The following is a 521,701-nucleotide window of genomic DNA, read 5'->3' as shown; positions in this document are numbered from 1 at the left end:
TTATTGTAATGGTGCAATGCTTGTGAATAAATGTTGATGTTTTATGTGGTTTTCAGCTATGAGGAATTTGGTAATGTTTTATCCTTGTCTAGCTTCAAAAGAAATATGATGAGGGAAAAAAGAAAGCTTTATTAATTCACAATCACTATTAAGACTCTGGAATATGGGAGGTTGTCCCAGAGACTCAATACATATTTGCCCTATTGCCATCCAGGGACAACGTGGATAAGGAATTTGGGATTTATTGCCAAGACCTCTAATCACTAATTTAGGCATTGTTGGAGGTGGGAAGTGAAGGGGGAAATACACAACACCCGTGCAGCAAGCCTTTGGAAGGTATATTAGAACATATTTGAGATTTCACTGAGTCAACATCTAGTCTAGCATTTGGCCAAATTATCTATAATGCAAGCAACATATATAATTTCGAATTTTTCTAGAAGTCACATTTTTAAAAGTAAAAAGAAATGTATGATTAAAAGTAATGTATGATTAAAACTTAAAACATATACAAAAGTAAAGCAAATATATAATAAACCTCTGTGTACCAGTTTCAAGAATTATCAACTACATAGCCACTAGTTTTACTTATATCTCCACTATATCATTAATAATTTTATATTGATTAAATATTAAATATTTTGGATACATGTTTTAAGTTTTTCATAATGAAAGTAAAATAAAAATGCCATATACTTTTCTATGTATTAAATACGCAAAAATAATCATTATAGTATCCATGTGAGCTGGACAGAATTAAATTAGCCCTCAGACATAATTGATACATATCAATTAAATATCAACATAATTGATACAACAATTCCAAGGAGCAACTTTGTAATACAATTGAAACCCGGTAAATTTATTTCAATAAATCTAGACAAAGGAAATAATCTGAGATCTGGACAACAATTTATATAAAAGGTTTCTCAACACAACATTAAATATAGCAGCAAAAATTTGTAATAATTCAAATATCCAATATATAAGTTAAATAAATTATGATTATATAAATATAATTCAATATTCTGAAGTCATTAAAATTGTGAAAAATATTTAATAACATGGAAAATGCCCAAGGTGTAATACTTCTGAAAAAGGAAGATATATAAACATATTCAAGTTGAAAAGGAAAAAGTAAAAATATCTTCAAATATATAAATATATGCTTAGAATAAATACTTACAAAAATATATTCCAAAAATCTCTTTTGCAATGGAATTAAAGGGGATTTTAATTGTGTTTTTTAAACACTAACACTTAATGAGCATTTAATGCTGGCCATGATTTATACTAAAAACTTTATATGAATTGCCTCATTTAATCCTTCCAACAAGCCCATGAGATAGACTAATATCTTAATTTTATAAAATAAGGATATTGGCACATAAACAGGTTAAATAATTTGGCAAAGAAAACACAAGTGTATATCAGAAATAAGACATAAAACCTAAGCCTGGAAAAAAATAAATATTGAGATATTACATTTTTGACACTAAGTCTTCAAAATCCCATATGTACTTTATGCTTAATAGCACATTTCAGTTCAGGGAAGCGGACTTGGCCCAATGAATAGGGCGTCCACCTACCACATGGGAGGTCCACAGTTCAAACCCCGGGCCTCCTTGACCCGTGTGCAGCTGGCCCATGTGCAGTGCTGATGCGCGCAAGGAGTGCCCTGCCACGCAGGGGTGTCTCCCACGTAGGGGAGCCCCACGCGCAAGGAGTGTACCCTGTAAGGAGAGCCACACTGTGCGAAAAAAGTGCAGCCTGCTCAAGAATGGCGCCGCACACACAGAGAGCTGACGCAGCAAGATGATGCAACAAAATGAGACACCAATTCTGGGTGCCACTGACACAAGTGGACACGGAACACACACAGCGAATGGACAGAGAGAGCAGACAACGAGGTGGGGGAGGGGAGAGAAATAAATTCTTAAACAATTGTTTTAATCTAAAAAAAAAAAAAAAAACCCAGCACATCTCAGTTCAGACTGGCCACATTTCAAGTGTTAATAGCCACACATGGCTAATGGCTATCATAGATGGACAGCACCGGAATCAGTGGATCTGGGCAGTGCCTCAGTATAACAGATGGGAACTTAGAAGGAGCTGACTCAAGGCAGCTCTAGAAAGGGAATAAGTTCCTCCAGGAGAGCCAAATGTTGAAAACTAAGTAACATGCTAATCTAGACAGTCATCCTGTGGCAATTTCAAAATTGGTGACAGTCTGATTAGAAGGGAAGCTGTGTTTACATTGCAAGCACAGTTTTCAGAAAAAGTGTGTCTTTACTAGGGGTGGATTCGGGAGAGGCTGTTACAGATTCTGAAAGGGGGATTAACCTTCCAAGTCACACCTGAGTCTGCCACTGTAGCCACTAGAGACGCAGCAGGAATCTTGGTGAGAGCTGCTTCCTAGTGCTCCCCAGCAGTAATGCTCAAGGTCTTAGAAGCTGTGGGGAGAAGCAGGCATGGGAATCTCTGAAAACCGGCATCCAGTGTGAAAGAATGGCCAGAGGACCTTGAAAGATCGTCTCCAGAACAGGGGCGGACTGAGGTGGTATAACAGAAGGAAACAGCCAGAAACTGGTCATTATTGAAACTGTGCTAAGCCTGACAATTGGGAAGTGTAATGACCACCGCATTGGAAGGAACCCCACGGGGTCACAGGGGGTCACCTGGGAGCGGGGCTACCTTAGGTAGAACCTTTGACATTTGGGGGAAAGGCAGAGACTGTGGGAGAGATATCTGTTTGTTTTTTCTGGTGCAAGGAGAATAGCAAAATGCCATCAGGAGGGCTAATAGGCTGCAGATGGAGAACTTCTGGCTGGGAGCTCAGTCCAGCTACAGGCTTTGAACTGGAACCAGCCCTCTGATTTTCAACAGTGTGGCCCATGGAAAGAAAGAAGGCAATAAAACCAGGAACTCATCAGAGATAATTCTGAGTTAACTCCCAATGGGTGAGATAGCAGAAATTATATTAGGTTGGGGAGAAATAGGGGTTTGGTGGTGAAAGGCTTTATATTCGATGCTAAGGAATCTGATCTTCATCCTGTCAACAATGGAGGAGCTATTCAAAAGTTACAAGCCAAGCGGTAATATTTGGTGTGCATTTTATAAAGTTCATTCTACATATTTAGGGGTAGCGAGGCTCCAATGATGCAGGTGAGAGAAGGTAGTGTCTGAAACCAGGGTTGAGGCACTGATATGGAGAGAAGTGAGGAGGTGGTTTGGGCCCTTGTTGCACAGAAGGGAGCGACAAGAAGGACAAAGAGGGGTCTAGGCGGACATCTGTTTCTACCTGGGGCAAATGGATAAGAACAGAAACCCAGCAGAACTTTGAATGTGGTGAATTTGAGAGACCTACTGGATGTGAAAAGGGAGACGTCCTGTAGGCAGTTGTGACGCTAAACATGGGTATGGATTTGGAAATTATCAGCGGATAGTTGTGAACCCATAAGGAGGCTTCAGTATATGTGTAGCCAACTAAGGAAGCCGATCTGATTTAGCACACCTCACTTCTAATAAATTAATCTTATTACACTTAACAGAACAATCTAAAAAGGGCGATTGGGGGGAGATTTTAAACAATATAAAAGCAGTGTTTTTCTAGCCGAAACTAAGCTTTTAGTTTTTCTCCCCTCTTTGATAGGGATTCCAGTATCTAGTAATTGCCAACAGTTTTCTCAGGTGCTCTGTTCCACTCCACGCTGACAGCACCAGCTCCACCCCCTCTTCCTGATGTCTGCCGATGACGTTGGTTCCCAAATCTCTCTGCTCACTCCCATCTGCAACCCTCCCTTGCTTCTCACTGCAAAGTCATCTGCTCACCACTCTTCACTTTAGCATCTGGGGTGGGAACAGACAGAAAACATCAGGAACTCTGGCCCCTGCACCTGTGGATGACTTCCTTACAAGAAACAAGCCGATTTCCTCCTCAAGGAAGTCGGGGTGGGTAGAGAAACTGAAACAGGCCCAGTGGCCCCGAGGAAAGAGAAACGCCGGGAGGAGGACTCTGAAACCCATGGGCAAGTCTTGGGGAAGACCTAGCAGAGACTGGAGTTGTGTTAGGGAAGTCAAGAAGCTTATGAAAGTGGCCCGGGGGCAGAAGGTTGTATTGTCTCAAGCAACTACTTGGCAAAAGCCCGTCACCACTGAGGAGGCCCGGCCCATCCCCTCCAGAGCAGGTAAGGTGGCAAGTCCTGGAGGAACACAAGGAAAGCTCCTCCTCTCTGCCCTTGCACCCTAAAGTACCCTAAAGCACTACATTTTGTTCCCTCTCAGGACTGGCCTCCCATGCAGGAGTGGTGAGAGTCAAGGGCAACTGGACATGCCCCACCTGTTTGCTAATGACTAAAATTATTTTAGCAGATAAAGCCTTTGGCTTCCATTCTCAAAATAAAAGACTGAAATTATAATACAAAGGAAAGAAGATTTCTGACCCTAAATGTATTCATAGTAAGGTATAAGAGACTAAGGCAAGGTCTGTTCCAGGTTGATAGAACTTAGGGAAAGAGACCCGTCCTTTAGACTGAAAACAAGCCCTGCAAGACCAATACCCAGATTTTTCTTGGGCTCTCTTTACCTGGAGCCAGTCTCAGCCCAAGACAAACTGGCTGAGTCTCCAGCGTGGGCAGTGGTGTTCCTACCAGCAACATTGGTCACGCTTGAACTATTTCATCTGTGTGAGATTTCACTTGGGGCTTATGTGTAGGAGAAGTATTTCACAAATCTCAACACCACAGAATACTTCCAAGTATTGAATTACTCAAAAGATGCTTACTATTCATGGGCATGAGCTCAGGGAACAAATATGCTTACACCAAAAGGGACAGACATAAATGTGAGGTTTTCTTTAATTATATTGGTTCCCTCGTTAAATATAACAGACACTACTTCTGAGTCTACAAAATCTTTTCCAGAGTGACAATAACTTTTTTCCTTTGACTCAACCTCTTTCTCCATCTTCTCAGCCTGCCCAGCCAGCAATGTGGGGATGTCATTCTGACGCCTGTTTGCCAGGGTATGGGGGCTCCCAAGTCTTTTTAAGGGGTGGAACACAGGTCTCACAACCCTTTAAAATGATCTACCATACCTACAGCAGTGATTAAGACAGCCACTAAGTGAATTGGTACTTTTAAATCCATAACAAGTATTTTTAGAAAGCCATTTTTTCCTCTTTTCTTAATTAGGATGTTGAAGAATGCCAAAACACAGAGGTCACTGAATGTCTTTAGAGGACCCCTTACATTCAGGTAGCATTTTTAATTCTCTTTAATGTATCTTTACCTTTATTGTCTCATTTTTTTAAATGCCTGTAAGGTAGGTAATGTACATGTCATTAGTATCATTTGGCAGATAAGGAAGGTGAAACAAGACATAGCAAAGGTCTGCCTTTGGTCACATAGTAATAATATAGAAGCAAAGTTGGGTCTAGAAATGAGGCCAGCACCTTTGAGAGGTCTCCTGATCCAAGTTTGCACAACTTCAGAAAATTGTGTCTAGGCCTAATGCACTAACCGTAGCCTCACCAGGCCTGCCCTGCAGTCGGCAGGCATCCCCTCTATTGGGGGTACTGGTCACATAGTCAGAATCCCTTCCACTCTTCCTAAAAGAATGGCTATGGAGTGTCCATCAATAAGCCAGGAGCTAATGGTCGGTAGGACCTAGCCAGATTTGCATTTTTCCATATAACTCAGTTTCTTAAGCAGGAACTTGTAGTGAACAAGATTCTCAAAATAACCTAAGCGCCAGCAATGGACAAAAATTCTAAATAATTAAACATTACAACTAATTGGCAATCTAATGTATCAAAGCATTTTTTGCTAAGAATACCATAATTCACTTACAGAGAGGACTTGGTAGAGTACGTAGGGTGGCTGAGTCTGGGTCTCAGTTTTGTTTCTCTCAGCTCCTTGTTCTCTGTCTGAATCACTTCTTTGCACTTGTCATCCTCTCTCTCCTGTGTGTGTATAAGGGTAGAAAGGGTGGGTGTGTATGTGTAAGGTCTCTGTGATATATCCAATGCCTGATTATTATACTACAAGAGCTTTGTTGTCCTGGCTACAAATCTTTGCAAGCTCACTTTCGTTTGCTCCTCCATTTTACTCTGAACATTTTTATCTCAGATCATTGTCTCTATTGGTTACGTCAGCCTCCCTTCCTCTCATTTCAAGAAAGGAGAAACTGTTTATCTTCCTCAAGTTTATGGTTGTAGGTAGGAAAAATCTGAGTCCCTGCAGAGCACTGAGAGGAAGACCCAAGAAAGAAAACAACCCTGCATCTTTGGCATTTCCTGGCTGCTCGAAGCATCTCTCTACAGCTGACATTGATAAAATGTCATCAAAGGCATTGGTCAAACCAGCTACAGGCACTTTAGAAATTGTAACCACTGTTAAGATATTGGTTCTTTTTCTGCATAAAATATGGCCTACATCCACATTTTGACATGTTATCATATTCCTAAGACCTCAATCCAACCTCCAAAGTAATTGAAAAGCAATTTAAAAATATAGTTCGGCACTCCTGAAAGGCACAAGAAATAACTGAAGGAATGAAAAGGCATCTCCTGTTCTTGCATAGGACTACTCAACATTATAAAGTTGTTGTTCTCCTTAAGTTTATTTAAAAATCTACCAACAAGATTTTTTATGGAATTAGAAAAATTGATATTAAAGCACATATGAAGAAACCAAAAAAAAAAAAATTATTTAGTACATGTGGAAAAACAGACATGCAAGAACAGCCAGGTAAACACTGAAAAAGAAAAACTAGAAGAGGTGACTAGCCTTCCCAGACATTAAAATGTACCAAATCTAACGTGTTTAGCTCTGCCCCAGTCAAGATGGCGGAATGAGATGCTTCAGGCACCTGACTCCCACAAAGAACCTTTGAACAACCAGCAAGAACTAGCAGAAATATCTTTCTCAAAGTCCAGGAAACAGTTAAAGGACTGCTGAAAAAAGCCAAGAGCCAAATCAAGAAAAATCCTACTTAAAACTGGTAGGATTTCATTGAGAAGGGACTGCTAAGGGGTAGCAGGTTTTTCTTTTTGCTGTAATATTGATTGCACTGATGAATGCACAACTCTGTGATTATGCCAAAAGCCACTGAATGTATGCTTCAGATGAATTGTATGGTTTGTGACTATGTTTCAATAAAATTGCTTTTTTTCTTATAAGAAGATTCATTAATGCCTTAGAAAATGAATTAAATTTACCAGGACTTTTTAACATATAAAATTCCTTTTTTAAAAAGTGGTAGGATCCCATTTCTTCTTCTGCCTGACCCCACCCCGCCCCCAGGCTGACCAGCCTTTCCACCACCCCTCACTGGATCAGCATGGAGTGGGCCTGTACTCCCAATGCAGATGCCCACTCCCATTTCTACAGAGAGCAGAGGGTTTTTCTGTGTGCAGCATATATATTTGGCCCAATCTGTCTGGTGGTGGCCTGAGTGACTCACCTTCTGAGAACTTGCTCTAGGCAGCTCACAGCCCTCCTACAGAACGCTGTGGGAGAGCTAGTGGCTGCCTGGGGCAAGGGATTGTGGACTGTATGACATACAGTGCAGTGCCCAAGGGTTTCCATGAGAAAACTGTTTCCCAAGGAAAACATTTATATCCTTATAGGTGAAGAAATTCCCAGGGCCATATGTGCAAGCCCAGGCAAGATGTCTGTTTGGCCTCAAGCAATTCTCTAAATTCTTTGTATAGATAAGCCCTGAAGTAGAGTATTCACACAGGTCAGTGTGCACAGACTGGGAAACCCCCCTTTGTTTTTTTTGTTAGCTCTAGGTATTCAAATAAAGCTGTACCATAACACTAGCTGGAGACAAGGAGCGAAGTCCACAGGGTCTAAATTCTAGTGATAACACTCTAAAATATCAAAATGTTCAGGTTTCAACAAAAGATTATAAAACATACAATGAAACAGGAAGCAATGGCCCAGGCAAAGGAGAAAATTAAAGCATTAGGAGCCATCACTGAGGAAAATCAGGCCTGGGACATGGCAAACAGAAAATTGGTTTTTTTTTTTAATGGTCCTCAATTTGCTCAAAGAAACTAAAGGAGGGAAATGGACTTGGCCCAGTGGTTAGGGCATCCGACTACCACATGGGAGGTCCGCGGTTCAAACCCCGGGCCTCCTTGACCCGTGTGCAGCTGGCCCATGCGCAGTGCTGATGCGCGCAAGGAGTGCCGTGCCACGCAGGGGTGTTCCCCGCGTAGGGGAGCCCCACGCACAAGGAGTACACCTGTAAGGAGAGCCACCCAGTGCGAAAGAAAGTGCAGCCTGCCCAGGAATGGCACCGCCCACACTTCCCGTGCCGCTGACGACAACAGAAGCGGACAAAGAAACAAGACGCAGCAAATAGACACAGAGAACGGACAACCGGGGGAGGGGGAGGGGAATTAAATAAATAAATAAATCTTAAAAAAAAAAAAAGAAAAAGAAACTAAAGGAAATCAGGAAATAGGAGAAAACGAAGAGAATATCAACATAGAGATGGAAATTAGGAAAAGGAACCAAATAACTATAGACCATAGTAACAGAAATTAAAAACCCCTCTAGAAAGGTCAACAGCAAATTGGAGCTGCCAAAAGAATGATTCCATGAACTTGAAAACAAGATATTTAAAATCATGCAGTCTGAGTTGGAGAAGGAAGAAAGAATGAAGAAAAGTTACACAGCCTGAGGAACCTGTGGGAAACTATCAAGCATACCAATATACACATTGTGGGGATCCCAGAAGGAGAAGAAAGAGAGAAAGGGGCAGAGAGACTAGTCAAAGATATAATGGCCAAAAACTTCCCAAAGTTAATGAAAGACATGAATACATACATCCAAGATGCTCAATGAACTCCAAACCTGATAAACTCAATAGACTCACAGTGCAGCATATTATACTCAGACTGTCAAATGCCAAAGATAAAGAGTGTTCTGAAAACTACAGGAAAGAAGCAACATGTCATATACAAGGGAGATTCAAAAGATTATGTGCCAATATCTCATCAGAAATCAGGAGGTAAGAAGGCAGTGGAATTACATATTTAAAATGCCAAAAGCAAACAACTGCCAACCAAGAATTCTATATCCAGCAAAACTGTCTTTCAAAAATGAGAAAAAGATTATGACATCCCCAGATAAACAAAAGCTGAGGGAGTTCATCACCATTAAACCTGCCCTACAGCATATGCTAATGAGAGTTCTGCAGGTTTAAAGGAAGGGACACTAGACAGTTGATTGAAGCTGCATGAAGAAATAAAGATTTCTGGTAAAGACGACACAAGTAAATATTAAATACCAGTACTATTGTCTCTTTGGCTTGTAACTCTACTTTTTTACTTCCTAGAGGATCTAAAAGGCAAATGCATAAAATGTAATGAGAAAACAGTGGTTTGGGGTAATGTATAAATGTGTAATTTTTTACAAGAACTACATAGAAGTAGGGGATGGAGAGTTATAGAAAAATAGTTTGTGTATACTATTGAAGTCAAATTGGTATCAAAGCAAATGAGACTGTTACAGATTTAAGATTTTAAATTTAAGATCCATGGTAACTACAAGGAAAATATTCAGAGAATACGTAAGCTCATAGAGACAGAAACTAGAGTACAAATTACCTTGGGCTGGGGATAGGAGGAACAGGAAGTTAAGTCAAAATGGGTATAGAGTTGCTGTTCAGGAAAATGGGAAAGTTTTAGTAATGGAAGGTAGTAACAGAACCACAACATAGTGGATGTGGTTTAATCCCACTAGGTGGTAGGATTGGGAGTGGTTGAGGGGGAAGTTAATGTTGTATATGTTCCCACAATTTACAAAAGAGCAATAAAGTGACAAGGACAATTAAAGGCAATCCTGGACGGGATGGAACAAAAGAGAAGGCTCTAAAGGACATTATTGAGACATAAGGAAAAAATAGAATATAGACTATAAGCTTTATATCAATGTTCAATTTCTTGAGCTTGATAACTGCATTTAAGGTAGATATATAAGAGAATATCCTTATTCTTAGGAAATGAACATGGCAGGATTAAGTATTCAAGGAGCATGATACATACAATCTGAAGTATTCAGAAAGTGGATTGATAAATAGATACACAAACAGATGCCTAGATAGGTTGATAGAATGATGAACAGATAGATAGAATGACACATCAAATGTGGCAAGGTTAAAATTGGTGGATTTGAGTACTTGGGGGACTAAGGATATGTTGGCGTTCTCTGTGTGGAGTTTGTGTTATTTTTGTAACTGCCTTGTATGTTTGAAAGCATTTCAAAATAAAATGTATAAAATATATAACTAAATACTCTGTAATTAAAAAGTGTGGTAGTGCCATAGAAGAAGACAAATAAACCAGTGAAATAGAATAGAAAGCCCAGAAATAGATCCATGTACATACGGAAATTTAGCAGATGATAAAGGTGGCATCTCATAATGCCGAGATGAACATTTTAATAAATGCTGCTGGCTTTTTCATAATAGCTAAAATATAGAAACACAAATGTCCATCAACTGAGGAAAAGATAAACAAAATGCAGTATACCCACAGAATGGAATAATATTCAGCAATAAAAAGAATGTAGTACTAATACATGCTTTGATTTGAATGAACCTTAAAAACATGCTAAGTGAAGGAAGCTTGATACATTAGGCCACATATCATATAATTACATTTTTGCACAGCATGTATGTCTAGCCCAATCTATTTATGTGAATTACCCAGAATAGGCAAATCCATAGAGACAGAAAGTAGATTCATGGTTACTTGAGTGTTGAATTGGAGAAATGTGGAGTTGGTACAGGTCTGCTTTTTGGAGTGGGGAAATTTTCTAAACTTAGATTGTGTTGAGGTTGTAGGAGTCTGTGAATACACTAAAACCATTGAATTGTATACTGTAAAGTGGTAAATTTTTTTTATTTATTAGAGAATTTGTGTGCTTACAGAACAATCATGCATAATGTGCAGAATTCCCATACATCACCCCTCTACCAACTTTACATTGTTGTGGAATATTTGTTAGAGATTATGAAAGAACATGATCAGGTTATTACCACTAACTATGGCCCATAGAGCACACTTGGTATATTTTTTCCCACAGACCCCTCTAAAGGGGTAAATTTTATGGTATGTGAATTATATCTCAGTAAAGATGTTGAAAAACAGTTGAAGGACAAATGACCAACAACCCAATAGAAAAATGGGGAAGATATTTTCAAATATATGAAAAATGTTTTAATTTACTCATAATTTTAAAAATGCAAAGCTAAACACAGATACCATTTCTCACCAATCAGACTGGCAAAAAAAAATTTTTTTTTTTACATTTTCCCCCCTGAGATGCTGAGATGACTCCCTCATCTGTCTCCCAATTACTTGAGCCACATTTGCTCCCCAGCAAAAAATTTTAAGTATGACAATACTTTCTCCAGGTTGCAGGGAAGCCCTCATACATTGCTGGTGGGAATGCAAACTGTTAGAGGAATTTGGCAATAGCTAACAAAACTACTTTGAAACTTAGCAATACCACTTCTAGGAATCTATCTTGCAGATGTACTTCAAACAATGTGAAAATATATAAGCACATAGTTATTCATTGCAGCATTGCTGGTAATTACAAACCTAAATGCTCACTCAGAGGAGACTGGTTGAATAAGTCATGGTATATCCATAAAGTGGAATATTAAGCAGTTCTATAAAAGAATAAGGAAGAGCTCTATAAAACTGATATGGGGTGATTTCCAGGATATTTTGTTACGTTAAAAAAAACAACATGCAAAATAACATCTATAGTATGCTATCCTACATGTAAGAAAGAGGGGATTTAAAAAAATATACATGTATTTGCTCCTTTGTACAAAAGAAATACAGGTAATATAAAACAGAAACTGAAAACATAGGTTACCTACAGGGGTGTGTGTGGAAAAGGACTGTAAGAGGGGAAAAATTGGAACTGGGTGGTAAAGATGAAGAGGGAACAACAATTCTATGAAGAAACGTTTTTGAGAAGCTCCGACTCAGAGCCATAGAACTGTTTCACGTACCTCCCAAGATAAATAAGCAAATCAAACAGAAAGTGGAGCAAACCCAAAATGGCCTACAAACAGTAAAAAATGAACCTGATGTATTTCAAGTCAATAACATAACTACACTGAAGGGGAGTGGGAAAGAAAAATAACCTAAACAACTTTGCAAAACAGTATTTTGATTGGTTACTATGAGGCTAAAGAAAAAAAAGAGCTGTGCACAAATATTATATTCTAGTTAGTAAACTTGTTGCTCACAGTGGTATATTAACAATTCTGAAGCTCCTTTAAATGTATACCAGGATTGAACAGATAAGTAAAAACATTGTAGATTTCTCACTGATGGAGATGAAAGTCATCAATAAGAAAAGCAGAAGGCTAGAAAGGACTCGGTGGTGTTGGAATAGATTTGGAGGAATCATGATGAACTCATGATTAATACAAAGATAGATGGATACAGAAACATAGATGTGTGTATTAGAGTATATATATCATGTATGTGCTATATATCCTAGCTTAGTGCCCTTAAAGGGGGACATAAAGGGCTTAGAGGTAAGGGTGCCAAGTAACAATGAGCATACCTAGTGTCCACATCTTGGTTTGAAAACACTGTTCTCCATGGTTACTTGGTGAAATGATTCAATCAAGGGTTAGGTCAGGGAAAATACAAGTTGAGTCATGTAATGCCAGAAAGTAACAAAATATTCAAAAAGTGACCACAGGAAAATAAAAGGACACAGGAGCAAACCTGAAGGAGCTCCCAGTGGCAAATGCTGAAATAATTTGAGCAAAAAAATAACTCTTAATAGCAATGAATTATAACCCATAAAATAAATATTGTGAGCCCATACTATAATAAATAATTTTATAAATAATTACATGGGAGAAGAGAAAGGGCAGCTATTCCTTATAGAAGAATTCCAATTAATAAATGTGGAAGGATTGAAGAGAAATTGACAATCATCATTAGACAAACACCATGGTAATGAAATCATTGAAGGCAAGACACCCTGATGTATGGTAAAATGAGTAAAAACTGAGGGGGAAAAAGTATTTGCATATTCTCAAAATATTTCCCCCAAAATATTAATTACAATGGGAAAAATAGTTACTTTACGATTTAACCAAGTGTTCTAGGTTCACATCACCTTGACATAGTGACAAGCTGTACTCCTGGATATAATGTACTGAGAAGAACACAATATCGCTGCTGGGATATTCTTGAAAAAAATCTATAAGCTCAGTCTAATGAGAAAACATCAGGGAACTAAAATTGAGAGACAGACTGTAAAATAATTGACTATTACTCTTCAAAAGTGTCAAAGTCAAGAAATATAAGGAAAGAGAGAGAAAAGGACACAGACTGGAGAGAGAAAGGAGTCATGACTACTCAGTGCTATATGGGATCCTGGATTGGATCCTGGAACAGAAAAAGGACATTTGCGGAAAACTGGTGAAATTCAAATGGGGTGTCTAGTTTAGTTATTAGTATTTATCAATGTTAATTTCCTGGTACTATGATTATGTAACATGGTAACATAAAAGGAAGCTGGGTATACGGGAAATCTTTGTACTATTTTTGCAACTTTTACATAACTCCAAAGTTATTTCAAAACATAAAGAAAATAAAGTAGTTCAAAAACTTCATTAATGAAACCATTGCATCCCCAGATCTACCCCCAAGATCTTAGTTATTTCCCTTCTCTGTACTATAGACAATTTGTTTTTGTCTTTATTCCTTGATTTATCAAATTTACACATTATTTCCTGCTGTAATAGATGATTTAGCTCACGTATTCTATCCTTTACCACCATAACCTCACAATATTGTTATATTCAAATGTTCACTTCCTCTGTTGACCGCTTTTATTTTTAATACTTCTATTCTTTATTTTATTATTTTTTAAAGATTTATTTTATTTCTCTCCTCTTCTCCCCTCCCCCCATTGTCTGCTCTCTGTGTCCACTCACTGTGTGTTCTTTTGTGTCTGCTTGCACCCTCAGCAGCACCGGGAAACTGCATCTCTTTTTCATTGCGTCATCTTCTGTGTCAGCTCTCCGTGTGTGGCAGCACTCCTGGGCGGGCTACGTTTCTTTTCACGCAGGGCGGCTCTCCTTGTAGGGCACACTCCATGCGCATGGGGCACCCGCACACGGGGCACCCCTGTGTGGCACAGCACTCCTTGAACGCAACAGCTCTGCACGTGGGCCAGCTCACCACACAAGCCAGGAGGCCCTGGGTATCGAACCCTGGACCCTATCAATTGAGCCACATCTGCTTCCCAGTTGACTGCTTTTATATCTTCAAATAAAAATGATACCTTTTTCTCTTCTTTCCTCTGCTATAGACAATATTTCTTGGCTCCCTAACAGTAGTACCCTTACCTTTTCCTCCAGCTCATCTCCTCTCCTTCTTTCTCCTAATCTGCTGCATTCAGCTCACAATGGGTTGACTCGAAGGAAAGGCAATGCAGAAATAAAGGTAGAGACACAAGAGGGTAGACAACGGTGGGACCAGGGGACTCACAGCTTCTGGAACTGAGAGCCTCAGCCCTAGTTTTCCCATCGCATTTATTGGGAAACTACCAAGCAGCTGTTTGCTATTAGAACTGCAGCATCATTTACAATAACGGGGAACAACTGCAACATCTAACAACTGCTACATTTAACAGGTGTAACATTTACAATAACAAACAGGTAAGCCAGTTTCCCACAACACTAATCCTTGTCATTTAACTTTTACCTATGTATTGTGAAGGTTGATGATGGTCACATTTGTTCTGAACCTATAGTTTTCCTTGGGCTGTCGATTGGTTGAATCTAACAGATAAAAATCAGTGAGCAAAAACTGTACAATTATAAGCAGATCAACATTGTTTACTACTGATTCAAATAGTGTATGCACTATAATTGAAGTTCCTCTTTTTGTGAAGTTTTCTATTTTTCCTGGAATTTCTCATTCACTTTCTTGTTTGTTTCTTCCAAGTAAGTGCCTTTGTCATATTCCCAGTTATTTCCAAACTCCCCATAACTTAAGTATTCTATTATGTCCTCATTTTCCTGGGAACCTCATTCCTGTGGTTGCTGCCTTTCTGCTTATGTTTGGACTGTTGGATCCAATGTTTCCTAGATCCTATTTCTAACTCTTTCTCGATTTGCTTCCTCATTTTTATAGAGCATATATTAAATTCCTAAGAAAGGGTTTTATAAAATGAATTGGGGCCTTACATGTCTGAAATAGCTTGGATTTACCCTTATGTTCAAATGATAGTTTTGCTGGGTATATAATTTGAATTTTTAATATTTTTCCCTCAGAATTTTGAGGTCTTTGTCCCTTTATTTTCTAGCATTTACCACTGATATGTCATTCTGATTCTTGTTATTTTATTCTCCACTGAAGTACTCAGAATCCTCTTCATTCTCAGTATTATGAAATATCCTGCTGTGTATAGCTATGGGTCTTTTAAAAAATTTATTGTACTAGGCACTCAGTGACATTTTGATTTCACTTCTTGACATTGTAACATCATTTCTTATATCCGTCTTTTCATAATTTTCTCCCTCATGTTCTTGATTCTTTTTTTTCCTGAAATTTTCAGGAGGCTGAGTTTGGAAACCCTTAATGGATCTTTATGTCTCTTCTTTTGTCTCTCCTATTTTTTAGTATCTTTGTCTTTTTATCATTTTACTTTATTTTCTGGGAGACTTCCTTGCCTTTCTATGGAATGACATTTTAGCATTTAATTTCCAAGACCACCTTCTTGTTTTACATTAATTCCTTTTTTAATAGCATCCCATTCTTGTATTATGGGCATGATACCTTCTCAAACCTTTCTGAGAATGTTATTTACAGGGTTTTATTTTTTATTTTTTAAAGATTTATTTATTTATTTATTTCTCTTCCTTTTACACCCCCCCCCCCCCGCCCCGGTTGTCTGTTTTGTGTCCATTTGCTGTGTCTTCTTCTTTGTCCACTTCTGTTGTTGTCAGCGGCACACGAATCTGTTTCTTTTTGTTGCGTCATCTTGTTGTGTCATCTCTCCATGTGTGTGGCGCCATTCCTGGGCAGGGTGCACTTTCTTTCACACTGGGCGGCTCTCCTTACAGGGCGCACTCCTTGCGTGTGGGGCTCTCCTTCGCAGGGGACACCCCTGCGTGGCAGGGCACTCCTTGCGCGCATCAGCACTGTGCTTGGCCAGCTGCACACGGGTCAAGGAGGCCCGGGGTTTGAACTGCAGACCTTCTATGTGGTAGATGGGTACCCTAACCACTGGGCCAAGTCCGCCGCCAAGGTTTTATTTTTTAAGTCTCTTCTGTTTCTGAGTTACCCTTGTTTCCCCCAGAGTCAGTTTTTATATTTGTTTGGCTCCGTTTCCTTCATTCACATTGCAGTTTTAACCAATCTGTCTGTTGATCTCTGGATTTCTGTTCATGTTTAAGAATAAGGGCCTTAAGAAGTTGCCTGGGAGCTTTTTGTGAATGGCAGAGGCCTGTCAATCAGCAGGTGACTGGACCCCCTGTACACTGGAGAGTCCCGAAATGCTGGACTCCAGAGAACTCAAGAACTGCTAAATTACATTAGGAAAGAACTTTCAATATTTAAATTTTCAAGTATTTTATTTTTCTAAGGTAGGTCCTGTGAATCAACTGGTGTGTGCACCTTCCTCCCTGCACAACTGCACAACTGAAGGCTCTGGCCTAGATGAAGTCCCGGTTCCCTTTCTGCACAGCACTGGGCGAGTGACTGCCTCCAGCAAGTCCCGGGTGTCCCCACTGCAGGTCCCACTAGGACCCCCACCCCCAATCTGAGCAATATCAGCTGGTAAAGGCCGTTTCTGGGAGGTGTTCTCTGTACAGGCCATAAGCCAATGGAGCTCGGGCAAGCTCTATAAATAGCAGTGGTGATTACAGAGTAACACTCTTTTTAAATGCGTTGGCTTTATAGCTTTCCATTCAAAACAGTTGGGCCCAGCATTTAGTCTCTCTGGGGGGCAGATGTAAAGGCCACCTTGTTTCACAGCTAAGGAGAGGTTACAAGGCAATTAAAATATTTTTGCCTCTTCTCTCTTTTGATAATTATTCCCAGGTGGTGGCAGCAGTTCCTGCCCTCCATTACCCACAGGGAAGCCAGGAACACTCAGTGGAAGCCACAAGCCCTGACGCTGGACTAGAATTAAGAGTTTCAGCCTTAACCCTTCCCTTGTTTTCAGAGATTTATAAGTAAAAGTCAGAAAGAGTTTTAAGAGCCATAGCCAAGCAATTGTCACTTATGTTAAAGGGCTTTTCTCCTATAGGAAGAGAGTAAATGCTTCTTGTGCCAGAGTAATTATATGCTCTAAACTCTAATTGTGTATTCTCCATTGTGATAAATGAAGTAATTATACAATAAATGTGTGTTCTAACACATGGAGATATTTGGGTAAAGACAAAGTTCCATATCTACTAACTTCGATTTGCAACTAATAATAAAGATAATAATCTTGGCCATAAAACTTATCATATGGAAAGAGTAGCTACCATAACCTTAAAATTAATCCTGGCATGTGTACACTCTCTTCCTAATGTTCAAAAATTCTCACTTATTCATCGGAACAACCTTAAAGGCAGGCAAGGCAGGTATTATCAGCACCCTATTATACAGATGAAGACACAGAGGTCCAGAGAGGTCCTAGGACTAGTTAGCAGCCCTGGCTGTCTGGGGCTCATTGACCAACGCCCTCCATGTAGACCCTCCTCCTGGGGCTTTGGTGGACAGAGGGCACACACTGCTGACCCTGCTCCACTTCCCAATTCTCTCTCTCAGCAGCTGAGTGATGCTGGTGTGTGAGTGGTGCTTGCTCCTGCCTTGGCCTGAGGAATGGATGACAAGTATGAGGAAAGAGATGACTTGGAATGTTTAGGACTCCCCAACTCAGCAGGGACAGATTCCAGAAAATCCTTCTCTCGTCCAAAATAACCTATAACAATTAGGAAATCTATTCCAGGAAGGAAAGTATTAAAGCACAAATTAAATACAGTTGTAGTAATAAATCATTGACAAAAAATGTTACCGCTGTTTTTAGAGTCCAGTGTAGGCACTCAGGACTCTTGATGATGATGCCAATAGGGCTTACATCAGAGACCCAAAAGGACCACAGAGATAATTGTGTCCTGCTCCCGCATTTCACAGCTGAGACCATTGGGACAGGGTGGGTTAGTGAATTTTCCCAATGATTGGAGATGCTATCAGCAATGTATATAGCACGGAGCTGGTACAAAGTAGGTACTTGTATCATTTAGGGAAGTATTCAGCTACAAGCAACAGAAAGTCCAACTATACAGGTTTGTTTTTCTCACACAAAATGTCCAGCAGTAAGCAGTGTTGGGCCTGGATGTTTCAGGGCCTCAATAAAAGAAATAAGTCCTGCTTCTCACCAGCCAGTCTATCCTGGCAGGTTGGGGTTCTGGGGACAAAATGTGCCAGGGAAGGGAGCTGTATGGAGAGGAGAAGGAAATCCTTGTTAAGGCCCTGTTGAGAAACCCAGGATATCTAACTTAAAGGTGAGGAGCTCAATGGGAACTTGACCACTGTAAATGCAGAAGACAAATGAGACCCAAAAGGTCAGAGTTTGGACCAGGGGGTGCAACTGTTGGATGACAAACTGATTTAATAATGTGAATAATTTTAATGATAAGCTCATAGAGAAAATAGGCCTTTTCTGAAAAGTAGTGAGTTTCCTGGAGGTATCTAAGCTAAATAAGGAATTGGAGAGGAATATTTGAGAGTGTGTGTGTGTGTGTGAGAGAGAGAGAGATGGAAAGAAAGTGGGTTAGAGAGCACTGAATTGGAAGATTAAATTAGATGGTCTCTAAATTTCCTTTTAGAATAATTCATTCAATAAGTATCTGTTAAATTTCTACTGTTCCAAATAGGGCCCATATTTTCCAAATAAGAATCTGGTCTGACATTTTTCAAGGAGAAAAAAAAAAGCACTAACGGGAGAACAGAATGTCTGATAAATGTTTTCTACCAGTGACCACTCTGGAACAACCTGGCTTCTCAGGATTCCATTCCGCCACTCCCTGGGGCTTCCCCCACTCCACAGAGCACAGCCTGTTTCCATTCAGGCTGTCAGGGCCAGTGGAACAGGGTGAAATGGGTAGATCAGTGGCGGCATTTTTTCCAGACATACAGGAGCCCAAGTTAAATACCTGGCCCATGTGAATAAGTTTCTGAAGCCGTCCAGTGCCCGGTGGCTTGGAGGAAGCAGATAGGTAGGGAGGAGCTCTGTCAGTTCGCTGTCATTTGAGCCTCTCTGACCCTCACTTTTCTTAACTAAAATGGGGGAAAATATCTTCTTCCTAAAGTTGCTGTGAGGACGTAATGTGCCTTGGACGTTTAAGGATTCAGTGGATCTTGGTTCATTTAGTCCCCAGTCTCAGCTCTGCCACTGATTTGTGACATCACTTTTCCAGGCCTTGGTTTCCTCCCTCGTAAAATGAGAGGACTGGGCTACAACAAGCCCAGTGGTTTCTTCCAGCTCCAAACGTCAGCGCCCGCGAGCAAAATGGCTGCCGCGACTTCCGAGCGTCTGTCCCAGCCTTCGCCTGGAGCCAGCTCTGCCAGGAGGTGGCACCACTGATTCATGTTTCCAGTAGGGATGTGCCTGACCATTTGTTACTCTCCCCTCGGCTTTGAAAAGGTGTCTGAAAAGACGCCTGCTTCGCAGCTGCCTTATCTAAACTGACTTTTAGAATCATAGTGCTAATGTTTCCCTAGTCTGACTGGATTTTCCCCTCTTTTGCTTTCTCCAGGCTTTTCAAAAGCATCTTCCCTTGGACGTTTCTGGGTGTTTAGGGAAGAGATACGGAAATTTGGCATGGCCAACTTTCCCCACTGTGGTCTTTCCCTTTGCTCAGAAGCAGAACTGCCGCTACCAAAGAGTGTGTGCTATTGCACTGCGCTGCCAATCAGCCATTTGCATGCTATTCAGAAGGCACAAATGGCCACTTAGGCTGGCAATTGCCTAATTGCCACAGAGGGAATCACGGATACAATTTTGCAGCTTTGGATCTCTGGCAGCAGGGGCAGGCTGGGCTCCAGAGGCCCAGAAAATGTGGTTTTCTCTTCTTCTTGGGTTACCGCGGGCAGGGTCAGTATTGTGAAGGATTAAGGCAAATACAGTCAAATTTTCATTTTACCCAAGTCCAATTCTGAGTAGGTAAAGTAACTTTTAAATGAAAATTCCCTAACCCTCTCCCAACATTTCACATTTCTCTGAAAACAGAGGAGGGAGGGAGGGAAGAAGGGAGAAAGAGAGGACTGGAATAAGGAAGGAGGAAAGGAACGAGAGAAAGAGATTACTTCTCTGAAATTGTTAAGGTTCAAATAGATTATTCTGCCTTTTCCCTCATAAGAAGTAAATAATTTTAAGATTTAGAAAGTAGGGAATCTAAATATATGTTTGATTGTTGCCTTTAGCTCTTCTCATCTCTTTTACACACATAAGTGTTAAGCATTTATTTTGTTGGCAGGCTGGAAACCTGAGGGGCTAAATCAAATTATCCTGTGGACTGATTTTGACCTTTGGAATGCCAAATTTTATTCTCTGGTACCAACCTCAGCAGAACATTTAAGGTGTGTCCATCTTGGAGAGGATCCTATGCAAGATTTTTGTTTTAATCCTCAAAAAAAAAAAAAAAAAGATAATTATTCCTTGTTTACAGTGAAAGAAGCCAGGCAGGCAGAAGGGTGTCTCCTTTCTGTTATCTTCTCTTAGAGCTAAACTGATTATTTTAGATTGCTGGAGAAACCACATTGCACACTGTCAAGTCTCATTGCTGGCAGGGTATATCCTGTTAAGTAAAATCATTTTTCTTCATTACTAACCAACCAAAGTGCTTTGAAATTTACATTAAAAGACCCTCATCTTTTCAGTCTTTTGAGACTCAGGATTGGAATGGGACCCAGGGGATTGTCAAAATGATGTCTCTGTATTGGTGGTGCAGGCATGTCTTCTCTTTGAGAAGGCAGGAGTTGCTACATCACAGAACATTCCCTTTGCTTTTGCCCCCACCCCCATCTGCAGAATGGGAGCAAGTGGCACGTGGATGAGAGCATTATCATGGTTTCATCTGTCCTTGCTTCTGGAAAGACTTCCCCATCACGGTTTTGGATTTCTCTTGAGTCTAATGAATGGGTCCTGCTCTAAAGTCAGCCAGGCATCTCATGACACCCTCAACAAATCAACTCTATTTCAAAATTCTGCAGTGGCTTTTAAAATGTTTCATCATTGCTATGTCCAGTCATTGCAAAAGGCAGTTCCCTTCTGTAGTTTAAAAGTCAGGCTTCTGGTGTGCAAATAAATGCCTTTTGGGACAGCACATGAAAAGTGGAGATTTTTTAATTTGAGAGAAGCAAATCCAATCTGACTTTATAACAAGCTGAAAGATGCTTTAGGTACTTTCCCTACACAGCCTGACAAGGAGTAGGAGACAAATCCTATAGGGTCTTGTGAGAAATTGTGCTTTATTAAAATGCATCCCCCCCAAAAAAATTAATAATAAATTTTTAAAAAGTAAAACAAACACACACACACAAATTAAAAAATTAAAAATTAAAAAAAAATGCATCCAAGGGGGAATGAAACCAACATTTATTGGGAAGAGTCTATGAGAAAGGTATTTAACATGGCATTAATTATCTTGTTTAATCCTCACTAAAGTGTATGAAGTAGATTTTTTTGTTTGTTTGTTTTAGGTCAACATTAAAGTAATTAAAAATATGGAACGCTTCATGAATTTGTGTGTCATCCTTGTGCAGGGGCCATGTTAATCTTCTCTGTATCGTTCCAATTTTAGTATATGTGCTGCAGAAGCGAGCACCTGAAGTAGGTTTTGTTATCCCATTTCTTAGATGAGGAAATAGGTTTGGAGAGAATAAGTAGCTTCCAGAGTCACACTACTTCCAGGTAACAGAAGGAGGATTGTCCATCCTGAACATCCAAAAGCGAGGCTCCTTCAATATCCCAGGTGAGTCAAGTTATAAATGCAAAATGCCATTTGCCAATCATCTCAACAGCACAAACTATGTGCCAGGCAGTGTTTTAAATCCTGGAGAGATTGACTACCTGCACCTGGAGAATGCACCTGGCTGGGAAAATGGGTGCCAGGGATTTGCCAAAGGAAGTATCACTTGCACTCTAGGATGAGCCAGCGTGGGTGGGACCTGAGGTGAGGAAGGAGCAGGCAGCCGTGGTGCCAGGCTTGGATCTTCACCAGCTCATTATTGCAGATAGAGACGGAGCAGGGAGAGATGTCACCCGGCCCCTGGCCCCAAACCCAACCCAAACTGCCCTTCTCAGAACTGTGAAACGTTCAGGTAAACATTGGTCACCACGGCTATGAAACACAGCAACATAGACCAGGTGGTGGCGGCTTTAGACTCAGTGGAAGGTCTTCTAGGCCACATTCCATCAAAGTAGCAGAGGTCTCAAGAACACGGTTTTACGTTGGACTTGGTTTCAGATGTAGTTTCTGCATGTTTGTGATGTGACCTGGTGCCTCAGTTTCCTCATCTCTAATAATAACTGCCTCACAGGGTTGTTGGAAGGATCAAATGAGATTATTTAAGATTACATAAGATTGTTTAAATTATTACTCACTTAAGTAAGTGTACTAAAGGTGTGTTTATCACAATACATGGCACATTTTAAACAATGTGTACTTATCTCCTCCTGGATTTTGCTTCCTTAGTTATCTGCCTTCCCCTAACATTCCTAAACCCTCCATCTCTACTGACTCCTTCCCCTCAGTTTAACACCATGCCCTAGTTGTGCTTATCTTATATTTTTTTTTAAAAAGAGAGAAGAAACCTTTCCCACATTCTACTTTGTGGAGCTACAGCCTAGTTCTCCTCATGTCACCTCCAGTCTTCCTGACAGAGGACTCAGGCAGCTAGTTCCAAAGCATAGGACCCATGTCTGCTTTTTTTTTTTTTTTTTTGAGGATTGATGATTGATTGATTCTCCCCCACCACCACCTCTGCCTCACTGTTTTGAGCTCACTGTCTGCTTTCTATGTCCATTTGTTGTGTATTCTTCTGTGTCTGCTTGTCTTCTCTTTAGGCAGCACCAGGAGCCAATCCTGGGACCTTCCGGAGTGGGAGAGAGGCACTCCATCTTTTGCACCACTTCAGCTCCCTGGGCTTCTGTGTCTCTCATTGTCTCGCCTCAGTGTCTCTTTTTGTTGCGTCATCTTGCTGTGCCAGCTCTCCATGCAAGCCAGCACTCCTGTGCAAGCTAGTACTTCTGCATGGGCCAGCACTCCGTGTGGGCCACCTTGCCTCCCAGGCCAGCTTGCCCTCACCAGGAGACCCCAGGAATTGAACCCTGGACCTCCTATATGGTAGAGGGGAGCCCAACTGCTTGAGCCACATCTGCTTCCCCATGTTTGCTTTTTTTTTTTTTTAATTTCTCTCCCCTTCCCCTCCACCCCAGTTGTCTGTTCTCTGTGTCTATTTGCTGCATCTTCTTTGTCCACTTCTGTTGTTGTCAGCGGCACAGGAATCTGTGTTTCTATTTGCTGCATCATTTTGTTGTGTCCTTTCTCCGTGTGGGCGGCACCATTCTTAGGCAAGCTGCACTTTCTTTGGTACTGGGTGGCTCTCCTTATGGGGTGCACTCCTTGCGCGTGGGGCTCCCCTATGCGGGGACACCCCTACATGGCACGGCACTCCTTGTGCGCATCAGCACCGCGCATGGGCCAGCTCCACATGGGTCAAGGAGGCCCGAGGTTTGAACCGCAGACCTCCCATGTGGTAGATGGACGCCCTAACCGCTGTGCCAAGTCCACCGCCACATGTTTGCTTTATATATTTCCTTATCACTAATGTCTAGCCCAGTGCCTAGCATATAATTGATGTAGTTGACACTCAGATACTAGCTAAGTAAATGAATGAATGTCTCCATGTCCTCATTACACATTCCCAACTTATATCTATGACGTCTAGCTTCTGTCCTCACTATTCTTCTAAACTTGTCTTTCCAAAATTCTCTGTCTCTGATTTGATCACTAAAGCCAGCAATGGTCTCTCCACCCTCCTTCTCCCTGAGCTTTATATAGTCAAAGCAATTCTTTAAAGTAGGATTGTACTTTGCAGTGTACAGTAAACAAAAAGTACTTTGTGGGACTCACAGAAGAACTGAGGCCAGGTTCTCCGGTTGCTTGGTTATCTACTTAGTTCCTGAGGTTCATAGCATCCTTTGAAGTCTTTCAAGGTCATCTCTCTTTGATGGGGGCAAGTGGTCTAAGACAGGGAACATCCTGGGAAGGCACCTTCCCTGATCTCAACAGCTGAAAACCATCTCCCCCTGCTTTGGCCTTCTGTAGCAAACGTGATCTGTGCTTCTCTAATGGAACTAATTCTTTCTCTTTTGAGTTATGGTTGTGTATAGCCATGCCTTTGTCACATACAGTGTGCCTTCTGAGGGCAGGCACCAGGCTTTTCTAGCTCCTATCCTAGCTCAGCCTCTAGTACAGGACCATACAAATGGACTGACGGAAAGAACCGACTTAAAGAAGAGAAGACCTTGGGTTGTTATGGAGATGCTGCCCAAGGAAAGGAGTTTTTCTAACAGGTCCTTTCACTCATGCTAGATTTAGTAAAACACTGCAATGTATCCAGCCCTGGCCTGGATACAGAGAATATCCCTGATTACAATCTAACTGGGACGTCCAGATACACATGCAAAAAAGAATAAATAGCAATTCTAAAATGAAAAAACAAAAAACACAACAACCAGGAGACATGTGAGGAAAGAATACACATATAATCAACTCATATTTATTAAGTTGCAACTGTATACCAGGGGCTAGGAGGAAAATCCCTGAGTTTTCAGTGACAAGGGGTGGCTTCTAGAAGTGTTTAGGAATTATGCTGAACTTTTTTGATTACTCCATTTCATTTGCTGCAGCACTGGGTAGGTATAGCGTAGCATTAATTCTAATTTACTGTAGGTATTGGACACTGCCCTCTTAAAAGCCCAGACAATTCCAGTGCTGATGGGTAAGCATTAAAGTTCCAGATCAGTGAGACTTGGGTTGGATTCTATCAACTGAACCCAGTGAAAGAGAAACAATAATGCCCACTTCACAGGCCTTGTACAAATATCCACTGAGCAGCTATTAATATCTACGTGCAAGCAACTTCCTGGATGCTGAGGTTCACAGCAGCTTTTAAAGTCTTTCCAGGTTGCCTCTCTTTGACAGTGGTGGACAAAACAGCCACATTCATTGCCCCCATGGACTGTGGAGAATAAGACTATGTGGAAACTGTTCCACATAGTCTCAGAGCACAGCAATCACTCCATAAACAGCCATCGTGGTAATTCCAAGCATCTGATGGGGCTGAAAGTTCTCACTAATGAGGCCCAAATCAATGTCTGCCTGCTGTAGGAAGCCTTCCTGGCCCTGACGCCACTGTGACTGCATCCTTTTCTACTATCACAGAACTTTTATCTCTACTCATAACCAGTGCCTAAACATATACTGTCTTTATGATTCTGATTGCCTGTTTGGGCCTGCAGCGAGCCTGGGAAAGAGTTTTTATGATGGGAGAGGAAGAGGGCTGATCTGGCCCAGCATTGCCTAGGAAAGCCAGAGCAGGAAGACAGCCAGATCCCAGCTGGTCTCATAGATGGAAGGTTGGGACTCCTTTTAAACACAGTCAAACTCCTGGGCTGACTTGGCCTGGCCCCGTCAGCTGCAGTAGCAGTCTGACCCCACACCAGGATTTATCTGACTGCCAACCAGTGGACATGCCATCTCTCAGATCTGGCAGCTGCCATCCTGGAGTGAGATGAGTTTAGTCTACTTTCTAGAATTTTTTAGGTGTCTAAATGTTATGGTGCTGCTTTTCCCACATAAAATATTTCCAAAATGTAATCTGAGCAAATGGTAACTGTGATTAAGTTAGAGCCTTTCCTAGCAGCCTGAGCCACAGCTGGGCTCAGGAGATGGGGATCTCTGCATGCCTGCCCCTTCCCAGCCTGCTCTGGGCTGATTTGAACACTCATTGCCCATGGTCTCTCTCCAAGCAGTTCAACTCCACAGACTCCATTCCCTCTGCCTCCTGCAAGAGTCATCAGAAAGACAAACCAGAGATGGTATACTCATTTGTATCTGATTTATTTTGGTTCTACTTCAGGCTTATCTGAGGCAAAGTTCTCACCTGCTGCAATAACTAGGTAATTTGACCTTTTGTCCCAAATTTTCATGTTAAGGGTCCTTTATTCTCTACATGATTTACCTGGCTCAAGTCTTGGTTTAATTTTTCACTATAGGTATCCTCAGTTGTAGCCAGATAGGGTGTCCTCGATTATATATAAAAGAAATACACATTGGTTAAAAGTTGACCTACACCTGGGATTTAGGAGACCCCAGAACGCTGATGCAAACCTGTTGAGAAGTACCTTGTGTCAAGAATGTCACCACATGTCATTAGATCTTGAACCTGTCATATCATCACCTTTCAAAACCTCAGTTTTCTCCTCTCTAATGAAGAGTTGGTGTCTTTTCTAGCTCTGCCTATGATTTTAATTCCTATTCATTTCTGCTCCAAAATACATTTTTTATCAGCTCCCCACTCCAGTCTTAACATCCTCCCCTTATGCCTTTCATGCTATCACTAGAATCTCTTCTCTGACCACCCAGACACCAACCATCCCCCCTCCACTGCCTGCTCCTCCACCCCCTATACACAACATCCAGACTCATCTATGAGAGCTGAAGCTCCATGAGGGCAGGAACCTCATCTATTTAGTTCCCTGCTGTACCCACAGTGTCCAAAGCAGAGTTTAGTACCTCCTGGATGCTCAACAATGGTTTGCTGAATCCTACAAAAATGCTTTTATCCAATATGATAAAGCAGCATGCTCCATGCCAGAAACCTTTCCTGGAATATATTAAAGACTCTGGGGAAACGGACTTTGGCCCAGTGGTTAGGGCGTCCGTCTACCATATGGGAGGTCCGCGGTTCAAACCCCGGGCCTCCTCGACCCGTGTGGAGCTGGCCATGTGCAGTGCTGATGCGCGCAAGGAGTGCCGTGCCACGCAAGGGTGTCCCCCGCGTGGGGAAGCCCCACGCGCAAGGAGTGCGCCCGTGAGGAAAGCCGCCCAGCGTGAAAAGAAAGAGCAACCTGCCCAGGAATGGCGCCGCCCACACTTCCTGTGCCGCTGACGACAACAGAAGAGGACAAAGAAACAAAAGCAGACAAAGAAACAAGACGCAACAAATAGACACCAAGAACAGACAACCAGGGGAGGGGGGGAAATTAAATAAATAAATAAATCTTTAAAAAAAAAAAAAGACTCTGAAAATTCAGGAAGTGAAAAAAACTCCTACCTAACTTTGTCGAACCCAAGGTTAAACCATAGGACCCTTTGTCCTGGAACACTGACTAACAACCTGAAGGACACTGTGTTCCTTTGGGGGGGATTAGTTTCAAATGCTATGGCAGGCAGGCAAAGCCCTTCGCCTTTGCCTCAGCTCCCATGAGCCTTTCTAGCCTCTTTGTTATAGTGGTTTAATCCTCACCATGTCTCTTTTCCACCCTCCGAAATATCTCATATCGTAACCTGAACAGACTGACATTCCTTAACTGTGCTTTGCTATTTCCCATGTCTGGACCTTGACTAATACTTTTCCTTCCACCTGGAATAATACACTTTCCCGACCCTCCACCTCCATCCTCTCCTACATTTATAATTCTCTCTCTCCCTAGTGAGCACCTACTTATGTCTGAAGACCTAAGTCTTAAGGTGTCCTTTTCTCCAGGAAACCTTCTCTGAGGGCCCAGGCCTACCTCCTCCTTCAGAGTGAGCCCCCGTCCTCTGTGATTACGCAGCTCTTTGGACATACCTGTATGCTCACTCTTGTCTACCTGGGTTGTAGTCATTTGCTTACACACTGCTATGGGCTGAATTTTATCCCCCCAAAAGATATGAAACCCTAACCTCCAGTATCTGTGAACATGAACTTATTTGGAAAAGGTCTTTGCAGATGTAATCAAGTTAAGGAGAGGTCATACTGAATTAGGGTGGGTCCTGAAACTGATTTGACTAATGCCCTTATCAGAAGAGAAGAGACAGGCTGGGAGAAGATGACCAAGTAATGGTAATGACGGAGGCAGAGATTGGAGTGATGTTGTCATAAGCTGAGGAATACCTGGGGCTCTCAGAAGCTGCAGGAAGCAGGAAGGATTATCCTCTAGAGACACCAGAGGAAACATGGCCCTGCTGACATTTGATATCAGGCTTCTAACCTCCAGAACTGTGAAAGAATAAATTTCTCTTATTTTAAGCCACCCAGGACTTTTCTGCCCTAAGTAACTAATACACATACCTATCACCTCTACCATTCTAAGAAATCACACAAGGCAGAAATTGTCTTATCATGGTTAAACCTGGGCTACAATTATGTTAAATTAATGAATGGACATTCCTTAGCTCAAAAACTTCCAGGGGAGTGGATATAGCTCAAGTACTTGAGCACATGCTTCCCATGTATGAGGTTCTGGGTTCGATCCCCAGTACCACCTAAAAATAAACAACAAACAAACAAATGGAAAAACCAACTTGGGGAAGCTGGAGTAGCTCAGTGGTTGGTCATTGGCTTCCAAGATATGAGGTCCTGGGTTCCATTCCTGGCCCTGGTACCTCAAAAAAATTTGTGGGTTCCTAGAATAAAGAATTTAGTTTCATTTTTAGGCAAAAACTTCCAAAGATATAAATATTAGTTTTACTTTATTTCTTTTCCCTTGTGTCTGATGGTTTCAGCACTAAGGGAGAGAAAATGATTGATCCATAGACAGGTTTTGATGCCAGAAAAAAATTGATCTTCAAAGATGATAAAATCCTTTATAATTTATACACTTCTGCATTAAGACCTATATTGTGTCCTAAGACAACAGAGCATTTAAATTTCTCCGACTGTTAAGGTCCTCCATCCTGTAGCCCACCTACCCATTCTAGCCTTCCTTCTCACTACTCTGCAAAGCACAATGTCTACTCCTGTCAGCATCCCAAGAATGGTCCATGATCACTCCTTCCTCCAGACTTTATTTCAATTTCCCTAAAGGAGAACATGTTTTTTCCCCCTATTTGTCAATCACACTGTTGTTTGTGAGGATCCAATAGAGTAATAATAAAAAGAACAATAATAAAAATACTTAGAATGCATATAAGCCCAGACCTTGTTAGGGAATCCCTTTGGTGAGGGGGCCTGTGGACAGGTCTCCCTTTGTGATGGGCTGCAAAATTTTCTGAGGATCCTGGAAGAAGCACTGTCTTAGTTTGCCATGGCTTCTGTAATGAATACCACTCATGGGTTGGCTTAAACAGTGGGTATTTATTGTCTCACTCTAGAAGTGACTAGAAGTCCAAAGTCAAGGTCTCCCCAGGCCCTGCTTTCTCCCAGAGTCTGCTGGTTGGCTGCAAGGCAAGTGTTCCTTGGCTTGCAACACTGCCTCCGTCACATGGCTTCTCCTCCTGGCTTCTCCTCCTGGCTTCTACTCCTGCTTAGTTGTCTGTGTCTCTGTCTAGATTTCCTCTCCATATAAGAACTTCAATCATATGGATTAGGCCCATTCTGATTCTTTTTGGCCACATGTAAGTAGATCTTTGAAGATCCTTTTCACAAATAGTCCATACCTTAACTAATAAAAAAACATCTTCCAACGTCCTGTTTACAAATGGGTTCGCACCTACAAGGTCAGGGTTTAGCATGTGAACATGTCTTTCATGGGGGACATGATTCAGTCCCCAGTAAGCACCTCTGCCGCCTTCTCCCACCCTCCAGTTTTCCCTAGAGCTGAAGCCAGAGTGCCCCAGGCAGCCACCTCTGATCCCAACAGAAGATCTCACAACCTGCTGAAATTCTTCAGAGGTTATTTTGCATCAGCAAGCTCCTTTCCAAAAGTTAGAAGGGCAAATTGAGCTATTTAACTTTTACACCTTAAGGTGAATTATCATAAACTTTATCTGTCTCTCAATATTAAATTCTGGGAGGAAAGAGATTCATTGATGGGGGCTCTTCAAGGTATTTGCCATTCTGACTTACGGCAGACTACTAAAAAGAGGTGGGAATCAGCCTTTCCAATCAAACGGACATATTCATTTTTACTTAAAATTTCCTTGATGATCTAGTAGTGCATCCTCTAGAACCCATCAATAGCCTCTACATGACCTTTATAGACCTGGGCCCTTGTCTGCTGCTCTGGAATGAATAGGCTGCTTTACCAGGGTGTGGTAAGGTGTGGACTCTGCAGAGAGACTCTCAAGGCTCTAATCCCACATCTGCCACTTTCTAGCCTTGTGTTCATAGACAATCCATGCAAACTAAGTTTCCTTATCTGTAAAATGGGGGTTATAAGAATTATGCTTTCTTCACAAGGTTGTGAGGTCTAGATGAGAAAATGTAAAAAGTGCTTCATACAGTACTCAGTACATCATGAGAAAGGTGTTAGCATTTGTAAGTTTGCCCTCTGCTAGAGCACCAAACACCTAGAGCACCCTCAAAAGATGTTCATGGATGAGGAGGAAGGAACTTTGGAACAATTGAGAAGGACACTTCAGAGGAGGTTCTGGGTGGAATCCATTTATGCATTTCTCCATTCATCCAGCATTCACCAAGAGGCTGTTTGCTGGGTGCCAACCAGGCCAGCAGACAGATGTCATCCCCAATCTCCTGGGCCCTAAGGTCTGGTGGGGGACATGTACATGCAAAAATCACAAATTCAGCTGTTTGGATGAAGGAGTCAAGAGATTGGAGAAGAAATTGAGAGGAGGGAGGGAGGGACTTCAAGCTGGTGCCTCTGAAAAGTCTCTAAGCATAGGTGAATTCAGGACCTGGAGGGGTGACAGGAGACAGGCCAAGTGAGGGGGTTGCTGGATGTCAAAGAGCTGTGGGAAGGACAGGAGACACAATGGGGGCTGGTGCAATACTGACCTGATCACTTTTCCAGCATTTGCCTGGGGCTGGGGTCCTCCACCCCACCCCCTTGCCTGAGATCAGCTGGAAAGCTGTTCCTTCCTTCGGTGGTCCAAGGAGAAGGGTCCTAAGCCCCAAAAGCCCACTCTCCTCTCCGCCCTGGTGAGCCAAGATGCTAAAACTCAGTCTTCTTTGGGGACATCCATTTGCCCATGCCATGCCGAGGGATCCAGCTCCCAAACCTGGAAGCAGAAGGCATCTCAGATAAACCTCCTTCTCTCTCCCCACTCCTCCTCCCTGTAGGACACTTTCCTGTGCCCAAGAGAGAAGGACGCCCTTCCTCTCTCTGATTCTGTCCCTCCTGCCTTTCACCTGCAGGCCGAGCTGGAGCTGGCGCCAGAAGGGAACCCAGAGAGCCTGAAGAGCTTTTTCTAGGATGAAAGCTCGGAGACCCCAGGGAAGGTATTTTTGACCATTAGGAGCCTCTGGCAGGGAGCCCTGTCTGTAACTCATCAAGCAGCCTTTTGTCACCTGCTGCTGGAGGATTATTGACCCAATTGGCTTTTCCGAGAAGGTTATCGGTTTAAAATCCTACCTGGCCTGAGGCTGTACTTTTCTGTGCTTTTTCCTACCACCAGGCATGAGATTTGCCTGTGTGAATCCATTAGGGGACCGTGTTCATTTCTTCAACTTATTTGGGGCCTTCACTTTGAAAGACTAAATCCGGGCTTGCAGATCTTGCCAGTAGGAAGCTGACATTGGCCTGACAACAAAGCTGATTGCTTTTGCCAGGAAAAGGAGGAAGAATCTGGAGAGCAGACCCGTGGCTTATCGTAACCAAACTGCTCCCTGCCCACTCACAACTCCCACAATTACTCAGTGATGAAAATACTCACAGGTCAGGTTTTCACTGAGCTATTATGACAATGTAGTTTGTGACAACTTGAGTTCTTTCCAGGTACAGAATTAAGATTTCCTTCTCCAATCCCACCCCCATAAACTACTGAATCACAGAGAGCAAATAAACAAAGAGAATGGCCCTGGTGCTTCAGAAATGCCCCCATCTTTTTTGGTGGAGGAGGAGGGGACAGCTCCAAAGAACTGGATGCATGGCCAGTTGCACGATAGCAAGAACAGGAGTTTCCAGAGAAATTTTCGGAAAGATCAGCATAGGTCCCCAGAAATAATTTCTAACAATTATTCTCAGGCGGCATTATAATATCTGAGAACCACTATGCGTTAATACCCCTCTCCTCTAGGTTTTTCTGTTTGCTTACCTATTTTTGAACTAATTTATCTTGGTTCAGAGAGCTGGGAGTTTTTCACTCCTCTTCTTGGGGATCCTGATATGACAATAATATGTCACTGTGGGAAGAGTCTGGGTGCAGTAACAGTCATATTTTGGGGTTGTTTTTAAAGCAGGGGGATGATCAGAAAGGTCCTTCGAGAGTGCTGGGTAAGTAGTGCTGGGAACAAGCTCTGCAGACAGAGAAATCTGTTTATCTTCACACTCTAGAGAGGCAATCAGTCTTCCCGTGACAGCGGAGAGTACTGTAGGGAGCACATTCCAGAAGCAGAGCTGTGTGGGCTTCTCAGCCAAGTGGCCTTCTCCTAATCAGCAGTGGGTCTCAATGAGATAAAATGGGGTGAGATCAGCAGGAAGCCTGTTCCATCTTTCCCCTAGGCCTTCAGAAGATACTTTGATCAAAGGAGAAGTGGTATTTCTGAAGAGCCGAGAAAACTTGAAAGAAAATCACAGAGGGCATGGATATTTGTTTATATTTGTCTGGGTTTCTGGGACAGTCTGGCCTGCAGCTATTCAGCAGCTCTGCCCTTCCTCCATTCCTACACACACACACACACACACACACACACACACACACTTGATTTCCCCTAGATGGATGGCTTTTCTAAAAGTTAAAACTTTCTTGCAATTCTGTGTACTTCCAAGCACCTAATCATTCACAGTTTTATAGGTTAAGAAGGAGCTGTGATGGTTCATTCATATTTTACCACTTTTAATACCTATAAAAGTAGAAACTCCCAGCAATGTCCTTATCTTTTGCTATGATGTCTCAGAAAGGAACACTTGTGGACACAAGACTGGATGGAGAGAAACCAAATGTGTGTGTGTGTTAGAGGGGGCATTTTTTTAGATCAAAGAGTTTCATTTGGTGTCCTTCCTTCCCTCCTCTTTCCCCCCTCCCCCTCCAGACCAGTTTGAAAAGGAGCTGAGGTCTCTTCCCACACTGACTGCCCAGCAGTGGAGGAAGGGGAGGGGGAGGAGTCGTTCTGGTGTGTGGTATAGGCAATCCAGCACTCTCAGTCTCTGATCTAAAGAAAATCCTGGTAAATGGAGACAGTGAAAGATCGCTATACAGTGTGGAGGTGCAAAAAGTAAAACCAAATGCTCCACTTTGATTTTAAGGACACGACAGTAACAGCGTTGCTTCCACTGCCTCACCCAAGACTGCAGCGACCAACAATGGCCGTGCATTGAGTGCTTTGTGCGTTTCAGGCGTGGCGCTAAGCCCCGTGCCTGGATCAGCTCATTTAGTCCCACTGACTACATGCTGTGACAGAGATGATCCCTGATTTGCAGATGAGGAAACCCAGGCTAAGGGAAGGTAACGGGCCAAGGCTTCACAGCTGGCAGGCGGCTAGAGCCAGTGTCCACACCCAGGGCCGGTCTCCACAAGCTGAGCTCAGTCACTCTGTAATAAATGTTGCCGAATGGTAATGTAGATATAAATCCAATACAGGCAGTTATCTGACAAGTGTTAGGCAATACACTGTCCACTACAGTGCAAACAAAATGAATAACGTATGTTAGTAAACATGGAAGTCTTTTTGAGAGAAGAAGGGGGACTGCAGCTTGGCTGACAGATGGAGACATTGTATTCATCACTGACTACTGCACATCTGGAAACAGAGGTTAGCCTTGAAATCAGATGTATTCCAGACATACACAGGTCCCCCCTCCTCCCCCTTGGAAAAACCTTTGCCGGGTCCTGCTGTGCCCTCCAGCTACGATCCTGTTCTCTCTTCCCTTTCCCTGCCAAATTTTCTGAATGAAAAATGGAGCCACTCACCATCCCATTTCCTCAACTCTCCCACCCCCCACACACACACACTTGGTTTCCTTCCCACTGCTCCCCTGAAACCTGTAAGAGGTCACCAGTGAACAGCTCATTTCCAAATCCAATGCCGTTTTCTCCATCCTCAGTCTCCTTCCCCTTCCCCAAGCTTCTGCGGCTGTTTCTCGCTGCCTTTCTCGCCCTTGGTTCTATGACGCTGCCCTGGGTGGATCCACTTGCTCCTTTAATTGTCTCCTCCACGACTCTTCAAAACAGGGCCTCGAGGCCCAGGCTTTACCCACTTCTCTTTTGTCTCTACACTGTGTCTTCGTTTCCTAGGGCTCCCACACGCAGTGTGGCTTAAACGACAGAAGTGTATTATCTCACTGTTTGGGCAGTGAGAAGTCTGAAATCAAGGTGGCAGCAGGGCCGCGCTGCTTCTTAAACCTTAGGGAACAGCGCTTCCTTGTCTCTTCTACCTCTGGTGGTTTGTCGGCAATCCCGTGGCACCCTCTGCCTCAGTCGTCACCTGGCGAGCTCTCCTTTTCTCCGCCCACACTTCCGTATGAGGATGTCAGTCATGCTGGATCAAGGGCCCACTCTGCTCCAGTAGGACCTCATCTCCACTGGCCTGATTCCATCTCTAAGGGCTCTACTTCCAAAAAGGTTGCGTTCTGAAGCAGTGGGGATTAGAACCTCTACATGTCTTTTGGGGAGGCATAATCCAATCCGTAATTCTGTGCTTTCTATTAGTGATGTTTCCTATTTCTCACTGCTTCACTATCATCTCTGTGAAGAAGACATCTAAGGGGATTCAGGGGAAAGAAGAGAAGGCTAGAACCCCAGCCATTCCTCTCCACACCAGATGAGAGGTCCCAGGCGAGTCAGTTTTCTGAGCTTCGCTTACCTCATCTGTAAATTAAGGATAGCAGTTGGTACTGCACAGGGTTGATATGAGTCTCTAGTATGAGAGTGGGTGTGAACATCCTATATAAACTGTAAAGGACTGTAAAAGTATTAGTGCTATTGCTGCTTTCATTATTTCCTACCTTCCACTTTAAAGCTAGCACTTGTCAGCTTTCCCCCAAAAAGTTAGAGCAAGACTCCCTAATCCCAATACTGCCGTTCCCATCCAAAGGTATAGAAATATTGTGAGTTATCATTAAACTATATCAGTTAGCTTCCAACCGAGCAGACCTGACACAAGAGTTTTATGGCCTCCAGCCCACTTGAGCCCTGATCACTTAACAAATTGTCCTTTTACACTTCTGGTTAAGCTCGAAACACACAATGACTGCTGCTTACCTTCTCTCTCTGGAACCTTCCATTTTCTCTTCACCAACTTCAGTTCACAGAGAAGATGAGAATAGCTCAGGTTTTGGAGTTAGAGAGACATAGGTTCAAATCCTAGCAATGACCCTCATTAGCTAGATGACCTTGAGCAATGCATTTAACCTCTCGGAGCCTAGGTTTGTTCATTTGTAAAATGGGAACAATAACCATCTTGAAGGAATTAAAGAGCAGATTAAGGTGTCAGGCAGGTAATATGTGATCAGCCCCACCCCTTTCCTTCTCAGCTCAGTACATCTGCCTTTTCAGCTAAGCCCTAGCTTCCCTGTAGTTTCAAAGGGAGAGAATTGTCCTTCCTCTGAACACATGATAACTCCACTGCCTAGGTCCTGGGCCTGATCCCTTCTTTCCTTCTTGAAATTCTGCTGGCCACTGGGTCTGCTTTCAGAAGCTGCGGCGGCTGTGGAGCCATGCCCCAAGCTTCCCAAGGGCATCCCCCACTTTTTCTTTCTTTCTTTTAAAAGATTTATTTATTTCTCTCTCCTTCCCCCCATTGTCTGCTCTCTGTGTCCATTCACTGTGTGTTGTTCTGTGTCCGCTTGCATTATCTGGCAGCACTGGGAAACTGTGTCTCTTTTTTGTTGTTATTGCGTCATCTGGCTGCATCAGCTCTCCATGTGTGTGGCAGCACTCCTGGGCAGGCTGCACTTTTTTCACACAGGGCGGCTCTCCTTATGGGCGCACTCCTTGCGCATGGGACACCCCTATGTGGGGGTGCCCCTGCATGGCACAGCACTCCTTGCATGCGGCAGCACTGCGCATGGGCCAGCTTACCACACAGGTCAGGAGGCCCTGAGGATTGAACCCTGGACCCTCCATATGGTAGGCGGATGCTCTATCAGTTCATGTCTGCTTCCCTGCTGTGCTTTCTTTTTTTTCTTTTTTTTTTGATGTGAAAGGACTATTTTATTGTGCTTCCTCTGTGGGTCAGGAAGGCAAAGAGGGAACAGTGGGGGTGATTTTTCTCTCCCCACATTGTCTGGGCCATCAGAGAGGAAGCTCCTACACTTTGGGAGATGTGACAGCTGGGGAATGCCATCATCTAGAGGTATTTTCACTCAGGACCTGATAATTATTGGCCAGGACACCAACCCTTGGCCTCTCCATGCGGCCTGAGCTTCTTCGCACGTGGCAGCTTTAGGGTAATTGAACTTTTTATATAGGGTTCAGGGGCTCTGAAGGTAAGTGTCCTAAGAACCAGGCAGAAGTTGCCTGGCCTTTTCTGACCTGGTCTTGGAGTTCCACATAGCATCACTTCTGTTGTCCTCTGTTGGTCATAGCAGGCACAAACCTGCCCACTTTCAGGAGAGGACCTGCTGTGCTTTCTTGACACCCCCCACCACATCTTACCATCCCCTGATTCAGCTTCAATCATACCCTCAAAAAGAAAAATCCTTTCAACCCTATTTCTTCTGTTAACAGCTGAATCTTTAAATGTATGATCCAAATCAGCAGTGGGTTTAAGATAAATGTCTTGGTTATGCATGCTTTTGCTTCCTCCAGCTTCCACTTTGCCAATCTACAAAGGACAACAGTCACATTTTTACATCAAAGCCTTGTTTTCATTTTCCAACTTTTTGGAATTTGACAGTAATATTAATATCTCTTTTCTTTCCCAATATTTGCCTCCTCTAGAGGCTGATGTATTCATTCTCTTGTTCTGTTCTCCTGCTGCCAAACTCTTCAAACAAGGATCTCTGATCCTGAGGTAGGCAGGTCTTGTGATTCTGCACAATTCACAAAGACTCCTCCTTCTCTGAGGCATGGCTGTAAGCCACAGGGTTGGGCCCAGAGGCCACATCCATACTTCGTTTTTGTTTTTTTTTAAGATTTATTATTTATTTCTCTCCCCTTCCCCCACCCCCCACCCCCACACCGGTTGTCTGTTCTCTGTGTCTATTTTGCTGCGTCTTCTTTTGTCCGCTTCTGTTATTGGCTTCTGTTGTTGTCAGCGGCACGGGAACCTATGTTTCTTTTTGTTGCGTCATCTTCTGTCAGCTCTCCATGTGTTATGGCACCATTCCTGGGCAGGCTGCACTTTCTTTCGCTCTGGGCAGCTCTCCTTACGGAGCACACTTCTTGCACATGGGGCTCCCCTACACGGGGGACACCCCTGCGTGGCAGGGCACTCCCTGTGCACATCAGCACTGCGCATGGGCCAGCTGCACACGGGTCAAGGAGGCCCGGGGTTTGAACCACAGACCTCCCATGTGGTAGATGGATGCCCTAAACACTGGACCAAGTCTGCTGCCCACATCCATCTTTGTGACCCTGTGACCTTGGCCTGGGTTTGATTGATCCAGGGGTGGATGATCCCCCTCTTGGGTCCTCTCCCTAGGACACGAGGAATGGGCAGGGTCGAGAGCTTGGGTGCTGTTGGTGCTAATACATCAGCAGAACTCCAGGGAGCAGATCAGCTCCCTCAGCACACTTTCCCAGAGCTGCCCTGGGTCCTTTCTCTTCCAGAATCTGAGTTGTTTGATTCTTTCTCCCTATTCCAAAATAGGCTTTCTACATTCCCTTTCTAGTTTAACCTAGTCAGTGTTGATTTAGGTTGCTCAACTCTCAGGACTTCAGCCTATTCATTTATATATTCTTTCCTGTGTTCAATAAATATCATGTGCCCACTAAATGCAAGGTCACGCACAGGCCTCTCTGTGAAGTATGAAAACATGGGATTCCTGCTTTCCCAGGGCTCATGACCTAAGGGAAGCAGATTTAACAAAAATAATTCTAATACAAGCTTGATTGTGATCTTTTGCTTTAACAGAGGCACCAGACAGTGTTGTGGGAAATTAATTTTGACTGGGGATATTTGGAAAGGCTTTACACAAGCCATGACATTTGAACTGGTCTAAGAAGGTTTCAACAGATGCACATGGGGGCCAAGTGCCTGCTCTGCAAAGAAAACAGCAGCACAAGCCCAAGCGTGGAAGGAGAGGGGAAGGAGAAGAGCAGCCAGGCATTTATTTGGCTTTCCTATATGTGGGAGGAAATGAGAACAACCAAAACAGGGAGGACAAAGAAGTCGGTAATGGCAAATGGTTAAAATAAATCTGCCAGTTTGCTGTAAGATGACCTGGAAAGAGGTGAGATGGCGGGAGGTTACTGCGGCAAACCAAAAAAGTACCAAAAACCCAGACTAGATAGAGGTGGTGGAAAGAGGGGTGAAAGGCACACATTCTCTGAGCAGTAGAATGGATAAGAATTATTAATTGGGTCAGTGGACACAAGGGGAGGGGGACAAAGGGAAACAAACAACGAGGTCAGTACGTCCACTGAGCCATGTCATCACCCTTACGACCTGCTGGGCCCACACTACCTGGGCCCATTACCTTCTCTGAAGGGCCCGTCTCCATCCTAACTTCCACTGCTTCTCTGAGCCACTGCGACCCACTGACCCAGGCTGTGCCCAGGAAGATGTGAGGCCTGAGCCATCGTCGGGATGGCCTCCTCAGCCAGTCCCACTGGGCTGTGTACCTCCACGGCATCATTCTACAGGGAGAGGCAGTGCAATTCAACACCAAGTCGTACAGCCATAAAAGAAAGAAGAAACTGCTTGAGACCTTTCCGAAGGGAACGAGTAGAAAGTATGTGGTAGAGAGAGGAGAAGAGGGCAGTCCAGCCACTTCCTCTGTGAGAAGGAACAGTATGGGCCAATTCTAAGAACGTATATGGGGGAAACGGACTTGGCCCAGTGGTTAGGGCGTCCGTCTACCACATGGGAGGTCCGCGGTTCAAACCCCGGGCCTCCTTGACCCGTGTGGAGCTGGCCCATGAGCAGTGCTGATGCGCGCAAGGAGTGCCCTTCCAAGCAGGGGTGTCCCCCGCGTAGGGGAGCCCCACGCACAAGGAGTGCGCCCGTAAGGAGAGCCGCCCAGCGCAAAAGACAGTGCAGCCTGCCCAGGAATGGCGCCGCCCACACTTCCCGTGCCCCGCTGATGACAACAGAAGCGGACAAAGAAACAAGACGCAGCAAATAGACACAGAGAACAGACAACCGGGGGAGGGGGGGAATTAAATAAATAAATAAATCTTTAGGGGGGAAAAAAAAAAAAGAACGTATATGAGCCATAGGCCCTTTCCTTCAATACCTACTTCCCCAACACATCTTTCTCCACCTTCCAAGCCCTGCCCTTGGCACTGTTCTGCCATTTGCAAAAATTGCATTTCAGGCACATTTTTATTTTTTTTTCCCATATTTTTAAAAAATGTATTTGTCTTCATTATTTATTCATTTGTTTTTGTTTTGTTTTTTATTATCTCATTTTTTTTGTCTTTATTTATTTTTAATGTTACATTCAAAAAATATGAGGTCCCCATATACCCCCCACCCCCCTCACCCCCATCTTTTACTATTGAGTCAGGCATTTTCCATACTTAAAGTGATCTTATAGATCACAGGATTCAAGCCCCTCACTTCAAGTATGAGGAAACTGGGACCTAGAGGAAATACAAAATCTGTCCAAGACATACAATTGTTCTTTAACTGTTATACCATAGGTAGTAACCCCAAGCAGATGGCTTGACCTCTCATACTTCATTGTCTTCATCTGTAAATGGAAATTTAAAATGTGCTTATTTCATAGGGTTATGGCTAGTATTAAATAAGACAATGAGTGGAAAGTGCCTGGGAAAAAATCTGGGACATACAAGTGTTTATTTTTATTCTCATTGTTGACTACTCAGATATCATTATTGTTCAGTGACTTATAACTTTGAATGTATATATCATTCCTTCATCCAATCAACAAATATTTGCTGATTTTTTGTCACATACTAAACACTATCCTAGGTGCTGTGGATAGACTCATCCCTGCCCCAGCTTTTTCACAGGTCAGTAGTTGTGAAGTATAATGTAGGCACACTGCTGCAGGCATTAGGGAAACTTCTAAGAGAAGACATTTCATCTTCTTCCTTAGGGATGAGTTTGCTGGCTGGAGAAGAGATGGCAGAGAGCCTCACTGGCAAGCTTTCAGTTTCAGGGAATAGCCTAGCAAAGGTACAGAGCTGACAAGAGGTGGGTCAAGGAAGGCAGAGGTGAGAAAAGAGGTTCCAAAGGGAGTCTGGAGCCCGATTGTGAAAGGTTTGTATAGCTAAATTGCAAGCGTCCTGGCTGTCCCCCAGGGGTAATTTGCACAGTGCTTAATTCAAAGATTTACTTGATCAATTTCTTTTTCCTCTCTGCACGCATGGAGAAAACACTCTCAGCTTTAGTTATCACCAATATGTTTTTATTCCTGTTTTTGTTTCCTTGACTGTTCAGGAAAATACCATGCAGTGGACTGGCTTCAACAATGGGAATTTAATGGGTCACCATTTTGAGGCTGGAAAAAGTCCAAATCCAGGTATCCTCAAGGCGATACATTCTTCTTGAAGACTGTGGCAATCTGGGGCTGGCTGCTGGCAATCCTTGGTCCTGGGGTCCTCTGTCACATAGCAATGCACATGGCAGCCTCTCCTGACCTCTTCCTTCTCTTCTGGATTCATTGACATTCAGCCTCTGGCTCTCCCCCTCTATCTTTCTCTGAATTTCATTCTGCTTATAAAGGACTCCAGTAATCTTGGGCCACACCTTAACTGAAGTAACCTCATGAAAAGGTTCTACTTAAAATGAGTTCACAGCCACCAAATGGATTACATTTAATAGCATGTTTTTGGTAGGTACATACAGCTCCAAACCATCACAATTGTGAAACATACATTTCCAGACTCTTTAGCCTACCATAATCCCCAAATAATGAGATGCCTGTATAGTTGAAATATTAAAGATCCCCCCACCCTAGTATTCACTGTTACCCCTCAATGCTTTGGGATACCAGAGCATTCAGTGCTTTATACATAGAGGAAACAGCTTTTGGCCTTCAAAAGTCCAGACCTGGGAAATGGATGTGGCTCGACCAGTTGGGCACCAACCTACCACATGGGAGGTCCAGGATTCATGTCCTGGTGCCTCTTCAAAGAAGAAGAGCTGATGCCACCCTCTGCCGCAATGACTAGATGCCACCCCCACTGCAAGCAGATGCCACAAGCCAGCAGACACCACAGTCCACGGGGAATGGATGTGGCTCAGGCCGTTGGTCAGCTCTCATATGGAAGGTCCTGGGCTTGCTTCCCAGTGCCTCCTGGAGAAGGTGAGCAAACAATGAGCAGACAGACAAGAGAACCACTGGGGAGGGGTGGTGGGAAAATAAAGAAAAATAAAGGCAAAAAAACGTCCAGGCCTGAAGGGGACCCCCAGGGTACAGAAAAAAAACTTGGGCAAGTTTTCACACTCTTGAGCCAGGATGAAGATTTTCTGATTTGGAAGGAGGAGGAAAATCCAGGCCTGGGGGAGGCAGTGATAAGAGATCATCAGCTCCCTGAGAAAGGAGGCCTGTGCCCTGCCTGCCCCTTCTCACTTAACCTGGGGTTGGAAGTGGGAAATCACTATAGAAATCTAGAGTCATATCTTTATCCTTTGACACTGTAGATGGCAGAAAGCCCAGTGTGAGTGTCTGAGCAGCGGGCAGACAACAGTGGGGTGGAAGAATGAGTCCCCTGAACCTGAGAGGCAGAGAAGCCTCAAGGAACAAGGGACTACTTGGGAGTGGGCTGTGTAGACTAAAGTCTGGGACTACATGGCCCTATATGAGCCGCAGGGCTGGTTAGGCGGACCCCTCCCTGACTACTATTAAATTTCTGCCACCCTGAAAGAATTTAATTGTACTTATAGAAAAATTAATTTACTTTATTACCCCCTACACCTACATAAAAAATGTCAGTGTGATAATTCTGCTTTTAAAATCACCATCAACAAATCTTTCTCGGGCACCCGCTATGTGCAAGGCACCCAAACCAGTCCATTGGGGGAGGCAGATACATGACTGTATGCATAATCCAACCACAAGCAGCATGTTCTGAGCACACAGAGGATGAGCTCATGCATTCTGACTGATGTGAGGGAAGAGGCTTTAGGAAGGGGTGGCCTTTGGCCAGGGCTTGGAAGGATGGATAGGAAGTTGATAGGGAAATGGAAGTTGTTTCTGGCTGTTGAAGAAGGCTACTGAGCTTAGAGTACAAGGTTGAGGAGAAGCAGTCCACTGGGGTTTAAGTTCTCCCAGATCCCAGCTTCACTCTTTATGCTCTGGTGCCTCAATTTTCCCAAATCCTTAGGGTCATGGTTTTCTGTTTGTTTTGCTTTAACTTTTTATTTTGAAATAATTTCATACTTACAAGACAGGTGAAAAAATAATTCAGACCCCATACAGAAAGCTTCAACGTACCCCCATCCAGATACCCAGATCCACCAGCTTTTAATGTTTTGCCACATTTGCCAAAACTTTGTTTCTTTCTCTGTTTCTGTCTGTCTATCTATCTGTCTATCTATCTATCTACCTACTTATTTTCCAAACATTTGAGAGTAGGTTGTGTATATCATGCTCCTTGAACTTACTTCCAATACTTTCAATTACATTTCCTAAGAATGAGGATATTCATTTATGTAACCATTTACGGTCATGTTTTTATTTTTTCATTTACAAAGACATTTAATAGCAGCATTGTTTTTAATTAAATATATATCTGAGTTAAGATAAAAGGCTGCTGAGTATTTACTTTTTTCATTTTCATTTAATAGCATAGGGCTGTGTTTTGATGCTTTCCTTCCCTCTCTTCTCATAGCCAGTCATTTTTCAAACCTTTCTTTTGGGGACTAAATTAGATTTTATATAATTAAACTATTGCAATGAACATAATAATAATAGCAACTACCATTTAGAGAGCTATCATAGTATTAAACTTCTAACCTAAATTAACTTTGTCCTTACATTAATCCAAATTATAAGAATTATCCCATATGGGATATTACCTTCCCTTTTCCAATCTCCACCCAAATCCTAATAGTGTCTAGATAACTATTAAGACTTCCAAAATGTTTTACATCACCTAAATTGTTTTTTGCCACATACGCATATTATTGTATATATGGTATTGTTACACTATTATATGACTTTATTTTTCAATATGTATTTTTCTTTCCCTCCATTAAATTGTGAACCTTGTACCTCTTGTGCATCTTATGCATCCCATTGCTCACATGACAGAATTTCACTCAGGTATATATTTGTTGATATGAATCAGATGATAATAAGTCTAAATTTCTCAGTAAGGTGCTCAGGGCCCTCCCTTCCAACTCTCTGTTCCTTCAGCATATACACTAGGTTTTTGTAGGGTCATGATCATTAACACAATAATTTCCTTTTCTTCCCCTAGTTATTTCCTTCTAAAACAGAGGCGGAAGGAACTAGATGAGCATCTGGCAGCCAGAACTGCCAGCATGCTTGCCCTGAGACCTCAATAGGCAAATACCACAGGGTGTATGTTTGGGAGGGGCATCTCTGGGCTCCCAAACATTTGTGGGGCACCCCAAAGCTATGGGCAACTGTGGTTTTAGGGAGCTGAGATCACTCACTGCTGCTGGAAGCCTGCTCAATATTCAAAAGTCAGTCCAGATTCCAGCAGATGCTCCTAAAAGGAAAAAAAAGGAAGTCCAGAGGTAGAGAGGAATCATGGTGAGGTATTGCTGATTTCCTTTCCAAGCTGATGGGAAGAGTATAATGAGGAGGAAATAATCTCTAAGTCAATTAAGGTATATGTGAGCAAATCACTGAATTTCTCTGTTTAAAATATTTTTCTCCAAACATGCTTTTAAATGTTCATAAGGGAGAAAAAGTAATTTTAATAAGATATTACTGTCCAAAGCACTGTTATAAAATGGTGATGCTTACATGAATAATACACAAATTAGATGCCAGAGAAATAAAATACAACCATATGCTAAGCATTTACCATATGTAAAGTCTTAGAAGTGTGTATTAAATTTCTTGAGTAGTTTGGAGCTGAAAGTAAAGGATTTTGACTTGGGGTAGGCACCCATGTCTTATTCCACCTTCTAGAACATAGTTTGCAAGAATAATAGTAATCATTCTTACATATGACACCAAATGCAGGAGCAACAAAAGAAAGAATAGCTAAGTTTGATTTCATCAAAATTAAAAAATTTTTGTTCATTAAAGGAAATTATCAAGAAAGTGAAACGACAACCTACAAAATAGGAGAAAGTAGTTTCAAACCATATATAAGATAAGGGTTTAATATCCAGAATATATAAAGACCTCCAACAACAACACCAAAAAGACAAACAATCCAATTTAAAAATGGCAAAGGACTTGAAAAGACATTTCTACAAAGACATGCAAATGGCCAATAAACACATGAAAAGATATTCAGCATCATTAGCCATTAGTGAAATGCAAATTGAAATCACAATGAGATAACACTTCACAGCCACAAGGATGACTATATTTAGAAAGGAGAAAATATGTGCTGGAGAGGAAGGGAAGAAATTGGAACTCTAGAGCATTGTCGGTAGGAATGTAAAATGGCGCGCCTTCTATGAAAGGGAATATGGCATTTCCTCAAAAAGTTAAATAAAGAAATACCTTAAGCGGATTTGGCCCAACGGATAGGGCATCCACCTACCACATGGGAGGTCTAAGGTTCAAACCCAGGGCCTCCTGACCCGTGTGGAGCTGGCCCACGCGCAGTGCTGATGCATGCAAGGAGTGCCCTGCCACACAGGAGTGTCATCCACATAGGGGAGCTCCATGCGCAGGGACTGCACCCTGTAAGGAGAGCTGCCCAGGGCAAAAAAAAGTGCAGCCTGCCCAGGAATGGCATCACACACACACGGAGAGTTGACGCAGCAAGATGACGCAACAAAACAAGACACAGATTCCGGGTGCTGCTGACTTGGAACACACACAGCAAATGGACACAGAGAGCAGACAACTGGGGAGAAGGGGAGAGAAATAAATAAAAAATTATAATAATAATAAAAAAAGAAATACTTTAAAGGGCTCTGAAGACACCCAGGTCCTACGATCATGGCAGATAGCCACGAAGTTTGGTACCCTGCCAGTGGGCCCTATTTTGGAGTTTGTGCACCCAAGTGTGACAGAGTTGGACTCAGATGTGACTTCTCTACACACACCTTTTCTGTCCCTTTTATCTGAACCTACAGTTGGTGCTGGAGTTGGTAGGTATATGTCCAAGAAACTTGAATCTCTGGACTGTCCATGTGACAGCCGGGCCCTGAGCCTCAGTGGAGTTGCAACACCTACTCTCCAGTTCATTGAACTCACCCAAGACAATCAACAAGGAGGTGAGGATAGACAACCACCACACTAAGGAACCAAGAGATCCACAACTGCAAGTAAGAGACTCCCATCCATCAGCCATGTAGGATAAACCCCTCTCAATCAGAGGTGGAGTGGGCATCACCATCTCATAATCCTCAGGATTAGAGAATAAAATATGGACTAGAATAGACTTATTGGTATTCTACTATAGACTTATTGTGATTCTAGCAATGAAGAAATTATATTATTGATGTGGAGACAGTGGGAATTGAAGGTGCTGAAGTCAGGGAGAAGGAAAAAGAGGTGTAATATGGGGGCATTTTCAGGACTTGGAATTGACATGAGTGACATTCCAATGACAGATACAGGCTGTAGCAGTTATGAATTCCGGAAATAGATATTGGATATGTTTGTAAACTGGTCTGAACCTGGGCGTGATTGAGTTATGATTAGAGCTTTGATTGGTCCATGTCAGTAGGGTATTGAGTTCCTGCCCCTTGGTGGGTAGAGACTCACAGATAAAAGGAATGGCAAAGGACAGAGTTGGAGGGTTTTTATTGTTGGAGTTTTGATATTGGAGTTTGATGCTGAAGCCTTAAGCTGGAGCCCCAAGAACTAAGCACACAGAGGAAAGAGAAGCAAGCCCTGGAAAGAGAGGAACCCTGAGCCCAGGAAGAAGCAAGCGCTGGGAAGAGAGGAACCCTGAACCCAAAGAGAAGCAAAACCCTGGAAGGGAGGAACCCAGGAAGCCTGAACTCTCGCAGACGTCAGCAGCCAACTTGCTCCAACACATGAAAACAGACTTTGGTGAGGGAAGTAACTTTTGCTTAATGGCCTGGTATCTGTAAGCTCCTACTCCAAATAAATACCCTTTATAAACACCAACCAATTTCTGATATTTTGCATCAGCACCCCTTTGGCTGACATAGGTCATTATATATCCTGCCATAACCTATAGAATTGAGTGTAAACTACAATGTAAACTATAATCCATGCTGTCTGGCATGCTCCAAAATGTGTTCATCAATTGCAATGAATGTACCACACTAATGAAATAAGTTATTAATGTGAGGAAAAGCGGGAGGTGTGGGGAATGGGGCACATGGGAATCCCCTATGTTTTTTATGTAACATTTTATGTATCTAAGTATTTTTTTTAAATAAATAAAAAAATATTAACAAAACAACAACATTAAAACCTGTTCACTGAGAAAGAAATAAAAAAAAAAGAAATACCTTAAAACCTAGAAATCCAAGTTCACATATAAACCCAATGAGTGAAAATAGGGCTGCAAACAGATGCTTGAACATCAAAATTTATAGCAGCACTATCCAAAATAGCCAAAAGCTGGAAACAACTCAAATGTCCATCAATAGATGAATGGATAAACAAAAATGTGTACACACATAATGGAATATTATTCAGTCATAAGAATGACGTTAAAAGACTTGCTGCAACATTGAAGAAACTTGAAAACATTTTTCTCAGTGAAATAAGCAAGACACATAAAGACAAAAATGTTATGATACAACTTATAAGAGATGACCATGGGAAACAGACTTGGCCCAGTGGTTAGTGCATCCATCTACCACATGGGAGGTCCACAGTTCAAACCCCGGGCCTCCTTGACCCGTGTGGAGCTGGCCCATGCGCAGTGCTGATGCGTGCAAGGAGTGCCGTGCCATGCAGGGGTGTCCCCTGCGTAGGGGAGCCCCACACGCAAGGAGTGCACCCCGTAAGGAGAGCTGCCCAGCATGAAAGAAAGTGCAGCCTGCCCAAGAATGGCACCACCCACACGAAGAGCTGACGCAACAATATGACGCAACAAAAAGAGAGACACAAATTCCTGTGCCACTGACAACAGAAGCAGACAAAGAAACAAGATGCAGTAAATAGATACAGAGAACAAACAACTGGCGTGGGGGGGAGGGAGAAATAAATAAATAAATCATTTAAAATAAATAAATAAATAAATAAAGAGATGACCAGAAATAGCAAATTTGCAGAGATACAAAGCAGGTTAGAAGTTACTGGGAGAGTATGGAATGGGGGAGGGGGAAGGGAGAGTGTTTGTTTGTAAAAATTAAAAAATAATAAATTAAAAATAAAACATTAATAATATAAAAAAGGAGAATAGATGCATTCAAGTTCCTTGCAGAAGGTCCTCAAGAAAAAAAAATGGTTTATTGCCATGATTTAAGGTAAAGAGTGGGAATACAGACATTATGGTGATAAATGCATGGGGAAAAATAAGGGACCAAGGCTGCTCAGAGAGAAGGTTTCATTTTGGGGAAACAGCAAATCTTTCATTATTTTATATTTTTCACACACACATACACACAAAACTCTTGTCTCTTTGTTTACAATGGATATTTTCGTTCTCTCCCATTATTTACTTCCCACCCCTAATTTTTCAGTGGAAGCAACTTTACTTCTTAGGAAATTGTTCCCACTATAATAAAAGCTGATTTGTACCCCAAAAGCTGAAAAAAAATGAAGCCTGGCTTCCCTTGAGGATGTAATTTCCCTAAAGCCCTCTCCAGTGATCCCTTATTTTCTCCTAGAGGAGACATGAAAGTATTTCTTTTCATTGAGCCTTCGAGACCACTGCTTCCTGCCCCCACTGCCTCCCCCTCCTGTACATACACAGCTGCCTTTCCTATTGTCCTCACCTACCAGCCTCCAAGACCCACACCCTCATTCATTGAAGAGTTGAGCACTCAGCTTGGCTCATGACATTTTCTCTCCACTCCTCATCATCATTCTTGAAGGTTTCCGTACCCATGTAGACAATCCATCCAACCATCTGGCCTCCCAGTTCCTATCTTTCAATCATCTTCCTCTCACCCCATCTCAGCTGCCCATTCCCAAAATCATATTCTAAACTTTGGCATTATTGATAGTTCTGCCTTCTTCAAAATTTCTATTTCAAGCAGTGGCCCATTCTCCAATTACTTCCTCTCATCTTTCCAGCTCATTCCCTCTAACATTCTAATTCTAACCAAAGTCTTTAATGCCAGAAGGGGGCAAAAAAGAAAAAGAAAACAGAATGTGGCCTGTCTTAAATTCTTTATTAACCAGGAACAAAAACAAAAAAGCATAGGACTTACAGCTACTCAAACTAACAAAATGAGAAGCAAGTATGTATCTTGTAACGTTCTCATTTTGTTGATAAGGTTTTTAAAAATAAATAAAATGAGTACTAAAAATGTTGAACTAATTGCTCAAGGTTATCAGATTTAAATATTCATAAACAAAGAAAAAGCTGAAAGGAAATAATATCAAGAACTGAAGGCCTTATTTGCATTAAACAATCCTCACAGATAGCAAAGGAATAAGGAGACTTCCCATCTCCAGACTTAATGACTTTGGCCACCTTGGCAAACTGGAGGAGGCTTGAACCACAGCATCTGGTTATCCATGTGCCCTTAGGCTGGGGAGGTCAGACAGAAAAACAGCCAGCGAATCAGTTTTCCCATCATGGTGACTTTAGAAAACAGCAAGGCATGGTGAGACCAGAAAGAAGAGAGGGAGGGACAGAAAGTTGAAGCCTTTCAAAAGCTCTCCACAAAAGGCAAAGAGTTCTTCTCAACCAATCCTGACCCATAATGACCTCACGACCTGGTTACCTAAGGTCAGCCTAACACTTTAGAAATGGTCCTGGCTGGCTCTGTAACCTCTGTCATTCACAACTAACAAACATATACTTAAAAGGATCACCTTTTGGCCAGAAACTGGCAGATTCTTTCCTTTCAATTCACATGTCACCCAAAAGTCTCTTTGGTTTCTATTACATTAAGAATTTAAGTTAATTTTGAAACCATTTTCACTAACACAATATTAACTAATACAAAATTCTCTAGAAAGTCTAGATTCAAACAGTACATTTCATGGGGATATGTAATATGGATACTTTTAGTGCAAACATAGCATCTTCCCCTGCAATCTTTTATGCTCCTATCTGAGAAGAGAAGTCAGGAGAGCTGGGAACTTAAAATGGAGGCCAAATAATAGTCTGGTTTACAGAAAGATGCTTTGAAAGAAAGAGTAGGGGACCTGAATAAGGCCAACTTAATCATCCTCAGTTATATATTGTCATCACAGTCAAATACTGAAGAATCAAGAGTGGGAAGTGTGCCAATAGACTTAAAAAGACTGCAGGACACTGATGTTCATAACAGTGTTATCTACGATTGCCAAAAGTTGGAAATAACCCAGGAGTTCATAAACTGATGAATGTATAAACAAAATTTTGGAGTATACACATGATGGAATATTATGCAGCGGTCAGAGGAAATGAAGTTGTGAAGCATATGACAATGTGAATAAACCTGGAGGACATTACATTAAGTGAAGTAAACCAGATACAAAAGGACGAATACTATATGATAGCCCTATTATGAACTAAACATATTATGTAAAATATAAATATATTATGTGAAATATGAAATGGGTAAAATTACATTACATATGACTGTTTTTCTTTGAAGCTGAATAAAAGTAGGTTAATACTACAAAATGTTAATATCAGGCCAAAAAAAAAAATTAAGTGAAGGAGACCAGACATAGAGTACTACATATTGTATGATTCCATTTATATAAAATGTAAATATAAATCAATTTATAAAGATGAAATTAGACTAATGCATATGTAGGGTTGGGGAAGGAATGCTAGGGGGTGTCAGTCTTTCTTTTTGGAGTAATGAAATCGTTCTAAAATTTTTAGGATGCTGAATGTACAACATTGTGATTATACTAAAAGCCATTGATCATACGGTATGTGACTGTATCTCAGTAAAACTGCTTAATAAACAAATAAATAATTGTGCAAGAATAGCCAGAGGGAAACGGATTCAACTGATAGAGTGTCTGCCTACCATATAGGAGGTCCAGGGTTCAATACCCAAGGCCTCCTGGCCCTGTGGTGAGCTGGCCCATGCTCAGTGCTGCCCCACGCAAGGAAAACCACCCCACGTGAAAAAAGCGCAGCTAGCCCAGGAGTGGTGCCGCACACAAAGAAAGTTGATACAGCAAGATGATGCAACAAAAAGAAACACAGATTCCCAGGGCTGCCTGACAAGAATGCAAGCGGACACAGAAGAACACACAGCAAGTGGACACAGATAGCAGACCAGTCTGGGGGGGTGGGCAGGGAAGGGGAGAAAAATAAATAAAAGAAATCTTAAAAAATAAAATAGCCAGAAATTACAGTTTTGTACAGCAGGGGAAACAGAGAGATTGAGAGGTGAGGAATTTTCTTGTTTGTTTGTCTGGTTTTTTGTTTATTATTATTATTATTGAAATAATAAAAATGCTCTAATAATGATTAAAGTGATAAATGCTCAACTATGTGATTATACCAAATACCACTGATTGTATACTTTGGATAAATTGTATACTTTATTAATATGTATCAATAAAATTGGTCTGTTTAAAAAAAGACTGTAGGTATTTAGCATACTTATCATGTTTCAATTTTATTCAACGCAGGAAAGCAGTCAAATAAATATTAAACATAGTCCCCAGCCCTCGTTTTGCTTACATTTTACCATGAAGCTCTCTTCTCTCTCAAGAGATTTACCAAATCAGGATTTCTCTCTGGCTAGACCTCAGATTCAATTAAGGTACCAGCCAGATTCAGCAAGGCTCCCTTAAGATAGTGGTATTTGCTTCCAAGTTCTGATCCTCAGACTTGTTTCCTTAACTAAATTCAATTCAACCACACTGTGCTTGCTGAATGTTAGGAATTCAGAACTAAATAAAGCATAACCCCTAACCTCAATGAGCTCAGAAGGAGGGAAAGGGAAATTGACCTGTAAACAGTTAAGTGAAATGAAGGGTAATGTGAGTCAGAAGAGGGCAGGGAAAGGGTTAGAAAAGATTTCATGTGTAGTAGCCTGCCCTCAAGATTGACCCCACGAGCTCCACAGTCCCCTCCAACATGGTATCAGAGTTAGTCTCTGTGATCTATAGAAGAGGCTGCAAGTGGGGCATTTTTCCCTTTGCTTTGCTCTCTTAGATCACTTGCTCTGGGGGAAGGCAATTGCTGTGCCTCAAGGACATGCAAGCAGCAGAAGAGAGACCCACATGGGGAGAACGGAGGCCTTCCACCAACCACCAGCATGAACTTGATGAGTCACCTTGGAAGTAGATTCACCAGCCCCAGTGAAGCCTTCAGGTAACTGTGGCCTGGCTAACATCTTGGCTACAATCCAATGAGAGATTCTGAGTTAAGCTGCTCCTGAATTTCTAACCCATGGTGTTAAGTGGCATAATGACCATCCCCCACTCAAAAAGAAAAGATGTCCATGTCCTGATCCCTGACACCTGTGAATATGTTACATTACATGGCAAAGAGAATCAAGGCAGTAGATGGAATTAAGGTTGTTAATCAGCTGACTTCAAAAGAGGGAGAGTGTTCTGGCTTTTCCAGGTGGTCCAATGTAATGTCAAGAGTTCTTAAGTGGAAGAGGGAAGCAGAAGAGAAGGGCAGAGTGATGCAATGTGAGAAGAAGTCAACTGACCATTGCTGGCTTGGAAGATGGAGGAAGAGGCCATGAGCCAAGAATTATGGACAGCTTTTGAAGCTAGAAAGGACGATGGGGATTAATGGACATAGCATAAGCATGAAATAGAATTTTATTGTACTAAACCACAGAATTTTACAGCAGCTATTGTTACTTTTCCTAAGTAGTACATAGACCTAACAAATCAACACGAAAAACAAAATTTGATTCATTTCATAAATTGTCAGCATCTTCCTTACACTAAGCACATTCTTATCTGGTCACAGGTGTTGCAAATATCTTTAAAAAAATTTTAGAGTCAAACTACTCAAATTCTTATCATCTAAAGTAACCATTATATACAACATAAATATCAGTAAAGAATGTTTATAACCCAAAATAAGAACAAGGCCTAGAGCAACTTTGTGCCTGGGAATTTCCTTCTGTCAGCCTTCATGTTACTCAAATGTGGCCAGTCTCGAAGCCAAACTCAGCATGTAAATGCAATGCCTTCCCCCCAGCGCGGGACATGACACCTGGGGATGAGCCTCCCTGGCAACGAGGGACCACTATCAACTACCAACTGATGATGCAACTGGAAAATGACCTTATACGGAAGGTTCAATGCGGATCAGCAGAATATCCATGTCTACATAAAATACCATGACTTTAAAATGCTGTTTGACCTAAAGTAAGGGGGAAATGGAAAGGAGAAATGAGTTTATATGGCTACGAGTTTCTAAAAAAGAGTCTGGAGGCTGGCAGAAGGTTTGCCCTCATGCACAACTGAGCAGAGTCAGAGAGACAGATAAAGTAGATACAACCCCCAGATATTGGTTCCTTTGAGGGCTAAAGAGACCCATGGGAGTTATGGTCATGGCTGATGGGGTTAACTACCAGGGCAGATGGCCCCTCTTTGGAAATGGTGTTTATGTGTGATGAATCTGGACTCAGATGGGATCTCCCTTCATAAGACTTTCATGCTAATGTGCTGGAGGTGCAGTTAATGTTGGGGTTTAAGATATATTTAGGGGATTTGAATCTCTGGACTGACAATGTGATAGCCAGATCCTGAGCCTCAACAGACTCCAGCACCTACAATCTGATTTATTGGACTTACCACACTCAGCTAAGATGGAGTTGAAGAAGGACAACCACCACACCATGGAGCCTAGAGTGATTACAACTGAAAATGGGAGGATTGCATCCAGCATCCAGGTGGAATCTGAGCCTCCTCTTGACAGAGAGGTGCAATGGACACAACCAATCCAATGTCCACATAGAAGAGGTGGCATTGGATTGGGAAAAGTGGACATAATGGACAAAGGGTAAGGGGAAAGGCAGGAAGAGATGAGAGGTGGAGGCATCTTCGGGACATGGAGCTGCCCTGGATGGTGCTTCAGAGGTAATCACCGGACATTGTAAATCCTCACAGGGCCCACTTGATGGAATAGAGGAGAGTGTGGGCCATGAGGTGAACCAATGTATATGAGGTGCAGAGGTGTCCAAAGATGTACTTACCAAATCCAATGGATGTGTCATGATGATGGGAACGAGTGTTGTTGGGGGGGGGAGAGGGGGGGGTGGGGGGGTGGGGTTGAATGGGACCTCACATATATATTTTTAATGTAATATTATTACAAAGTCAATAAAAAATAAAAAAATTAAAAAAAAAAAAAAGAATGTTTATAAGTAGGCTTTCTAGGAAATTTTGTAATTCTCTGTGGTAGAGGGGGTGGGTTTGAAGCATCTTGGTCATTATAGAAATAGAATTGAATACCTGTGCATTAAGTCTGATAGTTCATATGGAGGAAAGGGGCATCAGATATTTCCTGACCTTTGAAAGTCAGAAATCCTTATTATATTCACTGAAAACAAAATCCTAGCCTTTTTGTAATATTAAGTGATTAAATGAATATAGAGCTGTTTTATATATTGTATAAGCAAATATAGTGTGGCTCATGTTTGTTGAACATTTACTATATGCCAGGCACTCGCTGAGCTATTTATACTTATTATTTCATTATTTATTCCTTATGTAATTCCTGTATGATAACAAGCTACTATTATTATGCATTTATTTTAGGTGGTGAAATTAAGTGACCATCCCAAGATCATAAAATAAGTAAATGATGGAAATAAGATTTGAACTCAAGTATTTAGATTTGAAATTAGAGAATTCACTCTTTATAGCTACCATGACTGTAAAAATAAAAGTGGAAGGGAAGCATCTGTGGCTCAATTAGTTGGGCTCCCATCTACCATATGGGAGGCCCTGGGTTCACATCCCTGGGCCTCCTTGTGAAGGCAAGCTCACCCACATGCCATGAAGAGCTGCTGGGCTGGGTGCCGCAGAGTGCCACCTGACCCACAAGCGCCATGGAGAGCTGACACAGCAAGATGACGCAACAAAAAGGGACACAAGCAAAAAAAAAACAAAACAACAATACAGAAGAGCTCACAGCAAAGGGATACAGAGAGCAGGCAGCAAAGCAAGCAGCAAGGGAAGAGGGGGAATAAAAAAATAAAAGTGGAAGGTTGGAAAAACAGGCCCTCGATATATTGTTTCCAATCAAGTAAAGTTTAGTAGTTAGAATGAGCACTGTTTTTCTCCCAAGGTAGTCTAAGACTTGAATTTATGTTGAACTAAGGGGAAAAAATTAAGCAAAAATAATTTAATGAAAAAGACAGGAGTTTACTAGATTTTGAATTTTTGTGTTATTCTTGGGAGCATTCTTGTACCAACTGAGAAAGCCATTGAAGCTAGTCTCAAACCTAAAATCAAGACAAGAGACAGATTCCTGTTCCCAGGCTGGTTGGGAACCCAAAAGAGAGTGATTTGCTGGTAAAACCAGAGATGAAAGATACAATTTATCACCAGAAATCCTCCCCATCTTCAGGCAGCAAAAGCAGTGGACTCGATGCTTAGTCCTCTATCAGGCAAGTTGGGCCCTTACAAATCCCTGAAATCAGATCTGTTTGTCACCTCAGTATACAAAGTACTATAATTTCTTTTAATTTCTAGATCTTCTAAGATATCAACCAGGTTCCTTTCTTTAGTTCATTTTTTTATTTTTTATTTTTAAAGATACTTAGATAATTAAAAAATAAAATAAAATTTTAAAAAAGATACTTAGATTACATAAATGCTACATAAAAAATGTAGGGGATTCCCATATGCCCCACTCCCTACCTCTCCCACATTTTCCCACATTAACAATATCCTTCATTAGTGTGGTACATTTGTTACAATTGATGAACACATATTGGAGCATTGCCACTAAGTGTGTATTATAGTTTACATTGTAGTTTACACTTTGTCCCTCCCAATTCTGTAGGTTATGGCGAGATATATAGGGCCTGTATCCATCACTGCAGCATCATTCAGGACAATTCCAGTGTCCCAAAGATGTCACCATATTAAGCCTATTTTTTTTTTTTAAGATACTTAGGTTACAGAAATGTTACATAAAAAATATAGGGGATTCCCATATGCCCCACTCCCCACACCTCCCACATTTTCCCACATTAACAACATCCTTCATTAGTGTGGTACCTTCATTGCAATTGATGAACACATTTTGGAGTACTGCCACTAAGTATGGATTCAAGTTTACATTGTAGTTTACACTTTGTCCCTCCCAATTCTGTAGGTTATGGCGAGATATATAATAGCCTGTATCTGTCATTGCAATGTCATTCAGGACAATTCCCAAGTCCCAAAAATGCCCCCATATTAAACCTATTTTTCCCTCTCCCTGCTCTCAGAACCTCCAGTGGCCACTGCCTCCACATCAATGATAGAATTTCTTCCATTGCTAGAATCACACTAAGTCTATAGTAGAATATCAATAAGTCTACTTTAGTCCATAGTTCACTTCGCAATCCTGAGGATTCTGGAATGGTGATGTCCACTGCACCTCAAATTGAGAGAGGGCTGTGAACCATTAGGGCCAATAGATGGGACTCTCTTGCTTGCAGTTGTAGACTCTCTGAGTTCCTTGGTATGGTAGCCCATCATCACCTCCTTGTTAGCTGTCCTGGGTGAGTCCAATGAACTGGAGAGTGGCTGTTGCAACTCTATTGAGATTTGGGACCCAGCTGACACATGGACAGCCCAAAGAATTAAATGTCTTGGGCGTACATGTACCAACTCTAGTACTAAGTATAGATTCAAATAGAACAGAAGAGCCATGTGTAGGGAAACCACAACTGAGTCCACCTCTGTCACCCTGGGGAGCATAAATTCCAAAGTAGGGTCCACTGCCAAGGCACCAAACTCCTGAGCTATCTGCCCTGATTATAGTATCTGGATGTCTCCAGAACCCTCAGAGCCCTGCTATCTGGGGTGGTATCCACTTTGGCAGTCGGTGAGATCCTGCATAAGCATAATCTCTGGAATGACCTCCCAGCTGGCTTTGAAGTCTCTTAACTGTATAAACTCATTTGTCTTTACCTTGTCCCCCTTTTGATCAAGATCTTTTTCCAGTTGCATCACTAGTTGGTGCTTAGTAGTAGTCTCTTGGTGTCAGGGAGGCTCATCCCTGGGGGTCGTGTCCCATGCTGGAGGGAAGGTAATATATTTATATGCTGAGTTCCGCTTAGAAAGAGACCACATTTGAGCAACAAGGAAGCTCCCAGGAGGCAATTCTTATGCACCTTATAAAACTAGGCTAAGTTTCCATTTCAAGAGTAAAGGTTCATAAGCACAGTCATCAATATCAAGGGCCCATCAATGAACCATCCTCCTTCATTAGTCATTGCCCTGTACTCGGGATTCTTGGTATTCTATTAGAGAATATGGCAAAGCTCCCCAGGATGGGAACTCAACATTCCTTCAGTTATTGTGTGAATTTCCACCCACTGGGGCAATGCCCCATGAATATATGAATTCACTTATATGCCTTATATGTATACCCAAGTAAGCTTCTTCCCATGTATCCTCCCATCACTAACACCCCACACCAATGATCCTCCCATGCCTAAGTGTAACTCTTCTGTGAGCTAAAACTTCTTAAAAAATGAAGCCAATAGCCAAACACAACCAATAAGAAAATGAAATAATAATGACAGTTTTAGAAATAATAAATTACAATTTTTTTAATTAAAAAAATTTGGGATAATAGAAAATAATGAAAAATATTAAATTTTTTTTTGACATTTTGCCTTTCAACTCTATAAGATCTGTTGTCCTATATGTGTGAACAGTGACATTTTCTTCCCCCAGTGCCTTACTTTTTTCCCCCAGTGCCTTACTTTTTTCATTTTGTCTTTAAAGAAGTTTTAGGTTACAGAAAAGTTATGTACTAAATACAGGGGACTTCCATTTAACCAACGTACTTCCCGTTTCCTTCCTTCCCCTATTAATAACATTTTATATGTGGATGGTATGTTTGTTACAACTATGTACAAATAGTGAAAAATAGCTACTGGGAAGTGGATTTGGCTGAAATGATAGAGCGTCCACCTACCGTATGGGAGGCCCAGGGTTCAAACCCAGGGCCTCTCCTGACCCGTGTGATGAGTTGGACCACGTGCAGTGCTGATGTGCACAAGGAGTGCTGTACCACGCAGGGGTAACAAATGATGCAACAAAAAGAGACACAGATTTCTGTTGCCACTGACAAGAATGCAAGCGGACACAGAAGAACACACAAAACGAATTGACACAGAGAACAGACAACAGGGTGGGGGAGGGGGAGGGGAGAGGAATGATAAATAAATAAATTTTTTAAAAAAAGAAAATTAGCTACTAACCATGGTCAGTGGTTTAGATTATGGTTTACATTTTGAACCATACACTTTTATAAATTTTTATGAAATTTAACATGGCTTGTATCCATCACAGCAAGGTTATGTAGAAAATTTCCATCGCCCCCAAAATTTCCTCTGTTCCATTCTGTTCCTCTCTCTCCCACCCCTCGGGACCCATGGCTACCACTAGGATTCACTCCTTGAAGGACAAGATTCATAACTACTTGAATGGCACTCAGGACTTGACACACTGGTCTGTCCTCCCCTATTAGGCACTGCCCATGTTCTCGAGAGACTCTAACCCCCTCTATTTGAGAACATAGTGGGCCTTCCCAGGATGGAAGTCTACTACCTTGCCACTCATTATGTTCTCCACCCACTGATATAACACACTATGGCAAGATGAACACTTGCATACTCCCTAGAAGCCTGCTCCAGGTGTGCCAAAAGATCATTAGTTCTTTGTGGGGTTTTGGGATTTTTTTTTTTTAATCTTCTTTTTCTTTAAATTTTCCATTTCCCCCTCCAAATCATCTAGCTCACTTTTCACCTATATCACCAGACAGCCTATTAAAATTTCCCTGTTCTCTTAATTTAGCTAGTGCAAAGAAAATGATAATCACTGATACAAGAAAATTACTTATACTTACCATTTCTTTAAGAAATAGAAAAAAAGAAATTACCAAATGAGTTTTTATTCACTGCTTTTGTGATTTATCTTTTTTCTTAAGACTTATTTTATTTATTTATTTATCCCTATCCCCTCATTTGCACTTACTGTGTCTGTTATCTTCCTTCTTTCTTTAGGAGACACTGGGAACCAAACCTGGACCTCTGATGAAAGAGGGAGGTGCCTAATCATTTGAGCCACCTCTGTTCCCTGCTTCATTGTGTCTCTCACTATGTTTTTCTTCTTGTGTCTCTTGTGTCATCTTCTTGTGTCAGCTTGCCATGTCATGCCAGCTCGCTGTCTTCTTTAAGAGGCACTGGGAACCAAACCAGGGACCTCTTACGTGGTAGGCAGGAGCTCAGTCTCTTGAGCCACATCTGCTTCCCTGTGATTTATCTGTAAAGAAAATATTACCAAATAGCTGGTAAGATATGTATGAGATCAAGTTTTTGAAAACACTAAATAAACTATAAAACATTATATAAATGGAAGGCATTATATATTTTATTTTGTAGGGAAAAACACTGCTTTTGAAGTGTCTTTCATATTACAAAGATTTAAAATTGAAATAAATTGGGCAAACAACTACAAATATTAAAAATACAAACAATTTTCTCTAATTTTTTTTAAAGTCACAAGCAGTCCACCTTGCAAGGAACTATGGGAGATGCTGATAAAAGTCAGTAAAATTGTTACTTTCAAGAAACAACTCAGCAAGCTCCCATGGTTGTTGGAATGATGAATGAAAAATAACCCACATCAAGGTATATGATGGTGACATTTCAGAATACCTTGTATAAAGAGATAATCTTCAAGAATATCCACATTCAAAGGATTAAGAATCAAAGTGGTATATTGGACTCCTCAATTCAAACAATGCCAGAATACAGTGGTGCCTTGTAAATTTTGAGGGATAATGATTTTCAGTGAATTCTGTATCTTACCACACTACCAACTGAGCATGCCAGTGAACAAAAACATATTCAGATAGCTAAAGACTTGAAAAATACCTCCTATGTACCCTTTCTCAGAGAGCTACTAGATGATATACTTTTTCAAATAAAGGAATAAGCAAGCAAGAAGACGTGGCACCCAGGAAACTGCTTCAACTCTGGAGAGTTGGGAAGGGAAATCCCAGAATATAGGCTGTACAGCCCTATGGAGTGACCAGCCCAGCGTGGGGTAGAGATGTGGAGGCCTCTGGCCAGGAGGGGCGGGAGCACCAAAGTGCTCATTTTCACCATGACTTTTTTACTCTATTACATACATCACTTTAATAACATTCACATTGATATTTAAAATTATATCCTGCCTTGAATTGTCCTCTCTACCACCTACACATTCCTAACCTAGCCAAGAACATGTTAGAACTGCTGTTACAACACATATCACAAGGCATTATCAGCATTTTTTATGACTCCTCCACAGTTATATGAGCTTGGTGAGGGTCAGGCCATGCCATTTCATCATGGTTTACTCAGTATCCAGGAGAGTGCCTGAGTGGACAGCACGTGTTTGCCAAATTAAACCAAATACTGGAAAAAATGGTACTGCCTGAAAGAAATTTTTCAAAAAGAGCCTTTTATATTTATGTAACAGAATTTTCATCATAAAAAGAGGTCTATTTCAAACAACAATGCACATTTCAGGAATATTCTCTAGACACTAATAATAAACTATCAACAGATGAAATTATCATTTCTACAAAACACCTTAATTCACTCACTTAACACATATTAAATGGCCATTATGTGTCAGAAATTCTTCTGTTTATCATAAACCAAATGAAATCCTGATGGGGGAGAGACATAATAAATAAATCACAAGTAAATATGTGAAACAATGCCATACTGGGAAGGGAAATAAAGTAGGGCAAAGGGACAGAGAACGATAGTGGGAGAGCAATGGCATGCTGTCTTAGGGTGGCCAGAGAAGCCCTTACTCATCTGCTTTTGGCCCTATTAGAAAGTAGGGGCTCCTTAGAAAACACAGCGAGATTTCAGTCAGGATATTCCTGAGATCAAGATGTGAAAGCAGAGGAGGAAGTGAAGGCAGCTTTTCCTCCTTTCCTACATTTAGGGTGATAGAACAAAACAAGCTTTGAGATTCTCTGCAGTCTCAAAGGCTATGAAGGGGCTTCTGTGAAGTCTTTGAAGAAATTAACACTCCTTCACCAGTGGAGTTTCAGCATCAAACTGAAAGCAAGTACCCAGTATACTGTACCATGAAAGCTGACATTCAGTGAAGTTTCTGGCATAAATGGGCATGTGATGTCTTGGTCAGCATCAAGCCTAAGGGAAACATAAAGAAAAATTTTAATATTAAAATCTCTCTGCTACTTATGGAAGCATATGTAGTCAAGTAGGATTAATTTTTGTCAGCACCTGTGATAAATAAATTATACTCACCACTCTCTAAATATATAGTCATACATTTTAGTCTTGGAAGATGAAAAAATATCAAATTACTGAGGTTTGGTTCACATTTCTTATGTTACCACTAAATGTGCTACAAAAGAATATTATGTTATAAAATGAGTATTTATTGGTAGACTATTTTTAAAATAAATATAGGGCAACTACTATCCTGTTAAATCATCAGTTTTAATTATTTCAATTATTTTAATGAAAATTTTGAACTTACATAATATTAATTTTCTGAAAAACAGTAACCAAAGCAGTGAAATTGTACTCCATTTAGATGGTATATATGTCTCTACATTAATTACCTTTTCATCTCTACTCTTACAGCCAAGAGATCTGGGAAACACCAAGCAGCAATTCAAAAATCTTGGAAATTTTAGGCCAACTTTATAAGAGTGTGTATCTCTAATTAAAATTATTAAAATGATTCTTTCCAAACCTCCTTCTCATAGTATCCCTTGCCAATGGTAGCCATATAATCTATGAATTGAAGAAATGCATATTCATGTTTGTTAGCTTAGAAGCATGTATACTTAGTGTCAACAATATATAGGTTTATGAGTCCCTAGATAGAGTTAGTGAGTGACATGGATGCAGCCACCTGGCAAACAGTAAACAGCAATTACTAAATACCACTAGTGCATTTATATTATTCATGATAAGTAGCAGGAGGAAAAATAACAAAGTGATATGAAACAACAATTTAGACATTTTCTATTGATGTAAAATGCATAAAATGAGATTTTAAATAGTTACAATGTATAGAGGTCTTTGAGAAGTAAATCAGAAAAATTGTTGGTTCATAAAGCTTAATTAGCAAATTATGGGATAGAGTTGCCACTACCTCTCCCTTCATCCCTTCATCAACATTTCACGTGACAGGGAGTGGGTAGAGTGGTGTCTCTTGATGCTTGGGACTTGAAATACTGGCCAGGTGAGTTGGGGCTGGGGAGATATATTCCAAGGCTTCTGCGAACTATCTTTCCTTTCCCTCCTTCCACACGACCCCACCACGCACACATACCAGTCATAGACTACAGACTATCAGCACCACTCCACTCATCAAGGGACAAAGTGAAAAGCAGTTTATTCTTCCCCTCAAAAATCGGGGGACCCCAGTCCACTGTGTTGAAAGCACTTTGCTAGGTGCCATGTAAAGGTGTTGGGACACGGTGCACTATTTGAGGACAGTCATAAAAGATTTATGAAAGTACTAAATAAAAGCTTAGCATGGGTGTGTCTAGAAATGGAGTGCTGAAGTCCTTTTAGACCCCTGCAGTGCCTCTAATGAAGCATGAAGGTGTTGGGACCAATGTCTTGGTACACAGCATTCCCTCCCCCCCTACCCCTTTTTTTCTTTTTCTCGTCCACCAAGCAGCACATGAGTAGGAACCGCACCTCTTCAGTGGTCAGGAGACCTGCAGCAGGGTTAGAAGATGGGAACTTTCTAAATCCCATAACCACTTTGTTGTTGTTGTGAATTTATTCTACAACATGGTGTAAAGCAGGGATTCTTAACATTTTTTGTTCCACAGACCCCTTTGCCAGTAATTTTCAATTCAAGCTCATGGATGCCCTGAAATCTTTTCACGGACCCCCACAGATCTATGGGCCCCGGTTAAGAACCCTGGTCTAAACATTTACTTCATCTATGCTCATTGATGTCACCTTACAAATCTTCATTCTATTTCTCTTCAGCATCCTCAAAATTTCCACTTCCCTAATTTTTTTCTTTCCTTCTCTTTAAATTGTATAAACCAGAGCTGGAACTAGAGCTCTTTTGGGAAGATAAGCCCATTGCTGAAAAGGAGAGAGTTATTAACTTTCAGGTCCTAGAAATTATATTTGGGCATCCTAGATACACACCATGAAAACGTGGTGCTAGGATGCCCAAATATATATATATATACACAGTTTATTTCTTAAATGCATCACAGAATACCTCAAATAAAAACCCTGTTAATATTGAATCCTATCTACTCTAGACCTATGTGCACTATCAAAACCAAATATGAACCCAAATGATAAAACAAATACATATTAAGCAATAAAAGCATGGATCAGACCAGCCCAAACTTGAGTCCTGCATTATCCGCTTACTGGTTGTATGACCTTGGGTCCTCCTCTGTGGAATGGGTTAGCTATTGCTGCTGTTGCTGATATTATCATCAGTTTAGTTTCCAAACACTGGACTGTCCTCTGCCTGCATTCTGCCTTGCCTCTTAAAATGTGGAATCTAGAGGTGAATATAATATACTAGACCTAGTATGACCAAAGTGATATATAGTGAGACTAAACCTTCCTTGACCTGGACAATACATGTTTATGAACACAACCCAGCTGTGCATTAGTGAGAGTGACACTCGCATACATTGTTGGCTCAGTTGTGGTAGAAAAACGCAGGTCTTTTTCTCAAAAACTGCAAATGAGACAGATTTCCCCACATCCATCCCTGACTCTCATCCTTCAAAAGCAATGGAATTAACAAAAAATTCGGCCTTTATATTTATCTCAGTTAAATTACATGCTATTTGACAAACAAGGGAGATGTCTCTCACTTATCACACATCCCAACTGTAGCACATGTCTGTGGTTTACTGGTTCATGCCAAGCAGAGAAAAGGTAGAATTCTCAGGTGGACTGTGAAAAGAAAATAGAGCGTGGGCTGGTAAAGACTAGTGAGAAGTGCCATTCCAGAGCATAAGAAATATAGAAATAACCTTCTGCTAATGAAAATTATCCTTAAATTCTGCCAGTAATTCTACCTGTCCACCTCCAGCTATCACTGCTCTGTCTCTTCTACTTTTCACAGTACACTTATATAGAGATCAAAGAACAAGGACTGAGTTAGATAGACTTGGGGAAGAAGCATGGCATTAGCATGTATCCACTGTGTGATCCAGACTAAATTAACCTCTGAGCCTTTGGTCATCTGTAAAATAAGGATAGTAATACTTAGTTATCTGGTTGTGAGTACTGAGTGAAGCAAAATTGCTAAAGCACATGGCACTGGGCACAGAGTAGAGTACACCATAGGCAACCAGTCCAAAGGGTAAGCTTTGAGAAATCATGGCTTCCAGGACAAAATTCAAGCTCCATAGCATGGCACAAGGCCTCTTTTGACATGGCCCTGCCTCTTTCCTGATCTACCTGCAGTTTCCTGAATTTATCTTGATCTCTAGTACTTCAGTGTCTTATTCATACTGGGTTCTCTGGAAGGCCAGCCTCAACCCAGTCCAACTAGAAAATTTTCATTTACCTTCAAGATTCAGGACAGATAGCTCCACTGCAAAACAGATATTGGGAGACACCTTGCAAGAGAGCAACTCGACAGCACTCTCTGCAGACCATCTTTTCAAGATGTTTATATAGGAACCAACCTTGGAAGATAGAGCATATGTAGGCATGTCTGCTGCCAATCATGATAAATATGGGTTCTCTAAGCTTAGGGTTCCTCTCCTGTAACATGACCCACTATGTATGCAGGTGTCATCTGTCCCTCTTTGTATCATCTTGTGGTTCTTAGTTTGCCGAATCTGCTATAGCAACTACTACAGACTGTTTGGCTTAAACAATTGGAAATTTAGTGGCTAAATGCCCAAAATCAAGGTGTTGGCAGGATCATGTTTTCTCTGAAGTCTGTAGCGCCCTGATGGTGTCTGGTTGGCAAATCTGCCTCCATCACATAGCCAGTTCTCTTCCTGTCTCCCTTCCTCTGTCCAAATTTTCTCTGCTTATAAGGGCTCCAAGCACAGTGGATAAAGGCTCACCCTTATTCAATTTGGTCTCATCTTACATAAGAGGATCTTTGAAGACCCATTTACAGCCACAGGACCAGGGATTAGGATTTGAAAATGTCTTTGTGGGAGACATGATTCAATCCATACATGAGAGATTTGGGGCCTAGGGAATGGATGTAAAAATGTTAATTTAATACCCTGACTACCGCTATTGCCATGAGCAATAAACTGTTCTTCATTTCTGACCCAAAAGTCTCGTGTCTTCTACCAACATCCATGAAACTGGCAAGCTTAACTTGTTCTTTTGCAAATAACATAAAATCTGAGATCCTTCATACTTCTTGGTAGTAAGCTCCCTTTCTTCCTATCTCATCCCAACATAGCAGTGTAAATTGCTCTCCTTATGCCCTGATTTCATATTACCCCAACCTTTGCAGACTTTATCACGTTATTCATTATATATATAATTTTCTTATAACTATATCCTCAACATTTGTCAGTGCCTGGAACACAAAGGATGCTAGGTATTTTTTGCTACATGAGTGAATGTGCTCAGCCCTCAGCAGTTCCTCTAAGACTCTTCCCATTGCTGGCACATGGCCAATGGAATGTCTGGTACTCTTGGCTTCAGTTCTAAATGTTCTATGAACCCTTGATCACCTCTCCTTTCCTGCCTCTGAATGACCCCTTCAGTTCTGGTGCCTGATGAGTTACTTCTGGCACCAGTTTCTGGACTCTCTTCCTTACTCTTGGAAATTGTTACACTAGTAACAAATCCTCATTTGAAGAGTCCCTCAGGACCTCTCCTCTTAGTTCCTAGACAACTACCAGGAGTGGAAAATTATTCTAATTCTATCATGCAACAAAGTAAATAAATATCTTCTCTATTTTAATTCAAACTAAAGATAATAAATGTAGACTAGACAAGGATAACCCCAAATACAGGACTTTGCAGTACTTCCAGAGACCTTTCTCCCAATTGCTCTCCATCAGCATTTTGGTATAGTAATTCCTTATTTTTTCAGTCAACAAATACCTTTTGTGTTCCTCTTAATCACGAGGCAGTGTCCTTCTCATTGTGAGGAATACAAGATGAACCAGGCATGATTTCTGCCCTCAGGATGCTTACTGGCTAGTGATAAAATATGCACAAGTTATCTGCCACAAAAGTACTGCAAGATTCCACACAAAATAACATCTGTGCTGCTCACTAAAAATATAGTTAAGGTTTGGGAGAGTCTTAGTTACAGGTTCAGGGTGAAAGGTTCAAAATTTTTCTAGGCTTAGGGAAGCACTCCTGCAAGAGCTCAGGTTAGGGAAATTTAGTGCCATTGGGACAAGACCAGTTTATTCATTTTGGGCTGAGTTTTGAGTACATACAAGAGAAAAGGAATATACTGCTGTAATGGTAGATTATGGCCAGATCAGGAGGCCACTAGGATTAGGATTTGTCATGAACATTTTAGCATTTTACAGGCAATGAAGAGGCACTGAAAATTTTCTGATCAGAAGAAAAACTATGTCACAGGAAAATTAACCTGGCAGTAGATATAATAATGGATTGGAGTATGGAAGGATTGGAAAATTTTTGAGAAGGCTGTTGACAGTACATTCCAATGCAATGGTCCAGGTAAGAAGTACTGAGAGCTGGGGCATGGGTAGAAGCAAGAGAATATGAGTAGGGACAGATTAAAAAAATATTTTGGAGCCTTGGCAAAAGGGAGCCCTTCAGTGGGAATGAGAGACTGCTTCAATCAAATGTCATTTTGCAGACACTTCCCAACATCCAATTAACATATCTCTGTCTAGTCCATAAGAATATCATGAAATGTGTCAAATGTTGCATTCAACATGTGTATTCAAATTGAGATGTTTTCCTTTTTCATTTTCCTTGACCTACCCTGATGTTAGCAAATCCAGACTTCAGCCTTGTCATCATCACTGCTTTTATGCATTTACAAACCACTTTTTAAATAATCAATTTCAGAATGTCCCTATTGACAAAAATTAAGCTCATCAGTAAGTGATTTGTAAAATGTGAAGATTATGGCATATGAACCTCATGCAGGGTCTAACATGGCAGGAGCTCAATAAATATTTGTGAAATGAAAAATTTAACAACTCTTCAGACTTTTGCTGCCTTTTCCCAATCTCCATGATTCATAAACATCTACAAATGCTCCTATGATTCCACAGAACCAGTTAATGTTTAGAGATCAGAGGGCTTGAATATCATTTGATATGTCTCCATCATTTGATGGATGAAGTTATGTGATTTTTTCCACAGTTAAATAGCAGACTTGAATTTCTTTAAAGCAATCTAGTTCCATTTTTTTAAACCTAACTTCAGATTTCAACTTTTTTTCCAGTCCTTTTTTTTTTAAAGATACATGGATCACACAAAATCAACTCTCTTTTAATTATGTAGGCCCTACTCTCCAATCTGCAAATACTTGTTCTTGTTTTAGACTTTGAAAGCAAAATAAGGCTTAGGTATTTTACCTCAAAGAGATTTATTTCCCAAGGGGTTAACTATGAAGGTGAGACGTCCCAAGCATTTCTTACCTCCTTCAGGACTAGTGGACTAGCTTAGGAATTATTCAAGAGAATTAGCAGAGTCACCATCAGCTAATAACCAGCCAAATTAATCAGATGTGACTTTTAAATATTTGTACTTTTCAAAATCAAACTCACCCCAAAAAGACAAATATGTACTTACTAAATAAGTATCTTATGCAGTCTAGTACATGATATAGTACAAGCATTACACCTGAGAGAAAATTATCACACATGAGAAAGTGTCCAAGAAGAAATGTACCATGTTTATTTTAGTTTCCTGGCTCCTAAAACTAATACCATGCAATGGGTTGGTTGAACTACAGGAATTTATTGGCTCAGTTTCAGAGGTTAGAAGGCTTGCTTCTTCTTGGGGTCAGTAGCTTCTGTCTGGCAATCTTTGGGGTTCCACGGCTTTTCTTCTTGGGGTCACTATCTTTTTGCTGGCAGTCTTTGGGGTTCCATGGCTTTTCCATCACATGTCAACACATATTGTGTCTTCTCTTTTCTCTTCGGGGTTCCATTGACTTCTGGCCTCTGGCTGCTCCCCATGGCTTCTCCCTCTCAATGTCTGAATTTCATTCTGACATTGGACTCCAATAATCCAGATTAATGCCAACCTCATTCAGTTTGGCCACACATTAACTGAAGTAACATCTTCAAGAGATCCTATTTAAAATCTTCAAGAGATCCTATTTACAATGAGTTCACACCCACAGGACCAGGGATTGGGACCTGCATATGCTTTTTCTGGTGGATACGATATACATTTTCCTAAACAGATAAGTTTTAAGTAAAGGAAGAAAGAATCGTATAGTAGAAAGAACAACAAACTTGAAATCAGAAGACACATGGATTCTGGTTCCCAGATACCATTTACTAATGAGTGACCTTGGGTAAGTTTCAGTCTTTTTAATTTTAAAATGGAGATATTAATAATAATACTTCCAGCTACCTTGTTGAATTATTTTAAGAAACAAGTAAGATAGTATATATGAAAGCTCTTCATATACTGCAGATTTTATACAGTATGGTATAATTACATCAGAGTAAGCCTATTGCTGCTCAACAAGGGACAGTAAATATATATTCAAAAAGATTGATAGGCTCGTTAAACTAGTCTCATTACCTTATATTACCCTACTTTTAGATGTAATGCTAAATTCTTCTCCATCACTACTTAGGTCCAAATCCATTTAACAAGAATCTAAGGTTTCTATGATTAATTGATATGTTAAAGAAAAGGCAAAGTGGCAGTTAAAAAAATACTTCCCTTGCCTTTTAGCTTATCTCTCTTTTCCCCAGTCTTTATTCTTCTGATTTATTCAAGAAAGAGAGCATAAAAGCATCTTATTAGCAATTCTTATCCAGGAAATATGAGCACTTAAGGTCAATTGAAAGGGAACTGGGACATGGGGGAGGGGGGGCCAGAAGAAGAAGAGTATTATATAAAAAGGAGAAAAAATATCTAGCTTAATGGCAAAACAGTTAAGAATATCACTTTGTGTAAATGTGAATTTTCAGATATTTAAAATATCCTTGCAAATGTTTTGCTTCATTGCCTCTACATGTTTTCCCTTTCCGTGAACCTTCGAAGCTTAGAAATAGTTCAAATTCATCTAAATTACAAGATTTTGAAGGCAGTACAGGCAAGAGTGTTACCGTTTTAGACGCAGTTAAAGTTTAAATTGCAAAGTAGGCTGATTCTTATTATAATAATCTTCTGGGGAAGGTAGTGCTGTCCTTCTAGCAGATGTCTGAAATTGTTGAATTTCCCCCTCCTTCTTCTTCCTAAGGGGGATTTCTGGAAAATGCTGAAGGCACTTAGCATGTCGATGCCCTGGTGACAAAAGCTAGATTTCTGTCTGCATCTTTCATTAAGCTTAGCTTTTAGCCCATGCCCTCGTCATGTGCCATTGCTAATCCACACTTACATGCTCTCTGAGATCCGCATATGTTTAGCAATCTGATTACATCTTTTAAATGTATGTTTCACTCCTCTTGTCATCCTTAATTACTTTTCAGATATGTGAACATAGCCACACATGCGTCTTTCCTAGTCAGTTTAACTTCTAATCAGTAGCCTATCAAAAACTATCCCCAACTTCCCAGCAAGCTGAGAGAAGCGAGAAATCTCCGGCTCTTGCCTCTACTCTGAAGATAGGACGATTTGTGCGCACAGTTCTCACAAACTAAAGAACTTCACTAACTTAAGAGAAAATAAACGTCTCTTCTAAAGGAAATTGTTCATTTCAAGGTACTCTTCGAAGATGTTTTTAAGCCAGTGTTGCATCTGAAGGGGGCAGAGAGGCTAAGAACCGTCCCCAAATATGGAGGCTCATCTCCCGGAGATGCCTCCAGGCGAGCTGACAAATCCCTGACGTGAGAAGTAGATTTTCCTCCTCAGGGCCTCGGCGTGTGAGGGAAGGCGGGGGATGGGCAGGGGGCCGTCAGGGGAGTCGTCTCCGGCCTTTCCACGTCTCTCAACACCATCCCTCCCCCACCGCGCCCCCTCGTTCCCGAATCCTAAACAAGCCGGCGGGAGAGGGGCCCCGGGGGCAGCTTGGACCGGGAGGCTCGGCCTTTGTGGCTTTGCCCTCGACGGTGGCGCGAGGCAGAGGGGGCGGGGACACCGCGCGGAGACCCTCAGCCAGGGCCTGACCCCCAGGTGCATTGTCCGGCCGGGCCCGCCCCCTTCCGCCGGGCCGCGACCCCGTCTTCACTGGACGCCTCTCTGCGTCTCCCTCCGCCGGCCGCGCCGACCTCCCAGTCCCCAGACCAGGGGCCAGATGTAGAAAGTAGTCCCCAGGCCGGCAGTGGCGGCGCTGTCCAGTCCGCGGTCCCCGCTCCTCCAGCCACCGCCTCACTCCGCCCCCAGGCCGGACTCTCTGGCCCCCTCCCCCGCCTCCTGCGAGCCGGTGTCCGTGCGCCGGCCTCGCTGCGACCGCAGAGAGCAGCCGCTGGCCTCGCCGCCGCGTACGCCGGCGCCCGAGCGGGAAGCCCAACTGCACGCGTCCGGCCGCGGCGCGGGAAGCTCCGGGAGGTCGGAGGCGGGGGCCGGCAGACGGACAGTGGTTGCGGGGGAGCATGCCCACGCAGCCCCGCTGAATGGCGCCTTCTCTGCGACCCCTCGCCTGGCTGCGGCCGCCAGGGATGCTGCTCCGCGCGCTCCTACTCTTGCAGATCCTCTGCTCTGTTCCAGGTGGGCGCGCTTTCTTCTGCGTCGCTTTGGAGGTGTGGGGCGGTAGCGGGCAGGAGAGAGAGAGAGGAAAAGAAGAAACCGGGGCGTGTGTGTGTGTGGAGGGGGTCCATCACCACCGCTTCCTGAGTCCTTCCTGCGGCCTGTCCGGAGCCGCTTGCTGGAGGCACGAGTTACCGGCGGGCTCAGCCTGGGCGCGGGCAGGGCTGCGGAACTCCTCCAAGCGCAAGCGCACGCCCCTCTCCACTGCTTTCCCCAAACCGCGGGCTGCAGGGCTGTTGCGGCCGCTGTCCACTCTCTCCCCTTCGTCCTCGCTCCATTGTCCCGACTTCGTCCCCCTCGCCGCCTCCGCCGCCAGCCCGGGCTCCGCGCCGCGGGCCCGCCTGCCGAGGCAGCCGCGGCCGCACGTGGCTTTTATTTATATTGTTTCTTTAGTGGCAGCCTCGTCTAGCAGGGGGCGCCGCGGTTCCGCACGGCTTCTCCTGCTTGCAGTGGGGGTTCCCCAGCGTTTTTTGGGGGGACATGGTTGGGTGAACCAGCGCCCAGATCACCCACCACCCTTAGTACCCTCCAATTCCCCGGATCCTGATCGAGTGAGGAAAAGAAAAGAGAGTTGAAGAAAGTTGCGTGGTGGGTTTATGCCCCGGAGGGAAAAGCTGGACGGAAGGTGTCTAAATAGTGTATATTCTCCGCAGCCTGGTATTTTGGGGCAGAGCCTGAGGTGTGCAGGGATCTGAGGGTTGCTCTATACTCCAGATTATCCTTGCGCGAATTTGGATGAACCAGTTTGTCTCTTTCGCATCCGTATTGGTTTCCTCAAAGAGATAAATGGGTAAATGGGAAGCCGGGGGTTGGGGGTGGAGTAGGGGGGAAGGGGAGAGGTGTTCGGGAGAATGGCTGATGTTATTTATTTACTGGTTACAAACGCCCAACTTTTGTTTTTCTGGAGGAGTTAGTTTCTGTTAGCATGAGAAAAGGATCAAAGTCAGATGTTGCTCGGAAACACAATGGGCGCCTTCCGGAGTGTTCAGAGCAGGGCAGGGCTGTTAGGGTAGCTCGCGTTGCCCTGGGCATACATCAGGGGAATTCAGGGGCCTGGGCGTGGGAGCGTGACTAGCACGCAGTGTTTCTAAAGACCCGCCCTGATGAGAAACAGAGAAATCAACTCCGGAAATTTGTAATCGTGGATTCAGAACAATTAGGAAGAACATGAAATCTTCCCCCCCAAACCCAAAGTCTCTACTCAGCTCCTCTCAATATTGCAAGACTTTTGCCCGGCCTTTGCACTAAATGCAGGAGGTTACCGGGTATTAGTTGGTCAGCGGATGCTTTGTTTGCGAGGCCAGGGGCGATGTGTCTGCTTAGGATAAAGCCCTTCCTTTGCTCTGATAAAAATGTGTATTGGTTGATTAAGCAATATCCTATCCCTATTAGACAGTGAGGAGCAATTAGTCACGCATTTTTTCCAACAGTTGGTAGTTGAAAAAAAAAATTGAAATAAGTTTCCTAATCCGATCACCCACTGGGTACAAGCAGCAAGAGTTATCAACTTTTCAAAGTCTATTGTTTGTCCTTTAAATACCTAGCTCGCTCTGCAGAAATTAAGTAAATGGATCGCTTTCAATGAAAGGAGCCGGAGTCTTTCCCTTAAAAGGGCAGATTTAAAAATACAAACTTGTAATTTGTCACAAAAGATAAACGCGCTTTCCAAAGGAGTAGATGCCAAAGGAGGGTTCCAAAAACACTTCAAGAGACAAGGAAATAAACTTGCTTGTTCACAGAGTTCGAGTTTTGCTAATGATTTCTTGTAAAATTAGACTTTTACGACTTACTCTGTTCAAGATCTTTTTGACAAGCTTGTAAAAGTAGCAAAGAGCTTGTGCTCAGGAGTTTCCGATGATTTTAAAACCACCAAGGAACTTGAGAACAGAATTCATAAAAGAAATAGTAGTTTTTGAAACCTTCCCTATGCTTTTAGTGTTGATTTTGGTGAGGTTATTTCTCTGATTTTTTTTTAAACGTTTGTGGAAATTTAGACTGTTTACTAAGGTAACCCAATATAGATAAAGATAACTTTATCTTACTACATACTGAATACGTGTTTTACAATTGTTTGTTAAGAAATGATTTTATGCCTGAAATTCTGAACATGCCTTTCCCCTTTTTCCTTATAGGAGTATCGTGCTTTAGCGAACTGTTTTTTATAAAAGAACCACAGGATGTAACTGTCACAAGGAAGGACCCCGTCGTTTTAGATTGCCAGGCTCAGGGAGAAGTTCCTATTAAGGTCACATGGTTGAAAAATGGAGCAAAAGTATCTGAAAATAAACGGATCCAGGTTCTGTCTAATGGCTCTTTATACATCAGTGAGGTGGAAGGCAAGAGAGACCACGCTGATGAGGGATTTTACCAGTGCTTGGCAATGAACAAATATGGAGCCATTCTTAGTCAAAAAGCTCATCTTACCTTATCAAGTAAGTGTTTAAGTTCTTGATTGTTGACATTTTTCATTGCTGCATTTTGCTTGTTTCTTAATTTTTAGTGTAATAGCATATATAGTAAGCATTTTATTGGAGATGATAGTTGATGAGAATGTAGGCAGAGAAAATATGAAAAAAACAGCTTATAAAGTATTGAATAAGTGGTTGAGAACACACGTTGAGTTTAGAATGCCAAGTAAAAGCATAAATTTCAAGTATTTCATACTATGAGAAGATCTGGGTGTAGAAGTTTGATGAACGCAACAAAAATTCTTTTAAAAAATCTCATCATTTGGAAATTAGTCATTAAAGGAAAACAAGCACAAGCAAATCTTCTGCTTTGTAGATAATCCTCAATTGTTAAATCTTTCTTATAGTCCTGCTTTCCATTTCTCTGACTGCTTTTAGATCACCCATGTTGCTTTTTAGTTGTAAGAGAGGTCATTGGTTGGTAACTCTCAAGCCTTTGAAGTATCCCTAGTCTTTTCCTGCTGGGTGGGAAAGAGATTAAGGTTATTTCCATATTACAACTCATGGATTTAAACTAGATCTGTTCACTTTTCCCCAGTTGTCATACTTTGCTGTCTTGTGATTCCCTTTGTATTAATAACCCCATCAGATCAACTGTATGTCCAAGTAATCCATTGCATGGTGGTTGATTTGATAACTGTTAAATGTAAAGATGGACGTGGAACAGGTTATGGAACTCCTCACTCTTACTGAGGCTCTCCAACTCTTCAGGTGATTTTATTTACTAAACACACTCAAGATTATGATATACTATTTAAATCTTTTTAAAGAGCTTTATTAAATTTATAGGCATCCTAGCTATGTGCTTTAGTTAATCCACAGAAGATAGCTTTTGCACTATATACACAAACTGTTCATTTACAAGATAAACAATAGAAAGAAGGAATTCTTGAGATAAAGGCACAGTCTTTAAGAAATAGCTTTAAGATCTACAAAGTTGAAATTCAGGAAGCCTTTGGCAGGAATCTCCTAGGTGATGCTAACTATTTTAACACTCCAGGTCCACATTTTATCTATACTTATCTTAGTGACTTATTTCATTTGTACAATATTCATTACATAGGGAAAACACTTTGCAAATAATTTTATTTTATATTAAAATATATCAGAATATTAGGAAAGTTCCCAATTCTAGGGCTCTGCAAAAAGAATAGCATAAACCTAATACTACTTCTGGTAATTTTGTTTTTGCTGTAATTCTTGGCTACCGTTTTTTCTTTTTTTGATTGAATAATGGTTTTTCTGTACAGTACTGTTTTCAGGCTTGTGTGCCTTTTATGCTTATGTTCTGTTTAGTTAATTTTTGTCTAATGTAAAATTATTTTTTAGAGTTGTAATTTTTCCACTTTTTTTGGGTTTGGGGAATCTTGTGTTTTCACACTCAGGAACTGCAACTTGTATTACCTTGGTGTGGGAGGTTGGTAGGGAAAGGGGAGGGGAGGCCTTAAAATGATGAAGCATTTGTCATAGGCACACTTTACTTCCAGGACCTCCTCAGAAGTCTAAGAGAATTCTAGAGCTCCCCGAAATACTTTTGAAAATACACAGAGCTTAACTCTGAGCAGTATGTGATAAATAACAGAAAAAAAAGTTAGTTGTGGCTTTTTGAGTATCTTTAGATATTTTTTCTTTATAATATTAGCATTAATAATACATCTTTAATTAGAAGTGAATAAGTTTAAAGGCCACTGTGGTAAAGTAGTTTTCATGTTATAAGTATTAAAAACTTTTCAGTGGAACAATTACTATGTAGGATTTAGCTTTGCTTTTATTTATCAACTCTAGTCATTTAATTAAGGGCCACAGTCTTCATAGGCACACATTTTATTTAACTCTGATGAGATATTTTGCTAGGAAATTTTACTCAGTATTATGGATTTAAGGTAAGAAATGCATGGAGGATTTAGATTTTTCTTTAGAAATGTGAAATTTTTAGAGATTCTGAATCACAATGTTCTGATATCTAAAATGGCATGTGATGTAGGCTCAATTAATTTTATCCTATGTTCAGGCTAAAAATGTTATACCTATAAAAGGAAGAGAATAGGCATTAAGTGCACATTCTGGTTTTGTTGTGGGTTTTTTTTTTTCAAAAGCTACTTCTCTTATAGTAATTGATAGTAGTAGGGTGCCAGTATGTCCTTTTTTATGTTTTTGGTCGACGCTTTTTTCAGCAATCATATCTTCTGGTTCAGAAGTGCAATAGTAAGCACCTGGAAACCTAAAACTTTAATCTGTGCAAGTTTTGGATTTTTAACATGCAAGCAATCAAGTCTAGGATTCCAAATTTAGGAAAGAGAAGCTGAAAGTTGCACTCTAGGCAAGAATTCCATTATTCATGTGTAAATTAGGAATTCACAGGGTTAAAAGGTTAGAAGCTGGCCAGGATGAGGTTTACCCTTGTGATAAAGAGCAGATGACCCTCATTCATTGGCCAAAGCTTTCATGTAGCTCTTCTGCAAAGTTAGTTATTGCCATGAATTGTTCTTGAGGAATGCAGAAATTCAAATGTGAACAGGCCTTTCCTTAAGTGTCACTATGGAGCCTTATCTCTCAAGCACATCAGAGCAGGGCTACAGGGACAAGGTTCCTCCCCAAAGGCCTGGAGGCTTTGCTTTCCTGTTGTTCATCCAAGCACAAAGAATTCGTCTTAGTTTTGCGAAGGCATCCCATTTTTTAAAGGAAAGTATAGGGTTAAAGTGGTATTTAGCTTTTTTAAAAAGGTAGTCCTTTTTACTGATAGCTGTTTTATATTTTCATTTAATTAGAAAAGAGTGTCGCAGGCAGCCCTTTTTCTAGTTGTATGCAATGTTAAGAACAGAAGATTAAACCGTTTCCTATAAATTTCACTACTTTAAAGTTTTGGCAAATCAAACTTTCACTTTTATAGGTCCTAATTCTTCTTTATATAAATAATTTAAAAATTTTAGGAGTAAGAGATCATCTATGGACATCTTGGTATTTCTTGCATTCTTAATGTTGAAATAAGAAAGGAAAGCAGTGTGATAAAACGGTCTCATATTTCAACAAGTTTAAATTAAGATAAGAGACATTTGAGAGAAGTAAAGGAGAAGACGGGTTGTGTTCTGTGATGTGTAAAAGACTGCCTGTAAGCTAGTGATTGAACAGGAAGCTAGTTGTTTATTTCCTTTCCATAAAAGGTGGAAATTGAAGTTTTAGGATAGGAGGAAAGGGAACATAAAGCTGACTTATAGTTGGTAGAGTCTTCAGGGCTGGGTGAAATATAATTTCGTAGGTGAGAATTTGTAGCTGGGAATAGCAAAGGGATTATTGTAACTTTATGATGGATCTTTTTTCACAATTCTGAGATTAATTTTGGCATAAGTCAAGTTGTTTAGGAGTACATTTGTATACCTTTAAGTAGCAATCCTTTTGAAAGGATGTAGGTTGATTTCCATGAGTAAAGTATTTATCACTTTAGTTTAAATTGATGTGAAACTTGAGGGTTTTTTTGTGGAATTATTGAAAAACTGTTCTGTGGGTGTGATTTCTGTTTTAAAGAGTGATTCATAAATTATAGTCCAAAGTAGATCTTGCAGTGTGAAGTTAACAATGTAGTGAAAACATTTAAAGAGCCATGTTGTTTTATTTTTAAATGGGGGAGAGGGGTGTAGTAGATTAGAAAAAGAAAGGTAAGAACTGTGAGACCATTAGTCTAGATTTTGAATTTTACTAAAGATCCTGGACCCGAGATGGGCAAGATTTTGCTACACTGGCACTATTTCATTGAGATTTGTAGTCTTTGTAAAGGACAGAATCATTTACCTGTGCATTTGTTCACTTCAAATCAAATTGCTCTTACTTGTGTGTTAGACATTATCTGCCCACACTGTTGATATTTTCTGGGATCCAAGAAAAGTCACCTTTTAAAAAAAGGTAAAGAGTTGAAAAGTTCATATTTAACCTAAAATTAACCATCTTTAAATTGCCTAAGTGAAGTCAAGGTAGTAAAAGCATAAATAGGTCTACAGGATTATTTTTTAATGATACTTGGTTCTTAAAGACTGTCCACTTAAAAGGTTTATCAGGTGCTTGATAATGTCTTGGTAATGGAGCCAGTTTTTCCCACTTTGCAGTTGATTGGTGAGTATCATTTCTCATCTTCAAAAAACGAGAACACTATCTCATTGTTTTTTAAAGTTGTTGGACTTTTATTTTTTAACGAAGCAGAATCCACTGAAGGGTAGAATTAAAATTTCCTTGAAGATATGCATAAATGTTTTTATTTATTTTATTTCTGCTCAGCTTCTTACTGGAATTTTGAAAGCACACTTGGTATGGCCCCCTTTTGTCAACTATCTCTGATTATTCTAAAAAAAGGATCTCACTCAGCAGTTGTTTGCCTAAGGATTTGTTTTCATTGCTCCTTAGTTTAACAGCTGGGCCTATTGATTAAGTTTAGAGCAATTTAAAAGAATAGCAAAAAAGAAATCTTTTACACAGGGTTTTAGGTTAAAGGGAAATTTCAGTTAAGAAATGTGTATGAGGTTACTTTTTTTGGAAACCATGATATTGTTGACTGCAATTTTGAGATGACTTTTATCTCTCATAAGCAGGGTTGCTCAATTAGGATTGATTACTTTCAGCTTTTAAGCTGGTAATTATTATTTTATGAAAAATAATCAATGTTGAGTCAGGTATTTTGTTGAGGATCCTACTTGAATTTTAAAAACAACTATGATTATTGGGGTGTTTTAAAAGAAATCCTAAAAATCACACCCCAAGTTAAGTTTTCATTCTTAGGCAAAACCATTTTCATGCTTTTGAAAATTTAAAGTGTCCAGACTCTTTATTAAAGCTTTTTTTTTCTGCTCAGATTCTTTGACAGGCTTTCTGTAGATGGTCAAATCTTTGACAACTAAAAAGTATTATTTCTTCTCATAAAATCCTTTAATTTTTTATTCCTTTTCTTGTCTTATTCCCTTTTTTGGCCTCTAATATTTTTGCTGAACAGTAGCAGTAATAATGGTTCCTGATTATTAAAGGGAATTTGTATAGAGTTTCTCCATTAATTAGAGATAGCCTTTTATCTGTCAAGAAAGTTCTCAGTTTCTCAAGAGTTTCTTTTTATCTCTGAATTTATTAATCATGCTATTTTCTCCTTTATGTTAATATGAATAACTATATCGACATTAAATTTACATTGTGTTCCTTGGATAACCCTACAATATTATGATGTGTTAATTTAAAGCTGTTTAAAAACTCATTAAAATCTTAGTAAGTAAGAAGGGAAGAGGAAGATACCAGTTAAAATCGTTGAAGCAATGTGTGCAGTTCATCTGATCCTGATGAACTGATCCTGCAGTAAACAGTTGACAATAGTGATATACAAAAAAGGTAAAAAAATGTCCCAGATTACCTTCAGTAGCTGTAATACTGGAGCCAAGTGAACTGCTGTAGGAATTGCAGAGGATAAAGACGTCACCTTCACAAAGGTATCTGACACTAATCTGACAAAAAGTCTCCTGACTTAGATTCCTCCGCATTTTTTTTTCTTTTCTTAAACTTCTGGTTCTCAGAAATTGCCTTTGATGAACCTTTAAAAGCTAAATTCTTATAGACCAAGCAGAAGGCATCAATTGAAAATGTTTATTTTTTCAGTTTCTGGAGGTTTGCCCTTTCCTTGTGTTTATATATTTTTTCATAACCTTAGCATCTGTAGTGGCTAGATTAATCAAGTGAATGTTAGAGAATGCATTCATTGGTCAGGATTCTGGTTTCAAATATGGGTTCTTACTGAGTTTAGTCCTCAAGACCTTTGGAAAGAAAATTTTATTTTTTAAATTTACTTTATGAAACTATAGTGAATATCTGTTTATCTGGAATAGCCTGGCAGGTTTTTTTTCACTTTAGTGATGCTGTGTAATATAGACTACTTTCTCTAAATAAATCATATTCTTTTGGGATGATCCTTAAAATGGCCTTTTTCATTGTTTTGTATTCTTTTAGTACTACTCAGAATGTGACCCAATCAGTGGATTATCTTCCAATCTACCAATATTTATTTTAAAAAAAAAGTTTTCTAACTGGATTATGTTTCTCCACGCTTCTCAACCTCAGCACAATTGTTGTTTTGGGCCAGATATTTCCATGGTGTGGGGGCTGTCCTATGCATTGTAAGGATGTTTAGTAGCATCCTTGGCCTCTCTCCTCCAAATTCCAAAATACCCCCCCTCACGCACACAATTATGACAATCCGAAAATTTCTCCAGACATTGCCAAATGGCCTGTGGGTGGCAAAATCACCTTTGGTTGAGAACTCCTGCTGTTTCTGAAAGTATTAGAAAATTTCTTTCCAGGTGATACTGGGCCATTTGTTATTTTAACTGTTTCTGTCGTATGCCTAATAGTCTCCATTTTTCAGCGTTAGCAATGCTAAATATATATTGATCAGCAAATTCTTTACTGTTTTTCAGTATTGGGAAGGAAGCTTGGTAAAAAATACTTTTGGATAATTAACGTGGCATGCTATCTAAGTTGGAATGATGGAGCTTCTCCATCTTTTCACACTAACTACATTGAAAAACTGAAATTAAAAGCTTACCCTTCTGTTAGGACCATTGATTTGACTTCTGTATTTTAGCTTTTTACTCAAGGATGTCTAGTCAGAGAATAAATGCAAATTTCCTTTAAACTGTTTTACTCATTGCTTTTTTTCTTTTCTTGCTATGATGGACACCATAGTTGAAAAGATATGAGAAATCTCCATGTGTGGTATGTGTTAAAGAAAACCTTTTGTGGTGCTCTGCATGGAGAGAAGTAAAACTGTATGAGATTAATAGCCCACAGAATAGCATTTGCTGTGTGGTAGGTGGTTAGTTAGGTGAATGGTTAACAGAAATCTTTTCAGCTAATTCAGCAGTACCATGGATCCTTGTTTTGGGGAGAAGCAATTTAACTTCCTATAGATAATGATGTAAAGATGGTAGCATCTTGAGAGGGCATCAATGGGTGAATGAAGTAAAGTGAAAAGAATTAGGCACTGTAGTATATTAACCAGCAAGCAAGGTTCAGGCAAAATTTTGAGTGGTTATTATTAAAACATTTGTTTCAGATTACTTAGTAGTGTGGGCAGAGATTTCATAGTTGGCATCTTTCCTAAGATACCAGTTTTTGTACATGCTTTGGTTTTGGTTAGTAATTTATGCTAGTAAAAGTTATAACTAATGATACAGTTGGCACTTTTAAGGCTAACAGCCACTGAGGGCCGAAGGGGCAAGTTGAGATGGTTGAAGGAGGAAGCAGAGTCTTCTGCTGGTGGCTCTGATGCTGAATGAAAATTTGGCATCATGTATTATACTCTAAAACATACAGGTACTTGGAGTAGAACAAATCATTGGCTAGTTCAAATTAGAAAAGAATGTACCTTTTTTTGTATTTAAAGGACTATTCTAAGAAATAGTATTTGTCAAAATAGGTTTTAAATTTTGTCTTTTCCCATTTTAACCATTTTAAGTGTACAGTTCATTGGCATTAATTTCTTAAATAATTTTTATGGTTTTGTGCTATTCCACCTTCTATTACAACTTAAATGTTTTCATCACCCAAAACAGAAACTCTACCTGTTAAGCAATAACTCCCTTCCTCCCAGCCCTTGGTAACCTCTCATCTACTTTCTATCTTAATGAATTTGCTTATTCTAGATATCAAAATAGGTTTTTAATATTCTTGATATAATTTATTTATGAAAGTCAATCACAATATTTAGTAAGTATTTTTAATATTGCTATATTTTTTCTTGAGTTGCTGGGAGCTGTGGTGGAAAAGTATAAAGAATACCAAGTTCTTTCTCCTTTGTTGATGAGTTATATTGGACAAATCACTTAGATTCTTAGTTGTATTATCTGTAAAAATGAGTAGCTGAAGGAGAAAAGGGATGTTGAACAACAATTACCCTTATTTTTGTATTACTGGTATTTTATTTTCATTCTAAGTAAGTGGTCAATAAAATGATACTTTCTTTGTAAGATTAAGTCCAATCACATTGCAAAAGAACCATTTAAGTTATTAAGAAAAAAATCACAATATAGGGCTATTTAACTTGCTGATTTCAAAAATTCATATTCTTTTCATGAACCTTAGTTGAGATCTACTTTTGGAGAGGGGAAGGTCTAAAACCAATACTGATATTTGAACTAGTAGCACTTTTAAAAAAAATTTTGTCGTGGTAATGTATATATAACATAAGATTTGCCATTTTAATCATTTTTAAGTGTAAAATTCAGTGGCATTAATTAGATTCACAATGTTGTGCAACCATCATCACTATTTCCAAAACTTATTCATAACTCCAAACAAAACTATGTGCCCATTAAGCAATAACTACCCCATTCACACACCCCCAGCCGTCCTCCCTCTAATTGGTTTTCTGTCTTTATGAATTTGCCTATTCTAGATATGTCCTATAAGTAGAATCATACTATATTTTTTATTTTATGGCTGGCTTCTCTCACAGAGCATAATGTTTTCAAGGTTCATCTATGTTCTAGCATATATTAGAACTTCCGTCCTTTTATGACCGAGTAAGATTCCACTAGGCTAATGCCATTTTTAAGTCTAGAAACACAAGTAACATTGCCAGGGATTGGACAGTTTGGAATATTTCTGCTGTTTTGAAGGTTGACAACATATGGGAAATAGGACTATACAAATGTCTCTCTTTCTGTGAATAATTAAAAGTGTATTCTGATATTTATTGACTGGATTTTTATAAATACAGTTCTGATTTCATCTTAAGAGAGTGTTGCTAATGCATTAGGGTTCTAATAGAACTAGATTATAATGGCACCCACATTCCCTCTAATTCCTATTATGAATGATAAAGATTTAATCCCTCCTCCCCCCATCTTTCAGACAGAATTAGCTTGATTCCCTATGATGGGATTTAAAGTAACTCAGATTAAAATGTTAACCTCCAAGTGGAAACATAATAGGGAAAAAAAATGCTTTGATGTTGATATTAACGTTTAAGTATTTTATTTTTTTAAGGAAGATTTTCTTTAAAAATTTTACCAGTTAATTATCTTTACTATTTTCTCAATTACAAAGATTGGCTTTTTATGTTAATGTTCAAGAGAACCCACATCTATGCTCTGAATTATTAATGATTTTAACATAATTTTAATTGAAGAACCAACTTCAGTAAAGCAATAAGATTACCAAAAGTCGCCGAAAGGATTATTAAAAGATATCCCAGTGATGGAATATGATTTCTTCAAAGCCTGCAGGTTTCCTTTCTTAGATGATTTACCACATTTTTAGAAATCTCTGATAATTAATAAATGAAAGAAAGTATGCGGACAGAAGAAGCTTTGTAAAATTTGCATTTTTAAAAAAGATTTATTATTTATTTATTTCTCTCCCTTTACCCCCTCTCCCCCAGTTGTCTGCTCTCTGTGTCCGTTCACTGTGTGGTCTTCTGTGACCGCTTCTATCCTTATCAGCGGCACCGGGAATCTGTGTTTCTTTTTTTTGCTTCATCCTGTTGTGTCAGCTCTCCGTGTGTGCAGCGCCATTCTTGGGCAGGCTGCACTTTCTTTCACACTGGGCGGCTCTCCTTATGGGGCGCACTCCTTGCACGTGGGGCTCCCCTACGTGTGGGACACCCCTGCGTGGCATGGCACTCCTTGCGCGCATCAGCGCTGTGTATGGGCCAGCTCCACATGGGTCAAGGAGACCCGGGGTTTGAACTGCAGACTTCCCATGTGGTAGGCGGACACCCTATCCATTGGGCCAAGTTCGCTTCCGTAAAATTTGAATTTAATTTTCATTCATTTAAAGTCCTCCAGGCATTGACTTGCAAGCTCTGATATTTAGGGAAGAAATTTTACTGCTTAGCAAATGACAAAATGAAAAATTATAAGTGGACTCACAGTTGGTCAGTAGAGATGTGACCAGTTTCTTACCCTACTAATTGCCTTGTTAACAACTTTCAGAAGGGAATGGTATTTAAGAAAATAAAATAAAATGAGACAAAATGCATTCTTTGTTGTTTTACACTAATCTCCAAATATCTAAGGACTTAAGATATTTATACTGAACATTTTGAAGAGAGAGCCTTAAGAGTCCCTAAAACTTATCCTGTCATTAGAGTCTTTTCTGCCTAATTTGAGTTGTAATTTCATTCTGCCTTCCTCTTTGGTGAGTAAAGATCACAGCTTGTGTTAGAAATTTCTGTTTTGCCTGGAGAAGGAAAGTGCCTTGTCCAAGGACACAGCTACTAGGCAACAAAATAAATATATCTGAGACGGGAGCTCAGGTTTTCTGATTCTAGTCATGAATTTGCATGCTTTAATAAAAATTCTCTTCTCCCTTGTATCTTTCTATATTCAAATACATATTATTTGAATAATTCAAATTTAAACTGACACTGAAATTAAGGTAACTTCTTAATCTTTTAAAACATGACTTTATGTTCTGTACTTGTAAAAGGGTTTTCATAATAGATGTAGTAAATAGATATAGGTTATTTTTATAATTGCTTATGTGTTTCTATTTTTATCTGTTCTGTACTACTATGTCGGGCGGCGGTGAGGGGGAGAGACCCTAGGCAGGAGAGGGCTCTCGGGGGCTCTCGGGCGCGGAGGACGCGCGGCGCTGCAGGGAGACACCACGGAGACCAGGTCTGTGCGCAAGTCCGTTTATTTGAGGAAGTGCTACAGGTTTTATACTGATAGGGGTTGGCGTGTAGCTGACGGATTGGCTAGAGAGGGGGTGAGAGGGCGGGGATAGCAGGGGGGGCCGTTCCTGGCGGTCTGGTGGCTACACAGGCGTATCAGCTAAGTTGGCCAGAAAAATAGCCGCCTGTGGGGACAGGGCTACACTACTAGGTAGAATTTCTTTTCTTGTATATATCTTCAATGCTGGGAGATTGAGCTCCAGTCATTTTAGAGCCTCAGCATCTGTATATATATTTGCCCAAATGGCAGTTTAATCTAAAGTGGTGATTTTCAAAGTCATTGAAGAACCTCCAGTGGAATGAGGCTTTTGTGCATAGAAGATTGAGTTTAAATGAATGATTGTGCACATGTAATTATTTATTACCCGGAAAGGGACAAAGTGACAACCTATGTCCAGTGTGGAAGTTTGTGTTGTTGTTTTTTTTAAGTAACAGTTTCATTAAGGTATAATTCAGGGAAGCGGACTTGGCCCCAATGGATAAGGCATCTGCCTACCACATGGGAGGTCCACAGTTCAAACCACCTCCTTGACCCATGTGGAGCTGGCCCATGCGCAGTGCTGATGCGTGCAAGGAGTGCCCTGCCACGCAGGGGTGTCCCCCACGTAGGGGAGCCCCACGCACAAGGAGTGTGCCCCACGTGCAAGGAGTGTGCCCCATGCGCAAGGAGTGCGCCCCTTAAGGAGAGCCACCCAGTGCGAAAGAAAGTGCAGCCTGCCCAAGAATGGTGCCGCCCACATGGAGAGCTGACACAACAGGATGAAGCAACAAAAAGAAACACAGATTCCCAGTGTCGCTGATAAGGATGGAAACGGTCACAGAAGAACACACAGTGAATGGACACAGAGAGCAGATATAATTCATAGACCACAAAATTTACTCTTTTAAAGTGTCAATTCTATTGAATTTGTACACTGATCACCAATTTCTAATTCCAGAATATTTTTATTATCCCACAAAGAAACCCCATATCCATTAGCAGTTACTCCCTATTTTCCCTTACCTCTGGCCCCTGACAACCACTAATGTACTTTCTGTCTCTGTGGATTTTCCTAGTTTAGATTTTTCATATAAATGGATTCATGCAATATGTGGTCTTTTGCATTTGTCTTTTTAGCATAATGTTTCCAAGGTCCATCCATGTTGTAGCTTGCATTAGAACTTCAGTCCCTTTTATGCCTGAATAGTGTTCCATAGTATGGATCTAAAACTTTCTGTTTACCCGTTCATCAGTTCATGGACATTTGTGTTGTTTCCATCTTATGGCTATTATGAATAATGTTGCTATGAACATCCATTGAACAAGTTTTTGTGTGAACATGTGTTTTTAGTTCTCTTGGGTATACACACAGGAGTGGAATTTCTGGTGCATATGGTAACTTTATATTTAATGTTTTGAGAAGCTGCCAAACCATTGTCCACAAGAGATGCACTATTATCCATTCCTACCAGTAGTAAATAAAGGATCCACTTTTTCTACCTCCTCCTCAACACTTTTAATTTTCCATTTTTTAAAAAAATTATAGCCATCCTACTGGGAATGAAGTGATATTTCATTGTGGTTTTGATTTGCATTTCCCTAATGACTAATGATATTGAGCATCTTTTCATGTGCTTATTTTTCTTTGAGGAAATATTTATTCACATCATTGGCCCATTTGTAATTGGGTGATTTGTCTTTTTATTGTTGACTTGCAAGAGTTCTTTATATATTACCAGTACTAGACCCTTATGAGATATGTGATTTGCAATTATTTTCTCCCATCTTGTGGGTTGTCTTTCACCTCTTGGCTTTTCCCTTTGCACAAAAGTATTTAGTTTTGATGAAATCCAACTACTTTTTTGTTGTTGTTGCTTGTGTTTGGGTGCTTTCTTTAATCATTTAAAAGTTTAAATTATTTAAGACAAACGAAAATTTAGAGAATAAATGATACTCATGTAATTTCCAACCAGATCACACAAATGTTAACATGCTGTCGCTCTTTTGCTGTTGATATTGTTGTTTTATGGAACTACCATGTTTTAGATATAGCTAAACTACGTGCCCCCATCTCACTTCTTTCCCTGTATTCCAGAGATAATCAGTATTTTGCCTGAAGCTCATACATAATCTTTCCATACATATTTTTATGTTATTACAACACATGGATGTAATAGTACTGTAAGATTTTGGCCAGAAACAGATGGTACCTTCAAACAAGATGACTGGGGAGAGTTTAATAAGCTAACGAGGATTGGTGAAGCATAGGGAAACCATTACTGCCCTTAGGCCTGAGGGAGAGGCTGCTGGAACAGGAGCTGTGGCCTTCAGTAAGACAGCAAGCCGGTGCCAACTCACAGCCTGCAGAAAGGAAGATAGTGGGATAAATACTCCAGCTTTACTCTCTTAGTACCCTCTGATCTCCTGCTGGTCTTCTTTGCTCGTCAGTCTTAGCTGGAAACAACAGAACAAGGGAGGGCTTTTTTTGTGTTTTTCTTTAAAGATTTATTTATTTATTTATTCCCCCCCCCCATTCCCCACCTTCCCCAGTTGTCTGCTCTCTGTGTCCATTTGCTGTATGTTCTTCTGTGTCCACTTGTGTCAGCAGCACCTGGAATCTGTGTCTCGTTTTGTTGCGTCTTTTTGCTGCATCAGCTCTCTGTGTGTGTGGCGCCATTCCTGGGCAGGCTGCAATTTCTTTTGCACTGGGCGGCACTCCTTACGGGGCGCACTCTTTGTTTGTGGGGCTCCCCTACGCAGGGGACACCCCTGTGTAGCACGGCACTCCTTGTGCACATCAGCACTGAACATGGGCCAGCTCATCACACAGGTCAGGAGGCCCTGGGTTTGAACCTTGGGTCTCCCATGTGGTAGCCAGATGCCCTATCCGTTGGGCCAACTCCGCTTCCCCAAGGGAGTATTTTGATACAGTTTATAGAGGGCACAGAACAATGGAACAGGGAAGATAAGTGAATTTGTAGGGGAAATGATGGATTCTGAGAAATTCTCAGACATTGTCTCTCTGAATTATTTCTTCACTTCTGTTTTCTCTACTTTATTCTTCTGGAATTCCTATTAGACATTGGTTAGATTTTCTTATTACATCTTCCATGTCTCTTAATCTCCCAAATGTATATTTCATCACTCTCTCTTTCCATGCTATATTTTGTTAATTTCCTCATCTCTATCTTCAAGTTCTTTAATTCCATTCAGATATGTCTAATCTTCTCCTTTATTTATTCATAATTTTTTTTAAAAAGATTTATTTATTTATTTATTTTTCTCCCTTCCCCTCCTCCTGCCCTGCTGTTTTTGCTGTCTGTGTTACCTTTTCATTTTCTCTCCTCTAGGATTCACTGGGACTTGATCCTGGGGACCTCTGATGTGGAGAGAGATTTCCCTGTCAATTGTACCACCTCATTTCCTGGTTTTTGCTGTGCTTCACCTTCACTCTCCCCTTGTCTCTCTTTTGGTGTGTCATCATCTTGCTTCGTGACTCACTTGTGCGGGCACTGGCTCACCATGAGGGCACTTGTGCAGGCACTGGCTCACTGTGCAGGCATGCTTTCTCTTCTTTTTCACTAGGAGGCCCCAGGGATCGAACCTGGTAGGTGGAAGCTCTATCACTTGAGCCACATCTACTTCCCTCATAAATTTTAATTATTGTATTTTTCTTTCTTTAAAAACTTCCCATCTTTTCTTTCTTTTTTTCTTTTTGTAAATTACTTTGTTTTTCCCTTGAAGTTTTAATTTTTTTTTCTGTTTTAAAAATATTTCAAGCCTTATAATCACTTTAATTGTTCCTTTCTGTTAAATTCTTGGGTGCTAACCTCTCCATTTTCTGTGCCTGCTGTTTTTCTCTTGTGGCAGATTGTTTCCTTGTGTGATTTATAATTTTTATTGTTGTGAGCTTGACTTCAGTGAGGCTTGATATGTCCTGTTTTGTGGAAGTTTTTGCTTCTGTTGGATGCCCCAAGGTTTCACTGGTCTTAGACCAGTTTTTGAGTTAATTTCTAGGCTGAAGTATATTGTACAAATTTAGAATCCACAGACTTATGTGGTATTGGCCAGGAGTTTTGTTTGTTGCGGGAAATATTTTTTCCCATGCAGAATAAAATCTCCTTGTTTTATTCTTGCTAGTGGGCTGAGTTTTCCTAAGGACTTTTTTTTTTTTTTACCAAGTGCTTCCGAGGTCCTAGCTTCAGGTCTGTTTTATGGAAGAACAAAACCACTGTATCTTTCTAGTAGCCTATAGTTTCCTGTGCACCACCATAATATTAGCTTTTGATTTTGTCCTTAAAATTGTTAGTTGTAATGGTGTTGTTTTGAATATGTTCTGTCCAGCATTTCTGTCTGTTTTTAGTGGGAGACCATGTCTTCATTTATTCAGTCCACAATGTTACAGGACCTGAAATAAGGATGGCGTCTTTAAGAATCTCTTACTACCCTAGAAATTATATGATTATATGCATAATCTTTTAGGACTTAGTCCCCATTTTCCCAGCTTAGCTCCTGTGTACAATCCTGGATCTCTTCATTTTAGTTTTCAGCATTCCTCCCACTTCATTTTTGTCTTTTTACCTTGTCTCAGACCAGTCCCAGTCAATGGGAACATTCAGGGACGTTGGCTTGTACTTTCTTCAACCACTAGAGAACTCAAGAACACTCTTGGCACATTGTAGACACTAAAATACATACTGGTTGATTGAGAATTCTGTTTTCAGACTTACTTCTCAGCCAGCACTATCATTCATTTTTCCGAATATTTATTGAGGGCCTGCTTTGCTAGGTCCTGAGAATACCAAGATGAATAAAAAAGGTCAGTCCTGACCTCAATGAAAGGTTAGTGGGAGAAAATGATGCATAGCTAAATAGTTATTTAAACAGTGTGGTTGTACTACTGTAGGATATACACTTAGAGTAGAGTTGTATGTTGTGGGTGCCAACTTTTATTTTGAAAATTTTCACATCTACATAAAAGTGGAAGGAATAATATAATGAACACCTTTCACCTAGACTCCCTAGCTGTTAATTTTTAGCTACATTTACTTTATTCTTCTCTCTCTCAAAAAAAGTGTAAATTACAGACATCATGACACTTCATCCCTAAATACTTCCCCGTGCATCTCCAAGTCTGGAGGAGGGGCTTCTGGTGGAGGGGATACCTAAGCTAAATTTGAAAGGAAAACTAGATTTTAATTTGATGAGGAAGATGGGTAGTCCAGTAAGGTATAGTAATAAGAAACATGGCATGTGTGGAATAACAAGCTGTTTGGTATTTCTGGAGAGTAAATTTCAAGGAAATGGTGTCAGAAATGGATCTGGAGATATAGATAAGGTACTTTCAAGGAAAGATTCATACAACATACACCATATTAAGGAACCTGGTATTTAAACTGTGAGTGATAAAGATCTGCCGGGGATTGGTTTGGCCAGATCTGTGTTTTAGATCAATTCCACTGGAGGCTGCAGGTACAGCAGAAGTGAGAGGAACAAGGATGTAGAGAGAGTGGGGGCTATCCAGCAGTGGTCTGAGAGCTCATAAGGGCCTGCACTGGAACACTGGTGGGGGATGAAGAGAATATACATTTTAGATATAACTAGAATTACAAATTGACAATAGTTGTTGGATTTGGGGAATAAGGAGAAGGTGTGGAATGAGTTGCTACACCGTGTGTTGTGGGGACATTGGCTCAGGCACAACAGACACTTTCAGCAAATGACCACTTTATTACTTAAACACAACACAGGGAAGCGGACTTGGCCCAGTGGTTAGGGCATCCATCAACCACATGCGAGGTCTGCAGTTCAAACCCTGGGCCTCCTTGACCCGTGTGGAGCTGACCCATGCACAGTGCTGATGCGCGCAAGGAGTGCCCTGCCACGCAGGGATGTCCCCCATGTAGGGAAGCCCCAAACGCAAGGAGTGTGCCCCATAAGGAGAGCTGCCCAGCGCAAAAGAAAGTGCAGCCTGCCCAGGAATGGTGCCACACACATGGAGAGCTGACACAACAAGATGACACAACAACAAAAAAGAAACACAGATTCCCGTACTGCTGACAACAACAGAAGCAGACAAAGAAGAAGATGCAGCAAATAGACACAGAGAACAGACAGGGGCAGGGGAGAAGGGGAGAGAAATAAATAAATCTTTAAAAAACACACACACAACACAAAGGAGAGAGCTGGTGAGGCCACCTGCTTGGGCTGGGGTTGGTGGATGGCAGCTCTTCATGCCCCACTTCAAGTCAGAGAGGAGAGACCCTATGCTGTTTCAGTGTGCAGTGTTTATACACCTCAAGGGGAAGAGATCCTGCTGCTCAGAGTTCCCCTCCCTGCTAAGCATCCGGGTCTGCTTATTTCTAGCTTCGGGGTTTAAGGTACAGTCAGGCCTTTTCATTAATTCTCTCACCCCCCAGGCTATAGAATGGACTGAAACATTTGCATACAATAGGAAAGATGGCAGTGGGTAGGTTTGGGCTAGGGGATGGCCTCTGAGCCTGTGTCTGTGACTTCCTCAGCAGAGGGAGAAGTTAAGCATGACTTTGGGTGATATGGTGAATGGTGGTGCCATCAACTGAGATAGAGAATACAGGAGGAGTAGCTAATACAGGAAACAAAATAATAAATTTGGCTCAGAAAACATGAGTTTTAGGTGCTTGTGGGATAGCTGGGTAGAGCAAGTGGTCCAAGAAAGCAATTGGCGGGTAGAAGAGAAATGCTCCTGAGTTAAGCTTCGCAATCACATGTATGGATTGAAGTTGTTGGTGATTTCAAGCAGAAACCGTGTGCAGAGCAAGCAGGATGGTGAGCTGAACCTTAACTCCCAGGACAACCAGCAAAGACAGAAATTGTTAGGAAAGTAGTTGGAAAACCAAGAGAATACAGACAGGTAGAGATCACAGAAGCCAAGGGAGAAGAAATTTCAAAGAGAACATGAAACAATATCAGATGCAGCAGAGTCCCAATAAGACCTGAAAAACGCCCATTGTACCAGACAATAAGTCATTAGAGTCTTAGAGACAGCAGTTTCTGTAGAGTGACAACAGGCAGTTTTTAGGGATACTGAATTTTGCCTAAAACTTAACAGTGGGATAATTACTCTGTGTTTTAATATCATTGCCCATCATTATTCTTTCCAAGTTAGTAATGATACTACCATGGTCTGAATTGGCAAAATCATACCTTTTTAATTTTTCCTGAAACTTTTATAAATGTTATGATAATTATCAGAATATTTACTTAATCCATTTAGTGTAATGGTTAAATTGCTATTGTATGATATCTGAAATACTGTTACAAATATAAAATTCTGCCTAAGGGAACATGCTTTTTAGATATAACACATATTGAGTATATGAAGCCATTAATAAGCATTCATCATTGTTCATTGAAGTTTATCTGTGCCATTTATTAAACTGATGTTCCATCAAAATAATTCTTCTGGGAAGCAGATACGACTCAAGCGATTAGGGTTTTCTCTACCATATGGGAGGTCCAGGGTTTGATTCCCGGGCCTCCTGGTAAAGGCAAGCTGGCCCATGCAGTGAACTGACCTGCACAGAGTGCTGGCCCAAATGGAGTGCTGGCCCACGCAAGAGTGCTGGCCCGCATGGAGAGCTGGTGCAGCAAGATGATGCAACAAAAAGAGACACAGAGGAGAGACAATAAGAGATGCAGCAGACCAGGGAGCTGAGGTGGTGCAAGTGATTGAGCATCTCTCTCCTACTCTGGAAGAGAAGACAGAAAAGAACACACAGCAATCAGACACAGAGAGCAGAGATGGATCACAAACAATGAGGGGGTGTGGGGAATAAACGGACAAACAAACAGTACTTCTTAAGATTTACCCTATCTGGTTTTCAACTTGAGAAGTAAAACTTGATTAAAACAAAACAAATTCCTTTGTTCTTTATTTTATCTAAGAGAACAATTTTGCAGATACAGCTATGTGGTATGCCAAATGCAACCATTTTCCACTAATCTAAATATTTTAAATATTTTAGTAAAATCAATTAGGACAAGGAAAACAATCATGTCCCTTGCCCCACCCCTGTGTTTTTGGTGCTATGGTTTTTCTAAGCAATTCAATTTTTCAATTTTAATAGGCAACCCAACTAAGATAATTTTTAGAGAGCATGTATATTTATAAAGTCAGTTATATACATACGTGTATATGCAAAATTCTTTATTAAAAGAAATTTGAATCATAAGAGGCCTATCATTATAAACATGGTATATCTGTAATATTTTGAGAAGGTTGAATGAAAATATTGCATTGTACTTGCATGATATTTTTACAAGGTGTTTTTCTTTTAAGAAAAAAGGGGTCTGTGTTAACTTTAAAGTGTTGGACACTTTGTATATGATAGTGAAAATTATGAAGATTTTAAAAACATAAAACAGGGAAACAAAGCTTTCCTTTTAACAAAACAACAAAGGTGTCATTAAGTAATAGAACATTTAGCTCTCCAAACTTATTGCACCCTACTACATAATGGTTCACTAGATTAAAATGATGTTATTGGTTTCTGCTTCATTATTGACATACATTTATGAGTAGTTTCTTTGGTACCATAGCACAGTGTCAAAGGTCATAACTTTCTTTCTTTGGAAGAATAAAAGCTTTCAGATGGCAAATCCCAGAAACCTTCTCTGTTGCCTTTGCTTTTTCTTGCATAGAATTACTGGAGAGGCATGGTTGAAAAGAAATGTCTCATAAATCAGCAGGAGAGAACATTTTCTCTCTAAAGCTTCTTAAGATCATTGACTGCTAGTAGAATTCCACTACAGGATAATATTGTTCTTCACTGACATTTTGTCAGTCTTTAATAGGAAGTGATTTATTATAATATGCTTCCTTGTGTCAACTATTTTGTGAATTGTCATTTATATTTTCAGTTAAAGCATTTTATTTGAAGTAAATTAGACTATTTCACCAGGGTTAAACTACACATTCTTCTATTTTCTTTGGAAAGCCAGGTCTCTGTGATATCAGGATGGAACAATAAGGGAATAGAGATTAGGATGCTTCCATCGCTCTGCTCTATCATGTAACTAAAGCCCTTGCATCAATATCAATGGCTGAATTTTCCACTTTTCATCAGGATGTTTTGGTACCATGTAGCTAAAGCTATAGCTTTTACCACTTTTCACCAGGGTGTTACTACACATGAATCCCATTTGAGAATGAAGAATTCTTTTAGATTTGTAATAGCAGCTTTAGTTTTAGGGTTATCAAGCTTTGTGAATATTTAAGTTGAATCAACATATATATATGTATATTTCTGTAAAATTATTTTTTCTACATTTTGATGAACTCAACAGTTTTAATTTTAAGAATTCTTCATACCTTTAAAATGTATTCTTTAATGAACTTTCAGAGGATGTATCAATCAGCCAAAGGGGTGCTGATGCAAGGTGCCAGAAATCTGTTGGTTTTATAAAGGATATTTATTTATTTTTATATATATATATATTTTTTAAAGATTTATTTTATTTATTTATCCCCCTCCCCACCCTTGCAGCTTACTTGCTGTCTGCTCTTTGTGTCCATTCGCTGCATGTTCTTCTGTGTCTGCTTGTCTCCCTTTGTTGCATCATCTTGTTGCTCCAGTTCTCTGCGGTGTGGGCTGTCAGCTCTCCCTGGGCGCAGGCCAGCTTGCCTTCAAAAGGAGGCTCTGGGACACGAACTCAGGGCCTCCCATGTGGTAGACGGGAACCCAATCAGTTGAGCCACATCCACTTCCCTATAAAGAATATTTATGTGGGGTAAAAGCTTACAGTTACAAGGCCCTAAAGAGTACAACTCAAGTTGCTTCCTCACCCAAAGTCATTTGCCACGGTTGAAGCAAGATGGCAGGTGATGTCTCCGAGGGTTCAGCCTTCCTCTTTCCTCTTAAGGCTCTGTGGTCCCAGCTCCTTCCCATCTCAGCTGTAGTCTGGAGGGCTCATCTCTCTTTCCAGGGCTTTCTCAGTGTTGAGTGTCCTAATGATGTGGTCGAATCAAAGCCATAATCTTAACATAAATTTATCAGATGCATCTAAGCAGAATCGAATACAAAGGGTACCACACCCAGAGGAACAGACCAGCTTACAAACATAATCAATATCTCTTTTTAGAATTCATAAATAATATCAAACTGCCACAGAGGGAAGCTGAAAAACAGTTAATTTGAACAAGTTAGGGCTTTTCAATAATCACACACTTATTGAATAATTTACCTTTGCTTTGATGCAAGTTCACAAAGAAATGAGTTGTTCATCTAAATATTTTATCACAAGGCTTTCTCTTATGACTTCTCTCACTTGGAATTGGTATTAATTATTAGACTAAACCTTTTTTAAAGTTTCCTTCACTGCTTTTTTTTTTTTTTGGCTTAAAGATTAGATCTTAAAACTTACTATTTTTCCTACAACACTGAGGGCAATTTTTTTTTAAATACTGTAATTTCCAGAAGATCTTGGATGTTTTGATCCCAAATCAAATGACATTTACTTCTTCCTTTAAGGAAAAAGGGATTAGGAACTTCCTACTGCTTTTGCAAACACTAAAATCATCCTTTAGGGCTTGGAGTTGCCCTGAGGTCACTTTTACAAATGCTTCAAATACTCTAAGACCCCATGTCAACTTAAGACTCTGTGCTTTTGCTTTTAGGGATAAGAGTTAGTGGTTCTTGGTTATGAGAAATCCTAATAGTCTAATAGCTCTGTTTTTAGACTTAATGAATCAATCAGATTAAAAACATTGTTGGGATTATCTAAAGAAATTGTTCTTATCCTTGAAGGCAAGTGGGAAATATCCTGATTATCCTGAAAATTCACATTTACTTTCTTAGGGTTTTGCTTGTGGATATGGTAGAAATGAATTCATTATGGACATGGTGAAAACTAATTCAAGAAACAGATGTGAAAGTTTTGGCACTGAGATCTGTAGGATGAAACTTTGTTTCAGTGCATAACCTGTTGTTTTAGCCTCAGTTAAACAATAGTTATGCTACTTAAATGTTCCTGTTAAAATAATGTGAATATATCAAGACAACTGAATTTATTTTTGATGCCAAAGAACATGGAGGAAGTGGACTTGGCCCAGTGGTTAGGGCGTCCGTCTACCACACGGGAGGTCCGTGGGTCAAACCCTGGGCCTCCTTGACCCGTGTGCAGCAGGCCCACATGCAGTGCTGATGCATGCAAGGAGTGCCCTGCCATGCAGGGGTGTCCCTACGTAGGGGAGCCCCACGCGCGAGGAGTGCGCCCCATAAGGAGAGCTGCACAGCGTGAAAGAAAGTGCAACCTGCCCAGGAATGGCGCCACACACACGGAGAACTGACACAAGATGACGCAAAAACAACAACAAAAAAAGAAACATGGATTCCCATACCGCTGACAACAAAAGAGGCGGACAAAGAAGACGACGCAGCAAATAGACACAGTGAACAGACAGCGGGGGCGAGGGGGGGAGGGGGAGAGAAATAAATAAATCTTTAAAAGAGAAAAAAAAAACAAAGAATATGGAAAACTTTTTATTATTTGAATATGTAAGAAATAAAGTAATAGGTTTAATGGAAAATTACAATGATTATGTTTTGATATGCAATACTATATAGTCTTATCTGTGTACTGTAAATCTCTGCTTCTTAGAAGCTAAACTCTCTAAATGGGCTTTCATCAAAGTGGTCCTCTTGTAGGGTTGCCATTTGAATTCATTAAACACGGAGAATTTAGGAATTGTTCTCAAATTTTAACTTTAGCAATATAAAAAATTGCTTACATATTTTACCCACTCATTTTTGATGCATAAATAGCATGTTTTAGATAGAAAAAATGTGTATCATTTCTTAAAACTGTTTTGGGTATGTTTATTTTTTTTTAAGTGTAAGTGGTTAAGAGATTTGGATAGTTACAATATGAACCTAGATCATGGCAATTAAAAAAATTTTACTATTTCAAAGCTTAAAAAAATTCTGAAACAAACACAAAGGTGTTACTATTTTTAAAACTAGGTAGAATATATAAAGTGGGTTTTATATTAGTCTTCTGTATGTTTTAAATAGTTTGAATAATTTTTTTCAAACTTTAAAATATATTTCCCTATTTTGTAGAGATAAAATGTTCTATTAGTGATCTTCTGAAAGTAAATTATCTTATATTTATGTGAAAGTTTTTTTTGCTTGAGTTGTCAATTAATTTAAAAATTTTACTTAGCCCTTTACTATTTTGCTTACCTCCAAAATAGTCTTGAAGATGACTTGAATTTGCATGAAGTTTAGGATAAAAGAGAAGAACACCAACGATCTGAAATATCTTCCCTGGTATATGTTGCAAAATTAAAGCTGTATCATTGCTTGGCACCAAATTGTTTTAAGTTGATTCAGCATGGCCTTTGAGTTATCAATCAGATTGCCACATGGTTAATTCAGTTTGGAAGGTAGCATAATTATAATGACCAGATCATGCACCATTATTTTGGTTGTCTTAGTGATCAAATTAGATGAACAATTAGGGATTGAATCAGCTGCTTTTCAGTTAGATAGTATAATGCTTGAAGAAAGCAAATCCACCTGAGATTTGTGAGTTTGCTTGGAACACAGGCAAAGCTGCATTCTGCAGAATCTTTACTGGCATAGAAAATAAGCCTCTCTCTCTACAGCTAAGCTATTATTTGAGACAGAGGTCTTTGTCTTTAACCAGTGGTCATTAAACTCTGCCCAAGCATTTCATTTTACCATCTTGACCATAGTCTGAGTTAATAATGATTGATTCATTAACCTTCTAGAATTCACATTCTTTTTTTTTTTATTTTTTTTATTTTTATTTATTTATTTAATTTCCCCCCCTCCCCTGGTTGTCTGTTCTTGGTGTCTATTTGCTGCGTCTTGTTTCTTTGTCCGCTTCTGTTGTCGTCAGCGGCACGGGAAGTGTGGGCAGCGCCATTCCTGGGCAGGCTGCTCTTTCTTTTTTCACGCTGGGCGGCTTTCCTCACGGGCGCACTCCTTGCCCGTGGGGCTCCCCCACGCGGGGGACACCCTTGCGTGGCACGGCACTCCTTGCGCGCATCAGCGCTGCGCATGGCCAGCTCCACACGGGTCGAGGAGGCCCGGGGTTTGAACTGCGGACCTCCCATATGGTAGACGGACGCCCTAACCACTGGGCCAAAGTCCGTTTCCCTAGAATTCACATTCTTATGTCAGAGACTTACCAGTGAAGAAAAAGGTTCTATGTGAGCTTTTTCATTTTATATAAAAGGCTAGGATGCTGTTGTATGACTGAAGAGGTTACTTTAAGGCCTGAGAATTCCTTCATTGCTCATTTGACCCAGTTCAGGTTCTATACCCAGAATCACTCACCTTTTACTTAACTGTTTCAGATCACTGTGATCTCTCCCTTCTCTGAACCTGTCTCTGTGTAGCATTCCTATGGGAGTTAACATCTACTGCCCCTTGTTTAACAACTTACTTTTTACTTATCATTTACATCCTCATTCATTGAGCAAATGTCTTTTGAAGTCTCAGTAGATACCAGGTACTCCCCGAGATATTTGACTAGCACTAAGGTGACTAAGAGATAGTCCTAGCCTTCAAAAACTTAAAAATCTAACTAGTGCACACTTAGCATATGTTAAAATGTAATTATGAAAATTATTTTGATATGATCCAGTTTTCCCTGAGGGAAGCATTGGAGAAATTTTTGAAAGCGACTGTGTCTTGTTATTATTAAGGTAGCAAAAAGGGAAGAGGACATTCCAGACAGAGAAAACAATGTGATATTTTAAAAGTATACAGCAGTTTGAGACTTCTGTTCTTCAAGTATTTCTGTGAGAGACATAACAAGACCAGTTATGAGGTCTTTCCAATATCCAGATCACAGATAGATGCCTGAGTTGGGGCAGTAGCCACATGAATAGAAAAGAAAATGTATCTAGTAGTTGCCACTGTGTAACAAATGACCCCTGAACATGTTGGTTTAAAACTATAAGTATAAATTCTAGATGGAGACATTGAGCTATTTGGAGGTTTGGCCTTGCATTCCAAGAGAAAAGTTGAAGTCTGGAAATAAAGATTTAGTGATCATTAACATATTAGGTGCCAGCATTTTATGGGATTGCCTAAGGAAACAGTATAGTGCAAAAACAAAAGGGCTGAAGACACAATCAGTCCTACAGTGAAAGAATAGTTGGAAGAAAAGTCATCAAAGTTAGTTGAAAAAGTAGTGAATGAAAATAGTGACTTGGGACTCAGAAGAGGAGAAAGTCTTAAGGATAGGAAATTCCACTGTTGTAATATGCTGTAGAGAGGCCACATTGGCCAAGGATTGAAGAGAGGCCATTAGATCCTTCCCTCATTCATGGTGGAGTTGAGAAGTGAGTATGACATATAGTGATGGAGGAGTGAAGTAGGAAAAGGGCAAAAGCAGTCAGTGCCTTGAGACAGAGGCTGAAGAACAGGCTGTGTCAGATGGAGAAGACATGAGTATATTTGTAAACTAATGACACCTAGTGATGAGGATAAAATGAAAGACAGCAAGATTTCAGAGGAATGTGAAAAAATGGACAGAATCATTCTTTTTGTGAAATGTTTTATTTCTTACAAGATCTCTATGAGATAAGGCACAGTTGTTCCTCTTTTATAGCTTAATAAATTAAGATCTAGAGACAGTAACTTCCAAAGCAAAACATAATTCATAGTTGATGGAGCTAAAATTCACTGTTTCTGCCTAAGTGCCCAAGCATGAGTTGTTATTGTTGTTTTATAACATATCTGCTATAGGCCATTTTGAGAGAAAGAAGCAAGTCCTCTAAGGGCAGATAGAAGGTGACTTTTCCTTCTATCTCTCACTGTGTCTTAGATAAAATTTTGGCTTAGTAGATTTTTTATTGCTAATTTTGTTTAGATTAGATGATCTATATATTTAAATTTATCAGCAATTAAATAAATGCGTTAAAAGTGGCTTAACATTTGGCTTATAGAGAAGGCCTTAATAGAGGAGTAATTTAAGGACAAATTAAAAGTCTTTAAACAGTTCTATAGTAAATAACCTAGATGAAGAAAAAATCAAATAATCTTGGATCGTACACTAACCATAGCTTAAAATTTCAGAAAATAAAGCTTAAGACGGAATGCCAGATCCACATCCTTCAGGCATTTGGGTATAAGAGAAAGCCCCAAACTCAATGTGAGTAATTTAGTGGTTAAGAATTAGAGCCCACTTTTCCATAAGGGAAAATGCTACAAATAACAATTAGTTTGCAAATAGACCCATGTAGTGGCTAATAAAGTATATGTGTGTAATGAAAAGTATAAAGTAACATTGTTATAAGTGTAATTAAGTAGATTAATGTCAAATCTAATAAGAAATAGTGTTTAATTTATTTTGACATTTGAGAATGAAGAAACTAGTAGAGATATTTGTGAGTTTGAAAAAGGCTTTCTGAACTTTTAAAGGCTTTAGAGGATAATGACTGATTTTTATTTTTAATTATTAAATTACAAATGTAATTACCTACTTACCATAAAATTGAAATACTAGAGAAAAAATTAAGTGTTTAGTTCTCCTAGAGGTAATCATTGTTAATTATGCTTATTTTTCAGTACATTTATAAATATGTTTATATGCATACATGCAGGGTTTTTTTAAGTTTTAACAAACTTTTTTGAGGTATAATTTATGTACAATAAACTTCACACTTTTAAAGTATATAATTTGATTATTTTGACATATATATATATAATGATGAAACCATCATCACAGTAAAGGTAATGAATATACTCTTAATCCCCCCAAATTTCCTTGTGGTCTTTTGTAATCATCCCTCCTCTCCATCCTCGGCAACCCCTATCTGCTTCCTGTCACTGCTGATTAGTTTACATTTTCTAGTGTGTTATGTAAATAGAGTCATATAAATATGTACTGTTCTTGTCGTCTGAATTTTTTCATTCAGCATAAATATTTTGAGAGTCATTCATGTTTTGTATATCAATAGTTCATTCTTTTTTTTATTGCTGAATAGTATTCAACCATATGGATTTACGAAAGTTTGTCCATTCCTTTGTGAATGGACACTGGGTTGTTTCCAGTTTGGGGCTGTTACAAATAAAGCTCCTGTTAACATTCATGAGCAGATGTATGGAAACTATAATCTCATTTTTCTTTTGTAATACATAGCTGTGAAATGGCTGCAATGTATTGTGTATATATGTTTAACTTTTTAAGAAACTGCCAAATTTTCCCAAAGTGGTTATAATCCATTAAACAAAATTACACTCTATTGTTCTGTAACTTGTATTTTTAACTTAATATATAGACATTTTTTCCTTGTCACTGACCTCCTCAAATACTGTTTTCCTTTCATCCATAATTGCAGCTGTAAATTTAAACTATCTGTAAGGTCCTTAAGGGTTTAAAAAATCTGTAATTTATGTATACTAATTTTTAACAGATAACCAAGAGTTTCGTTTAATTCTCGCAGCCCCAGCAGGGATCCCTTTGAAATAAGCCTGCCTAAGCATATTCACTAGTACAGTCAGCTCCAGTACTGTGTCATCAAATTAATTACAAAGTTACAAAGTCCGCTAGAGCAGTAATTTGTTACTCTGTTAGTTTTGTTTCCCTTTATTTACATTATTCATTCCTGATCTGGTATTTCTCCTTGTCTTTTCACGTGTCTTGTTTTCTTCTCATATATTTTCCCCTTTACTTTTTCCATTGTTTTTCTTTTCCCCCTTTCTCACTAATTCTCTTGCCTCAGTTTTCTTTGCCAGCTTACTCTACCTTTCCATGGACAGTCACACAGATTCTGCCCATCAGCAAATGTATGGTTGCAGGGAATGAGACTTCCAACCCTCTAAAGGGATACCCATCATAGATTAGAAAGGGTTGGAAGATACAGCCTTAGTGACCTTCAAGAATTGGTGTATTTCCAAAAAGCTTTCAAATTACTAGGTCCCACTGATGATTTCCTTGGGGGCTCAGGATCTCTATTAAAATACGTGGGGAACATTGCTTAAGGCTGTGAATAGCACTGTACACAAAGATGGGAAATCCAGCTTTAAAATGGGTTATAAATGTAGTTTTATTCATATCAAAGCCATGATTTGGGGGTATATCAGTCTTGGATATCAGATGGCTGTCAAGACTGAACACAGTGGTATCATCAGTTTCTGGGTCACTGTAGAAGATACATTTTATGTCCAAGCACCGAATAAATACATTTTCATTGTTGTTGTTAGGAAAATCAGTTTTATTGTCTTTTTCAGGTGGATCACATTTCTTTGAGTACAAAATCTTTTCTGTGACGTTAATTTATAAGCCAATAAAGAAAATAAGAACCAAAGTTAGACTGTTTGGCTGTCTCCACTGCCAATAACAGCAGATTCTATTAGTTAACCTTCATCTGCTTGGATGAATGTGACACTTGACAAGAGATGAAATATGAGCTGCAAGTTTCTTTTACCCCTCTGCTATAAACTATGCATTGTTTTGGTTTGGCTTATTGAACACATTATGGGAGATTTCTCTTTGGCCAAGGTCCAGAATTCTATGCATTTATTTTTCTGAGCTAAAAGGTTGTGTATAATTTAGAAAAATTTTCTAAAAGAATGTGTGCTTTCCCCATTTAAAAAAAGGGTTGTGAGCAGCAAATAAAGCATGTTTCTCCCCAACCCAAAGAACCCAAAGGCCTTTAACAGGCGTAGAAGCCACATTGACATAAACGCTTGGGGATGATGAAACTGTTTAGGTAACAGAACTGCATAAATTTGATTTAAATTACTAATAGGATATGTTTTAGACATGCTTCTCTCCTATAGAAGTGTATCTCATTGGTGTTTGAGATAACCTAAAATATTCCCTCTATCATTAAGAGCCTCTATATAGGCAGGGAAGCACTTTTGAAAGACAGCCATTCTCAAACAGAAGAATCCAATAGCAAATGAACCTTAGACAATATGTATCTGTGTGTGTGTATGTATAGCGAGCAAGAAAGAGAGCATCATAATACTGATAATCTTCTGGACTGCTCTCAAATATGATTAAATCATCTCTTTAAAATATTTCAGTGGCTCTCAACTGCTTAGAGCAGTGATTTTCAAATTGTAAAGTGATACAGATCACTTGCGCATCTTTAAAAAATAATGATTGGCATTCAGTAGGTCTGTGTTGTGGCTGATACTCTGCTTTTCAAACAAGTTCTTAGAATAGCAAGGCTTTAGAGCATAAACAGGCAAAGCACTTCATCTTCTGGATCCTGCCCATCTGGCAGCTGCATGCCTTACCACCATGTCTCTCCCCGTTTCCAACCAGCTCACCCTTGGACTTTCTTCCACACCCTAAATTCCCACCACACAAAATTTCCTTTCTTGGAATGTGTCATTCTCTCTCATTGCTCTGTGCCTTTACCTATGCTTTGTCCTTTGCCTGAATCACTCTTTTTTTAAAAATTTTTAAGATGTATTTCTCTCCCCTTCCCCCCCAGTTGTCTGCTCTCTGTGTTCATTCACTCTGTATTCTTCTGTGACCGCTTCTGCTTCTATCCTTATCAGAGGCACAGGGAATCTGTGCTTCTTTTTGTTGTGTCATCCTGTTGTGTCAACTCTCCTTGTGTACGGCGCCATTCTTGGGCAGGCTGCACTTTTGCACTGGGCGGCTCTCCTTACGGGGCGCACTCCTTGCGCATGGGGCTCCCCTACGCAGGGGACACCCCTGTGTTGCAGGGCACTCCTTGTGCGCATCAGCACTGCACATGGGCCAGCCCCACACGGGTCAAGGAGACCCGGGTTTGAACTGCGGACCTCCCATGTGGTAGGCGGACACCCTATCCATTGGGCCAAGTCCACTTCCCTGAATCACTCTTGATAATTCCTTGCTACTCACTTGTCCTTTGGGACTCAACCATACATGCTACCTCCTCTGTGAAGCCTTCTCTCACTCTCAGTCTTGATTTTAAAGTTGGTGGCTGTTGGTAGTATCCTGTGATTTGTACCAATATAAAGGGACTCAGCAGTGCTAATATTCTTTGATTCTGAGGTTTTTTTAAGGAATGGTAAATGGATATGGAATGTTGAATAAAAAGTTGTAAAATTAATTTGATGTCAACAAAATGAGGTGTAGTGAGGGAGGAAAGAATTGTTGATAGAAAATCCTAAAGCCTCCACTCATTACTTTGGTGGCAATTCAGTAAAGCGGAATGTTAGGGAGTTAATATTTTGCTTTTGCTCCTAAGAAGTTTCAAGGGAGAGAAAACTGGAGAAAATGAAACTGCCTGTTCTTTGTGCATAAATATATGTTTCCTACTGGGAAAGTAGACTTCTGAGAGTGGATTGTTGTTACTGCTGTAAAGTTCTATGGTGGACTCCTTATGTGAACATTCCATCTCTAGAACTGCAGCTTGGCTAACATTTTTAAAATAAAAGCACCATTTTTATTCCTTGCTCCACTATTTTCTAACTCTGTGACCCTGTCCAGGTGATTTAACCTTTCAGAGCACATTTCCCTTCCTATAAGTGAAGGTAATATTACTTACTTGTTAAAGTTTTCCTGAGTATTAAATGTGCTAATGTATATAAGACATGAGTAGGTTAATTCCCTCTCTCCCCTTTAGGGCTGTGTGGTTAATCCTAATAAAAAAGTGAGCTACGATACTATTAAAAGGCTTTGTTATGTTGTGGTTAGATAGCTTAGAACTTAATGTCCATTTTATGTATGAATTTTAACAAGGTTATCTGATATATTTATATTTTTCAGTTATGAATTAAAATAGACTTGGTCTTTCATTTAACCGCAATTAAAGATGAGATACCCAGACATTTCATAGTGATTGATTCCCAGTTTATGAATTGAATGTCATATATAGACCATTTAATTGATGTAATAAACTATGATTAAATAACTATAAAGAATTTTACTGTCTATAAAGGATTTACTAAATATGCACTGAATGCCCAATTAATATGTGGAAGAAAAAGGAAAACTAGGCCTTTTACACTCTAACTGAAACAGCAAAATTATATATATTAAAAACAGTGAAGAATACTGTAAATTTTATCAACAGATAATTTAATATACTGCAGCTCTTGCATTGTTTTAAATATCTTTGAGATATAACCCATTTTGAAAAAGTAAAGGCAATCTAGTAAAAAGATTACTGCTGTGATTTTGTTGGGTTTTATGATTTTGCTGATTATAAATTTCTATATGGATGAAGTTGCTAAGTAATGTGAATTTTGTTACAAAATCCCACTCTTAATGCTTTCTTAATCCTTCTGTTTCTCTTACTGTTGCAAAGTGTAAAACTGCATGGAATGTTCTTCCTACACAGTTGAGCTATTAAGCAGAACTAATTCTTTATGGAATGACAAGGCGCATAAGAAAGGCATCTCTTGGATTAGGCAATATAAGGCAATCACTTGGCAAAAGGCTGAACGGGAAGTGCTCTTGGTAAAGACAAAGTGAGGGTGCTTTTTCTTTTCCCCTTGAATTCATAGGAGCCACACAAGTTGAACAGCTTTGAAGCTGTTTAATGTGGCTTACTATGCATGTTTTTCTGTATGGTTTCCTGCTTGTTTTTGCCAGCAGAGGGGCCAAGAATAATCACTTGATAAATGCATTAGCATGTCTGGTACACTTCTGTGACCACACACTGTTGCTGGGAAAACAGATAATTTGAGAAGAAGAAAATCCCAGTTGGGGACATCTTTCAAAGTGAGATCAGATTTTACTCCCAAACTAACAGGATTCTGTTCAGATTATGAGAAGTACCATGTGGAGACTGATTATTAAAAAAAAAAAAAAGTTAACTCATGATTCAGAAATAGTTGTGAAAGATGTAAAGTGAGTTTTTAAAAAAAATCTGTCAGCTCTAGAGAGGAAGGCAGGGAATACTGGTGGTAATTTTATGGAAGTTTGACTATTAAGGAAATCTGTTTTTATTTCCCTGGCTTTCTCCTAATGATAGCCTGCTTCTATTTGTTTTGCCTCTGTGTGGGATCTTTCTTGTTCATAAATTCTTCCTTAAATTCCTACCATGACAGCCTCTTCTTACAGCATTACATTTCCACATCTACTGGTGTTTGTCATAATCTGGTCCTGAAGAAGCCCCTCTAGTTGCCTGTCACTCTCTAGTCACTGCTGATTTCTTTAGGGTGGATGCCATCAAGCCATCAGAACCTAGGCCAAGGTGTAGCTAAAGAGAACTGTACCTCAAGCTGCAGATGAGAATGTTAGAAGTAATAGTGTCTGTGACCTCACTCAACCTTGCAAGCCTCCATTGAATATAATTTTTCTGTCCTCTGCTTTAGATGGAAATACCAGTGTGGTACAAGTGCGTGTGCAAAACTGTACTTTTACCTTAGCACTCAGTAGTGCAGTTTCATCCTGAAGTAGTTCTCAAATGTTGCTGTTGAATATGAATTCCAGAAGTCTATAGACACTCTAGAAAATCCATTTCTCACTTGAAATTCGTTGAAACAAACCAGTGGGTTCCAGGACCAAATTCTGAATAATTTCAAACCTGGAAAGATAGAATCTGTGTCACATTGAATAGTATGAGACTCCTCAAGATGGGCTTAGAATGCCAGAGAGGCTGGGAACTGATGTGTTAGCGAGGTATGCCAGGTGGCAGCCTGTGAAAGATCTGTGCCAGAATTGCAGTCCTGCAGTGTGCAATGGCTGACTTTTCAGCTGTGTGTGTGTATCTATGCATGCATGCCTGTGGTTGTAATGTCTGCTGACTCCCAACTTTTCTAGCCTCTCAACAGAGGTGTGACTGCTCTCCCTCCTTCTATCGGTAGAGAAATAGAAGGGTTCTAGGTTTCTTACTTCTCCTATTCTTCAAGCACATAGATCCATTTCTAGTTATTAGGGTAAATATTTTTGTTTCTGCTTTTCCTGTACAGTATTATAGAGACTTTAAACTTAGTTTCAGTATGTTGGAGTCCTTCGGATTATTATTATGCACATATTATATTGTATATTCCAGGTGAAGGAGGTAGAGACTGAACTGAACATTTATGTATCCTAGGGCATTTTATTCATGTGTTTACCAGATACCTGTTGAGTGCCTTTTATATGTGCAGTGCTGTCCCAGGAATACATAGATGAAATGAAAACAGGACCTGTCCTGTGGATAGGAATAGAATTTAGAGCTGATAAAAGAGCAGTAAACCAAACAAGAAATTCTAAGATCATTACTGAAAAGTTTTCTGAGAGCATGAAAGTAGTCTCTAGGTGTACTTGGGAACAATCAGTGAGGGCTTCACTAAAGAGATAGATAGTCTCTAGGAGTCAGTTTTTAAAATATATATGTACTGTCATCTTGCTTATTTTATAATTCTTTATTCTTTAAGAGTAGTTAGAAAATAAAAGAAAAGCCTTTCTATTTTCTAAGGAACATAGCCTATTTTTTTAAACAAATCAATTTTATTGATATATATTAATGAAGCATACAGTTTATCCAAAGTATAAATCAGTGTTATTTGGTATAATCACATAGTTGTGCAATCATTACTTCAATCATTATTAGAGCATTTTTGTTATTTCAATAATAATAATAAAATAAACAAGAAAATGCCTCACCTCTCAATCTCTCTATGTTTTCCCTGCTGTACATAGCTGCTATTTCTGGCTCTTCTTGCACAATTATTTATTTGTTTATCAAGCAGTTTTACTGAGATATATTCACATACCATATGAACTATCCAAAGTGTATGGCTTTTAGTATAATCACAATATTGCACATTCATCATCTCAAAAATTTTAAAACAATTTCATTACTCCAGAAAGACTCAACACTCCTTAGCATTCCTTCCCTAGCCCTACATACCCACTGACCTAATTTCATCTTTATAAATTGATTTATCTTTATATTTTATATAAATGGAATCATACAATATGTAGTTCTCTGTGTGTGGTGTCCTTCACTTAGTATAATGTTTATTTTTTGTCTGATATTAGCATTTTGTAGTATTAACCTACATTTGCTCAGCTTCAAAGAAAAAGTTTTATATATGCAATTTTACCCATATTTATATTTCACATAATATATTCAGTTTATAATAGTGCAATCATAAGTATTTGTCCTTTTGTATCTGGCTTGCTTCATTGAACATGATGTCCTCCAAGTTCATCCATGTTGTCATATGTTTCATGACTTCATTTCTTCTTACTGCTGCATAATGTTCCATTGATTGTATACTCCACAATTTGTTTATCCATTCGTCACTTGATGGATACCTGGGTTGTCTCCAGCATTTGGCTATTGTGAATAATAATCACAATGAACATTGGTATGCAGATATCTATTCGTCTTATTGCTCTCAGTTCTTCTTAGTATATACCTCGCAATGATACTGGTGGGTCTCATGGCAAATCTACATTCAACTTCCTTAGGAACTTCCAGACAATCCTTCACAGTGGCCTTACCATTCTATATTCCCACCAACAGTGAATAAGTGAGGAACATAGCCTATTTTGAAATTCATTTTTAATACAGTAAAATTCATTTTTGATGTGTAGTTCTATTAGTTTTGACATAGACGTTAAGTCTTATACTCACCACAATTAGGATATAGAATATTCCATCACCCCAAAACACTCCCTCATGCTGCTCATCTTAGTCATACCCCCCCACCACCAATGATTAGTAATTATTATATATATTTTTGCATTTCCAGAATGTTGTATAAAAATGGAACCAGTGTGTAGCCTTTTGGGTCTGACTTCTTTCATGTAACGTAATGCATTTGAAATCTATCTATACTTTTGGGCAAATAAATAGTACATCCCTTTTTATTGATAAGTATTATTCCATTGTATGAATTTACCAGTTTAACCATTCACCTGTTGAAGGAGATGAGCCATTCTAATAGATATGTAGTGATATCTCATTGTGGTTTTAATTTTCATTTCTCTAATGACTAATTTTATTGAGTATCTATTATTATGCTTCTTTGCCATCCATAAATCTTTGGTAAATTATCCATTCACATCCTTTTCCCATTTTTTTATTGGGTTGTTTTCTTATTAGTGAGTTTTGAGAGTTCTTTATAGATTCTGGATGTAAATCCTTTATAGGATATATGATTTGCAAATTTTCGGTCCTAGTCTGTGGCTTGTCTTTCATTCTCTTAACAGTGTATTTGAAGAGAAGTTTTAATTTCGTTGAAGTCCAGTTTATCATTTTTTTCTTTTATGAATTATGCTTTTGGTGTTATATCTAAGAACTCTTTGCACAACTCAAAGTTACAAAGATTTTCTCTGTATTTTCAAAGTTTTATGTTTCACATTTAGACCTATGATCTATTTCGAGTTCATGTTTTAATAAAATATGAACTTTGGGTCAAGATTTATATTTATTTTTTTAATTAAAGATTTGCTGTGTCCATTCACTGTATATTCTTCTGTGTCTGCTTGTATTCTCATTAGGCACTCCAGGAACTGATCCTGGGACCTTCTGAAGTAGGAGAGAGGTGATCATTCTCGTGCACCACCTCAGCTCCCTGATCTGCTGTGTCTCTTATTCTCTGTTCTCTGTGTCTCTTTTTGTTGCATCATCTTGCTATGCCAGCTCTCCATGTGGGCCAGCACTCCTGCACAGGGTAGCACTCCTGCATGCAGCAGTACTCTGCAGGCCAGCTCACCACATGGGCCAGGTTGCCTTCACCAGGAGGCCTTGGGCATCGGACCCTGACCCCCCATATGGTAGCTGGGAGCTCAGTTGCTTGAGCCGTATCCACTTCCCTCAAGATTTATTTTTTATGTATGGATGTTAACTTGTTAACACACCATTTATTAGAAAGACTGTCCTTTCTCTATTGAGTTTACCCCTGAAACTGTCAAAAATCAATTGATGTATTTGCATATGTCTGTATTAGGGTTCTCCAGAGAACCAAAACTGATAGGAGAGATATATGAGATTTATTATAGGAATTGGCTCAGGAGACTGTGTGAATTGCCAGTTCTGAAATCTGTTGGGCAGGCCACAGTCTGGAAACTGATGAAGGTGAAGTTGTAATCCCCAGAAGCTAGCTACCTGAAGAAAAGGCAGACATTCTTCTTTCTGACTTTTCAAATCCTCAACTCTCACTTTAAGACCTCCACTTGGTTGCAGTGATTGGGTGAAGAGACTCCTCTCATTGCTGAAAGCAGTCTCCTTTGTTGATTGTAGATGAAATCAGCCATAGATGAAATCAACTAATTATGTAAATGCATCTACAAAATACCATAATAATAACTATCAGGCCAGTGCTTGCTTGGCCAAACAGCTGAACACCATAACCTAGCCAAGTTGACACATGAAATTTAACCATCACAGGCTCTATTTATGGAGTCTCTTTTCTGTCCGGTTCATCTGGGTGTCTCGTCCTTTTGCCAGTACCATACTTCATACTTCTTAATTACTGTAGCTTTATCATAAGCCTTGAACTCAGGCAGTGTGGGTCCTCCGGTTTTTTCAAAATTGTTTTGGCTATTCCAGTTCCCCTTTCTTTTCCATTAACAATTTTATAATGAAATGTAGCCTTTTACTCTACATATAAAGGTAGGGCTGGCCTGGGTGATTTTGCCTGTCTTTCGTCCTCTACACTTTTTTTTTTCCATGTGTTTTGTGTCCAGCCTTCTTTACATCCATATAAATAGTATACTCACATCTTATTACTTCATTTTTCCCATATTAATATTGACCAGCACCCTTCTATTTAGCTGGAAATGTTGTCAAATGCTTGCTTTGAGATGGTTGCAAAAAAGTTTTGGTTGAGCTGTTCATGCTTTATTTAGAATTAAAGAAGACCCTCATTACTATCAACATAGTTGAATAAGAGGCTTCAAGTCTCTGTCCTCCCACAGAAGCTTTGAACAACCAGCATGAACTGGCAGGAATATCTTTCTAAAATCTCCAGAAAACAGTAACAGGGCAAACACAAAATGAAGAAAAAAGCCACTTAAAAGCAGGAAGGTCTCCTGGTACCCTGGCTGGCCCATCCCCCACCTGCACTGGGTCAGGGCAAAACCAGCTTGCACTTCCAGTGCAGATCACCAGTGCCGGTTCCGGAGGGAGCAGAGTAATCCTCATGCACATACTGACAGCTTGTATGCCTGGCCCATTCTGTCCGGTGGTGGCCTGAGGTACTCACTGTCCAGAACTTGCTCTGTCTGTAGAAGGCAGCTTACCAAGCTCTCCTACAGAGCACTGTGGGTGTGGGATTCCTGGCTGTACGACATACGGTGCTATGCCCAGAACCATGAGGAAACCGTTTCCTAGAGAAGAGGGGACATTCCTATCAGTGTAAATGGGGGGATTCCTAGGGCTCCAGGTACAAGCCAAGGACAAGAGGCATATACAGAAAGGATCAGGGAGGCCTCTCCCCTTAGTTCTGGAGCCATTCTCCAAACTCCCATAGCTAAACCTTGAAAGACAGCCCTCTTACAGGTCAATATACAAAAACTGGGGAATGTGTTTCCCCCACCCCACCCCACCCTTTTTGTTTGTTTGTTCCTGGCATTCAAGGAAAGCCCTGCCATATACTAGCTGGATACAAGCCTAAGGAACAGGTGCTTCAGTCTAAATTCCAGTGATAATGCACTAAAATAACAAAATGTCTAGGTTTCAAAAAAAAGATTACAAAACATACAAAGAAACAGGAAGTAATGGCCCAGGCAAAGGACAAGATTAAAGCATTAGAAATTATCAGTGAGGAGGATCAAACCTGGACATTCCAGACTAACACTTTTTAAAAAATGGACCTAAATATACTCCAAGAGCCCAGGGAAAAACCTGTTCAAAAAAAATAAAAGAAATCAGGAAAATGATAGATTAACAAAGAGGTGTGGAAATTACAAAAAGAAACCAAACAGAGCTGAAGACCACAGTAACAGAAATTCAGAGTTCCCAGAGGGGTTCAATAGCAGATTGGCAGTGGCAGAAGCAAGAGTCAGTGAACATAAAGATAAAGCAATTGAAATTGAGTATGAGGAGAAAAGAAGAAAGAATGAAGAAAAGTGAACAGAGCCTGAGGTACCTGTAGTGCACTATCAAGCACACCAATATTCACATTTTGGAAATCCAGAAGGAGAAGAAAGCTACAAAGGGACAGAGAGAATATTCAACTAAATAATGGCTGAAAACTTCCCAAATTTAATGAAATACAGGAATATGTACATCCAAGATGCTCAACAAATTCCAAACAGAATAAACCCAAGTAGACCCACATTGAGATGATAATCAAACTGTTGAATGCCAAAAATAAAAAATTCTAAAAGCCATGAGAGAAGAAATAGGTCTTGTACAAGGGAGCCTCAATAAGATTACATGCTGATTTCTCATGGCAAACCACAGAGGCAAGAATACAGCGGCAAGGCATGTTTGAAGTGCTGAAAGCAAAAAATTGCCAACCAAGAATTGGTAAAATTGTCTTTCAAAAAATGAGGAAGGAATTATGACATTCCCAGATTTGGGGGGGAAAAAATGCTGAAGGACTTCATCACTATTAGATCATCCCTACAAGAAGTACTTCAGATTGGAAGAAAAGGACACTAGACAGTTGACTGAAGGGACATGAAGAAATAAAAATCTCCAGTAAAGATGATAGCTTGAGTTAATATAAATATCAATACTATTGTATTTTTTATTCATAATTCTACTTTTTTACTTTCTATAGGATCTAAAAGGCAAATGCATAAAGTGTAATGATAAATCAATGGTTTTGGACTCATAATGTTTAAATATGTAATTTTTTGACAAGAACTACATAAAGGTTGGGGGGATGCAGGGATGTAAACATAGTTTATATATGCTATTGAAGTTAATTGGTATTAAAGCAAACAAGATTTTTATAGATTTCGGATGTTACATTTAAGTCCCATGGTAACTACAAAGAAAATATCAGAGAATATGCAAACTCATAGAAACAGCAAGTACAGGTTACCAGTGGTGGAGGGTTATGGGGAGTTAATATAAAATGAATGTGAGGTTTCTGTTTGGGGTAAAGGGAAAATTATAGTAATGGATCGTGGTGAGGGTACTGCAATATTGTGAATGTGATTAATTCCAGTGAATGGTATGTTTGGGAGGGCTTGGGATGGGAAGATTTATGTTGTGTGTGTGTGTTTCCACATTTTATAAGGGAAAAAAGAGAAGAGATAATGACAGGTAATTGCAATGCATGATACTGGATGGAATCTAAGAATGGAGAAAAAAAGGCTCAAAAGGACTTTATAATATCTTTATAAAGATATAAGAAAAAACTGGAATATAGAATAAAAGCTTTGTTTTTTTTTTAAAGATTTATTTATTTCTCTCCCCTCCACCCCCCCACCCTGGTTGTCTTTCTCTGTGTGTATTTGCTGCGTCTTCTTTGTCTGCTTCTGTTGTTGTCAGTGGCATAGGAATCTGTGTTTCTTTTTGCTGCGTCATCTTGTTGTGTCATTTCTCCGTGTGGGTGGCGCCATTCTTGGGCAGACTGCACTTTCTTTGGTGCTGGGCAGCTCTCCTTACAGGGTGCACTCCTTGCGTGTGGGGCTCCCTACGCGGGGGACACCCCTGCATGGCAGGGCACTCCTTGTGCGCATCAGCACCGCGCGTGGGCCAGGTCCACATGGGTCAAGGAGGCCCGGGGTTAGAACCGTGGACCTCTCATGTGGTAGATGGACGCCCTAACCACTGGGCCAAGTCCGCCACCTAAAAGCTTTATATCAGTGTTAAATTTCTTGAACTTGATAACTGCACTTCAAGTGGTTGTGTAACATTTTGTAGGAGGTGTACATAGAAGTATTAAGTGCTCAAAGAGTATAATGTGTATAACTTGCTCTCATATGTTCAGAAAATAGATAAAAGAATCGTAGGGCAAAGGTGGCAACCTGTTCATATTGGTGAATGTGGGAAACTGGGGGCAGGTTATAGTGGAGTTATTTGTGTGGGTTTTGTATTATTTTTGCAACTGTCCTATAAATTTGAAATTATTTCAAAATAAAGTTTCTTTATTTCAATGAACAAAAGGAGTCATAAGAATGGGACTCACTAGTTGAGTTACCATAAGGAAGTTGCTAATAGAATTTTATATCCCATTTTTTTCACTTATTAACATTCCACGAGGTTTTTTTCCATGTTATTTCTTAGTCATTTTAAGAGCTAAGTTCCATTTAGTGAAGGTATGATAGCTTCCTTAGGCATTTTTGTTATACATGAACCTTTTTTGATACAGTACTGCCAATAGCAATGTATGAGAATGTTTGTTACCCTGTACTCAGTATACTTGCCAGCTAAGTTCTAGTTCTTTGGATTCCACCTCCCAGATGTCTCCTAATTCTGTCCCTTTATCTCCACCCCACAGTCACTCCTTCAGTGCAGGCTACCATTATTTTCCCAAAATGTCTGCTAGGGACAAAGGCCTAAGGAAGTGTGGGAAGGAAATATGAGAGAGGGTTGGAGGAAAGAGCAAGAAGAAACTGAGGGAGTGAAGGAGCTATGTTAGTTCCAGGACAAGACAAAGTCTATGTTTATAATTTTTTTCTCTAAGACAAAAACCGATGCCCAGATGTCAAATAAACACAGCTATACCAGACATCTATACCAATAGGGGCACACCAGTCATTTCAGTTTAGTAAATACTGTAGAAACAAGATCTTAAATAGTAAATAAAGAAAGAGGAATTTGTGGGAGAGGCCAATTTTTAGTCCGTTTCTGTAGTCAGGACCCTTAGGAAGTCAGCAGAGGCCTTTTCTTGCTTTGTTAATTGAGCATCATCTTCAGGTGAAAGTTATGGTTTCTTTCTCCAGGTATAGGACCCCCTAGATAAACTATTTTCTGTGCACATTCCAACTTGTACTATAGTAACCCCAAATTGTGGCCGTATGTTCTCTGTCCCTGTTTCTCCCACTGGAAGGAGTCTACAACTTTCAAAAGTTTTTATCAACAGCCAAATGCATCTCTCCCCTCCTCCTTTCCTTTTTTCCTCCACCCTGTCCCCCTCCTTCCCTACTCCTCCTTTACGTAAGCATGAGCCTTGAGTCCTGATAGTTTGACTAGTTTGAGAAATCAGGCAGCCACAAATCTTGATAACTTCACACCTAAATTGGTCCCTTATTTTTTAATCAAACTTGTGAGCACTGCTTCTTCTTTTAAGAAAAATTCTTTCCCAGCATGCTCCTGAGTTTGGCATATAAATAGACCTGTACATCATCCCCTCCCTTCTCTCCATCCCTTCCCACCTCTGCAGAAGTAAAAATTGGGTGGGCGGAGTCATTCAAAAAGACAGTTGACAGAAAAGAGATGAACTGGATGTTAGTTTGGAACATAGATTTAGATAGTATTTTTAGAGTAAGACAAGGAAGATATCAGCATGTTTATAGGCAGAGAAGAAACTAGCAATGAGGGAATGATGCAAGAGAATGGGAAAAATAATTGGAATAAATGCCCAGAGCATGTAATTAGAGATGGGATTGAAATTGTTAGTAGAGGGATTAAACGTGGTACAAATCAGAATGGTTACTTCTTCCTCTGAGAAGAAAGAGAAACTGGGTGAAGAGGGAGAGATTTTGAGGTGATGAGGAAGAAAATTCATGGTGTTTATGTCCAATAAAATAATATAGTTATAACTTGAGTGTTTTTAATGTTACAAGCATTATGTTAAGTTCTTTACATGCATTGCCTTTTAAAATCCATAATAACCCTTTAATAACCCTATTTTACAGAATAAAAAGTGTTTATATAAAGAGTATGTAATTTGCTCACGGTTACAAAGTAGGGAGTAATATACCCAAAATTACGTTAATCTTTTCAGGAAGACAAGAGGCAAGGTTTGCTGTTGTGAATCGGAGGGAGGTGGGAATGTGGTTCATGGAGTTCATTCAAGAAGCATTTATTCATTGCCTGTTACATGCAGGGCATTATCCTGGGTCCTAGTAACACACATGAGTAAGATATGTTCTCTGAACTCAGGAATTTACAGTCTACCCTAAAAGTGAATGAGGACCTGAATAAATTGGAAGTTAGGGGATTGCTGCTATAGGGAATCCCCCAAATCAGTAATTAGTAAGAGATTATTAAGAGAATTGCTGAACATCAGTGAGTAGCACAGCTGACAGGAAGTGACCTGAAAATTTTTTGTGTCCTTCTCCATCCAGCTAAATAAGTTGAGCATAGGGAGTGCCCAGTCTGGCCTTTGGAATGGTGGGACTGTTAAAGAAACAGAGAATTCTTGGATGTTTTCAAAGGCGTCTTTTAATATGAATATGTTAAGAATATAATCTAGTTTGTAGAAACTTTGCATATAGGATGCAATTTTGAAAGTCAATGATTCCCACATTTGTTACAAAGCTTCTAGCCTTCATTTTGTTTAGATTTGTTTGGATACATATTTTGACCTAAACATTTCCTTTGAAAAGCATACATATGTCTCATAGCACTTCGTGGTTGTCAGAGTCACCACAGATTCAAGCAACGTAACATACTCACTAGAAGTTATGTAATTACCAATTCATAGAATAACTATTGCGTACTCAATACAGGTGTAAAAAGGGATTGATGCCCAGGACAGTGATTGTATCTGTCTTGCCATTACATTTATTTATTAAACAGATGAAAACTTTTTTCTATAAAATAACTTAGAAAAAAGTGTAAGCCGGTTCTTGCCCAGCCTTAAGGATATAATTGAGCTTTCAACATCTGTTTATAACGCCTACTTTGTTGATAGCCTGATGGTTTGATTAAATGATGGTATCAGATCTTTCGGTTTTACTTCTTGTTCAGTTGCATTCTCCCGTTTCCTGACTCACTGTTAAGTTTGAAGACTCAAAGTGAATTAGGCAAGAAGTTACAACCATGCTTTGATTTAGTAAAGCCTGAAGTGGACAAATGTATGGCTCTGAAAAGCTGGTGTCATAGAAGTACATTTTAAGCTAATGCATGATACTAAATGACAAACTCTGAATTATGAATTGAGACAGAAACCTGCTTGTTTCCTGGAAGAGCTGCTTAGAGTTTTCCCCCAAATTAGGGATTGCAGATTTAGAGCTGTGATACCAGCACAGAGGGGCTGGAACGTGACTGCTGGCTGTGCTCCACTGCTACTTAGGACTCCCCAGGGAGGGGGTGTGGCAGGAGCAACTGGGGCAGTCATTTTACCAGCTGAGGCCTCCAGATCCCCTGCTTGTTGGCAGCGTTAGCACCCGACCCGGCTATCAGCCCTTCGTCAACATCCTGGCTTACTGAGGTATTTTCTGTTTAGTAAAAGAGTATTTTGAATACCATTTTAAAGAGAAGCGATATTTTTCTTTCGTAAGGTAATAGTCTATGAACTTAGTTTAAATTACTGAATGGCATGTAATTTCAAATCCATAATTTTCAGTGTGTTTTAAAATCAATGGGTATTGAGTATTTTATTCATTGTAACCTTTGAAAAGCATGCATGGCATATTAATTTAATATTTTAATCGTACATTTCCAGTGTAGAAACATACATGTCGTTTTCTGATGAAATGAAAGCTTGGAGAACATTTTCGTCTCAGAATCTTTGATCCTTTTTTCCTTTTTTCCTGTAAATCATGGAAGCAAATGATTAAGTAGACAGGTTAAGAGGAGGAAATCGCAAATAAAATAGGCACTTACATTTATTGTGCATGTGAGGTGGTTTTTGAGGACGACACATGTTTCTTGAGACCTTGTTTCTTGCCCATTTTATAGAGCTCTGGCCTCTTAACAGCACTGCTTTAACGACTTCTTCTGGGGCTCTTGGTTTGTATTGGCACTAGAGGCTGTAGACTTGTAAAATCATACATAACTAGCAGAAGCAAAGTCCACATTAGGAAGAGAGCCAAGATTGGCATAAGATCATAAAATGCAGTTCATTTTGATAATGCTGAAAATAGTTTGTGAACTACAGTTTTAGGGTGCTATGACATTCATTGCAAATGTCCCACCTTAAAATCAAAATAGATAAACAAAACTTGCTGGGAAACAGAGTTTTAAGCAAAGTTTAAGACTATCATGATACAGAGATTTCATACTTACATACTTTCTTAAAGTTTCCAAGTGTTGATTTAAAATTTTATTTATTTTTAAACAGCATTGATTTTTCTCAATTATGTTTTTGTAGAAAATATTAGTAAAAAAGCTACAAATATGAAAATTAAAATTACCACATATAATTCTACCATTAGAGATCTGAATTTCACTACCTATCTTCATATAATATACCTCTCCTCCATTATCATTTCATCACTGAAGTAGTGGATTTTATCTCCTTCAAATAATGTATCTATAAACGTTAAAATGGGAAAGTACTTCTGTTCTTCTGCATTTTGTGTAATTTATATAAAAGCTATGTAAGCCTGGCATAGTAGAAAAGAACAGAAGATTTTGAAATCTTACAATACTTCTGTGTCTTTGTTCAGGCTTTAAAGATTAGTTTTTTTGTGTAACGGTCACTGGTATCCTTTGATTAAACTTTCTTTATTATGGTTCTGAAAGTGAACCATGTGTATTCTTACCAAGACAACCTATTATTACTATTTCCACTACCACCACTGCTGAGAGTTTACTAGGGGCTGGGCATTGCCTAAGTACATGCTCACATTCTTGTTTTGTGTGTGTGTGTACAACTCTATAAATAATTTAATGTTATTCTTACAAGTATCGTTATCAAGTATTTTTATTATCTCCATTTTACTGAGGCTTGAGAGTGAGTGGGAAGCGGACTTGGCCCAGTGGTTAGGGCGTCCGTCTACCACATGGGAGGTCCGCGGTTCAAACCCTGGCCCTCCTTGACCCGTGTGGAGCTGGCCCATGCGCAGTGCTGATGCGCGCAAGGAGTGCCCTGCCACTCAGGGGTGTCCCCTGCGTAGGGAAGCCCCACGCGCAAGGAGTGCACCCCATAAGGAGAGCTGCCCAGCGCGAAAGAAAGTGCAGCCTGCCCAGGAATGGCGCCGCACACACGGAGAGCTGACACAGCAAGATGACGCAACAAAGAGAGACACAGATTCCCATGCCGCTGACAACAGAAGCGGACAAAGCAGAAGACACAGCAAATAGACACAGAGAACAGACAACCGGGGTGGGGTGGGGGAATAAATAAATAAATATTAAAAAAAAAAAAAAGAGAGTGAGTAATTTCTCAAAGGCACACAGTTAATGAGTGCAAAGCTGTGTTTCAAACCTGAACCTATGGATTTTAATATCCAACTCCTAACTGTAAGGCTATGCTGCTATACAACGTCCCTGTATAGACCTAAATTACACCCTGTGTTATATTGGATTTTTATTGCTGATTTCCTTTAATCAGCTAAGGCTAAGGTTTTATCTTAGTTGTCACATCTTTTACCTCTGTTTCTAATGCCTTTACTCCTGTCATCAAGAAGTGAGAATAAATTAGAATTTAAAGCACAGTAAAGACTTCTTCCTAAATGGTTCCAACAGAACTTCAGAAGTGAAGAATTCATATCTCTGCTTATTTTACATGTTACACATTGGTATTTTTTATAGTATGTCACTATTCTAAAACTCTGCAATGGCTTTTTTTGCATCCTAATAGCATCCTAACATCTGAGCCATTAAAAATCCTGTTTAAAAAATCAGGATGAGTAGAAGTTACTTACATTATTAGTCTCTTGTCTAATTTTACAGTGTTTCAGTATTGCTTAATATCTCCCAGTTTCAGCTGATCAAAGGAGATTTGTAATGGTGATTTGCCAGCCCATCTGATCTTTCCTCATGTGTTCTCTGTTCAGACGTCATGGTATCACTCAGGTTTCCAGGCATATAGGCCAGAAACCTCAGAAACATATGGGTCCTTCCTTCCCCTCCCTCAGACCTTTTGTTGCCAAGTTATTTTGTACCGTGTACAGCTGCTCTTGTATGTCACCCTCCGTTCCATTCCTATTACCTCTCCCGTAATGCTGACCCTCAGCAAGTCTCTTGTCTACTGTTTTAATAACCACTTAACTGGTCTCCCTATCTCTAAGAGCTCTGTTAGGTTTATTTTGTGTTGTTGTTTTTTTACTTTTTTTTTTTTTAACTTTTTTTTCTTTATTTACCCCCCCTCCCTCAGATGGTTCTCTCATCTGTCTGTTCATTGTTTGCTCACCTTCTCCAGGAGGCACCGGGAACTGTACCCGGGACCTCCCATATGAGTGGGGAGTGCCCAGTGGAGTGAGCCACATCTGCTCCCCATGGGCCGCTGTCTGCTGGCTTGTGGCATCTGCTCGTTGTAGCAGGGGCGGCGTCTGCTCATCTTCTTTTAGGAGGCACTGGGACCAAACCTGGTAGGCTGGTACCCAACTAGTTGAGCCACACCCTTTTTCCTCATAGGCTTTTTTGATGATCAGAATGTTTGTAGGCTTATAGCCAGAAGAATAACAGTAAGGGAATCGCTAATACTCCCATTAGATAAACTGTCATTTTCAATAGTAGAATTTTTAAAAAATAGTTGATTCCTAAATAAACTTCAGCCTCAGCCTGAGGTAATATATATATTTCATTTAACATGTATTCATATCTTTATCAGGTTCCTGGAAGTGCTGGAGATAAGAGCCAGAGCATTTAAATTCTGGAAGGCAGGAGTTTAAAAGTATTGTTCTGTTCTGGAAATTTAGTAGTTTAATATATATTCTTACCCAGATAGAAAGCCAGTGCATATCAGCTTATACCTAAGCAGAAAAATTGCTTGGAAGTAGAAGTAGTAATTTTTATCTTCCACATAGAGGTTGGGAATCTTGAACTTTCACTTACAGGAGAATTCATGTAGGGTCTCTGGAGACCCAGCCTCAGATCCCAGCCTTACCATTTACTAGCTATAAAACTTGGAGCTAGTTGCTTAATCTCCTTGTGCCTCAGTTTCCTTAACTGAAAATTGAGATAATAGTAATTGTGAGGACTAAATTAACTAGAACATGTAATGTACTTAAAGCAGTGCCTAGCATTAAAATGTATGTTAAGCTATTGATTATGTCTATCATTAATTTATTTGAGACCTCTGCTATATACTCTCATAATACTTCGTGCTTTTCCTCCATAGCATTTACCACAGGTTAAAATTATATACTTGTATAGTAATTTAGTTAAATGCCTTTCTCCACTATTAGACAAATGCACTCTGAGGGAAGTCTCTGTCAGTTTTGTTCATCATTGGATGCTTGGCACCTAGTATGCAATAGATACTTAATAAATAACTGTTGAATGAATGAATGAATTTAAAGGAGATTCCTTTAGGATAAATTTTTCTAAAATAAATGTGATTAAAATCTTTCAGGGTGGGGAAACAGTTCATATTGCACATTTGTTTATGAATAATTACTTGACTCTGAGCCTATGAATATGAGTTGACTATAAACTAAATGGTGCAATTATAAAGATAATGGGATTGATATTGATATGTGATTTATGGACACTGACTCTTTTACATTATAGTTATGCTCTTATAGCATAACTCCATCTCTGAGAGCAGAGATGTTCATTGTTTTGACAAAACTACTTAAGATGGACTATGTAAAACTGATGTATATTCACCATGTGAACAGTTTAGTTTTGTAGTAATTGATGGCAAACTCTTGTGCAAAAGCCAGCCAATAGATTTGTTGAATTTGTACCCAGGCAAAGAGTTAAAATATATATAGTTGGCATAAAGAAGGACACTTGTTTCTCTTGCTATAGCAGGAATATATGTATTTAGTTTTCCTAATTAGTTTAAGCAGTTTAAAGATTTCGGAGTGTTGCTAAGACACAATACTTTTTTGAAAAATTTATTGAAGTATATATCACTCACACATAGACATATATAAACAATAAATGTGGAAGCGGACTTGGCCCAAAGGATAGGATGTCTGCCTACCACATGGGAGGTCCAGGATTCAAACCCCGGGCCTCTTTGACCCGTGTGATGAGCTGGCACATGCGCAGTGCTGATGTGCACAAGGAGTGCCCTGCCACGCAGGGGTGTCCCCCGCATAGGGGAGCCCCACGCGCAAGGAGTGCGCCCTATAAGGAGAGCCGCCCAGTGTGAAAGAAAGTGCAGCCTGCCAGGAATGGTGCCGCACACACGGAAAGCTGACACAGCAAGATGACGCAACGAAAAGAAACACAGATTCCTGGTGCTGCTGATAAGGGTAGAAATGGTCACAGAGGAGCGCATAGTGAATGGACACAGAGAGCAGACAACTGGGGGGGCGGGGGGAAAGAAATAAAAAATAAATCTTTAAAAAAACCCAAAACAATAAGTGTATTATAATAGTTGTGAACTTACAAAAGAAACATACATAGCATCATACAGGACTCTCATAACTTACCATACCACCAATACCTTGCATTGTTGTTAAACATTTTAAACTAATGTTTAAAGACCATTTAAGACACAATACTTTTTGACAGCATTTAATATTAGAATCACATCTGTGGTGAGATTACTTTTTTGGTTTAAGCAGTAGTGGGTTGACCTATGGGAGCCTTTGAATTAATAGATGGAAGCTGCTTGTAAATCACATGCTGCTATCTCAAACACAACTGGATGTCTGGAAGATGTTTGGGGATTTGAAGGGGAGTAACTAAGAGCACGAAGACCAGTTAAGAAGCTCCTATTGTGGTCCAGGTGAGAGGTGTTGGGACAGGGGCACAGTGAATGGATTTTTACATATGTTTAGGTGGAGGTAAAATCAGTGGGACTAGGTGATTGATAAAAATGAGTGCAGAAGAATCAGTAGGGGCTAGCCCAGGTGAGTAGCTGGATAGTGGTGTGACAAACTGAGATAGAGAGATAGGCTCAGAGGAAAGAAGATAGTTTCACTTTGGACATGACGACTTGGAGTGACTTTTAGAAATTCTAGGTGAAGATGTCCAGTAAGCAGTTGGAACTATAATTATGAAGCTCTGGGGATGGTGATCTCAGCAGGAGATATAATTTGGGGAATCAGCGTCAGTAGATGGATGTAGTTGAAAACTGAAAAGTTGATGAGATCACCGAGGAAGACTGGAGAGTGCGGAAAGAGAATCCCTGGGGAGGAAGAACAGAAGACGGTAAGGAACAGAGAGATAAGAGGCCAACCAGGAGTGTGTAGTGTCACACACACTGTTTCAATAAACTAATAGGGTAAGAAGCAGATGAAACTGGTCTGAGGAATAAAATTAGAGAGGGAGGAGAGGCAAGACAAACTGTTCTTCAGAGAAGTTCCAGTGCCATGGGGAAGAGGGATGATGGATAGCTGCTAGAGCGATCTGTGAGGTAAAAAGGGCTGGAGATTTTTGGTTTTGATTTTTGAAATTGGGAGAGATTTGAACCCTTTTATAAGTTGAGGGGAATGGGCCAGGAGAATAAGAATTTGAATATGCAGAGAAATTGGAAAAAGAGGATTAGAGAAAGAAGAGAGAAAGAGGAGGAGAGGGAGGGAGGGAATGCTTGCAGGTATAGCATGTTCTCAATGGGAGGGAAGAGGATGGCTTCAGGGCCCAGATAGGGGTTACAGCAGAAGGAGGGGAGCTTGCTTTCTGAGCCGGCTCATGTTTGCCTCCTTTCTTCAGGATCAGAGTTATTGACAAGAGTCTCAGGCAATATTTGACATGGCCTTCTCTGGGCAAGATTATTTTTGTCAGTTGATTGAATTTTCAAAAGGGACTAAACAATTGGACATTTTAAGTGTAAAGATGGTATTAAGGATTTTTAAAAATGACTTAATACTTGTTTTCATACCTTGCTGACCACCATGATGAGATCAAGAAAAACCTTTCAGGAATGAGAGGATGCAAACCATTTATATTTTAGTTCTCAGAATTTTGTGACTCTAAATTTGATGGACAGTGCCTAGTTATACTTCAATTTTTATGATAAAAAGTTTTAGGAGTTTCATAAGACTTATTCATCTGAAAAAAAAAAAGGGACCTCAAAGAAAAGGTAGTGGGTCATATGTATTATATTATTTGACTGGTTAGATGACATTCAGAGTAAAAAGAAACAATTGTATAAGTGGTTGGAGGGAAATTTCTCAGGGGAACAGAATGATAATTTTTATTCTCAGTAATTACAACATTTATAAAAAGCTTTATGGTATATTAAGAACCTTCACTATATTGGCTTATTTAGTCTTTACAAAAAATCCTTGATATAGGAGGTAAGACTTTTATCTCTAAAAAATGCCACAAAAATATTGGTCATTATTTGAAATTACAGCAAACAAACAAAACAAAAATAATAAAAGGCATTATTTTCTTCTCATCCTAACCATCATATCTGTACCAGGGATACTCCTTACAATTCAGGTTGCTGTGCTTAAAGACCTAATAAAACTGGGAGAAGCCCAAAAAATTTCAGTTAAATTCAACAAGCCTTATTTCAGTGCAGAGTCTGAGCCTTTCACTGTCTTAAGGGATCCTGCAAAGACCCACTACCAGGTTTCAAAGACCTCATAGTCTAGAAAGGAGAAGGACTTGTGAATAAGTGGTTATAATACTGTGGGATACAAGTAGCAATAAAGGTACTGCAGTGTACAGTGGTTCCAGAGAAAAGGGTTAGGAACAACTTCTCAAAGGAGGAGACATGTAAATTGGGCTTTAAAGGATGGTAGGATTTCAGCAGTTGTACAAAGGGTTATTTGAGAGAGAAGGAAATGCTTACATGAAGCTCAGAGCTGTGAAGTAGCATGGTATATATGGAGAATTATAAATAGTTCAGTGTTAGTGGACCATAATTTTAAGTGGTTGAAAATAGGGTTAGGGAGTTTGTCAAGGACTAATTAGTTCATCAGCACAAATCAAATTTGTATCTTATGAAGCTCCTGCAAGACTTCCAGGCCAGAGATGATAAGGGCCTGAATCAAAGGACGATTAGGGATGGAGAGGAAAAGTGATATTTAAGAGTGATATAGGAGGTAAAATTACCAAATTGGACACTTGATTCATTGTCGGCTTAAAAGAAGAAGGAATTGTTCAAATAGACAGGGCTGGAGGAACTACTGCTTTAAGAACGACTAGGGAAACGGACTTTGGCCCAGTGGTTAGGGCGTCCGTCTACCACATGGGAGGTCTGCGGTTCAAACCCCAGGCCTCCTTGACCCCTGTGGAGCTGCCCCATGCGCAGTGCTGATGCGCGCAAGGACTGCCGTGCCATGCAAGGGTGTCCCCCGCGTGGGGGAGCCCCACGTGCAAGGAGTGCGCCCGTGAGGAAAGCCGCCCAGCGTGAAAAGAAAGAGCAGCCTGCCCAGGAATGGCGCCGCCCACACTTCCCGAGCCGCTGACGACAACAGAAGCGGACAAAGAAATAAGACACAGCAAATAGACACCAAGAACAGACAACCAGGGGAGGGGGGGAAATTAAATAAATAAATCTTTAAAAAAAAAAAAAAGAAGAAGAATGACTAAATTATATTAGACATTTCAGTCTAGAGAAGTAAAAGCTGGGAAAGAATAGGTAACATTCTCATTTTGAAGTCTGTAAGTTGAATATAGACTGGATTATCAGTGACTTCTAGAACTAGAACCCCTTTAGCCATGTAAAAGGTAAATATGAGATCTTTAAGAGCAATTAATAATTTGTAAAGTAGATATTAAACTTATAGAGAATTTAGATCCTAATTCCTAAAAAGTGAAAGTGAATGGGTTCAGTATAAGGTTAATTATAAAAAGATAAACTTACATTACTATTAAGAGAAATCAGATTGTTCTGAATATGAATCACATATTTTGAAGATGTATATAACCATCTATTTACTGATTCTTCATAGGTCAACAGCAGGGGGCGGGTTATAGCTTTGATCCAGAATGAAAATGTTTATAAATAGATTGCCTTACTAGAAAGTGATTAAAGATGCCATTAAAAAAAATACTATTGTTTTTTAGAGTGTGATGTTCTTGAATAGTAGTTCTCAAACATTTTAGTCTCACTCTTTATACTCTTAAAAAATCAAGGACTCCAAAGAACTTTTATTCACGTATGTTTTCTATTAATACTGGCTGTATTAGAAATTAAAAGTCATTAATTAATTTAAAATTAAAGCATTGATTCAATGCACAATACTATAACACATTTTATTCAAAATAATTTTTCCAAAGCAAAAAAAAAAAAAAAATTAGAAGAGTAGAATTGTTTAACATTTTTGCAAACCTTTTTTTTTTTTTAATTTATTTTATTTGTCCTCCCCCGCCCCACCCCGGCGGTTGTCTGCTCTCTGTGTCCATTTGCTGTGTGTTCTTCTGTGTCCGCTTGCATTCTTGGCAGCACCGGGAATCTGTGTCTCTTTTCGTTGCATCATCTTGCTATGTCAGCTCTCTGTGTGTACGGCGCCATTCCTGGGTGGGCTGCACTTTTTTCACACGGGACAGCTCTCCTTACACGGCGCACTCCTTGGACGTGGGGCTCCCCTACACGGGGGACACCCCTACACAGGGGACACCCCAGCATCACATGGCACTCCTTGCGCACAGTAACACTGTGTGTGGGCCAGCTCACCACACAGGCCAGGAGGCTCTGGGTTTGAACTTGTGACCTCCTATATGGTAGTAGGCAGATAAGTTGCTCTATCAGTTGAGCCATATCCGCTTCCCCAAACCTTTTTAATCTCTGGTTTAATAGAAGACAGTTGGACTCTAGCACATAGCCACTTCTGCATTCAGTCTGCTGTGATAGCACTCATCATGTAGGTTCTGCAAAACATTTGGGAACCACTGTTTTTTTTTTTTCACTGTTCTTGAAGAAGCAAAAATTTGCGTTACAGACCCAATAAAAAATCACTTTGTCCCATTCTACCCTTTTGGGAGTAAATCCTCCTAAGGATATTTTCATCATTATTCATTTTCGTTGTTCTATACCTCTAAAGGCCTGTGATCCATCCACAAATTAGTGGAGTCAAGTCCAAGTCATCTGTGACATTTTACTCTTTCCTGCCTAATGAAGCAAAATTAATTTAGTACTTATTTCCTCTATTTTTCTTAATAATTTCCCCCCCTTTATTGATAGACTGTAAAGGCGTATATATTTTTTGAGCTGGGGAGGGGGACTAAAACCACAATTGGAGCTTATTCTTTATATCCTGGAAGACTCAGTAAAGGGAAGAAAAACCGCACTATTACATGGAGTCTGGACTCCTTCAAAATGCAAAACCATGGATAATGAAGACCAGTTCCTGGAGACCTGCCTAGAATGTTCAACAATTATTATCTCTAGAAAATATCAACACTTCAAGTGATTTATCTCTGCCTTGAAAACACAGGAGCCTAAAATTACTCTCTTGGGGGTCTTTACCTCTTCTGCATCAGAAATACCATTTTTGCTTTCCTTTTCTCTTCTCTTTCCTTTCTCCTTTTCTCTCTTCTTTCTTGACTCTCTCCTTCTATTCCACCAATACCAACTCATTTGATTATAACAAAGAGTGACATATCTCTGTGTTCACTAAGAACCAAATCTTTGTGTTTCTCAAAATATCATTAGGATTTCTCCATTCTCACTGCCACCACCCAGGTCTGCCACTCCATCAAGATAGCCATTTGTTGGGCTTTTGGCTTGAAGCTCATTTTTCTTTCATCTATTCCGTGTACCAGTACCCAATTAATTTTTCCCAGATAATTATCATGATATTCCTTTGCTAAAAAAACTTCAGAAATGTCTTAATTTTTACCATGGTACAAATCTGCTTTATCTGTACTCTTTTACTGCTTTCCCATGAGCCCTTAATCTGAAATATTCTAAAATAGTTTGGCGTTTCCTCACAATCCTGTGAATAATGCAGGCTGTGAATTTCTTGCCTCTGTTCTTTCCTTCATGATAGTTGATTAACCTGGGATAACCTGTTTTTCTATCTGAATCCAGTGGATTCTTCAAAAGCCATTTCAAACCAATTTCTGTAAATGGTTTTCGCCTGACTAATTTATCTTTGTTGATTTCCCTCTCCTCTGAAATACAGTATTTGAAGTCTGTTCCACATAGTTTAACATGAAATTACATACCATTGTTGTTTATTTTGTTTCTATTAATTTTTTCTCTCCAAATAGACGGTAAGTTTCTTGAGAATTGGTTTAGAATTTCATTAGGGAAAAGACCAGACTCCTTGAGGTGGGAAACAGACCAGTGGTTTTTCCAGAATTATCTTTGTGCTAGTTAAGTTTGGTTGGTTTTATGTCTGGGCAGGAGTTTTAAGTCTGATTAAATAATATCTAGCATGATATTATTTTCAAGGATAGTTACGTATTTATTGTGAATTTTCCAAACTTTATATTATAGCTATTTCTGCATTTGAAGTTCAGCCAATTTCTACTGAAGTCCAAGAAGGAGGAGTTGCTAGATTTGCATGTAAGATTTCTTCAAACCCTCCTGCACTCATAACATGGGAATTAAATCGGACAACGCTCCCTGTAGCTATGGACAGGTAAATACAGCTTTTGTTTCTGAAGGTGACACAAGTAGCATGAAGAATTTATCATGAGACTATGTAAAGGGGAAAACCCTTATGGACTTCATTTTCATTTAGGGTAGTAATAATCAATTTCTTAAGACATTTCAAACCTAAGCAAAGAATTAGATCATCAGTCTCTGGCACATGAGGTATGGTTCCTGGTGTTTTGGGTTGAATCTGCAATCAAGATGCCTATCTTTCTGCTTTGTTCTTTTCCTCAACTCTTCCAACCATGGGACCACATGGATACCTGAATTGCAGGCCTTGGTTTTAGGAAATGAAATTATACATTCATAATTTGAAACAATAGCAGTGCTGGTGTAAGGGTCTTCCATGTACACCCTGGTAGCTGTCCATTCCTGTCTCTACCTTCTGCTTCCCAATCCTCCCTCCATTACACACAGATAAACACACGCACACACACACCCATGCATACATGCATGTACAGAGGCTCTGAGAGTGGTTGGCGAACAGGGATCAACAACTTCAAAAAGTTTGATTCCTGTCCTAATGACAGGAATTTCTAAGTAGGCATAAATTTACTGAAAATGAACATTTACTGAAATCGAGCACTCAGATGGAAGAAGCTATTCAAGGAAGTGCTTTTATTTTTTAAGTTATGTCTAGGAACGTCTTGAAGAATGTGTGGATATTCAAAGAAGCAATAGGGAATTTGAAACAATCCTAAACTCTGGGCCATCAGGTTAAATCTAAGCTAGAGTGTCAAATGAGAGTCGTCATGTAAGATAAACTAAACTATGTACTGCAGGTTTTCTTTTCTTTTAGAAAGCTAGAGTGACAAAAGAAATTATAGAATCAAGCAGATATTTAAAAAGCATTGCAACTATGCTTTAAAAAGACAAACATGTTACTACCTTTCATAGTATATATTTTAAAGTAAAATATATAATCTACAAGGAGTTTAATTATCTTTTTTTCGTAACAGGATAACTGCCCTACCATCAGGGATATTACAGATCCAGGATGTTGGCCAAAGCGATGCTGGGAATTATCGCTGTGTTGCTGCAACTGAAGCCCACAGGCGTAAAAGTATGGAGGCCTCTCTAACTGTGCTTCCAGGTATCACCCCAAAGTTGGTTTTTCAGTTTTTATGGCTTTTCTATCCCCTACCTACATTTTTTTACTCCCAGGCCATAATGATGTGCCATAAAATAATATTTTAATTTCATTTAAATTATTGTAACTTAATTGAAAAATGGTCATTTTTATCTATTAAGCAACTGTCTTGTCACAGGCTAACTTGTTATGGCAACATCTCTAAGAAAGATTCAATAATTGTTTTATAAATATTTCTATTTGATTTTAGAAATATGAAATACAGAGGAATACAGAAAAAGAGATTAATAGTTCTCCATTTCTATCAGAATTGTCCACTGTCAATAAAGATATATTTGTTTGCACCTTGGTATTTTTTTGTTTGTTGTTTTAATAAAAATCATTATTTGTCTTTGTAAAACAATGCATTTGATCCTTATAAAGAATTTTTAAACAATGTAAAAGGTTCAAAGATAAAAGTTTAAAAATGTCCTCAATCCCAACACCCAGAAAGTGTCATAACATTAAGTTAACATATTTTACCATGCATGAATACAGCTTGAAGGAAAACTAGCTAGAGAGATGAATATAAAGAAGCCCATACTTTTATTCAGATGGATTGTATATTGATACTAGTTTTTATTTTAAAATATATTTAAATTTACTTAATATAATGGAAGAAAAACTGAACTAAAGACATTGGTAAACTTCACATGAATGTCTCTTCTTTACCAGAGACATTGAGACATTACTTCCTAAAAGATCCTTTAAAGTTAGCAAAATGACATTTTGCAAACCATTGAGGCTGAAGTTATACATAAGTTTGAATGCTATATTTTAATTTTAGTTAATATCTCTTAGCTTCCTGGTATGAAAGATAAAGACAGAAGTACTCTCACATTTCTTCCCTTCTTCTCCACTGCTGAACAAATTCTTAACAAGATCAGTGAAAGTTTATTAAATAAAGATTTGACCCACAGTCAAAAGAGAATGATATGTTACGAGTAGATGTTTTAACGCATTTCATTTATTATATCTTGTTTGTAATTTCATTTTTATATTCTGTCCTTCTCCCCCCTCATCCCCTGCCCCCCCCCAAAAAAGCTAAGGTGTCTGAATTGTTCCACACACCAACCATTATAGCAGGTCCACAGAATATAACAACGTCTCTTCATCAGACTGTTGTATTGGAATGCATGGCCACAGGAAATCCCAAACCAATAATTTCTTGGAGCTGTTTTGGTAAGGCTTCTCATGGGGGGGAAATCTTTTCCTTAAATTTTGTACATTCTAGTGAAACTTATATTTATTTTATATACAAAACACTTTTGGCAATAAAGTTACTTTTAACTTTTTGACATTTTGATTTGTAGAGACAGGGTTTTAGTATGGAGAATTTTATATGATGATATTACTTGGATAGTGGTCTTTTGACCTAATTTGAGATATGTTACATTGTTTTAATGAAATATTCTCTCTGAAATAGATCACAAGTCCATTGATGTCTTTAATACTCGAGTACTTGGAAATGGCAATCTCATGATATCTGATGTCAAGCTGCAACACGCTGGAGTATATGTTTGTCGGGCCACTACCCCAGGCACACGCAACTTTACAGTAGCCATGGCAACTTTAACTGTATTAGGTATGTTTTCTTTCATTCTGCAATCAGGAGAACCTTAAATTTTAGTGTTTGCTGTTTTCTTTTATTTATAGCTTATTTCTACCTTTCTTGAATTTTGTAGCATTGATATATTTTAATCCAAGGATGATTTTTTGGAGAAAATTTAAGTGCTATTTTAAAATATAACTATAGAATCATTCTGAAGTCACCATTTTCTTTGCCTGCCTATCATTATATTCTTTCCTATCTACTTTTTACCCATTCATAAGTCCATATACCCATTTACCAATCTAAATTTTTATCTATTGATTGTCTATATACATTCACAAATGGCTCCATATTGGAATTAGTTGAACAGGATTGTGGGTGTACATGTTTTAAGTTTGTTTATATAGATGGTCTCAATAAAGAAAGCCTGGTAGAAATAGACATTTAACTGAGCAGTGCAGAGGAAAAAGTATTTAGAATAGATGTATGTGTGGATTTTAGACAGGAAATTCAGAATTTCAGTGATCTTCATGTATGGAACTTGTGTCTTTTGCTGTACTCTTCCTTGACTCTTTATATAGTTCCTGTTGGGACCACAGAAATATTTTCTTTTTTCTTTAAAAAATAGCTCCTCCTTCATTTGTTGAATGGCCAGAAAATTTAACGAGGCCTAGAGCTGGCACTGCTCGATTTGTATGCCAAGCCGAAGGAATCCCCTCACCCAAAATGTCATGGTTAAAAAATGGAAGGAAGATACATTCAAATGGTAGAATTAAAATGTACAACAGGTAGGCTGTGTCACTTTACTACTATTTTAGATGAGATATAATGGTTTAGTAATTTTTATGTGTAAGGTTGCAGTAATATCAAAACCTAACTTACTTGGTCTCTAAAACTAAACTAAAATAAATTTTAAAATAAGTTGAATTAACTTTAAATTTATAATGTCAGCATGCTATAGATCCTTTTCTATTTTTCCATGGATTATGAAGTGGTAGACAATAATGAAATGAATGTTGGACAGTCCCCAGACCTGGGTTCTAGTCCTGGTAAGCAACTATCTAAATTACTACAAGGCAGCATATTAACTCTTTGGGGTGTCAGTTCCTTCTTCCATAAAAGGAAGAAATGGAAAGAAATAGTTTATTCTCTAAGAATTCCTCCATGGGTCAGCAATAATTTTAAGAACTCATTTTTATTAGTATAAATATGAATCTTTTCATAAACATTCTCCTTCCTATTGGACAAAACTTTAAAAGTTTTTGTTTATCTTAATTTTATGTATAAAATGTCATACTATATACAGAATAATATATAGTAATAACTTTTTAAAAAGAGACTTAGTTACCTAAAACAAACACTAGGATATCATAAATAACTTACTTAGGTAGACTAAGAAAATAAATGAGTGCTTTTAAGTAATAAAGAATTTTTTCAGGTAGAGCTGATTTCACAGGATTTTTTTTGTGCTCAGTGATTTTTGTCATTTAAAATGAGTGCTTTAGCAGTAGCTACACTTTATTTTTCTATCATTCTCAAAATGTTTCATGGTAATAAATTTTTTTCTTTCTTCAGCAAATTGGTAATTAATCAGATTATTCCTGAAGATGATGCTATTTATCAGTGCATGGCTGAGAATAGCCAAGGATCTATTTTGTCTAGAGCCAGACTGACTGTAGTTATGTCAGAAGACAGACCCAGTGCTCCTTATAATGTGCATGCGGAAACCATGTCAAGTTCGGCCATCCTTTTAGCTTGGGAGAGGCCACTTTATAATTCAGACAAAGTCATCGCTTATTCTGTGCACTACATGAAAGCCGAAGGTAAGCAATTTGAAAGCTTATTTTTAAGTGCTACTTGCTATCAAGGGTTTGTTTTTTGGTATGAAATGATGTCTTACATGATCCACAAAATTCTTCTCAAATTCTGTGATATTTATATCTTTAATAAAGTATTTCATTTATCACCTGTGTATAGTTTTTAAACTTTGCAATGTTGATACTTTGTCTTTGTAATTATAGTTCAAGATTTTTCTGTGTTTAGAAATAAGTACCAGCTAATACAAAGCATTCTCCATGCTAAAAATTACATAGTGTGTGCTTATAAATTTAATTCCAACCAATACATAAATTTCTTAACTAACAAAAACCAATTTAAGTGCACAGTTACATAGGACTGGCATTGTAACTATTTAATAAAGTAATATCTTAAAATATAGTCACTACAACATTTTCTATTTTAAGTGGGAAAGTAAACATTAACAAATTCATGATATATTTGATTTTGTATATTTTGAATATTAGTTCTGAAATCATATAGAACTGTCTGAAAATTGAATGGGACGCACTTTATCTGATATCTCATATTATTTAAAAGTGATACTCAAATGCCTTTAAAATTTCATTCAGAATTAATAATTCCATTTTTGGAATCCCATTTTATCCTTGTATTTTACTTTAGGGAAAAAGCTTAGAGGGAAAAGTAAAGCTATTTATAAGTTCTAGAAATTTTTCTATTGATTTTTCATAGAAGCGATGGTAGAGGTTTATAAATTTTAGTTCTGTGCCCAAACAGCCTTGCTTTTATGCAATATACATTCAAAGCAGATTCAAACACCTCAAGAATGGTGATATAATAAAATTGTAGAAACAGGTGGTTTGTTGTTTTGTTTTTGGTACTTGGAAGTAGTGTTATAAAAAGGAATATTTTGGATTTAAATCAGGGTCATGGTAGCAAGAAGAATGAGAGTCTGATAACTGAGCATGTTGGAGTATGTTAATTCCCTTTTTAGTGATTTAAGAAGGTAAAAGGAATGCTGGTTTTGGTGGAGACCACTCTTGTTCCCTATTATGGTTGTTTCATTAGAGACTCCACATGCGGTTCAGTGGTCTATTCAGGGACAGAGCAAGCCTTTTTAATTCAAACTCAAGGACCTTGTTTTGTAGGTCAGAATCTTACTATGCAGCCCTAATTAACAAGCCATTAGACAATCTGTTGTGAAATGCTTGTAATCTTGTCTAATTAAAATGCTATCAAGTTAATTCAGAAATGTGGGAAAACTTAATAGTGGAATTTGCCTTCTGTTTTGTTTATAAATCCAATCGTAGGAGGAAAGGGCTCCATCCTTACAGAGTTCTGAAGTTGATGTGAATTTACTGTGAACTGTTAGCAAAGCACAGAGGCTGCCATGCTCTTATTCCACTTTACAGTTTCATTCTCTAGGAATTAAATCCCGCAAAGACAAATCCCTTCTATACCTTGCCATGCATATTTTATTAAGAATTGCTGAGAATTTTTATTTCCTCCTGAAAAAAAAATCAAAACACTCATTGTACAACAAAGTGCTTTGAAGTACACTCTATGCCTCTTAGTTCTTTTGCTTTCAGTATAAATAAGACAACAACTTGTATCATTCAAATTTAATAGAATCTCTAGGGGCAAAATGAAATTTTTTGCAGGACAACTTTTGGTTTGCTTTACTTTTATAGAAGGTAGTGCCATTACATTTCCTACTGTCTCTCCATTTATGTTTAAAAGAGAAAAAGAAATCTTTAGTTTAAGCAAGTAAAATTTACCAATGTAAATTACAGGATTTTATTATGTTAAGCTCTGTTGTATGACTACTGTATTTTGTCTCTGCTGTGTGTTTTGACTAAAAGCTAAATGACGTTTGGAGAAGATTAATTATTTTCAGATTAATTTATTCAAGAAAATGCATACTAATTACTTGCAGTAAGACGTTCGTTTAAAAAAAATAAGCACCTTCCTGTTTGCATCTTTTTTTTTTTTTTTTAAAGATTTATTTATTTTATTTAATTTCCCCCCCCTCCCCTGGTTGTCTGTTCTTGGTGTCTGTTTGCTGCGTCTTGTTTCTCTGTCCGCTTCTGTTGTCGTCAGCGGCACAGGAAGTGTGGGCGGCGCCATTCCTGGGCAGGCTGCTCTTTCTTTTCACGCTGGGCAGCTTTCCTCACGGGCGCACTCCTTGCACGTGGGGCTTCCCCACGCGGGGGACACCCTTGTGTGGCAAGGCACTCCTTGCGCGCATCAGCGCTGCGCATGGCCAGCTCCACATGGGTCAAGGAGGCCCAGGGTTTGAACCGCGGACCTCCCATATGGTAGACGGACGCCCTAACCACTGGGCCAAAGTCCGTTTCCCTGTTTGCATCTTTTAAAGGTCACAAAGGTGAACATTAAACCCAAGACTAGTGATCACAGTGAAGGAAAGTGGTTTTGTTAATTTTATTTTGGATATTCATAATTTTTAAACACCCATTCTTTAATCTAGGTTTAAATAATGAAGAGTATCAAGTAGTCATTGGAAATGATACAACTCATTATATTATTGATGATTTAGAACCTGCCAGCAATTACACTTTCTACATTGTTGCATATATGCCAATGGGAGCCAGCCAGATGTCTGACCATGTGACACAGAATACTCTAGAGGATGGTAAGAAAACATTCTAGATCATTTAAGCTAAACATTCATTTGTTTAATCAATATCAATGAATAAATGTGTTTTAAATTAGAAAATATCCCCTTTTGGGTTAAAGAACAGGTGTGCTAAATAGCAGGCTAATTTGGTATTTCAGATCTCCCTCTTTCTTTTTGACAGTGACATGATAAGGATAAAAGGAGATAAAGAGCCCTTTTATTTATAATTTATAATATAAATTTTAATAAAATTCTTATATTGTGATTATATCTAATCAAAGGTTTCGATTTAAATGGTAAAAGCATTGCAAATTTTTTTACTGAATAGAACAAAATGAGATTCTTTAGGCATGAATAAAATGTAATGACAGTTATATGTTGAATGTATATAATGCTTTTCTTTCCAGCGGTATTGAACTTCTGACACTAGGAGTTTTTGAAGATTGGTACCTATCAATTTAAAAAAATTCTTAGAAAATTGTATAGCTGTTAGTTTTATAATGGTGGGACAATTCTATTTGTTAAGATAGTCCTGGAAAACTGATTCTCCTCCTCAGACTCTACTTACCAAATTGTAAAAGAAAAGATCTCTTTCCAGAATTTCTAGAAGGCCCATATTTGTACTAAGCAGCATCAGAGGACAATTATTTAACATTTGCCTACTTATACTATTCTTTGTTTACAAACATTCTCTCATTCTTAGGAAACAGTACAGCCTTACTTTTTAAAAACATTTTTATACAAATGATTTCCAAGTCTTTTTCTCTGTTCATTTGGCCCGGGTCTCTTACTTATATCTCCATTATGCCAATTATTTTGATGTTTATGAATTCAAAGTTTGACTAAATGAAAAACGAATCAGTTATCTGGATGCTAAATTTTCTCTCTGTTTTCATTTAAGAGTCTTTTCCATGTTAGAGTGAGTCACAGTATACATCCATTTATTTTATTACATTTAACACCCTCCGACATGCATGTCTAAGGCAAAACATGGACCAGTATATATATGTTTATTTGCTGTGTGAGGTGTGTTTCTCTTCTGTATGTTTGGAGAAAATGAATCTGAGCATAACAGGCTACTTGTAAATGCTTAAAATTTTCACTTGAGTTATGATGTTGAGGTTTTCTGTCCTCTAAACCTATAAATCTTTCCTTACTCTGAAGTTTTTCTATTTAATGACATTTTCATTTTGTTTTCTGGATAATTTTTAGATCCTTTGTTGCTGTTTTTCAAATTTCTGCACAAGTCTCTCCCCTTATCCCAATCTCATGCTTCCTCAAACTGAGATGCGTCCATCTCCTAGAGTGAGAACAGTGTACTACAGATACAGCTAAAGTTGTGGAGGGCTTGCCACCTGCCTATTACAAACACCTTATCTGCATCTTCTCATTTAATCCTTATATGGCCCTATGATAGAGGAATATTATTATATAAGAGGCAGTGTTGTAGCTCTCTCTAGTCTTTCTAGGTTTGGTCTTTCACTTTTTAGCTGTGTGACCTTGAACAAGTTATTTAACTTCTTTGTTCTTCAGTTTCCTATAAAATGGAAATGATTGTACTTCCCTCATTGTATTTTCCTGAGGATTAAAAAGTTCAAACAATAAAGGATTCAGAAGTACTTAATAAATTGATATTTCCTTTTCTACTTATTCACAAATATTAATTGATTACCTTCTATGTATAACTCAATATTTAGTTGTTTACAATATTTAGTAAACAAAACAAACAAAATATTTGTGATGTTTACATGTAGTGAGGTAAGGGAGAAAAACAGAACAAGATAAGCAAATTATGTAATAGATTAGGTAGTGATAAGTGCTGAGAGAAGGGGCAAAAATCAGGGGAGGGGTATGAAATATTGAGGTGAGGTGGTTGAGATTTTAGACAGTCCTTTGAGAAGGGCTCACTAAGCAGGTAACATTTGTATGAAGAATTGAAAGAATGAAAATGAGGATGCTGGCTAGACAGATGTCTGGGAAAGTGCATTCTGGATAGAGGGTAGGGAAATTGCAAAGGTCCTGAAGCAGAAGCACAATTGCAGAGGGAACAAGGGGAAAGTAGTAGGAGATGAGGCACAAAAGTAATGTGGAGCTGACTCTATAGGTAGATAGGCTTTGTTTGAAGCCACCCTGAAAATTCTTTTGAGTGAGATGAGAGCCATTTTGAGCAAGAGTGACAAGATCTGAATTGTGTTTTAACAGGTTAACATTAGATGATAGGAAAAAGGGAAGAAGCAGGGAAACCTGTTAAGAGGGTATTGCAATAAATGGCATGGACTAAGGAGGTAGCAATGGAAGTTATAGAGCCACAAGATTGAATGTGGAGTGTGAAAAGAAAAGGAGTCAAAATGACACCAAGGGTTTTGGCTTGAGTCAAAGATGGTTTTTTTTTTTTTTAATATTTCAATTCCTTTTTTTTTTTTTTTAAGATTTATTTATTTATTTCTCACCCCTTCCCCCCCAACCCCCACCCCCACCCCGCTTGTCTGTTCTCTGTGGCTATTTGCTGTGTCGTCATCTTTGTCCGCTTCTGTTGTTGTCAGCGGCACAGGAATCTGTGTTTCTTTTGTTGTGTCATCTTGTTGTGTCAGCTCTCTGTGTGAGCGGCGCCATTCTTAGGCAGGCTGAACTTTCTTTCGCGCTGGGCGGCTCTCCTTATGGGGCGCACTTCTTGCGCATGGGGCTCCTCTACGCGGGGGACACCCCTGCGTGGCACAGCACTCCTTGCGCGCATCAGCACTGCGCGTGGGCCAGCTCCACACAGGTCAAGGAGGTCCGGGGTATGAACCGCGGACCTCCCATGTGGTAGACGGACCCCCTAACCACTGGGCCAAGTCCGCTTCCCCTCAAAGATGGTATTGACAATTACTGTAATAGGGAAGTCCATAAAAGCAACTGTTATTATCCCCATTTTGCGTATGAAGAAACCAAGACATGTAAGTTAAGGAATTTGGACAAGATCACACAAAGTAGTAAGTGTTGAACAAGGGTTCAAACCCAAATCCTACTTCTCAATGTTAGAATGCCTCCAGTATATATATATATTTTTTGGGGGAGTTGGGGTGGGGTTGGAGGTAGGTTCTGGGCACTCAGCAACTGAGCTACACTGGCTTCCCTATCCTACTATACCTTGACTTATTTTTCTAGATTGTTAGTTTTATTCAAAATATTTGGATGAAAAACATTGTTTTAATATTAAACACCATATATTATCATTTGCAATACAGGCTTCTCTTACACTTCAAATAAAAACTTGCCAGGTTATATCTCTGGTCTCCTAGGCTACCCTGCCCTTCATGCTTCAAAGCCCTTTGGTAGGATCATTTGAAAAGCAGTCTTGTATTCTGTATGGGTTTTAAGTATTCTCATATTCCTTCCATCTAAACTAAAAAAAACAAACAAACACAACAATGAACACCTTGCTTTGTTTGACTCCCTATACTTGGTCCTCCCTCATTATTTTTCCTTCTCTTTTCTGGTTTGTACTCTACTTGCCTAGGATTAAAAGTATCTCTTCTTTATTATGTTATGTATTGCTATTAAGATAATTTAATAAATACTGGTGAGCTAAGTAGGAATTTTGATTCTAAATATTTATAAACAACCTCTTTTCCAGTTCCCCTGAGACCTCCTGAAATTAGTTTGACAAGTAAAAGCCCCACAGATATTCTCATCAACTGGCTGCCAATCCCAGCTAAATATAGGCGGGGCCAAGTGGTGCTATATCGCCTGTCCTTCCGTCTGAGTACTGAGAATTCCATCCAAGTTCTAGAACTCCCGGGGACCACGCATGAGTACCTTTTGGAGGGCCTGAAACCTGATAGCGTCTACCTGGTCCGGATTACTGCTGCCACCAGAGTGGGGCTGGGAGAGTCATCAGTGTGGACTTCACACAGGACACCCAAAGCTACCAGTGTAAAAGGTAGTCCGAGTATTTAATGTAATACTGTTAAGTAAAATTTTTCTTCTCTAAGCTGTATTTATATTTCTAAGTTTGTTTTTTAAATAAAAATATACCATAGTTCATGTACTTAATTAAAGTTAAAAAAAGAAACAAAACTTTTAGTTAGTAACTCTTTTTTGTAGAGTTTCTTGGTGTGTAAAACTTTGGGATACAGTTATTTGCTTAACATAGTCCTTGTGGACTTATCCCTTAGTTAGGTCCAAATCAAACTGAATTACTAACAGTTACGTATTAATAAAGGCCTAATTAATAACCTTACAATATATTTTTTAAATCATCAGTTTAATGAAAATACCATAAGATTGGGAAGTCCTAGATTCTTTTCTCTCACTAATGTGGAATACTACATCACTGCTCATTGCTTTATTATTTGTTGATTGGTTAGTAATAATGCCTGTCCTCCCAATCACAGAGGGACAATAGGTGGTCAAATTTAGAAATTACTTACTACCTCTTTGAAGAAAATTTATATATCCAGATAAAGGTTTTAATTTTGCACTTATTTATACAACCCAGTCTTTTAGGTAGTATTTTGTATTTTTTAATTGTATCTTAATGTTTAACATCATTGTAGAATTTTGAAAGTTAAGCTGATACATGATTGTTTGAATTAATCTCTTTTTGCAATTGTTGGCTTAAGACAGAGATCTACACTATTCTGTGTTTCCATATGAATTATGGAACTTTTATACATATATATTTGCTTTTGAATTTATCTAGCTCCTAAATCTCCAGAGTTACATTTGGAGCCTCTGAACTGTACCACCATTTCTGTGAAGTGGCAGCAAGATGCTGAGGACACAGCAACCATTCGGGGTTACAAGCTGTACTATAAAGAAGAAGGGCAGCAGGAGAATGGACCCATTTTCTTAGATGCAAATGACCTTCTCTATACTCTCAGTGGTTTAGGTGAGTGAGCCTCTACTGTGCTTTTCATCTTTTCCTTCATTTCTGATGATTGGGAAAAAGGTTACTGGATGTAAGGCAGGAGAATTGACTTGATGATAGAAAGAAAAGGAGTGACTTTATTATATCACTACATATATTCAACTGCTAAAAGTCAGTGATAGGTGTTTGTTGTGAGTGGATTAGAAAATGTCAGATAATTGTGGTATCTTTCCATCATTCCCCCAGCTCTGGGCATTTGCTTTTCCTTCTAGTGTTTACCCCTGATAGAGTGAGACCCTGGTCAAATTACCTTTAAGGTGCCCTGAGTATTGTGGGTGGATGATGGGAAAACAGATGTGGAATAAGGATATCACTGAATGATCATATAATACTCAGTAATTAAGTTTAACTTACAAATTGCCTAAGGATACTAAATAGAAGTAGTGTTTTACATGTGTAAAGTATTATATGTAAATTATGTATAAAATAATGCCCTTACATATGACTCATGTAACTAAATATTTACTTTACCCAGCTCTAACCCAGGAACACTACAGGAAAAAACCCTCAGTCTTTGTGTTTGTGTTCATCAGAATTTTGAAAGACACTGTTTTATTCTGTATCCTTCTTCCTGTCTTTACAGAGTAAATAATTTTATGATCAGAACATATTTAATAGAAAGTATATCTAAAATGAATACATGAGCAAATATGTACTCATCACGGTATAAAAAATGCATACTTACAATGCACAAGATAGGAAATTATTTTGTTATAGTTAAAATACCATGTCTATTAAAATAATTCCTGACTATGGAATTAGACCGAAGTGGTTGGATGAAGTGATTGCAGTTCAGGATAAAGGAGGACTCTGTTACAGTTATAGGTGCTTTCTTAAGAAAGTTAAACAGCAGGTTCTGTACCCTGGAGTTGCCCAGTTAAGCCTGAATGGCTGACTGGCAAGTTAGTAGTCATGTGGATTCAAAAGTGACTAGACACCTTTAAGGTGCTTTTTAATCTTGAATTCCTTAGTCTGTATGTTCCTTTTCTAGAAAGTCAGTGCTGGGGTCTTAACCAAACTTATAGCAAGTTAATGCACTTAACCCACTAAGCAGACAAGTATTTAGAGCTCTCACCCCTTTCCTTCTTACTCTTGGATACTGGGAGAGCAATATGTTTTGTTAACTGGACAGCTGACCATCTGTGACCATTTCTAGCAGTAGCATCTGGCAGTAGCTGCCTGTTTAACAGAGAGTGATGTGTCTAGAGGGCAGCAGGTTAAGGGAATCCTATCTGTGGCTTCCTGGTGAACACTTGCTTCCACTGAGCGTTTGAACATTAAAGATACCCTAACTGGAATGAGATTTACTAAATGGACTTGGAAATGAAATTTAAATGCTTCTGTTTGTTGACTCAGTGTCAATTTGAGTAGCAAACTGATGACTCAAAATTTCATTTTCATACTGATTCCCTTTCTCATGCCCTAATAATATATCCTTTTGTTTCCACATCTGGTAATTGAGTTCCAGTAAGAAAGTATGGTACTAAGACATTCTCCTTGGTGATAACACAGTTATTTATTTCTGCAAGAAAGAAACAGATGAATTTATAAAGTTCAACTCATTTAACAAACATTGAGTATATTTCTAAGTAAGACATTATAATACTAGGTAAATAGATGTACCAGAAGGGTTACATCAAAAAATATTTGAATGACTTATCCAATTTTCGTCCACACTTCCCATTAACTAAATTTAATGGTACTTAATAATGAACGCTATTTCAGAACATTTTACTTTAAAACCTCAAAGCGCAGTTCTCTGAGACATAGAATGGTTTATTTTTTAAAGAGACTAAAAAGATTCTTGTGTTTTTAAGAGTATAATATAAATATTGGCATAGCAGTGGAAATATTTTGATGTTGTTAGCTTGTTCAAGTTTGATGATTTTAAAATATACAGTTGATTTCAGTTGTAAGTGGTTTACTTCAGAGGGATTAGAAAGAAAGCATTAAGTTTGTGATTTAAAACCTCTTTGTGATTTGTTTTAAATTGTGATTTCAAGTCTGCTTCAAGTTTTTGCATCTTCGTAGTGATTATTTTCACTTAGATTTTTTCTTGGTACTTCCGATGTTTACCTTAGTTGTAATGTATTTTAAAAATTTGTTGGATTTATCACATAATAAATTGAAGCAAAATTAATGACATAGTAGTATCCTCTGATAAAAGGAAATTGTTTATTCCTCTTTTTTGTCTATTTCAGAAATTGGCTTTGAATTCTGATTTAAAGTTTATGATTGCAAAGGGGCTGTTTTCATAAGCTGACTGTCAGAAACTGTTCTGTATTGTTTTTAGATAATGGAATATAAAAGGGAAGATTATTTAGATGGTACTGTTGTTAATTTAGAATTTAGGACACAGATATTTATATAAATAGATTATCTCTAGCTTTTATTTCCCATGAAGAACTTGTGCTGTTTTATTGAATTTCATGTGATTAGTGAACATGAGATTTAGCCCCAATAATAAGATACAAAATACTTAAAAATCATTAGTAATGTTTGTGGTTATTTTCACACCTTCAAAACTCAGGGATTTTTTAAGAAAAAAAGTCTGAGTTCTCAGTGATGGAAATAGGAGTCAGAAGAAAGAGTTCCTAATTAATAATGTAATTTTGGAGTCCCTTAGCTTGTTTGTATGGAAGTACAGTAAAATTAAGTCAGATATCTGGGTATTGTCTTTTCCCATAATAGAATAAGGTTTGGCTGTATGATTACATATCTCAAGAAAGAAAATAGATACTACTGGTGAGCCAAATTGATATAATGGGAGGGAATTCTAACTTGTCCTTTATTTGAGGTAAGACAAGATTTTGTGGCATAAAAGAGGTGGCTTTATTGGAGAGGATGTGATTAAACACCACCAATCAAAATAATGATTTTGTTTTGAGGAGAAAATTTGAATCATTCAATTTATGAAATATAGAAATCATATTTTGAGGTATGCCGGAGTCTTTTCAGAGACTGTATTACCTCATCCCACTCATACAGGGAAGCCTTAGAAAACTCTCAGAGAATCTTTGGAAACATTCTACAGGTGAAAGTCCTTATAAAGAGGTTGTTTTGCAACTTTCTGTTTGCACCCCTTCATGTGGGGTCAAGTCACTTCACCTCCCTGAACCTCAATTCCCTGTGAAATGGGAATCATAAAAGTACTACATCCTGGGATTGAGTTGAGGATTAAATGTATTAGTACATGTGGAATCCTCAGAACAGTGCATTGGGACATAGTAGATGTTCAAAAACGGTTAGCTGTTTCTATTAATATGATTAAGGAGAGGAAGAAGTTAGACTGGTACTGAGAGCTCTGGGTGGATGGTTTGGTTTTTTTTCCCCTATGGGTGGTTTTATTTCCTCCCCAACATATTCCCTGAGAATAAGGGTGATTTTGCATAAGATAGGTGCTGTGACCAATTACTACCCTTTTTTTTTTTTTAGAAAAGTAGATTTACAAAAGATCATGCACAAAATATGGAGTTCCCATATATCTGCCCCCATTTTTAATATTTTGGATTAGTGTGATGAGAGAATATTGTTATGATGTGCTTATTAGTTATAGTCTATATAGTTTACGTTAGGGTTCACTGTGTTGTATAACCCTATGATTTTTTTTTGGTACTAGCAATATATATACCTAAAATTTGGATGGTACTTTTTAACTGTAGTAGGTTTTTCAGGAAGAAGAACAAATTTGAGGACATGGGAGATGTTGAGTTCGGTTTTGATTGTGTTGTATTAGGAAGATTGGTGTCCTAGGGGAGATGTCTGTCGCTGCTAAATATATGGGTTCAGTTTTCAGAATATATGAGGTGTGGTAGTTATTGGTGTATGCCTGGTAGTTAAGGCAACATACCATCCTGCTTCATGGGACCCACCATCTTTCTGGCTTAGCCATCTTGAAAGTAACTGGCAAAGACTTGAGAAGAAGAAACTCTTCTCAGCATTACTGTAAAACAGAGAAAATTGGGTCATTTTCAGGAAAGAGGGGTACATCCAACAAATCTCACTGACATTTGTCTTTCTATGTGAAACTTTGAACATTCTCATTTTCTACGTTTTAACTTTCAGTAGAGACTTAAAAAAAAACAAATCAAAACTCTCCTCAAAGACCTCTGCAAACTGAAATCCTGTCCATATAATATGATATGGTGGTCATATTTATATTGGTTCTTAATTTGGTGCAATTCTAAACATTTGTCAGTTTTTTTATTTGCTACAAAAAAGAAATTTTAAATAATAAAGAAACAAAGGGTATCAGGCAAATATATTATGTGAGAAATATATTTGGGAGATTCTAAACTGAATCTTGTAGCAAATTACGAAAGATGCTTTGTACTCTTCAATATCTGAAAATCTTTTTCTAACTTATTTTGTAGTCGAAGTACTATCATAATTTGCATTTCTGCCTCTTAAATTCAGAAAACTGTAAAAAGCATTAAAATAATACCCTGAAAGAAGAAATGACTTTTAATCTTGCACTATATATCATACTATATTGAATTATATTAATGGTATGCTATGGGATGTTATATACAATAATAATATTTCATATCTTAAGAAAATCAACATGGAGATAGGAAAGGTAGAAGTATTTGCTCATATTTTCATAAAGATTTTATTCATCTTTTAAAAAAATAGCATTCAGCTTTCTGGAAAAAAAAATGAAACCCAAAAAATAACTGGGAAAAGAATTTTGATATTTTTTCCTGGACCTTCATATTTCTTAGTGTTGAACAGTCAGTCATTGCCTTTCAGAATTCTCTAAAACATGGAAAGCTCTGTGAAAACATCTGTCTTGTTATAAAATGTAGTATAGGAACAAAAATGTTACACAGCTGCTCTTTTTTCTTTAAAGGATAAAGCAAAGTTGTGTTTTTTTTACAAAAACAAAATTGATTCATTTGTCTAAATCATCACTTTAGTAGGTTTGAAGTTGCTTTACTGCTTTCGCAGCTGTGCGTGCGGCAAGTTCTCTAGCAGGCGATGGTAGTGGGGAGAGGTGTTTATTTGCATCTGGTTTCTCATTGTAGAATGCCTGAAACGGCAATATCTAGTGGTTTCCTTGAAAAAGCAGCTCATCTGTAGAAGAGGAGCTTCTTTAGTACCTAAATTAGCCTGCTTTTATTCATGTGCATATATTTTTTTCCTTGTGAAGGAAAAAAAAAAGAGCAGAACATCCTCTCTCCTGAAACTATATAGCACAGATAACCCTTTGACCTTTGGCTCTGGGTAAAGATTTACAGTACTAGCAGAGCCTAACTTCACATGCCTGAAAGAAAACCTCCCTAAATAAAGTAAGGACCCTGTGGAGATGGAGAAAATAAGCAGAGTAAAGAATTTCCATGATTTCAACTGACTATAATTTTACCAGCCTGTGAAGTAAAATACCTATTGTGATATGTTTCCAGTTTGCACATCAGATGTCACTTAAGTTTGGAGTCTGATGTTAGGAAGTAGTTAGGTCAGGGGATACCTGGGCATCCTTCTCTTGTCCTGTCTCCATCACTCCTCTTAGCAAATATCCCCTCCTGCTTCCTCTTTCTAATTAAATTCCCATTTAAAATATCTGGATAGGTTTTTTTTTTTCCTTTAGGCAAAGCAAAACAGAAAACTTACGCCCAAAATGGGCAAATTGAAAAGTGGCTGAGAGTGGGAATCACCAATTGCTTATCTCTTAATTTGTTAAGAAATAAAATTTTTCTTCAGATATAAAATGTAAAAAGCACTTGAAAACATTAGTTGCATTATTTTCTCCAGAAAAAATTTTTTAACTTGATTTCAGATGGCATTTCAAATTTAAGATATTTGAAGACATTTTCATAATTTAATGATTCTCACATCTATTTAATAATTATTTAGCTAATAGCTTTATACTAAATCTTTAATTTGTTTACGTATCTGTCTTCTAAAATATTACAATATTTTCAATAGCACTTTGTATTTATATATTGAAATTTATTTATTAAAAATGATTTTACTGTTTTATTTTCTACTTCCTTTCTGTATTGCCAATAAAAACTTCATTAAAATGGTGACAAAAATAATGTTTCCTTAATCTTAGGAATATGCTTGCAGTTACTGATACAGTCATGATTGTTTTATAGGCCAGAACTTTGAAATGGTATTTTTATGAGTGAAAAAAAAGTTTCAGTGAACTTTTCATTTGCCTAATTGTAAGAATCTGTTAGCATGGCAAAATGTTTAAGACATGAATTATAAACATCTCTTTAGAGAAGGGAAAGAAAGCTCTTGTAGGAAATTAAATCAGTACTGTCCATTAATCACACTACCTGTCAACCCCAGGCTACTTTGGACATTGCTGGTGAATGTAAAAATCTTTAGATGTGTGAGGTCCTTAAAGATTTAAGTAAGGTAAAGGAAAAGAGGTTTGAAAATGCCAGCCATTAGCACATGAAAGAAACTTCAGGGTGGATAGGAAAAAAATGTTTTGTAGAGCAGTAATTGCTATTAATGATTTTTGTTTTGTTTTGTTTTAGTTTTAAACTTTGTTCCTAAAAATCTTAATGTAAATGAAATTTTAAGGTTTGTATTAATTACACACTCCATGGGGCAGAAGGGAGCTGCAAGACAGTCCATTACTGGAGGAAAATATTTTTTGTTGTTGTCTTTTAAAATATTTTTGAATGTTTGTTTTATAATGTACCTAATAGAACAGTCACACATGTATATGTTATAAATAAATCAAGGTATATGTATTTTGGGTATACATGCTAGAAAAATATTATTAACAGAAGATGTGATAAAAAAAATTTGGAGACCACTCTTCTAAAATATTGAACCAGGTATTTCTAAGTGGTCACCCACTTAAGAAGCTTTACAGTTTAGAAGAGGAGAGACATTAATCAAATCACCACATAAATTATAATTACTAACTCTAGTATAGTGCTTTGATGGACACTATAGGTTTGAGGGCCTCTGGGTCAGGACAGTTTCCCTGAGAAGCTGATTCTGAATTGATATCTGAAAGATAATAGGAATTAACTAGGTGAAGGACCCTAATGGAATGATGAAAGAATTAAAGAAATTATGCTATAAACTATCATCAGAGAATAATCAAAACAGGCGCATCTTCCTGTTTATCTGTTTTATCAATGAATTTATCAGTTAGTTTCGATAAGCTAAAATGATCTCTAATATAATCTTAGCATAGTTTATTTAAAGTTTATTTAAATTGTGCATATTTTTCTATTCCATTTTGAGATGTCTGAAGTCTTGCAAGACTTCACATTAGATCCCAGAAAATGTATGCTGCTATACATGGAGGGAGACCTTGAATTAGCCAAGATAGTTGACTCCTTTGACACTTAACCTTGATTTATCATAGAAACTAAAGCAGTTGCTTCAGCTAAATATTACATCTTCATCTTAGCTTTCTCAGAATGATAACTTAGGAAATCTGTGCAGACAATCGGTCATAAGTAGCTCATTTTGCCTGATCATCATAATTTATACATCTTCCCTGGCAGGTTATGTAAATATAACTAGAATTATTATTTCAAGTTTATATATCTACTCCTTCCTTCTAAGAAAGATTTGAGGTGACAAGACAGAAACACATAATTCAACAAAATAAAAAACAAATAGATTTGAGGTAATGTGCAGGCAGCCAGGCATATTATAAATCCCCTTTTTTTTCTTTTATCTCTAGAATAGCTGCCTATCAATTTACACTCCCACCATTAATATGAGTGCTTTAACTCCCCAAACCCTTACCAACACTGCATAATTTTTTTGAACTTCGGCCTCTCTCTATCTGAATGGGCAAATATGATGATTTTTGTGTGTTGTGTTTCTCTTTGTTGAATAGTTGTTTTCCCACCATTTACATATAATGACCTTTTATCTCAGAAGAAAAATCATGGCAGATGGGCCTGGATTCTGTCCCATAAAACTATGGGAACTACATTTAAAGCCTCTGAAGTTTTCAAGAAGTAGGCAGGCACTCTTTTAAGAGGCTCATTTTCCCACATACATTTCTATTCTGAGAAATCGGTGATTGTTGTAATATTAATTTTCTGTTGCATGTTGACTCATTCACACATTTGAGTGGTCCTGATTCTGGGTATACTCATTTCCCATGCTGTGTACCTGTTACAAATTAGAACTCCAGTGTGACTCATGGGGAAGTAGAAAAAAAGAAGAAAAAATCTGCATTTGTATTGTTTATATAAGAAATCTCAGATATTTCGAGAAATCTTACAAGAAGGCTAAGAACATATTGATATTGTTCCCTTTTTCTTACTGTCCTCACTATCAGGCATGAGATCAATGAAAACATTCATATAAATATAGAGAGATAAAATGTGCTACCCTGAAAATTAGTCTATTCTGGGTTAAGAAAGCTTTTGAAACTATAATAGTCTTCTTTACCAAGCAATCTAACAAATCCACACTCACAAATCAGTGAATTTAATTTTTATACTTCTTAATAAAAATATCTTACACTAAAGTCATAATCTAACCAACATAGTATTTTTGTCCAAAATGTTTACCCTAAATCTAATAATAAGAAACAATCAAATTAATTCAGATTATGGGACATTCTACAGAAAACTGGACAGGATTCTTTTAAAATGTCATCATCATGAAAGACAGTACAAGGAAAGGAATGAAATAAATTTTAATAATTTTAAAAAGAAGGAATGAGGGAAACGGATTTGGCTCAACTGATAGAGCGTCTGCCTACCACATGAGAGGTACAGGGTTCAAACCCAGGACCTCCTGACCCGTGTAGTGAGCTGGCCCACATGCAGTGCTGATGTGTGCAAGGAGTGCTATGCCATGCAGGGGTGTCCCACACGTAGGGGAACCCTACATGCAAGGAGGGTGCCTTGTAAGGAGACCCGCCCCATGTAAAAAAAGTGCAGCCTGCCCAGGAGTGGTGCCGCACACACGGAGAGCTGACGCAGCAAGATGACACAACAAAAAAAGAGAACAGATTCCAGTGCCACTGACAAAAATGCAAGTGGACACAGAAGAACACACAGTGAAAGGACACAGAAGAGCAGACAACCTGTGGGGGAGGGGAAGGGGAGAGAAATAAATAATCTTAAAAAAAAAAATAGGAGGGAATGGTTCTAGATTAAAGGAAACGTCAAAGTACAATGTATGATCCTCTTTTGGCTTCTAGATGGGGATAAAGCAGCTATAAAACATATCATTGGAACAATTTGGAAAATTTAAATATGGATTATATATTAGATAAAAATATTAGTGTTAAATTTATTGGGTACAATAATGAGTATTGCGGTTATGCAGGGTTTATTTGAGATTGAAGTGTGAAGTATTGTCATGATTCAACAAAAGAAAAAGTGTGTGTATGTATGTACACTTGCATACATATAAATGAGTGAACAAGAAATAAAGCAACTACATCAAAGTATTTTAAAAATAATTTTAAAAGGTTAAAAATACCCTTTATTGTATTTTAGTCTTTAATTAGAGAATGGTTTTACAACGATGATACATGGTTAAAATAACAGCATTTCTAAAATAATTGCTTATATAAAACAAGTCTCTGGAAATTTGGGGATATTTAAAATTTATATCAATCAGCTACTTTGTAATATAATTTTACCTAGTAAGAAATTAAGACACAGGAAATCAGTTTCTTAGTAAAAGTAGCCCTAGGTATTAAAATCCACTTGAAGAAACTAATTAATAACTATACCTGGGTGAATAATACAAAAATACTGTTAACCAGAAGTATTTCCTTAACTAAATTTTTTTAAAAAATTTCACCCATGAAATATTTATAATCTAACCTTTCTAATGCTGTATTTCAAACTGAGTGTAAGGAACTTCAAATCTTCTATTAAATATTTTCTTTATCTGGATATCCTTTTGACTTATTCTATAAACTCAAATTGTTTGAGATTCTCTATCATATGTCTTGAAAATCATTTTAAGATACACTGAGTGCCTTCCATTGATTGAAAAATCTTGTCTTTCAGAAAATACCTGAATGATTTAAGATTTACACAGAATGAGTAGACTGTCTATAAGCCATTTACCACATTAATGACCTGCACCTGCTTGTATCAAAGAATTCCCAGAATACTCTTATCTGCTCATCCTTAAATTTTAGAGTGATACATTCAGCAAAATTTGAATAAATTGTTATAACATCATGTTTCTTGTGAGTTTCAGAGTAGGCACAAATAACACATTCATGGTTTTACTACTATTACGGATGAAGCTGATATTTCACCAGCTTGCTTTTTCCTACTCGAGAAGAAATTTAAGATTAGTTTCAGGCTGTCTACCTGCATTTTTCCCATCTTGTAAGTGTGCTTTTAACTTCTGAGACTTGGGATGTGAACGGGTGGTCATCAAACCACAGATGGTTTTGCAATGAAACTGTGCACCTCCACCCAAGTCGCCATGGTTCAGGAGATGATAGATGGTATTTTCATGTTGCCTCATGAAAGGGTCAAAATGGCATGAAGAGCCCATGACAGTGAAACTGAGAAATGTTAGTCCTGGAAGGAAATTTATTTCATAGCTTCAGGGGAAGTTTGGATGTCATGAATAGGCTCTCTCTGTTAGTGTATAAAAATATTGTTTATAAGGTAATGATGTATGTGAGACAGTGTATGTGTGTTGGCAGACAAAGCAGTTACTTAAACAAATGCTAAGCCAAGTACAGGAGCATAAGTCAAGTATTCTACTTTGGATGTTTTTAGGGCAGGAAGTGCTCCTGATAGAAATATTAGCATAATCAAAGGGATTTATTTCATTTTCTTGTGTTAGGACTTGAAGTAAACTTCATTTGTAGATTTTGTAGCCTTTTATGAAAGGCTGCGCTATCCCTTTCCCCACCCCTCCCGGCAATTCTCACACACTTTTGGTGTTATATATTCTTTTCTTGTTATCAGCAATCACTTTGTTTTGTTCACTTTCAAATTATTCCATAACATCTATGTGGACACAGCCTTATTACTGTTCAGTTTAGCTGTCATACATTTGCAGACAGTTAAGCTGCTGTTATTTTGGGGTCTTTCTCTTCTTCCCACCCTGAAGGAAAATATCAGCCCTCAACATAATTCCATTAGCGCTGGTACAGTTGGGAAAGACTCAGAAACAGTGCTTCCTCACCTTACAAAATTGGCCCAGTGAGACTCTCAAATGAAAGCTTCCCATAAAATAACATAAAAGATCAAAATCTATGTTTGTGTGGGAGCCTCCAAATCACTTTCAGTTAATTTTTCAGTGTTTGGATGTAAGTCAGATTCACTCAAAGCAACTTCAAATAGAAATTTTTAATTCCAAATACTTCTTATCCAGAGAACCTAAAGTAGTGCATTTGTCCAAAAAAAAAAAAAAAAAAAAAAACTTTTAAAAGAAATCTTGAGAGCCTAATAGATTGTATAAAAATGAGATTATATGATCAAAAGAAGAAATAACATGATCAAAATATTTTAGTGAGCACAATAACACCGGGAAAGCCTAGGCTTCTGGATTTTACAAACAATTCCAGTCTTTTGGGGGAGGTTTTTAAAATAGAAATTGTCAATATGATGAACTGATTCTCAAAAGTCATGGATAAGGAACTTTCTTCTAAATTACCCTAAACTCATTAGGAGAGGAGATGTTTTTACTGGAAGTGAGAGGTGTTATTTGTCCTAAGGCCCTTCAGGGGGGCAGAACAAAAGGGACTGGGTCGTTTCAGATTTAGACAAATACTGTCAGCTTCCATAAAGAGCTGTTACAGAAATCATACGGAAAGTTGGGGGGAGTGAAGGACTGTCCACTCCATCTGCCATTCTATTTTATACTTAAATATTCCATTTTATCACAGAACAGATTTGTAATATTTTGGCATAGTAATCATTAAAAAAAAACTTTAAATTTGTTTGCAAAGTGAAAAAGGTTTGATTTCCAAAACCTTACAAAAATTCCATTTATAAACAAAAGGAGAGAGAATTTTAAATCTAAGCTTACAATGTACATTGTTAGCTAAAACGGCCACTTTTAAATCAGCATGCCCATTCACATAACAGATTAGCCACCATGAATTAACTTTTCCCCTTCTAACATATGATATAATACTGAGAATCCCTCTTAGAAGAAATCTGCTCCTGTAATTCCAGGAGGCTTTAAAGTGGAGAAACATTGTAGTCTTAACAACATTTGGAAAACTTGAAGGCTAAAAATTGTTCTAATATGATTTGTGTTTTCTTTACTGTTAGGTAGCATTTTAAAGAATGATATTTCATTTTGCTTTCTGTTTTCCCACCCATCCCCCTTAGCATTTTTCCTACTCCTCTGCTGCTGGATCTGACTTGGGCTGGCCCCAGATTCTATGTCAGAGGCCATGACCCAGGTGTCACTGCAGCCTGTACTACTGGCCTCTTCTCCGTATAATTATATGGGGGGTTATTGTGTTGAAGGGATGGGGTTGGAGCCAGTGCAGTCATCCTGGCTGGCCAGACAAGGAGCTCTGCAGTCAGACTGCAGGGGAACAATGGGCCTGAAAAGGCTCCCACAAAACGTTGTTGCACAAAAGAGTAAATTAAAAATGGACATTTGGCCAGACACTAGGTTTCATCCTTCAGACTTTTTCACCTCTCTAACTTATTCCTAGCATTTCCTACTTTTACCATCATCAGACCTCACATATGCTAATCCTTAAATCAGTTAGTTTTCAGGTTGTTACTTAACTTTACATAAATTTTCTATTTTATTTGACTATTTTTAATGCTTTGAAATTATCTTAATTTTGACACTTTGTTGCTAATATAAGCAAAACTTTTTCTTTAGTAATATTTGAAGTAAATAATTGAAAATAGTGCATACTGAATTTTTAAATATTGCTTTTGGAGGGGGCAGCATTTATTAAGCCACTCCAGTACTGTCCATGTCTATAAATTGAACAAGTGGCAGGGAATGGTCTTAAAATTGATATGATTGCTTTGATCTTTTGGTCATAGGAGGATTATTTTAACCCACCACCTGAGAATTATGCATTGAAGGATGGGGGAAAATCTCTTCCTTAAATGTTTACCCAATGTGATTTTTAGAAATGGTTTCAGAGGTAGACTCATTCTTGGGAAAATGAAAAGGTTTTCTCTTGATCCTGACCTGAGGTTTTCTCCTAATTTTATCTAGCTCTGACCTGTTGGCTCTGGCCTGGCTCTTTTCACCGCTTCTGGAGCCTTACAAACAAGTTGCAACTGGAAGAAACAAAGGCCTGACTTCAATGAGCACAGTGTTATCTCTTGTTGTTGATCCAGAGCTAAATACTTTGTAAATAATTTTCTATTCTGCATTTTCCAGGAAACCAAACTTCTAAATCTATTAGTAATACAACAAGGAGTCCTTGAAGTTTGAATTTTGAATTCCATCCGTTTTATTTCTGAGTTCATCTTTAATCAGAGGGTAGTTGGTCTTCATACTGTTTGGGGGAAGGTATGACCTGGGAATTTCCTACTAAATAAACCTATTAGTTTTTACCTTTTGTATCCTAAGCAAGTGTATGGAAGGAACAATGACCAAAAACCAATAGGATTGGGATTCTTTAATGTTTTTCCCTTCAAGTAAAATGAATTTATTCATTAATGTTTATATTTCTGATTCTGCTTTTGTTTTACTGTTAATTTGATGATCTTGAATTTACATTATTATTATTATTTTTTAAAGATTTATTTATTTATTTAATTTCCCCCCCCTCCCCTGGTTGTCTGTTCTCTGTGTCTATTTGCTGCCCTCTTGTTTCTTTGTCTGCTTCTGTTGTCGTCAGTGGCACGGGAAGTGTGGGCGGCGCCATTCCTGGGCAGGCTGCGCTTTCTTTCGCGCTGGGCAGCTCTCCTTATGGGTGCACTCCTTGCGCGTGGGGCTACGTGGGGGACACCCCTGTGTGGGGGGCACGCCTTGCGCGCATCAGCACTGCGCATGGGCCAGCTCCACACGGGTCAAGGAGGCCCGGGGTTTGAACAGCGGACCTCCCATATGGTAGACAGACGCCCTAACCACTGGGCCAAGTCCATTTCCCGAATTTACATTAATATCACCCACTTATTCAGTATCTAAAGCCTCACCTCTTTCTGAGATAACCTAAAACTGGAAAGTAGGCCAAAAAAAAAAAAAAAACAGGGATTTAAATCACAAAGCTACCTTTCTTCAGAATTTATTGACTCAGTTTACTCAAACATGTTCTCACTACTTTTTGCTATCTGATTGCTCAAACATTAGTGACTTTATGGACCCTGGCTTTATAAAATAAGCTCAGAAGCATAGAATTGGAGCTAAAGGACAATAAACATAACTTAAAAAAACTACTACACATCTGGAACATATAATAATTGGTGCTTATAAGGATGACACTGAAGCATCAGGAAAAAAATTCAGTTATGTCTAGCATAGTAAAGAACCAGGGAAGTTTGACATATATTTTTAGAGATTTTATATAGAAAGTTTACTTAAATAGAAGTATCCTTATCCATATAATAAATATAAAAATTCATAGGGTTATTGTAAGGATTATCTAATAAGATAATTCATATAAAGTACATAGTAGCTTGTGACATATAAAATATAATACATTTCCTTTACAATGTTATTATTTTCAAAATAATTCATATTTATGATAGAACATGTAGAAATATAGGAAGGCAAGTAACTAAAAGTAACTAAAAAGTAACTAAAAATGTTGTTAACATTTTAGTACATAGCAGAAGATAATGCATTTTCATTTCCCTTTACAGGTCTGCCTTCGTTGTCCTACCACATTCTTGCTGTTTAACTCTGTGATCTGTATCGCATCCCACCCCACTCCCCAGCCTATTGAACTTGCTCTGTTAAAGGACCTAGTTACTAGTTCCCACTCTTAACCCGCTGTGACTTCTGGACATTGTCAATCAATCCTCTTGCTTATACTCTTCTGTCGGCTTCCATGATATTTTACCTTCTGCCTCCCTTCATAATTTTTTAAGGCCTGCTCCCATTCCTACTCCCAGGTTTCTGGTCCCTGCTTTCTCTTCTCTCCCTTAATAATCATCTTCTGTTGGACTCCAGCCTGCTTTTCCATCCACTGGTCAACTCCCCTTGAATGTTTCTCCACCATCTACCGTTAAGCAAATCACAACTTGCCATTGGCTCTGCCAAGCATATCTTGTTCCATTTCTGTTGGTTGACACCCAGACTGGAAACGGAAACTATCTCATTCCTTCTCATTAAACCCTTTTCTCAACAATTCCAGTCATTCAGCTACCTTCTGCAAGTATGTTGTAAAATCCACAGTGCCTAGCTTGGCTCTTAAAGTTCTCCATGACCTGGCCCCAGGCTAACTTTTCTATGTGAAAAATTATTGCTGCAAATCGGAACTCTTCACTGTTACTTTTCTTCCTTCCTCTCACCTCCTCCCCAGTACATGTGCTTGTGCCCCCATGCCTTTGCTTATGCTCTTCCCTGGGCCTGGATCTCTTCTTCCCATGTTTATACCACAGGGTCAAAATCTGCTCAAATGCCATCTCTTATGAAGCCCTCCCCAACCCCCAGATTAGCAATAGTCATTCCCTCTCTTTAATTCCTTTATTATTTTTTTCTTTTTTCTCTTCTTCAATTACTTTAGAGCTTTAGCAGATCTCTTTAGCAGCAGTTGTTCCTTTCTTGCATGGTACATCTTTATACCTTTGTATAAACTGCCCTAACTTACATTGAGAATAAAAGCCTTGGATTATTCTTTCCTTATGTATACCCCCCCTTCTGCTTCCTCAAAACTCAATACAATTCCTTCCAATAATAGATATTTACCAAATCACTAGAATATGTCATTCTCCATAAAAATAGAGTCAGAATTTTAGAGCAGGAAGGAGCTTATATTCAGCTGCTTGAATCATTCTTAACTTGTGTATCCTTTAGAATCCTGTAAAGAAAATCTTTTCCTACTTTTCAGGGGGAAAAAAGTTAACGGATCACTATTCTGTGGTCTTCTACAAAACAGTACTCTGTTGTTTAAACAAATTTGAGAACAACTGATAAATTTCAACTTCCTAATCTTACAGATGGGAAAACTGAATTACAGGGGACTGAGTGATTTTCACATCCACACAGTTTATTAATCCAAAATTAAAATCCCAACTCCTAACTCCCAAACCAGATCTCCCCCACATTTATTTATTTAGCACTAAAAAAAAAAAAAACACACACACACACAAATATACACAAAAACCTACTAAGTCTCAGACACTTTTCTGAGCATTTCACAAATATAAACTCATTTAATCTTCCCAATTTATAGATGAGGAAACTGATTCAAACGCCAGGAGTCTGGCTCTAGATTCTAGACTTCAATCACTATACCAGCTTTCCCTTTCACACGGGAGGGTGTAGGAAATAGGGATTAGGATTCATAGGTGATTATTTTACACAATTACTATGGATATTATTATTGTTGCTATTATTATACCCAAACCATCTTCTAATACCCAAACCATCTTCTAAGAACTTTATGTTAACTTTATTTTCTCTTCCCAACACACTCAAGAGGTAGATGCTATTATCATCATCACACTCAATTTTGCAAGTGATTGTAACCAATGTACAGAGGGAGTAAATAACCTCCCCAAGTTACACAGTAATGGCCAAGCCAGAATTGGATTCTGGGAAGTCTGGCTTTAACACGTCAGCCTTTAACCATTCTGCTAGACTGTCTCTGGCTTCTTAGTAGGCACTAAGTCATTGGGTAATTTGTTCTCTGCTTGGCTCAGCATCCTCTTCTGTAAGGGATAGGTGAAAAAATCAATACCTAGCTCACAGGGATTTTTGAGGTTCATGTGAAATATTTGTGTATGAAAACACTGATCCAAAACAGCCCTTCTCCTTCATTATTTCTTTGCATTTCATCAAGCTTTTCATTTAGTGAAATTTAAGCAAAAGCTGTATGTCAGGCATATCTGTTTTGGTCTGCTCGTTCCTCGGTTTCAGCTGGTATCTGAAACAGTTTCCAGCTTCAAAATAGCTGTGAAAGTGGAGACATCACTTTTCTTTTTTCACATAGACGCCATCTAGTGATAGAGAAGAAAAATGCAAGTTTTGTTGTGTGGTCATTAGGGTCATGCTGCAATGAAAAAATGGGTATGCTATACCAAAGTTTTTAGTAGGTTACTTAAGATGCTGCATAAAGGTACAGTTATGCACTATTATTGTTACGTAATGTGTTATTACAGTGGATTAGGCAGGTTCTTGAAAAGATTTGGGCATTACAGAGAATCTCATTTTATTGGTCTCTATTTTTCTTGTTCTTAGTTGTAGTCACTAAGGGTAAACACCTAATTGTAAATAACAAGTTAATTTGTTATGTCCATCTGGTTGCTGTTTCTAATGCTAGTCCTCAAACTCTTTCACGTTTCCTTTCCATGAAACAATTTACTGTTCTTCCATTAGGGAAGAGATCTGTTTTTTTCACAGCACTCATAATCATCACTGCTTCTTTGGTAGCAGATAAGAGATTAATATGGAATTAATATGGAAGATGTGGTGAAAGGTATAATTGCTACTGAGAGGATTATATACCATGTGACTCGCTTGCCAAAACAGTAAGCATTCTTAGTGGTCATAAAACACAGCTCATTAAGTCATTTATACAAGAGAGACCCACACTTGAGAGCCTTTGCCAACTGTATGCACCAGGAAATGTTAATGAATGCACCTTCAGTATTTGCTGCTGATTTGCTAATATTCTGAACTTTGGACCTTGCTTGTATAAATGAACATCTTTGATATTTATTGGACTTCACAAGCATGATTCCTGAATTTGTTAACTTATAACGATACTTCTGAAACTACCTTTTCTGTGCTCCTAGTTGACTTTACTCGCATAACAACAACAACATATGTGTTTACTAATTATAGCATCTACACAAAATACTTAATAGGTATTGTTTCATTTAATATTCTTAACCTTGTAAGGGAGGTCCTATTGTATCTCCATTTCCAAAGGAAAAGAAATGAGACTTAGAAAGGTGAGAAACTTGCCCAAGACTCTACAATTAATAAATAATACTTACATATACATAGAATATTCATTCACCAGCCTGTCTCCTTTGGTAGATTGAGCAGGAGTTGTGTATTTCATACAGTTCATGACTTTTAGTAGGCACTTGATAAATGTTTATTTGCTACCTATAAATCTGTCTTGGCCAGCCAGACTTCAGATTCTGACTCCTCCTTAGTTAACTAATATCCCAAGTAGAAAAGCTGAAGAGGAGAATGAATTAGAAAGCAAAGAAGATGGGGCAAGTCCTAAAACTGGTGGAGAAAAGATACAAAGTCGAGCCATAGCAAGGTGTCAGGAAGGAGATCTTTTTTTTTGGCCGAAGGTTGATTCCCTAGTAAAAGAAAGACAAACTCATTTGTCTGGGGGGCTATCATTGCTTTAACTTAAACTGACACTCCAGAGAACTGTTATGAATCAAAACATTTAGGGTCAAATTTATGTTAAATTAATTTGCTCTTTCTTTCCTGACCTTTTATATATATATATATATATATATATTTCATATTGCTAAATCTTTAAGCAATATTAACCTTAAATCCAAGTACTACGTATTTTGAACCTTTACCTCTGGAACCACAAAAATTGACAGTATTGAGGAGTGAGTTTTGGAGGAGCTGGGACCAGCTCTCTTCCAACTCCTCCATCTCCCCTCCTTCCCTCACTGTGTTTTGAGAAGGCCTACATTATTCTTTGTGGCTGTTCTTCCTGACTCTGCTGTTTTCCTCCAAAACCACATAGCCTAAGTCAGCTGGGTCTCGTGTAACCAGGCATCACATACGTGGCAATGTTTAACTCAAGAATGGTTGTGGCAGCCTTGGACATTGGTTGACATTGGCATATCCCACTGTGTTGATCTTGAGCCTTGCTTTGTCCCTTATGCATTGGAGGTTCTTTGCAGAGCTGTAAAGTTTTAGTAGTTGGGTTACTTATGCTGAGGTACATTCTTTGTGCATTTGCTTGTATTTAGTGTATTGATCTTAGATGCTTTTTTCCTTACTTCATATTCTTCATTGTGTTAATTGTGTAGCTCTTCTCTTTTTATTTCTTAACTTAATACTCTTGTTGACTGATTATGTTCATTTAATGTTATTTGGATGCTCAGGACCCTGGTTCCCTCTTAAATTTACAAGTAATACACGAAGTCAAATTTCTAACAAATTGATGAACAAGAATGAGCCAGATTATTCCAGGGCCTCTGGAATAACCATCCAAAATAACACAGTGACTACATTACGAAATTGGATTCAAAACTTTTTAAAACTAAAGAGGAGCACATGGCAAATCCACCTGGTCATTTGCTCAGCTTTGCGCCTGACCTGGTACTTTCTCTTTCCAAAAATGAGATTCTTTGTAGGGCATAAAGAGTTGATCACATGTGAAAAAATGTGAGTGGCTTTTTCCTCCTCCTTTAAATTGTTTTCTCCATATGGTTATGTCCGAAAATTTGGCATCTCTACCAAAATAATTTCCAAAATTATCCTGATTCTTGTTTTACCTTTTTTGTTTGGATAGAAAGGAATCTTTTGCGAACAAAGTACTTGATTTTGCTGTTTGGTAATTTGCTTTTTCCTAACCTCGGGTAAATGTAGCCCAGGAAAGAACCTAGTACTTGCGATGATTGTCCCTGCTACTTGAATGAGTGCCACAAGAAAATCAGAAGAGCAGCTCCTCCTACTTTGAGCTTGTTTGAGTCTGTCCTGAATGGGGAGTAGCCAGCTAGGTGCTGGGGATGTAAAGGAGCAGCTCTGTTCTCTCATTTTTCAGGATGCCCAGGCTACCTCTGTCTGATCAACAGAAAAAAAGTTTAACTCTAGGTTTAAAATATAGTATAAGCAGTTCATTTTTAGGGGGGAAAAGGGAAAAAAATGGAGGATTAATTTTGGGACTAAAAAATAACCATTCCAGAGAACTATTCAAGAAGAGTTCATTGGTTGTTGGCACAGTGGGAAAAAATTAATCTCTCCACCTAAGCTCATAGCCCTCATCAAAACCGGCTGTCTATAAGAGAACGCTGTATCTATGTCTGACTCCCTGAGGAGATTGTAATCTACTTCGAAGGAAAATTCTGTCTTATCCTTTCTTTTCTGTATCTGCTATGCTCCTGGCACAGTACATTATACTCAGAAGACTTTTCCTAAGATACTCTTCTAATTGACTAGAGAAAGAATAAAGAAATATTTTTGACTATCAATTTATAAAGAACTGAAAATTTGTATGAGTACAAATGGAATTTGTAACTACAAATACATTTGGGGGGAGTATTTGTAATATTGAACTCAGAATTTACTTGGTTAATGACTTCAACACTATGTTGGGAGGAAGGAAAGAAGAAAACAGATTCAAATTAAGTTACCTTTCATCTTAACCAAATCCTTTTGACTCTTAGAATTTTAGTGCGCAATGGTGGAAATCATTCAAGTGATGAAATCCAAATGTGTTTCTGTGTTTTCTGATAATTATTTTATGGGTTGAAAATACTTCTTTAAAAATTCATTATAAGAAGACCAACTTGCTTTAACAAAGGCATTTGTCCTGGTACTTTGTCATAGAACCAAAAGTTCTTGGGGTTCCAGTCTCAGCTTTGTGTAACATTGGGCATACTACTTAACACCTTTGTACCACAGGTAGTAAAATGGAATAACATCTCTTACAGGGTTTTATGAGACTCAAATAAGATAATATATGTGAAAAACATTTTCAGAAGTATATTCAAATATTATCAGTCTTCTTAGCTATTTTTAGAAAGCACAGAATTTTTCTAAGTTATAGAAAGTTTTCTTTTAAATTTGTCGAAACAAATAGAAATAAAAATTTTAGGACAAAATTTAAGGACAAAATTATGAGAATATTTTTTATCATTTTCCCGAAACATTCAAACTCTTGAATTACTTTGGAGAGTTTAATAAACTTTATTCTTTAATTTTGGATTTTTAAGTGTTTGAATTCACTCTAGAATGATTTTATTCTTTGATTCTAAGTTCTTGTCCTCATTGGCTGTATCTATTAAGGATGCTATTTTTCCCTTTATAAATATTGAATTAATTTGTATGTTTGTTTTATTAGTAGGGAAATGTAAGAATACATTACTTTGAATAGTATTTACTTTTCCCCTAAGCAAGTACTCTGTAGTTAAATGTTATCATATGCAAACTGTTAAATTTAAATGTATTTATATTACTGTTTTAATCTTCTGGAAAATTTTTGAAGTTTAACAGTTAAAATTTATAACCATTTCCTCCAAGCCCTGAAAAAATGTTTGTTTCAATTGTATGTATGGCATGCTGGTTCTCTTGCTGTAATAGTTCATGAATACCGATAGAGGGAGCTCCAAGTCATTGCTCATGCTGAATTCAACACTCGGCTTGAAAATGTAGGTTTGTGTGGAGGGACAAACTTAGAAATAAACTTAAATAACACATAATTATAAAAAATGTCTGAAGCTACTAAAGGATGACATCTGTAATTCTTAACTTCGGACAGGGAAACAATCTCACATTGATTTCCATGCTAAGTAAATGACGCTCAAATACAACTGCCTAAACAAAAAACTTCTACATAGTGTAACCTCTTATAAATGAGCCATCACATAACCCAGGTCTTTGAAACCCAAAAATCTATCTCTGGTCATCTGATGAAGAAGAGGTGGAAGAGTGTTATTGGTGACAGAAGTATTAATTCTTTGAAATGAGGTTAATTTAAGTAAAATTTTAAATAATTGGTAGATAGTCACAATAGTAACATCAAATGAAGGTGGGTTTTTGAGTCATTGTGCAATATAGGTGGAGCAAGGAAAATCTCATTTTACTTAGAACTTTCATAAATTCAGGAGGTTTTTAAATCATATCCTAGAAAGGTTCTAGAACTTCTGCTTCTATAGTGTGTGTCAGTCCTAATTGTTGGTGTCTTCATAGACCCCAGGAGAAAATACCACGTGAGGCTGCTGGCTTACAACAACGTAGAAGATGGCTATCAGGCCGATCAGACAGTCAGCACACCTGGATGCGTGTGTAAGTAAGAGTTATGGCAGCTCATTTCAGTACGGATTGTACTCTCTTTTTTTCCTTCTCCCTTAAATGTAAGTTTCTCATTATTACTTGAAAACTTTGGCGGTTTTGTTACTTTGTATCTTCTATGGTGCCTAAACACAGTCTTGCCCAAGTAGATGCTCAGTAAATATTCAAGTAAGATGTATTGAATACATTGTATCTATATGAGTTCTGCATGCAAAAGACCATTAGAAATTTAACTGGGAAAAATAACCACTGAATACCTACATATCGAGTTTTCTTTTACTTCCTTTAACCTTGGGACTAATTGTCTCACTCTAATTGCTGTTCAGCTTTATTGCTACTAAAGAGGATGTCATTCTGCTCTTAAGCCCACTACTGGCTTTCTGAATGTCTTTGGCTAGTGGCTTCACTTTTCTGTGTGTCTGTTGTCCAGTCTTTTAATATTTAATTCTTTATCTAATTCACGGAAAAGTTGTTGGGGTTTGAATGATCTGTCTCTAGACTAGAAAGACCTCAGATCTACAGGGGTGAAGCATTATGATTTCATTGTTGTACTACTTTCTGCATCAAATGTTACAGCGTGCGGTAAATTAATAATGTCTTTTTCAATAGCTGTTCGTGATCGCATGGTTCCTCCTCCACCACCACCTCACCATCTCTATGCGAAGGCTAACACCTCATCTTCCATCTTCCTGCACTGGAGGAGGCCTGCGTTCACCACTGCACAAATAATTAACTACACCATCCGCTGTAACCCTGTCGGCCTGCAGAATGCTTCTTTGGTTCTATACCTTCAAACGTATGTAGCTTCTAGTAATGGTTGTTTTCTTTGCTTTCCTCCCCATTCATACTCACTTCTTACCATCTTGGGCCCTGCTTGGGCTTCAGCTGCAAGGATTTTTCAGGACCTATCTTACCAAATGGCTAAGGTTTTGCATCTCTTCCATATTCAGTTCTAAAAACTGCACTTTTTGACATGTAGTTTATGTAAATGATTTTTGTTTCCCTAGCCCCATGCTACAAGATTAGGCAAGAAGCTATTATTATTTCTAAGTGGCTAAACTTAGCATGTTTAGAGGAAGAAAAAATAAAAGACAGTTTTTATGCCATTATCAAAAAGTAGGGCTAGCTGTCATTCTGTTTTCTAGGTTAAAGTTAGAAAGATGCCCAGCACTATGCCTTAAAAACTGATTTGACTTCTAGTATTTCAGAGCAAATCCCTTTGTATTGAGATATGTCTGTGCTCTTAGTTTTCTAGTTTCTTCTTCAAGAAGCAACTTTTTTAGTTATTTGTAGAGGGTAATAACAATTGTGTTTTAATAGTCAAATTAGATTACCCTTTTAGTCTAAAATTTTTTATAAAGAAAATGAAGAGATAATAATAACACTATGTCTTACTTATTATTTGGAAATACTGATCATCAGAAAGTATGCTACCAACATTGACAACTTCATTACTCTTTAATATAGATCAGAAACTCAAATGTTGGTACAAGGACTAGAACCAAACACCAAATATGAATTTGCTGTTCGATTGCATGTGGATCAGCTTTCCAGTCCCTGGAGCCCTGTAGTCTACCATTCTACACTCCCAGAAGGTAAAGAAAACAGCTCCTCTTGGGGGTTTTATCTCAAAAAGAAAAAAAGAAGTCCTTAAATGTTTGAAAAAATATATATATATATCACTTTGAGGAAGATAATACTTGATTGCCACCTACCAAATGACATGTGTGTATTTGTTTTGTGTTGCTGTATTTTTTTAGACTTCTGAAAATTCTTTCCTTTTGTTACCTTTAAGTTTTTTTTCTTCTTAATGTATGTATTGCATAAAAGAGTGGGCTTAAATTTACTGTTGTTCCCTGTATCAGTAGGGAAGACATTTTTTAAAAATCAGGTGTGCTGTTCAAGGGTGTACCCAGATAATTTCAAATGGAAGTAAGTGAATAATGTATTTGTTAATGATCTTAGGAGCCTGAATTAGAATCTCTTTCTCTGTGAGCAATATGTTGATGTACACAGTGCAGAGAATTTGTGGATAAGATACCTGATTAAGCACCAATTCTGTGGCTTCTCTATGGCTCTGGCTAGGATGTTTCAGGTCTCCAGACCTGCATTTTACTTTCTTTAGAATGAGAGTGAAGGACTGGATGAAATATAAAGATCGTTCTAACTCCATTTTAATTATGCTCAGAGAAAGCAAGGGACTTATATTTCAGTGGGCATAGGGCTTCTGTGCTAATAGTACTTTTTGCCAATATATTCCGTATGAGATGTGGTGCCAAAAACCAGCACTTCACACTTTGGGCTCATATTAAACATGGAGTCAACTAAAATCCCAAGGCTGTGATACTTTAGATAACTATATAAATTATTAGTCTTAAGTGTTCCCTATAAACTCACTAATTACACAGCTTTATGGGAAATAATTAAATGTTTTGGTCTTTGAAGCAGTTTCTTCACATTTGAAGAATATGTTTTAGTAAGAAACATAAATTAGACTCACAGCCTAATGGAGTGAGACTCAATACCTAATAGGCAGCTGGTACTACTAGACCTGTATGACTTTCTAGTAAGCAATATGGCAAAATGTATCAAGAGCCCAAAAATGTTTATTTAACTTAGTAATAATTTACTCTCTCCTTTGTATTTTTAATGTCTTAAACATCATAAAATGAAATTAGCTTTCAGAAATAGAAGAAAAACAGCAATTTACTCTTTACCACATAGTTTCCAAAAATATTATGATTTTTGAGGGTTTTTTTGGAGGACTGGTTCTTTATTTCAAAAATAAACTTCCCAATTTTTAGTATCAAAACAGTTGCATTACTGGTTTCTCTTTCCCCCAACTGGTCCCCAAAGTAGAGTACATTTTAAGCCAGTGAGCTGCAGGATGCTCACCTAACACACCTCATAGAAACCTCACCAAAAAGGGGGAACTGGAAATTGTAGAAGAGCAGCACACTGCCACCCAGACTGTAGAGAGCACTCACAGCCAGATGGGGTAGCCAGTGCTCCCCAACCCCAAAGAAGCAAGTTTCAAAATAATATAAAGGTTTTTTAAAAAGTTTGTTCATAAACTCTTCAATATTTCTCCAACACTGACTGATCTAAAGCATGAGATGGCGCTTTTAGAGACAGTAGCTTCAGATCCAGAAAAGGGTGATGAGATGCATCATATGGCTTAATCAGTGACAAAAATGTAATTTTTTTCCTCTCCTTTTTTTAAAAAAGGCAGGAGAGTAAATCAGTGGTCACCTCAACATAAGGGGCACATGATCCATTCTGTGAACCGTTGAGGAGGAGGTAGAGAAAGGACAGGATAAAAATTTGGTTGATTTTGAGACTTTTGATAATGATTGTTTTTCAAACTCCTTTACACTTATTTAACTAGCCCGGTGATTTGAGTGTTTATGAACCATTTTATCCTAGTTATACTACACTTTTTTTTACATATGTACTCAGCACCAGCCGGTCCACCAGTTGGAGTAAAAGTTACATTGATAGAGGATGGCACTGCTCTGGTTTCTTGGAAACCTCCTGATGGCACAGAGACGGTTGTGACACGCTATACCATTTTGTATGCATCTAGGAAGGCCTGGATAGCAGGAGAGTGGCAGGTCCTACACCGAGAAGGTAAATATGATAGTACATTACCAGGAAGGACAAAAAATAAGATTATTGATGATAAGGAAACAAAAGGAGAAAGGCATCTTGAGTGTATTTTGAATTTACAATTTTTATAATGAATTAAATTATTATGGATTTCAATTTTATTTGAAGAACATTGGGGAGCCATTGACATATTGTAAGCATGATAATGATTTGCATTTCAGAAAGATCACTCTGACTTTTGTGAAAAGAAGAGCTTTGGTTATGGAAAAATGGGTATAAGGATAATGCAAAGGGACTAGTTAGTTGGGAAGTAATTGTAATGGTCCAGGAAAGAGATGACAAGCCTGGACTAGTATAGGAAGTGTTGATTTGGAGAGGATTGAATGGTTGAAAGATTTTTAGGAGGTAAAATCAACAGGACACGAAAGCTTGGGTAGGAGCAAGAGGGTTAAGGGAAGTGGAATTGTCACAGTTATTTACTAGGTTTCTAGTGGTGTTGTGCCTTGATCTGGATTAGGAACCTAAGGAAGAGGACCTGGTTTAATTTTTTAAAGACCAGACTCTCTTTAGTGACCAGGAAGTCTTTCATTTACTGGGGCTTCTGTGTAATGAAAAATATGACTAGATAACTTCGAAACTCCAGCTAAAGTTACCATTTGTATATTTTATAACTGCATAAAAAAAGAGTTTTATAGGATACCCACATAAGTGTCTTTAAAATGTATTCTCTTAACTAGGTGAATATTCCCCTTGGAAAGTAAAATATATGTGGAGGTGCCTAGTACTGTAGATGTAGATGGCTAACAAATTTCCTCCGTGAAATCCTCCTTAAGCTTTTAATTGTGTGTCAAACTATTCTCTTTTGGCCACTTTTGGAAAAGATAAAGTTACAAAAAAGGGGGGGGGAGTGGGAGAAGAGGGAGACTGTCAGTATCTCTTTCCCACATATTGCTAATCTTTTATACATTCTACATATATATATATTTACTTATATATTTAATTCACATATTTAATACCAAATGGAACAATATTTTTCCTTGTGTCAAAACATTTAAAGAATGTTCCAGGGCAGCGGCTGTGGCTCAATCAGCTGGGCACCCATCTACCAGTGGGAGGCCCTGGGTTTGTGTCCTGGGGCTTCCTTGTGAAAGCAGACTTGCCCATACGCGGCGGAGAGCTGCTGGCCGGCAAGCTCCTTGGAGCGCCAACTCAGCAAGGTGACACAACAAAAAAGGAGACAAGTAAAAACACAGAAGAGCGCACAGTGAATGGACACAGAGAGCAGACGACAAGCAAGCCACAAAGGGGGGTGGGAAATAAATAAAAATAAATACAGACTCACAGAAGAATGCACAGCTAATAGACACAGAGAGGAGACAGCAAGCAAGCCACAAGGGAGGGGGCAGATTTTTTTAAAAGTCTAAAAAAGAATGTTCTGATGAGCATGTGATATTTGTGGCTAAAATGGTATATGGTAAAATGGCTGAACAGAAATATAATATGAAATTGTGTATAATTTGAAGTAGATTAGAGATCATAACCTTTACATTTCTAGTGTGCAGTAAATCAGCACAAACTACTCAATTATTTTAAAATCTAGAAAGTGCTGGAGGAAATCATGCTCTATTACAACAATTCCTGAACTGTTTTTGAGTTTTCTATCATGGTAAAGATACCCTCCTTTAACAACAACAACAAAAATTCCATGGTTAAATAAGTTTGAGAAAAACCATGTATTCTTTCCCTCTAATAAAGATCATTAGCATGGGAAATTAAAGTCCTGCAATAAATGAATCTATTTAACTCTGTATTTGTCAAATGAACTGGACTACCAATAGTCATAAGTATTATAAAGACAGCTACAACAGGGAAAAGAAATAAAGTGATGGAGGTAGTAAGGTAAGTTTTCTTGGAAGAAAGAATACTTGAATAGCACCATTTGGGTATCTGGGGGACGTGTAAAGACCCTGAGGCAAAAGTGTGCTTGGCACATTAGAGGAACAAGAAGCCCTGGGAGACTAGAAGGAGAGGAAGGACAGGCAGTGGGAAAAGAGGTTGGGGAGGTAGACAAGGGCCAGATCTTGTAGGCCAGACCTTGTGGGATTTTATTCTAAGAGGGATGGAAGACAGTGGAGTCTTTTTTTTTTTTCTTTTTCTTTTTTCCTTAATCAGATTTACATTTTAAAAAATTACTCTGGGGATAAAACACGATTACTTTAGCAGCCACCTATAAAATAGGATTATACATAGGCAAGGGTAGAAGCTGGGAGACCATTTGATAGATACTTGTCCACGTGAGAGTTGGTAGGGGCTTAAATAGGAGTGGTATCAGTGAAAGTAATAAGAAGCTATTGGAAGATAATTTGAAAGAAAAGCCAGCCAGTCCTGCTGATAGATTGACGTAGGTTGAAAGAAAAAAGGAGATAAGTCCTTGATTCCAAAAAAGGATAAATGGAATTCACAAACATAACACTGTAGGGGAAGCAAAATTGGTGGGAGAAATCAGGAGTTTTGTTTTGAAGATGTTAAATTTGGGTTGCCATTAGACATCCAAATATAGAGCTTTCATGAGAGAGAGATAGGACTAGGAATATAACTCAGAAGTCTGCAGTACGAAGAAGATAGTTAAGGCTGCAGAACTGGGAAAAATCGCTTAGGAAGTGTGGACAGAAGAAAGTGTCTGAGGCTGCACCCTTGGGCACTTCTCTAACCCTGAAACGTTATTCCTTGGTTTTCTATTTTAACATAAATTCAGTTGGCAGTTACTGTACAAAGCACTTTGCTAGGCACTTAAGCTGTTGAAATACGTACATACATATATATATATATAAATTGTCCTCCAGAAGGGGTAAGGAAGGCATATTTATTGTGTATATATACTTGTGTCAGACACTTGCCAGTAATAATTTATTTAATCCTTAAATTAACTATATGAGATGGGAATTATTGTCCTCATGAGGAAAGTAAAGTACTTTTAATGTGCCCCAAGTCACAAATTACTTAGTTGGTAGTATGCCAGGATTTGATCGACATTGATCCAACACTAAACATTGTCCTGGTTGTGAAACTCCTAGTCCAGTTTAAAATTCAGACACATATAAAAGGCAGTAGACTGAAATAACTACACTGAGACTGAGACAGTGAGCTGAGAAAATAGAGAGTCAGATCCATTTAATATTTGGGAATTGGTTTGAGTGTGATGAAAGGCGAACCAGAATAGTTTTCTTTTTTCTGAATGAAGACTTATTTAGAAGCTTAGGGGATATGTACACACACACATACATACATACATACATATACATACACACTGCTGAAATACTTAGAAAATTTAAATTAAATGGAAGGGCATTTAATTTCAGTTACTGTTTGGGTTTTTTTTTTTTTTAAAGATTTATTTTTTTATTTTTATTTAATTCCCTTCCCCTCCCCCGGTTGTCTGTTTTCTGTGTCTTTTTGCTGCGTCTTGTTTCTTTGTCCGCTTCTGTTGTTGTCAGCGGCATGGGAAGTGTGGGCGGCGCCACTCGGCAGGCTGCTCCCTCCTTCGTGCTGGGCGGCTCTCCCTATGGGTGCACTCCTTGCGCGTGGGGCTCCCCTACGCGGGGGACACCGCTGTGTGGCACGGCACTCCTTGCGCGCATCAGCACTGCGCATGGGCCAGCTCCACACGAGTCAAGGAGTCCCGGGGTTTGAACCGCGGGCCTCCCATGTGGTAGACGGACGCCCTAACCACTGGGCCAAAGTCCGTTTCCCACTGTTTGGGTTTTTGTTGTTTTTTTTACCCCACCGAACTCTACTGTTTTGTTTTTGCCAAGCACTTTTAAAAATTTTAAATGTAAAATAGTCTATGATAAAATGGAAATTGAAATGTCCTTCCTTCTAGCTAATTGTAACGTGTTTCAGTATAGGTTTGGTTTTTAATTCATTTGCATAAGAACATGGCAACAGTGGAAAGACTGCTTCCTGATTCTAAATAGGGGTCAGTTTGTTTACTTAACAGTGTGTACTCAAGTAGCTCACACTCTCTTCAGGCCAAGTTGAAACCAGAGAACATAAAAACAAGCTATGTCCAGGCTCCTGGCATTGGCACTGGAGGTTCAGCTGCTTTGCTCCATGTGACCTGAAGAGGTAGCCTCTCTGTCGTGGCCTCAGCTCTAAGATCACCCCACATTTCACTTGCATAATGAAATATATTCCAACAAGTGTGCTACAGGCTATTGTAAGTTCTTTGCAGCTATTGTAAGGACGTCCTGCGTCAGGAAAAAAATGAGATGAAATCACTGTGGGAAAGGTAGATTTCCCTGTGAATATCCCCCAACAGATGCAGTGGAAATTGGAACTATTATCTGATTGAATTTTCTGTTATACTTTCTTCCTTACTATTAGGATTTATTTTTATTTCAGTGCAGTAGCAGAACAAGAACAGAAAAATCCCTTAAGGAATAATAGCAGTAGTCCAAAGAGGAATCCTTAGCAGTCATATCAACAGAGAAAATATCTTTCGATAACCTTAGTTACCAAATATCATATATAAATCAAATAGTGATATTGGAAAGAAGTAGATGCTAGACAGATTGTTAGTGGTAACTTTGATAGTTAATCTGAGATCTAGGTCTTCAACACTCTGAAGTTTCCTGTATAACTTTGGCATTTTCTTTCCTGTTTACATTGAAGAAATCTAGATAATGATTGAGGGGGAAAAATATATTCATGCTTTCAAAAATGATTGTGTTCTAATTTAAGAAGTAAGAGTGAGATCATTTATCATAGCTGTTTCCATAAGTGGTTTAAACATTTCTAGTAAGAAAAAACTAGACTCTTGTGTTAGATTTTTTAAAATCCAATTGTAATCGTTGAATCTGGGTTCATTAAACTATTCCCTCATTACACATGTAAGTTAAAAATTTTCCATAACAAAGTGTTTTTAATGTAGTTCATATCCATACCTATTTAAAGAGTGAAACATTATACATAATATACATAATATATAATATTTTTTAAAAATACATGCTATTTTTAAGAACTACTCCTAAAACAAAATTATAGATAAGAGAAGAATGCACAGTATAACTTTAAGTGAAAATTCGAGGATATAAAACTGCATTAAGGAAAAAAAAAAGAAATAAAGCCATATAAACTAAATATGTATTACCAGCAGGTGCATACACATGCACGCAAACACACACCCCTCATAGGAAACACGCCAAAATGTTATTAACAACAATGGAAGATTGTCATTTTGTTTATATTTATCTTTATTTTTCAAATGTTCCACAATAATATGTTAGTTTTATAATCAGAAAAAATATTTTAAAAGTAAAGGACCATGTTTCTGTGATTGAAAGAATGCATAAATGATATGTTTACCTTATTTGCAATTGGTATATTTATAGGGGCAATAACCATGGCTTTGCTAGAAAACTTGGTGGCAGGAAATGTGTACATTGTTAAGATATCTGCATCCAATGAGGTGGGAGAAGGACCCTTTTCAAATTCTGTGGAGCTGGCAGTACTTCCAAAGGAAACTTCTGAATCAAATCAGAGGCCCAAGCGTTTAGATTCTGCTGATGCCAAAGGTCTGTATACTATCACAATCATTGTGATTTTCCTTAAGACAAGTACATAAATTTTTTACTGCTCCCTTTACACTTTATTTCAATTCCCACAATTGCCATATCCCTAAACCTACACTTGGTTCCTTGACTTGTTACAGATGACCTTCTGATATTATGGGCTACATGGCTCTTCTCTTTACTCTTAGGAGGAGGCAACATTATCTCAGGGTTAACTGCAGTTCTCAGGCCACTGTGTTCCCAATTATTTCTTTTCCCAACTGTGCATCCACCAAGAAAGACGAGCTGTAACATCCTTGAATTGATGGGAGTAGGCTTCCTGGGAGGTTTCATGGAAATAAACAGCAGTGGTAGTTGTGGTGTTCAAGCTAAGAAGAGCATGGTTTTCATTAAGAGAGTTCACCACAGAAAATCAGCTTTTCCGAGAGAAAATTGTTTCTCTCCAGAAAAAGAATTGGAGAAAATATCTCGTTAAAGAGCTAGTCCCACCCCACTCAGGGTAACTGTTCTGTTCTGAAGGAAGCTGAGACTCCTGTGGTGCAGGACTAGATACTGCCCTTTCCTCCTCTCTGGGGGAGTGGACCTCATGGAGAAAAGGAGTTAGCTTTAACTGGAGATGGAATGTCAGCTGAACTCAGGGCAGTGTTAAGGGCTGTTAGTTCCACAGAGTGGCCATTCACAGTGCCAGGAGTATGTGTGTGTGAGAGAGAAAGTGAGAAAGAAGGGCAGGGCAGTCAGATTTAAGAAGGGCAGGAAGGGGGAAGCGGACTTGGCTCAATGGATAGGGCATCCACCTACCACATGGGAGGTCCGCGGTTCAAATCCCGGGCCTCCTTGACCCGTGTGGAGCTGGCCCATGTGCAGTGCTGATGTGCACAAGGAGTGCCATGCCACGCAGGGGTGTCCCCCGCATAGGGGGGCTTGTTAGACATGAAGAATCACAGGCCCCACTGTGTGACACGCTAACAAGTCAGAATCTGCATTTCAACACATCCCCTTGTGACTCATGTTTTTTAAAATTCTGAACATATATAAAGAAAACTAATCTTCAAAGTACAGATCTGCTTTTAAGTTAACATGACATGAAAGCTGTCTTTTGGTCCATCAAGAAACACCTATGGTGTGTGCCTTTTAGTGTTATAAATTAAAAACATGTTCTGTTTGATATAAGACTATTAGATCTAGGGAAGTGGACGTGGCTCAACTGATAGGGCGTCTGCCTACCACATGGAGGGTCCAGGGTTCAAACCCAGGGCCTCCTGACCTTTGTGATGAGCTGGCCCTTGTGCAGTGCTGCCACATGCAAGGAGTGCTGTGCCACGCAGGGGCGCCTCCCCCCTGCTCCCGCATAGGGGAGCCCCATGTGCAAGGAATGCACCCTGTACGGAGAGCCACCCAGTGCGAAAAAAGTGCAGCCTGCCTAGGAGTGACACTGCACACACAGCTGATGCAGCAAGATGACGCAACAAAAAAGAGACGCAGTTTCCTGGTGCCACCTGATAATGCAGGTGGATGCAAAAGAACACACAGAGAGCAGACATCGGGGGGCGGGAGGGGGTAGGGGGGAGGAGAGAGGAATAAATAAATCTTTTTTTAAAAAAGAATATTAGCTCTAGAGCCATATTTAAAATCTTAAATATTGGAAGATAAACAGCTCTCCAAGATTGCTGATAAAAGAGTAATGCGTGTCTTTGCTGCCTAGCCAGAGATATTTTTCTTTGAGATGAATTATAGAAAAATATATATCTGAGAATTAGGATAAATGGAATCATTTCTTTTTCTGATTGATTTGAGTAAATGTGTTTCTTCTTCTAGCTTATTCAGGCTATTATCATCTGGACCAAAAATCAATGACTGGCATTGCTGTAGGCGTTGGCATAGCCTTGACCTGCATCCTCATCTGTGTTCTCATCTTGATATACCGAAGTAAAGCCAGGTGTGTTTCCATTAATAGAGTTGTTAAGATGGTTAAAAGTATTTAAATTATAGTAGCCACAGGAAACAGACTGAAATCACATGCCTTATGAAGTAACAGAATTTCTGCTTTCAAATAAGGGTATTGTTATTTGAACTTTCACAGCTGTAGAGATGGGCTCACTTTTGAGAGAAATTATTTTCTTGCCATTTGAAAAACATTACTGTGCCAATAAAATTTTCTTAAATGAAGAACTTATTTCCCTGGTATTTTGAGTAAGAAACACAAATTATATCTTTGAGCTCAAAAAAAAAGATACACCTTATCTGTTGCATCTGCTTACTGAGAGGATTCTTTAGCATCTGAAATATTTTCATATTTAGGTAACAGTACCTTAAATGACTGAGTCACTGAGCCCACCAGCCTCACGATGATAGCATGTATGGGTGGGATTTCCCACACAAATATTAAGACAAATATAATAACTTGGGATTAGGTTCTCTGTTGCCTCTGTCAGGCAATTTTATCTGTGTTTTGACTCTGGCTAAATTTTCAGCAGTAACTTGTATTTCACTTCATACCTTTTCTATTTTGACTTTTGCTCTATTTTCTTAAATTCCTTTGTAAGTAAAAAAAATTAAAATCATATACACAATTTTTAGGTAATCCCCATAACTAGTTCTTCCTCCATTAGCATAGATTATTCAGAGTTGACTCTGTGATGTATCCATAGAAACATATTTGGAAAACATACTATGTTAATTAAAGAATTCCTTCTAACATCCTCTTGTGTATTGAACTGGCTTAGTTTTACCATTCAAGTTTCTCATTTTAGGAATTTTTAATAAAATCTTTAGGCACATTGTTTTAGTGGTGCCAGAAAATACGGAAATGCTACTGTAAATTTACCATCATTAATTGGTAAGTGAATTGTTTTGTTAGGGTGACAGTATGCAGACCTGAAAGGAAAAAATGAAGATTAAAAATTATAACTTCTGCACAAATTATAGATAAGCAAAAATAAATAATGATACTTTGCAGACATTAAAGTTTGTATGTTTGCTAAAAGCATTTTTCTATAAGCAGAAATTGAGGCAAAAAGAAATAAGCTTCCTCAAATCATAAAAGTTTGCAGTGGTGAGTTGAGTTAAAGTCAATATTCAATTTTGACAGATATTTGAAAAGTAGGCATTAAAGAACTCCAGTTTTTGCAAAGTTGTAATTAATGGCCAAATTGGTTCATTTTCCTGTATCTTCTATGAAATGAGATTTCCTCTTCTTGCCAATATTTCAGGAAATCATCTGCTTCTAAGACTGCACAGAATGGAACTCAGCAGTTACCTCGTACCAGTGCCTCCTTAGCCAGTGGGAATGAAATAGCAAAGAGCCTAGAAGGACCTATAGAAAACGAAGAATCCTTAATGCCAATGATAGTGCCAAACAGCTTCATTGATGCAAAGGTACTCTGGGCTGAGAGACTGATTTACTCCATAATCCTTCTCTGAATTTGTCTTCCCTTTATATGTATTATATCCATACTTCACTTAATGAAATATAAAACACTTTCATCTAGATCCTCCCTTATATAAAATATTTGGGGAGAATAAGATGGGGATAGATAAAGGATAAAAGAACAAAGGGTGAGAGAAAAATAGAAAAAATGAGAAGGTAACGAATTCAATGAGATGGGATTATATGGGGCTAAAATCTCTTTAATAAGAACACCATGGCCATTAGTCTATATTTACTATGATTTGAATTGCCTTATATTTATTGGGTGGACACTTTTTTATTAACCCATTTTAATATTTAGTTTCCTTTGGTTGACTTTTTAACGGAATTGGCCATTAGAACAGGTATGAATGACACTTGAAAATACGGAGTATCTAAATGCCTTAAGATCTTTCCCCTTTTTGGCCCAAGGAATAGATCTAGTAAAGAAATTCCACTGAAGGTTGTTACTTCATATCCTTTCTAGTGTATGAAATAGTTGTACAGTGGTAGGCGTTGTAAACAATTATTTTAAAGATTTTTTAAAAAAATTTCTCTCCCCTTCCCCACCCCACCCCCAGTTGTCTGCTCTCTGTGTCCATTCGCTGCATATTCTTCTGTGTCTGCTTGTATTCTTGTCAGTGGCACCCGGAATCTGTGTTTCATTTTGTTGCGTCATCTTGCTGCATCACCTCTCCATATGTGTAGCACCACTCCTAGGCAGGCTGTGCTTTTTCGTGCTGGTCAGCTCTCCTTGTGGGGTGCACTCCTTGCACATGGGGCTCCCCTACACAGGGGACACCCCTGTGTGGCACCACACTCCCTGTGTGCATCAGCACTGCGCATGGGTCAGCTCATCACACGGGTCAGGAGGCCCTGGGTTTCAACCTTGGACCTCCCATGTGGTAGATGGACGCCCTATCTGTTGGGCTAAATCTACTTCCCTTCACCAACTATTTTAAAAAGTAGATCAGGAGGCTGTTAAAATAAATCCTAGTCCCTGCAACTATTCTATCGGAGACCAAGGGTGGGGAACCTGTCTTTGAGACAAAGGAGAAAATCAAGTCCAGTGTGCTATAAATCAGATGTCAGCAAATGACCGCCAGGCCTGGGCCAGCCCATGACCTGTGTCTATATGGCTGCTCCCTGAGTGTTAAGAATGGTTTTTATATTTTTAAATTATTCTAAAAAGAAAAAAAATGAAAATTCTGCAGAGACCTTATGTGTTGTACAAAAGCTTAAAATTGTTAGGCTTTTTTACAGAAAAAGTATGTTAAACTCTGCTATAAATTATTTCTCCCCATCCCTTCCCTAAAATTTAGAATAATAAAAATAGAACAAAATTTCAGAAAATATTAAATTTTACCCAATTACATTTAACAGATGCACTCTACTTTTCTCTAGCACACTGCTGTATGTCATGAGTAAATAATCATGAACTGAATTTTGCTACTCTATTGTCTTTTTTTTTCACAAATGAATTTAGTTTTTGTTTTCTAATACTATATAAACCATTCAAGTTATTGCAAATTAATCTAAAACATTAGAAACTAAAACTTTTAAGTAAGCATAAAAAGTACCAAAATATAATGTGGTTCTATTATTATTAGCTTGAACTAGACATGAGATAGTAGAGAAACAAAGTGGGAAGGAAGAAATGGAAAAAAGAGGGAGAATGTAAATTGAAAGAGGGAAGCGAGTTTGGAGGATACACCTTAGGCTTGGTTAGCCCAAGAGCTGATCCTTGACCTCTACCTTATTTTTTTTTAAAGATTTATTTTTTATTTATTTCTCTCCCCTCCCCTGCCCCCAGTTGTCTGCTCTCTGTGTCCATTCACTGTGTGTTCTTCTGTGACCGCTTCTATCCTTATCACTGGCACCAGGAATCTGTGTTTCTTTTTGTTGTGTCAGCTCTCTGTGTGTGCAGCACCATTCTTGGGCAGGCTGTACTTTCTTTCGCCCTGGGCGGCTCTCCTTATGGGGCGCACTCCTTGCGTGTGGGGCTCCGCTACACGGGGGACATCCCAGTGGGGCACAGCACTCCTTGCATGCATCAGCACTGTGCATGTGCAGCTCCACACAGGTCAGGAGGCCCGGGGTTTGAACCGTGGACCTCCCATGTGGTAGGTGGCTCCCCTATCCATTGGGCCAAGTCCGCTTCCGTCTACCACTTTTGTTAAGCATATGTGGACCTGTTACATTTTTTTCTCTCCAAATTAAAAAAATTTTTTAAACATGAAGAAAAGTTGAAAGAATAATTTAATGAATGCCCAAACAATTGTTAATATATTATCATATTTGCTTCTTTCTCTGTATATACTTTTTGTTTGCTTTACCATTTGGAAATAAGTTGTCGGAATCACTACATTTTACCCCAAATATATTAGCATATATAGCTCTCTTAAAAATAATCGCATTATGATATTTTTTTGATCAGTATCATCCTGAATTTGTTGTGGGCTGCTTGTGTGAGAGAAGAAACAGTGATGTTGGTGATTATTGTTTTGTTTTGTTTTTCTTTTAACATTTAAAAACTTCGTGTGTGATTTATAATAAACAGAAATCTATAATACAAGATATTTACATTTTCTCCTATTTTTCCACAGGGTGGAACTGACCTGATAATTAATAGCTATGGCCCTATAATTAAAAACAACCCTAAGAAAAAATGGCTTTTTTTCCAGTACTCTAAGAAGATAAAAGTTGAGCAGGTAACCCACCTAAGTGAGAACAATCTTTGGCAACCCATGGTGTATAAAATGATAATTAAGAAGAGAGGAAAATGTAAATTAATTATATATTTTATTAATTTGGGGCATAACTCTATGGAAGTCCAGGGTGAGTGACCACTGAAATGACAGTTGGAAAGTAGTCGTAACTGTGGTTTTCAGTGGGAGGTTAGGGGCAGTGGAGAAAGGGGTGGGAGCAGGAGCATGTAGCAAAATCACTGTAGCAGCTTTTCGACACATCACTTGCTCCACGTGTTTCTGATATGCTTCTACCCTTCTGACCAGAAAATCCTTTCATGATGATGGTCTTTCCCCCATGAACTTGGATAGCTAGACTATATAAAACCAAATTTATTATTTTTCCAGTAGCACTTTATCATCTCTGATGCATCTTATGTATTTTTGCCTAGCCTCAAAGATTTTCTCAAGCGGTCTGCTTTTACCAGCCAGGCACCACTGTATTAATCAATGATGAAGACTCCCCCAGCTCCCCAGGTCAGACAACCAGTTTTCCAAGACCTTTTGGGGTTGCAGCTGATACTGAGCATTCAGCGAATAGTGAAGGCAGCCATGAGACTGGGGATTCTGGAAGATTCTCTCACGAATCCAATGATGAGCTCCACCTGTCCTCAGTTATAAGTACCACACCCCCGGCCTCTAATTCCTTCAGTGGCAGTGATTCAGGTGTGGATCCCATGATGAGGAAGTGTGAAGATCCTGCAGGTGCCATTGGTTGCTGAGCTGACTTTCTCTTCAGTTCTGCAGCTACCATCTGCCATGCTTTGTTTTGATAAAGATGAGTTTCCAATCTCGACAGTCACATTCAGGTATCCTCACCTGTAAGTCTGTTCGAAGGACAATGAACAGGGAGCCAAAGCCTTTGTGAAAATGTTAACTTACTGGGTATTTCAACTTTTTTTGAATGTGTTTTGTTTTTTATTTTTAAACTCACGTATTTTGAATGTTTCATTGTCAGCAATGTGAAAGGACAGTCAAGATCTATGACTGGATTATAAAATATATCACTGGAGCAAAGGGAAGACTTGTGAACGTCCCTTTGCTGACTATCTACCTCAGTTTGCCAGATGGCAAACTCTGAAGATAACTTTGTTACTTAGTTTATTCTTATAGTTTGTCAGCTACATAACCAATGATACTTCCTAATAGCATTTTGTTTTCATTGCTGTATGTGTAATGTGTTTAATCCAAGGAGTCATATTGGTAGATGAGTAGGAATGTTTATCTGAAGCTCTGATTTTTTTTAAAAAACTATGGCATCTGCATGGTTTGGGTAATTTAACACTTTGACTGTGAAGACTGCAGAACCACTGGGAAGGAAAAAAAGAGGGACTATTTGTTTCAATCAATGCCCGAAACAAAAAAGTTGATCTCCTTTGAGAACAGAATTATTCCATAACATTCGAGTCTGAGAGCTTTATCTGCTGTATCCCAAACCTCAACCTGCCTAGAGCCGTGCCTTTTCTTCCTTTGGCTGACAGTAGGCCAAAGGTTCTACTGCCTAGTTTGCAAAGCATTCCCAACTTTTCCAGTATTAGTTGCAAAACCCCATGCAGAGGATGGATTTTTAAAGATGTTGGGTTAGGGTTTTGTTTTTTGGTATGTTTGTTTTTTAATCCCAGCTTGGCTGAAAGGGGTAAAGAAATTTCATGCAATATTAAGAATGAAGATAAATGGAACAGTAGACAGTAAAGTGAATTTAAGGTTATCATAGTAACAGTGCCTTCCAGTATATATTACAAAATTCTTTGCCTTATGCCTTTTTAATGTTCAGAAAGTTATTTAGTACAGGAGTACAAAAAGTTGCCTTAAGAGTTTCTAGGATTTTATTAAAAAAACTATTTTGATGTGCAGTATCTTACCAAAGCTTTTTTTTTTTTTTTTTAAGTGCAGGTGTTATTAGGGATAAGTATTCAGAATTCTACCAATCTACCTGTTGTTTTTTCTTGAGTTCTTAAAAGAATTTGGTACTCTTTATGTAATCTTCTTTCAGTGTCAATGCTGTGAATGAGGAACGGTAACTCCAGGAGTGAGTTTGTTCCTCTTGCTGATTTGAAATCAGCAAACTGTTTTACGCAGCCACATAGGCTAGGCCTTCTCTCAGTCATGAAACAGTCACCTACTAGATGCTGGGCAGTGTGAGTAAATAAAGAATTTAAAGACTCGGGTGGAGAGGAGGCCCCGTAACCTTTTAAAAGTATTTTTTTCATATTATCTGGTATTTATTATCAAAAGTTTCCCTTGAAACCTTTTCTTTATAGAGCGGGTCATGTTGAATGATCTTCTAAAATGAAAAGGACATTGCTGGATATTAGTGCCTCCTCTCTCATCTCCCAACCCAATGACTGATGATATAACATTTTTTCAGTTTGTTTTTAATCTGTAGTTTTGTGCCAACCTAGATGTTCAGAAGCAGACAAACATTAAGTACTAACAACCACTTCTGAACTAAGTTTAAAGTCCCCCATATCTAAATATGGGCTTCATCGCAAAACAAAAAATGCAGAGCTTTAGGTGAACAATCTGAGGCAAGGAAAAATGCTACTTCTGCCTTTATAGCTCCTGTTTTATACTACCTCCTTTTAAAATTATTCTATTAATAGTGTTATTTTTTTTTTTCCTGTACTCAGGGAACCTTTTGTTATTTTGAGCTGCCTCATGGAAACATGGGTGAATTGACAGGGTATGGCATTTTTTGGTTCATAAGTAGAAGTATGTGGGGCCAACTTTTATAAGTATCTAAAATTAAGGAGTATGAGATCATTTTATTTTCTAAATTCATTTAAAGCCAACAAATAAAAATCTAAAGCTAAAAACATCATCCATCATGATTATGGAAGGATACATCTAGGACTGTATGAATCTGAATAATTTTTAAAGCCTAAGTGATTTGAAGTCCTTGAAGAAGGTATTTTGTTTGGTTTTTGATGAAAAGGCCCATAGTTTATTGTAGACCTTTTAGGCTATAACTATTTGTTAACTATTTACCAGTACATTTTTTCATCTTTTCATTTTTTTGTTATACAGACTTTTTATTAATAATCCTATTACCAAAGAATTTTCAGTAGAAAGTGAAAATTTGAATATAATTCCCTCCCTCCAAATTGAATTAACTAGAAACATCTATAGATATGAAGCTTACATAGTAGTTATTACTAACCCAAAACAATAGGGTTTATATTGATTATTGTAGTTAATTAAATAGACTAGTAATTTCCACTACCTTATTGTTACCAAAGCATTTAAAATAAATGGTAATACTTTCTTTAGCAGCATATAGTTCCAAAGATTTTCAAAGGTAATTTTTTTTCTTCAGCAAGTAAATCTTCAACTATACAGTATTAAAGTATTTTAAATTGTTGAAACTACTTGTTGGAGAGAAAAAAATTTTTTTCACCAAAGATATATATCTTGGTCTCATTGAGTAAGATATTTAGTGGTCACAAAGACTTCTTTCTACTTGGCTAAAGCAAGCTTCTTTGAAGTCTTAAGTATGTAATTGTAACCAAAATGTGAAGGTTGTCACTCATCTCTCAGTGGTGTTACTTCAGGGCATTTCACTCCAAAGGGGCTAATATGCAAATGCTAACTATTTTCTTTTCCAAAGACTTATTTGCTATAAGTACTGAAACATGCATTATCATTTTTATGCCAAATATTACAGGAGTCTGCTCATCAGTATTTTCATACCAAAGACCATTAAAATATATAGGTTAGCCTGTAAGTAAAGATGAGCAGATTTGAAATAAATTTATTTAGAGACTAATAAGGGATCTAGATTTATTAACAAAAGATATCAAAGGGCTAAGTTTACATAATTAAAAGCAATACAGTTATATTGGAATTTATCAGTGTTTTTATTCAAGTACTTTTTATCAGCAAATTTTTAAAAACCAAAGATATTTAAGGTTACCTCTGCATGTAGACAAATTTAGTTGTACATTAAACTGTTGTGTTTCGTTTTTATGTTAACCAAACATGCTTCTCCAGAACCTGTGCACCAATGGCACACATAGGGACTTTCCATTAAATCTGCTGATTCAGCCACAGGATGTTTTTGCCAAATGTAGAGTGATACTTTCCTAAGCATCTTGAGTGTGAGATGTCAACAGAAATATCAGCTGACATATTCATTGCAGAGTATTAGGACAACCTCTGAATTAAGCAATAGTCTTCCTGCTTAAAGCATTGCTTGGTTAACACAGAGAGCTGGAGGCATTTCTTTGATAATAGGAATGCATCTATCTCTGGGGAGCAACAGGTAATATAACAGCCAAACAAATTATATCATGTATAAGTGGGTTATGCTTGACAGATGTGCTCTTTAAAGTTGTCCATAAATTGAAATATTTTAATTGCATCAAGGATCCTGGTATTTCAGATTTTACTGGAACGTAAATTTTAGTGGTAAAGCAAAAATCTTTTTTCTGATATCTGGAGTTTTATACTTTGATTAACCTAAAAGTAAAGACACATCTTTATCCACTATGGGACTAAAAATCAGCTTTAGCCCACTAAGGAATTAGAGCTGTTGTGAAATGCTGTACATTTATTTGCCTTTGCTTCAAGCCAAAGCATTGCCAGCATTGGGAACAATGACACTGATTTGCATCCATTTGCCTTGACATTGTAAAGGATTTCTGCCTGAAATTGGCTTGTGGTTCACAATCCCAGATCATTGTTCCTAATCAGGTCCATATGAAGACACCACTGGAAACAATTCAGAGCTTGTCACAAAAATACAGAATTGAAAGTATCATTTTTTAAATGAAGAATACTCAGATGTGGTTCCACTTAAGTAATGGCTGTGGTGATTCACTTATATACATCTATAGTCCATTAAATACAAATTTGAATACTGAATGCTTTTTAAAAAAGTCAAACTATATTCAAAGAGTCATGTTCTTTCTAAAAGTAAGCATATATCCTGCATACTTTATTACTGACAGTTTGCTACATGGGTCTCATAAAATTGCTTTGGATTAATAGTCACAATAATTTCTGTGGACTGTGAGCACAAAGTAAAGGGTTCTGGAAATCACCGTATAAAACCAGCTGTCTGTGGATTTTATTGATGTTTAGAAAAACATAACCATAGACTTCTGTGTTGATTTATGCTCAGGACATAAGATCTCAGGCTAATGCAATGTGTGTGTTTGCAGACTTTAATCTTCGCAGGCATTTTCCCTTTGTAAGCTCTTGAGAGATAGTCTTGCCTTTTTACTAGACAGATCATACATTGCTTTCCTATTGCTGCTGTAACAAATTACCACCAACATAGTGGCTTAAAACAACACAAATTTATTATCTTGATAATTTTGTAGGTCAGAATCTGACATGGGCTGCGTTCCTTTTGGAAGCTCTAGGGATGAGTCCAATTCCTTGACTCTCCTGATTTTTAGAGGTTATGGCCCCTTTCCTCAACCTTCAAAGCCAGCACCATTTTATCTCTCTGATCCTGCTTCTATCATCATATCTCTTTCTCTGACTCCAGCTGGGAAAGGTTCTCTCATTTTAAGAAATCATATGACTAGGTTGGGTCTACTCCCCATATCAAAATCCTTAACTAGTCACATCTGCAAAGTCCCTTTTTCCATGTAAGGTTCCAGGGATTAGGGCATGGACATGGGTACATTATTTTGTCTACCACATAGACATTATTTCTGTGGAATTCTCTCCCACTTAAGATGTCCAAAGCATTCCAGAAATTGGAAATCTGAGGTCATGTTCTCCTTGGGTATCTTTAAAATATCAAAGTTATGAAAATTTGATTTGTTGCCTATCAAATGTATAAATTAAATTTTTTTCTCGAAAACACTTGCAAAACAATGAATTAGTAAATTCAGACTTCAAACTTTTCAAATATGTGCTTCATGAAGAAACATCTTAATTCTATGATTTGACAGAACATTTCCTAAATATTTGCCTCTAGCTTTTATGGAATTTCATCAGAAATTTTTGAAAACTGTTCTTATTGTTAACCTCTCTCCTTTTTTCTTAAAGGATTATGTTGTTAAGGAAATGTTGAGGGAAATCTTCAAAACACAGGGACTCAGAGTAGAAGACCAGGATCATGCTCAAGTTCATGCAACCTTTCTGCCTTGAGAGGTTTTGTTTGTTCTTTGTTTTTTATTATTATTATTAAAATAATGAAAATGCTCTGAAGAAAAAAATCGAGTTCCTCTCTTCAGCTTCACCAGGAACTAAATGTTTGGTTTTCAGTTTCAGACATTTGCTTCCCAGATTTTCCATCATCCTCAGCAAGAGCATATACTTCATCAGCATATGCGTTTCCTGGGAAGCTTTATCTTTCTTTTGTCATGTATTTCTTTTTCTTTGATTTCACTTGTCCCTTTTCTTAGAAAGCTTTAGATACCAAAGCTCTAGTTTTTTTCTAATTTCTATATCATTTCAAGTAAAGCCCTCTTTCTATTTTGAAGGACAGTTTCTAATTCTACCCTAATTTTCAGCATTTCTTCAACTGATATTCTGAGTAAGGATAAAAGAGTTGGTCATTTTCCAACTTCTTTTGAGTCTGGTCTTTAGAAAAGGATTACACCATTCACTGAGCATCTGCCGTGTACCAAGCCACATGTATTATGTCTGCAAACTGCTTTACTCTTTAAAGCAAGTATTATCCCCATTTTAGAAATCAGGAAATTGAGGTATAGGGTGTCTGATTTGCCAGAGGTCATAGGTAGTAAGTAGCTTAATCAAGATACAAATCCAAGTTGGTCCAACTCCAAACCTTATGGGATTTCTACTATAATAGACTGCCTCAGCTGAGAAATGATATTTAATTACCCAGGTTCATTGTGTCTTCCTTCCACAGTAGGATCAAAAATGACATTTTTTTGTATCCATAAAGTCTAGATTCTATCACACAACCTGCCCGAGGAGCTGTAGCCAACCAACAGAAAGAACTCTGTCTTAGGTATCTGCATTTCTTCACAGGAGGAATTTAGAAGTACTGAGCCATAACTCATCACTTGTCCATCTCCTAACCTCCCTATTTCCTCCTTCAGAAACTTTGATTTCTGTCAGCTAAAATTGGGCCTGAAGACTGATGCTTGTGCCTTGAGTTGCATTAGAAATAAGGTAGGCATAGTTTCTGGAGTCCTTATCCCTTCAGATATTTTCTTATTAGACTAGTTTCTCAGAATTGAAATTCATCTTTTGTAATTCTTCTGTAGTCCCCATATCCAAATAGGAATTTATCAACTGGAAAAGCTGGATGTGTAACCAGTAATCCTTTCTTGCTATGTCTGAAGAGTCAATAGTTCTTATATGAATACGAAGTAATTATTCACACTTTAGGAAGAAGCAAAGTTGAGAGAAGATTCATATAGTAGAACTAATCATATAGTGTAAGGCTAAGTATTGGAACCCTAAATTCTAGTTCTTTACCATTTTGAGAATTTTTTGGTTTCTGTACCATCTCTATTCATAAAATGAGGATAATACCTGCAGAGTTGTTGTACAATGGGGCAATAGTATTTTGAAAACTTAAAAAGAAAAATTAAAATATAAAGAATTAAATCCAAAAGTCATTTCTGTGAGGGTGTGGAAACATACATAAGTTTTTCCTTTACAGATTAGCCTTTCCAATTCTGACTATGCTAAAATGAAAAATGTTTACATTTCTTGTTTATACATATAACAACTAATAGAAGAAACAGGTTGATAGAATATATAGCCTGGGATTTAGATTTAAACATTGTTTTGTCATAAGAGTAAATCCATACAGGAACAATGGGAGAATTTACTTCAGTTTTAGGATTACTAAACATGAAATCATTTTACATCGATTTAAGTCATTCATTTTTGATATCTTGGCTTGTGAAATTTTAAGGAGAAGGTCAAAGATCTCCAGAGGAGTAGATGGGTGAGGAGAAAAGTACATTTTTAGGACTAATAGATCTATGTTTTCAAGATCATAAAGTATTATACCATTTCTGAAAACGATTTAGAATGAATTTTACAGAGAGAAACACCTGCTGTCACCTAATTTGGATTATTCAAGTCTCCCTTTAAGGCTTGTTGAGAAAAATTATATGATTGTCATCTATCTTTTATTAGAGAAAGGATATATTTTCTGAAAACTTTTCTTGTGCTAGCCAATATCATTCTTGGTATAAACCATAAGATTCTGACCATCTTTGTAGATTTACTCAAGTTTACATCTTATATGTGGTTCATGATGTTTACATATAGCCCTGACTTACAAACTTTATTTTTAAAAATTTGTTTACAGTTTACTTGTCTATAGAACTGTCTTTAAAAACAACAAAAATATTTAAAATCTTTAAACTCTTCTGCTTCCTGTTACCACATTCTGGAGATCCATTTTGTTTCCAACTGAAAACAAGTGGTTATTGATGATTATCAATTTGAGCCTTTTCTAGGAACTTGCAGAGCCTGAATACACACACACATTGCCTTAGCCTATCATTAGAGTAGAAGACATATATTAACAGTTTGTCTGTTTGTTGCTGTTGCTGACAGCACACTTTATGTGTGGGTTGTTGGGATTTTTTTTTTTTAATTTTCTTCAAAGATGTGAATTAAATGAAAGTGTGGGAGCCAGTTAGATTATTTCATATTTTGGGTGTTCTGGATCCTTTCACTCTGTATACCATTTTCTTGTAAGGGCAGCATTGGCAGACTTGCTAATGGACTTTAGAGCTGAGCTATATTAATTTTATACTTGACTCAGGGGATCAGCTCTGTGAAGTCCATTGCATGAAGAAAGCGAATGTTTGCCTTGATTTTGAATGTACCTTTTTAATGTCTTTTAAGAACATACTTGTTTAATAATGTGGTTTGTTTTCTTTTATTAGCATCATAGTAAATATTGCCTAGTATTTCCCCCCTTCCCAGGGTAGTTTATATACTACCCTACAGAACATGCCAAAAATGAATAAAAGTTTAAATGCCAAAATGTTTATGAAACTGCTGTCTAAATACTGATTGATTGCACAGTTTAAATAAAAGTTTTCCTTAGTTAAAAAGAAAAATCTGTGTTTTCTTTTGCTCTTCAGTTTCATTTTGGTGAAGGGAGAATGAAAACTTGCAAGTTATAAAAGGATGGCTTTTATATTCTGAGATGGAATAATTGTAGAGTCCACTCCAAGGAGTGGGAATAGAGCGTATTTAAAATATCTGAGAATTGTTTTCTTCTGGCATTTATTTAATAGCAGCAAGGAAATAACATTTTCCCATTCCCAGTAGTTGGTTGCTTACCTCAGGAAATAATAGGGAACCTAAAACTATGGGCCTGTCTATACAGACATAGTTCTAATTCAAATTTGAAACAAATTTTTTAATATAAACAAATGTTTGAGTCCTGAAAACCCTCCCACTAAAAATATCTAGAAATACTAATTAAAATATGTCCCAGACAACTTTAAAAAAAAACATAGGTGGGAAGCAGATGTGCCTCAAGCAGTTGGGCACCTGCCTACCACATGTGAGGGTTCAGTTCCTGGTGCCTCCTAAAGATGGGTAAGACAGCAAGCTGATGCGACAGGCTGGTGCGGCAAGGTGACAGACCAAGATGACACAACAAAGAGATACAACAAGGAAACACGATAGAAACAAGTGGGAAAAGAGGTGGCTCAAGCCATTGGGTGCCCCCTCCCACATGGGAGGCCCCAGGTTCATTTCCCAGTGCCTCCTAAAAAGAAGATGAACACACAACGAACAGACACCGAGCAGAAAATGAGTGCAAACAACAGGGGAGGGGGGGGGGGGTTGAATAGAAATAAAGCTTTAAAAAACCACACAGGTGAGTTCTTATTAAAAATAAAGCTAAATCTTTAAGTTTGAGGGAGAAATGGGAACTGAAAAATAGAGCAATAACTTCTTGAAATGACTGCTGACACTGAAGAACTTGAAGGAATTGAAACAAAAGGAAAAATTTATGAAAAAAAGAAAATAGAATTTCCAAAAATAAAACAATAATGTCATTGAATTTTTGAGATTTGCTAAATAGTATATCAAACACACTAAAACAATATTTTAAAACTAGAAGATAGATGAGAGGAAATTATCCAGAATGTAGCACAGAGAAATAAATCGAAAATACAAAACAAGTAAACAGACATAAAGGGTAGATTGAGAAGATTCAACATACATCTGGCATATGTTCTAAAATGAAAGACTACAAAGACTACTTTGCTATATTCTAAGAAATAAGCAATATTCAAGGAGAAAATGACTAAGATATTGATGAATGCTATAAATCCTCAGATTCAAGAAGCACAAATTTTAAGCTAAGAATATATATATATATATATATTTTTTTTTTTACCCCAACATATTGTAGTGAAACTACAGAACATTAGTGACAAAGAGGAAAACTTAAAAATAGCTAAAGGAAAAAGATTATATAAATTACACTAAGAAAATTTCTCAATGGCAAGAGAAGAAGCAAGAGTATGGTGCAATAATATTTTAAAAACATCACAAAGGAAAATAACTATCAATAGAGAATTCTATACCCAGTATAACTACTATATAAATGCTAGGGTTAAATAAAGATATTTATACACAAAGATTTATAGAATTTATCACTCATATACCCTTGGTAAATGAACAATAAAGAACACATATTAGGAAGAAAGAAATAAAATCCACAAAAAAGATATAAGAAACAAGCAATGATGAGCAAGAATTGCAAATAAGAACCACAATGAGATAACACATCACACCTACTAGGATGGCCATAATAAAAAAAGATAAATGTTGGTGAAAGGTAGAAAACTTGAAACCTTCATACATTACTAGTGGGACTGTAAAATTATGTAGCTGCTATGGAAAACAGCAGTTCCTCAAAAATTAAACAGGATTACCATATGAGCCAAAAATTCTACTCCTAGGTATATACTCCAAAAAACTTTTACACGTGTTAATACCAGCATTACTCATAATATCCAAAAAGTGGATACAACCCCAAAGTCCATCAACTGATAAATGGATAAGTAAACATACATCTATTCAATGGAATATTATTCAGCCATAAAAAGGAATAAAGTCCTGATACAATGTGGATAAACCTTGGAAACATGCTAAGTGAAAGAAGCCAGGCATAAGACACCACATGTTTTATGATTCTATTTATATGAAATACTCAGAAGAGGAAAATCTATAGAGAAAGTAAGTAGACTACTGGTTGCATAGGACTGGAAGGGTTTGGGAGGAGTGGGAAGTGACTGATAATGGGTACAGGATTTATTTTGTAGTTGATGAAGATATTCCAAAATTGGTTATGGTGATGGTGACATGACTCCAAATATACTAAAGCCACATTATTGGACATTTTTAAAGGCATGAATTGTATGGTATAGGAATCATATTTGAATAAAGCTGTTTTTGGTGTGTGTGTGTGTGTTCTCATGGGAAGCAGGTGCTCAAGTCCTTGAGTCACATCCACTCCTTAAAGCTGTTTTTTATAAAGTCATGATTAGCTAAGAAATAGAGAAACATGGATAAACCTAAGCCAGCACTCACTTTAAATAAAACAAAAATACTACTCATTTTGAGTATATGTAAACAAGGTAGAACTAAAATACTAGACAACCATAAACCATGAAACAAGAAGAAAAATGAGCACAAACCATTCTATGGTTCTTTTATTAATTAAGAACTATAACAAATAATACTAATACAAATGTTAATAATAGGGGTTATGGGAAAAATATGCCAAGTGTATGCTATGAACCATTGTTAATGGTAATAGTCTGATGGTGTTCTTTCATAATCTGTAATAAATGTTCCACAGCAATGTATAGTGTAGGTGAAAGGGTGATGTATGGGAATCCTGCACATTATGCATGATTGTTTTGTAAGCTCACAACTTCTCTAATTAAAAAAAAAAGTTCTTGGAAAATAAAAGGTGATAATAAAATAATAGAAATAGAATGTATTATTTCTTAATCTACTCATGTAAATGGAAAAGGAAATGAACACATGATCAGTACAAGGCAGGAAAGGAGAGAAAAAAAGCAATTTTTCTCTATTCTTTTCTTTTACTCAGTAAAAGAAAGAATAGAGTAATATGCTAGGAAAAATGCAATTATATTTCAAAGATATAAATTATAATGCTGCTTCAAAGACTGGATAAAAAAGAAAATCTTGCTATATGCTGTTTATAATAGATAAAACATAATAAATCTTCAAATTTGAAAGTGAAGAGAAAAAGATGCTAAACAAAAGAAAACTAAAGAGCTATTTTAAGAGACAAAATAGACTTTAAAGCAAGAAAAGGATTGTTAGGGTAAATGGATAATTGTAAGTGATGATGAAGAATTCATTGAGAACAAATGTAATTTTGGATTTGAAATCACTTAGCCTCAAAATAAACAAAAATTCAAAATACACTGTGTGGGAAGCAGACTTGGCCCAGTAGTTAGGGCGTCCGTCTACCACACGGGAGGCCCACGGTTCAAACCCCGGGCCTCCTTGACCTGGGCGCAGCTGGTCCATGTGCAGTGCTGATGTGTGCAAGGAGTGCCGTGCCACTCAGGGGTGTCCCCGTGTAGGGGAGCCCCACGCGCAGAGTGCGCCCTATAAGGAGAGCCACCCAGCACGAAAGAAAGTTCAGCCTGCCTAGGAATGGCACCACACACACGGAGAGCTGACACAATAAGATGATGCAACAAAAAAACCCCACAGATTCCCATGCCGCTGACAACAGAAGTGGACAAAGAAGAACATGCAGCAAATGACACAGAGAACAGACAACCGGGGCAGGGTGGGGCGGGGGCGGGGGGATAAGGGAAGATAAATAAATAAATAAATAAATCTTTTTAAAAAAAATACACTATGTAATGGTGAGAGATTTTTAACTCAAATTTCCCCAAATTTATAAATGACAGTGCATAGAAAGTAAGGATATAGTAGATTTAAAGAGCATATATAACAAGCTGGAGCTAATAAACATATATAAAACACTGCACCTAATAAGATAATGCTCATTTTTTTAAGTACACACAGATTTTTTTAAATGTGTTTTGACTCCACTGAAAGTCTCAACCAATATCTCCCATCCCTCCCTCCCTTCTTTCCTTCCTTTCTCAGTTACAGATCTAGTGTTTAGCTGGTAAAATGACTATAGAGAACATAGACAACTTGCAATCTCTGCCACACCATCCCACCACTAAAAATCATGTAATGAGAGATGGTGGTGGTAATGTACTTTGTGATGTGAGTTTAATTAAGACCCACAAAAAAAATGGTTGAGAATCACTGACCTATAGGAAGAAGAAAATTAAAATATGAAAGAAATATTATGGTGTCATGAAAAATAATAAGGCCGATCTTTATTCATTGATTGAGAAAATAAGTCTATGGAATACAATGAAGTTGAAAAGTGGCTCTGTATCATTTTATTTGATTTTTTAAGAAAATATACAAAGTATACAAATAAAGCTTTTATATAGTACTTATTGTACTACTCTAAGTATTTTATATACATTAATTCATTTTATCCTCACAACAACCCTATGAAATAGAAGGTACTATTATTATTATTTTTTTTTAATGATTTATTTATTTATTTAATTTCCCCCCCTCCCCCGGTTGTCTATTCTCTGTGTCTATTTGCTGCGTCTTGTTTCTTTGTCCGCTTCTGTTGTCGTCAGTGGCATGGGAAGTGTGGGCGGCGCCATTCCTGGGCAGGCTGCACTTTTCTTTGGCGCTGGATGGCTCTCCTTACGGGTGCACTCCTTGCACGTGGGGCTCCCCTATGCGGGGGACACCCCTGCGTGGCGCGGCACTCCTTGTGCGCATCAGCACTGCACATGGGCTAGCTCCACACGGATCAAGGAGGCCCGGGGTTTGAACCACGGACCTCCCATGTGGTAGACGGACACCCTAACCACTGGGCCAAGTCCGTTTCCCAGTAGGTACTATTATTATTCCCATTTTGCAAATGAGGAAACTGTGGCACAGAGAGGTCCCAAGATCACACAACTAATAAATGTTGAAGCAGGATTTGAATCTAGGAAGCCTGGATCCAGAGACTGGGTACTAACTACATACAACCTCCCTTCTCCATATGTTTAAACATATACTCACATTCAGATCAATATATACATAGAAGAAAACTGATAATTAGGAAAAGTTAACCTTTTGTATTATTCAGTTCTTCCTGGCTTCTTCCAATCCTCTCACCAATTTGTCTCAACCTTTTTTAACTCCAATTCCCTCTAGCTTAGCCTCATAAGAGCTATCTACTAATTTCTGTTAAGATGTTAACTGATAATTAAACTGTTAGAGCTAGATAGTTCCCACTTTAATGGATAATTCTTAAAAACCAACCAATTTTACAATACAAAAAGAATGAAGCCAATGGCAGATGGTAAAGTTAACATTTTTGAGTAAATTTAACATTGTTGGGTAAGGAACCTGATTAAAATCCATTCATATGGGGAAGCAGAGTTGGCCCAGTGGATAGGGCGTCCATCTACCACATGGGAGGTCCACGGTTCAAACCCCGGGCCTCCTTGACCCATGTGGAGCTGGCCCATGCGCAGTGCTGATGCGCACAAGGAGTGCCGTGCCACGCAGGGGTGTCCCCCTCATAGAGGAGCCCCACACGCAAGGAGTGCGCCCCGTAAGGAGAGCCGCCCAGCGTGAAAGAAAGTGCAGCCTGCCCAGGAATGGCGCCACACACACAGAGAACTGACGCAGCAAGATGAGGTAACAAAATGAGGCACAGATTCCCATCCCGCTGACAACAACAGAAGCGGAAAAGAGAACACACAGCAAATAGACATAGAGAACAGACAACCGGGGGGAAGAAGGGGAGAGAAAGAAATAAAATAAATCTTAAAAAAAAAGTTAATTCATATGAATGACCATATACTCTCAAATTTATCTGTGTGTGCATACATGAGTGTATATACCTGTAGTTTGTATGTAATGTTAATATACTTTTGAAATTAGAGATGAGATCTGTGCATTAACACTTTGCTTATTCTATAACAAAAACTACAATAAAAGTGGAAACTCTGGGAGCCAAGATTCTCACAGTGGGAGAAGGAAGATAGAAACATCAATAGGGAAACGGACTTTGGCCCAGTGGTTAGGGCGTCCGTCTACCACATGGGAGGTCCGCGGTTCAAGCCCCGGGCCTCCTTGACCCGTGTGGAGCTGGCCCATGCGCAGTGCTGATGCGCGCAAGGAGTGCCGTGCTACACGGGTGTCCCCCGCGTAGGGGAGCCCACGCTCAAGGAGTGCACCCATAAGGAGAGCCGCCCAGCGCGAAGGAGGGAGCAGCCTGCCGAGGAATGGCGCCGCCCACACTTCCCGTGCCGCTGACGACAACAGAAGCGGACAAAGAAACAAGACGCAGCAAAAAGACACAGAAAACAGACAACCGGGGAAGGGGAGGGGAATTAAATAAATAAATAAAAATAAATCTTTAAAAAAAAAAAGAAACATCAATAGAGGAAAGGCAAGGATGAATGATATGAAATGGGTTTGGAATTACCAGTATCCATATGTATTTATATAAGCTCATGGTTTAGTATATGTATATTAAATCATAGGAAATTGCCTTTTTTCTTTCCAGAAAGAACCTATAAGCAGTGATGCTCCAGGGGCAAAGAACATACCAAGTACCCAAGTACTTGTTTATTAAAGGCTATTCCCCACTAAAAAGAACCAGAACTCCTTGGGGAAATCCCTCATTTCTGGAGCTGGGGCAGGAGCGTGGAACATCTTGTGCCAGAAAGTAAGGAAGTACTCAAGAAATTGAGTACTTCAAAAAACACCTTTTTAAGTTTCTTTTTTCCTTTTTATTTTATTTTTTAAAGATTTATTTTATTTATTTAATTCCTCCCCCTCCCCCAGTTGTCCGTTCTCTGTGTCTATTTGCTGCGTCTTGTTTCTTTGTCCGCTTCTGTTGTCGTCAGCGGCACGGGCAAGTGTGGGCGGCGCCATTCCTCGACAGGCTGCTCCCTCCTTCGCGCTGGGCAGCTCTCCTTATGGGTGCACTCCTTGTGCGTGGGGCTCCCCTACGCGGGGGACACCCCTGCGTGGCAGGGCACTCCTTGCGCGCATCAGCACTGCGCATGGGCCAGCTCCACAAGGGTCAAGGAGGCCCGGGGTTTGAACTGCGGACCTCCCATGTGGTAGACGGACGCCCTATCCACTGGGCCAAGTCCGTTTCCCTTTTTTTTTTTTTTTCCTTTTTAAACACAGAAGCTGAAGAGGTGCCAAGTAGCCAAATCTGGGACAGATTGAGTATCAATATGAATAATGAGAGTAAATAAATTATAACCCAACGAATAAAGTAAGAATCCCTAAGTCCATTCTGATAAGAAAGGAAGGGTGTAAGAGAAGGGCAAGTTCTTTCTAACAGTAGAATGCTGTATTAGTCAAAGGGGTGCTGATGCAAAGTACCAAAACTCTGTTGGCTTTTATAAAGGGTATTTGGGGTAGAAGCTTAGTTACTAGGCCATAAAGCATAAGTTATATCCCTCACCAACATCCATTGACGCCTGCAAGGGTCCAGCCTTCCTCTTCCTCTTAAGGCTCTGTGGTCCCAGCTTCTTCCAATATCAGCTGTAGGCTGGGATAAGTCTTGTCTCTCTTCCGGGGCTTTTCCCTCTGGGCTCAGCTGCTCTGCTCTCTCTACAAGGTCAGCTGTAGACTATCAGGCGTTCTCTCTTCCTGGGGCCACTGCCGTGTCTATGGAGCCAACTCTTTTCCTCTGTGTTCTTCTGTGTGTTTACTTCCTGGGACTCCAGCATCAAAAGACTCCAACTAACTCCTCTGCTCTGACATTTTTTCTCTGTGAGTCCCTGCCCACCAAGGGGGGGGGGACCCGACATCCCACTATGTGGCCCAATCAAAGCCCTAATCACAACTCAGTCACGTAAAAGTGAAACCTCTGGGGAAGGAGATGTGGCTCAAGCAACTGGGCTCCCATCTACCATATAGGAGGTCCCTAGTTCGATTCCTGTGGCCTCCTGGTGAAGGCAAGCCGGCCCATAAGGAGAACTGATGCAACAAGATGATGCAAGAAAAAAGAGACACAGAGGAAAGACAAGGAAAGACATAACACACCAGGGAGCTGAGGTGGCTCAAGAGATTAGTGCCTCTCTCCCATATCGGAAGGTCCTGGGATCAGTTCCCAGTGCCTCCTAAAGAGAAGAAGACAAGCAGACACAGAAGAATGTGCAGCAAATGGGCACAGAGAGCAGATAGTGAATGCAAGCAGCAAGGGGGGAGGGATAAATAAAATAAATCTTAAAAAAAAAGTGAAACCTCTAAAGCCAATACAATCTAATATTCCCAGAGGAACAGACCAGGTCACAAACATAATCCAATAGCTATTTTTGAAATTCATAAATAATACCAAACTGCTATAAATGCCAATTAGGAAATGTGAAATAATGATAGAGTTGGAAATCACAGCGGTAACAGTGGTAATTGATTTAGGTAAGATTCATCAATGGATGCAAAACCTAGTGGATAAAAGTTTATTGAGGAGTGGAATATTTACATAGTCCTAAAGTATTTTCCCAGAGAGTACTTATTAACTTTACTGTGAGATAACTTTATAGTGGAGAAACATAGTGGACGTTACCTTAACCAAGTGATCAAAGTTAATGTAATCAATAAAAAAACAAGCTGTGCCACCTGATGAGATGCACGACCCCATTGACATAATATTCCCGCCGAAAATGCACCAATCTGAATATAATCCTTAGAAAATTTCAGACAAACCGAAACTGAGAGTCATTCTATAAAAACTGGCCTGTGATCTAAAAATATCCATATCATGAAAGACAAGGAAAGACTGAGGCTGGTCCAAATTAAAGAGGACTAAAGAGACATGACAGCTAAATAAATGTAATGTCAATTCTTGATCAGGGGAAAAACTACTCTAATGGACATTAATATGGCTATATTATTCCATAATATAATATAGAATGTATACTAGATAACAGCATTTTACTAGTGTTAAATTTCCTTAATTGATAATTGACTGTGATTATGTAAGAGATCATCTTGTTCTCAGGAAATACAAATGGAAGTATTTGGAGGAAAAGAGGCATAATGGTTCAGAAAAAATAGTGATAGCAATAATAATAATGTGCATGTGAGTATGTGGCCAGAGAGAAAGCAAATTAGCAAATGGGGCAAAATGTTAACAATTGATTTATCTGGGTGAATGGGTGTACTTTTTATTATTCTTGGAACTCTTCTGTACATTTGAAAATATGTAAAATTTTAAAAATGAAATAAATGAATACATGGATATATTCATAAAATGGAATATTACTCAGTGATAAAAACCAAGTACTGACACATATATAGATTAGATGAACTTAGAAAAATTTTATTAAGTAAAAGAAGTCAGACACAAAATGCCACATATTGTATGATTCCATTTACATGAAAGTTTCATAATAGACAAATCTGCAGAGACAGAAGGAAGATTATTGGTTGCCCAGGGATGGGGGAAAGGGGAAATGGTACAGGTACAGAGTTTCTTCAGAGGTGATGAAAATGTTCTGGAACTAGATAGTGGTGTGTATTGTACAACCTTGTGAATATAAGAAAAACCACTGAATTGTACTTTAAAATGGTGTATTTTATGGTATATAAATTGTATCTCCATTAAAAAGTGCATGCACAAAAAAATGGGCGATTCCAAGGGGTATTGTACCACTAAATTGTCATTATCTTGCCTCCCTTTTCCCCCTTCCCCTCCTAACATACATACAAACCAAAAAAAGGCTTAAAATTGGCACATATTCTGTCTTTTAAAAGAGATTTCATAAAATGCCAATTGTTCCATATTTACAGTTTGTTGTTTTAACACCAAGACTTGTCATGGTTCCTAGGTAGTCTTGCCTTGCTGTGTTTCATTCACAAATATGCTCACATCTTGCTCATTCCCACATGTTCTTATAAAATCTCTCAGGCACCCACAGTGCCGCAGTCTGCCTATGTTGGCAGTATTTACATCCTGAAAAAATCTGTCTCTTTTCTCATTGCTGTTAAAAAAAAAAAAAAAGGCAAAAATCCCACTTTGTCATGCTGGCTCCCTCAGTTGTCACATAGGAATTGTGTGGCTATGACTTTAGGGTCAAAAGATCAAAGATAGGTGCCTTACTAGAGGGGTGTCACTGAAAATATGAGGTTGCAGGCATGATTTTTTTTCTCAAGTAAACATACTCCGAAGTCTTTATTCTTGACCCTGCTAAAGATGCTCTCAGGGCCCTTGGGTCCCTTCCAGTCTCAAGATCCAAAGTGTTTGTTGCACTGATTTTAGTTATAGAAATCCACATTCATTAAAAACTGGGGATTTGAGGCTGGAGGTATGGGAAGCTCCAAGGTCAGCAAGAGTTTGGCTATGCTTAGGACTCGGGACATAAACAAAGGGCACAGACATGAACAAACACAGGTGAGGCTTTGCACAAACTCGAGCGCTGAGGACCAAATCTTCCCTCTTTACAGATATGCTGCCTTCTTAACCGCCCTTTCCACTGGTTCCTGCACCACCTCCCACATTCTCACAGCTAGAGAGTAGTAGGGAAGAGATATCAATTATATATCTCCCTAGGTACTCTTGTCTTTTGGATGCCTGGCCAAACATCAGGGGACTAAAGGCCATCCGCCCTGCATCCAGCAGTCACAACCTTCTGCCTCCCAGTGTGGGCAGCTCGGCGGTAGAGTTGGGGATTTGGTGGCAATCTGGTTAACAGCTAAAACGCACCCCATGCCAAGCTTGTGCCCCGGCTTGGTCACTGAGGCTGACAGGTGACTCTACTGGCCAAGTCTCTGAGGCTGCAGGCCAGAAATTACCCCAGAGCCCTTTTAGCCCCAGGTTTTTGGTTGGTCGCCAGAGTAAACACAAGGTAGTCTCTTGTTTCCAGAGAGCCTAGGACTGCTTTCCGCCAAATCCTGACTTTTCTCCTAACATTTTTCCCACCTTGGTTTACTTCTTGAGGAAAAGAAGAGTGCATTCTGCAAATTATAAGGCAACAGCCAGGCCAATTTTAAGACCAGAGTAACTGCTGTTCTCTTTCCAGGATCAAAATGAAACACTGGGTTTAGTCAGAAGAGATGGTTACGAAGCGTCTTTCGTTTTTGTTTTGTCTTGAGTCCTAAGATCACTGCCTGTATGTCTCAGAAACTGACTCCTTAGAAAGACAGAAGGGGGTGTGGGTGGGGATGGAGCAATGGAAACAAAGATGCTGACCCTGGGGCTGGAGATTTCGGGGGTTCAAAGTTTTCCCTGAGACATCAGATGGCTTTCACAGTAAGAAGGGCAGCTGAGGTCTTGCTTGTGTCTCCAAGGAGGATGTGGCAAAAGCAAAAAGAAATTTTAATTAGTTGCATTTCTGTCAATTCTGGATGGGGAGGCAGCTGCCCCACATCCTTAGGCTAAGGAATGACAACTGAATCTCAGGATGTGAACTGATGCTGAAGATTTCCGGATGCCCAACATCTAAGGGAGGTTCTAGGCCTCTGCTACATTCAACAGGTTGAATTCTATCTTCTTCCCCAAAACACATGTGGCCAGAGAAAGGTCCAGGGACCTGATGGCATCAACATAAACTAGTGTATTTGGTCATCTAATGACTTCATGGATGTCCACCCCCATATCATACATTCAAAGAACCTGTCTTCATGAGGCTCCATTTCTAGGAAGTTTTGCCACCACCGCTCATTGGGTAGGGATTTTTCTCCTGGAAACAGTGATGAGGTATAAATGAAAATCTCAAGGGAAGAGAGCCCATAGGTAACAGGCAATGCAGCTGTGCTGAAAATAACTGGGTGGTTCTGAAATTGAGAAGTCAGATGTACCCTAGGGGCTCAACCTCTCATCTATGTGTTTCAAGTTTTAAGAATGGATTATAAATATTAGGTTTCTCTTCTGATGATGGGGTACTGGAGAGTTCCATATTGTCCACAAAGACATTCTTGTCTTCCAGTCTAATGTAGTGAATTCTGCAGCAGGAGATGGGTCTGGGTTTTTATGCATGTGGGGCAAGTTGACCCCGCTGATGTTCAGGTTTTCGAAAGCATAAAGTCTGAACACACCCAGGATGGTGGCAACAAAACCAGCAAGGGTGCCCACAATGTCCATGGCAAACATGCTATGCCAGTTCTTGAAGAGGATGATGGAGGAGGTAACCAGCACCATGATGAAGGACCCATAGTGCATGGAGAATGCCAGGGAGGCACTGAAGATGTCCAGTGCCCTGTTGATGAAGTTAACATGAATCCTGAGCAAAAGTGCCAGGATGAGGGACAGGATGTAGGGGCAGGAATGCTGCACAACGGGCATCTACTGGAAGAAGTTCCTAAGGGTGATACCCTTGACAGCCGACAAGGAGAAGGCCCTGGTCACAGAGCAGATGATGATATAAAACAAACAAAGCTACTACTTTGCCTATACTGTGGGGTGATGACAAAGAAGTGGATGGGACAGAACACCAGCAGAAGCATAGTAAAAATGATGAACCCTGTGTCTTTCATCTTGGATGCCATCTCATTGACTGTGGTCACCTTCTCTTCCTCAGGGGCGTGTCCCACTATCACCATGCTGCAAGCATGCTGGTCATACAGTCCAGCTTTCCCAGCAGATTCAGTCTCTTTCCCAGGAAATACCAAGAGAGGACGGGACTTAGGAGGATACTCAGCACTCCCAGAAGCAAAATGACTATCTCAGGGAGCAAATGTATAAGCTCCAATTTTGACAGTTTCTCCAGCAGCCATGATGAGAAATCCAGTCCACCATATTGCATACTTCAAGTAGCTGTAATCCCTGTCCATAACCCAAGTGGTCCCCATAGTCACCAGTTATAGAAGGTCTATCTTCTTGAGGATGACACTGATGCTGATGAAGAAGCTGGACAGGAAGGTCAGGCCCAGGCCAATGTAGAAGCTGTTCTGCCTGAGCCTCCCCTGCCAGCTGTTAAAGGTGGCATTGCCGGGCACCTCGGGGCTGAAGTACCTGATGATCTGGCACAGGACTTGTTGGGATGAGCACTATAGGCTGATCAGGGGATCTTTCTTACACCTAGCAGTGCTGGCCATTAGCGCTATGGAGCTGGGATGCATGGATGTCCCTGGCTCCTCAGTCCCAGAGCAGGTGGCTAGGACTTGTCCCTGGTGTGGCCTGCATGAGAAGCTGCCAGGGTCAGATCCCAAGAATGGGGAGAATGATGTGTCCTAGAGTGGAGGATCCCCAGATAGGATTCATCTAGCATCTCAGGTGACTCGGGGGCTAGGGAGCAGGCTCAGGCTGCCTGCAGAGGGGCTGCCATGAATGTTTTAACCATGCTGTACCAGGAGAAATACCATGAGCCTTTCTAATGATGGTGATGTTAAACTCAAGTCTCTGGTTATTGATTGCAGAGGGTATGCATCAGGTTGATATGACTACAGTGATAAAGACGGAGACCTAGATAGAAGTTTTTATCTTCCTTGACTTGTAAACTTCCTTAATATGTTAAAAGAATTACAAATGCCCCATAGTCATTTGCCAACCATATTTATCCACCAGAAATATTTAGATAATGTCTTAGTCTGAAATAATATACATTTCAGAATATACTACCATAACATTTGTATGCATCTGATATTTGGCTTTAGAAATCTAGTAGCAGACTACCTTGAACATGATTAGTAGTTAATATATCTTAAATGAATAATGGATAAACAAATTATAAAATACAAAGGCTTTGGAATTGAATTCCTTGTCAGTATATCATTCATTCATTTTTTAAAATGTTATTGAGCACCAATTATGTGCCAGAAAATAATGAGCAAAACTCAACATAATCCTTGTTCTCATGTATTTTATTTTTTTTCTTTATTCATTTTTTTAATATTACATTCAAAAAATATGAGGTCCCCATATACCCCCCACCCCCCTCACCCCACTACTCCCCCCATAGCAACATTCTCCTCCATCATCATGAGACATTCATTGCATTTGGTGAATACATCTCTGAGGATTGCTGCACCTCATGGTCAATGGTCCACATCAGAGCCCACACTCTCCCACGTTCCATCCAGTGGGCCATGGGAGGATCTACAATGTCCGGTAATTGTCCCTGAAGCACCACCCAGGACAACTCCAAGTCCCAAAAACACTTCCACATCTCATCTCTTCCTCCCATTCCCCACACCCAGCAGCCACCATGGCTACTTTCTCCACACCATTGCCACATTTTCTTTGATTACTAATCACAGTAGTTCATGAATAGAATATCAGTAAGCCCACTCTAATCCATATTCTATTCCTCCATCCTGTGGACCTTGGATTGGTTGTGTCAAGAGGGGGCTTAGATTCCACATGGATGCTGGATGCAATCCTCCTGCTTTCAGTTGTAGGCACTCTTGGCTCCGTGGTATGGTGGTTGACCTTCTTTAACTCCAGGTTAGCTGAGTGAGGTAGGTCCAATAAACCAGAGTGTAGGAGCGGAAGTCTGTTGAGGCTCAGGGCCTGGCTATCATATGGTCAGTCCAGAGATTCAGATCCCCTGGGTATATATTAAACCCCAGCACCAACTACAATTCTGGTAAAGTAACAGGAAAGGCTTGTGAAAAGAGATCACATCTGAGTCCAGCTCCATCACACAGAAACACCAACTCCAAAGAAGGGCCAAGTGACATGGCACTGAACTCCACCTGCCATGACCATAAAACCTGTGGGTTCCTGTAGCCCTCAGAAGAACCAATACCTGGGGTTGTATCTACTTTATCTGTCTCTGGGATTCTGCTCAGGTGTGCATAAGGGCAACCCTTCTGATAACCTCCTGGCTCTTTTTTAGAGACTCATAGCCATATAAACTCATTTGTCCTTTCCATTTCCCCCTTGATTTAGGTCAAAAAGCATTTTTAACTCCTGTTATTATATGTAGACACATATTCTGCTGGTCCGAGTTGAACCTTTTATTCAAGGTCATTTTCTAATTACGTCATCAGCTGGTACTTGGTAGTAGTCCCTCGGTGCCAGGGAGGCTCATCCCCAGGAGTCATGTCCCACGCTGGGGGGAAGGCAATGCATTTACATGCTGAGTTTGGCTTCAAGACTGGCCACATATGAGCAACACAGAGGCTCTCAGGAGGTAACTCTTAGGCACACTGCTGCTCTAGGCCTTGTTCTTATTTCAGGCTCACAAGCATAGTCATTAGTATCAGGGGCTCATTGTTGGACCTTCATTCCTTTTTGGTCTTTGCCGTTGCACTTGGGTGTTCTCATGTATTTTAGAGTCTGGAGGTGGAGAAGGAATTCCATCAGATATTCCTGGCAATTAGTATGTCATTTCAAATTCAAAGAAGTTATGAAGGAAATGAACATGAAACAAAAGGAACTTGACCTAGACTAGAGGAAGGTTTCCCTGAGGAGGTAATACTTAGTTTGAGAATGAAAGGTAGAGTTTGAGTTAATTAGACTACTAGCAGGGAGAAGGAAGAGGAAACAGTATTTGCAAAGCCCCTGTGGCAGGAGAATAATGACGAATTGGAGAAAGATTTTAAGACCAGTGAGCATAAAAAGCAAGGGGAATGAAACAGAATGAGGCTGGAGAAATAGGTAGAAATCATATTACCTAGGCCTTCTAGTCAACACTAAAAAAAAAAAAAAAAAAAAAAAAAATCTAGCCATAATTGTAATAGTAATGAGAAATCATTGGGAGTTTTATGTAAATAATGACATGATTAGATTTGAGTTCAAAAAGCACACTCTGCACTCTGGAAAATAGTTTGGCAGTTCCTTTCAAAACTAAAAATAGACTTACCATATGATCCAGCAATTGTGCTCTTGGGCATCTATCCCAAAGATATGAAGACTTATTGCTTGCAGGAACTTGTACATAAATGTTCATAGCAGCTTTACCTGTAACAGCCCCAAAGTAGAAACTACCCAAATGTCCTTCCATGGATGAATGGTTAAACAAACCATGGTATATCCATACCATGGAATACAACTCAGCCAAAAAAAAAAAAAAGAACAAATTATTGATACACACAATTTGGATGAATCTCCAGAGAATTATGCTGATGGGAAAGCCATTCTCAGAAGGAAACATACTGTATGTCTTAGTTTCCTAGGGCTGCTATAACAAAGTACCACAAACTGAGTAGCTCAAAACAAATTTATTGTCTTACAGTTCTGGAGGATTGAAGTTCAAAATCAAGTTGTCAGAAGGGCCAGACTTCCTCTAAAATCTGCAGAGAAGAAATGGTTCCATGCCTCTTCTCTGGCTCCTGGTGTGGCCAGCAGTCCTTGACATTCCTTGGTTTGTGACATAACTCAATTTCTGCCTTCTACCTTCTTCATCACGTTGCCATCTTCTCTCCGAGTCTGTCTGTGTCTCATCTCTCCTTCTTATAAGGACATTAGTCATATGGATTAAGGACTCACCCTACTGCAGTATCACTTTGTTTAAACTTGCCTGATTCCATCTGTAAAGTCCCTATTTCCAAATAGGTCACATTCTGAGGTACTAGGGATTAGAATGTTAACATATCTTTTTTGGGGCAATACAATTCAACCCATTACAATGCATAAGTCCATTTGTGTGACATTCATGAAAGAGCATAATTACAGAAATGCAGAACAGATTTTGACTGCCAGGGGTTAGGGACAGGGGAAGGGGAAGGATGTGTCTATAAAGGAGTAACACAAGGGGAGTCTTGTCATAAGGGAGTCTTGTGGTGATGGTACACTGAGCATCTTGATTATGGTGTTGGTTACTCAAGGCTACATGTCATAAAATTACATGGAGCTATATGAAGGCACACATATATACACACACACAAATTGGTGCATGTCACTAGTAAAATATGAATAAGTTCTATGGTGTACCAAGGTTGGTTTCTTGGTTTTGATATTGTAGTATAGTTGTGTATGATGTTAACATTGGGGGAGTTTGGGGAAGGAAGCATGGGAGACTTTCTCTGTACATTTCTTTGCAAGATCTATAATCATTTTGACACAAAAAGCTAAGAAAAAAAAGGTACTCTGGCTACAGTAAAAACTGGATCAGATGGAGGCTAGGGTGGATATGGGAAAACACTTAGTGACTATTGCATTATTCCAGAAAAGAAACAAATGATCATGACTGGATTTGGGTGGTGGTAGCAGGGATAGAGAAAAACGGACATATCTGAGGAATATTTAGGAGGCAAAATTTATGTAATCTGATGACGGATGGGCAATAAGAGGTGAAAGAGAATGAGGTTAAGGGCATTTTGAAGTAAGACTTTGCTCTATATTTCATAGCATAGAAAATAAATATACATGTGGGACATGGAACCATTTTATGACAGAGAATAGAAGTTGCTCTTTTTTTAAAGATTTATTTATTTATTTCTCTCCCCTCCCCCCCCCCCCCACCCCGGTTGTCTGTTCTCTGTGTCTATTTGCTGCGTCTTCTTTGTCCGCTTCTGTTGTTGTCAGCGGCACGGGAATCTGTGTCTCTTCTAATTGCGTCATCTTGCTGCGTCAGCTCTCTGTGTGGGCAGCGCCATTCCTGGGCAGGCTGCACTTTCTTTCATGCTGGGCGGCTCTCCTTATGGGGCACACTCCTTGCGCGTGGGACTCCCTTATGCGGGGGACACCCCTGGGTGGCAGGACACTCCTTGCGCGCATCAGCACTGCGCATGGGCCAGCTCCACACGGGTCAAGGAGGCCTGGGGTTTGAAGCACGGACCTCCCATGTGGTAGATGGACGCCCTAACCACTGGGCCAAGTCTGCCGCCCCAGAAGTTGCTCTTGATATGAGATCACTTTGGGAGCTTTGCTAGGCTAAAGTAGACACTATCATTGTGTTGACAATCAGTGTATTGCCTCTCAATTCCAAATCTACCTTCATTGCCTGCTCTGAAAAAAAGAGATGAATTCTTTAAATATTTTTCCTTTGTCTTCTAGAACGATGTTAAACTTTGCCAATAGAGGAGGTCAGAGAGACACAGAAGAAGGAAGAAGCATTCCCTCTTGTGTGTTCCTCTTGGTAGCACACATAGCTTCTTACGTCTAGCTCTTACAGTGCTGGTAACTTCTCAAGTGCCAGGCTCCTGTAATGTGCAGCATCCAGTGGCCGGCACCTTCCTTTGGCACTCCCCTCAGAGGTTGGCACCACAGTTACTTCTCTGACATCCAGCAAGTGATCACTGTGCACTTTCCAATAAGGTCTGGATCGCAGCCTGGGGAGGGAGGGTCTTTTCCTTGGGTGTTCTATCTCAGCCATAAGGATAGTGGCTGCTCCTTGTATCTGCTATTCTTATATCCTGTAGAGATCTTTTTACTTTGTACAAGCCAATCCCTCACTTCGGCAATTCCCCACTACAGTTAGTATTTCTTTATACTAAACTTTGCTAATCAAATTTCTGTGAGGTTTCTGGCTCCTAATTGGATCCTGACTGATACTAACATCCCCCTCAGTTTGCCGTTATGATTTCCCTCAATTTTGAGCTTTTGACCCTTGCTTTAGTCAAAGCTGTGCCTTCCACTGAGTTTTAGACATGACTAGGCACATCCTTTCAAACAGTAGGGTGGGCCCACCAAGAATAGATTTACCTGTACCTCTGCAGGAGAGTTTGAGATAAAGCTCAACTCTGGAATTTACACCAAGTTTCATGGATAAAGACCACAAGGTAAAGGGATATTTTCATTAGGAATTCTGTAATACAGGGGACATAAGGAATATAACAGGGATGGGGGGCACTCTTTCCACCTCTGCATGTGGTCTGTAGCCAGCCCTCAACACACTGACAACCTAACAGGATGCAGCTTAAAGGTATATAGCTTAAGGTATATAGCTGGGAGTACCCATGGCACTGGATATCAGTAGCAATGATGAGGAATATTGATGGGTCTTCATGTGACTCTGACATTTCCAAGATGAACGGAAGTGGAAGAACATGACAGATGTCATGAGGGGAAGAAAAGCATTTGTTTCAGAGCACAGATATGCTCCTGTTCTCTCCCGCCCCCAAGACTCTTAAGAATAAGGACATGTGAGACAGACTGCCTCACTGCATACAAACCCTTGAATAATCCACTCCCACAATGACTCTAGGCTTGGCCATATGAATTGCTGTGGCCAATAAGACACAAGCAAAGTCTTGAAAAGTGCTTATATATTGTGGTTTGCAATCCTGCAACTATTGCCATATAAAAGAGCCCAGGTTAGCCTGCTGGATAATAACACATAGCCCTGCTGACATCCAGCCAACTACCAAACATGTGAGTGAGGCCACTGGCCACCAGTTGACCAAAAATGCATGAGTCTGCCCAGCTATCACCACATCTGCTGAAAAAAAAAAAACATTTTAGCTGGGCCCAGCCCTACTACCTACTCATAGAATCATGAACAAATAAGTGGTTGTTGTTTTAAGCCACCAAGTGGAGTGGTTTGCTACACAACAAAAATGAATCGATATGATACTGATACTAGCTAATTGATCATTGCTAATGGAATTCCACAGGCTGGTGTGCATATTTCCTGGGGAAATGGGTTGTATCACTGTTTCAGTTTGCTGAACCTCCCCACCTCAGAATCAAGGTGTCCAAAACTGAACTAATTTTTATCCCTCCTCACCACCTACCTTCACCAAACCTTTTTTCCCTGTATTCTTTGTTACCTGATGGAAGTCTGGGAGCAAATTCCTGATTTTGTTCCTCACTTTCCACTCCAAACAATTACCACGTTGTCAGTTTTTAACCATTATTCCATGTACTTCATCTCCACTGCCCCACCTCGGTATATGAGACCCTCACTGATCTCTTGCCTCATTTTCTACTTTATGCCCTAAATATTTTGCGTCTTTCCAATACATCTTTCACCTTCTAGCCAGAATGTGAAATGCAGATCTAATCATGTCACTTACCTGCTGAAACCCTTCAATGTTTCCCTATTGCCTTTAGGATAAAATCCAAGATTCTTGATATGGCATGCAAGATCCTTCACAGATCTGGCCCGCCTACTTCCTCAAAATCAGTTCTTGCCACTTTTCAAAATGTAACTTATGCTCCAGCCATTCCAAATTACTTAAGGTCCCCCTCAAAATTCATGCTTTCTCACTCCTCTTTTCTTTCAGAAATTCTTTTCTCTCTGATTAGAAGATCTCATTTGCCCTTGCAGCCTGTTTGGCTAATTCATACATATTCTTTTCAAGGGTATCCTTAAACATCACAAGCCTCCTAAACTGAGTACCAGGTCTCTTTCCTGTGCTGACATGGTAGTAGATTACAGTGCTCAGTACTCTATATTGCCAATGTTAGTTTAAACTTCTACTTCCTCCCCTAAACTGTGAACTCCTTGAAGGCAAAGATCATTGCCCTGTTAATTTCTATATCATTGGGTGGCAATGTTGGGTACCAAATGTTCACAAATATAGGTCACCAAATGTGCTCTATGCTCATTGTTTTTGAATCACTGAGAGAGCATTTAAAGAAAGATTTTCAGACCTCATTTCCAGAGATTTTGATTCTGTAAATTTGGGAGGGGCTTGGGAAGCTGAATTTTTAGAATGCTCTCCAGGTAATTCTGATATGTAGTAACCAAGTAATCAGGAGTTGAAAGTCAAACTGATCTAAAGAACCATGGCCAAGTAAGATGGCCTTTTTATTCTTAATGAATCATCCAAAAAACACCATTCATTTCTCTTGATTTACATATTATTTCCAAGTTTCTAGCATTAGGGAACAACAATCAAGAATTCTAATTCTAAATTTTTTCCTCAATTACTCTCCTTGCACTGAGGAAAATATAATAAAAAATACAACAACTCTACATTTCCATATTGACTGATATTTTCAAAGTGTTTTCACACTTTCCTTAAACCCTGTAAGGTAAAGCGTAAGAGCCAATTTGCTTTATCATATTTACCAAAACGCTGTCAATCCAGTAGTCCCAAGTTTTGAACACTTACTATATGCCAAGCACTGTTAGGTACCAGAGGATACAGGAGTCAGCTGGACATAATTCCTGCCTGCATGGAGCTAATCTTGTATTGGGGAGAAGAGTTTCCCCTCAGATGCTCCTCTGCCTGTATGGAACATTTCTCACAGCCGATCCTAGTCTTAGTCTTCTGAGCAGAAATTTCCTCAAAAATTTATTAGAAAAAGTGTAACGCTTGTGCCTGGCCACACCATATCCTGTCTTTTCAAGGCAATTCCACTGCTGTGATGCTTGTCCGTTATGTAGCTGCTAAGACTACCCTGTTGGCTCCATGTTTACATCCCATTCCCTCTAACATTGTATGTGCAGTAGTGTGAAATCCATGGTCTTTTCTCTGGAAGGATGAAATTCATACGAGTTCGAGGTCTCGTGTGATTAATGAGTGCTTTCCAGTGATTCTGACACCACAATACGACCAGTATCTTACCTATCTGAAGATTACAGTTTGCGCCTACACATTCTCTTCAGTGGGATAAATGGAAAGCCCACCAACAAACAGGGAGAGCAATTTTGTAAACAGTACGTCAAAGAATGTCAGAGCAAGACCATACCTTAGAGGTGTACCCCCACTGCCTTTTATGGAACAGAAACCCAGAGAGGTTACCTGAGTTGCCTCAGGTCACATAGCCCAACTGATGCATGTGGAATCAGTGACCAAATCCACAATCATACAGGGCGACCTCTTTCTAAAATTTAATGCCTAAATGAAGCTCAGCCTTCTCACTGCTTCTACCCACCCTCCTTTCTTGCATTAATTCCACATCGCTCATTCTTGAACAGTCAAACCATTCAAACGGCAAGTTGGAGCATTCCACAAACAGGTGTCCAGACCACGGAGTCGAAGTCTAGTTCTCCAAAGGCCCGCTGAGAGCTCTCCAGCTCCCGCTTGCACTTACAAAGTTTTCTCGGATCGTACGTTCCTTTTTCAGATCCCTGGCTGCGAGGCGGCCAAGACGCCCGCGGCGGCCTCTGATGAAGTTCGGAGACGCGCTTTCTTCACAGAAGCCCGGCGGGGCGCCTCGGCCGCAGGGCCCGGCTCCTCGGGCCTGGACGACCACGGGGGAGCGCGGGGCGGGGCGGCCCCTCGGCGCGCACTGCCCGCCCCGGCTGCGCGGGCCGCGAACCCGCGAGCCCCGGCGCGGAGCGAGAGGCGCGCGCGGGCCGTGGGGGCCGAGCCGAGGCGGGGCGCGAGGCGGCGGCGGCGGCGAGAGGCGCCGCGGGACGAGGCAGCGGCCCCCGCCCCCTGAAGCCCGTCCCCGCGCGGGGCTAGGGATCTCAGGGCGGGGAAGCCGCGGGGCTGCGCCACGTCCCTCGCCCGCCCCAGAGCGGGCGTTGCAGGCGGCTTTTGTGTCTGCGACTCTGGAGCGGCGAGAGCGCAGACCTCCTCCTCAGAGGGCGCTGTGAGTGCGCCGCCAGGGCCGGGCTGCCCGCCTTCCGCCTCCCCTGTCAGCAGCTCCTGAGGCGGCGGCGGCGGCGAAGAAGGAGTGGAGGCGGCGGCGGCGCGATCGTCCTCCGCACATGCCGGCCCCGGGCGGGGGGCCGCCCCCAGGCCGCGCTCCGGGCCGTTGAGCCCCGCTCGCCCCCGCACGCTGCCCGGCCGCCCCGAGGCCTCGTTCTCCTCCCAAACTTTGCAAAGTCGGCCCGCGTCCCCGCCGCCCTCGGCCGCGCCTCGGCTCGAAGGCTCGCCTCGCAGCCGCAGCGGCCCCGCGAGGAGGAGGAGCCGCCGCCGCCGCATCAAAGAGACCGAATTCCCGCGGCCTGGGGGGGAGTCATGCTTTGCGGTCTGTAATGTCAGCAGAACAGGAGAAGGATCCCATTTCGCTGAAGAGAGTTCGAGGTAACCGAGAAGGGCACCGGGCTGGGGGGACCGGGGTGAGCGGGGTGCACGGGAACCCCGTGCCCGGCCGCTCGGAGGCCACGGTGCTGGGTCCGGGCCTAACTCCGCGCAGCCCGCGTCCCGCCGGCGCCCGGGGGCCAAGGCTGGGGTCCCTTCGACCCCCACGTACCGCGCGGAGCCCTCATCTCCCCGACTTTGTGTTAGGAGACAGTTGAAGCCTCACTCAGCATCCTTTCGTGCCCCGTTCCAATCCCACCTTACCTCATTCTCAGAACACAGCACAATAGGCACGTCAGGGTGAAAAAGAAACTCCCCATGGCGGAGACCACGAATGATGTGCACCCCCAAAAAAGTAAGTTGGACTGCACAAGAGTTGACGCTTTTCAAGAAGGTGTAAAGGGCCTTTGCGTCTCTCCCAAATCCCTTTTCCACACCCACATCCCCCAAAAGGCACCACATAATCAGCTTATTTTCCTTAGGTTTAGGGGGAAAAACTGTAAATTCAGGGCATTTTCTTTATTGGTTTATGGATAAGAAGAAAAATCACCTAATACCGGTTTTATACATGATTGGTTTTCTTCTTCTTGCAAATTAGTTAGGAATTTTACTACTGCCTTACTATCCAAGAAAATTCAGAGACAACCATGTATCCAGACAAAAGCTACTACATGCAAGTTCACAGACACCAAGTTCTATCTGAAAATTTGGGAATGTACTCCAAGTCTTATTTCCAGATCTTAATAGAACGTCTACAGAAATTCCCGAAGTTGAAGTTATAATTCTGTTTGTTCATTAAGCAAATATTTATTGAACAGCTACTATATGCTAGGCAGTGTTCTTAGCCTTGCCATACACCAGTGAACACATGGCAGAAAGCCTTCACCCAAGAGGAGTTCACACTCTTGTTGGGTAAAGAAATGATAAACAATCAAATAAAAAGTATAGAGAGAGTGACAAGTGGTATGTGCTACAGAGAAAAACAAAGCAGGGAAAGGGGCTAGGAAATATGTATGGGGGGGACGGAAAGGGGAAAAGTAGTATTAATAGTTATAAGTAAGGTGATTATGTGATGACGTTTGAGCGAGACCCTGAAGAGGTGATAGAGCAGAGCCATATGGATATATGTGTGGGAATAACAGTCTAGGCAAAAGGAACAGCAAATAAAAAGACTCTGGGATTAGACTATGGCTAGTGTGTTCAAGAAATAGCAAAGAAGGTATTGTAACAGGAATAGAGTGAGCAAAGGGAGTGTAGTATGAGATGGGTTGGGGAGTGGGAGTGTCGTGTATTGGGCCTTGTGGGCCATTTAAAAGACTGGCTTTAAATAGGGAGCCACTACGGTTTTGAGCAGAAGAGTCATTGATCTGACTTACATTTAACAGGATATCTCTGGCTGCTGTGTGGAGAGTAGACTCTAGAGAACAAGGGCTACAGCAAGAAGACTAGTCAGGAGGCTATCGCAATAATCCTTTCATCCAAACAGGGTAAAAGTGCTTTATAAATCACTAAGTAGTAAGGTAAATTTCCAATGGACTTAAGTGATGTAGAGATTAAGGACTACAGGCATTCATGTATGTTTTTTGTTCAATATGACTAGAGATTAAGCATAAAGAACTGATTTGTGACACATTGACAATGTGATATCCAAGAAACACCCACGCGAGAGCATTTCGGTAGGAAAAACATAATTTAGAACAGAATATTGTTTTTAAAGGCTTACTATCAGCATATCACCTTCGTTTATTGAAGATTTTCTATTGCAGCCCTGTTTGTGATTATAGCTTGTCAGAGCCTGTAAGGAATAGACTTTCTGAGATAAAATTATTCTCCTGATATTTTGGCCATATAATGTTGCCTATTATTGTAAATTGCTTTGGGATTGAAGGAAAAGAAAGATAGCTATCAGGTTAATACCTCTAAACTCAATTATTGGCCTTAATCAAATGTAATTCTAAATAAAATGGATGGGCATTTTATTATGGGTCAATAGCATAGATTTATCTTCATTTTGTTTCAATTGCTGCTTTTAAATTTGATGCCTCAGCCATTGGTAGTTGGTTCAGGTGTCAGTTTAAGAATATTCTGAGAATTAAGCATCAGAATAAAGAACAAAACCTTTTTTAAAATAAAAAGCCAATACAGGGAAAGATTTTATAAGAAGTAGTTTTGTAATAATTAGAAAATTAATTTAAAAATTTCTTGTATTATTTTACAATACTGGAATGTCTGCATGAGCTCCTCTAAGCAGAATTCTGAATAATTTTACTGTACTGGATCTTTTGTTTTGTTTTTTGTTTGTTTGTTTGTTTTAGGAGGTACCAGGGATTGAACCCAGGACCTCATACATGGGAGGCAGGCATTCAACCACTGAGCTACCTCTGCTCCATAGATGGTAGGGACCCTAGATCTTTTGGTTAAAATTTATATCATCAGATTGCATGCAAAGCTAAGTGTTTATAGGGCATAAACTCTTTTTTGTTGTTGTGGGGTTTTTTTTTCCTCTTTTTAAAAAAATTTTAAAGTTTTAAATTTTAGGGCGTAAATTCTTGAGCAGTGCTTCTCAAACTATTTTGAGATGAAAAAGGCTGTTGAGAGCTTTTAACCAGAGATAGAAATAACATAGGATGTATTTTACAATGGGATTGTATCACTGAAATGTTATTAAAGTACTAAAAGTATCACTGATGAAAGAAGTTGTTGATGTGGGAGGAGGGGGGGTATGGGGAGTGAGGAAATGTAACATTTTGTGTGATCTATGTATCTTTAAAAAAAAAGATGAAAAAAAATAAAGTATAAAAGGCTGTACTAGAATATGGACTGTCTTAATGGAATGGTGTGTGGAATATTTGAATTAAGTCTACAGAGGAAGCATAATTTACATAGTTACTGAGTGGAGGAAGAACTGGTAAGAAAGAGTATAAAGGAAACTTTTTAAAAAAACTGATCCATGTATGGTCTAGGCAGATTATGGGAGAAAATGAGTTTGTTTTAGATACATGGGATATTCTAGTGTAGGCAATGGATGTACCTGCTTTGTAACTGAGGTGAGTGGTGTAAGCCAGAAATAGAAATTTGGAAGTCAGCAGTAAACAGGTGAATACTAATTAATGCCTTGGGGTAGATGAGCTTACCCAAGAGAGAGTGAAAATGAAAAGAGAAAAGCATTGAGAACAACACCTTTGGGAATGCTTAACATTTAGGAGATGAGAGAGAAAAGAGAACCCTGGAAAGAAGAATGTAAAGGAATAGCCAGAGATGTAAGAGAAAAACCGTAAGAAGCAGGAGTGGACTTATGAGGGGGAGATAAATGAATTCTGTTTTTGACCTTTTGTATCAAAGAAGGCTATCTGTGCAGTGTACAATATGTACTTTCTCCCATATTCCTAATCTTGAAAAACACATCATTTATCCAGTGATGCAAACCAAAAATGTGGCATCATTCTTTAATTCTCTATATTCCAATCCTACCTCCCACTCCCACTCAATAATGTCACAAAGTCCTAAATTATCTGTCTTCTTAATGTGCTTTGTACCCATCACTTCCTTGACCTCTCCACAGCCATTCTTTTAGTTCAAATCTTCCCTTTCTCTTACTTCTCACAGCCACTTCTTTAGGGTCAGGTCTTGCTTATCTCTTTGATTATGACTATAGTCCTCTCACAAGTTTCCTGGCCTTCCATTTTATCCCTTTTCCACATTGCTACTGCTGGTGATAAATAACTAGCATCTACTGGGTATTTGCCAAGCACTTTGCTAAGTATTTTAAATGAATCACCTTGTTTAATCCTTTCAACAACATTTGAGTTAGATGGTATCATCATCCCTCTTTTATAATTAAGGAATTTATGCCCAGAGAGGTTAAGTAATATGTGGTTAAATAGCATGTTCAAGTTTACCAGCTAGTGAGTTATAAAGCCAGAACTCAAACTCCAGAGCCCAGACTCTTAACCACTGTTCTACTGCTGTAATGCTCCCAAAACAATTCAATCATGTTACTTTTACAGAATTCTTCAGTGGTTCTCCATTGCCTTTAGGGTAAAAAGCCAACCTTCTTATCCTGGTCTTTTTATCTAGTCCAGGTGTATCACTTAGTCCTCCATTCTTCACATTCCATGAAATTCTCCCTCTTGGTTCCTGTGTTACAGTCTTGAAATATTCACACTTCTTCTCTAGATGTTGTCATGGTATCTCTTGCCTTCAAACTTCCCTTTGCACATTTTGTTTCCGCTAACCATGCTTACCCCTCCTCTTTTTCCCCCCTACCTTTGCTGATGTACACAAAGCTTCAGCTCAGTTGAAATTTCCCAGGATGTCTTCCCTGACACTACCTCCTTAGTCAAGATTAGGTGGGAATTCTTTGTGTTCTCTCAGCAACTTTTGCTCATCTCCACTAGATATAGTATTTATCATATTAAATTTAAGAGTTTAAAAAAAGAAAAATTAAGAATTTTCTCTAGATTATGAGATCCTTAAAGGGAAGAACGATTACTTTTATTTCTGTATTTCTAGAAGCTCAATAAATGTTTCTTAAATCTAATTTGATGAATATTAACAAAGAACTTAATAACCGGTAACCAGGTAATCAGCCTCCCTAGTTTACTTTTCCCAAGGGCATCCAGAAGTTACCTCTTGGGAAGAGTATACTGTTCCTTCTTGTAACACTCATATCCAGGTAACAGAAGATGTCCAAGTTATGTTTATCTTCAACGTTACCCTAAAAGTATAGTCAAGAGTGATTTCAAGTCTCCTTTCTATGGCTAATCTCTATAGATTTGCCAGTATTAGAAAATGCAATATTGAGAAACAGTACAACCTTGTGATTCTGAAGTCTGACTGCCAGAGTTCATATCCCAGCTCTTCTGTTTACTAGCTATGCAGTCTTTGATGTATTACTTAACCTCTCTGCATACACTTCCTCCACTACAAAATTAGAATAATAATGGCACTTATCTCATGGGGTTCTTAGAAGGTTTAAATGAGTTAATATATAAAGCACTGTAAGAGTGCCTGGTACACTGTAAGTGATCCATAAGAGTTTACTGTTAAAATTAGAAATAGAAGGTCTAAAGTATACATTCTGATTAAGTAATGTGATCAACATTCACTTTTACGTTTGTATATTTAATCAGTAATTGTAAATAATATATAGCAGATTGTTTTGATATTGGGGGTGGGTGTGAAAAGAACAGAAATCAAGTTTGCTGCCTCTGGGGAGAAAACAGTGAACAGCAGAAACCTCTCAGATTTCACATTGTTGCTGAAAAAGACATACAAAAGCTGTTTATTAAGGGATTTGTATAAATATCTGCAGCTTTATTCTCCGTGATTTTTGTTGAAAAATTTGACTTTGTTAATAGGAGAAATTCATTATTAGAGATATTATTGTATAATCAGCTTCACCCATGTATTCCATCCACCCACCCTCCTAGGCTTGACCTTTGTAAGTAACCTTAAACCTCATTGACCTCAGTAATACAAAGATCATTACTTTGGGGAGAAAAGCTAGAGCTGGCACAGGCACCATAAATATTTGAAACCTTAAATTCACTGATGTAGAAGTCCTTCTGAATTGATATTTCTTATAAGCCCAGATTGATCTAAGTTCTAGTCATCCCATAATGGACACTTTCTGCTTTTCATTTTAAAAGGAAATAACAGCACATTCATTTGGTTATCATTTGTTTATATAAGCCTATTTTTACTAAATGCTTCCTTGAATTTTTATAATACTGTAGTCACAAATTTATTCATAAATATTTCCATTCTATAGTAGAGACCAGTATTACAAAAGTACTTGTTTCCAATGAAGACAAAGATATTAGGTAGGATATTCACATCCATAGCAAATGATAGAATAAATTGACATTAGATCTCAGACTTATGTGCTATTATGAAAAACTGATATTTACTGAGTATGCACTGAGTGTGCTGGCACTGCTGGATATTAGAAATTTGGATAGGATTATAAATGTAGAAACTGAAGTAAGGTGAACTTACAGTATAAAGGAAAAGCTTGGTCTAAAGGAAAGCAAAATGAGGACTAATACTTGAGGGCCCATTGTGTACAAGCAATTTGTTAGACACTTTACATGGTTTGTGTTATTTAATCAGTATAGAATACATAATTAAACCAAACTGGTTTGGAATAATGAGGAAGCAAGTATATTTAAAGGTAAAATGTTAATTTTTTATATATATATATATTTTTATGATTTATTTATTTCTCTCCCCTTCTTCCCCCTCCCCCCATTATCTGCTCTCTCTCTCCATTCACTGTGTGTTCCTCTGTGTCTGCCTGCATTATCAGGTGGCACTGGGAAACTGTCTCTTTTTGTTGTGTCATCTTGCTGCATCAGCTCTGTGTGTGCGGCGCCACTTCTGGGCAGGCTGTGCTTTTTTCACGTGGGGTGGTTCTCCTTTGTGGGGAGCACTCCTTGCACGTGGGGCTCCCCTATGCAGGGGCGCCCCTGAATGGCATGGCACTCCTGTGCTACAGCACTGCACATAGGCCAGCTTACCACACGGGTCAGGAGGCTGTGGGTATAGAACCCTGGACCCTCCATATGATAGGCAGACACTCTAACAGTTGAGCCACATCTGCTTTTCTCTATATATTTTAAAATCTGCTTATACTGGGAAATAAACCAAGCTACTCTTTCTAAATAAAATGAGGTTAAGAAATGGACATTTCAAATAAAGTAAATAAACTCACTCCACAAAAATTGAAAGTACTTACAAATAGAAAAAAATAACTTTTATACTTATAAATTGATATCATATCAAAGGAATCCTTGATTTGTTGAACCTTTAGATAGGAAAAGATTGCTTCATTTAATAGTTTGGACTCTCCTATAAGACTGTAAGGGGAAGTGGATGTGGCTTAAACAGTTGGGCACCCACCTACCACTGGGAGGTCCTAGGTTCAGTTCCTGGTACCACCTTAAGAAAGCAGGCTGGCATGGTGGGCTGCACAGCGGGCTGACATAATGAGCTGACACGATGAAAAGACACAACACAAGGGATACAACACAAGGGAAACACAATGAGAGACAAAACAAGCAGGAAGCAGAGGTGGCTCAAGTGATTGGGCACCTCTCTCCCTGGTTTGGTTCCCGGTGCCTTTTAAAAAGAAGATAAGCACACAGTGAACAGACACAGAGAGTAGACAGTGAGCAGAAACAATGTGAGTGGGGGGAGAAATAAATAAACCTTTTTAAAAAAATACTATAAGGAAAGACACACCTTCAGATTCTAGCTTAGGATAAAGCTTACAGGGTGAAAGGAGAGCTATGGTATGGTTATGTTCATTATTTTGCTTTTGAGATTGTTTGGCATAATGTAGGATGATAACTAATTCCTTTGCTTTCTTGGGATGAAAGAGGCTTCTTATTCCATTCTTGACACTAGTCTTTCCACTTCTTATTTGCATTCAGAGGGCACTGAGCATGTAGGACTGAAGAGATAAATGAAGAAATTCAGGTTTTTAACATATAAAAGGATCAGAGTGACCTGTGTCACAGTCAGCTTTGGCATTTCCCTTTTCTCTGGCTCTGTGCCTCACAACTCTCAACTTGTTTAATAGACATGGTTTCCCTTATGGAGATAGCAGCAGCCAATGTATAGAGCAAGTAGAGAGAAGCTTTGGTACCAAAAGTTATTAGGGTAACTTAGCCCTAAAACGACAACTTTCTGCTCCACTGGTTCCAATCTTCCACTTTATTTTTAGAGAGTGAGAATCATAGGAATTCTTGGTAGCTTGTATACTGTGATTAGTCCTGGTGACCATGAATCTGATGTAGCATTACTGATTCATCTTGGAGAGGAACCACCAGTGTTACAGGTAGCAGCCAGGCAGGATCTAGGTAAGGTCAGGAGTCAGAGCTATTAAAAGTATCATATCGTTAACTCTTGAGATGGCCAGTAAGTAGGGCAACAGAGACCAGTGAGAACTTGAAGATTTGTTTTGTGGAAGGAGAAGTCAGACTCTTAAATAAAAAATTGATATCATGAAAGTCAATTTTCAAAAACAAGGTTTAAGTGGTTTTGTTCACAGATTACTTGAAAGTAGTGAACTTATTCAAATGTTTCCAAGTATCAGAATATCTTAGCGTAACTATATGCCATTATTATTAAATTTTTTAGAAAGTAAACAGAAGTGGTATGTACTAACCATGAAGTGTACATTTTGCCCATCTTTAAATTGCAGCATTTTAATTGTGAAGTTACAGTTTTTAAATAGTATTAAGAATGCAGTGAGGGAAGCAGATTTGGCTCAACAGACAGAGCGTCCACTTACCATGTGGGAGGTCCAGGGTTCAAACCCAGGGTCTCCTGACTCGTGTGGTGAGCTGGCCCACACGCAGTGCTGATGCATGCAAGGAGTGCCCTGCCATGCAGGGATGTCCCCCGTGTAGGGGAGCCCCATGGCCAAGGAGTACACCCTACAAGGAGAGCCGCCCCACGCGAAGAAAAAAAGTGCAGCCTGCCCAGGAGTGGCGCCACACACACGGAGAGCTGACACAGTGAGATGACACAACAAAAAGAGACCCAGATTCCCGGTGCCGCTGACAAGAATGCAAGTGGACAAAGAAGTACACACAGTGAATGGACACAGAGAGCAGATGGGGGGGAGTGGGAGAGGAAAAAAATGCAGTGAGTGGTAATTTATGTATTCTAGATTAGAAATTGGAGATTAATTTATTAATAATGGTTTTGACTTTTAAGAATGGCCTTTTTCTATTTATATTTCTTTAAAACTGAAATACCAATGATAGATTTAGGAAAACCAGGGCAATGGATTTTGGCACCTTGTTTACTTAAATAATCACTTCATTATTTGAACTCCAATACTATTGCTAATTCTTTTTCCATAACAGAATGTCTGGGTATCCCTACTCAAGAAGAATACACTTGTCTTCAGTATGTCAGTATATGTTGTTATAAAAAACTTAACACAAATTATTAATCTGAAATCATCAGTTCATTTTATATAGGCTTCTGAATAGTTATAAATTAGTATGGGTATTGTCATTCCTGATTCAACAGATTTTGAATAAAGATCTTGAAAGGTGAACTGGATCTCACTGTCAGTTCTTTACTCATCCTCTACTCAAGTGTGATTACCACATCAAATTGAAATTTAAAAAATAATAGTTCTTGTAGCTTGAACCCTAAGTTCCCATTGTTGACATTTATGTGCCACAGAAGAAGACAGATATGCATAAAATTTAAGGGAAGCAAACTAATATTTTAAAGCCAGATAAACCTAGTTTTTCTCAAGCAACCAATGAAAAAAGTAGATAAGTTGAACTTTGTGAGCATTAAAAACTTTTGTGCATCAAAGGACATTATCAAGAAATTGAGAAGACAGCCCACAGAATGGTAGAAAATATTTTCAAATCATATATCTGCTAAGGACCTAGTATCTACAATATATAAAGAACTCATACAATGCAACAATAAAAAGACAACCCAACTTAAAAATGGGCAAAGATTTGAATAGACATTTCTCCAAAGAAGATATACAGGTGGCCAATAAGCACATGAAAAAAATGTTCAATACCCTTAGTTATTAAGGAAATCCAAATCAGAGCCACTTCATACCAACTTGGATGGCTACAATAAAAAAGACAGGTAATAACAATTGTTGGTAAAATGTAGAGAAATTGGAACCTTCATACAGTGTAGGGAGGAGTTAAAAGGTGCAGCTGCTCTTGAAACAGTTTGGAAGTTTCTCAGAAAGTGGAGATGTAGAGTTAGCATATACCCACCAGTTCCAGCCCTAGGTTTATACCCAAAAGAACTGGAAATAAATATTCATGCAAAAATTTGAACATACAATGTTCATAGCATCATTCCTAATAGCCAAAAAATGAAAACCTAAATGTCCATCAGCTGATGAATGGATAAACATAATGTGGTGCATCCATTCAGTAGGATATTGTTCAGCCATAAAAAGAATGAAATATTGATACAATATGAATGGACTTTGAAAATATTATGCTAAGTGAAAGAGGATAAAAAGCCACATATTTTATGACTGCATTCATATGAATTGTTCAGAATGGGCAAATCCATAGAGACAGTAGATTAGTGATTGCCAGAGTTTGGGGGTAAGGGAGGATGGAAAGTGATGGCTAAAAGCTTCAAGATTTCTTTTGGGGTGATGATTGTACAACCTTGTGAATATACTAAAAGCTACTGAATTGTTCATTTAAAAACAAAACTAAAAAATCCCTCTAGTTTTAGATTTTGGTGCTGCTTTAACCAGTGGTATGACCCCTTTATATTCTGTTTATTTTTCTTTGTAATAGGAATGACTTACCTACCTCATAGGTTTTATGAAGACTAAGTTAAACAGCATGGATACAGTAACTTACAGACTTCCCAGTTAAGCTAGTAGAACAAGGTACTTTAAAGAATCTCTGCTTTTTAATACCAAGTGAAATGAACCAAAAACAATATTAAAACAAAACAAAAAATGTTCAGCAACAACAAACAAGTGGTACAACCCAATACCATAAACTTGAATTTGGTGAAATGGAGAACATAGCAGGGCTTCTAACAGTCCCAGCCCCTTGGTGATTTGTAAAAATTTGAGAACTCTCAATAATATCTCCACATCTTCACTCCTTTGATTAAGAAAAGAATGATTGAAACAGAGAAAGAAAGAAAGGGGGGGGGCAGGGAAGGGGAGACTGTTGACAGAAAAGAAGGTTCCAGGGATACAAACTGAATCATGGGAATCTCCCCATTGGAATGGATTATTGCGCGCGCACACACACACACACACACACACACACACACAAACACACACTCCCCAACTAGGTAGAGGAGTATTTAACCAAACCTTAGAAAATAAGAGCCTGGCTGTTTCAAAGAAACACAAGAGGCTAACCCCACTCACAAACAGAAGCAAACATTCTAAACAGAATGTTAGCAAAAACGATCTGAGAGGAAGAAGTAAAAAAGTCACCATGTTAAATCATAGCATATATAAGGTCCAAAGACAAAAATAAAAGCATAATAACTATGCAAATATATATAGCAAACTAATGAACTAACAAAAACAAATAGAAGATAAAAGAAACAGCAAGCAAAAGGTGAAGAACCAGTAACCTACAGGGCTGAAGGAAATACTTCACCTGTGCTTCAAGAGCTAGAACTACTTAAGAGCATGCCATCAGAAAAACAAAGTAAAGATGATAAGACAAGAGAATGAGATAAAAAGGTAATTTGCAGATCTACAGAAACAAATTGGAAGACCCCAGACAACATAATTATAAAACAAATAATGCTCCTGAAATAGAGCACTCAAAAAATAGGGCAGGAGAAGTATTCAAAGATACGATAAAAGAAAACTTATCTGAAACAAATAATTGAATCTAAAGATAGGAAATTTACTACAAAAGGAGGAGAAAAAGTAAGATGAGGTCTGAAAATATATCATCCTATATATCATCCTCAACTTTCAAAGCAGAGTCAAGCAGTGCTATTTAATATTGAAAAAACGATTTCTCTAGCTTAGATTTTCATCATGACTTTTCTTAACCTTAGAGAATTTTTTAGAAAATTTCTTTATTGGTGATGAAACATTTAGCATATTCTTCACTTTAACTTTTCTTTTTTTTTTTTTAAAGATTTATTTATTTCTCCTTCCTCTCCCTGCATTGTCTGCTCTCTCTGTCCATTTGCTGTGTGTTTTTCTGTGTCTGCTTGTATTTTCATTAGGTGGCTCTGGGAACCGATCCTGGGACCTTCCGGAGTGGGAGAGAGACGATCATTCTCTTGTGCCACCTCAGCTCCCCAAATATTTCTTTTTCTTTTATTTAATCCTAATAAAGTCAAATTTAATGCTTTTTATTTTAAAAATAGTATCCCTTAAGGCAAGCTCAGGGAAGACAGAAACCTCCTGTGGAGCAGAAAGGCAAAGGCTCGCTTAATCTTGATTTTCAGTACGAATACAGACTGTGAAAGCAGGGTCTCATTAAAATAATTAATTAAAAATAAAAAAATAGTATCCAATTTTTATAAAAATATTACTGTTCATAGACACAAATAGAAGGGAAAGTTGGTGGGGTTTGAGATGTTTATCTATCAGTCAGAGTCTAGTCAGGAGATAAAAACCTACCAGTTGTTTTTTTTTTGTTTTTTGTTTTTTTTTAAGATTTATTTATTTAATTTCCCCCCCTCCCCTGGTTGTCTGTTCTTGGTGTCTGTTTTTTGCTGCGTCTTGTTTCTTTGTCCGCTTCTGTTGTCGTCAGCGGCACGGGAAGTGTGGGCGGCGCCATTCCTGGGCAGGCTGCTCTTTCTTTTCACGCTGGGTGGCTCTCCTTACGGGCGCACTCCTTGCGCGTGGGGCTCCCCCACGCGGGGGACACCCTTGCGTGGCACGGCACTCCTTGCGCGCATCAGCGCTGCGCATGGCCAGCTCCACATGGGTCGAGGAGGTCCGGGGTTTGAACCGCGGACCTCCCATATGATAGACGGACGCCCTAACCACTGGGCCGAAGTCCGTTTCCCCCAGTTGTTTTTAACAGGGAGAATGTAATATAATGAATTAATAGATATTGAACAGAAGAGGCAAATACAGGACACTAAAATTTCATGGAGGTAGCAACTGTGGGAAGAAGCTACTATCACTGTGGGAAAAAAGGAAAGTAATTGGAATTATTAAAATACACAGCCTCAGAGGAGGGGCCCTGTGGAGCATCAATGTAGCCTCTGAGAAGGGGGTGGTGTTAGTAATTAATACCTGACCCAGACGCCTGATGCAGGTGTCTCTGAGGAGGACGCAATGATGCTCCTTCTACAGGTGTTGGAAATACTGCAAGCTAGGTTTAACTGCTATTACGGTTTTTACTGAACAAACTGCTCCTTTAGGAGAGTAGAAGTGAGGGAGGGTACCACTGAGAGGAAAAGGAGGAACATATTTACCTTCCTCCCCCAGCTTTTGCCAGTCTCCCTGTAGCCCTCCCTATTGGCACAGTTTAACAGGGCTCCAGCAAAGTATAGAAGGGTGGGGTGGGTTTAACTGTCATAGAGTGATTTTTTTTTCTTTCTTTGTGTATGTACACATTACTTAGACTTCTCTATAATGAGCATATACTGTTTTCTACAAAAACAAGAAACTGAATAAAATGATTTAAGTATCTATCACAGGATTTGGCATATAATGTTCAGAAAAGGAAGGTAGTGGGAAGCAGATATGACTTAAGCAATTGGGCTCCCATTTACCATATAGGAGGTCCTGAGTCTGGTTTCCAGGTCCTCCTGGTGAAGGCAAGTTGGCCGGCACCACAGAGAGCTGACCTGCACTGCCCTGAGCTGGCCTGCACTGCCAGCTGACTTAGGAAGATGATGCAACAAAGAAGAGACACAGGAAAGACAATGAGAGACACAACAAACCAGAGAGCTGAGGTGGCTCAAGCAACTGAAGGCCTCTCTCCCACATTGGAGGTCCCAGGATTGGTTCCTGGTTCCTCCAAAAGAGACTACAGGCAGACACAGAAGAATGTGTAGAGAATGGATACAGAGAGCAGACAGGGAGTGCAGGTGGCAAGGGGGTGGAGGGAGGATTGGGGAGGAATAAGTAAAATAAAATCAATCTTAAAAAAAAAAAAGGAAGGTGGTACAGACTGGTGGGGTAGACTAGCATGGCTACTCAAATTATGGTGAATGGACAAGAAGTGTATTAGAAATCCAGATTCATGGGTTTACCTCAGAACTACTGAATCTGAATCTCTGGGGTTGAGACTCAGGAATCTGTTTTAACAAGCGCTCTGGGCAATTCTTTTTGTTTTTTTTTTTTAAGATTTATTTTTTATTTATTAACACCCCCCCCCTCACCCTATTATTTGCACTTGCTGTGTCTGTTCATTGTGTGGCTTGTCTTCTTTTTTGGAGGTACTGGAACCAGACCCGGGACCTCCCATGTGGTAGGTGGGGGCTCAATTGCTGGAGCCACATCCTCTTCCCTTCCCTGGGCAATTCTTATGCACACTAAAGTTTGAGAACAACTGATATAATATATGGTTAAAAATTTATAAATAGGCTTTAGAGTCAGAAAGACACAACTGTGAGACCTTGAGCAAGTTAATAAAATCTGGTGCCTCTGTATCCTCATTTGTAAAATGGGGATAATCAAAGGAAAATTTTGAGGATCAAATGAAATAATATAAAGTGTTTATTACAGTATTTGACACACAGTAAAAATTCACAATTAATATTATTAAATAGTAATGCATTTCCCTTCAATTTTATAACAATCTGGTATAACATAATTGCCTTTGTGTTTATCTTTTAATTATTTTATCAATTAGAAATTTTTTTATTTTATACATGAAAGTCAGTTTAATTAAAAAAATGTTTTTTTAAAATTTCAGAATGAATCCACCAAAATAAGGAAAACAACAGCAAACATTTATTGTGTGCCTGTGGATAAGGCAGTTAGCTATAGGAATATACAAAATAAATGTGACATATTTGATGTTCTCTTAGAGATTAAGATATAATGGAGGAGGCAGACAAATAAATAGTGTGTATGTACACCTACACACATATATACATATACAATTTACATATATATTTATATTTGTAATGAATTGGTAATTTGTAACAAATACCTTGAAAAAAACAAATTGAATGAGTTGATGGAGAATTAGATAAGGGTAATATGGATTCTGATAAAGAGATGTTTAAACTGAGGCCTGAAGGATGATAACAAATCTTTCATGTGAAAAGCAGAAGGAAGAGCCTCTAGGCAGAGAAAACAGGTCTGAAGATTCTTAAGTAGGTGTGTTTGAGAAATTGAGGAGGCCTGTGTGAGCTCTGGAGAGTGCCTCTATAAGAGTTCCAAGAGATAAGCAGGGACCAGATAATTACAGTTTGTGGAAAGGAATTTGAAGAACAGTAGAATATCGTTTAAGTGTTTTTGAACAGGGAAATGTTATGATTTATGCCTTTAAAAGATTTATTTAGGACTTGTGTTGAGAAGTGATTGGTGGAGGGTAATGGTAAACTCAGTGAGAACAAGTAATTATCATTTAATAGTAGTTCAGGAAAGAAATGATACATGACAATAAAGAGAAATCAGTGTATTGGAGAGACTCCCACATAACAAAACAGAGCAGATTTCTATAAGAGCTGTTTAGTGGGAGTGGGAATGAGAAACTATGACAAACAATAACAAAATTTAATAAGGATTCTAGGTATAAAATTAATATTTAAATGTCAAAACCCTTTTTACATATAATAGTTAAAAGATATAACAGAAAAATTTCATTTATAGAAACTAAAAATAGCTAGAAATAAATTTAACAGGAAATATACAAGATCAGTGTGAATAAAAACATTTAAAAACCATATTAAGGGAAGTGGTTGTGGCTCAACTGATAGAGCATCCACCTACCCTATGGAGGGTCCAGGGTTCCATACCCAGGACCTCCTGTCCCGTGTGGTGAGCTGGCCCACGCGCAGTGCTGCCGTGCTCAGGGAGTGCCGTGCCATACAAGGGTGTCCCCCGCATAGGGGTGCCCCACGCTCTAGGAGTGTGCCCCTCAAGGAGAGCTGCCCCATGTGAAAAAAGCACAGCCCCGCCCAGGAGTGGCACTGCACATAGAGAGCTGACACAGCAAGATGACGCAACAACAACAACAACAAAAGCAACAAAGTTTCCTGGTGCCGCATAACAAGAATGCAAGTGGACACAGAAGAACACACAGGGAATGGACACAGAGAGCAGACAATGGAGGGGAATGGGAGAGAGATAAATAAAATAAATTAAAAAAAAAAAACCAACCAAACAAAGCCGCATTAAGGTATACAAAAGAAAACATTTAATAAATAGAAAGGTATTCCTTGTTCTTAGAAACATTTAATATTATAAGACTGTTGGTTTCTCTTAAATTAATCTGAAAAATTAACAGCATCCTAGTAATAAACCAACAGCATTTTTTAACTATACAAGCTGATTCTAAAGTCATACATAAAATCATTTCAGAAAGAATAATAAGAATAGTTTTGAAAAAGGAGTAATGAGATATTAAAATATTATACTCTTTTAAAAAATTGATTTGGTTAATCTGAGTCCTTTGCATTTCCATGTGAATTTTAGGATCAGCCTGTCAATTTCTCCAAAAAAAGCCAGTTGGAATTTTGATAGGGTTTGCATTTAATCTGTAAGTCAATTTGGGATTTCTCCAGCTGTGATCACAAATACCGCAAAACAGGTTGGTTTAAGCAACAGGAAGTTTTCAGCTTAAAATTTTGAGGCTAAGTCCGAAACTGAGGCATTGGCAAGGTGATGCTTTCTCCCTTAAGAATGTTTTTCCTAGGACTGGCTTCTGGAGATCCCTGGGTGCCTGGCTTTTTTAATCTCACAGCAATGCAAATGGTGACATCCTCTCCTTTCACTCCTGGGTCCCACTGACTTCCAGCTTCTTGCTTCCCATTGTGATTTTGTATTCTTAAAATCTCCAGTAATATGTTTATGGCCCAACCTCTTTAAGCTGAGCCATACCCTTAACTAAAAATAACATCTCTTAAAAAGGCCCTATTTACAACGGGTTCACGCCCACAGGAATGGATTAAGATTAAGCAGGTGTATTTCTGGGGGGAAAAAACTCCAAGTCATCACAGTACGTATATGGATAACAGAGAGGGTTTTTTTTTTTTTGGGGGGGGGGGGTGCATAATTCAATCTATTATGCCATCTTAATAATTAAGTCTTCCAATCCATGAACACAGGATGTCTTTCCATTTATTTAGGCTTCTTTAATGTCTCTTAACAATGTTCTATAGTTTGCAGTGTACAAGTCTTGCATTTTCTTGGTTAAAATTTATTCCTAAGTATTTTATTCATTTTGATGCTATTGTAAATGGAATTATTTTATTAATTTTATTTTCAGGTTGTTCATTACCAGTGTTTAGAAATATAGTTTTTATACATTAACCTTGTATCTTGCTACTTTGCTGAATTTATTTGTTCTAAATTTTTTTATTGTTGATTCTTTATTATCTTCTATATATAAGTCCATGTCATCTACAGATAAGGATAGTTTTCCTTCCTTTCCAATCCAGATGACTTTTATTTCTTTTTTTGCTTAATTGCCCAGCTAGAACATCCATAAGATTGAAAGTGTATAGAAGTGGTTAGTGTAGACAACCTTGTCTTATTCCTGATCTATTAATTATAAAGTTAGCTGTATGTTTTTAATAAATGCTTATTATCAGGTTGAGGAAGTTCTTTTCTATTTCTAGTTTTCTTTTTCTGAGTATTTTTATTGTGAAAGGCTGTTGAATTTTGTCTAGTCATTTCTGCATTTATTGAGACGATCATGTGAATATTTCCTTTTTCTATTAATACAGTTTATAACATGAATTGATTTTTTGATGTTAAACTAAACTTCTATTCCTGGAATAACTGCCACTTAGTCATGAGGTATAATCCTTTTACTATGCTGCTGGGCTCAGTTTGCGAATATTTGTTGAGGATTTTTATTGTCTATATTTCTAAGAAATATAGGTTTGTAATTTTCTTTTCTTGTGATGTTTTAGTCCAGCTTTGGTATCAGGATAATATGGCTTCTTAGTTTGAGTTAGAAAGTGTTCTCTCCTCTTATATTTAAATGGGTATTGCTTTAAGCAGCCAAATTTGTGGTAATTTGTTATGCAGCAAAAGAAAATTAATACAGTTGCCAAAGAAAAACAATCAGAAAGTATGTGCCTCCTGATGGAAGAACAGACTACCCCTGTGAATCAGTTTTGCCCTCTCCCCCGCAAAAAACAAAAAACCCTTAATCTGATCAAGCATCTAAATTCAACCACCAATTTACAGGCAGTAAGGGATGTGTAAACTATACTATGGAGATGCAGTCGGCAATATCTAGATGTATCAGGAAGAATCCAGGCTGGAAAACATAAAAACACACCATTATTTAATTTGATGTATAATAAAATTTAACGTAAGGAATTGGTTGAACAGGTGTTGAAGAACTGGGAAAAAAAAAAGAATTGGTGAGGTGACATGGATAAATTCATTATAGGAAGCAACTACCTCACTTGGGTCTGAGGGAACAAAGAAAAAAAGTTGAGGTTGTTAGAACCTAGAGTCTTGGAGGAGGGACCCTGTGGAGTCTGGACTCATACTCTGACATTGGGGTACTACCCAGCTGGTACTGATATCTCTGAGAAGACATCCTGAAGCTGAATTTAGGAGAGGGGAAAAAACGTTGGGACTGGAACCAACTGGCAGTCCATTGTGAAGTGGTGTTGCTGGGGTGGCACAGGAGCAGCAAGCAAACAGGAAGGAACAAAACTTCCCTTCTCACCTTCTCTAACCTAGTATCCTTCTAGTGCTCCTGTTGAAAGAGCCTAACAGGAAAACAGCTGGCAAAGGAGAAATGTGATTTGCAAATCCAGTCTCAGCATCACTAAGGGTGGGTTTGGAGGTAAAAGATGTAGTTGAATAATTTTACAATAACCAACCTGGGTTCTTCGAATTAATAGATTATAAGAAAAGATGTAGAGCGATGTAGGGAAAACCTCTCTATTAAATGTCATATCAGTCAATTTTAATGTGCAGACCATATTTGGATCCCAATCTAAACAAACCATGACAAATATTATGGAATACTTGAATCGAATATCAGATAATATTAAGGATTATTAATTTTCTTAGGGAGGGAGTCGCTTTGTGATTATGGTTTTTTTTAAGTTCTTAGCTTTTAGGGATTCATTCTGAAATATTTACAGATAAAATTATGTAATGTCTAGAATTTGCTTCAGAATAGTACTAAAGTAGAAGTGGAGCTGGTATTTTTTTTTTAAAGATTTATTTTTTTATTTCATTCTCTCCCCTTCCCTGCCCCCCCACCCCGTTGTCTGTTCTCTGTGTCCATTTGCTGTGTGTTCTTCTGTGTCCACTTCTATTCTTGTCAGTGGCCAGGGAATCTGTGTCTCTTTTTGTTGCGTCATCTTGCTATATCAGCTCTCCGTGTGTGCAGCGCCACTCCTGGGCAGGCTGGACTTTCTTTCGCGCTGGGTGGCTTTCCTTATGGGGTGCACTCCTTGCATGTGGGGCTCCCCTACCTGGAGGACACCCCTGCGTGGCACGGCACTGCTTGTGTCCATCAGTACTGCACATGGGCCAGCTCTATGCAGGTTGAGGAGGTCCTGGGTTTGAACCGCGGACCCCCTATGTGGTAGGTGGACGCTCTACCCATTGAGCCAAGTTTGCTTCCCTGGAGCTGGTATTGAAGGAACTTGTGCTGATGGTTGTTAAACCTGGGTAAAGGGTATGTGGAGTTAATTTTACCTTTTATCTACTTTTGTGTATGTTCAGCATTCTCTAGAATAAAAGCTTTTTTAAAATGGAAAAAAATTCCATTGAGAAACTTTATTTTTGTCTCTTAGATTGACAATGAAGCTTTTGCTTTGGCTTGATCATAAAATGTTGGTGAGAAAACAAGTATTCTTATACATTGTTACATTTTGACATATCTTTAAGAGTTTAAAAATGTATACCTTTGATAGAGTAATTCCAGTTCCAGGAATAACTTATATATGTACATAAAGATATTTGTACATGAATTTTTCATTGCAGTAACAGTAGAAAATTGGAAACAACTTAAATATCTATCAAGTTAAGGAGACTAGTTTAATGAATTATAATACACTTGTACTTTAGAACACTATTTGTAAAAAAAAAAAAAAATAGAATACTATTTGTAATTTGAGAACAAAGCAATTCTATACTGATAGAATGATGTGTAAGTAAGAAACATAAGTGTACAGACTGATATTTATAATATGCCATGCTGTGCCATAATTTGAGTATCTCTGAAAGGATATACTTGAATGTATCCAGACTATCTTTGGAAAGATGACCAGAAACTTCGTAACAGTGGTTACCTCAGAGATAGGGAACCAAAATGACTGGAGGTTCAGGGGAAGGAAGGAAATTTTCTTTTTCACTAGGTATAGTAAAAGATACTATGGGAGCAAAGATGAATGACTATTTCTTGTTAAAAGTGTGGGGAAGACTTTGTGAAGAACAAAGATAATAAAGGCTTAGTATTGCTTTGATCTAACAAAAACAAAATGTATTAATAGGTACTTAGATACTGTTAGGAAAGATTTAAAATGATTTCACTTAAAAGTAGAACTAATTTTCTGGGTTTTAATTTTTTTTTTTTTTAGGTGGTGATAGTGGACTGGATGGGTTAGGAGGACCAGGTGTGCAACTAGGAAGCCCAGATAAGAAAAAGCGCAAGGCAAATTCACAGGTAAATTGACATGTTTGTTAATGACAGTTTTTCTTCACTGGTGTGATCAGATTGATAAGGTAAAATTGACATGAATTTTGTTTCCTATCCTACTCAGAACCTAAGGGTGAATTCTGCAGTGATTGTGTGTTTTTTACTCTACAACCAGTGATATTACTGTTGTTTGGACTGTAGACCTGGAGTAGATATTGCAAAGAGGAAGAGTGGACAGAAAAGATAAAAATACTTGTCTTTAAATCTAATTTAAGGGTTTTTACATGCAGAATTACCTATAGTTGTATTAAAAGATAAAAAAAAAAAAATAGGAAAGTAGGTTTAACCTGAAATAATATTACAGTAATTCAGTGTTATGTGCTTATTATCATGCTGTCATGGAGGAGAATCCTTTGTCTATAACTAGTGGTTAACAAGGCTTTCATGTTTCTATTCCCTCTAAATTTGAAGTGTTCTTTTTGTAATAAAGGTTACAGATAATTATTATGTATATACAAATTACTTTTTGGGGGAGGGACACCATCTGTTAAACTTACAGTATAACTAAAACTGGTGGTTTATTTATCCTGTTTGACCCTAGAACTTAGTGCTTGGGTATATTTTAATAGCTTCTCCCCGAAATTAAGTTAGGAAAAAAATTTATATCCTATTGTTATTTAATTTTATGGATATTTGGCATCTGTAAGGTGTTTTTAGTTAGAATGTATAGTAGTTTAATTTGATCTAGAGTTAATCTAGAGTTATAGGCAAACATATTAAATGAATTTATGATATTGAAGCCTGTTTTGAAAAGTTAAATAATTTCTGGATTTGATGTAAAAATGGATTTGAGCTCAGAAAAGTGTATCTCATTTCTTTTCCTAAAGGAAAGAAACCTTAATATTTTAATCATGTTTATATTTAGTTTATATTTAGTATAATTAATATAATTAAATATAAACATTAATTGGAATTGAAATGTCAAGTAAAGAATTCAACTTTTGTAAAAGTTGACTAAAACCAGATTCATAGGTATTAAGATAACAATTCCAATGACTTCTTTAATCAAAAACATGTATTTTACCTTACATTCTCATTTCAGGGTCCTTCTTTTCCTCCATTGTCTGAGTATGCTCCACCGCCGAATCCAAACTCTGACCATCTAGTGGCTGCCAATCCATTTGATGACAACTATAATACTATTTCCTATAAACCACTACCCTCATCAAATCCATATCTTGGCCCTGGTTATCCCGGCTTTGGAGGCTATAGCACATTCAGAATGCCACCTCACGTTCCCCCAAGAATGTCTTCCCCATACTGTGGTCCTTACTCACTCAGGAATCAGCCACACCCGTTTCCTCAGAATCCTTTGGGCATGGGTTTTAATCGACCTCATGCTTTTAACTTTGGGCCCCATGATAACTCAAGTTTTGGAAATCCATCTTATAATAGTGCACTAAGCCAGAATGTTAATTTGCCTAATCAACATTTTAGACAAAATCCTGCTGAAAACTTCAGTCAGATTCCTCCACAGAATGCTAGCCAAGTATCTAACCCTGACTTGGCATCTAATTTTATCCCTGGAAATAATACAAATTTTACGTCTCAATTAGAATCTAATCATTCTTTTATTCCTCCTCCAAACACTTTTGGTCAAGCAAAAGCACCATCCCAAAAACAAGACTTTAGTCAAGGAACAACCAAAAACACTAATCAAAATTCCTCCGCTCATCCTCCTCACTTAAATATGGATGACACAGTGAGTCAGAGTAATATTGAATTAAAAAATGTTAATCGAAACAATGCAGTAAATCAAGAGAACAGCCGTTCCAGTAGTACTGAAGCTACAAACAACAACCATGCAAATGGGACACCGAACAAGCCACGACAACCTAGAGGTGCAGCAGATGCATGCACCACTGAAAAAAGCAATAAATCCTCTCTCCACCCAAGCCGTCATGGCCATTCATCTTCTGACCCCGTGTATCCTTGTGGAATTTGTACAAATGAAGTGAATGATGATCAGGATGCCATCTTATGTGAGGCCTCTTGTCAGAAATGGTTTCATCGGATCTGCACGGGAATGACTGAAACAGCTTATGGCCTCCTAACTGCAGAAGCATCGGCAGTATGGGGCTGTGATACCTGTATGGCTGACAAAGATGTCCAGTTAATGCGCACTAGAGAAACTTTTGGTCCACCTGCAGTGGGCAGTGATACTTAATCACAGGGATTATCTAAAGTGTTTGTTACTTTCCTATGTATTACAGAGGTTCCATGTCACAGGATTTTAATGTTTTACATTATTTTTTAAATGCACACACAAAAAGATAATTTACCTTTTCGTTTTTATTAATATTCCATTTCAGTACTAGTACAAATTTTGTATTGTCTTTACTATCTTAAATGAGAATAATGCATATGAGGGTGTGTTTTAGAGGTAGTAGTTGTTGCTCATCCTAAACATAGCCTCTGGAAGCTTCAAAATAATATATAGCAAATGTAGGCAAGTTGTAATCTTTCAAAGGTAGATCATTGAAAGATGTATATTTCATTGCTAAACTCTGAAGGTACCACATTATATTTGTAGTTCATAAGTTATTCAAGGATCTATTTGACATGTTTTCAGAATAAAACTATGAAGCTATATCATGGGAAAAGCACATATTTTGATGAGTGTTTTAGAAAATAATAGAGCATGACAACAAAATCCTCCCCCACTGGGATCCTTGAAATTAGTGACTTCTGTATTTCAAAGACCATCCTTCCAGGATATCTGTTTATATGGATATGAGACAGATCTTAGCATTTAATAGATGTTTAGTAAATATATGTTAACTTGTGGATTGCACCACATGAAATTGCTAATATTTGATAAGTTGAAAATTGACTGCAATTAGTAGAGTTGAAGTAAAGTATGTTTCCAGTAATGCTATTTAGACTTAAACAGTATTACACTCTTCAATTTCCTTTCATTGAGTTGTTTTGTTACTGTTTATTGTTTTCCAGAGAAATAAATAATATAGTATCTTCAGAAGATTTGCAAATACTTTTTTAATATAATTTAAAACTGGGACATACTGCAAATGAAGCAAATAGAAACAGCATTTTGGCCTTAAAGGGCTCTGCCTGGGTTAAGAACTACTCAATGGTGATTTAAAAAATTTTGTTCTGGGATCTGAATTTCAAAACTGAGCCTCAAAGGAAATCAAAATTCATTTTGAACCAAGTTCAATTAAGAGTCAGGGTGAAAGCTAACTCACCAACAACAATTTGAGGCTTTTCAGCAGTCTGCGGAGTTTCTACTGTGACTGGGGAAAGTGTAAAACAATGGACAAGAGCGTACCCTCTTGAGAGATGAACAAAAATGGACTATTGGAGTTGTCAAGCTCTTTAAGATTCAAAACAGCAGAAACCCATTTTATTATAACTTATGACCAAAAAAAAGGATACTGTATGACAATTGATAGTAATTTATACAATGGCTGGATGTTTATGACATTCCCAAACATGCGCCAACATTATTGTGACCAAAAAAGTTCTGAAGACTATGGTGGTCTGTGAAAGAATTAAATCAATTATTTTAAATCCAAGGTGAAACAATAATAGCATCAGCATATTGTCAAGAAATTAAAATTATACATGAAATATTTTATGTGAAAAGAGTATCCTTTGGTTAACAAACATGAACTTTCACATAACAGCACTTGAAATCACATTACAAACCACTAAACCAAAGTTAGCTGACTTGGGATATTAAATTTTGTCATTTCCATTGTAGTCACTGGACATTTCTGCAATGAAGTACAATGTTTTTCAGCATTTAGAACTTTTTCTAAGAAACTACACATTCTTCAATTAAGCAGTAAGTAATTGGACAATTTGAACAATTTATAGTCTAACACATGCTAGACTTCATTAAAATTAAATATATTATTTAATGTACTATTGGAGAAAACTATTAATGCTCACTGTGTACATTTTCATTGAAAAAAAATCATTTTTTAACACAGGGTTTTCATTTTTACCTACAAAAACAGCAATTTCATATGGTACAAGGTAACATAAATTTTCTCCATTTACCCCTGACTAGTTGGAGGTGAGTACAAAATATTTTCAAAAGTTGTGAAATATATGTATTTACAATTTTAGGAAATAAAGTGACATTCTAAAGACCACATATGCCTTTTTGTGAAAACTTTACAGTGGAAGCTGGTTAAAATGCAATATTTTCTGCTGACTCTGACATTTTACGTTCAGTAACATACTTGAAGATCTCATTTTGCATACATTATATTTTTTAGATGTTTTAAGATGTTTAAGGACATAACATTCTAGTGAGTGTTGATTTTTAAGAAGTGATGCATTACATGCTGTATGCCCAATCCTAGTATTAGGTCATAATTTTCTTACCTCTCTGATAGAGCAAAATAGATAGGAGTAGAAACTTATAGTGTTTTCAGGAGTTAACCTTTTACATGGTAGTACTTGAGTTGTGCTCATTTTTTAAATTATGTGATTCCGTAAGTTCTTTATTGAGTACAATTTCAGTGGTTAGCTGTTTCTGTGAAAATGAAATAACCTCTCCCAAGCTAGTCTAAAGAGACTCGATTTGTAAAGTGATTCTTTCATTTCCTATTTCCAAGAAGCTTTTAAAAATTTACAAATTGATTTTTATTCAGATATTTAGGCCTTCAAAGCACCTTACTTAAGCATCTGTAAATATTCAAAAGAAAAACATGTAGTTGATTAGCTACACTATAATCATAGCTGATGATTGCTTTCATATATTTGAATTAATTTTCTTACTAGTTCCACACTTGTCCCTACATAACACTAAGTCAAACGTTATCTAGATGCTTTTTGGCAGGAAAAGTAATAGACCTTTAAACTGGCCAGATATTAATTTACCCAATTTGGTCCAAAGATGGTTATTACACAAATTTATAGGGTTTTCTTAGAACAAGTGATTAACTGCCCTAAATCTTAAAAGTATGCATGATGGAAAGAAATGCACACAAGTGAAATAGTCTTCCAATAATATTGCACACTTTTTTGGTGTAAACTTTTCCTTCACAAAAGGCCATATCTCATAAGCACACATACATACAAAGATGCACAAATCTTAAGAGTTTCTCCTACACTCTCAGGATTTGCCAAAGTTCAACCAGGCTAACTATCACCAGCCTAGGACAGGTTACTGATGGAAAGTTTTAAAGCATCAGTTCCTTTCTCAGAACTTGTTTTGTTCATTCACTGGAAAACTGGTCCACTTGCTTCTAGATGGTACTGGACTCACTAGTATAAAAATAGCTTAGTTTGTAAATGACAAATTGTTCTTCAGATAGAGTGCTTTGAATTAGATTTGTGGTCAGTGTTTTCCTTTTGTGTGAAATACTTTAGAATATTGCTATTATGATACTTGTTATAATTAGAAGGCTATGTAAATAAGGCTGAAGGTTTTCTTGTACTGGTGCCTATTCTTCATAGATAAACATAATATACAGATATCGAGTGGTGTTTTTAAATTAGACTTCCAACTCTGCCTAGCATTAGAAAAAATACCCTCTTAATAGTATGGGTCACTTTAAAATCTGCAACACTAATCATCCCAAGTAAAATAAGTATCAATAGTCTTCATTTAATATTCTTTCAAACTTGTTTGTCTTGAACACATTGAGTGCTACGACTTTTTGTCCAACATAACCTAGTAATTGTGTGTACCTAATAGTAAGAAAATATATAAGCAATGATTTTTCAAAATGAGCTCTAAAGAATTTTTGGATTTCTTTCTTGCCAGTAGATAGAGGTTTCATATGCATGAACATTTGTGCTATTTGGGATTTTTTTTTTAATTTAAAAAAATTAATTAAAAGCATCCAGACTCCCAAATTTCATTTGTAAATAGTGACCTGGGACTCTATATGAAATGATTAGATTGTTAGAGAAGCTCATAAAAGCTTATTTAAACCATAATGTAGTTAAACAGTAGTATACTGAAGCCTCAGTTTTCTTTAGGGAACCAATCATTGTAGAAGGGAACAAGAAGCAGAGAAGGTCTTTCTTTTCCCTGATGTGATTCAGGAAGGTTAAGTTTGTCTTTGATGTGTTTCCCATTTTCCCTCTTAGCATCCTAAACTTTTTGGTAATGCTATATAAACAGACTTGCCCTTTCCTTTCTTGGATTATCTATGCTTTGAAGTTGCTTATCTTTCCTCCACTCAGATTTCCCATTTCTTTGCATGTGACCGTGGTTAACTAGAGAAAAGCAAGCATTTCCCACTAACTTGTGAATGATGATAGTGAAAAAAGTGGGATTAAATTTCTTTAAATTTTAAACAGTTGGTTAGTTCAGAATGAATCTTTAATATTTAACATTTCAGATAATATGAAAATATTCTGGGTATTGTGGAAGGCAGTATTTTTAGTGAGTTGACTGGTACCATCTTGAGAGTACTCCCCAAGTTTTATAAATTTGTGATTTTCAGAGTTTTTTTTCCTTCCACTTCTGATAGCTTCCTCTTTATCTCTTTTATCCAATAGATGTGATAAAAATCACACCTGCATTTTCCAAAATTTGGTTGTATGGTGATGGGAGTTTGGGGCAGAGAGGCTAGGGATGGTATTAACATCTCCCAAGACAATCTATGGGAGAGGAAGGGAAGAAAGTGGCCACATATAAAACCAGGCATTAATACATCAGAAGCTGCCTGTATTTCATTTAAAACTTAGTGATACTCAATGGATAAGCTTCATCTTTGCCATATTTTATCAAAAGTATATTACTTGCAGTTATATTAAAACTTATTCTAAATACCTGTACCTTTCTTGTTTTATAGATGATGTAGACGATGTTGCTTGTTAGTTAAAATACTACCTTTTATAAAAGAAAGTCCTGCTTCTTATCATGATGTATGTGACTTAAATGACTGTTTCATATTAAAACTATTTCTTCCTTATGTACTGTTTACATATACCTCTTTTTGGGATATTAGTTCAGTACTTTTATACAAATCTGAGTGTGTTCCACATTGGTGACATGTATATTTGGAGTAATTTTTTGTTTTGTTCTTAGAGCATGTCTGAAGTAACACATGCACTAGTGCTGTGGTCTGTGGCAAAATTACTGTAATTCAAATTGGAAAAAAAAGTTTCCAGACTTTGTCCAACATTTATTCCTATGGCAAAGGAAATTACTATGTAATACTAATTATTTCTTATGCTGGTATGTTTTAAGCTACTCTATGAAGTATGTGAAACATCAATATTTGTGGATTAGTAGATGGCCTGATGTCATTGAAATGGGAGAGAGGGGTAAAATTTAGTATTAGCAATTCATGACATTCAATACAATAAATACTTCTTAAAAATTTGATCTTTGACTTGTAGGTATAAGTTAGTAAAGAATTAATATCTTAAGGGATAGTTATATTAGGTTGTTTTTCAGCCTGTACCATTAATATGATACAGTAGACTTCAAGCTTATGCTAATAACTTCCAGTCACAAAAGATAATAACTACACTATAACCAAAATAAATACTAATCTTTATTTATGAAAATGTTATTAAGACACCACTAAACTCTACTAATTTACTTAAAATTTAGAATTATTGATACAAGCACTTGAACGGTGTTAACTTTGTACTGTCTTTAGAAAAAGTCATGATATAAACAAAGTATCAAAGAAAAATAATCTTGAGGGCAAGTTTTTAAGCCTTTTAGAGGTGTTTATTTAAGAATACTAGTAAAAAAGCATTCTTATTTAATCATTAAAACAAGTACCCAAAATAACTGTATCAGGTGATATTTGACCAATGCAAATATGTGTATTTGAAATTATATACTTGAAAGAAAAAGAATGTTTATTAGTGCTTAAACTGTATATCGTTCTAAAATATTCAATTTTTTTAATTTTTTAACAATTCAAACCATCCTGAAAGAATGAGGGTTTACTGTATCAATGGTGTATGTTATAAAATGTCTACCTATGTTAATATCTCAATTCAGCATCATTTTTGCATGCTTGTGATGTTTTGTACATCTGATTATTGACTACTGATAGGCTTGACATAGCAATAAATCTGATTGAGTTTTTAAGATTTTTTAAAATGCCAAACACCGTACTATGCCATAATCCCATTATATTTAATTTTAATCCCAATATTTCCATGGTTTTATTTTTGTGTTAAGAATTATGTTAGAGGTTCATTTTTGTCTGGTATAGTATTTTCATGTATCTTTCAGAACTGGATCTGTTTCTAATTCAATAAGATTTAAAGAAGTATTAGTATTAAGTGATTCATGAATTGCTTTGTGGAAAGTTTAAATTACAAAGAATTAAATGACTTGATTACCACAAATTGTTTATTTTCTTGATATGGTTAATGTTCAAGGTAAAATTTTCAGAAAAATAAAATTGGCTTCATAGTAATTGAATATAGTAGATAATGGATAGTTTAAGGTCTTCTAAGTGTTTAACCAAATACATTGTCAATTCTGAATTATTTATAATAATTATTATAAATAATTATTATAAATAGTGGTAAACCAAATCTCCTTTTTATTTTTTATTATTGAGCTCCAATTTTCCCCTTCTGATCCATTTCCCTCTTCTGGTACATACCATGCTAGAATTTAAAATTGGAGGAATTTAATTTGTCTTCCACATTTTAGTGTTTTATTCTATAGATAAGTAGTAAGACATGTAGAGGTTCTACTGTCAAGATAGTCCATGTTGTTGGCCAGTCTTTTCAGGGATAATGCTAAATGTCATATGTGCATTGTATAAGGAATGTTGTTTATCAGTATATAGACCTACTATTGGTGGAAATAATGTATGGCAGGCTTTCTTGAACAATATGTATTGTAAGTTGGTTTCCTATAGTGTTCTTTTGCTTCAGATTCTTTTAAATAAAGCTGGTTTGTAAAGAGTAAAATAACCTTGACTTTCATCAGGATAAGCAGGTGTGAGAATCTTTTTTTTTTTTAAACATTTATTTATTTTTAAGATTTATTTTACTTATTTCTCTCCCCTCCCCCCCCCCCCATTGTTTGCTCTCTGTGTCCATTCGCTGTGTGTTCTTTTGCATCCACTTCATTATCCGGTGGCACTAGGAACCCAGGTCTCTTTTTTGTTGCGTCATCTTGCTGCATCAATTTTCTGTATGTGGTGCCATTCCTGGGCAGGCTGCGCTTTTTTCACACGGGGCGGCTCTCCTTACAGGGCACACTCCTTGTGCATGGGACACCCCTACGCAGGGTCACCCCGCACTCCTTGTGGACTGCAGCACTACATGTGGGCCAGCTCACCACACGGGTCTGGAGGCCCTGGGGATCAAACCCTGGACCCTCCATATCGTAGATGGATGCACTATCAGTTGAGCCATGTCTGCTTCCCAGGTGTGAGAATCTTGGCTTTGGGGGAGATGTCTGAGATATCATGAAGCGGAGCAATAGCCTACAAATTACAGGAATTTATTAATAATTTGATACTGAGCACAGGACCAATGGTTTTGGACAGACCTTGCTGTCTCCACAGTATTTCTCCTATGAAGTTTAAACATAACACTGAGGCCTGAGTTTTCCTAAGAAAACATGAGCATAACATTTTGAGATATATAGATAAGAGATTTTTTAACAAATCAGTACTTATCTGTTAATAGAAAATTATTTAATTGAAGAAGAGTTACACAGCCCCAACAACTTTAAGATCCTTGATGCAAAGACACACTGTAAACAATATTAAGAACAAACATACTTAATGCTAAGATTAAGTTTACAAAAGACCTCCAAATTTTGTTTAAAGCAGCCATCAGATGACTTGAGTCTGTTACATGAAAAGAAGTTGCATAAAATGTGAACATGTCGATTGATGCAAGCTTGAAATTATAGGTAATAGAAGTGACAAGGTAAAATTATATCAAGATAAAATGTTGAGTGTGAGAAAGTTCTGTTTAAACGAATTGAAGGGGAAAAAGCACTAAAATTTTAATATAGGAGAAAGAAACGATGTATAGAGACTTCTGGTCAAATATTATTGTAAATAGATGCTCTAGCACCTCTGTTATAAGCACATAGCAGTGATAGATAAATATGAAAAGATAAAATTAGGTTCAAAACCAAAATAAACCTATCCAAGGACAAAAACAAAAAAACAAACACAACCAGAAAGAAGACCTGAACCATGCTGATGCAGCATACTGCCTGACTCTGGGTCCAGATTCAGAAATTTGCAGTTAAGAACTAATAATCTGGCAAGGTAATAAGGTCTAAAAGTTCTACTATATGCTAAAACTTTTGAGATGGAAAAAAGCAGTATTGATAAGGAAATTATAGATTTAAACTATTTTTAAGTTCAGACTATAATGAGTATTAAATTTTGATCATGGAACATAAGAACAAAAAAATCCCAAGGAGAGTAGAACATTCACATCCCTAGACTACCCCTTTCAGGCACAATCACATCTATAAATCAGCTGTTTTCGTTATACTCACTATAATATGTTACCATTAATTCTATTCATTTCCACACTTTTATGATAAACCTTATTAAAAATTCTACATACATTAAGCTTTGGCTTCCATTCTCAACCCACATTCTATCTCCTAGTAATCTGTACTCTAGAGTTTACCTCCATGAGGTTATTCAATGTATTTAGTTCCTATTAGTGAGACCATATAATTTTGTTTTGCGTTTGGATTTATTCACTCTACATACTGTCCTCAAGTTCCATCCATGTTGTCATATGCATCCCAATTTCATTTCTTTTTACAGTGGAATAGTATCCTATTGTATATATATACCACATTTTATTTATCCATTCATTGGTTGATGGATACTTGGGTTGTTTCCGCATTTTAGCAATTGTGAAAAAGGCTACTGTGAATATTGGTATGTAAATGTCGGTTCTTGTACTTGCTTTCCAGTCTCTGAATACTTTCCTAGTAATGGGATTGCTGGGTCATATGGCAGCTCTATATTCAGCTTCTTGAGTTACTACCAAACTGTTTTCCAGAGAGGCTGCATCATTCTACATCCCCACCAACAAAGAAGGACTGTTCCTATTTCTCCACATCCTCTCCAGCACTTGTAGTTTCTGTTTTTTAATAATGGTCATTCTCTAAGGTGTGAAATGATATTCCATGGTAGTTTTGATTTGCATTTCCCTAATACCTAGTGGTGTGAAATACTTTTTCATGTGCCTTTTGGCCATTTGTAGTTCCTCTTTGGAGAAATGTCTATTCTATTCAAGTCTTTTGCCTATTTTAAAAATTGGGCTTCTTCTCTTTTTGTTTTTGGATTGTATAATCTCTTTATATAACATGGAAATCAAACTCTTATTGGCTATGTGGTTTCCAAATATTTTTTTTTTCTCCCCATTGAGTAGGTGTCTTTTGACTTTTTTTTTTTTAAAGATTTATTTATTTATTTATTTATTTATTTATCTCCCCTTTCCCTCCCCACCCCCCGTCCTGGTTGTCTGTTCTCTGTGTCTATTTGCTGCATCTTCTTTGTCTGCTTCTGTTGTTGTCAGCGGCACGGGAATCTGTGTTTCTTTTTGTTGCGTCATCTTGTTGTGTCAGCTCTCCGTGTGTGTGGCACCATTCCTGGGCAGGCTGCACTTTCTTTCGCGCTGGGCGACTCTCCTTATGGGGCACACTCCTTGCACGTGGGGCTCCCCTACATGGGGGACACCCCTGCATGGCCCGGCACTCCTTGCACGCATCAGCACTGCGCATGGGCCAGCTCCACACGGGTCAAGGAGGCCCGGGGTTTGAACCGTGGACCTCCCATGTGGTAGACGGATGCCCTAACCACTGGGCCAAGATAGCGCCCCTTTTGACTTTCTTGACAAAGTAAGAAAAAAATTTAATTTTGAGTAGGTCCCATTTATCTATTTTTTCTTTTGTTGCTTGTGCTTTGGGTATAATGTTTAAGAAACCACCACCTATCACCAGGTCTTAAAGATGTTTCATTACATTTTCTTCTTGAACTTTATGGTTGTAGTTTTTATATTTAGGTGCTTGATACATTCTGAGTTAATTTTTATATAAGGTGTGAGATAGGGGTCCTCCTTCCTTCTTTTAGAGATGGATATCCAGCTACCTCAGCACCATTTATTGAATGGGCTATAATGGCCTAGCTGGGTGGGCTTGACGGCCTTGTCAAAATCACTTGACCATAGATAAGAGTTTCTGAGTCCTTTTTTTTTTTTAAGATTTATTTTATTTATTTATTTCTCTCACCTTGCCCGGCCCCGCCCCACCCCGCCCCGCCCCGCCCCAGTTTTCTGTTCTCTGTGTCCATTCGCTGCGTGTTCTTTTTGTCCGCTTCTGTTTTTGTCAGCGGTACGGGAATCTGTGTCTCTTTTTGTTACGTCATCTTGCTGTGTCAACTCTCCGTGTGTGCAGCGTCATTCTTGGGCAGGCTGCACTTCCTTTCGCGCTGGGTGGCTCTCCTTACGGGGCGCACTCCTTGCACGTGGGGCTCCCCTATGCGGGGGACACCCCTGCATGGCATGGCACTCTTTGTGCACATCAGCATTGCGCATGGGCCAGCTCCACACAGGTCAAGGAGGCCCGGGGTTTGAACCACAGACCTCCCATGTGGTAGACGGATGCCCTATCCAGTGGGCCAAGTCCGCTTTCCCTGAGTTCTTGATTCAGTTCTGTTCGTCAATATGTCCATCTTTATGCCAGTACCATGCTGCTTTTACCATTGTAGCTAAGTAAGACGCTTTGAAATCAGGAAGTGAGAGTCCCCCAACTTTGTTCTTTTAAATCTTACCCTTCCAAATAAATTTGATAACTGGCTTTTCCATTTTTTATAAAAAAACAAAAAGGCTGTTGGAATTTTTATTGAGAGTGTGTTGCATTTGTAAATCAGTTTAGGTAGAATTGACTTTTTTTTTTTTAAGATTTATTTTCCCCTCTTCCCCTCCTCCCGCCCTGCTGTTTTTGCTGTCTTTGTTATCTTCTCTTCTCATTTTCTTTCCTCTAGGATACACTGGGATTCGATCCTGGAGACCTCTGACTGGGAGAGAAGTTCCCTCTCAATTGTACTACCTCAGCTCCTGGTTTCTGCTGTGCTTCACCTTGACTCTCCCCTTGTCTCTTCTGATGCATCGTCATCTTGCTGTGTGACTCACTTGTGCAGGGCACTGGCTCACCACATGGGCACTTGCATAGGCACTGGCTCGCCACGTGGGCATGCTTTCTCTTCTTTTTCACCAGGAGGCCCCAGGGATAGAACCCGGGACCTCCCATATGGTAGGCGGAAGCTCTATCAGTTGAGCCACATCTGCTTCTCGAATTGACATCTTAATTATATTTAGTCTTCCAACCCATGTACATGGAATGTCCTTCCACTTATTTAGATCTTCTTTGATTTCTTTTAGCAATGTTTTATAATTTTCTGAATACATGTCCTTATGTCCTTAGTTAAGTTTATTTTAAAATATTTGATTCTTTTAATTGCTATTAAAATTTTGATTTTTTTCTGACTTTCTCCTCAGACTGCTCAGTAGTAGTGTGTAGGAACACTACTGATTCTTACCTATAAAGCTTGTATCCTGCCACTTTGATGAACTTGTCTATTAATTTTAGTAGCTTTGCTGTGGGTTTTTGGGATTTTCTTGGTATAGGATCATATCAGTCAATAGCAAAAGTTTTATTTCTTCCTTTCTTATTTTGGTGCCTTTTATTTCTTTTTCTTGCCTAATTGCTTATCACTTATAACACAATATTGAATAATACTGGTGACAGTGGACATACATGTCTTGTTTGCAATCTCAACGGAAAGCTTTCAGGCTTTCCCCATTGAGTACAATGTTAGCTGTGGGTTTTTCATATATGCACTTTACCATGTTGAGAAACTTTCCTTCTATTCCTATCTTTTTTTTTTTTTTAAAGATTTATTTTTATTTATTTAATTCCCCTCCCCTCCCCCGGTTGTCTGTTTTCTGTGTCTTTTTGCTGCGTCTTGTTTCTTTGTCCGCTTTGTTGTCAGCGGCACGGGAAGTGTGGGCGGCGCCATTCCTCGGCAGGCTGCTCCCTCCTTTACGCTGGGCGGCTCTCCTTATGGGTGCACTCCTTGCGCGTGGGGCTCCCCTACGTGGGGGACACCCCTGCATGGCCCGGCACTCCTTGCACGCATCAGCACTGCGCATGCGCCAGCTCCACACAGGTCAAGGAGGCCCAGGGCTTGAACCGCGGGCCTCCCATGTGGTAGACGGACGCCCTAACCACTGGGCCAAAGTCCGTTTCCCTCTATTCCTATCTTTTGGAGTGTTTTTATCAAGAAATGATGCTGTATTTTGTCAAATGCATTTTCTGTGTCAATTGAGATGATCATGTGATTTTTCTTCTTCAATTTATTAATGTGGTATATTGTTAAATTGATTTTCTTGTGTTGAACCACCCTTGCATATCTAGGGTAAATTCCTCTTGACTGTTATGTATATAACTCTTTTTTATGTGCTTTTGGATTCAGTCTGCAAGTATTTTGTTGAGGATTTTTGCACCTATACTCGTTACAGAAATTGGTATGTAATTTTCTTTTTTCATAGTATCTTTATCTGGTTTTTATATTAGGGTGATGCTGGCTTCATAGAATTAATTTGGTAGTGTTCATTCCCATTCAATTTTTCTGGAAGAACTTGAGCAAAATTGCTATCAGATCATCTTTGAATGATTGGTAGAATTCTCCCTGTGGGGTTGGTCCTGGGCATTTTATTTTTGGGAGTTTTTTTGATGACTCTTTCAATCTCTTTACTTATGATTGATTTGTTAGGTTCTCTATTTCTTCTAGGGTCAGTGTAGGCTGTTTGTGTGTTTCTAGGAATTTGCCCATTTCATCTACTTGTCTAATTTGTGGGCATACAGTGGTTCAGAATATCATCTTATGATCTCTTTTATTTCTGTGGGTTCAGTGGTAATGCTCCCCCCATGTCTGATTTTGTTCATTTGCATCTTTTCTCTTTTTTCCTTTGTCAGTCTAGCTAAGGGTTTGTCAATTTTGTTGATCTTCTCGAAGAACCATCTTTTGGTTTGGTTGATTTTCTCCATTTTTTTTTTTTTTTGTATTTCTTGTTCTCGATTTCATTATTTCTGCTCTGAAGCCATCTTCCTGGGAATCTCTTGAATTGCTTTTATTTATTTATTTTTAATTTGATTTTTTTGTGTTTTTTTTGTGTGTGTTTTTTTTTAAAAGAAGCTAGCAGGAATTGAACCCAGGACCTCTTACATGGGAAGCAGGCACCCAGCCACTGAGCTATATCTGCTCCCCCTGAATTGCGTTTTAAAGATACTTGAATGTAGAATGCAAAACTAACAATTATTGAGGTATTTATAACATGTAAATGTCAGGTTTTTATACTTTACAAGAAGTGATGTAATATTTGAAGATAAACTAAAGAGATATATTATAATTAGTATGGCAAGCACTAAAAGAAAAAGACAAGAAAGATGTCTTATTTATGTCTAACTACTAAGCTAGATTAAAGGGAATTTTAAAAATCTCAGTTAATCTAAAGGAAGGCAGGAAAAGAGGTACAAAGCCTAGATAGTTCAAACAGAAAACACTAGCAAGATAGAGTTAAATTCAAAGATATCAATTGTCTAAAATGCTAGTGAAAAAAAGAGGAAAATAAATGCAAAATAAGCAACAGGAAGAAAATAATAAATTTAAAAGCAGAAATCAATAAATCTGAAAGAGAAAAACAGAATATTAATGGGAAAAAATGGCTTTTTGAAAATATCAGTAAAATTGATCAATCTCTTGCCAGACTGCACAGTAAAAAAAAAAAAAAAAGAAAAAAAGACACAAATGACTAATTCCAAGATTAAGAGAGGGTCATCATTAAACCTATCCTACAGAAATTAAAAGCTAATATTGAGTATTAAAAAACCTTATACCAATAAATGTAATAACAGATGGAATGTTTAGAAAACACAAATTATCAAAGCTCATGCAAGAAGAAATAGATAACACCATACCTACTAAATAAATTGAATTTATTTGAAAAGAAAACTGTATGCCCACTGGTGTCACTGGCAAATTCTATCCAACATTTAAGTAAGAAATAATATTAATTCTACATAAACTTTTCCAAAAAATAGAAGAGGGGGGCAACACTTCCAATCTCAGTTTATGAGGCCAGGATTACACTTACAACAAAACTAAAAGGTGATATAAGAAGAAAGGAAAATTAGACACCATTATTCTTCATGCATATGATACAAAAATCCTTAGCAAAATACTAGCAAATCAAATTCACTATACAAAAAAGTAATAATAATACATTACGGCAAAGTGGAGGATATTCCAGAATTTAAACATTGGTTCAACATTCAAAAATTAATGACTGTATGCTTTCTTTGGCAGCACATATACTAAAATAGGAACAACACAGAGATTAGCATGGCCCCTTTATAAGGATGACATGCAAATTTATGAAGTATACCATATTTTGTAAATAAAGATGGATAAACTTATTTGGAAAAGCAAAAAACAAAACAAAACAAAAAACCACCAATGACTATAATATACCATATCGATGGGAAACGGACTTGGCCCAGTGGTTAGGGCGACCGTCTACCACATGGGACGGGCCTCCTTGACCCGTGTGGAGCTGGCCCATGCGCGGTGCTGATGCGCGCAAGGAGTGCCACGCCACGCAGGGGTGTCCCCGCGTAGGGGAGCCCCACGTGCAAGGAGTTCACCCATGAGGAGGGCCGCCCAGCGCAAAGGAGAGTGCAGCCTGCCCAGGAATGGCGCCGCCCACACTTCCCGTGCGGCTGACGACAACAGAAGCGGACAAAGAAACAAGACACAGCAAATAGACACAGAGAACAGACAACCAGGGGGGGGGGGGGGGGAATTAAATAAATACATAAATCTTAAAAAAATATATATATATATACCGTATCGAGAGATTAAGAAAGAGAAATCCTAAGCATATATACAGAAAAAAACACATGACAGATCTTGGACAAGATGCTTCACCCCTTTACTCTTCAATTACCTCATTAATATGGACGATAATCATAGACCTGCTTTGTGGTTGTTATGAAGACTGGAGAATTGAAAACATGGGAAACACTTACTGGAACTTGGAGGTCACCATGGTGCTGTTGTAGCATGATCAATACAGATACGACAACCTTCCAGAAAGCTCCCACTGCCCTGTCTTTTCTGGGGCCAGAAAACTTATTTCACCCAATTACCATGAAGAATTGTGCTCAACTAACCCAGATAAAGCTTAAATGTGTTATTTTTTAAAGTTTTATGATAATAAAAAGTTCCTGATACTAAAAAGACAAACAAACCAAAAACACATGACAAAATTCAACATCCATTCATGATTAAAAAAACCTCAGCAAAGTCGATCTGATATGTAGCACCTAAGAAAAATCTACAGCTAACATTGTATTTTTTTTAACACTTTGTAAAATTAAAGTTAATAGATCACAAAGAACATTACATTAAAAAACATAAAAGGTTCCCATATAACCCACTCCTCCCCAGCCCATCATTTTTGTAAATTGTATTTTTTTTGAAGATATATACATCTCAAAAAATGTTACATTGAAAAACATAAGAGGTTGCTGTATAGCCCCCATCTCCCCACCCCACTCCTCCCACCCCAACCACCTCCCCCATTATTGTGGCACACTCATCGCACTCAGTGAACATATTTTGGAGCACTGCTGCACCACATGGGTAATAGTTTACTCTGTAGTTTACTCTCTCCCCCAGTACATTCAGTGGGTTATGGCAGGATATATGAAGTCCAGCATCTGACCCTGCAATATCATTTAGGACAACTCAAAGTCCCCCCCCAAATATTGTATTTAATAGAAAAAGATTGATTACTAACATGGGGAACAGTCAAGGATAAATTCCCTTAATAGTCCTATTTAGCATTGTACTGGAGGTTCCAGCTAGTGCGATAAGGCAAGAAAAAGAAATGAGAGGTATATAAATTGGAAAGAAGTAAATGAAACTGTCTTTATTCACAGATGTCATAATCATCTGCATACATATCTTAGGAAATCTATGAAGAAAAAGGTATTCATTTTAATAAGTGAATTTGCATGCTTGTGTAATACAAGATCAATATACAAAAATCAACTGAATTTTTAATATACTAACAACGAACAATTCTATATTGAAATTAAAATAACATTTTACATAGCATTATTGTAATGGCATAAAACAACTTATATTTGGTGCCTCATCATCCTGCCTGGATTAGTCATAAGTTTCCCTTTTGAGTAACCACCCTGCACCTCTATATGGTTTGGGATGATAAGAGCCATCCCTAGCTTCTCCGACCATCCCTTTGCTGCTTCTGCCCCTTTGCTCTATGTACTTTAACAGCAGGGCAGGTATTTCCATATGGCTTGAATGATAAGAAGCTGCCCTCAGCTTCTCCAAATGGCCCTTGCTACTTCTGCTTTTCTTTCCAATAGTTTGAAACTGCCAATCTGCAGTAACAATGGGAAAACCCTCCCCTCTCCTCTGGGTCACAATAAAGGCAAGAGCCTATATGTATGCTTCTTCCCCCCTCCTCCATGAACCCTCCCAGGAGCTTAGTTAGGTAAGCCCAGTGGGTCCCCCCTACTCTCCAGCCCCCCACCCCCCTCAGCCCTGTCACCCTGTTTCTCACCTCTCCCATTTCCCACTTCAAGGCCTTTGATCTAACAAGGCTGTTCTTTCATGGCTAGCTGTGTTTGTGCCTCATGTCCCAAATAACTTTTACATAACATCCGTAACAGTTACAAAATATGAAATTAGGATAAATCTAAGAAAATAGGTATATGATTTGTATGTCAAAAATAACAGAATTTTGATAAAATAAATAAAACACAAGTAAATTTAAAGCTATATCATACTCATGGTTAAGAAAACTCAGACTTGTTAAGATATAAAATTCCCCAAAAATGATCTAGAGATTCAGTGCAATCCCAATCAAAACACTATCAGGCTTTTAAAAATAGAAATTAATAAGCTGCTTCTAAAATTTATATGGAAAAACAAAAGGTCTAAAATAACCAAAACAATTTTGAAAAAGAACGAATTTGAAGGCCTGACACTTCCTAATTTCAGTACCTACTATAAAGCTACAGAAATCAATACTGTGTGGTATTAGCTAAAGGATAGAACTAAAGATCAGTGGAATAGAATAGAGTTCAGATGTAGATCCATGCATAAACAGTTGATCAGTTTTTACAAAAGACTTCAAGAAGAGGGAACACTTTCTAATTCATTCTATGAGACCAGCATTACTTTAATACCAAAACCTGACCAAAAAACATCACAAGAAAAGTAAAGTATTGGCCAATTTCCCTTATGAATATAGACATAAAAATCCCCAACAAAATGTAACAAACAGAATTCAACAGCACATTAAAAGAATTACGCACCACAATCAAGTTGGGTTTATCCTGGGAATGCAAGAGTGATTCAACATAAGAACATCAATTACTGTACTGTAAATGAAGGGAAAGAAACCACTAATAGATGAACGAAAAAGACCCACATGATCATCTCAATTGACACAGAAAAGGCATTTGCCAAAATCCAGCACCCTTCTTGATTAAAAAAGCACTAATTAAACTAGAAATAGAAGGAAACTTCCTCAACATGATAATAGCATATATGAAAAATCTATAGCTAAGATCATACTCCATGGTGAAAGATTAAAGGTTTCACCCTAAGATCAGGAATAAAACAAAGATACTCACTTTCACCACTGCTATTCAGCATTGTATTGCAAGTACTAGCCAGAACAGTTAGGCAAGAAAAAGTAATAAGAGGCATCCAAACTGAAAAGGAAATTATAGAATTTTCCTTATTTGTGACTGACATGATTCTGTACATAAAAAATCTCAAAAAAAAATCCACAAGAAAGCTACTAGATAAGCAAATTTAGCAGAGGTGGTTTACAGATCAATATGCAAATATCAGAGGTGTTTCTATAAATTAGTAATGAACAATCTGAAAAGGAAATCAAGAAAAAAATTCCATTTAGAATAACAACTAAAAGAATAAAATATCTAGGAATAAATTTAAGCAAGGCTATAAGAGGTTTGCATATGGCAAACTACCAAAAACTGCTGATAGAAACAAAGGAATATTCCATGTTCATGGATTGGAAGACTAAATATTTTAAGATATCCATTCTACTCAAAGCAATTTAAAGGGAAGTGGGTGTGGCTCAACTGACAGAGCATCCACCTACCATATGGAGGGTCCAGGGTTCAAACCCAGGGCCTCCTGGCCTGTGTGGTGAGCTGGTCCATGTGCAGTGGTGCTGCATGCAAGGAGTGCCATGCCATGTAGGGGTATCCCCCGCATAAAGGAGACCCACATGTAAGGAGTGCACCTTGCACTGAGCCACCCCACAAGAAAAAAGTGCAGCCTACCCAGGGGTGGCACTGTACACAAGGAGAGGTGACGGATGCAGCAAGATGACACAACAAAAAGAGACACAGATTCCTGATGCCACTGAGAATGCAAGTGGACATAGAAGAACACACAGCGAATGGACAGAGAGAGCAGACAATGGGTTGGGGGGGGGGAGATATAAACAAAAAATAACTCTTAAAAAAAAAAAGGCAATTTACAGATTCAAAGTAATCCCAATCTCAATTCCAACAGCCTTCTTTGCAGAAATGGGAAAGTCAATCATTAAATTCATATGGAAGATGAGTAGGTTTAGCTCCATGGTTGAGTGCCTGCTTCACATGTACAAGGTCCTGGATTTAACCTCTGGCACCTCCTAAAAAAAAAGTCATATGGAAATGTAAGGGGCCCTGAATAGCCAAAAGCATCTTGAAAAAGAAGAACAAAGTTGGAGAATTCACACTTCCTGATTTACAGTAATCAAAATAGTGTAATACTGGCACAAGGACAGACACATAGACAAATTGAATAGAATTGAAATTTCAGAAATAAAACTTCATTTCTATGGTCAATTGATTTTTGACAATGATGCCAAGTCCACTTAATTGAGAAAAAATAATCTCTTCAAGGGAATGAAATTTGACCCCTGCCTCATACCGTATACAAAAATTAACTCAAAATGGATCAGTGACCAAAATGTAAGAACTAATAATATAAGTCCTAGAAGAAAGCATAGGGGGATATCTTTAGGACCTTGAATTAGGCAATGGATTCTAAGACTTTTCCCTAAAAGCATAAGCAATAAAACAAAAAATAGATAAATTGGAGTTTATAAAAATTAAAAACATTTCTGCATCAAAGGACATTATCAAGAAAGTGAAAAGACAACCTACAAGATAGGAGAAATATTTGAAAGCCATATATCTGATATGGGTTTACACTCCAGAATACATACAGAACTTCCAAAACTCAGTAATGAAAAGACAAATAATCCAGTTTAAAATTTGGCTTAGGACTTACTTGCTTAGTCATTTCTCCAAAGATATACAAATGGCCAATAAGCACATGAAAAGATGTTCCAAATTAGTCGTTAGGGAGATGCAAATGAAAACCACAATGCAATACTACTTCAAACCTCCTAGAATGACTATTAAAAGAAAAATTGGAAAATAACAATTGTTAGCAAGGATGTGAAGAAATAGGACTCGTATCCTTTTTTGGTGAGAATGTAAAATAGTATAGCTGCAGTGGAAAACAGTTTGGTTATTCCTCAGATAGTTAAGTATAGACTTACCATATGACCTGGTAATTCACTTCTATGTATAATATATACACCAAATGATTGAAAGCAGGGACTCGGATGGATCTTTACACACTGATGTTCATAGAAGCATTACTCCTAATAGCCAAAATGTGGAAGCAACCCAAGTATCAATCAACAGAGAAATAGATAGACAAAATGTGGCATATGCATATAATGGAATATTACTCAGCCATAAAAAGGAATGAAGTTCTGAAACATGCTACAATATGGATGAACCTTGAAGACATTGTGATAAGCCACTGAATGAAATAATGCAGACAGAAAAGGACAAATATGGTATTATCTCACTTATTTTCACATAATTATTTCTCTAATTAGTATATGCATATTTATAGAGTCAGAAATTAGAATAAAGGTTACTAAGGGCAGGGGTGGGGATAGGAAATGGGGAGTTAATGCTTAACTGGTACTGAGTTTCTGTTTGGGGTGATGGAAAAATCTGAGTTGTATTAATGGTAGAAAAACATTGTGAATGTAATTAATTCCACTTGAAAGTGGTTAAAATGGGAAATTTTATGGGTATATATGTTACCAGAATAAAATTTTTTAATAAAACTTATGAAACTATATACCACAAAGAGTGAACCCTAATGTATACTATGAACTTTAGTTAATAATATAATTACAATAATATTGGTTCATTAATTATAACAAATGAACCATAGTAATGCACAGGGTTAATAATCAGAACAACTGTTGGGGGGAGTTTAGGATATGGGAACTCAGAACTTTCTGCATGATTTTTCTATAAATGTTCTATGGTTCTAATAAAAAAATTTCATGATCAAAATTTTTAAAAATTGAAAGAAATAGACCCCCACAAAAAAGCCAACTGATCTTTGGCAAAGGAGCAGAGGCCAATTCAGTGGAGAAAGGATAGTCTTTTCAATAAACTGTGCAGGAAAAACTGAACAGTCACACGCAAAAAAAAAAAAAAAATTAGACACAGACCTTACACCTATCACAAAAATTAACTCAAAATGTATCATAGACTTAAATATAAAAAACAAAACTATAAAGCTATTTCAAAAAAGGAGAAAATCTAGGTGATCTTGGGTTTGGCAATGCCTTTTTAGATACAGCAACTAATGCATATGATTCATGAAAGAAAACTGATGTGTTGGCCTTCATGAAAATTAAAAGCATCTGCCCTACAAAAGACAAACCACAGAGTCAGAGAAAATATTCGCAAAGCATATCTGTTAAAGGACTTGTATTTAAAAAAAAACCAAAAACCAAAACTCTTAAAAGTAAAGAGAAAGGAAAAAAAAGAAAGAGAAAACAATTCAGTTTAAGGATTATCAAAAGATCCATTAGGCACCTCACCAAAGAAGATACCTAGATGAAAAATAAGCACATGAAAAGAAACATTATATGTCATTAAGAAACTGCAATAATGACACACTTATTAGAATGGCTAAAATCTAAAACTGACAACACCAAAATGTTGGCAAGGATGTAGAGCAATAGGAACTCTCATTACTGGTGGCATTACGAAATGAGACAGTGACTTTGGAACAGTCTGGCAGTTATATAAATGTAATAGTCTTACCATGAGATCCGGCAACTGCACTCCTTGGTATTTACCCAAATGAGTTGAAAACTTTTGTCCTCACAAAAACCTGCACTTGAAAATTTATAGCATCTCTAATCATAACTGAAAAATGTGGAAGCGCTAAGATGTTCTTCAATAAGTGCATGGAAAAACAAACTGACATCGTCATGCAATTGAATATTACCTAGTGATAAAAGATATGAACTATCAAGCTACGAAAAGACATGGAAAAATCTTAAATGCATATTTCTAAGTGAAAATAGCCAGTTTGAAAAGGCTACATACTGTATGCTTCCAACTATATATGGTATTCTGGAAAGGGCAAACTATAAAGTCAATAAAACAATCTGGACAAGGGTTCAGGAAGGGGAGGAAATGAATAGATGGAGCACAGACGACTTTTAGAGCAAAGAAATTATTCTGCATGATACCATCATGGCACATATATAACTTAAGCATTCGTCAAAACACAGAGAACTGTATATTACAAAGAATGAACCCTAATGTAGACTGTGGTCTTTGTTAATAATAATGAAAACTGCTTGGGGTGGAGGGTTATATGGGAATTCTGTACGTACGTTTCAACTTTTCTGTAAACTTAAAACTGCTTTAAAAATAGTCTATTAAGTAAAGAAAAAAGCTGAGGTGCCTTACACTTGTGTTACCTTGTATTTTTCTTTGTTACTTTGTATTTTTACCTTGATTATTAGGTAGTGTGATGATTAATTTCACATGTCAACTTGACTAGGTTATGGTAATTTGTTGTTGGATCTAGCAAGCACTGGCCTGATTATTACAGTGTGGGTATTTTGTAGATTAATTTGCATCTATAATCAGTTGATTGTATCTGTGGCTGAGTGCATCTACAATCAACAAAGAAAATTGCCCTCAGTGTTGTGGGAAATCTCATCCAATCAGTTGGAGGTCTTAAAGGTCAGAACTGAGGATTTCAGCAGTCAGAAGAATTTCTGCCTCTATTTCAGGTTCCATGGAGGAATTCAATTTTACCTTTATCAGAATTTCTATCTTTTAGCCTACACCATGGAATTTAGACTTGCCATCCCCCACAGTAATGTGAAGCAATTCTTATAACAAATTTCTTTGCTTTTTTCTTTAATTAATAGACTATTTTTAAAAGTAGTTTTAGGTTCACAGAAAAATTGAGCAGACTGTATGTATGTATGTATGTATGTATACATATATCTCTCTCCTGTCAGTTCTGTTTCCCTGGAGAACTCCACTAATACAGATTTTGGTACCAGTAGTGGTTCTTGAGAAACGGAATCTTAAGATGAGATTTCTGAATTGATTCTCGGGTTTTTAAAATTGGTTCTCTAATCTGAGTAAACATTCTAATGATTATTTCCAATGATCAAGAGTGCACTAATAGTCCCTGGTGTGGTGTGGCAATAAAGATATGCAAAGTATCACCACTGGATACTCCTGATCAAACACTAATAAGAGGCAAGGTTCTGAATGACTTGTCTTTGATACCTTAGAATGTTTTTTCCCAAGCTGATGAGTATGAGATTGGCTGATTTGTTCCTAAATATGCTAGAGAAAGTGGTGAGGAAAAAAAAGGATGAGCTCAGTGCTTAAAATTTCCAGCTAAAGTGTTGCATAAATGACATGAAAGTTTCTATTTGTGTCTTGAAAGTAACCCTTATCTCCTATAGCTGGAGAATTTAAGATTTCTGAAAACCAAACCCAGGGTCTCATCACGGAAATTGTTGAATTACAATGCAAATTGAATTTCCAGTCTTGCAGGGTGTCTGCTGTTAAAGTGAGGGCATTGGAAGAAATGGGGGCATAGGGAAACGGACTTGGCCCAGTGGTTAGGGCGTCCATCTACCACATGGGAGGTCCGCGGTTCAAACCCCGGGACTCCCTGATCCGTGTGGAGCTGGCCCATGCGCAGTGCTGATACGCGCAAGGAGTGCCCTGCCACGCAAGGGTGTCCCCTGCGTAGGGGAACCCCATGCGCAAGGAGTGCGCCCCATAAGGAGAGCCGCCCAGCGCGAAAGAAAGTGCAGCCTGCCCAGGAATGGCGCTGCCCACAGGTAGAAGCGGACAAAGAAACAAGACGCAACAAATAGACACAGAGAACAGACAACAGGGGGGGTGGGGATTAAATAAATCTTAAAAAAAAAAAAAGGGGGCATAAACGGGGCATTTATAGCCTATAATGGGAAATTGTAGCCTATAAATCAGCCCTCTTTATCACTTTCCAGCCCCTTCCTCTCTACCTGGGACCCCTGATCTATTATCTTCTCCCATTTCTCTTCCCTCCCTACCTGAATAAACTACTGGCCTAACTCACCCGGCGTGCTCTTGAAATTCATTTCTCCAGCATAGCCAAGAGGTTTTGTTTAGGTTCTGTGACTGCTGGAGAAATGAATTTCAAGAGCACGCCGGGTGAGTTAGGCCAGTAGTTTATTCAGGTAGGGAGGGAAGAGAAATGGGAGAAAATAACAAAGCACGGGTACCAGGAAGTGAAGAAGGGGATGAAAAGGAATGAAGAGGGCTCATTTACAAGCTACAATTGCCCGTTATAGATTATTAAGTCCCCAGGGTTACTCGCGTGGCCACATGGCAGAGGAAAAATGGTAGCAGTGGTACACAAAAGACAGAACAGGTCCGCAAGCAAGAGAGTAAGGTGACAGAGAGCTCAAGCCTCACGGTTTGCTTTTAAATTGCTAATTAGTCCACCCCCTTGCTAAAGGAAGGGGAAGGGGCTCCAGCTGTTTGCTGTTTGGATTGATTACCCCACCCGTCAATTCCTTAGTGAGGACCCAATGATAAAGTTTCTAGAGAACACCCGGGACTTTTCCTCATTCCCAGGAAGAAGTCTTTGTTCTAGGTAGCAGAATCCCGGTGGTGGCGTTCCTCCAGCAGCCATGTTGGGAGTTCCAGATCTATCTATTCGCTATTTTACTAGCCTGCTTCAGTAACATATTTGGCGGGCCAGGCAGGAGGTTATTGGTGATTTTTAACAGATTTTCCTGCAACCCCAAACAGCACAAAGTATCTTATCTTCCATACATACATGATCTCACTTGTGTTTTTATATAGTGGGAGCATTTAGATTTTAAAATTGTATGTGAAAGGAATACATAAATCCTGCCTTTTGAGACATATGAGAAACTGAAACAAAATGGTAAAAGTAGGAATAGAAGTAAAGGGGGAAATGCTAGCGGCAATATAATATAAAAACAGTCCATAGAAGTCAGTTTTGCTGCTGCTACTTTCACTTAATAGTGAAATTCTTTCTTCTCCTGACTACCATTATCTCACAATACTTTTCATATTCTGAATGAATTATACTTTTTTTTTTTTTAAAGATTTATTTATTTATTTAATTTCCCCCCCTCCCCTGGTTGTCTGTTCTTGGTGTCTATTTGCTGCGTCTTGTTTCTTTGTCCGCTTCTGTTGTCGTCAGCGGCACGGGAAGTGTGGGTGGCGCCATTCCTGGGCAGGCTGCTCTTTCTTTTCACGCTGGGCGGCTTTCCTCACGGGCCCACTCCTTGCGCATGGGACTCCCCCACGCGGGGGACACCCTTGCGTGGCACGGCACTCCTTGCGTGCATCAGCACTGCACGTGGCCAGTTCCACACGGGTCAAGGAGGCCTGGGGCTTGAACCGCGGACCTCCCATATGGTAGACGGACGCCCTAACCACTGGGCCGAAGTCCGTTTCCCAATTATACTTTTTAAAAAAGTTTTTATTACTGAATCTGACACTATTTTAAAACATCTTTAATTTTTGCACATTGTTTCATAACTTATGTACTTATCTAAATGTTTCATAAGCCTTGAAACGAACTTAATCATAAAGTCTTAGTGCATATTTCTTATTAGATTTTTAAAAAAACAAGCTCTAGTTTAATCCTCGGATAGATAGAAACTTGATACAGGGCAAACGTGCCTCTGCATACGTGGGGAAAGCAAAGAAGGGAATGACTATTGAACACAATGGTGCTGGGAGAAATGGTCACTATTGGGGGGGAGGTGAGGTTGGATCACCACATGCTTATGGTAGCATGCACAAAAATGAGCTTCAGAAGGACAAAAGATGTAAAAGTGAATGGCAAAACTATGAAGCTAAAAAAGACAATATCTGTATGATCTTGGAATAAAAGGGGATTTCTTAAATATGATACTACAAAGGAAAAATAGAAAAACTAAAATAACTTCAGTTTACCAAAAAGTTCAGTAATATTATAAGATGATATTAGAAATATATTTAGAGAAAGAGAAAAAGTCTGAGATAACCTCCAGGATTCAAAGGTACAGGAAGCTTGAGATGATAAACTGCTGACAAAATTTGTGTGTGTGTGTGTGTGGTGGGTAGCTTCTCCCACTTCTCTTAAACCCTTGCTGTTCCTAAACTTTCTTCATGGAACTTCTTGTAACTTTGAAATTTGTTAATATTGCTTCCAGAAGTAAAAAGTTTAAAATCTAAATCTCTAGGTGACAAGTAATTTGTTGGTGTTTAATTATCATGCAAATTCACGGAATTGGCAAAAAATGCCAGTAATTTACAATCTGGGTCTACTGAAAGCAACTGGGAGGAAGGAACATTCGAATGGGAATTAAAAGAACAGGATTTTAATCACGATTCTACCACCAATCTTTTTAACAATGGATTTAAGTGATGAGTCTCAGATTTCTTAAGCACGTAGGATGAGACTAGATGATCCCTCAGATTCCGAACGGTGCTAAAGTTCATAGTTTATGCAACGGTAAATCATATCGCGCGTGAATACAGTTTCTACTACTGCTCAGTTGCAGCAAATCATTAGTTTTGAGTCATAGGATCGCTTCTCTCCAGTTCTAAAACGTTGGCGTGCTTTTGGAGGCCTTAGTGATAGGATTTGATGGATTGCTATATGGCAGGCAAACTCACAGGCCAGGTAATCTGTCTGACCAAGAACTTTTCTAAGTAGTAATGACAAATGGTGCCAACTCCGTAAGAAACTAAGAAACAAAAAGATCTGGGCGGCAGTGACGCTGGGGGTAGCACAGGTTCCTCGCGGGTCGCGCTTTACCGCGCCGTAAACCAACATTTTTAGGCGTGACGCTCTTAAAGAGATGTGGGTCTACCTCTTAGGACATTCGCTCAGACTGTGAGACTAGGGATGAGGCCCAAGACGCACGTCAACTCAACACTCTATCCCTAGCGTCCAGGCCTTCGCAAAGGGAACCACTGGGGCGGTTACCTGCGTGCCCAGGAACTCCAGGAATGTGAGGCGCAGCTGCCGGGCTTGACCCGGAAGGGCCTGCGCGGGGTGACCCCATCTTCCCTAGCAACCGAGCGTGTGCAGCAACCGGTTGCGCGGTCGCTCGGGCAGCCCTCAGGGATGCCCCTGCAGGTTAGTGATTACAGCTGGCAGCAGACACAGAATGAGGTCTTTCTCTCTGTGCCGCTTCGAGGCGTCTCCGTCAGAGATGCTGACGTTTTCTGCACCGAAAATTATCTGAAGGTAGGAACGCGAATCAACGCCTGCCGCATCCTGCGGGGGTGTCTAGGAGAGCGCGGCTGAATTTACGCTGCAGGCGCGTCCTTATATTAGCGTCCTAAACTTTTAGTCCTGTTTTTAAAAAACGAACGTCATGCAGGTGACATTTCATTTGTAGCTAGATGTCATCAGATCAGAGATTACTTTCATTCAGGGCTTCCTCAGACCCTTCTAATAGTTCACGACCTGGAATAAATATCCTGGCCATTTAAGAAAATGATGTTGACTTCTCTTTCACCTATTTTTCAACGGCAGTATCTTTAACTTGTGAACTAAATTAACTTCCATTTTTTCCCCTTCTGAATAGGTCAATTGTCCTCCATTTTTATTTGAGGTGTTTCTCTATGCTCCCATTGACGATGCGAGCAGCAAAGCCAAAATTGGGAATGATGCTATTGTCTTTACCTTGTATAAAAAAGAAGCAGCCATTTGGGAGACCCTTTCTGTGTCAGGTGGTAAGTTCTTCTATTTTACTCCCTTTCTAAACAAATTATCTTTTGAAAGAACTACATTTTCCTTTAGGAAAAAAAAAAAAAAGCCTGATTTAAATTAGATTGTCTTTCACCTGTCACTTAAAGCCCAAAGATTGAATTATTCAAAAGTTAGAGCAAATTGATAATAGCCCTTAAGCAGCAGATATGGTCCTATATCTTAGAGGGCTGAGACCCTGTTGCAGCCAGTACTGAGGAAATATTTTGTTAGGCATTAACACATATGTTAATTCTCACAACCACCTTATCACTTGGGTATTATTACCTTGTTTTAGAAGTGAAGACGCTGAGACACAGAAGGATTGAATAATTAGCAGAGATTCCACAGCTGTTAAGTGGCAGAGCTGGGATTAGAATTTTTAGCTTTTTTTTTTTTTTTTTTTTTTAACTCTAGAACAGGGGTTCTTTACAAGGTCCATGAGCTTGAATTGAAATTCAAAAAAAAAAACAGTATTCTTGTGGGAAGTGTTGGTGTGGGTATGATAAAAGGGTCTGTGGAACTAAAAAGTTTAAGAACCACTGCTCTAGGACAATGGTTCTCAGCTTTGGCTACATATTGGATCACCTGTGGAACTTTTAAATAATACTGATGCCTAAATTTTACCCTCAGCCAATCAAATCAGTTTCTGGGAGTGAGATCTAGCCATTGGTAGTTTTTAAAAAGCTTTCTAGAAATTACAGTGTACAAAGTTGAGATCCCCTGTTTTTAAAGCTAGTTCTCTGTGCTCTTAATCGGTACTCTATTTTGCTACCAAGATCAGCTTCACGTGTCAATAATTGCTCTCTAAGACTTTAGCCCTCTTTTCCTCCTCCGTCTTCTAGTTGTCATGTTTTCTACTGCTGAGACTTTCTCAGGCATCTGGAAGTTAAGGCTTAAATAGGGAATATTGAGAATGGCTCCACAACTATTCTTTATACTAATGCTTCCTTGGTTTCTTGTAGTGGAATTTTATTTTTTAGTCTCCAGGACCATGACTGAGTTAGAATTTTTCTCAAAGATCAGGTATTCAATTCAGAAAATGCTGATTAATATAAGTTACTATAGCCAGGCCACCTTAGTTCTTTAGTGAGGTCCAAACGACCTGAGAAGTTATTCAAACAAACTGGATTCTTGCTCTACTGCCCTCACCTTCCTTTCTGACTAAATAAGTCTGTGGTATGGCCTTGGAAATATGTTATAAAACACATCAAGGATGTTCTAAACATTTTAATTTATTTCAACTCCTGATGATACTCTCAATTTTTAAGTTAGAAGGGACCTGAGTCACTGTCTATTTATAATGGCTCATTTAAAAAGAAACAGATGAGAGGGTCTACAACTCCCCCAAGTGATTCTGATGGTTGGACAGTTTCAAGAACAATGACTTAGATGTTTGTATATAGGTGTATAGGCTCTTTTGGTAGCCAACAGGTTTCCCCTCTATATGTCATATTCTCTCCTTAATTTTGTAGCTACCTTATCTAGTGGTGGAAAAAAGAATTTTCTTTCTTGGTCATGATTGTTCTCTTTGCTTTACACAGTTTGCTTTCATACTTGATTCTCTTCTTTCTTGGTTAAATGGCGAACTTTTCCAAATTTTTGCTTTTTAAGTAAGAGTTTGGTAAATTTTTCCTGTGAAGGCCCCAATAGTATTTTAGGCTTTTCAGGCCATATTATCTCTGTCACAACTACTCAGCCATTGTAGAATGAAAACCCACAGACAATACCTAAATGAATGAGCATCACTGTGTTTGAATAAAACTTTATATATGAACATTAAAATTTGAATTTCACTTAATTTTTATGTGTCCCAAAATATTATTATTTTGATTTTTTTCAACCACTTAAAAATGTGAAAGACCCTTCTTAGCTTTTGGTCTTAACTTTTGGTTTGTAGGAAAATAGTCAGGAGGCTGAATTTGGCAACCATAGTTTGCCAGTCCCTATTTAGACTAATCAAAACAGTCTTAAAACTAACTCACATAACAACTGATAGACATTAATTCTATTTTAAAATGAGATTTGAGATTCCTAGAAATCAAACTTAGTTTAATATGCAACTCAATGAAAATAATTTAAACTTTTTTTTTTTACATGAAGTATTGTGGAACTCCATCCAGTCAATATCCCAAATATCCCAAATCTGCCTGCCTTATTAGGCACATATTTCTCCATCTTCCCTGGAAATTCTTTCTTGATTCATTCTTCATTTATTTTAAGTTTGGAACATTTCATTTGGAAAGTCGATCTTCTTTTGATTACTTCTCCTCTTGAAGCTGGTCCAACTGTCTACATCCCTGTTATTAAATAAGAGAGTTAAGTAGAGGCTTCTAGACATAATTCCAGTCCTGATTCCCAGCCAAGACCTTAAATGAGTAAAAATTACATCCTTTTTGATGACCTGTAATTGAAATTTAACATTTCCTTCAATTATGAATGTAGGTAACAAACAAGAGTAGTATCAGCATAAATCATAAATATCTTCATGTCACCAGTACATCTATCTTTTGCAATCATTACTACTTTGAAATTAGTTATTAGACTTGCTCTATATTATTTAATGCATTAATAAAGAAGCATAATACCACAAATTAGGCTTTTATAAATATATTTTAACATAACTGGTTTTCTTTTAATCCTGTGTATTTTATTTTATGCATTTAAAAACATTATTCTGAGGATTCCATAAGCATTTACTATACTGCCAAGGAGTCTCCTACACAAAAATGGTTAAGAACCCCTTCATAGGGCCTGTTTCATACTCTTCCTCCCCCAGATCTGAGTTTCTTCTTTTCCTCTTCCCTTTTTATGTTCTCAGAGGCCAGATCCTTTCTCTTATGGCATGGTCCCTACCCTAAGATAATTTATTCACTAATAGATCATGACCTGCAGTTTGTAAAACATTGAATTGCTTAATATAAAAATTATGCATGACAGAGTTTTATATATAATATGACATATCACTTTGTAATTTTCCGAGGGCAGGCCCAGTACTTTTTGTGTGCATAAATTACTGCTTTATACTTTAAGGGTGATTGATCTTATGGGGTGGTCTTACTATTCACCGTTTTTTCTTCTAGGAGACCCCCTAGCAATGTTATACTGTGATTAGATTTATAAGTAAATAGCCCTAGTTTCTCAACAGGTAGAGAGAGGGAGGAGGGTAAATGTGTTCTTTCTTCTGCCCTGTCCCCGTCCCTTCCCCCTTCCTTCTTTCCTCCCTTATTCTACTCCCCTCTTTCTTTCTCTCTCGTCCCCTCCTAACCCATGTTTATGCCACCCCCTTTGTGTCCCCCACTTGCTTTGTAGTAATCATTACTATTATTATTATTATTATTACTTGCTTACCTTTTTTTTTTTTGAGGTACTGGGGGGACCTTGTTTGTGGGAAGCCTGCACTTGACCACAATCAGCTTCCCTGAGTTGGTCTTTTTTTTTTTTTTTTTTTCAGGAGCACTGGGAACTGAACCTGGGACCTCCCATGTGGGAGGTGGGTGCTAAAGCACTTGAGTCACATCTGTTCCCACTGCTTACCTTTTTTTTGGTTTAAAGATTTATTTTATTTATTCCTCTCCCCTCCCCCTCCTTTGTCTACTCTCTGTGTCCGCTCACTGTGTGTTCTTCTGTGTCTGCTTGCATTCTTGTCATGTGGCACCGAGAAACTGTTGCTTTTTCTATTGCATCATCTTGCTGTGTCAGCTCTCTGTGTGTGTGGCGCCACTCCTGGGCATGCTGAGCTTTTTTTTGTGCGGGGTGACTCTCCTTGTGGGACTCATTCCTTGCGCATGGGGCACCTCTACGCAGGGGACACCCCTGCATGGCACGGCACTCCTTGTACGTGGCAGCACTGCACATTGACCAGCTTATCACATGGGTCAGGAGGCCCTGAGTACTGAACCCTGGACCTCCTATGTGGTAGGTGGATGCTCTATCAGTTGAGCCACAACTGCTTCCCTTGCTTACCTTTTAATGTTAGCTTCTTGGCCACTGAAAGTTCAGTCAAAATAAATCTTGTGCTATTAAGCTGTTTCCTCTTAAGTAAAACAAGTTTATCCTAATTCTAATTTAGTGATATTTCTTATGGTTTAGTTGACAAAGAGATGATGCAAAGAATAAGGGAAAGATCTATTTTACAAGCACAAGAGACAGCAAAAGAAGCTGCTGAAGCAAAAGCTGCAGCAAGGAGGGAAGATCAAAAATATGCGCTGAATGTTATGATGAAGGTAGGTTGCAGATTGATAGGAAGTCCTTTTATTAAAGAAATAGTAAACTAGCTAAGGATAATTACTTCCAGCAACTGTATTTTCTCAGCATTTTGTTTATACTTTGGTTTTAGGATTTATTATTTTATGTAGGCTATCTGCTACTTACATGTGTTCTGAAAATATGTGTGAAAGTTCAGGATGAAAAAAAAGTTGGACAATAGATTTACTTATTTCAGGGAGAGAGTTCTATTCCCAGGGGAATTTTAAAAAATTATAAAGTTTCTATTAGGGTAAGTGTTTTGCTTCTTTTATAATCCTGGAATAATATGTGCAATTATTTAAAACAAAAAAAGTATAGATTAACACAAATTTTTTTTTAAAAAAGGAAAAGTATAGATTAAGCACTAAATATTGACATTAATTTCTTTTATAATTGTTAAGGCTTTTAAGTGAAAACTATCAATATATTTTTTGAGATATTCACATATCATACAACTTATTCATTTAAAATTTACAATTGTGTTTTTAATATGTTCACAGTTTTGTACACAATCAATTTTAAAGCATTTTTATCACCCCCAAAAGAGACCTCATCTTTCATTCTTTCTTGCCCTGAATTCCCCAGCTATAGACAACCACTAATTTCTATCTGTATAGATTTTCCTATCCTGACAAATAAATTTTAAAAGTAATTTCTTATCTCATTCTCATTTTGACATCTTAAAATGACATTTGATAGAAGAAAAAGTTAATGTTGAAAGAATTTTTTGATGGTGTTTTGCTTGAGATAAAGCTGGAAGTTGTCATGCTGATTTGATTGAATCTTAGCAACTTCCTTGAAAAATTTATCAAGGTAAAATTGAATATTAGCCTCTTTTTGTTCTTTTTTTTTTTTTTTTTAAAGATTTGTTTATTTATTTAATTTCCCCCCCTCCCCTGGTTGTCTGTTCTTGGTGTCTATTTGCTGCGTCTTGTTTCTTTGTCCGCTTCTGTTGTCGTCAGCGGCATGGGAAGTGTGGGCGGCGCCATTCCTGGGCAGGCTGCTCTTTCTTTTCACGCTGGGCGGCTCTCCTTATGGGCGCACTCCTTGCGTGTGGGGCTCCCCCACGCGGGGGACACCCTTGCGTGGCACGGCTCTCCTTGCGTGCATCAGCGCTGCGCATGGCCAGCTCCACACGGGTCAAGGAGGCCCGGGGTTTGAACCGCGGACCTCCCATATGGTAGACGGACGCCCTAACCACTGGGCCAAAGTCCGTTTCCCCTCTTTTTGTTCTTGATTAAGTAATCTATAACAAACATTATCTCATCAAGAACTCTATGAACCTGTGACTCTACTTTTGCTTTTGGATCATTATTATTGTTTTTATAACTAACGTTTCATAATTCCCAAGACTTCTCTACTTTTATCACTACTCCTTGATATATATTTTTTAGAGCAGTTGTGGGTTTACAGAAAAATCATGCAAAAAAGTACAGAATTCCCATATACCTTCCCCTCCAACTTTTCTCTATTATTAACATTTTGCATAAATGTGGAACATTTATTAAATTGATAAACCAATATTATATTATTAACCAATATCCAGAGTACACGTTATGGTTCACTCTTTGTGTTATACAGTTCTATGAGTTTTTTAAATTAAATTTTCATTGTGGTAACGTATCCAATGTAGAATTTATCAGTTTAACCACTTTCAAGTGTACAATTCAGTAGTGTTAATTATATTCACAATGTTGTGCTATCATCACTATTATCTGTTACTAAAACTTTTCCATCACCCCAAACAGAAACTCAGACCCAATTAAGCATTAATTCCCTATTCCTATCCCCACCCCTGCTCATGGTAACCTGTATTCTAATTTCTGACTTCATGAATTTTCATATTCTAATTATTTCATGTAAGTGAGATCATACAATATTTGTCCTTTTGTGTCTGACTTATTTCACTCATTATGTTGTCTTCAAGGTCATTCATGTTGCAGCATGTATCAAAACTTCATTCCTTTTTACTGCTGAGTATGTATGTATGTATTTCATTGTATGTATGTATAACATTTTGCTTATCCATTCATCTATTGATGGACATATGGGTTGCTTCCACCTTTTAGCTAATATAAGGTAATAATACTGCTTTGAACATTGTTGTGCAAATATCTGCCCTGGTCCCTGCTTTCAGTTCTTTTGTTATATAACTAGAAGAAGGATTGCTGTGTTATAAGGTAATTCTATATTAAACTTTCTGAGGAACTGCCATATGACTGCACCATTGCATATTCCCACTAATGATGCCTGAAGGTTCCTATTTCTCCTCATCCTTGCCAACACTTGTTATTTTCAGTTTCTTTCTTTTTAAAATAATAGCTATTCTAGTAGGTGTGAAGTGGTATCTATTATGGATTTCATTTGCATTTCCTCAGTGGTTAATGATGTTAAGCATCTTTTCATGTGCTTATTGGCCATTTGTATATCTTCTTTGGGGAAATATCTATTCAAGTCCTTTGTCTATTTTTTAACTGGGTCTTTTTGTTGCTGAGTTGTTGGAGTTTTGGATACTAGACCTTTATTAGATGTATGCTTTACAATTTTTCATCTTCGTAAGTTGTCTTTTCACTTTATTGATAATGTACTGTGGTGCACAAAAGTTTTAAATTTGATATAGTTCAATTTATCTGTTTTTTTCTTTTGTTGCACATGCTTTGGTGTCCTATCTATGAATCTATTGCTAAATCACTGGTCTTGAAGATTTACCCCTATGTTTTCTGCTAACAGTTTTGTGGCTTTAGCTTTTATATTTAGGTAGGTCATTGATTAATTTTTAAAAATTTTTTATTAAAAATTTTTTTATTTTATTCCCCCCCTTGTGGCTTTGCTTGCTGTCTGCTCTCTGTGTCCATTCGCTGTGCGTTCTTCTGTGTGTCTGTATTTATTTATTTTTATTTACTATCCCCCCTTGTGGCTTGCTTATTGTCTGCTCTCTGTGTCCATTTGCTGTGTGCTCTTCTGTGTTTTTACTTGTCTCTCTTTCTGTTGTGTCACCTTGCTGGGTCGGCTGTCTGCGGCTTGTGGGCCAGCAGCACTCCGTGGTGCTTGTGGGCTAGGTGGCTCACCGCAGCATGCGGGCAAGCCTGCCTTCACAAGGAGGCCCTGGGACATGAACCCAGAGCCTCCCATATGGTAGATGGGAGCCCAACTGATTGAGCCACAGCCACTTCCCCCATTGATTAATTTTTATTTAATTTTTGCTTATGGTGTAAGGTAGGGTCCAATTTCATTCTTTTGCAGTTGAATATCTAGTTTCCCTACCACTATTTATTGAAGTGTCTATTCTTTTTCAAGTAATATTGGAAGGGGGTAAAACCCTCTGTGGAAGTAGGTGGTTTACCATTTGTGGAGTTGAGCTTGAACACTAGTTGAAAGGTTAGTGGCTAAATATAGGATTATGGAAAAGGGGTGGATTTGGTAGGGTCACACATTAATAATACAGATTAGGGCGTTAGCCTGAAAAAGAACATAATGTAGGAGAAGAAACTTTTGCTTCAGAGAGATGTTGAAAGAACTTAAGTGATTAGATAGTTCCTTATTTTCAACAGCCAGGTCTTTTGAGATGAATGTAGCACAGTTCAATTGGGTATTTCTTAAGAAGGAAATGCTTTGCAAAAGTCTGTTGTCAGACTTGAATGAGATTACTGAACAGGAATGATAATATGAAGGCTAAGGAAAAACAGTTGTTATTAACTCATTTTCATTAGTCCAAATCTGGTTTTTAAAATCTAACAAATTTTATTTTGTGTCTCAATTTTGTCAAATTTGTTTCTCGAATGTAAAGTAGAAGCTTTTAAATATATATAACATTAAATATGCTTGTACTGTATCCTTATCTGTAGTAAACTTGGGTACTAGCTTAAAGATTTCTTCATTAGTATGCAGAAGCTGAATCTTTAAAAGATACCAAACAGATCAGGACAGTGTTATGGAACCATAGAGTATAAAAAAATAAGAATTTTCTACCATGTAATAACTTTGTTCAAGGAGAGCTGGAAACTAGTGTAATAAGAGTTCTCTCTTATCCTTGTCTATCCAAGTGGTTTCCAAGTTTCTTTATAAATCCTTATACTTTATAAAGTAAGTTCAGATGTCAACTTAAGTAAACTGAAAGGCAGATTAGCTTGTGTCAAAATTTTCTGGAAGATTGTACAAGTTTCTTTCAATTATTCATGGGTTTGATTTTTTAATTTGTGGATTAATTAACCTCTGGTTCTCCTTAGAGTTTTCATTGCTATTTTTGGAGCACTTTTTAATGTATTTAAAAATCTGCTAAAAGGAAAAGAGAAGAACTAGGAAGTGAAATGGAAATCAGTTTTGGTATGTTTTAACTTTAACTGTAACAGATACCTATCTCATTCTAAATATCAGATTTTTATTTCCACAAAATATAAAAAAGCAACTAAATAATTCAAATTTTTAAAAAAGATGTATTTATTTATTTCTCCCCCCTCCCTCCATTGTCTGCTCTGTGTCCATTTGCTGTGTGTTCTTCTGTGTCTGCTTATATTACCATTATGTAGCTCTGGGAACCGATCCTGGGACCTTCCAGAGTGGGAGATAGGCATTCATTCTCTTGCACCCCCTAATCTGCTACATCTCATTATCTGTCCTCTGTATCTCTCCTTGTTGCATAATCTTGCTGCACCAGCTCTCCACATGGGCCAGCACTCTTCTGCCGGGCATCACTCCTGTGTGGGGCAGCACTCTGCATGGGCCAGCTTGCCTTCACCAGGATGCCCTAGGTGTCAAACCCTGGACCTCCTATATATAGATGGGAGCCCAATTGCTTGAGGTACATCCACTTCCCAATAATTCAATTTCATAAGTTGACAGCTGTCTCTCCAAAATTTTTGATCAATATTATATTAATAAACTTTCAGGGGTTCTTAACAAGGGGTCCATGAGCTTGAACTGAAATTAAAAAAAAAATTGGGGAGTGGATGTGGCTTAAGTAGTTGGGCACTTGCCTTCTACATGGGAGGTCCTGGGTTCAATTTCTGGTGCCTCATAATGAAGATGAGCAGACAACGATCCTCACTAGAATCTAATTGTACAGCATTTATAATCAGTCAAAGGGGTGCTGATGCAAAGTACCAGAAATATTTTGGGTTTTATAAAGGGTATTTATTTGGGGTAGAAGCTTACAGTTACCAGGCCATAAAGTGTAAGTTACTTCCCTTACCAAAGTCTCTTGACATATGTTGGAGCAAGATGGCTGCCAACCTCTGCAAAGTTTGAGCCTTCCTCTTCTTCATAAGGCTCCGTGGTCCCAGCTTCTTCCAATATGAGCTGTAGGCTGGGATAAGTCTCCTCTCTCCCAGGGCTTGTTTCTCTCCAGGCTCTGCTGCTCTGCTTGCTCCACAATGTCAGCTGTAAACTATTAGGTGAATGGCTGGTCTCTCTTCCTGGGGCTTCTGCTGTGTCTAATGGAGACTTCTCTCTTTCCTCATGTATCTGCTTCTCTGTGTATCAACATCTCTGTGATGTTGGTGTTCCTACATCCAAAACACCAACTAACTCCTCTGCCATGTAGTTTTCTCTCAATGTCCTACTGACGTGGCCCAATCAAAGCCTTAATTGCTATTTAATCAAGTAAAAGTGAACCCTCTGAATTTTTTTGTTTTTTAATTTATTGAAGTATATCACTCATACATAAACATACATAAACAGTAAGTGCATAATAATAGTTGTGAACTTACAAAACAAACCTATATAACATCATACAGGACTCTCATAACTCACCTTACCACCAATAACTTACATTGTTGTTATACCTTTTTAACTAACGATTAAACAGCATTGTCACAACATTACTACTAAACAAAGTATTTCCCCTAACCAATTCTATTATTATTATCTTTATATCATTTGTATATGAACATACGTAAACAATTAAGTGTATAGTAAATGTTGTGAACTTACAAAGTAAACATGCATAACATCATATGGGGTCCCATACATCAACCCTCCACCAACACCTTGCATTGTCATGAGATGTTTGTTACAAATTATGAAGGAATATTGGTAAAATCTTACTACTAATCATAGTTCTTATCTTAGCATTTTGATTGGGTCATGTCATTAGGGCATCGAGTCCCCAGTCTTTGATGGGTGGGGACTCACAGATAAAAGGCATGGCAAAGGAGAGAGTTGAGGGGCTTTTGATACTGGAGTTTTGATGTTGGAGTTTGATGCTGAAGCCTTAACCTCTAGTCCCAGAGGAGACAGAAGCAAGCCCCAGAAAGAGAGGAACCCTGAGCCAGGAAGAAGCAAGCCCTGATAAGGCAGGAATTCTGAACCCAGAGAGAAGCAAGACCCAGAGAGAGGAACCCAGGGAGCCTGAACCCTTGCAGGCATCAGAAGCCATCTTGCGCCAACCCCTGAAAATAGACTTTGGTGATGGAAGTAACATATGCTTTATGACCTGGTATGTGTAAGCGCCTATCCCAAATACATACCCTTTATAAAAACCAACCAATTTCTGGTATTTTGCATCAGCACCCCTTTGGCAGACTAATACAGGCATTTTTTTCAGACGTTAACAGGGATTGAAGCCAGGACCTCATATATGGGGAGCAGGCATTCAATCACTGAGTTAACAATTAACTTTGACCTCTCCCATGTTCCCTTTCTCCCAGGCTGATAGTCACCTGCCAGCCCACCCACTCACTCACCCAGTTCCTCTTTCTCCCAGGAAGGATAGGTGTGACAGTCTAACTGATCAGCTAACCCGCCTCTCACCCTGGAACTGTGTCTACATTAGCTGATATATATATATTTTTTGTATTAATTATTATTATTTTTTCTTCTTTATTTTCTTTTAAATTTTACGTTAAAAAAATATGAGGTCCCCATGTACCCCTCTGAATTTAATACAATCTAATATGCCCAGAGGAACAGACCAGTTCACAAACATCCAATATCTATTTTTGGAATTCATAAACAGTAATCAAACTGCTACACAGCACTTCTGTCATCATAAAAAGTTCCCCGATGTTGTTTGCAGTCAGTCTCTACTCTTACACCTAGCCCCTGGCAACCACTCATAGGCTTTCTGTCTCTATTGTTTTGCCTTTTCTATAAATTTCATATAAGTAGAATCATATAACATGGCTGGCCTCTCACACTTTGCGTGTTTTGTAGGTTTATTCATCTCATTGTATGTATCAGTATTTTGTTTCTTCTTACTGCTGAGTAATATTTCATTGTATAGATATTTCACATTTTGTTTATCATAGTTTTACTTTTTTCCCCAAAATGCATGCTTTTATTTCTAATTCTTGCCTTATTGCCCTGGCTAGAATTTCTAATATAATATTGATCATAAATGGTTAAAGCCATATTCCTAATTTTAGGAAGAGAGCATTCAGTCTTTCATCATTAAGTCTGTTAATTATAGATTTTTCACAAATGATTTCTTCCTCTCTCCCTCCCTCCCCAGGGCTTCCTATATGGGAATTGCTTGCTTGAGCCACCTCCATTCCCTGCTTTGTTGTATCTCTCATGGTTTTTCTTCTTGTGTCTCTTGTTGCATCATCTTGTGGCAGCAGCTTGCCACACCTGCCAGTTGCACTAGCTCGCTGTCTTCTTTAGGAGGTACCAGGAACTGAACCAGGGACTTTCCATGTGGTAGGTGGGAGCCCAATTGCTTGAGCCACATCCACTTCCCATAACTATAGAGTTTTTCATAAATACCTTTTATCAAGATGAGGGAGTTCACTTTTATTCCTAGTGTTTTTTTTTCATGAATAGTTGTTAGATTGTTTCAAATGTCTACATCCATTGAGTTATCATATGGTTTTTGTCCTTTATTCTGTTAATATGGTATATTACATTAATTGGATTTGAGGTGTATAGCAGTTTGATATTATTGGTAAATTCCAAAAAGAAATACTGGATTATGTTTATAATCTGTTCTGTACCTGGGCATGATTGTGTTGTGATTAGGGCATTGAGTCCCCACCCACCAAGGGGTGGGGACTCACAGATAAAAGACATGGCAAAGAACAGAGTTGAGGGTTTCTGATGTTGGAGTTTTGATGTTGGAGTTTGATGCTTAAGACTTAAGCTGGAGCCCAGGAAGTCAGCACACAGAGGAAAGAGAAGCCAGCCCCAGGAAGAAAGGAACCTTGAACCCAGAGAAAAGCAAGCCCCAGGAACATAGGAACCAGGAGGCCTGAACCCTCATAGATTTTGGCAGCCATCTACCCCAAACAGACTTTGGTGAGGGAAGTAACTTATTCTGTATGGCCTGGTGTCTGTAAGCTCCTACCCCAAATAAATACCCTTTATAAAAACCAACCAGTTTCTGGTATTTTGCTTCAGCACCCCTTTGGCTGACTAATACAAGGTGTTAAACTAACCTTGCATTCTGGATATAAATTCTACTTGGTCCTAGTGTATAAAGATTTTGGTATGTTGCTGGATTCACATATTTTGTTAAGGATATTTGCTTCATGAAGGATTTTATTTGTAATTTTTCTGCCCTTTGATTTCTTTGTTTGGTTTTGACGTCAACATAATACTTACCTCATAAAAGGAGTTGAAAAGTACTCTCTTCTGCTTTCTGAAATTGTATTATAGGGTTTTGTTGGGGATTGAATCATGTCCCAATCCCTGGTTCTGTGGGTGTGAACCCATTTGTAAATAGGATCTTTGAAGACATTATTAGTTATGTTTCCAAAGTAATGAGGGTGGAATATAACCTAATATGGCTGAAGTCCTTATAAGCAAAGAGAATTGGACATGGAGGGAGAAGCCTTAGAGAACAGTCAGAAGCTGAGTCAACAGAACCCGGAAGAGAAAAGATGCTGCCATGTGCATTGCCATATGACATAAAAGCCAAGGATCAAGGATTATAGGCAGCCAACCCTAGAATACCACAGTCTTCTTGGAGAAAGCATTGCTTTGCTCTTGCCTCAGTTTTGGACTTCTAGCCTCAAAACCATGAGCCAGTCAATTCCCTTTATATAAGACAACCTATTGTGAGGTGTTTGTTTTAGCAGCTAGGAAAGTGTTTTAGTTTGCCACAGGCTGCTGTTGCAAAATAGCGGAAGTGGGTTAACTTTTATAATGGGAATTTATTAGGGAAGAAGTTACAGTTCCATGGCTATGAAAATGTCTAAATCAAGGCATCAGCAGAGATGCTGTCTTACCAAAGGTGGCTGCTGGATCCCGGATTCTTGCCATGTGGCAAGCCAAAGTAGTGGGTCTGCCAGTCTCTCTCTGCTTTCTCCTCCAGGCTTACCTTCTCTTTCAGCTTTGAGCTGTTCCCCAGGCCTTGCCTCTTGCAGACCTCATTACTTCAGCTTCTCCACTGATTCCAGCCTCCAACCTCTCTCTCAGCCTCTTAGAATTTCTGTTTTTCTGCAACTATAGGTGATCTTAGAGTCCTCTCTCACATGGCAGGGTAAAATGGCAGCTGTCTTTCTGTGTGTTTATTTGTGTGTGTGTGTGTGTGTATATTATTTATATAAGACTCCAGTATAAGGATTAGGACCCACCCTGGGTCCTGCAATCTAATCAGAGGTGCTCAACTGAAGTGATCTAATTAAGTGATCTAATCAAAAGATCGCACATAAATAGGTTTACTTGCAAAGGAATGTGTTAGCTTAAGAACAGTTTTCTGGGGTTCATAAAAGACTCAAACCAGGACAGAAAGTAAGATAGACTGATAGTACTTTTTGCTTAAATATGGTATCGAATTTATCAGAATAGTTATTGGGCTTACTAATTCAATTTCTTTACATGTTAAAAATGTATTAAAATTTTCTATTTCTTTTTGAGTCAGCTTTGATAATTTGTATTTTTGTTGGCATAAAATTGTAATACTCTTTTATAATACTTTTAATTTTTCTAGGATCAGTAAATGTTTGGTAGAGTTATAAGTTAAACCATCTGGGCCTGTACTGTGCATATTGTAAGGTTATTAATTAATGGTTCGATTTCTTTTACAGATATAGGGCTGTTTAGGTTATCTATCTTGTGTGCTTTGTCTTTTAAGGAATATGCCTATAGATTTGTTCATGATATTCCTTCATTTTCCTTGTCCATGGAATCAGTAATGATGATTCCTCTTACATTTTTCATATTGGTAATTTGTGTTTTCTTTCCTTTTTTCTTAGCCTAGCTAGAGGTTTATCAATTTCATTGATCTATTCAAGGAAACAGCTTTTGGTTTTGCTGATTTTCTCTGTTGTTTTCTTTTTTTCAGTTTCACTTATTTCTGCTCTAATTTTTTTAAAGATTTATTTTATTTTATTTCTCCCCATCCCCTCGTTGTTTACACTTGCTGTGTCTATCTGTTGTATGCTCGTCTTCTTTTTTAGGAGACACCAGGAATCGAACCCAAGACCTCCCATGTGGGAGGGAGATGCCTAATCACTTGAGCCACTTCTGCTCCCTCCTTTGTTGTGTGTCTCATGTTTTCCTCCTTGTGTCTCTTGTGTCAGCTTGCTGTCCTAGCCTGTTGCATCAGCTCACTGTTTTGCTTGACTGCTTTAGAGGGCAACAGAAAGCGAACACGGTACCTCCTGTGTGGTAGGTGGGGGCCCAATCGCTTGAGCCACATCCACTTCCTTTGCCCTAATTTTTATTATTTCTTTTCTTCTGCTTGCTTTTGGTTTAATTTGCTCTTCTTTTTCTAGTTTCCTAAGTTGTAAGTTAAAGATGATTGATTTTAGGTTTTTATTCTTTTCTAATATATACACTTAATGCTACAAATTTCCCTTTTAGCATTGCTTTCTTTATGTCATGCCCTTTTTGATACATTTTGTTTTTATTTAGTTAAAATACTTAAAATTTTCTCTTGAGACTTCATAATGATTCATAAGTTATATCAAAATGTGTTGTGTAATTTCTAAATTTTTTGAGATTTTTCAGCTATCTTTCTGTTACTTATTTGTATTTTGTTTCCATTATGGTCTGAGAACATATTTTTCTATTATTTTCATTTTTTAAAGTGTGTTTTATGGCCCAGGATATGGTCTGTCTTGGTGAATCTTGCATATGACTATGAGAAGGATGTGTTTTCTGCTGCTGTTGGATAGAGCATTCTATAAATATCCATTATAGCAAGTTGATGGTTAGTGTTCTTCAGGTTAACTATGTCATTACCCTTTTTTATGCCTACATGAGCTATCAACCACTGAAAAAGTGGTGTTGAAGTCTCCAACTCTGAGTGGATTTTTCTATTTTTCTTGTAGTTCTATCAGTTGTTGCCTCACATATTTTGACACTGTTGTTATGTGTGTACATATTTAGTATTGGTAGGTCTTTTTGGAGTTGACCCCTTTATCATTATGTAATGCCCCCTCTTTATCCATGATAATTTTCCATATTCTGAAATGAATATAGCTGTTTTCCTTTTTAAGGATTAGTGTTAGCGTGGTTTATCTTTCTCCATCCCTTTATTTTAACCTGAGTCTTTATATTTAAGATAAATTTCCTTTAGACAATATATAGTTGGGTCTTGTTTTTTAACCCACTCTGACAATATCTGTCTTTTAATTGGTGAATTTATAACATTCACATTTAAAGTGATTTTTAATTTAGTTGGGTTAATATCTACGTTTTTGTAACTGTTTCCTACTCTTTGCAAATCTTTCTTTTATTCCCATCTTTCTCTGCTTTCTCTGGTTTTAATTAAGCATTTTCTGTTACTCCATTTTATTTCTTCTTTTAACACATCGATTTTATTTCTTTTTAAAAAATGTTGTAGTTGCCCAATAGTTTAAAATTACACATTTTTTTTTTTTAAAGATTTATTTATTTATTTAATTTCCCCCCTCCCCTAGTTGTCTGTTCTTGGTGTCTATTTGCTGCGTCTTGTTTCTCTGTCCGCTTCTGTTGTCGTCAGCGGCACAGGAAGTGTGGGCGGCGCCATTCCTGGGCAGGCTGCTCTTTCTTTTCACGCTGGGCGGCTTTTCCTCACGCGGGGGACACCCTTGCGTAGCACGGCACTCCTTGCGGCATCAGCGCTGCGCATGGCCAGCTCTACACGGGTCAAGGAGGCCCGGGGTTTGAACCGCGGACCTCCCATATGGTAGACGGACGCCCTAACCACTGGGCCAAAGTCCGTTTCCCCACATTTTTGTTTAATCTAAATCCACCTTCAAATAACACTGTCTCTTCATGGGCAGTACAGGTACCTTATAACAAAGTAGGCCCATTTCACCCCTGCTTTGTAGCATTGCTGTCATTTATTTTATTTATCCATAAGCTATAATTGCCCAGTAAACTGTTACTACTATTGTTTTAAACATTTGTCTTTTAAGTCAGTTAAGAATAAGAAAAAGAAAGGATATTATTTTCATTTTTCTTTCTTCTCCTTTTAATTTTTCTTGCAGGAAAGGTCAGTCTGCTGTTGATGAAGTCCCTCAGTTTTGGTTGAGAAAATTTTTATTTCTTCACTTTTGAAAGATAATTTTGCTGGATACAGAATTCTAAGTTGGTGTTTTTCTTTCAACACTTTAAATATTTTACACGGTTCTTTTTTAGCTTGCATGGTTTTAGACATGAAACTGCTGTAATTCTTATCCTTGCTTTTCTATAGGTAAGTTTTTTTTCCCCCTTCTGACTCTTTTCAAAATTTTCCGTGTCTGGGTTTCTGCATTTAGAATATGAAATGCTCAGGTATAGTTATTTTATATTTATCCTGAGAGAAATATAAAATATAAAATATAAAAATCCTGAGATTCCTAGATTCCTAGATCTGTGATTTGTTGTCTTTTACTAATTTTAGTTAGTTCTTGGCCATTATTACTTCAAATATTTCTCCCTGCTCCATTCTTTTTTCTCCTTCTGACTGTTCTGTTTTGTATTTGTTCAGTATTCTGTGTGAATGCCAGTTTGAGAAGTTTCTGTGGACCTATGATCAGGTGTACTGATTGTACTGATGAGTTCATTAAACGCATTCTTCATTTCCATTATAGTATTTTTTATTTCTAGCATTTCCTCTATTTCTTTCTTAGAATTTTCATCTTTCTCCTTATATTACCCATCTGTTTTTGTATGATGTCTACTTTTTACATAGCAAGCATAGTTATTTTAAATTCCTTGTCTAATAATTCCAGTGTCTGTGTCATATTTGAGTCTGGTTCTCATGATTGCTTTGTCTTTCTGGTTTGTTTTACCTTTTTAGCATGCCTGTAATTTTTTGTTGAAAGCCTGATATGTTTTATTGGGTGATAGGAACTAAGCTTACTAGGCCTTTAGTATAAGGATTTATTTTAATCACGCTAGAAGTTGGTCCATATTTAATGTTTGTTGTAGTTATAGGTACCATAGACTTCGAATTCCTTTGGTAGTTTTTTTTTTTTTAAGATTTATTTATTTATTTATCCCCTCTCCCCTCACGGCTTGCTTGCCGTCTGCTTTCTGTGTCCATTCGCTGCACGTTCTTCTGTGTCTGCTTGTCTCCCTTTGTTGTGTCATCTTGCTGTGCCAGCTCTCCGTGGGCATAGGCTGTTGGTTCTCCACGGGCATGGGTCGTCAGCTCTCCGTGGGCAAGGGTCAGCTTGCCCTCACAAGGAGGCCCTGGAACACAGACCCAGGGCCTCCCATATGATATACGGGAGCCCAATCGATTGAGCCACAGCTGCTTCCCAGTAGGTTTTTTTTTTGTTTTTTTTTTTTGTCTCTTCTGACAGTGGGCTTCCCTATGCATTCCTTGAAGAGAGCCTGAGTCATAAAGCTCTTTTGGCTATTGACATGCTGGTGCCCTGTTGGTATGGTGATATATTGTAGTGGAGGGGAAGCATTCAATAACCTTTCAATTAAATCTCAAGTCTTGGGGCTGTGTAATCTTTGCAAGTGTTTCTCCAGTGGCATAGTTATTCCCCCTCTTCCCTCAGGCTCCTATTCCTTTCCCTGGCTACCATGTTCACAGACTTTCCTTGAAGTCCTGACCTATTTTAACTCTGTTCCCCCTGCTTCCCCTTAGGTAAGAGAGGAATGTGGGAGTGAGCTGGAGTGAGATGAATTATGTCCACCAGCTGAGATAAGGCTCTGGCAAAGTTCTATTCCCTGGAACTTTTTTTTTTTTAAATAATTACCTTTTTTTATTTTTAAAGAAGTTTTAGATTATATCAGTGTTACATAAAAAGTATAAGAGATTCCCATATGTCCCACTCCCCCCCACACACACTTTCCCACATTAACAGTATCCTTTATTAGTGTGGTACATTTGCTATAAGTGATGAACTCATATTGAAGCATTGTTACTAACCATGGACTATGGTTTACATTACAGTTTACACTTTGTCCCACACAAATTTGTAAGTTATGATAAAATATACGATGGCCTGTATCTAACATCTGATGTCCTGAAAATACCCCCATATTAATGCCCCCATCTATTCTTCTCTCTCACATCCCTTAGAACCTCTGGTGGACACTGCCCTTACATCAATGATAGAGTTCTTCCATTGCTAGAATAATAGTAAGTCTGTAGTAGAATAAGAATAAGTCTATTTTAGTCCATTGTTCATTCCTCTGTCTAGAGGATTTGGGGATGGTGATACGCACTCTGCTTCTAATTGAGAGGGACTTAGATCCCATCAGGCAGTTGGATGGAGCTATCTTGCTTGCAGTTGCAGACATACTGTATTTCTTGGGATGGGTGCTGTCCATCATCATCTCCTTGTTAGTTGTCCTTGAGTCCAAAGAACTGGAGAGTAGGTGTTGCAACTCTGCTGAAATTCAGGGCTCAACTGGCATGTGGGTGGACGAAAGATTTGAGTCTCTGGGACTTATGTTTATCAAGTATAGTGCTAATTTTGGGTACAAATAAAAGGGGCAGAAGAGCCATGTGTAGAGAACCTATAAATGAATCTAGATCTGTTATACTGGGGAACATAAATTCCAAAGTAAGGCCCACTGACTGGTTGCTGAACTCTTGAGCTGTTTGCCCTGATTATAGTTTTTGGATATCTCTAGAGCTCTCAGGAACCCTGCTATTTGAGGCACTGTTTACTGTATCAGTCAATGAGATCATACTGCGCATAAGTGTAACCTTTGGAATGACCTCCTGACTCACTTTGAAATCTCTGAGCCATAAAAACTCATTTGTATTTACCATTTCTCCCTTTTGGTCAAGGTCTTTTTCCACCTCCCTGTTAGCTGACCTGGGTAATCCAACAAACAGGAGAATAGGTTTTACAACTCTGCTTCAGCTTAGACCCCAGCTGGGATATAGGCAGTCCAGAGATTCAAGTGTCCTGAGCATACACCAACCCCAGTGCCAACCATAAGTTCAGGAAAAGTGACAGTATTGCTAGTTGGCTCTTGGTGCCAAGGAGGCTCATCTCTGGGAGTCATGTCCCATGCTAGAAGGAAGGTAGTGTGTTTATATGCTGAGTTTGGATTAGGGAGAGGCCACATTTGAGCAACAAGGAGGCTTTCAGGAAATAACTCTTAGGCAGTATATAATACTAAACTAAGTTTCATTTTCACAAGAAAAGGTTCATAAATACTATCATCAATGTCAAGGGCCTGACATAGTGGTCTGTCTTCCTTCACTAGACATTGCCCTTGCACTTGGGGGATTCTTGTTGTCCTATTAGAGAATGTAGCAGAACTCCCCAGGATGAGAATTCAATTTTCTTTTGGTTATTGTATGAATTTCCACTCATCGAGACAGTGTCCCATGAAGAACATATTCGTATGTCTTAGAGGCGCCCCAGGTGAACCCCTTCCCATGTGTCCCCTCATCACTGACACCCTGTACCTGACCCTTCTGTGATGCTGGAACTTTCAAGAAGAGGTGAGAGAGAAGGCTTTGAGTGTATTTCACAATGATTACTATTATTCCCTTCCCTCCTCAAAGCCATGAGTGTATTTTTATTTTATTTTATTTTTTTATCTTCACTGTGATTCAGTGATCACTGGGGTTTCTAGAGGTAAATCCAACAAAAATGTGGGTGGTCTCAGAGACTGTGGCCCTCAGGAGTTCGTCACTTTCATGTTAGTCCTCACTCAGGATCCAACAATTCATCAAAATCACTATTTAAATGTTCCTTATCAATTTATGGCTATAGCAGTTTCTGTTCCAGGTAAGCAGATCTTGACTGTGTTTCTCTAGATGCATCTCTCTCTCCAGAATTTGGGATAGCAGTTTGCCCTGCAATGTTACTTCTCTGATAGGTTCAAGAAAAATTGTTGATTTTTAGTTTATTCAGCTTCTTCTTTTTTCCAGCTTCTTGTTAAAGGATGGGAGTGACAACTTCCAGGCTCTTTATATGTCAGAGACAAAATGGAAGTTCTTCATTGATTTTTAAATTATTTTTTAAAGATACCTAAATCACACAAAATGTTACATTAAAAAATATAAGAGGTTCCCATATACCCCACTCCCCATATCCCCACTCCCCCCACATCAACATTAGTGTGGTACATTCATTGCATTTGATGAGTACATTTTGGAGCATTGCTACGCAGCATGGATTATTGTTTATGTTGTAGTTTACACTCTCTCCCAGTCCATTAAGTGGGTTATGGCAGGATATATAATGTCCTGCCTCTGTCTCTACAGTATCATTGAGGACAACTTCAAATCCTGAAAATGCCCCAATATAACACCTCTTTTTCCCTTTCCCTACCTTCAGCAACTTCTGCGGCCACTGTTTCCACATCAATGATATAATTTCTTCCATTGCTAGAGTCACAGTAATTCTATAGTAGAATATTGGTAAGTCCACTTTAATCCATATTTTATTCCTCCATCCTGAGGACCCTGGGATGGTGATGTCCACTCCACCTCTAAATTGAGAGGGGTTTTAGATCCCACATGGCTGATGGATGGAATTCTGCTTGCAGCTGTAGACTCTTTTGGTTCCCTGTTGTGGTGATTGACCATCCTCACCTCCCTGTTAGCTGACCTGGGTAATCCAACAAACAGGAGAGTAGGTTTTACAACTCTGCTTCAGCTTAGACCCCAGCTGGGACATAGGCAGTCCAGAGATTCAAGTCTCCTGAGCATACACCAACCCCAGTGCCAACCATAAGTTCAGGAAAAGTGACAGAGGAGACATGTGTAGAGAGGACACATCTGAGTCCAGTTCCACCACAGATTCCAAAGTAGGGCCTGCCAGCAAGGCACTGAACTCCAGAGCCATCTATTATGACCGTAAGACCTGGGTATCTCTGTAGCCCTCAAGAGCACCACTACCTGGGATTGTATCTACTTTGGCTATTTCTGAGATCCTGCTGAGATGTCCGTTAAGTGTGACCCCTCTGATTTGACCTCCCAACTCACTTTGAAGTCTTTTAGCCATATAAGCTCATTTGTCTTTACCGTTTCCCCCTTTTATTCAAGATATTTTTCTAGTTGTATCACTATCTGGTGCTTGGTAGTAATCCCTTGGTGCCAGGAAGGCTCATCACCCACGCTGGGGGGAAGGTAATGCATTTACATGCTGAGTTTGGCTTAGAGAGTGGCCATATTTGAGCAACATTGAGGTTCTCAGGAGGTAATTTTTCAGGCACCCTGCAGCTCTAGGCATAGTTGAAATTTCAAGCACACAGGCTCATATGCATAGTCATCAGTATCAAGGGGCCATCATTGGATCATCCTTCTTCACTGGTCTTTGCCCTTGTACTTGGGGGTATTTTTGCTGTTCCACTGGGGAATGTGACAGAGTTTCCTGGAATGGGAACTCAGCACTCCCTCAGTTGTCATGTGAAACTCTACCCCCTATGTCAATACCCAACAAACATCCGAACATGTCTATATACCCTATCTGCATGCCCTGGAGAGCTCCCTCCCACCCATGCATCCCCCATCAGTGACACCCCACATCACTGCTCCTCCTCTCTTTGTTGACTCTTTAGCTATATATATTTTTGGGTGGTAGTTCTAAGCCTTTTTTTCTTTTTCTTTTTTTGAGGTACTGGGGACTGGGGATTGAACCTGAGACCTTGTGTGCGGGATGCTGGTGCTCAACCATTGAGCCACATTGGCTCCCCTGAGTTGGTTTTTTCATTTGTTTTCTTTGTTATTTATTTATTTATTTTTTTTTTAGGAGGCACTGGGAGCTGAACCCCCCATGTGGAAAACAGGCACTCAACTGCTTGAGACACATCTGCTCCTCTGTTCTAAGCATCTTTTACTTATCACAGTCTACTTCAGGTTAATACTCACTCAATTCCAGTAAAATGCAGCAACTTTGCTCTACGCTACTCAGTTTTCCTCTTTTTCTTGTCCTGTTATTGTCCTGTAATTGTCCTGTATACATACATATACACAGATTTTTAAAGATATTAAGAAGAGCAAAAATGCATTTTCTTTTACCCACATTGTACTGTTTCACATATTCTTCATTCATTCTTAGTGTCTGTTATTTCCTTTCAGTCTAAAGAACTTTCTTTAGTATATCTTGTTAGGCTTGTCTGCTAGCAACACTCTCTTTCAATTTTCATTTATTTTTGAAGATAAATGTTTTATTTGTCTTCACTTATGAAGGATAGTTTTTCTGTATATAGAATGTGTGGTTAATAGACTTTTGTCCCTTCTAGTACTTTGATTGCCATTTTTTAAACCAATCAATTTTATTGATTCACATAAATAAAGCATACAATTCTTCCAAAGTGTACAAACAATACTACCTGGTGTAATCACATAGTTATCCATTCATCACTTCAATTATTATTATGCATTTTCATTATTTCAATAATAATAAAGAGACAAAATTCTTCATCTCTTAATTTTTCTCTCTTTCTCTGCTGTACATAGCTACTATTTCTGGCTATTCTTGCACAAGTATTAAGCAGTTTTATTGAGATATATTCATATACCATATAATCTATCTAAAGTGTGTAATCGGTGGCTTTTATTATAATCACAATGTTGTGCATTCATCATCACAAAAATTTTAGAATTATTTCATTACTCCAAAATGAAAAACTCCACACCCCTTAGCATGACTTTCCTAGCTCTATATAACCACTAATCCCATTTCATCTTTATAAATTGATTTATATTTCATTATATAAATGGAATCATACAATATGTTACACAATATATTTAGTTTATAGTAATGTAGTCATACAGTATTTGTCCTTTTGTGTCTGGCTTGCTTCTTCAACATAATATCCTCCAGGTTCATCCATGTTGTCATATGCTTCAGAGCTTCATTTCTTCTTACAGCTGCATAATATTCTATCATCTGAATAAACCACAGTTGGTTTATCCATTCATCAGTTGATGGACACCTGGGTTTTTTCCCACAGTTGGTTTATCCATTCATCAGTTGATGGACACCTGGGTTGTTTCCAACTTTTGACAATTGTAAATAATGCCACTATAAAATTGGTGACTATTTGTGTCACGCTTTCAGTTCTTCTAGGTATATACCCAGTAGTGTTATTGCTGGGCTACTTGGCAAATCAATATTCAACTTCTTTAGGAACTGCCAAACATTCCTCCACAGTGGCTGCACCATTCTACATTCCCACCAACAATGAATAAGTGTTTCTATATCTCCACCTTCTCTACAACATTGTAGTTCTGTGTTTTTAATAGTGGCCATTCTGATAGGTGTGAAACGGTATCTCATTATAGTTTTGATTTGCATTTCCCTGATCATTGGTGATGTTGAACATTTTTCTCATGTGGCTTTTTTTTTTTTTTTGGTGTTTGTATTTCTTTTTTGAACAAATGTCTCTTCAATTTTTTGTCCATTTAAGAAAAAATTTTTTTTTAAGATTTATTTATTTCTCCCCCCCATCCCTGTTGTTTTGCACTTGCTGTTTGCTCTCTGTGTCCGTTTGCTGTGTGTTCTTCTGTGCTTGCTTGTCTTCTTTTTAGGTGGCATTGGGAACCGATCCTGAGACCTTCTGGAATGGGAGAGAGGCACTCATTCTTTTGCACCATCTGAGCTCCCTAGTCTGCTGCATCTCTTATTGTCTCTCCTCTGTGCCTCTTTTTGTTGCGTCATCTTGCCGTGCCAGCTCTCTGTGTGGGCTAGCACTCTGTGCGGGCCAACACTCCTGCACAGGCCAGCACTCCATGTGGGCCAACACTCCATGTGGTGCAGCTCTCCACTTGGGCTAGCTTGCTGTGCAGGCCAGCTTGCCTTCACCAGAAGGCCCTGGGAATCGAACCCTGGACCTCCTATATGGTAGATGGGAGCCCAGTCTCTTGAGTTACTTCCACTTCCCCTTTTGCCCATTTTTTAATCGAGTTGTTTGTCTTTTTATGGTGAGTTGTAACATCACTTTACATATCATGGATATTAAACCCTTCTCGGAAATGTGATTTCCAAAAACTTTCTCCCATTGAGTTGGCTACTTTTCTATGCTTTTGACAAAGTCCTGTGAGATGCAAAAGTGTTTAATTTTGAGGAGTTTCCATTTATCTATTCTTTCTTTTGTTGTGCATGCTTTGGATGTAAGGTCAAAGAAACCACCATCTGCAGCAAGGTCTTTAAGATGTTTCCCTACATTTTTCTTCTAGTACTTTTAGGGTCCTGGCTTTTATATTTAGGTATTTGATCCATTTTGAGTTGATTATTGTATAGGGAGTGAGATAGGGGTCCTCTTTAATTCTTTTGGTTATAGATATCTATTTCTGCCAGCACCATTTGTTGAAAGGACTGTTTCGTCCTGTTAACATGGACCAGGCAGGTTTGTCAAAAACCAGTTGACTGTAAAGATGAGGATTCACTTCTGGACTCTCAATTCCATCCCACTGATCGATGTGTCTGTTTTTATGTTAGTGTCATGCTGTTTTGACTACTGTAGCTTTGTAATATGTTTCAAGGTCAGGCAGTGAAATTCCTCCCATGTCACTCTTGTGTTTTTAGAATGCTTTTGGTTATTCAGGTACACTTTCCCTTCCAAATGAATTTAGGGATTATCTTTCTATTTCTGTACAGTAGGCTGTTGGAATTTTGATTGGTATTGCATTGAATCTAAAAATAAGTTTGGATAGGATTGGCATCTTCATGATATTTAGTCTTCCAGTTCATGAAAACAGAATGGCTTTCCATTTGTTTATCTTTCTTTGATTTCTTCTAGCATTGTTTTGTATTTTTCTGCATGTAGGTCCTGTACTTCTTAGATTAAATTGATTCTTGGGTATTTGAGTCTTTTTGTTGCTATTGTAAATGGAATTTTCCCCCTGATTTCCTCCTCAGATTGTTCAATACTAGTGTACAAAAATATTACTGATTTTTCTCTGTTCATCTTGTATCCTACCACTTTGCTGAATTCATTTACTATCTCAAGTAGCTTTGTTGTAGACATTTCAGGTTTTTTTAAATATTGGATCATGTCATCCAAAAATAGAATTTTACTTCTTTTTTTCCTGTTTGGATGACTTTAATTTTTTTTTCTTGTCTAATTGCTCCAGCTGCAACTTTTAGTACAATGTTGAATAACAGTGGTGACAGTGGGCATCCTTGTCTTGTTCCCAATCTCAGAGGGAAAGTTTTCAACCTTTCCTCATTGAGTATGTTGTTGGCTGTAGGTTTTTCATATATGCCTTTTATCATATTGAGGTATTTTCCTTCTTTTCCTATCTTTTGAAGTGTTTTCTTCAAGAAAGGATGCTGGATTTTATTAAATGCCTTTTCTGCATTGATTGAGATAATCATGTTTTGTTTTGTTTTTCAATTTGTTAATGTGGTGTATTATGTTGATTGATTTTCTTATATTGAACCACTCTTGAATACCAGGAATAAATCATAATTGACCATGATATATAAGTCTTTTGATATGCTGTTTGATTCTCTTTGCAAGTATTTTATTGAGAACGTTTGCATCTTTCATTAGAGGTTGGTCTGTAGTTTTCTATTCTTTTTTTTTTTTAAATGTGATTGGTTTGCTAAGTTCTTGTATTTCTTGTATTGTCAATGTAGGTTGTACATTTCTAGGAATTTGTATGTTTCATTTTGGTTTTCTAGTTTGTTAGCATATAGTGTCTCATAGTATCCTCTTATGCTCCTTTTTATTTTTGTGGGGTCAATGGTAACTTCCCCTTTCATTTCTGGTTGTGTTTATTTGTATCTTCTCTCTTTTTTCCTTTGTTCATCTAGCTAGGGGTTTGTCAATTTTATTGATCTTCTCAAAGAACCAGCTGTTGGTTTTGTTGATTTTTCTCTACTTTTTTTTGCTTTCAATTTTATTTATGCCTGCTCTAATCTTTATTACTTCTTTCTTTCAGCTTGCTTTGAGATTTGTTTGCTGTTATTTTTCTAGTTTTGTAGTTGTTCAGTTAAATCTTTGAGTTTAACTCTTTCTTCTTTTTTAATTTAGGCATTTAGGGCTATAATTTCCCTCTCAAGGCTGCCTTTGCCGTATCCCATAAATTTTGATAAGTTGTGTTCTTGTTTTCATTTGTTTCAATATATTTACTGATTGCACATGCAGTTTCTTCTTTGACCCACTGATTATTTAGGAGTGTGTTTGTTTTTTTTTAAGATTTATTTTTTAAAATTTGTTCTCTCCATTCACTATGTGTGCTTCTGTGTCCGCTTGTATTCTTGTCAGCAGCACTGGGAATCTGTGTCTCTTTTGGTTGCATCATCTTGCATCAGCTCTCTGTGTGTGCGGCGCCATTCCTGAGCAGGCTGCACTTTTTTTCTTGCTGGGCGACTCTCCTTACGGGGTGCACTCCTTGCGCGTGGGGCTCCCGTATGTGGGAGACACCCCTGTGTGGCAGGACACTCCTTGCATGCATCAGCACTGTGCTTGGGCCAGCTCATCACATGGGTCAGGAGGCCCTGGGTTTGAACCTTGGACCTCCCATGTGGTAGGCGGACGCCCTATCCATTGGGCCAAATCCACTTCCCAGTAATGTATTCTTTAGCCTCCACATGCTTGTGAATTTACCTCTTTCCTGTCTATTATTGATTTCCAGTTTTATTCCATTATGATCTGAGAAGGTGCTTTGTGTAATTTCAATTATTAAATGTTTATGAGAGCTGCATTGTGCCCTAACATGTGGTCTATCCTGGAGAAAGATCCATGGGCACTTGAGAAGAGTGTATAACCTGCTGAGTTTGGATGCAGTGTTCTATATATGTCTGTTAGATCTAATTCAGTTATCATATTGTTCAAGTTCTCTGTTTCCTTGTTTATCTTCTGTCTAGTTGTTCTATCTAATGATGTGAGTGGTGTGTTGAGGTCTCCAATAATTATTGTAGAGATGTCTGTTTATCCTTTGTTTTGCCAGAGTTTGTCTCATGTGTTTTGAGGCACCCTGGTTAGGTGCACAGATAATATTTATGACTATTATTTCTTCTTGGTTGGATTGTGACTTTTATGAATATATAATGGCCTTCTGCATCCCATATAACTTTTTGCATTTAAAATTTGTTTTGTCCAATATTAATGTAGCTAACCCTGCTCTTTTTTGGTTACTATTTGTGTGAAGTATCTTTTTCCAGCCTTTTACTTTCAACCGGTTTGTATCCCTGGCTCTAAGGTGTTTCTCTTATAAACAGCATATGGGTAGCTTATGTTTTTTTAATCCATTCTGTCAGCCTATGTCTTTTGATTGGCAAGTTTAATCTATTCACCTTCAATGGTATTACTGTTTATATATTCTTCACTTTCATCATTTTATTCTTTGGTTTTCTTATGTCATGTCATATTTTTGTCTGTCCTTTTACTCTTTTTGCTATTCTTTCTTTTATACTCTCTTTCAAGCCTCCTGTCATTTTCTTTCAGGCTCTAAACCTTCCTTTAATATTCCTGCAAAGGTGGATTCTTTTTCATGAACTTTCTTAGTTTCTGTTTGTTTTTAAAGATTTATTTATTTATCTCCCCTCCCCACTCCCCACCCCCAGTTGTCTGCTCTCTGTGTCCATTTGCTGTGTGTTCTTCTGTGACTGCTTCTATCCTTATCAGTGGCACTGGGAATCTGTGTTTCTTTTTGTTGTGTCATCTTGTTGTGTCAGTTCTCCGTGTGTGTGGTGCCATTCTTGGGCAGGCTGCACTTTCTTTCATGCTGGGTGGCTCTCCTTACAGGGTGCACTCCTTGCGCATGGGGTTCCCTTATGTGGGGGACACCCCTGTGCGGCACGGCATTCCTTGCGTGCATCAGCATTGTGCATGGGCCAGCTCCACACGGGTCAAGGAGGCCCAGGGTTTGAACCGCGGACCTCCCATGTGGTAGGCAGATGCCCTATCCATTGGGCCAAGTCCGGTTCCCTGTTTGTTTTTGAATATTGTATGGTCACCTTCATATTTGAAGGAATGTTTTGCTGGTTAAAGAATTCTTGGCTGGCCATTTTTCTCTTTCAGTATCCTAATTGTATCATACCACTGTCTTCTTGCCTCCAAGGTTTCTGATGGGAAATCCATGCTAAGTCTTATAGGGTATCCCTCGCTTCTCTCAGAATTTTCTCTTTATCTTTGACATTTGACATTCTGAGTACTATGTGTCTTGAAGTAGGTCTATTCAGATTCATATTGATTGGGGTACAGTGTGCTTCTTGGACATGTAAGTTCATTTCTTTAGTGAGAGTTGGGAAATTTTCAGCTATTTCCTCAAATACTCTTTCTGCCTCTTTTCTCTTCTCCTTCTGGAACTCCCATGACTCATATGTTGTTGCGTTTTGTATTATCATTTACTTCTCTGAACCCCTGCTCAATATTTTTTGATTCTTTCCTCTCTTTGTTCTTTTCTGTTTTCAATTTCAGCTGTTCTGTCTTCGGTATCATTTTTTCTTTCTTCTATTATTTTGAGCCTGTTGTATGCCTCTAATGTGTTTTTGATCTCGACTATTGTGTCTTTCATTTCCATGACCTCTGTTACTTTTCTATTTGGATTTCAAATTTTTTGTTGTTTTTGCTCAATGTCTTCTTGACATCATCTGTCTCTTTAGCCATATTGTCTTTCACCTCATTAATTTGATTTTGGAAATTTGTGTGCATCTTGTTAATTAGTTGTCTCAAATCCTGCATCTCTTCTGGGGCTTTGATATATTCCTTTCTTGGACCATGGCTTCGCTTTCTTAGTATGGCTCATAATTTTTTGCTGATGTCTAGGTGTCTGATTAGGATGGTAGTTTACGCAGATGTTCAATTTCTTTCTCTTTCACAGGAGTTTAGTGGTGGGAAGCTGTGTTACAGCAACTCTTTGATTCTTGGTTCAGCCTGGATCAAAATAATTGTCCCTGTTGGTTGCTTAAAACTGGGTTCTGGGGAAACGGACTTGGCCCAGTGGTTAGGGCGTCCGTCTACCACATGGGAGGTCCGCGGTTCAAACCCCGCGCCTCCTTGACCCGTGTGGAGCTGGCCCATGTGCAGTGCTGATGCACACAAGGAGTGCCCTGCCACGCAGGGGTATCCCCCGCATAGGGGTGTCCCCCGCGTAGGGGAGCCCCACGCGCAAGGAGTGCGCCGTAAGGAGAGCTGCCCAGCGTGAAAGAAAGTGCAGCCTGCCCAGGAATGGCGCCGCCCACACTTCCCGTGCCGCTGACGACAACAGAAGTGGACAAAGAAACAAGACACAGCAGATAGACGCAGAGAACAACCGGGGAAAGGGGGAAGGGGGAGAATTAAAAAATAAATAAATCTTTAGAAAAAATTTTTTTTGAAAAAAAAAAAACAAAAAACTGGGTTCTGAACCCAGTAATTCATTTCAGACCCATTTCCTAGGGCCTTGGGGAGGGAGCTATAAAAGCTGGAAAAAGCGTCTCTTACTAATTTTTAATTTTCTCATGTTCACTTCCTTGGTCTGCCAACAGATGGCACTGTTTGGCAGCCCTATCAGTTCAATGCCTGGTTGGAATGTATGTTTTATTGTCGTGATTCCCCTCCTTTGTACCTCTCTCTTCTGGGCAATGACTAGCCTTTGCCTCATGTCCTAAACCCTAGGTGATTTTTTTTTCCAGGATGTTTCGGCCTGTTTTCGAGCTATTTTTCTGGGAGAGAAGAGAACTCCATGTCTTTCTAGTCTGCCATCTTCCCTGAAGTTTGTCATTTTGCTGCCTTCTGCTCTCCATTGTTTTTTATGAGTATCCTTTATTTTTTTCCTTTTTTTTTTAAATTCATTTTTAAAAAATATCACATTCAAAAAATATGAGGTCCCCACTCACCTCCCACCCCACCACTCCCCCCAGAGCAACTCTCCCCTATCATCATGACACATCCATTGCATTTGGTGAATACGTCTCTGGGCATTGCTGCACCTCATGGTCAGTGGTCCACATCATAGCCCACACTCTCCACGTTCCATCCAGTGGGCCATGGGAGGATCTACAATGTCCAGTAATTGTCCCTGCAGCACCACCCAGGACAACTCTAAGTCCTGAAAACGCCTCCACATCTCATCTCTTCCTCCCATTCCCCACACCCATCAGCCACCATGCCACTTTTTCCACACCAATGCCACATTTTCTTTGATTACTAACCACAATAGTTCATAAAGAGAATATCAGTAAGTCCACTCTAATCCTTACTGTATTCCTCCATCCTGTGGATCTTGGATTGGTTGTGTCCATTCCACACCTATGTCAAGAGGGGGCTTAGCTTCCACATGGATGCTGGATGCAATCTTCCTGCTTTCAGTTGTAGGCACTCTTGGCTCCATGGTGTGGTGGTTGACATTCTTCATCTCCATGTTAGCTGAGTGGGGTAAGTCCAATAAACCAGAGTGTAGGAGCTGAAGTCTGTTGAGGCTCAGGGCCTAGCTATCATATTGTCAGTTCAGAGATTCAGCTCCCCCAGATATATCTTAAACCCCAGCACCAACTACAATTCTGGTAAAGTAACAGGAAAGGCTTGTGAAAAGAGATCACATCTGAGTCCAGCTCCATCACACAGAAACACCAACTCCAAAGAAGAGCCAAGTGACATGGCACTGAACTCCATCTGCCATGACCGTAAAACCTGTGGGTCTCTTTAGCCCTTAGAAGAACCAATACCTGGGGTTGTATCTACTTTATCTGTCTCTGAGACTCTGCTCAGGTGTGCATAAGGGCAACCCCTCTATAACCTCCAGACTCTTTTTTAGAGACTTAGAGCCATATAAACTCTTTTGTCCTTTCCATTTCCCCCTTGATTTAGGTCAAAAAGCATTTTTAACTCCTGTTGTTATATGTAGACAGGGATATTCTGCTGGTCCAAGTTGAACCTTTTATTCAAAGTCATTTTCTAGTTACATCATCAGCTGGTACTTGGTAGTGATCCCTCAGCGCCAGGGAGGCTCATCCCCAGGAGTCATGTCCCACACTGGGGGGAAGGCAGTGCATTGACATGCTGAGTTTGGCTTCGAGACTGGCCACATTTGAGTAACACGGAGGCTCTCAGGAGGGAACTCTTAGGCACACTGCTGCTCTAGGCCTTGTTCTTATTTCAGGTGCACAGGCTCACAAGCATAGTCATTAGTATCAGGGGCTCACTGTTGGACCCTCATTCCTTCCATTGCCATTGCACCCGGTGGACTGCCACTGCTCCCCTAGGGACCGTGACAGAGCCCCCCCAGCCAGGAACCCAGCACCACCCCAGCTGTTGTTTTTAATTGTTCCCACGATGAATATATCCAAACATTTCCATGCACCCTGGACACATGCCCTGTATAATTCCCTGTCAACCATATGTCCCCTGTCAATAACATCCCATACCAGTATTCCTCCGCTGCCATTGTTGAACCATTCTGTGATCCAAAACTTCCTGAAAAGTGAAGCCCAATATAATGCCAGGTTCCCTTAACAGTAAAATGGAATATAGCAATGAGTTTAAAGCTTAGATATAGAATACATATTAATTTGGAGAAATTCTACATCCTATCTTTTTCTTTTCTTTTTTCTAATTATTAAACTTATCTTCACAAGAGTTTTAGATCACAGTAATTCATATATACAATATACAGTACTCCCACATATCCAATATAAAACCTTTTCCCTTCCACAGCAATAATCTTTTAACATATTCATACCATATTACTGAAACTGATGTACAGATATTGAGACAATAGCTTTCAAACAAGGTAACATTTGTGTTTACCTTGTGGTTTATACTGGCTATACGATTTTCAAAATTTTTAGTTATCCTATGTTTTACATTATGATTTACATTATTAGTCTATTGGCCCCTATATGTTTTTGGTGTAATATTACATGTTTTATATCCATCCTTGCATACTCTTGTGAAACACTTCTATTGCCCTCACGGTTACGTTGGTTCCATCTATTCAATATCTATTTCCCCCTCCCCTTAGGGCCCACAGTGACAGTCAATCTTCATTTCTTGAAGAGCCGTGTTCAGAGATACTTGCAACAGTGTTGAGGGCTTGACATGCTCAACTGCCTAATGCCCTGGGAGCCACGATTTCTCTTGAGAGATACAGTTCCCTCTATTTGATGGCATCAGTCCTCCCCAGGATGTGGGTTTACCTTCACTCTCATTATATTGGTCTCTACCCAATGATATAACCCACTCTGGCAAAATGAGCATTCACATATTCCCCAGGAGTCTGTCCTACATCAGATTATCCCCTTTAAGTATCTTAAACAGGTAACTTCCTTATTATATTTTGAAAAGGTTATCTCAGCATTATACTCTCAATGAACACCTGACAGTCTCTATGTTCGTATGTTGCCCCACCCTCTCCCCACTTTCTTGGGCAATATTACCCATCCGCCCATCCCTAGCCCCCCTCAAGCCCGCAAAGCCCCACCCAAAGGTAACCCTATGCCCCCTTTTTATCCCTTCCTTGTACACATACTTACCTCCAGCTTATCATAGATTTCACCCATGTAGATGTCAGCTTACATCCTTTCTCTACCCCCCGATTTCCTGTAAGCCTGTCATCCAGTCTCTAGCTCTCTGAGGCAGCTTGGTTTACTTACTTCATATCATTGAGGTCATGTAGTATTTGTCCTTCAATGCCTGCGTTGCTTCACTCAACATAGGGTTCTCAAGATTCATCCATGTTATCGCGTGTGTTTGTAGTGTATTTGTTCTTAAAGCCAAGTAGTATTCCATTGTATGTATATACCACATTTTTTTTATCCATTCATCTGTTGATGGGCATTTGGGTTGATTCCAACTTTTGACGATAGTGAACAATGCTGCTATGAACATTGGTGTGCATATATCAGTTTGTGTCCTTGTTTTCAGTTCTGCTGGGTATATACCCAGCAGTGGAATTGCTGGGTCATATGGCAAATCTATGGTTAGTTTTTTGAGAAACGGCCAAACTGTCCTCCAGAGTGGTTGGATCCTTCTGCATTCCCACTAGCAGTGGATGAGTGTTCCCATTTCTCCACATCCTCTCCAGCATTTGTAGTCTTCTGTTTTTTTCATAGCTGCCAATCTTATGGGAGTAAGACGGTATCTCATTGTAGTTTTGATTTGCATTTTCCTGATAGCTAAAGATTTGGAGCATTGTTTCATGTGCTTTTTAGCCATTTGTATTTCTTCTTTGGAGAAGTGTCTGTTTAAATCTTTTTTCCATTTTTTAAATGGGTTGTTTCTCTTTTTATTTTCAAGATATAGGAGTTCTTTATATATGCAAGTTATAAGTCTCTTATCTGATATATGGTTACCAAATACTTTCTCCCATTGTGTAGGCTCCCTTTTTACTTTCTTGACAAACTCCTTTGAGGTGCAGAAGGCTTTAATTTTAAGGAAATCCCATTTATCTATTTGTTCTTTTTCTGCTCGCGCTTTTGGTGTGAAGTTCATGAGCCATTTCCTATTACAAGGTCCTGTAGGTGTTTCCCTACACTGTTTTCCAAAGTCTTTATGGTCTTGGCTCTTATTTTAGGTCTTTGATCCATCTTGAGTTGATCTTTGTATAATGTGTGAGATGGTAATCTTCTTTCATTCTTCTACATATGGATATCCAGTTCTCCAGGCACCATTTGTTGAATAGGCCATTCTCTCCCAGTTGAGAGGGTTTGATGGCTTTATCAAATATTATATGGCTATATATATGAGTTCTATATCAGAACTTTCGTTCGATTCCGTTGGTCTGTGTGTCTCTCCTTATGCCAATACCATGCTGTTTTCACTACTTTAGCCTTGTAGTATGTTTTGAAGTCAGGTAGTGTGATTCCTCCAATTTCATTTTTCTTTTTCAATATGTCTTTGGCTATTTGGGGCCTCTTTCCTTTCCAAATAAATTTCATAGTTAGTTTTTCTAGTTCCTTAAAGAATGCTGTGTTGATTTTATTGGGTTTTCATTGAATGTGTAAGTCAGTTTTGGTAGGATAGACATCTTAATAATATTTAGTCTTCCTATCCATGAACGGGGAATATTCTTCCATTTATTTAGGTCTTCTTTGATTTCCTTGAACAGTCTTGTGTAGTTCTCTGTGTATAAGTTCTTTACCTCTTTAGTTAAATTTATTCCTAAATATTTGATTTTTTAATTTACTATTGTAAATGGTATTTGTTTCTTTTTTTTTTTTATTCTTTTTGTAAAAATATTACATTCAAAAAATATGAGGTCCCATTCAACCCCACCACCCCCACCCCATAACCCCCCCCCCCCCCCCCCAGCAACACTCTTCTATCATCATGACATATCCATTGCATTTGGTAAGTATATCTCTGGGCATCGCTGCACTTCATGGTCAGTGGTCCACATCACAGCCCATACTCTCCCACGTTCCATCCAGTGGGCCCTGGGAGGACCTACAATGTCCGGTAATTGTCCCTGAAGCACCACCCAGGACAACTCCAAGTCCCGAAAACACCTCCACATCTCATCTCTTCCTCCCATTCCCCGCACCCATCAGCCACCATGGCCACTTTTCCCACACCAATGCCACATTTTCTCTGTGGACCTTGGATTGGTTGTGTCCATTGCACATCTATGTCAAGAGGAAGCTTAGATTCCACATGGATACTGGATGCAATCCTCCTGCTTTCAGTTGTAGGCACTCTAGGCTCCATGCATGGTGGTTGACATTCTTCAACTCCATGTTAGCTGAGTGGGGTAAGTCCAATAAATCAGAGTGTAGGAGTTGAAGTCTGTTGAGGCTCAGGACCTGGCTATCATATTGTCAGTCCAGAGGTATTTGTTTCTTGATTTCCTCTGATCTTGCTGATTATTGGTGTACAGAAATGCTACTGATTTTTGAGCATTGATCTTATAACCTGTGACTTTCCTAAACTCATTTATGAGTTCTAGAAGCTTTGTTGTAGACCTCTCAGGGTTTTCTATTTATAGGATCATGTCATCTGCAAACAATGAAATTTTGACTTCTTCCTTTCCAATCTGAATGCCTTTTATATCTGGTTCTTGCCTCAGTGCTCTAGCAAGTACTTCTAAGACAATGTTAAAATTAAGGGGAGAGAGTGGGCATCCTTGTCTTGTTCCTGATCTTAGAGGGAAGGATTTTAGGATTTCACCATTGTAAACTATGGTTGTGGGTTTTTCATATATCCTCTTTATCATGTTCAAAAAATTTCCTTGTATTCCGATCTTTTGGAGTGTTTTTTATCAAGAAAGGGTGCTGTATTTTGTCAAATGCTTTTTCTGCATCTATAGATATAATCATGTGATTTTTTTCCTTAAATCTGTTTATATGGTGTATTACATTGATTGATTTTCTTATGTTGAACCATCCTTGCATACCTGGAATGAATCCCACTTGGTCGTGGTGTATAATTCGTTTAAGGTGTAGTTGAATACGATTAGCAAGTATTTTGTTAAGTATTTTTGCGTCTAGGTTCATTAGAGAAATTGGTCTGTAATTTTCCTTTCCTGTGGTGTCTTTGTTTGGCTTTGGTACTAGGGTAATGTTGGCATCATAGAATGAGTTCGGTAATGTTCCTTCTGTTTCGATTTTTTGGAAGAATTTTAGCAGGATTGGTGTTAGTTCTTTCCAGAATGTTTTATAGAATTCACCTGTGAAGCTGTCTGGCCCTGGGTTCTTTTTAGTTGGGAGGTTTTTAATGACTGATTCTATCTCTTTACTTGTGATTGGTTTGTTGAGACCATCAATTTCTTCTTTTGTCAATATATGCTGCTTATGTGTTTCTAGGAGTTTGTCCATTTCCTCTGAATTGTCATTTTTGTTGGAATATAGTTTTTCAAAGTATCCTCTTATGACAGTCTTTATTTCTGTGGGGTCAGTGGTGATATCTCCTTTCTCATTTCTTATTTTGTGTATTTGCATCTTCTCTCTTTTTTTCTTTGTTAGTCTCGCTAAAGGTTTGTCAATTTTATTGATCTCAAAAAACCAGCTCTTGGTCTTGTTTATCTTTTCAAGTGCTTCCTTATTTTCTATTTCATTTAGTTCTGCTCTTATCTTTGTTCTTTCTTTCTTTCTTCTTCCTGTGGGATTACTTTGTTGTTTTTTTACTAATTTCTCCAAATGTGCAGTTAGTTCTTCAATTTTTGCTCTTCTTTTTTGATGTATGAATTTATGGCTATAAATTTCCCTCTCAGTACTGCTTTTGCTGTATCCCATAAGTTTTGGTATGTTGTGTTATCATTTGTTTCAAGGTAGTTATTGATTTCTTTTGAGATTTCCTCTTTGACCCACTGTTTTTCTAAGAGTGTACTGTTTAATTTCCGTATCTTGGTGTGAAATCTGGGCCTCTGGCCCTTGCAGATTTCCAGCTTCACTCCACTGTGGTCAGAGATATTATTTTGTATGAATTTGATCTTTCTGAATTCAGTAAGCCTTTCTTTGTGGCCTAGCATATGGTCTGTCTTGGAGAATGATCCATGTGCACTTGAGAAAAATGTATATCCTGCTGTATTCAGGTGTAATGATCTGTATATGTCTATTAGATCCAGCTCCTCTAATATACTGTTCAAATATTTTGTTTCTTTAGTGATTCTCTTTTGAGATGTTCTGTCCAGAGTTGATAGTGGTATATTAAAATCTCCCACTATAATTGTAGATGCATCTATTCTTTCACTTAGTTTTTCCAGTGTTTGCCTCACGTATAGTCAACTGAATATGGGAAGGAATATAGTATGAATTAAAAAGCCAGTATTTTCATGAGAGAGGGAAAGAGAAAAGAAAGACAGTAGTATCAAGAGTGGATAAAAGACAGAAGACAAAACAAAGGTATTAGAAATTAAAAGTTAGACAATTTGGGGACCAAAGAAAGGGAGGTGGAATATAGGAGAGACAGTAGATGATGGAGGATATCAAGATGTGGGGGAAAGGGGATAGTGTAGGTAGCCAAATCAATGCACACAGAAATGAGGAAATGGAGGTTGAGGAAACCCAGCAAATGTGAGGCATTCCCTGCAGCACCTATTGTATAATTAAGATAAAATAAAATAAGAAGAAAAAGAGAGAAAATTAAAAAAAAAGAGAAGAAAAAAGAAAAAAAAAGGGGGGGTGGGCAAAGAAAAGGGAGGAAAACAAGAATAAGAAAAGAAGAAAGGAAAACAAAACCCTAAATAAATGAAAAAAGACCTTGGGGGATACAATGGGAGAAAAGACTAGGAGATAATGCAATGTTAGCAACCAAGACAATAAAAAAAAGTAAAAAGAGAAAAAGGAAAGAAATGAAAAGAAAAAAAATACAAACGCTGAGGGCTAGGACAATCAAGGACCTCAGATGGCCTTCAGGGCATCGTGGATTCAGGGATGGGAAGTCTGTGATATTGCAGACTCAAGAGGTGTGAGTCTCTGGGGTGTGGGCCACTAGGGTTTAGGGGACACAGACCTGGGAATCACGAATCCAGTTAACAGGGAGCCTGGAAGCACCACAGTGCAACACAGCCTTCAGGGATCCCTGCAGCTGGGCGCCAGCCGTATTGGGGGGGGTCACATCCGCAAACTCTGACCTCTGTGTCAGAAACCCAAAATTCCATGTCTCGCAAAAATCTCCTCCGTCTCTGACTCACCAAATCGGCTTCCAGACACCTCCCACCCTGCAAGCCCCCAAAACAGCCTGCTTGTGACGCCCCTGTATTGCAAACAATTTAAGGACTGCCGCAGATCGGCAGCCAGCCCTAGAGGGCGGGGATCTAACCAGAAGCTCTGATCTCCGTGTCAGAAACCCAAAATTCCATGTCTTGCAAAAATCTCCTCCATCTCTGTCTCACCAAATCGGTTTCCAAACACCTTCTGCCCTGCAACCCCCCAAATAGCCCGCTCAGGGCTTAGGAATTCCCCAGTGCAGCAGAGCCTCCAGGAATCGCCGCTGCCATGCAGCCTGCCCCAGGGGGAAGCATCTCGCGTGCAGCCCCAATCTCCGTGAAAGAGATTCTAAATTCTACCTTTTACATGAATATTCTCTGTCACCGACCCACCAAATCGATGTCCAGACACCTCCTGCCCTGCAAAACCCTGAAACAGCCTGGTCCAGAAAAATTTCCAACACTGCTCAGCCACTTCTTGCAGGAGAGACTGTAAGGTGCACTCACTCAGACACCATCTTGCCCCGCCCCGCTATGAGTGTCCTTTAATTGTATTATTCTCCTCTACATGTGGAGGCACTTTTCTCTTGCTGTTTTCAAGATTTTTCTCTTTTTGTTTGGCTTTTGTATTAACTTAGCAGTTTGAATATGGTGAACTTCTTGGACATGTAGGTTAATGTTTTCATCAAATTTGGGAAATTTTTAACCATTTCTTGAAATATTTTTGGTTGAAAGCTAAACATTTTAGTTAATATGTTCTAACAAGTCAGGGCTCCTTTTTTTTTTTTTTTTTTAATGTTGCTCATTTTTTAGTAAGTTGCCTAGATTTAAATGGCAGAATCAGTTTCCCTTTTTTTTGATTATTATTAATTTTTTTTAGATATACTTCCTTAGGGGTGATTCCTCTGTTTGCAAATTTTAATGTCAAGCTCATGATTTGGGCAGTGGTGGTAAATACCTTGGGTCTATAAGGCTTCAACCCCTTAATGATTGATGTATGCTTGGGTTTTGGAATGCATTGAAAATTGTGGCCTGTTCTCAAGTTTCACTTGATTTTCAGTTTATGCCAGGATTTCTCAGGACTCTCTCACAGGTACATAGCCTTCCCTTTAGACAGGATTGTGTGTGGAGCTTATCACAGACTTGCTATGCCTCTCTCATTTATATGATCTCCCCATTAAATTTTTGACTAGTTGTGCATCCAACCCAACCCAACCAGAAACTCAACATAAGACTAGCAAACCTTCAAATTTTCCCTGTTTACTCCCAACTAAGTCTATTATTTTACCCGCTAAAGCTGTAAGTTTTTGTCCATCTACTCAAAAATGAGTTTACCCATTTTGCCAGGAAAGCTTCTAGTTTTTTTCTTGCTAGCCTCATGTTATTAAAACTGCCAGTCTCATCATCCTAGCTGGAGGTGGGGGACTGGGTACTGCCTCAGACAAGTAGGCCACAGCTTCCCATTGTTTTTACCTTTAACTCAAGCAGTTTTTCAAGAATCAATGCTTCTCAGTTTGCGGTTTGCCTTTAGTCAATTTTCAGTGAGCTGGAATAGATACTTCAAAAAAAATTTATTATAGTGAAATGCATATAACATAAAATTGGCCATTTTAACCAATTTCAAGTGAACAATTCAATGGTATTAATTACATTCACAATGCTGAGCACCTATCACTATTATTTATTTCCAAAAATTTCAAAGTCCCAAAGAGAAATTGTGTACTGCCCCTCCCTTGGGCCATAGTAAGCGCTAATCTACTGTCTGTCTGTATGAATTTGATTATTCTAAGTAGTTCATATAAGTGGAATCATATATTTCCTTTTGTGTCTAGCTTCTTTTACTTAGTCCAAGATTTATCACATTGTATTGTTCTTTTTTATGGTTGTACATACTTCCATTGTAAGTATGTACCACACTTTGTTAGGGATTATATTCAATCTACAGATCACTTTGGGTAATATTGACATCATAATAATGAGTAGTTTACTGCATGAAAACCAGGATAACTTCCCATTTATTTAGGGCCTTTCTCATTTCTTTCAGAAATGTCTTTTGTTGTTTCTAGGTATTTATTCTGTTGAATGCTATCATAAATGAACTTGTTTTCTTAATTTCCTTTTCAGATTTTTCATTGCTGGGTTATAGAAACACAACTGACTTTTGTGTGTTTATTGTACTTTGCTGAGTTCATTAATTCACCCTAGTAGATTCTAGAATTATAAATTTTTGGGATTTACTGTATACAGGATCATGTCTTCTCTAAATAAAGATAATTTAACTGCTTTCTTTCCTATTTGAATGCCATTTAATTATTTTTCTTACCTAATTTGTTTGACTAGAACTTCCAGTACAATGTTGAATAACAGTGAAAGAAGGCATCCTTTTTTTTTTGATCTTAGGGGAAAAGTTTTCAGTTTTTTGCCATTGAATATGATAACAGTTATTTTTCATAAATGTTCTTTATCTTGTTTAGTTATTTCCCATCTATTTAGTTTTCTGAATATTTTTTATCATGAAAATGTGTTGGATTTTGTAAAATACCTCTCTGCATCAATTGACATGATCATGTTTTTTTCACTTTGCTTCATTAATGTGGTACATTACACTGTTTGGTTTTCTTATGTCTTACACTTTTGTGTGACCCACTTGGTCATGGTGTGTAATCCTTTTAATATTCTGTTGGATTCAGTTTGCTAATATTTGGTTGATGATATTTGTATCTATATTCATATAGGAGTTTTCTTGTGATGCTTTTATCTGACTTTGGTGACAGGTTAATGATTGTCTTACAGAATGAGTAAGGAAGTATTCCGGCTCTCCTATTTTTTTTCTTTTTAAGAGTTTAATTTTTCTTTAAATGACTTATAGAATTCAACAGTGAAGCTATCTGACCCTGGATTTTTTGTTTTTGGGAATTTTTAAAATGTATGTTTTTTATTAGAGAAGTTAAGTTTATTGAGACTTTTTTGGTGGCTTAATGTATGCTTTATCCTAGAGAATGTTTCATATGAACTTGAGAAGAATGTGTATTCTGCTCTTGTTGAGTAGAATGTTCTCTATATATTTGTCAGGTCTGGCTGTTCATAGTGTTGTTCAAGCCTTCTATTTCTATAGTAGATTGAATTGTTTCCCAAAAAAGATGTGTTCAAGTACTAACCCCTGATTCAATGAATGTGATTCTATTTGGAAATAAGATCCTTTGAAAATATTGTTAGTTTAGATCAGGTCAAACTGATTTAGGGTGGGTCCTGATCAAATATGACTGCATCTTTATGAAGAGAGGAAATTTGGACATAGTCAGTAGGAGACAGAGGATAGCCATGTGAAGGAGAGAGAAATGAGTTATGCCCTGGATTGCTGGCAAACCACTGTCAAAACCCTATGTCCAGGGAAGTGGACTTGGCCTAGTGGTTAGGGTGTCCGTCTACCACATGGGAGGTCCGCGGTTCAAACCCCGGGCCTCCTTGACCCATGTGGAGCTGGCCCACGTGCAGTGCTGATGCGCACAAGAATTGCCCTGCCACACACGGGTGTCCCCCGCATAGGGGAGCCCCATGCACAAGGAGTGCGCCCCATAAGGAGAGCCACCCAGTGAGAAAGAAAGTGCAGCCTGCCTAAGAATGGCGCCACCCACACAGAGAGCTGATACAGCAAGATGACGCAACAAAAAGAAACACAGAGTCCCATGCTGCTGACAACAGCAGAAGAGGTCAAAGAAGAAGATGCAGCAAATAGACACAGAGAACAGACAACTGGGGCGGGGGGTGGGGAGGGGAGATAAATAAATAAATCTTTAAAAAAAAAACATAAACAAAAACAAAAGAACCCTATGTCCAGTGGCGCATGCTGGAATGTGGAGCCTCGCAGGAGAGCTGCTTTGCATGGGAATGCCACTTCACATGGGAAAAGCCACCCTGCACAGGAATGCCGACCGACAAAGAGAGCTGGCTCAACAAGAGACACAAGAGAGAAAATAAGAAGATGTAGCAGAACAGGGGAGCTGAGGTGGCACAAGAGAGTAATTGCCTCTCTCCCACTCTGGAAGGTCCCAGGATTGGTTCCTAGAGCTGCCTAATGAGAATACAAGCAGAACACAGAAGAACACACACCAAGTGGACACAGCAGACAATGGGGAGAATGTGGGGGTGGTGGAAGAAATAAAATAAATCTTTGTAAACAAAACAAAACAAACCCTATGGTCGGCATGGGAAAAGGAAGAAGTCTGGTCCCCAATATGGGACTGTGGAACCAGCTGTTTTCATGGCCACCACTGGCAGTGGCCCCATGCCCAGCAAGAGGCTGCTAGAATTGTGTGAGGAGGTGTTTGGCACAGCTGACCTTTACTGGGTGCTGGGCATGTGGCTTGATGACTCCATCAGTGAGGTCAGATGCGGCTACCACAAGATTTCCCAATAGGTGCATCCAGACCCGGTGGGCAAGGGTGACAAGGAGAACGCCACCTGCCACTTTCAGATCCTTGGAAAAGTCTATTCCATGGTAAATAACAAAGAGCAGAGAGCAGTATATGATGAGAAGGGAACAGTGGATAAGGACTCTACTATGCTCAGGAAAGAGTTTGACTGGGAAGTGTGTTGGATATTACTTTTCAAAAAGATAGCTCTAGAGGACATTCAAGCTTTTGAAAAAAACATACAAAGGTTCGCAAGGAAAGCTGGCTGATGTTAAATAGGCTTATTTTGATTTCAAGGGTGACATGGACCAGATCATGGAATCTGTGTTGTGTGTGCGGTGCACAGAGGAGCCCAGAATAAGGAACATTATTCAGCAAGCCATTAACACTGGAGCAGTCCCATCCTATAATGCCTTTGTCAAAGAATAAAAGCAAAAGATGAATGCAAGGAAAAGGAGGGCTCAAGAAAAGGCTTAAGAAGCAGAAATGAACAAGAAGGAGTTGGGCCTTGATGAAGGGATGGATAACCTGAAAGCAATCAATTGAAGGCAGAAAAAAGGATCAGTAAAAGGAAATGGACTTTTTCTGACTCAAATGGAAGCAAAGTACTGCAAATCTTCCCAAGGAAGAGCTAAAAAAAAAACAGTTCTCAAGAAAGAAAGAAATAATAGATATTTTTCTCTTCAAAGGTTCTTATGTTTAAAGATTTGAAAGCAGAAGTCAACTCTACCCCTGAGAGAGGTCTTTCTGGGCTAACTTATACATCAACTATATATACTGTATTAGTCAGGGTTCTCTAGGGAAACAAAATCAACAAGAGATTATCTGTCAACAGTATGCAACAGTTCTATAAGAGAGTCTCATGCAGCTGTGGGAATGCACAAGTCCAAGTTCCACAGGCAGGCCACAACCAGGGGCTGCAATGAAAGTCCAGTGAAGGTTCTTGATGAATTCTGGGAGACATTGGCTGTCCAAAGGCAAGCTGGGAAGTTCTCTCTCAATTCTGGAATCACTTCCCCTTTTAAGGCATTCAATTGATTGGATAAAGCGTCATTCATTGCTGATGGCAATCTCCCTGATTGATGTAACTGTAATCAGCTATCTATGATTTACCCCTGCAGTAAAGTCAATGGTGACTAAAGTCCATAAATGCCCTTGTATTACAGTTAACCCAGTGCTTGCTTGACCAAACAACTGGGCACAATTACCTGGCAGAGTTGACACGTTAGCCTAAACATCACAATCCACCCCTTGTCAACTTGGTAACATACATATTACCTTAAACCATACTTAGTATATAAGTAAAAACAATAACAGACCTACATATATATATATATACATATACATATATATACATATACATATATATATATGTAGGTCTGTTATATATATATATACCTGCCTAACAATGTTCAACTCTCCTGTGTACTACTGGAAATGCATTAATTCCATACAGAATAGGGTGCAAGTTCTTGGGTAATATTCACTCTCAAACTTGACATCCTCATTTATTATGACATGAACCTGATACAACTTCTTATACAATAAGGGGAAAGTTTGGGGAAGGAGACAAATTCGTTTTGTGTACATATACAATCATCATCATAATGAAACAAGGAAGAAAGATTCATGACCCTTATAGTCCTTGTTTATGTAACTGGTCACGTGGTTGAAGTTCATATTTATCACTACCTTCTTCCACTACCCATTCCATGTATCCTGTACCCTGAGCAAGCAGTTCAGCTGGCCATGGTTCTTTGCCTGGTGGGGTGACCCAAACTTTCATTCCTGAAGATTCTAGGCCATTGTTAGTCCTGCTTGGATTCGGTTGTTGCAATTTTCCATTGACTTAAATCATAGGACATGGCAGTACTAGGAGATGCCCTAGAGGATCTCCTGTATTCCAGGCAAACTCTTCTTTACCCCTATATGTAGATACAGTCCTATTTCCCTTTGATAGTCAAGATCAATCACCCCAGCCAGTACAGTAATTCCCTTCTTCGACTGTTGATTAAGAGATAAGAGGAGCCCAAAGTGGCCAGGTGGCAGTTTTAACTTCCAGTTCAATAGAACCATTGTTCTGTTCCCTGGTGACAGCATTTCTCCTTTTGGGACTAAAACCTGCAGACCAACAGACTTTGAGGCTGCAGGGACAGGAAGCAAAAATTTCCTAGCGGGTTACTAGGGGTAATAGTGAGTGGTCCACTCCCATTTCTACCCCTTTTTCCTGGACCCATGGATCCTGGTTATGCGACAAACAGGACCATAGAGTGGATGCTGATTTAGAGCATACAAAGCCTCCTAGAGAACATTGCACTAGCCCTGCAAGGTATTGCTACCTATTTGGTGCCATAATTGAGTCTTCAAAAGTCCATTCCACCATTCTATCAATCCAGCAGCTTCAGGGTGTTGGGGATCATGGTAAGACTAGTGAATTTCATGGGCATGTGCCCATTTCTGCACATCATTTGCTATGAAATGCTTTTCCTGATTGGAAGCAATACTGTGTGGAATGCCATGGCAGTAGATAAGATATTCATTAAGTCCACGGATGTTAGTTTTGGAAGAAGCATTGCTTGCAGGAAATGCAAACCCATATACAGAATATGTGTCTATTCCAATTAAAACAAATCACTGCCCCTTCCATGGTGGGAATGGTCCAATGTAGTCAACCTGCCACCAGGTAGCAGGCTGATCACCTAGAGGAATGGTGCCAATATTGGGGGCTGAGTGTGGGTCTCTGCTGTTTGCAGATTGGGCACTCACCAGTGGCTGTAGCCAAGTCAGCCTTGGTAAGAGGAAATCGGTGTTGCTGAGCCCATGCATAACCTCCATCCCTATCTCCATGGCCACTTTGCTCATGAGCCCACTGGTCAAGGACAGGAGTGCCTGGGAAAATAGGCTAAGCATTAGCCACAGTGCGGGTCATCTTACCCACATGATTATTAAAATCTTCCTCTGCTGAAGTCACCCTCTGGTGAGCAGTCACATGGGACTAAATATTTTCATGTTTTTTATCCACTCAAAAAGGTCTATCCACATGCCTTTTACACAGACCTTTTTGTCACCAGTTTTCTGATCATGTTCCGTCCAAGTCCCTGACCATCCAGCCAAACCATTGGCAACAGCCCATGAATCACTGTACAAATGCACCTCTGTCCATTTCTTCTTCTAAGCAAAATGAACAACCAGGTGCACTGCTCGAAGTTCTGCCCACTGGGAGGATTTGCCCTCACTACTTTCCTTCAGGGATGTCCCAGAAAGGGGGTGCAGTGCTGCAGCTCTCCACTTTGAGGCAGTACCTGCATATCGTGTAGAACCATGTTTAAACCAGGCCTGAGTTTTCTCTTCCCACCTCAACTGATTGTAAAGGACTCCCCAAGAGGCCAAAGCTGTGGGCTGGGAAAGAGAAGGTAACATGGCAGGGGTGGTGACCGTGGGCATTTGGGCTACTTCCTCACATAACTTACAGATGCCCTCAGGACCCGCTCAAGTCCTATCTCGTATATACCACTTCCAATTTATTATGGAGTGCTGCTGTGCACACCCGACTTTATGGTTTGGTGGATCAGATAATACCCAGCTCATGATAGGGAACTCGGGTCTCATGGTAACTTGATGGCCTATGGTTAAGCATTCAGTCTCCACTAAGAGCCAGTAGCAGGCCAAAAGCTGTTTCTCAAAAGGAAAGTAGTTATCTGCAGAGGATGGCAGGGCTTTGGACCAAAATCCTAAGGGTCTGCATTGTGATTCTCCTACAGGGGCCTGCCAAAGCCTCCAGACAGCATCTTTCTTTGCCACAGAAACTTCCAGCACCATTAGATATGCTGGATCATATGGCCCAAGTGGTAGTGCAGCTTACACAGCAGCCTGGACCTGATGTAGAGACTCTTCTTGTTCCAGTCCCCAGCCAAAACTAGCAGCTTTTCTGGTCACCTGATAAATGGGCTGGAGTAGCACACCCAAATGAGGAATGTATTATCTCCAAAATCCAAAGAGACCAGCTAAGTGTTATACCTCTTTTTTGGTCGAAGGAGGAGCCAGATGCAACAACTTATCCTTTGCTTTAGAAGGGATATCTCGGTGGAGGATTTGGCCCAGTGGTTAGGACGTCCGTCTACCACATGGGAGGTCCGTGGTTCGAACCCCGGGCCTCCTTGAGCCATGTGGAGCTGGCCCACGTGTGGCGCTGATGCGCGCAAGGACTGCCCTGCCAGGCAGGGGTGTCTCCCGCGTAGGGGGTCCCCACGCACAAGGAGTGCGCCACGTAAGAAGAGCTGCCCGGCGCAAAAGAAAGTGCAGCCTGCCCAGGAATGGCGCCGAACACACGGAGAGCTGACACCACAAGATGACGCAACGAAAAGAAACACAGATTCCTGTGCCGCTGACGACAGCAGAAGCGGACAAAGAAGATGCAGCAAATAGACACAGAGAACAGACAACCGGGGTGGGTAAGGGTGGGGGGGAGAGAAATAAATAAATAAATAAATCTTTTAAAAAAAAAAAGGGATATCTCAACATGCCCCATACCACTGGACACAGAGAAATTTCACTGAGGTGGAAGGACCTTGTAATTTAGTTGGATTTATCTCCCATCCTCTCTCAAGCAAATGCCTTATAATAAGCCTAGAGTCTTTGCTACTGCTTTCTCACTAGGTCCTACCAACATGATATCATCAATAAAATGGACCAGAGTGATGTCTTGTGGGAGGTAGAGATGATCAAGATCACTACGACAATATTATGACATAGGGCTGGAGAGTTGATATACCCTTGAGGCAGAACAGTGAAGGTATACTGCTGGCCTTTCCAGCTGGAAGCAAAGTGTTTCTGGTGGTCCTTACTAATAGCAATTGAGAAAAAAGCATTTGCCAAATCAATAGCTGCATACATGTTGATTTGCTGAAGCAATGATACCACATCTGGGACAGCAGCTGCAATTGGAGTCACCACCTGGTTAAGTTTACAATAATCTGTCATCCTCCAAGATCCATCTGTTTTCTGTACAGGCCAAATAGGAGAGTGGAATGGGGATGTGGTGGGAATCACCACCCCCACATCCTTCAGATCCTTGATGGTGGCACTAATTTCTGCAATCCCTCTGGAAATCCGGTATTGCTTTTTGGTTTACTATTTTGCTAGGTAGGGGCAGTTCTAGTGGCTTCCACTTGACGTTTCCAACCATAATAGTCTTCACTTCACAAATTAGGGATCCAGTGTGGGGATTCTGCCAGTTACTGAGTATGTCTATTCCAATTATGTATTCTGGAACTGGAGAAATAACCACAAAATGGGTCCGGGGACCCACTGGACCAACTGTGAGATGGATCTGAGCTAAAACTCCATTAATCACCTGACCTCCATAAGTCCCTACTCTGACTGGTGGACCACAGTGACGTTTTGGGTCTCTTGGAATTAATGTCACTTCTGAGCCAGTGTCTAATTATCCCTGAGATTTCTGATCATTTCCTTTTCCCCAATGCATAGTTACTCTGGTACAAGGCCATAGATCTCCTTGGGTAAAAGTAGGAGGAAGATTAACAGTATAAATTTGGGGCAGTTTAACAGGATCCTTCTCCAAGGAGACCCAGCCTTCTCCTCATTCAAGGGACTCTGGGTCTGTAAACTGTCTCAAGTCTGGGAATTGATTAAGGGGCCTTGATTCTCTGCGTATGTAGTTTGAGTTAGGGTTTCATTCACTTCACCTAGAACTTTTTTGTTTATACAGAAGCAGAAGAAATTTAGTAGACTGCCCATCTATTTCACTTCTAGGTACCCTATGATGTACTAGTCTACACTGTAACTCTATGCGACTCGGACTATTTTGAGTGCTTTTTTGAATCTGCCTTTCACTGTGGTAGCCACGCTCACCTTGACTCTGGCGATTATCTCCCCATACTTCCCATATCAGACCAACATCCAATCATCCCCATAATGTTTAATGATTCTAATTCCATCATAGCCCTCCCTACAGTAATATCTGGACTACAGAGAAGAGCAACCACAAAGTTCTTTGGGGAAGATGGGGTTAGCCTTACAAATTTTATCCTCACAGTCCTGGTTAAAGGTGTGTCTTTGGACATTCCTGTTGTTGGTGGGCAGCTCTCAAATGGTAAATCCATTCTAGCATTCCAATCTCCCTAAGCCTTTGAATTCCCTCTTGTACTGTGTCCCATGGCAATTTGGGCATCTCATCCTCAGACATGGTAGCCCAACTTTTGGCCCATGTTTCAATCAGCCACCCAAAGAAACTGTTAGAGCCTTTTCTAACCCCTTGATCTACAGTGTTGAATCCAGAATTTCTGCTTAGTGGGCCCATGTCAATAAATTCAGCCTAATCCAACTTTATATTCCTTCCGCCATTATTCCATACCATTAGTATCCATTACCACAGATACTTCCCTGATTTCTGTCTATATAAGTTGGAAAATTCATGCAGTTCTTTTTGAGTATCCCTTACTTCCTCATGGGTCACAGTTTGTATTTCACCTTTTGGGGCTTGTGATTTTAGTCTCCTCATAAGTATCGAAGATAAGAGAGGTGGTGGGGTGGGTAAGGAAAAAGATTAGAAATGCCTTGCAAGTTACTGACCTCAGGGTATTCCCTGGCATTTTCTTCTGGTGAGATGGAATTAATCTCTTCAGGCAGGGGATGGAAGGCAGTTTCCTCAGGGCAAACCAGAGGCTCAGCAGGCATGCTGGAGTTTGACTGGTATGTGCCTTAGGACTGGGAAGAGGTCCAGACTCCTCCCTGGGGGCTTGAGGCAGGGCAGGGCAGGCTTCAGTTTGGCTGGACCCACCTCAGGGCTTTAAGTTGTTTCAGACTTCCTGGATAAGACTGGAGGCTGGATGATACAAGGTTGACAAGGTGTGGTCTGGACAAAGCAGGCCATGGCAGTGGTATCTGGTAAAGTCTCAGCAGAATTCAGGGTTACAATGTCTTTATCTATATCATCACCATCCCATATGTCTCCATCCCAATTCCCTGGATTCCACTCTTTTTCCAATCCGTGCCTTCACTTTAACTGCAAAAACCCTTGGGGTTCTGATTTTAGTTTCCTTTGTAACTCCCCTACAATTACAATGAGAGTCTGAGTTTGGTTCTCAGATATTTTGAGCCTGTAGCTATAGGAGACAAGATTTTCTTTTGGAGCACGCATAGAAATTTTGCATCATTCATTCAGTGTTTAAGTTTAAAAATTGAAACCTTTAACTCATTTCTTTCTTTTGTAACAGTATCCAGAGTATCTAGGAGGAGCCAGCCAACATCATTATACTGTTTGAGTCCACAAAACTCTGTTAAGGTGTTGAAGACACTCTCACCTAGATCCTTGCTTTTTAGAAGCCTGGAAGTAGTGGAATCCAGTGATGCTATTTTGTGTATCTTGATTGCCAAATTTCACCATGGACTGTTAGCAGCCTCTTTATTATTGGAAAGGGAGTCGTCAGTACCCTTGAGTCCAATCAGAGTACAGAGCCAATTGCAAATCTCCCAGAACCACCTCAGACACCCCATGTTTAAGACTCTGTTCCTCAAGAACCACCCAACTTCTGGTACCAAGCTGTATTAGTCAGGGTTCTCTAGAGCAACAGAGTTAATAGGAGATATCTGTCAGTAGTATGTGATTCTATAAGAGTCTCTCACACAGCCGTGGGGATGCACAAGTCCAGGTTCCACAGGCAAGCTGCAACCAGGGACTGCAATGAAAGTCCAGTGAAGGTTCTTGACAAATTCTGGGAGACGATGGCTGTCTAAAGACAAGCTGGGAAATTCTCTCTCAATGCTGGAATCACTTCCCCTTTTAAGGCATTCAACTGATTGAGTTAAATGTCGCTCATTGCTGATGGCAATGATCCCTGATTGATATAATTATAACCAGCTATCTATGATTTACCACTGTAGTAAAGTCAATGGTGACTAAAGTCCATAAGTGCCCTTGTAGTACAGTTAGCCCAGTACTTCTTGACCAAACAACTGGGCACAATTTTGTGGCCGAATTGACACAGTAGTCTAACCATCACATATACTAAGCAGAATATCTCTATTTGATTTTAGTGTTTCCTGGACATCACCTGGCATTCTCTGAGATCCTATATGAAGGTAATAGTTGTGGGGAAGGTACTATACTTCTTTGACAGCACTTGCTTCCATAGATCCAATGTAAATGGAAAGTGGGTCTGTCACATACAGTTGTCATTTTGACACAAGAGTGAGCTGCAGAATATTCATGGTGATATACACATCTGCTAGAACAGGTACTCCACCTAACTGGAACACCTTCAAAACACTTGCTGAGCAGCTATTTGAAAAATACTTGCCTATTTGCTTTTCAGTCTTAATGATCTTGAATAGACCCTTTCCTTTTTTTTCATTCAACCAGTGTACTCTGTGCTTGAAGTAATGGAGAAGCAGGTGTTCTCATTACTTCAGGCATTTTTGTAAGATTTGTATATGATTTAAAAAATAAGTGAGAAATATAAGTTCTGAGTGCTTTTTAAGTGATCCCAGTGATTATTTAGAATACGATCTAGGAAAAATCTGAACGATGTTTAGGTTTAATAGAGAAGAAAGAAGAAAAGTAGTTCCAGTCAGCATTACAGTAGACAACTCTTTTTAAGTAGTGTAAGAACATGTGCATGGAGTCCTGCCTCTAACTGCTGAATTTTGCTAGACAGGTCATATAGCTTGCCTGAATTTGTTTCCTCATCTGTAAAAGGAATGAGGGTGTTGGACTAAATGACTTCTTAGAGGCCCCTTCTGACTGTTAACTTTGAAAGGCAAATACACTCATGGTGTTGGTTTGGGAATATGGTACAGAAATTTTTACTTATATTTAGTTGAGTAGGTATGTATTCATTAGAATATTTGAAAAACTTAGGGACTGTTCATCTGAAACCACCAATTTATAGACCAATATATTTAATACGTATTCATAAAACAAGTCCTCTCTTGGTACTGAGCTTTTTGTATCATAATTTATCTGAGGTAAGCACATGATACATTTTGAGTTTCTGATTACAAACAGGTTAAAAATACTCTTTATTGTATTAAAAATACAATTTAATGCAGGTTGTTTGAAGCCTTTCTTTCCATATGATAACATTGAAACACCTTGGTAAAATAAAAAAATTATCCTTTAAAAAAAACAATGCTATGAACTTCAGAGGAAGCATGACCCTGCCAGCACCTTGATTTCAGACTTCTAGCTTGTAAAACTGAGATAATAAATAGTTGTTGTTTTAAGCCACACGGTCTATGTTATTTTGTTATGGAATCCCCAGAAAGTAAGACAGTACCCTTATTTTTCTTCTCTCTAGGTGTTCTATACATTACTGTATGCCATGTGATTTATTATTGAAGATTAGACATTTGAATATTATGATGTATCTCTGGAAATCAGAGTATCCTTCTTCCCCAGGGTTTGCTGTCTTGTTTTATTTTTTCACTGTTGAAAGCTCTAGTAGTTCATTTGTTTAGTGACATTTCCAAAATATTTTTCAATTACTGTATTCCTTGTCATATGTGGCCATTGAAGTCTATGTTCGTTTAGCATGTGATCAACTAGTGCATTGAATTCTAGAGCATTTTTAAGTTGTCCATTTTCTTGATTCAGTAATCACTTGGTTCCTCTAAACTTTTGATGTTTTCCAGAGTTCTGATAAAGTTGGTTTTGACAAGCTTCATTGTTTCAGTAATGGGACAAGAGGTTGGAGCTGCCTACTTTGCCATCTTGCTCTGTGTATTCCTGAAATGGTTTTTTTAAAAGAATAATTTTATCTAGCTTTATTTTATTTCATATTTATGGAGAGATATTGTCAACATCTTCATGCCTGTTTAAAACCTGCATGTTGTCTTTTGCAGATGAATTTTAGATTTACTTATCAAGCTCCTTAAGAAGTCCTCTTGGTATTTTGATTAGATTTACATTGACTTTATAAATTAAGTTTCAGACAATTGACATTTATAATATTGATATTTCTCTCTAGGAACATGGTATTTATCTCCATTTATTCAGGATTTTCTTTATGTCTGTCAACCAAATTATTTAGTATGCATGTATGACTTGCTCATATTTTGTTAAGCTTATTCTTGGTATTTTAAAAGCTTTTTTTGCAATTAGTAATCAAAGTAGCTTTTTTACATTTTTTTTTGTAATTGTTTATTTCCTGTGTATAGGATAGGTAGTTTGGTTTTATAAGTTGATCTTGTATGCCTTCTTTGAATTCTCTTATTTTGTTTCTTATGCTTATTAATTTAAAATATTATTTGCAAATAATGGCAGTTTTATGTTCTTGTTATCTATATTTCTATTCCTTAATTTAGGACTTCTATTGTAAAGGTTATGGCCTCTAGGAAAATAGTAAAACTATAGGCATATCTGCTGTGATGATTTTGCTGGAAATATTTCTAATGCTTCACCATGAAGTATGGTATTATTTGGGTCTTTTTACCAAGTTAAGAAAATTATTTTCTATTCCTGATATTTTGCCATCTACTGAGATTGTACTGTTTCTCACTTTTAGTTTCTTAATACCATAAATGAAAAAGGCCCTGTTTGGTTGATCAACATATATTATAATTTCAATATGTTCCTAGATTCAGTTTGTTAATATTTTATTTTAGGTTTTTGCACCTAATTCATAAGTAAGATGGGCTTTTAGAGAATTGAAAGAGCTATAGAATTTCCCTTCATGAATTTGGCTTAGAGCTGCTCAGTATTCTATTGCATTTGCTGCCTGTATTAAACTAATATCCTATACAACTTGGCATTCTTTTTTTAGCAGTACAAAGTACTTGAAATCCACTTCCTTCATGTACAGTGAGTTTTATTCTAGCTTCCTAAGTTTTTCTATTACTGTTCATTCCTCCTTTAGGTTGTATGTTCCCTGTATTAGACGTTATTTTTCAGACCTTCCAGGATTCTGGCTTTGCTTTTATTTGATGTGTTATTTCTCTTTTCCCTTTATCATATGCCTTGTATTATTTCCTTCTTCATGGTTTTCTTTTCATTCTAGTTCCTTCTGTCGCCTTCTGTTTCCTACACTATGAAGTCCCTCCCCTTACCTACTTCTCCCTGAAGAGTTAGAATATTTTTGTCTCTCTAATATAATTTGTTATAAATTTAAAAAAATATGAAGTTCTTTAACTATATCTTGGCCATAATACCATATGTTTCCTGTTAGTTTTGGTTATGAGTAGTCTCATATTGGTTATTAACATATAGTCTTATTTTTTAAAAAACTACATTTTGCTTTCAAGTATTACTAGGGAAGAGGGTGTTCTGGCTCTTCACATACTTTATCCTTCTTCATATGTTGGAGCAGAGAGGAAGGAGAGGAAAAAAGGTAAACATTTAATTGTTTAACTTGATGAAGCTGTTAAATCTCCTTTTAGGTTGTGGCTGCCTGTCTGGCTAACAGTGCCTTTTCATCATGCCCTGTTGTTAGGCATTTCATTACTGGTTTACTCATGAGGCTATGTGTCGATTCTTTCTGGCCCTACCTGTTGGCCCCTTACTGGCCGCTCTCTGAACTTAGAACATGTAGTAATTAGCATTGTTTGTGTTTTGCTCAGGCTTTACCTACAATTCTGATACTATAGGAAACTCTCATTCAACAGCCTCTGGAATTTACCTTAAAGTCTATCTTACAGTTCAAAAGGAAAGTAAAGAATTGTTCTTACAGAGAAGAATGTTAAGTTATACAGATATTGTAGAGCACCTATAGTTACGTACACTTTTCATACCTATAACATTAATTCTATATCCTAAAATAATCCCTAGGAAACTTCATTTCAGCATGTCATTTTAGAGGTATGCTAGATACTTTTTTAAAAACTTAAATTAATTAAAATTTATATTAATGAGAGAGATTCAGGTTCTCAGTTATACTAACCACATTTCAAGTACTTAATTAACCACATGTGGACATCACAGAACATTTCCTTCATCAAAGAAAGTCTTTTTGGACAATGCTTCTCCAGAGGATAGAGGTGAGCAATTTTTCATACCATAAAGAAATCAGATACTTAGACTCAATCTTATATGCCACCCAGTTACTCTATTTCACTGTACTTTTTTCTTGCCCAAATGAAGGAAGTTGGTGAAATGGAAGAAAGTTGGAATTTGCCTGTGCTAGATATTGCTTTCAGTTCCACCTGATATTTAGCTTTTCATGTGACAATTTCAAATTTCAACTGTTAGTGCATAGTTGGCCACAGGATTAAGAGCTCAAACATTTCCATCTACCATAGACTAACTGTCCCCAGTTCATCAATCCTGTTTCCCTTCCTACTAGTCTCTCATTACTCAGATGAAGTTAATACAACATCAGTCCTAAGCCAAGGTAAGCCTGGGATAAAGAGAAAAGCGAATGTGTATATGTGTTGTTTGTAGGTTTTTTTTTTTTTTTTAAAGATTTATTTTTATTTATTTAATTCCCCTCCCCTCCCCCGGTTGTCTGTTTTCTGTGTCTTTTTGCTGCGTCTTGTTTCTTTGTCCGCTTCTGTTGTCGTCAGCGGCACGGGAAGTGTGGGTGGCGCCATTCCTCGGCAGGCTGCTCCCTCCTTCGCGCTGGGTGGCTCTCCTTATGGGTGCACTCCTTGCGCGTGGGGCTCCCGTACGCGGGGGACACCCCTGCGTGGCACGGCACTCCTTGCGCGCATCAGCACTGCGCATGGGCCAGCTCCACACGGGTCAAGGAGGCCCGGGGCTTGAACCGCGGACCTCCCATGTAGTAGACGGACGTCCTAACCACTGGGCCAAAGTCCGTTTCCCTGTTTGTAGGTTTTAGGAGAGTAGCTTTACTTTCTTTTATTAGATAAATTGTGAGTTTACAAAAAAATCAAGCATAACATACAGGATTTTCATATATCGCCCCCCACCACCACCTTGCATTGTTGTAGAACGTTTGTTATAAAGGATGAAAGAACATCATCAAAATATTACTGTTCAGGAGAGGGTCAGGAGGTGGTGGAGAGTAAAATGCCGAGAAAATCATATCAAAATATAATAAAGAGGGTTACCTGTTTAGAATGCTCGGAGGGGAGGGTCTGATGCAGGACGGGCTCCTGGGGAATGCCTAAATGCTCATTCTGCCAGAGTGGGTGACACCATGGGGTGAAATCCCAAGTAGTGAGAGTGGGGGTGGACCCACATCCTGGGGAGGACTAATGCCACCAAATAGAGGGAACTGTATCCCTCGAGAGAAAGGGTGGCTCCCAGGGCATTGGGGCAGTTGAGCAAGTTAGGCCCTGAACACTATTCCATCTATTTCTGGAAGTGGCTTCTCAGGAAACGTAGGTTGGCTGTCACTGTGGGCACCAAGGTGGAAGGGAAAATGGACGTTAAATGTGTGGAACCAAAGTAAAAGGGGGGCAAGAGAGGAGTTTTTTGAGAGTACACAAGGATGGATATAAAACATGTAATATTACACCATAACATAGAGGAGATGACAGACTGATAATGTAAACCATAATGTAAAACATAGGATAACTAAAAATGTAAAGAACTGTGTATCCTAAAGTATGCACCATAATGTAAGCACAGATATTACCTTGTTAGAAAGCTAATATCTCAGACTCTGTACATCACCTTAAGTAAATATGACGTGAAAAGGGTGTAAGAGTATCGCTGTGGAAGGAAAAAGGTTTTGTGGTGGATGTATGGGAGTGCTGTATATTATATATATGCATTGCTGTGGTCTAGGACTCCTGTGAAGAAATGCTGAATAATTAAGGGGGGGGGGGAAAGGATAGGATGTGGAATTTTTTCAAGTCAACATTCTTTATCTAAGTTCTTTATCTAACTTTATCCAAGTTCTTTATCCATCCTTTAAACCCATCGCTATATACCATTCCCTAGTAAGGGACCATGACATTATATTGGGCTTCAAATTTCGGGGAGTTCTGGACCACAGAGTGTTTCAACAATGGCAATGGAGGGATACTGGTATGGGATACCAATGACAGGTGATATATGGCTGACAGGGAGCGGTACAGAACATATGTCCAGGGTGCATGGTAATGATTGGATATACTCATAGTGGCAACAATTAAAAACCACAGCAGGGGGGGTACTGGGTTCCTGGCCAGTGGTGCTCTGTCGTGGTCCCTAGGGGAGCAGCGACAGTCTCCCAGGTACAGCGGCGGGGACCGGGAGGGAGTGAGGGTTCAACAGTGAGCCCCTGATGCTAATGACTATGCTTGTGAGCTGATAAACCTAAAATAAGAATAAGGCCTAGAGCAACATTGTGCCTGGGAATTTCCTCCTGTCAGCCTTCATGTTACTCAAATGTGGCCAGTCTCGAAGCCAAACTCAGCATGTAAATGCAATGCCTTCCCTCCAGCGTGGGACATGACACCCGGGGACGAGCCTCCCTGGCAACGAGGGACCACTATCAAATACCAACTGATGATGCAACTGGAAAAGGACCTTATACGGAAGGTTCAATGCGGATCAGCAGAATATCCATGTCTACATAAAATAACATGACTTTAAAATGCTGTTTGACCTAAAGTAAGGGGGAAATGGAAAGGAGAAATGAGTTTATATGGCTACGAGTTTCTAAAAAAGAGTCTGGAGGCTGGCAGAAGGATTGCCCTCATGCACAACTGAGCAGAGTCAGAGAGACAGATAAAGCAGATACAACCCCCAGATATTGGTTCCTTTGAAGGCTAAAGAGACCCATGAGAGTTATGGCCATGGCCGATGGGGTTAACTACCAGGGCAGATGGCCCCTCTTTGGAAATGGTGTTTATGTGTGATGAATCTGGACTCAGATGGGATCTCCCTTCATAAGACTTTCATGCTAATGTGCTGGAGGTGCAGTTAACGTTGGGATTTAAGATATATTTAGGGGATTTGAATCTCTGGACTGACAATGTGATAGCCAGGTCCTGAGCCTCAACAGACTCCAGCACCTACAATCTGATTTATTGGACTTACCACACTCAGCTAAGATGGAGTTGAAGAAGGACAATCACCACACCATGGAGCCTAGAGTGATTACAACTGAAAATGGGAGGATTGCATCCAGCATCCATGTGGAATTTGAGCCTCCTCTTGACATAGAGGTGCAATGGACACAACCAATCCAATGTCCACATAGAAGAGGTGGTATTGGATTGAGAAAAGTGGACATGGTGGACGATGGGTATGGGGAAAGGCAGGAAGAGATGAGAGGTGGAGGTGTCTTTGGGACATGGAGCTGCCCTGGATGGTGCTTCAGAGGCAATCACCGGACATTGTAAATCCTCACAGGGCCCACTGGATGGAATGGAGGAGAGTATGGGCCATGATGTGGACCATTGACTATGAGGTGCAGAGGTGCCCAAAGATGTACTTACCAAATCCAATGGATGTGTCATGATGATGGGAACGAGTGTTGTTGGGGGGGTGAGGGGGGGGTGGGGGAGCGGGGTTGAATGGGACCTCACATATATATTTTTGATGTAATATTATTACAAAGTCAATAAAAAAAAAAAAGAAGAAAAAAAAATAAAAATAATCATAAAAAAAAAAAATATTACTGTTAACTATAATCCATAGCTTACATTTGGTATATTTTCCTATAACCCCCATATTGTGAACATTATGTATTAGTATTGTATATTTATTATGGTTTATGAGAGAACATTCTCATATTTGTACTGTTAACCACAGTCCATCACCAACCATGGAGTTCACTGTGCTATATGGGCCCATGCCTTGTAGAATTCATCCAGAGTGTTTACTTATTGGCTCTCACTTTCATCACAGTTAACTTTAGAACATTTCCATTACAATAGGAAAAATTCCATACCTTTTTATACCTCTCTATTGTTGACCCTTGGCATTGATATAGTACCTTCTTTGCCGTTGATGCAAATACATCACAATATTACCGTTAACTATAGTCCATAAGTTACATTGTATTTTCCCATGTAATCACCATATTCTTAGTACCTTGTAATACCGACATATATTTGTTCTAATTCATAGAAGAACATTCTTCTTTTTGTACTATTAACAACAGTCGTTACCTACCACTGAAGTTCACTGTTATACTGTTTCTAGATTATCCTGTAGCTGTCTTTTATTTATTTTTTATTTTATTTTATTTAATTCCCCCCCCTCCCCTGGTTGTCTGTTCTTGGTGTCTGTTTGCTGCGTCTTGTTTCTTTGTCCGCTTCTGTTGTCAGCGGCTTTGTCCGCTTCTGTTGTCGTCAGCGGCACGGGAAGTGTGGGCGGCGCCATTCCTGGGCAGGCTGCTCTTTCTTTTCACGCTGGGCGGCTCTCCTCACGGGCGCACTCCTTGCGCATGGGGCTCCCCCACGCGGGGGACACCCTTGCGTGGCACGGCACTCCTTGCGCGCATCAGCACTGCGCATGGCCAGCTCCACACGGGTCAAGGAGGCCTGGGGTTTGAACCGCGGACCTCCCATGTGGTAGACGGACGCCCTAACCACTGGGCCAAAGTCCGTTTCCCTGTAGCTGTCTTTTAAAATAACAAAATTTTATTTTTTCACTGAGCCCTTAGATATCATCTAATTGAATACCTGCCTATATTTTACATATAAGTAAACTGAGGCTAAAAGAAAGGATTCCCTGAGGTAATTTCTAAAGTTAATGGTACATGGGAAGTGGGCTTGGCCCAATGGATGGGGCATCCGCCTACCACATGGGAGGTCCGCGGTTCAAACCCGGGCCTCCTTGACCCGTGTGGAGCTGGCCCATGTGCAGTGCTGATGTGCGCAAGGAGTGCTGTGCCACGCAGGGGTGTCCCCCGTGTAGGGGAGCCCCATGTGCAAGGAGTGCACCCCATAAGGAGGCCACCCAGGGCAAAAGTCTGCCCAGAATGGCGCCGCACATGCGGAGAGCTAACACAGCAAGATGATGCAACAAAAGGAAACGAGATTCCCAGTGCCACTGCTAAGGATAGAACCGGTCACAGAGGAGCACACAGTGAATGGACAGAGAGAGCAGACAAACGGGGTGTGTGTGTGTGTGTGTGTGTGTGAAGGGGAGAGAAATAAATAAAAAATAAATCTTTTTAAAAAATTAAGTTGATGGTAGAGCTAGACCTAAAATCTGTGTTTTATGACTGTCAAATCAATGAACATTCTACCAAATTATTTATCTTTCTCATTTTCCCCATTTTTCCCATTTTATGTTTAATTCTTTATTGAGTACTAACTGTTGCTAGAGTTTAGAGGTAAGAATAATTATAATGAATTTCTTATATAAAGAAATGTTTTTTATGTGTTTTAAAGGATTTGGTAATTGGAAATTTTACAGATTGAAGAAGAAGAGAGGAAAAAAATAGAAGATATGAAAGAAAATGAACGGATAAAAGCAACTAAAGAACTGGAAGCCTGGAAAGAACGTCAGAGAAAAGCTGAAGAGCAAATAAAAATACAGAGAGAAGTGAAATTAAGTCAACAAGAAAAAAAAATTGAAGGAGAGAGAAAAAAATTACAACATGAAAAAAGCCTTAATAGAAACTTGGCATCTAGAAATCTTGCCATAAAAGGTACAATGATTACTTTGATATATTTGGAAAAATGAGTCCTGTTGGTGAAATATTTATGACACTTTTTTTGTAAATCTATTTGTAGTATCAGGTCATTATTTTGGTATATTGAGAATAAGCAATACAATACAAAGACTAAGGTAGACCTCTTCTAGGGAGTTTTGAAGTTTTCATAAGAAAACAATTGAGGATTCAGCATCTTTTTTATTTGGGTACTTCCCTTTGAATTTATGCATTGTTTAAAATGTGCTTCCCTCATGAGCAGGTCCAAAATAACTTGGAGTGGACTAACAGGGCCAGGAGCATTCAGTTTTCCCTTTAGAGATAAACAACTAGGAATTTCATTAAAAGACTTATTTCCTCATATGACAAAGGAAAATGAGGGTTATAACCAAAGTGCTTCATGGTTCTTATACTTGGAAGCAGGTTGGCTGTTTCTGGCTCTTTGATCCTGATATGCTCAAAAACAGGTAAGAGAATATGATTTTTTATTAAAAGCTAAGAGTTTAATTTTTACCTCATTATGGAATATTGAACTTTGTTTTGGGTAAATTTAGTATTTTCCTTATATAAATGAATCATTATTTAATTCCTGTAAATAGAACATTTTATAGTACAATCACTTATGTAATTATAATAAAGATAATATTAGCATTTATTGGTCACCAATATATGCCAGTTGGTTTTTATGGATTATATCAATCAATGCTTAGAACAGCACTTTGAGGTAAGTGCTGTTAGCCCTATTTTAAAGAGAGGAAGTAGATTTTCAGAGAGGGTAAGTGACTGCACAATAAGTAAATCTCTGGGATTTGAACCCCAGTCTGTCTGCATCTAAAATCTGTGCTGTTTCCACCAGATATGTGGTGAGCCTGAGTGTTGGCTTGGTAAGTGTTGGCTGAGTTGAAAAGTCATTTAGAATGAATATTAAGAAGAACCCATTATTAAATTTGTATATATTATTGTGGTTTAATATTGACATATAAGTTCACCACCACACTACTTTCTTTAAAACCATTTCAATAAAATGTAAACATTTCCTTCCTTCCTATTTCAAACAATGGGATGTTTTCAAATACTATTAGATCCCAGCTGCATTTTTATGGATAAGGAATAGACATTAAATAAAAAATTCCTTCAAGGATAATAAGGGAGGGAAATGGAAATGGCTCAACCAATTGGGCCCTTGTCTACCATATAGGAAGTCCAGGGTTCAATGCCAAGGGCCTCCTGGTGAGGGCAAGCTGGCGCATATGACAAGCTGGCCCACATGGAGTGCCAGCTGATGTGGGAATATGGCCCCACGCAGGAGAGCCACCCTGCGTGGGACTGCTGCCTCATGCGGAAAGCTGCCCCGCACAAGAGTGCCACCCGACCCGTGGAAAGCTGGTGCAGCAAGATGATGCAACAAGAGACACAGAGGAAAGAAAATAAGAAGCTGTAGGAGAATAGGGGAGCTGAGGTGGTGCAAGAGAGTAATCACCTCTCTCCCACTCTGGAAGGTCCCAGGATCAGTTTCTGGAGCTGCCTAATGAGAATACAAGCAGACACAGAAGAACACATGCAAATGGACACAGAGAGCAGATAATGGGGGGGAGGGGGCGGAGAGAAATAAATAAAAAAATCTTTAAAAAAATGTTTTAAAGGATAATAAGGGAAATTAAACAAGGTAGAAGAAAACCAGTGTAGATTAGATATTTTTGGATTCTTACTCCAGAGGTCCTTTCCCCCCTTATTTCATTAGCATCATTACAGATGCCCAGTTATCTTGGTTCCCTTCTTCCATTCCATCTATCCATGTAGCAAGTATCTACTCATTCTGTACTAGGAGTTATGGAATATACAAATATGACTTTAGATGTGGTCAGTGCCTTCAGTGGATTAAAATGTAAATACAAATATATTCAATAAGCTGAGATTTATAAATAGTTGCTTTTAAAATTTCACAAGTGTTTCATTTGTTAATAAAGTTAAGACCTATAAAAGAGGAAAAATTGACTTATCCTACCAGATTATTCTAGTATTACTATTTTAATGTTATTTTTACTATTTTAATGTTATTAGTAATTAAAAATGCTCACTGCTAACATTTCTAACAACACAAAAATATTGTATTATTGTGCCAAAAACATTATTTGCACAAACCTGTCTTAGATACAGAATACAAAATGGTATGGCAGGTGCTGCAGATTGCCTATTAAGTGTATACTCTCTCTCCTTTTTTCCCCTTCTTAAGCTTTCTTTTAATGGGTCTCGAAATTCTGTGACAGATTTTTTGTCAAATTGTTTCCATTTAAAAAGTATTGATTTTAAAAATTAACCACTTAAAACAATTGGGCTTACAAAACATTTCCTTCTAAAGATTTTACATTGCTTTATTATAATTTACCAATCTTTTACTATTAAACTTAAATGGCCACTTGAGAAAAATATTTCTGAGTCTGTTCTTCAATCACTGATTAAGACTGGCGTGATAGTCTATGGATAATAATATTTAGCCTTCTGAGCTTTCTGGGTAGACTTGGAGACCTTGCCAGCTCCAGCAGCCTTTTTTTTCACTGCCTTGATGGCACCCACTGCAACTCTTTGTCTCATACCACAAATAGAAAATGACCCTGAGGAGGATCATCAGATCCTCAACGCACATGGGCTTGCTGGGAACCATATCAATGATGGCAACATCATCAGATTTCAAGAATTTGGAGCCATTTTCCAGCTTCTTACCAGGATATCAATCTTCCTTCAGTTAAGCAAACTTGCAAGCAGTGGGAGCTGACAATTCAGCACAGGTACATGGGTCAGCACTGATTTGGCCTGCATGGTTCAGGACAATCACCTGAGCAATGAAGCCAGCTGCTTCCATTTTTGCTGTCACCAGCCATGTTACCACAATGAACATCTTTTACAGACAGGTTCTTGATATTGAAGCCTACCTTGTATCCAGGAAGTACTTCACTCAAAGATTTGTAGTGCATTTCAACAGACTTTAACTTCAGTTGTAATGTTGACTGAGCAAAGATGACCACTGTGCCCATCCGCTTGGCCCATAGCAGTAGTACCAATACTACCAATTTGTGGACATCTTGGAGAGGCAGGTGCAAAATTTGCCAGTTGGACAAGTAGGTGGCAGGATGCAATCCAGAGCTTCAGGCACTGTGGTTACACTGGCATTGCCATCCTTACAGGTGGCTTTCCATCCCTTGAACCAAGGCATGTGGGCAACTAAGGCATGTGAGCACTTGGTTCCAACATATTGTCACTATTCCAACCAGAAATTGGCACAAATGCTGCTGCATCGGGGGTCCTGCCAATTTTCTTAATGTGGGTGCCGACTTCCTTAACGATTTCATCATCTCTCTTCTGGCTGTAGAATGGCTCACTGGAATCCATTTTATTAACACTAACAATTTGTTGTTTCACACCCAGTGTGAAAGCCAGAAGGGTGTGCTCACAGGTCTGCGCATTCTTGGAGATAATACCAACTTCCAGTTCACCAACACTGGCAGCAACAATCAGGACAGCACAGTCAGCCTGAGAGATGGGCTGATAATAATGTTTTTGATAAAGTCTTTGTACTCTGAGACATCAATGATTGTCATATAATACTTGCTGGTATCAGATTTCTGTAGGGAGATGTCAGTGTTGATACCATACTCATGTTCAGCTTTCAGTTTATCCATGACCTAGGTATATTTGAAGGAGTCCTTTCCCATCTCAGCAACCTCCTTTTCAAGTTTCTCAATTGTACTTTGATCAATTTTACCAGATTTATGGTGATCAGGTGGCCAGTAGAGGTGGATTTGCCTGAATCTGTGTGTCCATGATGGCAGTATTGCAATTAGCCTTTTCTTTTCCCATTTTGGCTTTGTGTTTATAGCATTTTATGTGTTTTTGTGAAATTGTTCAACTTTAACCCATTTGCTAGAAACAGAAAGCTAATTTCTCTATTTTGTGTTTTCCTATTTGGCTTACTTTCTCTGTAATTGTTTGAAAGTTTTATGCAACTAGTGGTCACTTTAATGTTTGTTATAAATATTTTAAAATTTTTATTTCTTATGGGATTATGGTGCTTATTTCCTCCATGTCCTGCATCCTAGTTATCATTAGTAATTTCAAGTTATATACTTGATTTAAAATTTTATTCTTGTTTTCTTCTTTTGCATTAACATTTAAAAATCTTACATTTTTTTATGTGTCCACCATTGTTTTAGAAAACCCATCCCTTTTTATTTTCACCCTCAAGTTTTCCACTCCTGTGTTCTTTATTTTATTTCTCCATGTTCTGAAACATTTTTTTGAGTAATTGAGTAATTTGAGTAGTTCAGAAAAAGATGGATTGATGGGTGTCTTTTCTGAGTTCTTACATATTTTTGGAAAGTTGCCTTTACAGCTGAACAACAGGTGGATATAAAATGTTGGGATACTGTATTAGTTAGGTTCAAGCTAACTTGTTATAATAAAGAGATCCAAAATTTTAACTCAAATAAAATAGAAATTTAGTACTCTGTAATGTAACACTTTTTCATGTGACCGGTTTAGGGCTGGTAAATGGTTTGCACTTCAAAGCCACTCAGGCACCTAGGCTGGTGGAGTCATTTCTGCCATCACATCATTTGGCTTCTATCTCTGGTTCCACGGTTAATGATACAGTTGGCATTGTTGTCTAGCCAGCGGGAAGAAATAAAGAGGAAGTCCACAGCAAGCATATTTGCCTTTAGGAGGATGATCTGTAAGTTGTGGGTATCACACTCTTGGTCCAGGTGTGGCACATAAACACACCTAATCTTAAGAGAGACTTGGGGAAACGGACTTTGGCCCAGCGGTTAGGGCGTCCGTCTACCATATGGGAGGTCTGCGGTTCAAACCCCGGGCCTCCTTGACCGGTGTGGAGCTGGCCATGCGCGGTGCTGATGCGCGCAAGGAGTGCCGTGCCACGCAGGGGTGTCCCCCGCGTGGGGGAGCCCCACGCGCAAGGAGTGCGCCCGTGAGGAAAGCCGCCCAGCGTGAAAAGAAAGTGCAGCCTGCCCAGGAATGGCGCCGCCCACACTTCCTGTGCCGCTGACGACAACAGAAGCGGACAAAGAAACAAAAGCAGACAAAGAAACAAGATGCAACAAATAGACACCAAGAACAGACAACCAGGGGAGGGGGGGGAATTAAATAAATAAATAAATCTTTAAAAAAAAAAAAAAAAAAAGAGAGAGACTTGATTATGTACATTCTAGTCTGGCACAGACATATGCCTGGTTTAGACTGCTGAAATTCTATTACTAAAAGGAAGAAGGGAATATGAATAAGACTCTGGGAAATAATTAGCAGTCTGAAACACAGGCATCTGTAGAAATTTTTTCTTCAAATTTTTGATGTCACTTAGTTCCAGTTCATCTTTTCTCCCAGGTTATTGCCTTCCTTCCCCCCTTTGAAATGTTTACTCATCCCAATTTTTAGTTTTAAAAATTAGAATCTTAGTTTTTTTTTTTCTTATTTGTATGTGCTCATTTTATATTAACTTTCTGTCATATTTGTGGTAAATCTTTTTAACCAATTTTGATATTTGCCTCTTAAATCTGTTTATCATTGTTACTTTTTTTTGCTGCATTTCCCTTACTTCATTCACATAGTTTATATTCCAACACATAGATTAATTTCTTCTTTTATATAGGCTTAGCAACCATTACATCTAACTACCTTTATTAAAATGCATAGTTTTTCATTAGTATCCTGTGCCTGCTCTCATTAGTTCTTGCCCATGGTTGCAAAACTTTTGCACTATCACAAAGAAGTAAGAGTGAGTTGCAGGACCTATTCTATCTCTTGTTCAGTATTAACTGCCACTCATAAACAGAGGTGTTTTGCTTAACCTCAAGACTGTTTGCTGTGGGGAAAATTTATTATGCATCTTAGACCTTGTTCCTATAAAATCATCATTTTTTTCCTTTAGAAAAGCACTCAGTACCTTCCTTAAATATATTTTGGAAACAGATGGGTAGGGTCACAAAAGATGTTACTGTGGTTAAAAAAAATAATTGTTGACCATTTCACTGGTTTACCTAGTTGAGTAGTATGGATTGTATTATTATGCATATATAAAAGATAGAATAGTGCAACTGTATTTTACCTATTATTAGATTTGTTGGTCTTATCATAACTTAATTCTGAAGATGAATGGATTAAACTTCTCTATCTACATGTTAAAAACTTTAGACATAATTTACAGGAGACAATACTATAGGAGCTTAAGGAGATAGTGCTAGCAGTGATAGTTTTGCCTTATTAGAGAGTGTCCTCCCCCGAGTTGATGTAAATTGGACACTCAGTAGTCTAAGAGAGAATCCAAGCTGGGATCATTGATTAAAGAACAGATAATTATTATTCTTCACTGCCATGCTTTGTAGTGATGGATTTTGCATTCCTTCTTGCAGAAAGCATACTTGGTTTATTTATATAGGAGTTTTAAAGTAGCTTTGGTGTGTAGTCACTTCTAAAAGTCAGTTTGATTATTAAACTAGAACATGAGAAATAAATAACTTGTTAATATTGCTTTTGAAGGGAGAAATTCAGAAAATATATTTTCTGATAAGTTAAAGGAAGACAGTATTCCTGCTCCTCGTTCTGTTGGCAGTATTAAAATCAACTTTACTCCTCGAGTATTCCCAACTGCTCTCCGAGAATCACAAGTAGCAGAAGAAGAGGAGGTATATTTACTTGTTGTTAGTTGCAGTTACCACAAATGAAAATGCTTAAATGTTTAATGTTTTATCTATTAAAACTAGTATTGGTTCTGAATTTCTTAAGTATTTGTTATACTAAAGATATTACTTTCATGAATATATTTTAGTATTTCCTTGTGAGAAAATATTTCTGCAGATTTAATTTGCTCTGGAATGCTGATGAGGGAATACTAATAACAGCATTGTTGCTTATTCCAGGAGGTAAACGTTTGCACTTATTTTCTCAAATAAATAATTTTCTATAATATGTAAACTTTGAATCAGTATTATTTTGGTAAGAAGAGATTTAGAAACCTATTACTTTTGGGTATGTCTATTTTGATGTTGTGGAATTACTATCTTTCATTTGTTTAGAAATTCGAAGCCCTAGGATTTAGAATTTCTAGATAAATTGAAGTATTATTAGTTATAAAATCATAAAGGACTGAATTTTTCTACTGCAAGATGTGAATTGATGCTTCTCTGAATTGAAAACTTTTAGAAATAATTGAAGATCCTTAAGGCAGAATGATAATTTATAAATACCAACTTTTTCTTATTAAGCAGTATATTATTTTTATATTTTATTGTTTATAAGTTTAATTAAAATAACAATTTAAAAAATCACTTTATATTTTTCAACATAGAAAATTAAAATATAAACAATAAAATAACAATAGCATGAATTCCCAAAATGGATAAAATTTGTACTAGAAACTTTTATATATTTGATCTCAACCAGTTAGTGAGATTTTTTAAAGTATAGAAAATGAACTTTAAAATCACCATCATCAAATATATTTCATTTGTGTCTTTTAAAAACTTCATTCTGGGAAGCGGACTTGGCCCAGTGGTTAGGGCGTCCGTCTACCACATGGGAGGTCCGCGGTTCAAACCCCGGGCCTCCTTGACCCGTGTGGAGCTGGCCCACGCACAGTGCTGATGCGTGCAAGGAGTGCCCTGCCACACAGGGGTGTCCCCCGCGTAGGGGAGCCCCACGCGCAAGGAGTGCGCCCCGTAAGGAGAGCCACCCAGCGCGAAAGAAAGTGCAGCCTGCCCAGGAATGGCGCCGCCCACACTTCCCGTGCCCCTGACGACAACAGAAGCGGACAAAGAAACAAGACGCAGCAAATAGACACAGAGAACAGACAACGGGGCGGGGGGGGGGGGGTGGGTGGGGTGGGTTTAAATAAATAAATAAATCTTAAAAAAACAAAAAAAAACAAAACAACTTCATTCTCATTTCAGTGGCTACACAAACAAGCAGAGGCACGAAGAATAATAAATACTGATATTCCTGAACTTTGTGATTTAAAAGAAGAAGAAAAGAACCCAGAATGGTTGAAGGAAAAAGGAAAGTAAGCGTAAACTCTGGCCATGAGATTTATAATATATTTATGTAGACATTAGTACTTAACCACATTCTTTAGTTAACTGTGTGTGTGTGTTGGGAAGGGAAGAAATTGGAAATAAGCACATTAGGTAGATGAGACCCCTGTATTTAAATAGATCAAGTAGCAAAGAAGGCTCTTATTTTTGCTTTTGTTCTTAAATATCATAAAAATTTAAAAATCACATTTTTTAGAATGGTTATTAAAATTCCTTTTTGATCATTTACATGTAACGTAAGTCCTTCCTGATACCTCCCTTAAAATATGATCTTTTATTTTTATTTTTTTAAGATTTATTTATTTATTTTCTCTCTCCTCCCCCCCCCCTCCACCCCAGTTATCTGTTCTCTGTGTCTATTTGCTGTGTCTTCTTCTTTGTCCGCTTTTGTTGTTGTCAGTAGCATAGGAATCTGTGTTTCTTTTTGTTGCATCATCTTGTTGTGTTAGCTCTCTGTGTGTGTGGCACCATTCCTGGGCAGGCTGCATTTTCTTTCCTGCTGGGCGGCTCTCCTTACGGGGTGCACTTCTTGCGTGTGGGGCTCCCCTACGCGGGGGACACCCCTGCGTGGCACGGCACTCCTTGCTCGCATCAGCACTGCACATGGGCCAGCTCCACACGGGTCAAGGAGGCCTGGGGTTTGAAATGCAGACCTCCCATGTGGTAGATGGATGCCCTAACCACTGGGCCAAGTCTGCCACCCAAAATATAATATTTTAAAAATTAGAATTTGATTATTCATTCCCATCTTTAAAAGTTTACCAAATTATCTTATAAATTATTTTATATCCCCAAAATAATTTTATTTATTTTTATGTGGGTATAATTATGAATATTTTATACAGTTATAAAAAACTGTTAACTCTGGTACATTCTGAGTGGCAATTTGAGTGCATATTTTGGGGCAATTATAGATATTATTTATTATATCTCATATATGCATCTGTGTGAGTTTCTTACTGTTATTTTAACAAATGTCCTCAAATTCAGTGGCTTAAAACAACACACATTTGTTATCTTACAGCTCTGGAGGTCAGAAGTCAAAAATAGGTATCACTATACCAAAGTCAAGGTTTTGGCAGAATTACCTTCCTTCTGGAGGCCCTAGAGAAGACTGTTTCCTGTGTTTTCCAGCATCTAGAGTCTATTTGCCCTCCTTCCTTGACTTGTGGCTAAGTAATTGTTTCACTCTGACCTCTGCTTCCATTGTCACATCTCCTTCTAAGACTCTTTCCTTTCTCCCTCTTTCTTTCATAAGGACCCTTGTGATATGTTGGGTCTACCTACAAAATCCAGGGTAATCTCTCCATCTCAAGATCCTTAATTTAATCACATCTGCAAAGTCTCATTTGCATATAAGATAACAGTCACAGGTTCCAGGTATTAGGACATGGATATCTTTGGGACATCATTATTTTTACTACTGCAACACATGTATTTTCCTTTTCTCGTTTTCATTCTTTTCCTTCTTGCTCTTTTCTCTTGCTTTTTGAAATTCCATGGATTGATTTGTGAAATTTAGCTGTAGTTAGCAATTTTTCTGAAGGTTAGGGAGCCTAAGGCTGATACATTGGTTCCTCTTACTTCTAACTCTAAAACCCTACATGATTCTCCCTTTTTTTTCTCTTTCTTGAAAGACTGCAAAAGAATGGAGCACAGAAAAGTACTCCCAGAATTCTGTGGAGTAGAAAACTTTGAGGAAAGAGTTATGTTTTGTTATTTTCTTCTTTAAGAATAGGAGAGGTTTAATTAGATTGAGTGACAGGACAGAAAAGAGATCCTTAGAAGAGTGGAGAAAATTGAGTCCAGGTCACAGAAGAGTGGATGGATTTGTCTTTATTTTGATTGTGTTTTCCCTGTTTTTAAAAAGTTGTGTGCATTTTAAAATTTTACAATATAAGAACATATTTCTTTTGAAAAAATTCAAACACTGCTGATAAAATGAAAGTTCCACTGGTTTTCACCTATCTTCTGGCCGCCTGCCACCCAGCTGTAATCACTTAAGCATTTCTACTCCACTTTTCATTGTACATGTTTATCTTTAAGTTGTCCCTGTCATAATTTTCATACTTTTCGATCATTTACAACAGCTTTCACATGTACTATCTCACTAAATTCTCACAATTATACTTGGATAGGACCCAGTGCTCTTGCACTCATTTAACAAATGTTTATTATGTAAAAAGCTCATTTACTTTATCTTTATTTCCATTTTACAAATGTGAAAAAAAACCTGGGGAGATTAAGAAACTTGGCTAAGGTCAAGGTTAATAAGTAGAACCAGCATTCAACCCCAGGTCTGTATAACAGCAAAGTTTGTGTTCTTACTACTGCTATACACCTTCCATAGATGAACAAATATACCTCCTGTCCTTTTGTTCTACTTGGTTAGCTTTAGTGAAGGTAGTCCAAGTAGTTTGACTGTCACTTGTATACATTTGTTGCCTGAGAATGCAGAAGTGTGTGTAGCTGAGTGAGCTGTCCTGTTGGATTGTTTACTTTTCTCTAGATAATGTTGATAGATTGACTTGAAATAGACAGAGATGTTTAATTTCCTGAGATTGGAGGAAAGAAAGTGAAGAAAAATGTAGATTTAGGTAAGTTTCTAACAGCAATGGTAATCGATTAGTGGGTACTGCTGTAGACTAGGTTAGAGACGGTGAATTCATAGAAGTGCCAGTCTTTATGGCTGGGCGTGATTTATCTCCCACAGGTTTAGTCATTTGGATTAAAGAGTAGAACGGACAGATTAGTGTGTTGAACCAGGTTTGGAATTTTGATTGACAAGTACAGCAGAAGACTAGCAGTGCAAGGGACCAGAGATTGCCCATGAAAAAGTAGTTCATATATGCAGCCATGAAATCCAGGCTGTTTTAGAAAGGAAGAGATGGCATGGGGAGCTTAGTAGACTAGGAGAAAATGGGGTGATTAAGGAATTGGAGGCCACTGTGAGGTTGAAGATTGAGGATAAGGAAAGTTGGCAGAGTAGGAATTTCTGATCAGTTACTGGGATTCTAGAGTTTAATACTTCTGAGGTCAGTTCCAAGTGATTACAAAGTCCAGGGTATGCCTCACAAGTGAGTAGCAAATTAATATATCAGAGTTGAAGGAAAGGTGATTTGAGTTAGGAAGTTCAGGTATTTCAAAGTTAGATTGATAAACCTTAAAATCCCTGGAATTATGGTAGAAGTTGGGATGGAGACAGATGCTTAAAATCAGGTCTCAAAGCCCTCAATCAATAAAAAGAAGAATATTTTTTAAAAAACCAGTGGATAGGGGCAGCAGGCTTGGCCCGGTGGTTAGGGCGTCCGTCTACCACATGGGAGGTCCGCGATTCAAATCCTGGGCCTCCTTGACCCGTGTGGAGCAGGCCCATGCACAGTACTAATGCACGCGCAAGGAGTGCCGTGCCACGAAGGGGTGCCCCCCGCATAGGGGAGCCCCACGCGCAAGGAGTGCGCCCCATAAGGAGAGCTGCCCAGCATGAAAGAAAGTGCAGCCTGCCCAGGAATGGTGCCACACACACGGAGAGCTGATACAGCAAGATGATGCAGCCGAAAGAAACACAGATTCCCATGCTGCTGACAGCAACAGAAGCTGACAAAAGAAGGTGCAGCAAATAGACACAGAGAACAGACAACCAGGGTGGGGGGTGGTAGGGGGAGAGAAATAATAAATCTTTAAAAAACAAACAAACAAAAAAAAAACAGTGGATAGCAGTGGCAAGAAGGCAGGAGGGTAGAGTGGATGTCATAAATCCCAAAGGATGATGACTTATATAAAGGAAGTGTTATAGCTTAGAACTAGCAGAAGTAAGCAAAGAGAATGCCAGATCCTACTATTCTGGTCCCATCTTGGGGATCTGGTGGATGGGGTCCCTCAAGTAGAGAGGGTGGTAGAGATAGTACTGCCCTCAGGGCAGAATCTGGTTTATTTTAGAAATCCTTCTGTGGAGAAGTTGATGGTATAGGAGAGGATTGGGAGATGGAGTCTGCTATGGCAGAACCAGGGTGGGGAAGTGCAAGGAAGTAGAGGGGGATGAGGGTAGGAAAGACCAGCAAATAAAAACATTGAAATGGGGACAAGAGAGAAGCTTACTTTTTGGTCAGTGTCCTAGGTCAAAAGGAATGATGGACATGGTTAGAAAGTCCCTTGGAACAAGTTGTTGTAATGCTGCAACCAACTAAAGGTTCCAGGTAGTGTTTGGTCTGGTCTTATTTCTGATATACTAATGATATGATTTGTGGTATATATAAAATTGACTGCTGGCTGAAGCAATGTGTTTTTTTTTTTCTTTTTCAAAATACTCTGTTTATTTTATTTGCTTCTCTCTGTATGCTCTAAGTCAGGACAGACATTTCATAGATACCGAGGCTCTGTGACTGGAAGGTCACAAGCCTAAGGCAGACGCAAATGCAGTAACTGAATTGTATTGAACATAGACAACTACTACCATTGAAGGCTTTATGAGAATCAGAAATCATTTTCCATCTCTCATAAGGAACTCCTGGACACAGCTGGTCCTGAGAAAATAACTTTAGAGTTCCTCTGTAGAATGGGTGTGGGTCGTGAGGGTTTTCATGTCTTTAGTTTTGCCATCCATACTGGTAATCTTCATCAAAAGCATATCAATTTCATCATTTACAAAATTGGACTTCGTCCTTTTCATCTCCTCCAGCAGCTTTATTTGTGTAGTAAATAGCACTTTGTACATCCCAACTATTTGTCGATTAGATGTGGGACACCAAAAGGCCATAAAGGGAAGTGGATTTGGCCCAACGGATAGGGCATCCGCCTACCACATGGGAAGTCCAAGGTTCAAACCCAGGTCCTCCTGACCCGTTTGAAGATCTGGCCCACTCGCAGGGCCGATGTGCACAAGGAATGCTGTGCCATGCAGGGGTGTCCTCCACCTAGGGTAGCCCCACGTGCAAGGAGTGCATCCAGTAAGGAGAGCTGCCCAGTGGGATAAAAGTGCAGTCTGCCCAGGAATGGCACCGCACACATGGAATGCTGATGCAGCAAGATGATGCAACAAAACGAGACACAGATTCCGGGTGCTGCTGACAAGAATACAAGCAAACACAGAAGAACATACAGTGAATGGACATAGAGAGCAGACAACCAGGGGTAGGGGGTGGTGGAGGGAAGCAGGGAAGAGAAAAAAAAAGGCCATACACAGCTTTGTGATTCCTGCAGCATACTTTGGGGAAGTCAAGTATGAATGCTAGATTGTAATTACTTTAGTCTCTGTTGTTTTTGTACCATTTTGCCTTAATACCTCCATTAAGGCAGAAAAAAAAACAATAGAAGAGAAGAGAGTTGAGAATGAGGAGGAAAAATGGAGGAAAACTTAGTAACTAATGATTCCTAGACAGAGTACAGTCTTGACTAATTGTAATGCCAGAAAGAGAAAGGAAAAGAAAAGAAAAGAAATAGTGCCAAGGACAAAGAGATAAAAGACAAGCTTAGAATAGTTAGAATTGTTGCCTCTCTAGCAATGTAATATGGAATAAAAGATAGAATCAGGAATAATGGGACCTTTTTTTTTCTTGCATATGTATAATTTCTTTTTTCTTAAATTGATTTTATTGACACATTAATTAAGCATACAATTCATCCCAAGTTTACAATCAATGGTATTTAGTCAATCACATAGTTCTGCATTCATCACTTCAATTATTATTAGAACATTTTCCTTACTTCAATAATAATAACCAAAAAAAACAGGAAAATTACTCACCGTTCAATCTCTCTATGCTTCCCCTGCCATACATAGCTGCTATTTCTAGCCATTCTTACACATCTATTTATTTATTTTTAAGCAGTTTTATTGAGATACATTTACGCATCTCATGACCCATCCAAAGTGTAAAATCAATGGCTTTTTGTATAATCACAATATTGTACATTCATCACCACAAAAGATTTTAAAATGATTTCACTACTCCGAAAAAGAAAACCCCTCACCCCTTAGCAGTATCCTCTTAATCCCTCTATCCTTCCCCAGCCTTAGTTAACCACTAAACTAATTTCATCTCTATAAATTGATTTATATTCACACTTTATATAAATGGAATCATACCATATATGGGACTTTGTGTCTGTTTCTTTCACTTAACATAATTTTTTTTTCAAATTCTACTCAATTTATTCATTTTTAAAAAAGATATTACATTAAAAAAATATGAGGTCCCCATTTGCTCCCACCGCCCCCACCCCACCACTCCCCCCCCCAACAATACTCTCCCCCATCATCATGTCACATCCATTGCATCTGGTGAGTATATCTCCGGGCATCGCTGCACCCCATAATGGGACCATTTTAAAAGCAACATGTTAAGTTTAAAGCCAAAGAATGAATTTTTTTTTCATTTCCCAAGGCTTTGTTTCATAGTAGCTCTCTGTATTTACACAGACAAAACAGTCCAACTTCTTTCTTGTGCTATGGGACACTTGTTTCACAAATGGATAGAAATGGGCAATCTTTCAAAACAGCAATAGATTGAAAAACTGTAGAGGTAATTATATCTACTCAAAAATGGGTTCTTGAAAAAACCACAGGATTTTTAATATTCTTTCTCTAGCTTTCTATTCCAATGTCTTTGTTTTAATGTCAAATCCACCTTTCAGAAAAATACACGTAGCTTAGACAATTTTATTTACAAAAGCATTTTACCTTTTCCAATTAACATACCAGATAGATTTTTAAATTCAGATTATCTCACGTAAAACAGTCTAGGCACTCTAATTTAGGTATGTGCATGGTATGATATTACTTTATAGCTTTATATGACTCAGAATCTATAATAACTTTAATAGCTACCTTCCAGACACTTGTAATCATATAAGATAGATGGACCCATTGATATTACTTTGTGCTTGAATTTTGACATTTTTTTTCATCCCTGGCTTGACCCCAAACTAAAAATGAAAATCCTCCTTTATTCATCATGAGAGCCTTGAATCCCATCTGTGTATCTACTCTCTAGAGCAAATCTAAAGTTTGGAGAGAATTAGGAATATATAACTCCACAATTTAGCCCCCAGCATTGTATTCCTTTGGTTATATAAAATCACCTACTACCTTAGTTCTAGTGTTTGAACTTTCTTCTTCTTCTCTCTGCCTAAGTGCTAGGTTTGAGGCTCTGCTTTGCTTTTGCTTTTCCTCTTACCACTGAGGTTAATCCTGCTTCTGAACCCAGTTTTGTATCTAGGGGCATGCTATTAATACTTGCTGACAGACTTCCCAGTACCAACTTGTGCCAATCTGAATTTCAGTATGTTTGCTGCTTTGAGCATAGTATTTTTATTGTATGGCCTGACTTGTCATTTTATTTTGTATATAATATCCTTTACCTCCTTCATCCTTAGTGCTGAATAGCACTGGCTGATAATGCCCTCATTAAGGCACACTGATGCTCAGCCTTAGCTGCTCTCTATTTAACCCCGTTTTCCACACACACGAAAGCTGAAAAAGACAAGACTTTCAATGTCCTTTGAAGGACAGGTTGCTGTTAAAGGTCCTTCATAACTGTTGAAAGCTTTTCTGTCTTGTAATATGTTTTGCTCCCTGTCCTCAATGCTATTTCTAATCACTGCCACTTGTTTTTTTTTTTAATTTCTTTTTTTATAACAGTTGTAGTTTTACAGAAAAATCATGTAAAAAGTAACAGAATTCACCTAAATCTCATCTCACATACACAGTTCTCCCTATTATTAACATTTTGCATTTATATGGGTGTGGCTGGGGTTTGTTTAACCCCGACGCTGACGGGGGGGTCTGGAGGGGTCAGGCTAGACCGCAGCGGCGTCTGAGGCTGCGGCAGACAGCCTCAGAGGGGCTCTCAGGTGTGGAGGACGCACGGCAAGGGGAGGAAGAAAGCCGCGGAGACCAGGTCTGTGTGCAAGTCTGGTTTTTTGCGGAAGGGGACACAGCTTTATAGGGTTAGGGACTGCGTGGAGGGATTTGATAGGTGCGGGCGGGTACTGCTTCCTGATAGGTGATTGTAAGCGGTTGCTAGGCAGAGGGCTGGCTGAGAGGTTTGGAATAGGGGAGGGGAAAGAGGGAGTGAGAGCTGGCCGGATGTTGGGCTAGGCGGGAGATAAAAAGGGGGAGGGCAGCGCCGGCCAGCCATTAGCAGCAAAGGCCTAGTCAGGCGTGGTCACTTTATCTAGGTCCAGTGGGCAGAGGCAGTATCACTTCTTGCCGCACCGTTTGCTACTGTGGCAAGCCGGGCGCCCTTCCTCCCACATCTCCCCCTTTGTTTTTATTAAGCTCCTCCGAAAAGCTTGATTTGAGGAGGGAGGGGGACTGTGCCTGTCTTAGGTAGGGATTGCGCCCAGCCGGGCAATGCCCGTGCCACACAGGTGGCCAGTCTTACCCGTCTTGGGGAAGCGCAGCAGCAAAAGGCCGTGTCCCTGCCTTAGGTTGACTGGCGGGCCGATCCCATTGCCCGTCATTGGCTAACAGTCTGGCGCCTTGATGGAATGTTGGCGGCTTTAGATAAACAGGGCGGGGGAGGGGAAAGGGTAAGGGTAAGGGGTTAGGATGGGCGGTGAGAAGGGGTAGGGGCAGGGGAGCTGGGGCTCGGGTGTGTTGAGAGGTGGCTGGCCATTTGGGGAGGACGGCAATTAATGGAGACTCCTGGTGCGTCTTCGTCGGTGGTGCGGATTTGCTGGTACTGGACCTGGATGGGCTTACTAAGGACAGAGTTAACTTGATTTTTGACAAGCCGGACAATTTGCTTGATGATCTAGGGTCTTAGGGCTAATAGGAGGACAAGGGTGAGGAGCGGGCCTAGAAAGGGGAGAAAGTAAGAAAGGATTTTATTGGGCAGCCCCCAAGAGAAAGACTATCCGGCTTCATGTTCTTGTTTTTTCTTGCGGAGGCCCTCCCTAACTTGTGCGAGGTTATCTCGAATGAGGCTAGAATGGTTAGCATAGAAGCAGCATTTTTCTCCTAACGCTGCGCAGAGCCCCCCTCTTTTAGGAGGAGGAGGTCTAGGCCCCTGTGGTTTTGGAGAACGACCTCGGACAGGGAGTTGAGAGATGTTTCAAGGTGGGCCATGGAAGTCTCAAGGCAGGCGATGTCTGCATCGACAGCTTGCCTAAGGGTTGAAAAGGAATTATCTTGGAGGCTGAGAGCTGCAGCTCCAGTGGCTGCGCCGGCAAGACCTAGAAGGGTGGCAATTGTGATGGCGGTGAAGACTTCCCGTTTCTGCTCGTGCTGCGGGGAGCTGAAGTGCTGCCAGGAGTCAAAGAATTGGTTATCAGTATAAAAGAGAACGGGGTGGGGGGGGGGGGGCAATAAGTATGAGCACACAGGTGTCACTGGTGGAGTTAAGGGTTTGAACATTGAGACATGGAGTGAGGCCGGAGGAAGAACATAGCCATTTGGTATTATTAGGGGGAATTAGGAACTTAGCGGCTGCATATGGCTACCTTTATTGTAATTGATAAATCTATATTATTATATAAAATTCCTATTTTACCTTAGGGTTCACTCTTCGTGTTTTATAATTCTATGGGTTATTTTTTCTTTATTAGAGAAGTTGTAGGATTACTGAAAAACCATGCTTATAGTATGTAAAGAGTTCCCATATAAATTTCTATTCTCGTTATATATATATATATATATATACACACACACACAACTTAAAATTTCTTCTTTTAATCACATTCACATATATAATTCAGTGCTGTTAATTACATTCACAATGCTGTGCTACTACCTTCAACATCCATTACCAAAACTTTACAATCACCCCAAATAGAAACTCTGTACAATTTAAACATTAACTCCACATTCTGTACCCCCAATGTGGCCCCTAATAATTTATAGTCTAGATTCTGACTTAGAGTTTGCTTATTCTAATTGGTTCAAACAGTGAGATTGTATGATATTTGTCCTTTTGTATCTGACTTATTTGACTCCATAATGTCTTCATGATTCTTCCATTTTCTTGTGTGTATCAGAACTTCATTCCTTTTTACAGCTGAATAATATTCCATTGTATGTATATACCACATTTTATTTATTCATTCATCAGTTGATGATCACCTGTGTTGCTTCTGTCTTTGGGCACTATGAACATTGGTGTAAAAATATCTGTTCTAGTCCTTGCTTTCAGTTAATTTAGGTGTATACCTAGAAGTGAGATTGCCAGGTCATATAGTAATTCCATACTAAACTTTCTGAGGAATTGCTGAACTGTCTTCCACAGTGGCTGCACCATTTTCCATTCCCACCAATAATGATTGTTGCTATTTCTCCACATCTTCTCTAACACTTCTAATGTTCTTTTTAATAGTAGCCATTATAATGGGTGTGAAATGGTATCTCACTGTGGTTTTGATTTGCATTTCCCTAGTAGCTAATGATGTTGAACATCTTTTCATGTGCTTTTTTGACCATTTGTCTTTTTATTGTTGTTGAGTTGAAGGATTTCCTTATATATTCTGGATATCAATTCTTTATCAGATATGAAGTTTCCGAATATTTTCTTGCATTCTGTAGGTTGCCTTTTTCACTTTCATGATAAAGTCGTTAGGTACACAAAAGTTTGTCAGATGCCTTTTCTATGTCAATTGCGATGACCATGTGTTTTTTTTCCCTCAGTTCTGTTAATGTGATGCATTATATTAATTTATTTTCTTATGTTGAAACACTCTTGCGTACCTGGGATAAATTGCACTTGATCATGGGGTATAATTTTTAAAAATACTGTTGGATTGATTTTCTAGTATTTTGTTGAGGAAGTTTTCAGCTTCATTGATAAGAGAAACTGGTCTATTCTTTTCTTGTAGTATCCTTTCCTGGCTTTGATATTAGAGTGATGCTGGCCTTATGGAATGAGTTAGGGAGTGTTCCCTATTTTTCTTAGTTTGCCACAGTGCTGCTGATACAAAGTACCAGAAATGGGTTGGCTTTTATATATAATATAGGGATTGCATTTTGAGCACTGACCTCTGGGGGCTTGTTTTCCAGAAACTTGGAATTTCTAAAATTATCACTCTCTGGTTTCTTTATGCCCAGCAGTTTAGTTCTCAGTTTATCTCTTTCCTTTTGTGTTTTGTAATAAATTGCAAGGAGAAGCCAGGCTACATTTTCCACATTTACTTTGGAAATCTTCTCAGCTAATGTCCAAGTTTGTCATTTTCAAATTCTGCCTTTCAGCTAACATGAGGAGTCAATTTTGCCAAGCACTCTGCCACTTTAAAACAAGGATTGCTTTCTTTTCAGCCAAAATTTCTGTTTAAGGCTTCATCAGAAATAACTTCAGGGTCCTGTGATGATTAGGCTAATGTGGCAACTTGGCCAAGTAATTGTCCCACTTACTTGGTCAAGCAAGCACTGGGCTAACTGTAATACAAGGGCATTTATGGACTTTAATCACCATTGACTTAACTGCAGTGGAAAATCATAGATAGCTGATTACAATTACATCAATCAGGGAGATTGCCTTCAGCAATGAGTGATGCTTTTTCCAATCAGTTGAATGCCTTAAAAGGGGAAGTGATTCCAGGATCGAGTGAGAATTTCCCAGCTCACCTTTGGATAGCCAATGTCTCTCAGAACTCCTCAAAAACCTTCACTGGACTTTTATTTTTCGTAATCAACTTTGTTGTTTTATTTATTTTATTTTATTTTTTAACACTTTTTAAATTAAAGTTAATAGATCACAAAGAATGTTACATTAAAAAAACATAAGAGGTTCCCATGTAACCCACTCCTTACCCCTCCACCACATCATTTTTGTAAATTGTATTTTTAAAAATATATACACATCTAAAAAAATATTACATTAAAAAACATAAGAGGTTCCCATATCACTGAACTTTTTTTGCAGCCCCTGGTTGCAACCTACCTGCAGAACCTGGACTTGTGCATCCCCATGGTCACGTGAGAGACTCATAAACTCACATACTATTGACAGAAATCACTCATTGATTCTGTTTCCCTAGAGAACCCTGACTAATACAGCTTGGTACCTGGAGTGGTTCTTGAGGAACAGACTCTTAACATGGGGTGTCTGAGGTGGTTCTGGGAGTTTTGCAATTGGCTCTCTACTGAATTGGACTCAAAGGGTACTGACAACTCCCTTTCCAATAATGAAGAGGCTGTTAACAGTCCATGGTGCTAGCTGGCAATCGAGATACGCAAAATAGCATTACTGGATTCCCCTACTTCCATGCTTATAAGAAGCAAGGATCTGGGTGCGAGTGTTTTCAACACCTTGACAGTTTTGTGGAGCCAAACAGTATAATGATGTTGGCTGGCTCCTCCTAGATACTCTGGATACTATTACAAAAGAAAGAGATGAGTTGAAGGCTTCAAATTTGAAACTTAAACACCGCATGAATAATATGAAAGATTTTACATGTGCTCTGAAAGAAAGTCTTGTCTCCTGTGGCCACAGACTCGAAATATCTGAGAACCAAACTCAAGACTCTCATTGTACAAGTAGTGGAGGTACAAAGGAAACTAAAATCTCAACCCTGCAGGGTTTCTGCAGTTAAAATGAAGGCATTGATTGTAAAAGAGTGGAATCCAGAGAACTGGAATGGAGACATATGGGATGATGATAATATTGGTGGAGACATTGGAATCCTGAAATCTGCTAAGACTTGACCGGATAAACTTGCCATGGCCTTCCCTATCCAGACCACACTTTGTCAACCTTGTATCATCCAGCCGCTAGCCTGCCCCAGGGAATCTGAAGCAACTTCCAGCCCGGAGGTGGGTACCAGCCAAACTGAAGCCTGCCCTGCCTAGCCTACGGCCTGCCCTAGGGAGTCTGGACCTCTTCCCAGTCCTGAGGCATGTACCAAGCAAACTTCTGCATGCACTGCCAGGCCTCCAGTCTGCCCTGAGGAAACTGCCTTCCAAATCCTGCCTGAAGAGATTAATCCTGTCTCGCCAGAGGAAAATGCCAGGGAATGCCCTGAGGTCAGTAGCTTGCGAGACATTTCTAATTATTCTTAACTACCCCATCACCTCTCTTGCCTTCGAGACCTATTACTAGACTAAAATCACAACAAGCTCCCCCAAATGTGAAATACAAAATGTGACCCATGAGGAAGTAAGGTATACTCAGAAAGAACTGTGTGAGTTTTCTAACTCACATAGACAGAAATCGGGAATATGTGTGGGAATGGATACTAAAGGTATGTGATAATGGTGAAGGAATATAAAGTTGGATCAGGCTGACATTATTGATATGGACCCACTAAGCAGAAATTCTGGATTCAACACTGTAGCTTGAGGGATTAGAAAAGGCTCTTACAGTTTGTTTGGGTGGCTGATTGAAACATGGGTCAAAGGTGGCCTAACATGTCTGAGGTTGAGATGCCCAATTTGACCTGGTATACAGTAGAAGAGGGAATTCAAAGGCTTAGGGAGATTGGAATGCCAGAATGGATTTACCATTTGAGAGCTACACACCCACCCCAGGAATGTCCAGAGGACACACCTTTAACCAGGACTGTGAGGAATAACTTTGTAAGACTAACTCCATCTTTCCAAAGAGCTCTGTGGTTGCTCTTCTCTATAGTCCAGATATTACTGTAGGACGGGCTGTGATGGAATTAGAATCCTTAATCATTATGGGGATGATTGGACATCAGTCTGGTAAAATTCCAGTATTGGAAGTTAATCGCCAGAGTCAAGGTGGGCGTGGCTACCACAGTGAAAGACAAATTCAAAAAAGCACTCAAAATAGTCTGAGTCGCATAGAGTTACGGTGTAGACTAGTACATCAGAGGGTACCTAGAAGTGAAATAGATGGGCAGTCTACTATATTTCTTCTGCATCTGTATAAACAGAAGAGTTTCTAGGTAGAGCGAACAAAATCCTAACTCAAATTACAGATGTAGAGAATCAAGGCCCCTTAATCAATTTCCAGACTTGAGACAGTTTACAGACCTAGAGCCCCTTGAATGAGGAGAAGGCTGGGTCTCCTTGGAAGGATCCTGTTAAACTGCCCAAAATTTGTACTGTTAATCTTCCTCCTACCTTTCCCCAAGGAGATCTATGGTCTTTTACCAGGGTAACTGTGCATTGGAGAAAAGGAAATGATCAAAAATTTCAGGGATAACTAGACACTGGCTCAGAAGTGACATTAATTCCCGGAGACCCAAAACGTCACTGTGATCCACCAGTCAGAGTAGGGGCTTCTGGTGGTCAGGTGATTAATGGAGTTTTAGCTCAGATCCAGCTTACAGTTGGCCCAGTGGGTCCCTGGATCCATTCTGTGGTTATTTCCCCATTCCAGAATGCATAATTAGAATAGACATACTCAATAACTGGCAAAATCCCACATTGGATCCCTGATTTGTGGAGTGGGGGCTATTATGGTTAGAAAGGCCAAATGGAAGCCACTAGAACTGCCCCTACCTAGTAAAATACTAAACCAAAAGCAATACCAGATTCCTGGAGAGATTGCAGAAATTAGTGCCACCATCAAGGATCTGAAGGATGCGGGGGTGGTGGTGATTCCCACCACATCCCCGTTCAACTCTCCTATTTGGTCTATACAGAAAACAGATGGATCTTGGAGGATGACAGATTATCGTAAACTTAACCAGGTGGTGACTCCAATTACAGCTGCTGTCCCAGATATGGTATCTTTGCTTCAGCAAATCAACATGTTCCCTGATACCTGGTATGCAGCTGTTGATTTGGCAAATGTTTTTTTCTCAATGACTATTAGTAAGGACCACCAGAAACAGTTTGCTTCCAACTGACAAGGCAGCAGTATGCCTTCACTGTCCTGCCCCAGGGGTATATCAACTCTCCAGCCCTATGTCATAATATTGTTGCAGGGATCTTGATCATCTCTACCTCCCACAAGACATCATATTGGTCCATTATATGATGATATCATGTTGATAGGACCTAGTGAGCAAGAAGTAGCACAGTCTCTAGACCTATTAGTAAGGCATTTACGTGAGAGAGGATGGAATCCAAATAAAATACAAGGTCTTTCCACCTCAGTGAAATTTGTCAGTATCCAGTGGTATGGGGCATTTCAAGATATCCCTTCTAAAGTGAAGATAAGCTGTTGCATCTACAACCAAAAGAGAGGTACAATGCTTAGTTGGTCTCTTTGGATTTTGGAGATAATACATTCCTCATTTGGGTGTGCTACTCTGGACCATTTGCTGGGTGACTAGAAAAGCTGCTAGTTTGGTTGGGGACCAGAACAAGAAGAGGCTCTGTGTCAGGTCCAGGATGCTTTGCCAGCTGCACTACCACTTGTGCCATGTAATCCAGCAGATTCAATGGTTCTGGAAGTTTCTGTGGCAAATAGAGATGCTGTCTGGAGCCTTTGGCAGGCCCCTGAAGGAGAATCAGAATGCAAACCCTTAGGATTTAACTACTTTTCTTTTGAGAAACAGCTTTTGGCCTGCTGCTGGCTCTTAGTGGAGACTGAATGCTTAACCATGGGCCATCAAGTTATCATGAGACCCGAGTTCCCTATCATGAGCTGGGTATTATCTGATCCACCAAACCATAAAGTTGGGTGTGCACAGCAGCTCTCCATAATAAAGTGGAAGTGGTATATACGAGATAGGACTTGAGCGGGTCCTGAGGGCTCTGTAAGTTATGTGAGGAAGTAGCCCAAATGGCCATGGTCACCACCCCTGCCATGTTACCTTCTCTTTCCCAGCCCACAGCTTTGGCCTCTTGGGGAGTCCTTTATAATCAGTTGAGTGAGGAAGAGAAAACTCAGGCCTGGTTTAAACATGGTTCTGCATGATATGCAGGCAGCACCTGAAAGTGTAGAGCTGCAGCACTGCACCCCCTTTCTGGGGCATCCATGAAGGACAGTGGTGAGGGCAAATCCTCCCAGTGGGCAGAACTTCGAGCAGTGCATCTGATTGTTCATTTTGCTTGGAAGAAGAAATGGCCAGAGTGCATTTGTACAGTGATTCATGGGCTGTTGCCAGTGGTTTGGCTGGATGGTCAGGAACTTGGATGGAACATTATTGGAAACTTGGTGACAAAGAGGTCTGTGTAAAAGGTATGTGGATAGACCTTTTTGAGTGGGTAAAAAACATGAAAATATTTATGTCCCTTGTGAATGCTCACCAGAGAGTGACTTCAGCAGAGGAAGATTTTAATAATCAAGTGGATATGATGACCCACTCTGTGGCTAATGCTCAGCCTCTTTCCCCAGCCACTCCTGTCTTCGCCCAGTGGGCGCATAAACAAAGTGGTCATGGAGGTAGGAATGGAGGTTATGCATGGGCTCAGCAACATGGACTTCTCCTTACCAAGGCTGACTTGGCTACAGCCACTGCTGAGTGCCCAATCTGCCAACAGCAGAGACCCACACTCAGCCCCCGATATGGCACCATTCCTCGAGGTGACCAGCCTGCTACATGGTTGCAGGTTGACTACATTGGACCACTTCCACCATGGAAGGGGCAGCGATTTGTTTTAACTGCAATAGGCAAATACTCTGGATATGGGTTTGCATTTCCTGCACACAGTGTTTCTTCCAAAGCTAACATTCATGGACTTACTGAATGTCTTATCTACTGCCATGGCATTTCACACAGTATTGCTTCTCAGCAGGAAACCCATTTCACAGCAAATGATGTGTGGGAATGGGCACATGCCCATGGAATTCACTGGCCTTACCATGTTCCCCATCACCCTGAAACAACTGGATTGGCAGAATCATGGAATGGTCTTTTGAAGATTCAGTTATGGTGCCAACTAGGTGTCAATACCTTGCAGGGCTGGTACAATGTTCTGTGGGAGGTTGTGCATGCTCTCAATTGGCATCCACTCTATGGTGCTGTTTCTTCCATAACCAGGATCCATGGGTCCAGGAATCAAGGGGTGGAAGTAGGAGTGGACCTCTCACTATTCCCCCTAGTGGCCCACTAGGAAAATTTTTGCTTCCTGACCCTGCAACCTCAAAGTCTGCTGGTCTACAGGTGTTAATTCCAAAAGGAGGAGTGGTGTCTCCAGGGAACAGAACAATGATTTCATTGAACTGAAAGTTAAAACTGCCACCTGGCCACTTGGGGCTCCTCTTACCTCTGAATCAACAAAAGAAAGGAATTACTGTACTGGCTGGGGTGATTGGTCCTGACTACCAAGGGGAAATAGGGGAAGCAGACATGGCTTAACAGAGCATCTGCCTGATCATGTAGGAGGTCCAGGGTTCAAACCCAGGGCCTCCTGGCCCTTGTGGTGAGCTGGCCCTTGTGCAGTGCTTCCACGTGCAAGGAATGCTATGCCTCGCAGGGTTGTCCCCCATGTAGGGGATCCCCATGTGCAAGGAGTACCCCCCTCATAGAGCCACCCCCCATGAGAAAAGCACAGCCCACCCAGGAGCAGCGCTGCACACATGGGCAGCTGATGTAGCAAGATGACGCAACCAAAAGGAGACACAGATTCCAGATGCTGCTGAGAATACAAGTGGACACAGAAGAACATACAGCAAATGAACACAGAGAGCAGACAATGAGTGGGCAGGGGAAGAGGAGATTAATAAATAAAATAAATCTTAAAAAAAAAAAAGAGGGGTAGGGAATAGGACTGCGTCTACATAATAGGGGTAAAGAAGAGTTTGCCTGGAATACAGGAGATCCTCTAGGGCATCTCCTAGTACTTCCATGTCCTGTGATTAAAGTCAATAGAAAATTGCAATAACCCAATCCAAGCAGGACTAACAATGGCCCAGAATCTTCAGGAATGAAAGTTTGGGTCACCCCATCAGGCAAAGAACCGTGGCCAGCTGAAGTGATTGCTGAGGGTAATGGAAACATGGAATGGGTAGTGGAGGAAGGTAGTGATCAATATCAACTTCGACTATGTGACCAATTACAGAAATGAGGAGTGTAATGGTCATGAATCTTTCTTCCTTGTTTCATTATGATGATGATTGTGTATATACAGAAAACGAATTTCTTTGTCTTCTTCCCCAAACTTTCCCCTTACCACATAACAAGTTGTATCAGTTTCATGCCATAATATTTGAGGATGTCAAGTTTAAGAGTGAATATTACCCAAGAACTTGCACCCTATTCTGTATGGAATTAATACATTTCTGGTTGTATGCAGGATAGTTGAACATTGTTAGGTGGAAATATATATATATGCATGTCTGTTATTGTTTTGCTTAGAGACTAAGTATGGTTTAAGGTAATGTGTTTGGCTGCCAAGTTGACAAGGGGTGGATTGTGATGTTAGGCTAATGTGTCAGCTCTGCCAGGTAATTGTGCCCAGTTGTTTGGTCAAGCAAGCACTGAGCTAACTGTAATACAAGGGCATTTACAGACTTCAGTCTCCCTTGACTTTACTGCAGTGGTAAATCATAGATAGCTGATTGCAATTACATCAGTCAGAGAAATTGCCATCAGCAATGAGTGATGCTTTATCCAATCAGTTGAATGCCTTAAAAGGGGGAGTGATTCCAGGATTGAGAGAGAATTTCCCAGCTTGTCTTTGGACAGCCGTTTCCCATAATTCGTCAAGAACCTTCACTGGACTTTCATTGCAGCCCTGGTTGCAGCCTGCCTGCAGAACCTGGACTTGTGCATCCCCACGGTCACGTGAGAGACTTATAAAATCGCTTACCTTTGACAGATATCTCTTGTTGATTGTTTCCCTAGAGAGCCGTGACTAATGAAGGTCCCTACTACCAACAGTCTCTTCAAAACAGTCTAGACCTTTTCTATCAAGCATCTCACAGTTGCTCCAAAAATACCCCATACCCATTTATAAAGCCATTCCAGCAATTTTGTTAATTGCAATCAGCATGAACACCACTCTCCTGGTACCAGTTTCTGTCTTAGTTTGCCACAGGGCTGCCAATGCAAACTACCAGAAATGGGTTGGCTTTTATATTGGGGATTTTATTTAGGGTCAAAGCTGACAGTTCAGAGACTGTGAAATGTCTCAATCAAGGCATCAGCAGAGATACTTTCTCAGAATCCTACTACATGGCAGAGCAAGATGGCTGCTAATCTCTGCTGAGGTCTCTGCCTTCCCCTCCAGAATCTTCCATTTCATGAACCTCAGCTTTGGGCACCTAGGCATAGAGGGACTTTTCTCTTCAGCCACGGGCTGCTCCATGGGCCCAGCCCGTTCGGGGCCTCTTTCTGTGCCTCTGTCCTTTTCTGGTTCCAGACTCTGGGACCTCTCTCAGCCTCTTGGGGCTTATCTGCTTTCCTGCAGTCCTCTCTGTCACATGGCAGGATCAGAATAACATGGCAGCTTCCTTCTCTCTGTCTCTCTCTCTGTCTGCATTTATGTCAGATGCAGCAAGAGGGCAGAGACTCAACCTGATTCATGCCTCATTGTCAGAAGGGTCTCACACCCACAGGAATGGATTAATTAGAAAACATCTTTCTCTTTTTTGGATTCATAAAAGGACTTCAAGTTGTCACACTCATCTTCATTTTCTGGAAGAATTTGAGTAGGATTGCTCTTAATTCTTCTTGGAATGTTTGGTAGAATTCACCTGTGAAGCCATTTGGTCCTGAGATTTTCTTAGTTGGGAGATTTTTGATTACTGATTAAATCTCTTTACTTGTAATTCTCTTTTGAGATCTTCTGTTTCTTATAGAGTCAGTGTAGGTTTTTTGCATTTCTAGGAATTTGTCCATTTCATCTAGGTGATCTAATTTGTTAGTACATAATTTCTCATAGTAAACTCTAATGATCCTTTTTATTTCTGTGGGGTAAATAATGATCCCTTCTCATTTATGATTTTATTTGTGTCCTCTTTTTTGTCAGTCTAACTAAAATTTGTCAATTTTATTGATTTTTTCCCAAACAACCAACTTTTTGTTTTGTTAATGCTCTCTAGTGTTTTTTGTTTAAAATTGTTTAAAATTTTAATTTTTAATTCTCTGCCTCCACCATTGTTGTTGTTTGTGCTCTCCGTATCCATTCACTGTGTGTTCTTTCTGTGTCTGCTTGTCTTTCCTTCTTGTCTTTCTCTTAAGAAGGCACCAGGAACCGATCCCAGGACCTCCAGTGTGGGAGAGAGGCACTCAGTTGCTTGAGATACCTCAGCTCCGTGGTCTGCTGTGTTTCTTACTGTCTCTCCTCTGCGTTTCCCTTTGTTGTGTCATCTTGCTGTGCCAGCTCTCCACCATGCAGGCCGCCAGCACTCCATGGCATAGGCCAGCATGCCTTCACCAGGAGGCCCCAGAAATCGAACCCGGGATGGTAGATAGGAACCCAATCACTGAGCCACATTTACTTCCCTCTGTAGTGTTTTGTTTTTTTTAAAAATTAATTTGTTGAAGTATATCACTTGTACATAAACATACATAAACAATAAGTGTATAGTAATAGTTGTGAACTTAAAAAACAAACATATCATCATACAGGACTCTCATAACTCACTGTACCAGCAATACTTTGCAGTGTTGTTAAGCATTTTTAACTAATGATTAAAGAGCATTGTCATCACCAAAGTATTTTCCCCCCAACCCACCCTATTATTATTATCTTTATATCATTTATATATGAACATACATAAACAATAGGTATATAGTAAAAGTTGTGAACTTAGAAAGCAAACATGCATAACATCATACAGGTGTCCCATATATCAACCCTCCACTAACACCTTGCATTGTCGTGAGACATTTGTTACAAATTATGAAAGAATATTGTCAAAATCTTACTACTAATTATAGTCCTTATCTTACATTTCATGTTCTTCCCCCAACCCACCCTATTATTTTTTTTTTAATATATTTTTTATGACAGAAGTTGTAAACTTATAAAACAATCATGCACATGTGCAGAATTCCCAAACAACACCCCTCCCATCAACACACCACACTGTGGTGGAACATTTGCTACAGATAAGATAATATCATCTGATTGTTACCATATCCATAGTGTACATTTGGCTCACATTTTCCATACTGCCTTATTATGAACACAGTACATCTATTGCATAAATGCAAGAATATTATATTACTACTGCTAACCACAGTCTATAGGTCACGCCAGTTGTATTTTTCACATGCTTGTCCACATTCTCAATACCCTGCAGTAGTGAGGTACATTTGCTCTAGCTCACAAAGGACACTCTTGCATCTGTACCATCAATCACAATACTCATCCACCTCTTGGTTTACTGTGCTGTTCAGTTCCTAGATTATTCTCTAGCATTCTGTCAATTGGCATTTACATACCTAGACTACCATTTTCAACCACATCCCCATTTATAAACTCGCTGTTACTCACTGTGTGTTACCATCCACTCTATACATTTCCATACTTTTACAGTAAAGCTAATTAAAACTTCTACATACATTAAAACATCAGTAGTCCATCTCAGTTCTCCTCTTATCTCCTTTAAGAATCCACCACCTACCATCAGGTCTTGAAGCTATTTTCCTATAATTTCTTCTAGAAGTTTTATCATTCTTGCTTTTATTTTTAGGCTTCTGATCCATTTTGAGTTAATTTTTGGATAAGGTGTGAAGTGGGGGTCCTCTTTCCTTGTTTTGGCTATGGATATCTAATTCTTTCAGCACCATTTGTTGAATGGACTCTTCTGCTTGAGCTGTGTGGGTTTGATAGGCTTATCAAATGTCACTTGACCATACATGTGAGGGGCTGTTTTCTGAACCATAATTTTGGTTCCATTAGTCTATGTGTCTGTTTTGCCCACTATAGCTAGGTAATATGATTTAAAGTCTGGAGATGAGGGTTCACTTTTCCTTTTTATGATGTTTCTGGCTATTCAGGACCCCTTACCCTTCCAAATAAATTTGAAAATCATGTTCTCAAAAATTTTTTTAATGCTAGTGGAATTTTTATCAGCATTGCATTGAATCTATATGTCAATTTGAGTAGAATTGACATCTTAATGATATTAGTCTTCCAATCCATGAGCATGGAATATTCTTCCACTTATTTTGGGCTTTTTTAATTTCTTTTAACACTTATTTGCAGTGTTCTGAATACAAGTGCTTTACGTCATTTGTTAAGTGTATTCCAGATTATTTAGTTTTATCTGTCATATTTTATTTTCACCACTCTTTTGACACTTAGTTACTTTTATTGATATAATCTTCATTTCTAGATCCTCTTCCAGGCCTCTCTTTCCTGTCTTTTCATTCTCTAGGACAACCTATAGTATTTCCTGAAAATCTGGTCTCTTTCTTAGAAATTCAGTTTCTGTTTATCTGTGAATATTCTAATCTCGCCCTCATTTTTTTTTTTAAATTTTTTTATTTTTTATTGACTTTGTAATAATATTACATTAAAAATATATATGTGAGGTCCCATTCAACCCCCCCCCCCCCCCCAACAACACTCGTTCCCATCATCATGACACATCCATTGGATTTGGTAAGTACATCTTTGGGCACCTCTGCACCTCATATACATTGGTTCACATCATGGCCCATACTCTCCTCTATTCCATCAAGTGTCGCCCTCATTTTTGAATACCATCTTGCTGGATAGAAGATTTTGGCTGGAAGTTTTTCTCTTGTAGTGTCTTAAATGTATCAGGCCACTGTCTTCTTTCCTCCATAGTTTCTGGTGAGAAATCAGCACTTAATCTTATTGGGTATAGCTTATATGTTATGCATTGCTTTTCTCTTGCTATTCTCAGAATTCTCTGTCTTTAGCATTTGACATTCTGATGAGTGTGTGTCTTAGAGTTGGTCTATTTGGATTTTTTCAGATGGGAGTACATTGTGCTTCTTGGACATTTGGATATCTATGTGCTTCAATAGGGTTGGGAAATTTCCTACCATTATTTTTTCACATACTCCTTTTGCCCCTTTTTCCTTCTCTTCTCCTTCTGGAACACCCATGACATGGATGTTTGCATGTCTTTTGCTGTCGTTTAGTTTCCTGAGACCTTGTTCAATTTTTTCCATTCTTTCTTCATCTGTTCTTTTGTTTGTTCACTTTCAGAGGCCATTTCTTCAAGCTCACCAATCCTTTCTTCTGTCTCCTCAAATCTGCTATTATATGATTCCAGTGTTTTTAAAATTTCATTTATTGCACCTTTCATTCCCATAAGTTCTGCTATTTTTCTATGCATGCTTTCAAATTCTTCTTTGTGCTCATCCAGTGTCTTCTTTTTTTTTTTTTTTAAGATTTATTTTATTTATTTCTCTCCCCTACCCCTCCAGTTGTCTGTTCTCTGTGTCCATTTGCTGCATGTTCTTCTTTGTCCACTTCTTTTGTTGTCAGCAGCATGGGAATCTCTGTCTCTTTTTGTTGTGTCATCTTGCTGCATCAGTTCTCCGTGTGTGCGGTGCCATTCCTGGGCTGACTGAACTTTTTTTTGCGCTGGGCGGCTCTCCTTACGGGGTGCACTCCTTGCGCGTGGGGCTCCCCTATGAGGGGAACACCCCTGCATGGCACTCCTTGTGCGCATTAGCACTGTGCATGGGCCAGCTCCAGAAGGGTCAAGGAGGCCCGGGGTTTGAACTGTGGACCTCCCATGTGATAGGCGGACGCCATATTCATTGGGCCAAGTCCACTTTCCCAATTGTCTTCTTAATATCCTTAATCTCTTTAGCCATCTCATTGAATTTATTAAGGAGATTTGTTGGAACATCTATGATTAGTTCTCTCAACTCCTTTATGTCGTCTGGAGGCTTATCTTGTTCCTTTAACTGTCCCATATCTTCTTGTTCCTTGGTGTGGGTTGTAAATTTTTGTTGGTGTCTTGGCATCTGGCTTACTAGAGTATATATTTATTCTGGGTGCAGTTTTTCTCTTTAGTTTAGGGCTTCCTGCCCTTTCTCCCTTGCTGTTGTGCAGTGGGAGCCAAGGATATAATTGGTGCTATAAGCTGTGGAGGCTGAAGCTGCCCTCATTGCCCCAGGGACCAGTGAAGCTTCTCCTTTGCCAGGGGTAAGAACAAAGTCACAGCTCTGTGGAATAATCCAAATCCTGCAGGCCTAGACTGTAGTTTCCCAGAGAGACCCATAAAGCTTCATGCCTCTTTCTTCCCTGCCTGGGGCAGGGATGGAGCTGTAGGTGTGGGCAGCAATCTATGCAGTATGGGTCCAAGATGACCATGGTTGCCCTGGTAGACTTCTGATTATTCAGTCTGTGCCATCCAAATCCTCAGCCTCCTCCCTGCCAGGTGGGGCTGAAGCCTAGGCTAGGGCTGCAGGTCAATCTGGGTGAAAGAAACTGGTTCCTACCATCACTGTGATTTTCAGTCAGCCTGGCTTTCCCTCATGCTGGGGGCGGAGTCAAAATGGTAGCTACCGGCCTCTTTTCAACTTGGACAGATTCACACCCCAGTTGTTCTTAGCGTTATACCTTAGCCAGCCGAGTATACTAATCAGTAGCTGAAATTGACAGCCAATTATCTCCTCCTCCCCTGGTTTCGGGAAATAAAGCTTCCAATTCCAGCTGCAAAATATCTCCTGGGGTGGATTGTGCTGCCAGAGTAGGAGGATCACCGGCCTCTGTGGCTTGGCCGGTAATTTCCCGGAGACGCAGGCGCAGTTCCCCACAGCTTCCTCCCTGCCGGAGGTAGGCGCTGGGGCCTAGGCTAGAGTTGCAATCTGATCTTGATGGAAAGAAGCTGGTGCAGCACTGTGATTTTCAGTCTGCCCCGCTTCCGCTTGCGCCAGGTATGGAGTTAAGATGGTGGCTACTGGCCTCTTTCTGACTTGGACAGATTCAAACTTACTATTATACTTTAGCCCGCTGAATTTACTCATTGGTAGCTGAAGTTGGTCCCCAACCATCTCTTCTTCCTCCATTTTTGGGAAGTGGAACTTTCAATTCCAGCCATGGAACAGCTCCCGAGGCGGCTTGTGCCTCCAGTGGAGGATGGCCCTGGCCTCTGTGGCTTGGAGTGCTCTACTTACAAATCTTCTCTGCAGATGGGCAGTCTCCTCCTTCCATTCCTTCAAGTATGTTGCAGGATGATCTTCTGGTCTCCTGGAGCTCCAAACAGGTGCTTCAGATAGGTCCAGATAGCTCTGGGTGTTTACTAACTGCCCTTTAGCAGGAGCTGACTCTAGGACCTCCTTACTCTGCCACCATCTTGCTGGTTGTCTTCTCTGTCATGTTTTTTAATTTTCTATTTCATTTGTTTCTGTTTTAGTCTTTATTTCTTCCTTCTGCTTGCTTTGGGCTTAGTTTGCTGTTTTTTTTTTCCCTCTAGTTCTTCCAGGTATGCCATTTGGTCTTTGATTTTAGTGCTTCCTTTTTTTTTTTTTTAAACAGTGATTTAGTCCGTGACCTGTTACATGGGAAACTGGTACTCAACTACTGAGCTGTATCTGTTCCCCTGTTTCTTATTTTCCCCCCTCTCCCTTGCCCCCTCCCCTCCTCTCCCCTCTCCCCTGCCCTGTTCTTATTTCTGTCTGTGTCCATTCACTGTGTGATTTTCTGTATCTATTTCTTTTTGTCTTCTCTTCTCATTTTTCTCCTCTAGGATTCACCGGGATTCAGTTCTGGAGACCTCTGATGTGGAAAGAGGTTCCCTGTCACTTGTGCCACCTCAGTTCCTGGTTTCTGTTGTGCTTTGCCTTGACCTTCCTCTTCATCTCCCTTTTGTTGCGTCATCATCCTGCTACATGACTCACTTGCACAGGTACTCAGCTTGATTCACAGGCACAGTTTTTTGTTTTTTTTTTTAACCAGGAGGCCCCAGGGATTGAACCTGGGTCCTGTAGGTGGGAGCCTAATCACTTGAACCATATCCGCTTCCCACCTATTTCTTTTTTTAAAATTTTTAAAAAATTTTATTTCTCTTCCCTTACCCTCTCCCCCCCCCAGCATTTCTTTTTTAATGTCAGTATTTTGGGCTATAAATTTCCCTCTCAGCACTGCCTTTGCTGCATCCCATAAGTTTTGATATATTGTGTTCTCATTTTCATTCATAGCAAGACATTTACTGATTTCCCGTATGGTTTCTTCTTTTACCCATTGAAAGTTTGAGTGGTATTTAAATTCAATGTGTTTGTGGATTTTCCAGTTCTCTGCCTGTTGTTGATTTCTAACTTCATTCCATTATGGTCAGGGAAGATGCTTTGTGTAATTTCAGTCTTTTTAAGTTTATTGTGACTTGTTTTGTGAGCCAGTATGTGGACTGGCCTGGAGAATGACCCATATGCACTTGAGAAGAATGTTTATCCAACTGTTTGTGCATGCAGTGTTCTGGATATATCTGTTAGGTCAAGTTCATTTATCATATTATTCAAGTTCTAAGTTTCCTCATTGATCTGTCTAGATATTCTGTCTATTGATGAGTGGTATATTTAAGTCTGCAAGAATTGTTGTAGAGGTATCTATTTCTCCCTTCAGTTTTTGTCAGTGTTTGTGTCATTTATTTTGGAACACAGTGGTTAGATGTATAAATATTTATGATTGCTATTTCTTCTTGGTGAATTGACCCTTTTATTTGTTATTTTGTGTCCTTTGTCTCTTGTAACAGCTTTTGACTTAAAGTCTATTTGTCCAATATTAATATAGCTACTCCAGCTCTCTTTTGGTTGTTATTTGTATGGATTATCTTTTCCCATCCTTTCACTTTCAACCTATTTCTATCTTTGGGTCTATGGTGACTCTCTTGTAAACAATATAGAGTTGGATTGTGCTTCTTTATCCATTATGTCAATCTGTGCCTTTTGATTGGGGAATTTAATCCATTAACATTCAATGTTATTACCATAAAGACAGTACTTACTTTAGCCATTTTTGTCCTTTGAGTTTTATATGTCATATCTTTTGTGTCTGTTTTCTTTTACTGTAGCTTCCCTTTCTGTATAGTTGATCTTTTGTCCTGTATCTGACTTGTCCCTTTTTAATTTCTGTTTCTGTATATATATTAGATATTTTCTTTGTACTAATCTTGGGGTTTGTATTTTGCAAGCTGTGTCTGTCACCTACTAATTTGGAAAGATACCAATCTGACTTCAATTGCATACATGCATGTTCTCTGGTCCCATATCCATTTCCCCTCTTTATGTTGGTTTGTCCCATGTTACCTCTTCATAATTTGCATGCTCATTATCAGGATATAAGACTTTTTAATTCAATTGTAGTCTAACTAGTATAGGAATTAAAGAGTAGAGTTATAGATTGAGGCTAGAGTACTGGTGGGTTTTGCATTTACCCTTTTAGTTACCTTACTGAAGATCTTCACTTCTTCATTCTGCTCCAAGATACTCTTTCCTTTGCTTTACTTTCAATATGTGAAACTCTCTTGAGAAATTTTTTTGTAGGGCAGGGCTTTTGGTGACAACCTCAGTTTTTGTTAATCTGTGAATGTTTTAAACTCTCCCTCATTTTTGAAGGACAGGAAGGACAGTTTTTTGAAGACCAAAGAATTTTTGGTTGACAGGTTTTTCTCTTTTAGTATCTTGAAGATATTATACTATTGCCTGTTTACCTCCTTGGTTTCTGATAAGAAATCAGCACTTAGCCTTATTGAGCATTCCTTGTATATTACAAATTGCTTTTCTCTTGCTGCTTTCAGAATTCTCTCTTTATATTTAGCTTTTGACAGTCTGATTAATATGGATCTTGGAGTAGGTCTATTAGGTTTTATTCTGTTTAATTTATTCTTGGATATATATATCTATATGTTTCATAAGATTTGGGAAAATTTTGGCCATTATTTCCTTAAATATTCTTCTGTTCCTTTTCCCTCCTTTTGTACTTCTGGGACTCCTATGACATGTAAGTTCAGTATACCTCTTGCTGTTATTCAGGTCCCTGAGACACTGCTCAATTTTTTTCTATATTTTTCTCTATCTTTTCTTTTGACTCTGTGATTTTTATTGTCCTGTCTTATAGTTCACTACTTCTTTCTTCTGCCTGTTAAAGTGTGCTGTTGTATGTCTCTAGTGTATTTTTAAAAAAGATTTTATTTCTCCCTGCCCCCCCCACCCATTGTTTGTGCTAGCTGTCTGCTCTGTCTCCTCTCTCTGTTTCTGCTTGTTGTGTGCTATCTGTGTCTGCTTGTCTTCTTTTTTGGAGGCACCATGAACTGAACCTGGGACTAGCCATGTCAGAGGGAGGCGCCCAATCACTTGAACAACCTCTTCTCCCTGCTTGTTATGTCTCTCATTGTGTTTCCTCATTGTGTCATCTTGCTGTGTCATCTTGTTGCATCAGCTTGCCACACCACCTATTACATGAGCTTGCTATGGTAGGCAGGTGCCCAACTGCTTGAGCCACGTCTGCTTCCTCCAGTGTATTTTTTTTAAAAGATTTATTTATTTATTTATTCCCCACCCCCCCCCCAACCCTGGTTGTCTGTTCTCTGTGTCTGTTTGCTGAGTGTTCTTTGTCCGCTTCTGTTGTCAGCGACACGGGAATCTGTGTTTCTTTTTGTTGTGTCATCTCTCCGTGTTTTTGGCACCATTCCTGGGCAGGCTGCACTTTCTTTCGCGCTGGGCGGCTCTCCTTATGAGGCACAGCCCTTGTGCGTGGAGCTTCCCTACGCGGGGACACCCCTGTGTGGCACGGCACTCCTTGCGCACATCAGCACTGTGCATAGGCCAGCTCCACATGGTCAAGGAGGCCTGGGGTTTGAACTGCAGACCTCCCATGTGGTAGACGGATGCCCTAACCACTGGACCAAGTCCGCCGCCTCTAGTGTATTTTTAATCCCCATTTAATCTCCATTATTCTGCTTTTCTTCCCCATAATTTTTTTTTTAAAGATTTATTTATTTATTTATTTCTCTCCCCTTTTCCCACCGCCCCAATTGTCTGTTCTCTGTGTCTGTTTGCTGTGTGTTCTTTTTCTGCTTCTGTTGTTGTCAGTGGCACAGGAATCTATGTTTCTTTTTGTTGTGTCATCTTGTGTCAGCTCTCCATGTGTGCGGCACCATTCCTGGGCAGGCTGCACTTTCTTTCGCACTGAGTGGCTCTCCTTACGGGGCGCACTCCTTGCTCATGGGGCTCCCTTGCACGGCGACACCCCTGTGTGGCACGGCACTCCTTGCGCGCATCAGCACTGTGCATGGGCCAGCTCCACACAGGTCAAGGAGGCCGGGGGTTTGAACCTTGGACCTCCCTTGTGGTAGACGGATGCCCTAACTACTGGGCCAAGTCTGCTTCCCCCCGTAATTTTTTATGCTGCTTTTTACACTTTCTAATTCTTTTTGCTCACACATTGTCTAATTAATATTGTTTAGCTCTATATCCACCATTAGTATATGTCTATCCATATTTTGCGTCATGTCCTTAAATTGATTTAGATTTGTTTGAACGTTTTTGAGTAGTTCTTCCAACTTGTGTGTCTCCTCTGAATTTTTAATTTGTTCCCTTAACTGAGCCATATCTTTCTAATTAATTTGGCTTAAGTTTTTTTCTGACATCTGGGCGTCTGATTATTTTGATGTGTTAACTCTGAAGGCCAATTTCTCCCTCTTACCTAGGGTATTGTTTTAGATGGGCTATGTGTTAGGGCTCTTGCTTGACATTTGTTCCAACTTAAACTAGACCTTTAGAGTAGCCTATGTTTATTCAGATTTTCTCAGATTTTTTTCATATAATTCTTTCCCTGGATATGTGGTACAACTTTTAAGATTGCCCTTTTATGTGTAATTGTTTTGTCTCCAGGAGAATGTTTCCTTTCCTCTAGGAATCCTGAGGTTTTCTGTTTGTTTTTGTGAAGATTTTTTCCCCCAGCTCCTCTGTTTTGTTTAACTTTTCTCCTTTGCTCAGTGCCCCCTTTTCATTACACTTTTCAATCTTGGGCCCATCCTGACTTCCAGCAGTTCTGTTTCCCCTTCCTTTATTTTGTTTTTGCCTCCTGTTGCTTCCTTGTTAGGGTATCTTGCCCTGGGGAACCAGATAGGGTAAATCCAAAAAGATCCTTTTTTTTTAACCTAAGTGAGCCATCAGTGAAAGTCTAGGCTGACTATGTGTACCTCTTGCCATCCACTGTGGTCTTTTTTTCTTCCCCGTGACGTAATTTTGTATGCAGCGCTCCTCAGCCACTTGTGTTCTGCCTTGGCTCTCTTTTGGCTTAGATCCCTGTGCCTGGATAATGTATGGGGTTCTAACTCACTGCTATGAATGATTCTATGGTTTGCATTCGTGCTGCCTCTCTGCAACTCCTTAGCTGCGTGGTATCAAGTGAGTGAGTGGGATGGGTCTGGATTGGCGAGTCCAAGTCATAAATCTCCCACCTTTATTCCTTGTTTCTCAGGGGAGACTTTTCCAGGGGGTGTCTTACTTTGCCTTTTTTTTTTCTTTAAAGATTTATTTCTCTCCCCTTCCCTGTCCCCCCACACCCCCTCCTCCCCCAGTTGTCTGCTCTCTGTGTCTATTTGCTGTGTGTTCTTCTGTGTCTGCTTATATTCTTGTCAGTGGCACCTGGAATCTGTGTCTCATTTTGTTGTGTCATCTTGCTGCGTCAGCTCTGTGTGTGTGCGGTGCCATTCCTGGAGAGGTTGCACTTTCTCCTTGCAGGGCAGCTCTCCTTACGGGGCGCGCTTCTTGCACATGGGGCTCCCATATGCAGGGGACACCCCTGCGTGGCACAGCACTTATTGCGTGCATCAGCACTGTGCATGGGCCAGCTCATCTTATGGGTCAGGAGGCCCTGGGTTTGAACCTTGGACCTCCCATGGGGTAGGCGGATACCCTATCCGTTGGGCCAAATCTGCTTCCCTTACTTTGCCATTTTGATGATGTCACTCCTGTATGGGTTTTTTTAAGTTTAATTTTTATCAGGGTAACATATACATAAAATTTCCCATTTTAACCCTGTTTGATTTTCAGTTCAGTGGTGCTAATTACATTTAAAATGTTGTGCTACCTTCAACATTAGCCATTACCAAAACTTTTCCATCACTCCAAACAGATATTCTATACCAATTTTGCATTGACTCCCCATTCCCTACCACCACCTCTGCCCCTGGTAACCTGTATTCTAATTTCTGTGTCTGTGAATTTGCAAGGTCTAGTTATTTCATCTAAGTGAGATTATAAAACATTTGTCCTTTTGTACCCCACCAATTCTGATATCCTCGTAACTCTTTTTCATCCGTTTCCCTACATTGCTTCTTTCTATCTCTCCAATCTCTCTTGTTTTGCCTCCTATGCTCAACTCTTGTACAAATGTTTGTCCCTTTGGTCCATTGCCAATCAGAATGTTCCACTTTTTCCAAAGTACAAATGTTTGTCCCTTTGGTCCATTGCCAATCAGAATGTTCCACTTTTTCCAAAGGCAAACCAATCATTCATCTTAAAAATGACAGGCATGTTTGTAATAGGCCATGTCTGCTTTGTTCTCATTGTACACCCAGGACAGTAAGTACTATATGTTGAATAAATGAGTAATTTTCAATAATCTTTTCACTGCCATTACCTTATTGGGAGCATCAGGGGAGAAACTTAATGGTTACTAGCTTCTCTGGTTAAATTTGGTATTCAAGGACTAGTGCCTTTTAAGCAAAGAGTTTTAGTTTTTTCCTGCTTATATTGAAGTTTGGCTATTTCTGAGTTTACAGCCATTCTGAAAGCCATGAAGTAGATTTTTGGATGTTTGTAGTGGTATTTAACTTGCAGGAGTGTAATATTTGTTTGGATTTATGTTTTTTTAAAATATATGAGCATTAAAATATCTTGTATTTCCTGCTATTATGCCTCTTACAATGGTTCTTTTTGATGCTGATCATTGTAAATCTTCCTTCCTTAAAAACTTTGACAGTTTTTCTGGTAGACCTTTCCCATTATAAGACTGTAAATTTTTATTGAAAATGAACACTGGAAATGTTCTTAATGTATATATTAATTTAAGGTTTGTTGTATACACTAGGTTGCCTAGCCAACATTTATTTTTCTCCTTTATACTTACTGGCTGAGCCTCCATTTTGTATATGTGTATAGCATTGGAATGGTGACCCTATCCCAAGTGGAGGGATAGATTCTGATTGACTTAAATCAGCGTGGTTTTACTTGCTTTGCTGGTATTTTAAAACAATTATTATAAATGTTTATTTCATTTTCTTCACTTAATTAAAATTTTTATTGTAGTAAAATTCTTGTAACATAAAATTAACTATTTTAAAGTGAACAATTCAGTGATATTTAGTACATTCACAATGTTGTGCAACTACCACCTCTATCTAGATCCAAAACATTTTCATTACCCCAAAAGGAACCCTGTACCCATAAGGAGTTATTCCTCATTTCTTCCAACCCCCTTGTACTTGGCAATCACCAGTGTGCTTCTCTTTCTGTGGATTTGCCTATTCTGGATATTTCATATGGATGAAATCATATATGACCTTTTTTGGCTGGCTTCTTTCACTTAACAGAGTGTTTTTGAGGTTTATCCATGTCGTAGCATGCATCTGATCGTCCTTCCTTTCTGTGGTTAAATAATACTCCATTGTGTGAATATGCCACAATATGGATTCATCTGTTGAGAGACATTTCAGTTGTTTCCACCTTTTGGTTATTCTGAATAGGGTGGTTGTGAACACGTGTGTACACGTTTTTTTTTTCATGTCCCTGTTCTCAATTCTTTGGGATATATATACCTAGCAATAGAATTGCTGGTTCATATGGTAATTTTATGTGAGGAACTGCCCATCTGATGTTTTTTTTTTTAAGTATAGATACTTTAAGTCAGTGAGACGGAGTATTTTGGTCAATGAGATGGGAAGGGTTGAACTAAGAGTGTTCTGGGAAAGGTTTTCTTGCTCTTATAGAACATATGCCAGAAGATACTGTACCTCTTTCATCCACTGAATATTGTGCCTGGATATGGCATCTTGAACTAATGCAACCATCTTAGAGTCATGAGGGAACCAGCCCTAGGATGAAGTAGCTGCTGGGTATAGTAGAATGTTGAAATGGAAGGAACCTGGGACCTTGATAACATCTTTGAGCTGCTGATTATATTGGACATGAAACCTTCTTTCTTTGGGCATTTTTTTAAAAATGCAAGATAATTTATTTCCTTACAGCAGTTTGAGCAGTTTGAGTTGGGATTCTGCTACTTGCAGTCGTAAGCATCAAAGCTATGAGACATTTCAAAAACATAAACTGTTCTCATAGACTCAGCTTTTCTAATTTGTGCAAGTTATTTTAAGCTTGAGTTAGGTTAGATGTCACAGTGGTGTCATCTTACCTTTAATCATGATTTACTGGCTCCTTTTGTGGGTCTACGTTTGATGTCATTGTGTTTAATATTCTAGACCTGCAAAGTGTGCAATTGACTGGAAATGAATACAAAGTGTTATTTATATGGCACTTTTATATATGGCATAATGTTTTCTACTTCCATAATGTTTATATATTTTAAAATTTTTATAATTTATACTTAAACAAAAAAGTTTACTTTTAAAATAAATCCTTTAATCATATAGATCTCTTTACTTGAAAATATTTTTATTTATAAAGAATTTTAGAACATTTCACCTGGCACATCTGAGCTGGAAGAGTGGATGCTTTTGTTTGCAAGTAACCAGAAAATCCAATTCAAACTGGCTTTTCTGTTGACAGGAATTTTATTGCTTTAAGTAACAAAAAAAGCTGATTTTGAATTTTAGGCAAAGCTTGATCCAGAAGCTCAACTGTATCATAAAGGATGTACTTTCTTTCTGCCTTTTTAATTCCTTCCATACTTCCATAATATCAGCTTTATCCTAATTGTGTTAAAAACGGTGGGCAAAATTTGGGCTAATGTGCGTTCTTCATTCATATCCAGCAGGGGGAGAAGTTTTCCCACTGTTTCATTCTCCAGACTTGGAACCAAAGTCACAGGTTTCCTTCTGAATAGACCAATTTTAGTCACAGGCACATCCCTGGTCAGTCACTGTAGCAAGGAGGGTGGGAGTATGCCTATTGGGAGTCACACCTGGCCTACTCCTGGAGCCAGGGGTGAATAGTCCCATTCAAACTACATGCTGATATATGTGGCATGGAGGAGAGATGGAGTCAGTGCAGCCAAAAAGGTCCATTCTACAAGGACACAAAAGCAGGCAAGCCATCTTCTCCACCAAATGTCATTACACATTGTTTCTCTGTTTCTGTTCCATTTCAGTGTTACAGTGTTTTTCTTTTCTGTTTTTGTCTTGTTAGCAAATTGTTTGCAACAGAAAACTATTTGGCAGCTATTAATGCATACAACTTAGCCATAAGACTAAATAGTAGAATTCCTTTGCTGTACTTGAATCGGGCTGCTTGCCACCTAAAACTAAAAAACTTACACAAGGCCATCGAAGATTCTTCTAAGGTATATCTGTCTGTCTATTTATATGTAGTGCTTTAAAATTTTCTTCGTATTTATTGGTTTAAATGATGCCCTTATCTTTTTTTCTGTTAAATTTAAATAATTGAGATACAAGAACTTTAAGAATCATCTTATTTATTATATCTTATTACTGGTATTTTTCTTCTGAGTGAACAAAGAACTGAGATTTCAAGTTAAATTAGAAATTCTATATCAATTATTAGCTTATCACTTTGGTATCAGTTGAAGTTCACAAGGAAATTAGTGATTGTCAGTTTGTGTTCCCTCTTTTTCTTGTTAAAGTGTATCCTCATTTCCATTACTAATATCACAGGTCAATATCTTAAACATCTACAGTTTTTTCCTCTTTTTTCCATATCAAAGTAACTTGTTTTAAGGTAACACCAAAATCTCTTATGTAGCTCATTGAGATTGAGGATTTGGAGGAAACAACCAACTCTTCATACATTGACCTTGATAAGCTACTGAACATCTGATAATATTTTTATGACAGTTTTTCCTTGACTAGTATAATTTCTTGTACAAACAAATGTTTATTGAATGAATGAATGATGTGAATCACCCAATGTGTATATAAAACCTCAGATGCTATATATAATAATTCCCGCAGGTAGTGGTCAACTGTGGGAATTTCAAATGATAAACCAGATAATAATTTTGAGGGGAAGATATGAATCCCGTATAGGAATAATTGAACAATACCTTAAATTGTTCAACATAAATATGTGTATTTGATAAATTCCTATATTAGCTGAACCAGAAATTTAGAGGAGTGAGGGTCTGAGGCCTGTTTTTTTTAGAACTCAGTTCTTTTTTGTTACTTTTGTTTTTTTCATTTTAAAAAGTTACTGAAGTATATTGTTCATACATAAACATACATAAATAATAAGTGTATGGTAAAAGTTGTGAACTTACAAAACAAACATACATACAGGGCTCCCATATATCATCCCACCACAAACATCTTGCATTGTGGTGAAACATTTCTAACAAATTATGAAAGAACATAGTCAAAGTATTACTACTAACTATAGTCTATCTTACATTTGGTATATTTTTACTTCAACCCACCCTATTTTTTTTGTTCATAACTATACAATTTATCTAAAGTGTACAGTCAGTGGCATTTGGTATAATCACTGAGTCGTGCATTCATCACTTCATGTAATGTTAGAGCATTTTCATTACTCAAAAAAAAAACCCAACAAAATACCAACAAAAAACCACTATCATACTCATCATGCTAATGCTATTAATTACAAATCCTATAACATGCTTTCACTATTCCTATTCAACATTTACAAACAACTTTTTCCAAATTTCAGATTAAATGAGGCTTGTTTTAAAGTTAGAATTTTTACCACGTTTCTGCTCGTTTGAATTAAGAAATTGTGTTTCCCTTATTAATTATGTATTCTTTCTAAGGCACTGGAATTATTGACACCACCTGTTGCAGGCAATGCTAATTCAAGAATGAAGGCACATGTAAGACGTGGAACAGCATTCTGTCAACTAGAATTGTATGTAGAAGGTAAGAAATTGATAGGAATGTTTTAAGTTCTAACTTATTCTCTGAAAAGATATCATGTGATTATATTTTGTAACTTCTGACAAAATGTTAACAAGTTTAGATCTAATGCTAAGTTATAATAGCCACATCCTTTCAAATTCCATAATTCAGTCCTATGTGTTTTGAAGCTGCAGTGTTTTTTCCATTTTTAATAATATATCCAGTGACTCTTTGCAGTTACTCGTGTGTTGCACCAAAGGCAAAATTTTGAGATTTTTCTTCAACATTCCTCTTCCCATACCTCCCCACTTAGATGCTCTATTCAGCTTCCCTTCACTCAGAGCATAGTCTTGATAATCCCATGCCAGGGATTGGGCTCCACAGTATACATTTTTATTATATCTAACTACAATTTTAAACTTGGTCCTGCCATTTTTATGAAATATTTCTAACCAAAGCATCCAATGAGGTTTTTATACCCCCCCTTTTTTTTTTTTAGCATCTTATCCAGGCTTAGTAAACAGAAATGATCATTGTAAACCAGTCTTTAGAAATGTTAACATCTTAGACTTATTTGAGCCACTTGGACCATTATTTTAAAGATAAGAAAATGGAGGCTTGGAGAAGTTAAGTGATTTGCTTGAAATGACATAGCAGAGCATTAGCACTTTAGAGACTAGAAATCAGGTTTCTTTAGTCCAGAAGAAAATGTTTTCTGCTGCATTTTGGGTAAGATGTAGATTCAGTTACATGTTTTTAACAACTAATATATAGTGCTTTCCTTTTCAACCAATTTTCCTCAAAGAAATTTTGTGGATATATCAGAAAATAGCACATATCATATCCTAATCTATGAGTTGTATAAGTATGAATTAAGTCTACAGAAATTATTTTTAAAAACTAGAATTTCTAAATAAAGTAGCATTTAGTACCTTTTCATTGAAGTGATAAAAATGCTTTGAATATATGAGTTTTGAATCTGTTCATACTTTAATGAAGTTTGTTGTTAGCTTTTTGTGTTTGAAATTAAAATAATTGCTTTTTACTGAACCCTGAATGAAATCATAATTATTCCTGAAATCCCTGGAAAATTTCTTCAGTTAGAGATACAGTGTATGTGTCAGAGATGTGAATCTGCTATAAAACCTAGGACTGGGAAGCAGATATGGCTCAAGCCGTTGAGCTCCTGCTTCCCACATGGAAGGTCCTGGGTTTGGTTCCTGGTGCCTCCTGAAAAAATACAAACAACAAGCAAAACAAAATGGAAAAACAAAACAAACCACCCCCCCAAAAAAAACCACAAAAAACAACAACTCAGGAAAGCCAATGTAGCTCAGTGGTTGAGTGCCAACTTCCCACATATGTGGTCCTGGGTTCAATCCCCAGCCTCGGTACCTCAAAACAAACAAACAAACAAAAAACCTAGTACTTGTCCTGAACCATGTTCTTAGTGGCTATTTTTATTTTTAAAGAATATTGTCTAGATAATGCAAAGTATAAAATATTCATGTTGATCTTCATTACTATATAACTATAGGGCTACAGGATTATGAAGCTGCACTTAAGATTGATCCATCCAACAAAATTGTACAAAACGATGCTGAGAAGATTCGGAATATAATTCAAGGGACAGAATTAAAATCTTAATGATGTCTAAAGGCAACTTAGGTACTGTTTTGCAAAATTAACTGGCAACATTAGGAATCTCTGTACATATTTCAGCTGATTGTGCAGAATCACTCTCTGTTTAATACTCCAGTTCTGTAGAGAAGACAGTATTACACATCTGTAGAAAATGAAATGTTTGACCTGACTGGTCTCTGAATAAGAAAATCAAAATAAGAATAATCTTTTAATTCTTTCTTTATATTAATACATAATTTAATTACACATTTTTTTCTTAATTGAGTTTACCCTTGTTACTAATATAGTATTTGTTGGTGTGATGGGTACCAGAACACTTACTGATGAATTTTTAACACAATAGAATTTTAAAATGAAAGATCATGTTTATAAAGCATTTTGGTTTATAGTAAATATATTATTAAATTGTCTGAGTAGGTGACCTTGGTATGATCAATACTGAAAGGTTTTCACTTATTTCCAAAATGGACAGAACCTTGTTTGATTGTTTGTTTGTTTTTTAATATTTTCCTACCATCTGTTGATTATTGTTAGATTAGCTCTGTCTATAAAGCAACTCTTTGGAAAGCCTTATCTTTAATTCTACTTATAAGCAGTATTTCCCAAAAACATTGATCTTATTTTATGACACTATCTGGTGAAGATAAGTTTTCTAGTGAGATTATTTTCTAATACCTTCAAATAAACCAGAAAAAAAAAGAAGATTGCAAAGGGTGAGATGTTAATTTAGGATATTATGTATGGGCATTGGATTGTACCACCATCTGGTTGTAGCACTTTGTGATGATGCAAGCCTTATGCATAATAGTACAGCTTCTCTTTTGCATGTACTAGTTGTCAAAACTCACTGATTATATTTATAGGATATTTAGTAAAACAAAATGGGGGATGAGTTTTTATAGTTTATGGTATCATAAAACAGCCCCATTTGATTTTTTTTTTTTAATTGCAATTCCTTTTTTGAATGTGTAAGAGGGTGGTATATCAGCCACCTTGAAACTTTTACTTCTATAAAGGATTTTTTGATAATTTCTCTAGCAGTCATACCTAGTTATCAGATCTTATGTTGAGGCAGGGTTACTTTTTCTTATAATCAGCCCTGCCTTACTTTTAAAATTAAACAAAGAATAAATGTAACTAAAATAAAGATGAGCTTCCCTGTGACAAAATCCCAGTTTGACATCAAGAAGACATTGTAAATAAATATACTTATTTCCTGAATTCTCATACCCATACATCAAAAGGGAATTGTTTAACAAATAATTACTCTTCAATCCTTATGAACAAGCAGTGGTCAAAAACATCTCAAATGACTTTTTCATCTTATCTTCATTTTTTCTGTATCTTTATCATCGAAATGTCTTTTGTAATTAGCAAGTAGTAGAATTTCATGTTTGTATTCAGCCTAACAATTATCTTGTAATCAGAGTGTTAAATCTATTTACGTTTAATATAATCATTCAAACAATTGGAAAAAACAAAAACAAAACACATCTCCAGAAGCCCCTCAGGCACCTTTCTCACTTTGTTCTAACTTTTTTGAGCAGACAACTCCATTCCTTTTTTTTTTTTTTTAAAGATTTATTTATTTTTTATTTAATTCCCCCCCTCCCCTGGTTGTCTGTTCTATTTGCTGTGTCTTATTTCTTTGTCCACTTCTGTTGTCGTCAGCGGTATGGGAAGCGTGGGCGGCGCCATTCCTGGGCAGGCTGCACTTTCTTTCACGCTGGGTGGCTCTCCTTACGGGGCGCACTCCTTGTGCGTGGGGCTCCCCTACGGGGGGGACACCCCTGCGTGGCAGGGCACTCCTTGCGCACATCAGCACTGCACATGGGCCAGCTCCACACGGGTCAAGGAGGCCCGGGGTTTGAACTGCAGACCTTCCATGTGGTAGACGGATGCCCTAACCACTGGGCCAAGTCCGTTTCCCTCCATTCCTTTTTAAGATTAATCATTCAGGTCTTTCCTCATGCTCTCCAGATTACCGTCCCAATCAGTAAACAAAAGACTGTCCTATAGCTACCCTATACAGGATTTTTCCTTGTGAGGAGGTGGAAGAAAGAAAAGTCTTAGGTAGTCATATATTAATATTTTTGTCCCTATCCCCTAAATAAAGTCTTTGGGTAAGCACAAGATACTCATTTGTATTCAGGAAGTACTTCTTTTGATTTGAGCAGTCTTCTATGGCCTGCAAGGTACTTTCGTCTTAGGTTGAAGTGGTGATAGAGTTAAAATATTGATACAGATATGCCCATTTCCTTTATTATAGAAACATTCTTCCTGAATAATAGGGTTATCCTTAAAGCCTATGAATAAAAGATAAGAAAAATTGTTGTGGTAGCCTTTTGATTTTTTCCCATAATGCCAATTATTCAATGGAAATTAATTTCAAGGTTCCAAATGAATAATAAACTAAATGTATTAATAACAGTTACAGAAATGTAAACTGGAAAGACCTTTATTCCCTCATTACTATGTGGTTATCATGTTGAGAAATAAAAAGCATAACCTTGCAGAAAACTATCTAATGAGCCACTCCTGCCCCCCACTTCTGTAAATCAGCCTGTGAGAGCATGGCCTTACAGGAGACTCTCTATCCAACCACTCCTGCCCCCCTACTTCTGTAAATCAGTTCACGAAAGCATGACCTTGGCACCTGCCTTCTGCTTCTGTAACCCCACTTGCAAATTTTCGCCTAGCAATGCGTTAGCCAATGAGCGAAAGCCATGCTAGTCCCGCATAAAATCCTATATAAACCTATGAAAACTAAGAAACGGGACTCACAATTTGCAGATTAACTCTCCTCTGGGCTTGCGGGTAATAAATCTGTTCCTCTGCTTCTCTGAGTGCTGTTTAGATTTTTCTGCCACTCAGAACTCCTGGCTTTGCTGCAACAATCATACATAGATGTACCACATATACATTTGTTAAAAAATACTTTTCAGGCAAATTTAATTATGAACAAAAAAATGCTAAATCACCATATTATATGCAAAGGAAAGGCCCGTAGCTAGCCAATTTTAGCAATAGATGCTATACAGGAACAGGAAATAGATAATCATCATTAGACTAGATTAAAAACAAGACTATTCCTTACAGGTCTGGCCTCTTGACTGACAGTCACTGACAAGAGTCACCTGGGGTGGATGAATAGCTTCTCCAAACCAACCTTTATCTGTGTTTAAGCATTTTATCAGGAATGCTCATTTCTTCCTTTTTTCACAGAAAGAGCTGTGAATCACATCAGACAAAAAAGTTCTGTCCCGTACCAGGTTTGGGATAGCTTTTTTTTTTTTTTTTTTTTTTTAACATGTTTTAGCTCTTTACTGACATAGGTGAAGGTATTAATTCTAATTAATAAATATCCAGTAGTTCAGTGAAAAGTAAAGACATATGTTTATATAAATATACCCTGTGCTGGTTCTTCAGCAAGTGGAATACCATAAGTCAGCAAGTGAAATTCTATAAGTCTGATTGATGTAGGAAATAAAGGGAAAGGATTTTACATATTGTTTTCGGTAAAGGTTAGTAGGTGATCTCCCAAGAAGCCTGACAAGATAAGGGTGTCTTTCATTACCTTATTGGCTCAGTCTCACTGCTTAGAAATCTGATTGTGTCACTATCCAGGTTTTACTATCCAAGAGTAGACACATCTCTGAGGATCAAGTACACACTAACCAAGCTCAGGAGACTGAATAAAACAGAATGCCTATTTAGTAATTCACAATCAGAAATTTAGTGAGAATAGTAATTGACACTATAGGTTAAATGACATCTCATTTTCTCCTTATAGGCAGATGAATTTGGGAAATTAATTTATAAAGTTGCTTGGCAAACATGAAATCAGAACAGAGAATTAGTTTGATGAATGGAATGTTTCATGGCATCATACATACAATTTTATACAACATGCTTCCTCTTTCTTATAAGATGATTCCCTTAGCTTACAAGCCTCAATGCGTGCCTCACAGTAACTATCATGTACTTAAGAAATAAGGTTTATTATTCTGGCATGATTAGGTTACCAGCATCTGTTCTTTGCCATTGTCCAGTCTTGAAATGTATTTACCCTTTTCAAAAATTTCTGAAGGTATGTGACCTTCAGGTATTCTCTTCAAGGAACTGTTTTTGACAGTATTTTTAACATAATTTATTTTAGCCATTTCTTTATGACCTAAATAGAACTGGTTTTTGGTAAATGAGTTAATAGGTGTAAACTGCTTAGCACAGTACCTAACCTAACTGTAATTTTAAGGTATTACAGATCATGAAGAACCAACTAACTTTATTTTGTCAAAATATTGATTAGTTTCTTGATGGGTATGATGATTAATTTCATGTGTCAACTTGGCTGGGTTTTGGTGTTCATTGTTTTAGTCAAGTAAGCACTGGCCTGATTGCTACTTTGAGTGTATTTTATAGATGGATTTAAATCATTAATCTGTTGGTTGCATTTATGGCTGATTACATCTACAATCAACAAAGGATACTGTCTTCAGCAATGAGAAGACTATGTCCTCATCCAGGCAGTTGGAGGCCTAAAAGCAAGAACTAAGGATTTTAGCAGTCAGAAGAATTTCTGTCTCTACTTATGCCAGCCAGCTTCTCCTGAGGAATGTTACCATCAATTGGCATTTCCAACCTGTGACCTGCCCTATGATATTTGGACTTGACAATCCCCACTGTTGTGTGAACCAATTCCTATAATAAATCTCTTAATATTTATATACATACCCTGTCAGTTCTGTTTCTTTGGAGAATCCTGACTAATATAATGGGCTAAAACTCTTTCTGATCATCTTTGTTTATAGTTAAGAGAGGAAAAGGACCTAAACAGACACGTAAAATATTGCTTTCAAAAGGTAAACTCTCCATTTTTACTACAAGCTGGGAGCTGATGCTATGTTCCAGTATTGATTTGTCCAGAGGTAGAATTTCTATTCTAATTATTCTGTAAGGTAGGGAAGTTTCCCTAAAGTATGGGACATTTTTTTAAAACTTAATGTGCTTGAAATATTTCCTAGAAGAATTGATTTTTCAAAATGTTTATCTGAAATGGAGATTTCCTTTTGGAAGGATCCAGATAGCATAACTAGAGTGAAAGATTACTGCCAGAACCACCAGGAAAACCTTGGCCAGATGCCATTATCAAATTGCAGTATCTCTTGACTGTTGGATGAAAATAACATTAGAAGGTCCATTCAACAGAATGTTTTGAGTCTGATGGTGGCACCAATGCTAGAAAAGCTACTTATAAAAAGAGGAAAGGAAAAAAAGAGGGGTCAATGATGATGAACTCCCTTCTGTTCCTGATTGGCACTTTTGCCCTTTATAATGTCAATAAACCATATTTAACAGTGAATGTATTACTTCATTCATAAAGTGCTCTTAATCTTTCCTAAGCTCATATCAATTTTTTTTTTTTTTTTACATTTTAGGGTAATAAATTCTAAAAATTTACTGTTTTTAGAATTTCAACTAGGCCTAGAGCTGCAGGGTGCCTAAGAATTACCTCCTGAGAACCTCCATGTTGCTCAAATGTGGCCACTCTGTAAGCCAAACTCAGCATGTAAATGCATTACCTTCCATCCAGCATGGAACATGACTCCTGGGGATGAACCTACCTAGCACCAAGGGATTACTACCAAGCACCAGCTGGTGATCCAACTAGAAAAATACCTTGAATAAAAAGGGGGAAGTGGTAAAGACAAATGAGTTTATATGGCTAAGAGACTTCAAAATGAGTTGGGAGATCATAAGGGGTTGTGTTTACACATATCTCAGCAGGATCTCAGAAACAGCTGAATTAGATACAACCCCAGGTAGGGGTACTCCTGAGGGCTACGGAGACACCCAGTTCCTATGGTCAAGACAGATGGCTCTGGAGCTCAGTGCCTTGCCGGTGGGCCCTACTTTGGAATTTGTGCTCCTGAGTGTGATGGAGTTGGACTAAGATGTGAGTTCTCTACACATGCCTCTTCTGTCACTTTTACTGAAACTGTGGTTGGTGCTGGGGTTGGTGTATGCTCAGGAGACTTGAATCTGTGGACCACCCATGTGCCAGCTGGGCCCTGAGCCTTAGCAGAGTTGTAACACCTACTCTCCGGTTCATTGGACTTACCCAGGTCAGCTAACAGGGAGGTGAGGGTGGTTAGCTACCACACCAGGGAACCAAGAGAGTCTACAACTGCAAGCAGAAGAATCCCATCCATCAGCCATGTGGGATCTAAGCCTCCTCTCGATTTAGAGGTGGAGTAGACATTGCCATCCCAGCATCCTCAGGATGGAGGAATAAAATATGGATTAGAGTGGACTTACTGGTATTCTACTATAGAATTATTGTGACTCTAGCAATGGAAGAAACTATCATTGATGTGGAGACAGTGGCCACAGGAGTTGCTGAGGGCAGGGAGAGGGAAGAAGAGGTGTGATATGGCGGGCATTTTCGGAACTTGGAGTTTTCCTGAATGATATTGCAGGAAATCAGATGCAGGGCATTATATATCCTGCCATAACCCACCGAATGGACTGGGAGAGAATGTAAACTGCAATGTAAACTATAATCTATGCTGTGTAGCAGTGCTCCAAAATGTATTCATCAAATGCAATGAATGTGCCATACTGATGAAAGAGGTTGTTGATGTGGGAGGAGTGTGCGTGGGGGAGTGGGGAGTTGATGAGAAGTGGGGGTATATGGGAACCTCTTATATTTTTTAATGTAACATTTTATGTGATCTATGTATCTTTAAAAGAAAAGATGATAAAATAGAAAAATTTTAAAAATATCCTGTTTAGTGTATTTCACAAGGTGGTAAATTTAATACTTTATAGTCCATACCCTAATACTTCTTTTATGTTGTTCTTATGTATCCTGGTTCTAAGTATACTATAAGATAGTAATTCTGTATTCATCCTATCCATGCCTTTGATTTTATACACTTTGATAACATTTCCTGTTTTTTTAAGTCTGAAGGAAACATTATAATTTATGTACATTTTCTCTTTTAAAACATTATAAAATTACAGCTACACTACAAGTGTAGAGAAAGGGGCTTTAAAATTATTATAGGTTAGTGGTTCACAAAGTGTTTTCCAAGGACCTTTAGGGACCCCAGAGTACTTTGTAGGAGGTCTGCAAGGTCCCCTCTTTTTCAACTACATATCTCTGTGAAGCCAGATTTTCTTCATATTCTTCAACAAGAACAACTTATTACAACAAACTGAATGCAGAACCTGGAATCTAGCTTTTATTAAGCCAGACATTAAGGAGATTTGAAAAAATGTAAAATAATGCCTATCTTTTCACTAATTTTTGTTGAGGAAAATATAGTTGCTTTTCTTTTTTTCATATTAAGAGTATATTTATTAAATTTCATAATTTCTGATCACTCTTATGACCAAATTAACCCTGACATAAACTTTGACATTTAAAAACACAACATATTAATTTTTCAACTATTTTTTTACATATACTTTAATTTTCATGCAGTGCTAGTTCCTTTTCATTAAAATGTTATTTATCTGAATATCAAAGGATTTATTGTAGTTTTAAAATATTTCTAAAATTTTGGGGTGAAAGCTTTTTGGGATCCTCAGTGACTTTTTAAGTGTGAAGTGCTTCTGAGACCAAAAAGTCATAGAACCACTGCTGTTAAGTCACTAAGGATATGGTTTTGAACAGGTATAGGATAAATAACAGTCCTTAGTGTAAGGAAAGGTTATATTCTAAGTCCATAGTCTGTTTAGCACTCAAAATACACAATCTCATGGCAACAACTAATATAGCAAATGACCTAAATCTTCCACCTTTTCTCAGTCTTCCTTTCATTTTGCTACAGCTGAAACTGTCTCTCCATGGAGAACACTGCTACCTGGAAGCCCTTTCAAGTGGTATCTCTTTTCTATATTCCTCCAAGCGCTAGGCCTGGAGGTGGAATAGAACTTCTTGCTACTCTTGTTGATCCCACAACCTGTCTTTCCTCACTCAAAACCTCCAGTTTTGAAATGCATACCATCAGGCTCTTCAAAATGCAAACCTTTTCGATCCTCTGAATCACTCTTTCATTCTTTCTCATTTTAGCTTGGCTCACTGTCCCTTTGTCCAGTACTACTCCTGTCATAGGTCTCAGTGATTTAATTATCCATGTAGATGGTAATTCCAGTATATTGACCTTTTAGTTCCTTGAGTTTTTAATCTTCTTTAGTGATTGTGTTTTCTACCCTGCCTCAATCTTCCATTCTCACAGTAGTCCACTAGACCATGTTATTACCAGTAACTGCATTCTCTCCACAGTTTCACTTCAAGCATCACTATTATCAACCACAACTTCTTGTCTTTCAAGCTCAGTTCTAGAACTCCTACTCCCTTAGTCCTTTGACCCTGCCAGGACCAACAGTCTTTATCTCTGACCACCTTTTCATGTTCCTCACTCTTCTTACTCAGTTTAGCTTCCATGATCCATTATATTCATTTCTTTGTATACATTCCCAACTTCCATGTCCCTTTCTTCCTCCTCTGTTTTTGCTAATTATGTTGTAATCAGAAAAGTACTTACACCACTTTCTGTAATCAGAAAAGTTTCCACCACTTTTACCAGTCTACCTTTATCTGTTCCCATATACATTACTACCTCTCACTAGAGTGAATAAACTATTTCTATTCTTACACAAGGCCATTGTGCACTGGAGCCTACCTCACTGGTCTGTTGAAGCACATCGTTCTCTCTTCCACCTCATTACTTTTTTCTTTACTGGAGTATTTCCATCAGAATACAAGTATGCTATATTATATCCCATCTTAAAAAAAAAAAGCAAGCTTTGACTCCATATTTTCCTCTGGATATTATCCTTTTTCTCTGTTCAATGCCAGCAAAACTACTCAAAAGTAGTTTCTACTTCTTCCATTCTTCCATATATCTATTCCAGTAAAGTTCTCCAATCCATGTTATCTCCTAAGATAATTTCACACAGCTGAGTCATTCCCTCCTCCTTGAAACGTGTTCTTTACTTAGCTTCCAGGCATAACAGTCTTCCCAATTTCCTCCTAACACCTTAGCATTCCTTCTTGGTCTTACTTGCTTATTCCTGTTCATCTCTCTGATCTCAAATGTTGAAGCTCCCTAGAGCTTAGTCCTCAGATCCCTTTTCTACCTCCACTTTGTAGTCTTATCTGGTCTCATGACTATAAGTAATATCATTGTTCAGATGGTGTTCAAACTGGTATCTTCAACCTAGGTGTCTTCCTTTGAACTCCAGATTTATATTTCTAACTGCCCCACAACAGCTACACTTTCCCTTCCCTTCCTTCAGATATTGGTCAAACATCTTATCAAGTCTTCCCTGACCAACCTAGCTAAAATAACCCCTTGTCCAAGCACTCTCTCTGCCTCTAATCCTAGCTTGCTTTTTTCCATACACTTGTCATCTGACATGTTTTATACATATAAGCATGTATCAACATATACATAAAAATATGTAAATGTTTATATAAATATATATAGGTATGTTTTTTGGTCTGTTTTCCCCTACTACAATCTAAGCTGCATGCCAGCAAGGTATTCTCTAGTGCCTAGAATAGTGCCTGGACTTTAATAGATGCTGAATAAATAGTTGTTAAAATGAATGAATGAATGATTACCTGATGGTATTCCAGACATGCTTAATTCCAAGATATGTATCTTGTGGTAAATTGAGTTATGTACCCCAGAAAGAAACATGTTCTTAATCTTTGTCCCATTCCTGTGCAGTATAAACCCACTGTAAATGGAACTTTTGAAGATGTTTTTAGTTAAGGTGTGGTTCAACTGAATTAAGTTGGACTTTAATCCTATTACTGAAGGCTTTTTGAAGAGAAACCATGTACAGAAGCTGCAAGCCAACAGAACTGGAAAGAGAAAGGAGAGGATATCACCACATGATGGAAAAGCCAAGGAAACCTGAGGATTGCTGGCCAGCCAGAATGATACTACCCTTGAGATGAAGCAAGCCTTCTATCTTCCAAAACCAGGAGCCAATAAACATCTACTGGTAAACTATTGCATGGTATTTGTATAGCAGCCTGGAAACTAAGACATATCCTATCTGAGAATTTTAGCATTTTGTCTAGACTTAGAAATTGAAGTTGTGGTAGTTTGAGACTATGTGCCCCCAGAAAATCATATTCTTAAAGCTGGTCCATTCCTGTGGGTGTGAAACTTTTGTGGGCAGGAACTTTTGATTAGGTTACTTCAGTAAGGTGTGGCTCATGGTAGGTCTTAATCCTTTTACTGGAGTCCTTTATAAATAGGATGAATATGGAGAGAAACACACATAAGCAGAAAGAAAGCCATGGAACCAAGAAGCTGAAAGCAGCAAAACCTGGGAGAGAAGGGAGAGACCAGCAGATGCCACTATGTGCCTTGCCATGCAACAGAGGAGTCTAGGATAGCCAGCAGCTGGTCTTCGGGGGAGAAAGCATACCTTGATTTGGACATTTTCATGGCTTCAGAACTATAAGCTTGCAAGCAATTAAATCCCCATTGTAAGAGCCAACCCATTTCTGATAGATTGCATTTTGGCAGTCTAGCAAATTAAAAGAGATTATCATCTAGATTCTACATATTAAAAACTGGAACTCATTTGTCGCAAATTGGGCACCTGAGTTGAAAGAAGAAAATGGTTTACATGGTTTATGCAGGAAGAAAAGGCTGGTAAACTCAAATTCTCTTGCATCATTTACCCGGAAATCTTGTGCAGCGTCTTGACACTTGATGTTTTGGAGGAAGTAAACAAAACTAATAGTTTCCTCTTGTGTTGTAACCCAGTATCAGTTTTGGGTGTATTTGGAAGAAGTTAATGAAGCTGCAGAGTTTGAGCTGTTTCCCTCCTCTCAAACCATTTTTGTAATTAGAAGGCCTAACTTTCCTGACCACTAGTGACTCACAAGATTGTTTTGATGTTAATATGCTGAACTTGAAATCACAGAGAAAAATAAAAGACCAGTGACTTTTTTTTCGGTTAAGGTAATTAGACTCAATTGAATGTATGGTTAAAACAGATGGCAGCTGAAATAAGTCGTGTACAGTGGAATAACAGATTTTGAAGAAATATATAGCCCATCACCCACCACTACTCAGCCACATTAAAGATGTAGCAAAATAATTGCAAAAAATATATCCTATTCTATCACATTTTTGTACTTTTATATGTGTACTTTCTTCTGCCTTGAATAACCTTTTCTTTGATTATGTTTTACTTTCTTCAGGACACTTCTAATCTCAGTCTCAATTAGGGCAATTCTTTCTCTGTCTAAAAGACTGTGCATATTTTGAAATTACACAAATTACCATAAATTATTAATTTGCTAATCTGACTCTAATGTCCTGAATCAATAAAATAGACGTCTTTTATTTCTTTGTCCCTATTTGCATAGTATAGTGGATGGAATATAGTAGGTATTCAATAAATATCTGTAAATATTTGTTGACTGAATTAATGAATAATAATTCCTCTTCCACCAGCCTAGTAGTGGGAATTGCTTGAATTCTAAGCCATTAGTTGAAATAACAAAAAGGGGAAACTTATTGGTTAGAATCTTCCCTAATTCAAATTTTTTAGAGCTCTTGTGTTTCTTTATCTTAATCTTAATATACTGAATAGTGAGATCATGAAAGCTTATTGAAGCTTTTGGAGTGCAATTTTAAATAAAACTAAGATGTACTAAAACATTTCTACCTTCTATTTTAAACACTTTTAAAATTTAAGAGGTCAAGTCACAGGAAAAATTCAGAGAGGCAATTGTGTTATCAGTTGAAATTATTTTTTTTAATTGGTCAATTCTTTATATTCCAAATTGGGTACTCTATCATTAGATTTAAACTCATTTTTCTTAAATATACAAAGAAATATATATTCACAGAGTACGCTGAAAATTAGGAAAATCAAGGGTTCTGGTTCTGTCAGGTGCAGTGTTTAAAGTGTTATTTTGATAAAATCCAGTAGCTCTGATATGACTTGAAAACACTTGCTCCTTCGGTGTGTAATTGCATGGAAGAAACTGTGGTATAGGTAAAAATTCACCATAATCACTTGAATTGGTTTTATACATAATCATCTGAGGTTTTGATAATGAGGTAGCTGTACAGAGTGTCTTTGGGTCCATCATACATGAAAACACAGGATTGCCTGGATTCACACAAGGAGGCAGTTCAGGTTTCATTTCTGTGTCTGGATTTGAAGCTGAGGTAATTTTCTTTTCCTAAAATATTAACACATCTAATCATTTTCAATTATAAAAGTTCTGAAACAAAAAGAATTAAACTTAGCCCCATCTACCCTCCTTTTCTTGGAAATCCTGTTCTCTTGCGGGCATTGAAGACTACATATTTGTACAGGACAAATTTGTCAAAAGGGTGAATTAAGATAGCTTTTTAAACATCCTGCAATAGAACTAGGAGAATCTGTAAAATCATTAGTAAATCATAGGGAAAACATGTAATGTCAGTTACAAGACAAGAATAGCTGAATTTTAGAGTGAGAGGGAAACAAGATAAACATTCAGGGATCTTAGCCTTATGAAGAAAATGATTACACAATTATATAATTACAATGGTGATAAGTGCTATGAAGAAAAAAATATAAAATATTTATGAAGATATTTAGATTCTAACCTAGAGTGGGGAGTCAGAGAAGGCCATTTTGGTGAAGTGTCATTTAATCTAAGCTAGAAGGAAATGAAGGAAAAGATAAGAAGTGGAACAAAGAATATCAGTGTGGCCAGAATCAAGTTAGGGTGAAATTGCTTGAGGTGAAACTGGAGGGACAGGAGCCAGATCTTGACTATGTTAAAAATTTGGGTCTTTATTGTAGAAGCAGTGGAAAGCAACTGAAGGGTTTTAAGGTGAGGAGTGTCATGATTAAACACTTTCTATTGAGATTACTTTGGCAGCTGTCAGGACCTTGAGTGGATATGGAGAGGTGCTACAGTAATACATGGCAGATAATGATTTATAGTAGGATGGTGGTATGGAGATTGAGAGAAGTAAACAGATTTGAAACATATTTTGGAAGTAGAATTCACAGGACTTGGTGATTGGTTGGATGTAGGTGGTAAGGAACAGAGACAGGTCAAGGATTGATTCCAGGTTCTGGATAAGCATCTGGGTTGTGGGTGGTATTATTTACTGCAATGAATGCGGGGGAATTTATACACACACATGTACATACAAATGTGGGGTGTGCATATATAGCTATATATAAATATTCAGATGTTTGGGAGGGAAGACTCAAGATACTAAACCATAGCAATGGGTTCAAAAGAGGATAAAATCAAATCTATAAAAAACATCAAGCTTCAATAATGAAGATGAAAGACTTTAAACTGAACACTATAGCTCAGAAATTTTATCATTAACATATTAATTCAGCAAATACTGGGAAACAGATGTGGCTCAACCAATTGGGTTCCCATCTACTATATAGGAGGCCCAGGATTCGATGCCCAGGGCCTTCTGGTGAGGGTTAGCTGGCCCACGCAGAGTGCTGGCCCATGCAGGACCATGGCTCTGCGCAGGAGTGCCACCTTGCGTAGGAAAGCTGTCCTGAACAGGAGTGCGAGCCAGCGTGGAGAGCCGGCACAGCAAGATGATGCAACAAGAGATAGAGGAGAGAAAATAAGAAGACGTAGCAGAACAGGGAGATGAGGTGTGGCAAGAGAGTAATCACCTCTCTTCTGCTCTGGAAGGTCCTAGGATCGATTCCCCGAGCCTCCTAATGAGAATACAAGCAGACACAGAAGAGCTACAAGCAGATACAGAAGAACACACAGTGAATGGACAGAGAGCAGACAACGGGGGAAGGGAGGAGGGGAATAAAATCTTTTAAAAATATATACTTAGTAAGCACCTACTGTGTGCCTTGCATTGTTTGATGCTGGGAATATGATGTACAATACACAGTTTTTAGAGCTTATATTTTGTTATGTAGAAGACAAATATACTGGAAATAAGCACAATAAGGAAAATTGGCTATTTAAAAAATGTAGGTCTTCACCTTCAAATATTATCAAATTGCAGATGAATTAGTTACTCATTTAAAATCACATGACAGAAAAACTAGAAATCAGGAGGAAGGTATTTTAACCCTCTAAGAAAGGGGGATATTCTAAAAGTGACAAAAGACATTATAAAGGAAAGGACTGGTATATTTAATTGTCTAATCTATACAAGAAAATATAGCTAACAAAAATTAAAAGTTGAACAATAGATTTGGAACACTAGAGAGAATGACAAAGGATTAATACCTTTAACTCATATAGCATTCCTATGTATAAAACAAACAAAACACTGCAACCCTGATAAAGCAAAGATAATATAATTCTCAGTAACTTCTCAAATGTAAATTCAAACAACAATGAGTTTTTGTGGTTTTGTTTTTAATAATGATATGCAATTTGGCAGTGAAAATAGCACTTTGCCCTGATGGTGGCTGGGTAAATTAATAATAACCACTTTTTAAAAATTTTACAAAAAGCAAGAACTTTAAAAATGTTCATGACTTTAATCCTGAAAATTTTAATTTGAAACCTATGTTAATAAACTTAAATGTAGAAAAAAATTAATGCAGTTTTACTTATAAATGTGTACTGATTAGATGGCATTAATTTAAATTATTTTATGCCAAAAATACTTGAAAAGTTTTTCTTAAATAGGTTTCTTCCACAACCTTACATTGGTGTAAAATAAATATTAACCCACTCTTGATTTAATTATCGCAGAATAATTACAAGCTGATGAGGTTTCCTAAAGTTCTTTACTATCGCCTTCTTGTTTAATAAACTTTCACTTTGATATCGTATTATACCAATTTTTCCCCTAAGGAAAAATTAGCAATAGCTAATCCTTTATAAACTTAATTTATTTGCATTTCTAGTTGGGAAAATCATAAACACAAATAAAAGAAACTGCATATACATATATATTGTTTTTTATCTACTTGTGTTTTAAATGTATCTGTGGCTAGTTATATATTCCTGAAATAAAAAGGTGCTGTGATTTGAATCTAGGCTAGAACATTTTTCCTATAAACATTCCTAAAGGCTAGCTTTTTATTTAAAAGGACTATAAAAAACCATATTCAATCAATTCTTTAGTAAACTATTAATGTTCTACCCGGACAGTGCCCTAATAAACTTTTTGAAGGTATTTTTCTGTAAACCAAGGCTTAGAATTATATAGCATAGTGGAAAGAGCTTTGAAGTGAGGAGAGCCAGGTTCAGGTCCTAGAAATATAAATTGCTAGGATTATAAATGTGAGTAAATCACTTAGATTTTGTATGCCTGTTTTCTGTCTGTAGAACAAGGGAGCCTGGATAATTTGACTTTACAGATTTCTTCCATTAACTTTGTAGAATGTATAAAATGTATAAACTTATGTTTATAAAATAAGGTAGTATCATAGTGTAGTATACTAAGTTCTCATTTTGCCTTTTTAAATGACAATCATTAGGCAAAGATATTTTTCAGAAGTTCTTCTTAAACAATTTTGACAAATCATTTGGATCACCTGATGGCTTTTGGAAAATCCAATCTAAGAATATTTGTTCTCCTGCCGTTTATCCCCAAGGGAAAAAAGCCTTTTTCTTATAGTAAATTGACCTGTTGCAAACCTGAGGTGTTAGAGACAAAATTGCTAGTCTTTTTCCCTGTTTTCCAGGTTAGTATAAATTTTCTTCAAAAACTGACATTGTGATTTTCAAAGGTTTGAAGTGTTTATTATTTTATTGCGTTGGTTTCTTGAGCTGAGTTTTGAATCTTGTTCCTCAGAAAAATCTCATTGTTCCTAGGAATGAGAATAATATTTCATGAATAGCCATCTTATTTGAACCTCCAACAATGGTTGGGCCAGTCACCTTTAGGGCACAAGTAGTAGTGACTTCATTCCCTTGACCTTGCTAATCAGAAACAAAATCTCCTAGTACCTTGCTACCTACTAATAACACTGAGATGTTATTTGAAACTAGGAGTCCTTTTACACAGTAGTGTTCTCTAGCGCAGTGCTTCACATACTTTAATGTGCAGACTGAACACTGAGGAATCTTGTTAAAAGTGTAGATTTCTGACTTGGAAGGTCTGGGATGGGGCCAAGAGTCTGCTTTTCTAATAAGGCCCTAGTTGCTGCTGGTCTCTGGATCACACTTGTAGTTGGCAGGAAAGATATGGCTAAACTGAGGCCAGGAGTTAAGAGGCCCTTGGGAGAGGAAGTGGAGAGTATGGGATATGGAGAGAAAGGGCTGCAGGGCCAGATAATGACGACAGCTGCATGGATTATACAAGAGCATGTTAAGCAGACTAATTGAGAAACGTTTTTATTTATGTTCCTCCTGCTCTAAGAGTTATAAAAAGCACAAATTAGGTGTTCCAGTTGTGGATTCTGATGTTGGCACTGACAATAGCTGTATGACTTTGATGAAATATTTTACAAGGATTCAAGCTCCTTATCTATAAATATAAAACAAAGGAGATGGAATAGATGATTTTGTTTATTAAATTGGGGACAGATTATCAGAACTCTCCAAGTGTAGCATTAAACTATTGTGATTTTCAGTTATTTCGTGATAAGGCCTATAACAAATGCACTCTGTAGTGTCAATAAAGGCAAAAAATAATTTAAATGGTTAAAAAGCCTGGCAAACTATATATAGTACAGTTGAGATCTAAGTCCCTCCCATACCAGTAAATCTATATTATAGCTATCTAAATAACCTAATATGGTTGTTCTGTAACTTTGACTTTTTTAAAGGTTGAATTAAATAGAACCTTGCTTATATATACATTAAAGTTCTATTCTTTTTCCTTCAGAACTTTATAGTATACCCTTGACATTCATGAGACAGACCCTGTAAGAATCTCCTAAATGCTTAAGACTAGCAAGCATATAATCTCTGTTTCTTCAACTATAAAGTGGAGATTAAAATGTTTACTTAACAGAATTATTGTGTCATGCTTAAGTGAGGATAAAGCCTCTCTGAAATTCAAGTTTGGGTCATATTAGCTAGGTTTCTCACTAGCATAATCCAGCTCACTGAATTCCCAGTTAATGTCTCAGCAAAGTTAACATTTCAGAATGCGACAAACCATCTTGTTTTGAAATCTTCATCATCAAATCTGTAAATGAGAAGTATTTAGTCCACTTCCCTTTGTTCAGATTTGAATGATTGTGAACATTGTTGGAATAGTAAGAAGCAGACACTGTGGCCTGGTCTAAACCTTTATCAGTTCGTTTCATCTTTGCTTGTAAAACTGGTGAGAATATCTACCCTAACTCCCATGGTGGTTATGAGAATAAAAGAAATGGATACAAATGGTAAAACTGCCATAAAAATGGAAGGGGTTTTTATAATATTCTTTCTGCAGGTTTACCTCAATATATATGGATGATTTTCTAGAATTCATTTTTTTTCTAGTGTAATTCCTTTTTTATGCTTTTTTAAAAAGATACATAAATCACACAAAAATGTTACATTAAAAAAATATGAGGTTCCCATATATCCCCCACTCCCCAAACTCCTCCACTCTTCCCACATCAACAACCTCTCATCAGTGTAGCACCTCTAGAATTCATTTTTGAAATTTACAGGTTAATAACACTTTATATTAGTACACTACTGTTTACTAATGCTCATTTAATATTTATAATTCTTATTAAAATGTATTTAATACTGTGAGGATGCTGGCAAAGCTGGAAGTAGAACTCATGTCTCCTGAGTCTCAGATCAATGCTATTCTCATTACATCTTGCTGCTTATTCTTTTGACACTGCTTATTAATTTGTTTTAAATACCAAGACCATATATAGACATAATAAGTTACCAGAATCCTAAGATTTGATGGTTTCTCAACAGGTCTGCTTTTCTCAAAATATTTAGGTTTTTGCAAGAAAAGGGAAGGCTTTCTAGGTGGAAGGCAGCTGCCCTGTGACTTGTGGGAAAAAGTACAACCCTAATTTACTTTACCGGCATCTACCTAGTCAAGTTGCCCAGGACAACTCATGTTTTGTTGTTGTGGCATTAAAGTATTGCCTAAAGTGACTGAGGACTCTTTCATCAAATCACCCTTTACTATGGCTCTAAATTCTGATCTGCTGTGGCTCAAAATGTAATACAGAAGATAGAATCTAGTCAAAGCATTAAGACAAATTAACTGAGAATTTTTGTTGGCATCATTTTGTACCACACAGTCTGGAAAAGTTATTGTCTATAACTTTTTATAAAAGATCTTTTTATAAAAGATCTGGAGATCTTTTAGATCTTGTTACACTAGAAAACAGAGAACATTTACAAATATAGATTCAGAAACAAAATATCCACTGCATTTTCTTTACTTCATTGGTCTTCTATGCAACTTTCTTAATTATGTTTCACCCTCTTCAAACCTGGATATCTTGAAAATGTGGAGTTCAAACTAGATACAATTAAAAACAAAGTAAAGCAGTCTACTACAATACATAATAAAAAGATTAAATTCTCTAGCAGATAACATGTCAGCAATTGTTATTTACCGAAGGATGAAGGTTCATTAAAATTGTAAGGTGATTATTTTAAAAGAGACTAAAGAGGCTAAATATATTAAAAGGCGAAAGTGCCTGAAAAAGTACAAAATCCTATTCAAAAAGATGGTATTAGATTTCTTACTATTTTTCAGGCCCTCCTAAAGTTACAGACTAAGCCAGATCACTTTGAAATAGTCCCTCAGTATAGATACACATTTTTAAAAAGATAAATTAAAACAACCCATTGAAGTAATAAAAATGCCCAGTTCTGTGCAGAAACTGTAATTATAAAATTTAATTTTTTTTGGTGTGTCACAGTCGATGTAGCACCAAAAAAAAAAAAGTCTAATTTAGAGGTACCCTTTGTCTCTGCTCAAGCCAATCATCTTCTTTATGTTTCCCTTTATCCTTTTTTTTTTTTAAACCACAATTGTGGGATAGAGAATTAAACCGTTAACGGTATATTTAAATGCACCGATGCTCATAGCATTTTTTGAACAAGACACAACATAAATAAAAGTGAAGTTAACAAGATAGCATTTCCTTGTTCAAAGACAACATACAGTTTGCAGTGGGGTTGTGTACCATCCCCAATTACCTTTCTAATATCAGGGGCTATTTCGGTTTAATGCAACGTGTATTTACGTTTTCTAGGGTTGCCTAGAAAGCAACGGGTTGAGTGGGTACGAGTACAGGTTCTCGCCAAATATACCAAAGAGTACCATCATTCAAAAATATCCAGCTCTCTGCCCAAACCCACCCAGTCGTACTCGGTCATTCTCACTTTCTTCTTTTGTTAATTTTCCGGCGAACGCAGTGTTTTTCTGCAGCGGAAGGCAAGAAGGCCGGCGACAACCCAGGAGACGCGGCTTTTTTTACTGGATCCAATTAAAGCATCAAAAAGAAGGTGAACCTTCGGCTCGGTCCGTAAGTGTAAAACAATGCGCCTAATCCAGGGGGCAGTCCTCCGGGTGAAACCGCGAATCCTTTGGCGAGATTGTCTCCATAGCAACCGGCCGCGGCGCCTTCCAACACCCGGGCCCGGATGTTGTGAGGAACGCGGCTGCCAGGCCGGGGTTCGTGCAACCTTCCCTTGGCGGGCTGCGCTCCTGCTCGGGAGTCGTAGTTCTTCACTCCGCCCCCGCCCGGCATGAGGCGCCGGCTGGACTACGAGTCCCGGCATGCGTTGGGGCGCCCCGCCGGCCACCGCCTCCCGGCTGCAAACGACTGTGAGCAGGTTGTTGTTTTTATGAGAGGCGTCACTGGCTGTCTGAGCTGTGACCGCCGCCGCCGCGACAGCCAGCGCAGTCGGGCGGAGGTGGCGCTGCCCCTTCAGGTATGGCCTTGGGTGGGTTTGGCCTTCGGAGAATAGTTCAGGGCCGACGTCTTGGCCCTAGGTCGGCGCCGTGGGCTCGTCCACCCAGCAGGGGCAGTAGCGGGGTCTCCTCCGGGGCTGGGCTGCTGGGGTGGGGGCTTGACCTCTAGTACCTGGCGTACGAGGTATCGCCGGCACCCTCCGCGGACGGCAAGTCCTCACACCTAGTGACTGGAGCCCGCCCCTGAGGTACCTCGTTTGGTGGCCCGATAGCTTCAGATCTCCGCTTGTTTCCCCAGCCTTGAGCCAGAGGTGGGGGAGGCGGCGGCCCAGAGGACCCTCCTTCCTTCCTTGGCCAGGCTTTTCGGTCCTGATGGATGAGAATCCATATGGTAAGATGTTATGTGCGTCACCCTACTGGATTTTCTGACGGCCGGTCTTTTTTGGTGACGTTTGAGCCCCGTCGTGCCAGGAATAGAAAGATTAGAGACTAAATAATGCGGCTGAGATTTCTGCTCGTAAGGCATCCTGATAATGATTTAAGTCCACCTCTCTGCCTTGCTCCTCTGCAGGCCCTCTTGAACATGTCTTCCTAATCGATACATTCTTGGTAGCAGCTGTCCTTACACTGCCTTGTAAGCGTTACATGTTTATCTCTGTTTAATGAGTCCAACTCTGCCATTGGGAGCGCCAATTTTAACGAATTCTGTCAGTTAAGGTTTTTTCTTGAGTAGGTGGAATTTGCACTGCTGTTCTCTACTGTAGTTTTATTTAAAAACGGAATGGTGCTTTCTTGTACCTAGAATAGATGACAGCTTTCGTATTGTCAGTTTAGGGGATGTACGTGCTCCAAAAAAGGTCACATCCACTGGCTAATGCTTAAAATCTATTAGGGCATCATACCTTTGAGTTTTAATAGACCCCACTTTTTCTCAGGGAATATTTATTACACATAGGACTCTAAGTTTACTAGTCTTTCCTGAGAGCATGTCATAAAGGGAAGGAGAGAGAGAATATTTTTAATGCATGTTTTTTTAACCCTTTTACCCTAAGAAGGGTATTCTCGTCAAAGAAGCCTTTAAAACCGTTCTCAAATAATATTTAAGGGTGTGGGAAATACTCAGTTTAAAGTGAAAGCAGGTTATAAAGTAGTGTATTTCCAATTTTGTAATTAGCTATGGAACAAGCAGTTTTGTATTAGAAATTATACTGAAAGGATAATCACAGTTATAAAAGTAATTATCTAGATGGTGAAACTACAAATGATTTTTTTCCTTATGCTTGTGTATATTTTCAAAATTTTCTACATTTTGCTTTTTTATCAGAAAAACCTTGATTAAAAAAAAGATGCAGCGATCTCAGTTAAATGTACCCTTTAAACATTACCTTAGAAAGCAATTAAGCAAAAAAAATAAGTGCCAACAAAAAACATAGGCAGAGTCCCTGGCTCTGGAACCACAGACTATATGGGTGACAAATTTAAATGTAAATTATCTGGAGAGAAGAAACCAGAAATGCATTAGTTGGACTGGAAAGAATAAAAACATATATGATAATTCTTATCATTTGTACATACTGTCTTCCTTTGATCGCTTTCTTTTCATCCTGTACAGTAAAGTCAAAGGCCAAAACTCTTAGCCTTTCTTCAGGTAAGGCAGTACAATCTTGATTAATCCTGCAAATTTGTCAGGTAACAAAATATAGGGCATATTAATCTACTGAAAAGTAGGCTATAGCAGAGTTTCTCCTTTATTATTTGTAGACATTTACCAGTGGAAATAAAGAAGTTATTAAGCACTATTATAAAACAGGAGGCATTTTAAAGTTTGTTTACATTGAATCACTTTGAGTGCTGTGTTTTATATGACTGATAATTAGATTATGTTTATTTAGTTTCATGTTCTATTATAGATGTGTTGGATATGGATGGATAAATAGGATAATTCTTTATAAACCTTTTTTGTTGTTTTTCAGACTATAGTGTTTATCCTTTTTTTTTTTTTTAAGCTTGTCTTCTTTGAGGCTTTACTTCTCCACCCAGATTTTAATACTCTGTTCAGTATTTTCCTCTTTTAAATACTGGGTACTGTGTTGACTTAATGTATTATTAAAATTTGGGTCCATTTATAGGGCATAAGAAACATTGATACTGGCTAACATGTCTGATTTACTAACTGGATCCACAGTATTGTCTAGGATGTGTAATTCTATTCTTATCCGAGTTAAAAGATTTGAAAATATTAGGTGATTATGAACTGCTGAAATCATAATAGTTTATGAAAATGTTATCATCGAAACATCAGCAAGGCCTGTTATAAGCCCAGGTATTTTAAAACAGAAAATGCAGACTCATCTAATAATGCAGAACTACTAGAGGTTGATTTGTTTTTGTGTTTGTGTGTGAGGTTAAGGTGAGGAAGTTGCCATATTCTAAGTGATAACTATTACATTTTCTTCCTGGTAGTTCTACCATTTTGACTAGATTAAAACTGTTTCAGAGTTCATGTCCAATGTATTGCACTAGATAAAATTGACCAAATCTTCTCTCATTTTGAATTCCGAAATGAAATTTAGCCCAATAATGTGAGACAGATAGCAACTAACTGCTAAAACTAAGCATTTTTTAAAAAGAAGAGCATATAATATGTGAAAAGTTGTTTCAGGGCCTATAAGATTTTCTAATGAATATTAGGAAGTCAGTAAGAGTGTTAAAGATTTTCCTCTGTCCTCACAGGAAGTAAAAAATGTAATTTTTCTTTAGTGCTTATCCATAAATCACAATCGTTCTCCTAAAACCATACTTCTGATTCACATTCCTAAATAATGAAATGCAAAAAAAAGCATCGGTTTAGGAGTTGGAAGATATGTTAATGATACTAAGCAAGTAATTTAACTTAGGTTCTATTGTTTCCATTTGCAAATTGAAAATAATAGCTCGTTGGCTTACTTCATGGGTTATTGTGAAGATCACATCAGATGTGAAGCTGAAATCACTTTGCAAATGGCAGAGTGATCTATTCATATAAAATATTATATAGTAATTTTTACATAAAACATAAATATTGAAGTATGATGACTTGATGCCATATATACCTTTTGACTTGGAAGCATGATCTTTTTGTACAGCTTGCTTTTTGTACAACTTTCTAAGTTGAAGGTAACCTGGCCCCTCTCCTGACTGGTTTTGCATTCTGTTGCATTAAAGGTCCTGAAACTGCAGTGTGCTTTTATGGTTGGGCTTTTAATTTGGGTTTTTGTTTTAATCTCACATTTAAAAGATAGGAAAGATCATTAGTCTAATTTAATTATAGGAAATAGATACTGTTTTTACTGCTTTAAAATGGGACTTTTAAGTTGATTTCATGAACAGTGAGACTGGATTGAATATGAAATCCCAGATCCTTTGAGAGATACATTTCATATTTAAACATTGGTCTTTGAGCCAAAAAAAAAAGTTTAGAGCTTAGAAGCCTCCTTCTGGGGAAGTCAGCCCAAGCTATTACAGCAGCTGATCTTTGAGATTAACTTCAAGTTAGATTGACATATAGAACATTCAAGTAAAAAAGTCCTTTAAAAATTGTAAGTAAATTCTGAGGACTTTTTCACAGTAAATATAAATGAAAGTAAAAGGCAAAGAAATATATACTGTGTTATGGGTTGGTAATGACTTTGCTTTTATGAACTTTTCTAACATTTTAGCTAGCATTACTACTGGGAAATAACAATGGATATATATTTAATCATCTATTTTATTAAAAAAATGAAACCATGTAACTTTAAAATAACAAATGGAAAACAGAAAAAATATAAAAAATCCCTTCTTTGTTTTCCATTTTTCCAGCTTATCTTCCTAAGTGAAAAGTAGAGGATAGCTGTAAGAAATTTAGGGTGAATTATCCTTTTGTAATATATATATATATGTGTGTGTGTGTGTGTGTGTGTATGTATGTATTTATGTATTTTTAAACAGTTCTTTTTAAAAAAATAATGCTCCCCCCATGGCTTTGTCTGTTTGCTTGTTTTTGCTCATTGTCTGCTCGTTTTTTTTTCTCATTGTCTGCTCGTTTTTTTGCTAGATATTTGCTTGTTGTCTGCTCATTGTTTGTTTGTCTTCTTTAGGAGGCCCAGGGAACTGAACCCAGGACCTCCCATGTGGGAGGTAGGTGCTCAACTGTTTGAGCCACATCTGCTCCCCTGTATTTTTTATAAAGTAAAAACAAATTTTTTAATTTTTAAAACTTAAGAGTAGAAGAAATTAAAGAACCAGAACATAGTAATTTTCCATATTTTTTTTCTATAAAAAGGAAAAAAAACACCACCAAGGGCTTATAGTGTCCAAGTGAGAGCAGAATATAATTTGTGCCTCTGTTTGCCCTTTCAGGCTTTTCCAAAATTAAAATAGAATAATCCTGGAAAGTCAGGATTTTTCTCAGAACGAGATTATACAGTGAAAGAAATAATTCAGTAATAACAGGTATCTTAATTTTTCCTCAGTGTTTTGAACTCATATTGTTACTTTATTTCAAACTTTTTATCAAAGGTGAAGCTTCTTTTGTTTAAGGCAAAAAAGAGATACTTTTATCTTCAAATATGGCAATAGCTGCATTTGTTTCCCAATTTGAGGGGTATTACAACATAGAAGAAAACCTGTGGAGTAATTGTGTGTTGACTCACTTTTCTTGCAGACTTTTTTTTTCTGAATCAAAAAGTTGCGTGTAACAGTATTGCTCCTTTTCTTGTTCCAGATTTTTAGACAACAGGAACCTAGCTTTAGTGATAGAATTCAGCATTTTAAATGAAATTCCACTCCATTAAGTACTAATAAGTAGGAGAGCCTGCCTATTATATTGTTATTTTTGCATATATTCGGAGGCAAAATCTGTAGGACAGTCATATGACCCACATCTGGATGCTGTAATTGTTGCACTGTGGACTCAGCAACTCATCAAAAGCTGTCATTTCTCTAGTGTTAGTTTTCCACAATAAACCCTGGAGAGTAAACATTTTAATGTGACTCCCACAATTCCTTTAACTTGTCTTGACAAACTGGTTGTCCAGAAGATGTTTAGATTCATATCTGTCATTCATTGAACTTAAAAATTAGGTGTTGTCTTTCATTTTAAAAATGTTTATTTTTTCTGATTACAAAAGTAAATTTTCATTGGAAATTTAGTGGAGATATTATGTGAAATTAAGGTGTTTTTTTTAAAATTTAAGGCTTTAAAGATACTCTTCAAATTTCTAATATATTGCACATAGACTAATATAAATATGATTTATTATACATATTTTTCTGACCTATTTTTTGACTTAATATATTATTGATGTCTTTCCGTGTCATCATGGAAACACATGGATCTACTTAACTTTATATAAATGGCTGTTTTAATTATACATAGTCATAAATTTTTATTGTTAATAAATAATAAATTCACTGTTGATGGAATTTTGCATTATAAAAGTTGTTCCCTTAATTATTCTTATGCATGTGTATATATATATATTCATACTTGTGTGAATATTTCTATCAGATAAATTTTTAGCCATAGAATTGGTAGCTCCTGGGGTATATGTACATGAAATTTTGATAGTTATTGCAAAATTACCTCAAAATGATAGCAACAATATGCATTTCCTACATTTCCACTGTTACAGTACCTATTTTCCCTTATCGTCTCCAATCTTTTAGTCTTTATTAAGCTTTTATTATTAGTCTTTATTATGATTATTTTTAATCTAATCTTTATTAATCTGTTAGGTATAAAATAATCTATTTCCTCTTTGTATAATTTTGGTAGTAAAGAGCATTTTTTTCATTTTTATAAGCCATTTTTTCTGTCTTCTATAAATTGCCCATGTTCTTTGCTAATTTTCTGCTGAGTTTCTGAAACCTTTTAATTATTGATTTGTTGGTACGCTTCATATGTTTTGAAAATTAACTCTGTCATATATTATCCTAGTATATCCTTTGTATTTAATTGAAGTGACTTTTGGCAAACAAGTTTATCAGTTTTGCTTGTTATTTGTTCTTTTGTTTTTAGGAGGTACCAGGAACTGAACCTGGGACCTCCCGTGTGGGAAGCAGGAGCTCAACTGTTTGAGCTACATCTGCTTGCCAGTTTTATAATTTTAAATAGTAAAACTTGTTACCTTTCCCTATATGACTTGTGGGTTTTATGTAAAGCTTGGAAAGATCATCTCTACCCCAGGACTATAAAACTATTTTTCATTTTCTTTGAGTCCTTTTGAGGTTCATTTTGTATATTTAAATCTTTGCGCCATAATTTCACGAGGGTAGTCTTAAAGCTTTATGAAGCTTTGTATTAATAGTGATGATCTCTTATAAAGCAAACGAGATGACATCATTCTGAAAGTCTTTTGCAACATCAAATTTAGGAAGTTTAGTGGAGGCTATGCTTTGATTCCCAAATGATGAAACTTGGCAAAACTCATTCTTTTTTTCATTTGGCAAGCAGGAGAGAAGGAGAGCAATGAAAGTTGCTTTCTTTTTTAATTCAGAGGCATTTTATGTGAAAATGCCTGTGATCTTTCTGCATCTCTTTCATTGTTCTCTACCTTCTACACCAAAAGGATGCTTTTGTGCTGTGCTTTGAGCATCCAAAATGGCAGCCAGTACTTTGTTCCATAGTCAGAATTGTCTGTCAAAAGTTTTGTCCTTGACACTGTTTTTTGGAAAACAACTTAATTTGAACTGTTGTTTGGTGAAAATATGCTGCAATAGTTATCTGCTTTTAATGATTAAAATGCCCTACAAGAACCAATAGTCTTCCTCAGTTTAAGGATTTACTTGACTCTTCTGGCCATCAGGAAATCAGCACCCCCGGGTAGTATTCTGTTTCCCAGACAACACAAAAGTCTAGCAGGTTGTAGGCACTCCTAAGCTAGGTTTATTTATTGCCAGGTTTTGGGGACTGGAATAAAGTCAATATTGTCATTGTAGTATTTAAAAGATAGAGACTGGTCCTTCACTTAAAAGGAGAGTTGGAAAAGAGAAAACAATACATGGGAAATTCTTCCCTCCAGCAATGAAATGGAATGAAGACTTTTCTTCCTGATAGAGGCATATTTAACTCCTGAAGTGTTTGGTATATCAAAATATTTTTTAAATTTTACTTATTTAATTATTCATTTACTTATTTATTTATTTATTTATTTATTTTAGGAGGTACTGGGGATTAAACCTGGGACCTCATACATGGGAAGCAGAAGCTCAACTACTTGAGCTACATCTGCTCCCTGAAAATACTTTTTAAAAATGTGAATTTGTGCCAAATTACCTTAAAGCATAGTGAGTCAGTAACACACATCAACTGTCCACATGATTTTTTCCTGCATTGTTGTTTTTCATTGTGATAAAAGCCAAGCAACAATCTAAACATCCATCAGAAGGGAAATAAAGTATGATAAATATTATCATGTAGTCATTAAAAGTCACATTTTTGAATAATTTTTAAAACATTTCAATGTTAGTGGGAAAAGTAAGGTAGAAAACTCTTTGACCCCAATACTTACGTAAAATATTTGTAAGGATATGTCACTAGTGAATTTAAATTAGGTTTGCAGCAAATATAAATTGTACTCCTGGTATTGAGAAGGACTTTTTCTCACCATGCTTTTTGTTGCTTTTGCACGTTCTTCATTTTTCCTGAAATGCCTTCTCTATCTGCATGTTTTATTTCTATTTCTATTTTCTTTGCATATTGCCTAACCTGTGAAAATTTCTTTAAGGCCTAACGGATAATACTTAAAAGGGTCTAGGAAGTGGATGTGGCTCAGGCGATTGAGCGCCTATTTCCCACATAGGAGGTCCCGGGTTCAGTCCCCAGTTCCTCCTAAAAACAAAGCAAAACAAACAACAAGCAAACAGACAAAGAAACTAACTCAGGGGAGCCAATGTGGCTCAGTGATTGAGCCCTGGTTTCCCACCTCTGAGGTCCTGGGTTCAATTCCCAGCCCTGGTACTTAAAAAAAAAAAGGGGCCGGGGGGGGGGGGTGTCTAGAACATTGCTGCATACTTGGTACCCAGTAAGTATTTCATGAATGAATGTAAGAAAGAATTTATATTGTCTCCAGAAGGATTGAAGCAACTCACAGATTTAAATAAAAGGCTGCAGGGTAACAAAGGTAGGGAACCAAGAATGAAATACTGCTCTATGTATATAAAATACATTCTACAAAGTTTCATTTTTACTAAGGCTCAATATCAAGAGAGAAAGCTCTGTTACCTAACCAACTGCTCAAGATAAACTATATCCTTAGTAACAGTTTCAAGAAAGATAACAGTGAGTTTAGTAGGGCTCTTTTTTTATGGTAATTATGTATGTAAATCAGTGGCATTGCAATAAAGTAAAGTTTAGGTTGAGGGTAATGTTGAGGTGTGGCACTTTTAGGGGAGCTTTCTGTGCTATACAGTTGAAGAGAGGAAAATGTCTTTGGACATAATACTTAATATCCTTTGGGCAGATCCGAACTAGAGATCACTATCTTAAATTTTACATTGAGATAATCTTTGAAAATAAATCAGAAAGGCTTGTGTCCTGATAGACACAAGGGTATCACTGTCTCTGACTGCTAAAAGCAAGATGAAGTGTCGCAGAGGGTTTATGTTTGTCTTTACTTAATAGATTTTTTTCAGGATTTGGTGAAAGAGCCTTAAAAACATGGCAACAGGGGCCAGAATACTGGGGTCGTGTGGTGTTAGCCATCTTCAAATTTTCCTTACTACCGTAGCTTTAAAATAGGAAGTTAGAGTGGGCAGCTACTCCCCATACCTAGCTGTAGGTGAAATTGTTAGATAATAATAGATTTCTTAAGCATTTCTGACTCAACCCCTTCATTAGGATGGGTAGTGATTTTGGTGGCCTTCAATCCTTGTTAAAATAGCCAGGATTAAAAAAGTACAGGCATGCCTGTATTTTTACAGTAAAGTGAATACTGCAATAAAGCAAGTCACATGAATTTTTTTTTTAAATTTCTCTCCCCTTCCTGCCCACCCCGCCCCATGTCTGCTCTCTGTGTCCATTTGCTGTGTGTTCTTCTGTGTCCGCTTGTATTCTTGTCAGAGGCACCAGGAATCTGTATCTCTTTTTGTTGTGTCATCTTGCAGTGTCAGCTCTCCGTGTGTGCGGCACCACTCCTGGGCAGGCTGTGCCCCTTTCACGTGGGGCGGCTCTCCTTATCGGGTGTACTCCTTGCTTGTGGGGCTCCCCTGCGTGGGGGACACACCCCTGCATGGCACGGCCTCCTTGCGCGCATCAGCACACAAGCTCACCACACAGGTCAGGAGGCCCTGGATTTGAACCCTGGACCTCCCATGTGGTAGGCGGACACTCTAACCCTAGACCACTCATGTGGTAGGCACATGCACTATCTGTTGAGCCAAATCCGCCTCCCACATGAATTTTTTTACTTTCTCATTGCATACAAATTTGTTTGCAATATACTGTGGTCTGTAGCATTATGTCTTAAAAACAACCAACCCAATATACTTATCTTAATTAAAAATTTTATTGCTAAAAAATGCTAACCACCATCTGTCTTCAACAAGTTGTAATCTTTTTGCTGGTGGAGAGTCTTGCCTCAGTGTTGAGGGCTGCTAATTGACCAGGGTGGTGATTGCTGAAGGTTGAGGTGCCTGTGGCAGTTTCTTAAAATGAGACAATGATGAAGTTTGCTGCACTAGTTGACTCTTCATGAAAGATTTCTCTGTAGCACACAATACTATTATATAGCATTTTATCCACAGGAGAACTTTGAAAATTGGAGTCAATCTTCTCAAACCCTGCTGCTGTTTTATCAATAAAGTTTATGTAACATCCTGAATCCTTTGTTTTCATTTCAAGAAGGTTCACAGCATCTTCACCAGAAGGAGATTCCATCTCAAGAAACCATTTTCTTTGCTCATCCCTAGCAACTCTTCATCCATTAAAGTATTAATATGAGGTTGCTATAATTCAGTCCTATCTTCGGGCTCTGCTTTTTTTTTTTTAATTTAAGATTTATTTTATTTATTTCTCTCCCTTTCCCCCCTGTTGTCTGCTCTCTGTGTCCATTCGCTGTGTGTTCAGGCTCTGCTTCTAATTCTAGTTCTTTTGCTATTTCTACTACAGCTGCTGTTACTTCCTCTTTTGAAGCCTTGAGCCCCTCAAAGCCCCTCAAAGTCACCTATTAGGGTTGAACTCAACTTCTTCCAAATTGCTCCATGTTCATATTTTGACCTTTCCTGAATCATGAATGTTCTTCATGGCATCTAGAATGGTGAATCCTTTGCAGAAGGTTTTCAATTTACTTAGCCCAGATCCGTCAGAGGATCACTGTCCATGGCAGCTGTAGACTTACAAAATGTAATTTCTTCAATAATAAGACTTGAAAGTTGAAATGACTCTTTGATCCATGGGCTGCAGAATGGATATTGTGTTAGCAGGCATACAAACAACATTCATCTTACTGTATATCTCCATCAGCTCTTGGGTGACTAGGTGCATTGTCAGTAAATGGTAGAATTTTGAAAAGAATCTTTATTTCTGAGCAGATCTCAACAGTGGGCTTAAAATATTTAGTAAACCATGTTGTAAACGCATGTGCAGTCATATAGCTTTGTTGTTCCATTAATAGAGCACAGAGTAGATTTAGCCTAATTCTGAATGGCCATGGGATTTTTATGATGATAAATGAGCATTGGCTTCAACATGTCACCAACTGCCTTAGCTCCTAATAAGAGAGTCAGCCTGCCCTTTGAAGATTTGAAACCAGGCATTGACTTCTCTTCTCTAGCTATGGAAGTCCTAGAAGGTATCTTATAGAAGGCTTTGTTGTCTACATTGAAAATCTGCTGTTAAATGTAGTCACCTTCATCAATTATTTTCGCTAGATTTTCTGGATAACTTACTTCAGCTTCTGTATTAGCACTTGCTGCTTCACCTTGTGTTTTTATGTGATGGAGATGGCCTCTTTCCTTAAACTTCATGAACCAAACCCTGCTAGTTTTGGGCTTTTCTTCTGTAGCTTCCTCACCTCTCTCAGCCTTCATAGAATTGAAGAGAGTTAGACCCTTGCTCTGGATTAGGCTTTGGCTTAAGGAAATATCGTGGTTGGTTTTATCTTCTATCCACACCACTCAACATTCATTCACTTAACAGTAAGGCTGTTTCACTTTCTTATCTTTGATGTGTTCACTGGAGTAGCAATTTTAATTTCCTTCAAGAACTTTTCCTTTGCATTCACTGCTTGGTTAACTGGGTACAGGAGTCCTTGCTTTCAGCCTATCTTGGCTTTTGACATGCCTTCCTCACTAAACTTAAATCTTTTTAGCTTTTGATTTAAAGTGAAAGGCATGTGACTCTTCTTTTCACTTGAGCACTTAGCAGCAGTTGCAGGGTTATTAATTGGCCAATTTCAACATTGTTGTGTCTCAGGGAATAGGGAGGCCAAAGGAGAGGAAGAGAGACCAGGGAACAGCTGGTGGGTCGAGCTTTCAGAACATACATTTAACTTTTCAATTTGCTGTCTTATATGGGCTCAGTCCACGACACCCCCAGACAATTACAATAGTAACATTAAAAATCACTGATTTTTAACAGGTATGATAATAACAGGTCACTCTAACAGGTATGATAATAATGGAAAAGTTTGAAATATTGCATGAATAGCAAAATGTGACACAGATACATGAAGTGAGCTCATGCTGTTGAAAAAAATGGTGTCAATAAACTTTTCAATCCAGGGTTGCCACAGACCTTCAATTTGTAAAAAAAAGAAAACAACAACAACACTATCTGTGAAGTGCAATAAAGCAAAGCACAATAAAACAAGGTGTGCTTGTATTCGTAACTATGGTAAGTTTAACATCTGGTTATGTAGAGGTGGAGCTAGGTCTGAAATAAGACCAGGAGCTCATTGCTATTTCTGATCCTTTAGTTCCTAATCTGAGTAAACGGACATGTCCTCTACTGTAGATAAAATAGAATGATAAAGAGATTAGAGGTAAGAGATTAATAAGAATATATTAAATGACTTTTTATGATTAGTAGGAATCAATTAAAGTTTGTATGCTTTATAAATACCTTTAGAAAAATAAAATTTGAGCTCTTTATCAAAGCTTTGAACTTAATACTAATCCATAAAGAAACTGAAGGAAAAAATAAATATAAAGTATCTTTTTTTTTAAGGTTTATTTTATTTATTTCTTCCCTCCCCCTTGTTATTTTTCACTTGCTGTGTCTGTTCATCTTCCTTATTTCTTTAGGAGGCACTGGAAGCCGAACCTGGGACCTCTAATTTGGGAGTGAGGTGCCTAATTGCTTGAGCCACCTCCACTCTCTGCTTTTGTTGTCTCTCTCATTCTGTTTTTCCTCCTCACATCTCTTGTTGCATCATCTTGTTGTGTCAGCTTACTGTCTTCTTTAGGAGGCACTGGGAACCTCTGCTTCTTGCTTTGTTGTGTCTCTTGTTATGTTTTTTCTTCTTGAGTTTCTTGTTGTGTTAGCTTGCCATGCCTGCCCATTTGCAAAATTTGCTGTCTTCTTTAGGAGGCACTGGAATCCGAACCAGTGACCTCCCATGTGGTAAGCAGGAGCCCAGTTGCCTGAGTCACATCCGCTTCCCTAAAGTATCTTTAGGCAGATTATGCCAAGAAGTACAGTCAGTAACTGCTATAGATTCAGGAGAAGGAGAGGTCCAGTGTGCCAGAGACCATAATCTGGGAAAAATTCATGGAGGAGGGCTGAGACTTAAATCAGAAGAAACTGGAAGAAAGGAAGGAGGAAAACATTCCAGGAAGTGGGATTTGAGTTACTCTACCACTCAGAGAGGCAGAGTCATACATTTTGTGTTCAGAGGACAGCAAATAGATTACTTTGATTGGAGAAGGAGAGTTAATCACTTGCAAGATAGATTAGAGTCAGATGGTGAAAACTTTTGAATGTCACACTGAGGATTTTGACTTTATTTTACAAAATAGTGTTCTCAGGGTTGGAGGAGAGTCTTTTGAGTGGGAAGGGAAAAAAATTCTAGGCTAGCTTTTAAAAAAAATTTTTTTTAAATTTCTTCCTCCTCCCCCCTCCCTCCGCCCCAGTTCTCTGTTCTCTGTGAATATGCTGTGTGTTCTTCTGTGTCCACTTGTTTTCTTGTCAGTGTCACCAGGAATCTGTGTTTCTTTTTGTTGTGTCATCTTGCTGCGTCAGCTCTCCGTGTGTGCGGCGCCACTCCTGGCCAGGCTGAACTTTCTTTTGCTCTGGGCGGCTCTCCTTACCGGGCGCACTCCTTGTGCGCATCAGCACTATGCGTGGGCCAGCTCTGCATCGGTCAAGGAGGCCCTGGGTATGAACTGTGGACCTCCCATGTGATAGGCGGACACTCTATCCATTGAGCCAAGTCTGCTTCCCTCTAGGCTAGCTGTTAAAATAAGTAGTATGTGTATCCTGAAGTCTGTTTCATCTTTGCCATTAGGTATATGTTTTGGGTATTGTGTGCATCTGTTTAGGGAGGGGCAAGGGAAAGAGTTGAAAAATGGCACTATAGAAAGTGATGAGTACTATAGTAACTAAAACAACATTGTTTTGGTACAGGAATAAAAAATACATCAGTTGAATAGAATGGACAAGACTGATTTCATAAATGTATGAGACTTTATATGATAAGAGGTGGCATTTCAAATCATGGAAAAAAGATGGAGCATTCAGTAATTGGGGTACTTTCTATCTTGTGCCAAAAGAAAAAAATAAATCTTGATACATAGATTCAACAGCTATATGTAAAAACCAAAACTCTGTAAAAGTATTAGGAGATATAGGATAATATTTTTATAATCTAGGAGAAGGAAAAACTTTCTAAAGCAAGATAGAAAACCTCGAATCTGAAAATACACCCTATTCCTACCTCTGCATTTGCTGCATAAAGTTTAAAAACATATCTATGACAGATGAGACCATTTAAAAAATAGAAGCAAAAAAAAAAAAATTGAAGCATGCTAAAACATATTTTTAGTAGATATAACAGTGAATTCATTCATGACCCAATTTTTAAAAATCTGTTGCAAATAATAAAGACAGTCCAATTGGAACATAGATAATTCACAGAAAAAGAAATAAGGATAGGCAATAAACATGAAAAACTCCTCAGCCCCATTAAATCCTGGAAAATGCAGGTTCAGACATCATTTTTTCCTCATGAGATGAGCAGAAATTAAAGATGTTTGTTAACCTATGTTGGTGAGGCTGTGGAGAAATAGGTTCTCTCATAAGTTGTTGGTGGAATTTCAACTTTTTGTTGAACTTTTGCTTTTTTGAAGAGCAGTTTTGTAAAATCTATAAAATTGTAAGTATGTATACCTTTTGGTTTTGAGGTATCTATCTTAGAGAAACACATGTACAGAGGAATGTACAAAAATTTTCAGTGCTGTTTTTAACAGTGAAAAATTGGATAAAACCTAAAGTTTATCTGTACAGGAATGATAAACTGTAATGCAGCCATAACATGTTTTGTTTTTTTGTGATATAATTTCCTTTTTATACATAAGTGAGATTTTAAGGTATAATTCTACATTCTTAACAAGTCCTGGAGATTTTTCCATGATGAGAGTGCTATTTTAGGAATTAACCGGGTAAAATAGCAATTGTGGGGACACTAGAGAGAGGGAAATCAATAGGAGGGTGTATTAGTTGGGTTTCTAGAGATACAGAACTGACAGAAGATATCTAAATATTACATGATTTTATAAAATTGCCTCATGTGACTGTGGGGATGCACAAATCCAAATTCCGTATGGCAAGTCACAAGCCTGGAACTGCGATGAATGTCCTTGATGAGTTAGTTCCTCAGGAAAAGCTGTATGTCTGAAGTAGAGTTGAAAATTCTCTCTTTTGAATGCTGAAATCATTACTTCTCCTTTTAAGACCTTCAACTGATTGAATGAGATGTTTCTCATTGCTGACGGCAGTCTCCTCAGTTGATTATAGACTGTAATCAGCCATAGATACAATCAGTTCACTGATTTAAGTCCACAAAATGTCCAATTTGGCTAGTGTTTGCTTGACCAAACAACTGGGCACCATTACCTGGCCAAGTTGACAAATGAGCCTAACTGTCCCAGCGGGTGTTTTAGTTTCCATGTTGCTAAGGCAACCACCATGAAATGGGTTGGCTTAAACAGGAATTTATTGCCTTACGGTTTTGAGGCTAGAAGTCCAAAATCAAGGCATCATCAAGGCAGTGCTTTCTTCCAGAAGACTGTGGCATTCTGGAGCTTGCTGCTGGCAGTCCTTGGTCCTTGGCTTTTCTGTCATATGGCAATGTACGTGGTAGCTTATCTTGACTTCTCCCTTCTCTTCCAGGTTCTGTTGACGTTTAACTTTTGTCTGCTCCCTCTGGCTTTCTCTTTGTGACCTTCCCAGAAAAGACCATCAGTAGTAGAATTAAAATCTGTCCTGATTCAGCTGTACCACACCTTAACTGAAGTAACCTCATCAAAAGGTCCTATTTACAAGGGTTCACACCCATAGGAATGGATTAAGTTTAAGAACATGTTTTATGGGGTACATAGGTCCAAACTAACCACAGTGGGGATGTCAACTATTGACAATTCAGCGTTTGAAATAAATTTTAAGTCTCCACTTTAGTTGCGGTTTAAATGATGTAAAAAGATTACACATTATCCAGTTTGAAGAAAAATGTCCTTTGTGACATGGTTGGTAAGGAGACAAAGTTTCCAGTAGAAGCTACTCAAAGGAAAGATCACTCATGTGTTTCAATCCAAGCTACATATGTTTTATAATAATACACTAAAACAAAATTAACAAAATCGTGTGTTTTTTCTCCTTCCTTCCTTGGTAAGAATGATAGATTTTTTTGTTACTTTTTATTCACTGAACACAGTAACAATCTTAAGAAAAATCTCATTAGATAACCCATGGAGATAGGGGATAGGGTGGAGTTATTGTATTTACTCAAAGGAGAGGCTTCAGCCACCACTTCTGATTGAACAGGGAGAGCTGGTAACTTATTTTATGTTTTCATGTGTGAAATTGAAGTCCATGACCATTCTTCCACTCATACTTTTGCTCCACTCCTGAAGTCTACACCATTGTCTTCCTATGCATTCCTGGCAGAGGACTTGTCTTCAATTTTTTTTTTTTTTAAGGGCATTCAGCTTCCTCAATTTCCTTTCCCTCTATCTATGATTATACCTTTATCAGTGCCCATTTCTGTGCCTGGAATCTCAGTCCTTCCTTCTTAGTGGTCACCTTGTGCCTCTCTCCTGTATTGCCAAAATCTCCCTCCCTACTGGTTCATTCATTTTGGCATGGAAGTATATTGAGGTCTTTCAATCCTGAAAAATTCAATGTTCCAACATCTAAACTCCAGTTAAAGGTCCTTTCCCTTTTATGGAAAGCTCCTTAGAAGTTACTCTATATTCCATATTATTTCAACTTTCTCTCCTAAGCTGCAAACCTCTATGTCTGTCAAGTGAACATTTCTAAATTGGATATCCGATAAGTCATCTGAATTTGGTATGTTCCAGAGAGATCTTATGCACTACACACATATCTTCCCCTACACCCATCTCTCCTGCTTTAATGATCTCCTCTTCCTCTTCCTCCTTTTTACCTCTCTGAATGCCACCACTAACCATATCCTACTATCCAAATTAGAATTTGAAGACATAATTGAATATTTTTCTTTTACCTATCCCTCTCTCCCATACTCCATATTCAAGATATCCAAGGCCTATTAGTATGTCTCTTAAACAAATTCCTATCCTTAATCATCAGTATGGCTGGCTATTGCCTTAGTTCATATACAAATCCTCTCTCATTTAAAATGAAATAGCCTTTCTGAAATTACTTAAAGACTCTGAGATGGCTCCCCATTGACATAACAAGCACCCAGATTTTTAGTATGTAATATCTGGCTATCCTGATCTTTTGAAATCTACTCCCAACCCATCCCCTTCTTCCACCATCCTTCCCTACCCCCATAATATAAAGTTCTTATGAGTTTCTCTTCACTGATGTTCTTTCTACCTTCTCTCCCTTTTGGAATACCAAACTAACTTCATCCTCCTGATCCTTTTACCTGCTAACTGCTCCCAGGAGGCTCAATGTAACTGCAAACGTTTGCCTCCCATTAATCAGTTTTCATTGTTTCTTTAGGTAAGTTAATGAATTCAATTCAGTTTTCACCCCTGGATGGCAATAGATCTTTTTAAGATTTAGCTTGTCTCTGGGTGTATTATTCTATTGCACCTGTATCTCAGGGTGTTAAGGCAGAAAAAGTGTTGAAAACAACTCTGGTCATTGTTCTTCATTGTTTGTTTCAGATACCTTCCCTAACCACCTTATTTAAAATTTGAATCCTCTACTCCCATCTCTCATATTTAGTATTCTTCTCCCTGATTTATTATTTCCATAGCACATGGCATCAGCTGGCATACTATAATTCTGCTTGTTTGTTTCACGATCCCCCACTAGAATGTAAGCACTCTTCAAGACAGATTTTATTTATTTATTTTTTCTTCACTGCTGTATCCCCAGCACTTGCAGTTGTTTGTGGTACATAGTAGGTACTCAATAACTACTTGTTGAATGAATGTAGGAAATGATCATGTTCTAGATCAGGGTAGGATCATTTAAAATATTTCCTTAGAATTACTATTGTGTATTTTTAATTTTTCATAGGTAGGATCTTGGGTCCTGTTCCCTTTCTCAAATGAAGTCTGTTTTAAAACAGATATTTTCATATCTATTTGGGTAGGTGAAAGTTTCAGAACCTTTGAAAAGCATTATAAAAATAGGTTCTTGAAAGCTACCCAGGTTGACTCTGGCTTTGATCACATTTACAGTACAGAAACACTTTGGAAGCCTTTACTGATAGCCTATTGGTTGCCTTACATTGGAATTGTAGACGTGTAGGAGAATAATGTCCCCATTCTTCTCCATCATGTCTAATTCTAGAAGATATGGTGATGGAAATCTTACCTTTTCCTTAGTAAAATGTAGCTACTTAAGAATGATGAGGGGCACCATCATACCAGGTAACATTTACCACACTTGTACTTTATGAAGTAAAATTGATATTATTGCTGTTGTTCTTATTAGTTTTGACAACCGTCTACGTAAAGTGTTTTAAAGTTACATCTTTTTATTTTTATTTTTATTTTTATTTTTTTATATATTTTTTTATTTTTTATTTTTTTGTTTATTTATTTATTTATTTATTTTTTAAAATTACATTATGAAAAATATGAGGTCCCATTCAACCCCACCGCCCCCGCCCCCCACTCCCCCCACAGCAACACTCTCTCCCATCATCACAACACATCCACTGCACCTGATAAGTCCATCCCTGAGCATCACCGCACCCCACAGTCAATGGTCCACACCATAGCCCAGACTCTCCCACGTTCCATCCAGTGGGCCCTGGGGGAATCCACAATGTCCCGTAATTGTCCGTGAAGCACTATCCAGGACAACTCCACGTCCCAAAAATGCCTCCACATCTCATCTTAAAGTTACATCTTTATCTCACAACTTTCCCATGAACTCAGCCTCCAGCTGCCTACCTGACATTTTCACTTGGAAGTGGTAATTGCTATCTCAAATTTAACATGCCCCAAACCAACTTACTGATTTTCCTCTCATAACCTGTACCTTTGGAAGTCTTATCTCAATGGCCATTCCATTCTTCTGTTTGTTAAGGCCAGGAATCATTCCCCATATCCCACATTCATTATATCAGGAAATTCTTAGCTGTGCCTTCAAAATACATGTATAATATGTCCACTTCTCACCATCTTCACTGCTAACCACTCTGGCCCAAACCACCATCATCTCTGACATGGATTATTGCAATAGCCTTGAGAATGGTCTTCCTGCACCATCTTTTTAAAAATTAAATAACACCATCCCAGGATTTTCTATTCTCCTTTCCCACTTTTTTTTTTCATAGCAGGAAATATACCATCTCATATATCGTTATTGTACTTGTTTGTGTTGTTTGAGTGTTTCCACTGTGAAAGATTAAATGCTAGACTATTGAGGTGATTTTATTCAGGTTATCGCAATAGGGAGAAAGTTCATTAATGAGAAACATTTCAGAGAGGAAGGATCTAGGGATTTTATAGAAGTAAGTAAGCAAGTCATGAGGAAGGGTAGAGGGGAGTGTCTTATCTCTGGAATATGTGAAAGTAGTCTGGTACTTTGCAGTTAGCCATGTATCAGAATACAAAAGAGGGGGCTGATTTTTCAACCTTCACTGCTTTATGGGAGTACAAGTCTCAAAGTTCAGTATTGTTACTAAAGGTATTTTAAGCCCCATGAGGGTATACTCTTAGTGATTTTGTGCACTGCTGTCTTTTCAATACCTAGAATATACTAGGAACTGAATAAATTTTAAATGAATAAATGAATAAAGGAATGAATTTGAAATGGTATTAATCTAAGGTCCCCCCTTGCTATTGGATAATGTGTGATTATAAACTGATGTTTAGTTGGTCTTTTAACCATAAGTAGTTTCATAAAAGAGTTAAGAATCCATAGAATAAATTTATACCCAACATCAATGTATGTTTTATTCTTTAATGAAACCATGTTTGTAATACTTATTCTCATATTCTCTTCCATAGAGTTCTACAAATAGTCTTACATTTAAGAGAAAATGTTTCGTGAAATACCTTTTGAAAATGAGTCTTAATTAAATGTTTCTCATTCTGAAGGCTTCTGTTGTAGGAGTTTAGATTTTATTTTGAAGGCAATGGAGAGCATTTCCCAATTTTAAGTGAATGACTTGGTCAGATTTATTTTTTAGGGTGAATTTAGTATAGGCACTTAGAGTGCAAATTAATCTGGAGGCAAAAACCAGTTAGAAAGCTGTACCTGTAATGGAAGTTGTGAATTATGAAATTGGATTAGACAGTGGTAGAGGGAATAGGTAAAAAGTTTAATTTACCAGAAGAAGTTATTTAACTTTTCTAAGTCCCAGATTTTTGACCTGAATGATTGAGATACCAGAAACAGGAATTCAAGATTCTGGAGAGACTCATGAAGTTCCTCTCCCATATTTTGAAATACATGAAGATTTGTGGTCAAATCAGAGCCCTAATCTCAATTTAATCAAGTAAATGTAAAACCTTTGAATTTAATACAATCAAAGAGTATCTTCTTTTTAGAATTCATAAATAATATCAAATTGCTGTATCTTCCAACTTTGTAACTTTCCCATAAAATCTACTTATTTCTGAATTATTATTGGTAAAGCCTTTAAAATGCATAAAATCCTTATGCATTTATCTATGATCAAAGTAATGGGAGAAGAACCTCATGAATCTCTCCAGAATTTTGAGTTGCTTAAGGAGTCGTTTAGACTTGTCAACAACTGCATCTTCACACAGAAATTGGTTTACCTTTCTTCTTAATGGACTGTATAATATTTGTGAAGTTCTGTGCTATGTGTTGGGATTACATAACGGGGGTAAACAAGCAATCACAGCACAGCATTCTAATTTATGTACTAAGATAAGGAAATACTAATCTTTGGGCATGGAGTCAGAGAAGGGTTTACAAAGGAAGAAGTGATCCATTAGCTAAGATATGAAGGATGAGTACTGGAGTTTGGAGTTGAGGTAAGGCTGGTAGGGAACTGATTAGAATATGTAAAGTACTAAACTTAAGAAAAAGCCAAGTCTAATTTTAGGGAATTGAAAAGAGGGGTAGGAGACTTAAATATCCCTTGTCAGTTCTTGCATTCTGTAGGTCTAGGGTCATTTAGTTGCTTCCCCATCTTAATATATATCCATTTAAAAATTCAAATCTGATCATTTGCATTCTTTGCATACTAGACCCGTGCTAGATTGTCTTTCTTAAAATTTTCACATTCTTTAATGTTTTTCTGCCTTTGTTGTTTTCTTTTAACACTTTTATTGTGGTAAATATATACAACATAACATTTCCCATTTTATTTACTTTCCAGTATACAATTCACTGTTGTTAATTACATTCACAGTGGGAAGCAGACTTGGCCCAATGGATAGGGCGTCTGCCTACCACATGGGAGGTCCGAGGTTCAAACCCCGGGCCTCCTTGACCCATGTGGAGCTGGCCCATGCGCAGTGCTGATGTGTGCAAGGAGTATCCTGCCACGCAAGGGTTTCCCCTGCCTAGGGGAGACCCATGTGCAAGGAGTGCACCCCTGTAAGAAGAGCCACCGAGCGTGAAAGAAAGCAGCCTGCCCAGGAATGGTGCCGCACACATGGAGAACTGACACAGCAAGATGATGCAACAAAGAGAAACACAGATTCCCGGTGCAGCTGATATGGATAGAAGCAGTCACAGAAGAACACACAGTGAATGGACACAGAGAGCAGATGGGGGGAGGGGAGAATAAGTAAAATAAATAAAAATAAATAAAAATTACATTCACAGTGTTGTGCTGTGATCACTACCATCCATTACCAAAACTTTTCTGTCACTCCAAACTCTGCCTTTGTTCTTACCATTTCTCACTGTGTAATGCTTTTCCCTTTCAGAATCAGATTTAAAATTTTGACAACTAATTCAGTTTAAAAATATGCTGTGTAGTTTGCAGCCTCATTTATAAAGCCTCCTTTCACCATTCCCTTTCCTTCTACAGATTTAATTGCTTAGTCTTTCTGTGCTTCCATATGTTAACACTTCATTCTCAAATTGTTAAAAAAAAAAAAAAGCCTAATTTTCATACAAAAGACAGCATGAATCAAAAATTTTTTTTACTCTTTGTGAACCAGCTGAATTATAAAACTGATTGAGTGAGAAATTGGGATATATAGTCTTTTTAAAAAGGGATGCTGAGATACGATTGCTAAATTAAGATATAATAGTCTACAGCGTTTTCAAACTGTATGTAACCTTGGGGATAATCATCTTTAGTAGACAAAAAAAAATTTTGTTTTATTCTAACAGTTTTTTACACTTTCACTTTTAAATCAGTTGGGTCCTGGTTAATTGTAAATAGTAAATCAATCAGATGACCTCTGATTAACTAGGAATTAATATAAATTATTAGAAAATGCTCTCGCATTACATTGAAAGTCACAGTTATCTTTGCTTATTTCAAGCTTTGAATAATTTATCTGAAAACATGCTAATTTTAATACAAAGTAGTGATCACTTCTTTGTATCTCATTTGTTTTTGAAACATTAATTTACTATTAATATTCTTCTCTGCAGTATATTCTTAGAGTTCAAGAATCATTACAGGATGATTCAGATCTCTATTTTTGTCCTGTTTTCCTCATTTCAGCACTCGTTCCATTAAACTCTCTGCAGTGTTCTTTTAGAACACCAACCATCAATTTGGATCTAATATGTTCTTCACAGATTGTGTGCAATAAGAAACATTTATAAGATTTAGATGTATAAAACAAAGTAAGACACCATTCATTTTAATGAGTAGGGGTTTGAATTTTAAATAATTTCAAATAGAGAGGGGAGAACAAACCAGGCAGAGGCACTAGTGTATGCTGGTTTAGGACTTGAATCTAGGTTATTGCTAATGGCTGCAAGTTTCTCACCAATCTCTGGTCTTTTCTTCTGCTTTATTCCAACTGAGGTTTTGCTGACATGGTTATTTGCATAAAACTTGATCATATCTTGTTTCTTTCCTGTTTGAAAAATTTAAATTGCTTCATGTTACCATATAGACTTCCTTTTGGTTGGCATGGGAATTTCCTCCTCCTTCTTTAGCCATACTTTTCACATCCTATCTTTTATTGAAAGCATAGACCTTTACTCTTGCTGACTCTCCCTCATTTGCCATTGTCCCAACTCTTGACTTACTGACATAGTCAATTTGGGTTCTCCTTTCCCTTTAACTCTACCTGACTAACACAGACATTTTCTTTCAGATCCAATTTCCTTTTTCATTCCAGTAATACAGTTGTCCAGACTATTCTGTTTAGGAATAACTCCTTGTTTTAGAAGTTTGGTTGTACTTGTTCATATGGGTGGGTTGTTTTAGTTTTACCTGGAAGGCAGTGAGCCACTTTTCATATTTGTATCACATACAGCTCTTCCTGTTTCTGTTCATACACTTTTAAAAAGTGCATCCCATATGTCAATGTTCTTGTGTTTGTAGGTACCTGAAAAATGTCTGAAAATTCCAGTGATAGTGATTCATCTTGTGGTTGGACTGTCATCAATCATGAGGTATGTTATTTAATACATCTTATAATGTCATATTACAGTGTGTAGCACTCATGAAATATGAGTATTTTGAAGGCCAGTATTTTCCTGCACTTAAGCATAAAGTTCCATTTTCTATAGCTTATAAAGACATTTTCTTACATTACACTTAACTGCTTTAAACATAATGGGTTGCCATCCTCTACATTTTTTTTTTTTTTTTTTTTTTTGCTTTCCTCAGCTTTGAGACATAAGGTAAATATTTAGAGGGTTTATTATGGGTCAGGTCCAGTTCTTTTCACTATATTCACTCTAGTGGAGATGGTTTTTATCCAGTTAAGAAAACTGAATTTTAGAAAGGTTACATAATTTGACTGACACTACATAACTAGAAAATAGCAGAGCCTTAATTTTAACAGGACAGAAAGAAGCATGAAGAACATGTGCTCCACTTACATTAAATTATGTTATCAGCAGAACTTGACAGGAAGGACTATAGCTAAAGCCCTTTCACAAAATGAATTTCTTTATAGAAGAATGATGTTGACAGAATTAGTGCAAAATAAACAGTTTTTTTTACTCTGGTAATATATGTTCATTGTAGGAATAACATTACATACTGATGAACAGAAATGATAAAGATTAAAGTTATCTATACCTGTTATAAATTTCTATGGATTTATCTGTAGTTTTCCTGTTTGTTTTTAGGCTATGTTAAACCTTATTTGCTTTCATTCTTTAATAAAAAATTTTTTTAATTTAAAAAAAGTTTTTAAAGAAGATTTATTTATTTAGTTTCCCCCCTTCCGCTCCTCCCACCCTGCTGTTTTTGCTGTCTGTGTTGTTTTCTCTTCTCATATTCTCTCCTCTAGAATTCACTGGGATTCGATCTTGGGGATCTCTGATATGGAGAGAGGTTCCCTGTCAATTTTGCCACCTCAGTTCCTGGTTTCTGCTGAGCTTCCCCTTGACTCTCCCCTTGTCTCTCTTTTGATGAGTCATCATCTTGCTGAGTGACTCACTTGTGCGGGCACTGGCTCACCACATGGGCACTCATGTGGGGACTTGTGCTCACCATGCAGGCATTTGTGCAGGCACTGGCTCACCATGTGGGCATTCACATGGGCAATGGCTCGCCATGCGAGCACACTTTCTCTTCTTTTTCACCAGGAGGCCCAAGGGATCGAATCCAGGTCCTCTCTTATGGAAGGTGGAAGCTCTATCACTTGAGCCACATCCGTTTCCCTAAAAAATTTAAATGGTATTATTTTGGAAATACTCTAATAATTTGTTTAAAAATTTTATCCTACTCTAGAAAACAACATCGTATAAGTCAGCCAAAGGGGTGCTGATGCAAAGTACCAGAAATCTGTTGGCTTTTATAAAGCATATTTATTTGGGGTAAAAGCTTACAGTTTTAAGGCCCTAAAGAGTTCAACTCATGGTTATTTCTTTACCAAACTCTGTTGCCATGTGTGAAGCAAGATGATGGGAGACCTCTGCCTGGTCTCTCCTCCTTCTTCCTCTGAAGGCTCTTCTGATCTCAGCTGTAGGCTGGCATAGGGCTCATATCTTTTTGGGCCTTCTTGGCTGCTCAGGATTCTGGTCTCATCCGGTGCAAATTAATAGGCAAATGGCTCATCTCTCTTTCTTAAGCCTCTGCCAGGTCTATGGAGCTGTCTCTCTTCCTTTGTGTATCTTTTCTGTGTATCTACTTCTGTGGTCTCCTTGAATGAATGTCCATTTATATCACCCATCAAGGGGGTGGGGACTAAACACTGCATGCACTAATGACTGTGGTTGAATCAAAGATCTAATCTTAACATAATCAAGTAAACATAAACCATTTTAATACAATCAAAGGGTATCAAGCCCAGAGGAACAAACTAGTTTACAAACATAATCTATATCTCTTTTTCAGAATTCATATATAATATCAAACTGTCACAAACATTAACAGAAAAACATGATTGCTTTTCCTGCATAAAGGACTAAAAATTTAACTGCAGCTATAGCAATTAAGATTGAGGTGTTTTTTTTTCCTAAAGCATAAATGATTTTTCAGTTTTTGCCTGTTTTCCACAAAGCTTAGATCAACTTCCATAGCAACTTCTCCCTCAAGGATAGTTAATAGTATAGGAGCAAAGAAGGAAACCTCTCTTGTACTTAGCCAAGTGTGCCATTAGGAGGGTTTTCTGTATTAGAGACATCATCTCTATACTTAGATCATCTTTATACTTTTAACCCTCTTCCTCCATTTTTAATTACCAAGTTCTACTCTTTTTTTGCTAATGTCTCTTGCACGTGTCTTCTTTTCCTTTCCTGTTACCCACCTCTGGTTTAGACCATGACTGGTCTCCCTTGCAACCCCAGTCTGACTCCCAACCTTGCCTTTACTTCTACCATTCTCCAGGCAGTCTCAAAGTCTTACATTCAGAATTCTTTCTAGGGCACAACTCAAAGCCACTTTTTCCATGAATTCTTTTTCTTTTTTCTATTTTGAGTTATGTATATCAGAAGAACTTCAACATTTGGATTTCATGGATCAAAGACTATAGAAAAATTCAGGAGGCATGGGAGGCAGGACCAACTTTAATGGTTAACTTTATATTGCTAATTAAGACATGAGAAAGACAAACTCCTAAGGTCTGTAATCATTACTATTTTATTAAAGAAAGGGCAGTTTGAAATCAAAATAGGTAGAACCTCAGAATAGAAGATAGTCTGAAATTTCATAAGGAAAGGAGACTGCATTATACTAATACTTGTATTTTTATTTACTTTTAATTTTTTGTTAAAACATATATATGTATAAAACAAAACTTGCCATTTTTAAGTGTGCAGTTCAGTGGCATTAATTCTCTTACAATGTTGGGCTCCCATTATCACCTTCCATTACTAAAACTTTTTCATTACCCAAAACAGAAACTCTTTACCCATTAAGCAATAATTCCCATTCCTCCCACACTCTAATCCTGATAACCTCTAATCTATTTTGTATCTTTATGAATTTCCATATTTTTGATATTTCATGTAAGTGGCCTTATACAATACTTGTCATATTGTGTCTGGCTTATTTCATATAGCATGATGTTATCATGGTTCATCAGTGTTGCAGCATGTGTCAGAACTTAATTCCTTTTTATGGATGAAAAGTATTCCATTTTATATTTATCCAGTCATTGGTTGATGGACACTTAGGATGTTTCCACCTTTTGGCTTTTGTGAATAATGCTGCTATGAGGATTGTTATATAAGTCTCTGTCTTCAGTTCTTATGGGTATATTCCTGAGAATTGCTGGGTCATGTGGTGATTCTGTAATTAACTGTTTGAGGAACTGCCAAACTTTTCCACAATGGCTGCATTTTACTTTCCCACCAGCAGTGTCAATGCTTGTCATATTCTGATTTTATTACTATTATTATTTTTATTTTTAAGAGTAGCTGCCCTCATGGGTATGAAATGGTATTCATTGTGGTTTTGATTTGCATTTCCCTGATAGCTAATGATGTTGAGCATCTTTTCATGTGTATATTGGTCATTTGTATATCTTCCTTGAAGAAATGTCTGTTCAATTCCTTTGCCCATTTTTTAATTGGCTTGCTATCTTTTTTGTTGTTGAGTTAATGCCTTTATTTTAATCTATGTCCTTAAACATTTTTACTTATATATTGTGATGAGAAGTAGTATTTGCCCTGTGGCTCAGGTTCTCTGAATCAGGTGTAAGTTTGAATTTTGGATTTGAGTTTTTTAATATCCTGTAACACCTAGCAAAGTACCTTGCTTACAGTAATTCCACAAATGTTAAGTTGAATTAAATTAGTAGAAATAGCTAGCATTGGAAACTGTAGCCTCTGGGATTCAAATTCATTCTTAGTCTCTTAAAATAGAATGCTAGAGTATTTGATTTTGGTTTTCTTGATTTATAATCTAAACCTGTGACTCCATTCTTTTTCCCTCCCATCAACCTTTTTTATGGACTAAAATGAACAAACACTAATCAGTATAGATACTATTCCCTTTGGAGTATGGTAACACCTGCATCTTCATGCAGTCAAGTCCATCTTTGAGCAGCTGATAGGCATTATCACTTTTTCCCTAGGGGTCTGATGTAGAGATGGTGAATTCTGAACTCAGTGCAGCTGGTGACATCTGTGAGCTCACTCCAGAATGTTCACCTTTAGAGCAAGAGGAGCAACAGGTAATGCAGTTAGAGCAGGGAGGTAAGTTGTTTAAAAAAAAATTATGTTTTAAAAAAATATTATGTAGTATGGGTTACATATTGGATTTTGCCTTATTTCCAGGTGGGCAACCTTTCTGGTTCATCTAAGTCATCTCTCAGCTTAGCTCTTTGAAGGACTAGAATTTTAATGTGCATTAGGTGAGCAGTTCTGCAGAACCCAGTGGCACCAACCTGCTCCAGGGATTGATGACTCACAGTAGTATATGCTTGGGCCTCCAGATACTTTTTGTAACTAGTGGCAAAATTCTATGTTATATAGCTTAACTTGAATTTGTTTTGGCAGTGTAGTTTACATTTACTTTCATTATTAATGTTGATTAAGACTAGTAATGTACAAAATTATTAATTTATCACAAGGGGTTTACTAAATTCTTCTCCAGTTATCATTTCATGCTTAAAAGTACTCTGGTTAGTAGTGGTAAAATGGTATTTGATTACTGTATTGCATTGATGCTTTATATATACTTTCTGTGGAATGTGATACTTAGGTTCATTATATACAGAAATTACTGACTTCCAATTAATTAATGCATTCTTTGTATTTAAATTATTTCTTAAACTATTTTTTAAAAAATTTCATTAAGATTTAAACGAAACAGTATTTCTCCCTTAGGAAAATAGAGTAGATGCATTGAGATAAATAATAAAATAGATTATACCTGTTTTTTTTTCAGCCTACATAGTGATTATTATTTTGATTTGAATAGTGATTCTCATCTTTTATGGGTCAGAGATCCTTTTGAAAATCTGAAAGTTAATTATGATCTTTCCCAAGAAATGAATATATTCACATAAATACACCCACGTACACCTTTGTTGAGGAGTCTTATCTCCAAATTAAGCTAATATTGTATTAGGGACTGTATAAAGTAGGAAAATGTGTTTCTTTTTTTTTTTCCCTTCTGTTTCTTGGAGAGGTTAAATTAAATGCATAATAATGATAAGCAAAAGAAATTTAAAACCACCTATACTTTTATCTGCAGATAGTTAATATTTGGCTTGTGTTCTTTTTTATGCTTAAATTTTTATGTTTATTATGTAGTTTTAATATTATTTTAAATATCTAAAACATAGCCTTTTTTCATTCAAAATACAGTATTGGGAACTCAGTGTTCTGTTAGTACATTTCTCTTTTGAGGAGATTCTTATAAAACAAATCTTCTGTAGGGACATTATCTTATTTTCCATGCTCTTTCAGTCTTCATTTTTTTTATAGCTTATTTTTATCTTATAAAGAATTTTTAATTTGAAGCCTAGTTTTGATTCCTGTGTTGCCAGTCATTAACATTCATTAGGATAGTGGTACCAATAGGAATTTTAAATGAACTTTTGAGAATTCCAGAAATGTAACACTAGGTATCTGAGAATGGATTTTTCACATTAATAGGTTTTTACACACACCTTGGATTAAGTACTTTGTTATTGTAAGGTGGAGATTTTATTTAGTTGGTGAAACTAGCTTGATTTGAATTCTTAACAGGTCTTAAATGAGTTTAGTTCAATATCTAATATTATCCCCTGACAATTTCAAATAATTATATTTGAAATATCAGGATCTTTTTTCAGTACTATGTAGAATGGCTGTTATATATTACATTTGATTAAATTCACTTTAATAAATTAGGAATAGATTTTATCTACCCAGATTATAGTTATATGTAGTCTACAAAAAGTCAGAGTATTTTATATGAAAAAATAATTGATCTTTGCTCTGTATCAGAAGGCAGCCAAAATGGCATAGTGTTAATGGGAGAAACTGCTTATCCAGCTTTGGAAGAAACAAAGTCAGCACTTGAGGTAAACTTGTATTTTACTCTGTGGATGTAAGATAAACAGTATTCCTTAGAGAATTCTAATTAAAGCTTTTGTTTCTTGTTGTGCCTTCTATTCCTATTTTAATTACAAGCAACTTTGAAGATTTTGAGATTCCACCGACTGGTCAGTTTTAAGGATAAAATTAGCTTCTATTTTGACTTCAGATTCAGTGAAATTGCCTTACTTTAGAAAAGTTATTTCTTGGTAATGTGATAAAGAACTAGTTTTTTAGCCTGTAATATAATTTTCCTGGGAAGTAGGTTACATTCTTGAATGATATCGAGAAATTAAGCTATTAGGGTTCATATATAAAATGAAAGTTTTAAAAGATCAGAACACTAAACTTTGTCCTTTGGGATTTTACTTGTCTTCCTAGGTATCTGGATGATCATTGCAAGGCATAGATGTTGTAATGACTAGGAAAGTTTAACGAATCATTCATGGCTCCCTGACTGCAGAGTTATGCTTAAATAAACCCCTAAAAGTGGTGAGAGGCATGGGTTTTCCTGTCTCTGGTTAATGGGAAGCAGTGGCTGGCTCCTCGGCCCCTGTCGCCCAGTAAGAGAAGGCAGCAGTGTAGTCTGATACTGAGGGTCACCAAGGGTGTTTAAATGTTTTCAATCTAAAAGATAAGCCCTCTACTATGTAGTTCTTTCATATTGGGGAGGAATCATATCTTCTCCTTTAACCTTAAACTACCATAACACTTAGTACCATTATATATTTTGAACTGTGTAGAAATAATTGTTGAATATACCATCTCTAAAATTAAGATTCTTCTTCAGTTAGAGGAAGAAAAGTCATCTGAAGACAATGTCTATTTTGGAACTGTCAGTGATGATTCTGATATTGTTACTCTTGAACCACCTAAGTTAGAAGAAATTGGAATCCATGAAGAAACTGTAATTGTTAAAGAAGCACAAAGTCCAGAAGACTTTAACATGGGCTCTTCTTCTAGCAGCCAGTATACATTCTGTCAGCCAGAAACTGGTAAGAACTATATGAAGATAAAGAATGTACTGATAAGAGACATAAGGATGCCTGTAACTGTATTTTATAAAATGGCTTGTTTTCTAATCCTGATTTTCAAGTTTTAAATAATTTTGGGTAAACTTCAAGAAAGTTTTTTTTGTAAAAACTGTTATATCTAGTGATTTCCTAGACTAGGGACTATAGCACACAAGTCCTTTGCTATAAGAATAGAGGTAGACCATCTTTTATCATTAAATAAAAGACAAAAACATATCCTCAAGGAGGTAATGTCTCAAATGCATTTGGCACTTTTTAGATCTTTGGAAGAGTGAGAGATTGAGCTGTTATACCTAAAAACAGGAGGATGTTAAGAATTTTACTTACAGTAGTACAAATTTTGTATTACAGAATTAGTGAAAGAAAGTTCTTATTGAAGTCTTTCTGATCCAGTCAGTGATTACACATTCAACAAGCATTTATTGAGTGCCTCCCACATGCCAAACAAGATTCAAGGAGCTAGCAATACAGGAGTATCCCAAAACCCCTCACTTTTGGATCTTTCACTTTAGATTGTGTTATGAAAATATACCTATAATAATCACATTCTTAATGAGGTTAATACCCATTTTTCAAATATAATCATTTGGGGCTTAAATGAGTTGCTGAACTAATTCCTTCCACAATTCTTTGGCTCAGTTTTAGAAATGTGTATTGTATCTTTCTAGGTGATATAAATTTCAGACATATAATTCCTGGAAAATATAAGACATAATTAACCCACAGTTATTAGCCCACAATTACAGCTTAAGGGTGAATTATGGGAGAGACACCTTGGGCACTGCTAATGATTCTAGGAATTTTAAAGGAACATCTATATTTGTTGATGGAAATTTCAGATAATTATCTTAAGATTCTATTGTTCTTTAATATTTACATTTGGCAATGAGAATCAGACAAGGTAGAATTTCTGTTATTTTAGTTTAAGCTAATGAAATGTCCAGTAGAGAGTCTTAGCTATCTCATTTAATGATGAGTTATTTTCAATTAGCGTATCAGGAGTTTGTAAACAAGAGTTTGAAAACATTTTATTCAAACATTTAAATTCTCATCTGGTACTCTTACTGGTCAGAGTACCATACATACTACATTTATTTTTGAGGGCTTAATTAACTAATTGATTTTAGAATCCTTTTTGGTCATCAAATTTTAATCCACGATTTTTGTTGTATTCAAGTAGTCTTCCCCTGCCTCCCTCCCCAAAACAAAACAAAAAACTGTAGATGCTGGTTTAATTTAAGAATATTTTTGGGTTAGAAAAGGTAGATTGAAAGAGGAAGAATGCAGAAGGGTGTAAATAGCCATTTAAGAAACTGATGATACATACTGCTAATTTTTTGAGGAACTTGGGCACTTTAAAGTCCATTATTCTAGTTTTTATCTTCTTTCTGACCTTGGCCTTCTTGGGATAATTTTGAAGATGCAAAAATTTATTTTATTAGTTGTATTTTTTTATCTATTGCTATCCCTTCCAAAGGAATTGTTTCAATAAATAAAATGTTAAAAAAAAATCAAAGATGGAGTTTTGGACCATGCTGAAAATACTGTATACAAATCAGTTGCTAGTAACTTTTGTTTTTTTCCTTACCAGCATTTTTTTCCTCCTTCGTTTATTAATTTCATGCTACCCATTATTTGGTTTTTCCTTTCTTTCTCTATAGGATTTCAACTTCAATTTTTATTCCTCTAAATTAGATTTTTGTGGTAATGTAGGTTTTGTTAATTTAAGAACACTACCCACTCCCTCCCTTCTGACCCTCTCCTTCCCCTCAAAAGTGAATTTGATAGCTGTAGAAAAGTTTGTATTGGAAGTATGTTAAAAAAGGCGTGATTATTAGATTTTGTTGTAGCATAGATAACAATGTTAAATGATATTTAAAAGAAGTATTTAAAATTCTTTTTCCCTTTTCATTCTTTATAATAAAGCTTTATACATTTTTTTTCCTGTTTATTCACAAAAGAAAGGTGGTGGGAGAAGCTGTGGAAGATTCCTGAATGCATAAGGGGATGGGATGATCAGCTGAAACACCATGTTCCTAGCCAACTCGCTTTCCAAGGTGGTGTGACTAAATCTGATCAGCTTTTCTGGAGCTGAGTGTGCCTAGTCACATTTACTATTTATCTAGTGCTTTACAGATACCTCTTGTCATCTGTGATACTCTAAACAGGTGTTCAAAATTGATCTTGTAAAAAAGCTGGCTAAGCTTACTGCATGCCTTTGCATTGCTTGCATCTTGGACTGTGGCCCAAATTAAGCGTTGAAATAAGTTTAAACATTAAAATATGTCAGCTATCACATATGTATGGGATAAAAAAAAGATGGGAGCATTAGATTAGGCCATGAATTTATTAATATAGGTTAGATGGTTTGTTTACTTTGATAATATAATAAAGGCAATGTGTAAGGTAGAATTCAAAATTAATTTAAAGAATTTTGACAAGTGGTTTGTTTTTACATTTACATATCTTAATACTGCATTGGAAAGTCTGACTTAAATACTTCCAACCATGATCATGAATGCCTTTGTATTATGTAATGCTTTGTTTAAGTCTTCCTTTCTTTCTCTTTGTCCAAGAAATGTAACCTCACAGCTGAGGCGACTGCATCTTGGGAAAACTAGTGATCAAGAATAACCAGATAAACATGATGGGCATAAGGGTCATGACCAAAAGATCTCTCAGTGGCATCTATATCACTGAATATTAAGAATATTCTTTCATTCATTAGTGTCTTTTGCCTTTGTGTGTTGTTATAAGTGCGAAAGTTAACTGAATCCCTCATGATCTGTCTTTGAAAAGTAATGCCTAACCTAAATCACCAGCTTTCCTGTGGCATGGACATCCTGTCTTCTGAACTGTTTTGCTTATTTGAAGCATGAATGTTTGTTGTGTTAGAGCTCCTCATATCAAATTCAAGTTCACAATTTACTCTTACTTTTAGTGCTTTTCATGTTCTTCTAAATGGTCTGTGGAAATTATTACTGTGGAAATTATTACTGTGTCAACATATAGTTTGTTGATATATGAAACAGCATTAAGAAATTGTGCATTTGAAAAAAGTAATGATTTTTCCTAAGGATATGTTTCCAGGCCTTGAGATTTCTTATGGCATTTTTTTCACTTTGTTGTTCTTTATTGTTCTTTTCATAAAGCAGCAGGACCAGACTAGTTCTTAATATCGGAGATAGCTTTTGTGTCACTTCCTCATGCTGACATATTTACTAGAGGGTGAAATTAATAACCTTCTAGTAAGAGTGGCAGTCGAAGGGAAGGGCTCATCTGACTTCTGGAAACCTATGTTAAACTATAGAGCTTTGAACTTTGAGCATGGACTAGTAGGATGTAAATGAAACTGGGGATAGATACACCCAAGGATGACTTCTAGTATTTATTTTATTTTGTAAGTCACAGGAACTGCTTGTATACTTTCCTATGTTCCTTCAACAGTTGAGTTTAAATTACCTCTATTTCAAATTGAATGAGCAGATAGAGGTTTTTCATTCCTTCCCCAAATAGTACTTGTTCATAAGCCTTAATGGCAATGAAATTTAATAGGCTACAAGAGTGATTTGAATGATTGTTTTTCTCATTATGTAAACTAGGGAGTAGGTAGATAAACCCTCAAAGGAACAGAATATGCGGATTCTTGTGTATCACAGCTAAAATCTTTTATGTTTTGGCTTTATGTTGATAAACTTGAGCACTTGTGCTTTTGTTTGTATTTTTTGGGTGTCTCGTAAAAAGGCATGTAGGGATGGTATTGATTAATTCTAAATCATATTTACTGGGAAAGATTTTTTGAAGTTTTTAATACCTAAATACCTATACTTTTCTTTTTAAAATAGTATTTTCATCTCAACCTAGCGACGATGAATCAAGTAGTGATGACACCAGTCCTCAGCCCAGTCCTGCCCTTAGACGACGCCGTGCTAGGAAGAAGACTGTTTCTAGTTCAGAATCTGAAGAGCGGCCACTTGCTGAACAAGAAACTGAACCTTCCAAGGAGAAGGTGCATAAGCACCAATTCAGCAGTGGTCTCAATAAATGTGTTATACTTGCTTTGGTGATTGCAGTCAGCATGGGATTTGGACATTTCTATGGTAAGTATTTGAAACTTTATTTGACACCAACTGATACTTAAATAAGAATGATGAATTCTGGGATCTGTTTTCAGTGCCATCATTAATTAAATATACGACCTTGGAAAACTAGCATCCTGTTTGTTTGAGCTTCAGAATAGTGCTACCTACATCTTAAAGCTTAAATGTAAGGATTATATAACATATATGTTTGTGGCTCTTTTCAAATAATAAAAAGATTAAAAGATTAAAAATCTGAAATGCCCACCATTAGGCAAATCATTTAAATATAGAATTGCAATAAGCTAGTTACAACTGTGTCTTCTTTTTTTTCTGTTTAGGAGGAATATTTAAATCCCAGTTGAAAAATAGTTACTTTTGAGCACAATAATTAGTGCTCATTTTTTTTCTACTTGAAATTTCTGCCTTTATGTAAGCATCATATTTTATGACCTTTGTTGCTGCCTCCATGAGTCATGTGACTTGAGAATATGTTTGTTTTGTAGTTTTTTTTTTTTTTTAAAGATTTATTTTTATTTATTTAATTCCCCTCCCCTTCCCTGGTTGTCTGTTTTCTGTGTCTTTTTGCTGTGTCTTGTTTTCTTTTGTCCGCTTCTGTTGTTGTCAGCGGCACGGGAAGTGTGGGCGGCGCCATTCCTCGGCAGGCTGCTCCCTCCTTTGCACTGGGCGGCTCTCCTTACGGGTGCACTCCTTGCGCGTGGGGCTCCCCTATGCGGGGGACACCCCTGTGTAGCACGGCACTCCTTGTGCGCATCAGCACTGCGCATGGGCCAGCTCCACACGGGTCAAGGAGGCCCGGGGCTTGAACCACGGACCTCCCATGTGGTAGACGGACGCCCTAACCACTGGGCCAAAGTCCGTTTCCCTGTTTTGTAGTTTAACATCATAGTTTGCTCAGTATTAAACTTGCTAGTGTTTTTGTATATTAATTGTCTTATTAATTCAAAGCCCTTAGAGGTCTTGGGTTTGAAGAGGAAAAAATTCCCTGTGGTGTCACTTTTCATTTAGGAGCCTCATAATTGAATCTCTTTGATTTTTAAGGTATATACTGAAACAAAGACAGGAGTGTTTGATAACTGAACATTCTCATTGTATGCTTTATTGAAATTTCGAAATAAAACACTTTCAGAAGAAATATGTCTTGGTTCTTGTCAACCTCACACATTTTAGTTTGTCATATATTAACTACTTTTAGGCTTTTTGGTCTACATAATCCAGTTTAACTTTCTGAATACTCCTGTTTTGCTAGTTCCTTGCAATAGAAATTGATGTGCCAAGAAAGAAACATTTTTAGCATATTTTTCAGTAAAGGGCCAGTTGTAATTTACTTTGACAGGTAAATTAGACATATAAAGTGAACAGTTAATAAACTTCTGTTTTTACTGATTGAGGGTAGCAGCTACATGGGAGCCTCTTTTTTTAAAACAAAACAAAACCAAAAAACAAAACACTGCATAGATTGCTGTACTACCAGACCCTTGTTTCTTTAAAAAGAATTAGAGCCACCTGGGAGCTTGTTAATTGAAACTAATTTAGATTGAGCGTATTCTATTTATTGCCTAGCTTTTTAAGTCCTTTAGAAAGGTATCTTTTGGAAGGGAGTAACATTTTCATTTATAGTTTCATTTAATCTGCACTTGTTTATTCATGTAATATGTCATCCATAGATAACATATATTTATCTATGGAATACCTGCTCTGTGCCAGGCATTGTTAGATGGGGACTACAACACTGAACAAGCCAGTTCCCTCCCTTTGTTCTAGGGTAGTAAGCAACTAAGCAATTTTTCTGCACTTTTGTTTGTAATTTTGTGGATTAGCAACCCTTTTGAAAGAACTCCTTTGTTCCCCCTCAATTTCAGAATGCATCAATTCTTACACTTTATCCCTTATTGTGATCTTTGGTGGCCACCTGTAGTGAATTTTTATAACTACATAGAAACATATATCTCTGGAGCTTTAGCCCAATATGTGGTCATCACTTGAGACTTTTAGTCCCTCCTACTGTTAAAAAAAGTTTTATCTAATTAGTATCATAGGAACTAGTAGGTCAGAACCTAACTTTCTTTTCATTGCTATTATTTTGTAATTGCCACTTCTAGGTATCATACTAAAACACTGATCAGTTAATAATTGAAGCTGAATTTAATCAATAATTTTAAGTTACTCAGGTTAAACGCACTAGGTATCTTTAAAGATTAGTAGCAAGGGAAATGGGCAGTGAATAAATTTCCACATGTATTTACATCCCATCATGTCAAGTGTATATCTCTCAATTTATCACTTATGTTGCTGGCACATAGGTTCCTGTAACATCGGACCAAGTATTGCAAAACATGTATGTTCTTTTTGCAGAGATTAAAGAATGACATGTGCCTTCTGTTGATTGATGGAAAAGATATGTTATTCAACATAGTATAATATTATAATAAACTTCATGAAGACAATGAATACTTGCTTTAAAGTCAGAATCAATAAAAAGTGTTTGTTATTATATTTAACTTTGTATTAATTTAAATAAGTATTTAGACTCCTGATGATGCCTGCTTGAATTTGATATTGAGATACTGTAATGTGTATCCTCTCTTGATATTTATTGCAATGAGATTTGATTGGAAGTATTTTTTTTTACTGTCTGGTTGGAGCAACTGTTTCAATGTTTTTTGAGTGTGATTTTTTTTACCTGCAGGTAAACGTGAAGGTAACAGAGGAGGAGGTCTTTTTTTAATCTTTTTTTCTTACTAAAATTATTTTTTGGATATTGACTTTTAATGTTAATCCAGATTGCAGTGAAACCCCAACAATTGCATGACCTTTTGACTATTTTGTAGAAAGACTGATTTAGAGAGGAGTGCTTTCAAATTAGAGAAATTATTTCCTTGTTATTTTTGGATTTTGTTTACTTGTAACATTTGCTCATTTTATTTAGTAAAACATTTTCCCATACTTTTTTATATTCGCCTTTTTAGAACATAAAAAACCTGAGTAAAAAATAAGTATGAAGTAAGTCTATATACATACAAGAATTTGCCTGAATGACTGTTAGCTTTTCAAGGTTACTATTTAAAGGACATCACATTTTTTTCTTAATTCTGGCACTAATCTCAACACTTCTAAGAAATCTTTGGAGTTCTTTTCAGAGCCATCTTTCACTATGAAATCAGTCAGTCATTGCAATCCATAATTAGTTATTTGCTTTATAATCATTTAACAAAAACATACTACCTAAGTGAATCACTTCATATATTCACCAGTCTTGATTCCAGATAAATTTGGAGTGTTGAATCTATGCTGGAAGGAAGAGAAACTAGCATGAATGGAATAGTGAAATAGTGTACTTCAGATATTTGGCATAGCTTCTGGTTCTGAAAGTGCTTCCAATGGAGATTAAATACATGTTGACCAATGGAAGCAGAGGTATAGTAGTGTATAAACTACAGATGGTTACTTTTAAGTAAGGTAAGAACACACATTTGGTCTTGAAAAGGCCACTTCACTTTAATAGACTCTAATAGACTCCTGGAATAGCAAAGGAGTGGAATGGTATATATAAGCAGAGATTTTACTTAGAAACTCTGTATGACCCCCTCCCCCCTTTTTGTTTCCAGGTGTTAGGATTTGACAATACCAAGTCAGTTAACAATTGGTGACTTCAAATTTGCCTAGTTCCTCAGGATTATCATTGTGAATGTGGTTCATCATGCCAGCATGGTATAGGATATGTTAATGAGCATGTACAGAAGTAACCTTTTTTTTTTTCTTTTTGAGGTACCGGGGTCGGTATCAGTATTGAATGTGGGAAGCCAGTGCTCAATCACTGAGCTACACTGCTCCCCACCCCCCACCATATTTTTAATTTAGAGAAATATTTAAAACCAAGTACCATAGAAAAGGTTTTTAAAATATCTTCACATATGAAGCACCTATCTTTATTACTCTTTTTTTGTTTATAGACTATCCATATTCTAAATTAGCAATGGAATTCAATTGAATTGTTCTTTCTATGGAGTTGCATTAAGTATTAATAGGCTGCCCTGATCTTACGCAGACAATATAACAGAAGATAACTAGGTGATAAATTATATGGCACAGTTAAGAATTATCACTCAAAAGATGCACTTATTTACTACAAAGTGGTGGTAGGCTTTGAGCTGGGTCTAGTTTAAGTAAACTTATGATAGGTAGAAAGGAAAGTGGACCATTTCTCCAATGGAGAATATGATAACTGGAGGAAGAAGTAAACTTCCTGGTTTGGAAGTAGTGAGACTACTGGGCTATAGCAGAATGGGCATTTAAAGAATTTTTTTTTTAAGGAGGTATGGGGGATTGAACCTGGGACCTTGTACATGTACAGCACATGTTCACATGTTCAACCACTGAGCTTCACCTACCCAATCCACTAGAGTGGGTGTTTAAAAATAATGGTTTTTAAAAATAAGGTTGGGATAGTGGGGTTCTGTTATATTGAAAAGCATCTTAGAAGCTAGAGTTTGATTTGTAGAATGACCTTTTAGAAGAGAGGTACAGGCAGAATGGAAAGGTTTTGGTATGGGAAAGACTAGAACAGTTAGCTAGGAGGTTTACTCTGACAACTATAGTGACAGTGAAGATAGAAGGTTGATGAATGAGGGGCACTGAAGGAATCATGGAAAATAGGACTTTTAGCCTAGATAGTTGCATATCAGTGTTTTTATTTTGTTTCTTAGAACGTTCCAGGAAGTGCATTAGCTGCTTTACTGCTGGTGTTGGGAGAGTACTGGTAAAGAGTTTTGCTAGATGCTTAAGTAAATAGATGGCAAGCTCAGTTGGGTTTGCTTTTACCCATCTATATTCTAGAATGGTTTAGGTCTGCCTTTAAAGTTTGATTTTTCAGGAAGTCTTCTAAAAAGTTGTGCCAATCAGGTAGCTGGATATATTTGTTGGAAGCTCTGATGAGAGTTTGGGACTGTATATGTAGATGAGAAGTCTTAACAGGAGTGATAGCAAAAACTGTATCTGTGGGTTAATGTGGTAAGTTAGGAAGGATTGCTAGACCTGACCAGAAGGCTAAAGGTGTTGCCTTGGGTGGTAACACTTTACTGTTAGGCAGCTGAAGATACAGGAAGAAAACCCAGTAGGTTTTTGGTGAGATTGAAAAAGGCCACATTTAAGACAGTCATCAAGCATATTACTATGTGTGATAGATAGTACCTTGAATTCAGTTCTTAACATTGTTTTAGGATACTTTTCAGTGGGCAAAGGAGTTCCTCCTGTTACCAATTGTTTTTCTTTAATTTTTATTTTTAAATAAGCATTAGATTACATAACTGTTACATAAAAAATAGGGGATTCCCATATGCCCCACGCTCTCCCCTCCTAATAGTTTGAAATAGGAAGTTAGAGGTTTTCTATAATGGGAACTATAGATAATTAATTTTAGCATTTAAAAATATGAGATTCTTTTGAGGAATTTGATAGTGAGATATGAAAATGTCAAAAGCAGAACGAAGTTTCCCAGTCTTATCAATTGGAAAATTTAAAGAGAAGTGAATCCTATCACAGAATATCATAACTTTTAACATGCATTAAGCATGTCTACCAGTTGTCTCTAATTTAGTAAAACTTTTCTTTTTAGTGTTTTTCAAGATGTGTTGAATAAATTAAAACTTAATTTTCATAGCAGTTAGGGAAGGAATAGTTAGCTATCGTATCCTTTTGCTGCAAAATATTGTGTTGTCTTTACATGTGTGTATGGAACTCTGTAGGTATAATACTGACTTTGCCAAATGCATTTTGCCATGTTTTTGGTTGTGATTTTTTTACGCATGAAGCATGTAGCAGCATGTGAACAGCATGTCTTGGTAAAATTAAGATTTTGATTTTTAGGGTGAAAATATTGAAGAATACTAGTTGGTTTAGGTTCTTTATCACTGCTGGGATGATGGTGTTCCAGTTTTAATGTCTTTGCCTGGTCTCATGAAAATGAGGACTTTCTCTTACTACAAGTTAGCCCACAGCAAGTTGACTAGAGTCCACAGCAGGAGATAGCCATCTGAGTTGTACCTTAGCTGTACTTTGTTTAGGTTCTTAGGAAATGTTACATCAACTTGGTCAGTGTATGTAAAACATTGCTTGGAATTTAAAGCATATTTCTACATACAGACCTACCCATTGCTGAAGTTTTAAAAATTTGGCTTTGAGAATGGTGGATAATCACAGTTAACCAATTATTTTCCCTGCTATACGTTTTTGGCTTATGTGGAAAAGTTCTATCATTTAGGCAGAATACAGTGAGAAAAGAAAGACAAGTTCATTTTCATATCTCCTTATTGACTTACAACCTGTGAATAGACGACATGATTTGTTTCTCTGTGGAAGAGGGGATAAAACACTTAAAAGATTCTCCCCAAAATTAAAAATTTGAAGTGCCTTCAATATAGTAGGGTAAAAACATTGCTTAGTATTGTTAGGGTAATGTGGGCTGTGTAATCAAAGTGATAGTGAAGGGCTTAAATGATTCTGGGTGTATGCTAAAGAAATGAACTACTACGATTGATTTACATTATGATTAATTTAATTAACATTTACCACCATTTAATAAATATGCTCCATGAGCTTTCACTTATTATTTTTTTAAAGATTTTTTATTTACCCCCCCCCCAGTTGTCTGCTCTCTGTGTCCATTTGCTGTGTGTTCTTCTGTGACCGCTTCTATCTTTATCAGCGGCACTGGGAATCTGTGTTTCTTTTTGTTGTGTCGTCTTGTGTAAGCTCTCCATGTGTGCGGTGCCGTTCTTGGCCAGGCTGCACTTTCTTTCATGCTGGGCGGCTCTCCTTGCACGTGGGGCTCCCCTACGCAAAGGACACCCCTGCGTGGCAGGGCACTCCTTGCGCGTATCAGCACTGTGCATGGGCCAGCTCCACACGGGTCAAGGAGGCCCAGGGTTTGAACCACGGACCTCCCATGTGGTAGGCGGAAGCCCTATCCATTGGGCCAAGTCCGCTTCCCTTCACTTATTCTTAATCATTTCTTATAGGACAGTGAAATGCTCATACTTTAGAAAAAAACAGTCCTATTCAAATCATGTATTTAGATTATATGCAGATTAAATGTTTAATCATATATTTAAAAATATTAGTAATCATAATGTTTATGTATCCCTAATAAAAATTTTCATTTCAGGTACAATTCAGATTCAGAAACGTCAACAGTTGGTCAGAAAGATACATGAAGATGAATTGAATGATATGAAGGATTATCTTTCCCAGTGTCAACAGGAGCAAGAGTCTTTTATAGATTATAAGGTATGTACCACTAACAAAGAAAAAAAGTATAACCATTAATTATTGTGCTATTTAGATACAAGTGCAATGCAGATTAGTAAACCACTAATACTGGTAGCTGTTAATTGAGCACTTACTGTGTCCTATTCACTATCAGAAATATATCATAGGCCATGTTTCTCTTATTTCTTGCCATATTCCTGTGATATAAGCATGTATAAACTGCATTTTATAAATAAGAGGTTCAGGAAGTTTAAGTAACTTTCCCAAGGTTAGCAACTGGCAAACTTGGCCTTGATTCCAAATATCTGACTCCAAAATCCTTAATTCTAAACACTATGCTATATTATAATTAACATTTCTATAGAGCTAGGCAGAGCATTTTTGGTCAGTGGGAGGAAAAGAGGAAAGTGTGACCTTACAGCCACAAGAGCTTCCCTTGGTCAGGAGAATAGGTTACACTTTCCTGAAACCCACCTATTTCCAGCAGGGCTGTACTGTTGGTTCTCTCTAGTTACCTCGCTGGTCTCCTATCTATTTTCCCCTAGGAAAGGTGTAGGGATTGTAGATAAACTGAGGATAGAAAAGTACAGTTTCTTTTACTGTCCATTCCCCAAAATCTCCATTCACAATTTATGTATGCATAGGATTATATTTCTTGGGAAGACAGAATTCCTTTTGACATCCCACCTATCTTTCAGGGAGGTACTACTATTGAAATTAATTGCAGACAATGCAGTTTTCCCAACCTAGATCAGAGGATGTTATAAAAAGAGTAGTCATTTTCTTCTTTGCCATCATGGTTCTTGGTTCCATAGGGGATGCTGGCTTTTAGGAGACTTGCCATGCACAGATCTTCACTGAAACAGTTTTTGCAGATCTTGTTTTCAGCTAACTGTGGTTCACATGTTAAAGATCTTCATGGAAGAATCATCCAGCTTCTGCTTATCAGTCACTTATTTCAAGATTATTAGTTAACTGGATGAGGCATGTTGTATCCTCCAGTCACTCTGGCTTACCTGTGTTTGTGTATTTAAAGATGATGCTACATGATTGTCTTCTACTCCACAGTTCACGCTTTTGGGTAGAAGAGCCTCTTTTCTTTCATGCAGGGAGATGACTATAATTACATTTTAATTTGTTCTCTGAAGATTAGTGAGCCAGACAGTGAAGCAGCCATTTCAAATGGTTATTTTTCAAGTGAAAAATACTGTGTCTCTTAAATGACATTTCCCCCCCTTGTTTCTGTAAACAGTTGTTTTGTTATTCTGATTTACATGGAATAACTAAAGTAAAATTTAAGTATCATTTTATATTTATATATTTATATATTAAGATATTTTAATTGATTGGATTGTGCTATCCATGAATTTATGGTGTAACTGTGAACCTGTTGAAGCATATGTTTAATATTACACTGTTTTTGGTCATAACTTATTAAAAATGCATATGTTGAAAGAAAAAGGCTACCCTGAACTGCAGTAAAATTCTGTAAACCTGATTGAACATGATTTCTCACTATCTTGAGTGGCTTCAGAGCTACATGGTTAATCTAGATAACATTTGCTTTAGAAGTTTATTTGAAGTTGAGTTTGAAATTGAATTTGAAATTCAATATGAATAATACTTGAATTTAAAATTATAATGGTATCAAGATTCAGTTTGTCATCTGAAGTATTTGCAGACTTTTATATAACTTATCTGCACTTACCTAGAAATGTTGACTTGCAAAGGACTATGCTCTTTCAAATAAGACTAAGATTATTGAAATGTTTTTTCCTTCAAAGGGTGGAATGACTACACACAATACCTTCTGAGGCCTAAAGGCAGCACTAGCTATAACTTTAAAGATAATCTTACCCCCTTAAGGATCAGAGAAACTTTTAGCTTACCTAACCTCCAGGAATCTCCTCAGGAGAGACTGAGTCTTGTAGTTAGAAGGGCTATCCTCTTTTCTTCTGACTTGTAAATGGGTCCAGAAACCAGTAAAAATTTCATATGAAATGGGAAACCCTAATTAGTAATATCCCTATCTATTTAAAAATCCTATTAGAGATAAATCCAGTTCTAGCCAACTTTTACCTGTCTTTAAATTCTTCTACCATGGGGGGAAGAGAGTAGGGCATATGGGAATCCCCTATATTTATTATGTAACATTTATGTAATCTAAAGTCTCTTTAAAATAAAAACAAAACAAAAAAATTATTCCACCATGCTATTATTCTTAGTTTGATGTATTCTTGCATAAGATCCTTATATTTTCCAATTTTTATACTATTGAAAATACTACCCAGGGGACAGTTTCTCCAGAAATAAAGATGCTAAACTATACCACGTATTTCTTATATATTAAAGATTTAAATTCAGTTTTTAAAGCACTTGACCATTTTTCTTTCTTCTTTCTTAAACAAATTTAGTCATTGAAGGAAAACCTTGCAAGGTGTTGGACCCATACTGAATCAGAGAAAATGTCCTTTGAAACTCAGAAAAACAATCTTGCTACAGAAAATCAGTATTTAAGAACATCTTTGGAGAAGGAAGAAAAAGCCTTATCTTCATTACAGGAAGAGTTAAGGAAACTAAGAGAACAAATTAGGATATTGGAAGATAAAGGAACAAGTACTGAATTAGTTACAGAAAATAAGAAACTTAGGCAACATTTGGAAGAGGAAAAACAGAAAATACATAGCTTCCTTAATCAAAGGGAGACTCTCTTGGCAGAAGCAAAGATGCTAAGAAGGGAACTGGAGAGAGAACGTCTAAGAACCATTGCCTTAAAGATGGAACTCCAGCAGTTAAGCACTAGTCAGTCATATGATGAACCAGACTCTCCCCATGCATTGGCTGAAAAAAAGGAAATAGAAACCTTACGGGGAAGACTCACGGAGCTGGAGCAGAAGCTAACCTTTGAACAGCAGCGTTCTGATTTGTGGGAAAGACTGTATGTTGAGGCAAAAGGTCAAAATGGAAAACAAGAAACTGATGGAAAAAAGAAAGGGGGCAGAGGAAACCACAGGGCTAAAAATAAGTCAAAGGAAACATTTTTGGGTTCAGTTAAAGAAACATTAGATGCTATGAAGAATTCAACCAAGGAGTTTGTGAGGCATCATAAAGAAAAAATTAAACAGGCTAAAGAAGCTGTGAAGGAAAATCTGAAAAAATTCTCAGATTCCGTTAAGTCCACTTTTAGACATTTCAAAGATAACACCAAGAATATCTTTGATGAAAAGGGGAATAAAAGATTTGGTGCTCCAGAAGAAACAGCTAAAAAATCAAGAACAGTTTATCGTGAATATTTACATCCACAGAGTAAGGCAACTACACAAAACCAGAATAGTAGATACCCTACTATGCAAAGAGAGGAAAGAAAAGGAAAGCCAATTCACTTTGAAGGATGTGGAAAAAATACAAATTCACAGAAATGCAGTGCCGAGCCTCAATGTAGTAAAAATTACCATTCTTTCAGAAAGGCTTGTTTTGGTGTATTTGACTGTGCTCGACAGGAATCCATTACCCTTTTTAATACAGTGTTGAATCCTGTAAAGATAGATGAATTTAGAAGATTAATTGGAAGATACTTATTACAAGAACTGAATGGTTTCTATCATTGGAAAGAACTTGATCAGTTCATCAATAAGTTTTTTCTAAATGGTGTCTTTATACATGATCAGAAGCTCTTCACTGACTTTGTTAATGATGTTAAAGATTATCTTACAAACATGAAAGAATATCAAGTAGATAATGATGGAGTGTTTGAGAATTTGGATGGATATATATATAGACACTACTTTGGTGAAACTTTTCCCCCTCCATATGGACCCAGGTCGGTTTATATAGCACCATGTTATCATAATAGTTTCTAACATTTATAGCTTGAATAGCATTTTTATCATTTGATAGAAGTTTCTGGGAAGGTTCTTATTTGTGAAAGACAAACTTTATTTCAACTGAGAATTTAGAATAAGCTTAAAAGATGTAATTTTTATATTACAGCTATTACAAATTGAGAATTTCATATGTTTGACTTGGGCAAATGATTTAATTCTTACCTTAAAAAATCAGTTGAGATATGAAATCCTATTTTAGCCTATGTTGTTTGTTTTTATATATTTAATAATCCTAAATGTAATTATTTTCATTTATGCTTTTATTTATATACTCACCTTAGGAGGCTAGGAGCAAGTGACCCAAATTGTACTGTGAATTCAGAAGAACTCATAAATAACAATTCTAATTTCTTACCTATTTTCATTGGACCATTCCATTTACCAACTTAATTATGGTTTAATACATTACAGAATGTTGGTTGATAAAGACAGAGGCATCATCAAAGAGGCAAACTTAGGGGCTAGAATCTCTGTGTGTTCCCTTATATAACTTTAAAAAATAGCTTTTTATCCACTGTTTACTGCTTTATTCTGTAACATAAAGCTTCCTAATTTTCAAATGTTAGCCTTTTTTTTAACATTTGCAATAGTCTTATATATATACACACATACACATATATAATACACATACATATATATCTTTTTTAATAAATGCAGTGTGTCTATAAAATAATGAGACTGGTTCTGGTGTCTTTAGTCATTAAACATACCTAGTTCCTATAATGAGCTAAGCACTGTGAGGATGCCCTGAGGAAACAAATGAAAAATTCTTGCTGTCAGGGAGCTCACAAGCTAGTGGAGAGTTAGGTAAACAGATAATAAAGTATAAGAGATGAAATGAAGGTATGTATATGGTGACCCTAGTCTGGAGATGTATAGGCAAGCTTCATGAGACTGCCTTTGAAATGAACTTTTTTCAAATTGGCTTTTGAAGGAAAAATGAGGATTTGCCAAGCAGACAGGAGAGGGCATTTTACTTAAACTCTATTTCAGAGATTTGGAGATGTGAAGAAAAGCCACTTAAGGAGGCAGGGTAGTGCTAGAGATGAACAGAAGAAAAAAAATCATGAGGTGCCTCATTTTATACCAAAGGATTTGTCCTGTAGGACATGGACAATCTCTGAAGGATTTCGAGGTGAAGTAGGATAAGAATATATTGCATATTAGATCACTAGCAGCAGCCTGGAGGATGGATTAGAGAGAGGGAAGCTGGAAGGTGGTCTCTGAAATAATCCAGCTGATGAATATCTGAACTAGGACACTAGTAGTAGAAGTGGAAAAAAGGAAATTGATTTTTAGCAACAGTAAGTAAAATTGGTGGTGTTGGTTATGAAAGAGAATTAGAAAGTGACAATGACTTCCAGATTTCTGGGTTGGGTCACTAATTAGTGTAGAAGAAGGTTTGGGGCAAGGGGAATTGGAGATGAGAATTGTGCCTGTTAACATCCAGCTGGGGAGGAGGATCAGCTGGCCATTGGTTATATGGATCTAGTCATGAGGGATGTGTGTCGGGGGGAGGGGGGGTGGTCTGGGTTGGAGAGATCAATCAGACTCCTGAAGAATACCTCAGTGAGGTTGTAGAGAAGCCTGAAAAGGACAAGACCAGAGAAAGTGACAAGATGCTCTCAAGAAAAAAGAATATCCAGATATGTCAAAAGCATGGAGGTGAGGGTGGGGGAAAGATAAGGACTGACACTTTTTTAGCTCAGGACTTAGGTGGCCATGGATGGCATTATATATGGTTTCAGTGAAGAAGCAGTGACAAAAGTCTGACTATAGAAATTGAGGAAAGCAGTAATTATAGACATTACTTACAAACCTTAGATGTAAGAGAAAATTAGCTAGAGAATTTTTTGTTTTGTTTGCAAGAGATGTGTACATATTTCTGCTGAGGGATGAAGCCAATGAAGACAGACTACAGTAAAGGAGAAAAAATAATGGAAATGCATCTCATTATTTTATTGTCACATTTCTGTTTTTTTGTTACATGTTGAATGTTTCCACTTTGTCAATAGTTATATTTATTTTTTTCATTTTCATAGGTTATAGTCACTGAATCATTTTTTGTATGCATATATTAGGATTATACTTCAGATTAATTTGACATCTTTTTTCAGTATTCAGATAATAGATAATGAAGGAAAGAATTAAAATTGTTTCTATTTTAAATAAATTTAACTCTAACATAGATGAAAAATGTGTTTACTGCTTTCAGTCGACCTGATAAAAGGCAACGTATGGTAAATATTGAAAACTCCAGGCACCGAAAACAAGAGCAGAAGCACCCTCAGCCACAGCCTTATAAAAGGGAAGGTAAATGGCATAAGTATGGTCGCACTAATGGAAGACAAATGGCAAACCTTGAAATAGAATTGGGGCAGTTACCTTTTGATCCTAAATATTGACCATCATGATTAAACTAAATTAGAAAACTTTAAGAAACATGGATGCTTTCTACAATATTTGATGTTGAAACTAAGATGAAATTATCAAGACTTTTTTCCATTTCTAAGTATAAGTTTGCTGACTTTATTACTCAGAGGCACCAATCAGAAGCTTACTAACCTGCATTTTCCTATAGTTTAGCTTTGCTGAATTATTTTGGCACTGGAAATGTTAAACTGTAGGTTTTTTTTTTTGGCTAAGCCAGGCATGTAACAGATTTTATGCATGTAACGAGACTTTCAGTCTTTGAGCTCAAATCATACATTATACAAGTATAATTAACACTGATATTTGTGTTAAATTTGCAGTTGAGCTTGCAAAAAGTACGTTGTAATGCGTTTCATCTTTAACATTTTATAATTTTACACTTGCTTCTTGTCTTTTTGTGGGTTCAAGAGCCCGTTGACTTGTGAAGAATTTGCTGCCTTATGAAAGCTTGCTGACTTGTTCTCTTGTGAAATTTCTTGCACATCTGAATATTGTGGAAGAAACAATAAAACTACAACATGAAGAAAACTAAAGGTCTTTATTTAAAACCTGGCATTGTATTAATATATGGTTTAGACTTTGTGATATTTTGTGCATTTCCTTGGTAGTTCTAGTTGGTAAAGCAGTTCTTAGCTTTTTTTTTTCCCTAGTTGAATGAATATTACCCAGTGTCTACTTAAAGTATCTAAGCATTACCTGAATATTTATACCAAGAAATGTCAGTTTGCTTGGAAAGATTTAAACGCAGTTTAGAATTTCATCTGCTTTTGAGTAGCCCTTTTAACTTCCGTTCATAGATGTATATGTGATTCCCAGTTCGAACCTCTGGCAAGTGAGTGTGGAAGATAACAGCAGTTCTCTCATAGTTGCTTGAATTTAGGAAAGCACTTATTTCCTAGAAATAAATAAAAGTTTACATAAATAAGGATACATTTTAACTGAGTACTGTTTTGAAGAAATTTAGAATTACCTATTTTAACTGTTCTCTTAATAAAACAATAAAGTTTCTTAATAAAAGTATTAACGTATGGTAAGTAATGTACCTTGACGGTTAAAGAACTGGACTGGAGAAAAGACAATTACAAAATACCAGGGTTGAAAAGAGACCATAGAAAAGTTATGTTGTCTATCAGGTATTTGCTACATATGAGGTGAAAAAAAATACTGAGTTTTCCTTTTTTTCATGTTTACTTACCTTTTCCAAAACACTGAAGATGATCAAGTGAGTAGGCAGTGATGCATCACTATGAAACTCTCTATACAACCAGTTTAAAGGATTTAGGTAAAATATATCTGCTTCATCAAGATAATGACTTTTTCCATTCAGGTCTGGGGGACACTGGAGAAATCTCATTGGAAGTGGGCAGTGAACATGGCTATGAAAAAGAAAATTAAACAGGAGAGGTTAAAAAAAAGTGAAAATATTCATATTACACCTAAAATATATTGTGTTCATATATCTAAATGTGAGGTCTCAATCTATAAAGTGGGTTCCATTCAAGATAAGGAACAAAGCCTTATGCAGTTTTCTCAAAGATGGAGAACATGATTCGCACACCATGTGGCTGTAGAGCAGCAGCATAAACCAAGAAGTCTAAACTAAAGTATGAAACTCTATTTCACGGTGGGGACTGAGTATTCTCTAGAATCAGTATGCTGTTCCAGGACTTTGAGTTGTTTTGGGCGAGGTAGAAAATTGTGGTCATGGATCAGAAAGAATTCTCATTCTCTCCCCCTCTCTGCTGTGGCTCCTGATACTTGAAAGGGGATATATGACATCCTGAAATGACAAGTTAAAAATTTTTTTCCTTGTATATTTATATAAATAAGATTTGCTCATAGAGAACAACATGTTAACTGATAAACATCAAATAAGCAATGGTTTTATTGTGGCATAGGAACACTAGAGTGTCTCTGTAAAAAGATGGATTCATCAGTAATGCTAATCATGGCACATTTAAGCTGGTTACCTGGGCAATGCAAAAAGCCATGTTTATAACTTTGCCTCAGGAAAAATTAAACCTCACTTGATACAAAGAGTTAAGATGTCCAGTTAGAAACAAAGTTGTTAAGTAGTAGAGGTTTACTTCATTTATGAAATGCATGTAAAGTAAATTTATACAAAATCTAATATCATGATTTTTATTATAATTTTGGAGGTTTAGATCCTGTTTCAAGAGAGAACTAGACACTCCCAAGATAAAGCAGCCAGCCTTATATTCCCAAGTAGGGATCAGCTTTTTTCCCCTCCATTGTGTGATCTGAAAAAGTGCTTAATGAGTACTCACTGAATTACACAAAGCCTCAGACATCCACCACTACAACCCTATATGGAAGGCATTTGGTATATCTAGTATTCTGGTTCTCTGCATTGTTACCCTTAGAGTGAGCATGTAGAGAGAAATGAATGATTGTCTCTATTTTGGTCCCAGTTTAAAATTTTTTTTTAGCATAGATCTTTGAGTTAAAGGGATACTTGATGTCTTTCCATCTAACCCATGACTTGTGCTAGACAATTGTGATTTTCTAAATTCTGTATTAATGATTGACATTGAGTCAGTTAAATGAAGTATTCTAAGAGAGTTAAATGCCCCTAAAATGAAATCCACGTTAATGTTGACTGCTTGAATGTGCACATGGAAAATGAGTATCAGCCTGTTTAAACCCAGACTGAGTTAAACAGAAGTAGCATTTTCTATATGAAAGCTAGCTGCTTTATCCTGTACTGTCAGTGGGTAAATGGTAAGTAATTTGGCTTTCTGAAATATAAGCATAGGGTCAAAAGGGATGTTTTTTCAAATGCCCCTCCATAGTTGAGGCAATTTTAGTATTTTACATTTCTTAGAAATACTTAATTCAAGCATAGAATATCATGTTATTGAATTCCTAATTTATAGAAGAGAGATACTTGACATCCAAAGAGATTAAAAGACTGGTTTAAGACCAGGCCACAGATCAGCAGTAAACCTGGATTAGAATTTAATACTTTGAGGGGAAATGGATGTGGCTCAACCAGTTGGGCTCCCATCTACCACATAGAAGGTCCAGGGTGTGATGCCCAGGGCCTCCTGGTGAGCGCAAGTTGGACAATGCAGCAAGCTGGCCCATGCAGAGTGCTGGCCCACACAGGAATGCCGCCCCGTGCAAGTGCTGTCCTGCATGGGAATGCTGCCCAGCACTGGAAAGCTGCCCCATGCAGGAGTGCCAGCTGATGCTGAGCTGGTGCAGCAAGATGACATAAGAGAGACAGAGGAGAGAAAAGAAGATATAACAGAGCGGAGGGTTGAGGTGGCGCAAGAGAATAATCGCCTCTCTCCCACTCCAGAAGGTCCCCAGATTGGTTCCTGGTGCCGCCTAATGAGAATGCAAGCAGACACAGAAGAATACACAGTGAATGGACACAGAGAGCAGACAAAAGGGGGAAATGGGGGGGAGGGGGAAAGATAAATAAATCTTTAAAAAAAAATGCTTCCAGATAATATAAATATATAGTAAGGGCAATGATTATTTAAGAAAACTATGAAATACCTCTAAAGCTATATCCCACATTTAAATCAAGAGTCTTTTAAGAATAAGTAAAAGTAAAAATATTAACGATTACTTACAAGTAGAAGATAATATTGACACAGTTAAAATGGTTTTTAGAATCCATCAGTATGAGTGGAATAAGTATAAGTGGGAGTTTCAAATTTCTTGTAATCATTTCATCGTGATCAGTTAATTTAAATTCAGGAAACTATGAGACTTTAAAGCAGTCGGTTTTACTGTCTTAATAATAGCACAGAATAGAGCAACTTTTATTACCTGTAATAAGGTGTAGAGTGGCAAGGCATCATTATAAATACTGAAGATTTATTAGGACCATTATAACAGAGTTCTTGAATGTGACTCATGACATCAAGAGTCCCTCGTTGATGAACTAATCCAGTGTAGAAGGCGAGGAGTGTATTTGATAAAAACAAGAAACTTAGAGCTGGTTTCTTCCACATTTTCAGGTGGTTTAGTGAGTATCCTGTATGAAGATGCATATAATGAACTAAACACACTGAACTGTAAAACTGATACATCTTTTGCTTGCTTACAGCTATGTGAATTTTAACTACAAATACATCTGTAATTTTTCATGAAGCCAACACAAGCTATAATTGGCATGGCAGACAAGGAAAAAGCAATAAGTCATCTTCATAATTTACCTGATCATTCACTATTTCAATTGTCATCTAAGTTATAATGACCTTTTTTAAGGAAAAGGCATTAAAGTACAGTGGAAAGAGCATGGAGTCCAACAAACTAAAGTTTAAATTCTAGCTCAAACACAGATTGCTTTACTTTGCTAAGCATTCAGTTTCCCTATCTGCAAATGGGAAAATAGTATTTTCCCAAGTAGTAATTTTAAAAAATGTACCTATCCTGCCTATTCTGGCACATAGTAGTAACTAAAAAGGACCTTTTTCCCATTTATCTACATTTTCTCTCTTTAATCTTCCAAGGGCTAGCAATGGCTATTTCAGTATATACAAACACGTCTCAGTAATTCTGAGGGAAGTATAACACAGTGCCCTCTTAGAAAAAAATGTCATCAGGCTCCTAGGAGATTTTCAGTGGTCAGTTTATTAGTTATAGTATGGATCTCTATTTTTCTGGAAAAACAGGAGCTATGGTTTACATCTTTTCTTTCATTATAGTGTTGGGCAATTTGAAGATGCTGAATAACTTCTTAGTAAGTAACAGTAATTCTTGTACAAAACATTTTTAAAAAGAACAGAGTATAAAATAAAGAATAGCCCCTTCCCTGCTCCCATAGTACCAACACTCCCCAGCAACAATCAGTGGTAAGATTTATGTGGGATCAAAGTAGCAGAGTGTGATGCTCCTGGACTCTCTTCCCACAGAAGTTTTAAGCAACAAACAAGAATTGGCAGAATCATTTTTCTTATCTCTCTCTTTCTTTTTCTCTTTCTCCTCTCTCTCTTTATTTTTGCTAGCTTCTGGCATTTCCAGGAAATCTCTTATCATAACACTAGCTGGATAAAAGTTCAGGAACCTCTATGTCTAAATTTCAGAGATATTAAAATGTCAAAATGTTAGGCTGCAAGAAAAGATCACAAAACATACAAAGAAACAAAAAAATTATGGCTCATGCAATGGAGCAGAATAACTCATTAGAAACATGAATAAGGAAGACTAGACTTTGGATATACCAAAAACATTTTAAAAGTGGTTCTAAATATGCTCAAAGAGCTAAAGGAAAGCAAGGTTAAATAAAAGAAATCAGGAAAATGTTAGATGTACTCAAAGAAAATATCAATAGAGATAGAAATTATGAAAAGGAACTAAACAGAACTAAAGACCAGAGAAATAAAAAACTCCCTAGAGGGGTTCAACAGCAGGTTAGAGCTAGCAGGTAATGAGTTAGTAACTTGAAGATAAGATAAAAATTTTCTATTTGAGAAAGAAAGAAAAAGAGGATGAAGCAAAGTCTAAGATACTTGGAGAACATCAAGACTCTTAATATTTGGACTGTGGGAGTACCAAAGGAGAGGAAAGGAAGGGCAGAGAGAGTATTCAAAGAAATATTGGGTGAAAAGTTTCTAAATTAAATGAAAGGCATGAATATACACATCCAAGAAGCTCAGTACATTCCAAACAGGATAAACCCATATAGACTCACACTGAGACATAATAAAAATAATGAATACCAAAGATGAAGAGAGACTCTAGTAGCTCCAAGTGAGAAGCAATGTGTCATATACATTGGAGCCTCAATAAGGTAAAGTGCAGATTGCTCAGAGGAAATCATGAATAAGAATGTAGTGGGATGACATATCTAAAGTGCTGAAAACAAAATTTCCAACCAAGGATACTATATTTGGCAAAATTATCTTTAAAAAATGAGGGAGAGATTAGGACATTCCCCGATAAACAAAAGCTATGGGAATTCACCATTAGACTGCCATACCTGAAATTCTAAAGACAGTTCTTCAGGTTGAAAGGAAAGGATGCTAGACAATAGATCAAAGTTGCATGAAGAAATAAAGGAGCAATTCATCAAGAAGATGTGGTGATTATAAACATACACAGAGCCCTGAAATATATGAAGCAGACATAGATTTAAAGGGAGAAATATAGGAGACATCAGTACACCCCTTTCACTAATGGTGGACAGACCTTATAGACAGAGAAGATCAATAAGGAATAGAGGACTTGAACAGTACTATAAACCAAGTAGACCTAGGAAAAAGACCACTTAATCCAGCATCAAAGAGTACCATTCTTCTTAATTGCACGTAGATTATTTTCCAGGATAGGATATAAGATCACAAAACAAGTCTCAATAAATTTAAGACTGTAACGATATAAAGTATCTTCTCTGAGCACAACAGAGTGAAGCTAGAAATTTGAAAAGCTCAATAAAATCAACAGACCTTTATCTAGACTGATAAAAAACAAACCCAAAATAACAAAAATCAGAAATAAAGGGGAGAAACATTACTAGAAACTCTAGAGAAAAAGGTTTATAAGAGGATACTATGAACAGTTGTATGCCAGCAAATTAGATAACCTATATGAAATAGAAGAATTCTTAGAAAAACACAAATTACATAAACTGACTCAAAAAAATAGAAGACCTCAACAGATCAATAACAAATAGATTGAATCAGTCATGAAAAACCTCCCAACAAAGAAAAGTCAAGGAAAAGATGGCTTCACTAGTGAGTTTTACCAAAAATTCCAAGAATTAACACAAAGCGTCAAACTCTTCCAAAAATTGAGGAGAGAAAGCTTCCTAAACCATTCCATGAGTCTACTATCACCCTAATACCAAAGCTAGAGATCTTACAAGAAAAAAAATTACAGACCAACAACCTTATGACTAAGATGCAAAAATCTTCAGCAAAATACTAGCAAACCAAATCCAACGCATTCTCAAAGTACACATCATGATCAGTGGAGTTTCTCCCAGGAATGCAAAGATGGTTCAATATAAAATCATTGCAATGCATCACAGTAACAAAATGAAAGAAGAAAACCACACTATTATTTCAATTGATGCAGAAAAGGCACTTGACAAAATCTAGCACCCATTGATAAAAACACTTGAAAAACTAGGAATAGAAGGAAATTATTATTCAAAATTAATGAAGCAAAGTGTGGTATATACACACAATGGAATACTATACAGCTTCAGAAAGGAATGAAGTTCTGATACTTGTGACAACATAGTTGAGCCCTGAAGACATCATGTTGAGTGAAATTAACTAGTCACAAGAAGAATATTGTATGATATGATGATACTGCATATATGAAACAATGAGAATAAGCAAATTTCAAGAGACAAAGATTACAAGTTACCAGGGGCTGGGGGAGTGAGTAGGGAAGGGAAGTTTTTGCTTAATGGATGCAGAGTTTCTCTTTGAGGTGATGAAAAAGTTGGTGCAATGAATGTTGGTGATGGTAGTACAATATTGTGAATGTAATATCACTGAATGATACACATCGAAGTAAAATGGGAAATTCTGAATTGTATATCTGCTACTCTAATAAAGAATTTAAAAAATGGTATCTAAACATATAGCGGAGTTTTAAAAAAAATTGGAAAGACTTAGTGAAATATTGGATAAAAGGCCAAAAGTAAAATCAGAGGAGTAAATAACTAAAATTGGGATATGCACTGGGGAGACTGTGAAAGAGACAAATGTTTATATAAGAATTAAGCCCAGTTTCAACAGCTATGTATTTTACATTTTTATAAATTTTCATAGTGCAACCATAAACTTAAAAGTTATTTTAAAATAGATGTATTTCTTTATTTTACAGTAAAAGTTGTCTAACAATCAAAAACAATACCAACAGAAGGTAGTTTGGATATTGGTTCCTTATGCTTCTATAAATAACATAAGTAAAAATGTTCTATAAGAAATTCTATAAGAACATTTTTAGACTAAGAATATTGGAGTAATATATAATTGGCTTATAATTAAAAACAATTCTCATTTAGCCTATTTGAAAGCAAATAATATTTTAGGGTTTAATAAGCATTAGTTGCCTTTAATTCTTCTATAAAAATTATTTTTTCTATATTAAAAATACTTACCACAGAACACCATACAAAATGGCAAAACTGGATAGATAAACCTGAATTCTTTGTGGCTCAACATGCTATAACAACAAAAAAGATATTAAAAGAAAAAATTAGTGTTGTTTTCTTCTTTTATATGATAGTTTGAGAAAATATTATGTATGAAACATAATTAACATCTGTTTAAGTAGTGAGATTGAAATTTCATGCTTCAAGAATCAGTCTCGGCTCTCCCTGCCTAGAGGAGCCCATATTAAAATCTTGGTGTGCATTTTTGTCTTTTTCTCCCATTTCTCACCAAGCTCTGTTCTCTTCCCCCATTTCCCAATAAATTCTTTTTATTGGCCTAACTAAACTTGTGTGTTTTTAAATTCTTTTATGCAACATAGCCAAAAACTTAGAGGAATCCAACACTTCCCCATCTTTATTTGGCAAGCCACTGCCAGGAGACAGAAAGGTGAGTGGTGCTCTCTGACCCCTGATGGAGCCTGAGTCACCACTTTCCAGAACAAGGTATTAGTCACATGGGGATTTCAATCAGTTCCAACCATAGTGTTGGACTTGTCTTTCATCAACCTCAAAAGAATAGCCAGAGAGGTTTATGCCTTGTCAAGCAGGGACTACGGCCCTAACCAGCAGGAAGTTAACTACTGAAAAATGACCATTGCCCCTCAGAATAAGGGCATGAACTCTCTGAGGGGGGAGATGAGGCAGCTTAGCCAGAGAAACAACAGGACAAGCCACAACACGGCCAACAGACAACATGGCTGCAAGACAGCACCAAGGCCTTGAGTTTAACCTTGATTCAGTTTCTCTTTCTGGGACAAGGATATTCCAAACAGGCCTCACCATTGGCCCCCACCATTAATGTGGTAACCAATAGCTGGGGTCCCTCCCCTTAGCATTAGCAAGGAGGAGGAATAATTAATATTTTAAAAGGAAACCACACAAGGCAGAGCTTGCTCTGACTATAGGAGCCCACATCAAATCTTGGTGTGTTTTTCCATCTTTCCCATTTCTCAGCAAGCTCTGTTCTTTTCTCCCATTTCCCAATAAATTCTTTTCACTGACCTAACTAAAAAAATAATCAGTCTCATCATTTTTTCACATTAAAAACAGCATATATTTTATTTTTAAGCACACAAATACCAAACATTTCCAATGACAACTGTACTCTCTATGAATTTTTCTCATATAGAATTGGGTATGTTGGAAGAAAGTTGTTTCTGGTGAGGTTTCTGATGATCAGGAATCAAGGCATAGCCTGAAAGGTAATAGCTTTGTAGTCAACATACGCAAAATCAAGACATTACATCTTTTACTTTAAAAGAAAGGCTAAATATTTTATCATACCCTTTATTCTGGAATGATCCATGTTGACTCCTTAATTCTTCTCAAATTCACTTCAAGTGAAATGAGGTACTAACTATAAAATGCAGTTTTGAATGGACTGCATTATTTGCAATACTGAAGGATGAAACAATTCTACAGCTTATCTTAAAAGAAGGAGCAAGTTGCAGGTTTTTATTGTTTGAACAGGAAACTCAAAACTAGGTAGAGGAGTCCCCAAGAAATGACAGTCATGTTTCACTTTCATTGGCTTTTGGTCCTTGAATTTCTAAGCATTTATTAGATTTCCTTTTTATGGTATCACATTTATTTTGACCACAAATGCAAACCAAGTGTGAATAAATGTATTATCTTTTAAATTGCCCCCCTTATTCCTTTATATAGGAAAAAAAAAGTGCTAAATGTCTCTTCATAGCCTGTTTGACCAGAGTTGTCCCACCTATGGTTTTAAAAACAGACCATAACTTGGTCTTCTGAAATCCTCCGTGAAATACAAGTCATTCTGTTAAAGAAATTCTGAAGCACCAGTCCTACTGACATTGTCGATATTCTCCAAAGGGTGAGGATGGTAACGAGTCGAGGACAACTGAGAGGGGTCTTCAGCAAACTGAGGACCATTGGGAAACTGCACAGAGGCAAATCCTGTCAACAATATACCAGCTCTTCCAATCAAAGCTAGGAAATATCACCTGTATTAGTCAGCCAAAGGGGTGCGGATGCAAAATGCCAGAAATTGGTTGGTTTTTATAAAGGGCATTTATTTGGTGTAGGAGCTTACAGATACCAGGCCATAAAGCATAAGTTACTTCCCTCACCAAACTCTGTTTTCACGTGTTGGAGCAAGATGGCTGCCAACGTCTGCAAGGGTTCAGGCTTCCTGGGTTCCTCCCTTCCAGGGTCTTGCTTCTCTCTGGGTCCAGGGTTCCTCTCTTCCCAGAGCTTGCTTTTTCCTGGGCTCAGGGTTCCTCTCTTCATGGGGCTGGCTTCTCTTTCCTCTGGGTGCTTACTTCCCGGGGCTCCAGCTGAAGGCTTCAGCATCAAACTCCAACATGAAAACTCCAACATCAAAAACCCTCAACTCTGTCCTTTGCCATGCCTTTTATTTGTGAGTCCCCACCCACCAAGGGGTGGGAACGCAAGGCCCTAATGATGTGGCTGAATCAAAGCCCTAATCATAACTTAAATATTATTATTATTATTTTTTAAAGATTTATTTATTTAATTTCCCCCCTCCCCTGGTTGTCTGTTCTTGGTGTCTATTTGCTGCTTCCTGTTTCTTTGTCCACTTCTGTTGTCGTCAGCGGCACGGGAAGTGTGGGCGGCACCATTCCTGGGCAGGCTGCACTTTCTTTTCACACTGGGCGGCTTTCCTCACGGGCGCACTCCTTGCGCGTGGGGCTCCCCCTCGCGGGGGACACCCTTGCGTGGCACGGCACTCCTTGCGCGCATCAGCACTGCGCATGGCCAGCTCCACACGGGTCAAGGAGGCCCGGGGTTTGAACCGCGGACCTCCCATATGGTAGACGGACGCCCTAACCACTGGGCCAAAGTCCGTTTCCCCCTAATCATAACTTAATCACAGCCAAGTACAGACCAGATTAAAACATAATCTAATATCTACTTTTGAAATTCATAACCATATCAAACTGCTATACTCTATCCTTTGAATTCCAAAAAGACATTACAATATCAAAAATACCTTAAATCAGTAACAATGCAAATAATCATATCACAATCAGTTTAAAGAAATAGTTTGTCTTGGGGCAAAGTCCTGTCTGCTATAGATCTCTGAAATGTACAAAACAATTTATCTGTTTCCAATACACAAATGGACAAAGGATAAACATTTTCATTACAATAAAGAGAAATTGGGAGGGAAACATGAATCATGGGTCCTCTACAGTTCAGTAAACCTGCAGATCATCCTCCGTTCAATTTCAATCTGAGAGTCATTCTTAAGATGATGGTTTCTTCTCCTTGGGGCCTAATGGGAACTCACCCTTTCCACAGTCTTGCCCAATGGCCATTTTCTTGGTTCCACCCTCAACAAGTTCCAGATCTCTCCATCCCAAGAGTGTTGGGGTAATTCCCACACCTTACCCAATCTTTGGGTTAGAGTCTTAACCTCCCTAGTACAGTGATGTGAAGACAACATTCTCCCTAACCTTTGGCATACAGGCTCAACTGTCTTGGAACTATGAGTTGACCACCTGGCCTTCCCTAACCTTTGGCATACAGGCTCAACCCTCTCAGAGCAAAGAGTTGACCACCTGGTCTTCCCTAATCCGTGAGGGACAGGTCCACCCCTCTCAGACTTATGGGGCATTGACCTCAACCTCCCTAATCCTTGAGGAATGTGCTTCACCCTCTCTGTATCCTGGGGCAGCAAAACTCTCTCCGAACATTAGGTAGGAACATCCACCATCTTCAACTGCTGGTGCAAACTCACCCTCTGTACACATGGGTGGGGTTCCTCTCTTTGCCCAAGGTGATATCTTAATTCCAGATCTCAGCTTCCATGGCTTTCCCCTTGAAGTTGTTTCCCCTTCAATCTCTCCTTTCCATGTCCCTTTTATTCCAGGCTGACAGTGATTTTGCTCACACAGCTCTCTCAAAAACTCTGTTGGTTTAGCATGCAGGAAGCAAGGGTCCAAGCCATCAGACAGTAAGAGTTTACACAAGTCTTTCTGACATAACTGTATCTTCAATCCTGATTTACAAGTTCCAAGTTTAGTTAAATTCTCAAATATGGAACTTTCATCTGGGAGTTTGATTTCCAAAGGCTTGGAATTTCTGGAATGTTGCTGTTTTCTTTTTGCCCAACAGTTCAGTCCTCGGCATATCTCTCGTATCTAGCATTTTGCTATAAACTGCAAGCAGAAGCCAAGCCACATTCTCAGAGTTTACTTTGGAAATTTCTTCAGCTAAATGCCCAGGCTCACCATTTTCAAATTCTGCCTTCCACACAAAACCAGGAGTTAATCTTACTAAGTTCTCTGCAACATTAAAACATGGATTGCCTTTCCTCCAGTTTCCAAAAATAGTTTCATCATTAACTTCTAAGGCATCATAAAAAATCTCTTTAGCAGCCATATTGCTATCGTCTCTTCAAAATGATCTAGGCCTTTTCAATCAAGCATCTCACAATTCCTCCAAAAAATACCCCTTACCCATTTATAAAACTGTTCCAGCATTTCAGTAATTGCAAAAGCACTTCCCCTCCTCTGTACCAAATTCTATATTAGCCAAAAGGGTGCTGATGCAAAATACCAGAAATAGGTTGGTTTTTATTAAGGCTATTTATTTAGGGTAGGAGCTTACAGATACCAGGCCATAAAGCATAAGTTACTTTCCTCACCAAAGTTGATTTTCACGTGTTAGAGTAAGATGGGTGCCGATGTCTGTGAGGGTTTGGACTTCCTGGGTTCCTCCCTTCCAGGGTCTTGCTTCCCTCTGGGTTCAGGATTCCTCTCTTCCTGGGGTTTGCTTCTCGTTCCTCTGGGTGCTTATTTCCTGGGGCTCCAGCTTAAGGCTTCAGCATCAAACTCCAACATCAAACCTCCAACATCAAAATCTCTCAATTCTGTCTTTGCCATGCCTTTTATCTCTGAGTCCCCACCCACCAATGGGTACAGAAAAGATTAAAATATAATCCAATATCTATTTTTGGAACTCATATCCATATCAAACTGCTATACCACCCATCATGGATGACCCAGCTGGTCCATTTTTTGCTGCCAGTATAGCTCCTGTTAAGGCACAACTCATGATAGATTTCCAGGGATCTTCTTTCCTTTTGACTTGAACCATACTGCAGTCAATCATACAAAAGAGATCTCCCTAAACTGCAAAGCTACCTCCCAACTGTGTAGCTCTACTTCTGATGGCTGCTAAACTCCCTCACAGTCTGTGGTTTGTTCCCACCAGAGAATTGTGAAAACCTTTGATAGCTTGAAAGATGCCACCACCTACGGTACCATTCATTGTGAAGGCCTCACCAGTCATCCATAATTTGCCAGGGGCAAGCTCCCATGTGTACTCCTCCATCTTGACTCTTACAACTACTCAACATTTGATGTCATTGTGAAATTCTAAACTACAGGTACATTCTCAAAAAGATTTTCTGTGACCAATCCAAATATTACTCAAGCTTGAAATAAAGGCATAATTTTTATTTTAAAATAGTATTTTTCCTTCAATCCTTAATTGTTATAGGTTTTTAATAAGTGCACTTTTTAAAAAGATTTATTTATTTTTCCCCATCTCCTCATTGTTTGCACTTACTGTATCTATTCGTCTTCCTTATTTCTTTAGGAGGCACTGGGAACTGAACCCAGGACCTCCGATGTGGGAGGGAGGCACCTAATTGCTTAAGCCACCTCCATTCCCTGCTTTGTTGCATCTCCCATTATGTTTTTCTTCTTGTGTCTTATTGTGTCATCTTGTGTGTCAGCTTGCCGCGCCCACCTGTCATTCCAGCTTGCTGTCTTCTTTAGGACACACCAGGAACCAAACCACGGACCTCCCACATGGCGGGCAGGAGCTCAATTGCTTGAGCCACATCTGCTTCCCTAGTTTCTGTTTTTAAGCAAATAAAAATGTGTTCAGCTTCTTAAAAACTGGGTGCATTTGGTTGGTCAAGATAGTGTTGTAAGACACCTCAGGATGCTGTTCCCATACAGAATCTTTAAATAACTTACAAGAGTCATCTTCAACAACTCTGAAAAACAGTTAAAGAGCTGCAGTAACTGGGTAAGTGTCAAGTCAAGAAAACACAGCTTGAAAAATGGTAGTGTCTTTGCATAGTGCCTTTATTGACCTCTCCTCCACCTTTTCCACAGCATGGTGTGGAGCCAGCCTTGCTCCCATTTTGAGACCTTGGCCCTCTTCCAGAGTAAGAAGAGTAATGGTTATGTACATCCTGGGGTGTCTGTATGTCAGTACCAATCCATTAGCTTGCAGCCTGAAAGACTGTGCCAGGAAACTCATTTCTGGTTCACCATGTCAGAACTTGCACTGCAGTTTAAAGCAGTATAAAGAAACAATTAAGTCAAAGCATACTGGATCAAAGGATTATCTGCTTTAAGACAGAAAATAGAGTACCTGGGGAGGGGGAGAAAATCTATTTCATATGGAAGAGAGGAGGCATTCAAAGGAATTCCTAATGCCGTGAGCAAGCACAACCCTAGGAGAAGATGCAGGCTCAGAAAACACAAAGAACTATGCACTTCTCTTTTGCCTTTGGCTGATATTCTTGATAGAAGGGTTCAACTCTGAAAGAGAATACCAGCCAATGCAGAGTCAATTTGCAGACACTGTAAAAGTTGTTTTTCTGTTGGTTTGCTTTGTAGCTCTTGACATATAAGGAAATCTCTGTCATATGACTAGTAGATAAAAACTTAAGGAACATACAACTCAGGGACTAAATCCTAGTTACCACTTTAAAATATTAAAATGTACAATGTGCAGTGAAAGATTACAAGACAAACGAAGAAACAGGAAATGATGGCCCATCCAAAGGAATAAGATAAAAATCCAAAAGCCATAAACAAAGATCAGACTTTGAACATAGCGGACAAAGATTTTAGAAAGTGCTCCTCAATATGCTCAAGGAAATAAAAACATGGAGAAAGAAATGAAGACTGTCAGGAAAATAAATGAACAATATGAAATTCTCAACAAAGACAAATTTTAAAGAAGAACCAAACAGAAAAATTAGAGTTGAAGACCACAATAATTGAAATGAGAAATTGTGTAGAGGGTCTCAATAGCAGATTGTAGTTAGGAAAAGAATCAGTGAATTCAAAGACAAGAAAATTGAAATGAATCAGGCTGAGGAGCAGAAAGAAACAGGAATGAAAAAGATAACAGAATCTAAGAAACCTGTGGGATACGATCATTGTGCAATATTTGTATTATGGGAGACCTGGAAAAAGGAAGAGCAGAAGAAATATCCAAAGAAATAATGGCAGAAAACTTCCCAAACTTAATGAAAGACATGCATCCAAGAAATGCAAAGAATCCCAAACAGGACAAATTCAAAGAGAACCACACACAGACACAGTAGTCAAGTTGTTGAATACCAAGTACAAGAAGAGAATTCTGGAAGTTACCAGAGAAAAGCAATATGTTAAGTACAAGGGAGTCCCAATAAGATTAAATGTTGATTTCTCATGAGAAACTATGGAGGCAAGAAGTAGTGAGAAAAAATATTTTAAAAACTGTAAGAAAAGAATCACCAAACAATAAGTTAAATTCTGACAAGACTATCCATTAAAAATGAGGCAGAGATTAAGACACTTGCAGAAAAACAAAAGCTGAGGGAGTCTTTCACCACTAGATCTGTCATACAGGCAATGCTCAAGGAAATTCATCAGACTGAAAGGAAAGGACATCAAATAGGATTGAAGAAATTTATGCCAGGACTATTTTCTTTTTTGGTATATAACACCACTTTATATTCCTTAAAGGTTCTAAAATACAAATGCATAAATGATAATGATAAATCTATGGTTTTGGATATACAATGTATAAAGATATAATTTGTACTAAGTATAACAAAAAGGTGCGGAAATGGAGGAGTACAGGAAAAGAGAATATGTACGTAATTATAGTTAAGTTAGTAACAAACCAAACATGAGTGTTATTAATTTGGATGTTAAATGTAAGCCCCATGGTAATCACAAAGAAAATACTTGAAAAATATATATAGAAATAAATGTCAAGGGACTCAAAATGGTACACTATGAAAAATCAAATTAAAAGCAAGCATTAAATGGAAGAATTGAAGAACAAGAAAGGTATGGCTTCTAAAGCTCAAATAGCAAAATGGCAGAAGAAAGTCCTGCATTATCAATAGTTAATTTAAACATAAATGGATTAAACTCTGCAGACAAAGGCAAAAAATGGCAGAATGGATAAAAAAGTATGATGCAACTATATGCTCTTAACAAGAGACTCAACTAAAATGTAAAGACACAAGGACAGAATATCTCAGTCTACATATAATACCAGTAGTTAAAAATGCTTTTTGACCTCAATAAAAGGGGGAAAGGACAAATAAGTTTATATGTCTATGAGTCTCCAAAAAGAGCCAGGAGGTTATCAGAGGGGTTGCCCTTATGCACACCTCAGCAGAGTCCCAGAGACAGATAAAAATAGATACAACCCCAGGTATTGGTTCTTCTGAGGGCTACAGAGACCCACAGGTTCTATGGTCATGGCAGATGGAGTTCAGTGCCATGTCAGTTGGCCCTACTTTGGAGTTTGTGTTTCTGTGTGATGGAGCTGGTCTCAGATGTGATCTTTGTCCACAAGCCTCTCCTGTTACTTTTACTGGAACTGTAGTTGGCACTGGGGTTTAACATATACCCAGGAGACCTGAATCTCTGGACTGACCATGTGATAGCCAGGCCCTGAGCCTCAACAGACTTGCAACTCCTACACTCTGGTTTATTGGACTTACTTCACTCAGCTGACATGGAGGTGAAGGTCAACCACCACACCAGGGAGCCAAGAGTGTCTACAACTGAAAGCAGGAGGATTGCATCCAGCATCCATGTGGAATCTAAGCCCCCTCTTGATATAGACATGGAGTGGACACAAACATTCCATGGTCCACAGGATGGAGGAATAGAGTATGGATTAGAGTGAACTTAGTGATATTTTATTCATGAACTATTGTGATTAGTAATTGAAGAAAATGTGGCATTGGTGTGGAGAAAGTGGCCATGGTGGCTGCTGGGGGTAGGGAGTGGGAGGAAGAGATGTGATGTGGGGGTATTTTCGGGGGTTGGAGTTGTCCTGGGTGGTGCTGCAGGGACAGTTACCAGACATTGTATGTCCTCTCATGGCCCACTGGGTGGACTGTGGGAGAGTGTGGGCTATGCTGTGGACCACTGACCATGAGGTGCAGCGGTGCTAAGAGATATATTCACCAAATGCAATGAATGTCTCATGATGATGGAGGAGGTTGTTGTTATGGGCAGAGGAGTGGGGTAAGGGGGGTGGGGGGTATATGGGGACCTCATATGTTCTGAATGTAACATTAAAAAAATAAAGACAAAAAAAAGCACAAGGAAACTTCTGGAAAGATGGCAGACTAGAAACACATGAGACTCTCTCCCAGAAAAATAGCTAAACAGGCTGAAATGGTCTGGGAAATTTTTTTTCTAGGATTTAGAACACCATGTTAAGGCTGGACACCACCCAGAAGAGAAAGGGACGAAGGAAAAGAATTGCAAAGGCAAAACTGTGAGTGGAAACAGACGCTGCAACTGCTGCCATCCTCCCCTACTCTAGGTCTGAATTCTCAGACCTTGAGACCCAGTGGCTACAGACAAAGGGGATCCCAGGGATCCACCATACCAGGAAAGGGGAGAGAGAGACACACAGCCTAAGGCCAACTCAGCTTTTGTTGCGTCCCACCAGCCTCTCCAGGCCAGGTGGGGCCACACCATTGTTTGCCTTGGGAGCTCAGCAAGGGACTAAAGAGATCCAACCCTCATAATCTCCCTCTCTACTGAACTGGGCCTGGTTGTTGAAGATGCAGAAGGGAGTGGAAGTATTTCCTACATGGGAAAAGGGAGAAGGCTGCCAGCAAAGGTTGGAGAACGGCCTCTGAGAAAGTTTGAATTACGAGGCTCTTAGCCTCCAGGCAGGATCCTCTATCACACTGATCCTGTACCTGTTGCAGCAAACACACTCCAAAGAGGCATTGAACTCAGAGGGCTGCCAAAGAGAGCCATATGCTGGCGGAAGGAAGTGCACACAAGGAAGTTAAAAGTAAATGAGAAACTTTTTCTGTCTGTTACAGCCTCCCTCCCCAAGGCCCTTGGAAGTGGGTCTACAACCCATTACTGGGTCCAGGGACCAGATATGAACACCTAACAGGGACAATCCTAAAGACTCAGATCAGGTTGAACCAAGAATCCAAGAATAGCAGTAGCACATAGCCTCCAGCCACTAAATCCCTACAAAAGAGAGAAATTGAGCATCAGAGTAATCTCACCACCCTAATCAAATGCCTAGACATCAGCAAAAAATTAAAAACCATACTGAGGAAATGGAAGGCATGGCTCAAAGAAAGGAATATATCAAAGCCCCAAAAGAGACAAAGGATTTGAGACAACTAATCAATGAGATATATACAAATTTCCAATATCAAATTAATGAACTGGAAGACAATATGGATAAAGAGATAAAAGACAACAAGAAGACACTGAGGGGGAATCAGATGTGGCTTCAGCAATTGGGCTCCCGTCTACCACATGGGAGGTACAGGGTTTGATACCCAGGGCCTCCTGGTAAAGGCAAGCTGGCCTGTATGGAGAGCTGGCCCATATAGAGTGCTGGCCCATGCAGGAGTGCTGGCCCACATGAAGAGCTCGCACAGCAAGATGACGCAACAAAAAGAGGCACAGAGGAGAGATAATAAGAGACACAGCAGACCAGGGAGCTGAGGTGGCACAAGAGAATGATCACTTTTCTCCCACTCCGGAAGGTTCCAGGATTGATTCCCAGAGCTGCCCAATGAGAATACAAGCAGACAGAGAAGAACACACAGCAAATGGACACAGAGAGCAGACAATGGAGGGAGGAGGGAGAAATAAATAAATAAATCTTAAAAAAAAAAAAAAGACGACACTGAGGGAAGCGGATGTGGCTCAAGTGATTGGGCTTCTGTCTAACTTATGGGAGGACCCAGGTTTGATCCCTGGGGCCTCCTCATAAAGGTGTGTCGGCACAGCAAGCCACACAGCAAGATGACAATGCAACAAGAGAGACAAAGGCAAAAGTCAAAGCGAGATACAACAGAAACCAGAAACCGAGGTGATGCAAGTGACAGGGAACCTCTCTTCACATCAGAGGTTCCCAGAATCGAATCCCGTGAATCCTAGAGGAGAAAACGAGAAGAGAAGACAAAAAGAGAAACAGACACAGAGGATCACACAGTGAATGGACACAGGCAGCAAAAACAACAGGGTAGAGGGGAGTGGGAGGAAAAAAAATAGAAGACGTGAGTGAGCACAAAGAAGGATTTAAAAATCTGACTAGAAAAGTAAGAGCGCTCATGGGAATGAAAGCCACAATAGGTGAGATCAAAATCACATTAGAGGGAGTGGAGGTGGCTCAAGTGATTGTGTGCCTTCTCCCATATGGGAGGTCCCAGGTTCGGTTCCTAGTGCTTCCTTAAAAAAAGATTACAAATAGCAGACAGCGAGCCCAACACCAGGACGGGGGTGGAGGGGTGGGAAATGAATAAATAAATGTTAAAAAAAACAATACAAAAACACATTAGACAGAAGAAGATATGGCTCAACCAGTTGGGCACCTGTGTACCACATGAAGGGTCCTGAGTTCAGGTTCGGTGCCTCTTAACAGAAGATGAGCAGACCCCACAAGCTAGTGGACACCACAACTCACGGGGAGTGGATGTGACTCAGGCCATTGGGTACTTGCTTCTCATGTGGGAGGTCCTGGGTTTGGTTCCTGGAGCCTCCTCAAGAAGGCAAGCAAACAATTAGCAGACAAGATGAGAAAATCATCTGGAGGGGATAAATAAAGTAAATAATTAAAAAAAAAAAGTAGAGGAATACAACAGCAGACTTGAAATGATAGAAGAAAGAGTAAGTGATACAGAAGAAGACAGGTGAAATTGAAGAGAGAAACAAATGGAAAAAATTGAGTATGGGCTTGAGCTGAATAACATGAAATGCAACAACATACATGTCATGGGAGATCCGGAAGAAGAAGAGAAGGGAAAAGGGGCAGAAAGAGTATTTGAGGAAATAATGGCTGAAAATTTCCCAACTCTCAGGAAAGAAATGAACTCATATGTCCAAAAAGCACAGTGTACCCCAATCAGAGGATATTAAAAAAGAAGAAAGAGCTAAAATCAAAGATCTACCTGAACAACTGGAGAAACTAGAAAAACAGCAGCAAACCATTCCCAAAGCAAGCAGAAGGAAAAAAAAGATAAAAGATTAGAGCTGAAATAAATGAAATTGAGAAAAAGAACAACAACAAAAAAAAAAATAGAGAAAATCAACAAAACTAAAAGCTGGTTCTTTGAGATCAATAAAACCGAAAAACCCTTAGCTAGATTAACAAAAAAAGAGAGAAGACACAAATAAAGAAAAACAGAAATGAAAGGGGGGGAGTTACAACTGACCCCATAGAAATAAAGAAACAAACCAATCACATTTAAAGAGATTGAATTTGTCTTCAAAAATCTCCCAAGGAAAGTTTAGGACCCATTGACTTCACAAATGAATTCTACCAACAATTTCGAGAAGAATTAACACCAATCCTGCTTAAACTCTTCCAAAAAAATTGAAGAGGACAGAAAATTACTCAATACATTTAATGAAGTCAATATCACCTTAATACCAACGCCCAAAAAAGACACAAGAAAATTACAGACCAATCTTTCTGATGAATGCAGATGAAAAAATTCTCCAAAATACTTGCAAAGAGAATCAAACAGCATATCAAAAGACTTTACACCACAACCAAGTTGGATTTATTCTGGTATGCAAGAGTGGTTCAACATAAGAAAATCAATTAATGTAATATACCACATTAACAAATGAGAGGAAAAAAACCCACATGATCATCTTCAACAATGCAGAAAAAGAATTTGATAAAATCCAGTATCCTTTCTTCATAAAAACACTTTCAAAATTAGGAATAGAAGGAAAATTCCTCAATATGATAAAGGGTATATATAAAAAACCCACAGCCAACATCATACTCAATGGAGGAAAGATAGAAAGCTTTCCCTCTAAAATCAGGAAAAAGACAAGATGCCCACTGTCACATTGTTATTCAACATTATGCTAGAAGTTCTAGCTAGAGAAATTAAATGAGAGGGGAAAAAAAAGGCATCCAAATAGGAAAAGAGGAAGTAAAGCTCACTATTCACAGTTGATGTGACCCTATATTTAGAAAAATCTGAAATGTCTACAACAAAGCTACTTGACCTAATAAACGAGTTCAGCAAAGTGGAAGGATACAAGATCAACATGCAAAAATCAGTACTGTTTCTGTACACTGACACTACATGATCTGAGGAGGAAATCAGGGGGGAAATTCCATTAATAATAGCAACAAAAAGACAAATACCTAGGAGTTAATATAAACAAAGGTGTACAGGACCAATATTCAGAAAACTATGAAACACTGCTAAAATAAATCAATGGGGGAAAGGGAGGGGAAAAAAAAAAAAAAGAAATCAATGAAGATCTCTCCTGCAAAGGACCAGCTGAGCAGTGAAGGAATCCTGCCAGAGTGAGCTGTTTCGGGAACCTAAGAAACAGGAGGTGTCTGGAAGTCGATTTGGGGAGACCGCAACAAAATTAGTGCTTGCTCAAGGTAGAACTGTGGGTTTCTAACACTGAACTCAGAAGCTGTAGGAAGGTAAATCCTTTCCCTCTAGGGCTGAGGGCATAGCACTCCCAGAGAGCTGCCAGTCGTGCAGCAGTGTTCCCAAGCACCATGTTCCCCAAACACATGAACCCCAAGCCTGTGTTCCCTGAATCCGTGCAACCCACATTTCGCAGACCTACAAACCCTGAGTCCACATTCTCCCGGGCCTCTGGTTCTTGAGCCCAGCACTCCCAGAAACCCAGCACTGCCCTACCCCTTTGGTCTCCAACTAACTCCAGAAGTGGGAGGATTTAGGTGGGAGGTGCAGAGGGGCCCAAGGAGTGCAGGTTCAATTTTCTGGTCACCCCCCTTTTACTGAGTTTGGAGGAGCATAGCAGCTGACTTGGGGAGAGCCTAGGAAGAGAGAAGAGGCAAATCTGCTAAGAGAGCCAGATTTATCTAAATGCCCTGGGATAGGACACTTGGTCTAGAAGAAGGTGGAGTCAGAAAAGTAACTAGCCCTCCTGTAGCACAACTAAGGGAGAGGGACAGTAGGATGTGCTTTTCAGGCTTCCAATACCATATTTAGCGTTCCTGGCAAGAGGTGGGTACTCTCTCTCAAGAAATTAAGACACATTATTTTCTGAGGTGAGTTGGTTCACCAGAGACCCATTTAAATCTCCTATGGGAGCCCTCACACAGCCTTCATACTACTCTGGGAGAGAGGGAAGTGAGGAAGGGAGAAAGGGGGAAGGTCAGACTCCTAAGCAGTTTATTCAATTGCAAAGAGGATTCCTTGCCTGAGGTCTTATCTGGTCTTTTTTGTTGGTTTGTTTTCTTGTTTCTCTTTTCTCTTTATCCCCTCCACGGGCCACCCCTGCCCTTTTTTTCCTTTCTCTTGCCTGCTTTTTCTTCATTCTTTCTTTTTCCTTTTTGTTTTCTTATGTTAGGTGCTGGTGACAACATTTCTTATTTGCTGTGCTTCCTCATCCACGATTTCCTCTTTTCTTTGTGTACTGATTTTGACTACCAATGCTAGCCCCTCTACTTTACAGCATTCTATCCTTCATCATTTACTGTTTCTCTTACATTCCACTTCTCTTTGTTTAGCCCCCAATAGTTCTGACTTTTTACCTCTAATACCTTTAATCTGTTTTCCATCTTTTATTCACTCTTTATATTACTGTCCTTTCTTTTCTCTTTCCCTCTCTCCTGACCACACTGGCCTTGTAATTCATACTATATTCCTCCCCATATTCAGTTTACTATCTCATTGTAGGTACTCCACTTTTTTACTGTTATAACTCTACACAGCTTATATGAGTTCATTGCCCATTCTCCTGGATATGTCCATTCTCCTAGATCCACATAGTTCTTCTGCTAGCATTCACTATCAATACTACCATTGAATTTTTCTTTTCTTACCCCTTTTGCTTTCTCTGCCCTAATATTTTCCTTCAAGGGAACTTAGCCAACAACAAGGAAACAGAATAAGAAGAACAAAGTGTCAAAGAGAAGACTTAACATGCACACAAAAACAACAACTAATTAAACCCTGAGAGGAAGAAGCTAATCAACTGAATAAACCCAACAAAATAAAATGCCGACCAGATAGCAACAAAAACTACAGACCATACCAATAATCAGGAAAACATGGCCCAATCCAATGAACAAACTAAAAACCAAAAAGAGAAGTGGAACATCGAACAATTAATTAAAGCTCTCAAGACATATATCATGGATCAATTTAATGAAGTGAAGGAAGTGATTAAGCATATTAAGAAAACACTTGGAGAGCATACTGAAGAAATTGTAATCACACACAGAAAGAGAATGGATATGATGAGGATCAAAAGCACAATCCAAGAAATCAAAAACAGACTCTCAGCAAATAACAGCAGATTTGAAGAGGTAGAGGAAAGAATTAGTGATGAGGAAGACAGTACATCTGAAATCAAACAGATAGTAGAATTAATCGGTAAAAAGATAGAAAAAAATCCAGTAGGGATTTAGGGACCTGAATGACAATGCAAAATGCACAAACATGCACATTATAGGCATCCCAGAAGGAGAAGAGAAGGGAAAGGGAACAGAAGGGGTGTTGGAGGAAATAATGGCTGAAAACTTCCCAAACCTATTGAGGGAGATGCATGTTCATATCCAGGAAGCACAATGCACCCCAAACAGCATAAATCCCAACAGGCCTGCCCCAAGACGTATACTTGTCAAATTATCCAATGCACAAGACAAAGAAAATACTAAAACAGCAAGAGAAAAGAGAACCATCACAAACAAGGGAGGCTCCATCAGATTAAGTGCTGATTTCTCATCTGAAACCATGGAGGCAAGAAGGCAGTGGTATGATATAGTCAAGTACTAAAAGAAAAGAATTTTCAACCAAGAATACTCTATCCAGAAAAGCTAGCATTAAAAAATGATGGAGAATTCAAAATATTAAGATAAACAGAAACTAAGAGAGTATGCCAACTAGAAATTTGTTCTTCCAGAAATACTAAAGGGAGTTCTACAGGAGAAAAGAAAAAACCAGGAGAGACAGAGTTGGAGGAGAGTGTAAGAACAACTAAAAAGACAAAAAGAGGAGGAAAAAAATCAACGTATGACAAACACAAAGTCAAAGAAAATATGGCTAAAATAATAATTCCTTGAAAGTAATAACACTGAAAGTCAATGGATTAAACTCACCTGCCAAAAGATTCAGACTGGAAGACTGGATAAGGAAATATGACCCATCTATATGCTGTCTACAAGAAACCCATCTTAGACCCAGGGATTCAAGGAGACTGAAAGTGAATGGCTGGAAAACAATCTTACAGGCAAACAATACCAAAAAAGGGCAGGAGTAGCTATATTAATATCAGACAAAATAGACTTTAAATGCAAAACTATTGTGAGAGACAAAGATGGACACTACATATTAATGAAAGGGATAATCTTTCAAGAAGAAAGAACAATCATAAACATTTATGCCCCTAACAAGGGCGCCTCCAAATACATGAGGTGAACACTGGAAAAACTAAGGGAAGGAATCGATACCTCTACAATTATAGTGGGGGACTTTAACACACCACTATCACCACTGGACAGAAAATCTCAAAAGAGAATCAACAAAAAAACAAAGACTTTGAACGATATATTAGAGGATCTGGACCTAATAGACATATACAAAACATTACACCCAAATACAGCAGGATATACATTTTTCTCAAGTGCACATGAATCATTCTATAAGATAGACCATATGCTAGGCCACAAAGAAAGTCTCAATGAATTCAGAAAGATTGAAATCATACAAAATAATTTCTCTGACCACAATGCAAAGAAGCTGGAAATCTGCAAGGACCAGAGACCCAGATTTGGTAACAAGATATGGAAGCTAAATAACACACTCTTAGAAAACCAGTGGGTCAAGGAGGAAATCTCAACAGAAATCAATAACAACCTTGAAACTAATGAAAATGATAACACAACATATCAAAACTTATGGGACACAGCAAAAGCTGTACTGAGAGGGAAATTCATAGCCATAAATTCATACATCAAAAAAGCATAAAGAGCTAAAATTGAAGAACTACTGCATAATTGGAGGAATTAGCAAAAAAACAACTAACACCAAAGAAAGAAAAAAGAAAGAAATAAAGATCAGAGCAGAACTAAATGAAACAGAAAATAAGAAAGTGCTCGAAAAAATAAACAAAACAGAGCTGATTCTTTGAGAAGCTCAATAAAATTGACAAACCCTTAGCTAGACTAACAAAGAAAAAAAGAGAGAAGTTTCAAATACACAAAATAAGAAATGAGAAAGGGGATATCACTACTGACCCCACTGAAATAAAGACTATATAAGAGGATATTTCAAAAAACTATATTACAACAAGAAAGACAATTTAGCAGAAATGGACAAATTCCTAGAAACATATAAGCAGCCTACACTGATGAAAGAAAAAATTGATGATCTCAACAAACCAATCACAAATAAAGAGAGAATGAGTCATTAAAAACCTCCCAACTAAGAAGAGCCCTGGGCCAGAAGGCTTCACAGGTGAATTCTACCAAACATTCTAGAAAGAACTAACACCAATCTTGCTTAAACTCTCCCAAAAAATAAAAATAGAAGGAACACTGCCTAACTCATTTTATGATGCCAACATTACCCTAATACCAAAGCCAAACAAAGACACCACAAGAAAGGAAATTACATTCCAATTTCTCTAATGAACCTAGATGCGAAAATCCTCAACAAAATACTTGCTAATCGTATTCAACAACACATTAAATGAATTACACACCACAACCAGGTGGGTTTCATTCCTGGTATGCAAGGATGGTTCAAGATAAGAAAATTAATTAATGTAATATACCACATAAATAGATTGAAGGAAAAAAATTACATGATCATATCTATAGATGCAGAAAAAGCATTTGACAAAATATAGCATCCTTTCTTGATAAAAACATTGCAAAAGATAGGAATAGAAGGAAACTATCTAAACATGATAAAGGGTATACATGAAAAACCCAGAGCTGACATGATTTATAATGGTGAAATCCTAAAATCTTTCCCTCTAAGATCAGGAAAAAGACAAGGATGCCCACTATCACCCCTTCCAGTTAACATTGTGTTAGAGGTACTTGCTCAAGCACTGAGGGAAGAACCAGATATAAAAGGGATCCAAATAGGAAAGGAAGAATTCAAAATTTCACTATTTGCAGATGACATGATCCAATACATAGAGAGGCCCGAGAAGTCTACAACAAAGCTTCTAGAACTTTTAAATGAGTTCAGTAAAGTCACAGGTTATACGATCAATGCACAAAAATCAATAGCTTTTCTGTACACCGATGATGAGCAATCTGAGGAGGAAATCAAGAAACAAACGCTATTTACAATAGTAAATGAAAAAATCAAATACCTAGGAATAAATTTATCTAAAGATATAAGACTTATACACACAAAACACACAACACTGTTTAAGGAAATCAAAGAAGACCTAAATAAATGGAAGAATATTCCCTGTTTATAGACAGAAGACTAAATATTATTCAGATGTCTAGCCTACCAAAACTGATCTACAGATTCAATGCAATCCCAATAAAAATCAACACAGCATTTTTTAATGAATTAGAAAACCTAATTATGAAATTTATTTGGAAAGGAAAGAGGTCCCAAATAGCCAAAGACATACTGAAAGAGAAATATGAAACTGCAGGAATCACACTACTTGACTTCAAAACATACTACAAAGCTACAGTAGTGAAAACGGCATGGTATTGGCACAAGGATAGACACTGACCAATGGAACCGAATTGAGAGTTCTGATATAGATCCTCATATATACACTCATCTGATTTTCAACAAGGCCACCAAGCCCACTCAACTGGGAGAGAATGGCCTCTTCAACAAATGGTGCCTAGAGAACTGGATATCCATATGCAAAAGAAGGAAAGAGGATTACCATCTCGCACCTTATATAAAAATCAACTCAAGATGGATCAAAAACCTAAATGTTAAGAGCCAAGACCATAAAGACCTTGGAAAATAATGTAGGGAAGCATCTACAGGATCTTGTAATAGAAAATGGCTTCATGAACCTCACACCAAAAGCACAAACAGCAAAAGAACAAATGGATAAATGGGACTTCCTCAAAATTAAAGCCTTCTGTACCTCAAAGGAGTTTGTCAAGAAAGTGAAAAGAAAGCTTACCCAATGGGAGAAAATATTTGGTAACCATATATTTGATAGGAGACTTATATCCTGCATCTGCATATATAAGGAACTCCTAAATCTCAAAAATAAACGGACAACCCATTTAAAAAATGAGAAAAAGATTTGAACAGACACTTCTCCAAAGAAGAAATACAAATGGCTAAAAAGCACATGAAAAAATGCTCAAAATCACTAGGTATTAGGGAAATGCAAATCAAAAATACAATGAGATACCATCTTATTCCCATAAGACTGGCAGCTATCAAAAAAACAGAAGACTACAAATGCTGAGAGGATGTGGAGGAATGGGAACACTCATCCACTGCTGGATGCTGGAATGCAGAAGGATCCAGCCATTCTGGAGGACAGTTTGGCGGTTTCTCAAAAAGTTAGCAATAGACTTGCCATATGACCCAGCAATTCCACTGCTGGGTATATACCCAGAAGAACTGAAAATAAGGACACAAACTGATATATACACACCAATGTTCATAGCAGCATTATTCACTACTGCCAAAAGATGTAATCAACCCAAATGCCCATCAACATATGAATGGATAAATAAAATGTGGTATATACATACAATGGAATACTACTCGGCTATAAGAAGGAATAAAGTACAAACACATGTAATAACATGGATGAATCTTGAGGACCTTATGTTGAGTGAAGCAAGCCAGGCATTGAAGGACAAGTACTACATGAACTCTCTGATATGAAACACACAAACAAAGCTGTCTCAGAGAGCTAGAGACTGGAAGATAGGCTTAATGGAGTTCGGCAGGGGGAGAGGAAGGTTGTGAGCTGATGCCTACATAGGTGAAGTCTATGATAAGCTGGAAGTAATTATTTGTATAGGAAAGTGATAAGATGGTGGCATAGGGATACCTTTGCGGGCTTTGCGGGCTTTGCAGGCTTGAGGCGGACTAGGGTTGGGAAGATAGGTCAGATGGCCCAAAGAATTGGGGGAGGCATGGGGGGAACAGTTGAATATGGGACACTGTCAGGTATAGGGTTGAAACTATAATGTTGAGAAAATTAATTAGAAAATATAATAAGGAAGGATTAGGTGTTTAAGGTGCTTATGGGCGGGCATCTGGTACAGGGGCAGGCTTCTAGGGAATGTGTGAGTGCTTATTTTGTCAGAGTGTGTTATATCATTGGGTGGAAACCCATACAATGAGTGTAACGGTGTACCCACATCCTGGGGAGACATGATGTTCTCAAACAGAGGGAATTGTGTCCCTTGAGAGAATTGGGGGCTCCCAATCAGTTAGGGCAGTCTAGTATGTTAAGCCCTCAGCAATGTTGCAAGTACCTGTAAATGTGGTCCCTGAGGGGAGAGGGAAAGAGGTATAGAATAGATGGAAGCAGGGCAACTGGGGGGCAATGGAAATGCTCACGATCACAGAATGATGGATATAGGACATGTTAACTTACACCAAAAGCGTATAAAAGTCTATAAGCTAAAATGTAAACCATAATGTAAAACATAAGGAAACAAAATTTTAAAAAGAGTACAGTCTAAAATATAAACCATAATGTAAACCAAAATAGAACCATTTTTGATAGCTATGTTTCAAAATCTGTACATCAGCTGCAGCAAATATAACATGAACATGTAAAAAAAATCATTGCTGGGGAAAAGGGAAAAGGGTTTGATGTTGGATAAATGGGAGTCCCATATATTGGATATGTGTAATCTAAAAGTTTTTTGAGAGAAGTGGATTTGGCTCAACTGATAGAGCATCCACCTATCATATGGGAGGTCTAGGGTTCAAACCCAGGGACTCCTGACCCGTGTGGTGTGCTTGCCCATGTGCAGAGCTGATGTGCGCAAGGAGTGCCGTGCCACCCAGGGGTATCCCCCATGTAGGGGAGCCCCACGTGCAAGGAGTGCACCCTGGAGAGTTGCCCCACATGAAAAAAGCACATCTGGTCCAGCAATGATGCCACACACGGAGAGCTGATGCAGCAAGATGATGCAAGAAAGAGACACAGATTCCCGGTGCCACTGACAAGAATGCAAGCGGACACAGAACAGTGAATGGACACAAGAGCAGACAATATTGCAGGGGGAGGGGAGAGAAATAAATATTGAAAAAAATAAATAAAAGTTTTTCGAAGACAAAATTAAAAATTAGAAAAAAAAAGAAAGGATGTAGACACTGAGAAGAAAAGAAAAGAGTCTTGCCACTGTACATACAGGGCAACACCTATTACAGTGATGAAAGGCAAGATTTTAAAAACAAAGCTTTATAATATTTTTCATTTTTTAATGTACCAATTTATTTTTATGTTATTTTAGTATTTCTAAATTAGCATAGGGAAGCGGATTTGGCCCAATGGATAGGGCGTCTGCCTACCACATGGGAGATCCACGGTTCAAACCCCGGGCCTCTTTGACCCATGTGGAGCTGGCCCACGTGCAGTGCTGATGCGTGCAAGGAGTGCCGTGCCATGGAGGGGTGTCCCCCATGTAGGGGAGCCCCATGCACAAGGAGTACACCCCGTTAGGAGAGCTGCCCAGTGCAAAAGAAAGTGCAGCCTGTCCAGGAATGCAGCTGCACACACGGAGAGCTGACACAACAAGATGATACAACAAAAAGAAACAGAGATTCCCAGTGCCGCTGATAAGGATAGAAGCAGACACAGAAGAACGCACAGCGAATGGGGGTGGGAGGAGGGAGAAATAAATAAATAAATCTTCAAATAAATAAATATGTTTTCAATTTCTAAACTTTAAACCCATCACTATATTTCAATTTCCTATTAATTGAATTTGGCAATATATTAGGCTTCATTGTTGAAGTTTTGGACCACAGAGAGGTTCAACTATGGCAGGGGAGGAACACTGGTATGGGGTGTTATTGATGGGGAGCACATGGGTGGGAGGGAGTTCTCCAGGGCATGTATATAGGGGACATAAAAATGTTCTGATATATGTTGGGTATTTTCATAATAGTTACAACATCAACTGAGGAAGTGCTGAGCTCCTACCCAGGGGAGCTCTGTCACATTCCCCAGTGGAACAGCAATAATCCCCCAAGTGCAATGACAAAGACCAACAAGGAAGGATGGTCCAATAATGAGCCCTTGATACTGATGACTATGCTTATGAGCCTGTGTGCCTGAAATATGCACTAGGCCTAGAGCTGCGGTCACCCCTCGGGCTGAAGTGTGGTTTGCTGGCCTGGCAGGGGAGCGGCCGCGGTAGGCCTAATTCCGCTGCCCCCATAATAGGGTGGCTGGTCGGACTCACCGCCACCCCTGAAGGAAGCTCGGCATGGGCGCAGAGTGCCCTCGGGTCTCCCCTTCTCGGCAGCCATGCTTCTGCGGCCGCCCCTCCTCCCGGATGGCGCCACACGATGCCTTGTGGGGCGGCACCCTTCTTCTTCCTTCTCCCTGCGCAGGCGCAGGGCAGAAAATTCCAGTCTGCCCTTTTCCCCTCCCCCGACAGCAGCAACAGCCAGGTGTGGGCGGAAAAATCCAGCCCGCCCTTTTCCCCTCCCCCGACAGCAGCAACAGCCAGGCGTGGGCGGAAAAATCCAGTCTGCCCTCCACCCCAGCAACAGCAGCCACCAATCCCTAAACCCTGCCCCTTCCCCCAGCAACAGTGACAGCCAATCCCTAACCACCACCCCTCCCCCGTCCGGTACCGCCCACTGACCTTTCGCCGGCAACCAATCAGAACAGGGCGTGGCTTCGACCAATCAGCCTTCCCCAGCCCCTATAAAACTGTTGCCTCTCCCTCAGTAAAGTGGACTTGCGTGTTTACCTTGTCTCCGCGGTAGTTCTTCTGCCGTGCGCCCTCCAGTCCTGAGAGCCCCCGACAAGGGCCTGGCCTCCCTTGTCCCCAGTTCGTCGTCTGCTTCTCCAGGCGACCCCTTCGTCGCCGGCTTTGCCGGGCGACCCCTTCGTCGCCTGCTTCTCCGGGCGACCCCTTCGTCGCCGGCTTCGCCGGGCGACCCCGTCAGCCGAACCGCGCAATCCCTTGTGAGACCGATCCCTCATCTGCTGCCGGACCGACCCCTCGTCCCAAGCGGGACCGACCCCTCGTCCAGAGCTGGACCGACCCCTCGTCCGCAGCCAGACCCCACCTCTACCGACCGAGCAAGCCGCCGCATAGAGCTGCAGGGTGCCTAAGAGTTACCTCCTGAGAGCCTCCATGTTGCTCAAATGTGGCCACTCTCTAAGCCAAACTCAGCATGTAAATGCATTACCTTCCCCCCAGCATGGGACAAGACTGCGGGGATGAGCCTCCCTGGTGCCAAAGGATTACTACCAAGCACCAGCTTGATGCAACTAGAAAGAGACCTTGAATAAAAGGGTCAACTCAGACTAGTAGAATATCTCAGCCTACATGTAGGATCACGTGTTAAAAACTGCTTTTTGACCCTGAGTAAAAGGGAGAAATGGCAAAGACGAATGAATTTATATGTCTAAGAGTCTTCAAAAAAGAGTCAGGAGGTCATCAGAGGGGTCACACTTACACATGCCTCAGCAGGACTCCAGAGATAGCCAAAGCAGATACAACTCCAGGTACTGGTTTTCCTCATGGGTACAGAGACCCACAGGTTCTATGGTCATGGCAGATGGCTCTGGAATTCAGTGCTGTGTGTGTCAGTTGGCCCTACTTTGGAATTTGTGTTCCTGAGTGTGATGGAGTTGGATTCAGATGTGACCTTTCTACACATGCCTCTTCTGTCACATTTAATGAATCTGTGGTTGGCAGTAGGGTTGGTGTGTACTCAGATTTGAATCTCTGGATGGTCCATGTGCCAGCTGGGCCCTGAGCCTCAGCAGAGTTGCATCTCCTATGCTCTGGTTCATTGGACTTACCAGGTCAGCTAACAGGGAGGTGAAGATGGTCAACCATCACACGAGGGAACCGAGAGTGCATAAAGCTGCAAGCAAGAGAACTGCATCCATTATCCATTTGGAATCTAAGCCCCCTCTTGATGTAGAAGTGGAGTAGACATCACCATCCCAGGGTCCATAGGATGGAGGAATAAAATATGGATTAGAGTGGACTTACTGATATTCTACTATGGAACTATTGTGACTAGTAATAGAAGAAATTGTAGCATTAAGGTGGAGAAAGTGGTGACAGTAGTTGCTGAGGGCAGGGAGAGGGAAGAAGAGATGAGATGTGGGGTATTTTGGGGACTTGGAGTTGTTCTAAAAGATACTGCAGGGACAGATGCTGGACTTCATATATCCTGCTATAACCCACTGAATGTACTGGGGGAGAGCGTGAACTATAGGGTAAACTATTATCCATGTGGTGCAGCAGTGCTCCAAAATGTGTTCACCAAGTGCGATGAGTGTGCCACAATGATGCGGGAAGTTGCTGGTGTAGGAGGAGTGGGGTGGGGAGGTAAGGGGTATATGGGAACCTCATATTTTTTAATGTAACGTTTTTGAGAATACAATTGACAAAAATGATGGGGTTGGTGGTTGGGGAGTGGGTTGTATGAGAATCTCCTATGTTTTTTAATGTAATGTTCTTTGTAAGCTATTAACTTTAATAAAAAAAAAGAAATTAGTGAAAACCTAAACAAATGGAAAGACACTCCACATCCATGGATTGGAAGACTAAATATCATGAAGATGTCAATCCTACCCAAATTGATTTATAGATTCAATGCAATACCAAAAAAAATTCCAACAGCCTACTTTACAGAAATAGAAAAGGCAATTACCAAATTCATTTGGAAGGGAAAGTGCACCCCAATAGCCAAAAGCATTCTAAAAAAGAAGAACTTTGTGGGAGAACTCTCACTGCCTGAACTTGAAACATACCAAAAAGCTACAGTGGTCAGAACAGCAAGGTATTGACATAACAACAGACACATTGATCAGTGGAAGAAAATTGAGAGTCCAGAAATAGATCCTCACCTCTTTGGTCAACTGGTTTTTGACAAACCTACCAAGTCCATGTTACTGGGACAAAACAGTCTCTGCAACAAATTGTGCTGGGAGAAATGGATATCCATAACCAGAAGAATGAAGAGGACCCCTAGCTCACTCCCTATACAAGAATCAACTCAAAATGGATCAAAAACCTAAATATAAAAGCTAGTATAATAAAACTACTAGAAGAAAATGTAGGGAAACATCTTTAAGATCTTCTGGGAGGTGGTGGTTTCTTTGACCTTACATCCAAAGCATGCACAATAAAAGAATTACATAGATAAATGGGACTTCCTCAAAATTAAACATTTTTTTAAGGAGCTATTGGGGATTGAATCCAGGACCTCTTACATGGGAAGAAGGTGCTCAACCACTGAGCTATTTCCACTCCCCAATGATAGTTGTTTTTTTTGGTTGTTTTAATTTTAGGAGGTACCAGGGATCAAACTTGGGACCTCTTATATGGGAAGGTGGTGCTCAACCACTTGAGCTCCCCCAAATTAAATACTTCTGCATCTCAAAGGACTTTGTCAAAAGGGGAGAAAATATTTGGAAATCACATATCCAATAAGGGTTTAATGTCCATGATATATAAAGAGCTGCTACACTAAATAATATATTGCAGGGACAGATGCTGGACATTATATATCCTGCCGTAACTCACTGAATGTACTGGAGGAGAGTGTAAACTACAATGTCAACTATTATCCATGTGGTGTAGCAGTGCTCCAAAATGTATTCACTAAATGCAATGAATGTGCCACAATGATGAAAGAGGTTGTTGATGTGGGAGGAGTGGGGTGAGGGGGGGTGAGGGGTATATGGGAACCTCTTATATTTTTTTAATGTAACATTTTTTGTGATCTATTTATTTTCAAAAAAAAAATTTAAAACATTGATGGGGTGGGGGGTGGGGAGTGGGGTATATGGGAACCTCTTATGTTCTTTAATGTAATATTTCGTGTGATCTATTAACTTTTAGAAAAGATAATAATAATAAAAAAAGAGCTGCTACAACTCAACAATAAAAAGATAAACTACCTGATTAAAAAATGGGCAAAAGACTTGAAAATGGGAGTGGATGTGGTTCCAGGGGCTGACTATCTGCTTCCACACAGGAGGTCCTAGGTTTGGTTCCTGGTGCCTCCTATAAACAAAAACAAATGAAAAGAAAACCAAAGCAACCAACTGGGGGAGCTGGTATGGCTTAGTGGTTGAGTGTCGGGTTCCCACTAAGAAATCCTGGGTTCAATTCCTGGCCCTGGTACCTCAAAAAAAAAAAAGACTTAATAGACATTTGTCAAAGAAGAAATACAAATAGCAAAAAACACATGGAAAAATGTTCAATATCACTAGCGATTAGGGAAATGAAAATCAAAGCTACAAAGAGATATCATTTCACATCTATTAGAATGGCCACTATTAAAAAGTCAGAAAACTAGAAGTTTTGGAGAGGATATAGAGAGATAGGAACACTTATTCACTGTTGGTGGAAATGTAGAATAGTATGGCCATTGTGGAGGACTGTTTTGCAGTTCATAAGGAAGTTGAATATAGATTTCCTGCATTATGGAGCAGTCCTGATCCTAGGTATATACCCAGGAGAACTAAGAACAGTGACATGAACACACACCCACACACAGATGTTCATAGCAGCATTATTCATGATTGCCAAAATATGTAATGAACCCAGGTGTCCATCAACAGATGCCTGGATAAACAAATTGTGGTGTATACCTACAATGGAATATTATGCAGCTGTAAGAAGAAATGAAGTTGTGAAGCATAGGACAACATGGATGAACCTGGAGGACATGTTGCGTGAAGCAAGCCAGACACGAAAGCACAAATATTGTATGACTGTGCTATCATGAACTAAATATATTGTATAAATTCATGGAGTTAATTAGTAGAATATAGGTCACCAGAAAATAGAATGAGGTTAGAGAATGGAAAGCTGAGAATCAATCTGTACAGAATTGGTAAAACAGTTGTTTGTAAATCTTTGGAAATGAATAGAAATAGTAAAAGCCTATCATAGAGTTTGTAACTAGCAGTGCTACTATATGGGTATGACTGGTTGAAAGGGGAAGTCTAAGATCATGTATTTTACTAGAAGGAAAGGTAAAAAAATGTCACAAGGGACTGTATAGCATTGCAAAACTTCATATGAAATATGAGTATAAGTAATATTACACCCATAAGAGTTTTCCTTGAAACTATACAAATGTATGTTAATGTTACAAGATGTTAATATCAGGCAATCAAATAACCAAAGCAAAATATGGACAGTAGTAATGTATTAATAATATTCCATTGAGGATTAAAAAAATAGAAAAAACTGTTTGAGTAAAATGGTGGTATGTGGGAACTCTCTATTTTCTGCATGATTTTCTGTAAATCTACAACTCCTTTAATAAAACATAAATATGTAGAGTGCAATCCTTGGTAAACAAAGTATATATATCTGAAGTATTCACTCCATCTGATCACTAGCATAAGTACTCCTACTGTCTGCTAAATAATCCCTACTATTAACCATAAGAGTTAATTCATCTCCCAAAGATAAAGTTTACTTTCTGAAGAATCAAGCTAACTTATTTTCTTGGTAACATTTAAATCTTACCTATAAACTAGCAGTGTCCATAACACAGTCACCAGAAGTATCCGGTATCTCTTTGGTGATAGAAAGCAGCCATGAATAAAGAAGGGTAAGTGGGTACCCAAGATAACTGGAAATCCTTGACTGAAGTACCAATGCCATGAATGAGAACCATAAAGTGTTCCCAAATTCTGCAGCACGTTAAATTTCAAAAAGTTAAGTTGAACCAAAGTCCACTATCATAGTTGAAGGAAAAAGAAATAGAAATATGTTAGTGCCATGTATGAATTTGGGATGAAGAAATTTGACAGAATCTTAACACTAAATAAATAATTAAATCTAAAAACCAGTTTATACCAATTTTGATTTATGACCATATGAACGCAAGCTTAACTATTATTTTTTCTGCTTTATGCATTGATGTGTTCTTTGGTAATGTATAAAACACCAGGTTTTTGAAATCCAAAGAATAAATGTTTATACTTATTTTAATAATGCAAGTTTTATATCCAATTAGAGGTAGAGGGGCCTCAAAATTAATTTTTATGAGATTGTATGTCACTATATAAAAATTTTTACTTTAGTAAAATACTTTTTACTTTAGTAATATACTTTAGTAGTATATATCTATTAAGAAAAAGCTTTGAAACATTACAGTTTGAATTACCACACAAAATAGACAGCAGCACCAGGAGTTAAGATTAACAGTTAAAATAACAATAATAGTTAACACTAAGTACTTATTTGTGATAGGCACTGTTGTATTCACTTTACATACATGTATTCATTTAATCCTCCACCAACTTAATGAGGTAGATACCATTATTTTCAGATAAGGACATTGTGGCAAAAACTTGGATCAAGTAGGTATTAAATAACGAGGGCACAAGGCTTCAAACCATGGCAGTCTGATTCCAAACCTCCTAAGTGACTATCTGGTGTGTGAGGGTGTGCACACACGCACATGTGTGTAGGTACTGGGACTGAATCTGGGACTTCGTATAAGGGAAGCAGGTGCTCAACCACTGTGCTACAATTGTTCCCCTCATAAGTGACTTTTAAGGGGGGAAAGGGAAATTTAAAAATAGCCAAGGATAATGGCTAAAGTCATGAGATTTTAATCTCAAACCAAATACCTGAAGATTATTCTGGTTAACCTGGAATTTCCTTAAAGGTCGAATAAAATCATTAAAAGTTTTAACCATTATTTACAAATCTGACAAAAATGAAGGTATAATTCCCAGTCCTAAAACAGACTCTTTTGATGATCAATTAGAAATAAGTAATTTTGTTACATAGAAAGCATACCAAATCGAACCAAAGGCATATTTAAGAAGCTGTTTTTTTAAAAATGTTTCCTCTTGGGAAGTGGCTGTGGCTCAATCAGTGGGGCTCCCATCTACCATTTGGGAGGCTCTGGGTTTGCGTCCCAGGGCCTCCTTGTGAAAGCAGACTGGCCCGCACACCGCGGAGGGCCGCCGGCCCACAAGTGCTGTGGAGAGCCAACTCAGTAGGGTGATGCAACAAAAAGGGAGACAAGTAAAAACACAGAAGAACGTGCAGCGAATGGACACGGAGCAGAAAACAAGCAAGCTGCAAGGGGGGGGGAATAAAAATAAATACAGACACACAGAACGCACAGCAAATGGACAGAGAGAGCAGACAGCAAGCAATCCGCAAGTGGGAGGGGGAATTAAAAAAAACGTATCCTCTCAGTATCTTTAAAAATAATAATGTTTTTGTTCCTAAATCTTGATGGATTAAAAACTCGGGTTGAAAGAAGGGGATGTAGCTCAAGTGATTGGGCTCCCATCTACCATATGGGAGGCCCAGGGTTCAATTCCTGGGTCTTCTGGTGAAGGCAAGCTGGGCCAAGCAGGAAGCTTGCCCCTGCGGAGTGCTGGCCCATGTGGCAAGCTGGCTTGAGTTAGTGCTGACCCGCACAGGAATGCTGGTCTGTGTGGAGAGCTGGCATAGCAAGATGACACAACAAAAAATGACACAGAAAAGAGACAATAAGAGACCCAGCAGACCAGGGAGATGAGGAGGCGCAAGAAATTGAGTGCCTCTCTCCCACTCCAGAAGGTCCCAGGATTAGTTCCCGTTGCCACCCAAAGAGAAGACAAGCAGACATAGAAGAACACACAGCAAATGGATGCAGAGAGCAGACAGGAGGGGGTAGGGTGCGAGGCTGGGGAATAAATAAATAAATCTTTAAAAGAAAGAACAAAAAACCCAGGTTGAGATTTCAGTGCAATAAATGGGTAGATTAAAAATGCTTATTAGTTTATTTTTACTTACTTGACCAAAAAACACACGATCAATTATCAAAGACAAACCCAGAGTGATAAATCTGAAAAAAAAAAAAAAAAAGAATGGTGATTTTTCATTTAGAACTTACAGAAAACCCAATATTAGCATACTTTTTAAAAAAATCAGGGCCTTGCATTAAATGTCACTTTAAAATGCTTTAAAATTTCATCAACTGAATAAGTATATATTTTGAAAAGTCTTTCATTTGACATGAAGCTGCATTTAAATGAAATTTCAAAAGTAATAAACACTATTATCTATTGCTACATAACAAATTACACTAAAATTGGTAACTTAAAACCACAAACGTTTATTATCAAGAGTTCCATGAGTCAGGAATCCAGGTGAGATTTAGCAGATTGCCTCTGGCTTAGTGTCCTATGAGTTGCGGTCAAGCTATCAGCTGATGTTACAGTTTCATCTGAAGCTTGACTAGGACTGGAAAGGAGTTCCAAGTTCATGCATGTGGTCGTTGGCAGGGCTTGGTTCCTTGCCACATGGCCCTCTCCATTATGCACACCATGGGAGCTGGCTTCCCCAGTCTAAGCCGGTCAACAGAGTGGGAGAGCACACCCAAGATGGAACCAAGTCTTTTTATAACCTAATCTTGGAAATGACATCCCATCATTTATGCTGTATTCTATTCCTTAAAACTGAATTAATAAGTTCAGCCCATAGTCCAGGGGAAGAGATTATATAAGGGCATGAATACAAGGAGGCTGGGACCAATTGCAATTATCTCAGGTTACAGAGAAGTATACCCTAAATATAAAGCTCCGTGAATCATCACTGTATGAACACAGCTGTGTAACTGCCGTACAGATCAGGGTAGAGAACACTACCAGTATTCCAAAAGGCATCCTCACCCTCCGACCAGTCAACACTCATCCATTCCCCAAAGCTAATCACTATCCTGATGTACTTTGTTTTGAATTTTATAAAAATGGAATCATACTGTATATACTTTTATACCCATTTCCTTCAATCATTGTATAAGATCTAACTATTTTTGACACATGTTGCAGTAGTTCATTGTGTAGTATTCCACTGGATGAATATTCCAGAATGTATTTATCTATTTTCCTAATGATAGATATTGTGTTTTCCGTTCTTAGCTATAATGAATACTGCTGCTATGAACATTCTTATGCACATCTTCTGGTAACCACACACACATACACACATACACACATTTCTGTTGGTTACATACCTAGGATTAGAATTTTTGGAACTTTGGGTATAAGTGCAATCACCTTTACAGTTTTCCAAAGTGTATCAATATACATTTCCACAAGGAATATATGAGGGTTCTACATCCTGTTTTCATACTGTTTTTTCTGTAGTAATACCTTATTTTGGCTTTAATTTGCATTTCCTTAATTAAAGTACCTATTAAAGCTTTTGATCATTTCTCTACTGATTAATCTTTTTCTCTATAGATTTTACAAGTTCTGTATATAATCTGGATATGAATCGTTTGTTGGTTTATGTGTTGCAAATATCTTCTCATAGTCTGTGGCTTGCCTTTTCACTCTAATAATTGTGAATCTGGTGAACAAGTTTCAAATTTTAATGTATTCAAATATATTTATTATTTCCTTTATAGGAAATGGAGCTTATTGTGTACTATTTAGGAAATCTTTGCCTGCCTCAAATTCATGAAAATATTCTTCTATATTATCTTGCAGAAGTGCCACTGTTTTACCATTACATTAAAATCTATAATTCCTTTGGAATTTTGTTTGTGGTGGGAGGTAGGGGTCAAGATTAATTTTTCCATATGGATTGAGACTATCCTTTCTCTACTGCAATGCAGTATCTTTGTCATAAATGAAGTGATGGTGTAAGTTTTGGTCTGTTCCTGGACAGTATTTTGTTTTACTATTCTATTTGTTTACTGGTCTATTAAGACTAGATTGTCTCAATTACTGAAACTTTAATAAGTGTTTGGTACCTACTAGTGTAAATCCGCCAAAATTTTTTTCTTCAAGATTATTTTAGCTGTTCTTCGCCTTTTGCATTCCATTAAAAAATTCAAAATCAGCTTATCAATTCACACAGCACCTACTGAGATTTTAATTGAGATTGCATTGAATGTATAGATCAATTTAGGGAGAATTTGTTCTTCTATCCATGAACATGGTCCATTCCACCATTTAAGCCTTCATTAATTTTTCTCAAGAATATCTTGCAGCTTTCTGGGTAAAGTACTTGTGCATCATTTATTAGATTTATTCCTATTGCATGATGCTTTTTGATGCCATTGTAATGTTAAAACGGAAAACAAAGGTTACATTTAATTTTGACATTTTCTGACTAAAAGTAAAGTTGCAGAAAAAGTACAAAGAATTCTTGTTCTTCAACCAAATTCTCCAAATGTGGACATCTTAACACATCTGCTTTACTTTCTCTCTCTTTAAATATGCATTTTCCCCTGAACTGTTTAAGTTGCAGATATCGTGCACCATTATTCTTAAATACTTCCATTAAGTCTTTCCAAAAAATGAGACTATTCTCCTGCATAAAACACAAACCATCAGAATCAGAAAATTAACATTGAGTTTTTACCATTATCTAATTTACAAACCTTGTTCAGATTTTGCCAGTTTTCCCAATAATGACCTTTATAGCAAAGGAAAAAAAATCCTGATCATTTGTTTCATTCTCATCTTTCTGTAATCTCCTTTAATGCGGAATAATTCCTTAATCTTTCACTGTCTTTAATGACCTTAACATTTTTGAACAATGCAGGTAATCATTTTGTAATATATACCTCATTTTGGGCTTGGCTGATGTTGTCTCATGATTAGATTCAGGGTATGCATTTCAGTAATAATACCACTAAAGTGATGATATATTTTTCTCAATACTTCAGGAGTCCCAAAACACTGGTTGGCAAGGTTAAACTTTGGTGCTGTCTACCAAGTTTCTCCACTGTAAAATTACCATTTCATCCTTTGTAATTAATAAGTATCTTACGGGGATACTCTGAGACTATGTAAATATCCAGTTATTCCTCAAACTTTCACCTACTAGTTTTAATATCTAAATGCAATTAATGTTTGCATATTGACCTTGTATCAAGCAAGTATCCTGAATTTATTTGCTAATCTAGAAGGATATTTTTAGGGTCTTTTGGATTTTTTTTTTTAAGATTTTATTCCTCTCCCCTGCCACCCATTGTCTGCTCTCTGTGTCCACTTGCTGTGTGTTCTTCTGTGTCTGCTTGCACCCTTGGTGGCACTGGGAAACTGCGTCTTTCTTTTTTTGTTGTGTCATCTTGCTGTATCAGCTCTCCATGTGTGTGATGCCACTCCTGGGCAGGCTGCACTATTTCACACAGGGCAGCTCTCTTTGCAGGGTGCACTCCTTGCATATGTGGGGCTCCCCTGTGTAGTGGTACAGCACTCTTTGCGTGCAGCAGCTCTACGTGTGGGCCAGTTTATCACACGGGTCAGGAGGCCCTGGGTATCAAACCCTGGATCCTCCCGTATGGTAGGCAGACACTCTATCAGTTGAGCCACATCCACTTCCCTTTTTTGGATTTTTTACATAAACAATCATGTCATATATTTTTTTCTTCCTTTCCAACCATTTATTGTTCTTCCTGCCTTATTGCATTGGCTAGGACCTATGTTGTTGAATGGGAGTGGAGACCATCGTTGTGTTCTTCCCTAGTCTGAGAAGAAAGTATTTTAATATTTCAACATTAAGTATGATTTTTGCTCAACATTTCATAGAAATCTTTGACAGAATAAGGAAGTCCATTCCACTGTCAGTTTGCAAGGCTTGTTTTTTAAAAAATCATAAATGGGCTTTTAACTTTATCATATGCTTTCTCTGTGTCTACTAAAATAGTCATATGAATTTTCTCTTTTATCCTATTATTGTCATGAACCATACTGACTGAATTTTGATATTAAACCTACTTCATGTTCCTGGAATAAAACCAATTTTACTTGTGATGTTTTCTCCTTTTTGGTGTATATTTGGGTTCAATTTGCTAATATTTAAGATTTTTACATTTATATTCATGAGAGATATTGATCTATAATTGACCTTTTCTATAATAATTTCCTTGTTAGATTTTGGTACTGGGCAATGCTGTCTCCATTAAAGGAGTTGAAAAATCTTTTTTTTATTCTCTGGAAGAGTTTTATGTGGAAAGTGATGTTTCTTCTTCCTTAATTTAATGGTAGAATTTACCAGTGAAGCTGTCTGAAGTTAGCATTTTCTTTATTTGAAGACCTTAGTTACATATTCCATTTCTTTCATATATTTGGTACTATTCAGACTTTTTTTCTTCTTTTGTCAGTTTTTGTGAGCTGTATTTCCCTAGGAATTTGTCCATTTTGTAAAGTATCAGATATATTAGCAAAAAGTTGTTTATGACATCTTATCTCTTTATTTTTTAAAGATATTTTATTTATTTCTCTCCCCTTCTCCCTGCCCCGCATTGTCTGCTCTCTGTATCCATTCACTGTGTCCGCTTGCATTCTTGTCAGGCGGTACCAGGAATCTGTCTCTTTTTGTTGCGTCATCTTGCTGCATCAGCTCTCTGTGTGTGCTGCACTGGTGTGGGAAACTGGCTTACGTGTTCCTTATTGTAAGTGTAAATTACACCTGTTCTACTGTAGATGTTGCAGTTGTTAGATGTTGCAGTTGTTCCCTATCATTGTAGATGATGTTGCAGTTCTAATAGGAAACAGTTGCTTGGTAGTTTCCAATAAATACGAGGTGTAAACTAGGGTTGAGGCTCTCAGTTTCAGAAGCTGTGCGTCCCCTGGTCCCATCCTTTTTTTTTTTCCCTTGGTCCCGTCTTTATCTCCTCTCTTGTGTCTCTCTATTCTTCTATTTCATAAAGTTCTGCACTGCTCTCCCTTCAAGCCAACCTATCACTGAGCTGATCACAGCAACTGGCACCCAACGTGGGGCACAAAGGGAAAAAGGCTCGCAGCAACTGGTACCCGACCAGGGACCCGAAGGGAAGCTCAGTAACTGGTTCCTGAACAGGGACTCGAAGGAAAGAAGGATTGCCTCAGGCGAAACTAAAGTTGGTGTGAAGGCACAGAGCCCAGAGTAGTTTGGAAAGCCTTTGAAGTCCTCAAGGGTTTGCTTGCATTTCCCCAGGAGATGGAGAACATCCTGTGTGGGTGCCAGCTCGACAGATGGAGCCATGCCATGGATGCCAAGAGACAACAAAAGTTCCTGTAGAACAACCCTGGAAGAGACAGCAGCTGAAAAGCATTTCCAAACTAATTCTTAAAACTCAAACCCAAACTCTGTCTGAAAAACCTTTAACTTGGTGCAATGATCCACTGACCATGGAATGGTCAACAGGTAAGCCAGTTTCCCACAACACAGCCCCACTCCTGGTTAGGCTGCGTTTTTTTCTCACAGGGCGGCTCTCCTTGCAGGGTGCACTCCTTGCGCATGGGGCACCCCTACGTGGGGTTCACCTCTGTGTGGCACGTGCGTGCGGCAGCACTGCACGTGGGCCAGGAGGCCCTGGGTACAGAACCTTGGACCTTCTATATGGTAGACGGATGCTCTATCAGTTGAACCATATCCACTTCCCAACATCTTATCTCTTTAATGTCTTTATGATCTGTATTGATGTCCCCCACTTCATTCCTGTCTTCCTAATTATTGGTGAGATAATGTGGCTACTGAAAGGCAACTGTACTATTTTTAATTTTAAAAAGTGACTGACAAAATAATATCCCAAAATTTTCAAGACTGTGTAAAAGGTAAACAGAAATAGTTCCACATATATTAGACTTTTTCCTGAGTAATTCAAAATTTTCCTATACATTTAGAGATTCTCTATTAAGGTATGGATATGTAACTAGTTTTTCTTTTTCCTAGTTTTAAAACACTTTTTATTATTCATATTTTAAGGTATTGCTTGTATCTTAAAATTTTTAAAATTGTGGTTATAGATATATGACATAAAATTTGCCACCTTAACCATCTTTAAGTATGAAATTTAGTGTATTAAACGCATTCACAATCTTGTACAACTTTCACAACCATGTTACTAAAATGTTCTCATCACCACTAATAGAAACTCTATATCTATTAAGCAATAACTACCCATTCCAGCTCTCCCAGGCCCCTGTAACATCCATTCTACTTTCTATCTCTATGAATTTGTTTTCTAGATATTTCAGATAAGTGGAATTATACAATATTTGTCCTTTTGTATCTTGCTTATTTTACTTACCCTAATATTTTCAGGGTTCATCAATGTTGTGCAATGTATCAGAACATCACTTTTTTTTATGGCTGAATAATATTCCATTGTATGTGTATTTATTTTCTTTATTCACCTGTTGATGGACACTTGGGTTGTTTCTACCTTTTGACTATTGTGAACAGTGGTGTACAAGTATATGTTTTAGTTCCTGTTTTCAATTCTTTTGGTATATACATAGGAATTGAATTACCAGATCATGTGGTAATTCTCCCTTTAACTTTGTGAGCAACTGGTTATTTTTAAAGGGTGCTCAATAGGTAAAAGGCTGTTACAGTGTTCAAATGTGGGCACAACTCTATATATTGAGGGTTGAGATTATGAGACTAATTAGGACTGTGATTCACATTTGTTCTGATGTCAAAGTATTTTCACCTATATTATCTCAATTGTTCTTTTCTCTTCAAAGTAAATAACAAATATTTTGATCTATTTGAACAGGCTCTTTCAGGTCTTTCCTTTTTAAGCATTTTGATTCCCTGGCACTTGCAAACTCATATTCACTCTTGATGTTATCTGAAACATCAACTGCTATATAAAGCTTCTACTAACATTCTCTATGCAGGTAGAATTAGGTTCTTTATCATCTGTTCTCCTACAGTATTTTGTTATACATCCCTCCATTATAACACTTTACATTGTTAGGCAATAATTATTACATCTTTTCCCCAGCAGACTTTATTGGGAGCAGATAAGATATCTTAACTACTTCTGAATCCTCAAATGCTTAACATAAAGTAGGTGTTCAATAAATATTTGTTAAGTGATAAATTATATCATATTACTGAGACTAAAGAAATCTCCCTCAGCTGGCCATGCGCAGCGCTGATGCGCGCAGGGAGTGCCGTGCCACGCAAGGGTGTCCCCCGCGTGGCCCCCACGCGCAAGGAGTGCGCCCGTGAGGAAAAGCCGCCCAGCGTGAAAAGAAAGAGCAGCCTGCCGAGGAATGGCGCCGCCCACACTTCCCGTGCCGCTGACGACAACAGAAGCGAACAAAACAAGACGCAGCAAATAGACACCAAGAACAGACAACCGGGGGGGGGGGGGAATTAAATAAATAAATTAATTAAAAAAAAAAAAAAAAAAAAGAAATCTCCCTCAGTGTAAAAGCATATATGATCAGGCCCCTGCTACTGTTTGACCTCATTATTATGTTCTTCCAAGCTCACTGCCCATTAGCCACACTAGCATTCTTGCTGTTTCTTGAACATGCTGAGTACACACATGTACCAACATCTTTGTACCTGCTTTGCATAATTTCAATCTTTTATATTTATTGAGAGCTGCATTGTCCCTAACATGTGGTCTACCCTGGAGAAAGATCCATGGGCACTTGAGAAGAATGTATAACCCACTGAGTTTGGATGCAGTGTTCTATATATGTCTGTTAGGTCTAATTTGTTTATCATATTGTTCAAATTCTCTGTTTCCTTGTTGATCTTCTGTCTAGTTGTTCTAGCTAATGATGTGAGTGGGGTGTTGAAGTTTCCAATGATTATTGTAGAGATGTCTAATTCTCCCTTCAGTTTTGCCAGTTTGCCTCATGTATTTTGGGGCACCCTGGTTAGGTCCCTTTTATTAATATATAATGGCCTTCTGTATCTCTTATAACTTTTTTGCATTTCAAGCCAGTTTTGTCTGATATTGGTATAGCCACCCCTGCTCTTTTCTGGCTACTATTTGTGCACAGTATCTTTTTCCAACCTGTCACTTCCAGCCTGTTTATATCACTGGGTCTAAGGTGAGTTTCTTGTAGGCAGCATATAGATGGCTCATACTTTTTTATGCATTCTGTCAGCCTTTTGATTGGGGAGTTTAATCCATTCACATTCAATGATACTATTGTAAATGCACTATGTACTTTCTCCATTTTACTCTTTGGTTTTCACATGTCATATTTTTGTCTGTTTTTTGGTTATTTTTTCTGCTATTTTTTCATCTATACTCTCCTCCAAGCCTGTCTGTCCTGTCCTTTTCTTTCAGGTTCTAAGGCTTCCTTTAGTATTTCCTGTAAAGCTGGATTCTTTTTTGCAAACTCTCTTAGTTTTTGTTTGTGACTATTTTATACTCACCTTCATATTTAAAGGACAATTTTGCTGGATAAAGAATTCTTGGCTGGCAGTTTTTCTCTTTCAGTATCCTAATTGTATCATACCATTGTCTTCTCGCCTCCATGGTTTTTGAAGAGAAATCTGCACTTATTCTTAGTGGGTATCCCTTGTATGTGATGGTTTGCTTCTCCCTTGCTGCTCTGAGAATTTTCTCTTTTTCTTTGGCATTTGACATTCTGAGTTGTATGTGCCTTGGAGTAGGTCTGTTCAGATTTATTCTGACTGGGGTACAGTACTCTTCTTGGACATGTAAGCTCATTTCTTTTGTGAGAGTTGGGAAATTTTCAGCTATGATTTCTTCGAATACTCTTTCTGCTTCTTTTCTGTTCTCTTCTTCATCTGAAACTCCCACATGTATCTTGTTGCATTTTGTGTTGTCATTCAACTCTCCAAGCCCCTGCTCAATTTTTTCCATTCTTTTCTCTCTTCAATTTTAGCTGTTCTGCCTTCAGTATCACTTATTCTTTCTTCTATCATTTCAAGTCTGCTGTTGTATGCCTTAAATGTGTGGGTTTTTAAAAAAGATTTATTATTTATTTCTCCCTCTCACCCCCACTGTCTGCTCTCTGTGTCCATTCTTCTGTATCCACTTGCATTCTCACCAGCACTGGGAATCTGTCTCTTTTGTTGTGTCATCTTGCTGCATCAGCTCTCCGTGTGTTGTGGCACCACTCCTGGGCAGGCTATGCTTTTTTTGTGCAGGGTGGCTCAATGAGGGGCACACTCCGTGCGCGAGGGGCTCCCCTACACAGGGGACACCCCTGCGTGGCACGGCACTTCTTGCGCACAGCAGTACCCCATGTGGGCGAGTTCACCACATGGGTCAGAAGTCCGTGGGTTCGAACCCTGGACCTCCCATATGGTAGGTGGAAGCTCTATCAGTTGAGCCACGTCCGCGTCCCTCAAATGTGTTTTTGATCTCACTATTGTGCCTTTCATTCCCATGAGCTGTTACTTTTCTATTCAGGATTTCAAATTCTTCTTTGTGCTCACTCAGTATCTTCTTTATGTCATTTCTCTTTTGGCTATATTGTCTTTTAACTCATTAATTTGATTTTGGAAATTTGTGCATATCTCACTGATCAGTTCTCTCAAATTCTGCATCTCTTTTGGGGCTGTGACATATTCCTTTTCTTGGGCCATGTCTTCTATTTTCTTAGTATGGGCTTGTAATTTTTTGCTGATGGATAGGCATCTAATTAGGATGTAGTTTACTCAGATGCTCAATTTCTTTCTCTTTTGTAGGGATTTAGTGGCAGGAGTCTGTGTGTTACCATTGATCTTTGATTCTTGGCTTGACCTGAATTGTTAGGATTGTCCTGCTGATTGCTCAAAACTGGGCACTGTACCTAGAAACTGGTTGTAGAGTCACTTCCTAGGGCCTTGGCGAGGGAGGCTATAGAGGCCATAAAAAGCCTCTCCTACTTATTTATTTTTAAAATATTTTATTTATTTATCTTCCCTTCCCCCCTGTTGCCGGCTCTCTGTGTCCATTCGCTGTGTGTTCTTCTCCGTCAGTTCTCCATGTGTGAGGTGCCACTCCTGGGCGGGCTGTGCTTTTTTCACACAGGGCAGCTCTCCTTGCGTGACACACACCCCTGTGTAGGGGCGCCCCTGCATGGCACAGCACTCTTTGCATGTGACAGCACTGCGCATGGGCCAGCTCACCACACAGGTCAGGAGGCCCTGGGATCGAACCCTGGACCCTCCATATGGTAAGTGGATGCTCTATCAGTTGAGCCATGTCCACTTCCCCTCTCCTTATTTTTAATTTTCTTGTGTGCACCCCCTTCATCTGCCAGCAGATGGCACTCTTTTTGTAGACTGCAGTTCAATGTCTGGTTGGCATGTATTTGTTGCAACACAGACTGGATCAATGTGATAGAACTTCCTGTCTGGAGGCTAGGAGCCTTGAATTCAACCTTTCTCTGAGATAGTTCTCCAGCCTTCTCTGGCAGCCCTTTTCCCAGGGTCAGAAATATTTCCACTCCCCTCTTAGTCCTTAACAATCAGTCCCTGTTAGTAGAGGAGAAGATTGGGAGGGTTGTGTATCTTTAGCCCCTTGCTGGCTTCAAGGCAAACAATAGTGCAGCCCTACCTGGCCTAGAAGGGCTCTGGGATACAGCAGAACAAATTTGTGAGTCAAAAGCTGAGTCAACCTTCGGCTGTGTCTCTCTCTGTCTCTCCCCTCTCCCCCAAGACTTCCTCAACATTTAGTCCCAGCTAGAAGGGAGGCTGTGAGGGTAAGGTTTCTCCAGTCCTCCTCTGACTCCCACGGTAAACCAGTATGTGGTCCCACCTGGCCTGGAAGGGCTCAGTGGCACAGCACACCAGATTTGTGGGTCAGAAGCTGAGTCAGCCTTAGGTTGTGTTGCTTTCTCTCTCCTTTCCTGGGGTGGTGGATCCCTGGAGCCCCCTCTGTCTGTAGTCACAGGCCCAGAGGCTTGAGAATTTTAAAGTGTCTTTAGTGTGGGGGATGGTGCCGGCAGCAGCTGTAGCTGGGTTCATTCAGTTCACAGGTCTGTAATCACAATTTTCCTCCTTTGTCCCTCTCTCCTCTGGGCAGTGTCTAGCCTTTGCCTGATGTCCTAAACCCTAAAAGATATTTTTCTAGGCTGTTTCAGCCTGTCCTCTAGCTATTGTTCTGGAGAAGAGAGTCCTGTGTTGTTCTAGTCTGCCATCTTCCTGGAAGTCTCCATCCTTCTTATTCTGCATTATTTTTTTCTAAAGCACTTATCATCACCTGACAAATATTTACACATAATCTTGGTCATCTGGCTTCCCACTAGAATGTAAGTTTCATGAAAACAGGGACTTTGTTTCATTTAATTGCTGTATCCCCAGCATTTGGAACAGTGACTGACATGTAGTAGGGCTAAAATATTTGCTGAATAAATGCATCCAAAGCAATGTTAATAAATATGAGAAATGACAAAAGTGGCAATGTAGTGATATCAAACAAAAATAATTTAGTCCTTTTATTACCACAAAATTCTTGTGCAGAGTGAATAAAAGTATACTTAAGATCATTGTTCTAGAGTCAGAATGTATTCATCTTTTCATTAAATAATTATTCTGGATACTCTATAGATACCTGGGATAAGTCTGATCCTAGAAGCTCAATAGTGTACCTACAATACCCAGGTGCAGCTACATCACAGCAACCAACCCACTGACTTTGGCTAACTCATTTTTTATTTCTCCAAGCAGCCTGTTTCCTCTACTACACAATAAAAACAACTTGCATTGCCTAGATCCAAGGATTGTGAAAATCATGAGGTAATAAGTGAAAACACTATATAAATTATAAAGCCCTAAATTTAAAAAAAAATCAAATACTTTTAAAATATATTTAAGAAATATGTAGGAAATAAAGTATAGGAAAGTTCTAAGAAATAATTTCAAAGAACCTTATTTAAGCAGTTTGAAATATTTATAATCAAAATCACCATAGATGAAAATTCAAATTTGGAGATATTGTTTCCTTGGATAGATATTTCTCATTGATTTCAGAAGATATAATAACTGATTGACAGATATCAAAATTTTGTCCATAATCTATAATAATAGGTTGTTAAAATTAATAGCTGGATTGTAGCCATACTTACCCGACTGGTAAAAAATTATGTAGAATAAGAGCAAGCTTTCTCTGTTCTTGCCAGAAATGTCTGAAGAGCAAAGGTATCCATGGAATGACAGCTGTGGGACGAATTATAAAGGCAAGTGCTACCAGAGATGAGTACTTGATACTATAAGAAGAAAAATGTTGTTGAAATAACTAGTAAATGAATTTAGAAGTTATCGACTGTTTATACTGTGATGTAAAATTTTAAAAAAGAGCATTTTCCTTTTGGTATAAATAGCTTTATGAAATTGGTCACATTATTTAAACTTTCTGGGTCTTGTTTTTTCATTTGTAAAAAAAAGACTTTCATCAAAGTATTTTCCAGCTCTAACATCCTAATTCTAGTATTCTATGTGTTAATGCTGATCTTCCTTGCTGAAAAGTAGGTTAACTTTTAACCACGAAACTTTTTCAGTTGCTTTTCTGACAGAAAAATGATCAAGTTTCTCCTAAGGAGCTATTAGAAAGTCATACAAAACCATTCTCTAAGAGAAAAAAAACATATTTAAAAAACATTAGGATTAATTAGGCAATAATGGGGTTTCTGATTCTGAGTACATACAATTTTGTTTTGAAAGTAAACTGCTATTTTTTATTGTATTTTTTTTGAGTTGGGCCAGTAATTTATTCAGGTAGGGAAGGAAAAGAAATGGAAGAACAGATCAGGGGTCCCAGGTAGAGAGGAAGGGGTTGAAAGGTGATAAAGAGGGCTGATTTACAGGCTACAATTTCCCCAAATCTGGTTATAAATGCCCAGATTTTACTGGTGTGGTGATCCAAGTGGGGAAGAAGGCAGCTGGAGCCCAGGTCCAGAGGTAAGAGAACACAAGAGAGCAAACTCAGGCCCAGCGCTGCCTTTTTAAACTGCTAATTATCCCACCCCTTTGCTAATGGCAGGGGAGGAGTTCCAGCTGTTCAGCGCTTTGATTGCTTATTTCTCCCATCAATCTCCCAGGAGGAGCCCAATGATAAAGTCCTTGGGGACTATCTGGGCCTTTGCTGGCTTTAAACTGCTAATCTTATCAAAGTGAAAGATTCTATATGTACAACTGATAAAAGCCAATTATTCAAAGCTATGTGATCATGGATAGAAATGTATAGAGTTTTTGGTTGTTTTTTTTTCAATTAAAAACCAGCATTTATTTTGTATGAAATAACTTACAGAATACTGATTATCACACCACTTTTTTGACAGGCATCAAAGCAAGCAGCCAATGAAAGGGCGTGGGGAGGAGGGAGCAAAAGAGAGAAGAAAAATGGAGAAAAATGTCCAAGACACTGCAGATCAATAACAGGGTCATTAGAACCTTCACTGCTCAGAAGAATGGATTCCTGCTGTTTTTAAGTCTACCTGGAACAGGGTCCATATGCTAGGGCAAACCTACTTTTAAGGAATTTCAAATAACTACAACCAGGGAGAGGTAGTCTCAGAAGAGTGGTGAGTTAAACTAGTATTCAATCCTAATGAGATCACTAGAAAAACCCCCATGTTTGAAAACTGACTACTCAGAACTTAGTCAGTCAAGGGTCGAAGAAGAAATGACCATAAAAATGAGCAAATATTTAAACCTCAATGATGAGACAGTCTATTCAAACCCATGTTAACACCGGATATATCCTTATAGAGTATTAGCAATGGATTTTCCTTCAATAAATGGCTGAAGAGAAGTTTTGATAATTTAATCAGGAGGACTACAGACAGTAAATTATCATGTAGAAAAATATGTAGCCCTGCTAGAAATTAAAAGCAAGCAAAAATAAAAGCTTTAAGCTATAATTATATACCTATTAACTAGTACAAATTGATAACTATAAAGAAATCCCTAATATTGATGAGGATGTAAGAGCAAAGATTACAATTTCAAAAGTTTAAAGGGAGTAGATAAGTAATAAAATGAGTGATACAGCCTCCCAGCAGACAACTAGCAAGATAGCGGCAGAATAAGGAGCTCCTAGAGTCAGCTCCTGCTACAGGGCAATTAGTAAACACCCAGAGCTATCTGGAGCTACCTGAAGCACCAGTTCGGGTGCTCCAGGAGACCAGAAGAGCATCCTGAAACATACTTGAGGGAATGGAAGGAGGAGACTGCCCATCTGCAGAGAAGATTCACAAAGTAGAGTGCTCCACGCCACGGAGGCGAGTGTCCATCCTCCACTGGAGGCACAAGCTGCCTCAGAAGCTGTTTCACAGCTGGAATTGAAAGCTCCATTTCCCAAAAATGGGGGAGGAAGAGATGGTTGGGCACCAATTCAGCTACCATTGAGTAAATTCAGCGGGCTAACGTATAATCCCAAGAACAGCTAAAGTTTGAACCTGTCCACATCAGAAAGAGGTCGGAAACTGCCATCTTAACTCTGCCCCTGGAACAAGAAGAAGCGAGGCAGACTGAAAATCACAGTTCTGGTAGAGACCGGCTTCTTTTCATCCAGGTCAGATTGCAGCACTAGCCTAGGCCCCAGCCCCACCTCCGGCAGTGAGAAAGCTGAGGGACCTGCGCCAGCCTCTCTAGGAAATTATCGGCCAAGCCACGGAGGCTGGTGATTATCCTATGCAGGCAGCACAGACTGCCCCAGGAGCTATTCTGTGAATGGAATTGGAAGCTACATTTCCCAAAAACAGGGGAGAGATGGTGACCACGGATTTGGATACTGATTAGTAGACACACCTGGCTAAGGTATAACCCTAGGAACAACTGGAGTGTAAGAACCTGTCCAAGTTGTAAGGAGGCTGGTTGCAACCATTTTGACTCTGCCCCCAGCATGAGGGGAAGCCAGGTTGACCAAAAATCACAGTGATGGTAGGAACCGGTTTCTATCACCCAGATCGACCTGCAGCCCTAGCCTAGGCTTCAGCCCCACCTCTGGCAGGGAGGAAGCAGGCGGGCCCTGCACCAGCCTATCCAGATAACTGCAGGTATCTCTGGCTGGCACAGACTGAATAATCAAGTCTACCAGACAACTGCAGTCATTTTGGACCCATACTGCATAGACTGCTGCCCAAACATGCAGCTCCATCTCTGCCCTAGGCAGGGAAGAAAAAGGCATGAAGCTTCATCAGTCTCTCTGTGCATCTACAGTGTAGGCCTGCACGACCTGGATTATTCCACACAACTGTGACTCTGACCCTACCCCTGGCAAAGGAGAAAGCTGGGAGAAGCTTCATTGGTCCCTGGGGCAATGAGCACAGCTTGTGCCTCTATAGCGTATAGCACCAACTACAGCAAGGGAGAAAGGGCAGGAAGCCCTAAACTAAAGAGAAAAACTGCACCCAGAATAAATACTCTATTAATGCAGATGCCAAGACACTAACAAAAAATTTCAATTCACACCAAGAAACAGGAAGATATGACCAAGTTAAAGGAACAAGAAGAGCCTCCAGATGACATAAAGGAGTTGAGACAATTAATTATAGATGTTCAAACAAATCTCCTTAATAAATTCAATGAGATGGCCAAAGAGATTATGGATATCAAGAAGACACTGGATGAGCACAAAGAATTTGAAAGCATACACAGAAAAACAGCAGATCTTATGGGAATGAAAGGTGCAATAAATGAAATTGAAAAAATATTGGAATCGTATAGTAGCAGATTTGAGAAGGCAGAAGAAAAAATTGGCGAGCTTGAAAAAAATGGCCTCTGAAAGTGAACATACAAAAGAACAGACGAAGAAAAGAATAGAAAAAATTGAGCAAAGTCTCAAGGAACTAAATGATAGCAAAAGGCAAGGAAATATTCGTGTCATGGGTATCCCAGAAGGAGAAGAGAAGGGAAAAGGGGCAGTAGGAATATTTGAAGAAATAAGAGGAATTTCTCAACCCTACTGAACGACATAGATATCCATGTCCAAGAAGAACAACATACTCCCATCTGAAAAAAATCCAAATAGACTAACTCTGAGATATATATGAATCAGAATGTCAAATGCCAAAGACAAAGAGAGAATTCTGAAAACAGCAAGAGAAAAGCAATGCATAACATATAAGGGATACCCAATAAGATTAAATGCTGATTTCTTATCAGAAGCCATGGAGGCAAGAAGACAGTGGTATGATATTTTTAAGATACCACAAGAGAAAAACTTCTAGCTAAGAATCTTATATCCAGCAAGACTGTCTTCAAAAATGAGGGCGAGATTAGAATATTCACAGATAAACAGAAACTGAGAGAATTTCTAAGCAAGAGACCAGATTTTCAGGAAATACTAAAGGGTATGCTAGAGCCTGAAAAGAAAAGGAGAGAGGGGCCTGGAAGAGTCTAGAAATGAAGATTATATCAATAAAATAAAAGTGTCAAGAGTGGTGAAAATAAAATATGACGGATAAAACTCAAATGGTCAGGAATAAACTTAACCAATGATATAAAGCACTTGTATTCAGAAAACTGTAACTGAATATTAAAAGAAATTTTAAAAGGGCTAAATAATTGGAAAAATATTCTATGCTTACGGATTGGAAGACTAAATATCATTAAGATGTCAAGTCTACTCAAATTTATCTATAGATTCAATGCAATCCTGATAAAAATTCTACTAGCATTTATAAAAAAATCGAAAACCCAATTATTGAATTTATTTGGAAGGGTAAGGGGTCCTGAATAGCCAAAAACATCATGAAAAGGAAAAGAGAACCCTGATCTGCAGACTTTAAGTCATATTACCTACCTATAGTGGGAAAAACAGCATGGTTCTGGCATAAAGACAGACACATAGAGCAGTGGAACCAAACTGATGGTTCAGAAACAGACCCTCACATGTATGGTCAAGTGATTTTGACTAGCTTATCAAACCCACAGAGCTCAGGCAGAACAGTCCATTGAACAAATGGTGCTGAAAGAACTGGATATCCATAGCCAAAACAAGGAAAGAAGACCCCTATCTAACACCTTACCAAAATGGATCAAAAACCTGTAAATAAAAGCAAGAACCATAAAGCTTATAGAAGAAATTGTAGGGGAAATATCTTTAGGACCTGGTAGTAGGTGGTGGATTCTTAAAGGAGATAAGAGGAGGACTGAGAAGGACTACTGATGTTTAATGTATGTATAAGTTTTAATTAGCTATACTGTAAAAGTGTGGAAATGTACAGAGTAGATGGTAACAAATAGTGATTAACAGCTAGTTTATAAATGGGGATGTGGCTGAAAACAGTAGTCTAGGTATGCAAATGCCAATTGACAGAATGCTAGAGAATAATCTAGGAACTGAATAGCACAGGAAACCAGGAGGTAGATGAGAACTGTGGTTGATGGTACAGATGCAAGACTGTCCTTTGTGAGCTAGAGCAAATGTACATTACTACAGCTGGGTGTTGGGAACGTGGAGAAGCATGGGAAAAATACAACTGGCATGACCTATGGACTGTGGTTAACAGTAATAATATAATATTCTTGCATCTATGCCAAAGATGTATTGTGTTGATAATGAGGCAGTATGGAAAATGTGAGCCAAATGTACACTATGGACATGGTAACAATCAGATAATAAGATATTATCTTACCTGTAGCAAATGTTCCACCACAGTATGGTGTGTTGATAAAGGGGTGTTGTTTGGGAATTCTGCACATGTGCATGATTGTTTTATAAGTTTACAACTTCTGTCATAAAAATTATATTTAAAAAATAATAATAGGGTAGTTTGGGGAGAAAACACCAAATATAAGATAAGGATTATAATTAGTAGTAAGATTTTGACAATATTCTTTCATAATTTGTAAGAAACGTCTCACAACAATGCAAGGTATCGGTGGAGGGTTGATGTATGGGACCACTGTATGATGTTATGCATGTTTGCTCTGTAAGTTCACAACTTTTACTATTACTTATTGTTTATGTACATTCATTTATAAATTATATAAAGATAATAATATGGTGGGTTGGGGGAAAAATACTTTGGTTAGTAGTAACATTTTGACAATGTTCTTTAATCATTAGTTAAAAATGTTTAACAACAATGCAAGGTATTGGTGGTACCTTGAGTTATGAGAGTCCTGTATGATGTTATATATGTTTGTTTTGTAAATTCACAACTATTACTATACACTTATTTTTTATGTATGTTTATGTATGAGTGATATACTTCAATAATTTTTTTTTTAAAAAGTGATATGGGCTGGGGTGAGGACTCTAATAAAATGTAGAGTGGAAGGACCAACTACTGTTATGAAGGAATGCTAGCCCAAAATGTTGCTATGTCTTCCTATTTTTCAAGGAAATACAGAAATCCAGATTTTTATTTGACAACTTCCAATTAAAAAACAAAAAAACAAAAAACTTTGCCTGAAAATATAATTGTGGGGGTTTTCTTTTGGCAATTATGGCAGGGGAGGGTCACTGGTGCAGGGTATTGGTGGTAGGGGGATGTGTGGGGAAGGGCACAACTGGGGCATGCCTTATGGACTATGAATGTGTCCATGTGGTCATAGTGTGTTATCTCCGTGGATAGAGACAGAAACAATAATCAACAAAATATTAAATTCCCATCCTGAGGAGTCCCGCTATGTTCTCTAAGAGAGTGGAAAGAATCCCTAGAATACATAGGTAGTTTCTAATAAAAGAAAACAGACCAATACACCAAGCTCTTGATATTGATGCTTATACTTATGAACCTTATTCTTGTAAAATTGAAAGTTAGCCTGATATCTCTTGCGTAAGAATTACCTCCTGAAAACCTCCTTGTTACTACGGCCTCTCTTTAAGCCAAACTCAGCAAATAAACTCACTACCTTCCCCTGCCCCACCCCCCACCATGTGGGTCATGACTCCCGGGGATAAATCTCCCTGGCACTGAGAGATTATTACCAAGCACCAACCAGAGAAGCATTTTGAAAAGACCTTGACCAAAAGAGGGGAAAATTAAATACAAAAGAGTTTTTAAAGCTAAGAGATCTCAAAGTGAGTTGGGAGGTCATTCCAGAGGTTATCCTTATATGTCTCAGGAAGATCTCATGAACTGCCACGAGGTGCTCCTGAGGGCTCTTGAGACATCGAGACACTATAGGCAAGGCACACAACCCCATGAAATTGGCACCACGTCGGTGGGCCTTACCCACCACTGGTTGGCCCATATTTTGAAATGTATGATAACCTATTTTCCCACTGGAACAGAATTAGGTTCATTTATAATTTCCCTACACAAGATTCTTCTATCCCTTTTATTTGAACCTATAATTAGCACTATAGCCATTAAATATATGTTCCAGAGACTTAAATCTTTGGTCTGTTCATATGCCGGTTGAGTCCTGAATCTCAGGAGAGTTGTAGCCAACACCTACTCTCCAGATCACTGGACTCACCCAGGACAACTAACTAAATGATGATGGACAACTCCCACCTCAAAAACAGAGTATCTATAACTGCAAGAAAAACAGTTCCTTCCATCTGCTCCATAAGACCTAAGTCCCCTCTCAATCTGAAGCAAAGCAGGTATCACCATCTCCAAATCCTCAACCAACGTAATGGGGGAATGCAATCATGGACCAAAGTAGACTTATTATTAGTGTAATAATAGGAGAACTTGTAACATTGGTATAAAGCTAGTGGTTACCAGAGGTTCTGAGGGGAGGGAGAGGGAAGACCAGATGGAACATAGGGCATTGTTAGGGATTGGAATTGTTCTGCATATTATAATGATGAATACATGCCATTACACATTTTGTCAAAATCTATAAAACTGTCTGGTGCAAAGTGTAAACCATAATGTAAACTACAGACTAAGATTAGTAGCAATGCTTCAATATTTGTTTATCAATTGTAGCAAAAGTACCACACCCACGTAAGATGTTATTAATAGAGGAAAATGTGAGCGGGGTGAAGGGTGGGATATATGAGAATCCCCTATATTTTTTATGTAACTTTTCTATAATCTAAAACATTTCTAAAAATAAAGTTTAAAAAAAAAAAAAAAAGCTTTGCCAAATAGTTCACAATTTAAAAACACTGTGCAGGTGAAATAAAATATATCCACAGCTTGGTTTGACCTGCAGGCAGCCTAATTGCAACCTTGCTATAATGCAACTATATAAAGAACTTTCAAATGTATATTTTTTAGTACTTACCTAATTTCAACAAATTTTCAGACTTGTATTTCTAACTCCATTCTGATTATTTTTACATGTATCTCTTAATGCACTCAAAATTCAAAGTGTCTCAAAAACCCCCACAACTTTTCCCATAACCTGTTCCATGTCAAGTATTACTCAAGTGTCTCAGTTTTAAAACTTTAGAGTCACCTTAAACAACTTCTCAACCCACACACCCACTTTTTTTTCTTTCTCATTCCTTTTGCCATAATTTTACATCAAGCCTGTCACTTTTCTGGAATCTTTTTGTTGTATTTCTTTTTCGTATATTGTCCAGAAATGTTCCTTTATTTAACAACATTATCGTCATTACCATCAATACTTACCAAGCACTTACTTTGTGATAGGCCCTATAGATAAACTTTATATAAACTCTAATTCTTGTGATATCTGTTTTTTTATTCCCATTTTACAGAAATCAAGGCTTAGATATTCTCATTAAGTGTTAACATCCTTAAATGAATCCTTCATTTATAATTCTTGTATTTTTAAGGAGTTTACAAAAACTCATTTTATTGTCAGGCCGGGAATAGTATTTGCCATGCTTAAATAGTAGTACTTTTGTACTCCATGACTCAACCCTCCTGACTGAATCAGGGAACCCAGTCAATCTAAAGCTGAACAGTGTGAAGCTATGCCCAAATAGGGACAATGCCACTGAAAAGACCTAATTGAGTTTCTCAAACTGAATGTGAGGTTCAGAGAAAGTTGGGCAATTGGTAGCAAGAAGAGAAGATGGCCTAGTGAGGCCTGAAAATGATGGGTGACTAAAACAGGGATTCACAGACTTTTGGAGCTATAGAGGCACAACAAAACTGCCTTGGATTCTGGATAACCTTCCAATTCAATTGTGGTTGAAACATTCTACAGTGTTCTTCCAGGCCTAACTACAAGGCTGAGATGCCCACTTTCCTTTTTATCAGGTATACAGACTTATAATAAAGTCCTTATCATTTAAGTAACTTAAGAGAATGCCTGCTCTTGCAGTCAAGGGTTTAATGCAGAAATTATCTTACTTGATTTGACCCTCCCAACAACTTTTTTATGTAAGAATGGATACTAGCTTCTTAGCTAGACTCCTAAATTCTGGTTTGCTTTCTTTTAGTGTATTCTATATACTGCTACCACAAGAGGATTCTTTCTAAAACAAATTTGATTATGCCATGCTTCTCATAAGCCTTCAATGGTTCCCCTACTACCTACAGAATAAAGTCCAAATTCTGGAAAAGGGCCAAGTCCCATTCCAGCCTCGTCCCTTATTTTTTTCTTCTCCCAGGCATGCTATCATACCCTAGCTACTCTAGGAAGCCTGCCCTAAATAAAACACTGAGACTCCCTCCTGGGACTAGCCCTGAGGTACTTAGTTATCTCGTTATTATCTTTCCTAAACATTGTCTACACTCTTGTAAATAATCCTTCTATTATTAAACTCTTCTTAATTACCCAGTTTGAGTGTGTTATCTATTTCCTGCTGTAATCTATCAACTGAAAATGTGTGGTTCCCATAAAATTCATGAACATTAGGGGATCTACTCTATCTTACAACATTTTGATATTTAAGATTTTTCAAAAGCATACTTTTGAGTTGTGTACATAATTATTAACAGTAACATATCTCACCTGTTCATAGACTTTGAACCTTCCCAAGGATAGTAGAAAAGAGCAATGATAGTGAGAACAGTTTCCATGGTGTTTGTAAGAGTTCTGGTACAGCAATACCATGTGAACCAAGAGCACAACTGGCAAAAAAACTAAGAACAATTATGAGCAAATACGTATGGAGTAAGAAATGGAAAAGCTTAATATCATCCTCTTCTGTGGAAAACAGAAAATCTAAATATTACAAAAGACACATCAAAATGTAAATCATTTAAAATTAAGTAGGCATGCCTGAACATTGTTTTTAAGAAGTTATATCAAACACAAGTCTAAGATAATATTAGATTATATTTGTTAATATTATGAAGTTTATATACAAGTGGATTTTTATGGCATTGCATCTGATTTAAATCCCACTTCCCTATAATGAAAGACACAGATTCTTTGATGGTAGATTTTATAGAGGACTGAAATTCCTCACTAGATTCTCCAAATCAGTATTCCTCAAATTGTCTTTTGTTACTGATACAATTACTGTGTCTGTTTTTTGTGGCCTTCTCAATCATTGTAGTTTGAAATGTTGCCCTACTTCTTAAGGAAAAATTAAGACAAAACAGGACAGAAAAAAAGTATGAAGAAGAAAGGGTTGTCCGGAGGCATTATTAAATTTTAATTTGGAAATTGGCTAAATTAATAAAGTCATTTTTGGAGGAACATGCAAAACATCATTAAGTCTACAGAACAGTCTTAAAAGAAACTTGTTGGTTGGGGCAAGGGTGCTAAACATGTGGTATTAGCTTTTTATTTCTTCAAATATAATCTTTAAAAATTGTTCCCAATTTTCTCAAAGTTAAGGGCTTTTCCTAGACTACAAGACCCTAGTGGGAAGCGGACATGGCTCAACTGATAGAGCGTCCATCTACCATATGGAGGGTCCAGGGTTCAATCCCTAGGGCCTCTTGATCCATGTGGTAAGCTGGCCCACGTGCAAGAAGTGCCATTCCATACAGGGGTGCCGCCACGTAGGGGTGCCCCATGCGCAAAGAGTGTACCCCACAAGGAGAGCCACCCCACATGAAAAAAGCACAGCCCACCTAGGAGTGGTGCTGCACACACGGAGAGCTGACGCAGCAAGATGATGCAACAATAAAAAAAGAGATACAGTTTTCCAGTGCTGCCAGATAATGCAAGTGGATGCAGAAGAACACACAGTGAATGGGGGTGGCGGGGGAGGAAGGGGAGAGAAATAAATAAAATAAATCTTAAAAAAAAAAAAAAGAACCTAGTGCTACTAATTCAGAGGAAGGACTTCAAAAGCACTGTGACTCTTGCCTATCATTTCAGGTTCAGCCTTCAGCAAGAAAAGGTAAGTAATATAAAATATAAGCACAAAATAAAGGGACTGACTCCCTGAATTAATTAGCAAGGACTCAAATGCTAAACCAATCTTTTTTTTGAATATAAATGATTATACTACTTGGAGAAATATGTCCTGTTTCGAATTTACTAACAAATTATATTCCAGAAGTATGTTGATAAATTGGTTACTTGGAATTTGGAATATATTTTTCAATAAAAATAAAATTAAAAAGGTAGTAAATTTCTAGGCTGGCTCTTAAAAGCCTGTTTAATTTAGGAAAGAGCTACAGTAAAGTAACACCATTACTACTGAATCCAATCATTTTTCAAGGTATTATTTAAATGGGGAAAATACATTCATGATTTGAACTGGAGATGTCAGGAATCTACCTATCTAAATACCATGAAAGAAGCCAAATGATAAGAGTCCTCTATACCACATTCTCTCCCTTAAATGAGTTCACTATTTCAAATAACTCTAGCAAGAGGTGTGTTTCAGTGAAAAGATATTTATCAGACTGATCCTTAGGTAGCTGGAGGAATAGTGAAAGGAGTTGAGGGGTTATAAATAGTGAGGTGCTTTGTCAGACAGGCAGTGATTTATTGAATTTTATGGAAGATAAGCAAGGACTGACAGTTCTGAGGAGTGAAGAGACTTCAAAAAGCTGATGCTTAGGGTTTCGCCTGTCACAGGGTTAAGGGCATTAGAGGCTTCCAAAGCCAAGGCTCAATGAGAAGGAAAGATATGGCATATGCCACTTGTATTTTCCTGTTCTTATTTATGGAAGTACCTCTATAAAGTTGTATGAACTATCTCCTGAAATTGTTTTGAGAAGCTTCATATTTTTCCAAATGAATGAAGTTAATAGTTTCTAAAGTGCTTAGGACTTACCACCCATCTTGCCATTTTCTGATTTTCTAGTTGCTTCATTAATGAGTAAAGTCTTATATCTGCTATAGCAGATAGAAGTGCTTGGGTAAGTCGAGGAATCCAAATCTTCATTAGTTAAAAAAAAAGAAAAAGAATATATTAATAAAAACATCTGTTGATTCATACTGAATTACCATAAAGTTCAACAAGTGGATCCATCTATCAAGTGAAAGCAATTCTTAGTACAAAAATAGACATAATTCTATTATTCTATTCTTCTGCAAAAAATACATATATTTTTCTACAAAAATTACATTAATTTCTCATGGAAATACCAAGGTAGTTTTACCATTCTCATTCTCTTTATGTAATATATATATATATTACACAATACTAATTTTAATTTAAATATCAAACCATTTCATTGTGTTGAGGTCCTATTTTAGAAGCATGTTTTGTTATTTTAATTAGCATAACAATTGGTAATTTTTAATCAAATATTTCTGGTACTATATGGTAGATATCATATTAAGTATTTTATACACTGTAGCAGTTTGATATTGCTTATGACTTCCAAAAATAGATATTGGATCATGTTTGTAAACTGGTCTGTCTGAGGTTTCACTTTTACTTAATTAAATTATGATTAGGGCTTTGATTGGGCCATGTCAGTAAGGCATTGAGTCCCTGCCCCTTGATGGGTGGGGACTCACAGGTAAGACATGGCAAAGGACAGGGTTGGGAGTTTTTGAGCTGGAGCCCAGGAAGTGAACACACAGAAAAACAAGAGGACTAGAGATGGCTCCTTAGACATGGCAGAAACCCTGGGGAGAGAGACAGAACCATTCACCTGATAGTCTACAGCTGGCCTTGTGGAGAGAGAAGCAGCTGAGCCCAGAGAGAAACAGAGCCCCAGGAAGAGAGGAACCCAAGAAACCTGAATTCTTGGCGGACGTTGGCAGCCATCTTGCCCCAACACGTGCCAACAGACTTTGGTGAGGGAACTAACTTATTCTTTATGGCCTGGTATCTGTAAGCTTCTACCTCAAATAAATACCCATTATAAAAGCAAACAGATTTCTGGTATTTTGCATCAGTACCCCTTTGGCGGACTAATACATCTACATTAGCTCATTCAGTCCTCCTAAGAATCCTATGAAATAGATACTATTTTATTCCTGTTTTACAGATGAGGAAACTGAGGTACAGAGAGGTTAAGTAATTTTTCCAAGGCTACACAGCTAGTTCATATGGAATTCAGAATTCAAACCCAGATCTGCCTAACTCCAAACAAAGTCTATGTTCTTAACTACTAAGGTACACTGCCTCTCCATTTGGCAATTAGATAATAAAATAATACAATGAATTACTTTTTCAAAAGAAGTATGAGTATTCTACAATTATAGGAATATGGTATTCAGATAACATGAAATTAAGGAGTAAATGTATTATAACTAAATTATAGTTGGAAATTTTAATTATATACATTAGCATCTCTGAAAGTTTTTTTAAAATGCATCACAGGTATCACTAACAAAGTAACACTTGCTGGTAGACCACAATTTAATCTTGGTTTGGTCCAGAGATGTGTTTCTAAAAACAAACATAGGTATATTTATATTTTTGTTGAATTAAACTTTATTTACTTTACATTGTAACTAGAGCTGCTTTATTTTTTTTGTCAATGTCTTCTAACACTTTAGCTTTTATGTTCCTTTTATCAATGATTTGTAAATAAATGCTTAAACATTAGATTTTAAGGTATCTTGTACTTCATAATTACAGTTAAACTGTGCCCTGTAAAATACAGTAAGAGGCACCTATGTACATACCTTCTGTTTACTCTGCATAGGGATCTACAAGCTTCTTCCTCACCTCCCAGGCCCCCTGAAAGCAGTTCATATGAAAAATCAGTTTGGCTGCAAACTTAATATGAGCCAATAGTGTGAGGTAGCTACAAAAAACTAAACGAATTCTTGTGCACCAAAAGAAGTAAACTATTTAGGAAATTTAAGTCCTACTATCCTATGAATTGTTTACCCTAAATTTCAGTAGTGTATTTAGTTTGAAGAGCCACATTTTTAGATATTAATAAACTACAAGGTATCTAGAGGGTAGTATCTATAGCTAGGGTTGTGAGATTTTGAATTGGAGATGTTTAGCCTTGTTAGAGATAACTTTTTGAAGGGCTGTCTGTAGAAATCTTGAATTTACAAGGATATAGCTCAAAAATAATTGAAATTGTGAACTTCCAGTCATTAGCTGCCTTTCTAAACTTTAAGATACCATAATTTTCTAGGTTGCAAAAGACCTGACAAGAATCAAATATGACATGGCTTCTGGAAAATAAAAAAAGTGGGGAGGCGTGAAGAGAATATACTAGGGATAAAATCTGACTACAAGTCTGTGTTGGCAGCTTACCATTCTGTCTCCGATACTTTAAACTCCTGACTCTTCCTTTGACCTCCAGGTGCCAGATGCCCTTGTGCTGTCTTCTGACTATTCAAAGCCCTCACTGTGGTACTCCATTTAGGTTTCCCTCCTCTCCATTTCCCCCTCGAATGCTTTAAGCCAGAGCTATCCAACAGAAATAATCTTAACAAATGTTCCACAACACTAAGGTTTTTGTGGAGGGATGATATACGGGAATTCTGTACATTATGCATGATTGTTTTGTAAACTTACAACTCCAAAAATTTTTTTTAAAATACAAATACTTTATATTCCTTTTTTTTGGAACTAGGTCTTCGACAATGAGTATTATTTTATATGTAGAAGACTTCTCAATTTGGACTAGCCACATTTCAAGTGTTTTATAGCCACATGTGACTAGTGGTTACCACATTGGACAGTATAGCTCTAAGCCATCCCCTATTCTGTGCACACACCTTATGCAGTTTTAGAAGGAAGCTATAATACTAGGCTGTGAGTGAGCAAATCTAGGGTGTAAGTTCTAGTTCTGCTATTAAAGCACTGTAACCTTGGTCTATTTACTTTACTTCTCTGGCTCCTTCTGGCTTCAAAATTATATAATCTATTTTTAAACTAATAAGCATAAGAGTATGAAAGACTGATAGCGTCTTAATGAATCTCTACCTGATCAAGTTCCAGATAAGAGAGAGGTCTTTTTGGGGGGTAGAAGGAGAGACAGAGACCAGAGAAGATTCTCTTTAGACCGTAAAAGAGTCAGATGAGTCAGCTACAGACTGAGGGCAGTAGATAGGTCTTAGAGGAATAAGTTTTTTTACTACCTTGAAAATTGTTCACTCATAATCTAATCCTGGAATATTAAATGTCCTTGATGACATTATACAAATTTCCCTATGGTTCCAGCCTTTATAAATACTCTGCATAGGGACATGGAGCTGCCCTGGATGGTGCTTCAGAGGCAATCACCGGACATTGTAAATCCTCACAGGGCCCACTGGATGGAATGGAGGAGAGTATGGGCCATGATGTGGACCATTGACTATGAGGTGCAGAGGTGACCAAAGATGTACTTACCAAATCCAATGGATGTGTCATGATGATGGGAACGAGTGTTGCTGGGGGGGGGGGGGAGAGGTGGGGTGGGGGGGGTGGGGTTGAATGGGACCTCACATATATATTTTTAATGTAATATTATTACAAAATCAATAAAAAAAATGTAAAAAAATAAAAATAAAAATAAAAATAAAAATAAAAAAATAAATACTCTGCATAATTTAGAAGCTAGTAGGTAGCCTTGAGGGGAGAAAAGAGAGTTCACAATTCCTAAATTCCAGGGTGTCAATGGGAGAAACTCTGCTACTGCTCTATATTCTCCTTCCCCATGGTTTTCCCATGTAAAGTACCAGCTTCTCTGCTCCAATCTTTGTTATTCAACGACAGGGAATCAAGTATCAGTGCAAAGGGAAAATTACAACCCTGCCTTAAAACAAATGACCCAGAACCTCAATGTCTTTCTAGATTTCAAAAAACCTCTTAGGTTTTGGACTTCCTTTGGATGGGCCACCAGCCCTTCCTAACAGAAAAGGGGAAGGCTCAAACTCCTGGATTCAACTTGACGATAACTTAAAGGCTCTTGAGAGTGAAGTTAGGAAAACTTGTATCATCAATTCCTTCTTTGTACTCTTTCCTGGCAATTGACCCCTGAAATGCATGACCTAGGAATTACAACCCTACTTACTATTGGTACCTAATTAATACATAGTAAATGATTATGCATATCAATCAATTTTTGTCAAATTAATTTTTTTCTAAATTTTTATTTCAACACTAAATTCTGTGTGGGTTTATAGGTAGTCTTTATATAAGCTCATCTAATGGCTCACAACTTAAAAAACAAAAACAACCCTACTCTCAAGTGAGTCTTTTATAAAGAACGTATACGTCTAAAGCCCAAATAATTAATATATAAGTTGTAGTAATTCTGAAAATCTGTATATCTTAACAGGATCCTTACAGCAGGATACTCTCATGCTCAGTCTTATATTTCAGCATATATCAAAGGGTTACATACCCAAAGTATGTCACTGGAACCAAAAGCTTCCTAGATATGGCTGGATCTTAGAAGCAGTAGCCTTTAAAAACAAACTGCATGGTACTAGTAATAATATTTAGTTAATATACATTTACTTCCAAAAAAGTATGGAATAAATATACTTTTAGCAGCTACTTTAGTTACATTTATTTAAACTTACCAGCAACCACACACTATCTTTTCCCAGGAGATGTAGGATCTTGTAAATGCTTGCAAAGATTAAAGGGTAAAAGTAACCCCTCAATCTTTCTGTCCATTCCCAGGTCAAATAACCATAATTAACAATATTAAGGACTAAATTTCAGATGGCATTGAAAAAAACCCTGTTTTCCTTTATATGTATGAAACAATATTTTACTTTTTGACAATGAAGCTTTTCAAACACCCAGGCATTTTATACTAGGTATTTGAATTAAAGAAGCAATTGGCTAGCTAAACTTTTAACTTCTTCAAGGCAGGAATGTGTTTTTTTTAACTTCATTTTTAACTTTCATAGTACTGAGCATTGTGGGAATTCATATATGGTAGTTAAAGGCTAAGTCAAGTATACTAACATCAAAGAAAAGACAGAAATAACAGTATAAAATAATATCATCCTTGAGTTAAAATACATTTGGAGAAAATATGGAAAGTTGATTGAAAATATGTAATAAAGACTGAACAAAATTCCTAAGATGAGTACACATTCCTAGCTTGGAAAAGAAACTACAAAGGATATTGGAACACCATGTGATGTGCAACTTCAAGAGACTGCCAATATTCATCTGGAACAAAACTTGTCCGGACTAAAAAGCAGTTAAATATTCGTAAAGTTATAGTAAAGAAGACCAGATAAATGTTTTCACCAAGAAGATCTGAAAAACAAAGCAAAACAGGTAATTTTGGCACAAAAGTCAGGTAAGTTCCTCTTGCAGAACTTAAATTGTGCTGTGCTGGTTGGCCCCTATGTGCATGCTCTGTTAAGGCAGAAGAGTGAAATCTGGCCCCTCCACACCATTCCCAAAGCAGATCTGGATGGAAAGTTATACCACCAGGGCCAGAACTTCAATACGGGGTTATCAACACTGTCCCTGCTCTCATTTAACCAATATTTTGTGAGACTTACTATATAGAGAATATTAAGATAAATATGAAAGGAACTGGGTCAAGTCTAAAGCCTTAGGCTAATTTAAGTTATCCTACATGTATATTTAGTGAAAGAAATCAGCAAATGAATTACTAACCTAGGATGCAATTCTTCTGATATGTAGCCAATAGTGGCATATAAATGCTCTTCTGTACATTTTAAAATAGCCTTTATTGATGCTTTATTGCCAGGCTCTATGCTCATTCCTTTACATGCATTATTTCATTTAATCCTCAAAATAATGCTATGGGGTAGGTACTATTAGCTCCATTTCACATATGAGGAAACTGAGGAGCAGAGATGTTAAACTGCCTTGTGCTATGTCAAAAAGCTTGTAAATGACTAAAGCAGGGCTCTAACTCAGTCCATTGATTCCATAAGCCATGCTCTTAAACACAAATTAGGAGCCCATAAGTGGCAAAGAATATTTTTTTTAACATTTGAATTGTTGCCAACATTTAAAAATTAGATTTCATATTAAAATCTGGATTTCCAGCATTTCAGAATTGTTTAAAACTTGGCAACGCAGAACTCAACTGGCAATAACTGATTGGTACTGAAATATAGGTTGCTCCCTTTAGATGGGGCAGAAGTTTCACTTTTTTTACCTTTGCCTGTCTGGCCTCCTCAGTATTTGAGTTTGCTTCTGATCTACTGTTACTCTCTGCTATCACTCTAGCTTTTCATTCTTCTTCCTTATTCTCCAGAAATTCATTTGAAATGTTTCCCAGACAACTGGAATACTCAACACCATGTACATTTCCCATCTAAACTCTGACCTTTCAAAAACACTTAAAAACCTTGTGCTTTCTTTTCCCCCTTTTACTCTTTAGACTCAGGTAGTACTCGGAATTGGCCCTTCAACAGCTGTCTTGAATACCTTAAAGTTCAACTGCAGGCCTGTGAGTAGTACGGTTATATTTATCGTCCTTATTATTTATCGTTCTTACCGGCATCCAACTTCTACCAGCGGGTGAGTTAGAAGACGGAAGACAGCGAGCTCCAGTTCAGCTGCCGCCATCCCTCCTTTTCATTGATTCTCCCCTATCTGGACTCAGGTTTCCCAAAGATAAACGGGGCATTCTTTTCATACCGCTGTGGCACACGGAAGGCTTTTAATAAACATTTACTGAATGAATGAGTCCATCTTTATACTAAATACCCCCTCACAGATCAAAATCCCACTTTCTGGGATGATTTTTCTCCTATCAAGATCACATCAGGACCAAAAAGGAGGCAGTGGAGACGGTGGGAAAAAGGAATGAGGCGGGAGTCAGACCTGGTCTTACTCCAGGACTCCCCTCCGTAGCTACCCGACCCTGAGTAACTTCCAGTTTCGGCGCCCGTATTTCGAAAACGGGGGTGACTAGGTCATGCCTACTCACTTCACACCACCGTTGGGAAGAGAGCATAAGTAATAACAATGCAGAATAAAGCGCCTTGCAAGCGACAGGGATCGAAAACCCAGTCACCAGCAACTGCGAGGTTCTGGCAACTCAGTCCAGGCGGAGCCCTAGCTCAAACTCCCCCAGTGCAGAAAGGCTCGGCGTCGGCAAGCCCACACTCACCCCTGCAGCGCCTGGCGCTCTGCTCCTGGGCACTGAGGTATAAGGTCGATTTTCTCTTTCGCAGCTTCATCTTCTCGTGGGAGCGGTTCTGGAGACCGCGGAAAAAGAGGGTGTTACCGCTGCCCTGCTGCTGCATCCCGCATCTACTCCGCAATCTACCTGGGACAACACAACCACTACCTTTCCCAGCTAGCGAGAAGAGCCTACGAGAGCGCGCGTTGCTCTTCCGCTCATTAAATTTGGCAGCTGTGAGGAGCCGTCGCTTGGAGGCGCGGAGGTCGCCGGGAAAAGGCAACTTCTCGAACGTCAAATTTTCCAAAGTAATCTCCACGGTCAAATCCTGCTGGTGTTGCTGGCCAGGTTACATTTTTTCGCGGGCTCCGTGGTGCTCTTCCTGCGACGTCTCACTCGCGCGGGATTACTGCCCAACTCTGGCTTTTTTTCCTCTGTGCCCAGAAGTCCGAAACCTCCCGGAAGGAGCTCACCTTCGCTAAAGCCGGAGCAGGTGAGAGTCTAAGCAGATCACGCGGAACAGGCGCGCAACGGTTGGAGATGCAGTAGTGTTTATAATGGTAATGATAATTATAAACGTAAATACTTCTGTGATGTTTTACTGTTTCGGCGAGCTCACAGTACGTATTTGTTGAACAAGATGGGTAGAAACTCAGAAATGTTGACTGACTTAATCAAGGTCCTTTAGCGAGCCTGTGACAGAACGGGGACCGGTATTTCTGTTACCGTGTGGTTTAATCATTCCTTCCCCACGCAGCTGACTTGCAAATAGTACCTGTGTTTTTGTTGTTTGTTTATTTAACGCTCATCGGTGATTGTTGAAACAAAACAGATCTTTGAAGTTAGTATGCAGTCAACCTTAGATTACTGCAGGAAACAGTTCTCTCCCTCAGAAAACTGTAAATTACATTTTTGGGAAATTAAGGGCATACCGCTTTCTAGTGCAGGTTCTGCCTTGGGGATAGGTCTCGCAGGCTGTGAAGTATTATAATAATAATTTAAAAAATGTGGCTTTCACCCTGCTTTGCTCATTCATAAACATATACCTAGTTTTTCCGGAGACCGAGATGATGAGGAATATTATTAGTTCTTTCTAGGAAGTACTAGAATCTTAACTCCTTCATCGCTAGAAGTAAAACCAGCCAAATATTCCTTGTATTTTTGTCAAAAATGGATGGCAAATAAAACATATGTGATGTCTACTAGAACTTACTAAAGTATCAAAGGAAACCTACATAAAATCTTTTTAACTTGTTAAATTTTATTTTTATTAAAATCATATATATTGTTTAAAAAAATGAAATAGTACATAGGATCTAATAATGAAATATAGCAATCCCCTACCTCACCTTTCTCCTACTTCCAAATCTGATTTCCCATAGGCAATCACTTCCAATCTTTTGTCTGTTACTTTTAGTATTTAGCTTCATAGAATGCTTTTAAAGACAGAAAGAGTATGCCTTTTTTTTCTTTGCAATTTTAAAAATTATTCACTTAAAGCATATTGAGACTCTTCTATAATAAAAGAGGATTTAGCTTTTCTTACACCATCCCTCAACTCTCATTTCCAATACTTATTAAAATTCCTGTGTTAGTGAAATCAATAAGTGATATTTAGGGAGGTGAATGTGCCTCAACTGATAGAGCATCTGCCTATCAAATAGGAGGTCCGGGTTTCAAACCCAGGGCCTCCTGGCCGTTGTGATGAGCTGGCCCACGGGCAGTGCTGCAGTGCAAGGAGTACGGAGCCACGTAGGGGTGTCCCCTGTGTAGGAGAACCCCACAGGGAAGGAGTGTGCCCCACAAGGAGAGCTGCCCTGCACGAAAAAAGCGCAGCCTGCCCAGGAGTGGCACCACACATACAGAGAGCTGATGCAGCAAGATGATGCAACAAAAAGATGCCACCGAGAATTCAAAGGGACACAGAAGAACACACAGCGAATTGACACAGAGCAGACAACTGGGGGCGGGGAGGAGGGGATAAGAAAGAAATTTCTTTAAAGAAGTGATATTTACATTATTGTGACAAACTGTTGAAAATCTTAAAAGGATGTTGTACTAAATCATTGCTTCTCATTTTCTTTGTACACAGATCTGAAGAGGATTCCTGGATATGGGAGTGTAACGTCAACTTGCATTGTGCTGAATTTGTTGAAACAATGTTTGGAAGATTGACTCTTCCACAACTGCTTTTTGCTACCATCCTTGGAATTGCTGGGGGAATGTATATTTACCAACCAATATTTGAACAATATTCCAAAGATCAGAAGGAATTAAAAGAAAAGTTGAAATTGGCACATGAATTAGAAGAGAAGAAAAGTTAATACTGCCGGAATTCAATTATGATTAAAGTTCCATTGAAAGTATATTTTGACTATAAATAGCCTAATAAAAACATCTCAAATATATTCTAAACACAAATAAACCATGGATAATGATGTAAAATAATTTAAAATAAATTTTTTAAAAGTAAACTTTATTTCAACTTCAAAAAATAAAATTAACAACAGCTTAACAAATTAATGAAAGATTACTCTAACAAATTCTGTCCAGGCACATTTATTTCATTTAATCTTAAACTCAGTTGTTTCTCCAGTGTTCAGAAAGACACATAAATGAGCACAGATTGGTTAATTGACATGACCAAGGTCTCCTTGTTAATGAAGATAATGAAGAAAATAAAATACTTAATCATATTCATATCTTGAAACCCTATATTCTTTTTTTTTTTTTTTTTGGCCTTTAGCAATAATATAGTACGTTCTTTGTCTTTGCTTTGGAAGATAGCTAGAGGATAATAATCTAGGGAATGTTTAACAAAGTGACTTGTGGTAGATGAGGATTGTGGTTAATAATATAAATACAAGAACGTTCTATAAAGTGTTAAGAATTTGGTGATACATGAGAAAAATACAGCTAATGTAACTTAAAGTCTAGTTTATATTAAAATGATTTTTAAAAATAGCACTGTAAATTTTAATGTTTATTGTACTTTTGTTTGCATTTTATGTTATTTCTTAGGACAGATTAGTAATTTAAGAAAAATAAATATCAAAGAAATATTTGGTTTTCTAGTCAGGGCTTATTTTTCTTAGAACATAACATATGCAGTTTCATGGGATGACAATCTAAGTGTCTATAAAATAGCTGTGAGTGGGTTTATAGTAGTGTTTGCAGGTGAAGTGAACTAAGTTTGCCATCTCTGGCAGAAAGTCTCTCGGTCTGCAATTAGCCTGGTTTAATATGTTTCAGCAGTCTTTCAACCCAATCCTTTCTTATTCCAGACAGAATGGAGAAGTGTTTGAGAAATGAGATGGCTCAGAACAAATTGAGGTTTTAGGTTTTAGAGAGAGTAGATGGTGTTATTTAGGATGGCAAATATAACATACATGTTTGTTTATCCCACTAAACAAATTTGCGGTAATAGTGGTGATAAGGAAGCAGTTAATGTGTTATAAGTCTATTTTTTATATTTTATTTCTCTCCCCTTCGCCCCCAGTTGTCTGCTCTCGGTGTCCATTCGCTGTGTGTTATTGTGTCCGCTTGCATTCTTGTCAGTGGCACCAGGAATCTGTGTCTCTTTTTGTTGCATCATCTTGCATCATCTCTCCATGTGTGCGGTGCCACTCCTGGGTGGGCTGTGCTTTTTTCACCTGGGACGTTCCTCCTTACTGAGCGCACTCCTTGTGTGTGGGGCTCCCCTACGCGGGTAACCCCCCCGCGTGGCATGGCACTCCTTGCACGCATCAGCACTGCGCGTGGGCCAGCTCACCGCACTGTCAGGAGGCCCTGGACCTCCCATGTGGTAGGCAGACGCTCTATCCGTTGAGCCAAATTCGCTTCCCATAAAGTTTTTTTAATAGCTAAGAACTGATAGTACTTTTTACTCTAACAGCCTTAAGCTTGTATAATCAATGAGCGCTACAAATGTAATCACGTGCAAAATATTTTATTTAAATCAACACATTTTTATTATTGATATTACTTTTCTTGAAAAGTAAATTCATTGTAACTTAATTTCAGCTATTTATATTAAGTGAAGACCAAAATAGGTAATTTTTCATTAAAAAAAGTTATGAAAGTAATATAGTTTAATTTAAAAATTCAAATACAGAAATGAACAAAGTAAAAAGTGAAAAATATCTCTGCAAACTATTTAATCAGCACCTGTCACTGTTTATTGTGAGCTTTTAGACCTTTATATATTTATATATATAAATATTAAAAATATATAAAAATTTTAATTCAAATACCAAGTGTCTACTCTGGCCTTGCCTGGCTGCAGGTAGACTGGAGTTGTTCTCTGTGTCTTCTTATTCTGGAACCTAGGCTAAAGGATACGTCATCTGGGATATGACTGAGAAAGAGACTGAACAGAAACAAAACTGTTCTAAGTCTTTACTTGCATCAAGTGTCACATCTTGCCTTCTATTTGTTAGAGCATGTCATATTGTCAAGTACAAAGCTAAAAAGTCAGGGACATTTACTTTCACACCATGTACAGTCAAGTCAAGTAACTGTGCAGAAAACAAGTTATGTTTGATAAGGGAACAATAATCCAATCTAATGTATCAAGTAAAATTGAACTGCCTTTTTTTTTTTAAGATTTATATTTTTATTTCTCTCCCCATCCCCATCCCTCCCCCCAGTTGTCTGCTCTCTGTGTCCATTCGCTGTGTGTTCTGTGACCGCTTCTATCCTTATCAGCGGCACCGGGAATCTGTGTTTCTTTTTTTGTTGTGTCATCTTGTGTCAGCTCTCCATGTGTGTGGCAGCATTCTTGGACAGGCTGCACTTTCTTTCACGCTGGGCGGCTCTCCTTACGGGGTGCACTCCTTTCGCGTGGCACTCCCCTACGCAGGGGACAGCCCTGCGTGGCACAGCACTCCTTGTGTGCATCAGCACTGTGCATGGGCCAGCTCCACATGGGTCAAGGAGGCCCGGGGTTTGAACTGCGGACCTCCCATGTGGTAGGCGGACGCCCTATCCATTAGGCCAAGTCTGCTTCCCTTGAACTGCTTTTGACTCCCCTTTTGAGAAAAGTCCACTGGCCTATTCAGTAGTCCAATACCAAGTGCTGGAAACTGAGTTAATTTTTTTTTTCAATGAAGATGCTGCATTTGTGCAATCAAAAACAATGTGTCACAAACTGAGTGGCCAATTGGTACAGCGTCTTAGTCTTGCCGGGGGTATGGTGGGGTTACTGGGCTCCTGGGAACCAGCACCATGGTGTCCAGCTGCAAGATCGGCCCGTCAATCCTCAACAGCGACCTGGCGCTGGACTCCGGGGCTGATTATCTGCCCCTGGATGTAATGGATGGGCATTTTCCCAACATCACCTTTGGTCATCCGGTGGTAGAAAGTCTCTGAAAGCAGCTAGGCCAGGACCCTTTCTTTGACATGCACATGATGGTGTCCAGGCCAGAACAGCGGGTCAAACCAATGACTGTAGCAGGAGCCAATCTATATACCTTTCATTTTGAGGCTACTGAGAACCCAGGAGCTTTGATTAAAGACATTTGGAAGAATGGGATGAAGATTGGCTTGGCCATCAAACCAGAGACTATAGTTGAGTATTTGGCATCATGGGCTAATCAGATAGATATGGCCTTGGTTATGACAGTGGAACCTGGGTTTGGAGGGCAGAAATTCATGGAAGATATGATGCCGAAGTTTCACTGGTTGAGGACCCAGTTCTCGTCTTTGGACATAGAGGTCGATGGTGGAGTAGGTCCTGACACTCCATAAATATGCAGAGGCAGGAGCTAACATGATTGTGTCTGGCAGTGCCATTATGAGGAGCGAAGACCCTGATCTGTGTGTGATCAATCTTTTAAGAAATGTTTGCTCAGAAGCTGCTCAGAAACATTCTCTTGATTGAAACCTCAGAGCCCAGTGTTTCTGCTTATGAAATTGCCCTTTTTATTGGAAAACAGAAGGTTGTCTTACCAAATCATATTGCAGTTGAACCTGTGCTGCTTTTCTGAGCAATTATTCATTCTACTGACTAAAATCTATTATGCAGAATGTTCTAAGAGGTTAGAAATTGTGTATAACTGCATTTTTAGTGAAGTAATTTAGTGTGGTAAATACATTTTTACTGGCAACCTTGATTTTTATAAATAGTAAAAGTATGACTGTATTATGGTTTTAAAAATGTGTCTCATGCCTAAGGGAGGCTTATTAGCTACTATAAAAAGGATTTTTCTGCAAAAAACAACAAAAAAGCCCCACAAAAAACACAATGTGATATCACTTCATACCTGCTAGGATTGCTATAACAAAGAAGACAGACAATAACAGCTGTTGGCAAGAATATGGAAAAATGAACGTATAGTTACTACTCATGAGAAGGGAAAATGGCGCAGCCACTTTGGAAAAGCCTAGCAGTACCTCAAACTGTTAGACACAGAGTTACCATAGGGTATAGCAATTACTGTCCTAGGTATCACCCAAAATAAATGAAAACATAAGTCTACACAAAAGTTTCTGCATGAATGTTTATAGCAATATTATTCACATTAACCAAAAATTTGAAAATCCAAATTTTTATTAACTGAAGAATGGATAAACAATGTGGTATATCCATACAATGGAATTTTATGCATCTATAAACAGGAATGCAGTTCTGATATATGCTACAAAGCGGATGAACTTTGAAAACATCCAAGAAGCCAGGCACAAAATGCCACATATTGCATGACTCCATTTATTTGAACTGTCCAGAATAGACATTCATAGAGACCAGAAGATTAGATTACTGATTGCCTAGGGCTGAGGGAAGGAAAAAATGGAAGTAAATGCTAATGGATTTTTAAAAAAACTTTATTATTATTATAATTTTTTTAGGAGGTACCAGAGATTGAACCCAGGACCTTGTACATGGGAAGCAGGCACTCAACCACTGAACTACATCTGCTTCCCAATGAGAGTTGTTTTTTACATTTGTTTTTAGGATGTGCTAGGGATCAAATCTGGGACCTTGGACATGGAAAGCAGGTGTTCAACCACTTGTGCTACATCTGCTCCCCTAAAACTTTATTTTGAAATACTTTCGAAGTTACAAAAATAATATAAACCCTATAAGAGAACTCCAACATAATCAAATCCCACAGATCCACAAAATATTAATGTTTTGCCGCATTTGTCTATTCTACCTACCCATCTATTAATAAATCCATTTTCTGAACACTTGAGTGTAAGTTGTTTACATCATGTCCCTCAGACCACCAAACAGATTACGGCAGACATCCCAGTATGTGTAGATAGATTATTCTACTCTCTTTGGAACCAGGATCAGAAACTTGCACTGGGAACAGAGCCTGTGAGGGGATGGGGGAAAGGCAAGTCAGAGTGCCATGAGATCCTGATGCTTTTAAGTTGCCTTTTTCTTGGTTGCAATCTTTTAACTGTTTTCTGGTGCTTCAAGAGAGATGGCTTTTTTTGCCAGTTCTTGCTTGTTCAAAGATTTTGTTGGTACAAATGGACATCTACACACTGATGTTTATAGCAGCATTATACACAACTGCCAAAAAATGGACACAACCCAGGTGTCCATCAACTGATGAATGCATAAACTGTGGTGTATGCACAGGATGAAATATTATGCCACTGTGAGAAGAAATGAAGTTGTGAAGCATATTACAACATGGATGAAACTGGGAAACATTATGTTGAGTGAAGCAAGCCAGACACAAAAGGACAAATACTATATGATTGTGCTATTATGAACTAAATATATTGTGTAAACTCAGAGTTAATAACTAAAAGATGGGTCACCAGAAAGTAGAATGAGGTTAGAGAATGGAAAGCTGAGGATTAACCTCTGCAGATTGTATGTTAATGTTTGGAAATGAATAGAAAAGGTGAAAGCACAACATAGTATTAGTAACTAGCAGTATTATCATATGGGTATGTCAGCAGTTGAAAGAAAGTCTAAGGTCATGGATACTACTAGAAGGAAAGTTGAAAAATGTAACATGGTGCGGTATAGCACAGTAAAACCTCATGTGAAATATGAATATGGATAATATCGCTTATATAAGACTGTCTTTGAAACTGAAGAAATATATGTTACTATTACAAGATGTTAAATATCAGTTCCCCCCCCAAATTATACTAAATGAAAGAATCCAGATACAAAGTACTACATAGTGTATGATTCCATTTATATAAAATGTAAATATAAATCAATTTATAAAGATGAAATTAGTTTAGTGGTTGTGTAGGGCTAGGGCAGGATAGAGGGATTGAGAGGTGACTGCTAAGGGCTGTGGAGTTTTGTTTTTGTTTTTTTGAAGTAATGAAATTGTTCTAAATTTTTTTGTGGTGATGAATGCACAATGCTGTGATTATATTAAAAGTCATTGATTGTACACTTTGGATAGATTGTATGGTATGTGAATATATCTCAATAAAACTGCTTTTAAAAAGAGATTAAATATGAAGCTGTGGCCCTGCCGCCATGGCCTCTCAGTCGCAGGGCATCCAGCAGCTCCTGCAGGCAGAGAAGCGCGCTGCTGAGAAGGTATCCGAGGCTGGCAAGCGAAAGAACCGGAGGCTGAAGCAGGCCAAAGAAGCAGCTCAGGCTGAAACTGAACAGTACCTCCTGCAGAGGGAGAAGGAGTTCAAGGCCAAGGAAGCTGCGGCTCTGGGATCCCACGGCAGTTTTAGCACTGAAGTGGAGAAGGAGACCCAGGAGAAGATGATCATCCTCCAGAACTACTTCCAGCAGAACAGGGAAGAAGTTCTGGATAACCTCTTGGCCTTTGTCTGTGACATCTGACCAGAAATCCATGAAAACTACCGCATAAATGGATAGGGCAGAAGGAGTGCCCGTTCCATGGGTGGGCAATTCAGATGCCTTCACATGGAATATGAAGCTTTAGCAAAGCTAGAGTTATATTCTTGGGGAAAGGCATTAACTTATTTCTCTATATTGTGTAGCAGGTCCTTTCACTTTTTAGAGAGTAGCAAACCTAGGTTCTTTGTACAGACTTAGAGCTTATCCAAAGAATTTCATCTTTTTACCTCCTGTTTCTTATAAATTTAATGGGTATATATTGTCTGGTTTCCTTTGCCATTTAGCTCAAGCTACATATGTGGCAATACTGTCTTTTTCTTTCTTAGATCTAGTACCAAAAACCACATTTAAAGAAAGAAAGGGGTTAAATGTTTTATTTCCCCAAGACTTTCTTAAAGGTCAGGGGCTTTATCTATGAAAAAGTAGTAAATAGCCTTTGTAATGTGTGTGAAGCAACAGCCAACCTTAAAGTAGTCCTTTCTGGTTAAGAGTTTGAACAATGAATACTAGAATAACTGAGCTGCTTTTAGTTTCTTTTAATAAAAATTACTAGATAGAATTCAAGACTTATTATATGTTACTGCTTAATGTACTGGTAATCATTTAAAAGTAAAGATTCTTTGTCATGCAAAAAAAATAAGAAGCTGTGAAAGGTGTCGTATTAGACAGTGAAAGCTATTAGTCCAAAATTTACATACACACACAAAAGATTTTGTAAGGGGGATGGAGCCCTGAAATGTCTCACTCCATCATCTTGATCTGGAGTTTCTTAAAAGTGTGATGAAAATGTTCTGAAATTAGATAGTGGTAATAAATGCACAGCTTTATGAATATATTAAAAACCACTGTACACAAAATGTATTATATACTTTAAAAGGATGACTTTATGGATCTGAGTTATATCTCAATAAAAGTTATGTAAACTAAAAACAGTGATACTTCATCCAGAATAATAGTTGCAATTGAGGTAGTCCACTGTGTTTTGTCACAATCCATCTGATTTTTGCTGGGCCCAGAGAGGTGAATTGAGTGTGGATATAGAGATGCTCACCACTGTGTCCTTCAAATTTCTGAAGGTGACACTGATCTCTGCAATTCTTTGCATGAATTGTTTCTATTTTAGTATTTTAACTAGAGAAGGAGCCAGATTCATGGCTTTCATTTGGTCCTTTCTATAATTGTTCTTATTTCACAGGTCAGTGTGAGGTCTCTTCCATCTGCTGAGTAAATATGCCACTCAAGGACTTGGGAAAAATGCAGAGTGGGGCCCATAAGATTAATTTTGGCCAAACTTGCATTATCATTTCACTTCCATAAGCACCTACTCTAACTGAAGGACTGTGATGGCATTCCAAGTCTCCTTTTATCAGTGTCAACTCAGATCATGTATCCAACAGTCCTCAAAGTCTGAGTATTCATTTCCCTTTCCCTAATACACATCTGTTTTGGTTAATTGCCTTGGGACTCTTGAGAAAAGGAGCAGAGGAATGCTTATTGAATACTCTTGTGGTATTAAAAGTCCTCCTCAAGTTAATGTAGCTTCTTCATTTAGTGGACTCTGACTTAGACATGAGACCATGATTTCCATTGTGGAGAATGACATCAGTTTTCTGTTTGCTAGCTCTGGTTGTCTTTTCAAATTTTTTGAATATATATAAGTAAAAAAATACACCACCCCCCCCCACACACACACACACACAAAAGAAGCACCCCACGTGGCTATTCATTTATCTTTCCTTCAGGACACGATGATCTATTAGCCATCACAACAGGTCCCTGTGTGTCAAGACACCTAGGTTGCATTCCAGGCTTGCTTTCCATTATAGTAATTATGTCCTGCCATTGCCATTTTGGAATTATTTTATTTACAACTGATAGTAGGGAGCCTTATTGCAGGATTATCTTCTGTCTATTCCAGCCTATAGAGAACAAGATTCATAGTTACTTGCAGCAACATCGAGGGTTTGAATACTGGCCTGTTCTCCCTTATTAGGCACTGCCTGTGCTCTCCAGAGACTTCTTCCCTCTATTTGAGATCATAGCAGGACTCCCCAGAACGGGAGTCCAATACCTTCCTGCTTATTATGTGGGTCTCCACACACTGATACAACCCACTATGACAAGAGGAACATTCACACACTCTCTAGAAGCCAACCCCAGGTGAACCCTGTTCCATATTCCCCCCCACATCCAACACCCTAAACCAGTAACCATTCCCTGCCATATTTGCCAAAAGAACATTCCCAATGTAATTTCAACCACATACAAGCAAATCCCCAGAATTCACCTGCTCCCTCCCCAAACCTTCCCTCCAATTCCATGGACAGTCCAACCCACCCTCCCCACCCTACCTCCTAACAAACCAGCACCACCCAACCCAATAGCATCACTGCACCACTGTCATGCCCATCCACTGCACAACTACACCATTCCACCTTATTATAGATTTTTCCCATATGGGCATTGGCTCACAACCTTCTTCTTCATTTCTGTCTCCTATAAACCTATCTTCCAGACTCTAACTCTGTGAGTCTACCAATTTGCTTAATTCATAACAGTGATGTCACATAATATTTGTCCTTCAGTGCCTGGCTTACTTCACTCAGCATAAGGTCTTCAAGATTCATCCATGTTATCCCATGTGTTAATATTGCATTCCTTCTTACAGTTGAGTAATATTCCTTTGTATGTATATACCACATTTTATTTATTCATTCATCTGTTGATGGGCGTTTGGGTTGTTTCCAACTTTTTGCAATAGTGAATAATGCTACTGTAGCAGTTTGATATTGTTTATGATTTCCAAAAAATAGATATTGGATTATGTTTGTAAACTGACTTGTTCCTCTGGACATATTAGATTATATTGGATTCAGAGGTTTCACTTTTACTTGATTAAATAATGATTGGGGCTTTGATTGGGCCATATTAGTAGGATGAGAAACCACACTGCAGAGAAGGGAGGTTGGAGTTTTAATGCTAGAGCCCAGGAAGTAAGCACCCAGAGGAAGAGAGAAGGCTCAACTAGACACAGTAGAGACCTCAGGAAGAAAGACGAGCCCTTTGCCTGAACGGCTATGGCTGGCCTTATAGGGAAAGCAGAGCAGCTGAGACTGGAGAGAAACAAGCCCTGGGAAGAGAAGAATCCAGGAAGCCTGAACCGTTATAGATTGCAGCAGCCTTCTTGCTCCAACACATGGCAATAGACTTTGGTGAGGGAAGTAACTTACACTTTATGGCCTGGTAAACTGTAAGCTTCTACCCCAAATAAATACCTTTTATAAAAAACAAACGATTTCTGGTATTTTGCATCAGCACCCCTTTTGCTGACTAATAGAGCCACTATGAATACTGGTGTGCATGTCTGTTCATTTCCCTGCTTTCAATTCTTGGTATATACTCAGCAGTGGGATTGCTGGATCATATGGCAGTTCTGTAGTTAGCTTCCTGCGGAACTGCCAAACTGTACACCACAGTGTTTGCACCATTCTACATTCCCACCAGCCGTGGATAAGGATTCCCATTCCTCCACATCCTCTCCAACACTTGTAGTCCTCTGTTTTTTAATGGCCACCAGTCTAATGGGTGAAAGATATCTCATTGTAGCTTTGATTTGCATTTCCCTAATAGCTAGTGATGTTGAGCATCTTTTCATGTGCTTTTTAGCCATTTGTATTTCTTCTTTGGAAAGAAGTGATTCAAATCACTTGCCCATTTTTAAAAATAGGTTGTTTGTCCTTTTATTTTCCAGGTGTAGGATTTCTTTATATATGCTGGATATTAGACCCCTATCAGATATATGGTTACCAAATATTTTCTACCATTGAGTAGGCTGCCTTTTCACTTTCTTGACAAACTTCTTTAAGGTGTAAAAGTTTGTAATTTTGAGGAAGTCCCATTTATCTATATTTTCTTTCATTGCTCATGGTTTGGGTATAAAGCTCATGAAACTATTTCCTCATAGAAGATCCTGTAGATGCTTCCCTATGTTATCTTCCAAGATCTTTATGGTCTTGGCTCTTATATTTAGATTTTTGATACATCTTGAGTTAATTTTTGTTTAGGTGTGAGACGGTGTTTCTCTCTCATTCTTTTGGATATGGATATCCAGTTCTCCAAGCACCATTTGTTGAAGAGGCCATTCTATTGAATGGGTTCGGTGGCCTTGTTGAGTATCAGTTGACTGTATATGTGAAGATCTATATCAGAACACTCAGTTTGGTTCCATTGGCCAGTAGGTCTATCCTGTGCCAATACCATGCAGTTTTAACCACTGTAGCTTTGTAGTATGTTTTAAAGTCAGGTAGTATGATTCCTCCTATTTCATTTTTCTTTTCAATATGTCTTTGGCTATTTGGGGTCCCTTGCCCTTCCAAATAAATTTCATAGTTAACTTTTCCAATTTGGTAAAAAATCCTGTGGTAACTTTTATTGGGATTGAATTAAATTTGTAAATCAGGGTAGGATAGACATCTTAATGATGTTTAGTCTTCCTATCCATGAACAGGGAATATACTTCCATTTATTTAGGCCTTTTTTGATTTCCTTTAACAGTGTTGTGTAGTTTTCTGCATACAAATCACTTGCATTTTTAGTTGAATTTATTCCTAGGTATTTGATTCTTTTAGTTGCTATTGTAAATGGGATATTTTTTTCTTGATTTCTTTCTCAGATTGCTCATTATTGGTGTACAGAAATGCTACTGATTTTTGCACATTGATCTTATAACCTGTCACTTTACTGAACTCATTTATAAGCTCTAGAAGCTTTCTTGTAGATTTCTCAGGGCTTTGTATGTATAGGATCATGTCATCTGCAAATAATGAAAATTTTTTTCTTCCTTTCCAGTTTGGATGACTTTTATATGTTTTTCTTGCCTAAGTGCTTGAGCAAGTACTTCTTTTTTTTTTTTTTTTCCTTTTAAAATTTATTTATTTATTTATTTTTTAATATTTATTTATTATTATTTTTTTAAATTACATTAAAAAAAATATATGAGGTCCCATTCAACCCCACCACCCCCGCCCCCCACTCCCCCCACAGCAACACTCTCTCCCATCATCGTGATACATCCATTGCACCTGGTAAGTTCATCTCTGAGCATCACTGCACCCCATAGTCAATGGTCCACATCATAGCCCGGACTCTCTCACGTTCCATCCAGTGGGCCCTGGGGGGATCTACAGTGTCCCGTAATTGTCCGTGAAGCACTATCCAGGACAACTCCACGTCCCGAAAACGCCTCCACATCTCATCTCTTCCTCCCGTTCCCCACACCCAGCAGCCCCCATGGCTACCGTTCCCACACCCATTCCACATTTTCTCTGTGGACATTGGATTGGTTGTGTCCATTGCACACCTATGTCAAGTGAGGGCTTAGATTGCACATGGGTACTGGATGCACTCTTCCCGCTTCTAGTTGTAGACACTCTAGGCTCCATGTTGTGGTGGTTGACCTTCTTCAACTCCATGTTAGCTGAGTGGAGTAAGTCCAATAAGTCAAAGTGTAGGAGCTGAAGTCTGTTGAGGCTCTGGGCCTGGGTGTCATATTATCAGTCCAGAGATTCAAATCCCCTACATATATCTTAAACCCAGCACCAACTACAATTCCAATAAAGTAGCATGCAAGTCTTGTAAAAAGAGATCCCCTCTGAGTCCATTTCCATCACGCAGAAACACCAGCTCCAAAGAAGGGCCATCTGTCATGGCAGTGAACCCCTTCTGCCATGACCATAGAACCCGTGGGTCTCTTTATCCCTCAAAAGAACCAATACCTGGGGTTGTATCTACCTTATCTGTCTCTTAGACTCTGTTCAGTTGTACATAGGGGTATTCCTTCTGACATCCTCCAGACTCTTTTTTAGAGACTCGCAGCCTTATAATCTCATTTCTCCTTTCCATTTCCCCCTTACATTAGGTCAAACCGCTTCCCGAAGTCATGTTATTATATGTAGACAGGTATATTCTGCTGTTCCGCATTGAATCTTTAATTCAAGGTCATTTTCTAGTTGCTTCTTCAGCTGGTATGTGGTAGTGATCCCTCGGTGCCAGGGAGGCTCATCCCCGGGTGTCGTGTCCCACGCTGGGGGGAATGCATCACATCTACATGCTGAGTTTGGCTGTGAGAGTGGCCACATTTGAGCAACATGAAGGCTGTCAGGAGGAAACCCCCAGGCACAATGCTACTCTAGGCCTTGTTCTTATTGCAGGTGCATAGGCTCAAAAGTGTAGCCATTAGTATCAAGAGCCCACTGTTGGGCCCTCCTTCCTTCCTGGTTCTTGCCGTTGCACCTGGAGGATTGCCGCTGCTCTCCCAGGGCCCACAACAGTGACCCCCCGGCCAGGAGCCCAGTACCCCCCCAGCTGTTGTTTTTAATTGTTTCCACTATGAGTATATATAGACATTACCATATACCCTGGGCATATGCCCTGTATAACTCCCTGTCAACCATATATATCCTGTCAATAACATCCCATATCAGTATTCCTCCGCTGCCATTGTTGAACCATTCTGTGATCCAAAACTTCCCGTAAAGTGAATCCCAACATAATGTCAGCTTCAGAAGAGTCTTAGATCACCAAAATTCATATATACAATATACAGTATTTCCCCAGATCCACCATAAAACCTTTTCCCTTCCACAGCAATAATCTTTTAACTTATTCATATCATATTTCCTGAAACTGATGTACAGATTCCGAAACTATAGTTTTCAAACAAGGTAACATTTGTGCTTACTATGTGGTCCATACTTTAGGTTGTACAGTTTTCTAAATTTTTTAGTTATCCTATGTTTTGTCTTATGGTTTTCATTATTAGTCTGTCGTCCCCTATATGTTTTTGGTGTAATATTAGCTGTTTTATATTCATCCTCGTGTACTCTCACATAACTCCTCTTTTGCCCCCTTATTTACCTTTGTTCCATCCATTGCACGTCCATTTTCCCCTCCCCTTAGGGCCCACAATGCCTGCCAATCTAATGCCCTGGGGGCCGTCCTTTCTCACGAGAGATACAGTTCTCTCTATTCGACGGCATTAGTCTTCCCCAGGATATGGGTCCACCCCACCCAATGGTAGAACCCACCTTGGCAAAATGAGCCTTCAGCTATTCCCTCCGGAGTCCGTCCCGCATCAGACCATACCCCCTGAGCGTCCTAACCAGGTAACCCTCCTACTTATACTTTGATACGTTTTACTCAACATTTAGTTCTCAACGAACTTCTGGCACTCTCCCATGTTTGTATGTTGCCCCTCCCTCCCACCTATTTCTTGGACCATATTACCCCTCTTCCCATCCCCAGCCCCCCTCAAACCCAGAAAACCCCACCCGAAGGTAACCCCTTGCCCCCATTTTGTCCCTTCTTTGTGCTCATACTTACCCCCAGCTCATCACAGATTCCACCCCTACAGACATTAACTCACAGCCTTCCTCCACCCCCCGATTTCCAGTAAGCCACTTTTCCAGACTCTAGCTCTCTGAGGCAGTTAACTTATTTCATATCATTGAGGTCATATAGTATTTGTCCTTCAATGCCTGGGTTGCTTCACTCAACATAAGATTCTCAAGGTTCATCCATGTTATCACGTGCGATTGTAGTGTATTGGTTCTTACAGCTGAGTAGTATTCCATTGTGTGTATATACCACATTTTATTGATCCACTCATCTGTTGATGGACTTTTGGATTGATTCCAACTTTTGGCGATGGTGAACAATGCTGCTATGAACATTGGTGTACATATATCGGTTTGTGTCCTTGTTTTCAGATCTGATGGGCATATACCCAGCAGTGGTATTGCTGGGTCATATGGCAAATCTATGGATAATTTTTTGAGAAACTGCCAAACTGTCCTCCAGAATGGTTGGATTCTTCTGCATTCCCACCAGCAATGGATGAGTGTTCCCCTTTCTTCACATCCTCTCCAGCATTTGTATTCTACTGTTTTTTTTCATGGCTGCCAATCTTATGGGAGTAAGATGGTATCTCATTGTAGTTTTGATTTGCATTTCCCTGATAGCTAGGGATTTGGAGCATTTTTTCATGTGCTTTTTAGCCATTTGTATTTCTTCTTTGGAGAAGTGTCTGTTTAAATCTTTTTCCCATTTTTTAAATGGGTTGTTTATCTTTTTGTTTTCGAGATCTATGAGTTCTTTATATATGCAAGTTATAAGTCTCTTATCAGATATATGGTTGCCAAATATTTTCTCCCATTGTGTGGGTTCCCTTTTTACTTTCTTGACAAACTCCTTTGAGGTGCAGAAGGCTTTAATTTTGAGGTAGTCCCATTTATCTATTTGTTCTTTTGCTGCTCGTGCTTTTGGTGTGATATTCATGAAGCCATTTCCTATTACAAGGTCCTGTAGATGTTTCCCTACACTGCTTTCTAAGGTCTTTATGGTCTTGGCTCTTATATTTAGGTCTTTGATCCATCTTGAGTTGATCTTTGTATAAGGTGTGAGATGGTAATCCTCTTTCATTCTTCTACATATAGCTATCCAGTTCTCCAGGCACCATTTGTTGAATAGGCCATTCTCTCCCAGTTGTGAGGGTTTGGTGGCTTTATCGAATATTATATGGCTATATACATGAGGTTCTATATCTGAACTTTCAATTCGATTCCATTGGTCTGTGTGTCTCTCCTTATGCCAGTACCATGCTGTTTTCACTACTGTAGCTTTGTAGTATGTTTTGAAGTCAGGAAGTGTGATTCCTCCTATTTCGTTTTTCTTTTTCAATATGTCTTTGGCTATTCGGGGCCTCTTTTTATTCCAAATAAATTTCATAGTTAGTTTTTCTAGTTCCTTAAAGAAGGCTGTGTTGATTTTTATTGGGATTGCATTGAATGTGTAGATCAGTTTTGGTAGGATAGACATCTTAATAATATTCAGTCTTCCTATCCATGAACAGGGAATATTCTTCCATTTATTTAGGTCTTCTTTGATTTCCTTGAACAATCTTGTATAGTTCTCGATGTATAAGTTTTTTACCTCTTTAGTTAAATTTATTCCTAAGTATTTGATTTTTTTATTTACTATTGTGAATGGTATTTGTTTCTTGATTTCCTCCTGATCTTGCTCATTATTGGTGTATAGAAATGCTACTGATTTTTGCGCATTGATCTTATAACCTGCGACTGCTAAACTCATTTATGAGTTCTAGGAGCTTTGTTGTCGATCTCTCAGGGTTTTCTATATATAGGATCATGTCATCTGCAAATAATGAAATTTTGACTTCTTCCCTTCCAATTTGAATGCCTTTTATATCTGGTTCTTGTCTCAGCGCTCGAGCCAGTACTTCCAAGACAATGTTAAATAGGAGTGGAGACAATGGGCATCCTTGTCTTGTTCCTGATTTTAGAGGGAAGGATTTCAGGATTTCGCCATTGTAAACAATGTTGGCTTTAGGTTTTTCATATATACTCTTTATCATGTTCAAAAAGTTTCCTTGTATTCCGATCTTTTGGAGTGTTTTTATCAGGAAGGGGTGCTGTATTTTGTCAAATGCCTTTTCTGCATCTATAGATATAATCATGTGGTTTTTTTCTCTCAGTCTGTTTATATGGTGTATTACATTGATTGATTTTCTTATGTTGAACCATCCTTGCATACCTGGAATAAATCCCACTTGGTCATGGTGTATAATTCGTTTAATGTGTTGTTGAATACGATTAGCAAGTATTTTGTTAAGTATTTTTGCGTCTAGGTTCATTAGAGAAATTGGTCTGTAATTTTCCTTTCTTGTGGTGTCTTTGTTTGGCTTTGGTACTAGGGTAATGTTGGCATCATAGAAGGAATTAGGCAGTGTTCCTTCTGTTTCGATTTTTTGGAATAGTTTCAACAGGATTGGTGTTAGTTCTTTCCGGAATGTTTTGTAGAATTCACCTGTGAAGCCGTCTGGCCCTGGGCTCTTCTTAGTTGGGAGATTTTTAATGACTGATTCTAACTCTTTGCTTGTGATTGGTTTGTTAAGATCATCAATTTCTTCTTTCGTCAGTATGGGCTGCTTATGTATTTCTAGGAATTTGTCCATTTCCTCTAAATTGTCATTTTTGTTGGAATATAGTTTTTCAAAGTATCCTCTTATGATAGTCTTTATTTCTGTGGGGTCAGTGGTGATATCACCTTTCTCATTTCTTATTTTGTGTATTTTCATCTTTTCTCTTTTTTTCTTTGTTAGTCTCGCTAAAGGTTTGTCAATTTTGTTGATCTTCTCAAAAAACCACCTCTTGGTCTTGTTTATTTTTTCAAGTGCTTTCTTATTTTCTATTTCATTTAGTTCTGCTCTTATCTTTGTTATTTCCTTCCTTCTTCTTCCTGTTGGGTTACTTTGTTGTTGTTTTTCTAATTCCTTCAAATGTGCAGTTAATTCTTCAATTTCTGCTCTTTCTTCTTTTTTGATATATGAATTTATGGCTATAAATTTCCCTCTCAGTACCGCTTTTGCTGCATCCCATAAATTTTGGTATGTTGTGTTATCATTATCATTTGTTTCAAGGTAGTCATTGATTTCTCTTGAGATTTCCTCTTTGACCCACTGTTTTTCTAAGAGTGTGCTGTTTAATTTCCAAATTGTCGTGTGAAGTCTGGGTCTCTGTCCCTTGCAAATTTCAAGCTTGACTCCACTGTGGTCAGAGATATTGTTTTGTATGATTTCGATCTTTCTGAATTCATTAAGCCTTTCTTTGTGGCCTAGAATATGGTCAATCTTGGAGAATGTTCCATGTGCGCTTGTGAAAAATGTATATCCTGCTGTGTTTGGGTATAATGATCTATATATGTCTATTAGATCCAGCTCTTCTAATATACTGTTCAAATATTTTGTTTCTTTAGTGATTCTCTTTTGAGATGTTCTGTCCAGAGTTGATAGTGGTGTATTAAAATCCCCCACTATAATTGTAGATGCATCTATTCTTTCACTTAGTTTATCCAGCGTTTGCCTCACATATTTAGAGGCGCCCTTGTTAGGAGCATAAATATTTATGATTGTTCGATCTTCTTGACAAATTGTCCCTTTCACTAAAATATAGTATCCTTCTTTGTCTCTCACAATTGTTTCGCATTTAAAGTCTATTTTGTCTGATATTAATATAGCTACTCCTGCCTTTTTTTTGGTTGTTGTTTGCTTGTATGATTGTTTTCCAGCCATTCACTTTCAACCTCCATGAGTCTCTGGGTCTAAGATGTGTCTCTTGTAGGCAGCATATAGATGGGTCATATTTCCTTATCCAGTGTCCCAGTCTGAATCTTTTGATAGGTGAGTTTAATCCGTTGACATTCAGTGTTATAATGTTTAGAGAGTTATTTATGGTAGCCATATTTTGGTTGGATTTGTGTTTGTTATATTTTGTTTGTATTATTTTATTTTCCCCTTCTATTTTTGTCTTTCTTGTTGCTTTTACACTCTCCTCCATCTCTGACTGTCCTGTTTTTTCCTTTCTTCCTGCAGAATTCCCTTAAGAATTTCTTGAAGGGGAGGTTTCTTGTTGATATACTCTTTCAGTTTCTGTTTATCTGTGAATATTTTGAACTCTCCATCATTTTTGAATGCTAGTTTAGCTGGATAGAGTATTCTTGGTTGGAAATTTTTTTCCTTTAGTACCTTGACTATATCATACCACTGCCTTCTTGCCTCCATCGTTTCAGATGAGAAATCAGCGCTTAATCTTATGGAGTTTCCCTTGTATGTGATGGTTTTCTTTTCTCTTGCTGCTTTTAGAATTTTTTCTTTGTCTTGAGCATTGGATAATTTGACAAGTATATGTCTTGGGGTGGGCCTGTTGGGGTTTATGACCAGTGGAGTGCGCTGTGCTTCTTGGATATGTACATCTGTCTCTTTCAGTAGATTTGGGAAGTTTTCATTCATTATTTCCTGCAACACTCCTTTTGACCCCTTTCCCTTCTCTTCTCCTTCTGGAATGCCTATAATACGTATGTTTGAGTGTTTTGCATTATCATTCAGGTCCCTAAGTCCTATCTGGATTTTTTCTACCTTTTTATTGACCACTTCTACTATCTGTTTGATTTCCAATGCACTGTCTTCCACATCACTAATTCTCTGCTCTGCCTCTTCTAGTCTGCTGATATTTGCTGCAAGTGTATTTTTGATTTCTTGAATTGTGGTGTTCATTTCCATCATATCTGTTATTTTTTTGCGCATGTCTGCAATTTCCCCTCCGAGTGTTGTCTTCACGCTGTTAACCTCTTTCATTACTTCATCAAATTTGTCGGTGATAAATGTTCTGAGATCTTTCATTGCTTGTGCGAAGTCCTGCCCCCCTTCCTGATTTTCAGTTTGTTGATTGGATTCAGCCATGTTTTCCTGATTACTGGTTTGGTTTGTAGATTTTTGTTGCTGTCTTGTCAACATTTTTTCTTGACGGGTTTAATCAGTTCCTTAGCTTCTCTGTCTAGTCTTGGAGATTAATTAGCTGTTGTTTTTGCGTAAGTGTTATATCTTCTCTTTGTCACTTTGTTCTTCTTATTCCAATTTCTTATTGCTAGTTAAGCTCACTTTAAAGGA

The 521,701-nt window shown here is 38.4% G+C and overlaps 7 protein-coding genes, 2 non-coding genes and 5 pseudogenes across 16 annotated transcripts; 8 read left to right on the top strand and 6 right to left on the bottom strand.

Moving 5' to 3' along the window:
• Positions 1-21,784: 21,784 nt before the first annotated feature.
• Positions 21,785-21,891, bottom strand: LOC111766529 (U6 spliceosomal RNA). The gene has a single exon (XR_002798560.1). It is a non-coding gene; the product is annotated as a U6 spliceosomal RNA (small nuclear RNA).
• Positions 21,892-70,163: 48,272 nt separating this feature from the next.
• PRTG (protogenin) lies at positions 70,164-185,376 on the top strand. The gene is made up of 20 exons (XM_004468337.5): positions 70,164-70,453; positions 72,625-72,924; positions 126,812-126,956; positions 127,930-128,063; positions 129,144-129,281; positions 129,526-129,684; positions 130,280-130,439; positions 131,227-131,474; positions 133,937-134,101; positions 137,703-138,008; positions 138,771-138,959; positions 160,926-161,021; positions 161,637-161,823; positions 162,495-162,622; positions 164,487-164,657; positions 170,027-170,209; positions 172,022-172,142; positions 173,416-173,581; positions 176,219-176,323; positions 176,752-185,376. The coding sequence occupies exons 1-20, from the start codon at positions 70,360-70,362 to the stop codon at positions 177,079-177,081; spliced, it is 3,525 nt and encodes a 1,174-aa protein (XP_004468394.2). The 5' UTR covers positions 70,164-70,359; the 3' UTR covers positions 177,082-185,376.
• An 11,852-nt stretch (positions 185,377-197,228) lies between these two features.
• On the bottom strand, positions 197,229-198,427 carry LOC101419856 (magnesium transporter NIPA4-like; annotated as a pseudogene).
• An 8,805-nt stretch (positions 198,428-207,232) lies between these two features.
• On the bottom strand, positions 207,233-208,042 carry LOC139437803 (tropomyosin-1, isoforms 33/34-like). The gene has a single exon (XM_071212505.1). The coding sequence runs from the start codon at positions 208,040-208,042 to the stop codon at positions 207,233-207,235; it is 810 nt and encodes a 269-aa protein (XP_071068606.1).
• On the top strand, positions 207,546-236,766 carry PYGO1 (pygopus family PHD finger 1). Its single transcript, XM_004468325.4, has 3 exons — positions 207,546-208,144; positions 228,344-228,429; positions 229,505-236,766. The coding sequence occupies exons 1-3, from the start codon at positions 208,096-208,098 to the stop codon at positions 230,627-230,629; spliced, it is 1,260 nt and encodes a 419-aa protein (XP_004468382.1). The 5' UTR covers positions 207,546-208,095; the 3' UTR covers positions 230,630-236,766.
• An 8,008-nt stretch (positions 236,767-244,774) lies between these two features.
• LOC111766531 (U6 spliceosomal RNA) lies at positions 244,775-244,878 on the top strand. The gene has a single exon (XR_002798562.1). It is a non-coding gene; the product is annotated as a U6 spliceosomal RNA (small nuclear RNA).
• A 12,118-nt stretch (positions 244,879-256,996) lies between these two features.
• On the top strand, positions 256,997-367,844 carry DNAAF4 (dynein axonemal assembly factor 4). 2 transcript variants are annotated; one of them, XM_004468315.3, is made up of 9 exons: positions 256,997-257,177; positions 257,521-257,668; positions 261,774-261,907; positions 317,413-317,647; positions 324,197-324,342; positions 325,606-325,715; positions 359,788-359,941; positions 361,385-361,490; positions 363,007-367,844. In XM_004468315.3, the coding sequence occupies exons 1-9, from the start codon at positions 257,055-257,057 to the stop codon at positions 363,114-363,116; spliced, it is 1,266 nt and encodes a 421-aa protein (XP_004468372.1). In that variant the 5' UTR covers positions 256,997-257,054; the 3' UTR covers positions 363,117-367,844. The 2 variants fall into 2 exon arrangements, with proteins under 2 accessions (XP_004468372.1, XP_071070308.1); XM_071214207.1 differs by lacking the exon at positions 261,774-261,907 and adding an exon at positions 351,168-351,326 and having other exon boundaries at positions 257,000-257,177.
• On the top strand, positions 299,018-300,848 carry LOC139438207 (dnaJ homolog subfamily C member 9 pseudogene; annotated as a pseudogene).
• On the bottom strand, positions 320,126-321,505 carry LOC139438206 (elongation factor 1-alpha 1 pseudogene; annotated as a pseudogene).
• Positions 367,845-375,225: 7,381 nt separating the features above from the next.
• PIERCE2 (piercer of microtubule wall 2) lies at positions 375,226-383,019 on the bottom strand. The gene is made up of 2 exons (XM_071214206.1): positions 382,423-383,019; positions 375,226-375,348 (listed from the first exon to the last, which is right to left on the bottom strand). Exon 1 carries the CDS (start codon positions 382,819-382,821, stop codon positions 382,435-382,437), a length of 387 nt encoding a protein of 128 aa, XP_071070307.1. The 5' UTR covers positions 382,822-383,019; the 3' UTR covers positions 375,226-375,348; positions 382,423-382,434.
• On the top strand, positions 382,860-431,915 carry CCPG1 (cell cycle progression 1). 7 transcript variants are annotated; one of them, XM_071214201.1, is made up of 11 exons: positions 382,860-382,974; positions 406,078-406,148; positions 410,228-410,348; positions 412,089-412,165; positions 412,969-413,173; positions 415,174-415,269; positions 417,058-417,312; positions 424,475-424,596; positions 426,993-428,398; positions 430,678-430,775; positions 431,304-431,915. In XM_071214201.1, the coding sequence occupies exons 2-11, from the start codon at positions 406,089-406,091 to the stop codon at positions 431,318-431,320; spliced, it is 2,457 nt and encodes an 818-aa protein (XP_071070302.1). In that variant the 5' UTR covers positions 382,860-382,974; positions 406,078-406,088; the 3' UTR covers positions 431,321-431,915. The 7 variants fall into 7 exon arrangements, with proteins under 7 accessions (XP_071070302.1, XP_071070306.1, XP_071070305.1 ...); XM_071214205.1 differs by lacking the exon at positions 415,174-415,269 and having other exon boundaries at positions 412,092-412,165; XM_071214204.1 differs by lacking the exon at positions 415,174-415,269.
• On the bottom strand, positions 431,653-500,585 carry PIGB (phosphatidylinositol glycan anchor biosynthesis class B). Its single transcript, XM_058294240.2, has 12 exons — positions 500,367-500,585; positions 498,395-498,526; positions 497,833-497,954; positions 493,172-493,276; positions 490,942-491,072; positions 481,227-481,367; positions 469,240-469,291; positions 466,963-467,174; positions 438,991-439,055; positions 434,700-434,907; positions 432,091-432,271; positions 431,653-431,790 (listed from the first exon to the last, which is right to left on the bottom strand). Exons 1-12 carry the CDS (start codon positions 500,500-500,502, stop codon positions 431,653-431,655), a joined length of 1,623 nt encoding a protein of 540 aa, XP_058150223.1. The 5' UTR covers positions 500,503-500,585.
• A 4,921-nt stretch (positions 500,586-505,506) lies between these two features.
• LOC101447055 (ribulose-phosphate 3-epimerase-like) lies at positions 505,507-506,291 on the top strand (annotated as a pseudogene).
• A 2,551-nt stretch (positions 506,292-508,842) lies between these two features.
• Positions 508,843-509,197, top strand: LOC101418970 (V-type proton ATPase subunit G 1 pseudogene; annotated as a pseudogene).
• The last annotated feature ends 12,504 nt before the right edge of the window (positions 509,198-521,701 follow it).

This window comes from Dasypus novemcinctus, chromosome 3, assembly GCF_030445035.2.
Source record: "Dasypus novemcinctus isolate mDasNov1 chromosome 3, mDasNov1.1.hap2, whole genome shotgun sequence".
NCBI classification, from domain to species: Eukaryota; Metazoa; Chordata; class Mammalia; order Cingulata; family Dasypodidae; genus Dasypus; species Dasypus novemcinctus.
This window is presented reverse-complemented; position numbering and strand designations above follow the sequence as displayed.

Excerpts from the sequence above, each read along its gene's own strand:
- PRTG (XM_004468337.5), top strand. The coding sequence starts at position 70,360 with ATGGCGCCTTCTCTGCGACCCCTCGCCTGGCTGCGGCCGCCAGGGATG. Across the intron at positions 129,282-129,525 it reads AATTTCTTGGAGCTGTTTTG|ATCACAAGTCCATTGATGTC; the intron begins GTAAGGCTTCTC and ends TCTCTGAAATAG. Across the intron at positions 164,658-170,026 it reads GCAGGTCCTACACCGAGAAG|GGGCAATAACCATGGCTTTG; the intron begins GTAAATATGATA and ends GTATATTTATAG.
- LOC139437803 (XM_071212505.1), bottom strand. The coding sequence starts at position 208,042 with ATGCGGCGGCGGCGGCTCCTCCTCCTCGCGGGGCCGCTGCGGCTGCGA.
- PYGO1 (XM_004468325.4), top strand. The coding sequence starts at position 208,096 with ATGTCAGCAGAACAGGAGAAGGATCCCATTTCGCTGAAGAGAGTTCGA. Across the intron at positions 208,145-228,343 it reads TTCGCTGAAGAGAGTTCGAG|GTGGTGATAGTGGACTGGAT; the intron begins GTAACCGAGAAG and ends TTTTTTTTTTAG. Across the intron at positions 228,430-229,504 it reads AGCGCAAGGCAAATTCACAG|GGTCCTTCTTTTCCTCCATT; the intron begins GTAAATTGACAT and ends TTCTCATTTCAG.
- DNAAF4 (XM_004468315.3), top strand. The coding sequence starts at position 257,055 with ATGCCCCTGCAGGTTAGTGATTACAGCTGGCAGCAGACACAGAATGAG. Across the intron at positions 317,648-324,196 it reads TAGAAATCTTGCCATAAAAG|GGAGAAATTCAGAAAATATA; the intron begins GTACAATGATTA and ends TTGCTTTTGAAG. Across the intron at positions 359,942-361,384 it reads CCATCGAAGATTCTTCTAAG|GCACTGGAATTATTGACACC; the intron begins GTATATCTGTCT and ends ATTCTTTCTAAG.
- PIERCE2 (XM_071214206.1), bottom strand. The coding sequence starts at position 382,821 with ATGCCGGGACTCGTAGTCCAGCCGGCGCCTCATGCCGGGCGGGGGCGG.
- CCPG1 (XM_004468317.5), top strand. The coding sequence starts at position 406,089 with ATGTCTGAAAATTCCAGTGATAGTGATTCATCTTGTGGTTGGACTGTC. Across the intron at positions 412,166-412,968 it reads AAACAAAGTCAGCACTTGAG|TTAGAGGAAGAAAAGTCATC; the intron begins GTAAACTTGTAT and ends ATTCTTCTTCAG. Across the intron at positions 424,597-426,992 it reads AGTCTTTTATAGATTATAAG|TCATTGAAGGAAAACCTTGC; the intron begins GTATGTACCACT and ends AAACAAATTTAG.
- PIGB (XM_058294240.2), bottom strand. The coding sequence starts at position 500,502 with ATGCAGCAGCAGGGCAGCGGTAACACCCTCTTTTTCCGCGGTCTCCAG. Across the intron at positions 439,056-466,962 it reads TGGACACTGCTAGTTTATAG|CATGTTGAGCCACAAAGAAT; the intron begins GTAAGATTTAAA and ends TTGTTGTTATAG. Across the intron at positions 434,908-438,990 it reads ATTTTGTATGGTGTTCTGTG|GATACTCACTAAACCACCTG; the intron begins GTAAGTATTTTT and ends ATCTTCATACAG.